This window comes from Lepidochelys kempii, chromosome 10 (assembly GCF_965140285.1).
Source record: "Lepidochelys kempii isolate rLepKem1 chromosome 10, rLepKem1.hap1, whole genome shotgun sequence".
NCBI classification, from domain to species: Eukaryota; Metazoa; Chordata; order Testudines; family Cheloniidae; genus Lepidochelys; species Lepidochelys kempii.
The window spans coordinates 5,275,758-5,852,473 of record NC_136389.1 but is presented as its reverse complement, the minus strand read 5'-3'; the positions used below and the strand labels follow the sequence as shown (position 1 = coordinate 5,852,473).

Sequence of the window (576,716 nt, the reverse complement as noted above, 5' to 3'; positions counted from 1 at the left end):
ACTGGCATCCCCTGCAGACCCTGTCCCATCGAGCTGGGGTCTAGCCATGATGTCCCTCTCGTTTAGCAACATAGGAAGGACAGCATGGTTATGACCCCCTTTATTATTTATTTATTGCATTATTATAGTGCTTAGGAGCCCCGGTCATGGACCGGGACCTGAAGGGTTAATGTCTAGCTATTCCACCTGGAAGCAGGCGGGGCACACCCTGACTGTTTCCTAGGAGCAATGCACACATTGCTCTATCCAAGGACAAGGGCTAGATATGAACCCTGAGAACTTGATTGTTTGGACAGCAACTGTGGGAGGTTTCTTTAGCCTGGGCTCAAGGCCTGAGAACCAGGATTGTAGTAGATAGAGGATGGTAACTAAGCATATGAATCAACGTCATACATTCCTTTGTGTAGCAGTGTGTAATGCTTAGGGGGAGAAATATAATAAAAGGAGAAGGTGGAAGGCAGGGGGGGCAGAACAGCCCATCTCCGCTGACCAGCCTGCTTGCTTGCAAAAAGCTGTGTTCTGTCTCATCACTGAACCGCAACAGGGACCCAATGTGTTAGGTGCTGTACAAACACAGAACAAAGAATTCCTGGCCCAAAGAGCTTCCAATCAAAGTGTAAGAGAAAAGACAACAGATGGATACAGACAGGTGGATTACAAGGAAACAGTGAATAACATTGATCAACATGATAGGCTGTGGTCTCAACACTCCAGCAGTGCATTCAGTTCAGTTCAGCTCCAGCCCTCCTGCCATCTGTGTGCAATTTCCCATGGGCTAACACAGCAGTATGTTCCCTAAGGGCAGAGACCATTCAAGTGATTGGAAGGATTTCCATTTGTGATGGGTTGGACTCCCCTGTCAGGAATGCCACCTGATGTACAGGGATTTCACTGAGCCTTCTCCACTAGCCTGGGCTCCCTCTCCCTGTTTTGCTGAATCAGGCTCTACGGCCTCTGGCAGAACACACACATAGGTAGGGATGCACCAGCTGTAGAATCACACAGAGTCTGCAAGCAGCTCTCTATGGGAAGATTCAGCTAGGAAATTGCCCAGCACTCAAGTGCACACCCCTTTGGGGAGTAAATCCAAAATAATATTGTCTTGCACTGTATAGAAAGATCTGCACAATGCAAGCTCATAAAAATTTGCCCTCTCCCTCACTGTGGAGAGAAATATGCACAACTTTTTGCCACCTCTTCCCCCCTCCCCGATATGAATTGCACAAACTGGGTTTTGAAATAAACTAAAAAAAGTTTATTAAGTATAAAAGGTAAATTGTAAGTGATTGTAAGGGATAAAAAACAGAGCAAAGCAGATGACTACGCAAATAAAACAAAACACACATACTAAGCTTAAGATCTTAAAGAAGCTGGCTATAAGTAGTCATTTCTCACCCTAAATGTTGATTTTGGGCAGGTTGTAGAAATGTTTGCAGTGTTGTTGTAGCCATGTTCATCCCAGGATACGAAAGAGACAAAGTGGGTGAGGTAATATTTTTTTTTTATTGGACCAACTCTTGTTGGTGGAGGAGACAAGCTTTCAAGCTTCACAGAGTTCTTCTTCAGGTCTGGAAAAGGTAACTCATAATTAGTGGGAGTTGATCAGAGCAATACGATGAAATTCATCTCCGTCCAGAAGGACTATAGAATCATAGAATCATAGAAGATTAGGGTTGGAAGAGACCTCAGGAGGTCATCTAGTCCAACCCCCAGCTCAAAGCCTATGCACTTCTTCAGTCTTATTTATGCTGTCAAAATAGGGTCTAAATGGGACTTAAGTGGTGCATAGGTCTTGTGCTGACTCTTTGCACAGGGGTGAACTTCATCCAGAGTGAAAAGTGTGTGTGTGTGCGTGTGTGTAAGTAAAAGTTGGGGAAATATAACACCTGGCAAGTGTAGTAATGCCCCCTGTTGCCTCACATCATCTTGCCATGTTCTATGCATCATTCCTTGAAATGATGCGTTGGTGCAAAGATTATTTAAATGAATTAGGTTACAACATCAATATTAATATGAGGATTTTGATATTATTACTAAAATAAACTTTCTCCATCAGTGCTACCATGAAGAGTAGAACAAGGTTGGTGGTATGGTCGATTTGGATAGAATGTATTTAAGATCAAGCCATTCTAAATTTTCATACACTATATGAAACTAACTTGGAGACTGATTTTTACAAGGAATTGTAATACTTTGTGTTTGAGTTGTCAGAAAGTAGCCTATTTAAAAATGAATCAGTTGCTTTCCACCACTCTTCCCACGTCTTCAATTACAGTTAATTATGGGGCATATTCTGACAATCTTATTCATGTTGACTAGTACTTTACCATTTAAGTAATTCCATTGAAATCAGTGGTGCTAAATGCATAGCAAATTACTAGTCAATGAGAATAAGATGGGCAGAAATTGGTCCCACATAACATACCAGGCTGGAGTAGATTTAGTGGCATCAGTCTAATCAAAGATTTAGATAGACCTACGTGGAGGGGTAAGACTCAATAATCAACAAATCCATCTTATAATGGGAATTCAATGTAATTGATTCCAGCTTTTGAAAAAGTGCCAAGACCCCTTCCTGGAATAAAATTAAATCCAGCAGGATTGTCGACAATTTAACAACTCTGTAATTATTCTCATATTTAGTAGGTAGAGGCAAAGAAGTTCAGGTTACCTAATGTTCACTCTTGAACCAAATCCAAGCTAAATTTGAAATTAAAAAAGCTTGATTAACTACAACTGTGGTATAGCTTGAAAGTTCTATTCACCCTCCTGGAAGGGGGTTTCCAACTCCACAAAGGGAGTTCCATGGAAAGACAATGAGTTCCTGTAAAAACAAATTCCTTTGCTGGTAGAAAGGGAATTTTGAGGCTTTGAGAGTGTAAGAAAGTAAGTTTTGGCAGTGCCAATCAGACCTCCATTAGTTTATGTCCATACCATGCCTCTGGACTAACTGATGTTTCCAAGGAAGACAAAAAATTTGTAATGCACCTGAACAGCTGAACAATGTGTATGGGTGTAGATAGATTTCTTGCTTGACCCTGACAGAAAGCAGCAGACATCATGAAGCATGTGTGCTATTTTAGGATTAAATCCTGATCTCCAGGTTATCACCTTAGTCCAGCTTGTCCTCGTCCGTCCCTCCACGAATGCAAGTCGATACCACACCATTCCATTTTGCTGTGAGCACATTCTTTCCATTTCTGGCCAAAGAGTTTTGTCATGGGATCGGCCCTATGCATTTTCAGTCTGCCCAGCAGTCGCTTTTGGTCTCTGGGGATCCGGTTACTGATGCGGGTTGTCCACCTATTTTCTTGCCTACAAACTACATGACCCGCCCATCTTCGCTTTGCGTAGTACATTGCCTGCACTTCATCGGTCATCTCTGTACGCCTTCTGATCTCCTCATTCAGTATATGATCACGGAGCAATATCTTAGACATTCGCCTTTCCATTGTTCTCTGGGTGACAGTGAATTTTTTCCCTCCACTTTCATCGTTGACCAGCTTTCTGCTCTGTATATCATTTCTGGCAGAACAGTGGAGTTAAACAGTTCTTTCCTTTTCTTCATGGGCAGTTCATCATCTGTTAGAGTAGTCTTTATTTTGTTGAAACTTGCCCACCCCACCTTTCTCCTCCCACTGCATTCCTCTTTGAATGAGTTGTCTCTGTTCAGCTGCTGACCCAGGTAAATATATTTATTGACCTTCTCGATTACTTTTCCGTTTACAGTGATGATTCCTTCTGCGTAAAGCTCATTCCACATTCACTTCGTCTTCGACATGTTCACGTCTAACATGATATTTTGCTAAAGTGTTTGCAGTTGCTGCAATTTGTTCTCCAGTTCTGCTCTGTCCTTTGCAAATATTACACGGTTGTCAGTGCAGGTTATACTCAGGCAGAACTCCCATTGAAGTCAAGGAGACCTCATATGTGCTTAAAGTTAAGCACTAGCTTAAGTCCTCTGGGTGCCTTTAGGCTCCAATCCAACACAGCACATGACTGCACAAAACCAGTAATAAACTTTAATTCCAGTAGGTGTGGCAGGTTTCTGAGTTCTGCTGAACTGGCAAGGCAAATGGGGATACACCCTGGGGATACACCAAATTCTATCTTTGCCTAGGGCATCAGCACAACTAAGGCTCACCCTAAGCACTCTAAATGAGTCAGACAAGAGAATTTGAAGGTAAGTGGATTCAGATGTCTCAGCCAAGAGAAAACAGTATTTTTGTGCTTTTAGCTATCTCAAGATGTGTTACAATGTCTTTACTTCCGGGATTTCCCTCCCCCTACCCTCCACACACACTTAAGCAGTTGAGTGTGTGTTCACAAAAAGATCTCAGACGATTGAAATTTTAACTTGCCACTGCAGTTTTCCTTTGACAGCAGCACAATGGCTAAGTTAAACACCAGAAGTACTTTGCAGCAGACTCATTCTCAGAAGCAGACTGGAGCCCAAAACTTGAAAGCAATTTCACCCTTGAGAGTAGAGTATTATACTGCCAGTTTTCTAGAGTTACTGCTATTTTTGCTATCTCTAATAATTGATCCTTCAATAAACCAATATATTCTAATATATACATAAATATAATACAAACTACTCTGGTTTAAAACTATGCTAAAGATCTGGATTTTTCCATGCAAACTAAAGGGTATTATAGATTGATTAGGTTACTGCTGGTCTTCAGATAAAAGGAATGCTAGCACCCTCTTCTAAACATCTTCATGCAATGACTGTGTCCAGCTATCCCAATGTTCATAGAGAGCCTGATCCAATGATCGTTCAAGTTAATGTTCATTGACTTCGATGGGTATTGGATTAGGCCAATGGGGAGCACTATATATAAAGTTATAGCTCATTAGCTATAGCATACCCTTTCAGTCACCTAATTTCTAAACTGATACAATAGAAATAGAAAACGCTTAGACACTAGACAAGGATGGTGTATGAAGAAGGCCTTTCATATGAAACTATGGTAGATGGATGATTTGGATGTCATTCTGCATAACATGGCCATCAAATTTCACCCAACAATTCTTACATCAAGCCCATATCTTATGGTTGAGCTAGAGCATGTATTTTAGAAAGACGCCCAGTTCTGATTTAAAGAGTTCAGGTGATGGATAACCCACCACTTTCCTTAATAAACCTGTTCCAGTAGCAAACTCCCCTCTTTGTTAAAAATGTGAACCTCGATTCTAGCATGAATGTATTCAGATCCGAATCTGATCTTCCTCAATGTGTGTTTGGATTTGATCTTCAAGTTCGGTGCATTATAGAGATACAGGCCATCGGTGAAGTATGGAGTGGAATGAATTTATCTAGCTTCACCTTCCAGCCACTGGATCTTGTCATGCCTTTTCTAGATTAAAGAGCCCTCTGCTATCAGAAAACTTCTCCTCATATAGGTATTTATACCTATACCTAATCAAGAAAAAAACGTTCTTCTAGAAGAGGAAACGACAAATACTTGGGAAAATTAAATTTAAAACACACCAAGAGATTTCATCATGATCATTATTGTTACTGTTATTTATTATTATTGTGTTCTGATTACTAATGGATTGTGAGTCGTGGACAAGAGAGGTAGGTGAAGATAGGGAGTTTGAACCTTTTAAATCCTGGGGCACTGGTTGGTTTTGGTGTCACAAAGGTATTGAGCCACATGTAAGTGAAAGTGTTGCTGCATAGGTTGTAATCCCAGGAACAGTGTTTGATGCCAGTTTGTGGGCAACTGTGCTCAATGAACTGATTGGGCCCACTGGAAGATTAAAATATATAGCTTACTAGCACAGATAGCGAAAGAGAATTGGCCTATGAAAGGTGGGTGAATACAAAACTTTTGAGGGTCCCGTAAAGCAGTCACTTCTGAACCTTTGGCTTTAGGGAACCATTCCCCTGGTTGCAGCATACAGAACATACATCACAGGTCACTTGCTGGGATCACCTGGATATTATCTCACTTAACCAATTCCCTATCATGACAAGGGACTCAGGCACTGGTGCACCTCAGTCGCGGCTGTTCCCTGCCTGTGGCACACAATGGATTTGTATCCTGAGGGCTGTAATACTTTGATCTCATTCTGATTGTGGGGCTTGGTGTGGGGGTGCCTGGGCGGTATTTAGTGGCCTGTGATACACAGGAGGTCAGACAGGAGATGGGGGTGTCCACTCCTTTTGGTGGTATGTACTGTATACATGCTAGAGGCCCCCAACACAGGCATAAACAGCAGTGTAGATGGTGAAGCATTTCTTAGGTGAGTGAAGCCACTCCCAAATTCACTTAATTTTTCTAACAGTTCACTAGTTTCTCTGTATTCTGCTTAGCCTCCGTAAGTTGAAACTTGCATCAAATTGTTTCAGCGATTGACAATAGAACCTCAGAGTTACAAACACCAGAGTTACAAACTGACCAGTCAACAACACACCTCATTTGGAACTGGAAGTACGCAATCAGATAGCAGCAGAGACCCCCCCCCCCAAAAAAAAGTACAGCACTGTGTTAAACTCAAACTTCTAAAAAACAAAGGGAAAGCAGCATTCTTCTTCTGCATAGTAAAGTTTCAAAGCTGTAGTAAGTCAATGTTCAGCTGTAAACTTTTGAAAGAACAAACATAACATTTTGTTTAGTTACGGACATTTCAAAGTTACGAACAACCTCCATTCCTGAGGTGTTCGTAACTCTGAGGTTTTATTGTAAATGTGTCTCGCATCAGAGGTAATCAGGATATGTTCTCCAGTTCATTCCACCGTGCGCAAGAGTTCTATTCCACCAGCCTTACCCAGAGATTGCTATTGAAGAACCCGTAAATGTCACCATTGACATGGCAAATTCCCACTGATTGGAGTTAGTGTCAAGTCTGTTGTGAAAGTTCCTATAACTTGACCCTTACTATAAATACATATGACCTTTAAATATCAACAATCCAAATATTTAAAAATGCCAAAGCAGCTGAAATATATACAGAGGGCTTCTGGTTTTTAGGATTTGTTAACTTTACTTTTTCAGGGTTTATTTTTTAGTAATTTCAATTCTATGTAGATATCCAAAATTCAGAGGTTTTCAGCAATTTCTTTGTGTATCAATGGCTGATACAGCACTACAGTAAAGAGCACAAGGGAACTTTTCATGTTTTCTGCATGGACCAATTATTGAGGCACATGTGCTTTGGAAATCACAACCCCTAAGGTCTGCATTACTGTTCTGTGTAGACAAGCCCTTAGATACCAACCGGGGAGAAGAGACATCACCTACATAAATAAACTGGACTGGGAAACTGGTGAAGTCAAAATGGACTGAGTAACTGTTTCCAGAGTTTATTGGATGAACACCCATTTCATTTATTTTTTTTATTGATTGATTGATTGATTTATATTGGGGTGTTTTGTTTGTATTTATCAGTTAAAGCCTCAAATCAGAAGCCCTAAATAGATACACTCAAAATGACGATGCATGCACGATGTCTCAATATTTGTGGGCCACATTCTCAGTTGCTATAAATTAATTTACCTCTGTTGACTTGAGTAGGACTATGTCAGTTCACACCAGCTGAGAATCTGACCCATTATCGCGATCACTTTTGTGACTTATTTGATTTGCTGAGCACCAGCCAGGTGGCACAACACAGTGGCTCATATGGTATTTGCCCCAAGATTCTTAGAATTTAAGAGGACAGAAACTTCAGAGCAGGTGCATAATAACCCAGATGACCAAATTCAGCCAGATCTAATGACTAAGTAATGCAGCTGATTTTCTATTTTTTTAAATTTCACTGTACTTTTCCTTGGTGGATTATTCTGTGAAATGCTGACCCAGAGGTACAAATAATGGCACCCATCAGATATGCAGACACTGGGCCGCGTTAGTCTGGCATGGCTTTAGACACTAATCAAATCTTAAAAGCTAGAAATGAAAGAGTCGTTAAGAATAAAGCATTGAGCTTTCAGTGATTCCTAAGTCCTGTTGGCGTCTTCAAGCTCTATTTTATTGCTTATTTTTCCCCAGAGGAACTGTCAAGAACGTTAGGTAAAGTGTTGAGTTAATGCTACTTTATGTATGGGGCTGTGGGAAGTAAACCCTGTGGTTGGACATGACAATGATTTAACATCTGAGGACTTTGCAAACGACCTTTGCAAAGGCCTAGCAGCCACTGTGGGATGTTGGTACAAATTCCAGCAGTTGAATGAGGACCTTTGGGAGGGAGAATTGACGCTGGGTGGCTGCAGATAGCTTGTTCCAGGACCCAGCTGAAGGTGGCAGAACTTCACTCTAAATTAGTTCATTCACGGGCTGGCTTGTGATTAATAAGGTAAGAGTTTATTAATGAAGTCTGCAGTGGAGCGGTGGGTGGCTGGGTTTTCCTGCAGTAGCCTTTGAAGATCACCTACCATGTTTATCTGAGAGCACCCCGCTCCTGAAGACGGGGTCTTGACTCGTTGGGATAAGGGAGTAGAGCAAGGGGTGACAGGAGTCATGACAGGAACAAAGCATCCCCAGATCAAGTTTCCCTCAGCCCCTTGGTGATCCTTTCTGGGTTGGAGCCCCTCAGGCTGGGTTGGGAATTGTCAGGAATCGGAGCCTGCAGAAGAGCCATTCACCGAGCAACCTAACAAATGCAGCTGGCCTGTAGTAGCTGTCTAATTTGTGACACTGCCTGATTGATTGGAGGGATCAGCACACCGGCCCCTATGCCCAGCAGCAGTAGTTCAGTGGCTACTCAAAGAATTCGACAATGGCTGTGATAACCCCTACCTTTCTTGGGTCCGTGGCCTCAACCTTGCTTCACTCCAGGTAACCTGGTTCTGATCCTTGGCTCAGATTCCTGACCCCTGACTCAGGTTCCAACTTTGGACTCTGATTTCTGGCTACCAACTCCTGTTCTATCCAGTAGGCCTGACTCGAGCTCTAACCACTGGGCATGAAAGCTAGAAAGATTCATAGCAAAGGATACTACGGAAGGAGAGAGAGAGGTAGTCTTAGCTAGGGAAGCAGTCTGAAAACAGATTGTGATTTTTAAGGGAATATCAGATCCAGGCAGGATTATTATGCTAGTAATGTCTGAGAGCGAATTCATTAAACTATGTGTCAGTCCTAAGGGTTGAACAATCAAAACAAAATAATTAGCCTTTGTGTCCCTGCAAAATACACTGTGGTCAAAAGAGAAAGCAATGAGCATTTTCAATAATTGGATTGTAAGGAATGTGAATGACAGGACTACATCTGTCAAAGGGGAAAGGCTATATTAATACAGGAATTTAGCAACATACTTAAGCACGTGCATAGATCCACTGACTTCAGTGCTTGCTTAAAATCAAGGACATGTTTAAATACCTTGCTGAGCCAGGGCCTTAGCAGATAAATCTTTAGTAACAATTATATTATTTAACCCTTTTGGAATGCTTTTCACCTAAGAAACACTTTACAGCCTAATTACATTTCAACAAAAATGCAATGAAGAATCCCTTATAAAATGGTACTGTGTATTCTGTTCACCATTCCAGATGAGCTGGGACACAGATGCTCTGAACCAGAGTCAAAAGAGCAGACAGGTCTTCGCCACTCTTGTGTGAACTGAAATGGAATGTATGGGACAAAGGTGGTAATATAACCCAGTCCCTGTCCAACTTTCAGGTGTGGAGTTTGGTACACAGAGACCTCAGCCTGCTTAGTACCATGGCAAACACACCATTAACCACCCTTTAAACCTTTTATTAAAGATGAAGAAGGAAAAACAGATAAAACATTTAAACTGTAAAGTGTTAGGTCAGACTTTCATTTGAACAACATCCATTGTTCCCTTTTCCTTTAGCTGGAGAGAGGCTTGAGAAGGAAAAATCCCTTGTCTGGGTAGTTGAGATGGGCAGGAGCTATTGTTGTTATAGCCTGATCCTGTTTCATCCCAGGTGGTGTTTGGGATTCAGCTGGAGCCAGTGGTGATGTCATCTGGCTCCCTCTCACTCCAGATGCTCAGGACATCTCTCAGGCTTAGGATGAACGGGGACGCAAGGCCTTCGAGAAGGTGGGGATGGCAGCCATGGTGGAGAAGCTCACTTCAGTAGCCTCCATCTGTTCTTCCATATTCCCCACCCCCAATGTCTCTTTCTTCAAGAACCCAAAAAGAGTGATGGATGGAATAGCCCATGCCCAAATTATTTTGTCCACCAATTAGGCCTAATATCTGACACAGCAATTTTGGTTCATGAATTTCTGGACCCACAGTTTCTTGTTCACCAAGCATGATCTTAACAGTCCTTGAGGTATATCAGTAGGTCTTTTCATTTGGACTAATTCAGTTTTTCTGTCTCCCTTTCGTACCTTTTCCCATCAACATTTGTTGTTATAGGTTATTGTGACCATTGAATGAACTTTCACATACCCATTACAGTTGAGCTCACAATTAGGGTCAATTTGTAGGCCAAATTATCAGGCCACCACTCTGCTGAGTCGTTTTGCTACTTGCTTCCTTTTGTAGTAAAGTAATTTAATTTATTTTGTGCTTTATACTGATTTGTTGTTTCTCTCAATGGGAGTGTTTAATCTACACCTCTGCTGGCCTTTCCTGGCCTTTCCATAAGGCCTGCAGCCTGCTTCAACACAATATATTAATGGCCCATTCATTAGAGTTTTATCATCAGGTTTACATCACTTTAGTTTACACAAGTATGTAAATAGACACTATTGTACATAGAAACAACCTATCTAAATACATATGAAACAAGCTGAACTTAAAATATACATCAGCACAGGTGACTTTAACATCTTATTAAAATATGTGGAATCTGTTTGGCCTACACGAGGTTGTGCTTTGCTTTACATGGCCCTCCTGTGTAACAAGGTTGGGGGACCACTGATTTAGAGGCTCTTTGGCCAGTTCCTAATGGATGGCAATGCACACCACACCCTTAGAGCACCATTCCGTGGACCAGATTCACCAGCTGGTGTAAGTTGGCATCTCACTGAAGAGAATTTACATTAACTGGGGATGTGACCCCCCAGTCTCCATATCGGAAGGGCCCAGGGCTGGAATAGTTGAAGGTGTTACAGGTTAGAACTGGAATGCTCAGATTTAGGAACTCAATGTGCAGCATGCAGTATAAAACCCAGGAGGTAGATTTGCAAGAGCACCTAAGGGGTTTAGGAGCACAAATCCAACTGTAAGTCAATGGGACTTGTCCTCTGAAACCCCGTGGGTGCTTTTGAGAAGACACTGCAGTTCAGATATATCCATCAGCAGAGCAACACGGGGAAACTTGCATGGCATGCTAGCCACACTAGCAGGGATTTTCAAATGAGCCTAATAGAGTTAGGTGCCCAGCTCCCATTGAATTTCAGTGGATCTGAATGCCTCTCACTTCACATCCGATGAAGTGAGCTGTAGCTCACGAAAGCTTATGCTCAAATAAATTGGTTAGTCTCTAGGTGCCACAAGTACTCCTTTTCTTTTTGCAAATACAGACTAACACGGTTGTTACTCTGAAACCTGACACATCCTTAGTCTTACATGAGAATCCCAGCCACAGTGCCTGGAACTATCCAGTGCTGTAAATTCTCCCTTTTGGTAAAAGGGACCATGCCTTTAGAACAAAACAGACGTAAAGGGGAAGGAGATAGTCACAGCGTTTTGCCACTAAATCTTTATTAATCCTGTTTTAAAGCACTGTTACCCACATCTCCGTAGAGTGCATTTAATCTATTCCAAAACAGTTGTGTTTGTTTAATCCTCTCTCTTTTCCACATGTGGAATATGCCAGAGCTACTAGGCATAATAGGGCAGCAGGTGTTCAGTGAAACCTGGTAATACAATCAAAGGCAAGGTTAGACACTGCATCAGAATTCACAGTTCGAAGCGCAAGGAGGCTTGGTTTCAATTGGATCAGATTGCAATTTATTTAACTTGACTTTGTTGCCTTAGATGAGACAGATCGTGTGAGCACTTTGCTGAAGCCTAAAGGCAACCTACTCATTTTGCTCAGTTCAAGAATCTGAACATCTGAAAAGTAGAAGTCTTTTAAACTAGGACTATACCGTGGAATGTATTTAGAACAGTGGAAGTTTTGTACTCAAATAGACCAACAGCCCATCTAGTCCTTACTTACCTTGGAAGCTCATTGTGGCAGGAAGCTCTTCTTGTTCGGTGTTTATACAGCACCTGGCATGTTGGGGTCCTGGTCCAGCTGCTTTCAACTACCTGAAAGGGGGTTCCAAAGAGGATGGCTCTAGACTGTTCTCAGTGGTAGCAGATGACAGAACAAGGAGTAATGGTCTCAAGTTGCAGTGGGGGAGATTTAGGTTGGATATTAGGAAAAACTTTTTCACTAGGTGGGTGGTGAAACACTGGAATGCGTTACCTAGGGAGGTGGTGGAATCTCCTTCCTTAGATATTTTTAAGGTCAGGCTTGACAAAGCCCTGGCTGGGATGATTTAATTGGGGATCAGTCCTGCTTTGAGCAGGGGGTTGGACTAGATGACCTCCTGAGGTCCCTTCCACCCCTGATATTCTATGATTGGAGCGCTGAGGTGTTGTGGTAATACAAATAATAATAGTCTGAAATCCTGTCTCGAACACAGGCCAATTACTAATGCTTCAGAAGAAAGAGTAAACCCCTTTATAATACACTTAATTGTGGGGAAATGTATTCCTAATCTCAGCTGGTAGTCAGGGGGCCAGGCAGACCTGTGGATTGACCCCACATCTCTTGAGTACCAACTGAATGCCTTAATCGCAAGCCTGTCCTTCCTTTCTAAAGCAATCACTATAACTTAGAAGTACATTTGTGTGTATCAATGGAATGTGCACCCCATTTTACCTTGCTACCCTTCTTTCTTTCAACCCTTCTTCAGACCCCCTTTGTCTTCCATGCCCACAAAAAGTGTCTATAGTTAAATGTATTAAAACACTGGAACCATGTATTAATTATCTGCATTTTGCAGCACCAGAAGTGTGCTCAGCACCTGATAGGACAGATAAGACGACATGGTTCCCTGAGCCCAAGAGGATACGTTTACACTGCAATCAGGAAGTGTGACTGCAGCAGGTGTAGACGTCAGGGTGAAGCCAGGGCAGCAGGGGCAGCTGCATGAGCTAGCCCGCAGGATCCTGGGTACATTCCAACAGCCACCGCCTGTACTGCCAGCAGCCTCACTGCAGTTCTCCCTTGAGCTAACGGTCTAGCTAGATCAAAGCCAGCTCCAGTATGTCTGCACATGCCATGACCCCATCTCCCGACTGCAGTGTGGACATACCCTTATGGCCCAACCATGCTCCAGTTGAAGCCAATAGGAGTTTTGCTGCTGATCTCTACAGGCACTGGGTCAGGCCCTAAATTCAGCTCGTGATGCAACAAAGGAGGTAACAAAATACTAGGACAGTGATGGGGAAGGCCCGGTTCTTTCCACAGGAATTGCATTACCATACTGAATGAATGGCCTGGAGCGAGGTTTAGGGTTACAACTGGCACATTTCACAGGTTCCCTCACATGTCATGACCCCATCCTCTGCTCCATCCTTCTTTTTGTCCTGTTTCTTCCCTCGCCATCCTCTCTCTCTTTTCCATTTCCTCTCCCTTTCTCTCCCACTGATCTACTCCTTCTTTCCCCCACATTATTTAACGGTGTATGGCAGAGCACCTCCAATGTGTTGTATTAGCACTTCAGTACAAGCATTTCATCTCTGAGTGCAGCAGTTGATCTGGCTTTTCTGAGATGCCTCTTTAGATTAGCAGGAGAGAGGTGGTTTGATAGCGGAAGGGAGCATATAATTGAGTTTGTCACAATCATCCATAAAAAAATACACAAGAGAAAGAACAGATGGATCCTGAATTTATGGTGCATTATTTTTCCTGCTTTCTTTACTCCTGTTCCTCTCCTTTGCTCTTTCATTTCCCCTCTTGGCTTCAATGTGCACTAAAGCCTCACAAGGATTTCCTTATCTCTTCTCACTTAAACTGGTTCTATACCTGTGTGATTCACCCATGGAATTGCTCACGGGTTAAGAGGACCATGCTGGATGATTATTTAGAGTAAAAATAATGGTTTGGAACATAATCGAACCAGATCCTCAGCTGGTGTAAACTGGTTTTGCTGCATTAGAATCATTCACTCCAGCTGGGATCTTGGGATAGTCATCATGCTTAAAGGATAACTGTTTGGGCTATTTAGTGGATATAGTGCCCTGAGAATGTAGTTAGATTGGAAGAGTGAGTTAAACATTGCGGTACCTGTTCTATTTTAGGAATAATGGCATGAGTGTAATGTCTTGGGATGCTGTGTTTTAGGAATATTGGTTTAGGGTGCTGTTCTTTGTTTGTACAGCATAATTGGGTCCTCGTCCACACCTTTTAGGCACTACGACTGAAATATTCACCCAGACTCTTCTGCGCATGTTATATCTGCAAGGCCACAAGCTGCCAAGGTGGTTCAGCTGAATATATTAGCAAAATAGAACTGATTTATGGGCAGAGAACATCTGGCCCATATCAGAACTGATGAGGGCTTTCTGAAATGAGATTCAAATGGAAGGAAATCAGAATAGCACTGCACTGCACTCCAGAGGTCCCTTCCAACTCTGAGATTCTATGATTCTATGGGCTTTATCCTTCTTATTAGCAAAGCTGATAATTAGTATGTTAAAAGAATAGCAAGTACTGTGTCTCTTAGCTTTCCTGTACAGTAGATCCTGCTGAATCTATTCCACAGGACGTCCATCATAGCATTCATTCCCTAAGCCTCCGTTTCAGACCATGTTAACACATTGGCTTCAGACTTCATCTCAATGGAAGTACTGCCCTGAAATTTACAATGTCACTGATACATTAATTAGATTTTTGTCTGCCGGGCAGCTTTTGGCAGCTTCAGTTTTGCGATGAACAAGTCTGAGTAGCAAAACAAACAACCCCCCCACCCCAATTTAAATGCTTCAAAGCAACCATCAGAAGCATTTCCGTCAAAAGATGCAAACGGTCAAGTGTATCTCCTGTAATTCTTCTATAAATCCTCTATTTTATCCTTTTCTGCCCCAGCTGGTTTGCGGAGAGGCTTGCAACAATCCAAATTGAGTCAGAATAAGCATAGGAATTTTTTTTTGAAAAGTTATGCCCACCTTGCAAGGAATTTGGCAAAATGTGTGTCTGCCTTGATTGGGTCACAAGCCAAGAAGGAAAGTGATTCTTAAACACCTGCTGCCCTTGTTTGGTACTTAATGATTAGAATGGGAGAGGAGGTTGGTGATATTCTACAACCACCACCCACTGCCCCAATCTCTGCCATAATCCCAGAGTAGCTAGAACTATCTAGGTATTTCTATGACTCTTATCACTACCCTTAATGGATTTTATCTCCTCAGTTTTCCTTGAGCCAGGGAAATATTACCCCCATTACATGGAGAACTGAGGCACAGGGTAGGAGGAGCGGCTATTCCAAAATCAACACAGGAAGTTTGTGTCAGGCCTGGGAATTGAATCATAGAATCATAAAATAACAGAGTTGGAAGGGACCTCTAGAGGCCATCTAGTCCAACCCCCTGCCCAGAGCAGGACCAATCCCAACTAAATCATCCCAGCCAGGGCTTTGTCAAGCCTGACCTTAAAAACTTCTAAGGAAGGGTCTTCTGGATTGAATCCAGAGTTTCAGTGATTTAACCACAAGAGAAGTTCTGCTAAAATGAGCAGCAGCTAAACTGCCAATAATCTTGATTCTCAACATTTAAATTGTAATCGTTAGATTTCAGCATTAACTGGGATGAGTGAGGCACTTCACACCAGTGACGACCAACACCTGCCAATAGTGGGAGGGCAGAGTGAGGGCAGTGGCTTCAGTAGATATTACTGAGCATGCTCAGTCCATCTCTGCATGCTCAGTACAAACCAAGCAACAGATCTGGGGAGGGCACATGACCCTCTGTGGCCCTCCCATGCTTTGCGTCTGCTTCACATCTCTCTTTCACTCACTGAAGGACACAGGCAGATGTGATTGCATTGGTTCATATCTCTCGGTAACCATAAGAACCTAATTACCCACCCACTCCCAAGCAAAACACATGAAATCTTTTGTTATACAGAAAGTGACGAGGCTACCAGAACAATCTGGACTAGTCCCTGGCCAAGGTGGGAAGCAACAAGCAGCAACTTTATACAGCAGGGTTCCTGCAGGCACCATCAGAAGTACAGTCAGCAAAACCAGCAGGAGCTAATGTTGCTAAGAACAGGGTTAACCTCCATGCTGAAGCATTCCCTCCCCACAGGGAAACAGCACCGATGTCACAGGACTGCAGCTTCTATTCCTTCGCTGAGGCAGATCTTCAGCTGGTATGAATTGTTCAGCCGATGTACGTTGTCATCTATCCATTGGCTTCGATGGCACTATGACAGTCTACACCAGCTCAGGAGCTGTCCCCACGGAGCTTGGGACAGTTGAGAGCCATAGGCTCCTCTTCTGTGCGGTGCCCCCAAACCACCCTCCCGAAGAAAGCCCAGAGCAGGCACCCCAAGAGTTTCTCCTTGTGGTTCTGTGAAGTTCTGCAGGGACCAGAGCTCAGGTCTGCGGGGAGCAGAATGGCAGATACTTCCATGTCATTACCCATCAGCCATGATAGGGCAGGATGCATTATCACAGAAACCCGGTGGAGCTAAACACCACAGGAAGTACCACCTCAGAAGGGCAGACTGACAGTTTCCCTCATGGCCCTTGATGAGTCATGAGCAGTCATGAGTCATGAGTCATGATTGGTCCAGGTGCCCTATTTAAGCCCAGGAAATGTTTCCACAACAAGGTGGACTCCCACCCTGACTCCTGGTTCCTGACCCCAGATCTGATCCTGGGCCCTGATGCCTGGTTCCTGACTCCCAGCTCTGATTTTTAGTCCTGTTCCTGGCCTCTGACCGCCACTGCTCTGATCCGTTGGCTAAACTGCCCAACCCTTGGTTGTGACAAGTTCATGGATTTTGCCATTAGGTGGGTATGTTTGAGGCCCAATTTTTTAAGAGCTTTTAGGATATTAATTTAGCATCTCTGTTGTCCAGAGGTTATAGATAAATTCTCACTTTGAACAAGGAGTCAGCTTTTGTCCTCCTCGGCAAATGAACGCATTAATTAATTTGCTTCCATTTTTCATGCATTCTAATTTATCCATCCTGCTGGCTTTAAATCTTTGACTGGAGGCCCCAGTCATGGAAAGACAGAACCTGCGTGTTCTGCAAGCAAAGTAGCCTTACACATAACACAGTGTTCAGCACTGAAATGTGAGCCCCCCCAATAAATCCATAGAATTGTAAAACAAATTAGACAGGACAAGCTGCTGCACTTTCTGTCTTGTCTAGAAAATAGTTCAACTTTACTGGTTTGCCTCTCTCTTGTTTGGGATCCTGTGGATATTTTGGTCAAGGAGAATGGAATTTCATATCTCCAAGGTAAAAGGTAATTTAGCTTAACTTGGGAGAACGTCAGAAACATGTGGCAGCCCTTCTTGGGCTGCATTGCACAGCCCTTCTGCTTGGTCACCACAAGCCTGGGCCAAAGCCCATTCAAGCGATGGGAAAGACTCAATCAGGCCTTCAGCAATGGCAACCTGTATTTGCCTTTGTCTTAGAAGGACGTAGTTCTTGCACGGTTTTGTCTATTGTTTCTCACTGGCAAAGCAGAGTGGGAATCTGCTAGGTAGTTCCTAAGTCACGTCTGATTGCTACCTGTAAATCGGTGGTGCGTCGGTGCTATTGTCTTAGGGTATGTCTGCACTACAATGTAAGCCCAGGGTTAGTAGAACTCGAGTTCGCAGACCCTGGGTTCATTAACCGAGGACTTGAGCATCTGGAACTATTTGTAACCCCGGGCTAGGAATTGTTGAAACCTCGGTCGTAACCTGGAGCTTCAGCATTATGTGGGCCTGAGTCCAACCACCCATATCCCAGACTTCCTTGCACCCTCCCAAAATGTGGCCGCTCTAGCCCTTTGTCAGTGGTGCAGTGTGGGAAAACATGACTGTTCGCCAAACTTGACTGTCCAGAGGACAAAGAAGGTTGGCCCATGGGATTGCAGAATACTTTTGGCAGATTTCCAGAGCATGAATTCGGGGGTGGAGGGGGGGGCTGCATCTACATTGCAAAGCAATAGGGCTTGAACCCTGGGTCCTGGCTTAACTCAGGCTCAGACCTTCCACCCCTGGGGGATCCTGGGTCAGAACACTGGTTTCGTGCTATTCATGTATTGATGGACAGGGGGATTAGGTTTGAGCCTGATTTCGAACTTTGCATTACATTGCAATGTAGGCATACGCATAAGGACCAAATCCTCTCCTCTGTACCAAGCTGAAGTTATAGGGCTGGGTGGGTATGTTCTTGCAGTGAAGTGAACCCTCTGTCCAGCCTCTAAAGTCATCCCATGGTCTCTACTGCACACTCGGGTCTGCAGTGGCCTTTGTGCCTGTTCCAATATCTTCACCTTCCCTCGTACGTACAGGGTGTTGGTCAGTGGATCTGGATGGCTCCACCAGCCATTTTCCCCATACTGGACATCTTGCTTATAGGTGAACTAGTGCCAGTGTAGCTCCTTGAGCTGGAATTTACACCTGCAGTTCAAAGTGTAGACATAACCTTAGGCCCTCAGGGCTCAGTTTCAATGAGACACCCGTGTGGGTACATGCAAACAGTAACATCTGAGACATGTAGACAATTACATGTGCAAATGGCTACGCACACAATACTTTAGCAGATGCATTTCTGGACACTTGTAGAAAATTCTCATAGGGCTTCAGTAAAAGAACTAGATAAGTTCATGGAGGATCGGTCCATCAGTGGTGACTAGCCAGGACGGGCAGGGATGGTATCCCTAGAATTTTTACCAGAATGGGCGAAAGGGGATGGATCACTTGATAATTCCCTGTTCTGTTCATTCCCGTTGGGGCACCTGGCATTGGCCACTGTCGGAAGACAGGATATTGGGCTAGGTGGACCTTTGCTCTGACCCAGTGTGGCCATTCTGATGTTCTTATGCGTAAAAGAAGGAATTCACCCAGATTTTAGTAGTACTTCATTCTAGCCTAGAAGCAAGCAGGGTGACCCAGGAAGACATATGAAAAATAGCCTTTTAACTGGTTATTCAGCCCAGATTATGACACCCTTGTTCATGTTGAGTAGCAGCTGAACTCCTTTTAATTTCGATGGAACTTCTCATGGCATAAAGTTTTGTTCCCCAGGAGTAAAGGGGGCAGAATCTGGCCTGCTGCGCTTGCTGAGTTGCAGTCGGAAACAAATATAAAAGGTTTCAGAGTAGCAGCCATGTTAGTCTGTATCCACAAAAAGAACAGGAGTACTTGTGGCACCTTAGCGACTAACAGCTTTGTTTGAGCATAAGCTTTCGTGAGCTACATCAGATGAAGTGAGCTGCAGTCCACAAAAGCTTATGCTCAAATAAATGTGTTAGTCTCTAAGGTGCCACAAGTCCTCCTGTTCTTTTTGCGGATATAAAAGGGGTACCAAGTGGTTTTGAGCCTAACCCAGAGATCTTTACTGAATAGACCCCACCCACCCAGTAATCAACACACTTTCTGCGCTGCTGGTCCTCCTCGGCATGTCCTGACATCCTACTTATTGTAGTGAGAGCAGGGAGGAGATGCTGTAATGAAGGGTTAATAGGAATCTGCCTTGCCTCTTGCTCTCGGCCTCAGTCTTTAAGTCTGAACCATTTGCGATGCAGCCTGCGTAGCAGGCTCCCCTCCCTGAACAGACGGTACTATCCAAGAAGAGAAGCAGATTAGGATTCAGAGCCATCGTCAAGGCAAACAAGTGGAAATGGCATCGTGTTTTCTGGGCTTATGCACTTCCTCGGCCTTCAGAGTAAATTTGGATTTATTTATTTTTACTGTGGTCCCATTGATTTTCAGCTGTCCACCTTTTCTTCATGCAGAGCTTGATCTTGCATTAAAAATCAATGGGAATTTAACCTTATTAGCGGCTACCCAGGAAAGTTCATTTCATAACAAGGCATATCAATAAGTCCAAAGATGCACTAAATGTTACATAAATTATATTGAAAATAGAATTTAAACTATTTAAACTGGAGATTGTTATAATAACTAAAGGTAGCAGCTGGGGCCTAGTGGAATTTAAATCCATAAAGACATTTAATCCCAGGTATAATGCCATTGACTTTAAGGAGTTACCCTGGGGGTGAACCTGGACCAAAATATTGTACCAAATTCAGTTTTAAGGTCAGAAGGGACCACTGGATCATCTAATCTGACTTCCTGCATATTACAGACCCTTATATTTCATCCTGTTACCCCAATATTAAGCACATGTATTTTGAATGTATTGGCCTTGATCCTCAGCTGGGTCTGATGAGCACTGAGACCCAGATACTCAAAGGTATTTAGGCACCTACCTCCCATTGAAAGCAATGAGAGAGAGGCACCTAAATATCTTTAAGGAGCCAGGCCTCAGTGCACCTCAAGTGGTGGAAAGGCACCTCTGTGCTCCCTCGATCCTGGGGTGACCTGAATTGGGCCAGTCCCTCAAGAGCAGACTTCGGGCTGCTCTTCGTTGTGCCAATGGGCTGTTCCAGCAGCATCTGGGGACCCCCACACACACACTTTTCCCCAGCCTTGTGACCTGTGTCAGCCACAGAGATGGGGGGGGGCGGTGAGGGAGGAAGGGGCTTAGGAGCCACTATTCTGGTTCTACAACAACCAACAATCCTCCTACTGAGACGAGACCTGTCTGTGGTCGGTTACGCTGGCCAGGGCCTCTGCACTGGAAGAGCATTGGAAAGCTGTCCTAAGGCTGAGGAACTGACCCAATAATGGGTGGTGTGAGGGTTAATTCATTAATGGGCCTATTCCAAAGTTCATGGGAGTCCCTGGGAGCCTCCGCTGACTCCAGTGAGTGTGGACTGGCCTGAAGTGCTTGATAAGCCTGGGCTGGAAGAAAGATGCTATAGAATCCCACATCGTTACTCTCATTAATGCTATTTATTCACATAGGCAAGTGCAGTGGAAAGGATTTAGCCAGACACCTAGCACAGAAGAAAGCATTGGGGCCAGATTTAACCCTGGTGTAAGCAGGCTGCCTTCACTAGAGTTGAATTCAACATTGCCTCTTCCTCCCCATCCATCTTGGAAGAATTAGATCTCCTAAAAACAGCTTAATCAGCCTGCCAGACGTCTGCTAGGAATCGTCTTTCGCTGCCGCGGCTGCTCCATTCCACTGAAATCCATTGCTTACCAGAGGAAGTCTGTGGCACTTGGTGTGCACGAGATGGGATCTGCTGGACAGACCTTAGCAGCTAAGCAATAATAACTGGTTGTGACCTGTGTCGTTGTGACTTGTGCATTAATGCATTTCTCTTTATCTTGTTATCCTGCCCAATCAGTGTCCCAACAGGTTAATAAGTGAATCATTAGCGCTTCTATCATTAATGCAGGGTCTTTGGAACTAAATGGGTTATTTAAGGCAGGGGGGAAGCAATGAAGAGGAAGGATGGTACAGTGGTCAGGGGCTCTAGCCTAGACTTCAGGAGACCCAGGTGCTCTCCCTTGCTCCACTACAGGCCTCCTGTGTGACCTTGGGTGAGCTTTGGTGCCTCAGTTTCCCCTCAGTACAATGATGATTATAGCACTGCCCTACCTCATAGGGATGTTGCAAGGAAAAATACATTAAGGTTTGTGAGGTGCTCACATACTAGGGTGGAATGGGGGCGCTATAAATACCTAAAATAGATAGGAAGAAAACTGCACCAGTAACTTGAAAGCAGATTGTAGCATATGAACTGTTGCATCCATATGTTTAGAGGACACTCTAGCCTGCAGTATGTAGCGTGGGTGCCATTCAGATGCTTTCCTTTGCTGTCTGAAAGATGTGAGTGTGTGCAGCAATATTGGATACCAAATATAGGGAATTCCTGCCAGGCAGGATACTGAATACAAGGAATCCCTGGGCCGGGTAGTGAATATAGAGAATTGTCACAAAACCATAGTAATGCATATTGCTCTCAGATGGCGAGCACCAACGTTCGGTGACCCCTGTCATTAGAAATTAACCTCAAAGGCAACATTTTATTTCACCAAAGTTCTGATAGACCGTCACACACTGTAATTTATTTCCCATTATTCTTGATTGCTGACTACAGCAGACCCAGATTCAAAACTCAGCGGCTGCTCTTCGCATCTCTGTTACTAATGCTTTGTGTTTGCCTTGCATCCGAGACCCTCAGAATGTTTTCCAAAGGCAGGTCTGTACTACTGTTATTATGGCCACTTCACAGGTCAGCAATCAAAGGCACAGGGGTGTTAAGGCCCAGGCAGGCTTAGAACCTGTTTCCCATTCCTCTGATTGCTGTCTGGTTGCCCTGGCTTGTTATAGCCCTGGTGTATACAGATATTGGCATTCTGAGAATCGCTTACACCTTGCACTTAATTAGCAAAGAAAAGGCCAATACACTGATGGCAGCAAATCCATCTTACTGTTGTAGGATTGATGCCTTGGTCCAGCTTGAATATAGAATTCTCTAATTCACTGTTTTCTCTAATTCAGCAGCTGCTCTTGGTGAAACCTCACCTCCCACTTGGTGATGAAAGGGTTAAAAATCCTCCCCTTTCTGCTGTATCAAGTTCTTCCAGGTGAGGATGATTGAGATAACTCAGCAATAAGGGAATCTGCTAGGAGCAATTACCACGGTGAGGCTATAAGAGGACAGAGGGCTCTTCCCTGTTTGTTTGGGAGTGGCATGGCAATTGCTGATACTTGGTCCATAATCAACTTGGGCAGGGAGCTTGAGTAGTTCAAGTTTATTTGTCTGCAAGAGTTATTTGCTTTCCTGGACTCATAATAAAAGCTCAACTGGGCCTTTAAAATCAGGGCTTCTTTTCTGTTGTAACGGGCTGCTGATAATGACTGTGCATTGCAATCAATGCCAATGATTAAAAATTAAAAATCAAATAGCAGCAAAGTCCCTACTGGCAGCAGAAGTGACTGCTAGGTGAGGTGAAAGCAGCCCTTGGTTCTGCTCTAAGCTCTATTGGTGCTCAGAGAATTCTATATTCTGGCTGGACCAGGATTTATATTGACCCAACAGTACTAAATTGAATTTGCTGCCATTCATGATTTGGCTTGTGAGTTTCTCTCTCCTCGGGCTCCTTATGCTTATCCATATGCCCCTTGGAATATGGAGATGTGAGATTTGATATCAGAAGTCCATGAACTGGCATCTCTAATGTGATTTGCACAGTCCTTACTAAACAGACCTGATGCTGCTTGAATGCTGTCAGGTGTGGGGGTCTATCATAAAGTTGGCCCTGGAAGCTAAATGAGAATAAATCTGAGCTGAACTGCACTCCTGCTCCAGTGCATCCCGAGTAAGACCTTGTTCCACATCATGAGGGCCAGTGATTTAAATGACTGCCAGAAGGTTATGCTAGTGGTTTGACTCATGGTTTTAACAGGGAAATGTTTAATGTTCATTTTTGATGCTGCATCTCAATACCAAAGAATTCTGATCATTGGGATTCCCTTGGCCAATGACATCTGAAAGGATTCCCCTGATCCTTTTACACCTTATTGCCCCACACTCCAGAACAGAGCTATGATCAGCTCATTCTGAAATCTGCTCTCCCACCATAGCAATGAAAGTGCAACAGCATCTAAATATGCCATACTATGCAATGGGAGAATTATCTTCCTGACCCTTACTGATGATCAGCTGTTACCCTGAAGATTGAGGGTTGGTGGGGGTTTATTATTATTTTATTTAGTATTAGTCTGGCTAGTACCACTGCTCTTTCAATTATATCATCCTGTCCATAAATCAGGACATTTTCTTTAATTAGAAAAAAAAAAGGGCAAGAGGAACATATGAAAAAGGACAATAATATACAGTTTATAGCAGCTCTGATCTAGTGGATTAGGCACAGAGCTGGCATTCCCCTGATCTTTTTACATTCTGCATTCAGGAGCCTTAGATTCTACCCCCAACTGTATGACAGGCTTGTTTTGTGTTCAAGCTTGAGTCCCTTAATGTCACTCTGACTCACCTACCCCGCCTGTAAAATGGTGATAAAACTGCTAGATAGTGTAAGTCATTCCTAAGAGCAGTTCCTGCTAATTAAACCAAGTGACTCCAAACCAGGCTGAAGGGACTGTGCTCAGATTTTTCTCAGGGCAAGTCTAGGCTTAAAACACTGATTGGCGCAGCTGCAGCATTTCACTGAAGATGCTTTAACCCAACTGGAGAGAGTTCTCCCATCAGTGTAGTTAATCCACTTCCCCCAGAGGCAGTAGTTATGTCAATGGGAAAAGACCTCCCGGTGACACAGTGCAGTCTACATAGGGGGTTAGCTTTATATAACGAGGTCAGTCAGGGGTGTGGATTTTTCACACCCCTGAGTGATGTTTTTATACCAGTATAGGTCTGTAGTGTAGACCAGACCTCAGGATTTGCATTATAGTCTTTGTATTATAGATCTACCTAAGCATTGCTATTAGCCCTGCCACTGCAGCATCTGTGCACCTCACCAACATTAATGAATATATCTGCACAGCACCCCTGTGAATTGGAGAAATAGTGTTACCCTTCCTGTACAGAGGCACAGAGAGATTAAACTACTTGCCAAAGGTCACACGGGGAATTGGACCCAGATCATCTGTGTTCCAGCCCCGTGCTGTAGCTACAAGATCATCCTTCCTTTCTTTTATTATTAAAACTATTATTTATTTCCATTATGGTAGCACCTAGAGGCCTCATTGTGCAAGGTATTGTGCGTATAACCTATAAATACCTAGTTCTTATGTAGCACTTTCCATCATTATATATAATAAAAAGACAGTCACCTGCCCACAAAGTATCTAAGCACGTGGTGACAGAAAACAGCTGAACACAACAAAGAGAAGGGGGTAGCACATGATTGCATTGTTTTGTCTAATCCACATAAGTTATTGCTTGACCCAAACCTTATCCTGAATCTTGGCCATCAGAGAGTTGTTCTTCATATTGATTTTTGTCTGCAGTCAAAACTCGTAATTTCTTGGAAGCCCCATAAAATGACTGGGATTTGAGGGGAACGTTGGCGCAGAGCAGAGTTGCAAGAGCAAACCCTTTACTATATTTACTGGGAATACATGCACTGCATTCTGAAAAGACTATCGAAACAGCCTGAAGGAGCTCCAAAGAGATCGAAGGTCTGGGCTGTAACCACGATTTTATTCTAGCCATGTGCCCCACTCTTCTGTCCTTGAATCCAGCAAATAAATCCAAGTGCCAGAATAAATCCCGATGCTCAATCTCTGAAGTACTACCAAGCTTTGGTGCATAAAAACACACAGTCCTGCTGCCCGGCCCTGAAATTTACATATGCTATTTCAACTATCTTTGTGAGGGCCGTGGAATAGCAAAATGGGAAGATAACGTAAAACAAAGCTTTTATCTCCACTTCCATCTGCAGCAAAATCCCATGTGGCAATGAAGGCTGACACTAAAATTATCTTTGCAGCAGCCTTAAATCAGAATTAATTCCCTGCGAGCTGAATTTATTAAGAGAACAATATTTAAAACAGGGGGAACAATGTTTGCAATTATTTAATTAGAAATCTAGTGCTAGACATCAGAACAGGATGTGCACAGGGATAATAATTGCAGGTTTCACATCTTTACAATTTAAATGCTCCTTCCCTTTCAGTGGCTGTTTAGACAGAAGCTTTGGGATTCAGAAGCCAAACTACACCAAAATATGAATGCATCATAATGTATTTTATTCCCAAGGGAACTTACATTCGGTTCAAGCTTTTTACATCTTTTGCCTCTTATTGTGGTTGCACTTTACATAACACTATTATCTTGAAGGGAGGAGGAAGGACATGACATGGAAACAGCTCCCAAAGCGTGCACCCTACATAAGTAACTTTAATTAAAGAACTAACAATAGCACTGACAAAATGCTCTGGCTTTTCCTTTCAATATTCTTCACTGAGCTGAGCGCTGATGAAAGACCCTGGGCTGACAACCTTTGAGATGGAAGCTCTTTGTATTAGAGAACAGCTTTCGAAAGGTAAGCTTCCTAGTCCCTCATCCACACTCCATTTCCAGTCTGTCTTCTGCAAAACCACTGCAATGGTGTTTATGGATGCCTAATTATTCTGAAGTGGGAGTCCTGAGCCCAGTTGGTGCTCAGACTAATAGCTTATAACCCCAAAGCAGGAGGACTGACGGCCCTTATCATTTTTAACTGAGCAAGTGTAACTGCTGAGGCTATTTTTATTCACATAAGTAACATTGGTCCAGAACTGGATAGTTTAAAAAGGGAGGTTCCCTTCGCTACAGGACAGGGTTATAGAAATGCATCTGTGGAGTTGTTCTCATGCAAAAGCTCATGCACCCCGTGAACACTTTGTGCTGGGAAGATGAGTGGAGCTAAAAGATTGGCTGCAGTTATCTCTCAATAGGAAAGGCCCAGTTTCTGGTCCACAGGAGCATGGATTCATAGGCTTAGTTCCCAAGCTCTGCTACTGACTCACTCTGTGGCCACATCATTTGCATTTTCTCTGCCTTACTGTCACCATCTTTGAAATGGGAGTTAACGGCGTTTCCCTACCACACCGGGATGTTGTGCCATTGATGCTCAAAATGAGTTGCAAAATGCTTATGTGCTTCTAGCACCAGAGTCAACAAGGGAAAGCAGCTCCTGGTTAGTGTTCATGGAAGAATGAAAAGTGAAAGTCACGATCATAACCCCACGGAGAATCAAGTTGAATGTCTCCTCTTTGGGCAATCTTGTAAAGGGGTCAGTGGGCGTTTTAATGTTAAAAAAAAAATCTGTCTAGAATTCTAGGCCTGATTCTCCATTGCCCTGAACACTCTGGTATTTACACCAATGCAAAGTGGATATAAAAAGCTACGAAGTCCGAAATGGCCTGATTCACCAAAGCAACCTTTGTAAATCCACAGCCAGCTTGAATCACACACCCCAGTTCCCCCTCTTGATGATTGTTCTGCAGAGAGAATATTTACTTCTCACTAAATCATTAGTTCATTAAGAATGGGATGGCATGGCTGGCAGACGCTCCCGGGCCTGTTGTTTTGGAGGGGGTAATACAGCCAGACAAAATTAAACTCACGTCAGTCAATTGTTCGAAATCAAAAGACCTGCCTCAACCCCCTGGGAAAGAATTGCTGCATGATTCAGTGTCTGGAATGAGTTGAAATCTAGGATGGCCTGGGGAGGAGGAAATTGCCTAGAGAGAATGAGAAAGAGGGGACAATGTCTAAGGCAGGAAACAGGGCACAGGGGGTGGGAAATGAGGCAGGGCAATAGAGGATGGTACCCTGGGAGCAGAGATAAAAGATGAGATGATTACTAGAAGCAGGACATTGTGTCTCACTGCAATGATTAATACAAAGAATAGTCTGCTGAGGCTAGACTGTGCCCTTGTTTGTCCGAACCAAGCGAAGTATTAAAGGAGCATGTGTGTGGATCAGGAGGCTAAATAAGTTCCTGGATCTATCTGGATCTTGGGCTGGGGTCTGCACCTGCTCTTTGGATCACCCCAGCATGAGTGAGTGGGTAGGAATTAGGCGGAGCCTATGCTGTGCGCCCCATCCTCCCCGTCCCTATCGCCGGCAAGTGGAGTTCAGGGCTTGTCTTCACGTACGGCACTCCAGCTGCACCACTGGCTTTAGTGAAGACATTCGTACACCGAAGGAAGAACTTCTGCCATTAGAGTAGTTAATCCACCACCCTGAGAGAAGAAACGATCATATTTTGAGCCTCCCAGGCTCCATCTTTCTTTCTTTCCCACTTGGCGGGTGTATTTCTGTCTACACCACACCCACAGAAGCTCTGCGAGGATCCTGCAGGGACAGGCCATGTGCTAAATGTGATAATTATTCCCATTTTCCCTAAAGATTCTCTATATTCAGACGATGATGTTATGATCCAAAGTCCACTGTCGTCAGTGGGTTTCTTTCCATTGACCTGAACCGGCTGGGAATCGGGCCCTTGGTCCTCCTCCCGCCTGCAGAGTCTGCCGTGCCGGAAGGATTTTCACACGTGGCCTCGCACTGCCCAGAAGGAAGCACTTGCTCCACATGGGCTGGTGCCTGAGACTCTGGGAGCAGCAGAAACTTTTGCAAGGTTTGCCCCCTTCCTTGACAGCTAATAACAAGGCGAGGGAAGCATCAGTGGACAACTCGCGGAGTCCACCTGCTGGAGCAACAGACTTCGCCTGCCCAGGCGTTTCCAGAGAAACCGCTTCAGGTTGACTTGTGTTTGCAAGAAGCCCCAAGGAGCCCAGTTTTCAGACTCTGCGTGATGTCTGAACGCAGGGGCCCTCTCGTTACCCCTGAATGGTGGTAGGGAGAGGAAGTGGGAACAGGGGGCTGAAAAATGACAGGGGGGAAAACGGTGCCTTTACTAGACAGATTGGTAAATATCCCTCCATTATTGATCAAAAAATAAAAATCCTAAAAAGTTAAGTGTAAAGCTCATGACAAGTCCCAGTGTGACAGCTCTGGAGGCTGGAGCCCTCTGTTCAGCCACAATCCAGGTGCAGCGATGCAAGCTGCCTAAACTAAAAGTATTCCTGTCACTGGCCTGACCTTACTCCTCTAGGAGTGAGAACCAATTCACTTCTTACCCTTTCTGCCCAGACTGCCCAAGAGAGGTCAAATCTGGGCCATTCACCATCTCTGTGGTAATACATCCATTAATTAGCAGCAGTTTTAATTTGTAGTGTGCTGGTAGCAGCTGAGGGGGCCACAATCATCCAAGTCCCATTACTGTACAATTACATACCCAAAGGACAGTCCCTGAAAGAGCTTAGCATGTGAGTAAAAGACAAGAGACAACAGATGGCTACTACAGACGGGCAAAGGGACACAATGAGGCAAGGTTGGTCAGCATGATAACCAGCAGCCGCATTGCTCCGCTAAGGTTGAGGTTTCTGGGCATCATAAGAGAAGGGAGTTTTAAGGAAGGACTGTCTAGGTGTGCAAACTGTCTGCTTAGGGTTGGCCTACCCCCACCAACTCATTTCACCCGGACAACTTTTGCGTGATGCTCTTTTTCAGTTCCGGCTCAGCTGTACTGGATGCGAAGCAGCCCTCTAGTGGGGAAAGGTTCTGCATCCCAAAGAGTTAATGAGTAGGGAAATCGTTTCTGGCTTCTAAAGCAAGATCTCCCTTCCCCATAAACCTTGTGGTCCTGATCCTTCTAAACTGCTCGCCTGCGGAAAAAAGCGACAGTGTTTGACAATGATTTTTCAAATGCATCTGGCTGCTCCGGAACTGGTAGAAAGACAGGATTTCTGAAGTTCTCCTTTTTTGCCCAGTGCTCTTGGCTGCAATCCTCTGTTTGCACTAATATTTTAGAGAACAGTGCTGAAGCTGCAGGCAAAGCAGGGCAGTTGTCTCCCACAACAACTGATCTTCAGACCAGATAGTTTGCTAGTGTGTTATATCCTTTGCCTCTCCCTAAGAAATTCATCTTTTTCATGTTTAGCCTCGCACTCCTGCTGATAGCGATTTCAGCTGAAAACTAGTCCACTCCCCCACCCCCTTAACATGTTAAATGTAGGGCAGAGGAAATAGTCTCTAATAAACTCAGCTCCAGAAAATAAAGAAAACTGCATGGTTGGATATTTTTTATTATTATTGTTGTTGTTTTTTACCCACATGCTGTGATCTAATCTTAGCAGAATCAGGGTCTGTTTACCCTTTGCCAGGCTGATGTGTGTTTGATTTGACAGTAACAGTGGCAGACAGACTCTGGAGGGACAGTGGTGTCCATTTGCAAAGGGCATTTCAGGAGTTGGGTGCTCCAGCCCATTAGGCAAAGAGAACATGCTGAACATCTCCTGTTTAGTTATGGAGCAATATCAGCCCAGCAGGCCTCTGGGAAAGTTAGCTGTGTCAGTAGTGATACTATCCTATAAATCCTCTCCATGAGGTGACCTGCTCTAGGTGCGATCTACAAACTGAAGAAACGTCTCTCTGTGTACAGTGCAGCATGCTGTGAATGAACGTTGGGCTCCAAAAGCCAGGGTAATTATTTTGTTGCAGATATTGATGGTATCTGGTGCCAGGGATACCTGGTTGTAGGGGACAATCTTGGTTCAAGTGATCATGAGCTAATTCATCGCTCAATTGAATATAAGAACAGCCACACAGGATCAAACCAATGGTCTATCTAGCCCAGTATCCTGGCTTCCAGCAGTGGCCAATGCCAGGTGTTTCCAAAGGAATGACCAGAACAGGGCAATCTTTGGTTGATCCATCCCCTGTCTTCCAGACCGAGAATCTAGCAGTCAGAAGCTTAGGGACACCCAGAGCAATTGACTATACCAATTTACACCAGCTAAGTATCTGATTCAGTTTGTGAAACCCCTACTCACAGTAGTGAGCATTTACTCACATAAAAAGTTGTCAGGGCTGAATCCCCACTCTGGCACTTCGAGTGCAGAAGGTGGGGGCCCGCAAGGATTTTAAAAATTAAAACTGGCCACTCCAGGCTTGTATTAAACTCCCAAGGTTACAGCTTTTCTCTGATCTTGGCTTGATAAACACTGCCACCACCCAAATGCAAAAAAACCCCTTGGACCCAAGAAGGAGCACTTGGGAATTCCTCCCTGTGGGGTACCCTCAAGCCCTTTCACCCTCCCACTCTGGGGAAGAGCTGAGAAAGAAAACAAGGGAAATTAGCTGTTGCTACCAGCGAATCAACAATGTGCACAAACCTCTTAGGACACCAAAAATTCAATCCTGTTCTTAAAAAAGGTAAATTTTATTAAAAACAAAAAAGAAAGAAAATACATCTGGACCTTAGGGTTTTTCTAGATTTTAAAAGAGCAATTCCAAAAATTAAGCACCCAAAATAGTTTTCTTGGGGGTCCAGCTTAAAGATTACAAGCAAACAAAAGCATCTTGGGTTAGCACAGGGAAGTCCATTAGCCATAAGAAAAAACAAAAATAACCCTAATCGCATCTTTCTAAACATTCCTGATCGACTTACGCATTTGGGAGTTCCAGATGAGTAGTTCTAGGTATGATCTGATGATTTATGATAATACCTGGCTTAAAGCTGCTTACAGCATTGCTGCTCTGTGTCTCCGCTCTCCGGAGAACAACCACAGACACAAAGGGAAAGCTTCTTTCCCAATTTTAAAAAGTTCTAACCTTCTCATAACCTCTTTTGGGCAGGGGCCCTTTTATTTTACCTGGGGGACTTTGTTAACCCTTTACAGGTAAAGCAAGCAGAGAACAGCTACCAAGAGGGACTTTATAGCTAACTGCCTGGCCATAAAAGGGAGCTACCTCTTCCTTCATTTGTCACAGAAGTGGTAATGATTTTAAATGGCCATCATACATGGACTAAATGCTGCCTAGCATGAATATGGTTTGTGCGATTCTAGCCCATATATAATATAAATGATCTCACTTGAAGAATGTCATCGTATCATGTTAATGCAATAAACTCACATATTTATAGTCTGTAACCACAGATCTATATGCTAAGAAGTTATACCATCAGCGGCATCCATATAATTGTATTTTATTCTTTATATCTTTCATATTTCTGTAACTTTATGCCTACTTCCAGACCGCAGCGGGAGGGTGACAGCTTTACATGTGTCAACCTACTCTTTTTCACGCAGACTATCTTAACGCCAGTAGTGAGCAGGGCATATGGTTTGTATATAACACTGACTGTGAAACCCGCCATTAGATCCCCTGAGAATAATGAAATCAGCACCTGCAAGAGCAATCATAACAAATTTCACTGTCCTAGTTCAGGAACATGTTAACACTGCCAACCGGGTCTGTTTTTATAGCTATATTGGAGGCCTTAGCACAAGTAGGCATTTAACAGACCAGAGCTACTGAAAGAGAGGAACGTCTGATTGAATAAGACTTAAGAACTGAGGATAGGGGAATGTCATGGACAGTCAATTTCCATCATCAAACTGGGGTGATATTTTATTTAGTGCTGGACGGATTTTACAGAAGAACATAGGGAATGCAACAGCATATCAGAGTGGGGTCCTTCTAGTTGAGTATCCAGCAGCCAGTCCCACGTGCTTCAGAGGAAGGTATAAGATATCCTCCAGTAGGCAGTCATAGTGGGATCACCTGCCCCTAAGGAACTGCAAACTTAAAAGGTTTTGAGGTTCTATTCAGATAGGCATCCTTAACTTTAACTTATCGGGCCTGGTTTGTTTCAGAAGCTTCATGAGAAGGTTTCTGACAAGGAGGAGAGCTGTTTTTTTATTAGAAAGATTAACTTTGAGGGCAAATGTTCCCCTTTCAAACACAGACGGGCCCTTGCAATCCTCAATTCTCATTTCTAAGGCTTGTCTCTGTTGGCACCTTCACTGACCATTGCTCCTAGCACAGCAATAATTGTCCTGTAGCTAGGGCCCTAGTCTGGAAGCTGGACGACCTGGGGTCAGTTCCCTGTTCTTCCACAGACTCCTTGTGTGACCTTGGAAAAGTCTCTGAACCTCAGTTCCCCATCTGGACAGTGGGGAGAATAGCCCTGCCCAGCCTCACAAGGGTGCTCTGAGGAGAAATACAGAACAGTTGTGAGGCACTCAGATACTGTGGTAAAGGGGGCCATAAAAGTACCTAAGACAGATTTTAGAAATAAGAGCAAACGCTGATTCTTCTTCCCCAAATCACGTCAATAATAAAATGGATTCAGAAAAACCAAGAGATCAGGTAGAAATTATTTAAATGAGAGTTTAGCAAGGCCAGCCACTTTCTGTGCACCCCCTCACAGCCTAGGGTCATGCTCTAGGCAGCCTGCTTCAGTTTCCCACTTTGGACTGTTCAACAAACTCCAAAAAAACCAACAACCCACTTTTGTCCACTCTTCTCCCTTCTCAGGTTTTGCTTCATTAATTTAACAAAAAGAAAAGGAGGACTTGTGGCACCTTAGAGACTAACAAATTTATTTCACGAAAGCTTATGCTCAAATAAATTTGTTAGTCTCTAAGGTGCCACAAGTACTCCTGTTCTTTTTGCGGATACAGACTAACATGGCTGCTACTCTGAAATCTGTCATTAATTTAACACACATTCAAAATAACATTTTCGAGTCCATCTAAAAGTCCACACAGAACAAAGGTTTCTTTTCCTCCACCCAGGCCGCCCTGCCATGGGTCTTTCCTGCTTTGGCAGGCCACTCCCAAGCCCTGCCTGGCTGCAATCTCAGTCTTAACTCCCAGAAGTCTGCTGGAGGATGCTCTTTCCTAGCAGCCTCTGACCCCTAAGCCTTTCCCCCCACAATTCCTTTTCTTTTCTGTCTTTTCCTGTTGTTTTGTGGCACAGCCTGTGACAGCCACCTACCGCAATTTTAATAGAATCAAAATATGGATCCTCTCATGCTGTCCTGTATCCTTAACAAGACACAGTAATGCTCTGTTCCTGCTACGCCACTTTCCGGGTCCTCACGCCAGTCCTTTCAGACTATATTTTTTCACCTTGCGGCATCTCAGGTCTTCATAAAGAATCTTTCTTTCTGTGTTATTCTCCCTGTGTTGCCCTAGCAGATGCTCAACGGTTTCTTTAACTTTGCATGTTTTGCACAACCCATCTTGGTGCACATTTAGTAGATATAAATTACCATTGGAGGACCCCCTGCCCACCTTCATTACAGCCTCCTGCTGCTCTTAATGGGGCAGCCACCCTGATCTCTTCCAGGTGTAGCTCATTCTGTAATCAGGGATGGCTAGCCCCAGCCCTGAAGGGATGAGCTACCCTGTTACAGAGAGAAATGAGGTGCCAATAAAAATCTGGACACGTTTCTATCTAGTTGCGACCGAGCCGATCTCTGGAAGTACAGGATTAGGTGAAAATGAAAAATATATATATAATTTATCAAACTTTTCCAAAATGCATTTACTTTGAGTTTTTCCTTGATGACTCAGATCGGTTATTGGTTATACAAACTAGTTTCTCCAGACCGAGGGTCAACCGGTTATAATTAACGTTGGTCAAAAAACAGGAATAAACATTGAAAAATTCTTCCATATTTTTAAAAAAACATTGAAATGCTTTTAACCAGCTGGATGGATAGCTGAAAAACTGGATGCATGTTACCTGGGACATTCTGATGAAAATTTCATTCCATTTTCAATTGAAAAGCTAATATTTAGAAAAAAATGACCACTATAATTTGTAATGGCAGCAGATTTGGGTCCACTCACATTCAGAACCAAAGATCCCCATTAGTGAGATGCCTACTAAATATTTGATAACAGTTATCTATTTGGTAAGATAAAGTTGATGCTGAATCCTCATATCCTGGGGATACTGGGGAAATAGGGACCATGATGTATTAAATGGAAAACTGATATACTCTTTAAAGAGTCTTGAAGGTATTAAATTACATTCAATGCCAAAATGTGCTAGACATTTTCTCGGTGTATTATGTTCACTCACCTCAGCCCTTAAGTCTGTGAAAAATTAACTTAACAGGTTGTACCACTAGAGGTCACAGTTGCAATTTAGATCAGCAAAAAAGGGGAAATTGTGAAGGAAAAGATCACTGTTAAGTTTATCAGTTATGATTTTTACATAGAACATGGGGTCATGATAATGGATTTCATTTGTTTGTGTTTCCTAAAAATGGAGTGTCGTAATTATCTTGGAGATTTTGCATGGGGTGCAAACAAACTGGTCTTTTATTAAAAATTGTTCTAAGGATCTGGTGTCAGGTTGCTTTAATTAACTCTTGATGACCAAAGGCACCTAAAACCATTAGTTGAGCATGGCTTTAGGGAGGAGCTGTTCTTGACACACTGAATCATATACAACACTCATGATCAGGTGGTCACTTAGCTTAGGGTGATGGTGTTTTTAGGCCCATCCAACATATTGAATCAGGCGGGGGATGTGATGCAATACATGTCTCTAGCTTTCCCTCTAGAAGAAGTGGCACTCCCCTGACATCTTGAACAAAGCAGAGGAAGAAAATCAATGTACCTCTGCTGCCCCTGCGCAGTTTAGGTATGACCCCAAGGTAGCAATTTTACCCACCTGCATATTCAGGATAACTCAATCCTGTAGATTTTGATTATCATCCTGCACATAGTCTCTAATGAGCAATGCTAAGTATTGTTCTAACACGCGGAGTATGTGTCTAACCAGTGCTACCAATTGAGTACTTATTATGACATTGCCATTGCTGGCTAGAAGGTTTCTTCCCAAAACTCTGGACTTTTATCTGCCTTTGAGATCTGGATGATTCTCATTCTGGAGCCACAGAGATTAACATAACTGGCACATGGCATTCTTGCTGCAAAAAGATCAGTAGTTATCACATATATATATACGCACACGTACATGATGGTTTGATTGTATATGTTGAAGTGTCCAAGATGGGCGAAGAAGAGGATGGAGGATAACTGAAAATTGTTCCAGGAAGAGTGATCCACCGTGATCCATCCTCCATCATGAGTTTGCTGTTCGTTGCATCCTTTAATCAGGCTCACAGCATTCAGCTTAGTCAGAGACGCTGCCAAAACAGCAACACTCGCAAGGCTGGAAAATCAAATATTTTAAAAGTGTCCTTTCACATAGCCGTTGTGAAGTAGCTTATGCACAATAGCTGTTCTGGTCAACTTCCTGTATTGAAAGTCCTCATCGAGCTATATTCTGCGATTCCAACATTCTCCCAAGCTCATGGCTCTGGTATTGTTTACTAAACCCTAGGGGCTGTTGTTCATTTACACTAATTTCTCCTTATTGATTTTAAATGATTCTCCAAAGTGACTTTGCTCCATTGACTCCTGATTTACACCAGGTTAAGTGACAGGAGACGCAGCTCCATGACTGATAGTATAACAGCTTTTTGAACAATTGTAGCTGATTGGCTAATTCTGGATGAACAGTCAGATGCAAATGCCTCCTCTGCTATAAGGGACTGGAAGACATACAGTATTTTAACAATCCGTCTTGGAATTACAAGAGCATTTGAACCAGAACCAACAAAACTAAAACCATGAGCCTTTATCCCTTGAGCTAAAGGTTTAAGGTAGAAGTGTTGTAGACTCATAGAAGTCTTATGTGGATCAGCCACTAGAGGGGAACAAAGACCCATAATATTTCCTAGATTTGCAATGAAACCTGAAATTTGACCTATAATCTGCAGGTCACAAGATATTGATTATCACCCTAATAGTATTACACTGGCAACACATGTATGATTTCTTTGTTGTTGTTGGATTGGATTGGATTGAATTGTTGACAAGGATAAACTCAATAGAATTTATTAATCACATATTTCACTAGCAAAAGGGAGGAAAGCAAATATTGTTCCTTCCCTGGATTGTTTTCAGGGATACAGGGATACTATTAAATACACTGCCCCCGAATCTGGGTGAGAAATGAAGGGGCAATCCAGCCATTCGCAAAAGTATTTTTCCCTAATGAAACAGTTTCTGATTTGGATACTCGATATATATACTGTGTATGTGTGTGTGTGTGTGTGTGTGTTTTAAAACACCAATCAGCCTAAAAATGGAATGGTTCTGGAATGAGTGTTCAGAAAAAACATGCACAAAATCCTCTATAAACAGTCACTGTAAAATTGCTATTTTTTATAATCTGATCATTCTGTTACTAATTACAAAAGCATCATTCTTTTGCACTGTTTTGGAGGTCTTTGGCTCAATAGATTTTTTCCATCTCTGACTGTTATGGTCCTAAAAGAAACATATCTTTCAAGGATTTTAACAGGGATAGTTTCTAACTCACCCAATAGGTCCCTGATGAAAATGGGCTCAGCAAATTAGTTAGTACCTAACTTTGTTTGTGTAAGGCCTGGTTTATGCTTAAAATTTCTACCAGTAAAGCTGTGTCAATCCGGGGTGTGAAAAAAACCACACACCCTCATGACATAGCTAGTCCAACAAGATCCAGTTCCGCCAACAGAAGAAGCTTCTGTCCCCATAGCTAACAGTTCAGGGTGGTGGTGTGTGATGATTGTTCTGAGCCTGGTGAGTCATCCCTGAGCCTGGTGAGTCATCTAAGTCCTAAGGGTCTTTCCAATCCACAATTAAAGGTCTAGCCAGGTGACCCCAAGAGAGGTTTATAGGCTCCTAATGACAGCAGCCACTCCCAGTTGCCTGGTAGTCTGCTCCAGCTCCAGCCATGGCCAGACACCTGGCTGTCCTCACATGGTGTTCCTACATCAACAGAAAAAGTCCTTCTGGTGGAGCACACTGGAGGTTATGTCAGCATAGCTATGTCAACATAGCTCGATTGTAGACCTAGCCTAATGATTGGAAGACAGGATACTGGGCTAGATGGACCTTTGCCCTGGCCCAGGATGGCCCTTCTTATGTTCTAAGTTACCCAAGGTATAGAAATATGAACATTTTTGATGGGTGGAGGGAGCCTGTTAACCTTAAAACCAATATACAACCACTATTTGGCAAGTGATTTGTTGAGAACATGATGTAAAAACTCTTGACACTTTGGAGGGAAATTACTGACAATTCAATTTGTCCAAAATTCGACTCAGGGTTGGTTTAAACTTTGATGGCATGAGCAGGGGAACTCCTTATTTCAACCAAACCAGTTCAGCTATTTCTGAAAGGCAATTGTGTCCTCTTCTGCCCTTAGGTTATGTGGAGACGAAGCCTGGCAAGAAGTATTTTCACACCATCCCAGCAGCAGGAGTGGATAGGTAACGTTTCTCCAGATGCTTTCCTAAAATTGAGTCCAGTCACTACCCATGAATTTTAAAGTGATGCCTTGACAATTTCAACCTGCACAATGGGAGCTAAAAGTGACAGACGTGTGTAAAAAGTCGTTGTTCATCTATGACACCAGCCCTAAAATAAATGTGTATTATTTGTTCATATTTTTAAAATATATTTTTGAATTGAAAATCATCACAATTCCATTGTTAGTATTTAAATGGCAGGAGGTGACCAGTCTGTTTTTGTCAGGTTTTGTGCAAACAGTTGTGTATAGGTTTGTTTCAACATAAAAGCATGCAACGTGTGGGAAGGGGATCATAGAATCACAGAACCATAGGGCTAAAAGGGACTGCAAGAGTCATCTAGCCTTAACCTCCTGCCAAGATGAAGGATTTGTTCTGTTTAAAACCATCGGAGACAGGTGGCTTTAGAGATCATTGATAAGTGCCCATCAAATTCATCTAATTTTGTACTAGCGTTCCCCCCGTCTCTCCAAAAAGCTCTCCTCCTAACCCAGTGGAATTAAAGATCAGATCCAAGCTAATTGAAGTCAATGGAAAGACTGCCACAGGGCTATGCATCAGGACCTAAAAGCAGGAATGGGTAAAAGTTGCAAAGTTTGCATCCAGCCTTCCCTCAAGTTTGGAGGCCATTTGAATCTGGGCCCATCACTAGTCAAAAAGTGTGATCGACTATCTGCTATTGCGTGAGCAGATCTGCAGACCTCTCCTGGACATTGAGTAAAACTTAGGGAAGTGGTTTCCATGAATACGAGCTGTGCCCCCCCTGCTCCCTGTATGTGTTTGAATCACCTGAGGCTAGGGAGGAGAAGTTGGGTGGGGAAGGATAGCTGGGAGCCAGATGGGGAGGATTAAATGGGTAGTAGGAGACAGGAAGTGGGTGGAGGAGGCTTCCTGGACAGCAAGAATAGGAGGTGGGGGATATGGAGATGGGTGATGACAGAGGAAAAGTGATTGGTTGGGGGCAAGGAGGAGCAGGGAGTTGGAAAGGTGGGTGTAGGGAGCCAGTGTACCCCAGGAAGAAGTAGTTTGGGAACTGGAGAAGTGGGGAGGAGGAGATGACAATATTGGTGGAGCATGTGTGTATGAAAGGTTTGTGCAGATAAGTCACAGTGCAACAGTGCAATGGCCTGCCTTTGGTTAGAAGCCGTTGAGCTTGTCACTTTGGGGGTTAATCTGAGGTTAAGGATTCATCCTTGCTTGTATCCTTTCATCCTCCGACTGCCTGTCCCCCCACCTCAACTAAACACTTTTGGTTTTGGGGCTCTGCTTTTACAAATCAAGCACGACCAAGCACTCCTGAATCCGTGGCCTGCTTGTAGGCAATATGTATTTGCACATGTGCTTCACCAGTGCCTAGCTGCATGTCTGGCTATATCACCATGCCTTGCATCATATTAACATATTTATAAACGTAATAACCTCCCATTGAAAAAAAAAATCCTTGCTGCATCTTGCCGTAAATCTAGGTCATCAACTTTCTGGGGGAGATATCCCAGCTTGTACAGCTCCTTGCACAATGGGGCTTCCGGGTGCTACCACGATCTGAACAATAAAAAATAAGAAGAATACAAAGGCGTCTCCCTGTTTGTGTCTCCAAATATCTCTACATGCCACTTAGTGACTTGGGCTACGTCTACACTGCCCTGCAGTTCGGACTATAGGAGCGTGAATAGCATTACGCACCAAAGTGCTACACTGTAGCTCCTCCATGTGGATGCTGCAGGTGGCGGACTAAAAGGTTCCTAGTTTGCATTAACTTAAATGCCCATGGACTTTAGGTTCTGATCCAAATTTCATAGTCATCTGTCACTCTAGCAGGTCTTTAGATGGCTCCGTCACTGTGGTATTTAAGTACCACAGCTCTACACACCAAAATATCAGAACTTCGATAAAGATTTTGGATCTTGATCCAAATCTGAACTTGATAGGGCACACCTCCATTTGAAGTTTCAGCAGAAAATCATAATTGGACCAGGTAAACACGGAAGCGGATCTAGGTTTGCTGAAAACATTTGCAAACTTTTCAGTTCCCCCTGGTCTGAGTTGTGAGTTTGTAATAAAAACCAAAAGAACACAGGAATTGCCAGGCTGGCTCAGACCTGGGATCAATCTAGTCCAGTATCCTGTCTCAGACAGTGGTCAGTACCAGATGCTTTAGAGGGAGATACAGTAGGGAGTTATAGAATAACCTGCCCCCAAGAAAATTTCTTCCTGACCCCATCGTTCAGAGGTTGGCTTATACCTAGAAGCATGCGAATTCATATCCCTTCCTATATTCTTGGGTGGTTGAAGTCTTCCTATTTTAGATCTGGATGTTTTCTCAGGCAAATATTATAAGTTTCCCGCTGTGCTGCAAACATGTCCTTAAGCTCTAATTAAAAGAAAAGCCAGGGCAATCATGGGTTACTTTTGGGGGACAAAGGCCTAGGTAGAATTTCTGGCCTGGCTATTTCATCTGAAAAAAAACCCTGGAAATAAAACACCACCCGCCACAAAGAATTCAATTGATTCTGTGCACCAGCAGCCTTGCTGTGGAAGGCTCTTGCTGTTCTGCCGGATGAGGGTTAACTTTCTATGATGTCAGTCCGGGCAGTGGAGGAAACAGCATGTCTCCTGTCCAACCGTGCTGTACGCATTTGTTTGTGACTCTAGTGGAGGTGATTCACAACAGAGTTATGTCTCCCTAAAGGCTTTGCAAATAGTCAGACATTAAATCTCGACTTAAATCTGCCAAGAGTTAATGTTTATCTTTTATCAGAGTAATGGGGAAAGTTAAAGCAAGCTGGCTGGCTTCAGGCTGAAGTCTAACTCCCTAACTTTCTGTTAAATTAGGCCCAGTGGGGGCGTAACTGCCTCTCCTGGGAGCTCAGCGCTCTGCTGCAAGTGATGCCAGATCCACCAACTCATGCTCATTACGAATGTCGCTTGCTCAGCTCACCTCCAGAATTATTTTAGGACCTGTCACCAGAACGGTCTCCCACGAACAAATGTTTCCAGCACACTTTAATAGGGAGGCTGAGGTTCCTGGCAAAAGTTACCTCTGCACCTACTCTGTCACTGCCTTTTCACCCCCTCGCAAAAGAAAAAGCCGCAAAAGGCGCTCGCCCGTCAGGCAGCTAAAAGGAATCAACTGAGTTATATTCAGGGCTGAGATGGACGGGGAGGAACTGGTCCCTGTTGTAAAAACAAATAAATGGTGGTTGATTGAGATAGGGCTGATGGACAGAACCAAGCTTTGGGAAGTTCTGAACCAGCCCCAAATCCAAGTAGAGCAGCCAGATGTCCCAATTTTATATGGACAGTCCCAATATTTGGGGCTTTGTATTACATAGGTGCTTATAAACCCCCACCAATTCCAATTTTTCACACTTGTTATCTGGTCACCCTAAAACCCAGTAATGGGCCTATTTCTATAATACTGAAACCCAAAAGCTTTGATTCCCTAGAATTTAGTTGAAAATATATATGGAGGGAGACAACAGAAGGAAGGGGGACAGATTTGCCTTGCTATAGGGTTACCACTTGAATCCTGGTTGCAGTCTCACTTCCAGACGTATATAGGAAGATTTTCATAAGACCACAGGAATTAAGAGTTAGAAACAACCGATAGTGTCAGGTAATCCATCCCTCTGCCAATGCAGGAACTGTCCCTAAAGTGTGGTAAATGGACTCTCACTCTGCTTAGACTGCTTCCATTTGTAAATAGCGAAAGTTTTGTGAGCCATTGGCACATGCTAACGTGGCAACACAAATGTGCTGGCTGAGCCATCGTCCCAATTCTGAGAGGCTCTCAGGGCTCATAGTATGCAGACGATGGTGGCTTTTATTGAATGGATTGCTTTAAAAATATGCACGGAACAAAACATTGAAACTTTGAAGCAAACCATGGCAAAGGAAAACCATGGTGGTTAAGTATTGTAACTAATCACTGTTTGCAGAGTGCTTTGGAAATGTAAAGCATTGGTGACGGGTTTTTATTAACGTTTTCTGGATCATATAGACACCTGTCACCATATTAATATCTTCATCATTACAAAGAGCACTGACTTCTTTAGTGGAAGCTGTCAGTTTGATGACACTTCATCCGCTGGACCTCCTTCATGGATGTGGGCTGAGAAACATGAGAGGTAGCTCCCTACTGGAGAGATTTCAGTGTTCTAAGTAGAAGCACAGAGATAGTGGGGAGAGAAATGTGTGAAACGGGAGATGACACTCAACGAGGGGGGCGTTAATGGCAGGATGATGAGACACAGTAATTACAGGATTGTACCTGACACTCTGGCATGTCTTTTCCAACTTTATGATCCTCTGATTGACTCACACAGTAGCTTCTTCCCAGTGGATGTCTGCTCTGTTTTAAGAAGTGCTATATACCCAGATCTTGCTCACAAAAGCCTCTGTTATCAAGTTTCCTATAGGCTAAGTTGAATAGAAACCAACTGTTGCATTATTTCATTATTAAACTAATAAATAGCTGTCTGATCATCAGAATGCTAAACTTTTCTTTTTCTTTTTGTTATTTTAAGAGTCCATCTTACTAGCCCGATGATAGAAATACACTTGCATCTGCCAGGGACTGCACTCTGAGACAACAGGTGAGAATCAAGTCCATGGGGAATTTTTCCCTCCAGTTTGTCTCTTTTTCTCTCTCCTGCTCGCCTTTTATAGTGCAACACATGTCAGGATTCGTGTAACAAAAAGAATGTCCAGTGTCGGGCGAATAATTTTTCCATCTGTGGGTGGTTGGGGTTTTTTTCCATATAATATTTTCTGAACGGAAGTGGCATCTGTGAGGTGCTGGTTGTAACAGATACATCCCGAAGTTGCGTAGCTCATAATCAGCAGCCCTCTGTTGGTATTCCATTTTTGGCTGCTCCAGCTGTTGCTATGGATGGAATATGCGTCAGTTAGGTTGACAGCTGCGGGCTCGCAAGCAAAGTGAAAGTTGTTTTTTCCTGTTCCGCAGTTGTCTTATTTCCCCCCCTTTCAGCCACCCTCCACCCCCAGACATAGGGGCAGTGTTTTCCCGTGATAGGCTAAAGCTAGAGAGCAGGAATGAATTACTACAATTAAGATATTTTCTAGATATTCACTGAACCTTGCAGACTCTCTTTTCCTGTCCTTTCACAGAAAAGGTAGTTGTGTGTGAGTCTAATTCATCCGTGTGTGTAGACTCACAGATTCAGAGCTTCTGAGGCCTGAATCATCAGACTAGACTTCGGGCATGTGACCGGCCACAGGACTTCCCCAAATAATTCCTGTTTGCATTATCATAAAATCATAGAATATCAGGGTTGGAAAGGACCTCAGGAGGTCATCTAGTCCCACCCCCTGCTCAAAGCAGGACCAACACCAACTAAATCATCCCAGCCAGGGCTTTGTCAAGCCTGACCTTAAAAACCTCTAAGGAAGGAGATTCCACCACCTTCCTAGGTCACCCATTCCAGTGCTTCACCACCCTCCTAGTGAATTTTTCCTAATATCCAACCGAATTTTTCCTAATATCCAACCTAGACCTCCCCCACTAGAGTACAGCGAGGTGCTCAGACTGAAGGTGCTATGGATCTGGGGTAATAATGAGAGCTGGACGAATAACAAAAATTGCCAGAGAAAATGGTAATGGAACATTTTTGGAGCCTTTCCCTGCAGCAGGGAAAGGCTCTGGCAGTGGGGGAGGCAGCAGGAGGCTGCTAAAACTAGCAGTATAGACAGGGCAGGCATGGCTTGGGCATACAGAGAGCCTTATAGGGTGTTCTGGCGTGTCTTTACTCGCCTAAGCAGTACCTCATCGTCTACACTACTGTTTATACCCGTGCAGGGGGCATGCAGTATATGTACTCCACATGCCACTGTAAGACGTGCCGTGTAGAAGTACCTTAAGTGTATTTGAATATGAAAATACTACGTACAATGTGTAACAATAACCTCTGTGGGCATCAGGTATTGATTTTACAGGTCAAGGGACTAGGGCCAAGGAATAAAACCTCTGTCACTTAACAGCACTTCTCTGTATTATACCCTTATTCTACAGTAGGGACACCTGAGTTTAGGGACTTTCTGAAGCCAGTTTGGGGGACGAGAATTGTTTCTCGCTAAATGTTTTGTGAAGGTGGAACTGTGCTTTCCTTTCATTTCCTGCCTATATGCTTACAGTAACGCCCACACATATAGCAGCTAAAACCAGGAGAGACCATACTTACTTTTCTAGCATTTCCACCATGTTCTCACTCACCCTAAACATGTTCCCTGGAGGGTGGGAGGGATAACAGGCGACTGATGCAAATTGCCTGCTAGGAGATTTGCAGCTATCATTGTTCTAATCCTGATCAACAGCATGAATCAATGCCACATTCAGCAGGATAGCAAAGTAAGAGTAATGTAAATAGCACATTGTCTGGCTCTCACTTTCGGGATGCATTGGAAATGGTTGAGAGCCATTTACCTGTAACAGCAAAGGAGCAAGTTTACAATATGCCGCTTTGAAATTTAAATCAAAAAGATTTCTCCAATAAGAGAGCGACTTAGGGTAAAAGTAGAGGATGTTTATATAGCTTTCCAACACAGGCATCATGGGAAAGTTAATTTCCTACTCCCAATCATGCTGTGTAAAATTATTGCACCAAGAAAATTGAAGAAATATTGGTCGTCATCCACATTTAACTGCCAAGGCATTTTCAAGCATCCTTCTTTTATCAAAGACCACTTTCAACCTTATTTTAATCCTACTTGAAAGAAAGGGGCTTTATTGAGTAACTATAACTGTAATGAAATAACCATGTGCTGTGTTTCTTGTATCATGCTGAATGTTTCTACTTTCTGACAGTATTGATTCCAGACCAAATCTCCCCAGGTATCTCAGCCCCGGTTCTTCTCCCCAACAAGTCAATAAATACTGACAAAGATCTGCACAAGGCTCCCTTTACAGCAGACTCTCTCTGCTTTTGTGAGTGCAAGAAAAGCTGGGGCAATAGTTGGGGGGGGAGGGGAAGGAGGAGAGAGAAATCCCCAAGGATATTGTTCAGATTCAAAAATAAATGTCAATCTGATGGTGTTTTTTGGACCCTTTCTTGCTGCTGTCTGAACATTCCAGTGGTTGAACTATGTCAGCAGTAATACCAGTGAAAAGGGAATTTTAAGCATGAATATTTGTGGAAAGCAAATTTCAAATGGTCTGATTGTAACGATATGCAAAATTTGCACTGTGCTGGTTACTTTCGTAAGCCACCCAGTCAGGAAGCAGACGCAATACCCTGTGACTTAAGCCATACCATGTCAATAAGCAGAAGCGCAGGAAGCTGGAAGTTTGAAAATCTAACATTTACAATGAAATGTTCCAGAACTATTCTCATAGCAGGAATTAATCCAGGGCCGTCCCCTGCCCTGTGTTTTACAGGAGGTCAGACTAGAATGATCACAATGGTCCTCTCTGTCTTAAAATTTGTGAATCTGGGTCCAAATTCTAAACCATCCACCCACACTGAGTAGCTGGGACTGGACAAATACATTTGAGTGACTGAAGAACGAGGTTGCTCTAACACAGGGGTTCCCAAATTTGGTTTGCAGCTTGTTCAGGGTAAGCCCCAGGTAAGCCCCAGGTGGGCTGTGAGATGCTTTGTTTACCTCGCTGCTCCCAGTGGCTGCAGTTCACCATTCCCAGCCAATAGGAGCTGTGGGAAGCAGTAGCCTGGCCCACGCCGCTTCCCGCAGCTCCCATTGGCTGGGAACGGTGAACCCTGAACAAGCCACCAACCAAGACTGGGAACCCCTGCCCTAATACGGTGGCTGGGAATATCATACCCATGTTATTTTTGCTGAAAGCAGTTACACTTGGCCTGTTTTCTATAACAGCAGCCGTAAGGCTTTCTCATCGAGGCCACGTAGAAAGAATTATTGATAGAAATGAAGCTAAACATTAAATCTTTTCTATTGACAAGTGAACCTTGGGCAGCTTCTTTTGCTTTGGTGAGCATCCCAAACCCCAGATCCTTATCCAGACTGACACAAACCTATCTGATTTGGAAATGAGGAAAGAAATCTCATGGTGATGGAATCACATGCTTTGTCCTGGGAATTCCACTGATTCCTGACGATCTCTGAGTAGGAAATGCCACCGAAAGGTTTCCTCCATTACCATGGGAGCAGTATTTTTGAAGGTCTGATTTTCAGAAACACTGAGCATTTGCAACTCCAACTAAAGTCAGTGGGGGGGGAGGGCATAGGAGTCATAGAATCATAGAATATCAGGGTTGGAAGGGACCCCAGAAGGTCATCTAGTCCAACCCCCTGCTCGAAGCTGGACCAATTCCCAGTTAAATCATCCCAGCCAGGGCTTTGTCAAGCCTGACCTTAAAAACCTCTAAGGAAGGAGATTCTACCACCTCCCTAGGTAACGCATTCCAGTGTTTCACCACCCTCTTAGTGAAAAAGTTTTTCCTAATATCCAACCTAAACCTCCCACACTGCAACTTGAGACCATTACTCCTCGTTCTGTCATCTGCTACCATTGAGAACAGTCTAGAGCCATCCTCTTTGGAACCCCCTTTCAGGTAGTTGAAAGCAGCTATCAAATCCCCCCTCATTCTTCTCTTCTGCAGGCTAAACAATCCCAGCTCCCTCAGCCTCTCCTCATAAGTCATGTGTTCCAGACCCCTAATCATTTTTGTTGCCCTTCGCTGGACTCTCTCCAATTTATCCACATCCTTCTTGTAGTGTGGGGCCCAAAACTGGACACAGTACTCCAGATGAGGCCTCACCAGTGTCAAATAGAGGGGAACGATCATGTCCCTCGATCTGCTCGCTATGCCCCTACTTATACATCCCAAAATGCCATTGGCCTTCTTGGCAACAAGGGCACACTGCTGACTCATATCCAGCTTCTCATCCACTGTCACCCCTAGGTCCTTTTCCGCAGAACTGCTGCCTAGCCATTCGGCCCCTAGTCTGTAGCGGTGCATTGGATTCTTCCGTCCTAAGTGCAGGACCCTGCACTTATCCTTATTGAACCGCATCAGATTTCTTTTGGCCCAATCCTCCAATTTGTCTAGGTCCTTCTGTATCCTATCCCTCCCCTCCAGCGTATCTACCACTCCTCCCAGTTTAGTATCATCCGCAAATTTGCTGAGAGTGCAATCCACACCATCCTCCAGATCATTTATGAAGATATTGAACAAAACCGGCCCCAGGACCGACCCCTGGGGCACTCCACTTGACACCGGCTGCCAACTAGACATGGAGCCATTGATCACTACCCTAGTCGCCTCAGTACCTTTGAAAATCAGGCCCTGTATTCTGAGGACAGCCCAGCCAAGCTCAGGCAGATCATCTCTCAGTGGCTGCCCATGAATAGCCGCAACTCTACATAAGGAGAAGTAACAGACAGGACATATTGCCTGCCCTGGAAGCCATTGAGCTGCTAGTCCCTGCCTGGGGTACAGCAGGATGTCTTGCGGCGCGAGCACAAGTGGTGGTTATATACATAAATTGGCAGTTCGCATTAAGCACTGCGATAGGCACAGCCCTGCACTGGGCAGAAGTTGCTCTCAAACCCCTTCTGTGCCCTCTCCCTTGACCACAAGTGACCAGGATCTAACAAGGGACAGGGCATGGATGGAGAAGGGGTACGGCTGCTCAGCCATGTTAACGAGGGACTTAGCTACACGCTCTCCCCGAGTTCTGCTCCTAGACACAAACAACGTGGCAACTCTGCACAAATAAAGGGATTAGGTTCCGTGTCCGAATGGTTCCTTGATAATTATATGCACAATACCACACGAGCACTTGGCAGGTTGTCTTCTTGATTGGAGGTTAATGCTCACATGTGCCACCAAACACATTCTAACCCATACATTGTGCCGCATGACATAATCTGATATCAGTTCCTGCTTATTGCCTCCTGATTGTCCCTTCCACTAGACTCCTTCGGCCACATTCAAATTCTTCACCTCCTACATCAAATGCATTGTGATCCATTTCCTCCAGCCATAGACACCAACCGGGTGGAAATTTGGCACTAAAAGCCAGTGCCGTGATTTTTTTTTCTTCCTTTAAAAAAACAACAGAATAAAGCTGTTGATTTATTTAGAACCCACATCTTCCCAGGCTCCCGAAACATCTGATGATATTATTTCAATTGCCTGGTTATTCATGGGCAATCTGCTTTTCCACTCACCCAAGCATCTTTTGTTTATGAAAAGATTGGAATGGTGGATGTTTATTTTATCTCTTTTCCCCAGTGCAGGAGTTTAATAATTTAGCAGCAGATTTGAAACTGCTCCGTGCGGAGTAATTTGGTTTTAGAAAGAAGGAAAAAAAAAGATTTTTTTTCCCTCTCCCAGATCCCCATATATAAGGGCATGGTTTGCTTGGGATCATATTCACTCTCTGAAGAATTGGTTTTGCTATTAAAATCTTTATTTCACTACAGATTATTCTACCATTCCTTTGTCTTTCTGCTATTAGTCTGCTTTTGGAATGCAGCTGTCACCATGGCTCTTAATATTCTGTTTTCTATTGGCTCCCAGAAATGCTTTCTATTCCCCCAGAACAATCCAATAAAGGATTTCAGGTGCTTTTTGCTCTGCCAAATGCAGCTCATCAAGAAATGTGCAGAAGAGAGAGATGGGAAGCAGAAGGCTTTTGGCACAAGTGTTATTTACCAACGTTGTGTTTTGATTCCATTTTCATTTGTGCCTCCTCGATTGCCCATCAAACTTCCTTTCTAATGGAGAGTCAACCATAGACTGATCTTCAGCTCAGAACAGGGCTGGGAAAGTAAATGCACACCAAGGGGTATATAGTCCCTGTGTACTTGCAGAAAGGGAGCGTAATGTATGCACCAGGGGAGCAATTGCAAGTGAGACTAAGTGTAACTGAGAGACACATCCATCCTTTGTGACTTAAGTGGAGTAACCCTTGTGATGAATTTGTCCTAGGAACTCTAGGGAGCTGATGTGACGTGTGCTATGAGGGGATGTCTGCACTGCAGCTAGACACCTGTGGCTGGCCCGTGCCAGCCAACTAGGGCTGCGGGGCTGTTTAATTGTGGTGTGGACATTCCAACTACGACTGCAATAAGAGCTGTGGGACCTTCCCAGTTTGCAGGGTCCTACAGCGCAAGCCTGGAACTTGACACTGCAAATAAACAGCCCGAGCCCTGTGAGCCTGAAACACCTGATACAAGCCAGCCACAGAGTTTTAATTGCCGCACAGACAAACCCTGAAGTACCAGGCAAAAGAATAAGCTACTCTACCATGGGCTCCCATTTAAGGCAACTGCAAAGCTCCCAGCAGGATCAGAATCAGGCCCACTTAGACACATCTTGCCACCTTCTGCATCACTTCTGAATGACACCCTGACTGTCCCTCGCACCTGACTTCTCCCTGTCTTTTTATTAAACCAGTTACTTGGTTTCAGCAATGGGAGATGGCAAAGGTGAATTCCAGCTCGGGCCAGCTCCGCCCCACTTCTAGTCGCTTGGCCCACTGGGGGAAACACACTCATTTGTCTTGCCGTTTGAAGCTGCTGCCTAGGGACAATAACACCTACATGAGTTTTGGCCGTGGTAAATGTGCAGGACACACACACAGCCAGCCTGGCCCCTAGATGGAAAGCTCCATGAAGAGGTCCCATCCGCTCTAGTGCCTGGCCACCAGATGGCAAGAGGCATAGGGCGTTGCTCGCCCACTCCCTCCCATCCTATACCTACGTAGAACCCCTGCTTCACTTCACTCTCAGACCTCAGTCTAAAAACTCTTTTGTACTGAAACCAAACCAGGCCACTGATTCTCATTCCCCTCTGTTTAAATATGTAACCCAATGGGATCCCAGAGATGTGCTCTTCCCAGTGAAATAGTGAGTGAACTTGTTTTATTTATATCTCTTGGCCCCATTAGCCCCATCTTGGATCTGACAGAAGGTTCAAGGTTCTCTAGAAATCTATGTCAGTGAAATGTGCAACATGCAGGGAAAATACAGTGTATAAAAAAACCACTCTTGGTTAACATGGAAAGAAAAGAAAAAGGATGGTTACAGCACCTAGGTGCTTTGGAAAGTCCCACAATATGCCTCTCTGCACCTTTACGTGCCTAAATACCTTTAAAAAGATGGCCCTTAGTTATTCCTCTGCCACAAAGAGGTGCAGTGAGGATAAATGCAATGAAAATTGTGAGGAGGCCTGACACTATGGTGATGGGATCCAGAGACATATACAACAGATTGGAAAGAGGGATATTACAGTGTGACAGGATCTGTCAGGCCTTCTCTGCCCCCTGCTAGAGGTGGTCAGCACCCTGACACACCCCTGCTCGAGGAAAGCCCGCTTAGTCCAGGCTATCAACAAGATTTAGTCCTCCAGAGGCCTAGAAGGGCCAGGAAGAGACATTGACCAATCAGGATCCAGCAGGCTAGTTAAGAAGGCTTGCCTGCTTCTCCTCAGGAGGAGTGTGGGGTGAGACTGGGATGGAGGATGAGCTCCTCAGTGCTACTCCAGAATCTCAAGGCTTTGGCCTCAAGTGCTGCAGCTGAGTGCTTCCCTTTAATGTTTGTAGTTCATTGACAGGTGCAGACAACCAAATTCTGAGTATATCATTATTTAACTGTTTAAAGACTGATATCAAACTTACAGCACCGGCTATCGTGCTCAGAACAGGCCTCAGCAGCTTGTGGGTTAAGGCAGGGAGTGCCTGCAGCACCACACTTGGCCCAGAAGGGGGTGGTACTGAGCAGTCCCCTACCTGTGACAACTGGAGATCTTGTTTGAGAAAGGAAAGCAGTTCTGGAGTTGCCAACTCTTGTTATATTATCAGGAGTCTCACTGTATTTGATGTTTTTTCTTAAAGCCTCTGATCCTGGAGTCATGGGATTAGGCAAGAATTTCATTTTTCAATTTTAAAAAAGAGAAGTTTCTAGCCTTTCTTGTGGCAGATAAATTTGAAAATGTGACACTAGAAGGCAAAGAAAGGAACTCAGAAATGCATTTTTTTAATTCTTATTTTTAAGACAGTCTTATGTTTTTGGTGACCTGATGTGATTTTTGAACATTTGGAGTTGGCAATGTGAGACACGGTAACTAAGTGACAGTATGAATAATGGGCCAGATTTTGATCTGGGTTATACACATGTCGATTTGGGGTATTTCCATAGCTGTCAATGGAATTTCTCAGAATTAAGAGATCAGAATCTGGTCCCATATACAATATGGAGTCCTCACTGGTTCCCTTTGTTAAAGCTGTTTATCTTAATTGAAAACCTTCAAGGGACAACATTTTAGGCTTTTTCACTCACTGATCCAGACCCTACAGAGATTATTATTTATTATTTGTGCTTGGTGATGTACAACCAGAGAACAAAAAGACACAGGCCCTCAATGAAAACACTCCCATGGACCTCAACACATTTTGGATCAGGTCCTAAATAATTCAAAAGAAAATCTAAAAATGGCCCCAAAGCAAAACAAACCAAAGCTCTAGAACAATTCAGATCCAGATTCAAATGTTGCAATCCCCAGACATTCTTACAAAAAAAAAATACCCCTGAAGGCCAAAACATGGTGCTCTTTGCCCCAGTTCTGCTGAGTTCACTGGTTCTTCCCCATGAGACTTGTCTCTGCCCTACCCATCTACATATCTTCACAATGTGCTTGGCTGCTATTCTGTCTGATGTTCACGTCTTTCTGGAACTGCAAAGCACTTTGCTTTTCTCAGCATGAACCGGACTCCGCCTCCCCAGCCTGACCATGCTTCCATGCGTCGCTCAAATTGTCCTAATGGGAAAAGCAGGATTAAATAAATAGCAAGTTCTGTAACGACTGACTCCCGAGCAGTATCATTTTTAGCAAAGCTGTTTCACATTCTGACCAAATGGAAATTCTTCCTTATAGGAGAGTGGCTTTTTTGTGTTTTGTGTTTTTTTTTTCCAATTAGCTCTTTTTTAAATAGTTCTTCTGGGCTCCCCACCCCCCAATCACTTTTAATGTGGTAGTCACGTAATAATATGAAGCAAAGGATACTGTTCTGGTAATTCCTCGAACAGCCTTGTCAAAACACTCTCCAGATGTGTTCCTGCTTTTGCTGCGGGAGAAATATATTGCACAGGGTGGGTTGGATTTTTTTTTAAGTCATTTTCTCATTCCCCTAGCCCTCGATTTTAAATGAAGTGAGGTGGAGTGCCATTTGGGGGCAAAGGGATGAAAAACAGGACACGCCAATCCATCCAGCCACCTAACGCAGGAGGATTCAGAAGAGTTCTTTCCAGGAAAAAAAAAATAAAAACCAGGGTTAGGAATCGGGAGCAGAAATGTGAGCCTCTTTCCATGAAAGCTTGGCTAATCTAAGTAAAAAACCACATGAATCAATTCAAGCTGGATCCAGACTGCTGTTCTACACACACACACACACACAAGCATTTGCTGTTTTATAACATTTTGGCTGCCGCTGCTCTGTTCGCTCCTTGCCGTCCTTCAGAGACTGCAGGGGGAACTCATCTGCTCTGCTCTCATGCTGTGGACTTTTTCAGATGTTTTGATTTTATAATACACCTACTTTAGCACCCTCTGTGTTTTCAAAGCGCTGCACACGCATTAGCTAATAATCCTCGTGGTACCCCAACGAGGTAGGTAAGTCAGTATCGTTATGCTCATCTTCCAGGCCAGGAGGAAGCTGGGACACAGCCGTTATACGCTTTGCCCAAGCCACACAGCAAGTCGATGGCAGAGATGGGATTAATGCTAAGGAGCTCCTGGCCCAGGGATCAGTCCACTAGGCCAAGCTGCCTCTTGCAAAGGAACAGTGGGGGGACAATGTATGGAAAGCGTACACGGTAATGAGTTGCCCAATGTGGTAGATTTCGTGCTAACTGGATGGAATTGGACCAGCTCCATTGTATGTCAGTGGTGCTGTACTGCAAACAGGCATAGGAGATTCTCATTGGCTCAGCTGGTTATGGGAGTGTGCTTTTGAGGGAGAAAATTTTATCCTGGTTGCCCATGTGCAGTTTTAAGTGGCCACAGTGTAGAGCCTGGAGACAGCAGTGGAGACATAAGTAATGATGACCCAGGTTGGATCACCTGCAGGGAGTGAACCTGGGACGTCAGGGTTTTATAAAACCATGAGATGCTACTGCTTGAGTTAAAGGAGCAGATCTGTTAGCTCAGAGGCGGGAGCAGTTTTATATGCCAGCCTGTATGTGGTCTAGCCCATAGCCGGGGAGAACAAGCCACATAATAGGTTGTATACTCACCCAGGCTGGGGAAACTTGTCCCCAATGTCCCAGGTCCGGAGCAGTTCAAATATACGTATGGGCCACCACTTTACAAAACGCTTTGCTACAACGGATGCAGTCCCAGCCAGTACACAATCTATTTTCATAGCATCTTTTGGGATCATTAGCAACCCCAGGGACTGCAATTGTGTCTGGCGTTTATATGTGAATTACGTGGGGGAGAAGCAGTTCCTTGTCTTCAGATGCTCCTGCTAGGACCAGAGACAGTCTGGCCCTACGCATACGTGCGTGTGTGCTTGACAACAGCTGGGGATGGAGTTCACTTATTAGCTTGATTTTTCTAATGAGGAGAAGGATCAGTGGAATTTCCTTCTCCTGGTTAGCAGGAACATTGTTCCCAGGCCTGTTTACAACCCAGCATGATCCTTCCATATTTTTTTTCTGCAAGGCACTAGTGTGACTTGCTATGAGAAACTGACCTTGTTCTGACACGCACCCTCTGCTGAGCACTCTTGCTCCATTTGGAAATGCTTCCCTGGGCCTGAAGACGATGGTGCATAGACGGTGCACCTCTTTGCAGGCCAACCTTCAAATCCAGGAGACATTTTCCTGTCGCTCGAGCAGGCCAAAGGGCTTCATTTTCTTTTCCAGTCTGTCGGTATTGCTAGGACATCTGCAATCACAGCCCATCTTAAACATGACACACTCATGAAAGAAAACAGCTACAAACTACAAAGCAAACAAACAGGCTTCCACCCAGCCCGAATCCCCATTTTGTCCCTTTTACCAGGTACCAAACCCTCTATCTGGAGTTCTACACAACACAGAGACATCTAGTGGCTAGAACAATAGATTGCCTAACTTTACAATGATCATCTCAGGAGCTACTGTCCTTCTGGCCTGTCTTCTGCAGAAAGTTCATCTCAGCTGGTAACTAGGGTTGTCAAACGATTAAAAAAATTAATCGTGATTAATCGCGCTTTTAAACAATAGTCCAATATCATTTATTTAAATATTTTTGGATGTTTTCTACATTTTCAAATATATTGATTTCAGTCACAACACAGAATACAAAGTGTACAGTGCTCACTTTATATTTACTTTTTATGACAAATATGTGTACTGTAAAAAAACAAAAGAAATAGTATTTTTCAATTTACCTCATGCAAGTACTGTAGTGCAATCTCTTTATTGTGAAAGTTGAACTTACAAATGTAGAATTATGTAAAAAAAACTGCATTCAAAAATAAAACAATGCAAAACTTTAGAGCCTTCAAGTCCACTCAGTCCTACTTCTCATTCAGCCAATCTCTCAGACAAACAAGTTTGGTTACAATTTTCAGGAGATAAAGCTGCCTGCTTGCTGTTTACAGTGTCACCTGAAAATCAGAACAGGCGTTCACATGGCACTGTTGTAGCTGGCGTTGCAGGATATTTACATGCCCTATGCCCTAAAGATTCATATGTCCCTTCATGCTTCAACAACCATTCCAGGGGACATGCTTCTATGCTGATAATGGGTTCTGCTCGATAACAATCCAAAGCAGTATGGACTGATGCATGTTCATTTTCATCATCTGAGTCAGATGCCACCAGCAGAAGGTTGATTTTTGTTTTTGGTGGTTCGGGTTCTGAAGTTTCCGCATCTGATTATTGCTCTTGTAAGACGTCTGGAAACATGCTGCACACCTCGTCCCTCTCAGATTTTGGAAGGCACTTCAGATTCTTAAACCTTGGGTTGAGTACTGTAGCTATTTTTAGAAATCTCACATTGGTACCTTCTTTGCGTTTGGTCAAACCTGCTGTGAAAGTGTTCTTAAAACAAATAACATGCTGGGTCATCATCCGAGACTGCTAGAACCTGAAATATATGACAGAATGCAGGTAAAACAGAGCAGGGGACATACAATTCTCCCCCAAGGAGTTCAGTCACAAATTTAATTAACATATTGTTTTTTTAATGAGCGTCATCAGTATGGAAGCATGTCCTCTGGAATGGTGGCTGAAGCATGACGGTGAATATGAATGTTTAGCATATCTGGCACTTAAATACCTTGCAACGCTTGCTACAAAAGTGCCATGTGAAAGCCTGTTCTCACTTTCAGATGACATTGTAAACAAGAAGCAGGCAGCTTTATCTCCTGCAAATTGTAACCAAACTTGTTTGTCTGAGAGATTGGCTGAACAAGAAGTAGGACTGAGTGGACTCTTAGGCTCTAAAATTTTACATTGTTTTATTTTTGAATGCAGTTATGTAACAAAAAAATTCTACATTTGGAAGTTCAACTTTCACAATAAAGAGACTGCACTTCAGTACTTGTATGAGGTGAACTGAAAAATTACTGTTTCTTTTGATTTTTACAGTGCAAATATTTGTCATAAAAATAAATATAAAGTGAGCACTGTGTTGTAATACAAACCAATATATTTGAAAATGTAGAAAAAACATCCAAAATATTTAATAAATTTCAATTGGTATTCTACTGTTTAACAGTGCGATTAATCGCGTTTACTTTTTGTAATTGCGTTTAGTTTTTTTCAGTTAATCGCGTGGATTAACTGCTATTAATTGACAGCTCTACTTGTAACATTTTTACAAGTTACAACATTTCTTAATTTCATTGAAAGCCTGAGGCCTAGAGGCAGAGACTCTGCATGAAGGGGCAGGAGACCTGGACTGGATTCCTTGTCTCTTGCTCCTCGAACTAGTTTGGAAGGAATGAGGATGGGGTTTTCCAGCCACATATGCTAGATATTTGCATTTCAGCACTGCAGCATTGAGGGAAACTTGCTTTTCAAGCCTCATTACCTTTTGTCTCCAGCTCCAGGAAAGGGGAAGACACTGAAGCTGGACTATGGAATGCAACATTTACCCCTTTAAAAAAAATCCTTGCAGAATTTAAATTTCAATGCAGGCATTTCTACAACACTAAATACCAATTCCCCATAGATCTTTAAACCAATGGGTGTTCGTAGCATCCCAGGAAAAGGAAATATCTAGCATTCAGCTAATTGGCATATTAAACCTTCAGTATGTGCATGGTATGACCTACCAGAGCTCATTCACAATTCCAGTTCACACTGAAGTCTCCCTTATAGACCCTCTCTTATATGCTGCATGCACCAAATCTACTTGCTTACACTAAAAAAATTGCTATTTAATGTTTCCCTGGCCCATACTTCTGTCTACTAGTTTGTCTCTCAAACCAGGAGCTCTTTGGGAAAGAGACCTTCACTTTGGGATGTCTGGAAAGTGCCTAGCACATACAGTGCTATAATAAGCAAACAACAAGTATGAATAATCACATCTAACTCTCATATAGTGTTTTTCATCAGGTAATCTCAAAGTGCTTTACAAAGGGAGGTCAGTATTATTATCCCCATTTTGCAGATGGAAACTGAGGCACAGAAAGGTGAAATGACCTGCCCAAGGTCACCCAGCAGCCCAGTAGAAGAGGTGGAAATAGATCCCAGTTCTCCTGAGTCCCACTCCAGTTCTCTGTCCTCTAGAACACACTGCCTCCCCTACACTAGCACAGGAAGGATAGTCCAGTAGTTAGGTTGATTGCATAGGACTTGGAAGACCCAGATTCCATTCCCTGATCTGCCAGACTTCCTATGTGACCTTGAGCATTGTCAGTTAGTCCCTCTGTGCCTCAGTTTCCCCATTTGTACAATGAGGATAATAGCACTCATAGGGATGTTGTGAGAATAAATATGTTACAGACTGGGAGATGGTCAGATACTATGGTATGAGGGCCAGCTAAATATCTCAGACACCTAGATACATGTAGAACATAAGTGACAATCGGCGAGAGAACTTTGGTGGAAGAGCAGTAGTTTTCCATTGTTCCCCAGACCCTATTCCACACGAGCTCTGTGTCAAAGGGATACAACCATGAGAGCTGGCTGAGTCACAAAAAGTGATTTGCAAATAGTTTCACAAATAAAAGTTGATTGTACTTGTATACGAATCATTCTTCCGAGCCACTTGAATGGCCAGACCATTTTATGAGTCTACAGTTTACAAATGTCTAGCATTTCTACTTTGTTCCCTGTGCATTAACACTTGTTTAAAAAGTTTGTTCTCCAACCAGGATGCAGAAGATACACCACATGGCTGAGGTGCCCAATCACAAAGGCCCTGTGTATTCTGTAACTCTGCAGCCACAAAATTGGCCCCTTGCTCCAGAATGCAAACTGCCCGGACCAGATCCTCAGCTGGTGTAAGTTGGCACAGCAACACTCACATGGTCAAAGTGACATGCCTGGGAAAGAGAGTGTTCCTTTTTTTCCTAGCCATTTTTCAGAGCACCCCCGCCCCCCTCGCTGGAATAACAAGCAACACTCACTATGTTTAGAGTGGTCAGGCTTCCATCTGGGCAGGGAAATAACTGGCCAGATTATCCAAAGAGTGCAGCACAGTGGGCCAAAGTATTGCAATGGTAGCTGAGGATGAGTGCTGGCCCTAATTTAGGTGCCCCGCGGGGAGCCCCAAACTCTTTTGAAAGTCTGGTCCCACGTGGTTCGTTCTTGTTGAGTCAGATCCCCCGGGGTGAAAGCCTCGGCTAGTGTAAATCGACCTAGCTAAACTCAGAGAAGTGCTGGGGATTTAGATCAGTTCGGATCCCGTATCTAGCAATATGAATGAGTGAGCCCAGGGGTTTGGTGGTGGTAATGCAGGGAGGGCTATGTGGAACAGAGAAAGAGGCATTTTTCCCCCCCTGATTTATCTCAGATCATGACATTTTGAAAAATTGCAGCCCCCGTGCCTGTGGAAAATATTTGACAAAGGGTTTATCAGGGGTGACGTGATTAGAAATATAGAGCGTACCAACTGCCAGCTCATTGACACTAGTATTGACATCCCTCTGGCTTCCTCTTGGCATTCGCTGACTCCTCAACTCATTAAGATAAAGAGAGAATGGAATGTTTCTCCTTGCACCTACGACAGAGAAAATTTTCTCTGTTTTGTGTGGGCCGGCAGCAGCCTAGCTGGCCTCTGGTTTTTTGGGAGATCCCAAGGAGGGGAGAAAAAAATTCATTGGCAGCTAATTGGGTAGCGACTGGATGAGCTGGCAGTTCTATAGCATTAGCTGGAATGGCAATACAAGAGGGCACGTCAGCCTTTAATAAATTCAAAATGATGTATAAAGAGGAAATTGCTGAGAAAATGAGAGCTGATTTAGCTTGGGAAAACCAGCAGTGCCGTCTTTCTAATCAGGTTCATAACGTGGGTCAAGCGTAATTCAAATCAGTGAGGAATTTTAAAGCCAGGGGAGAGGATGGGGGGACAAATGAGGCCTGCGAAGAGAAAGCAGCAAATCTGTTGTTTCTTAATTATGTTGTGGCTTTCTCGCTAATGGATCTTCTTTCTTCTTCAGCATCAGCGCCAGGCGCTCTGCGGATTTAACCTAGCGCTTGCGAGATCATCTGCAGTTGATGCAAAGAGAGGCAGAGAGGGAGGGGGTGTTGTCCTGGCTGAATTGGCACGAATTATAGTAATAATAATTAGGGCTGGGAGAAGTGGTGCAGTTAGAATGGGAACTGAACTGAATTCAAACCAAAGCCTTGGCTAAGGCTGGAACAGACTTCATTGATTTTGTCCTCCCTTTTGCATGTGCTCTGTGCACCTTGGTTCTAGCAGGGCAGGAGGGATGAGTTCCCATGCCACAGGTTGCTCTATTTGTATTTCCATCCCCATGAGACAGCTTTGTTAGGTTCCTGGAACCAAAACTGGAAGCCGATGAAAATCACCTGGTTTGAGGATTTCACTGCAGACTCAGCTCTCGGGCTATGATGGTGGAATGTTTTGCTGTGTTAGGGCCGGGGGCGTGGAATTCCCTTCTCTGCAGAGTTCCAGTTCCTGTTATCACCTTGCAACTTGTGTCGCCATTTAAACCAGTGCTAAGAGGGCGATTTGGTCGTGTCTTACCTCCACTGTGCACTGGTGTAAATGACTACACACACTGCAAAGTGATGGCGAATGTAGCCCTATGAACCTAGTGGTACATTGGCCTTTTGTGGCTCTCTGCCCTAGACGGGGTAAATTTCATCCACCGGTCATGTGGCAAATTTCTCTCCCCCGATTGGATAAGCCTCACACTCAGAATCAGGTTCCCGGTGCAGAGACTTGGAAATGTGGAATGGCCACACGCTTTCTGTATCCTACATTGTTCATTTAAAATTTGCTGGTGCTGTGGACGTTCCCGCCGGCCAGCTCCTTTGCTAGAGTACGTGCCAGAATCCAAGCACACGGAGGGTGACAAACCAGTCCAAACAAATATGTTAAGACGTTTAAACCAGTGTCGCAGTAAGCCCGCTGCCATTTGCACCCAGCTGCAGCTGTGACCTCACTTAACCGCTTTGGGACCTGTCTGAGCCGACACTTTGTGGCACTGTTCCCATAAACATTTGTATTTAACGTAACCGACTGAGTGATAATGCATATCTACTGCAGCCAGACAAGCAAGCCACAAGAAAAGTGTCCAGCGTGTTTGTCCAGTTTTCTCTCATAACAGTATTTTAGGGAAAGCCAGTTAGCTCTTCTGGGGACTTCAGACTAACTGAGACACGTTTCTGGGGTTCCAGATGACCCTATATAAGACAGGACAGCCAGTCTTAGAGTCTTTGGTTGATCTTCTTGCCCTAATCCGCTCTGGATCAGCTGATTTCATTTCTAATTTCCTCACACATGTGCTCAAGCACAGCTGTGGAACATGAGCCGAGTCTGCAGAGGAAATCCTGAGATTTACATAGGCCCCAGTGGATTATAAAAACCTGGAAACCGGACAGATAACACTCATGTAACAGACTAGAAACATGCTGGGGGCGGGTGGGGAAACACAATAGATTGAAACCTGCTGTTCTCTGCAAAATGTAAAAGTGCCTTTTCCAACACTTTGAACTACTGTGTTAGAACTTTGTAGGTAGCTATCGCTTCAAAGGTGTAATCTTTTGGAGTGTTTTTTTTATTATTATTAATGGATTTTGTAAAGTTGTAATAAAAGAGTTCTTAAAGGGGCTCGACCCGGACGGCTGTAATTTTTTTTTTTGTCCTTCTGAGGATCATTGTTGGATTGTGTGCAGCTCTAGGAGCTTCTGAGAACCTCCAAAATATGAATCAGCTAATGTAAACACATAATCCAGTGGGAGCACGATGCAATACTTCATTTGCTGTTAGGAGTTGTTCACTTACATTCATAGCTCAGCCATTTGGAAAATGTCCCAGTTGATTGCATGGGCAGATATTACTTTTTCCAGCTTCTAGCTTCCTAGGTACAGCACCATCCTGCTCTTTGAGGACTTTGGATAGCTGTATCACGGGGGAAGGCAGAGCAGGAAAGATAGTGCCCCTGGGCTAGATCCTCAACTGGTGTTCATGGCATTGGCTTCAATGGAGCTATGCTGATTTACACCAGCTCAGGATCCACTCCCATATCCTTTGCTTTTGTGGTCCCATGACTATGGAACGCCCTGTCTTTTGACAGCAGAATGATTGCAAACTCAGTCTTGTGTGTAATTACTGAAGGCCTTGGGCCTGGCACATGGGTTCTATTCATTTTGGGCCTGATCGCACTGATTGATTTCAACAGGAGTTAGATCAGGCCCTTAACTTGTTCTAAACGTGTACATTTGTAGCCATTTAAACAAACCACTGTACTGTAACGAACTGAGGTAATACATAAAATGCAAATGATTTGATTGTTCTCCATGTGCTATATCTCCTGGGAGTCCATTGTTCCCGACTGGCATTTTCATGTTCTCCATGTCAGGATTGTATGAAAGACTTTCCTCCAATGGTTGTTATTTGTGCAGGCTACAGTGATCCCAGCCCATGTTCAGAGAAGGACCATTGAAGTCCAAGGGACTTTTAACACTGACTTCAGTGGAATCCAGAACACACCCAAGGTTGGAGCAGTTTTCCCTGTGCTGCTAACTGTGAATTATTGCTTTCATCAGCATCAATAACTTAAGTAGTCTGATTACCAAGCAGTCTTTGGTCACTTCCATCCCATTAATAAAGCTGGAACTTTTTATCAGAGCCCTCCTTCCTCTCCTTTACTTTGGTAGTTCCGATAAAATAGAACTCGGATCCATATAAAGCTGGTTTGGTTTTGCAAACCCCAAACTAGCTTGGTTTGATCTTCATAGAGATGAGACAAAACTAAAACCATTTCTCTGAATACCTCTGACTTTTGATGGGACTCCAATTTTTGATCACTACGATAAAATGCAATCCAGAGGCACACAACTTTGAATGTTAATAAATGCAAAGTAATGCACATTGGAAAACATAATCCCAACTATACATATAAAACGATGGGGTCTAAATTAGCTGGGACTTTTCAGCTTGGAAAAGAGATGGCTAAGGGGGGATATGATTGAGAGCTATAAAATCATGACTGGTGTGGAGAAAGTAAATGAGGAAATGTTATTTACTCCTTCTCAGAACACAAGAACTAGGGGCCACCAAATGAAATTAATAGGCAGCTGGTTTAAAACAAACAAAAGGAAGTATTTCTTCACACAACGCACAGTCTGCCTGTGGAACTCTTTGCCAGAGGACGTTGTGAAGGCCAAGACTATAACAGGGTTCAAAAAAGAACTAGATAAATTCATGGAGGATAGGTCCATCAATGGCTATTAGCCAGGATGGGCAGGGATGGTGTCCCTAGCCTCTGTTTGCCAATGGGCAACAGGGGATGGATCACTTGATGATTACCTGTTCTGTTCATTCCCTCTGGGGCACCTGCATTGGCCATTGTGGGAAGACAGGATACTGGGCTACATGGGCCTTTGGTCTGACCCAGTATGGCCGTTCTTCTGTTCTTAACTCTTGGTTTGGATATGAGGTTTGAAAACCAAAACCCAATGAGGTTTTGCAAAACCAAACCTAAAATTCAGCCTCTTCCACCCATCCCTAGTGCGTACAGAGAAGAGTTATCATTCAATTTAATTGGGCTGGGACAATGAGAAACCCTAGATGGCAGTTAATTCAGAGAGAGGGAATAACTTTGAGAAAAACTCCAGTCTCCAAGGAAGATGTGAGGGGAAAAAAGAGAAGGGAACAGAAGGCAACTAGGTGTTTGCTCTATGAATGTCTTTCACCCCTGTGCTATTAAAATGCAAAGTGAGGAAGCTGGTGGTCCAGACATTTCCTGACATTTAGCACAGCTTGGCTCACCGTGAAATTATATTGCAAGTGTAATTGAAAAAGGAAGGGGTGGGGACTACCGTAGCTTGGCTGCAATGTAGTACCCAACAGGACATGGGAGAATTACATGTCTGAGCAAGGGTGGCTTGGAGAATTAAAAAAAGGGTAAGGAAAGGTGCAAAACCCTTAAACCTCTCCTACTGATCGTCTGTTGCTTGCTATATTGCAGTGTCCAAAGAGGTCGTCCAGACTGTCAAACACTGGGCTAGGGCTTTGGTAGGTGGTCCAGGAAGGAGACGGGATACAGTGAAATGAAACAGGGGATGTGTGAAAAGTCTGTGACCCTATTGCAGCTACTTTAATTTCCCTTGTCATTTTAGAGGAGGGACCCAAGATCAAGAAGATGGGAAGAATGTGATTTTGGACAGAAACTGACATCTTGGATAAAGCAGGTTGGAAAACGGGAGACGAGGGGTTTCCACACGTACAAAAAAATGATGAAAACATTTTCTTCAAAACACTGAAACCAATCCCGCGGCCCCCCCTCCAAAAAAAATCAAAAGAAATTTTCACTTTTTTGCATTTCTAACAAAGAATTGAGTATTTTTGAGGCAAGCAGATGCTTTTGTGAAAATTTTTGGTGGGCCATAAACCCAATTTGCCAATTAAAAAAAATTAGCTTCAACAGAATATTGTCCATCAGTCCTAATGTCAGTTAACAGAGGTTAACAAAAATAAAGCAAAACCCTTGGCCCACACATCCTAGTCCTGTAGAGCGGGGCACAGATGGATCCTGATTCTCCCATTCATTTAACTAGGGTGACATGTTGGAGATCAGGCCAAACACAACATTAAAATGCGGGTCTACTCTGGAAAATGACTGTTAAAATGGTATTTCAGGGTTCTATGTTTATTGATTCTCATTGGTTCCAGATCGAACTCGTTTGGTCTGCAGGTGAAGGGATATTTTTCCTATCTACCAGCCCTATAAATTCCATCTTCACTGTCTTCATACGAAGCCTGTAGCTTAAGACACAATCTTAAGGCAATGGGGAAGCACACATTGGCCTGAAGGGAAAAATTTGGTGCAAAATATTTATTACTGGCTATATTGTGTGAAAAATGGGGACAGTCTGGCTTTCGGATGCCAGGTTAAGTCTTTGGGGCATTGATAATCCAACCCCAAACCTGGATCCAAACTCGTGAGGATTTGGATGTGGAATTATTATTGCAGCACATCTCTCTCTACTTAAGAATCAGGGTTTTGCAAATGATCAGTGATAGATAAATGGTGGTTAGAGAGACAGCATGATCTACACAGGACACTGCGCACCCCAGTAATGTCAGAGACGTGGTCCCCAAAACAGCTACCCTTTGGCACGACAGCATGTGGAAGCCACTTTACACCATTTCCAACAATGGTCAATGATCCATATACAAGATAAAAATTGTTAAGAGAATGGCTTCCCATGTTACAAATGACTTCAAATCCCTACTTTTTTTCATGCAAGACCCCTCCACAATGATTTCCAAGCTATCTGCTCTGCTCTGAGTCTGAACTGTCATTCAGCGTAGCATAGGTGTGTGAATTGCACTTTTGTGTCTGATTTCGATTTAAAGCATTGTAAAATTAGGTATGCACATTTTCTTCTATCTTTTAAGAATCATAGAATAACAGGGTTGGAAGGGACCTCAGGAGGTCATCTAGTCCAACCCCCTGCTCAAAGCAGGACCAAGCCCCAATTTTTGCCCCAGATCCCTAAATGGCCCCCTCAAGGATTGAACTCACAACCCTGGGTTTAGCAGGCCAATGCTCAAACCACTGAGCTATCCCTCCCCCCGGCCAAGCACATTCATGTCGTCCATATATCAGAAGAATCCATTATTTGGTATTGTATGTACTGGACATTTTATAAACGTGCATATGGAAACTATAGTATTGCTTGAAATGAGTTGTCACTTGTTTCTTAGTATACGTGAGAAGCCACGTCGGACAGAAAAGTAGAACGAGTCATAATCCACACTGGTGTCTTTATTATTTAGTTCAGCACTTCCAAATGCTACTGTACATAATCCACCTAACAGAGCACTTGCCTTGGCAAGGAGAAGGTCAGCTAAGTCAGCGCATTTGACATCTCATGTGTCTCTTAAATCCACAGTTTAAGGGGTACGAGCTCTCTCATTTAGTTGCTTCTCATTAGCTCTCACAGCTACGTTCTCACTCAGGCACCCACATGCCCTAACACACGCACATGCTGGCTCACGCTTATACACAACCACATATTCACACTCACCCCCTCAGCTGCTTGTTCTCATACACATGTATGCGCTCAAATTCACTTGCCCTGGCACAATCTCCTACAAACAAGTCGATGTACACGTCGCCTTTTATTTGATTTAGAGTGAATGTAATAATGTGGTATTACACTACCGTGGGTTCGGCCTGGGGGCCAGTTCTGGCCGACAAGGGCCTTCTGTTTGGCCTGGGGGGTGTCAGCTGTTCTGTCCTGCTCCCCTCTGGGAACTTCACTGTATAGGGCAGCCCCGCTACCCAGTTCCAGCTCCACCCTGGGCTCCTGGCAGCTCTGGCCGCAGCCTCCCCATGCTGACCCGCCTTTGAGCGTCCCCCTTGCCCAGGCCGGCACCTGTCGGCTCAGAAGGCACTCTGCAGCTGGGGAGGAAAAGCAGCGGAGCACAGGGGCTGGAGCTGCTGGGACCCCACAGTGAGCTACAGCTGGATAGTGATGCCTCCAGCAAGGAGCAGGATGGAAAGCTGAAGCCTGGCATGTCAAAGAGAAGGCCCTTGCAGGTGGCTCCAGTCCCTGCACTCCCCTGCCAGGAAGCCTCTTTTTCTCCCTGGCTTTGAGCATCCTCTGAGCCATCCCAGGCAGGTGAGGGCTGGACAGAGCACTCAGAGGCGGCTCTGGATGGGGAGGCTGCAGCCAGGACTGGCAGGGCTGGAGCTGCCAGGAGCCTAGGGCACAGCCAGAGTTGAGTAGTGGGACCATTCTTAGGCCAGATAGCAGGGCCATCCTCAAGTCACAACAGAGTCCCCAGCTGGGAGCAGGAGCTGGGCATAGGCAGGGGGAGGCATGGACAGGACAGGCCTGGGGGAGTCATTTCCCAGCTCCTCTACTCCCTATCTCTTCCTCACAGCTTCCCCCAAGTGGTACTATGGAGGCTCCTGTCTCCTGCAGCTACTCCCTCTCCCTTGGACCGAAAAATCCTGATGACAAGACTGACGGGGAGCATGCTTGTCATTTGGATAATCAGGGTCTGTGGTTAATTGAAATTTGAATAAACAGACTTTACCTGTCAGTGGCATGACAGTAAACAGAGGGAAAATAATATGAAGTGCATCCTAAGACGTGCCTCTGATCGGACTAGCCGTCTGCAGGTAGATATTCAGGCTTGGGCTGGAGCCTGGACTCTGAGACCCAATGCAGTGGGGGAAAGGTCTCAGAGCCCTGGCTGCAGACTGAACCAGACTGTCTACACTGCTATTTTCAGCCCTGCAGCCCAAGCTTCGCGTTCCCTGGTCAATTGACTCAATGCCACAGGTATTTTATTGCGGTGTAGACATACCCAGTGTTCACAGGATCAAAACACAGGCAGGTGGTTGCAACAATGCCTTGTTAAAGAACACCAACCCCCTAGCATGTGGGCGTGCATGATCGCTTTGTGTAAAACTCCACACACTTCCGTTGCTCCAGTTCACGTTTTAAGCAGCTTCTGCTGCACCAATGCGGGGGAAGGGAGGAAAGCCAGGAACAAAATGTGAGAAACCTCATAAATCTATGGAAATGGGAACTTGGGAGGATTTTTACCCAGCTGAATACAAAACAATGCTGAGTGCCTGGTAACTGAAACTTTGCATGGCAATTACATGGGGTATTTTGCCTACCTGAAGTGAATTACATGGAGGATTTTGCCTATTTTGCCTACCTGAAGTGATCTATGGAATTTTTCTTTTTCCTTTGTTGTTATACCAGAGATCAGAGCTCCGTTGTGCAAGGCCCTGTACAAACACATGACAAGAGACAGTCCCTGCCCCAATGAGCTTACAGCTGAAAAGGATGGGGGCGGGGGGAAATCGACACATAAAGGGGAAGTGAGCTTTCCTGGGTCAGTGACAGCCAGGAATCTGCTGAGTGGGTGCAAAATCCTACCCAGGCTGTCTCATTGTTACTGTCAGTAGCAGAGCTGCTGGGCTGTTGGATGTCAGATTCTTGCTATGCAAGAAACGACTAGCTCTAAAAATGATTCAGAGACTATGCGTTTGACTAATTAGCTGGTTGCATACAATGAAAAAATATATTTAACTATGAATATTCTAAGTTTCCTTAGTAGTATACCATAGATTCTAGCTCCCATACAGAATGTTTTTTTTGTCTGTACATAAGATACAGTGGTTGCCATCATCCATGATACACAATCAGATAATTCAGGCAGGAGGAGGTTCATTTCGGGACAAAATGAAGAAAGAAAGATCTTCTTCATAAATACACATGCCCCCAAATGAAGGCTTTCTCACTCGAGACCAGTTCTTTCAGATCTCAGGCCTGAAATTATTTGAGCAATTGACTCAACAATGCCAGCTCCCAGAATCAAATGTTTGTAAATACCACACCACACTAGCCTGGGTAGGTGTGCAGCTACCAATATCTGCCTTTGGAGATGACCTGGAAAGCATCAGACAAAGAGTAAGATCTTAAGAATCAATGCTAAAACTTTAAGCCAACTTCAACAATGCAAAAATTGCTTGGAGTATAAAAAGAGTGGACGCTGAATTTCAGGGTCCAATGGGGATGGATATCTGGACAAACATCCTCCAAAATGTCCACATGAACACCTCTTTACCTACAATGTGAAAATTCTTGCTTTTGTCTTTCAAAGTATTTCTCAGTGTGTTCCATTTCACTCTCGTTTTATTCTGTACGAAACAAACTAAAATAGACAAGATCCCATTTTCCAGGGAAACCAAAACCCATTTCCAAGCAAAAATGAACTCAAATTGAGTTTGAGGACTTTTGAAAATTCAAAGCTAATTTTTTTTAAAAAAACGTGTTTCTAATGAAGAAACTAAACGTTTCACTGGCATAAAATCACCCAAGACAAAAACATTGGAGGAAAATATCTTATAATGTTCATGAAGGTTTACTGCTCAATGACATCACAAGTCCGCAGCATGAGACTGTGTTTGCACCTCATTACATCATGCAACTAATTTGTCCTGTGGGCCAAAAGTATCAAACACTACCTCTTGCTCCTTCTGCCTGATCTTTAGTTTGACCAGTAGGGGGTTGCTCAAGAATAAATGGCCAGCGCTCACTTCCATTTGCCCTGTCTTCTAAGGTTTGAATCAGGAACCTCCGCAGCGCATTCAGATCGTACTCACCAAAGCTGGTCCCGGTTGTGAAAGCTAAAATGGGGATGGATGACTTTTGACCAACTGTCTCGTAAATTGCAACCAAGGCTGAATATGAAATCTAAACAAATTAGGTACTTCTCTGGGTCCCTTGGGAGGTGAATAGAGTTGGAGAATAGCTTGAGGGGGAGGGATTGTCCAATCATTTTCTTCTAGTGTTCTTTTGCTGGTACTGCATTTCCCAGGGGACAGAGAAATACACTGCTTAACAAGCTGAGGCAGTCTCCCTCCCGAACGAGTGGGAATTTGTGTAAAGAAGAAAAATATCTAGAAATATTGGGTTTGGGCTTATTTGCAATGTTCAGTGTTAGGAAAGGGGGGGAAAATAGCAACAGGTTGTCTTGTTGCTGCTGGCAAATGCTGTCGACCGCCTGTTGCTGTCTGGGAACAGATGTGGGCAGTTTCTCAGATGATGAAGTATTGAATATGTTTCTCCTTCAGGGATTACTACTAAATAAATCTGCAGGTTTATACATTTAGCAGCTGAGGGGGATTCTTTTCCTCTCCCTGTCTACATTGCATTATTCCTTGCAACAAGAGCCAAAACAAGGTTTTTAAACCACAGAGAAAAGAGAGAGAGAGAGAAAAAGAGCAGGATATGATATGGGAAATTTTAGAAACTGGGCTAGACCAAATGGGGGCATAATTACCCCAGACATAGCTCATTTGTACTTTAAGCCTGTTCCATGGTATATCTTGGACTCCAAGTGCCCTAGTTTAACCACCAGCTCATAAATTCATCTGGTTTCTTTAGGATTTGCAGCCTGGGAAAGGATCTTTCATTCTCTCCGGGTGGGATGGTATTATTCTTTTTCTTTCTGAGTTGAGTTTTAGAGGCATGGGGCTTTGGATTCCCAGTGTTTTAAGTTCCATTGAAAATACTTCTCCCTGATCAGCCCTGAGGAGAAAGATGAAGAGTATATGATTAAAAAACCTAATCTGCTTTTGCAAACCACTTTGACTCTCGCTCTGTAATCTCATGCTTGATCCTGGGCCTAGACTGAGTGGATGGCAATCAGGCAGACGCCAATTTTCATTGGGGGGTTTTTTATTTAAATTTGCTTGAACACACCTTTAAAAACCATCATTCTGGTACAAGAACCACCAGTGATCTTAGAGGCAATGATAGTAGACAAGTGGACTCTAGTGATAAGTAGATTCTCTGCAGTGCCTTTCACCTGAGGATTCATAAATATTAAGGCCAGACTAGGGACATTATGATCATCTAGTCCAGTGTTTCTCAACCTATTTGGTGCCAGGGACTGGCTTGCTGCCTTCCTAAACTGTGTCAGGCAGATCTCAGGGATCGGCACCGGTCCCTGGACCGGTCATTGAGAAACGCTGATCTAGTCCAACCTCCGACATAACACAGGCCAGAGAAACTCACTTAGCAATTCCTGCATAAACACATAATCAATTAACATGTTATAAAGAGCCAGATCATAAGAGCCCTTTGTGTGTGGAGGGGGAGGGGTGCCCAAGAAGCGATTTGTCTTTGAGTCAACGGCCTCTGGTGATAGCAGTCCCTGTGTCCGGGAAATGCTCCGAGGGCTTCCTCCCCGTTAAAGGACCTGGATGTTGTTCTTAGCCTCAAGAAAGGTTGTACCTGTTGCCTCACAATCTCCCCAGTGCTTCTCCTGGTTCAGTGCAGCTCCATCCCTGTACAAATCTCGGCCCTTCCCACAGGGTGTATTGAGCCCATTTTTCAGAGGAGTAAACTGAGGCGCAAGAATTGTGAGTTTGTCAGGGTTACAAAGCAAGTTAGCAGGAGAGCCCTCGTGTCTGAGATGGCCACAATTTTTCCCTTGTTCTCAGGAGGAGAGAGATCTGTGTTGATGGATGCAAGTCAAGATGGAAATACTAGAGATAACTGGGGGAAGAGGGAAAGTGCTGGTCACTTTGACTGATCCAGGAGGATCAGAAGGCTGAGGAAGTATATCCTGTTAACTCTGCAGGTGGTACTAAAGACTTCGTCTGGTGTCCGTCAGAGGAGTAAATTCCCAAGAAGCGATGGTGCTAATGCAGTGTAAGGAAAGCCGGAAGGGAACATGCTACAGATTTACTATGGAGGAGAAATTATGGAACCGGAACAGGATTTGTAAAGACTAATAAAAAAGGGAAAGATTGGGCTGGAATTTCCCATGTTCGACTCTGTCCATTAAAGTTTCTGAAATGTGGGGAGGGGGAAATCTCCCACCTGACTCAGAAAACCTCACACAAGGGCCATTGTAGAAGTAGCCAGAATGAAAGAGCCAGTAGCAGGTGGCATGCCCTGTGCCCATTTGCTGCCTGCCGCGGGAGAGGACAAGGGAATGGAATCCAACAGTAACTCAGTGGGGAGGGCTCGGGGAGCAAACACAGTATGAGACTCTCGCTCCAGCACCCTGGACTGCTATGAAATAGGATTATCATCATTCTGAGAATTAGTGCCATGGACACAAGTTCTCCCTCTGTCTCTCCCCATGTAACAACTGTTGAGGGATCTGCTCAAAACATCTGGCGACTGTACTAGCTCTCTGGCAAATGCAGGGCATAGAATCAGCAGGGCGTTAGACAACAGGACTTGTGCAGGAGGCCGCTACTCAGTTAGCTGCGGAACACGCTGCAGTCCTTATTAAACCAAATCGCAGTGATCACTGGAGCTGCTCAAAATCTTCTCATCAAAATACTATTTTTTTTAACAAAAAATGGCTTTTTGACCCAATTGATGAATTTTTGGCAGAAAATGTATCATTTTGGTTAACATTTTCCAGGTTTGTTTTTTTTAACAAAGACTTGGAAATTGAAAACATTTTGGTAAAAGGTTTCGGGAGCTTATAAAACAAATGGGAGTTTGGGGTTTTCGACAACTGAACATTTGGACTAAAAACTGTTTTAAGAAGTGATTTTCCCCCCCCACCCCCCACCCCCGGCTTTGATTTTGGCTTTTCACTGAAAAAAGATTTTAAAAAAAAAGTTGGGATTTTTTTTTTTATTTTAAAAATTTCCCACCAAAAAATTATTTTTTTTTCCATTCACCCAAAACACTGTGGTGTGAGGATTGCAATGAATATAGGTCCGGATTCGCCACTGCCTTGGGCAGCCATGAGCAGAGATCTGAAATATGTGTGTAATCCCCTACCCAGATCAAATTTGAAGCCCTTCACACAAATTTTACACTGGGGTAAATGACTGTGCAAAGTGCAGGGCCATGGTGAATTGGGTCAATTGTTTTGGATCATTATGGTACAATACCATGCCAGCTGCACCTTTTGTCACAGGGTAGATGGCCCTATCGGGGGAGTTGGGCCCAAACTCACCTGTGATGGATCAGCTACATCCCAGCTGACACAGGTCAACTGGGGGTCAGGTGATTATAAAAGCCGGCAAGTGACCCAGTTAGGGGGACAGCTGCAGGGATTTTCTGGAGCAGAGTATGACTTGCAGGTAAGTGCCTTTAGAATGAAACTGTGGCGAATAAATAGGCCCCTGCCTAAGACCCCCTGGCTGGGGAAAGGACAGCTGATGTGCTGTACCTGTTTTATGTGGAAGAAATAAAGCTGAAGTCCTGAGAAAAAGGCTCTGAACCAGACCCTGGGGATGGTGTTATTCCTACCTGGGCTGGGGAATCAGTCCAGCAGCCTGCAACCTTCTTTTTAAAAAGGGGAGCGAGTTTCTTCATAGGCCACTCTTCTTAGGTCCCATGTTACCAGTTTTCAACAGGGACTTTGATATTTCTGACCAGCGCAGGCCAAATCCATCAAAAAATTCCAAGCCTTGATTGGGACATATCTTTTTTAATCTTCTTTTTCCCACCTCACTTCAGGAGCACGATCTACAGCCGAGCCAAGACGTTCTGAAAAAAGCACTATTATGCCTTTGTAAGACCAATTGGTGCAGCATTGAACACATAGGTTAAGAAAAAGGTGTTTAAATTGTGTCTCGCGGGTAGCGTCCTGACTTCATCATGCAGTTTTTCAGGAGGCACTCTATAGACCTTTCCATCTTCCAAGCATGAGCTCATTAAACCCAGCACGCTGGGTGTTAGATGTAAATAACATAATCCGCATTATAGAGATGGGGGAAATTGAGGCAGGGAGATTAAGGGAATTGCCAAAGGCCACAGTGTTAGAATCAGGCTTATATTTCTAGTTGCTGGCTCCAATTTTGTGGTCAGAGAGCTAGCGCATGTCTCTGAAGGTGTCTCCTTCATGGTTTTTATAGTGTGGCGAGCATATGTATGTAGCTAGATAGGATAGATTTTCATCTATACCCTGCGTTCTCCAAGCAGTTAGGTAAGGACGAATCTGAAAAGGAGTCTCGTGTTACCAATGGGAAGCCAACACAAGTAGTACGGGACAACGTACATCACAAATCCAAGGTTAATCTATTTCACAACAGCTACAAAAATCTTTTAACAGATTGTTCTGTTTTATTTTACAGCAAAAGGGAGGGAAAGAACCTTGACACTCCAATATTCAGGGGAAGAAACTGGCTCATGGGCTGACCCCTAATCTCTTTCTAAAAATTCAGGGGGAGAAAAATGTTACTTACCATATGTATTTGACCAAAAGAGGTTTTTGGGTCCCTGTTTGGGTGAATGAACATGATATTACACTGTTTTTAAGAGAAGTTTGGCAGCTTTTTTACTGCTGCTTTACAGCACAGTTGTTCTTAGAAACAAAAGGTTTGAATTAATGGTGTTTTAATGTACAGGATATGACAGAAATGAAATGCAGAAACAGTTGGCTTGCATGCTCGGATCCAAGTCAAAATAAAATGTGGCCACAAGCCTGCAGGGCTGGTTTGGGATACCCAAAAGGAGCATGAACATTAACTCGTACAGCAAGAAGCCCAGAGATCATAAGAGTGCTTCAGACTCGTACTAATGCAATAATTGCCTTAGCAAAACCATCTTCAATTGTCGTATTAAAATAGAACCTTGTTCACTGGATAAAGACACAACAGTGGAACAAATAGAACATCCTGATTCAATGATGGTTCCAGTTCACTTGCAAATTTCCTACCGGGTGATGAATCAACCAAAACCCGAACTTTGCTATGGATCCATTTTTGTCCCTTTATTTTTTGGCTTAAAAACTGGCATATTTTACTTTTATTTTTAAAAAGAAAATAAAGATCCACCGAGTGCACAAACCACTTTAATCTCATAAGAGAGGGGTTGTTGTCATTAAAATATGTTTGACCTTCACCTCGGGATGCTGAAACACCTGAGACTCTTTCTATTTATTTTATACTGCCGTCCATATCTGAGCACCGTACCTCCTCCCTCTCTGCAGTCTCAGATGTCCCATGCAGCTGGATTGCACTGTGCTGTGTAAAGATTGCTTCATTTTACTGCCAATTTGTTCCATAGACCCTTTTCTTTCATTGGGACCAGGTGGAAGTTTGGGTGTTAAAACAGAGGATCGTTCCACGTAATTTAGAAGAGTTAGCTAAGCATGAAACTAAATAAAATATACCACCCAGCACTGATCTGAACATCAATATTGATTTTATATACAAATAATATATGGTCATACTCGTAATATGTTTGTATTATTATTTACTCATACAAGTAATATCTATTATGTGTTGGAACAAGAACCCTGTTTTCAGGCCAAGTTTATTATTTTTTGCTGCCCAGCCCCTCACATTAAGTTTAATTGTGAAGGCTATTTCCAACCAGTGATTTCTATTACAACTGTCTTTATTAGAGAGCCCATTGTAACCTGGTTGTGCTGGCCACTGTGTCACCTCAGTAGAGTATCTCCAGACACCACAATGTGCCATGCTTCAGAGTAGCAGTTCCTAGCACATTTGCTGGAGATCTGCGGAGAAGATCTGGCAGATCACATGTTGCTCTAAGCTTGTCCTTGTTTCCAGCTCCTTCTAAAGGAGGCAATGCAAAGAGGAGCTGCTACAAGGAGGAGGAGCCCATCTCACTCCTTACAAAAGGGGCTGTTTCTGAATAAAAGGAGGACAGAAGGGTATGGAGCGTCTTTCAGACATCAGAGCCAGAAGCAGGGCTAGAGCTACAAGCCGCCATCCGGAGCTACCAGGGGTCACTAGCTGCCACTGGGAATTAAACCACCAGAGGGAAAGTTGTGTTCAAGGGAGAAGAGAACAAGGCAGCCAGGTAGAAAGTGCAGGGAAGCAACACAGGGGACGACCATGGCTTGGCATCATTGATGCAAAGAAGAGGACCCTGGAGCTGGGCAGTGCATGCAGGGAAAGTGAGGGGAAGAAGGATTAGGTGAGCATGTGCAAGGAATAAGGGGGTCGGGCAGCATGTGCAGAGTAGGGAACTATGAGTAGCGAATCGTGGCTAGGCCTGATATCTGGGTGACCCTAGTTGGGTAGAAGGGGCGATTGATGATTACATCATCCAGTGAAGAATATCCCTGGAGAACAGGTCCCAGTGTCCCTCTTCCCTACGAGTGCCAAGTTCACAGCACCCTCAGCCTCTGCTGGCATTTTGTTCCTAAGCGCTAGTAATAAGGGGCGTGATGTTGGCTGTGTAGACCCTCTCCATCCCCTGAGTTTGTGGACGTGCAGCCAATAGGATTATAACACTAAAGTGTAGCACGATTCGGTAAAGTTATTCCTGAAGGAATTCTGTGTTGACGCTAGCAGCTGGCTCACTTCCGTCAGTGGGAGGGTTTGCTCAGCAGAATGTGGTAAAAATTGATTCCCTCTACATTTCTTCTTGCTCCCATCCTGAGCCCCCTCTTTAACGGAGTTGATTTCCTGACTCTGTTTAGGGATGGTTCACATACATTTCCTATAGTTGTTTTCCTTTTATTACTATCATGTAAATAGAATTCTCTGTGGCGTGGCTTTTCCAAGACATCTGTACTTAGAAGTTTCCTTGCCAGCTTTGGTATGTTGAAGTCAATGCAGCAACTTCTGACTTGTACCAGTTGGGTATTTGGCCCATAGTTCCTTATCTGACGTCTCCATTCCTCCGCCATGGCCCGTGCTCCCAAATCTCAAGCCACAAGAGGTTGTGCACGAATTAAAATGTATTTATTCAATCACTGCAGTGGAAAACATAATATCAGAGCATTAAATAAAAAATCCGGTCACTCTGTGGGTAATAACTAGGTACCAGATTATTATTGATCTTCTAGCAATGAATAAGGAGTGGCATATAGATATGCTGCCTCCCCCTTCTTCCAAGAAGGAAACAATCGTCTACTAGACCATATCAGTAGCAGATTTCTTGCCCTTCCAGACCAGCTCTGGCCATTCTTTTGAGATGGAGTCAAAGCTTTTCCATTACCCAGCTCCCCCCGCCACCCCTCGTTCATGTAGACGGGGGAGAAGACACTCTAGTCCAGACACTATTAATGCAAGAAGACCACCCAGTGGCACAAGGAGGTGCCTTATGCCTCTTACTTCCGTGTCTGTGCAGTGGAATAAAGTGAAAATCTTGCCATAAATGCCGAACCTCGAAACATATTTTTCAGTATAATGAGATTTTTCTCCTTGTCTGTCTATCTGTGTCTACTGTGTATTTGAGAACATGCCTTCATCTCATTAAATATTCCCCATAAGGCTTTGGAGATAGAAGGGATTAGAACTCATCGAAGATTCCTTCCATTACCCTACTAGCCCATCTAGGTAGGGGTGTGAAGACCCCAGAGCCAAGGGCTGGCAGGCCACAAAAGCCTGACATTGGACTGGACCTCTGGCATGATGCCACCAGCCCAGTGGCATGTTGGACTTGGGTTTCCCAAGAAGGGGCAGGACTAAAAGTGACGTGGCCAAGTCACAGGAAGAGGCAGACCACCACAGGGCCACATGAGCTATCGGCAGGGGGTGACAAAGGAGGAGGAGAGATGCTACACCACGCCCAGCTATGAGGGGGCGTAGTTAGCGGTGTCTGCACTGAAGCCGTGCCAATCTAAATAGACAAGATGCCAGGTGGGGAAGGGGCTGTAACACACAAGCAGAATGTCTAGGTGATAGCAACAAACAGCACGTTAGTGCCACAACATATTTGGGGTGTGGGGGAGTTAGGATGGGATCAGGGGGTGAGGGGAATGGGAGGGGAGAAGAGGACAGGCCTGGAGGGAAGCCAAGGTGAAGAGGCTGGGAGCAGGAGTAGATGGGATGGAGCAAACAGCCAATCAGCACAGGGAAGAGACAGTCCAGGCAAAACTGTAGCGAGTTCTCCAAATGGTCGAAGGACCAAAAGTCCCTGCTCTGGGTGCTTCAGCCCCAACTGACCGGCATCTCCGGCTGGCTCCTTTCTGCAGTTTTCTCCCAAGGCCACATGCTGTGGGGAGAGGGAGGCAGGCACCATCTGGCCCTAGTGCCCCCAGAGAGGGTGTGTCTCTCCCCAGCGCAGTTCTGGCTCTCGGGTGGTGCTGGGCAGGAGGGTGGACCCAGCTGGGCCCTGTCTTACCCCCTCTTCCACGCCAGTGCAGCCATCCTTGAGTTGGCTGCTTCTGCCCCAGAAACTGGAGTCTCTGCATAGGCCTTCCAGCCCATTACACTGGATTCCTGCTGGAGCCCAGGGATAATGTATGCCAAAGGACAGGATAGGACATCTGAGCAGTCAATATTTAATAGCATGAAAAGTGAATTATAAGCTAGAATGCTTGACTGTATTCCAAATGTGAGCTGTGTGGATTAGTTACAGAGATCTTCCAATCAGATAACAGAAACAATACCATATGGCTTATATAACTATAACCAACCCAGCATGAATTTGTAAGCTCAGTCACAGAACTTTCACAACCAGGAACTCAGATGCCATAGTGATGAACATGGTGTGAACCCTAAAGAGAGGAGAATTCAATTCATATTGGGTGGGGAGAAATTTGCGAAAGGAATTGGCAAATAATTCCAAATAAAACCATACCCGGGTGAATGTTGTGATTGGACTGAGACTGTTCCACCACCGCCACCAACAAAAGGTGAAATTTTGTGACGGAATTGTTTGTGGCAAATTGTTTGCTCCGCTCTGCTTGTTACTCCTTTCATTATAACGTTGAGCAACAGCAGCTAAAAGTCAAGGTTCCTCCTACCGTGGCAGGGAGGTTAACCCATCAAACATCTGGCTGAGATGCAGAAACCCACCTCATATTGATTCCCTCCTAAAATGTGCTTCTCCTTGCGCTTGTACATTCTGTTCAGTTGTAAACTTTCCTTGGTCTTTTTTCCTTTGGCAGCATCACCTGTTTTATAATGACCTGGGGGCTGGCAGCAAATGTTAATGTGGCTGATGCTTCCTGGTGACATGACAGTGATTTTTTTCCACCTGAAAAACATTTCTCCAATTTCATCCCATTCCCTGTACAAACACCATGTCCCCTGGGGCACAAAATGCAAAGCAGCTGAGATCTGCTGCACCATGTTTAGGGGCCAGCGTGCTAGAGTTAGGAGATGCGGAGCAGTTTACAGTAAGGTTGTCTTTATTTTGTTGTACTGTCACCTGGAAGCCTTCTGGCTTTCTCACTCTGCTTCCTTGTTTCATGTTCTTTTCCTTCTCTCCTTTTATTTCCTGCTACCTTTGTAGTTTCCATTTGACAAATACCTGCCATTATGAAACACAGCTATTGCCATACCAGATCAGACCAGGGCTCCATCTTGTCCCTGACAAGTAGCTAGTGCCAGATACTACGGAAGAAGGTGCAAGAAACTCCTTAGTGGATAATTAGGGAAAAAACGTGCCCAGCGTTTTAGTGGTTGGCGTACATCCAGAAGCATGGTGGTTTATAACCCATCTCTTCATTTACTATGTGTAACGTAATTCGGAATGTTCTCGTTATCCATATAAATAGCTGGTCCTTTTTTGAGTGCTGCTAAGCTTTTGCCATCAGTGGCTTCTTGTGGTGATCAGTTTTACAAGTTAGTTATGGCTGACATGCAATGAATAAAAATAATTATCAGTCTGGTTCCTGTTTATGGAATTGAGACTCTTTCATACATACACATCAAGAGCGAAAGAGGGAGATGGGAGAAGAAGGGATTGCAAGGGACTAAAATGAGCAGCAGTATTTTGGTTGTCTGGAGAAATTAGAACCCACCGCCAGTGTGGGTTTTGCAGGGTCAAAAGCCACCTCACTGTTGCCTATTTCTGTAAGAAAATCCCTTCATTTACAGTGAGCACAGAAGCAGAGGGATCAGTAAATGCACAGAAATTATGCAACAGTGGTATATATTATTTGCATTACTAATGTGCAGAACACATCTGGCCAGACACACTCTCTCTCTCTCTCTCTGGATTGTATGCAAAGATCCTTACGGAAACTTTATATAGAATGGAGTAAATATTAAGGCCTGATTCAAGGCCCTTTCAGGTCAATGGAAAACCTCCCATTGATTTCCCTGGGCTATATCAATATGCCCCTATTCAAATGTAACAGTTATTTCTGTTCTGTAGAAGTTTAAAAACCTGCAGGGCCTAGTCTTTCAAATTCTGTGACCCTGATTCCCCCACTCCATTTCATCCGGGTAAGGCCAGTTGGTGGAAAAGGATCAGAGGAAATCAGATCTTTTCTGTAGGGTTTTGAACTATCCTATAAAATTCTATAGCAGGGATACAGTTCTCCTTAAATTCTATGCACTAGTTCTAAAAAGTGATTTTGTTAATTACATTCTACTGGACTCTTCCACAGAGGAGATAATTTCTTAGAATGAAAGAGAGTTTCAACCAGAATGTGGTGTTGTAGCAAAGCAACAGTAGCTCATGGGTAAGATCCTTCCAAGGCTGTTTTTTATTACTTGAGGTCCCTTTGAATTAGTGTTTAACAAGCATTACTGACTCAGCCCGTAAACATGGTGACTGTTGCTAACAGCATGCAACAATTAAGCAAATTAATCTCAACATAGCCACACGCCGTCCTGCTCACAGGCCTGTTAGTCTGACTTCCACTGTGAAATCAGAAGGGCTTTCTTTCTTTCTTTCTTTCTTTCTTTCTTTCTTTCTTTCTTTCTTTCTTTCTTTCTTTCTTTCTTTCTTTCTTTCTTTTCTTCCCGGAATAAGGCTGATTTTTTCCCAATCAGACTGACTTCAGCAAATTACTTCCAGTAATTCTGAACTGCTCTGCAGTTTTATGTTCCTTACAAAAATTGCCCCTCCAGAGGGTAGGCTGAGAAGTACTAGAAAGGGTCTGACTCAAAGATGTGATTCTGTGTTTCATGGGAGATGCCATCAAGTGGCTGGCTAGAGTTGCAGCCAGAATGAACTTGCTGTTGGTGGAATTCTCTGCTGTCTGTTTTGCCCCTAGGAAACATCCATCCACCTTGATAAGCCTTAAATACAAGCCAAGGAAGATTTGGAGTCTTGGATTAGAAGGCAGTGGGGCCAGTGGCTAGGAGCTTTAATTTAACCTTACATTATTAATGTCTCCTGTTCAGTATAGTAAGAGCTCCTTCTATTTCCAGACCTGTCTTTTCATAATCATTTGGAGGGCAAGAACTCTTTTTTCAGTATGTGGCCTTTATGTGTGCAAGAGGCACATAAGATTCCAATGTAATAAATATACTTGGTGTTTTACAAATGTAAGGGGAGATGGTAGATGTTCATAATAATAATAATAAATTATCTTCTTCAGTAATAACAAATTATCCTAAGTAATTATCATTCCCAATCATCACCCAGATAGAGAATATCAGATTATTTGATTTATCGGATGCAGTGAGCTGTAGCTCACGAAAGCTTATGCTCAGATAAATTTGTTAGTCTCTAAGGTGCCACAAGTACTCCTGTTCTTTTTATAAGTGGTAGTGTAGACATAGCCCAACTTTATATGGACGGTGCCAGCCAATCAGGGAGGGCAGTTACTCATGCCCCTTGGGCGGGACTTCCTGCAGCTGTCCATGCAAGGCCTTGTCTCAGACCCTGTCATCCCCAGTGCTAGGCCCATGCGTCTTTTCTGCAGATATGCACATTCTGATGCCTGGCACATAGTAAATGACTTGAGAAGCATTTGGGAATGGCAGCTCCATTCATTTAAGAAGCTGATGGCATTCTATGATGATGCGGATGAGAATGGCTATTCAGAGCAATGCTGTAGTCCAGACTTTCTTTGACTCCTCTCCTTAATGTGGCTAAGAAGAGCTGATCACATTTTTTTAAAAAAGAGAGAGAAATACACATTTTTAAAAACTCCACATTTTTAAAAAAAATCTGAAACTAAAAATTAGTTTTTAAAAATTGTAAACCTTTTCTATCACTGCTCAAAAATTGGGAAAATTTTCATGCAAAAATAGAGACACCCTGATTTTTTTTTCTTCAAAATTTCAAATTTCCATTTTTTTTCAAATCTTGGCCAGCTCTATTGAGAAGCTCTTGGGTTGGCAGGGGTGTCTGTGCACTCATATGTGTTATTAATGCTAATCTTTATAGGGCAGCTATAATCTTGGGGTGCAGAACTAAATTATTTTAGAGTCCAACAATATCCGCAGAAGAGAAACAAACAAACAAAAAAAATAAGCACTAGCCCAAGCAGAGGGGTTTAAGAATGTAAAGGACAAGAGAGAAAACCCTCAGGTGGCTGCTTGGGTGGAGTCCCATGTCCAGCTGTGACATACTCTAAAGGGCAGCCTTGCAATTTAACCAACTTCTAGTTAAACAATGTCCCCCAAGATTGTACAGATATCCTAGGAAGTCAGCCAGCAACCCCTCAACTGTAACCTCATCCATCGCAAAGTTTCTGATCTTCCTCAAGACATCTGGATGCATGAGGTATTTTTACTGTAAGCATGTACAGTGTCTTTTCCTAATAAATAAATTCATCCATTCTGGCCTTCAGTTTGAAATTAGGACGAGCTGTTCCAAGCCTTCGAAGGAAATGAAAGGTTGGCATTCCGAACAGCTCACTAGTCCCAGTAAAAGGCTTTAAATGATGCTTTATTTTAGCTGCTAACACTAAAAGCCAGGAAATTTGCTGGGATATTATTGGCACTTCTTGTTGGAGTGTTTCACGATCATTCTGGAGCACAGGTTTTCATGAAAACAGAGTGGAAATAGTATCTCTAAGGTACATTGCAGTACTCCAGCGCCTTCCAGCCACGATCTCAAAGTGCTTTACAAGCATTCATTTGTTTTACCTCACAAACACTTTTGCATTCTAGGGAAGCAGCCATCCACATTTTAGAGTTGGGGAAACTGAGGCACAGAGCAATTGACTTGCATGAGAGCAGTAGCAGAAGTAAGAGAGAGAATCCAGGTGTCCTAGCAGCCCCCTGCTCCAACCACTGGACCGTATTCAGTATCATTTTTCAGTAACATTACATCAGTGATATAAAATATGGGTTTCAGAGTAGCAGCCCTGTTAGTCTGTATCCGCAAAAAGAAAAGGAGGACTTGTGGCACCTTAGACACTAACCAATTTATTTGAGCATTGTTAGTCTCTAAGGTGCCACAAGTCCTCCTTTTGATATAAAATATGTTTTACCAACACCGTATTTTTCAATACTCAGTTAACCAAATTCAACATCCGTGGAAATCACTAAATTTAGAGGTGAGTATGGCACATTCTTTTCATTGCCATTATGCTCTTACCTTTTGCTGCCTGTCTTGCCCCTAAGCTAATTAATATGCTCAGCCCAGTAGTGATGCATCAGGCTTTTGTGAGTGCTTCATTAGGCTTCTCGCCCACTGCACCGTAGTGGGGCCATCTTAGTAGCTAGCATCTGTGCTGGGTTCTGGTGCTGCCCAGCCGTCTGCCTCCCATTCTGTTGTGGACATTTTTGTTTTCCTCTCCGGGGGCCCTGGGTGTTCCAAATGCCTATCTCACAGTTCTCCAGGGTGCGTAGAACGGTGCTGCCTGTCCTTTCAGGTGACCGTGCCAGTTTAACAGACTGAGACCTCAGCCGTATCAGCCAGGCCCCAAGCCCAGACTTAGTGCAGACTCTGTTTTTAATGATTTGTCATAGGAATACAGCAAAAATGACCAACGGGCCCTGTGGTGCTGGAACCAGAGGTGCTGGGGTTGCTGCCACACCCCCTGGCTTGAAGTAGTAATAACAAACACCCCGTATATGGTTTTCCCTGGTTTCCACCCCCCACTATAAAAATCGTTCCAGCACCCCTAAATGAGCCAGACCGTGAGGTCTATAAGTCTTCATGCAAGCAGAACACGTGTGGAAGCCAGTGGGTCATACCCTGAAGTCCTCTGTGCTCAGTGGGAGTGAAAAATGAGTCAGGGCACGAGGATTTGACCCAGTGGAACACTGCGTGACTAAGGACTGAGCAGAGACTTCAGAATTTGGCCCAAGGCAAATGTAAAAACATCAGGAGGAAAGTTTGCGGTGAAACCCTGTCTAATTTGGAGGTCTGCAGCAAAGCAAGTCGGCTTCTCAGCAGCGCAACACAACCCCCAAGCAGAGCGGGGAGCAGATCATTCCTGCGGCAGTAGCTAAAAATACTCTGAGGCAGAAAGCATTTCAAATGACGCCAGCTGAAGGAAGACGCTCCCCATCGCCTCTGGACTCTTCAAATCAGTTTTCAACTCTTTACTGAGTTGGACGGGACAAGACTTCCTATTGTGACCAAAATCACTTCTGTAGAATTGTGGGAGAAAAACCAGAAAATAAATTTGTTAATTTTCCCTCTGAGGCCAGAGAGGAATAGGAAAAGAGAGGCTGGATATGCAGACGGATAAATGATTAACCAGGCACTGTACTTTATCCGTCTAAAAGTCCTCTGGAAAATAAAGGTTAAGAAAAGAATACAGAAGCAACTGGCTACAGACATCATCAGTCTGTCTCTTTCAGTTGGCACCAGCCAGGTAGTCGAAGCCCTAGAGGCCATCAATATTAACTTTTGACACCTTTGTTTGATCACTGATGCAGTTTTTCGTGTCCAGCAGTGACTAAATGATGGATTTGGGGCTGTTACCTTGCCTTACCTCAGATCAAGGGACAGCACAGTTACCAACTTGGCAAAGGGGGTCGACTGGGCATCTCTTTTAATCTGATTTCCATTTTCAAACTGAAAAGCTATTAAAAAGAGAAAGCCCTAGACCTGGTGTGAGGGTGGCTGGGCTACTCTAGAGTTAAATTGCTAGGGAGGGAGTGGGGATGAGGGGGAGGAAAGGCAATTTGAAGGCAAGAGCCTCCTTAATGAGGGAGATCTGACCAGCATAGCTGTACTTCTTCCAAGTATTTTCATTGTTTTTCTCCATTAAAAAAAAAAAAAGAGTCTATGTTCCCAATATGCTGCTCATGCAAAGACGAGAAAAACATTACTCGAGGTCCTTGAGGCTGCTGACCTCTCTCTCTCTCTCTCTCTCTCCAGTTAACTGAGCATTTTGCAATTCGTAGGAATTGTACTTTGCATTTCTCTGCAATCCTTCATGCCTCGTTCTTAAAGAGTTTCATAAAGATGAATAAACTAAGCCTCTCAGCACCCCTGGGAGGCAGGCAATTATTATCCCCACTTTGCAGGAGAGTAAACTGAGGCATGGCAAGGTTAGATCACTGGCCAAAGATAGGACCCAAGGGTCTTGGCTCTGGTCTCCTGCTCTAACCATTAACCCAAGCTCCTTCACATTACTGCAAAGTATTCAGTTGCAATACAGAGCCTGGAGACCTCAAAGTTTTAATCATCTACTTGCTTAGGGTCTGACTAACCTCTATATTTGGGGTCAGGAAGGAATTTCCCTCCCAGGTCAGATTGGCAGAGACCCTGGGGGAGGGAGAGGGGGTTCACCTTCTTCTGTAGCATGGGGCATGGTCACTTGTTGGTTTGAACTAGAATAAAGGGTGGATTCTCTGTAACTTTGTCTGTAAGTCAAGATTTGAGGACTTCAGTAACTCAGCCAGAGGTTATGAAGGGTGTGGGTGAGGTTCTGTGGCCTGCAATGTGCTGGAGGTCAGACAAGATGATCCATGATGATCTCTTCTGGCCTTAATGTCTGAGTCTGAGTCTATATCATTGTTTCTTCAAACAGTTCCCCACACCTATCTTTCTGGGTGCTCTGTGTTCCAAACCAGAAGAGATGCATGGTAGAGATGGAGCCCTTATACACCCATAGCCTGGATTGAAGTCGCTGGTAGCATGACATGTCTCAGGATGAATGTATCACTATTAATTGATTATTATCCTCATTAATAAATCTTGCGTTCGTCTTTTTATCCCAGTGGCTCATTGAACCAAACAGGTTGTTCAGCGAGTCTAGACAATCATTTTTTTTTTTAAAAATCCACATTTCTCTCCCTTTCGTCAGAACATTGTTCACATTCCTCAGACAGCATTGGGAAGGAAAGGGTTAAAGTGATCCATCAAGCCAGAGATCAGAAGAAACACCCCTTCTGACAATCTGGAGTGCTTTCCACATATCAGGTTGAATAATTAAAAAGCTGCTTAACCCTGGGACAGTGTGTCTCCCTTCTCTCTCCTCTTGCTCCTGACAGTCTGTGCTTATGTCTCCATGGCAACTATCTGGGCGCCAGCCTGTAGACTGAAGAATATGGAAATCACAAGGGTTTAATTTTGCTGTGGCACAAAAACTTGTTTGATCTGAGGCCTGTGGCTTTTCTACAGCTTTCAGCAAAGAATCATTTCTATATTCATATCTCCCATTCAGAGGTCAGATACCTGCTTAAAAAAAAGAGAGAGACCTGCTTCAATAAAACCACTTCCTATTCTGCACCAATTCCACACTTCAGATGCCAGTCGAATGGAGGATTGGCTGTGATTTGTGTAGACATCAAAAGCTCCTGAGATGGGTTTGCCTACAAGACAAGGAGACCAGCTTTTCCCCAAAGAGGCTTGTAGGGCCTTATGGGGGGATGAGTGGAAGGTGGCAGAAAAGGGAAAATCATAAGTGCAACTGTAAGGGCAGATAGGAGTGCATCCAAACAGAAACATAAGACCATTGGACTGGAAGGGACCTATTGGGTCATCAAACTCAGACCCCTGCTCTTGCAGGCAACCACAAATTGAGACCTGAGCAGCTATGGGAACTAGAAGGGACTCAAGAGCTATCCAAGAAACCTGGGAGAGAAGAAAGTCAGGGAAGCTATTTTTAAAGATAAGCTCTAGTTTAAAAGGAATTATTTTGGGGAAGTTCTATGGCCAGTGTCTTACGGAAGGTCAGAGTAGATGATCACCATGGTCCCTTCTGGCCTTGGAACCTATGAAGTGGCCATGAGTAGTGGAGAAGCAACAGATGGCTAGGAAGGCTGGTGAGGTGAATAAATAGGAGACAGGAAGTATCAGGGGAATGAGGTTAGGAGGAATATCAAAGGGCTGAGGGAATAGCTAAAAATGCTTGGGAGGCATTTTCAAAGGTGATTCCAAACTGGAACCAAAGCTGAAGTCAAATCCCAAAGGTGAACACCTCTAACTCCCCAGTAGATGCTCTAGAAAATCTAGGACCAATGGAATTGCCAGCCTGGGTCAGACCCATGGTCCATCTAATTCACTATCCCATCTCCAACATTGCCCGGTACCTGCTGCTGCTTCAGAGGAAGGTGCAAGAAATCCCACAGAAGGCAGCTGTGCAATAACCTGCCCACAAGGAAAGCGGATTCATAACCCTGTTAGCTACAGGTTAGCTTGTCTTACTTTAAGATGGAGAAAACGTGGAATTAAGTGAGTGTACCTGGGCTAAATGGTGGTATAATAGCTTCCACATCTTCATTTTATCCAATTAGTAATCATCTTCTATTATCCAGGCATACTGCTTTAGACCTTGCAGGATGCTGTGAGATGAGGGCCCCATATACTTTCAAAGAGAGCACACACGTAACCCCAGAGTTGAGAACAGAACCCAGGAGTTCTGACATCCTGACTCCTGGCCTAATCACTCTTCCTCCATTGTCCTACATTTTCTACTCTTTCATAATCAGAGGGGGGAGGGTTGTGTTTTGCTTTTGCTTTTGCTTTTTTTCCCAAAGAAAAAACAATAAAACACTGACTTTTTAAAAAGGGGTAAGATAGAAATATGCAGGTGCCAACTGCGTGTTAAAAAGCGGTGATTGGAAGTATTGTGGTACAGTTTAAAATGAAAATTTGCCAGTTAGGAATGGTTGGTTAGAGACGGTTTTATTGTATCATTGCTGTTATCATTTTGTCTTTATTGTATGTCGGGCTGGGGGGAATTGAGGCAGAAGGAAGGGGTGGGCGAGGGAGAGATTAAGGCAAAATACATGCTGTTTTGAAAAAAGAAGGCCCAAGGTCCATGTGCAAAATATGTCTCTACATCTCCTATTAAAGTCAATGAAAGTTTTGCCCTTGACTCCATTGGCAGTCAGATTGGGCCCAGTATTCACACCACAATGAGAATCAATGTGTGTGTAAACAGGTCTTTTCTTATTATTTTTATTATTTTATTTATTTGTATGGGGGATCGCACCTTCAGCACCAGGACCCCTTTGTGCAAGGTGCTGTACGAAAACTCTTTTTGCGTGCTCAGTTGCTCTATTTGAACATACAGTTGTGATTATTCTAAGGTAGAGTGGAAGGATGGTCCAGTGGTTAGGGCCCTAGGCTGGGATGGGGGAGACCAGTGTTAAGTTCCTGTGTGACCTTGGGTAAGTCACTTAGTCTTTGTGTCACAGATCCCTCTCTGCTCACAGAGGTGTTGATCCTCATAAATACATGAAAGTTGTGAGGTGCTCGGATACCATTGGGATGAGTGGTGGCTATATGAGTATGTAAAATAGACTGTGGACCCTGGATCAAGTGTTTCCAAAATTTGACCTACCCAGGTGAGCAATCATGGTTTAACTAAAATACATTGAGAGCTACTGATCCATAGCAATATGCAGGCATCTCTGCATTGCCTAGCAGGGTCATTTCATGGGAAGGCAAGCTGCAAAGCAGGAGTCTTGTTCCCTCATGCCAAGTCACCAAAATGCAAAGCAATGCTCTGAAATACAGTCATTGCCTGTGACAATTCCCATTAGAGCCGGCACAAGGAAGGAGGGAAGGCAGAAGGAGAATTGTGGAAAGAAAAATATAGTGGAGGGAAAAAACCAGAATGAAATAGCCTCTGTTCCTCATTACCACGTCCCTGAACTGAGGCCCCAGCACATGGCATCCAGGAGTAACTTGTCACTTGTCTGCTTTTTCTTTTCAACTGAGTGTCAGCTTTCCAAAAACACCCTGCAGGCTTAGAGCAGGGCCTTGCATTCAAGCGCTCTCACTCGAGGACCTGAGCAGGGTCTCTGCCAGCACTGTTTGGAGCTAGGAATCCCTGCTTCCCCTTTCCTTGCCATGAGGCCTGTTGTCAGCTGGCTGGTAACTCACTGACTGACTGAAGCAAATGCATAATTGTGCCTTAGACCCAGGAGGCAGCTGGATGATCTCATGGGACTTTCCCATTTCTAAGCGCTCTGGTTCTGTGTATCAAAAGGGCACCGATCACCCCATAGAGAGACTTGGGAGGGCAGTTATGGTGCCAGAGAGAAAGAGGGGTTCCTATCACACCATAGAGAGAGATCAGAGGCAGAGGGTGTCTATCACACCTGGTGGTGTGGGTGGAGGGGAGATTTGGCACCACAGAGCAACTTTCACACCATAGACAAGGCCAGGGTGCTATCTGTTGTACCAAATAGATGGGGGAGCACCTATCACACCAATAAGGTGTGGGAGGGGACCTGTCACAGTAGAGGGATAGAGGGCACCTATCACACCACTTGGAGACAACCTCCAATCACAACTTCCTGACCCAGACTTGGGTCTTTATTTCCAAATGGTGGGCTGCTCAGCCCTGAGCTTTGGGTTCTCTCCCATCTTGGCTTTGTCCTTGTTCCGGACCTTTTCAAAGGAAGGGGGGTGCGAGGTGATCCCCTCTCTTGGGCTTCAAAATTTCTGCCCCCAGAATTTCACCCATTGGAGACTGTGAAAACCAAAGGTGGAGGATGCCAAATCTTAGCTAGTTCAGTCATTTCTGCTTTTATTGCTTCTGCCACTCTGCTCGTTGGAGAGAACTGTTCACAGTATGTGAGTATGAGCAGTATGAGCCTTGTACACCCCAGCTACCTCAAGGGTTACTGTGACATTCCTCAGGGTACAATCTGGACTGTTGAACAATTGTGTCCCCTTACGTCTCTAGCCTGGGGTGCCTTTGACACTGCTTTGCTGTGAGAGCATCAGTATGGGCCTGCTCACACAGACTTTAGCATGCAAATTCATTCCCAGCTAAATGCATGATCACTCTGACCTGCCACTCATGAATTACATACAGGGCAACACCCACAAACTCTTAGTCCCAGCCTTGTCTCCCCAGAAATGTGTGTCTTGTGCAGTTCAGCACATTGCTGAACAATGCAAGTTCAGAGAAAATCCGTCATTTCATCAAAGGAAAATGATATATGCACTAGCCTGGCTAATCCCAAATGGAGCTTCAATCCAAACACACTGGTTAAGATAAAACAATCAGATACTTTTATTAGCTACAGAAAGATAGAATTTAAGTGACTACAAGTGTTAATACAGAAGAGTCAGGATTGCTTACAAAAGAAAATAAAAGAGTAATATACAAGCTAATATCTAACTTAACAAGCTAAATGAACTTAAAAGCAAAGGTTTTGCCTCACCATATGCTTTTGTAAATTTCACATGCTGAGTCTCCTTTCAGGCTGGGACCACTCCCGCTTAGTTCAGTCCTTTGAGAGTTGTTGATGTCATGAACAGAGAGATTGGAGGAACAGAGGTGAAATGGAGCCCACTGTCTCCCTCTCTTATACCAGCCTCCCCTCTTTGAGGATTATGCCCAACTGGGGTGCAGGTGACAAGTAGTCTCTTACAGACGTGAGGATTGAACTGTCTCTGTGATTAAATATAAAATTTCTTGTTTACACCTTCCCGTTGCTGAAGAATGGCTGCTTAAGTCAGTGATAGCCCTCTTGACTTTGTTGGTACCAGTATGGGGGTACCAATGTGTCTTTGTCTCTGCAAAACTGGCTTGTGAATGTTACCCAGAATTACAGCATATTTCAGTAACATTCATATAGTAGAAAGAACGAGGAGGACTTGTGGCATCTTAGAGACTAACAAATTTATCTGAGCATAAGCTTTCATGGGCTAAAGCCCACTTCATCAGATGCATGCAGTGGAAAATACATGTGCTAGCAATGTCCCTCTGCCATGTGCATTGGCCAAACTGGACAGTCTCTATGCAAAAGAATAAATGGACACAAATCAGATGTCAAGAATTATAACATTCAAAAACCAGTCAGAGAACACTTCAACCTCCCTCGACACTCAATTACAGACCTAAAAGTTGCAATTATTCAACAAAAAAAACTTCAAAAACAGACTCCAACAAGAAACAGCAGAACTGGAATTAATCTGCAAACTGGACACCATTAAATTAGGCTTGAATAAAGACTGGGAGTAGATGAGTCATTACACTAACTAAAAACTATTTCCCCATGCTAATTTTCCCCCTACTCACACCTTCTTGTCAACTGTTTGGAATGGGCCATCCTGATTATCACTACAAAAGTTTTTTTTCTTCTGCTGTTGCAGACTAACACGGCTACCACTCTGAAACCTGTCACCATTCATATAGTTGAATCTCATCGCTTTGCAAATAGTACTGCTACACATATTTCAACAGGATAATGATATTCAGCAGATTATGACTTTTCAAATGATACCACACAAGGCATACTTTGTACAAAATTTATCATAATCTTATAAAAGTGGTGACCATAATGGTGTAGACTGTCACAGTTAGAACTAACCAAATTTGTGTTCATTGTCTCATATGGCCCTTCCTACCTTAAAGAAATCCACCCTGATGTAACTACATCAGTGGAGCTACACCATGTGAAAACCATTAACACAGACACCCTGCTCCAGTGCAAAGGGGGGCTCATGCCAGGGTATCTAAACCCAGCCATTTACATTGAATGAGTGTAAGCCCCTAATACAGACATGTGTGGCATTGTATTGAATGATCTTACAGTGGTATAAACTCCATTTTACACTCATGCAAGGGTTTACATTAGGGTAACGATATCAGTGTAGCTACACAGGTTCCAGTTTTCATGCATGTTCCTAACATGGTCAGATCCTTGTGTTTCCTTCTTACTGGCTTCCGCTCTCTTTTGGAAGAACAAAGTTAATCAATGAGACTTGAAATACCGGGATGTTTTACATGATCAAGACAATAATTCGGTGCAGTCTCATTTGTTGTTGAAATGCTGAAGGACTCTCTTGAGACTAGCTCGTCTTGGGCAGACCAATTGCCAACCTTGTACATTACGAACAGACCCAGCAACGCATCATGAACTGCATTACCTCATGTGAGCGTATAGAGTGTGGCCCACAATGGCAAGCGAAGCCAACACACTTCGGGCAGTAGTGTTAATTATGCCAACATAAGATGCTGGAGGTATGCTCATAAGGGACACGAAATAATCATTGCAAGTCCCTTGCAACTCTCAAACCTTGGGACCGAACCAAGCTCAGAGAATTCTATTTGCTATATATTTTTCTCCATTCATGCAAATGGCACTATTGAACGGAACCCCGCCTACATAATGCTCATTAGACTATCATAACCCTTTGCTGCAGGTTCACTTAAATGAGCATGGTAATTGAATTCATTCCCAGAAGCCCCCGCTAGCATAGCTGTCGCTAAGGGATGGTCAGACTTTCATTATAAATGTTGTGGGGGTTTTAGGGGCAGGGTTATTAATTATAACATGATCGTAAATAATTTATTCTAGACTGAAATGTCGCACAGAAAGGTCACAGGTTAGGAGTAGGGTGCCCTGCAAGTTAAGAAGCTATTTATATAATAGGCACAGAGATGTTCTAAATGTTGTTGGAACCTATGAAAAGAAGAGTGACACATTGGATGCTTTTAGACACTTGGTGACTCCCTTTGCTTTAATAAGGCATTCAGGCTAAATCCTGTCTTTTTCTCCCAAACCCTGGGCTGAAAGGCATAGCTACACTGCATGAGGAGACAGCAGGCTGCAAAGAGCTCCACCTATAAGAACTCAGAGTAAAGAATGGGATCAGCAATGGGTGACAATCTGATTCATTGGCCAAATGCTTGGTGTGGGGGTGTCTCTATGGCTGGTGGGGCTCTGTCGGATGGGAACTTTGCACAGGTAAAAGAGATTTAGCCTTCAGTGCATGAAGTAGTTGTTGTTATGTATGTGACAGTGGTTCCAAGAGACCCAGCTAAGACTGGAGCCCAGCACAATGGGATTCTGGTCCATAACTAGATCTCCTGGGTGCTACAGTAATACAAAGTAATACAAATAATCATGGTAGGCCCTGTGCATACACCGAGTGAGAGGCCATCCCTGCCTTGAAGCACACCTAATCTAAAGACAAAGCTCATGGGGCAACAGAGTCCCAGAGAGCTGGTGACTTGCCCATGGTCACACAGTAGGCCCGTGGAAGAGCCCAGGACTCCAGATCCCCAGCCCACCATGCTGGCTCCCTGTGTGGGCTGAGCTCTCCGTTACACACTTGTGTTGAGTTTTAGTTTAAAATGATGGGGGGTAATGGTTCTCTCTGAATAGGGTTCCAGATAGGCACTGCTACCATACAGACAAAAACGAATAAACTGTGTACATTCTGAAAATAGACCAAAGAGATGATGACCTTCAGAAGGTTTGCGGTTTCGTTTGATTTGTACAAGCACCTACATGTTTCCTGCTTATCTGGGTCCTCTGAATTATCCAACTCTCTGCAAAGTCGAGCTGGAACTCTCACAAGGGTAGATGTTCTTGGGAGAATTCCGGTACATCCTGGTTTTGGAGACAGGCAAGAAACACATCAAGAACAGCTCTGGTGGCACTAGTACACCACTTTCTTCAGCTGAGCTGAGCTCAAGATGTGCAGAACTTTCTGAAAATGGCGGGAAGGAAAATGTTGATTTTTTGTTTGTTTTACCAAAAGTTTCAGATTTAGTTTGAATTTGGGACAAAGGTACAGGGAAGGAAGGTTGTTTTTACTGTCTTTGCATCAGTTAGTTCACCGTGAGTCTGAGGGCAGATCCAAAAGGCTCCCAGAGCTAGTTATGGTCCATTGAACAAACAAATTAACCCACATTTAAAAGTTGTCTAAGTAAAGTACATACCAGTGGCCAGCTGTCCAAAGGACTCTTAATCCGTTGTTGTAAAAGGCTTTCCCTTATCAGCCATCTGCCTCTGTTGCTATTCACAACTATCCATCAACTGTGAGTGGGATGAGCCATGCGCGGTAATCAGCCATTTTAGAGGGGAGTGCTGTTCCTGTCAGCTGGGAACAACTAGCTTTGCTGTGAATGCTTGCTTCTTTTACAGGAGAGGGACAGAGCAAACCCCCTGTAAAATGCCCACCTCGTATCTCTTTGTAGCATTCTAGCCTTTGGCAAAGGCCTTTCTCTGGCATATGGTGCTAGTGACCTGATATGTGTCAACTGTAAAGAAGAGAGAAGTTCAGCAATTAGGTTCTAAAACCCAGGCAATTGTCTGACCTTGAAAGATCCACTGCATTGGAGATGAAAAACCTCAGAACAAAGCCACTCAGTCATTTAATCATTGACCAGGTGATCTGCTGATGACCTCTTATTTGCTTGAACAACTCCCAAATGGTTGTACCAAAAGACCACCCTATGATTTCTATGGTCAATCTTTCACCCATTACTGAAATAAATGGGATTAAGTGAATTGCTTCTCAGAAGAAATTAATTCCTGGGAGACCAGCCTCAGATCAGTTCTCTGACAGTTCTGAGGGGGCAGGCATGGGGTGAAAAATTAAGATTATAAAAAGAAATCACACTGAATGAAAAGTTCCCCAAAACTGACAACCTGGATATGTCGCACTGAAAAATTTTGATATTTTCCATCCAAATGAGATGTTTCATTTAGAAATGTCAACAGTTTTCACTTTTTCATTTTGAAACGTTGATCCAATACAAAACATTTCATTTAGGATTTTCCCATCCAAAAAATCAGAAAATTTTACCATCAACATTTTCCCTTGAAAAATTTCCATTTCTGTCAAACCGCATATTTCATCAGGACAATGTTTCAATCAAAAAATGTCAAGCCCCTAGATGTGGGATCCAGTCAAAGAAGCAGGATCAGAAAACAATCCATCCTATCGTGATCTTTTGGTAGCTCACGCCGTCCATCTTTCCCTAGTAAAAGCTGCACAATTGAATTACAGCTTGCCCCAAAATAATATTTCCTCAAAAATATTATTAACAACCAGAAATAAACCACATATCTCATTTGGCACTGAAAGCACGCAATCAGGCGTCAGCAGAGACAAATAAAAAAAAGCCAATACAGTACAGTGCTGTGTTAAATGTCAACTACTAAAAAATAAAGGGAAAGCAGCATTTTTCTTCTGCATAGTAAAGTTTCAAAGCTGAATTAAGTCAATGTTCAGTTGTAAACGTTTGATAGAACCGCCATAACGTTTTGTTCAGAATTACGAACATTTCACAGTTAAGAACAACCTCCATTCCCCATGTGTTTGTAACTCTGTGGTTCTACTGTATTTTCTCTAAACATTAGAGATATGGCGGGTGGTGATGTTGCAGGGGTGCTGGAACAATCTGTAGAGTGGTGGTGCTGAGAGTTATTGAACCAAACTGTAAATCCTATGTATGATGGCACCCCCAGCACCTCTAGTTCCAGCACCTATATGATGTTGCCCCTAATCTTCCCAGTTCTTTTTCTTGTGCAAGCCAATGTTCAGTCTTGGGAAGATACCTTGTTTCTGGTTACGCAGCAAGGTTCTGTGTAGGGACAGTGATCTTGAGAGCTGCAGGAGAGTTTGCTCTGTCCCTTAGTCTCTGATTAAAGTTAATTCTTGAGGCAGAGTTGTCCTTTGGGAACCAGGCATTGGTGCTGGGCTGAAAGAAGGGATTGCCTCCGTTCAAGGACTCATGGATAGGTATAAAGAAGTTGGGTTCAATTGTGCAGCTTTTACTAGGGAAAGATGGACGGCATGAGCTACCAAAAGATCACAATAGGATGGATTGTTTTCAGATCCTGCTTCTTTGACTGGATCCCAAATCTAGGGGCTTGACACTAAGAAAATACCTAGACTTCATATTGCTGATTTCTCTTCCACTGGAGAACTGGCCTGCAAGGCTTTGGACATCAGCTACTGCTCGGGAGAGGGACGACAGAGGCATCAGAACAGGATTGTGGTGCTGGAAGAAAGGGCAACAATATATGAAAGCTCAGATTTTAGAAGCAGTATATGGGATTTGGATTCCCAATTGCCATTAATTTTAATTCATTAAATTAATTTTAATGGGAGTTGGGCATTGAAATCCCTTCAGTAACTTTGAAAACCAGAGCCTATATTCCCTATACAGTCTAACATTTTGTTTGCCTTTTTTAATTCTATTTATTTATTTATTTATTTATGGCTGCTGACACTTTCCATTGAGCAGAGGTTTGCATTCAGCTGTCTGTGGCGATACCCAGGTCTCATTCCTGTGCGCTTACAGTTAATATAGAATGCAACAATGTGCGGTGTTCTTTCCAATGTGTATTACCTTGCATTTGTCCGCACATTTCATTTTATAGCACATCAGATGGTTATTCTTGACTATTAAGAGTTTCATGTAAGCCTTTATCTAGTCAGCAAGGCCTCAGTGGAACAGCCACAAAGCAGACAACAATGCCATCCCCCCCACCCAAAAAAGATACACAAATAAAAGTGGAGTTGTGTTGAGCTCCTCGCTGTGAAAATCATTCCAGAAAAGGAATCCTTGAAAACTTTGTTGTACAATGAATGGGACTGTCGAAACCTCTTTCATGTTGAGCTGTACGATCCTTTTCCAAAAGATTTTCCTCACAGATTATGAGATGCAGATTAAGCCAAAATAACACTGGGTTTTCATGCAACTCTACCCTGAATTGCCCTTCTTACTAATATTTTATTTAATTAATTTATTTATTAAGCAGGGGCAAAATACAAAAGCTTGGAGCTCTTTGAAAGGCTGGAGGCCAAACCCTAATTAGCTGGTAATCTCCTTTTTCACAGATTTTGACAGCAAGGTCTTTTACATCAGCCAGATCTTTATTCCCCCCCCTCCCCCGTGTTTTCACAAAATCTCATCAACAAAAATTCTGATAATTGCAGTATCGGTGGATACTGCTTCTCACCTGTTTAGTTCAAACAGACAAACACTGTGCAGGCTAGACAGACCAGGAAGATACACTGGCGTGATGAGACCCCTTTGATTTTGGTTCATGTCACGTCTTTTAAAGTATGTCTGCAGTGCAAAAAGAAGGCGTGTTCTTAACTCTGGTTCAAATTGCAGTGAAGACATGGCAGCTCTGCTTTTAGCTGGAGTTAGCAGCTTAAATTAAAGCCTGAGGAGGAGCCTAGGGCTGAATTTGAGCTGCTAACATGAGTTAAAACCTGAGCTGCCATGTCTTCACAGCTCTCTGAGCCTGAGTAAGCCAACCCATGTGCAAATAAATAAAAATAACCAGCAAAATGTTCTGATCTTAAGATAATTTGTTTCCAGCTCATCTTTATACAAAATACTTGGGCTTTTGGCTCACGTAGGCCTGAATAGGTCACACTCGATACAGCACCGCTGTCCTCCTTCCCCCATGCATAAACCAAGGTTATCATCTGCACCTCTCTTCTACCCTACCCCCATATACTTGAAGTATTTCCTGTCCCATCTTCCTGCCCTATTCATAAACCTACCGATTACCTGAACCTCTCCATGCTTGCTCAACCACAGGGGTAGCCAATAGGCAGACCACAGGACAAATCTGGACCACCAGATGCTTTGGAACAGACCCTGAAATCTTTTTATTTACTTATTATTATTATTTTCATCATTGTTGTTGGTTGGTTGTTTTTTTCTCCGGAGTTTGGACCTTGACTCTATCTTGACTAAGAAATTTCGGACCGTGACAAAAAATAATTGACGACCCCTGCCCCACCATTTACAAATCATTGGATTCACCTGCCCCACTTCCTGCTTCACCAGGGGAGCTAAATTTTTTAACAATGAGGGCAATTAACCATTTGAACAATTTTCCAAGAGTCGTGGTGGATTCTCTGTCACTGACGCCTGTTACGCTTTGCTCCTCCGACTCAGCGCCCAGACACAATGGCAAGTGGCTCCTCTAAACACAACCAATCAATGGGCAGCTAAACATCGCTACATTCTCGGTGGATTTGAACCCAGAGCTCGGGAGGAGTATGGCCGTCTCACTGTCACCCCACGCTCTGTGTGGCTGGAGTTGAGGTGGGAAATGCTATCAAGGTGGGGTGAATTCACGTGTCTTCTTATCTCTCTAGCCACTTATGGGCTGGAACCAGCAATTATATCAGGAAAAGCGCAAGTTCACATATGTAATCACGTCAAATCCCTGAAGCAATAAAGGGGGAAACTGCCTCAGCTTGAGGGTTTGCAGCTTGAAATCAAGTGGTTAACTGTGCAGAAGAGAGCCTTTCACGGCAGATATAGTTCCCATGGCACCCGCCCTCTCCCAGCCACTGACTCCCTCATTCACTCCCCCAAGAGACAGATGCCATTGGGCATAGCCCAGCGGAGCCCTACCCTCGACCCCTCTCCACCACGTTTTCTTGGCTCCTTTCTAATTTCAGAGAGGCTCCAGGAGGCTGTGACCAAAACATTTCCCTCAGACTCTCTGCATAATCTCCCCCCCAGGGCAGGAGGCAGGGTGGAGGGAAGCGACAAGAGCTACTTTCGGAAGCTGTAAGCCTGGAGCCTGAGGTTAAGGGGAGAGAGAAGAAAAAAACACGCCTAATTATAAGTGTGCAAAAAAAAGTTGGACTGTGGAAATGGGAAGATTACATGCTCGAGGAATTGGCAAATAGCTGCAAGACATGCAATCTGAAATGAACTGTGTCTAGGCCCGGTGACTCCCAACTTGTAACTATTTTCATTTAAGGTTATTATTGTCTTCCTTCCTTGCAACTGTTCAGGGTCTCTAAATCACAGCCTGCCGAAAGGACGGCTTGGACGTTCCCGGCTGTATGGCAAAATGATGACTGCAAGGAAAAAGACAGCATTGTCTGGTCAAATATCTGCTGTCCTTCCTCTGGGCCCACGAGGTTAGGCAGAAGCAAGATACCAAAGCTAATGGGTTTCAGGGGTTTGCAGATTTCAAGGCCAAAAGAAACCATTAGATCATCTAGTCTGACCTCTTGTATATCACAGGCCAGAGGATTTCATTCATTTATCCCTTGTCTTGAGCCCAAAGACATGTTGGTTTGTAAGGAGAAGCTGAATGCTTGGATAGTAACATCTCAGGGGTGGGGAATAAAAGAATAGAGAGAGACTGCTGGTGTGCAAATCAGAAGCCCTGAGCCCTTTGGGATCTGCCACAGCCCTGCTGTGTCACTTTCCCTTTGTGTGGCTTTGTTATCCCCTTCCAGCCTTTGTCTGTCTAGTGTATTTACATTGTTAACTCTTTGGGGCAAGGACCATCTCTTATTATGTATACATATAGCACCTGGCACACCCGGATCTCAGCTGGGGCCTCTCAACGCTAGTGTAATACAAATAACCGTCACTGCTCCATCAGCAGTGAAATAAGTACAATTTGGAACACCCCCCCCCCCCCGGGATATGTTATTAGTAGATTAGAAAAACCCCGTACCATATTGAAGTCTATGTTGCATCAAAAACAAAACCAGGCTGAATTGATGCTTCACACACATCTCAGACAAGGCTTGGGCATTGGACCGACCCATCTCAGAAACTCACCTCCCCCAGTACTCCCCAACCAACCATGAACAGGTCACTGGTGACACATCCAGGCTTAGAACGATCTGAGTCAGACCACAGCCTGAGTTCGACTGAGCTGATATGGGGCATCAAATTCTACTTTTAAAAGTTTGTGAATCTCTCTTAAGTTGAGTGTAGATGAAAAGTGCCGGACTGAGAACCGGGAGCCCAGCATCCCCCTATATGCCTGCAGTTACAGCAAGGACAAGCTTTTCTACACTGACCCTCCAAAGTGCCTTGTCCTGTGCCCCTTGGGAATCTGTTCCAAGGCACAGTTCCTCTTCCAAGGCACGGTTCCTCTTCCAACTAACATTTAATTTACCGTATAACTATTTTAACTCTAGCTTCCCTCAGGCCATTGCTCCTACTTTAAATGAAATAGAAAGAAATCACAACCAGACACTATGGCAGTGGATATTCTAGAAAATGAGTAAATACAAGGATCTGTGTAGAGTATTTTTATAACCTTAGACTTACAGATATTTGTGTCTCCATAACTACTTGATATTAGATCATAATGCTTTCCCCTACATATGGAGCAGCAGTTACAAGCTGTGCTGAAAACAAACCACAAGCATTCCATGCCTGCAGTGGCATACAAGGAACCAAGCTGTTTCAGAAATGACTTAGCTCTATTCAAATGTGAAACTCATTTAATTATTCTGGCCTACATAAACATGAGTGCATCTTCAAATACGAAGATAAGCCAAAACAATAGGCTTGATAGCAACTGTATTTGAATAAGAACGCCGCAGGAAGCCAAGCTCACAACAGAACCAAACATGTTCCTGGGGCTAGGCGATCTGAAATCGAGACTCATTTCCTTCCACCATCCAATCACTTTCTGATCTTCTTGAGTCCCTGGCCAGTGAAAGCACTGACCAATGCATCAGGAACAGCTATAGGACAGGCTCATTTTCCCCATATAGACTTATTACCTGTCACTAAAGCAAAGAAAGCACTCATTACTCAGGTACTGTTGTAATACCCGCCTTGAATGTAGGCTAATGCACTATAATGCACTTTAACAGTTGCACTACAGGTCCTAGACATAGGTTATGTCTACACTAGTATGGAGACTATAGTGGCAAAGCTATGTTGGCATATCCCCCTAGTGTAGACGCTTATATTGGTGTAGGAACACCACCGCCCCAAAGGACATTAGAAGAGTGCTTCCATTGATGTAGCTATCAGTGTAGCTGGACCTACACTGTGGCTATGTTGGCATAATTACATCGGACATGGGTGTCATTTTTCATGTCCCTGACCAGTTTAGCTATGCCGATATAACTTTCAAGGGTAGACCAAGCCTTCGACGGTAGGCCTTAAGAATTGCGTGACAAACCGTGTACTAAGACTTAGGCTGTGGCTTGGTCTACACTTAGAAGTTAAGTCAAGATAGCTACGACAGTCAGTTGTGAAAAAAACACATCCATGATTGATGTAACCAATATAGACAAAGCTATGTTGATGGAAGAATGCTTCCATCACACAGCGACCATTGTTCAGGGAGATGGTGTTCCTACAACAATGGAAAAACCCCTTCCATCAGTGTAGGCAGCAGCTACGCTACGGGCTTATGCCCACATAGGTAGACTGACATAGCTATTCTGGTGTAGCCTCCATTGGGTACACATACCACAGGTCTTGAGGATAATCCACAGTGTGGTGGTTGTATTGTTCTATTGCTTAATGCTTCCGTTCTTTGCCATCTTGTGATTTAAATAAAGAGCGATGTAGGAATTACCATCTCAAAAACATCCAGTAGCCTCTGGTGTTTGGAATCCCTCCTCAGACAATTCCATGCCAGGCACATCTGTTTGATGAGGAGCCCTTGCAACCAGCATAATTCACCTAATTGTATGATATTATATCATGGAGGAGAAAACTTTTCTTGGCTCCTGCCGCTGATCAACTTAAGGATTTACATTATCATGTAGCCTGGAGTTAATTTCTTTTGTTAGTGCTTGTCCCCATCAAACATTCCCCAGGACCCTCTATTAAAATTATCAAGAATAGACCATGAGTCCTAGAATAAAAACTAAAAACACTTCCCCTCCTACTCAGCAATCCAGTCCTGGCACTGATGCCTGGTCCTTTATGGTATTTGGCCTGCTCCACATACTAATTGTGATCCTTGATTGATGGGTGGGTATTATAATGCAATATCTCTAGTCAAGTGACCCACGATGCATTCCATGGTACATATGCTGGTTGTCCAGTCAGCTATATTGTCCGTTCTGGGTAGGCTGTGTTTTAGGACTGCTGAGTGCACATTGCACAGGAGGAAGGATGGTCAAGTGACTAGGGCATTAGCTTTGTATTTGGGAGACTTCAGTTCAGATCCCTGTTCTGCCACATACTTTGGGTGTGACTTGGAGCAAGTCACTTAGCCTCTGTGTTCCTCAGTTCCCCAATGGAGAATAGCCCAGGTGTGTTGTGAGGCTCCATAGACTTTTTAAAAAATTGTGAGGTACTCAGATAATACAGTAAAAGGGGCCATGTAAGTAGATTGGTTGTACACAAGCTGGAAGGCTGATGCTTTCCCCATCTCCCAATAAAGAAATCATCTCATGGTAGACCATCTCCACTGATGGTTACTCACAGTTACAAAGGGACACTGCAGAGGGCTTTCCTCAGAAACCCGCTTCCACACAACTGAGGTTTCATCTTTGCATCCCACTCAGGTTCTCCCCCACACCAGACACATCGGATTTGCGTGCCACTCAAGTGCCATTCAGGACAATGAGAAATTGTTCGAGGGCCACTTATTTATGCAGACTGGTAGCATATTTGTGGGCAGCTCTGTTTCCCTGCCCACTCCTCGGAGCAGGAATGTCAAGCATTCCATTCTCCAGCGAGTGCAGAATGAGAGATATAAAGATATTTGGTTATAGCTTGATTCTTTCCAAGCCAAAGTGCCTTGATAATGTCAGATTCGATTTCTTATTGGAGATGCACACAGACCCTAGAGTTTGTATCTCTTTAATTCATGCCCCTGCTTTGGTCCGCTGTGGTGGGTGTACTGGTTGGTTTGTTCCCCTTACTTAGCATAAAAAGGAATAAGTCTAGAGGTTCCACAGGACCCTGTAAGGAATAAGGATTCCCACTGTCTAGAGGAGGTAATATCTGCACTCTATGAACCAGCCTGAACAGATTGGTATAACCATGAGGTTAGGCAGGATATAGCCCCTCCCCTTTTTTGCCTAAAAGTATCACTACTATCTACTTTTTCCCTGTGGCCTACGTGCTTTCTGGGCGCTGGTTGGGGTATTGTACAGAGCTTCACCTTTGTGATGCTATAACCACGCTGGAGCTCCATAGGCATATTGGTCCAAATCCGGAGGGCTATGTATGCCCCTCGCTCCCACAGATAGGAGCTCAGTGCCGGTTTGATGGTCAGGTCTGTGTGGAAGGAGCTGTTCAGTCACTCCCTGTTTGGGTCCTGCAGAACAAAGTGGGGCGCTTATGCAAATGAATGAGCTCCCTGTTCCCTCCAGGGATCCTGGCCCATCTCTGTCCCACACATGGACGTTGGAGGCTACTGATGCTCAGGGGTTGCAGTGGTACCTGCATCTTGTGGAGGAGAAAGATACAGTTGGGAGGAAACACAGATAATGACTTACCCATCTCTGTCTACAAGGGGCCAGCTACTCATCTGGCATGAATCAGTTGAATCAATGGAGCTAGGCTAATTTACACCTCCTAAGGATATGCCTAAAGAGAGCGGAATCACTGCCAATTTTTTAAAATCTCAAGTGGTTCATTATTTAGTTCTGCTTTCCCTTAGTTCTGATTCCTTTCCTTTACTCTCTGTACTTGTCTCAAATCTTAACTACTGCCCAGGGCTAATTGTGAAGCCTGGTGAATTAACCACTGTAAAGCACTCCAAGATCCTGTGATGGGAAGCACTAAGTGGAAAGTATTATTATTTTATTATTCTTATTGTGGCTCTTGCCATATGCTTACAGGGTGGCTGAATTAAGGGCACTTTATCAATGAGAAAAGGCTCAGCTGGGACAGTGACTCAATAGGAAGATTTCACAAGAGAACTCCCCAAAGCTCTGTTGAGTTTTATTCTCTTATTCTCATAGGCCATCATCTCAAACAGGCTCAGATCGTGCTTCATCTTCCTGAAGCGTAATGCATGCTTGCCTGGCCTGCTGGCTTCTGTTCACCCACTAACATGGAAGGGGAAGATGTGCCAAGCTAGCAGGTGCTATTGCTATTTTATGCAGGGGGTTGGACTAGATGATCTCCTGAGGTCCCTTCCAACCCTGATAGTCTATGATTCTATGATTCCCCTGCAGCAGCAGAATCTCTGGTGCACTCTCTTCTTCTGGAGCTTGAGACATTCCCCCATAAAATAGAAAACAACTTCTCTCCCCAATGCAAGGAGCCACTGTCTGAGCTCCCACCTAGAAGCCCTGGTGATTGTTATATGCTGCATGTGGTACAAGAAAAATGATGAGTTCAGCTTCCTGGCAGGATGAACTGATCAGTTACAGTGTGTCAAAGGCACTGAAGTTGTAACTGAGATTAGTAGGTGTCACTGTCTTCCCTATCAAACGGTGATGGATGAGGTACTTCTCAGCAGAGTGACCTCAAGTATTCCGGTCAAGCCAATTAAAGATTAAGAGGAAGCATGATCCTAGGTGCAGAAGAGTAGTTAGCGGTTAAAAGCTGGGGTGGAGGGCCTTTTAGGGGGCTCAGGGTATCTGGGCCATATTCCCAACTTCGTCACTGTCTGAGTTTAGGTGAGCCACATGTAGTCATATTTTCAAAAGTGGCTACTGAATTTAGGTGTTTCATTTTTTCAGGTGGCCAACTTGAAAGAGCTGGAAGCCTGATTTTCAGAGGTGCTGAGCAGCTGCAGTGCCCAGTGATTTCACTTTGAGGTGTGGGTGCTCAGCCCGCCCCACAGAAATCACTCCAAGTTGCCTCACATCAGACACCCGAAAAGCACGGGGGCACCCAAAATCAGTGGCCACTTTTGGAAGCTTGGGGCTGACTTCTGGAAGTGTGTCAAGGCCAACTGGAGCTGCTGGGGCTGAGTACTAGTGAAAATCAAGCCCTGAAAGGTTTTTGTGAGCTGGTTCCCTGTGTAAATGGGGATAATACTTCCCTGTTTCTCATGGAACCAATACAAAATTTTTGTGGACAACTAGACAGCAGGGCAAAAACAGTCAGGCCCAGCTTTGATTAAAATTCCCTGTTGGAGGGGGAAAATATCATAGGCAAGACTGTGCCCTGTAGGCTGTGTTTCCAGCCTGAGTTTCATTTTGCATCAAATATTTCACGCAGCACCAAAAGTCCTGTCATTTCTCAAATTTGAGGTGGTTGGGGTTGGGAAGCGGGGCTGGTCCACTGTCGCAGAGTAGCCATGATGAAAATGGAATGCCGGGTGCTCCTGGGCAGCTGAGTCTATTACCCCATTGTAGTAACTGGAGTGTATTAATAATAATAGGAATGGAAGGGTTAGCAGAGAGTGTGGACACAACCTTTCCAGCACAGCCTTCCTCAGCGCCCAGCTCACTGCCCCATAGTGAACAGCAATTGCTTTCTGTGCTGTTGTTAGGGTAGTGCCTAGGGGTCCTAGTCATGGACTGGGATCCCATCGAGCTAGGCGCTGTACAAACACAGAACAAAAGGTCTGTCCCTGGCCCAAACAGCTTTGTGCCTGCTGGTCACTCCATCTCAGAAAGCTTACAGTGGAAGTGGGAAAGGTTCAGAGAAGGGCAACAAAAGTGATGAAGGGCGTGGAACGGCTTGCTTAGGAGGAGAGCCTGAAAAAATTAGGGTTGTTCAGCTTAGGAAAAAGACCACGAAGGAGGGATATGACAGCTGTTGGCATAATCATGAATGGGGTGGGAAAAGTGAATGGAGAAGTGCTATTTACCCTTTCCCACAATACAAAAACAGGGGTCACCCAATGAAATTATTAAGCAGCAGGTTCACTACAAGCAAGAGGAAGTACTATTTCACACAACGCACGATTAACCTGTGGAACTCATTGCCATGGGAGGTTGGAAGGGCCAAAAGTGTAACTGGGTTAAAAAAAGAATTAGATAAGTTCATGGAGGATCGGTCCATCAATAGCTATTACCCAAGATGGCCAGAGACAAAACCTCATGCTCGGGGAGAGCCTAAACCTCTGACTGTGGGAAGCCAAGGCTAGATTACCTTGTTCTGTGCACTCCCCATGGGGCTCTGATATTGGCCTCTGTTGGAGACAGGTTACTGGACTCGATGGACTATTGGTGTGACCAGTATTCTTATTCATTTTTGTGTGCTCCTTTTGATTAAAATAAGAAAAAGATGCCAATACCAGGCTCTAGGCTCCCTTCCATCCTCGGTGACGAATGCACTTTGTTGATGTGCCCTCTGAGCTGACATTAGCGATTGAAGCTCATTCCATCCCCAGCCTCGGGGTTATATTCTAGGTTTGCACAGGGCTATGGCACCAGGCCTCAGAATGAGGAATCCCCATTGCATTGCAAGCAGGCAGGCTGTGCCCACATAGGCCATCATCTCAAACAGGCTCAGATCGTGCTTCATCTTCCTGAAGCGTAATGCATGCTTGCCCGGCCTGCTGGCTTCTGTTCACCCACTAACATGGAAGGGGAAGATGTGCCAAGCCAGCAGGTGCTATTGCTTCCCTGGAAAACTAGAAGAGAGATCATGGATCACAGAGGCCTCTCACCCATACCCTCTTTCATGCCCAAGCAGGGTCCGTCACAATCTGCTCCCCGGATTTTATTAAAAGCCAAGTCCTAGAGCTAGGTATGGTGGGGGAGGTGGAAACCCCCAAGCCAGCAGTCTGTGACAGTGTTCTTCCCTAATGGACTCAGCTCTTTCCCCTCTCAGTTTCCACCAATGCTGTGCTACTGGGAACATATTAGAAATATTTCTGCCTCGTTAAGTCGGTCCCTCTAAATATTCCAAAGGAAGGATTTGCTTTTCCCCTGATCACGGAGCAAGGCTGAAAATGAGTCCAGCTCCTCAGTAAGCGATGAGAAAAAAAAATTGCATGATTGTCTGCACTCGAAGCATCCCATCGCTTCTTCGTATGAGTGTCTGCGAGTGGGGCAGGGGTGTGGTTTTAGCCCCACTGTGCTGTGGTTATGCATGTTATACATCTCTTTGTCAATGCGAGTTTTTGGCACGCAAGCCTCTCTTTTGAAAGACAGTTTTGGCAAAAGGGAGGGGATGGAAGTGGTGTTGGTTTTTTTCAGTGCTTTCCTTGATGTCTGTGGGTTTCTACAAAAAGAAACCACCCCAACTTAACGGCTTTATCAATCTGAGAGCAGAGTTTGCCAGGAGGACGTCGGAGAACATTTGCCAAATTATTTGTTGTCATTAAAATAAATTAGGCATCAAGTTATAAAACAATAGCGTGGTGACAGAAAGCTGGAAAGCAAGACCAGTCCTAATCTGCGGCAAGCAGACTGCGTGTTCTGGAGCCTCAGCACGACACCGTGAAGGGATCCTTAGCTGCAGGGAGGGAGCGGGGAAGATGAGAATCTGCAATCCATCTGCTGGCCCGGATGGCTGGGAAATTAACTGCTAGGGATTAGTTATTAACATTTTTAAAGGCCAAGATGTGGAACCGTTTTCTCTGAGGATCTCAAAGCACTTCACAAGTATTAATTATTATTTGTATTTCGGTAGGGTCTAAAGGCCCCATTGTGCTAGGCGCTGTATGTACGCACAGTAAGGGCACATCTACACAGCAGCTGGGAGCATGCTTCCCAGCATGGATATGAGTGTGCTAAAACCAGCCATGTGGCCACAGTAGCTTGGGCTAGCTGACTCTGTACCCGGGGGAAACATGGGCAGTTAGCCTGAGCCATGGCACATCCAGCCTCAACCACACAGCTATTTGTAATGGGGTAATACCAGCAGAGCTCGCGCTTGTCTGTCTACCCACGGTGGGAAGCTCCCACCAGCTGCCATGGTGACATCTCCGAAGAGTCAGTCCTGCTCTGAAGAGATCCTCCCCGAGGCAGACAAAGGGTAGGGAAAAGGAAGTATTATTATCTCCCTTTTACAAATGGGAAATGAAGGCCCCGGGGGGGATTCAGTGATTTACAGTGTTAGATTGCAAGCTCCCTGAGGCGATGACTTTGTTCTGGGTTTGTACAGCACCTATCACAATGGGGCCCTAGACCAAGACTGCAATGTATATAGGGTATGTCTACACTGCACACTAAGCCTGTGGATTCAATGTGACCAAGGCCATATTTGTAAATCCAGGTTTGCAATGCCATATGGACACTTGCTGGACCCGGGCCTCACAGCTGTGCTAGCATGTCCATACTGCCTTGCAGACCTTGTGACCCGGGTCCGTGGCTTGACCTGCGTCCGCACTGCAAAATGACAGGGCTTGGGCCAGAGTCACAGGGGGCCAGATCACCATTTAGTCCACCCCTTCCAGGGTTACAAACTCCAGCAGGACCCCTTTCCAAAGACCATCGCCAACCAATGCATAGTCCCAGCTCAGGGCTCTTTGCCACTCTCCCAGTGGTCGGCAGGGGAACCCAGGCCAGCCCACTACACAAGGTTCCAGCCCAGGGACCCTACCACCGGCAATCCAGATTCACTCCGTCCTAGTCCCTGTTTCCATCTCCCTGGGCTCCTTCCTACCTGCCTCTCCATCTTCCTTGCCTGTTTCTGTGTTTCTCACTGGAGCTTACTCTACTTGCCATGGCTACTTCAGTCCTCCTAGCCCCTTGCCAGACACCTTCCTGCAGAGCAGGATCTCCAGGCTTATTACCCTTTCCCCTAGACGTCCTCCTTCTCCTGGGTGACCTCCCTCATCTCAGGGAGAGACATTGGATTCTTTCCCAAGGAGCCCACTCCTCCTGTCAGCCCCCTGGCCTTATGGTGTCATCCCAGTCCTTTCCAGCTGGGTTTCACTCTTAATTCAGCTTAGCCCTCCCTCTTGCAAGTGACACCAGGTAACCTAATTGGCCTTGCAGGCCCTCATTAACCCTATCAGGCCTGGTGTGGCATGCACACCCCATCGCAGGGGGCTTGGGCTCAGACCTGGCCTCTGCGTGAGGTGTAGTCCTGCCCCTAGCTCCACCCCCAGCCACATACGGAATAATAATAACTTGCCCACAGTCCGACAGGGAGTCTGTGTAAGTGAATCTGGCTCTCCTGAGTCATGATCCATTGCCCCAACCCCAGGACTCTCCTCTCACAAGTCGTGCTAGCCCACCCTATGCTGGTGATGCTATGACCCCTGAGTTGCAGATAAAGAAACTGAGGCACAGAGGTAATGAATGTTGCCGAGCAAACACAAAAAACCTGCGAATTATTTCTCTCTGGACTAAGTATCTCCCTCTAGCTATTTCATGCCAAACAGTGGGAGGCCCAGTAATGTGGCAGCCTTTTGGCCCTGGAAACCGAGTTCAAATCCAGACATAGGTCAAAACTGAAACTAAATTGCAGAAAATCACAAAACAAGCGCGCTGCCTGGGACAGGTGCCATTTGGTACAGAAGAGACCCTCCGAGCTGGAACAGCAGGGGACGCTGCAGGGTGGCTGGTTTGCCCTGGGGAGGAGCAGGTCTGGGATAGCAGGGTAGCGGTGTTAGGTCATGGAATGTGGCCCTGGGTCAGAGCTTTGAGGGTGGACAGGGAAGCTCAGGAGTGGGTAGCAAAGGGTGCTGTGGACAAGACGGAGGTGCACAAGCAGAGAGCTGTGGGACAGGCCAGCACTGAAGCACCAGGGGGGTTGTTTCATGTCAGGAGGACAGGAGAGATGAGGAGGGGGAGGTCATAACTTTTATTGGACCAACTTGTGTTGGCGACCGTGAGGAGCTTTCAAGCTACACAGAGCTCTTCCTCAGGGGCTCTCTAACATCCTGGGACCAACACGGCTACAACAACACTGCAAACAACAAAGGAGGACATAAGTAAAGGCATGCCTGGGCATCTCCCACAGAGTCTGTCTGTACACTGGCTAGTCTGATCTCTCCTTCACTCTGACAAGCCCCCTCATTCCCTCCCAAATCTAAAAGAGATGGTTGGCTCCTTAAGCACTGGGCCCTGTGAGGTGCTGAGCTCCCTTGACCCCCACTAAGGGCACTCAGCACCTTGCAGGATCAAGCCCTCAGCTTCCCCTTAAGAGATCTCTTCCCGACCCACTTTAAGCAAGGCAGCTGGCATATGGCATGTGGTGCAGACGGATTAGCCATGGTGCGCATACAGCTGTGCATATCCGACACACCGGGGTTGGATTTGAGACTTGCTGGATTGGCAGGTTCCCCGGGAAGGGGGGCGGAGGGGAGAGGACACCCGCAGTTGTTGCACCGAGAGTTTGCTATGTCCACCGGCACTAATTACACTAATAATCCTCCTTCACAACAGGCTCAGTGTTGGAATCTGAGGCACCCCCTTCCCCGCCATGGGCCCCCTCCCACTGTTTCTGAGTCACGGTGGGATTCTCTGCCCGGCTGCACAACTGGATACAGCCTCGGGGGAGGAGATTATTTAGGGTGGATGGAGGGGAGGACGCAGGTGGTCCCCCAGCTGTGAGGTTTTTATTTCCTGTTGACTCGACCACCACTCGTGGTTATTGCAGGAAAGCAGGAGCGGCCGGAGCAGGCGCGAATGGATGCTGTTTTCCTCAGCACTGACTGACCCCTGTGCTCCACTTCAGGAGCTGCACATTCCGCAGCGAGAGCGGATATAGGAGTAAGAGCCATAGCGCTTGGTTTGGGTTTTCCGAACACAAGACATACTGGGATGATAGGATGTTCCTTTCACCATTATCCTGGGATCTCTCTCTTCTTTGAACTAGACTCCAAGGGCCAGATCCTCAGCTGATCTCTCTCAACCTCCTTGGTGCTGTGGTTCTGGCCCCAAAAGTTTTGCGGCTATCCTACCCTACAGCTACCACCATATTTTTGCTTTGCTTCCAATTGGTACTTTGGGGATGACATTGCAACTCTGTAAGGAGAGTGATCACTTTAGATAAGCTATTACCAGCAGGAGAGTGGGGTGGGGGGAGAGAAAACCTTTTGTAGTGGTAAACACCCATTTTTTCATGCTTTGTGTGTATAAAAAGATCTTCTACACTTTCCACAGTATGCATCCGATGAAGTGAGCTGTAGCTCACGAAAGCTTATGCTCAAATAAATAGGTTCGTCTCTAAGGTGCCACAAGTACTCCTTTTCTTTTTTCATAGAATCATAGAATATCAGGGTTGGAAGGGACCTCAGGAGATCATCTAGTCCAACCCCCTGCTCAAAGCAGGCACAATTCCCAATTTAATTTTTTTGCCCCAGATCCCCTAAATGGCCCCCTCAAGGATTGAACTCACAACCCTGGGTTTAGCAGGCTAATGCTCAAACCACTGAGCTATCCCTCCCCCTATGTTGATTGGTTAGCCATGTGTGATGTCACCACTAGAAGCGTCACCACTTGGCTGACTAAGGGGAGGCCTTTGTATATAATGCGTCAGGATGGAGATGAGTAACAACTCTCATTTATTCTTTGCCAGCAACATCACATAGTTTGGGGAATAGGACTGTAATTCCTCCAGTTAAAAGCTAAGTAGCTGGAGGACAGACCCCCAAGGACTGCACAGATAACAGTGACAATTTCTTTAAGTGCCCAAACTCACTGAACAATTGTTATCATTTGAATTGTCATCACTCCTAGCAGTTCTCATTATTGGCCAGGACCGTGTTTTGCTAGGTGCGGTACAATCAAGGAATAAAAAGACAGTCCCTGCTTCAGAGAATTTACAATCTAAGTCACACTGTATTTCATTTAATTTTACTAATCCAGTCTTGCACACTAAATAAATAACAGTTCATTGTTGAAATTATATTTGAGCTTCAGAAACTAGAAGAGAGATCATGGATCACAGAGGCCTCTCACCCATACCCTCTTTCATGCCCAAGCAGGGTCAGTCACAATCTGTTCCTTGGATTTTATTGTGCCCTCCTACTGCTGCTGTAGGCTATTTGGCATGTTTATATCTAGGAGACTCCTTTTAAAATGCATCCAAAAAATAACCCACAGTCCAGACATAACTAGCATTAGAAGTAGAGGCTGGGGTGGCTTCAAAACTCCATTCAGCAGCAAAAGCTCAATTTCCAACTTCCACCAAATAGTCATTGCTCATTTTCACCAAGATGGTCAAGTGGCTAGTGCCCAACATAAGACATCTTAGGGGGCTTGATTTTCAGAAGGCAGGTGCTCAGCTCTTTCTGAAAATCTGAGATGTCTCCACTTGGATGCATGAAAATAGAGGCACCCAAAATCATGAGACACTTTTGAAAATCTTGGCCTGATGGCCCAATCCAACTGTCGCTGAAGTCTACAGAAAGAACACTGACTTCAGTAGGAGTTGGAACCCTTAAAGAGTTAAAGAAGATAAGGTTTAATTTGTGTGCAATAGCTAAAATATCTCCAGCTCTGCTGAGCTCTGTTCAGCAGAAGATCGCAAGGCACTGTAAGAGGTTCTCCTCTCAGGCAGCTTTGACTTTCCTTTCCACACATGCATAAGTGGTTACACTGTGCATTGTCTAGAACCAGGAGCAATCACCCTGTTGATTTGTCTCTGAATTAAAGATGTAGACTCTGTGCTCTGGATATATATATATATAGTAAACTACAGCCTTTAAAATGGACTATTTCTCTTGGAAGGGACCAGATATAGTTGTAACATATACCCTCGGGGGGACTGGATCATATAACTGCTGGAGCATGGCACCATGTCCAAACAGTTGTCTGGCAAGAGAATTTCTGGCAGAAAGTCTCACCACCCGGCATGTGGGAATGTTGGCTTCCTACATATATGTATATATTATTCCTAACACATGCAATTTGAAATGGAAGCCAACATTAGAAGACAGCTAGCACTTTTGGTTTATTAGCTGGAGCCCCTCCAGTATGAATCCCAAAGACTTGTGAAAATTCTCTTTAAGGCAGAGCATCTGTGGAGAGGCTTGAAATTGGAGCTGATCTTGAACAGTGAAAAATGTCAGAAACAAACTCCCACCCTTAGCCTGAGTTTCAGATTTGGGCGAGTTCAATCAAAATGCTCCCTAAAGCTCGTGCATTAGAATCATGGTACTGTTTTATTTTTCCACAGAATCTATTGAATCGTATTCCATCACCATGGTATCTGTAGTCTAGTCAGCTGTCACTTCTATGATTTCTCAGCCCAGGCAAAGCCTTAGGGACATCCTGGATGGTGACAATATGCAGAAAAAGACTGTGTGCAAGAAAATTAGGGCGCCAGACAGAATTTCAGGGACAAATCTGCAGATATCCCCGGCTTGCGGCTTGGACGTGGATACATATTATGTATCCGCGCCGGATTCTGTTTGCGTATAGCAGCCTCAGTAAACAACTTTCGGGGCAAGAGAAGGCTGGACAATTTTGTCCCATTCCACGCCATTCCCCTCTCCAGACACAGAGGAAAGCATGCCAAAGCAGCACAGAAAAAGCGTTGAGTTAGGCATCAAGCGGAATATCTTGTCAAAAGAGGAGGTTGAGATTTACAGCTTAGTTTCTGCAGATATTACAATCCTCTCCAATTGCCAAAGACTCTGCTGTAGCAACCCCCTGTGGAGCAGGACACCAACATGCTGCCATAGCTTAAAAAGCTTACCGCAGTATTGGCAGTTGCCTTGGACCCATTGCGCATATCGTACTGGAGGGTTTGGGCATCCAGATTTTGTGACTGCCAGGACTATGAGGATAGGGATTTGGGGGTTATCCACAGCAATTTGATCAGCTTCCTTGGGAAACAATACTTCACAGGCCTGAAACTAGAGAGAAGCAGCCACTGAAATGTTTGGAAGCTCAGTTCAGATAATCAACCACAAACTCAGATGCTTATCTGAACTTTCCCAAACATCTTTGGAGTGCAAAGAGTGGACACAATATACCCAGAAAAAGTCATTTAAAATTCTTTCCCATTTGCTAACCTAAACTGTTATTAGTAATATAGGTGGATAGACAGATATAGGATCCACCTCTTTATCTCTCTTTTAAAACAGAGACAAATTACCTTTCAAAGATTTTGCAAATTCAAAGGACATCTGAACCAGTTAGAAAGAGGGTTTTATTTAACTCATCCTTTAAGCCTACTTAGGATCTTTACAGGTCAAAGCACATGATTTATGCCCTACTTATTTAACATATGTATTGTTGGTTCAAACTTAGAATATGCCTGAATCTTGCACGCTCAAAACCCCTAGTTCATTCGGAGCATTGGATTTAAAACTGATATTCCTCTATTTGCAACACCATAATATAACGGCACTGAGGTTTTCTCTTTAACTGAGTTTTTCATACCAGTGTTCAATGGGATGTGTACCACACACAAGAAATAGAAGGGTTAATGTGGGCCTGAGAGGCCAGTTAGGCTACCTGGCTGCATCTGGCGGGTGAATCAGGCTTAACCAAAGATAAAGCCCAGCTGGGAAAGGAGCTGGGTGATGACTGCAAAGAAAATATCAGATTAAAAGGGGGCTGAGATTCATAAGCGGATCTGAAAGACCCACATCTCTATTAGGTATCAGGCCACTTCTGTGCTGTATGGAGGCATTTGTAAAGGCAGTGCTTGTTGAGTACAATTAGGCCGCTAAGCGCTCCACAGTAGCAAGATGGGGCAACGGTAGGGTGACCAGATGTCCCGGTTTCATAGGGACAGTCCCAATATTTGGGGTTTTTTTTATATGGGCTCCTATTACCCCCCACCCCCGTCCCGATTTTTCTGCTATCTGGTCACCCTCGGCAAGGGTGAAGGGGAGAAGGCAACTGAATACTTCTCTGCAGAGCATTTGGAAACTGTTTGAAGTGTTTGGGGTTTTTTTCCCTCAGTGAATGTCTGTGGAATGCTCACAGGAGACAGGAATGTTGGTTTCACTGCGGCCCTTCCCCAGCGTGCAATGGCATTTGGATAAATTACCCACACCGCACTTTTTTATTTTTTACCCGTAGCTCTTCATTCTTTTTCTTGCTGGGATTGGCTCGGAGTTGGCCAGCAGTTTGGGTTAGAAAGAAGAAGCAGAGCCTTTCCTGCAGTCCCACTGTGCCCAGCAATTCTACTCCTGCATTTATATCATGTCTACCAAGTCCTCGTGGTTCCATGATTATCCGTGTGCCCCTGGCAGACCCTGGAACAGAAGGTGCTCTGGGTTGCTGGCTCAGTTGTGGCTGGGATGTGCAGCTACTCTTGGCTAGCGGGCAAGAGAATGAAGCTGTTCTTATGATCTGGGGGGCTAACAAGCCTCTAGCTAGCCCAAGATTGTGAGATGAGCAAAGGCGGCTTAAATCCCAGGCCCGTGAATGGAGAACTGCCACCTGTGTTTCGTGGCTCTCATACCTGATCCAGGCCGTCGGGTTTGGATGTGAGGTTTATCTTTCATGTCATCAGGTGAAGATTCGCTGGTGTACTAGCTCCTGGGTTTAATCAAAATATTCTGAGTGGCAGAAACACAACAGGGGACTAGTGCCGCATCTGGTGTAGCTAGGTGTGTCTTCATTGAAGTCAACAGCTCTATGTCAGTTGATACTAACAGAGGATCCTCTGGCCCTCCAGAAACCCCATGGAAAATATTAGTGATGGAAACACCCGTTTGGGTTGGTTAAACAACAAAATGTTTGGATTTTTATCCAAAGTGCAGCCCAAATCTCCAAAGCTCTTGACTCTGCAGATCAGAGTGGAAAAGCTTCCAGCACAGGGGGCTGGGATCATCCCTGATACCTCTTGTTCAAAGTGGGGTGTTTTTTTTAAGGCCTGATCCAACGTAAACCCCAAGAACTCCAATGGCCTTTGTCCTGGAGAAGCTATGCTGTTTTTATGGACTCCGGGAGTAGCCAAATTCCTCCTCATTTTTCATTTGAATTTCATTTTCAGTAGTCCCAAGAACCCAAGTAAAGGAGCAAAGGGCTATTAAATGCTTCTCTCATTAGAAAAACAAATTCTTTCGGATCAGAGAAGTGAGGAGGATGGTGCCTGTAACGATGGATGTTGACTTTGCAAGTCTCTACATTTTCTACCCCACAGAGTACATGTGAAAGGCTGGAGATTAACACTCTCCGCGCACTCAAAGCACACACATGGCTTCCCTCTAGCAGTGGCAATAAAAGCTCAGCCTCAAATCAAACCCTAAGCTTGCTGAGACTTCAAAACAGCTCATAGCTCGGGAGCTTAGCCCAAACTCAACTCAGCAATGTTCAGTGTGGTGCACAGGTGTGAAAGGCCATGCCTGCTGCCAGCATAAACCTCAGCCAGCGGCTGCCGAGAGCTGCTTGCCAGTGGCTTGAAGCCATCAGACATGTGAGTCTACCCCTGCATAAGGCTCAGGAACATGAGTTCAGAAACCCAGCACCACAGCCCCAGCTCCCATTTGCATCCCACATGTAGGCACTCAATAATACTGCTAGTCTCCAGTGATACAATAGGGCCTTCCAGTCTGGCCTCTCCGAGTGCTTTGCAAGCATTGAGGAGTTTCAGAGTAACAGCCGTGTTAGTCTGTATTCACAAAAAGAAAAGGAGGACTTGTGGCACCTTAGAGACTAACCAATTTATTTGAGCATAAGCTTTCGTGAGCTACAGCTCACTTCATCGGATGCATACTGTGGAAAGCGTAGAAGATCTTTTTATACACACAAAGCATGAAAAAATACCTCCTCCCACCCCACTCGCCTGCTGGTAATAGCTTATCTAAAGCGATCACTCTCCTTACAATGTGTATGATAATCAAGTTGGGCCATTTCCAGCACAAATCCAGGTTTTCTCACCCCCCAACCCCACCCCACTCTCCTGTTGGTAATAGCTTATCTAAAGTGACCACTCTCCTTACAATGTGTATGATAATCAAGGTGGGCCATTTCCAGTACAATGAGGAGTTATCCCTGCTTTACAGATTGGGAAAATGAAGCACAGGGAGGCAAAGTAACTGCCCTGAGTTAGCAGGGGAGGTAGGAAAAGAGCAGGGCTCCTATGTCCCGTCTGTGAGCAGATCCGAAGCCCATTGAAGTTCAGGGGAGTTTTCATTAGTTTCTTTAGGTGTTAGATCAGGCCCTTTGTGCATTAATTACAAGATCATCCTGCCTCATTTAAAGACTACAAATTACATTGTGGCCCGGTCAACCAAACAGATCAGGGAGAGAGCATGCAGTGAACAAAAGGCCCCAGGGTGAGCTCCATTCAGCCCCAATTTGCCCTTTCCGCCGTTGGCCTGCTGGGAGTTCCATGACCACTCAATTCATGACTCTTTCCAGCAAGGTATCATCCCCTCTGATGGAGCCGGGTAATACCTCTTCCTGACTCGCACGGCTGCCAAAATATATCCAGATCTCCAGGGAGGGAGTCAATGATTCTCTCTTTCCTGATAGTCACCAGACCAGACGACTTTATAGTGAGTGCATTCTTCCCCGGTGGATGTCAGTTAGCCAGCGAAGCCTCTTAACGGGACAGTGCCTAAGAAATAGTTCTTCTCTGACAAATTATACTGGTTTTTAGGGCCAAAATGCTTGGAGGCAGCCCAGGGCAGTGGATAGGGCAAGGGAGTGGGAATAAAAAGCCCAGGATTCTGTGCCCAGCTCTGCAGTTTGACCTTAGGGAAGTCGAAACTGAGAATAATAAATCTTTCCTCGCTTTGAGATCTGGGGATGATACAGGCAATGCAAGTGCTAAGCTGGTATATATTATTATATCTGTATTAATCCCCTCTTTGTGCAATAATACTTATCTAGTAGAAGAAGAAATAGGCTAATAATATACATCATTTATTACATGAAAACCTTACATTGCCCCTTGGACTATTCTACGCCGTGCTGATATGATTTATTGTACAACATGCCCTCATCTCATGATTTGTCTGGCTCCTGAATACATTTGGATGCACTGCTTATTAACATTGCAGATGCTGGAAAGCAGATAGGGATATCAGCCCAATTCTGCACACTGAGCGCTGTGGGTAATTTTTATTAGGAGAGCAGCCCTGTTCACTTCAGTGGAGCACCTCACATGAGTAAAGGTTGTCAGGATTGGGCCCGTATGCAGTAGAAAATAGTCCTCAGTCACATAGGCCTCTGAAATACATTAACTGTTTCTTCTTCATCCAGATGTAATATAGCCCCTTGGCCCATGTGTTCAAGCCGTGGAGACCTACGGAAATATCAAAGTCCTACTGAAGAATGTAGCTCACATTTAATTGTTGCATTTAAAGCTGCAAAGACATTTTATAAGCTTTCCGGATGATTTTACCTTATTGGAGAGGGCGCAGGGCAAAGAGAGATCTGTTACTGTGTTATTTTTTAAATTTTTTTCACCTGACTGCAAAACCAGCCGCACCAAATGAGACCATGGGGTTGTAATTAAGGTAATTACAATAAATTAGGCCCCTTGCTCCTCTCCCCCTCCCCGCCCTTCTCCTCACATAATGGCAGGTCATTAAAGTTAATGGCAAGGATCACATTTGTAACATGTCAGCAAAAAGTCATGGCTGCATCTTTCATCTGGGCTTCTGTACGTAACAGGCATGTTTTCCTTTTTGTCTCTGAGGCAACATATGTTATGTTTACTTTTTCTTTTTTTCCCCCACTTTTAAATATTACACCTGTTGGTCTGACGCAAAACCAAAAGCTTTAAGGCATTAAAATTGGCCAGTTGGGAGAGGAAGGCCTTAAAATTCTTCTGATATTTTTAAGTCATGGAGGATTTTTTGTTAGATCTAATCCCAGGGGCAATTCAGTACGGAGTTTGATGTCAGATAGTCAGCGCAGCAAAGTGAAAACCAGATCAAATTGCATTGGTTCAATATGGCCAGCACACATGGGTGTCTTCGCCCTACATCACCTCAGCCCACACATTATCCCGTGACCTATTTACTGAGTCCCTGTGATCGTTAACTGGAAATAAAGCTGTGTTTCAGGTCCCATCGTTTTAGAACTTCTCTGTACCACAACATCCCGTTGGAGTGACTCACCCTCACTTAAAAATAACTTGCCAGGTGTGGCAGATAGTTCACAGTTTACAGGGACGCTGTCAACTGCTTTTTAAGACCAACATTTAGGGGGTTGGTTGTGTTGTGTTTTTCTTTTTCATTAAAGAAGAAGGGTTTGTAGAACCTAACATGGGTCCTAGTCCAGCCATTACTTATCCACATGCTTAATATTAGACCCATTGACTACAGTGGGATTCATATAAGCTAAATTACACAGGAACAAGGATTGTTTAGTCTGCGGAAGAGAAGAATGAGGGGGGATTTGATAGCTGCTTTCAACTACCTGAAAGGGGGTTCCAAAGAGGATGGATCTAGACTGTTCTCAGTGGTAGCAGATGACAGAACAAGGAGTAATGATCTCAAGTTGCAGTGGGGGAGGTTTAGGTTGGATATTAGGAAAAAACTTTTTCACTAGGAGGGTGGTAAAGCACTGGAATGGGTTACCTAGGGAGGTGGTGGAATCTCCTTCCTTAGAGATTTTTAAGGTCAGGCTTGACAAAGCCCTGGCTGGGATGATTTAATTGGGGATCGGTCCTGCTTTGAGCAGGGGGTGGGACTAGATGACCTCCTGAGGTCCCTTCCATCCCTGATATTCTATGATTCTATGAACATGTCTACAGGCTCGGGGCCATGATTAGAAATATTTTAATAGAGTTGAAGAACAAAATAAAACCATTTTATTGCTATGCTCCCCCTTGCTGTACTATGAACCCAAACACAATAGGATGGGGCTTCTGCAGGAGAGCCAGAGAAACTTTCCATTCTGCTAGTCCATGCATGGAGAGGAGAAGTGTTGTGAGTAGAGACACTGAGTAGGAAAAGTTACTGGGGGAGATTGAAGTAGGCACCCAACCTCACTGGATTAGCATATAAGGAGGCCTGTTTGGGGTTCTTATGTGGCTCCCATCACCCTGGTATCTGAGCATGTCACAATCTTTAGTGTATACTCACATCATTCCTGTGAGGCAAAGAAGCACTATTCTCCTCAATTTGCAGGTAGTCTCTGTGCCTTGCTTCCCCACGGGCCGATTTGTTCTAAAGGCATTTAGGTGCCTAGGGGGACTTTCAAAAGCACCTAGGCATCTAACTTCTCTGGGGCACCTAAATACACTTAAAAATCCAGCCCTAAGTGACTTGCCCTCAGCCATCCAGGAAGTCTGGGGCAGAGCAAGGATTTGAACCTGGGTCACCCAAGTTTTAGATTAGTGCCCAAAGCACTGGATTGTTCTTCCTGTCTGTGGCAACTCAGTTAAAGGAGGAGGCAGGCAAAGAATCAAAGGAGATGCCCATTCCCTTCTATGAGGCTCTGTGAGCCACTGCAGAGCTCTCTGGACATTTCAGAAGCTCTAGTTACCCTGAGCATCTGGCTCAGCCCTGAAGCGATACAGGGGGGCTCTGGTGAGGCAAATTTTCATTGCCAGAGTCACCAGTCAGTCATCAGCCTCTGTGTCTGGGCAGACTCCTTCAGCGCCATGCAGTGCAGGGCAGCACAGATTGTCACCCTCCCTAGGCAGGGCTGCCAATTTTCTACTTTTGGAAAACTGTCCCCCTTGCCCCACCTCTTCCCCCAAGGCTCCACCCCCTGCTCTGCCTCTTCTCTCGGGGCCCCACCCTTTGCACACTCCTCTCCCCCCCCTTCCCCATCGCTGTCTGCTCTCCCCCTTCTTCCTTCCTTGTCATTCAATCCTCTCCACCTCTCTCCCCCTCCCCAGCTGGGCTCCCTCTGCTCCGGGGCAGAAATGGGAGCGGCAGCCCCTAACCCTGAGCCTCCTTGCCCACAAGATGCAGGTAGGAGGAGGCCTCGGCTGAGCAGGGGCTGGCGCAGGTTGATGACCCGGCATCTCGCCCGCCCCACCTGTGGTAACCAGAATTTTGGTGTCCAGTCAATACATCTGACCGGACACTGTACAGGTCCCCTTAATAACAGACTTTCTGGTTGAAAGCCAGGCACCTGGCAACCTTATCCCTAGGCACAGGCAGATTCCAGGGGTTTTTTTGTGACACCGCCAGTGCCCATGGCTTTGTGCCACGTTGGAGATGCCAGGCTATTTTTAGGGTTTGTGGCACTTCTGCGGCTTGCTCTAGGCTGATGCAGTGAGTGAGCAGAGAGCGACGTGGAGGTTTCCCGTTGGCCAGAGATCCCATTTCAGTTCAGTCTGTCAGAAACTAATTGGAAGGAACGGTTCAGCACAGCTCTCGCGTTATTGAAATCTCTTCTTCCGCCCCCTGTCTGCCTACGAGAAGGGAAGGGAACGGTAGGGGAGTGCATGCGTGCACACACATACAGGGAAATGAATCTCTGAGGCCTTTCTGTGACTCTGTGCAGTCTTATTAGTACATACCCCTTGGGCCAAGAATGCCTCTTTCGCTCTCTTATTCTTAAACCTCATAAGAGGATTACTCCTTTCAGCAACTGGATTTAACCCCTTTTTTTCAAATGGCAGAGGCCTGTGCTTGGAGCCCCGGGATCCCAGCTTCACTCTTTGTTGATGGCTCAACCAGATTTGTTACAATTGTCCTTCTCCCCTCTTGCCAGATAACAAACCTCATTTGTTACATCTTAACTGCAGTCTTCGGGGCAGGGCGTGCTCCTTTGCTTCGTGAGATGCCTTGCCCTCTTCTGGATCCTTGAGAAGAATTCATGCCAGTGACACCACCAGCTAAATAACAAGAAATGAATATTATTTTTGCCAACTGTCCTTGCTTCACAAGAGAAGCAGCAGTCCCGAAGGAAGTCCCAGATTACAAACAATTTACCAGCTGCTAAATCCTATCTCATATCAGAATACCAACCAAGGGGGAAAAAAAGAGAGCGAGATTCTTATGTTGCATTTGATACTGGAGGATGGGTCGCATCTGTTTTTGCTGAACTCATCAAGCGCCCTCTCTTGACTGCTAAATCTGCCAGAGGCTGTTGAATGATACACACTTGATGTTATCCTATGAGAAAATGTTTATTTCCCCATTTTGTGCTGAAGCGTCTCTGAACTTTTCCAGCTGTTTGGAAATTAAAGACCTTTAGGAATTATGCACCTCAGTCATACTCCTTTTTACCCCATTGAAGGATTAAAACCTGTAATCACAGTCTGATATAAGAGCATGAGCCTAGGTAAAAAGTAAGGCCAATATTGCTGTCTTTTAGGGAGGGGGTGTGGCCAGTGGTTAGAGAACTGCACAGGGAGGTAATCAGAATTCCTGGATTTTCTGATCTAATTTCTTCAGCTGACATTCTGTTTTGGACTGATCATTTAATCTCTCTGTACTTCACTTTAGTCATCTGAGCAATGCTTACCTGGCTCACAGTTTTCCAGGGATGCTCTCAACTTAATTTAGTGCCCCCCAACTTCAGGTTTTTGTTAAAAATGCACAATCATATGATGTCCCATCTAATCTTACCAACCCTAAAATGCACGCACTGCGATCTTTTTAAAAGAAGTCTTTAACTTTCCCTCATGATGCTAAGAAACCAAACACAATGCTGTTCTAACACGAGGAGCTGATAGTACCCCTTACTACAAAAAGAAAATGAAAAAACCGGAGTAGTTGACCTCTGAAATGCAAAAGGTACATGTGGTGTATTTAGCTAGGTAAATGTTAAGCCTTTGCTTGTGTGTTCTTGAATAAATGCTTTACTTTTGTTCTTTCTTGCTTTGCTTTCCCTCTCTATAAAATCAGAATAACAATGCCTCTTTTGCAGGGACATTCTAAGGGTCAACTGTCTGATCTAACACCTATTGAGATTGATGGGAGCCTTTCCATTGGCCCCAGTGCATGCTGGATCAGACTTTAGAGCATTGTGGTTTACAAGATGCTTTGAGATGGAAAGCACAAACGGCAAGTGTTATCATCACTGGTGGGTTTTAACAACTCTGAAGACATTGTGAACGCTGTCAATCAGCACAGGAAGCTGGGAGTACAGCACCACTCTGCTCTGCCTTTCACATTCATCTGTGCCCTGGGGCAATTCGTTATTTAATACGATCGTTACTTATTACACTGGGCATCATCATCACATTGTTATCCTGTGCTCCCCTGGCTGAGTGCACTGTCCACCTGTTTCTTGTTATCTTATACTTAGATTATAAATTCTTTGCAGGTAGGAACTGTCTTTTTGTTCTGAGTGTGTACAGCACCTTGCACAACCAGGCCTTGACTGGGCCACCAGTCGCGCTTGTGATAGGTACAAATCACATGTGTTGGTGGTGACCTAGCATTGCTTTTGTGAGTCCCTTGGCAAGCATCAATGCATCATATATCACAAGCCCAATCTCAGCAAAATCATTCTGTGTGTTTGATTCTTTTATCTTTTCATACTTTTGTTTGTTTGTTTGTTTCATTTACATTATTCTTTCTCTGAATAACTGCACTCTTAGGAAGATTTTAATTACCTTCCCTTGAAGCCAAATGACAATGTAAGTAGAGCATGTCATTTGTAGCTAGAGTATCACTCGAAAATGCAAAAGCCCCTGGCTTTATCAGGCTTAAAAGCTTTCCTGGAATATGTTCAAAAACTGCTGACTGTGCAAGATTAAACGTTGCAATGTTAAGTAAAAGATCTCTGCATGTGGTATTCTTTTATTCCCCTAGGAGATCAAGTTAAACAGTGATGTGGTCATGAAGGGGACGGTATTTATTCTTTTTTTTTTTTCTTCCTCTTGCAACAAGGAAAGAGTTTGGGTCTCTGGCACTGGGGATGGTAAGAAGTATTCATAAGTGTGAAGAAGTCAGAGCCACAAAGTGAAAAATTTCTAATGCTGATAAAGGAGTGACAGAGGAGGGAGCACAGGTAATAGAGGCCATCAAAACACATTGCTAGAGCTTCTAGTTGTTATATTCATAGCATATGCACACAAAAATTAGATAAACACATAAATACTTTTGCTTGAAGGTTGCCACACAATACTTCTTTATGTCTTAGAACTCAGAATAAAACACAAGAACTCAAAACCAGAGAGAGAAAAAGCAGGCTGCTCCCTAAAACAGTGAGACACAACTCACCTCACCTTGCATTAGTATGGCTGTCTGCAGACTGATTCTGATCACCTGCCAGCAGGACCAGGAAAACTCCTGAGCATCTTAGACAAACGTTAGCAGCTAAAATCTTGTGTTTAGTCTCTTATAAGCATGTTATACTTTTGTTGATTTGTAACCATACCTGTTTCCACTGTCCTTACTCAGTAGCATTTAAATCTCGATCTTTGTTAATCTTTGTCTCGATCTTTGTTCATTGATTCATCAGAAGTACATCTCAGAGCTGCAATATGAAGCCAAATGTGAATTCCTTGTTGAACCAAACAAGCTGGTGGGTGCACTGTCTCTTTTGAGATAGCGAACTTGGTGATTTCTGGGAGCGTCCAGTGACAGGGGCTGGATATTCCTGGGGAATGGTCTTCCGGGGGGCTCGGGAACCAAATGTTACCTGTCAGGCAAAGTAAGGGCTGGCAGATTGTTGGAGGAGGTTGCTTCAGAGTGTCAGGGAAGTGACACACAGTTTAACCCCAGCAAGTCCCTTTTGCTGAGGCAGGGGAGTTATATGGTGACCTATGGGTTTGGGGTATCACAGCTCTCTTCCCCCTTCCAATCTTCACAGCTGGCTCCATGAACCCCAAAGGCAAACAGTGTAAAGTAAGGAACACCGGAGCTCGGAAACCAAAGTATCATTCAAAGATCCAGGGAGGCAAATCGCTGGACCCAGGAGGCAGTGGGTTGCGGGCGATAGCCCCAATGTATGTACACGCTCACACCTGCAGACAGCAGTTGTGTGGAGGTGGTCTCACGGTACTATTAGTAGTGGTAGTGATTTGTTACACTCTGTACAAGCTTCGCAATAAAGGCAGTCTCTGCCCCTAAGAGTTCACACTCTGAACAAGACAGCATGCAATGAGAAGGCCATGATTTTTTTTTAAATGGGCGTTATCATTGACTTCTTCCTTTGGGCAGAGCAGAACAAGTGGCCTGACTGGAAGCCTATTCTTGTGAGATCGGCAGGTGAACTCCAAAGACCCCAGAAGTTTGGGTAGTTTGGATAACACCGGGACAAGCTCTCCTCCTGAGCGCCACAGACAGAATTGGGGGTGCACAACCAGAAGAGAAAATAAGGAGGTTGGGAATATGCTTTCAATCTGCCCACACAAAAAAGGGTTGTGCCAATTCCCCTGGAGGCTGGGAGGAGGGAATTTAATGTTTTATGGTAACTGGTTTTCTTCTCCCTTAGTGCAGCAAGATGATTCTGATCTGCCAGACAAGAGCCCCTTAAAATGTTTAGAAAGGAGAATTCCGGGATGTTGAGGGGAAACAGTTGTGGGTTTAAAAGGCACATTGGACTTCCAGGTCTATCCAGATTGTCTCTGAAAACCTCCTCAGAGAGCTTGGATTACTCATTTTTAATAAGAACAGGAACCACCTGTCTACGGTCACAGACAAACTGTTGGTTACATCTCAATGGCAGAGCAGCTTGAATGCTTTTCACTGTAATATTTAACCCACTGTGGTATTTTATTTTTTATTTTTTCTGTTTAATTGAAAACATGCTTTTCTACAGGTGAAGTGTTGTGTCCATCTGTCAAACTGCTAAATAACTAGGGACAAATCTGTAACATAACAAAGTGCACCCCTACAGTTCGAAGTTTGGGGATTTTGCGGTTCCAAGCAAGTATAGGTCTAGATAGACAAACGCCACATGTGCTGGGATAATAAATTGCAGCGGCCGGGGATAAGTCGCTGAGTCATGTGAAAAAATGCACCTTTGGCTGCCTTAGCTGCACTCTGCCCACTGGCCTGCATTTAGCGGTACCTTTGGCTGTCCCAATGCCCATTAATCTATCTCCACTGGTATGCTTTTCACGGTGCAAACCACTGAGCAGCTGCCTCACCTACAAAAAGTTGGTCACAGAAATATGTCCTCCTTTTCCCCCACATGTGGAATTCTCCAACCACCAAATGATCCCAGCTGAAGGCCCCTGACCGGCAATGGTCGGTGGGGTTATCTACACCAGTGGCTCTCAAATTGTGGGTCTGCACCCCAAATTGGGTTAGGACCCCATTTTAGACTTGCTGGGACCCAGAGCTGAAGCCTGACTTCTTTCCCTCCCTCCTCTGCCTGGGGTGGCAGGGCTCGGATCACCTCTCCCACCGCCCAGGGCGGTGGGGCTCGAGCTCCAGCCCCCCACCTTGGGGGTCATGTCGTAATTTTGTTGTCAGAAGGGGGTCGCAGCTCAGTGAAGTTTGAGAACCCCTGAAACATGATGCAGAAATGCACACTAGAGAGGTCTGATTTCTAAAGCGTAGCACCATGTTGCTCACTAACTGGCCCATGTAGACCCTGCTGGCATGAACTAAAAATTCCCTAGTATGCATTAACATAGTGCTGTAGGGGACTTTTAGTTCATGCCAGCAGGATCTACACGGGCCAGTTAGTGAACAACATAATGCTGTCCTTTAGAAATCAGACCTCTCTAGTATGCTTTGCTGCATTCTGTAAACAAGCCCTTGTACACTATGTTAAACAGCTTGTGACGCAGCAGGGCCTCACACAGGAGTTTGATACTATTAGAAAGGGGGGATTCCCAGTTTACCAGTTCATACAGCTCTTGCTTCTAGCTCTCAGAGGTCCAGAGATCGGCATGTTGAAGTTGCAACAATATTGTATGGCGAAAAGCTGTTTTCCATGATTTTTTATTATAGCTGCTTCTTCCTCTGAGGCCCATAGAGTTGGTTGCCTGGGTGGAATCCTGGCCTTGCAGAAGTCAGTGGGGAAGGGGCCGGAGGAAATTTACAGAGGGGCATGAAATACAATAGCAATAAGGCTATTTGAAGTTTATCTCCAATATTTCTGACATAGGTTTTTAGTAAAAATTAGGCATGAACAAATGCCCTGATGGTGTAGGGTAGTAAGAAGGTTCTCCACGCCCTATCTCAAACTCTCACTGATCAAACCTTCGTGCTGAACGACACAGCATCAGGGAAGGGTAGGAAGAGGTAGGTTAACAGGGATGTTTGCAAAGGGGCTGAAACGCCTTTCTCTGATTTGCTTCCAAAATCCGGTAATGAGAGAGAAATGCAAGTGTTCAGATTTGCCTCTGCTGCTCACCTACCATTGGTGAAAAGGGGTAGGTCGCCCTTTTTAAAAAGGCCTAAACAATCCCTAGCCACAGTAGTAGTGACAAAAAGGTGTTAAGCCCTGTTGGCTCTTAGTCTCTGTCCACTCTATTTCCTAAAGAATCATTGACCTATTCAGAGACTAGCACCCTCAGCAAGCATGGAGACTGAGAAGATTCATCCAGACATGAGTAACATTGGTGGGGCAGCATGGATAGGAGAAGGCTGCATTGTCATGATTGATGCTCTACCTATCATGTAGACTCCAGGGCCACCAATAGGTCTCTTTTTTACCAGTGCTAAACTTATTGTTTAAAATCCTTCCAAGTAGATATCAGCAAAGAGGATGCTTGCCAGAGCTTCCATCTGTAACCACTAGGAACGAAATGGGGTAACGGTCGAGAAAGGGATTGGAGTCGTAGGAAAAGATTTCTGAAGGTTGCTTTTTGTTTTTCCATGCTAGACAACTTACTAGAGCAGGACAAGATAGAAAAATAAGTGTTTGATCATTTGTTCTTGAGAAATAGGCCAAGAAATACTGGCCACCGGCATCCCAACTTTTCACCGGCTGGGAGAATTCATGTCAACTTTTCAGCCAAGCTCCTACTGGTTTTGAATTTCTAAACAGGCAAACACAACCGCTTTGCATCTTCAACATCTCTGTGCGTGTGTGTGTTGCTTTCCTTCTTCTGCTTCTGCTGCTGCTGTGGCAAAGTAAGTCTTTTGTGCTGCTGGGTTTCCATAGGGATGGATGGTTCCCTTCAATACAAGACTCCAAATGAATGTAGTCTTCTCAGGGATATCATACAACCAGGCCTGCAAAAGCCTTTTATTAGAACGCTCACCTCTGACGGGGTAATTTTACCTATCGGATCACATAATCCCTTCCCCTGATGCTCAGCCAGGAAATGAAAAAAGACGAAGGGAGGGATTTTGGCTCAAGAGCCAGATTCTGCTGTGATGACAGCCTTGATAATTTGGTCACAGTCCTCTTAAAAGGCAATGGTAGAATTACTAACTACATCTAGCAAATCTTAAAATTACCATGCATAGCTAAATGATCAGTGGGGGAAGAAAGAGATCACTGACCAGACACTTTTAGATCAAATTATCAACAGGTCATGCTGTTCAGTCTACACATAAATATTTTAGTGGGCTTAGTTGGCTAATGGGTCTTATTGGGTTGTAAGTAATGTGTCTCCTTTTTCTCAACTCTTGTCCAGGTTGGTAATGTTTGATGCAAACACAGGTGATGAAAAATACCAAGGTTAACAGGATTTATGAGAAGGGACCCAGATTAGAATGCGAGCAAGCTGAAACGTTAGCCTTCCACAGCCTGCTTCGTCAAACTTCTTACATTCCTCCTATTACGTCATTCCTGCTAAATCCACTGAAAAAAAGGATGCAAAGTGAAAGGAGCGTGCAGTCCAATGAAACTCAGATAACAAATACCTGGTTATAAAAATCAGCTGTACAAAGAATCCATCTGGGCTGTATCCACCCGGGAGGAATGGATTCTGTATTTCTGCCAAACCCTAGTTAAGCAAATAATTGACCTTTATGAAAACAAAGCTATTAAGGACCTGATCCAAGACCCACTGGCGTTAATGGGTTTGGGATCAGGCCCTAAATGAATTGAAGTGCAGTAAACTAACTACGTGGTTGTGTGTAAAAAGGGGATGGATATTTTTAAGATCATGAATAATCCTGGTAGATATTGTAAGAAGGGGAATCAAAGTGCATGCTCCCGGCCACATACTGAGCCCCTGCTAGACTTCCAGAAGGCTCCCCCCAAACCATCTGCAGCATCGTACATTATGTTAGGAATATCATGGGTAGGATCATTTTTTCTGTCTTTTGAAGCATTAGGCATTGGCTACTGCTGGACACTGGACATCATGACCCAGAAGTCTGATCTGGTTTTGAAAAACCCATGAGTAGAACGAGTCTTGCAAGTTATTGAGCCCCATGTCAGCAATTCACCTGGTGTTTTTACAGCAGTCGCTGTGTGGATACAATTAGGCCTTTGAAAGAGAGAGGTTTTCCCATCCAGAGCACCATATTTTTTCGGAAAAGTAATGGATCATAAAAAAATGGCATCTTTTTACTCCAGAAAGAACAGTCACTGGGGGTCTTTGGAATCTTTTCCTCTCAAAACCCCCATTTTATTCCTGGTAGCACTTGCAGGTCTGAAGCAGCCAGATGCTTCTCTTCCATCTTGCACCATAAATAAAATGATCAACTATAATTTGGTTACAGAATGGCAGTGTAAAAGGCATGAAGATTGCAGCTGGAGTTTTGGTTCTTGGGTTAATTCTGTAGCAGTGATAGAAAACCACCTTTGGATTTGTAACTTGAGCAAATCTGCTACGAACAATCGCGATGTGAATCCACTGTCTCCTTCACAAAAGTTGGAATCCAGATTAACTCCATTGAAATCAGTGGAGTTACACCAAAGTCACACCAGCATCACTTGATCAACAAACTTTACATACAGTTTGTTCTAAGGAGTGGGGGGAGAAACCCTTTCTGTCACACTGAGAAGTTCTTCCTGTTCCTGGAAAATTGGGAGGTGAAAGATGAAGACTTTCTTTGTGCTCTTCATGCATCAATAATTTCAGGGAGTTCCAATTTTTGCTTGCCACAGAATGTTTATTGTTGCATCTCAGTGTTTTCCATTCACTTATTAAAGGGAAGCAAGGTAAATCAAAGACATGCAGCCCATTGCCAAGTGAATTCCAAGGGTATTTTCCAGTCAGATCAGGAAGTTGGAGCTAGGCATATAACAAAAACATTTGCCCTCTGATTCCTCCACTCCCTTTCTTCCCTATGGTCTTAGCTGGTTCCTTCTGAGAATGAGTCTGTGAAGCACTGTTGTTCTGTCTTGTCACTTCACCTTGAGCCTTTCTGGAGACTATTGCTACATGAGGGAGAAATGATTGTGATAATATCCACACAGAACTTTATTCTTTCATAGATTCATAGCTTTGAAGGCCAGAAGGGACCAACATGGCCATCTAATCTGATCTCCTGCCTAACACAGGCCAAAGAACCTCACCCACTGGTTTCTGCATCAAGCCCATAACTTCTGTTTGAGCTACAGCATCTCTTTTAGTTTTGATTTAAAGACTTCAAGCAATGGAGATTCTACTACATCTATAAATAATTCTCCAGTCACTTCCACTAATGTGTATGGATTGTAAGGTCTTTGGGGCCAGGACTATATTTTTTTGTGTGTCTATAGTACCTACTAAAATGGGGCCCTGATTCCCACTTAGGGCCACTAAGAGCTACTGTACTAGAAATAACTAGTCCAAATCAGGAGTAACTCCACAGAAGCCAAGGGCTCTACACCTGTGCAAAACTAGGGACAGTGAAAGGAGACAGACCCACTATATCTCTGTGTCTCTTCTATCGGGGATAGTAAAAAGCCTTTAACTCTTGCAAATGAGAAAAATGAGATGGCTGTCAACTTCCGGGTTTGACTGAGCCCATAAGTGGAATGCTTAACACACATTCAACCTGTGTCTCAGTTAGTGAGGGGGAGAGGCGGAATTCTGCTTTATTTCAGCCTCCTTGTTTCTATGGGCTCAGGGGCCTAGTGGGAAAACATACGACACTGTCAGGCAGGGGCTCTGAGTCTTAAGGTCATAACTCTGGCCAGGCTGGAGCTGAGATCACTACCGAGACACAGCCCCGCAGGGAGGAGGGGAGAGCCTTGAGGTAAAATTGTTAATGAGCCAATCCTCAGCCAGAAAGGTGAGCTGGGAAATGGGGAGTGTTTGAGGAAACCCATTTCAAAAGCAGTCAGGTTTCTGACCACTTTGCTGCTGTGTGACACAGCAGGTCCATCAGGCCAAACCCACCTCCAGAACCGCCCCACTGACTAGCTATGTAACTGAGAAAGAGGAATCGCAAAGGAATGCTGCCAGATTCCTCCACAGAGCAGGGACCAAAAGGGAGGCACCAAGGCCTAGTAATTTCCATAAAGGGAACTTTAGATAGGTAGGTTTAATTGACAAGGCAATAATCCATTTTGGGCACCTAAAACTATTAATATTTCTTGTTAGTTTATATCTTTTGAAACCCAAACAAACCTCAGTACCTGGTGTGACAATTTCTGCCTGGGGTACCACCTGGAGCTGGGGTGCCATGAGCCCTCTGAGTCACCAGCCTGGGCTCCCTCTCACACTGTGCTGCTGTGACAAGCTGAAGACACACTCCCAGCCTTCACTTCCACCAGCATTCACACAGGTAGGGACACACCCAGCTGCAGTTACATGCAGGCTTTCTGACCAGCCACTGCATGAACCTACAGATGCCACAGCCAAAATAACCACTAGCTTCCCAGCCTAGGACCCCAGAGATGTACCATCCTGCCCTGGTCCAAACCCCAACCAGCATGAATTTATTATCCAGTTCACCTCCCCCTCAATGTGGAGAGGAAATGCAACAAACCTGTGTTAAACCAAGCTGAGATTTTTCCCCAGACACTTCACTTAAAGGCTCATGGGGTTTAAATTAAAACATAAAGCAAGTTTATTCATTACAAAAAGATAGATTTCAAGTGATTATAAGGAATAGCCAAAAGATCAAAGCAGATTACCTAGTAAATAAACAAAAACGCAAACTAAACTTAACATACTAGATAGATTGGATACGAATTCGCAGTTTCTCACCCTGAGAGAGATGGTACAAGCAGGCTTGCAGATTCTTAAGGCATAAGATGCATTTGCTTTGCAGCTTGGGATCCTCAGGTTTTCATAGAAATCCCTTTAGCCGGGGTCCAGCACTTCCCCCAGTTCAGTCTTTGTTCCTCAGGTGTTTCCAGGAGTCTTCTTGTATGGGGAGTGAAAAACCACAGATGATGTCACTCCCTGCCTTATAGAGCTTTAGCATATGGCAGGAACCCTTTGTCCCAAACTCAGTGTGTGGAAAAACACTGACATCCCAAGATGGAGTCCAGAGTCATATGGCCTGGTCACATGCCCTGGCATACCTTGCTGAGTCATAGCAGCCATTCCTTACAGGCTGTCTGGAGCATTTACAGGAAGGTTAAGCTCTTCCAGGGTCCTTTGTCTTTGCTAATGGACCATCAGCACTGTCTGGCTTCTTCATTGTTGTACCAGTAAGGCTAGTTGTGGGTGTCACCCAGAATAAGCACATTTGAAATACAGATAAGTAGTCAATATTCCTAACTTTAGATACAAAAAAGATACATGCATACAAATAGGATAATCAACACTTTTCCAATGACCCCTCACGTGACCTATCTTGTACAAAATGCATCATAATTATGCCATAATCATATCATAATAATATCACTGTGAAGAATATGGGTGCAGTGTCACACCTGGAATTTGCGAACACAACCAGCCTATATAATCCTGAGCTCCTGTGATTAGTACAGTGAACCTAGCTAGTCTGTATGGCCCTGGAGTTCCCATCACTGTTATCCTCACCCTCCTGCTCCTGCCCCATTTGTTATGCCCATTTGTTGCATTAAATTTTAATTCATCTGTGAGCTTCTCAGAGCAGGGACTGTCTCTTACTTGGTGTTTGTACAGCACCTACCACAAAGGCGGGAGCCAATCTGAGTTCTGAACGCTACAATGCCAGTGTAGTGCTCGAGGCAAACGGTCCGCTGTCACTTCTCCTTATTAATCATCAAGATTGTTTTACTGTTAACCTTGGGCTCCCCATCCTCATTTATTTGTTTTATCATGTGTGGTTGTCTTGACATATGGACAGATTGTGAGCTCTTTGGGGCAGGGACTGTGTACAGATCCTAGAACAGTGGGAATTGATTCCCAAATAGGCATGCTACAGAACTTACCCTTTCCCAAAAGCTGTGGGGGTTGTGTTTGACTGGGAATTGTCAGGGATGAGCAGCTGGCAAGGGCACCAGAACCTTTGAGGAAGTGGGGGGCCAAGGCCAAAATGCCCCCTCCCTCTCTGCAGCTGGCTGCTCCAGCAGTGAGCCAGATGTCCTCTCTTCTTCTGGTGCTACAGCAACCCCTGGTGGGTGAAAGGTGTAATTACAGCGCCTCCCCAGCAGAATCTATATTATTCTGCAGCGGGTGGGAAACTGCGGGGAACATGAATCCTGCTCTTATGTTTCTTTTGTTAAAAAATGGGGGGAATGGCCCTCCCGTTTTTAAAAGTGGGGGAGCCATGGCCCCATTGACCTCCCTCACACGCCACACACACCCCGGTTCTGGCACCCATGGCTGCTGGGATAACGACTGAGTTGAGTCATAAGCTTCTGTTAACATGTCAGAAGCACCAGCAGCTTTCAGATAGGTGCTTCCTTTTGTGTATTTATAAACAAAGAGTCTCTCTTAAATCAAAATCTGTTTTACAGCAAGAAACTTAAGGAATTCAGTTTTTACGCTTATTTGTAAAAGGGATCAAAAGATGACTTGACTACAGTGTCTAAGTATCTTAATGGGGAGAACATATCAAGCAGTAAAAGGCTTTTTGATCTAGCCGAGAAAGGCATAACAAGAACCAAAGGCTGGAGTTAGAGCCAGACAAAGACTAATTAGAAATAAGAGAGACAAGGTGGGTGAGGTAATATCTGTTATTGGACCAACTTCTGTTGAGGAAAGAGATACGCTTTCAAGATAACACAGAGCTCTTCTTCAGGTCTGAAAGCTAACTCAGAGTGTCACAGCTAAATACAAGGTGGAACAGATTGCTTAGCATAAGGGGTTAACGGATATTTCAAGGCACCATTCAAGATGAAATAGTACAGCATAGCATGCGTACATACTTAGAAATAAGACACATATTTAACAGTGATGGTGATTATCCATTGGCACAAACAACCAAGAGACATAGTGGATTCTTCCTCCCTTGAGATTTTCAGATCAAGCCTGGATTTCTTTCTGCAATTGATGCTTGAGTCAAGCACAAGCTTTGGGCTCATTTCAGTACATAGGTGAAATTCTATGGTCTCTGTGACACAGGAGGTCCAACTAGATAATTTAATGTTCCCTTCTTAAACTTTATGACTCTTTTTGTTAATCCCATTTTATATGAAGCAATCAGCTTGGCTGATTTGCTAGGAAGTGACATTATTACTATGTTAATTGGGGGTGTATATTAATGTACCAAGCCATGCAGCCATGTGCACCCCATAGCTAATATGATCAAAACATCACCCATCAAAGAACTCATAGGGGACACATGAAAAGATGTCAACGCTCATGCCCAGCACTGAAAGGGTTAATCTGGCATAATCTGCATTCATCTTCCAGTTCCTGGTGTAGGTTGGAACATGCATGCAAGTGACCAATTAATCGGGCTGGCTGGTTTCCCCTCTTTCCCAGCTGGGCCATGTTATGATACTGAGTGAGTGCACATAAATAAATAAATAAAAATAAAATAAAAGCTTTCAGTCTGACAGATAAGTCGGCCTCTCTTCCCAGGCAGATTCCCCCAGTATCGGGCTGGAGATATGTAAATTATTCCCGGAGGGGTCAGAGTTCAAGCTCATTAGCACATGCTGAATAAGAGATAATCAGACAGGAAGTGCTGATGTCAAAACCCCACTCACACTGCCCACTTGTCATTTAAAAATAAAAAGCCTTGAGCTCCCACACAGTGGCATTGCCATTAATTACATCATTCATGCTCCCTGTCAATTTCTGACCTTGCTTTGTCTCTCCTCCCTCGCTGACCTTCAGTAGCTATGCAGGTGCGGAGAATGGAAGGCCCTTATCTTTCGCCATGAACCCAGTCCACCAGACAAGGACCAAATTTAAAAGAAGCAAAGCCAAGGCAGTGGCTTTGGTTGTGTTTTTATTTTAAAGCAGAGACAAGACTCCCTTTAACAGTAAGCACTGTCTCCATCAGCTTGTCCGTAGGAGTTAAGGAAAGGGGGAGAAATCTTGGCCCCATTGAACTCAGGGGCAATACTCCCATTGATTTCAGTACTGGTGTTGCATACGGGTTGGAGCTTAGGCACTGGTGTTAAAAACGTCTTCTGCAGCACATAACATAGGCTCCATTGCCATTGGTAGCTGGATTAGAGATACCCTATATCATATGGACACAGCTATGTTATCCACAAATGGGGATAACGCAACCCTGTCCAGACTGCTTCTGGCATGTCTATGCTACGGCCGCTACAGAGGCACTGCTGCAGTAGTGTAGATGCTTCCCACATTAAGGAAAGGGGTTTTTCCATCCCTGTCGGTAATTCACCTGCCCCAGCAAAGGCAGCTATGTCAACAGAAGAAGTCTTCCACCAGCCTAGCTGTGTCTACACCGGGCTTTAGGTTGGTTTAACTACAGTACTCAGGGGTATGAATTTTTCACACCCCTAAGCAACATAACTAGATCAGTCTAAGTGTTGACCAGGGCTCTGTTCTAAAAATGGGGGTCGGGGGGAGAATATAGGGACGTCCTAGTTTCAATTCTATTCAATTTCAGTTCTTACCCTGCCCCTATCACCAGAATAATGGAAGTGGGGACATTCGGCAGCTGAAGTTAATCCAGGAGGCGAGAGAGAGCTTGGGAGAACTACAGGGTGCTGTCTGTGTCCAGTAGCCTCTGCAAAGAAACCTTTTATGTTCAGTGCTGCCAAGGCCTGGCTCTTCTCCGCCACAAGGGACATTGCAACAGTGAAGTGGGAGCTGACAGTGCGAACAGCTCACTTCCAATGGAAAGCAACAGACTGAAAATAGACGTGATCTCCTGATTTCAATGAACAACTTCAGCAATCCATTAAGGGCCAGAACCTGCTACCGTTACTTACCATGTCGTCCCATTGAAATCAACAGGACTATTCGCACACTGGTATACTGCTCAGCATGAGTCAAGTTTCAGAGTAGCAGCCATGTTAGTCTGTATCCGCAAAAAGAACAGGAGAACATCCGATGAAGTGAGCTGTAGCTCACAAAAGTTTATGCTCAAATAAATTTGTTAGTCTCTAAGGTGCCACAAGTACTCCTTTTCTTTTAGCATGAGTCAAGGTGCCATGATCTAGCCTTTAATAACAGTGTAGAGGAGGGCTGCATAAGGAATGCATGGTTAAGTGGGGGATATTGTTACACTGGGACCTTTAATGGGGAGCAAATATTGTGCAGATGAAGAAAAAGAGGGCTGAGAGATCTCAATTTACTAAAAGTAATGAGAGGCTCTGGAGACAAAAATCACATTAAAATCCCTCACTAGCATTACTAAACAGAAAGGGCTAAATCCTGCCATCTTTACTCAAGCAAAAGTCTCATTGAATTGAGTGAGGACTTCAGAATTTGGCTCCAAGAATTTTCAAACTCCAGGGCTACCTTCTGTCCTGCATTCCTCCAACTGCTTGGCACAGATCTACCGAATGAAATTCCCCCAGAGGGGGCAAGCTGTCAGCTGACCCCAGTGCCCCCCCAGACCAGGCCCATGTGTAGGGGTGTGGCTAGAACAAGATGTGCTCTGGCTATTCCCAGCTGGTGTGTGGACTCTTGGGGAACCACTGCAAACTGCCACAGCAACCTTGTGGCTGCTCTAACCTACACCAGCACCAGTGCAGATTGGTCAAGAGCATCAGCTTTCTGATTGGCCCCACATCCTGTGCTGAGCAAATCTCAGTGAAAGAGAGAATCTGGGCTCTCGCTTCCATTTCACCATTTGGGCTCTGTTCTAGTTTCATGTCATTTGCACAGGGCTGGCTAAATGGCTCTGTGCAGCTTTTTTCTTAAGAAACCCTAAAAGTTAGGTTTTTAACCTAAGTGTTCCTTGACCCTCTGCCCCCATTTCTCCCAATAACATACCTGGAATCCTTAGGCTAGATTCTCATCTCGTGTAAATTATTGTAGCGTCATTGACTCCAGGCCATAATCTCACAGTGTAATTGCAAAGGGTGGGTAGAGCAATGTACTGGTTATGATACATCAGCATGCACATTGATTGAGTCTAGGCTGTTCAGCGTTTTAATGCAAGAGTCCCAAATCAAATCATTATTAATCAGCTTCACCATACTATCTAAGCACCTGGCAGTCATTCCTGTAGATACTCTCACGGCAGCACTATGAAATAGAACAGTGCTATTATCCCCATTTTACAGCGAGAAACTGAGGCACAGGGTAAGTGATTTGCCCAAAATCACCCAAAACATCTGGTAGGGAACTGAACCCTATATCCCAAGGTAGTATCCGAATCATTGGACTTTCTCACTCAAATCCCATACCTGAAGGCAGAATTTGGTTCTTGTGTTTGTCTATCAGAAAGTCCGAATGCCAGACATACATCTATTGTAATCAATGGGATTATAGTTGTACAAGTGAGATCAGACTCAGGCCCATAGTATCCTCCTGCATTATGCTCTAGACTAGAGTTTACATACACTGTTCCAGCCAAAAAAAAAAGGCTATTTTAAAGAACCCTAGGATCTCTCTGCTTTTACTGCAAGGGCTCTATTGTAATTACCCTCATTTCTGCAGAACCCCTGTGAAGTTTCCGCTGGCTGCTCGTTCAGCATTCAGCATGCATGACTGGTCAGGTGGGTTAAAATATAAAGGAATCTGTGCTCAGTTAAGATTGCCAGAATTTTAGCTTTGATCTTCCCAGCCCAAGATGTGAGGTAACACCTGTAGATTTATACAGTAACAAATGAAAATAATCCCGTTAGCAATTAAAGTTCCCCAAGAGAGGGATTTGGAACTAATTCGCTGACCCCAGCTCAACACATCTTTCTGTTCAGCTGTCTCGTTTGTTTCTTTTTTTGTTTTGTTTTCCCCCCCACGGCCTGTTTATGCAGGTTCCCACTTGTAAGGAGCGGCTGTGCTTTTGTATTTGTCCTGGTGTCGAAGCCTTCAAGAGGGTTTTTTGTATCAGAAGTCAGTTTCCATTTCACCTGACTTTGCCTGTGAGTTTGTTTTTTGCCCACACCTCAAAAAATGGGAAAAGAAGGAAAACCTTCAGCAAGGCTTTGCTTTATGAGAAAGCGTTGTCTAGTGATTTGAATAAGAGCTAGGGAGCCTGGACTCCTGGGTCCTATTCCCAATTCAATACATGACCTTTTGCAAGTCACATAGCCTCTCTGTACCTCAGTTAATCCATTTGTAAACAGGCACTGGACCCTGCTTTAACTTTCTCCACCCTGTTGCAGCCACAAGGAGTTGGAAACACAAGCCCAAGATTGTCCTGGAGCATGTTCCCTTTCATATAACCATGGCCCTTTATGCCATGGGCGTCTGGGTGAGTGTGTGATATGCATACCCCCTTCATCAGCCCCAGGTCACCGTTGCACTGGGCGGGGGGCATTCCCACTAGGACTGTTAGAGTTCATGGCCACAGTTTGTCAGCAGCGCTCCATAAAGTAGCTTGCACTGCATCACAGGACCTGGTGCGTATGCTAGATTTTACTCTACTGTTGTTGTTTTGGGTAACTTTTGAGGTTTCCTAGCAATTCGATGCGCTCCCTCAACCGAAGAAAATACAGCGGAGAGCATCTGCTTTAGAACGAAGATGAAAGCCAGTGCCAGGCAGAAACCATGGAAACCCTGCAAAAAACTAAGATGCATATGCACAGCTCCCAGTAGTTGCAGAAATTAGATTCAGACATGAAACAGAGCCTTCGGTGACCTCGGCACATATTCGCAAGCTATCAGAATGTGGCCTTGAATTGATTTGCTATTTATTAAAGTTGGGGCAAGGAGGAGAAATGTAAAGCTCCAGGCTGATTAGTTAATGTTTGTAAAGCACTTTGCAGATTAAATTGACCAGCCACTGTGTTGTTATCACACTAGTCAGCTCAGTTACACTGCTATAAACTGGGAGTAACTTCAGTGGATTTATACAGTTGTAAATAAGAAAAGGATGAGGCCCAATGTGGCGACACAGGATTTATACTGGTGTATCCTAGGGCCAAATTCTGGTCTCATTTTACTTATCAGACTTTTTCCAAGTGTGCCCGAGAAGTAGGAAGAACTCTGAAATTTAACACAACTGGCCAAATTGACACCTGATGAAACTTCAATGGATTCTCATCCCCCTTGCACCAAGACAGACAGTTTTGTTTCGGTTTTTTTATGGGCCCTAACCCGCTGCTGGGTAAATCAGTCTGCCTCCATGAAAGTCAACGGAGCCCCACGGATTTACATTAACTGAATATCTGGCCCGTAATGTATGTTATCAAATGCTCTACGCTGTTTTTTTAGGGCAGGGAGCAGGATTGGTTTTCATTTGAAGAATCATTCCATTCCTGATGAATTCTGGCATACCTAATCCTGTACTAATTAGATTCTGGTTCATGTGTTGAAAGCACCAGGCAGATTTTGACTGGTTGGGGTTTATCAAGACTTTTGCTTGTTCTGCACAATTGTTTCAAAATTAATCCTCAGAAATGAGTGGGCTCAGCACAGATAAGAAAATGATCCCAAAAAATCACTTTTTAAAATTCTCCTCATCTGGTCTGGTACCAGGAACGTTGCGATTTCTGGCATTAAACCATCACTCAAAAATGTCTAAAGCTGTCGACTTTCATTGCATCAATGATATCAGCTGTATTGACCTGCTCTTAGGGAGTTTTAATTCTGTTTGCTCTTGGCTAAACTCCATTCCTAATCCTATTTTCACCAGTTTCTATCCAATTTAATAGTGCTTCTGTAAGTCAAAATTAATTACTCCATGTGCTCTCCCAGCCCTGTGGTCTAAGGAAGAAATAGAGAACTCCTACCTCATCGTTAACAGCAGCTCAAGGCTGATCTCATCCCGGCAGGGTTTTAAGAGAAAAAAGGGATTTGGGTATGAAAATCATAACACTTTGCTTCTTTTTGCAATTAGTATTCCATCAGTGAGTCCTTCCACCCCAGTAAATGTCTCCTTATGCCCATTTGGTAGCTACTGGATGATGATGCTACTGCTGAGATATTAATCTGAAGGAGGAAAGGCAAGTCAACATTTCAAGGTCACCTTTTCCCCCTTCCCTTTCCTAATTTTGAAATCTATTACTTGCATTTTGCTTCTACTATTAATTAGTGCTTGGGTCCAACCCCTGTTGTTGATCCTGTCCCTGGAACTCAAATTAACAAAAAAGAGGGAAGAATGATCTTCTGGCCACAGACTTCTTGTGTGTCCTTGGTCAAGCTACTTAGCCATGCCTCAGTTGCCCCACCTATAAATGGGATTATTTTTTCTCAGAGATGTTGTGAGATTAAATTAATTAATATTTGTAAAATGCTTTGAAGATGTAAAACAGAGTATCTGCTAAAATTTATTACCATTTCATCCCTGGTGTATAGCTACTTGGAAGTTCTACCCCTTAAACTATTATTGCCTCTTGGTTTTTGCTCTGATTATTATTTTCCCTTGTACATATGGATTGGACTTCTCTCTCTCTCGCTCTTGCTTTCTTTGTGTGTGTGTGTGTGTTTACATTCAAGTGTGTGTATACATGTGTGCATGTTTACATTCTGTGGTCCAAATTCTGCTTTGAATTCCATGGGTGTAAATCAGAAGTAACTCCACTAAAGTCAATAAAGTCACACCCATAAAAACCTAGTGTAAGAAAAAGGAGAATTTGGCCAAGTGTTTGTCTAGTTAAAACCATATATTTAATACAAGAGGGAAACTGCAGAAGCTCACTGCTGTATAGGTAACTGCACCTGTATGTAATAACAAACACCGACGTAATCAATTGAATATAACAAGACCATGCACTTATATATCTCCTTTCCTCCAGAGAGATCACAAGGTGCTTTCCTGTTTACATCCCTTGGACCAGATCCTCAGATGGTGTAAATCTGTGTAGCTATATTGACTGCAATTATTCTGTGAATCATTTCCGATGACGAACACAATAGAGAAAAACATAAGCTGTTAGCAGAGTTAGGGTAGCTGGGCCTTTAAGCAGTTCTTAGTATGTAATGAAAGCGGTGCTGGGGTTCAAGCAATTAGGTGTCAGGGCTCAAGCAATTTTTTTACATTCGTAATTGACGCAGCAAGCCCAGAGTACCGGGACTATGAACTGCCAAGCCTAGAGGTAACGGAGCTAAGCCTGGCAAGCCCTGGCACAAATTAAGCAGAGCCTTTAAGGTAAATCTACATTGCAACTGGTAGTGAGACCAGACCATGTAGACAGACTCACACTAGCAGGGCTCAAGTCAGCACACTAAAAATAGCAGTGTGGACGTTCTGGGTCGGGCCGGAGCTCAGGTTTTCAAGCTTAGAGATATACGGTGGGCTTGAGAGCCCAAACTACAACATCCACACTGCTATTTTCCGCCCGCTAGCTCAAGCCCTACTAGTGCGAGACTGTCTGCTCAGGTGGGAGGTTCGCTCCCACTTGCAGTGTAGACAGAGATGAGAGGCTCAGATCCAGCTCTTGCCAGTGGGGGCTTTCCTCCCCAATCATGTGACTATAGGCCACGACAAGGCCTGCTGGGAAAGGGTCAGAAGGATATAAAGGCAGCCGGTGGTTGCCAGTGTGTAGAGTGAACTAGAGAGATTCAGACTACCTGGAGCTTAGGGGAAGGACTTGGGAATCTCTGATTCAAGGGGAGAGACCTTGTGGCTATGTCTACACGACCGTGGTAAGTTGTCCTACATTACTCAACTCCAGCTACGTGAATAATGTAGCAGGAGTCGACATAGCTTAGATTGACTTACTGCGGTGTCTACACCATGCTGAGTCGATGGGAGACACTCTCCTGTCGACTTACCTTACTCCTCTCATTCCCAGTGGAGTACTGGGGTCACCCAGAGAGCGCTCAGCCATCGATTTAGTGGGTCTTCACTAGAAGAGTAGTTGCAGAACTTATGTTTTGAAAGGACATATGGGGTCTGTAGTGATCAACCTGCAGAAGCCAGACCCCAGGAAGGGAGAAGTACTTTGTTTTGGAAAATTAGATGTAAGTGTGAATACACCACATCTAAGAGAGAAACTGAGGTATGGTGCATTCAGCTGCCCATACACAGACAATATGTGGAGAGAAGAGGTTTAGAAATCTGCTGAATAATTTATGTCCTATTAACTGTCGTGGATATGCAGCATCTGTTCTGTGCCAGCAATTCTACAGTGCACTTCCAGGAAAGGGAAATGAAGCATAAAATCTCCTCTGACAAATCAGCTGAAAAAATCATGAATTGGAATTTTACTAGGTTAAAATATATCCAGCAAATCAGTTTGAATTTTTGATTCATATACCTCCAGAAAAGAAGAGAAAATCCCAAAGTTTAATAAAGCAGTTTTCTTTCACACAAGATTAGGTCATTCAAATATGCTGACATGTCCTAAACTATAACAAAAGGAGACCGTTAAAGAAGAAACCGATGGTGCAAAAAATCTGCTCCGTTAAAAATAAACAGTATATTTTGGTGTGTATCTACCTGCTAAGACATTAAAAATATCTTGGGGACTTCTTGGAATTCATCTGGTATTTGAGTGAAACTATTTTATTTTTTTCTTTGTTATTTTCCTTTACTCAGCTGCTAAACCGATGTCAAATGATTCTGGGCTTCAAAATGTATTTGTCTTCTAGTTTTGCAAGCATAGGGATAGTACTGGAGTTACTAGGCAAGGCACAAAAAATTCCCCCAGAATACCTTTAGAACAGAAACACAATATGTGCGTGCTCTTTAGGGACAAAGCACATCTTTAGTTTGCTGTCTCAGTGAAATGGCTATTATGGGCCTGATTCTGATTTTACACACATGGGTTTTACACTCCATTGTTGGCTTCAGTGGAATTACTCCTGGTTATGCTGCTGTGAATGAGATCAGAATTGGGCACAGTGACTTAAAAAGAGATCCCGGTATGCGCTGCAAAATCTGTCTTCCTTTCCTATCCAACATCAGAACTCCACAGCTAATTCCAGTCATTGTTGATTTGGAACATGATAACCTGCACTATTACAGATATCAGGAAAAAGATGCTTTCAGGATAAAAATCATCTTTTTCCCAACAAAGTAATTTCCTTATCTGTGTGATGGGCCTTTTGAAAACCTAATTTATTTCCCTTATTTATGCTATGTTTGCATTTCTCTCAGTGTAGGCAATGAAATTAGAGGAGTCAGTTTCATTTCAGGCTCTAGTCAATTTCTCTTTCAGGTTCTTATGAACTAGCACAAAGGTACAGCTGGGGCCAAGGACTTGCTATGGTGTTCAGGTACCACAGTGATGAACACAATATAAGTGGAGGGATGTGTTACGTGCTTGTCAAGTGTGGTGTGTCCCTCTCAAGTGGCTAGTTCAAACATAGTAACAGTCTACTACTGCTACCAGATAATGGAGCTATCCCTTTATCTTAAGCAGTAGAATTCTGTGCTGCATTGCTGAAAGTCCTGGGTTCAAATCCTGTGATAAACATTTGAAGGTCATCAATAGAAAGATTTTTAAAAAATAATTGCTTGTTACAGTTCATCTGCTTACAGGGCTGTATTCACTTTTGGTACTATATAAGTTATAATAATGTTTCAAATGTAAAAGTACTCTTTGATTTATGGAAGCCATCATCTTGAACTAATTAATGTGGGATTAGTAAGAAACTTTGCCCAAACAAACACATATAGGAGGCTAAGAAATATATTCCCTGCTCTGTGTATGAACAGAGCTTCCATTAGCAGTATATGGACTCTTGCCAATGTAGATTGCAATGAGACTACAAATACTAAATCTGATGTATGCCAAAGAAATTTTAAGATGAAGATTGCTTTTGGGGAAAAAAAAAACAAGCAACCCTATCTCTGGGGTGGATAGTACCTAAGTTGTGGTTTCATGGCTGTCATCCTCTGCTGCTCTGTTTCCTGAGAGTGCTGTCCTCTCTGTGTCTCTGCGCTATTGGAAACCTCTCTGAAAGAAAGCTAATGCAGATTGTATGGGACTTGCTGCAGTTTCTACAGCTATAAATCAAAGCCTATGTCAACAGCATGTCAGTGGCATGAAAGACTACCAGTTCCCCTCATACTAAGTTTTCTTCTAACAAACTCCCCCTTCATTTGCCTTTTCGTGATTGATGTATAATTCAGGAAGCAGGCACAGAAGACAGTGGTTTCTTAGCTGTAAAGCTTCATAGTCTAAAATAGTTAGTGGGCATTTATCACTGTAAAGCAATCAAACATCAATCCCATGAAGACTCAGTGGGTCAGATCAACCTTTCCCATTGAAAGGAACATAAGAATTGCCATAATGGTTCAGAGCAGGGGTCTATCTAGGTCGGTGGCCAGCACCTGATGCTTTAGTAGGCAGTAATGGGTTAACCTGCCCACGGGGACAGTTTCCTCCTGACCCTCGTCAGTTAGAGGTTGGTTTATGCCCTGAAGCGGGAAGGTTTAAGTGCCTTCAAGAACCATTGTTTATTTTTGTAATGGCTACTATTATACCTTGGAAAAAGAAAAGGAGTACTTGTGGCAACTTAGAGACTAACCAATTTATTTGAGCATGAGCTTTCGTGAGCTACAGCTCACTTCATCGGATGCATACCGTGGAAACTGCAGCAGACTTTATATATACACAGAGAATATGAAACAATACCTCCTCCCACCCCACTGTCCTGCTGGTAATAGCTTATCTAAAGTGATCATCAGGTGGGCCATTTCCAGCACAAATCCAGGTTTTCTCACCCTCCACCCCCCCACACAAATTCACTCTCCTGCTGGAAACCTATTATACCTTGGGATATTCTTATCCCTATAAGTATCGAAGCTAAGGAAATAGTATGGTGATATAAGTATCCAGCTGGATGGATAGAGGCATGAAGGAGGGGCCCTATGGATGGAAACTCCACCTGGTTCTTTTCAATGAGTCTTCCCCATCCTGTTCCATTTTGAGCAGCCTCAGAAACGACTGGACCTGGCTAAGGGCTGAGCAAGAGCTGGGTAAGGACCTCAGGCCCAGATCCGCAAAGATACTGAGGCTCCCACATCACACTGAAATCAAGAGGAGTTTGGGCAATCCGGGCCTCTAAGTTTGGCCCAGAAGATGTAACACTGGCAGAGAAGTTGATTCCCTAGTAAAAGGGAAAGTATTTATTTGCTGGGGAAAGAATGTCAGCGTTTACATTGCCTGCTTGGGCTGGGCCAGCCAGTGAGAAGGATACTCTCCTCCAGTGTTGCATGGGATTTATATTACGTCAGATTTCCAACTTCCATCCTTCCACTGCCTTCCTGCTGAGGGCAGCTGCCTCCAGCCCGTCATTCTGCTGAAGTGGCCACCCACAGCCCTGATCATCTGAATAAAACCTATGTAGAAACGCAAGGGGGGATGAGAGAGACAGAAACTGACAAAACTGAGCTGCTGCCAAAGAGAGAGAGCCTGGAAAAAGGGACTTGTTCAGAAACATTTAAGGAAACAAGCAAGCACATATGGGATGAGGCAGGTCCGCTCCAGGCAGCACCGGCTGAGAGACCGACTCTCTCTTTCAACCTGCAGTGCCACTTCTCTCCCGTGGTTAACACTGAAGATGGACTTTGGCCTTCCGTCTATTGAGATTGGCTGATAGATGGGGTCGAACCCATGTATATGTGTGTCAAGCTGGTTGGTAATATAAATAATACCTAGCTCTTCCATAGGGCTTCCCCTCCGTGCTCTCCAAAGGAGAGTAGTATCATTAGCCATATGCTGCAGATGGGGAAACTGAGGCACACGAAGGCAAAGAAATTTGTCTAAGGTCTCAGAGCCGGTCGCTGGTAGAACCAGGAAGAGAATGCAAGTCTTCAGAGTCCCAGGGCTCAGAGCCTCCCACTTTGATTCTTCAGAGACTTTGTGGAAAAGGGAGCTAAATCGGTTTCGCTTGCATCTGTGTGCGAAGCCTTTGTGATTCTCTGTTAAGCTTCCCCCCATCAAGATGAAGGTGGAAAGAGCACAGGGCAGAGAGCCAGACCCTGCCTCATTGTGTGGACTCAAGCAAGTCATGCACCTGCTCTGTGCCTCAGTTTCCCCATTTGAAAATGGGTAGGATGATCATAAAACCAACTTCATTACTCTTCGTCAAAGACTCTGAAATGCTCTGAGGAAGGGTGCTCCATTAAGAGCAAAGTACTGTTATTTGCAATTAACCTGACTCTGATCTGTTACACTGGTGTAAATCTGCCATTGACGTTCAGTGAGACGAGAACCTGGCCCATGATCTGGATGTTATTGCGTTAGCCAGTCTAGAAGGCAGAGTTGGACGAAATGCTAGCTGCCATCTCTATAGCTCTGACAGGCTTCTCCTGCAATTTGCTGACGCTAGGAGTCCACTGGGAACTAGAACCCCAGACTGTACAAACTAATGATCTGACCTGAGAGTTCCAATCCCATGGCCTTTGACACTGCACGGCTCTCCCATTAACACTAAATAGGAGCCACATGCCCATTGAAATGAGAGTATACCCCCACAGGACGGGACAGCATCACCCAAGAAAAACGCTTTCTGCCTTTTTTAAAACAGCCCAAAAACAAATGAGACTCCCCTCCCCGCCAAGAACTCATCCCAGTTGCCTGAGTCGTCAACAGCAGCGGCTGCCAACTCTCTAGATGTTGGTTGTCTGTCCAGCTCCCACTGTCAGCCAGGCGTCTCTCCTATTAGAAGTTCTGTTGGCTGCCCTGATCACGGACTGTATCCCAGCTAGTTCACTTTGTTTTGAGGGGGAACGAACTGTGCTACTGAGTCACACCACAACTGATCATCCTGAGGCTCCAGAGGCATGTTTAAATCCTCTGGCCTCTGCCATATGGCTGCCCACCAGCCACTGGAAATCTCACAACGGAGCAAAGCGAAGACAAGAGTCAAGTTCCCCTAGTGCGATGGTTTGTAGAATCAAGGCAAACCGTGTTCATTGCACTGGGAACAATACTTTATTATTGTGAATGTGTGGAGGGTGGAGAGGAAGGTGGCAGGTTGTATAACCTGAGAGCAATTGGGAGGAGCCTTTTATTGATAAATACATGCTAACTATGCCTTTCAGCTACTTCATTACTTTAAAATGATACCTGCCTTGACCTGTGGCAATAACATTAGCCAACCTAGAAGTGTGTTGATTGGAGAACTTAATTAACTAACTTAATTACATGGATCTAGTCCAAGGTTGGCAGGCTCAGAACTGATCTACTATAAGTTTTATTTTTTTCTGATAGGTTTTCTTAAATCCACCTAATTTAACGTGGAAGAACTTTCTCCCCTAGCTCTTCATGCCGAATGCCCATTGACATTAATGGGAGTTCCACACAGATGGGGAAAGTGAAAATTCCCCTATGTATATTTGTACACAGATGTGATAATGCTTCCCCCTGCTTCAACCTCTCCTCCCTACCTAATGCTAGTCTATACTCATAGAATCATAGAATATCAGGGTTGGAAGGGACCTCACGAGACTGGTTGAAATGGGAGCATTTTCCAGAAGGATTCTGCACAAGTGGCCGCTCATTTTTTGGTTGGGAACCAACCATATGTACGGTGCTGTATGACACAATGGAATCCCGGACATCTTCTGTCCCAGGGAATTTAGGCTCAGATCCACAAAGGGATTCCCAATGCCTGGCTTAGATACCTAACCTGCCTATACAATGCATGAGGAGAAAGAAGCACCTAAGAATGGGATCCACAAAAGCCGTAAGCAACCTAAGCCAGCCAGTGGGAGATGCCAGTGAAAGGGGTGTGTCCAAGCCTGGGCCCTGTGTTTGGGCATCTAAATACATCTGTGGATCTGAGCCTTGCAGCCTAAAAACTCTATAGGTTGTAGGTTCTGTTCCAGACTCTGCAATAGCCCTTCCTGTGTATCCTGGGGTAATCATTTAACAGCCCTGCGCCTCAATTCCTTTAGCTGTAAACTGGAGATGATACTAGCTTCACAAGTTGTTAAGCTAAGGCAAAGGAGCCTGTAAAGTCCTACTGAGACCCTCAGATGGGAAGTGCCAGAGAACCATAAAGTATTATTAACAGTGTCCATTTATACAGTATTAGCAAACAGCTCTGCAATGAGCAGGGATCCCAGAGGAATGGAATCCTGGCTTCTTAAGAATGCGACATGCTGCATAGTGGTGGTTTTGGATTGCTCAATCGCAGTTTCAGTTTTTAAAAGCTCAGCCTTTATCTCGGCTTCCTGTTGAAACACTGTTGCAATGTCACTTAACCTGGCACAGGCAATGACTGAGTTTTAATTATGACCCTAATGTCTGAATGAGATGCAGAATTAATTAGCCTGCCTTATTACATTTCAGTACTACACAAGTAACATAAAGAGCCGGGGGGAGCCAAAATGCATAGTAAAGAAATCGGGATTATACCCTTCTTTTTTATTTTTAAGCCAACAAAGAAAGCTTTTCGGAGATATTAATTGGTGAGATCAATGATCTCTTCCATTGATGGTCTGCAGCCTTGTCAGAAGTAACCTGAGATCAGCTGGGGAGTGTGCTGGACCTAATCTTGTTCAGATGGGATCCTCTGGCTGATTTCTTTGCAGCGCTGTGCTCTTTACTCTTGCGTCTAGGGTTGAAATCTAATATTTCAGCACTGAGCTAAGGTATGGATGGGTGGGTGAGGCTCTATGGACTGCGATATGCAGGTCAGTCTACTAGCTGATCATGATGGTCCTTTCTGACCTTAAAAATTTATGTAGTATAGAGTCATTAATGCAAACCATTTGGGGAGAAAGGGGACAAGATACAGTAGATAATTCAGATTCATTATGAAGTATCCCCTTTTTACAGCAGTAGCAGTCAATATGCACAAGCGCACACACACAGACACACACAAACTATATATATATGATTATTTATATTATATCCACTGTAAGAGAAAAGAGTGAAATAATGGACCTGATGCTACACATCACAGAGGGTGAATACTCTGATGGTTAGCAGTCATTGGGAGTCAGGACTTCTGGATTCTGCCACTGACTCACTTGGGCAAGTCACTTCCCCTCCCTGTGTCTCAGGGAATGTCTACACTGCAATCAGAGTATGATTGCTACTTATGTAGACCAGTCATATAGTTCAACATAAATGTGGGTAAATGTCTCATTTGGGGAATACAGAGTTTAGTGTAAGTTTTTGTTTTTACCACTGCACCACTGATGTAGACATACCTAAACTAGCTTTAGCTAGCTCTGGTACCAGAGCAGTGAAGCTTGGGCTGTACAAGTCTGCCCAGAACCCTGGGTAATTACTCAGGTGACTAGCCTGCTCTGAAGCCAGTGCTGTCATGACATCACTGCACAGGGCCCTGAGCTAGATGGATTATAGCTAGCTCAGGTATGTCTACACAAGCTGCAGTCACACCCTGTGACTGCAATACAGACATAGCCTCAGTTTCTTCATCTGCAACATGGGTACAATGACAGCACCTAGCTATTGCACAGGGGTGCGGGGAGAATTGACAAACATTTGCAAAACACTCTAATGTCCCTGCATGAAAGATGCTCCAGAAGTGTCAACGATGGTTGAGCTCTTTACCATTGCACATTTATTCCTGTTCTAAATGGGACCGACACGAAACTCCCTGGCCAACTTCAGCTGTGTCTCTCTTGTGTAATCCAATTCAAGGTGCACCAGGAGGGCTGCACACTAACTAAATCACTGCCATGATTAAATTGCATGAAAGACCCCTGGTGTTTTCCCATTCACTTTGCAGGACAAGCAGGGAGGTACTTCTGTTGTCATTCCTTCAACTTTGTGTGCACTTTTCCTCCGAGGAAAATGAAATTCTTGCCTTAAAAATGGCGCCAGCTTGCCAGAACTCCACTGACCTCTATAACCACACAAGATTTAGTGGTTGCTTTATTTCAGCTGTAATGAGGCTTTGTAAACCACTAAAAGCCAAATGTTTTATTCTCCTTTAACTCTTAGTAGATCATGGGAAATAAATAACAGAACAAATGTTAAGGCTGCGCGTGCAGATGAATTGAAAATTCTCTTTAAATAACTCAACATCTGAAGTGGGTTAAATAATGGCACTGAAATCAGGTGGACGCTGAGTGACACAAAGGGAAATTGCCCTGCTCTCACTCTGAAAAGCAAGGACCACGCTGGGCAGAGATTTTGGGAAATGTGCTAATTTCCATGGAATGAAATTCATCCCTCTGCAGAGGGCTCACTTTCCTGCCGTCCTTCCTCAGGCATAATTGCTATTGGCATCAGAGAGTGAAGACTCCAGGACTAGACCAATGGAGAGTCTATAAGGAGAAACTTGGTTTCCTCCATTTAAAGGAGCCCAAACTTTTCAGGCTAGGATTCATTGTCAGTGACAAGCTTTTGCTTGTGAAATCTTGTCGGCTTTATGGTCTGCTCCCTCAGCCTAGTGAAATTTACACAAGAGCAGCACTAGACTTAGGCATTATTTGGGCATTATTCACTAGTAAACGCTATTCAGTTATGACATTCCCTGAGAAATAAACCAGAGAGAGGCTTGTGTTCCCTCCTCTTTGATTCATGTTTGCTAAATCAAAGTATATTTGACGACTAGAGTCATAGTCTGTTTAAGATCATGCTACTATCATTGCAATTAACAGCCAGATCCTGCTCCCACTGAAATTCATGGGGGTTTTCTCATTGTCTTCAGTGGGAACCTAGAACAAGTGCTGAGGAATCTCATGTGCCAGACTGATTTATAGGTCAACATATACAAGGTTCTGATGCCACCCCAAAACCTTAATTCAGATTAAAAAATAGAAATATCAGGGACCTCACGGATTTTAATGGCTGTAAAGAACAGATATCAACACTGGAAATTTAGGAGGAACAATAATAAAGTTGGAAGAGTTTGTTTTTAAACAGAGCACTTTCTTTAAGAGAAGATTTTTAAAAGACGATTTTCTTTTAAACTATATCCTGCATTCTAGATCTGGCTTCCACCATAGCCGGAAACAACTGAGAACATATTGGCAAGAAATATAGAGAGACAATCATGTTTTAAGAAACTTCTCTTCAACTGTGTTACAAATACTGTAACACCGATTCCCTACATTTGTACTTCATACAGTAGTTTGAGGACCTGTGAATATAGACAGAACAGGCTTCCTAGACTCAGAGTTTGTCTACGCTATGGAGACTATACTGGTGCAGTTATGCCAGGATAGCCTGACAGAAGTGATTTTTCTGTCGGTGTTTGAACACCACCTCCCCAAACGAAGTTGGCTACATCAATAGAAGTTCTCTTCCATCCACACAGTTGTGTCTACACTTGGGGGTTATGTTCACATAGTTACATCTGTCAAGACTATGGGGGTTTTTTAACATCCCTGACCAATTTAGCACATATGCCAGATTCCCTTTCATCTGAATGATAAGAGATTAACAAACATTCAAGTTTGGTCTACACTTTAAAGTTATATTAGGCATGGCTATTTAAGGGTTCCATAATTCAGTTGGGCAGCTTGTAAATAGAGAAATTCTTCCAAGCTCACAAGAATTAATGCAGCCACCATTCTGCCCGCATTATGTAATGACTGAGCTATGGAGAGGTCAGTCCTTAGAGCTACGGTGAGCCAATTAACTTTGAACAACTGGAAACATCTTGCCACAGGCTTCATTTACTGCATGGTTCAGTACGGTATGTGTGGTGATCAAACAGGGGGAAATGGGAGAGGGATGGCACAGAGTCAAAGAAATGGGGATGATTTTATTAAATACCTTCCATTGACCATCATGATCAGGAACCTAATATGGTGCACTGTGATTGTATGTGGCACTATGCACCCACACAGAGACCAAGACCCTGCCCTGAGGAGCTTACAGGCAAAGAACTGAGCCCCATCCCATCCTCAGCAGAGCCCACAGATTCTGAGTCAGCGTCCACATGTACCCTGTTTCTTGGGGTTCGGCTTTATTGATAATTCAATATAATATTACAGAAATCACAGCCTCAGTTTCCTCCCAAAGCTTGGCTGTGCCTAGAGCTCCCCTAGGCTCTTCTCTGTCCCTCAAGGACTACATCTAGAGTCATGATAAACAGCTGCACCTGCCACAACAAGCCAGCATGAATCAATCAGCACTGCCCTGCAGGGCTCAACAGCTGCTAACAGGGTAGGTCAATCGCAGAGTTACAGGCCTGGGTTACAGGCCTGTTTCTGCATGCCTCGCATGGATGGCTTGGAGACATCTCTCTGTGGATCTTAAAACAGCTGGGCAGTGTTTCTGTGATGCTATGAGTCTACGAGGCAGGACTTGTTCATTTATAAAAGCAGTGTGTTTTTATCACTGGGTATTTTGTTCTGAGGAATATTAACCAGGAAAGGTTCAACTTTCACAGCTTCCTGGGAGTCTTTATAGACATGAAGGTCACTAATTACACTCCCAATGGGTTTGTTCCCTCTACCCCATCTCATCATGGGTGACCCTTCCGCACAGCAGAGGACTTTGTGTTCAGTCCCCTGTGATTCATATGCCCTCGTGAGCTCACTGATTACCTGCAACACTGACCTCCTCTCTCTCCTCTCTCTAGTATTGTTGGGGATATCCCTCTTTTACACCTACTGTTTCCCCATCAGTTTAGAGCTCCCCTCCTTCCTACAGACCCTGCTGATCCTGAATTACTTCCTGCTATTTAAGCCTTGCCTTTTTCTCTATAGCCTTGGACTGATACCATATTGAGGTGCATTGGCTAGAACTACATATCTCAGAGTGTACTACCTACTCCTGCTTTCTGATGCATAGACAGAGTTCTGGCACATGGCTTAGGTCAAGTGTTCTTCTCGGAGCAGAGGGGAATAAAAAGCCATGGATCTCAGATAGAGGTGTCACAGAGGAGAGAGCATGTGTTTCTCTACTCCCACCAGTCCCCCCCCAGGGTCAATCTGTAAGTCATCTACCAGGATTGGGATGCTCTCCCTGATATTGTCACCGCCTCTATCACCAAAAAGCCAGCAGGGGCTCAGCAAGAAAGTGAATACTGAGTCCGCCCTGGGTCAGCCCTGGTTTTACTGGCACTCTCTCCCTCCAGGCCAGGTGGGCAGGAAAAAGCATAGCAGCTGGAGATCCATGCTTATCCCAGGTGATCCTTGGGTTCAATGGGCCAAACCCATGGTCAGTTTTATGGTGGGAGGAATGGGAATGTCAGGCCCTTGACCCCTCCCATCAATGAAATGAGTATCACAAGCAGGAATTGCAGGCTCTCCCATCAGCTGGGTAGGAATCATCTCATCTCTGGCAACCTACATTTGTTTTTTCTTCTTGAACACAGGAGATGGAGCTTTAGACAGTCAAGAATCTGAAGCCCTTTAGTGCTTTCGTCCACAGCTACAGTAACTGGCAAGCAGGCTTTCCCACACTTCATTTCTGACTGAGTGGAACCCCCGTTCGCCTGGGAACTGGAAAAAGAGTGCTAATGTCTCTATTTATGCTATAATGTGGTGACGAGCCTTGGTTGTTAGTCTCTTCATTGCCAGGCTGCAATATGCGGAAATGGTTTTGAAATTCCACAGTGGTTTTCTCTCAAATTGCCCGCAAATGACCGAATTTGGACCACCAACCTAATCTGGCTAACATTCTGGTTGCTCTGAAAACCTGTTGCAGAAGGGAGGGGCAATTGAAAATGGGTAGTCTGATTTTTATTGGCAGGAAGGGAGGATCTTTATCTTTCTGAAGAATTATGATTGTCTTTCAGACTCTGTCTGCTAAGTGTGCTAGGGTTCCCATCTTTAGGGGCTTCTTTAATGGACTCATCTAGACCATCAGTCAAACCCTAAATTCTCATTGAAAAGGACTGCAGCATTGCTTCCTATAGAATGGTCCACTCTATGCCCAATAGAGTGGAACAGGAAAGTCACAACAACAGTGGAGAGAAACAGAAGTGGGTAATTTCTACCCTCAGTGATACGTTGCACTCCATCTCAAAGAAGTCAGTGAGCTTGCACTGGTGTATCTGAAGGCAGCCTTTTGCTCTGTGAATATGGTAAACTACATCCACTAACACTCATTACCTCATGGACTCAGCTGTACGTTGTATCCCTGGCTATACAAAGAAATGCTTGGAGAGGCAGTGTTATCTTATGGTTAGAACAGGGTGGACTGGGAGATAGGATTCCTTGGTTCTTTACATGGCTCTGGTTTATTTTTGAAAGCAAAAGAGATTCGACACCTTTTGTCCACCAATCTAGCTGGCTATTCTTGTTTTCATTGCAGCCAAAACCTTTGCTATTCTAATTCATATAAATGTCTAACCCTGTTTAAATCTGACTAAGCTATTTGCATCATTAGTATCTTGCAGCAGTGGGTTTCACAGGTTAACTCTGTACAGTAAAAGCTGTGTTATCCGGCACTTGATCAACTGGAGAGCTCTATTAACCGGCATTTCTGATCTCTCCCAATACAAATCTTCAATCTAGTAACCGGGACTAGTACACGGCCCAGGAGCTTATGCAATTGCACATTCTGCCCTCTACTTTTATGCAAAAGAGGCAGAAGACAAATCAGCTGATATCAGAGATTTATTCAAAAAAGCAGCTTCCAGGGTGTGTCATAGGGTCATTACAGATTCAGCCCAATCTTCTACATCTACAATAATTGATATTGATAACAATGACCCTGAGGCACTGCAAGATCCTGAAGTGCCTTCTGGATCATCAAAGAACAATTAAATTCTGTTCAGTACAGTTTTAGTGTTCAGTGTATTTTTAGTGATCTGGATGTATGCCGTGTGCTCCCCACAGTGATATGTGGCGTCATAAGATAACCTCCTGTACGGAACACTTTACCCGCATACACCGAAGTGCTTCAAGAAACCAACCACTCTGCAGTGCAGGACTATACTGGATCGGTGAATACCTCCATACTATTTTATACTTTATTCATTTTATTGTATTCTAATTTTTTGAAAAGTGATATTCCACTGGTAAGTATAACTCTTAATTAACCAGAATTTTTGATTAACCAGCACCCCCCAACCTGCCAGATAACAAAGCTTTTGCTGTATTGTGTTTAAACAAATGTGTTTCCTGTTGTCTCGTTTAAATAGATGGGGCCAGACCCCAGCTGGTGTGAACTGGAGCTAGGCCATGCACCTCTTTGGTCCTGTATTACCAGAAACGGTAAATAAAAGCATTCTAGGAGAGGCTGTTTAGGTCATTCGTTATTTTATATACCTCTGTCGTGTCACCTTTTCATCTTCTTGGTTCTCTTCCTTTTAGCCACTCCTCATAAGACAGTCCCTCTACACTGCTATCGTTTTCATTTACCTCCAGAAAGCTCCAGAAAGGGTTCTTTTCTGGATCCCCATGCTGCCTTCACTCTGCAGGACAAATTCCAGCTGGGTTAGCCATCTAGGAGAAAGGAAGACATGTGAACCCTGAAACACATGTCACAGCAGGAAGGACTGCCTAGTACCACTTCTGCCCACTGCTGCATGTCTTGCACCTTCCTCTGAAGATCCTCGTACTGGACATGGTCAGAGACAGGATACAGGGTTTTATAGGCCCGTGGTCTGATCCACCTGGCAATTTGTGTTTCTAAATAAGAGGGGCTGAGAGATCCATGATGTACGGGTTCTGGGGATAGGGCTACAAAATAGAGTAAATATGACTTCCCATAATAACTCTCAAGAACCTTTTCCTTCCAATATAATCCCATGTATTAAAAGTAGCTGGACTCTTAAGAAATATCTCTCCATACTCTATTAATTCTTTATGGTGGGGACCTTGTCATGTGATTGATTGATGGACCTTTGGTCTGGCCATTCTTATGTTCTTATCTCACCTGCCCTTTTCCTGATTGACTCCATCAGCGCTCAAAGGCAGCTCTGCCTCACCGGGTCTCTCTGTCTCCTCTCACATCCTGCTGGTGCCCTCTTCTAAGCCAATTGTGGTCAGCTGACAAGTCGCAGGTGCATTTGCCTCTTCCCTCTTAAAAAGCCACTGCCGGCCGATGACACATGTACTCTGCCTCTGTATGCCTCCGTGCTGTATAGATACTAATAAACAAAAGTCCTATTATGTAATATCTGGCCCCTTTCTTCTTCTGACCTATTTCTCTTATCACCCACAACATTCCTTCACTCGGCTTCCCCCTCATAGTCTTAGGTCTGTCAACACTCCAGAGCGTGGGTCTTTTAGTTTTAGATCCGCAGAACAGGCTCACGACTGCCAAATTAATTTCCTTTTCTCACGTGGAATCTCTTTGCTCCATGATGTGAAACTGACACAAGAACAGCATGAAACTTGAAAATTGGGTGAGTTCTCCAGGGGTGTAGAATAACACCTCCCCGCTTGCACTGTTAGTTATGCCAATGGGCGTGGCACAGAGGGAGGCTGGTTTTTTTAGTCACAGTTTATCTTGGGGGCCGGGGCAGGGTGTTTGTTTACATTTTTTATGTTGTTTTTTGCTATGAATTTTAGACTGGGATTTTCAAAAGGACCTCACAGAGTTAGGTGCCCAGCTCCTATTGAATTTCAAAATCCTATTGAAAAATCCTAATAGTCTATTAAACCTAATAGATCTAAAGTCTTCCTGATAGTCAATCTGCATTTCCTGTTTCTTACTTGGAATGGATGTCGCCGGGGGGGCAACTGGGCCACCTTTACGCACTTTGCATCCACATAGTGCCACTGATTGCAATGGGGCTACTCGCTTAAGTAATCTTTACTCACTGTGATCGTTACCCGATCAGGGCCTGAGAGGGAATAAACATGGGGTCCCAGAATCTTATTTTTGTAGACTCATTTTCCATACTATATCCACACAGGTTTGTCCAGACTAGGAAAATCACCAAGTTTAGGCCAAGTTTAGCTAACACAAATCAGTTAAGCCTGACTTCAATTTGCCCACTTTTTCCGAGCATAGATGCAAGATGCTCAAATGTTAGCATCACAAGTTATAACTAGGTTCTTTCTGACTAAAATCAAACGAACGGTGTTATGCTGGGCAATGTGGTCAAGTTTAGGTCAGGCTGAACTAGTACATATTAACTCAGCCTGACCTTTTCCCTACTCCAGACAAAGCCAAAGAGACCAGATCCTCTTTTCTCTTTTAGATCCCCCCAGCGCATTCTAGGAATACACAACCTTTGCCAGTTCTTTAGGTGGAGCACTGCAGGGCGTTACGATAGCAGGCTAAGAAACTAGCAACAGTTGTTATACGAACCTCATGAGGACCTGCAGGGAGAACCCACCGGGTGAGGAGCTTGTCATGTAGATGAGAAATACCCATCATGATGGTAAATGAAGTGAATCTACAGGCTGAAGGAAGGGGTCTGTGTTATCATATGCAGTGTTGCTGTAGCCGTGTCAGTCTTGGGATATTAGTGAGATGAGGTGGGTGAGGTAATATATTTTATTGGACCAACTTCTGTTGGTCAGAAAGACAAACTTTGGAGGACCTGAGGAAGAGCTCTGTGTAAGCTTAGCCTGTAACATAGCTTGCAGAACCTCCATGACTGGTGAGTCCAGGCCAGGACATACATGCCCTGTGTGGCATGGCAATACAGGATAACTCAAGCTGATTAGTTAGTCTGGGATCAGGACAGCCAGGGAGAACTACAGTGTCTTGTCTATGGCCAGATGCTGTAGAATCCCCTCTAGACTCAGTTCAAATGCGTCCTGTCCCTTCTCTACCCTACAGGAGACGAGATGGTCTGTTGCAGGAAAAGTAGCACTGGCAACAACAGTCAGTTGAGGCTATGACTTTACCAGAAATTTGGGGATGTCTGAATCTGGTGTTTTGAACCAGGCCCTTCCCTAAAATGAAGATAATTGAAATGGCCCTTTACTGCGGTGTTTAAATGAGCAACTTTGGACACCGCGCTGTCCTGCTCCTGTCATAAATATAAAGGGAAGGGTAAACACCTTTAAATCCCTCCTGGCCAGAGGAAAAACCCTTTCACCTGTAAAGGGTTAGGAAGCTAGGATAACCTCGCTGGCACCTGACCACAATGACCAATGAGGAGACAAGATACTTTCAAAGCTGGAGGGGGAGAAACAAAGGGTTCTCTTGGTCTGTGTGTTGCTTTTGCCGGGAGCAGAGCAGGAATGCAGGTCAGAACTCCTGTAAAGGGCTAATAAGTAATCTAGTTAGATATGCGTTAGATTCTGTTTTGTTTAAATGGCTGATAAAAATAAGTTGTGCTGAATGGAATGGATATTCCTGTTTTTGTGTCTTTTTGTAACTTAAGGTTTTGCCTAGAGGGATTCTCTATGTTTTAATCTAATTACCCTGTAAGGTATTTACCATCCTGATTTTACAGAGGTGATTCTTTTACTTTTTCTTCAATTAAAATTCCTCTTTTAAGAACCTGATTGCTTTTTCATTGTTCTTAAGATCCAAGGGTTTGGGTCTGTGTTCACCTATGCAAATTGGTGAGGATTTTTATCAAGCCTTCCCCAGGAAAGGGGGTGTAAGGTTTGGGAGGATTTTGGGGAGAAAGACGTTTCCAAGCGGGCTCTTTCCCGGTTATATATTTGTTAGACGCTTGGTGGTGGCAGCAATAAAGTCCAAGGGCAAAAGGTAAAATAGTTTGTACCTTGGGGAAGTTCTAACCTAAGCTGGTAAAAATAAGCTAAGGGGGTTTTTCATGCAGATCCCCACATCTGTACCCTAGAGTTCAGAGTGGGGAAGGAACCTTGAAAGCTCCAAACAAGCTTTTCCATACCCCAGCGTTGAGAAGAGCTGCCCTGACAAACACAAATCGTTCCAGACCTGCCGATGATCGCATGTAATAGGCCAGACTCACTCACTTTTAATATCTGTATGTTCTGTGTTAGCGGTAGCAAGAAGTTTCTGTTCTTAAGCGTCTGGCCTCCAGGGTCAGTGTTAAGGTTATTTTGATAGAAAAGCACCTGTTTCGCTCCAGTATCGTATTCCGAATGCAGACATGCCATGTACCGAATGGCAGCCCATCTCTGCTGATGACATGTACAGCAACAGGGAAATTGTGAAGATCAATTTTACACCTAATTTAACATGAGCTAATATGTTTCTGTGAGTTTCCTACTGTAATAGAGTTCCACTCGGTGTCTCTGACAACCATTTCTTTTTTTGTCTCAGACGCTCTTTACAATGTCTTCAAAGCCTTTTTGGGTTTCTTATTTTAACTCCTTACTTGCCAGACTAGTATTGTTTACACGTGACAGTATTTTGCAAAGAACAGCTGAGCTCTCATGAGGAGATTTCAGAAAAAGCCTAGTTAGAACCCAATCTGTCTGTGAATCCTCTCTTATTGGCATCTTTGTTTGCTTGTTATTTTTACTCAGGGGAATTTTGTCAATGTAAAATTTCGCCCTGATCCTGTAAATACTTCACACGTGTGCCTAATTTTAAACAAGTGAACAGTCCCATTGATGCCAAGAAACAGCACTCCTTAGACTGTAAGCTCTTTGAGGCAGGGCCATTTTCTGGTGCTATGAAAGCAGGGATGAATATTAAAGATCCTGTTTTATTGCGACTCTCCCAAGTAATAAAATTAAGGTGAGAAAAAAACAGAGAAAATGTGAGAAATACATATAGTTTGCTTTGACTAGGTTGATTTTAAGGAAGCTAACTATGCAGCTCCAGTGAATCTGTGACCAGGCCTTCCCAACCTACCCTTCAGATACAGTCCACACAATATCAAAGTCCTCTTCTTGGAAGTCAACTTTATAAGCAAACAAAACAATAATACGATGGCATAAAGATCAGCCGAAGCCTTCTTCCCAGGCTTACCTACACCTAGTAATCCTACCCCTGGACTCTCAGCCCACACCCTAGATCTTCTCCCTGCAAAAGTCAATCCAACCTCCATAAACCGCTTAACCCTTTCCCAGCAGGATCGACACCTTCTAACAGAGTGGAGCTGTTTCAAGAATACACCACTAACCTGTAATTAACTCTAAACACAGGTTGTGTCCTGTGGGTCAAATCCTTCTCACTTTACCCATACCCATCCCAGTGAGTAGTATCCATCTCAGGAAGGCAAACAGGATTCAGTTGTGTCTACCTCCCCGTGCATGGCATTGAAATGCAAACCTCGGCTCAGGGAGTTAATATACTTCTCGTGAATGGCTGAATTTGCACATTGTAAAACAACACTTTCTAAAATGTAACTGCAATGCCATCTGTCCTGCAAACTTGCACATCACTAGCATCCATTGCAGAATTGGGGCTCATTATTTTTAAATATGGACTAAGATTAAATTTCTGGTGCATCAAAGTGCAACCCCTTCCATACAATTCAACACCCAATCCTTATTCGAAGGGAAACATTTCAGTCCCTCATGTTCTAATCACATACACCAATAATTGGAGACCCTCCTGGCTCTGCCACACCACAAGGATGATTCCATCACAAGCATACAACCAAATATGCCGCGGTCTTCATATCTCCAAGAGCAGAGAGGAGATACAAGTAAGCAGAAGGCAATGCAAATTCGTCCTTGTCCCATAGCTGGGTGTGAGGAGAGTTTCCCTTTTCCTGGGAGGGCCTTTTCATAAAGCCTGAGCCGCTGGGAAAAATTTGATCTGCCTCTTGGATTCCCAAGTCCATCGTGTGCTTCTGGGATTATGCTGCAGATGTTGCCTACAGCAAATGTGTCAGGATACTGCAGCACGGTATCACAGCTGGCCATCCCATTAATAGCAACAATATTTGGTTTGAGCTGTTTTAATTGAAACCATGGCTGCAGGAGCTTTTGTTATGATTATTATTTGATTATATTTTTAATCTTACGCAAATGTGTTCCACTCCACCTTCCCCTCCTTCTTGTGCAATGGTTATTACTTTAGGGCATCTGGTTTCACAGCTCTACGCAGGCAAATTTCCACCATATAGTTCCTCGCTTGTTGACAGGGCAGAATTTTTTAATATGGGGTTACTATCATCCAGACTTCCTTCACCTCCTCATTTACGTGGCGGATACCTCTAAATGGTCCCTCAGTGCCTCTGGCTTCAATCCACGGGCCCAGTTTTATTAGCTTCCATACAAGACACCTAGATGTCTGATTTTCCGCTCCCCATCCCTCTTACATGAAATCCAAGCTGTAAACAGGAACAGGACCAAAATGTCTTTTTTAAAATGGTCTGTTCCATAAAGACAAGCCTGGTGGTTTCAAGAGTCTCTGAGGGCTGCGTGCCATGTGACCCTAATGCCAGGAAGACATCCCTCCTGATTCCCAACTGGAGCTTTGGGACAACCAAAGCAGAGACAGCTCCCAGACTATAAGGATTTACATGGAGTAGAGGGCCTGCTGGGAGAGGACTCTGGGAGGTTAGTTGGTGCATCCTGGAGCCCCAAGCTGTGCAGATGTGATCAGTAAAGCGGAGAGTTACGTACCTCACTGTTCCCTCTCAGCACTTTGATCGGGGAAGCTCCCAGTAAACAAGGCCGCTGGAGGGAAATCCCGTCAGATCTCGCAAGCTAAGTATGTCCAGGCTTGGTATTCTGAGCGGGTTTAAACCTTGGATTCATTATTCAAGCAAAATAGAAGCGCTCCCATCATCTCATCTTTCCGGTGTCTTTCCCCGACTCCTCCCTTAAGCTCTCTCTAGTGTCTCCATCTGTGTATTACATTTGTTTTCTCTGGCTCGGTTAAGTTAACCTTAAAGGCCACACTTGACTAGTACTGGCATGGGGGGCCTCCAAGGAAAACCAGAGTGCTATAAGAAGAGGCTTTGGTGGGACTCAGTCACTGACACGCTGGAGCCAGTAGTGACCCACCACTCCAGCATGCTGCTATGGGCCCTGTGCTCCTGGCAGAGATGAGACGTGTGAAACCCTGAGAGTCAGGAAAGACCCCCATTTGCAAGACCAAGGCTGTTAGCTCCAGTTTCCTGACCAAATTCCAAAAGCACATTGCTGGTCTAAATTGCCTTGGCAGTTTCAGCTGGAAACATATTTCTTCTCCAATTTCTCTTATTGACTCTTGCATGGTGCTCCGCACAGCTAAGCTGCTATTACATTCCACTGCAGAGAGAACTGTGTTTAAGTAGCATCTAGATACCATGGTTGTGAACATGGCATCGATAGCTATGGGGGGAGAGCGAGAGAAAGAGAAATGTGGGACATAATCACTGTCTATATTATTTTAAAAGCATTTTGAGGTCCTGTGGGTTGAATGTATCATCGTTATACATTCAAGAGATGTATAGATGTATACATTAAGAGATGTGAGTTTGTTGCTAAGCCAGACATAAGGCTCCCAAAGGAATTCACAAATGGGCCAGATCCTCCCATCCTTGGGAGTTTTATGTAAAAAATCTGTGGCAGGATCTGGACATAAACATATAGAAAATAGGGTTGCCAGCTTGGTTATATTTAAAAACTGGACACTCCATTAGGAGTGCCGGAACTTCCCCTGCCCTGCCTCTTCTCCCCTGCCCAACCCCTGCCCTTGCCCCCCCTTTTCCCTTGAGGTCCCACCCCCATCCACTCCTCTTTCCCCCCCATCACTCACTGCTTTTTCCCTTCCCACCTTCCCTCCACCCCCACCCCCAGTGCAGAGCAGGGGCTGGGAGCTGCAGCCACCCCATGAAGGTAGGAGGCGGCCCCAGCTGAGTAGGGGCTGGAGTGGATGATGACCTGGCACCTCCCCCGCTCACAGTAACCAGACTTTGGGTGTCAGGTCAGTAGATCTGACTGGACACTGTCAGGTCCCCTTTTCAACCGGACTTTCTGGTCAAAAACTGGGCACCTGCCTACCCTAATAGAAAAATTAATAGTGTAACCACTCCCAAAATGCAGCCACCTCATCATGAACCAGGACAGTGTTTAAGATGGCCCCGCATCACCGCAATCTCCTTATCACAGCGCTGCCAAGGCTGACAACTCACAGAGGAACAAACCGGGTTCTGACCCATGGAAGTGTTGGGGGAAGAGGAGCAGGTAGCTTTGCTGTAGTGGCTGAATCAGGAGCGTCTTGCTCTTACGAAGCAGCCATCACATCCATTGGACGTTTTAAAGGTAGCGTGGCAAATTTCACATACATTTTTACAAATGATCCCAGTTTCTGTAAACAAAAAAACAAGCTGTGTTTGCAGCAGAATATGGGCCTGGGGACCCAAACGGTGCCGCCAGCAGATGTCTGACTTGGAGGGGGAAGTTTAAAGCCCAGTTCAGGACAGACCAGAAAGAAAAGCAGAGCTCTGCTCCTTCTGGCATGAGGAAAGCCTGGCTGCAGCCCAGAGACTGAAGTAGTTTGCTGGTTGGATAAGTTTCGTGGTAGAAGGAATAACTGGACCCTGGGAGGCTGACTGAAGTACTGCTTCTCTGAAGACAAGCCCTGCATAGAAGGGTGAGGTCCTGCTGAAGGCTCCCTGGGTGACCTCGTTTTGATTTGTGGTTTCTCCTCAGTCTGTTTGGACCTTAACACCCAGGAAGAGGCAGGACTTAGGGGGCCGTGGCCAAAGGGCTGGAGCATGGTCGCAGTGGGCCTCCCTCAAGACAGCAACCTATCTTTGGAGACCTGTGGCTGGGTGAGTTGTACAGTGACAGGCCCCAAGGCCCCCGACCAGGTCTTTAATGTTCAAAAAAATGTAAAAGCCCCAATTTCCCCACCTCAAAGGTCAGATCCCATGCTGCCAGACCTGCTGGCACCTATATACTAATTATGTGACTGAAGATGCTATCTCAGATCTCTTTCCCTGGCCAGTACTTATGAAGCCAAGGAACCTATCCCACCCAGAACGTCCATGCGTTCATTAAATACCCAATTCCAGTGTCTTCCCTTCCTTCCCCATCCTCTTCTGTGCTATTTCCAGGGATTTGCAGTGCACCGGTCAGTCTGGCCAGACCGAGAAGGGGAATGCCACTGCTTGATGCTGTCTGCCAGTGGCCCTCGAGCTCCAGTGGAATCGTTCTCCCAGTGCTAACGGGGAATCATCCCTGTTGCTCAGAGTCGAAACAAATCTCTCTTTGGGGAGGGGAGCAGCCACCGTGTTTCGCCGGTTCTGTGAGCTCAGTCGGAATTTGACAGATGCTTTACATTAACCTAGATGGAGCTTTTCATCACCCAGCATTAGAGTGTTTTGCAAATATTAATTAATGCTTCCAATGCTCCTTGGAGGTAAATGTTACCTCCATTCTACAGGTGGGAGGGCTGGGGCACAGGAAGGTTAAGAAGGGACTTACCCAAGGCTCTACAGTGAGGTCAAACTGAGAGGTGATATGTAAAGGAGGCAGGTAAATGGGTGTGATTTATAGTCAAACTAAGAGAGCGTAGAGGGACAAGGTGGGGGAGATCATATATTTTATTGGACCAACTTCAATGGGTGAGACAGATTAGCTTTTGAACTATACAGAGCTCTTCTTCAGGTCTGGGAATCGTGGTCTACACTACAGACCTATATCAGTGTAACTACGTTGCTCTGGGCTGTGAAAAATGCAGTGGAGTATAGAGTGTTGTAATAAGGGAGAGTAGGTTAGTTGATTTTGCACACTGACTGGGTCAGAAGAAGGTGTGAGTTATGTCAGCTTGGATTCCGGTTCTGTTCAATATCTTCATCAATGATTTAGATCATGGCATAGAGAGTATACTTATAAAGTATGCGGACATTACCAAGCTGGGAGGGGTTGCAAGAGCTTTGGAGGACAGGATTAAAATTCAAAATGATCTGGACAAACTGGAGAAATGGTCTGAAGTCAATAGGATGAAATTCAATAAGGACAAATGCAAAGCACTCCACTTAGGAAGGAACAATCAGTTGCACACATACAAACTGGGAAATGACTGCCTAGGAAGGAGTACTGTGGAAAGGGATCTGGGGGTCAGAGTGGATCACAAGCTAAATATGAGTCAACAGTATAATATTGCTGAAAAAAAGCGAACATCATTCTTGGATATATTAGCAGGAGTGTTGTAAGCAAGGCATGAGAAGTAATTCTTCCCCTCTACTCCACGCTGATTAGGCCTCAACTGAAGTATGGTGTCCAGTACTGGGTGCCACATTTCAGGAAGGATGTGGACAAACTGGAGAGAGTCCAGAAAAGAGCAACAAAAAAGATTAAAGGCCTAGAAAGATTGAAAAAATTGAGTTTGTTCAGTCTGGAGAAGAGAAGACTGAGAGGGGACATGATAACCATTTCCAAGTACATAAAAGGTTGTTACAAAGAGGAGGGAGAAAAAATGTTCTTCTTAACCTCTGAGGACAGGACAAAAAGAAATGGGCTTAAATTGCACCAAGGGCGGTTTAGGTTGGACATTAGGAAAAACTTGCTGTCACTGTCAGGGTGGTTAAGCACTGGAATACATTGCCTAGGGAGGTTGTGGAATCTCCATCATTGGAGATTTTTAAGATCAGGTTAGCCAAACACCTGTCAGGGTTGGCCTAGATAGCCTTGCCATGAGTGCAGGGGACTGGACTAGATGACCTCTTGAGGTCCCTTCCAATCCTACGATTCTATGATTCCAATGTCTGAATCTGGCCCAGGGAGTCAGTGACAATGCTAGGAATAGACTCCAGGAGTTTTGACTCTCATGACTCCCTCTGACTACACACTTTGATAGATTCTATAGCTCTCAGCTAAGTGGCCTCAATTTCCACCTATAGGTTGGAACTCGGGCACACCAGGGGCCAGATTCAACTCCATTGAAATCGATGGAATGGCACCTGCTTACACCAGGTCTGAATTTGGCCCATGTTTTGCTTTGAACTACCAAACAACACAGAGGGCAGAAAATAAAATTATTGGTCTGTTTACAAGCAGAATTTCCTTTACACCCCTGGTTTTACTGGTTACTGGGAAATAAGTTTTACAAACCATTTTCTACAAAGGACTTGTTTTCAGCTAGTTTTATATAGTAGTTTTTGTTCATATAAAACATTTAGAAGGCTACTTTCCCCCTACACACCCCTTAATACTTATGGGAGGTATTACAGTGTGAAATATATCTACCACTAGCCGGGCTGTGTTGTGAAGCTAAAATGAGCCCAGTAAATTCTGAGAAGGAATTTGTTTAACCTATAACCTTAAAGTAATAAGTGGAGTGCTAAATGTTTTGGCACACACTGATATATTTTTATAACACTTGGCAAGGCTGCTAGAAGACTGAAAGAAAAACTGAATACTGGAGAAACTGCTCTCTGCGTCGCTGTCTCTTCAAATCACTGCTTCTCCGCCTGGCTCACACAGCCCTTCAGTCCAGCTCTATGCAAGTCTGAGCGTTAGCACCATACCTTGGGCAGTAAGAGAAATCCAGCCCCCTGATCGCTCTATGTTTCATGCTTCAGCTTGGATTGGGGCTGCAGATGGCGTTGCATTCACTCGAGTGGCCAAGTATGGGAACTTCTTTTGGTGCAGAAATTTGGTTGGGAGATGCAGGGGCTGGTTTGCAGAGTGGCGACGATTTGCTTTGTTCCCATGTTGGAGGGTCAGATTGTCCCAGCACACTTTGTCCTGATTGTTTGGTTCAGTTCATTTTTTTTTATTCTCCACCCCGCCCTTTTCACCCCTCACAGTTAATTAAAACTCTTTGGAAGGTTTACAGGGAGCTGGAGAAGAGGGAAGCCAAAGCTCCCCTTGCTTCTTTTCCATCGATAATCTGGGCATTGTGGGTTTCACACCCTTGCTTTGGAAAGTGATGACAGTGGCACCTTGAACCTTACCCTGTCTCAGGTGGGAATGGAAGCTCCTTACCAGCGGTTCTATTTCCTGCTCTCCCGCCGACTCACTGTGTGACCTTGGGGACTCTCCACCTCCACAGACCACAGCGACATTGAGTCTGATCTCCTTTTGAGAACGTCCCCAAAATAACCCCTAGAGCAGCTCTTTTAGAAAAACAGTCAATCTTGATTTTAAAATGGTCACTGATGGAGAATCCCCCACGGCCCTTGGTAAGCTGTTCCAATGGTTAATGACTCTCTCCGTTAAAAATATATGCCTGATTTCCAGTCTGAATGTGTCTAGCTTCAACTTTCAGTCACTGGATGTGTTAGATCTTGCTCTGCTAGACTGAACAGCCCATTATTAAATATTTGTTCCCCAGGTAGATACTGACATAAACAAATCATCCATTAACCATCTCTTTGTTACGCTAAATAGATTGAGCTCTTTGGGTACGTCTACAAGGGGATAAAATACCCGCAGATAGCCCAGGCCAGCTGACTCGGGCTCACGTGGCTCAGGCTGCAGGGCTAAAAATTGCCATGCAGACATTCAGACTTGCGCTGGAGCTTGGGATCTGAAACCCCAGCAGGGGAAGGGTCCCAGGGCCCGGGCTCAAACATCTACACAGTAATTGTTAGCCCCACAGCCCCAGAGGCACGGGCCGGACTTAGCTGACCCAGGCCAGCCATTGCCGTACCCCTGGTCTTTCATCCCTGTGTAGAGATGCTCTTCGAGTCTAGCCCTATCAGCTACGTTTTCTAATCCTTTAATCATTGCCGCTGGTCTTCTCTGAACCCTCTGCAATTTATCAACATCTTTCTTGAAGGGTGGGCACCCGAACTGTTCCAGCCGCAGTTGCACCAATGACAAATACAGAGGTAAAATACCTTGGGAAAGTTCTCCAGGTAAAGCAGTCTACGGGCCTGATTTTGCTTTCATTGATGCCATTGTAACTACACTGATTTCAACAGCACTACACCCAATTTATAGCAGTGTGAGAAGAGACTCAAGCCTTATACGTGCTAAGTATTTTTGCTGTGTTATTAGAAAGTCCCTTCTGCTATGTGATAGGATAAATATCAGCGGCAGGGGACAATCAGACCAATTCTGTTCTCAGTCCCGTTTGTATAAGTCTGGCCTAATGGCATTGAGGCCACCTGCATTACTCCAAGTTTACACAGTTGAGACTTAGATCAGAATTCAGCCCATTGTCTGGTGGAATCTCAGGTACAGTCCACTCTAAAATGGGCCTGTGTACTTGGGCTGAGCGTCCATTCACCACGGGTTAAAGTAAATCCTTCTTTCTTTCTGGACAGGGTTACTCCTGTCCCAGCTCAGCGCAAGCTGATATTTTTCCTGGGGGAAGACCGATGGCTTGTGTGGAGCCTCGGTGAAATGCTGGCTGCTCAGGGACACTGTTCCATGAGGAGACTAAGCCTGTCTATAAATTCTGGTGGGAGATCGGGTCTGCTGAATTAGTTTTTGTTCTTTGATTGGCTGGTCTGGGAGGAAAAAAGAGCATCTAAAAACACCCCTCAGCCACCTCTAGGGCCAGATCCTCAGCTGGTGCAAATCACCCCAGCTCCACGGACTTCAAGTGAGCTACACCGATTGACACCAGCTGAGAATCTAGACCAGAAGGCAAACCAACTTTCAGAAGTCTACTCAGAAACAGCCTTGAATGTTCCATCATTCCCTTCTACATGAGCTGTGCCAGTGTGACCCCACTGGAATCAAGGGGAATAACCCAATTTACACCAGCTGAGGATGTGGCCCACTGGCTCCATGGCGTCTGACCGCTGGGCTGCCATTTTAAAGAGTGGGGCGTGTGCCAAGGGCTGGAGGGGTGGGCATCAATGGCCCTGCCAACCCCCACGTTTCGGTGCTAGCCATCCGCCATCTGCTTCGACTGAACTGGAAAAGGGAAAAACGTGGCATGTAACAGATTTTAAATGTTTCCTGTTTAAATCTGTCTCATGGCCACAGTATCTGAGCGCCTCGCAAGGTTTAATGTATCACAGCATCCCTCTTCTGTAGTGACACGCCACCAGCCCCCTTGTACAGATGGGGAGCTGAAGCAAAGTGACACACCCAAGGGCACGCAGGAAGGTTGTGCCAGAGTGGGGAATTGAGCCGGCATCTCTGGCAAATGCCCTAACCACTAGATCATCCTTCCACTCTCTTTTAGTCATCTAAACCTGGCTACTGGAGACACAAGAAAGGGCCTTCGTTTAAGGCATGATTTCTACCTCCTGATCAGGGTCTCGTCAGCAAGCTGGAATCCTCCTTTGAGAGGAATGCCCCATAAAATTAGTTTGTTTCCCATCCCAAGGGAGAACACCATGCAATGAGCTGGAATTTTACCCCCCTTCCCATTATATTTTGTATTATTAATCCTGATGGGGCTCTAAATCACCCCCTGGATGATTTACTGTGGATTAATATTTGCTCGCTCGTTTGCACGGCTGCCACGGGTTTTCAGTCTCCTCTTTGGAACGATGTTGACTCTCAGAGAAATTACAGAGTCCTTGGCCTGGTACAAAGCAAACAGCATGCACTATAATCAGACTCAACCCCTCGACAAGTAATGAAAAGAGATATTGTGCAGCTATAATTTCCAAGGGGATTAGGTGTTTGTCTTGTAACGGGTTCAGGTGGTGCTCGGTGTATGAATGAGTGTGTCATTATGGGCAGAGGGTTAAATACGGGGATAAGGAACCCTAGCGTGGTCTTTTGCTGAGTTTGATTGTAGACGATACTTTGTAGCTATGAATGGCTCATACAGATCTCAACTATGAGAGTGACTTTACTTCTATTTAAGGACCCTGCAGCCAGGGCCCAATCCCACGCCCACTGAAATCAATGGCAGTCTTTCCATTGACTTTGGATCAAGCTCTCCTCCCCCACTCCCCCCGAACATTTTTTGTTCATCTTATTTACAGTTGAATCCAGGGCATGGCAAGCATGCTAAAAAGAACCACCTCCCACACAAACCAGCATGAGATTTCTTCCCACACACAAAGGAAGATGGCTATTTTCCATCTAAATTACTTTTGTTTTTAAGGTGACAGACAAAGAAGAAAGAACAAAAATAAAGTCTCCACGAGAGAGCACTGTATGTTTCTTTCCCCCATATCAAGCAGTCACAAGGCTGCCTTTCATAATGGCCACTTGTCCCCTAAGAATGTGCTTAAGTTTTGCACATTTAAGGAGGGGCAAACAGAAGCTGGTACGAAGTCTATGGGACTTAAGCACATGCTTAAATGCTTTCTTCCATTGGTGTCTTGTCTTCTAAAGCCTGGACAGAGACCCACCAGTTCATTTCAGATAGGCCAGCAAACTGGTAACGACTCAATCTTTCAATTTATGAAAAAGAAGATGGAAAGGTGTCCTGCTTACAGTGTATAAGTACCTTCCCGGGGAGCAAGCACAAACTACTGATGAGTTCTTGAATTTCCCAGTGAGAGGCACTAAGAACCAAGCACTGGAAGCTGAAGCCGGACAAATTCAAATTAGAAACTAATTTTTAGCAGTCAGGCTGATTCACCCTTGGAACAAACCGCCAAGGGAAGTGGTGGATTCTCCATCTCTTTTTGTCTTCAGATTGAGACCGGATGCCTTTCTTGAAAATATGCATTAGCCAAACACGAGGTATTGGGCTCAGTGTAGGGGGAGCTGGATGACATGTAATGTCCTGTGCTACCCAGCAGGTCAGATCTAATGGGACAAAGTCAATGGGACTTAAGCACATGCTCAAATGCTTTCCTGCGTTGGTGCCTTAAACTCTATGAATTTTCACCAGCACACGACAAACCAGTGGCCAAGAATGTCAGACCAGATGCCAACTAGTCAGCCAGTGTCCCGTTACCAATCCCCTTGCACCGTTTGCTCTCGCTACCATCATAGCGGGCTCTCCTCCAGGAAGACCAGCAAGAATGGGAGCTGTGGAGAGGAGGTTTCTTTGCCTTCTGCACTGGGGAGGTTTCTGCTGGAGCAGGATACACGGCAGAGCAAGCAAATCTAATGCAGAAGAAGGTCTGCCTCTCCCACGGCAGAATGGTTCATTTGTTGCCTCACTGCAGCTTTCATTTGTCTTCCAACAAAATTCCCCTCCCCCTGATGGGGAGAACAGGTGGAGATTTGCTTGGAAGGGAAGATGGTGTATGAGTGGCCACAGGTTGTTGGAACTAAGGGTCCTGGGAGTGCATCAGCACCGCCTGGCTTGAATTAGTTTCCAATATATTCAGGGTTTGCAGTTTTGTTCAATGGCTTTCAGCACCCCCACTGGAAAAATTGGTCCAGCACTCCTCTGAGTGGCTGGTCTCCGGCTCTGTCCGTGCTTGCTCCCATCTGGAGGCCCTCAGGGTCATGGAAGAGAAGGGAGCCTAGCCTTCCTCGCCCCCTGCCGGGCTTTCTGCCAGCTGGGCCAAAATATCTGCCATGCTTTCCCATCTTCCCCAAACAAAGTCGCTGCTTACAGCAACCGTGATGGCCGAAAGGGAGAGTCCCTAGGAGCAGCCAATGTTCTGCCTGTAATGTACAGGGAGTGCAGCCAGGTGAAAATCCTTCCACAGGATAATTGGGGTGGCAGGCCTTGGCGACGAGCTGCTAGCTCAGTCTGGGCCGTTATTTTTTGCTTTGCAGGAGATTCACCTCAGGTTGCTAACACACGAGCATATTGAACCCAAAATGTTCCAGAGGAACTCATTAAAGTGGGGTGGAGTGACACAGAGCCGACTTAATATCACCTAGGAGAAAAAAGACTTCCAGAAAGGAAGAATTTGGGAGCGTTCTAATGGAACCACGTGCTCTCCGGGTGAGAAGGGGACCGGAGCCGATGCTCTCCTGGGCAAAGTTTGCAGGGAACTAACATGTGGGGGGGGGGATCACCATGAATAAAATAAAAGTCTTTTCACAGTAAAACACTTTGGAGATTCCTTCTTTGTTGTTGACATTGATGAGGGTTTACAGGCAAAGTCACACTCAGATCAGATTAATTCATGGCATAGCTCTATTGACTTGACTAGAATTACACTGGGGGTGAGTTTATATTGCCACACGAGCATATAGAGACCCAAAGCTGCGTGCAGGGCCCCATGGTGCTAAGCATTGTCCGGACACATAGAAACAGTCCCCTGCTCAAAGCGTTTGTAATCTTAATAGACAAGACAAAGGGTAAGGGGAGGAAACACTAGCGTTCCTGTTCTGCAGCTGGGGACCTGAGGCATAAAGGCAAGATCGGTCAGCCAGGGTGACACATGAAATAACAGCAGCTGAGCCCACAGGCCCAGGCTGGTGTCTTAGCCCCAAGCCCAGTCAGCAATCTTTATCTTTCTCTATCAGGCTGCTTAAAGGCTCCTTGTATGTTATGAGGATAGTTTGCAAAGCCCTCCCTCCTCTTCTCCTTTCCACCTCTCCCAAACCTCGCTCCTTCTATGATGCTTTCCCAGGCTGGCTGGCCACTACACTGCAGCTGGGAGCCAGGCTGACAGACTCACGCTAGCTCTGCTCCAGCCAGTGAACTGAAAACAGCCGTGTGAGCGTGGTGGCCCTGGCTAGCAAGCCTCCCCGGGGCATCGCGCCAGCGGCTATAGCCCCAAAGTCACAATGTCTGCACTACTATTTTTAGCACACAAGCTTAAGCCCCACAAGCCTGAGTCAGTCTACACAGCCGGAGGCTTGCTCCTAGCCGCAGTGTAGACATTCTCTCAGGGTTCATGCACCCTGTGACAGTTCAGCTACCCCTCTACAGTTGATCCTGGCTGGCTGCAGATCAGGTGGCTCAGGTTGGTTAGCAGACCCAGCTGGGCATTTTCACAAAGGGCTGGGTAAACCCACAGAGAGGGAAGACCTGGGGGGACACATATGGTCTCTCTGAAGGAAGCCTGAGAAGCAGAAAGGGGAGAGGAGCTGATAGGCTTCTCCAGGGGGCAGCTGGAAGCCTGACTGGAGACAGGGTCCCTGAGGAGCTGTAGCCTCCCTGAACGGCTGAATGAGGGGAGGAGTAGGCCAGCCCCTGGAGGACAGTGGGTTAATTGCCTGTGGTTAGAGAGGAGGAGGATCTAAAATAGGAGAGGCACACCTATGCCAAGGCAGCTGCTTGCTGAGCCCAGCTGGGCTGAAGGTTTGGTTTGTATACATCTTGCTGGGATTTGGTGCAGGACTCTGAGGCCCTGGGCTATGTCACATGGTCTGGCCTGAGGGCCAGGTCACTCCTATGGCTGGAGTAGGCCAAAGGAAGGTGTGGGGAAACTGAGGCAAAAGGTGCTGCAACACCCCAGGCAGCCAGGAGGAGCCATGCTGGGGCAGTAACTTTGCTACAGCTGCCTACAAGCAACTAACTGACTAATTAATCCACGCATTTATCCCCATTTGACCATCTTAGGGGTATGCTGCTCTTGTAGCCAGAGGGAGGGGATCCACCTACAAGGACACCGTTGAGGGGAGCTGTGGGGAAAGTCAAGGAGATCAGATGGGGGAGGGGACTGAAGTGTGTTTAGCTTAAAACAATGCCCCGCACCTCTCAGCGCCCTGGCCCCTCGGCTTGTAATCATCATCTCTTCCCTGTGTTTATACAAGGCCCAGCACAATGCGGCCCGGATCCTAAATAAGGCCATTGGGCATTACCAAAATATAAATATTTCCTGCTAATAATCCCCTTTTCCCACCTTATGTTTGTCTCTGGGGCAGGGACAGTGTCTTTCCACTGTACTTGGAAAGTACTTGGAACATAGATAAAGAATAAAAGTAACGATTTAGTACCCTGCATTTTCTCCCTCTGAAGATACTTATAAAATTAGTTGAAACCAGTGCCCGAGTACTAAACCATACACACTGTATCACTGGCCAAAGTCTGGATTCCTCACTGGACTTGGATCTTGGTTTAACATCTCAGGCCCATTGCAGATGCAGTGCTGTACTGAGCTCCAAAGGCAGCATTTCTGGTGGTTCTGTCGCATTCAGGTTCTTCTGGGCTTGGAGATGTCCCAAGAAGAGTTGGGTTTAGCGTCACCTGTTAAGATGTTGCCGGATAATAGCTTTGTTTGACAGGAGAATCGATATATCTGGGATCCTTTGATATTCAACAGAATTTTTTTTATGCCTCTGAATAATTTACCATTTAAGTCCACTTCAGTTAGGGAAATGTTTAGCTAGCCATAAAAACCATCTCCTTACATTTTAGGGCAATGAGAGAGTATAGGGAGAAATGCTAAATATACTGTGTAGGTTTGTGTTTCTTGTGATGCTCTAAAATAACTTAACCATTCATTCCACTGTAGGCGGGGAGATGGGTAATACATTGTCTCCAAGTGTTGACTTTGGATCTTACAATCAAAGCCTATGAAAAGGGCTTGGATAAGATTTATCCACTTTGGTATGCCTACACTTTAGGTTACATTAGTTCTTGGGGCTGCTCTAGCTTGAGAAAAGAAACTTCCCCAGCTGTTTTGGAACCTGTGGAGGAGGAGGAATGAACCATTTTCAAGGCACCTGAACAAACAAATATTAAATAGCTCCAGTTTCCAGCCACAGAAATGGAGATGGGGTCCAGGTGTCAAGCTTCTGGATTCCCTAGGGCGGTGTTTGGCTGGCTCACCCTGGCAGACAGAGGAGACGAATGTCATTTGCTCCCTTTCAGAAGTTATTGAAGTCTAAGGCCAAACTTCTCAAAAGTGGTCACTGGTTTTCTGGGATCCCTTTAAAGTGAAGTGCTCTCTATGTGTAAACTTGGCTCAGGAATTTAGTTGGAGCATGAAAGGCTGGAGGGTGTCATTTTAGGGTCTGATCCTGCATAAACTTACGACCCAAGCAAAGTGCTTTAACATCATTGGGACTACCCAGGAAAGTAGGTAACGCTCATGTGAGTATTTGTGGGGTTATACCCTTAGTGGAATAGATTTCATTAGGAGTGTCAGGAATCAGGGCCTGCAGCAGAGCCAGTCTCTGGAGGCTCTAACGAGCTCAGCTGTCCTGTAATAGGCTGCCTAATTGGCTACACTGCCTGATTGGTTGGAAGAGTCATCAGGCTGGCTCTGAAGCCAACAGCAGCTGCAACCATTCAATGGCTGCTCAAAGCCTTTGCCTGTCCCTATGATAGCTTCTGCAATTGCTCATTTCCACCTCTGCTCCTGCCCGGCCTCACTCCAGGTAAGCCGGTTCTGAGCCTTGGCTCTGATGCCTGCGTTAACTGGCTAGGCATGACTGCCCACGTCCCAGGTACTGACAAGAGTTGCTAAATTTTAGTCATTATTATTATTAATTTTATTTATTATAATAAAAACTCATCTCTGGCTAATGCATTAGCAACACCCTTCAGACAATAATGCTTGAATTATGGGCCTGAGCCAAAACCTGGAACGTCTCCCATTGATTTCAAAAGACTTTGGATCAAGCCCGGTGACAAGAAGAAAATGCCTCCAAGGAAAATGACTGTATATTAAAAATAAGTTAATAGGTCGACTTCCAGCTCTGTGCGGATGGGAATTGGCAACTCCTTAAGGGTCTGACAGCAAACAATAAGACCCAGAAAATTCACAGCTCAATGGTCCTGAGGCCCCAGGTCTAGTGAGACTCTAAACTATTTTCTCCAGGATAGAAAAAAAGCGAAATATGCTTTTAGCCAAATGAGAACCAGAGCAGTAGGAGGCTGCAGCCGGGAGCTCTTTACAGCCAATGGGGCTGGCGGGCATATTTATTATTACTAGCTCATCGTTAGTATTTCGCATGAGGATAAAATGGCACCAGCTTGGTTTCTTGGTTGCAAATCTCAAATGATAACAAGATTAAATAGAAGCATCATTTCCTGCAGACCGGAGTTGAGCTCTCGCCCTCAAATGCCAGGTTTCTGGGTCTCTTTGCCTCTCAAAGCAAAAGGGGTGGACGTCCCTCCGGGTAAGCAGAGTCTAAATCTTGGCTTGCCTCTGTTCCTTCCATTGTCCCCCTTGCATTCTCTTCGAGCCAGTGCCTCCTTTGAGCTAAGGTTCTCAGTTGTGCCAACTCATGCTGAATTGGGAGGTAGCTTTTGTCATGCAGATTGTGGCCTGCTAGGCGCTGAGATAACACTATTAAATGTGTGTCACTGGGGTTTCTACAGCACACTGTAGGTAAAAAGGCAAAAAAAACCCAGGAGGCTGGACTCGGTGTTCCCTTGGCTTTCTACTTTCACTCTTGGTCCAAGATTATTGCAATGTCTTTCAGTGAAGATAAATAATTCCGGCTCTCCCATGCAGCTACGTAGTTTTGCATCCTTCAGGAGGAGCTAGAGAGACATGAGTAACAGGAATATAACTGGTCATTTACAAGCTGTCTTTTCAGTGAACATTCTCCGTGCTTGATGTATTTTGCAAACCATGGTTGCTGCCCTGAACTCCGTGCTCAGGCGAAAAATGCACAAGTCAGCCTCCAGGTTCACGATACCTACCGCTGGTTCAAAGATTCGATGGTCAGAAGGGACTATTCTGGTCATCTAGGCTGCCCTCCTGCATTACACATGCAAGAGACCTTCACTTGCAGTGGACAGAATTATTCTGCCCTATTATGTAAATCAACATCATCAAGCCTGATAGAGATGTGGCCACCTCTGGGGTGGAAGGGTTGAGTCTTCAACAGCTATACAGGTCAGAGGCCTGCGTCCCACTCACTTGCACTGGGTTAAATCCATTTCCGCGCCACCGAAGGCAATGAAGTGTAAAACTGGTCTGAGTGAGAGGAGAATCAGTCCCCAGCAAAGGAAATGAAGAATACATAATAAAGTTTCCAGAGTTTTCACTGGACAGAGTAGGATGTAGAATTTAGCCAGCAAACCAGGACAAAACCCCTATTCTGGGAAAAAATAGAAATGGAATTTTTAATGTGTCTATAAACAGCCAGGGCTTTGCCTGCATTTTCAGGTCCTTGCACCTACTACAGTCACTTACACCTACATAAAGTGGGTATAAAATGCTCCCATTTGGATGGAGGTTTTACACTAACTTTGCACCAGGGTGGGTGACTATCCAAGGGGCAAGAGAGTGCCTCTCATAGACCACAATGCCTACAGTCACCCTGGAGCATCCTCTCAGTGCTACCTGAGGGCAGGTCTACACTTAAAACGCTGCATCGGCTCAGCTGCGCTGCTGCAGTGCTTAAGTGAAGACACTCCTAGGCCTCCCGGAGAGAACTTTCCCATCAGCGTAGTTAAGCCACCTCCCCAAGCGGCGGTCGCTAAGTCAATGGGAGAGGCCCTCCCATTGCTCTGTTTCTTGGGGGGGGGGGATTTTCACACCCCTGAGAGGCAGTTATACCCATAGAGGCTGTCGTGTAGACCAGACCTTAGAAAGAAGAGCCCAACTGAGGCCTGCTCTATGCTAGAAAATGAGGTTGGTTTAATGATGGTGTGCCCAGGGTGTGAAAAATCCACACCCGTGAGCAATGTACTTAAACCCACCTCCGGCCCTGTTTCGACAGCGCTAGGTCGACTGAAAAATTCCTCCACTGACCGAGCTACCGCCTCCTGGGGAGATGGATTACCTACGCCAGTGGGAGCATCCCTCGCATCAGCGTTGGTAGGGTCTACACTGAAACACGACAGCACCGTAGCTATGCCGTTAAAGTGTTTTAAGTGTGGGCAAGCCCGCTCCGAAGCAGTAACACCAACCTGTGTTTTTACTTGTCTCCTGTCCAGGTCCTGATGTGGTCCAACCCTGCTCACCCTTAAGATGTGACTTAATGTTGTCTGAACTAAGATCTCATGAGATCACCCAGCCTGGTGCTGATATAGGGTGACCAGACAGCAAGTGTGAAAAATCGGGACAGGGGGTGGGGGGTAAGAGGCACCTATATAAGACAAAGCCCCAAGTATCGGGACTGTCCCTATGAAATTGGGACATCTGGTCACCCTATGCTGATATGACTATAAGCCACAAGAGTAGTAAAAGCCAGGTTGGAACCAGGAGTGGGTTGCTTAGAACTGAGATGCAACCACATAACGGAAGTTAGGGGCAGTGGGCAGAAGTAAAAATGCATCAATCCTGCAGTCGTGTCAAGAGGGACAACAATAGTATAACACAAACCAATGGCTGGAATTTGAAGCTAGAATTCAGCGTAGAAACAAGGTGTACATTCTTAAGTGAGGGTAATTAACCATTGAACCTATTTACCAAGAGTCATGGTGGATTCTCCATCAGTGACAATTTTTAAATCAAGATGGGATGTTTTTCTACAAGTTCTGCTCTAGGAATTCTTTTGAGGAAATTCTCTGACCTGTTACACTAGGTCAGACTGGAGGATCACAATTGTCCCTTCCGGCCTTGGAATCTCTGAATTGAGGTTATTAAACAGCTGTGGGGGGGAATGTCCCCACACCCCCTTGCTACCGTTGCACTATGGCTGTGAATTTCCCACTCGAAAAAGGTGAGACGCTCAGGGCTAGCCTGCACTCGAAGCGTTACCGCTGTACCAATGCAGGTGTGCTTGTGTAGCATGTCTGGTGAAGACGCTCTACGCCGATGGGAGAGAGCTCTTCCGTTGGCATAATCAAACCACCTCGGTGAGAGGCAGTCGCTATGTCGGTGGGAGAAGCTCTCCTGCCGACAGAGCGTTGTCCACACTGACACTTAGGTTGGTGTATTTTATTTTGCTCAGGGGGGTGGCTTATTCACACCCCTGAGCGACGTACGTGGTAGTGTGTACAAGTCCTCAGTGAGACGATCCTCTGCTTGCTGAGGTGTCGGCTGACTAAGAATCACTATGAGGGAGGTCTAATAAAGAACCCCTCCCCTTTCTATAATCCTGGTCAGGGGCCCGGGAAGCTTTCTCATGGCAGCTAACGGAGCGCTTGGCAAACAAAGCTGAGAACCAAGATCTGAGGCAGCAGACCAAGGGAGAGGGGGGAAAAACCCTCCACAAGCACTGAAAAATAGCATCTTTTGACTACTGGCATTCAGTAGACACTAATACACTCATTTAACTTTAAATAAGGAGATCTTCTTTGTTACCCAAGAAAAATACACAGGCTAATAACTTTTTTAAAAACCTGCTCGAAATATAACAGCAGAGCTGTAATGTAGAAGAGAGAAAATTATGGAAATGAGGGTTATCGGCTGATCAGAATAACAAGTGAACTTGATCTGGAATGGGGCAGCCATCCTTGGTAGTGAGGATTATTTACACATGATTTCCCTTGCAAATCAGTTGCATGTTCCCAGAGTCACCAGCCCATAGTGAGACACTCAGTGCAGGGAGACATGCCTGTGTCTACAGCAGCAGGCTTGGGCTAAACATTTGCATTAATGCAAAGTCCATATAGCGCACTGGAGGCCTTGCCAAGTGTTAGACTTTAACAATAAGACAATGGCTGTAGGGTTGGGGGGGGTCCCCTTTGTCCTTTTAAGAGACATAATTTAACTCTTAATAGCCACATTGTGCATGCAAAACAGCACCGTTCTAAGAGGTGCAATGTGATCTATAGGTGAGCTGAGATTAAAAAATTTTGGACATTAATGTGCATGGCTATTTCTTCTCATTATGGGGCTGTGTGTACGTTCTGTATCCTAGGATATCACTTGCCAATGGGCTTGAAATCCACCACAGCAAGACCTGAATCTTAACCGGCTAGTGCAGCAGTTCTCAACCAGGAGTCTGCATATCCCTGGGGATACGTAGAGGTCTTCCAGGTGTGTGGGAGGGGCGTGGGGGGTTGCAGTCTGTCACAGGTTTGCATTATGGTTTTGCTTCAGTACAGCCTGTGTTGGAGTGACATGTCCTGTTGACTTTGTAGCCCAAAGTTTCCTGAGTCCGAGAAACATGTCCCCAGAGGATATGCAGAAGGGGAAGATTAGATTTGGGCTTGCCAGACCTTGAGGCCATCTGCAAAGCGTGACTTTAGAATGATCCACGTTTGCTCACCCCAAAACTCTATTCACTGTATTCTAGCAAAGAAATTATTTTCCGTCAATTTTATTAATTTAGAAGCTCATTCATCTATGAACAATTCTTCTTAAATTTGGGGGCTGTTTTGATCCAGGGTTTTGGATCGGCTGTAATAAAGATAGCTGCTATCCATAGAGCCCATGGTCATAGCAGAGGGACTTGATGTCAGGACTCCTTAGGTCAACATTCTGCTCTCATTTACTCTGGTGTAAATCTGAAGTAATTTCACTGTCAGTAGAGCCAGATCTATGCTGCTATGAATGAGGACAAGATTTGGTCTAAGATGTCTTCTTACAACCTTCCTTATATAAACGGCACTTATTTTGCCCGCTGACTAAATGCCAGATTAACGCAAGCCACGTTGTTGTGTTACTTTCACATGTTTTCTGGTCTGCATATAGCCAATATGTAGCTAACACCACTCTTTATGTCAATACTTACTTTGGCCCAGAGACATCCATGCAGCTGAAGTCAGTGAGCTCAGTTCTGCTGTCAGTTGCACTGGTGCAAAAGCCAGAGTCATTATGTTGTTACACCGGGTGTGAATTTGGCTTTTTATGTAGAATCTGCAAGTTCTCGTCAGATGGGAATGTTTAGCCATGGAGATCATGAACAACAGCAGCTTAAAGGGAGAAGTGCCAGATACTCCTTGATTTTAGGATGGAAGGTGCTCAGATACTACACTGGTGGACAGCAGGATAAAACCTTATGATTAGCTCGAAGCCCTGCCAGAAAAAAATGGCAAATTTCAGCTCTGTCAGCCACACCAACTGGACCGGTCCCCCATGACCCAGCCGGCGACATCAGGTGCTGAAAAGGACCAGAGCAGTCTGAATTCAAGTTTGTCTGGGTCAAAGTGGTGCTGATCCCTGTGCAGCTGGGAGGGGATTTCCCATCAGTTCCAACACAGCTGCTTAACAAACGCTTCCACGAAGCGAGCTAATATTTCATGAATCAGTTGAAGTGGTCAAGTCCCATTTTGTACAGAAAGCGCGGTTGCCTTCTGCGTAGCCTCCTCGATACTTTCCAGGATCTAAACAACACCATGGGCTCTCGCGCTCTCTCTGCACAACAATAGGATTTGGTTACTTGATTTTTTTTTAAATTTATGCAAATGATCCTCTGTTCTGTGTTATTATGTAAAAGAGCCAACTGAAATGTTAATGAGGGAGCCCAGAAGTATGCATATATTAACCGTGGCAATGTAGCTTTACACCTATAGAAGCTGCACAAAATTAAACTTCTAAGATGAGGGACAGGTGCCATGTCAGTAAAAATCTTACGCCAGACTCTCAATTAACTCTGAAACTTAGTAGATTAGGGAGAGGAAGGCTAGTTAATACATAGGATTAAAATACAGAGCTCAGGGACGTTGTTATGTACTCAGCCAGAGAACAAACTGATACTTTTAATCAGAATGGCCTTTATTTGAGATTGAACAGAACTGGTTCCCCCTGGCACAATGGGAAATCATATGGCTATTGTCTTGTCTTCACTGCAGAATTAATTTGAGTTATAACTTGAGTGTTTAGAAGTGTAGTGGACCTGGAGGGCACCAGAATGGCATTCCAATACTTTTGACGCATGGAGGACGGATAGGGTTGCTAATTGTCTAATCGCACAAACCCAAACACAGGCTCTGCCCTTGCCCCGCCCCTTCTCTGAGGCCCTGCCCCACTCACTCCTTCCCCCCTCCCTCCATTGCTTGCTCTCCCTCACCCTCACTCACTCTCACCGGGCAAGGGGTTGGGGTGCGGGAGGGGGTGCAGGATCTGGGCTGGGGCCCAGGGCTTGAGTGTGGGAGGGGGCTCAGGATTGAGCCTGGGGCAAGGAGTTGGGGTGCAAGAGGGGGTGCAGGTGCAAGCTCTGAGAGGGAGCTTGGGTGCTGGAGGGGGCTCAAGGCTGGGGCAGGGCGTTGGGGTGATATGTAAGCTGCACTAGCCCAGAATTGGCCCCCGGAAGCGCTGTGCCTCAGAGACACTCCACTGAATCACAAGTTCTCTCCTGCCTCTTTTTTTGGTCCAGTGGGTAGTAATCTATTGCTGGAGCCCATACCTTACCTCTGCCCATTCTCCTTCACCAGGAGGGAAAAAGCAGAGGATTAGCCCTACTTACTCCTCCCTGCCTGGACCCAAGATGCAGATAGCCTGCCTGGGACACAAGATGAGGGAGAGGAGAGTAGGGTCTGACTCCCAATCTTGCTCCCCTGTGTGAGTGAATTGTCAAAGTGGGATTAAGTCATAGGCACTGTAGTCCATGCCGAGGGCCCCAACTCCTGGAGTCATGTGAATACATAAGAATCCCAGCTTTCATTTGAAATGAGAAGTATGTTTCTAGCCCTCACAGTGCAACGAAAATCTTGAAAATGTGGTCTCAATGTGACCAACACAGTGTGTCTGCCCGAGTCCGCAGACCGCCTAGAATAACAGCTGTGAGATGGGAGAATCTCAATGGGGTGTTAACTCCAAGACCCACTGCTCTGTGCATCCTGCCAATACTAACCCAGCAGAGGTCTCTGTGTGTGGTGTAGGGAAAGTGTACAGTAGACCCAGCCAAGCAGATATGCACCATCTGCTTAGATAAGTACTGGGGACCCGCTGCTCCCAATGGCGTGGGGGGACCCCTTCTGCTGCTGCTCCTGGGGAGAGCAGGGGAACCCATGCCTCAGCCTCTCTGGGGTGGGAGAGGTCATTCCTTCCACCACCATTTGTTGGGGTATGGAGCCAAAGTGTGAGGGCAAGGTCCCGGGGTTGGAGCTACAGGGAGCCCCAGGACATGGTGTGCTTAGGGCCCCAGTTTTGTCTCTGGCCTGATGCATTGTCTGAGTCACAATCTAGCCCTTAGTTACAGTTGCTAACAATAAAGGTTACTACTGTGGCCGGGTCCCCATCTGCTGTGGGTCACAATACCTGATCTCAGGCACTAGCAGGGAAAGAGGATTTCTGAAAAGGGTTTAGAATGTCATAGGCCTTGTCTCCCACAAAGGCCTGGTCTACACTAAATGGTTAGGTTGACCCAGGTACATCAAGCAGGGGTGTGGAAAAAATCCACACCCCTGAGCAACATAGTTAAGCTGACCTAACCCCCAGTGTAGACAGCCCTAGATCAATAGAAGAATTCTTCCTCTAGGCTAGCTACCACCTCTCAGGGAGTTGGATTATCTACAATGAATGGAGAACCCCTCCTGTCTGTCTATGCTAAAGCGCTACAGTGTCAGAGCTGCAGCTGTGCCTCTGGAGCCGTTCAAGTGTAGACAGGCCCAGCTTGCACCGGTTTAGTGAAACTGGCACAGACTCCTGTGTGGACACTCATTTCAGTCTGAGTGGCCTATTTGTGGTTTGCCTTAAACCTCTGTCAAAATGAGTTAAACTAAGCCGGGTTTGAACCAAAATCAGAGGGTCGGCCTTCTGGCATAGGGGATATGTTGGGGGAAAGATAGGTGTTAAGAAGGGTTATTCCCAGGAGTCCCTGGATTGCTTAGGGACTGCTAGTGGGCTACAAAACCGTTCACCTGTGGGTTGCTTTATTAACTCCACCCCAGTCTAGTTGTGATGGAAAACCCTTATCAAGAACAGCCTGCTCAGTGGCCTGTAAGAAATGGACAGGTTGGTCTCAGTTCAATACCTAACAGATGAGTTGTCATGTCACAGTAACTAAAGACATACTAGTCTCCCTTCTTGGCAGACACAATACAGTGGCCAACGGTGTATAGAAACCAAACTCCCCTCTCTGTTCCTAAAGGTGGCCAGATCAGGACGACGAAACACTGGTCTAATTCTGGTTCTTGGGTTTTGTGTGCTGGTATTGGTGGACGGTGATGTACAGGAGGTCAGACCATATGATCTGGTGGTCCCTTCCAGCCCTAAACTCTATGACCAAGAAGGTGTGAGGAAGCAACCAATATTAATGCTTGGGGGTGTACCTGTTCCCTAGACAGGGAACTTTGGCTTCCCAGGGCTGTCATTCCAGCAGCCATCATGAGCACTGACTTAGAAATGCAAGAGCAACCGAAATGGGCGGTCTGTAAATTACGTAACACATTAGGGGGTGGGGCAGGTCCTTAATTGTGCATGTTTGTTTCAGTGTTGCAAGGGATGGATGGGTTTCAAAAATCGCAAAGAAATGTTCTGTAATTTATGGACAGCCTCAAATGGGGTTCTGCTGCTCGCTTGTGAGAGCTGCTCACCCCCACACACCCTCTGCCCAACCCAGAAGTGTGCGCTGTTGGCTTTTGAAATGGAATTCCGCTGCAAGGAATTTTAGGTTAATAACGGCTTTTCCATATGTCTCCTTATCTGCTTCAGCATGAACTGAGGAGCCCAAATGGCTGAATTTTCTCATCTTTCAGACTGTTAAGAAGCTGACGTCTCCAGGGGATCATTGCAATTGCCAGTGGAACCAGCTACCTTTCCCCACACTTTTTGTTTTTTGACATGCCGGGACTTTCCAGAACAAAGAGTGCTACTAACTACTTCTTAAACGATTATCACAGAAAATATGAGGGGCTTTATTCTATTAAGACTGGCATTTTTTTAAAGAGTCCCATTTTTCTTTTCACTTTTAGCTAAAAAGTTTCAGATTGCAGCTCATTCATCTAACTGACATCCAAATCTCCGCTCCCCCACCCCAACTACAGAACAAATATTAGACACCCACAGCCATGTTATTGGTAAAAGGAAAGGATAAGTTTAACAATGGGCCAGATCCTCCACTGGTATAAATCAGCAGAACTCTACTGAAATCAGTGAAGGGACGCAGTAGAATGGCCTCAGATTTCTGTTGCTCTCTTGGGCATTGCTTCTTGCTTCTCTCTCTGGATCTCTCTCTCTCTCTCCAGCCTTGTCACTGACGGTGTGTTGGCCAGGCATGGCATAGCTTCCTTTGCAGCGCCACCGCCATGGAACTCTGAAGCCAAGATTATACTTGTAGGTCAGAAGGAAGAGACTGTTGCTACAGATCCAGACCTAGTTGATCAGGAAGAGCTTAAGGACCAAAAACTCGGGGCAGAAGAGGGGTCTCTTAAATAGCCATATCATTATATACTGTTTCCTATCATTATTCATGAAAGATACACTTTCTGGAAGAAATGTATGAGTTTCACTTAGTGAGTCAACCAGCCTGACAAGAAGTCCCCATAAAAGTACTTTTTGGATGTAGTCTCTAGTAGATGCTGCCATGTGTAGGGAGGATGATCTACAGTTAAGGCTCTGGATTAAAAGTCAGGAGATCTGGATTGTATTCCCAGCTCTACTTCAGACTTCCTCTGTGACCTTGGACACAGCACTTAAAGTCAGATCCAACTGAAGTCAGCGGAAGTTTTTACTAGGGATTTCAATGACAATCAGGTTCTTAACAGCTCAGTGCCTCATGTTCCCATGTAATAGATGAAGAATAACAATATTTACCTACCTCCCCAGGAAGTTCTGAGGCTTAAATCAGTACTTTGAGATCCTCAGATGGCAAGCACCATGTAAGTGTAAAGAACTCTTGTGTTATTACATATTTTGGAAGTTCAGAGTAGTTAATGTTACTCAAGGAAAACCACCTCAAGGCTAACAAAATCCAACAAAAACAACATAAGAAAGAAAGGTCTTAAATGTGTACATTGGCAATCAAAACCAAGGTTAGCCTGTATTGTAAGGATAGGAAGAAAGCTGTCAGAAATTATCTTCAAGTGAGCTTTTGAGGCGAAATCTGAAAATATAATCTCTATCTTGTGTAGATCTTTGGGTTATTACAAAGGTGACAGCATTCCATTTTCAACATGCGCCAATGACTTACGAGTAGAGCTGAATGATACATCTTAATTAACATTGCTTCCCCCCCCCCCAGCAACGTTCACACAGTCAACACCCCAATGTTGCCATGAAACTCACATCAAATTTCATAATCAAATTGGTTGTCCTTTGAATTCATTCCTTATCTACATCTAATATACCTGGCATTTTTGGAAATTTTTATATTTTTCTCCCCTCTTGTGTGTGTGGGTTTTATTGTAATTCATAGGCAATTCCTTGACAGCAACAACAACAAAATCTTGGCAGAAACGGACTTGAAGGAGCTATGTATGTGGTGTTCAGTGAACTTCCTAGCTACCAATAATTCCAGTTGGCTGGATTTTCTTAAACAGCATCCTCTCCTCTGCAGGGTGTGTAAGTGGTCAGCTCCCCACAGCTTACAGAGATCCAACTGGCTGCATACGGCTGCCTTAGAATGCCTGGGAGGAGGGGGGAGAGAAAGAAGTTTATTCGTTCTTTTTTAAAGAAGTTGCTTCTCCCGAGTCTAAATATTTACTGCCGTTTCTAGACAAAAAAATTAATAAAACTATTTGTTAAGCAAGGTTCTGATTCCCAATTATTTTGCCTTTGCAACGTTTAAAAAAAAATCCAACTTTGTTTGTGCATTCTTATTGCAAACACAATGCCAACAATGGCTAAATAGACAGCATAATAAATAGCATCACAATGCTAACATAAAGGCCTTTCTGGTACTGCATACAACATATAAACTGTGCCATTCCATTATTATTCTGCAGGCCTCACTGAAACAGTGCAGTTGAAATTCCACCCCCAATGTGCATCTAATCAGCCATTCAGAACCTCTTAATGACTTGTCAGTTCTTTGCCCTGCCATTTTCTGTCCAATTAATTCTTTTATTGTGCACCGGATAAAGGAAGACAAAGGCCTTCCATGCAATAATGAATCATTAAAATTCAGCAGCTCCTCTCTTGTGCTCTTGGCTTCTCTCCAGCAACTCAGCCTGTTTTGCATTCATTATGTGTGTGGTGGTTAAAATTCACTCTACCTCAAACAAGACCTTTCAAAAGACTTAACCCTTTCCTGGATGGAGAATTCAACTACTGTATGGCAAATTTAAAAAAAAAAAATTTAAAGGGAGAGGGTAGACTCTGTGTGTGTGTGTGTAAGTTGGATGTATTATGTATCAAAGTCACATATCTACCTGTCAATCACAGTATCGCATACACGAGCACACACAAACATGTATATTTGAGAGTGAATGTAGGAAGTGACTCTGTGTGTGTGTGTGACTATATCACTATAGGCTAAAACTGTACAACCTGCATGCCAGCAGGCTTCTAAGGAGCGGTCAACACATACATTTGCATTGGTTCAACTAAGCCACTGCAAACTCCTGTGTGGATGCTCACTTTGGATTACGAGTGGCCTATTTCTGGTTCATAATCCACTGATGCGAAACTGCAATGAGCCTGGTTTAAACCGGAATCTGAGTGTCCACACAGCCTTTTGCACCGGTTTAACTAAATGAGGACAAAATCTCCCGTTCACTTAAAGCAGTGCAACGTTGCATGTAGACAAGCCCTCAATCTATTTTGAGGCACCATGGTCACAACCCGATGAAGTCAAGAGGGGTCAACAGAAGTGCTAGATCTGAGCTGTAAAGAGAGTCGACTAAATGTGAACTTGGGAACCTAACTTTAAGCAGCCGGGGCAAGATTTTCAATGGTGTGTAGGTGCCTAAAGATGCAGACAGGGACTTAATGGGATTTTTAAATGCACCTATACAGGGTTTCGTTACAGATACTGTGGGGCAGAGCCTTAGCTGGTGTTAATTGTCATAATGCCATTGACTTCAATGCAGCTGTTCACAGCAGGTGAGGATCTGCCCAGGTATCTCAACTTGCTATAAACCTATGACCCCAGGAGCCCTGGATCTACTGATCTAAGAGATGTGATGTGTATATATATGAGAAAGAGAATAATTGGTTTTCTGATTTCAGTTTGATAGCAAGTATTAAGCATTGGCTATATAATTTTATTGGAAGATATTGCTTCTCGCTTTACTTCTCATTTAGCAAGGTTCTAAAGGACAATACACTTTGTTTCCACCTAAACCACAAACCCAGCTTCTGGAGAAGCCACAGCCCCTGTGATGAAATCAGCACTTAACCTTTACTGCAAATGCACCGTGAAGCCCATTGCCTGAATGCTAGAAACCCTTTGGCCCAGCTCCTTCCCACATACTGCACCTGGGCCAATCATTTCACTTGGCCTGAGTGGAGCAAAGAGTCAGAACAGTCATGCCTGAAAAACCAAAGATTTGGGTCACTGTTTTTCTTACCCCCAGCTTCCAACAGATGTGAAACAAAAATTCCTGGGCCTGATCACACTCTGTTGCTTGGTGGCTGGGAGGAACTAGTTGGAAATCCATGTTGGTCTGGCAGGTAAGGGACTGTTCTGCCAGCAGGACTACAAAGGAAAGAAGCGATTTCTCATAGGCACCAGTTTTCAGGAGGGATTGTGGTATGCCTCTTGGGTCCTATTTTCCACTCTATCGCTGAATCCCAGGGGGAAGCACGTTGCCTGTCCAGGCTGGGCTCTGCCGAACTTCATGTGATCATGTACCCCTATGCAGAATGGACTTAACACACCACCATACTGCTTGTGTTCCTTTTACCCCAGTTCACACTCACTTTTCCCAGGTGTAAATAATGATGACAGGCAGTGGAGAATCAGGATTGATGGACCTCAGTTTCCCCATCGGTAAAATGGGAACAATATTTTTCTGACATCTCGGGCGTGTAGTGAGGCTTAGTTCACTAATGGGGCTATAGGGATGAGCTCCACTGGGCTGAATAAAGCATTGTGAGAATCTAGGCTGACGTCAGCATAGCATGTGAGTGCAAAGTGGTGTTTAATGTTGAGTTTGATGCTCTTCTCTGTGCTCTGTGAAGAGCATCGATGAAGGTGCTGTTTGCTTCCAAAGACAAGCCTTCTATACCAGCACCAAGGATCACAATGATTCCTGGGGTTTTTAGTTCCTTGAAGATTAAGTTGCAGGCCATGGGCCTCAGTTTATTCAACACAGTTCCAGGAACAAGATGCCAAGAACAAAATCTTAGTTGCAGAAGGCATCTGTCGGCCCAGTTTGATGCTGTTATTGGACCATAGGTTCAACTTACGATGTTTCTCTGGCTCGCTCCCAAGCTGTGTGAGACTTCATAGGCCAGAGTCTCCTCTCACGTATACTGGTTAATTTCACTGGCTGGAGCACCACTGACTTCCATGGAATTACTCTTGATTTACATCAGTGTAAGCGGCAGGAGAACCAGACCCAGTTATTTTGGTCTGCAGAGATCTGGACACACCTTTCTTCTGGTTTTGTGTCAGTGGGGCACACACCCCCCGTGCCCACCTTTCAAATAACCCCCAAAAGAATGGTAGCATTCTGCACTCCCTTTGCACAGGTGTAAACAGCCCCACCAGCTGTGAGGGGCTGGAGATTAAGCTTTTTTATTTTGCCACAAAAGGAAGGTCTAATTCCTCCACGTCTGGTTAGGGTCTTGCATTTATTGCATCATGCCTTTGCATATACAAACCGGTGGCTGATGCGTCCCCTCCACTTTGCATTGCCAACGTGTTTTCCAGGGATTGAGTTTCATTGTCACGCTTGTTTCCAAAACATCCTCCGACTGAAGAACAGAGGACATGCCATACTGCATGGCAGGGACCAGGAAGTCCAATATCCTATCACTGATCGTGTTGAGGACCTGCTGCTTCAGAGGAAGGTGCAGTCAGATTGTGCAGATCCACTCCGATGATATCATATGCCATCCCCTGCCACAAAGGACTTTCCAATCTGCTTTGCATTAAAACCCACTTTGCCAGTGCTCAATGTCCAGGGTATAAGATGAATAGATTTTGGAGGCCAGCCGGGATCATTAGGTCTAGTCAGATCTCATGTGTAACACAGGCCATAGTATTTCATCCAGTTACTCCTGTATTGGGCCCAGTAACTTCTGTGTGACTAAACCATCTCTCCCAGAAGGGCATTCAGTCTTTATCGGAAGACATCGAGAAATGGAGAATCTACCACTTCCTCGGGCAGTTTGTTCCAAAGACTCATCGTCTTCGCCGTCAAATGGCAGTGCAGTGTATTTCAGGAGGGAGCAGGGGGAATAATAGAGAAAGCAGGTAAATGGATGTGGGGTCAGTCGAAATGAGGCAACTCCAACAGCCACGCTCCCCGCCAACAGGCCCTACGGAGCAGCATTGTGGGGCTGCAGCAGGAGTGCCGAGGGCTAGCGACTTTGGTCCGCCCGTCGGGCTGGGGAACTGAATGGGAGATGTCAGGCTGTTTTCTGTGCACTGCTCCTTTAAATGGAGCAGAGTCTCTCTGCCGGCCACAGGGGCAGCTGTAAAGCATCAGGCACGTTGTGCTTCGGTTCAGGCACAGCCTGTTACCCGGTGAGTCACAATGCACGCTGTCTTTCTCTCTCCGAGATCGAGAGCTTGCCTCTTCCTTCAGCACACCCGGTCTATGCCACTGATGTCAGCTCAGCACTATGGTCATTCAAAGCATTGCAACACTTGGAAGATGGGTAATATTATCTCCCTTTGTGGAAAATGAGGCACAAGGAGGCAAAGTGACTTGCCTAGGGTCATCCAGTGAGTTAGTGTCAGAGGCAGAATTAGCTCTATGGCACATGATCTTCAGGCTAAGGTTGTGCTTTCCTAGCTGTCAATCACCTATCCCTACCTAGTCCCGGACTGCCAGAGAGCTGGCTGGCATTGCCAAGTCTGCCAATTTGAATGCCAGTGGCCTTTGAATAATATGCATGCTGCAGGCCACTCACTTATTTCAGGTTTTTTTGCAATTTGAGGGGTACATGCAGACAGAGGGCTCTCCCCATCTGGTAACTACAACACAAAGAGACACTCCTCCACATCTACCTTTCAGTCTTTTGCAAAACCTACATGAAAACCGACGACTTTGTTCCTCAAGGGAGACCAAGAAGCTATGCAATTTGAGGGCAATGTAGGACGTCTTATTTTTAACGGCCACATCACTGCGGACTTTGTTAACCCAAATCCAAGCTCATCAGCCCTTCAGCAATCTGGACAGATATATGCATGCATCCTCCCGAAGTATTCATTTGGCGGGCTGTTTGGAACAGGCCAGTGTTCAAAGGGTTAAAGAGGGACTGAGCGAAGCCTTCTTTGGGAATGTTGTTGCTCTGCAGAGTGCTTCCTATTCAGTCTGACCATGATCTCTGTAGCATTTAGACTGTGCAACAGTCCAGTATGGGGACCACTCCCCATATGTGCACATAAGGGAAAAGGATAAAGGATCATCACTGGGGACATTTAATACAAGCCTGGACAAAGCAGTACGAAATATACTGTAGGGAGCACTCCTATACAGGAAGGGGGTGTGGTGGTAAGGTAGGTGTACAGATGTGTCCCTCTTTAGAGAGGGGCAGGGATCTCTTACCAGCTTCACGCCTCAAAATGCCCAGGGGAAAAAAAAATCTCCTCTGGATTAAAGAAGTGTCTTTTTAACAAGTGCCCATTGCCCATTACAGTTGCCCACCGCATGGTGCAATCGCAAATCAAAAGGGAAGGAACCATAAAAATTCTCTGTGACTTGCAGGAGCTCATCCACTCCCCTTACTTTTAGGGAAATTTTCTATATCAGATTCCAACGTCCAAGAAATGCTCTCGTGCAGGGCACGCCCTTCCCCTTTTGTCTTGGGCGCTCGTGTCACGCCAGAGTGACAATCCCAGAGCAGGGCTGAGGAAGAGCTTGAAATGTGGCCTTCACTCTTCTTTGGGGCTTGCAGGTTTGTTTCCCTGTGACTTCTATGAAAAAACCCACAAATCTCACATTGACATCTCTTTTTTATTATTATTAAAACTGAATGCTGTCAAAGAAATCTTTGACGGAGGCTTTCCATTTCTTAGCCATAAACTTAATACCTAACTGTAAAAAATGTGCAATGAAAGCTGATATCATTCCAGGAAAAATGATAATATAGAGGACTGGAAGGGACTTTTTTTCCCATCTAGAGAAATGTGGGTGTGGTCTATAAAACTAATTTCCTCTTTCTTACTTAATGGTACATTCTGTCCAGCTAAGATAAAAGAGCAAACATTCATTATTGTCAGTACAAAGAAAAGAGGAACATGTATCTTGTTTTTTCCTGTGATTAACTCAAGAACTCTTTATTGATAATAGCCTGAGGTCAAAAATCTGATCTCTGTTACACCTGAGCTCATTGACTTCAGTGGAGTGGCTCCAGAATTACAACTGTGTAACAGGTTTCAGAGTAGCAGCCGTGTTAGTCTGTATTCACCAAAAGAAAAGGAGTACTTGTGGCACCTTAGAGACTAACAAATTTATTTGAGCATAAGCTTTCGGATTCTCTATGTTTTGAATCTGATTACCCTGTAAGGTATTTACCATCCTGATGTTACAGAGGTGATTCTTTTACTTTTTCTTCAATTAAAATTCTTCTTTTAAGAACCTGATTGCTTTTTCATTGTTCTTAAGCTCCAAGGGTTTGGGTCTGTGTTCACCTATGCAAATTGGTGAGGATTTTTATCAAGCCTTCCCCAGGAAAGGGGGTGTAGGGTTTGGGAGGATTTTGCGGGGAAAGACGTTTCCAAGCAGGCTCTTTCCCTGTTATATATTTGTTAGATGCTTGGTGGTGGCAGCAATAAAGTCCAAGGGCAAAAGGTAAAATAGTTTGTACCTTGGGGAAGTTCTAAACTAAGCTGGTAAAAATAAGCTTAGGGGGTTTTTCATGCAGGTCCCCACATCTGTACCCTAGAGCTGTAGCTCACAAAAGCTTATGCTCAAATAAATTTGTTAGTCTCTAAGGTGCCACAAGTCCTCCTTTTCTTTTAACTGTGTAACAGACTTCAAAATTTAGCTCTAGGTAGACCATAGCCTTCATAGATCTGAGCTGAACTATTGACTCAGTCCAAGTAACTTCTGCTGGTTGCATTTATATGTAAGATTAGATAAAAGAAAGAGCTGTATAAAATATATATAAACCACAAATCTGTAGAGCTTTCCGAGGAACATAAAATGTGCATATTATATCTCTGAGTGTGAATCTAGGTACGGAGGATGTACTTCTGGTGCTCTGAAAAGTATCCATTTGAATATATTATTTTGTGTAATTCACTAGGAATAAGTAAGTAATCCCATGAATTTAGACTGTTAAGAAGCTTGACCAACAACCGTCTTACAACTTCCTTGAATTTTATGTGGTGTGAATATTTGTGACTCTCTGGGCTGACCAGGAAGAGTTTGATATAAATATTCAGTATTAGATATTCAAAATTAGAGCTGCATTGGTAAATTATGACTGGTTATGTAAGTCACATGGTATTGTTTCACTCCTTAAATAGATAAGTGGCTCAGATACTCAAAGGTATTTAGGTGCCTAATGCCCATTAATTTCAATAGGACTTAAGTGCCTAAATCCCTTTGAGGAGCTCAGCCACCATAACTTATAATGAGCACTTTGGGTGTGAATATTCATGAATGCAAATTTAAAATTTGTAAATATTAGTGAGGCTAAACTCGACCCGTGAAATGTTTTTGGAAACCAAATACCAAAGGGGCCCGGAGCACATCCCAACACAAATTCATTTAAATGGATATCTGTGGGGAAAATGTGGCATTTTCCTGGCTCTGCTGGTTAGAAATAGACTAAAAGAGGGGGAATCCAAGATGTCTGGAAACCCCCCATCTGTGTCTTTCTCGAGAAGATGGTACTTCCCAGAATGTTGTCAAAGCATCAGCCAATCAATATTTGCAGTGATATCATTCTCTTTTGGGGTGTGCTATAATTTCACACCTGATGACCTGCTCCTGCTGCCCTCATACAGGCAAAAATCCCATTGATCTGAGCCAACGTTACCCATTTGTTGAGAGACATGGGTAATATGTTCAGCTCAAACATAGGCTTGAGCTAAAGGCGAGCTACCTTCTCAGGGAGAAATCTGTGTGGCTTACTGATCCTTTTAATGCAACAAACTTTAACAAAACAAAACTTTTGGGACTACATTAAATATATGCACTTCTGTAAACAGGTCTGTCTAGCTAAAAGCGATGTGCCAAACTCATCTCTGATATTGAATCCAAAAAGATGAATTTGGCCCTGTGTTTTTTATCTTGTAAGGGGCCAAATTCTCATAACCTGGCTCATTTTAAGTAGAACTGTATTCCACAGTCAGCCCCACTGATTTCAGTAGGACTGCTCTTGGGGTGAACTGGAGTAAAGGCATCAGAACTTGGCCCTAAACATCTTGTTGCATTAATGGGTGTATTCCTTGTTTTAGTGTTTCACTGGTGTTCTTTCTTGTTTACATGAGAATAAACATTGCCTTTGGAGCATAGTGTAACCCGTAGCAGCACAGAAAGTAACTTCTGATGAGTCCTCAGTCGCTATTTCCACCAGCCATGGTGCGAAACAATGACTTTTTGTCATAACATATTGTCCATTGTCTTTTACTACGTGCCTGGGTGCCCTACAAGGCATACCCCTGCCCCTCTTGACTTGAGGCAGAAGCTCCTATCCCAGGATTAGGCAAGAAACATGATTTCTGCCAGAGTCAAGGGGATTTTACTCAAGCTGTAGAGATGTATTTCAATGCCAGAAAGTCACCGCTGTGCTTTCAGACATTAAGATATACTCATAGGAAGGGAGCAAGTGGAGGCAGAGAAATTTAAATAGAGCATCTAGATAGCTCGGTGGTTTGAGCATTGGCCTGCTAAACCCAGGGTTGTGAGTTCAATCCTTGAGGGGGCCATTTATGGATCTGGGGCAAAAATTGAGGATTGGTCCTGCTTTGAGCAGGGGGTTGGACAAGATGATCTCCTGAGGTCCCTTCCAACTCTATGATTCTACATGAGGCAGCTTTGCCTGTGGGATAGTGCACTGGACTGGAACTCAGGAGACCTGGGTTCGTTTCCCAGCTCTGCCAATGGCTAGCTGGATGACCTTGGGCAAGTCACTTACCCTCTCTGTGCCAGTGTCCGCATCTGTAACATGCTTTAATGATACTGACCTTCTTTGTGAAGTGCTGTGCGATCTACTGATGAGAAGCACAACAGAAGACACACAGGAGTTAAGCTGTGTAGGGCAGGTGTGCATTTGTTCAGATTACCAAAGTCGCTTTCACCTACACCACAAAAAGATACCATTCGAGTTTGCTTGGGTCTATACGTTGGGCCCAGTCCTGTACAGAGCAGAGGCCCCTTAGCTGTCCTTAAAGTCAGGGAGACTTTAGGATGCCCAGCACTTCGCAGGATTGGGTCCTTGTGACCAAATGTTCCTAGTGCGCCCATTCCTGTTCTTGGGCGCTTACAAATGGTTGAGTCATACCAAGACTGCAGGTTTGGGGGTGGGGAGGAGAGGATGGCATTGGCGTTCCAAGCTCCCGGCATAGTCAATTGTATGTTGTGGGACAGATCTTCCACTGGAGCAAACCTAGTGGCGCTATGTTGATTCACAGCTACAAGGATCTGGGCATACACAGGCATTTTTTAAAGTTCTCTATTTAAAGTGGAGAACTCTATTTAATCCTGGTGGCTTTTGCCATTGACTGCACCGAGAGATGTTTGGGGACTGCAGTTTGTAATACGAATGGCACAAACGATGCCATCCGATTACATGATTTTTTTTTTTAAAAGGTAACTACAGAGGAAAGTGCTGTTCATTCCCTTAAAGAGACACTATTGCCTGCTCTTCTGTAGAGTTGAATGATCTCAGTCTTGCTCAGTGCTAACAATAGCTAGTATATGCAAAAAGAAAAGGAGTATTTGTGGCACCTTAGAGACTAACCAATTTATTTGAGCATGAGCTTTCGTGAGCTACAGCTCAGTTCATCGGATGCATACTGTGGAAACATAGCTAGTATATGGCTTGAAGCTCATGTTGTAAACAGGAGGGGGGGAAATGTCTCTTCCTAAAGCTGCAGAAGAGCTTTGGCTTACAGCGTAATAAAGTAATTTTGCCAGCAGTTTTGTAAACGAGCACAGAGAAAATGGTGTCCTGTTACAGATGCTTTGGCAAGACAGCTCTTGGCAGCCACTGCAACCAGCAAATTCACTTTGGGGCTCTGTTCACAAACTTTATTAATATTCTCTACGTTCATTAATTGTCATCACATTTGTTTTCCTAATTTAAAAGATTTTCCAGGGTTGCCTTGAAACCAAGTCTATAGCATGTTTCTGTGATTCCCAGGCAGAAGCTTTTGTGAATTCCACACACCGTTTCCAAAAACCCTTCTTCCCAGTTATGCTCCAGCCTGAAAAATCTTGCCCCAGTTTGCCTAAACTAGTATGACCAAATTGAAATGTGTTTTTTTTTAAAAAAAAGTCACAAAATGTAACTGTTTTAATGACTGTATTTAAAAAAACCACTAAATGCAACATATAATTTTGTTGCTGTCCTAATTAAGAGGTATTTACAAGAGCTCACCAGCCAGACAACAGAATCTGTTACTCTTTAAAATTCCTATATACTATGTAGAACAAAATGACCTTGGTTTACAACCAGGATATTCAATCCTGAAAAATCTTTACTCATGTGAGTATTTCCACTGAAACCCTTGATGATTCTGTACAAAAAAGGTTTACTCAATTGAGTAAAGATGTCCAGACTCAGCCCCAGCTTCTCTAAATGCTGGTAAAGTGGTGGTAGGAGGGGGGGAGGGATGTTTATGAAAGCAACAAGAAATTCCCTGGTCAATGTTGTTTCACTTTAACTGCAGTTAAATCAGTTCTGAGTTTCTTTTAAGCGCACAGAATTTTTTTAATATAATGAAAACACAACATGTGGTTGATAAAAAGCAATTTTTTTAATTTTATCAAACTGATCTGTACAAAAGTTAGCATTGCTTAGTCAGAAGCTAGTGAACAGAACAAGTAACAGCTGAAGTCTTCAAACTTTATACAGAAAAATAGATTGCATAAAAATGAGTTTTCTGTAACTTCCCCCACCCCCACATCCCCAAAAGGAAATATGCAAAAAATACTTTTAGAAAAAAGAGTAGGAAACATAGAAAAGGTAAAAAGAAGATAACCTCTGAAATGTGTTTAAGATTTACAAAGTTTTTAAAGGCACAAGTTACCATAAAATAGATGGTTATTATATGCTCAGCATACAATGGAAGAAGTAGAAATATATCAATGAAATATTAGTCTAAACCTAAGTACCTAAAAAAATTTAGTGGAGGTTTTAGTTTCACAGCTTGATGGATGACATCTGGTCCCTAGAAGCCAAAATTAAAGTGGAACTCAGTCCATAATTTCTCATTAAATTACACCTTTCTATAAACTAGCCTTGGTTCTGAAAGTGTACAAAGATTCAGTGACGCCTTCAAATCCAATTTAATATCTTGAAAGCAGCTGGCAAGGAAAATCCCTGCTGTCCTGGTCCTTTTTCCAATCATTCAGCTGTTGAATTTAATTAGTAACTTTTGCACCAAGCCCATAACTGCTTCCCCACCCCCTTCCTTTTATTGTTTTAGATTTGTGTGTCAATTTCACATTCATGACTGGTTGCTTGTGACATACTGATTATTTCAGCCTCTCTCTCAAACACAATTCTGCAGTGGTTAAAAAATATACTCAGGCCACCATTTTATTGGATCGTCTCCACTATTTTTTTATGCTTCCCTCTGCCCCATCTTTAAATTTTTTTTTAAAATTCTACTTTTTGCACAAAAATTACTTCATTAATTAAAAAGACAAAATAAAACAGAACATAAATACATATTAAACAGATTTCCAAAAAAACAAAACAAAACAAAAATCCCCAACACCCAAACACTTTTAAGCTTCCAAAAAACAAAAATGAATGTTAACTACAGCCAAACCTTGCTTAGAAGAACTCTTGACTAAAACACACACCTCAGACATTTAATTGGTTGGTCCTAGCCGACTCTGATATGTTCCCACAAGATCGTTATATGTAATAGCTGAATTTTTTTGTATATATTAATTGGTCCTAGTGAGTTCTTGCCTCCAAGGTTGGTCCGTATCTCACATTGCAATAGACCCTTAAAGTCTTGTACATCTTTTTTCCATTTTTGCACTCAGACGTTCAAAAACTAGTAAGTTCGCTTCAGTCCTCACAGAGGAGTCAAATCGTTTTGTCCTTCATTTATTCAAAAGGAATTTTCTGTCCGTTAGGTTTTGTTTTCATTAAAGAAAAATAGAACTCTGTCTTTTAAAAGTTTGGAGATTTCGAAGCAAGCGGACATCCAGTCACAATGAATAGAGTTCCCAGTGGCTCAGCAGGCACTTAGGGAATTGCCACAGCACTCCACTTTGTTTTTCCTTCATTCCTTCATTAGTGCATATAGTTTTGGGAAGACCCCTCAGACTCCTTCCGTCCTCTAAGGCCTCGTCAGGGTTGTGTAGACAGGCTGGTCCCAGTTAGCAGTGGGGCTGTGAGCGGGAGGGATGGACAAGCCGTTCAGAATGGGTGTGGCGTAGGGGCGCCGTGAGGAATGGAAATACGGATACTGGTAAATGCTGGAGGGATACCCGGAGTAAGGGTTGTAGTAATTAGAACTCTGGAGGTCTGTGTAGTCGCACTGCGAGCTGGAGAAAGAGGCAGCCGCTGTGGCGGTGGAAGCCGTGGTGGCACAAGCCTGTGCACTATAGGAACCGTAGTCGGAGTGAGTTGGAGACCCATGGGATTGGTCGCTGTAATGACTTGGGCTGAGTTGCTCCGTTTTGATGTGTGGTCTCTGCTGGCTGGTTTCATTTAAAGTAGGGGACACGGAGGATGGGCTTTTGTGAGTCCAGACTTGGGCTGCTCCACTGGCACCGTTGGCTGAATGGGAATAGGAAGGGCCGTAAGACCCTGCTGAGGAGTTCTGCCCGTGGTCAGCCGGCATGGCGGAATGGCCATTCAGAGGCAAGTACTGGTCAAGCTCACGCACGTCAAAGGTCTCCATGTTAATGACCTCGCTGCTTAGTTCCGAGATGTCCACATTGCTGAAGTCTATGTTCTGGCGGCCGCTCTCCACTAGGCGGCGCCCCTCGTGTTTCAGCTCTTGCTTGCTCCCATGATGAAGATCCGTTTTAGGGGTGGTAGGAGGGGTGGGTGGTCCATGAGTTTGCCCTAAAGACAAAAGCACATTTTTAAAATTAAAGGATTTGATGGATATTTGGGGGCGGGAGAGGGGAGGGGACAGGCAGTTTAGCATCTTTTAGCTATTTAGAAACTCAAACACTGGATCTTTAAATAAAACATTGTACCAAGAAAACACGTTAAAAGATGGGCAGATGTCACCACAGCGAGTGAGCCAGATCCTCAGTGGATATAAACTGGCTTCAGTGGCACTATGTTGATTAACACTAGCTGCAGATTACTTCTGCACTGGACTCCGCAGCCACTGAGCCCAAGTTTAATACTTCGGTGGGGTTACTGCAGAAGTACTCCATGAACTCTTTGGAGAGGCAATGACGTCTAAAACTAAATTCCTCGACCAGAAAGTGCAACTGAGTTTCATGTCAATGGAAATGGTTCAGACTTTCTTTACAAGGCAGTAAATGAAACTCTTATTCTGTATGTAAAAACCCATATGAGTGCAAACTTCAAGAGAAGGGAGCGGGGGAGGAAAATCTTGCAGACAAGGTTCATAAGAGAGAGAACAAACACGTCTGAAATTACAGGACATTAGCAATACTTTTGGAATCTATCAACACTAAAAGTTTGCCAATTCAAAGCTCCACTTCAGAATCCAGAAGGGATGGGATGAGATTAGTTGTCTTGATCTCTAGGGCTTTTTCTTGAGGCATCTTCAAAGCTACCAGCTAATAATTAACTCTGATTATATCTGTTAAATCTCCCCTCCCCCCGCTGATATGTTAGTGACAGTTTGAAAATAGAGATTTATTTATTTTCTAATAAATAGGATTCAGCCCTGTCTATGGATGTTCTTACATCACACACATCACCAAGGTATCTGGGACCTTCCACTGTCTTCAAGGGAACTGCTCAGAGTATCACGCTGTAAGGTCCCAATCCTGCACACATAAGCAGGCTTCCAAGGGCTACTTGCAGTAAAGCGTGTGTGGAAGTGTTATCAGGGCTAGCCCTGAAGGCAGGAGTTTTCCCTTTTGTTTATTATAGAACCTGACTGTTCTCCTGGGATAATAAATCTTTGCAAGTTTCAAGAAGACTCGGTAAGAATCCAGACTCCTTACCTGTGTGATCATTGTGATGGTGAGAATCTCCTACACCTCCTAGCCCGGTGTCTGCTTTGTAGATCTGGCTCCCTCCATGATGGCTGAGCTCCGCTCCTGAATCAGAATCGCTCTGGCCAGCTTTTACACTTTTCCTCCTCCGGGGCTGGTATTTATAATCCGGATGATCCTTCTTGTGCTGAACCCGGAGCCTCTCGGCTTCTTCCACAAAGGGACGTTTTTCATTTTCACTTAACAAACTGTTTTATATTTTAAGAGGAAAAAAAACAGTAAGTTACATGTTGCTTAAAAAGCAAAACTACAAATGTCTATCATGTTTTCAAACATTTCTATCTCTAGCTTACATGCATTGATTCAGCAAACCAAAAAATTAAGTCACAAAATAAAGTTTTCACTTGTAATAAATTACAATTTGTTTTACTTGTTGCATGTATTGCAAATAGCTAAAAAGCTGTTAAAGCACCTACTCTGGATATTGCTAACAGGGGAAAATGCTGTTTTTTATTTTAAATTTAATTCCACATCCTGCTCCTAAATATTATTGCTATATTTCACATGTAAATCATGCTGCACTAATATAACTTAATCATTTCTGATCATCTCCAGTTCTGTTTGAGTGGTTGTTGCTTACAAAGAACCAATCAATATAAATGAGACTATTTCATTTAAAGTTTTTATTTCCTCTGGAGCTCCTATTTGAAAACTTCCTGCCGATTACCCAAACCATAGTTGTTTAATGTAGGAATACTGCTCATCAGAACAAATGCAGGATGTTTCACTTTGTGTGCAATCGTAAAGAACTAATTTTTTTTTTAAATCTATGCTGGACATAAAGAAAAAGCTTATATATAGTCTGACTTGCCAAAGGCACCATTTGAAAGCATTAAAAAAATTTCTCACCTAGATGTTTTCCAGTAAACTATTAGTACTAGACAAATAAAGTTAAACATAAAATGAATGTTGAGTATAAATACATTTGTGTTGGAAGAACGAAAAGAAGCTGAAGAAAACAGCCGTCTATTAAAAATGATATAAAAAGCTATAATTGCATTACATAATTCATTGTAAAGTTGGTTAAATACACAAACGAGCAAGACAAATATTACAAAAACGCCACTGTGAAGTTACGGCTAAAAACCCCCAAACATTTCCTTGTAGTAGAAATACAATCAGAGAATCCACCCATGGAGAAAGTTGGAGAAGGAAAAGGAGCAAGTATTTAATTATGATGCTGGGCGCCAAGAAGAATCCTGCACCCACTTTCTTTTAACAGTCCTTTCATTGCTCTGGACTGCAGTGAATTCGACCATAAGGCAGCCACATGAAGCACCCAGTTCATTCATTAGCAATCAGCTCTGCTGAAGAGAGACTCGGAGTCTAACGGCTGGAAGTTTGAGAGCGTACTACAACGCAACCATCCCAGCCATGCCCTTCAATGGGGAACAATCCACCCCAGCTTTGGCCATTCCTGTCGAATAAGATTGAATTTGGTTTGTCTGTTCATGTCACTAGTCTCATCCACAGATAGGAATACTCAGAAAGTCCAGTCCTACTCCCACAGGAGGATGTGGCAAAACTCTCATTGACTTTGATAGGAGCAGGACGGCAAAACTCTCACTTATTTAAACAGGAGCAGGACTGGGCCCATGCTTCATTCAAGCAGAAATCTCAGTGGCACCTTAAAGAGTTAGGCATTTTATTAGTATTTTGTAAGAGGGCCCAGAACCTGAATGATGGATTTATCATTTGCTCTGTGCTACACGTTGAGCCTAATCGCGATGGGTTCATTTTCAATTGTCTGAAGTTTCACAAGAATGTTTTGGTCAGGGGAAGAAACTCACAAAAGACAATTCCCTACAGCAACCCTCTTTTTCGGGGGTCCACAGCTTGAGAGATCTGTGTCTCTCCCCCCCCCCCAGGTCCAGCCTGAAAAATTCCACCAGAATCTAACCTTCCGGACTCGCCTACAACGAGCAGACCTACTGGTGCTCTTTGCCAGGATATGTCCCCCCCCCCCACTATTACTGAAGAAAGCTATAGGTCCAATTGTTCAGGAACAAGGTAGCTGCAGGTAACTTTGGCCCCTTGAGTTCTTGGGTTCTCTATCTTGTCTTTGTACTAATACAGACAATTCCCCCCTGCTGCACAAAACAGGGACTAAACCCTTCCTCTGAAGTGCAAACATGGTAACTCAGCCCCGCTGAGCACTCCGGGGAGCAGCGAGCTCCTCCTCTATTAACATCCCACAGGTCCTTAGTTAGGGACCCTCCATTCACGTCCCATTCTCTGGCTTTCTTCAAGGATTACAGCTGGCCAAGCGTCTCCAAAAAAAAGGACGAGGTAGAAGCCCCCTCTTCTGAGACTTTCCTAACTAGTTTGACCTCAGCCCCTTATTAATCCTAGGGGGACAACTGTGCCCTGCAGTAGAGATGAACTCCTGGGGCCTCTGCATCTTAAGCTTCTAGAATTCCAGAGTAAAGGGGTCTAAGGGTCGCCCACTAGCCTCTGGTGTCTGATCTCCACACCCCACGCGGCGCGGCGCGGCGCTGTGGAAAAACTACTCCAGGCCAGACGTGTTGAGGAGGGTGCGCGCATGGTGCATGTGCGTGGGCACAGTCTGCGTGTGTCCGGACAGGGTGTGGGTGCGACAGGCATCATGCATGTGGCGGGCAGGGTGGCAGGCGCGCGCGTCGCATGCGGTGCACGAGTCCTTGTTGGAGGCCGGTGTGCTGTTTGTGATGCCCAGGTGCCGGGGGGCCCGCGCGTGCAAGCCGCGCCCGGGCCATACGTGGCGCCCGCTGGTTGGCACGAGGCAGGCTGTATGCCGCGCGTGGGGCCGAGGCGCCCGGCGCGTGTGCCAGCCGTGGGTGTGATGCAGGCTCCCTCCCGGAGCGCAGCTGGCGGAGCCGGACCCTGCAGGGGTCCCTTCGCCCCGGCTCGCCCCAGCCCCAGCCCCAGCCCGGCCCCCCACTCACCGCCAGAGCTTGCCCAGGGTCTTGCTGAGCTCGGCGTTGTGCAGATGCGGGTACTGGTCGGCCAGCTTCCTGCGGGCGGCCTGCGCCCACACCATGAAGGCGTTCATGGGCCGCTTGACGTGGGGCTTGGCCTTGAGCGATCCGTTGCCCCGCACGGGCATGGGCACCAGGCTCCAGTCGTAGCCCTTCAGCACCTGCGACACGGCGTCCCGGATGCAGGCGGGGAAGCGCTCGTCCACCTCGGCCGGCTCCCCCTTGGGGCCGGCGGGCGGGCGCGGGGCGGGGGCCGGCGGGGCGCAGCCCAGCCCCTCCGAGCCGGCGGGGGACAGGGGCGAGTCGGAGTCCGAGTCCACGTGGGACATGGAGCTGGCGGTGCCCGCCGGGCTGCAGGGCGGCTCCAGGGCTTTGTCGTGCTCCTCGGTCATGGTGAGCATGGGTGGGGGGCGGGCGGCGGGGCTGCGCCGGGCGGCTGGGGCGGGGGGGACCCGGGGCAGGGGCGGCGCTGCAGGCTGGGACCCCGCCCGCGGGCACCGAAAGGGGCCACAGGACAGCCGCGGGGTCCCCGTCCCGGCGCGGGGCGCCTCCCCGGGATGCGGCAGCGCCGGCCAGATGCGCCCCAGATGTGCCCGCCGCTGCCGCCCTCTCTCTGGCTCTGTCCGCGCCGCGGCTGCACCCGGCGCGCTCCGCTCCTCTGCGAGCCTCCGGCCCCCGGCCACAAGTTTCTTTAAGCCGAGGGCGAGCGGCCCCGCCTACCGCCCCCGGCCCGATTGGTGGGACTGGGCCCTTGGCATCTGCATCCCTCGCCCCGCCCCCTCCGCTCTTAAAGCGAGCGCGTCCCCCTGTCGCCTTTATTATGGTTTGCCCTTTCAGAGCCCCACGTGAGAGCTCGGGGCTGTGGGCTCCCCTGCGCGCGTCCGGCTGGCTTTTTAGGAAGGGAATGAGCACCCCCCCTCCCCCCCCAGTGTCAAGCGAGTGGCGGGTTGGCTGGTGTGCGGCTCCTTTTTGCTGCAGGAGGACCACGCTCACCTGCGGAGGTTTTGAAGAATGTCTTGATTTTGGGGAGAGGAGGGTAGAGATAGGAAGTGGCTGGTTCGATTCGTTTTAGTTCTTTGCATCCACACTGAGCGGTAGTTTCAGGGGCAAAGGCTCGAAATGCTGCAGGCTGGTTTAGCACCCTGCGCCTCCAGAAAGCAGGGTCCCCCTCTGCTCCTCAGTGGCTGAAATTGGCATTAACTCTATTCCTGGGGGTCTTTTCAGTGGGATTCCTACTGGTGCCCTTGACACAGGCTAAGCTCCTGGCATGCCCAGGCTAAGAAGGACATCCCTTTTATTCGACACAAATGAAAAGAGAGCAAAAGAGGGGGGTTTCCCCCCTCCTGTTGTATGAGTCCCTGGTTTTAACTACGGATTTGTGCTCGTTGCGGGTTTGTCTATGTGTGTGTGCAGGGGGCGGGTTACCTGTCGATTTCAGAGTGAGAGCATGTTTTACTGTCAATTTAGACCCTTTCTAAACCAAACTGATCACATCTGTTCCCCCCCCCCCCCGCCCCAGGGCTGGATATAAGGTATGTAGGAAGAGGTGCAGTAAATATTCTGCAGTGCTGGGATTGGAAGCTAAAGTATCCATAAGAAAAGATGTCGGAGTAAGCTGAAAGTAACAGGCTTCTTTGTTTTGAAGACTATTACCCTTGGGTTATCAATGATCACATCCGCAGAAACTACGTTTGCATCAGAAAGCTGCAGCCCTGGGAGAGAACGCAGCGTGTAGACGGCAGGGAAATGTGTTGAGGGGCTTGTGGAAGGTTGAATGTGTGTCAGAAGGGCCATTTGCAACGTTGGGATCCTAGCCGAGTTGGCAGGAGGATGAAGGGTTAAGTTATACCTGGCTCGCGGCTTAAGTTCAGTGTGTTACACTCACAGGACTCCAGGAGAAACTCCGCGAAGAGTCAAAACTAGACCGGCACGGAGTGCAAAACGGATCCTCAGAGAGCGTGGTTCTGGCGTGTCTTTAGGTGCAATATGGACAGGGTCATTTCTCGGGAAATGGGACCTTGGCAGCTGCCGGCCCTTTTCTTAAAAAAGATCGCCCGGCTGCAAAAACTTCCCTAGTGAAAATGTATCGATCCGTCCAGCTGTTTGTTTCAGTGGAGAAATCAAGCCAAACGAAAATGAATTGATCTTTTTAAAGGTTGAAAGGTGCGACCGTCTGATGTGTGTTTACACAGGGGGCGACTCCTGTTTACAAAGAGAGAGGTGTGTGTGTGTGTGTGTGTGTGTGTGTTGGGGAGGGTGGCTAATTACCTTTTTTTGTTGTTGTTTGTTTTGCCAAGTTTGACTGTAAAGTGCATGCCAGCGCTCCAGGAACAGCGGGGCTCATTCCTATGTACCACAAAACCCCCCTTCTAATTGTTATTTTTGTAAGTAAAGATGACTACGGTTATACCTCAAGCGGCTGATCCTGGAACCCGTGCATTTCGCATCTGTGCAACAGAACAACTAGGCGGATCGTTTATTTAAATCCGACAGCAAATATTAACACAAGTCCCAGCGCTGCATTTAGAAACAAAAAGCCACAGCTAATTGCAACCTGGCTCTGTGTATAGACAAACTCCTGGAGCGGCTAATTAATTTCCTCAAATAAGTGCTCCGTTTGGAGGGCTCCTCTCCAGAAACTAACATATTTTTGTTGCTAGATCTGCATATTTTGGCGCTTCTCGGTCCCATTATAGTCTTTAAAATTTACTCCTTCCTAGCTGCAGTGAGCCCTCAGTATTATACCTGCACTGGGAAAGGGAGATTCAGTCATCTCCAACAAACAGAAAGGAAATAGGACAGTGCACAAATCTTTGAACTAATAGATTTGCCCGTTTGTTAACCTACGGTCAGAGAGGGAGGGGGGCGGGGGCGATTAGCTCTTGAAACACTGTCCTCCTGCACGATTGCTTCAAATAAAAGGCAGGTCTTGATTTCCAGGCGTTGGGTATTTCAGGGCATTCACAAGCTGGTGCGCTGTCGACAAACTTTCCTGGGTCCTTTGCGAACTTTCCGAAGAAAGGAGGCTGGATTCGTGCGACCTCCAGGAATATGAACACTCCAGGCAAAGGCCCGGCGGCTCGCCCCAGCGTGGTTCATTCCAGCTAGAAATAATATTTCTCTTTAGGACAAACTCATTCTGCTGATATAGACTCCAACTGCCATGCTTGGTTAGATATAAGGGAGGGTTTTCCCCCAAAGGGTTAGATCTGCTCGGATTGCGCCTGGTATTCTGTTGTGTTTGCTTCCTTGCTTTTTCAAGTAAAAAAAGCAAAATAATCCATGGGTTTGAAAACAGCCATTTCCCTTTGAAGGAATATGTTTATTTCAAACGTTTCCTGAATTTGAAATTATTTTTGAAACGTTGAGGTTCTTCTCTCTGTTCTCATTCCAGTTTTGGTCTTTGATTTGCACACAAATGTTAACGGTTCCTTAAATCGTTATATTCTTTATTGCGTTTGGTGTGAGAAACGAACCTTGAGAGCAGGGAAGAGGAAGAAAGAAAGAAAGAAAGAAAGAAAGAAAGAAAGAAAGAAAGAAAGAAAGAAAGAAAGAAAGAAACTCCGATAAATTCTAAGTGTTCAGATAATATTAAGGTAAAAATTATTTACAGGGTGTGAAACTGCTAGTACCATTAAAAGAATAGCACCCTGAGATTGTATCTGGTAAAATATTAGTCTCTGGTCCCTTTTTAAGTAACAGGGGAAAGGTCATGGTGCCAAATTACATTGTGTGGTTATGTTTAAGGATTTTTGAACACGTTTCTCTCTGTGTGTATACACAACGTACAGTGTATATGTGTGAGATCTCTAGTGTTTATGTGTACACCCACAAATATAAAACATGCATACACACGATATGCGGACATCGTACATTATCTGGATAACATACACAAACCCCTGCAAAATCTAGTTCATGCCATGACCCATAGGTCATGCATTATACATGTCTGGGACGTGTTTAAAGTTAACTTCGAGTTATCACAAGAAGGCTCCTACGCCTACTTCTGTTTCCTGTGTTATATCTTGTGGGGCTAAACTCATGCTTCACAGTCAAACACGTTCTGTCCCTGTCCAAAATTCTGCTCTGTGATCCCTGCTTCTGGTTCTGAAATGACTTGATTGCTAGGGTCCAACATCAGCCTACCAGATTGTCACGTTTTACTATTAATTCTTGTATTGACACTAACTATTCCACACGGCAGGCAAGAACACGGATAGCCTTTCGCCTAATCCTGGTCTGTTGTCAGAGATACAGCAAATCGTTTCAGAGGAGCAGCCGTGTTAGTCTGTATCCGCAAAACGAAAAGGGGGACGTGTGGCACCTTAGAGACTCACCCATTTATTTGAGCATGAGCTTTCCTGAGCTACAGCTCACTTCATCGGAAAGCTGATGCTCAAATAAATTGGTGAGTTTCTAAGGTGCCCCAAGTCCCCCTGTTCTTTTAGCAAATAGTTTGACACTGACCTAGTTTAATCACGCTGGAAACTATGGGACAACACCTCCCTCCCCCCTCCGCCTCCGACAACCACACACGCACACCTTGGTGTCACTTCCCAGTGGGGCTGCACTGACAAGGAAGGGGATTAAATGAATTACCTGTGGTGGGCCAGCGAGGGAGACACCTATAAACGCGAGGGAGCCAGGAACCTGTCGCTTCCCCGGTGCTGGTTTCTCATCAGATCAGTTTCACTTGGTGGTCGGCGTGCTGGAGTTTTGGATTCGTTCAGTCGTTTCAAAAGAATTCTTTGTAGCAATCAGAAGGACAAATTGTACAAATTGCGGTAGTTTTCTTTTAAGGGGCGGGGGGAGGAGGCAGTGTTCGTTGCTATTTCTTGTTTTTCTTTTATCGTGTTAGATCAACGGGTCCATCAAGAGTTCCAGTTACAAACAAACAAACAAACAAACAAACAAACCTCTGATGTTGTCCACATGGTTTCTCATTTTATTTGTTTAAAATGATTTTGGGGTTTTGGGGAAAGGGGGGGTTGGGGAGAAGTTGTTTGTTTGGCCGTTTCCCCCTGTCTTTCCAAGAAAGTCCTTTTTTCGCAGAATAAAGTTGAAGCATTTGATTCTAATTATGGTTGGGCACATCCACCCTTATAATTATAAATCACAAAGAGATCAAATGAAAAATTACATTTATAGCTGCTGCTTTCTTCCAGAAAGTGGAACACAGAACGATTGAGATTTACAAGGGAAATTACAAAATGTGTGAATGTTTCCAATATGACAAGGTTAAAAAACCCCAAACAAAGACATGTTTTGCTAGTACTCTTGTTTATTAACTGTGATGTACAGACATTTTGAAATTAAAAATATAAACTGCAGTAAATTTAATTGGAACCATGTATGTGTCTGTACACACACACACTCTGCAGGGAATTGCATAGACATTGATCAAAATCCAAATCTAACCATGATTATCACTCCAAACGTTGGTATACTCTGATCCAGTTGACTTTTATTTCTTTCTAAAATTGACCCATTTGCTTATTTGTGTCATTTCCCAAGAAGGCTGCAGTTCTTAGCTTGCACTAAATTACCCTGTGGGCTGTAAAAAAAATATGAACCGTCAAATGTTTAAAAAAAAATCAACTCAAAGAGGTTGAATCCTGCTTTTAGTAGAACAAAATCCCTGTCTCACAGAAACAATCCGGGCTACAGACGTTAGAACAGCAGTCTGGGAATTCACAGAAATCCTTTTTTAGGGCCTGATCCAAAGGCCATTGAAGTGAGTGGAAATATTCCCTTTGATTTCCACAGGCTTTGGATCTGTCCTTTCGCAGTGCTGTCTTGTACTCAGCCTGAAAAGCAAACTCTCCCTTTTGGCGATTTACTAACAATAACAGGCATTCTCTAATGCCTGTTTATGTAAGGCCCTCAAGGCACTGTGTTAACATTAATTAATTCAGCCTCACAGCATCCCCCTGAGTTGGGTAAAGAATATTACATCCATTGTACAGGTGGCTTAACTGAGGTTATGACATTCAGTCTGCAGAGCACCTTGTGCAAGATAGAGCCTCTCATGGACCAGCTGCGGCCTCACAATCTCCCAGCTTCCTGTTTGGCTTGGTTTGCACCAGGAAAGCGTAGTATAGCTCAGACTTCACTCTTGTGATTGTCTGCGGTCACAGTATCAGCAGTGGGGAGGGGGCCGCCATTTTCGATTTATTATTGATACCGGGGCATCAATTAGCATAATTAATGATGAAAATCCAGAACCATCTCCTTTGACGTCAGGACAACCCAAGGTATTGGCAACATCTGGTTTTTGTACTGGCCAAATTGGTGAATTCGATAGTGAGGTACGTTTACCAATGATGCCTTGCTGCCACAAAGATTTGATAGTGCTAGCAATACGAGGTGTGGCCTTACCTGGGAAAGGATATGGCTTCTGTGGGGGGAAATCTCCTCCTGTGATTACAGTAGTCACGGCCATCCTTCCACACCCATGCTTAGCAAAAGCAGCTCTATGTTTAGTCACCTGACTCTGCAGTACCTAACAAAAGGATGGGGTTACTGCGTCAGGCGTCACCATCCTCTTCCAACCGTGTTGCAAACGATCTGAGGCTGAGCAAGACGAGTAGGGGAGCAGAGACTGATCCCCAAAACAAGAGGTGAAGACTCATAGAAGTGTGGGGGTGAGTTAAGGCTCACACAGTCCTTCCCACATGCCCTTGGGGAAAATGGAGGACTTTCCATCTTAACCCCCTCAGTTGAGCAGACAGGGTACGTGTGATCCTCCTCATCCAGGAACTCAGGGCAGCTGGGGAGGAACCTGGTGTTGGTGCAATTTCCTAATGACTCTTATCCCCTACAGCAGCACATCTGCTTGTGTTCTCTACCCCAACTCAGATCCTGCAAGAGCAGAGTCATCTTCCATGGGGAAATCCCTGCAGGTTTGGAGGGAGGCTGGTGCTGCTAACCCAGCCCTTTCCTCACCAGCCACACCACCGCACAAATCTGGAAGAGGCTTCCATGGAGATTAACAGGGGAAGGTGCCACTCAGGATCAATACAATTTGGCCTATTTTAGCAAAGTTTCTGCTATTGCTGGCCTGCTTCAGGGCATATTCTCATGGGCAAGCATGGATTAGGAAGCCAAGCAATGAGGTTTGCATTTGCTCTTGGGACTCAAAGGCCTGCCATATTATACTCAAGTAAGCTGGTCAGAGCAACAAAATATCTCCAAAGTTCACTACCTGTAGCTGTTACGCAAGCGAAATGCAAAGGAAGAAAAGATGGACAATCCATTCGTAGATATTAAGGCTAGAAAGGACCACTGTGATCATCTAGTCTGATCTCCTGCATAACCCAGGCCACATGATTTCACTCAATTATTCCTTCAATTAGAGCTAAACAAATGAAAGATTTTACTTTTCACTGGAGTAAAAAAAAAGAAACAAAATCCCACCATAAAACAACCCCCCTCCCCAAACATTTGCATGCAAAAGAAGTCCACCCTTTCTAGAATCTCATCCCTGCCTTTATACAAGAGGTTTCCAAGCTAAAATTTGATTTACAAATCCTTGCGCGTAAATGGGAAGTACATGGACATCTAAGCTAACCAGGTGTTTTATAGAGGATGCGAGAGGAAATTCCTCTTGTAATATTTCCTTGCAGCTGCTCTCCTAACTGACTCTGGATAGCTGGAGCACCCCAATGTTTTCAGACTGAATTTTGTGTCAGCTGCAAAGTTAGCAAGTTGTGCATTTGTCAGATGGAGCTATGCTTCTTGGCAAGGAGTTGGCTGGCTGAGTAATTTTTTAGAGTAGCTGAGGTGCGTGTCTGGGCATGTCTCTCTTCTTTGGTTCTTGCCCTGAAGTCACAGCTCTGCCTTCAGGAGAGGAGTGAGTCTGTATGTGGGAAGGGTCCTCCTTGGATGTTGCCCTGAAGTCACATCTGACATCAACAGAGCATTTTGAGTGAGTGAGCATGATAAACTAGCCCACTGCTTCCTAATGAGGGTAAGCACAGCAATGGTGGTATATCAGTCTTTTATGACCAGAACTCTAGTTGTCACATCCTTACTTTAAAAGGGTTGATCCTGCACCCCTTGAAATCAATGGCAAAGCTCTTATTGACATCAATGGTGTCGAATCAGACCCGCTTAATGGTGAGTCTCCATATGTTTCTACCATTCCTTTGTGCTCACTCAGACCTACCATGCAGCGGAAGCTACTCCAAACTCCAGTCTCTAACCCATTCTAATGGTTTTGCTTTGTGCACGTATGTATGTGCATGAGTGTGTATTTCCCTCTAGTGGTTGGTCTACTGAGAGGCCAGAAACTTTCTACAAGTGCTAGGTAGGGGGAAGCCCCCTTAGCTCAAGTGGGAGAGGTGAGTTTGGAAGGGACAGGGTTTTAATCCTAGCCCTCCAGGAGTATGTCTCCTGTAGTGTCTGTTTTCCAAGCTGCAGGGCGGGTTAAAATGTGTATAAATTAACACAAGGTGGCTGGTACTCACCATTAGGAGCCCATTTTAATGGTCATTAAAAAAAAAAATCACATAGTCTCTCATACTAGGAGATTCACAGCAAAACCACATTTGCCAGAGAAGAGTGATCCATGGGTTGTCCTAAAAGGAGAGGAGAAGTCTTGATATCAGCAGGATTAAAACATCACCCTGGTGCCAACAGCTCAGTAGCTGCTCAGGGATTTTTGTGAAGCAAGTAAAGCACGATCCTTTTGGGAAAGTCGGTTGTTAACAACCACAGCAACAAAAAGGACAGTGACAACATTCATTGCAATTAAACTAGCTGTGAAAGACTGAAAGTTTAGACTTCCTTTAAAATAAACAACAAACTCTAGTGTTTTGGGCCTGGATCCTACACAGAGCTCTGTGAAGACGGAGCCCTGCGCTTGTGAAGCGTTCAATATGGGATCAGAGCCTTAGGCCATGTCTACACTAGCACTTACATAAGCCAAACTTCTGTTGCTCAGCATTGTGAAAAAAAACACACCCCTGAGTGACATAACTTTTGCTGGCATAAGCGCTCGTGTGCACAGCCCTATGTCGGCGGGAGATGCTTTCCTGACAACATAGCTGCTGCTGCTCATGGAGCGGGTTTTATTAGGTCAATGGGAGACCTCTCTCCCGTCGGCATAATGCAACTCACGAGCACTTACAGCTGTGCCCCTGTATGCTTGTAAGAGTACACACGGCCTTATAACAAGGAAAACCATCTATTCAGGTAAATTATCCACCCTTATCCACGAGTCGTACGTTACTCCTCCAGTAATCTCACTGAAATCAATGAGCCTGTTCAAGACATAAGGTACTGCTCACTGTGTATAGGGGTGGCAGCCGGTGGCCCTTAATTTGAATGAATGCACTCACGCTTTCACTTTAATTCTAGGAATCTCTATGGCTTCCAGCCTTGATCCCAAAATTCCTTGGGATCACACCTGAAGAACGGGAGTGAAAGGTTATTGTGCGCTCCCACCCGTGTGAGGACAAGTATGTTTAAGCAGCACAGGTGTGATTCAAAACCCACTGATGAGATTCCTAGGAGCGGAGCCTCAAAAGTATTTAGGTGCCTAACTCCTACTGAAATCAGTGCGGAATGGCGCTTAAATACCTTTGAGGATCTGGGCCCCACTGACGATAACCAGGTTCCAATCAGACCCTAGGAGTATTCCTTCCCAGTGAGTAGAAGTAAATCTGAAACATCTCTCACAGCTGCTCTCTTATGCTAAAGAGAGCAGGGCAAAAGCAGAGCAGGGCATGGGTGGCTTAATTATAACTATCACTGTGTTAATGAGGTGCTTAGCTACATGCTCCCCTCCTTAGGCCTTTCTCTTGCTTCTAGGCAGGAATAACTTGGCAGCTGTAGGGCAAACTTAATGCAGGAACAAGTCCCCTGCACTCCTTGTCTAGCCAATGCTTTTTGACCTTGCAGGGATACATGTAAAACTCTACACCTGTGCTAGGCAGGCTCATGTATCCGATGAAGTGAGCTGTAGCTCACGAAAGCTTATGCTCAAATAAATCTGTTAGTCTCTAAGGTGCCACAAGTCCTCCTTTTCTTTTTTCAGTATCTGAACTGACTCCCATCTACTAATCTCTCCATTGCTTAACAGAAAGACAGACAGACAGTGAGATTCTTCAAATCCCCTTCAGCTTCAGTCACCTCAGGAGTTATTAGTAACATGGGAAAGGATATTTGTTTTTATAATTGTATGATTTCAATTGGGCGAGCAGGAAGGTTGGCTTGGACACTAAGGAGACACATGCATGTTAAATTTGGCCCAAAATGCTGGGTCTGTAAAATTAAGGTTTGTACCAACAGAAATGTTTGTGTGATTTAAAAAAAATAAGCTCAACAGAACAAGTTTTTGAAAAAACAAATGAACATTCTCTGGCAGGGTTGGCAGCCCTGTGAGAGTGCCTGAGATTAGACTAAAGAGCCGAAATTGATCATAAAAGTGAAACTGACAATTTTCTTTGTTAAGGCTGGGAGGAAATAAAAACACAAACAAAGAGCAGACATAATGAACAGGAAATGAGATTTTAAAAATAAATATATTTTCCTTTTTAATAATCTCAGATATTATTAGTAACATAGGTAAGAAAAATGTCTGTTTGACAATATGTATGTACTTAGAGCTTAAGGCCAGATGGGACCATTACGACCATCTAGTCTGACCTTCTACTTAACACAGGCTGGAGGATTTCACCCAGTAATTCCTGCATCAAGCCTGATAACTTGTGTTTGAACTAGAGCACGTCTTTGCTAAGCAATGTTCAACCTGACAATATTATTAATTATGTATTATTTGTATCACTGCAGCATGTAGGAGCTCTAGTCATGGACCAGAATCCCATTGTGCTGGGGGCTGTACAAAGAGAGAGTCCCGGCCAATGATCCTTTTAGGAACGAATCCTGCTCCCACTGAAGTCAGTGACAAAACTCTAATTGGCTACAATGAAGCAGGATCAAACCCTTAATGGAAGAGGGGTCGTGCCATAAAACCTCTGTCAAACCAGCAGCACCCATGTTTGCTGAGGGATCCCCATCTCCTGTTTACCGAAACACAGTCACTTGACTATTTGGCAGTGATTTAAAAATATATAATTGACTGTATGTTTAAATAATTTCCCCAGATGTTTAAACTTATTTTACTAAGAAGTTATTTCTGCTCAAATTCACACTTTTTTTATTTTAACTCAATCTCAGGTAAGAGGAAGGGTGAAAGATTAGACCTGAATGAACACAGGGTAATCTAGGGTGCCAGGGACAGCAGGATTGAGGTGCTGCTGGGGACAGCTGCTGGGCGCTGTGACAGTAAATGCTTGTTTCTCTGTTGCCTTTTGCAGCTGTTTAGAACATATCAAAATGGGGTGGGGGCCGGGTGGGGGGAACTTGTATTTCCTTGAATAAGGACCAACATAAATGATCTCAGGGCCTGCCTACATGTCGTACATTTATTAATTACTTTTCCTTTGAGACTTCAGGACTCAATGCTACCAGCCACATGTTGTCTGTTTTCTTCTTCTTCTCTTTTTGTACAGAATCTTAATTTGAAAAGAATTAAGAGGCAAACAACAAAATGCAACATTTAAAAGACGATTCCACAAGGCAATAAATAAATAATGGTGCAGAAGATCATCAAGCGTAGAGGATGATCCAAATTTACATCGTCACAAAACCGTACTGTGCCCGTGTACTATCATAAACTTAGACAATGAAGGGAGAATTGAATCTGACATTTCACTCTATCCATTCTTAAATTTAATTTAATCTATTAGGTGCTGGGAGTCTTTCTATTGACTCTAATGGGACTTGGATCATGCCGTTAGAGTAATGACACTTTTATGCTGCTGAATGCACTTGAAACTTTGCAGCTCATACTGTTGAAAGGTGATATTGACACAAGAGACCCTCTGAGGCTGGTTTTGTTTTTTTGATCACCTCTGCTTTCTGTCCAGATCCACTTACCTACCAGATTTTGGAGTGATCTTACGCAAAGAAAATTGATGGATTCAACACTCTGCTATACACATACCTTCCCAGTCCCCGGCTGCTCTTTTCTTGTGGAGTTCTGCAACTAGATCCCCTGCTTTTCCTCAGTAATTTCCTCAATTAGCCACTTTGTTTTACAGACATTTACATTTAATGTGGAATTTGCTGTAAAAGTTTCATAAAGACCTCACAAAGGAAATCATTAGCTTACATCTACTTAAATTTATCTAGCAAAACCTTGCGGCTAATCCAAAGGGAGAGAGAGCAACCATAATATACCAGAAGCCTTTAACAAATAGGTTATTTTTCCTTGCCTATACAATGCACCATTATGTACTTTTTTTTTCTAATGAGAACAATGCAAGCAACAGTGATGGGAAACAGCAAAAACAAAAGAGGCATTTATAAGGAACTGATCTGCAGGCTGAAAAGCACTGAATAACGTTACACCTGATAACAGATACTTTCTCGGAGGACTTCAGCTAATTTATCACCACAATATTTACTTAAATAGGATACAGAATGGGATTCTAAACATACAAATTATGAGTGCTTTGGCTCAGATTGTTTTATTGAAAGCGTTTTCCTAAATACTAAGAAACATAGGCTTGAACTGGAGTCAAGTGTTTTACTGTTACACAAAATACTAAATTGAAATCATGTGAATTTCGTATAATGCGAGCTACAGAAGTTTCAGTGAATTCAAGATTATCCGCAGGGTGATCAACTCAAACCCACTTTGAGGTGAGTAAAGGATGCAGTGGTCAGCCTTGACTTTGAAAATTATACCTTTGGTGTGTGTTACAAACTCCCATATCCTGCAAACAATTACCCATGTGCTTAATTTTAAGCACATGAGTAGTCCCACTGATTTCACTGAGACTTCTCACGTGAGTAATCAGATGCATAAACTTGTCACGATCAGAGCTTTTCCTAAAAAAGCAGAGGTGTTCTTTTAATGCTGTTACAGATATTATCTTCTGTGTTTCACTGGAGTTGCCATCCTGGTGAAGGGCAAATAAATGTTAAATTTAGGGTAAATTAAGGGGTAAACTAATAAATGTTTTTAATATGCATACATTTTCTCCAACAGCTCCTAGTGGATCCTTTGCTATTAACACAGTCAGTCCTACACATTTTATAATTAGGTAGTGCAATAAATAAATAAATAAATAAATTCAGTATGACATTTCTTCAAAAAATATAGGGCCCAATCTTGCGGTCCTTAATCATTGACTTCAATGGAAGTTTTGCTTGGGTAAGGACTGCAGGATCAGGCCCTGTACTGTCTCTGCTTTAATGAATTATAAGTAACTTTCATATTTTCCTTTTAAAATAACCTTTTACATATAAAGCCTCAGCATGTAGATCAGCTGATTGCAAAGTTATTTTTCTTTTTGCCCTTATGAAACAAATAACCAATACAAGCAATTCTGCTCCAAGTTTGAGAACTTGAATAAAGAGGAGAGAATTTTATGAACCTCAGCAAACAAAAAAAACGATTATAATGATGCTAAGAGCAGCATTATTTAAGTAAACACCTTAATCAGATCTGTTTCCTTATATGTGGAAGACACCCCCACCCCCTGCCCTTATCTCCTAAAAAGGATGCATCACATGGACTTTTAATAACAACAACAGTATTAAACCCCTTCCCTAACAGAGAAAGGCCCTGATGCAAACACTTATGCATATTCTTGATTTTACTGCTATGAAGAGTTCCATTGATTTAAAAGCGACTACTCACAGTGGTAAGGATAAGCATTGAGCATACATATTTGCACGTGTGTATCTTTATTCAGGAGGCCTGTCTTTGACATCAGGGGAACTCCTCACATCAGTAAAATTAAGCCTGCCTGCCTTTGCAGGATTAGGACCATCATTCAGGCTCTGAAATGCAGTTGTCTGTAGAGACATAGAAGGGGGAGGAGATATTCTGCTGGGGTTCATAATCCAGTAATAGGAAGCAAATGTTTCAAACTAGGAAGTTAGGTAGTGGGGGGTTAGCAAGGGCTATGAGGGACAGTCCCAGGTGAACTACAGGTCATTATCAATCTGTTTCCCCCACCCAAGATTTTAAGAAGACCAGACTAGGAGAATCCTGCCTCGCTTCTCCACACTGCAGTGGGCCCTCTGGAATGCTAAGTGGGCAGAGCTGGATTCTTCACAGCTTAAGCCCCGGTGCTGCAGACATTTCAGCATGAACAGGGCTGACTATTCACAGCAGTAAAGTCATGTATTTCTGGGGGGGGGGCTTTTCAGCTAAATTTGGCCCAGCTGGGCTAACTTTGGATCTCGGTGCCAGCTGCCTCCTCCTTTCTGTGGATCCAGACTAATACAGCTCTGATATTTGGATCTTTATTAGTTAAAAAACAAAACAAAACAAAACAAAAAACCCAAACAAACAACCCTCCTCGCTGATTTTAAGGAGGATTCCTGCTCAAAGGCTGAGGGCCCCCTCAGAGCCTTTACTATTTACCTGGCGTTACTACCATGACAGAAAGCAGCCGAGGGAAAGGCTCCCCCAGCTTCCAGGCTGGCTGGCCGCTTGCAGGGCCGGGGCTCTTGCAATCCTGCCCGGGCACAGCGAGGGCCCCCCCCCTCTCTTTATCTGGGTCCCGCATTCCCCAGCTCTCCCCCCCGGGGTCTTTGCAGAGGGGCCCGCGTTGCAGCAGCCACGTGGCGCCGGCGGACCGTGCAGCCTGGGGCCGAGCAGGGCCGGGGCCCCTGCCCCGGAGAGGAGGGGAGCGGCCCCGGGCGCGGGACCCAATGAGCCGGGGAGGGGAGGCGGCACCCGGCCACCGGCGCATGCTCCAGGCATGGCTGCGCCCGGGGAGACGCTGAGGAAGCGGAGGAGGGGGGGGGAGGACGTCCCCCGGGCCCCCCCCGAGGAGGGGGAGCGGCCCCCCCTTGCCCGGCCCCCGCTGCGCCCGGGCACCTTCTGGCTGAGCAGGATCGTGCTCCTGCGCTGCATAGCGCTGCTCTACTGTGAGTCTCCGCACCCCCCCCCCCCGCCCCGGCCAGGCGGGCTGCCCGCCGGCCGAAGCGGGAGCCCCGCTGGCAATGCGGGGTGTGAGCCGCCCCGGAGCCCTGGCCGCGTGTGTCTCGCCTGCCCCCTGCTGCTGGGGGCGCCCTGCTGCTGGGGGCGCCCTGGCCCAGCTGCAGGCCAGCCCGCCCTTCATCCCGGGCACTGCCCCTTCCCCTGGGCTCCCCTCTGCAGCGCCCTGCCAAGGTGGGGTGGGGATTTCCACCCGCTGAGCCCTGGGAAAGTGGCGGTTTACAAAGCCAGAGCACCAAGCCAGCGGGGGTGTGGGAGGGGACCCTTCTGTGTCTGTACAGCGCCCGGCGCAGCCAGGCAGGGAGGCGGCTGAAGAAGGTAAGCTCAGCTGGACTGGGTCCCAGCAATAGTCCGTCTACCCCCGTGCCAGCACCAGAGGCTTCACGAACCGGGCAATTGATCCAGCGGGTCCGGCCCCTGTCATGCAGTCCCGGCTTCTGGCAGTCAACGCTTAGGGACACCCAGAGCATGGGGTTGTATCTCTGAGGGTCTTGACTAATGGTCATTGTTGGAGCTGTTCTCTGGGAACTTGTCTAATTCTTTTTTGAACCCAGTTATGCTTTTTGCCTTCACAACATCCCGTGGCAAGGAGTTCCACAAGTTGACGATGTGTAATGTGAAGTTTTAAACTGGACAGCCCTCGTTTTGGGTGGTTTGTCCCCCGTCCTGAGACAAAACTTGACATGTCATTTTGAAGAGTATGTTGCTCTATCCTGGCTGGCGTGACCTGGCACGCACCAGACCAGCAAGAGTGGGGTGCTCTTCACAGTGGTGTCCCCTGTATGGTGTGACCTCGCATGCAACATGGGGTGGGGTCAGACCGGCGGTGACGAGCCTATGCAGTTCCCGGAGGTACTGAGATGTCTGGTATTCTGGAAGTGTGTGAGTGGCCACCCTTCTCCTAGGTCAAGGGTTCTCAAACTGGGGGTTGGGACCCCTCTGGGGGTCACAAGGTTATTGCTTGGGGGGTTCGCAAGCTATCAGTCTCAACCCCAAACCCCGCTTTGCCTCCAGCATTTATAATGGTGTTAAATATATAAACAAGTGTTTTTAATTTATAAGGGGGGGTCTTACTCAGAGGCTTGCTATGTGAAAGGGGTCACCAGTACAAAACTTTGAGAACCACTGTCCTAGGTGCTATGCGAATACAAATAATACAATAATAATAATAAAAATAATGGGGTATCCACACTGCAATTTCTTCTTGCCTGCTACTCCGGCCCCGGAGTTGGGAATGGACTGTAATCTCACTCCACTTCCTACATCGGGGTTTGCAAGTTGCTGGATCAGTGTAGGGCAGAGGTGGGAGAACTACAGCCAGTGGGCCACATCTGGCCCATGGGACCGTCCTGCCTGGCCCTTGAGCTCCTGGCTGGGGAGGCTCGTCCCCGGCCCCACCCCTGCTGTCCCCCCGCCCCCGCAGCCTCAGTCCGCCATGCCCCTAGGGCTCAGAGAGGTGGGGCTGTGAGCTGCTGCCGGGCGGTGTGGCTGGCTCTGGTGGCCGGAGCTAGCCACAGCCCTGAGCAGCCTGGTAAGGGGGCGGGGAGCAGGGGGCTTGGATAATGGGCAGGAAGTCCCGGTGGGGCAGTCAGGGGACGGGGAACAGCAGGGGTTGGATAGGCGTGGGAGTCCCCGGGGGCCTATGAGGGGGTGGGGGTGTGGATAGGGGTTGGGGCAGTCGGGACAGGGAGTAGGGGGTGGGGAGGTTGGATGGGGGTGGGGTCTTGGGGGGCGGTTAGAGGACAAGGAGCAGCGGGGGTTGGATGGGTCAGAGGTTCTGAGGGGGGCAGTCGGGGTGGGAGGGGGCAGGGGCCAGGATGTTTGGGGAGGCACAGCCTTCCCTACCCAGCTCTCCATACAGTTTCGGAACCCCGATGTGGCTCTCGGGCCAAAAAGTTTGCCCACCCCTGGTGTAGGGGAATTAGACACCTTTTTATTTTTTGGGGGGTGAGGATACACTAGAGTTAAAAAGAATAGCTTTTGAATATGACTTTAATAAGTAGTTTTGTACAATGACTAAATTTATCCACTTTGAATAAAGTGAGATAAACCAGCTCCTGTTCCACACTTAGAGTTTCCTCTATTTATTACACAATACAAGGCCCCTGTCGTCTATACCGCTGCAGTTTCCTCACTGCATATCCTGTGGCCTGCCCCATTCTACCTCCAGGCTTCGTCTTCATTGGTCTGCGTGGAGCTGGCGCAAAGCCCAGCTCAGCGAGGTTATGTCTACACGACAAGCGCGACTGTGACCCAGCCGCAGCACGGCAGCTACACAGCTCTAGCGGAGACGCTTGCTGCAGTGACGTCCGGGCTTTTCCCGTCACCGTAGTAAATCCACCCCCCGAAGAGGCAGGAAGTAGGTCAATGGAAGAACTTTGGAGCGGTGTCTATACTGGGGCTTAGGCTGGTTTAGCTACATCTCTCAGGAGTGTGAGGTTTTCACGCCGCTGGGCTATGTAGCTAGGTTGCCCTGTTTCAAAGGTAGATCAGGTCTGTCAGTGCGGGAGAGAGTCCTTCCTATGCCTGCTCTGTGGTCTCCCATCCTCAGGGTAAGTCTACGCTTAAAACCTTGCATCGGCACAGCTGCCCCAGTGCAGCTGTGCCGCTATAGAACTTTAACGAAGTTGCTCTAAGCTGACGGGAGAGAGCTCTCTCATCAGCGTGGTTAATCTATCTCCTTGAGAGGCGATAGCTGTGTCACCAGGAGAATGTGTCTACGTGGGGGCTTAGGTTGGTATAACTGTGTCACTCCGGGGTGTGGATTTTTCACACCTCTGAATGAGGTAGTTACAGCAGAACCTCAGAGTTACAAACTGACCAGTCAACCACACACCTCGTTTGGGACCGGAAGTGCGCAATCAGGCAGCAGCAGAGACCAAAAAACCCCCCAAATATGGAACTGTGTTAAACGTAAACTACTACTAAAAAAAAAAAAAAAAAAAGGGAAAGCAGCATTTTTCTTCTGCAAAGTAAAGTTTCAAAGCTGTATTAAGTCAACGTTCAGTTGTAAACTTTTGAAAGAACCACCGTAATGTTTAGTTCAGAGTTACAAACAGCCTCCCTTCCCGAGGCGTTCGTAACTCTGAGGTTCTGCTGTATTCCGATGTAGGTCTGTAGTGTAGACCAGTCCTCACTGTGTCATGGAAACTATGGCAGTTCGGCTGTGTTCCAAGGCTTCGAATTCCAGCCTGCCCTCACGTAAATGTTACCATGTATATCGAGTAAATACCCCACCAGGGCATGTCTTTCACCCTGCTCATGCTTTGTATATTTTTGCCAGGGTGTGCAGTATTCTTTGCTATACATGTCTTGTTCTGGGATTCTGAGGCATATCTGTGGCTTTTCCCCTTTTAGGAATACTCCAGATAAATTAACAAGAGGTGGAGATCTCTCTTTTGTGAGTCAGGGTGGTGTGAATGTTTACCTTTGTGAATGTCATTATTTTTTCTTGACTTACATTGATGGTTGCAGATACCAGTAAATGTTGGGTGTTTTTTCCCTTTGTTTTGTTTTTTTGTGGTGAAAATTCTGTCCTTTGGACAAATGGGTCAGTCCACGTCAGATTTGCTTCTGGTGGAAGTGGGACTTTGCATTGCAAAATGACATCCTTCCACCTGCTAAAACTTGCACAAGTTCTTATGGACATAGGTTAATCACAAAGAGCAGTGTTAGTCTGGTAAAAAATATAGATGAGGGCAGGAGAAAGAAAAACAAGACCCCAGTTCTGCAAACAGGCACATGCATAACTTTACTTGGGGGGAGCAGTCCTGTTACCTTTAACTTGTTTACTTATGTGAGTAAAGTGAAGCACATGTTTAAGTGCTGCGGGATTGGGGCCTGAGAGGAGAAGTGTATTGCAGCCTTAACTACGCAGTCGTGACTGTTGCCTTTATAAGAGAGGCTGTGGTTCTTATATCAAAAGATTGATTTTATGGCAAAATCTCAGTGTCTCAGTGTAAGGCTGACTTCCATTTCTGTTTGGTTGTGTGGGTGGCATATAGAAATCTTTATCTGGATTTTAGCAAAGCTTTTTATTGTTTGGGGGAAATCTCCCTCTCTCTCTTAAAATACATTTGAGATGTTTTACATAAGGTTAGTGTGTAACTTCTTTGTCCTATTGTTCTTGTGTGGTAGCATTCCACACAGTCTGGTTGATTTCAGGTTCCACTCCTGTGCTCCTCTCTTATTCAATTCTTTTAATAACAGCCTTCTGTCCTAATGTCTGCTGCATACCCCTTCTCCCTCCCCATCCCCTGCAGAACTCCTTCAAAAGCAGCATGTTTTGTTGCTCACCCAGGATTATAAAATAGTGAGAGCATCCCACTCACCCCAAGGACTGTATCCCCTGCTACTCAATAGACATAATGAATCTCACCATTCTCATCTAGGGTGGAGATAGAAACGCAGGGAAAGAGCAGCTTTGAACATTTCTTCATTGGGAGAGGGAAGTTGTCTCTTCGTCTCAGGGACCTGTCTGGCATTCAGATTTGATCAGGAGATTGGAGGTCCTCGAGAACCAACAGCTGTAGAGAGTCCTCCTGACGATAAGCCTGCGGTGTCAGCAAAATTCCAAGGAGAGCGGGTTCACATCATGAGGCCTGTACACATCTGTTGTGGTTGGACGCATCTGGTAATCTTTACCCTGCCCCAGAGATGATGTGAACTAGGGAAATTCTTCTTATCACCGAGACATGTAGAATTTGCTTCCGCACCTGGACAATAAGAGCCAGCGGTCCCCAAGGACATCAGTGTCACTAAGAACAGCAGTGCTAGAAGTTACCTTTTCTTTATAATGAAAATGGTGAATGGAATAACCAGTTAGAGCATGACGTGGACTCTTTCTGTTCTGGTCTCAGCAAATAGCATTGACAGCAATGTTCAGTGACCGTAAGTGCTGTGCAAAATATTTGCAGTGAAACCCACATGCATAACACACTTTGTTGCAAATTCTAAATTTGACCCTGATCTCTCCACAAGATCAGTAAAGTTTGCAGACCAGCAGCCTGCTTAGTGTGGTTCTTTTGTGTTTTTTTGCATCAAAACCATGCAGAAGTTGCAGTTTGGTGTGATTTTTTTTGACACCTGCTTTATTTCTGGTTTCTCTTGAATTGGCACTGAAAGCCAGGGGTCTGAATCTCCACCCGTTGAAATGTTGATCTCTAACTTGTGGAAATACAGACTGCTGAGTTTCTCACAGCTCAATTTGCTGTTCCATATGCAAAGCTGATTAGTGTTCTTCTCTTGTTATGAAGGCTGTTGCTTTCTAGACATTAATATGGAGCTACAAACACACAGTAAATGTTGTGTGATTGTTTATATTAAGGTTGGCCTGGAGACTTCAACCGAAATATGGGCTTCATTATGCTAGGCCGCGGACAGACCTAGTGAAATCAGCCCTTGCACCAGGCAAAGGCCCAGATGCATGGTGCAGTACATGGGCAGGCTGCTTTCGTTGCTCAAAGCCCCATTCAGTTTGCATGAGCGTAGCAAGCTGCACATGTGCTATGCCAGTGGTTCTCAACACAATGCAGGATCAGAACCTTAATAGACAAGACAGACAAAGGATGAGAGGGGAAACAGACGGAGAAGGGACGTTTCGTTCTCAGGTTTTAGTGTTGTGCTTTTAAGCGGACTCTCTCAGTTTAAAAACCATGCTTCTAAAACCCAAATACCCCCACACCTTACATTACTAATAATACCAAGTTTTTGTAACGGAAAGAGGTTTTTTTTTAAAAAATCTTTTACTTCTTGGTTTTGGCGTAGCCTGGCTCCCGGTTTATTCTTAGTCTCTCTTGTTTTGGTTCTTACACACTACCTCAGTGCTGAAGTTGAAGTTCATCTGGTTAAAAGGAAACTTCTGTTTGATTAGAATTAAAGAGGGTAATAGTGGAAAGTTTCACCCCCCCCCCCTTGGTCTTACATTTTGTAAAAACTTAATGTTGCCAAAACCTGAATTTTTGGTCTAAGTTTGGCATGGGTTAATTTTGAGTCCAAGTGTCATTGGAAGTGTGTTTGTTGACTAATACCGCTGCACTGTATGCTGTGAGGACGCACTGCTGCTTATCAAATTTTGCAATGCAGGGCTGAAATTAATCAGCATGACTTCAAAATAAAGAGATTGTGAGCCACAAAATCCCTAGGCCATGTTAGAACTCCGCTAGCTTTTCTGTCAAGGGAGGAGAGAGTGAAGTATCTGTGTAAGGGTGGGACACTTTCAAGTGAGACAGGGCTGCCTTTTGATCTCAGTTGGGATTCTGGGTTAACAACAGCGGGAAACAATTTTAAGCCTCTGGGTCAAGCAGATATTTAGACCTCGTTTCTGAAGATGGAACAACTTACTTTGACAGATTCTCCCCCCCCCCCCCCCCCGGCTCCCCTTCTGCGTACACTCAGTAAACTGTGACGGTTGCTTCAGACTTATTGAGGAAATGGCTGATGCCATTATGACAGACTGACATTCCTCAGTGGTGGGATGTTTTCCCCTTCTTCCATTTCACCCCTCCGATAACGGTTAACCATGCCGTTTTCATTTACGCCGGGTTTGAAGAATGCCTCTCATGGGGGCTTGTATTAAAATGTGGTGGAAAATTGGTCATTCTCTGACAGTTATCAGCTCCTGCATTCCAGCGTGGCTGTAGCAAGCTAGAGGGGAGGCCTGGGGGTTTTGCTGGTGTGTGTGTGCGTGTTTGTGTGTGTGAAGGATCTTCCCCTGTTATGAAAGAGAACCATGGAACAAACACAGTTCTCAATGGCAGTGAAGTGAGGGGAAGGATCATGAACAGGGTTTCTCCTTGGAAGGGATCTCCCCTTTTTTATGTGGAAAGGGGGTTTTAGTCTCATCCCTTGCCGCAGGGTCTAGGATCTGTGCTTGTGGAGTGAAGGCAGGGGATGTGAGATGGGTTCAATAACCTGTTCATTGTCTTCTCTGCTTCTCTTTTCTGCTCCCTTTCCCAGGTAACTGACAAGGGTGCTGTGGATAACCTTCCCATTCTTTCAAAGGGGGTTTCCAGGCGTGGTCACAAGCTGGGAAGTCCCTGGCCATGAGACTGCTTTGGCACAGTGCTGTTAGGGAGGCAGGTTGGTGAAAGGAAGGAGCAAAGGACCAGATGGCTCGAGAAGGAGGCACTGAGTCCCTGCAGCATGGGTGGCTTGTTGCCTTCCATCAATCAAATGAGATCTGCGTAAGGTTGGGCATTTGACTGGTCCAGAAATAAATGGTCAATTGACTGATCAGATATTTTGAAATAATGTCAAAAATGGTCACATATGTGAAGCACTAATTGATCAGAACAATGACTCCCCTCCCAAAAAAGTAAGACTTTATGGTCTCCAGTAGGTTTAGCTTTAGATAGAAACTTATGCCAAATTACAACCCCCCTCCCCACCCCAAGTTATGTAACTGAGTGATTCATTTAGCTCAGAAGAATGTGACAAGCAATTAAACAAAGTTCTGAAAGATGGAGGAATGGTGCCACAATGCAATTAACAAGGTCGGCCATCGCCTATGTCAGGGCTTGCTTACGGGAATCTTTGACCGTAGTCAAACAATAAGCGGTCAAATAATGCAGTTGACCGACTGGCTCATCCTAAATCTGTGGGATTTGGTGGCCAAAACTCCTGCTGCTGCCATGACTGGAGCAGAATTCAGAAGGGAATGGGAAAGATGTAGAGAAACCACCCTGTGGTTTCCTCCCTGTACTGAGTACATACCAGTGGGATTTTCCTAATTGAATGCTAAGGATATTGGAAGATACAGGCATGTAGGGCTGGTTCAGTGCATCCCATGAATTCATGAGGGTAGCCACCACTCTATATTTGCAAAGTAGACAGTACTTAGTACTTTTAATTAGCTGGGTAATTCTTGCAACATCTCTCTGTAGGTTAGGTATTGAGGGCCTGGTTCTCCGCTCCATCGTTTTACCTTTGCCAAGTGAGAGTAAAACACTGCCCATTCGGAATGAATTGTGTGGGGCAGAAGGGAATCTTATTTGGGGATCTGAGAGGAGGAATTTAAGTGCCTTGTCCAAGCAAATCGAAACAGCAAATCTGTGGCAGACTCAAGATTACGACTCCAGAGTTGAGTGGCTTCTAGCTGCATGCTCAATCTATTAGAGACCACACTGTGTCTCCGTTAATTGTCTTTTTATACAGTCCTATAGCATCTGGATGCTATAATAGTAATTAAAACAAGTAGAAGAGTTGTCTAAGACATATGCTCATTTAAATGATACTTAAACAAAAGCTTGTATAGCATCTTTCATGAAAACCAGATTCCAAAATGATTTATTGAGATGCAGTACAGGTACAAAGTTAAATATAAGAAATAATAGCAGGACGCAAAGGCAATGCGGAATAAGTTTGATAGCTAATTAGAGTCGGTTTTCCATTCTGATCTTTGTTCTTGGGTGTTCCTGTATCCTTGAAAACTATTACATTGATTCCCGTTTTAAAAAAATAAGGAAACCCTCTTGAGATTTTGTTGGAAGTTGCAGCAGCTATTACTAATTAAGGAAATAGATCAACAACATCCAGGGATTGAATGTTTGTTTTTTGATCACTGGTTTTGAGCAAAGTCTATAGGTCCTAACATCATGTGTACAGCAGTGGTTCCCGTCCTCTCTCTTTCCCCCCCGATCATTTCTGATGTGTGAATGCCCATATGCATGTAAAAACCCATTTTGGGCACTTGGGGATTTCAAGGTTCTATTTAGAAACCCCCTTCTGCAATGTGACCCATACTCTGTAAAGTACTTTGAGATGAAAGGCATCATATAAATCTAATTCTCCTTCTCTGTAAATATTAAATAGTACTAATTTTTCCCCCAATAAGTGGGGACCTACTCAAAAATGGTTGAAGCTTATAACTTTATTCTTCCTAACCCTTAAATCTCAAAACCTAAAATCTTCTCAAGGGAGTGAGTGTTCGTGACAAAAGGACTCGGCTGCCTGAAAATTCCCCCCCTCCACCCCATGATCCTGTTACTTTGAAAGGCTTGCAGTTGTTTTCAGACCATCTCGTCTGGATTACAATATATCCTTTGCATTTTTTTTCCAGTGTAAAATTTTAATTGACACACTTGGACTTTAGTCAACTACTCTATAAAACGAAGACCGTACATTAGCACTGTATAAAACAAAGACCGTACATTAGCACTGTATCCCTTCAGCAAGTTGGATGCCACCAGTTAAATTGTGGAAGGAGGAGCTCTGTAAGGAAGACAGAAGCATATTTGGCACTAAACACTACACTTTCACTTCAGTAAAATAGCTTCATGAATAACAGGCATTGATAGCTCCAGGGGAATGATAACAAGATTGGAGTGAGAGAGAATTTGTCTCTCTAAGGTCAGCAGTTCAGCTAGATTTGGTTTGAACTAGAAAGGTATTTCAGAGATGTCCTTAAGCTGGACGTTAATCTGTTATTTGATTTGCTTTAAAACAAATAACTGTACTTTGTTCAGAGACTTGTGGGCTATGAAGAGTGGCATATTTTCTTATTTGCCTTCATGTTATTTTGAACAAAGTAGTGAGAGAATCTTTTTTTTCTTTTAAATAATCATTAGCTGTGCTGTTAATGGCACATCTAATAAAATGAAGAATTTCAATACCAGATGTACTTTTCGCCATGTTTATCCTCTGAATCTCAGCTTTGATGATGCTGTGTTGGTTAGTTTCACTTTCCGGCTCTCCTCACTGCTAGCACAGGGCTGTGGTATTTGGGTTTCCAATCCTGCAGTGGAGTGTGTCAATTGAAAATAAGATGTTTTGCTCGATTCGTTAATAATATGTAAAAACTGCAGCCACTTTTTTTTTTTTCTGTAACAAAATCTAGATTTCAGGCCTAAACTAAGTTGCCAGCATCCACTCAACATGGTATCTTTTTTACAATGCTTTTGTCAGGTCAAAGGTGAAGTTGATTTATGGCCCTAGGTATGTAAAATATAGTTTGCTTTTCGTGCAAAGATCTATGCTCTCGGTTCATTTCTTCTTGTGGTTTGGGCTTTAAGTAGAAGATAAGACTTTTTTTTTTTTTTTTAATGGAGGGCGGGGGCGGAGTAGGAGTGGAAGGGGGGAAACGTGACCGGAAAGTTTTGGATTTCACATCTTTAAATCTTTACAGAGCATGAAGAATGGGATTCTCTCTTTCTTTTACCATGACAGGCTGCGGCTGGATTGGGAAATGGAGCCGAGGTGACAGGGCAAAATGCATAAGACCAAATAATTCCAGCTTGGTGTTTCTCTGTACTGCCTGTCCCAGTTGTTTGTTGGTAGCATGTGATGGGATCAAAGAGGGAACGTATCCTGTCTTGGAGTTTTTATGTGAATGGAAATGTACAGGAATGCACCTTCTGAGGTGAAAATAAGTAGTGAGCGTCGATTAACAGTTGATGACAATTTACATGCCTTACTTCCATAAAGACCAGCTTGCGTCGGGTAGGGGAGGCTGATCCCACCTGAGCTGTCAAGGGCTCTGACTACCTCTTGTGTGGGCGGAAGCACGGGTCTCTCTTCAATTAATTGTCAAGCTGTAACGGAGCCTCAGTAACAGCAACATGCTTCGAAGAGGAAATGTCACAAACTGGCCAGGTAAATTGATGCAGTTTAAGATACTCAAGTACAGGGAGCAGCAGGAGATGATAAAAGCGTCAGGGAGAAAGTGGCCTGAACAGTTAGAAGGAAACTGACTCTTCCTGGCAGACTAAGTAGCTGGAGTTGGAGTCTTTCAGAGATGACTTGGGTTTTTTGGGAGTTGATTTAAAGCAATCTTGAGTGTGCTGAGAAGCCACAGATGATAACACAGGTTCCGAGATGCGTGAAAGCTAAATTCCGGTTACCGTCAGCTGGATGTGGGAAGGAGAACTGCGGGAAAACTTGTCTGAATGTGAGAAAGAAGGTTAAGTGTATTGTAGATTCTTAGAAAATTGCTCCGTTCTTTGAGGTTTGTGTGTGGGTCTCTAGTCTGTAAGCTGATACCAGAAACTATGGAGCAACATGGTCCAGGGGATTTGAACACTGGACTGGGTGTAGTGACATTGGGGGTCTGTTCCTGGCTCCGTCACCGGCCTGCTGTGTGGCCTTGAGCATGTCCTTTCTGAGGGCTTGTCTACATGGGGCAGTAATGTGGACTACGGGGGTGTGATTTCTACAGCGTACTAGAGTGTTGCATGTTAATTGGTCCGTGTAGACCAGGCTGGTGTGCATTTAAGTTCCTTAGTGCTTTGTAACATGGTGATGTGAACTACTACAGCGCTACATTAAAAGGGAGCTTTTAGTGTGCATTAGCCACGTCTACCTGGGCCAATTAATAGTGCAACACTTTAGTGTGCTGTGGAAGTTACACCCCTGTAGACCACATTACTGCCCCGTATAGACAACCTGAGCCTCTGTTTCTCCTCTCCCCTTTGTCTTGTCTATTCAGATTGTAAGCGTTTCAGAGCGTGGGTGTATTTGTTTGTACAGCGCCTAGCACAATGAGCAATCTAGGAGCTCCTGTAATATAAGTAAGTAGTAATGTCTGCAATGGAGTTTTTCGTTTGGGTATGACAAAAACAAAACCAACCTGCCCCCCCTGCAATCAGAGAAATGAACAGAGTTGGGATTCATGAGATTCTGGGTTCAAATCCCAGCTCTGCTACTGACTTGCTGAGCAGTCTTGGACAAGTCACTTAATCTCTCTCTTCGATGCGCTCCTCACCCCGCAAACCTCACACGTCCCCTGCCTCCAGTGATTACAAATTATTAAAATGGGGATTGTACATAACTACCTCACAGGGCTGTTCTGAAGTTTAGTTAATATTCTTACAGCACTTTGAATGTGGTATTATTGTTTATAATAAATGCAATCAACTTTCTAAGTGACGGTAACCTGAGTAAGGCGTTTAGTGATATTTTCTATATTTGAGCTACAAACTTTTTTTGAGAATGCTAAAGATTTTTTTAAAAGCATGGGTGTTTAAATGTACACACTGATAATAAACACTTGTGTTAATGGATTTGTACAAGAGTTTGGAATGAAATGATAGATTTATCTCATGTGTTTAACACAGGGAGCAATACACAACGTACATGGAGAATTTTCCTTTGTGTTTTTGCACAGATTTGCCGTGCTGTTTGGTGGCATAACAATTTACAGATTACAAAGCTAAGGGTTTGATTGTTGGAATGAATAATACATCCATCCACATCTACAAGTAAACAAGTGCAAACTCCAAAATAGAGTGAAGTGTCCTGGGGCCTAATTTCTGTTAAAGTCACTGGAAGTCAAAGTGGACTTTGAATCAATCCCTATGCCAACATGTTCCAACATGGACATTAGGCTGCTCATCATCCGCTCTGTCATTCGAATTCTGTATCATGTTACACACTGGGGCAAAAGTTTATCCATGTGGTATGGATGTGAAACTGCCAAGGGCATATTAATTCCATTCTTCTGTCACGTGTTTAAACTGCTCTTGAAGTCAAAATAAATGCTTGGAATTGAGATGAGCTGTCAGCTACTGCATTGCATGAAGTTTGCAAATGCAGTTGTCGAGTTTGACACTCTGTTCTCCCCAGCACATAAGGACTTGTCCGCGTGGGCTCCTCGTAAAGGGTGAAATGCTCTTTCCTGCAGAAAGCCTGGCTTAATGGGCTTTGTCAAAGCATGCTCAGGGCAGGGTGGGCTTCTCCTGGTTAGGATGCATGGTCACCCTGCAGCTGCCTCTGTGACAGCTGTACTGCCAGCTAGTCTGAGGGACAGAAATCTTGTGCATAGAGCACTGGACTGGCAGGTAGGAGAAGATGGGAAGTCTGTCTCCTGTTCTAGCACTGTGAGACTTTGGGCAAGTTTCTGTCTCTGGAGAATGGAGATGATGATGCTTGACATGAGCGTTGTGAGGCTTTACTCCTGAATGTTTGTAATGTGCTTTGAGATGCTCAGATAGAAGACACTAGAGAGGGGCAACGTGTCCTTGCTATGCATGGGCAGTTCGGTTACTGGCCTGACCAAACTTTTGTGCCTTTGTTTGGCTCTAGGTTCCAGCCTTTTGCACTCATGGCTGATAGAGCTGGAGAGCACTGCAAAGCAGTGCAGTCAGTCCTGTGGATGTGACGGGGGGAACATGTTGCAGTTGAGGAAGGTGGAAGGTCGAACAGTCACGCTTCCGGCTGGCTGAAGATCAAAGATCAATGTTCTTGTGAACTTCGGTGTCTTATATCTATATTCACACACACATATGTATATATATACACATACACACATAATCGGATTATATAGCTGAAGTGTAGTAATATGTACCTGAGTATATTGACTGCCCTCTAGTGGTAGTTCTAATTATAATACTACTTAGTGCAGGAAATGAGTGTTGGAAGAACCCAGAAATGTTAACAGGAAGGTGAGCATAATTGAGTCTTGTGGGAAGAATAAAGTCTGGTGGATTGTAAGCAGCAAACTGCAAGGTCTGTGGCTTTCCATATACATCTCTACATAAATGTGTGCATGTATAGTATTGTACGCATGTGAATAATATGGTATAATAGTGGTGACATAGGTCTTCATAGTTTGGAGGTATAATGGAGTGACATTTGGGAGGAAACATAAGGACTTACCTGGGTAAGATGAGTTTTTAACCACATTAGAAAATTTCCTAATGTGAATTGATTACAAAATTGTTACGTTAAAAGTTCCAGAAATATAAACAGCAGGCTGGCTAACCTAGTGAGGAGGGCTTTAAACTAGGTTCACCGGGGGAAGGAGACCAAAGCCCTGAGGTAAGTGGGAAAGCGGGATACCGGGAGGAAGCACAGGCAGGAATGTCTGTGAGGGGAGGGCTCCTGCCTCATACTGGGAATGAGGGGCGATCAACAGGTTATCTCAAGTGCTTATATACAAATGCACAAAGCCTTGGAAACAAGCAGGGAGAACTGGAGGTCCTGGTGATGTCAAGGAACTATGACATGATCGGAATAACAGAGACTTGGTGGGATAACTCACATGACTGGAGTACTGTCATGGATGGTTATAAACTGTTCAGGAAGGACAGGCAGGGCAGAAAAGGTGGGGGAGTAGCACTGTATGTAAGGGAACAGTATGACTGCTCAGAGCTCCGGTACGAAACTGCAGAAAAACCTGAGTGTCTCTGGATTAAGTTTAGAAGTGTGTGCAACAAGAGTGATGTAGTGGTGGGAGTCTGCTATAGACCACCGGACCAGGGGGATGAGGTAGATGAGGCTTTCTTCCGGCAGCTCACGGAAGCTACTAGATCGCATGCCCTGATTCTCATGGGTGACTTTAATTTTCCTGATATCTGCTGGGAGAGCAATACAGCGGTGCATAGACAATCCAGGAAGTTTTTGGAAAGCGTAGGGGACAATTTCCTGGCGCAAGTGCTAGAGGAGCCAACTAGGGGGGGGCGCTTTTCTTGACCTGCTGCTCACAAACCGGGTAGAATTAGTGGGGGAAGCAAAAGTGGATGGGAATCTGGGAGGCAGTGACCATGAGTTGGTTGAGTTCAGGATCCTGACGCAGGGAAGAAAAGTAAGCAGCAGGATACGGACCCTGGACTTCAGGAATGCAGACTTCGACTCCCTCAGGGAACGGATGGCCAGGATCCCCTGGGGGACTAACTTGAAGGGGAAAGGAGTCCAGGAGAGCTGGCTGTATTTCAAGGAATCCCTGTTGAGGTTACAGGGACAAACCATCCCGATGAGTCGAAAGAATAGTAAATATGGCAGGCGACCAGCTTGGCTTAATGGTGAAATCCTAGCGGATCTTAAACATAAAAAAGAAGCTTACAAGAAGTGGAAGGTTGGACATATGACCAGGGAAGAGTATAAAAATATTGCTCGGGCATGTAGGAATGATATCAGGAGGGCCAAATCGCACCTGGAGCTGCAGCTAGCCAGAGATGTCAAGAGTAACAAGAAGGGTTTCTTCAGGTATGTTGGCAACAAGAAGAAAGCCAAGGAAAGTGTGGGCTCCTTACTCAATGAGGGAGGCAACCTAGTGACAGAGGATGTGGAAAAAGCTAATGTACTCAATGCTTTTTTTGCCTCTGTTTTCACTAACAAGGTCAGCTCCCAGACTGCTGCGCTGGGCATCACAAAATGGGGAAGAGATGGCCAGCCCTCTGTGGAGATAGAGGTGGTTAGGGACTATTTAGAAAAGCTGGACGTGCACAAGTCCATGGGGCCGGACGAGTTGCATCCGAGAGTGCTGAAGGAATTGGCGGCTGTGATTGCAGAGCCATTGGCCATTATCTTTGAAAACTCGTGGCGAACGGGGGAAGTCCCGGATGACTGGAAAAAGGCTAATGTAGTGCCAATCTTTAAAAAAGGGAAGGAGGAGGATCCAGGGAACTACAGGCCAGTCAGCCTCACCTCAGTCCCTGGAAAAATCATGGAGCAGGTCCTCAAGGAATCAATCCTGAAGCACTTGCATGAGAGGAAAGTGATCAGGAACAGCCAGCATGGATTCACCAAGGGAAGGTCATGCCTGACTAATCTAATTGCCTTTTATGATGAGATTACTGGTTCTGTGGATGAAGGGAAAGCAGTGGATGTATTGTTTCTTGACTTTAGCAAAGCTTTTGACACGGTCTCCCACAGTATTCTTGTCAGCAAGTTAAGGAAGTATGGGCTGGATGAATGCACTATAAGGTGGGTAGAAAGCTGGCTAGATTGTCGGGCTCAACGGGTAGTGATCAATGGCTCCATGTCTAGTTGGCAGCCGGTATCAAGTGGAGTGCCCCAAGGGTCGGTCCTGGGGCCGGTTTTGTTCAATATCTTCATAAATGATCTGGAGGATGGTGTGGATTGCACTCTCAGCAAATTTGCGGATGATACTAAACTGGGAGGAGTGGTAGATACGCTGGAGGGGAGGGATAGGATACAGAAGGACCTAGACAAATTGGAGGATTGGGCCAAAAGAAATCTGATGAGGTTCAATAAGGATAAGTGCAGGGTCCTGCACTTAGGACGGAAGAACCCAATGCACAGCTACAGACTAGGGACCGAATGGCTAGGCAGCAGTTCTGCGGAAAAGGACCTAGGGGTGACAGTGGACGAGAAGCTGGATATGAGTCGGCAGTGTGCCCTTGTTGCCAAGAAGGCCAATGGCATTTTGGGATGTATAAGTAGGGGCATAGCGAGCAGATCGAGGGACGTGATTGTTCCCCTCTATTCGACATTAGTGAGGCCTCATCTGGAGTACTGTGTCCAGTTTTGGGCCCCACACTACAAGAAGGATGTGGATAAATTGGAGAGAGTCCAGCGAAGGGCAACAAAAATGATTAGGGGTCTGGAACACATGACTTATGAGGAGAGGCTGAGGGAGCTGGGATTGTTTAGCCTGCAGAAGAGAAGAATGAGGGGGGATTTGATAGCTGCTTTCAACTACCTGAAAGGGGGTTCCAAAGAGGATGGCTCTAGACTGTTCTCAATGGTAGCAGATGACAGAACGAGGAGTAATGGTCTCAAGTTGCAGTGGGGGAGGTTTAGATTGGATATTAGGAAAAACTTTTTCACTAAGAGGGTGGTGAAACACTGGAATGTGTTACCTAGGGAGGTGGTAGAATCTCCTTCCTTAGAGGTTTTTAAGGTCAGGCTTGACAAAGCCCTGGCTGGGATGATTTAACTGGGAATTGGTCCTGCTTCGAGCAGGGGGTTGGACTAGATGACCTTCTGGGGTCCCTTCCAACCCTGATATTCTATGATTCTATGATTCTATGAAACGCTTGTAAAAAAAAAAAAAAAAAATCTTCATTTTGTGAGAAGTCTTCCCCCCCACCCCCGCAAAAAAACTGTACAATTCTTAGATGTGCCGTTCATGCCAACTTATAATAGATATTTGCTGCTTTTAAACTTAAATACCCGGTACAATATTCTGCATATATAGTGTATACTTTTCTTCAATTGCCGTAGTGTATATTTTTCCTAATTTGCCCTTTCCTTGTTTATCTTGCTTACAGTGCAGGAGTCTAATTTAGATTTTTTTTCGAAACTGATTAGCAGTTATGGGTTGGGTCAACAATTTGTGCAGCATTTAGAGGTAAATTTGATTAGCACTTTTTGAAAACTCGGCAGCAAATTGCAATGCTAATCAAGGTAAATCAAGCCATGTAGGGTTTTTTAAGGGCAGAGAATTTTTTTTTAACCAAAGCAGAGATATTAAGTTGTCTGATGTTGGGGAGCCTTATAATTCTGCTGGTTTCGTGTACTGAATCTTTTAGTTTTACAGTTCTGAGAAGAGCTTTGGTTTAAAAAAACACAAAACCCACCAGCATAAGGAATACTTTATATATATATATATATATTTACATTTTACTTAGCTTATTGTCTTCAGAAGACAACTCTTAAGCTTTATGGTCAGTGTGTCCTTTTCTATCTCTAATCTAATGAAATGCCCTGCTTGGCTTTGTCGGTTTTTGTGTAAAATAGGTCAGTGAGGTTTCTTTAAAAGAAAAAATCTGCTGGTTTCCTGATTGAAAACCCATTGAAGTCAATGGGAATCCTTCTGTTAATTTCCGGTAGGCCCTTAGTGCTCATTCAGGAGAGAGCAAGAAGATAAATTTGGGTGTAATGCCAGAGTAATGGTTTTAAAGGGATTATTAAACAAATGCCACTGGAGATCCTTGTGTGTGTGTGTTCGGGGGGAGATGGTGGTGCAGTATTTTGATCATTATTAATCTGAAGCATGTTTCTTTCCTTCTCAAATGAGTTGGGGAGTTAGTTCAGGTTTAAAATATAATCTGAGGACCAGATTTAGACCCTGAGTGTTTGAGTGCGGACAATGGTGCGTGTCAAGAGCCTGATCCTGCCAGTCATTCAGCACCTCTCAGGAGACTCTAAGAACCTTGCAGGACTGGGCCCTTTGACGCTATATATAGACTGGCTGCAGCACCCCACAACGGGATTATTCCTGCCATGGGATCTGTACGAGGTGGGAGATGGGTCACATGCTGACCCCAACCTTCCTCCTGGTATACCCCTTTCATTCTCGATGTAGCAGTTGGGCCCTGATTTGTATAGTTAATCAAACCTCCAGGTCACAATGCTTCCAAGTTGCAGCAAAGCTTGGCTTCGCATACAGAATTTGCAGAGGGAGCCCATATCCACGGGAAAATAACAGTGAGCACAGTTCCATATACCTGCACCAGGATTTATGCATGCACTATGTTTAGATATGTTGCTGTCTGTGGACATCAAAATTGTTGTCCGCACCACAGCATCCCTCAGTTTAGGATGGATTTGAGCATGAGTGAGGAGGGGGGAAATAATCAGTGGTGTAGCATTTTCAATTTTGTAAGACTTGTTGCTGTAAGTGACGTGGCCAGTAATCGGATAATGCTTGAAACAGGGAGTGAAATGTATGGAGCCTAATCAGGAAATATTGTCCCTCATCATTTCTCTGACAGAGGAGATGACTGCAGTTACAAACTGCAAGCTGGTAACTGGCGGAGATTCCTAAAATATGAGATAATTCCTAGAAACTGACCGACTTTCTCTGCAGTACATCAAATTCTAGGTCTATGATCTGTAATTAAATTGCTTATATACTGTTAAAAAAAGCATTTGGCTGTTCTTAGATTGTCCAGTTGAAGGATGTAGGTATTATAAGTAGGAGAGCTGTAGTGACATGTAAAAGTAGCAATTTATAGGACAAGAAAATATTAAGTCTTCACATTTTGAACATGCCAGTATGTGAGAGGATACAGGGATCCAACCCATAGCATAACTACACTCTTACGACTAAAATAGTTGCATTCTTGTGAGCATTAACTATCAAATGGCCAAATTAACTTGAAGCATCCTAGATACTGAATGTTATCTCATGAGCCATCACATTAACGTATCAGGGTATTTTTAAACATGGTTCTGTGAAAGAAAAATTCTAATATGTGGGAGTTTTATACAGATTTTTTTCCAAAGCTAGGCTATACCACTGCAAATAGAACCTCTTCTCTGTGTGCTGTGGGTTAATTATTGCCCAAAGCATTAGAAAACCGTTATTACAAATTAAAATCGGCACTCTCCATGCATGCTGTTGAATATTTACATTGTACAGTATTTTGAATGTTGCCTTCAGATAATGAAAATATCTTGGGGGAAAAGTAGGAGAGGAAGATGGTGCAGCTATCCCCATCCTGCTAAAATCAGAGGGGTGTTGTCCCTCCTCTACCTAGCTTGAGTAAGGGGGTTTCCCTACAGCTCCTCATATGCCTGGGCTATTGCAATGAGAGCTCCCTCCCCCTCCCCCCCCCCCGCCCCAACGTTACGTTCTCCTTTAACCACTGTTTATATGGAGTGGTTTCCAATCCAGCCAAGGCCTCCAAGTGCCTTGCAAACATGAAAGCGTTAGCTTGACAACCGCATCATTAGGCAGGCTAATACCGAACGCAGACGAGGAAAGTCACCCACTGAGTGTGTGGCGGAGCTGGGCCAAGAACCTAGGAGTCGTCTGCTAAGGGACCTGGTGACTTTTGCTAAGTCCTCTGCCTTGACCGCAATATGGCCCTTTCCTTTTTGTTGAAAATACTTTGTCCTGACATAGAAGTAAATGCCTCCAGAGGGCCATGAAATGCCATTCCTATGCTTGCGTTTCCTAGAGGACAGCAAAGACTATCACGGCTTCAGGATTCCCTGAATCCTCTTTCTCTCCAAGATACTGTAAGGAGGTATGGCCTATATGGTGTTCTTTTCACAATGTACCTTAAATCCCCATTTGAGACTCTCTTTCCCCATAGAAGAGTGTTCACTGGAATTGATACACAAGAGAGGTTTAATATGAAGTGGTCATATTGAAATGATGCATCAGAAATGATAGTGGGCCAAATTCTTATTAGGATCTGGCCGCTTTGCACCACCCAGACAGCACAAAAAGGATGAGTACTGGCTGTAGCTGGCCAGCTGAAAATTCCCCTGGCCTGGGAGAACTCTTGGAGGGTATCAAACTGGTGGAGCTGGCTCCTGCATCTGTCCATGCCCTGGGTAGATTGGTGCATGATCCTTTGAGGACCACATGTTGACAGTTAAAGCAGCCTCTAAGCTATACCTCTCAGACTGGTGTCAGCATAGACAGTCCCTCATCATCAGGCAGCTGTAACGAGCATCTTGCCACCCCTCCACTCTCTGGCACTGAGTGGAACTTGGCTACAGGAGAGAATCTGCCTTGTTGTGACTATGATGTGTCCTCTTTGCTGACTTTTTGTTAGCAGCACTTGCCATCTCCCTCCTGAAAGCTGTGAACCACATTCTCTTTCCTGAGGGCATGGGAGTGGATGGGTAACTGACTTAGCAGCCTTTGATCTGGGTGGCAAGTGCTAATGCTACTGTTGGTATTAGAGAGGGATCCAAAGATACTCAGAAGTTGGCAGGTCTGATCTCAGTTATCTCTGTTTACCATTTGAGGCACTGATGTCTAATGAACAGAACAATTGCCTGAGTTCTGCTCCTAACTCTGTGTGTGTGACCTTGGGCAAGTTGCTTAATCTTGCTGTTTCCATGTACTCACTGGTAACATCGGGATGCTGCATATCGCGCGTGTGTGTGGGTGGGTCTGGGTGGGATTGTGAGGTTTAGCTGATGTTGTGTAAAACATTTCATTTGAGACCGTTGGAAGAAAGACTCTATGCAAGTGCAAAACAATATCATTTGGTTCCTGGGTCTGAGTGTGTTGTTTCTATATTAGATTTAGCTCGGGGGGTGGCTGATGATTTCTTTAGTAATTTGTTGCTATTGCTACTGACATTGCCAGCAACCAATGAAATATCCATCTTGGAGAAACTCCTATTTTCCCCAAAACAGACTCTGCATAAATTCCCTGTACTAAGGGATACAGTGTTTATGGGATTCCCATGCCTTATTTATCAAATTGAATAGAAGTGGCTGTTTTGTATACTATTGGAGAGAAGGAGGTGTTAATGCATTCATACCCAATGCACAGATACACCTCCACCATGCTGGGCTTGAAAGATGTCCCTCTGTGATGGTTTTTAATGACATTTTCATTTTTGTTTTTTTTCTCCTAGTTGTCGCTTTTTTGGTGGCGTACCATCAAAACAAGCAGCTGATAGGGGAGAAGGGACTGCTGCCATGCAAACTGTACTTGCAGAACGTCAAACGGTATTTCAAAGGGAAGATTAACCTGGATTCCTTGAACTATGCCCCAACCATCATCTGGTTCCTGGACTGGTCTGATATGGACAGAAACCTGGACTACCTTGCTGGCCTTGGCTTGGGAGTTTCGGCTTACGTGTTGGTCACTGGATGTGCAAACATGATCCTTATGGCCATTCTGTGGATTCTCTACCTCTCGTTGGTTAACGTTGGACAGATCTGGTAGGTTGACAAACTTTCTCCTCTGATTTTCTCTTTGTAATTTCTCACCATGCATTGTACAGATAAGCTTTTGTGCTCCTGAAAGATGGAGACATGGTAAGTCATTACATAGGCACATTGAAGAAACAATGTACTCTTCAGAAAGAAAAATACAGATTGGCTAACTCGTTATGGGCCTAATTCTGTTCTTGCCTGAATCTTACACTGGTGTAACACCATTAATTTTGACAGAGTGCCTCCTGATTTACATCATTGTGAGTAAGAACAGAATCAGGCCGATAACATAACTGTAGTACATGGTATCCCTGCAGTGGGGCATATTCTTTCCTTACGCTAGCTAGGTAACTCATTAGCTTTTGGTTTGAGCAAGATTATTCTTTCATTTAAAGCTGGATCAGCACCAGCCCCGTCTCATGAATAGATTACAGCATGTTATCTTTGTGCCTGGTTAAAATAAAATTTAAAACGCTCAACATTTTAAATATAAGGGGCAGGAGGAAAGGATGGTTGTCCATTGCCTGTGCTCTTTAACAGTTTCTGGAGGTGTAACTACCAAATTCAGTGACTTCTCTGGCCTGCATTGTACCCTTAATCTGCAGTGTAACTTTATGGGATGTAACAGGTTTCAGAGTAGCAGCCGTGTTAGTTTGTATCTGCAAAAAGAACAGGAGAACTCATGGCACCTTAGAGACTAACAAATTTATTTGAGCATAAGCTTTCGTGGGCTGCAGCCCACTTCATCAGATGCATGGAATGGAACATATAGTAAGAAGATATATATACATACAGAGAACATAAAAAGGTGGAAGTTGCCATACCAACTCTAAGAGGCTAATTAATTAAGATGAGCTATTGTCAGCAGGAGAAAAAAAAACTTTTGTAGCCATAAAAATGTTGGCATAGTGTGGGGCCATGCGGGTACCCATAGCAGTGCCGCTGACTTGAAAGTATACATTGTCCCCAAATATGAAATAGTTGTGGGTGAGGACAAAGTTGAGCCTCCAAGTTTGCCGTGACATTATTGGGGATACTGTTCCTGATAGCTTGTAGTCCATCTCTATGTGGAACGTAGGTGTAGAGGGCTTCTACATCCATAGTGGCCAGGATAAATGGACAGAAATCTGACATCAGGAATCATAACATTCAAAAACCAGTAGGAGAATACTTCAACCTCTCTGATCACTCAGTAACAGACTTAAAGGTGGCAATTTTGCAACAGAAAAGCTTCAAAAACAGACTCCAAAGAGAAACTGCTGAGCTGGAATTAATTTGCGAACTAGATACCATTAACTTGGGCTTGATTAGAGACTGGGAGTGGCTGGGTCATTACACAAATTGAATCTATTTCCCCATGTTAAGTATCCTCACAGCTTCTTGTCAGCTGTCTGAAATGGGCCATCTTGATTATCACTACAAAAGTTTTTTTTCTCCTGCTGATAATAGCTCATCTTAATTAATTAGCCTCTTAGAGTTGGTATGGCAACTTCCACCTTTTCATGTTCTCTGTATGTGTATATATATCGTCTTACTTTATGTTCCATTCTATGCATCTGATGAAGTGGGCTGTAGCCCACGAAAGCTTATGCTCAAATAAATTTGTTAGTCTCTAAGGTGCCACAAGTACTCCTGTTTTTTATGGGATGTACTCATTAAAATAGTGCTGGATAAAATTACAGTGTTAGTAAAAGTTGAGAAAGCACAACAGATCTTGCCAGTCACCCTGAGGAATGATAGTCACCCTGATAAAGCTAAAAACTGTAACCGGTAGTGACCATGGTATAGCCACAGGGTATGACACATCTACCCTAACACTGAGCAGTATTTTGTGTACATGCCTTTTTCTTTCTTCCTGTAGCTTGCTCCCAAAATGCGTGTGCCTAATTCCTTACCTGAGCCAATTTGTCCAGACCTGTCTGTGATTGCACAGCTCTTCTATTTAAAGAAAGTGAAAAAAATGGCAGATGTTAAATATCATCCCACTCAGCTTTAGCCCACTTGAGAACCCCTCCACCACTCTGTGTGCAGTAGGGAAATTTTAGTAATTAGGGGATCCCCCTAATGAGTTAAGTGTACTTCATTCAGCTCTGCAATTATGAGAAATCCAGAATAAGGCCACAGTGGCATGACAAGGGGTTTCAAGGGGTATCCTTCCATTGCTTCAACTCCAGAGCTAGTTTGAAAACCGCTCTGCTCATCTCTAGGCACCTGTACGTCCCTGCTGGCTGTTAGCTTTTTCAGAAGGACTTGAAATGCCACCTGGTCCCCATTCGTGGCAGCCGTGGGAATGTATGTAATTGTATCCGCTAAAGCCAGATAGTGTATTTAACTCCCTTGTGACTCCTTTTGCTCATCTGTAAAAAGTGCATCATAATTACAGCGGCAGAGTTTGGGGGTTGGAAGCTGAGGCTGAGATTCCTCAAAGTCCTGGGGTGCTTGGTTTTGATTTGGCCTGTTAGGAGAGGAAGGGTCTAGAGAGAAGCTTGAGATCCAAATCCCAGTTTCCTGCGGATTGGATGGGTTTTCAGGTGTGGTGCTGGTCCCTCACTAAAGTTACTCCATCCCCACGAGGAGCGTCATGAGGCATACTTCATTAACGTCTGTGAGGCGGGCAGGAGCACTGGGCTAAGGCGCCATGTGAACGGCAGCCTCTTAACCTTGTATTGATTTATAAGAATGAACCTGTTTGGCTTGTTCCATCTCGTGCAGCTACCCAGTCATGCTTGCTCCTCAAGCCCCTTGCTCCGAGCCACTTCCACCACTAATAAGCGTGCTCAGAGGAGAGGTGTGACCTCTTCTTGGCAGGCGTTAGACGTGTAGCAGTCTCGCTGAGCAGCTAACTTTCTGCCAGAAATAAATCCTGCCACAATCTGTGTCAGTGTAACTGCTGCTGAGGGGCTACCGTTGGGGTTTTCTAAGTCTTTAAAGGCAAGGGAGGGTGATGATGTGTGTGGGCGGGGGAGGCGGGGACTTTTCCCCCCAGTAATGGATGGAGCCGCAACTGCTACCCAGCAGACCTTATCCAAATGTCCCTTCCTGAGTGGGTGTATGGCTCGGGAGTTCATGGCCAAGCTTTAGGTCCCTTTGTAACTCGGAAGACCGTGAATCATCTCACGGGAATGTGAGCCAAGCCCAAAGTTTGCATTCTGTGGATGCTGTGGTTTGAAGGAATTGCCTCCTGATTTTTGAGATAGGATTGTACTTCGCTTTGTTTTGCTAGTTCATTTGGAGCTTGTAAGTTACCCTGTCGTACACAGGTAATTTATGGCCTCTGGTAGCAGGTTCTGAGTTGAATGGGGGGTGGGAAGGAAAATAGGTGTTGCTCAGTTTCCTCTCAGCTTAGTTGTGGCATGAAATATATTAACCAGGAAATTGGGCTCAGGTTGTAGAGGGGTGTAGAAATCAAAGTGACCCAGTGCTACAGTTCATTCAACCATGGTTACATTTTTCATTAGGTCCTCTGCAATGGGTCACTGCGTGGCCAAGACCATATTATCATTGTGCATACACTGTGACTTTCAGTTCCACTGGGAAGTAGATGCCGGGTGCCTGGGTGCTTACAATGCAAAAGATGCCTGGGGAGGGGGGAATGAATTGATTTTCCCTCACACACACACACACCCCCCCCCCCCCGACGTGAAGAATTCTTGGGATGCACTCGATAGACCTGTGCCTTCTGAAATTAAATGGATTTTGCCTTTGACCTCAGGGGGAGCAGGAGAAAGCCTTAAAATGGCAGGTAGCCGATTGTATTAGCTCTATTTACAAATAAATAACGTGTTCACTTTTTGTAGACGGTTGCAAAGTCACCATTGCTTCTTGTGGCCCTTTGTGACTTGGGTGGGCCCTGCAGGGGCCCTGCCTTAGTTTTCCCGCTTGGGCTTGGCCCTTCAGCTAAGCCATTAACAAAGCCCACTCCTTCAGGGGGGGACAACTCCAAACCCAACTCTAAACACAGAGTCTGTGCCCCAGTCTCTCGTTGCTGAGGGGCCTCTTCCCTCCTCTGATTCAAGTCTTTTCTGCCCACCCTTTGGGCTCAGCTTTGCCCTTCGCCGGCTTCTTTTTGTCTCTCCCCTCAGCCTCTCCTGGGCTCCTTCAGATTGCTCTCTCCTGAGCCACCCCACCCAGGCCTTCCTGCCTGGAGTCTTCCACGGACCTTTGTCTGCCGTATGCTCTCACTCTGCTGCTGGGCTTCCTTCCTCTGATGCCAACCCTGCACAGTTGGGGTGGCGTGGGGCTAGTGGATCTGGGTTGGCTGTCCCTTAGTGGGGCAGGATTCTCTGTTTCACAGACAAATAGTTAAATTCAGGGATTAGTTTAGGGTGACTAGGTGTGTGAGAGGCACTGGCATCTTTTCATGTCTGAGGTGGCCTCCTGTCATGTATTGGGCAGAGTGCAGTGCAGTCCCAGGCAAGTCATGTTTGGTTATACGCATACAGTGTTCCTTGTTTCTGTGCCAGCATTACTTGTGTGCCGCAGAAATATGGTTTCTTAACCAGGTTTTTTTTAAACTAAATAATTCAGAAATAAACAACCATGAAACTGCGGTTATAGACAGTTATTTGAAATAGAGAGAGGAACCTCACAGCAAGTCCCTGCATGGATAATTTTTGTGTCCCCCCCCCCCCCTTGTTTTAGGTAATGCGTCCCACCCTTGGGGCTTGGGAGGTTGATGAGATGCTTTGGGGGTGAATCCAGAGATTCTGAGTAGGACCCTTCCATGATTCTTCTCCCAAGATTTATGTTACCAGGCCCCCAGTCGGAATTACGTGATAATTTCTCAAAGAAGCTTTTCTGGGTACCAAGAAACAGATTATTCCATAATTGCCCATTATGGTATTTCTAAAGCATCTGGTACTGACTGTTATCAGAGACAGGATACTGGGCTAAGACAGGCCAGAAGTCTGATCCGGTCTATCAACTCCTTTGAGATTGCTGATTGGGAAGCCATTTCAAGGGAGATATGGGATTTTAAAGAGAGATACAATTTGCTGCTTCTTTATGCCAGCAAGGGACAATTTATTCTTTTTATGTCCTTTTTAAAAAAAAATTTTAATTTTAAATGTGTGTATTTGTTTTGGGCTGTAGTCTTCAGATATCTGACGCTGTTGACTGAGGGTGACTCTTTCAACTGCCGTCCAGCTGGCTTGAGCTCTGTAGAGAGAGGAAGCTTCGGTAGAGTAACTGTCTCTTTGAAAAGCAGGAAGGCATCAGCTGCATGCACTAGGTATATTAGACTTCCACTTCTTTGAAATACAGTGGCTGGAGAATAGTGTTCTGTTCCAGGGGAACCCTGAACTTTGCTATGACAACACCATGGAGAAAGAGTTAAAGGCCTTTGCCTACTGTATAAAAAATTATCATAGTTTGGTAGAAATGGCTGATACCAAATGAGGAGGAGAGGGCCAGACTGGTGGTTCAGGAAGTTGGTAATAGCAATAGGAAATAGAGTCCATCCTTGTGGGGTGCACAGCTGTCCAATGCCGGTGATGGCCTTTGAAAATGGTGGGTGGCTTGTGTGATATGAATTGATGGGTCTCAATCCGGTTCCTAGAGGATGGCCTATGTTGTCAGACAACGGGTGAACCTGTTGGCGGTCTAGGCAGAGACCAAGGAATGACTATGCTGTTGAGACTTGGCTTCCCTCTGGGCTCTACAGGTGGTCTATCTGGGATAGAGTTCAGGCCCATGGTGTGTGGGAGAAGCTTGTACTGTCAGTAGCTGGGCTGGGCTGTCCTGTGGATGCCCAGTGGGAACAGAGTGCCAGGGCTCTGAATCTGGCATGTTACCGGCACTGCTTGAAATTAATCTCTGTCCAGGTTCACATGCAACATGTAAAACGTATATGAATTAAATGAGACTGTAGATGTCGGGTTTAAGACTTAATCTAATTTTTGGCTTCTATTACTTCCTGGAACTCTGCCACTATTCTAGTCTCAGCCTGAAGCTACTGGCACTGCTGCTTACGTTTGATGCCTCTGCTCACTGTTGGGTAAGCTGGCTGTGATTGGATTCCCAGGTCAGGATAAGGATTACTTTAATGAAATTTGTGGATTTTAAAAGCACACATTGACCTGAAACTAAATACTTAACTTTGTCAGCATGCTGCTGACGATACTTGTGGACCTTCTCTGATACAACACACTTTGGGTGTTTAGTTCCCAAATCTAGTATTCACAGAAACCAATGTGTTAATTTCAGTGGTCATCAAATGTAGGATCAAGAATGCATCCTGGCTATATTTAAAAATGGATCCTGATATGGTACCTTTATAATTATAGTCACTTTGGTAACTTTGCACCTAGGTGATGTGTAGATGCTACTGTTACCCTGGAGTAATTCACTAGTATAACTGGGTGTGTTGGGACTGTGCATGGTAGGAGCGTGGGTTGCTCTCGTATCCAACGCTCAAAGAGCCTGTGCTCTTAAAAGCACTTTTTTTGGTCTCTCTGTTTGTTTTTTCCTCCCGGCATGCTTTGCATTCATCCTTTGAAATGGAATGAGGCTGATCAGAATCTAAAAAACCACCAATGAAATGCAGGATGAAGTAGTTGACTTATGAGTTGGTTGGAGAGCCCCATGTTGAGTGTTAGTAGTATCCCTCATTGTCTTTAATAGTACAGCGTATCCCTGGTTTCAGGGGTATGCTGCACAGTTAGTTCTTGTTTGGAAAAAAATAAAAAGCTAAAGAATCCGAAAAAGTAAGTGCGTGCGTGTGTGCGTGCATGGAAACCCCTCAATGTTTTCGTTCTTTTCTTTGTGGCCTCCATGGGTCCCAGCTGTCTACATTCCATCAAATGAAGAATACTGCTGCCCATATTCATTATGTTGGTAAATAATGAGAAGGACTGGTCACTAATACAGAGCGATCTGGATCACTTGCTAAGCTGGGTGCAGGACTCTAAAAAAGACGTGTGTGTGTGTCACAGTGGGTATTCAACTGAACATTATTAATTCTCAGTACTATACTGTGTCTGCAAGAGCTAACGTGCTCTTTGCCGTATAAACACAGGAATATCGAGTAGGGGTAGGGAGGTTGTATCACCTCTGTATTTGGGCACTGGTGTTTACCAGCAGCGCTGGAATATTTATGTGTAGTTCTGGTGTCCATACTTCAAGAAGGATGTTGAAATATTGGAGAGAGGGTTCAGAGAATGATTAAAGGTTTGGAAACCATGCCGTGTAGTGAGAGACTCAAAGAGATCAATCTGTCTGTCAAAGAGAAGGTTGGGGTGTGACTTGATCACAGTCATAGAAATTTGATTAGATGGCTCCTCAGTTTATTAGACAAAGGTATAACAAGATCCAATGGCTAGAAGTTGAAGCTAGACAAATTCAGACTAGAAATAAGGGGCAAATTTCTAACAGTGAAGTATTTAACCATGGGAACATCTTACCAAGAATTGTAGTAGATTCTCCGTTACTGGACATTTTAAAATCAACACTGGACATTTTTGTAAAAGATCTGCTCTAGCTGGGCCATAGCTATTCGGCTTAAAGAAGGAACTAATTTAGGGAAGACCTATGGACTGTGCTGTGCAGGAGGTTGGACTAAGTGATCACAGTGGTGCCTTCTGGCCTTAAAATCTATGAATCTTGCACACTCTAGACCTATAGAGTCACAGATCTGATGCAGAGTCTGTGTATATTTGGAGTCTGGAGTTGGGGGAGTTGTTTAAATCCAGTTCGCTCTTTGGCTGATTTCTGAGCCATGTGGAGAGGCTCACAGGACATTCATTTTCATCCTGCGTCAGGTGGGAGGATCCTGGATGTCCACTGAAGGATCAAGGTGATAAAAAGAAAGGAAAAACAAATGGGAGAACACAAAGGGCTTCATGTATAGAATTCTGATGAGTCTCCCCGAGTGAAAAGTGAGCCCTGATCATTTTGTGAGCCTCCCAGCCCTTAATGGGATACAGTCTAGAATTGTCAGTCCATCTGCCAGAAGATACAAGACTGATTAAAGTCCTGCATAGGTCAAGTGTTTTTTAATGAGACTTAAAAACCACAAAACGCTCATGACAAAAAAGCCTTTCTTCTTTTTCTGTTATGAAGGCCCTTCAAAGAATGGCAATTTTAACTGCAGTTAAATTACATGCCCCTGAGACATGCTTTTATGACCTGCATTATTACTGTCCTTGTAACTAGGCCCTAATGCTAAATCAAAAGCTGTTAATATTACGCCTAATCAGCTAATGATGACAATACATTGGGTATCTGGGCCGAGGACTAAAGGAGTCACGTCCTCTTCACCTAAACCCTGGCTAAATATTACAGCATCTGCATCTACTTGGAAACCATCTGGCATAGTGGCTCCAAAGGGCATGTGAGTATGAATCAAATTGTATTTAGTCTACTAACAACCTCAGGGGTTTGTACGGTAGTACAGTGCAGCTCAGTTTCACGCTCTCTTGTGGAAAAAGGTGTGCCTGGTCTTATGCTATCCCAAGTCTTTGTTAGCGGTCGCTCCATCAATATTTCCACAGGGGAGGAAGACACTGAAAAGAACGTTGTAGTTACGCAGTGTGGTAACATTTTGTTGATTGGCTTGGAGAACATACTCCCCGGAGTTCATATAACTCCACTAAAATCTCAGTTTCTCAAGACCAAAAAAAAAAAAAAGGAATAGAATTTGGAATGCCCTATAGCTGTTATGGCAAGTATCTTACTAACTGTATCCCAGTATTAGACAAAACACTTATCTTCTCTCTCTCTTAGCTATCATTTTAATTTTGTAAGCGACACAGGTAGAGGAGAGAGAGAGAGAGAGAGAGAAAGTGGTTTTGAGAAAAGATCTAAAAATATACGGCGAATAAATGAGGAAGCACAGAGCGATGGATAGGAGGCCAGTGCTAGATTAGTTTAAGGGCCTGTTTACATGGGTAAAAAGTATTCCAGAATAGCTCCCCATGTGGATGCTGTTTGGAATAAAAGTGATTTTATTCTAGAATGTTTGGAAACAAACTAATTATTGTGGAATAAAAGTGACTTTTATTCCAGACTAGCATGTGTACGCGGGGGGAGCTATTCTGGAACAGCAACTGAAAAGTCACTTATTCCACAATACCTATTCTGGTCAATATATCCACATAGATGAGCTTTAATGGAGGTAGCCGGGAAAGGGGCCATGAGAGAGAAGATTTCATAAGGTGTGCTGCAGCAAGTTCAGGGAGGTTCTTAAAACAGCAAGGGCAAGTTTGAACTAGACCTTGGGGGGGAAAAATGGGGAACTAGTACTGATTATTATAGATTAATACTGGGGATGGAGGCGGCAGGGAGGAAGGTGCCATCTGTGTCATCTGGAAATCAGTGATGATTTTGTTTTCTTCCAGATCATTGATAAAAGTTTTAAATAGTGTAGAGCAGATATCTGTGGGACCCCTTTAGAAACACACCCGCTCAATGAGGATTCCCTGCTTACGGCTACATTTTGAGACTTATCATTTAGCCAGCTTTTAATCCATTTAATGTGTGCCATGTTGATTTCTGTGTCGTTTTAGTTTCTTAATCAAAATGTTGTGTGGTACCAAGCCAAATGCCTTATTACATCTATGTCTATTACATCATCACTATTGCCTGTATCAAGCAAACTTGTCACCTCATAAAACAAAATATCAAGTTAGACCAAGATCAAGTTAGACTTAATGGTGAAATCCTAGCGGATCTTAAACATAAAAAAGAAGCTTACAAGAAGTGGAAGGTTGGACATATGACCAGGGAAGAGTATAAAAATATTGCTCGGGCATGTAGGAATGTTATCAGGAGGGCCAAATCGCACCTGGAGCTGCAGCTAGCCAGAGATGTCAAGAGTAACAAGAAGGGTTTCTTCAGGTATGTTGGCAACAAGAAGAAAGCCAAGGAATGTGTGGGCCCCTTACTGAATGAGGGAGGCAACCTAGTGACAGAGGATGTGGAAAAAGCTAATGTACTCAATGCTTTTTTTGCCTCTGTTTTCACTAACAAGGTCAGCTCCCAGACTGCTGCGCTGGGCATCACAAAATGCGGAAGAGATGGCCAGCCCTCTGTGGAGATAGAGGCGGTTAGGGACTATTTAGAAAAGCTGGACGTGCACAAGTCCATGGGGCCGGACGAGTTGCATCCGAGAGTGCTGAAGGAATTGGCGGCTGTGATTGCAGAGCCACTGGCCATTATCTTTGAAAACTCGTGGCGAACCGGGGAAGTCCCGGATGACTGGAAAAAGGCTAATGTAGTGCCAATCTTTAAAAAAGGGAAGAAAGAAGATCCTGGGAACTACAGGCCAGTCAGCCTCACCTCAGTCCCTGGAAAAATCATGGAGCAGGTCCTCAAAGAATCAATCCTGAAGCACTTGCATGAGAGGAAAGTGATCAGGAACAGCCAGCATGGATTCACCAAGGGAAGGTCATGCCTGACTAATCTAATCGCCTTTTATGATGAGATTACTGGTTCTGTGGATGAAGGGAAAGCAGTGGATGTATTGTTTCTTGACTTTAGCAAAGCTTTTGACACGGTCTCCCATAGTATTCTTGTCAGCAAGTTAAGGAAGTATGGGCTGGATGAATGCACCATAAGGTGGGTAGAAAGCTGGCTAAATTGTCGGGCTCAACGGGTAGTGATCAATGGCTCCATGTCTAGTTGGCAGCCGGTATCAAGTGGAGTGCCCCAGGGGTCGGTCCTGGGGCCGGTTTTATTCAATATCTTCATAAATGATCTGGAGGATGGTGTGGATTGCACTCTCAGCAAATTTGCGGATGATACTAAACTGGGAGGAGTGGTAGATACGCTGGAGGGGAGGGATAGGATACAGAAGGACCTAGACCAATTGGAAGATTGGGCCAAAAGGAATCTGATGAGGTTCAATAAGGATAAGTGCAGGGTCCTGCACTTAGGACGGAAGAACCCAATGCACAGCTACAGACTAGGGACCGAATGGCTAGGCAGCAGTTCTGCAGAAAAGGACCTAGGGGTGACAGTGGACGAGAAGCTGGATATGAGTCAGCAGTGTGCCCTTGTTGCCAAGAAGGCCAATGGCATTTTGGGATGTATAAGTAGGGGCATAGCGAGCAGATCGAGGGACGTGATCGTTCCCCTCTATTCGACATTGGTGAGGCCTCATCTGGAGTACTGTGTCCAGTTTTGGGCCCCACACTTCAAGAAGGATGTGGATAAATTGGAGAGAGTCCAGCGAAGGGCAACAAAAATGATTAGGGGACTGGAACACATGAGTTATGAGGAGAGGCTGAGGGAGCTGGGATTGTTTAGCCTGCAGAAGAGAAGAATGAGGGGGGATTTGATAGCTGCTTTCAACTACCTGAAAGGGGGTTCCAAAGAGGATGGCTCTAGACTGTTCTCAATGGTAGCAGATGACAGAACGAGGAGTAATGGTCTCAAGTTGCAGTGGGGGAGGTTTAGATTGGATATTAGGAAAAACTTTTTCACTAAGAGGGTGGTGAAACACTGGAATGCGTTACCTAGGGAGGTGGTAGAATCTCCTTCCTTAGAGGTTTTTAAGGTCAGGCTTGACAAAGCCCTGGCTGGGATGATTTAACTGGGAATTGGTCCTGCTTTGAGCAGGGGGTTGGACTAGATGACCTTCTGGGGTCCCTTCCAACCCTGATATTCTATGATTCTATGATTCTATGACCAGGTCTGTTTTCCATAAAGCAATTTTGCCTGGGATCTGACATACCTATAGTACCCGGGTTATTCCATGTACCTGTTCGTGCTGAGAAATGCCTCTACGTCTCTGCTTGGCATTGCAGAGCAATAACCAGCAATGGGCCGCTTGATGAACCTTTGTTACACCTGTGGGATCTCCATAAATGAGGCTTTATAGTAATTGGGACACCACCCTTTTAACAGAAACTCTGACCAATCCAAACTGTTTCTGTGTAAATGACAGTGTTCCTGTTTGTACATACAGTATTCCATTTGTGAAGATTAATTACACTTTTTCCCTTTTACTATCTGGAGGGGATGAATTGCAGACACAGATTTTGTGCTAACGTTACCTTTTCATGTTTGTCTGCTATGGGATACAACATCTGAAGATTTTATTAAACAGGTGTGATACTCTGTCAAGTGTGCTCTTAATTAATACAACAGCTCCATTTATTTGCCTCAGAGCTTATTCTGAATAAAATAAAAATGTAAATGTAATAAGCAAGCCAATGTGCTATAGAGTTGAGAGTGAGATAAATCAAGATGAGACTTCAGCACTGTTTAGGATTATAAAACTGAATGATTAGATTATTTTATCTTGTCTCTTTGATCAGGTAGTGGGAACGAGACCTCCTTTGTATTGGAGATCAAAACCAAACATGAGCAAAATTAAAAGGATGTGCAGAAAAATGTAGCTTCTCTTCTCAGTCGTTGACTCCTGGGGAAAATGAAGTTTCCAGTTACAACTGTGGTCATACAGTCTTCGAACGTGAGGTCTGCAGCTGCATCATTAAACACAGTAGCACCATCTCTAAATTAATCCGGGTTTCTGCTGTACGCTCTGAGACAGGGATGGAGAGAATTAAAGGAAGGCTGAGGGAGGGGTTGAAAACTGTTCTTTTAAATGTGACTTCTTGACAGAGTCTGTTAGGAGAAGGAGACTGTGTGTTTGGTTGAAAACTGAAACAAAAAAAGGAATGCATTTTAGGTGAAAGCAGAGAAATGGCGTTGTACAAAGTGTGAAACAATACTGTGGATTTTTATATTTCCTTTCATTTGAGGATCTCAGAGTTCTGCAAGGCATAAAACATAGCCTCTTAACATTCCCTAAATATTATGCCCCTGTTTATTCGATCAATGGGAAGCCTGAGGCACTGAGGGCAAATCTTCATGGTGCCGCTCAGAAAGTTGGTAAATTAATTAAAGATGTGAAGTCAAAGTGCATTAATCCCCTGTGTGGATGCTCATTCAGAAGTGAAGTGGCCTTCGTTCACTGTTGCTTAACCCTTTCCTGCGTGTTCCCCATGTAGACAAGTCCTGAGAGTTCGTGAGCCATGCAGGAAATCAATGGTAGAAGTGGGAAAAGAATCCTCACACCTTGACTCTTATGCACTGACCATCTTTTACATTCGGGAAGACACTTTCACTGCAGAGGTGGGAGGTGTGTGTTTGTCCAATGACTTGTTTTGAACTTGGACAAAACATTTCATCCACCTGTGCCTCAATTTACCCTTTTGCCAAGTGGAGGTAAGAATGCTTACCTGTCTCACAGGAGCACTGGGCACCTTCATATTAGTAAAGCACTTTTGGGCCCTCATAAAAAAATACTCAAGAAATGCAGATGATTAATACGGTGTGTAACTTTTGTATGTGCTTTTACAAAGTGTTCTTGCCGAGGGATTTTGCTGAATTTAAAGTTTAATTAAAAGCAACATGTTATTTTGACAACTGTATTTGAAATTATTTGAATCTTGTTAGGGGCCTTAAATTTTTTTAAGTAAGCTTTATTACAGCTTGGCTCTGTCTGTTTTTCTAGCTCTCAAAAGTATCCCAACAACAACAACAACAAAAGTTGAATCTTATTCTTTTATCTGCTCTTTGCTTTGGCAATACACCTCAGGAATTTCTTTGTTATTAAGGATTGCTGCTTGACATCCCCCTTTCTCCTCTCCCCTAAAAAAAAAAAAAAAGGATTATCTCTAGAAACTTAAACCGAAAGTTAAAGGATCTCAGGGGGTCATCCTTCCTGTAGAGGAAGCTGGTTTTGGCACTTCCTACTCATACAGAAAAGAGCGAGCATATCAGTTTCAAAGAATGTTGTGAGCACTTGGTATGACATACTAATGAAACAAAGATTATTACCATGTGACGCTATTGCTTCGCAATACAATTGGGAGCTAATGATACTAATGAAAAACATGTTTGCATTTGAAAGATAAAAATGTAACGACGGCTGATGTCAGTCCTGAATCATTTAATATTTTCCCCAAAATGTCAAGTTTTCCCCTCCCCACTCCTGTCATTTTGGTATAATCAACCGTCCTTTAAAAAGGGAGGGTTGCTTATTTATATGTTTGCACAGCACAGTGGGACTTCAATCCTGATAGGTGCTGGTGCCCTACGACAAAAAGATAATCCCATGGATGCCTTTGAATTTTAGATCTTTAAGTGTTGGGAATTTCTAAGTAAAGAGAATGATTCCCCCCTCCCTTTGTTTTGTTTTGAGGCAGTAAGTAACATTTAATAGAATAAGAAGACTAGGCAATTAGCTGTTTGTAAATAATGTAAGTTGCGATTTTCAAAAGTTCCTAAAGGGTTAGGAACCCAACTTCTATTAAAAGTCAATGGGATTTAGGCACCCAGCACCCTTCAGATCCTTCGAAAATCCCTGTTTATTCGATGATGGTGAAATGGTTTGAAAAAAACAGGTAGAAGTGACATTTATGAATGGGGCAAATTCGTCCATAGTGTGAGCTAGTCTGTGAAGTTGGACCAGATTTGCTCAGGACTGAAAGAGCTTTTGTTGGTAGGAGAAGAGTTCTCAAATGTCATGCTGTATGGTGAAAACTGTTGGTCGCAGGGATCAAAGAGAATTTCATTCCCCCCACCTCCTTTTTTTTTATTTTTTGCAGTTATCAAGGAGCCTTGTTGCTTTTTCTTGGCCTTCTGTTAGATTTAAGTTTGCATTAGGTCTAGTTATTGGCTACTACCAGGCACAAGGTGCTAGAGTCAATACACCTATTATCAGGTCCATAACAAATTCAATTTGTCTATTTAAATACAAATATTTAAAAAAACATATGTGCCTGTGCCTCTCATGTTATTGTATGATACTCCAGGAAATTATAATAATTCTGCTAGGGCCATTGGTTTTAGAGGGATTAGTGTCCGTTTCAGAGGGCTGAAGCGTTAATACTGTATAAAAACATCAATGTTTGTGTGAACCTGCAATTTTTTAATCTAAAAATGTCTTAAATGAAATTCTTCTCTTCCTTTGATTTGTGGTATTTGTTGGTAAAATAGATAGTTTAGGCTTCACTTAAATTAAAATTACCTTTCGGGTCACCAAATGAAATTAATAGGCAGCAGGTTTAAAACAAAGGGAAGTATTTCTTCACACAACGCACAGTCAACCTGTGGAACTCTTTGCCAGAGGAGGTTGTGAAGGCCAAGACTATAACATGGTTCAAAAAAGAGCTAGATAAATTCACGGAGGATAGGTCCATCAATGGCTATTAGCCGGAATGGACAGGGCTGGTGTCCTTAGCCTCTGTTTGCCAGAAGCTGGGAATGGGCGACAGGGGATGGATCACTTGGTGATGACCTGTTCTGTTCATTCCCTCTGGGGCACATGGCATTGTCTGCTGTCAGAAGACAGGATACTGGGCTAAATGGACCTTTGGTCTGACCCAGTAGGGATGTTCTTATATCTTAAAGGTTGTGTTGGTGTAAGAGTAAGCAAAAATCTGTTTAAAAAAATCACTGACTCATCAGTTAGTAAGTATTCTGGATATCTTCTGTTGCATAGCACTTATCTTTATACAGGGTACTATGTCAATATCTATGCTAGGAAACTCTGGCATTTCCAAGGACTGTTTAGATACCTGGAATGCCTGTAAAAATACTTTGTGTCCATACATAAAAGCGCTCCAGACGTTCCAATTACTGGTGTGACTGCATCAGATACTGAGAACTGCAGCTGCATTGGTGCAGTTGGTCCTCCCAGTGTGACACCGTGATGCTCCTGACAGCAACGAGTACTGTATATGTTTACATATAAGCTTCCCCAGTCACCTGTTTGAAAATTTGAGCTTATGGCCATTTTATCATGCTGTCTTAATCCTTAGCACTTCATACCTAAATGTCAAATCTCTTGGCTGCCTAATATTAAGAAGTGCTGTTGTCCCAGAATATTAGAGACAAGGTGGGTGAGGTAATATCTTTTATTGGACCAATGCAAGTTGTCTCTGTAATATTAAGAAAACACAGAGGAAGTTGGTGATGTGTATCAGTTGCTTAGCTTCGTAAAAAGCACAAGAAAATAACTTCCTGTAACTTGATGCACTGATCTCAAAGGCAGTGTTAGTGAAAAACACGATTTTTTTGCACCCCTTTTATTTTAAATTTAATCTGATGAAAAGAATGAATAGATCATTAACAAAAGGGAGTGGTGTTGGTAGGGGGTCACACATCAGGGAAGGAGTGGCTTTTATCATATAGATTTTTGTGGCATTTACAATGTTCTAAAATCTATCCACACATGGAAATACACACTGTCTCTCTCAGAGTGTGTTTACAGTCAAAGAAACTTATCAGAAGATTGCATGGTTAATGCGAAGGTTGTGTGGTCTTTAGTGTCTCTGGCAGAGCCCTGTGGTACTACCAGATGAATATTTTTAATTTTGTATTATGTGCCACATCTAATTTTCAGCTGTTGGTTTGGATATTGATTCCACAGCTGAACGACTTAAGAAAAGAATGAATAATGTTTTTAATGAATGCTTTTAAAAAGTTGTAACTTGCCAAATACCTTCATGCAGACAGTGCAGCCCAGCATATGTTCATCTTGCTTAACTAATCTAACTTTTTGGAGCTGCCTGATGGCTTGTGGTTGGAAAGAAGGTTAATGCTCTGATTGGTACAGATTAAAAGCAATCAGGGGATAGGGAAGTGTCCAAGCCCTCTACAGAATCTTTGTATTCGCTAATTTCTTTAAGGGCCTGATTCTGGAAACTCTTACTACTGAAAGTAAGCTCATTAGCTAACCTGGCACTACTCATAAGAGTAAATATTTGCAGGGTCAAGACATGTTGTTTGATGAGCGCTTCAGAAATATTTGAATAAATGGAAGTTCTCTCTCTGAGAATGAGTAGATTCAGGCCCCATGGGACGTGCCCCTGTAATCAATAGCAGAAGGCATATGGAAACATATAGTACTTTCAGAATAAGGAATTGGAGTCTTATAGAACTTTAATGTGGAAGAAACCAAAAGGGTCATATAGAAACTACCGTAAAACCTACAGAACGTGGTAGAAAATGATAGCCTTTCTGTAGGCTTGTATTTAGCAGGGAATTATATTCTGTCTGTAGGATTGTTAAAAACAAAACCATAAGAAGGTTGTTCTGTGAAATTCTATATGACTTTACATAAATTCTGGAGGTTCAAGGAAGACTTTATTTGAGAATAAAACAAGGAACTGACAGCCAGGCAGGCAGAATACATCTGCCAAGCAGGGTGTCAACAGGTGGTATATGAAACTTTCCGACTACTATTTTCTATATGAAAGCTGAACTCCAATGTTTCTGTCATCTCTGTCTTCCCTGACCATGTGTCTGTGCATGTGCACAGATACGCCCAAAAATACTCTAATAGAACCGACCTTTTGTTCCAGGGCTTCAGCTTATTTAAACCGGCAACCTTTTTGTTTTTTTTCCACCAAATATCCGTTTTCACTTGCTGTGCACAATTTTTTACTTTGAGTTCTCTCTCTCTCAATCAGCACAGTGATTTCCATAAAAGTAGGGCAGCCCGATCCAGCTCCCATTGAAGTCAGTGGCAAGGCTCCTATTGATTTCAGCAGGAGTCAGATCCAACCCAGAGTGGGGAAAAGTTTGCAGTACTTCCTTTCGTTCTCCCTCTTTGCTTCCTGCGCCGGTGTCACGTTTTCTGCTTTTGATTCATAGTCCAATTTAAGGAGCAGCTTCAAGCAGGATTCCACGGGCTGCCATTTCAGTGACTGGTTTTGGCACCGGAACAGTCTAACCAAAGCTGACTTCATTTGAATTTGGCTACTCCTGTAGCTGCCTAAGCCAGGTCCCATAACAACTTTTAGTTTTGGAAATGAGCATAGACAGAAGCCTTGGCTCGGACCAGCTTTCAGTTAGGTAATTCAATTTTTGGTTGACTTTTAACCAAGCCTTGTAGCCTGCTTTGCAAGGGGACAATCAAATGGTACATTGCCCCTTTCAGTGACTATGGGAACTGATAGTTGTTACACCGTGCAGAGAACTTTGTGAAAATGCCCTATCATTTAGCAATTTCATATAATTGATTAAATAGCCAGCACTGCTCCATTAGGTGGCATTTCTGAGTTTGCCAGAAGGCTTTGTGGAGTCCCTCTTCTTTCCAATCCCTTTTAACTCTCCCTTGTCAGTACCTTTTCCGCCACCATGAGAAAGAGAGGAACAAACTTTAATTTTCGAGCTCATTTTCTAAAATACAGGTCTTCATTTAAATGTGGATGTTGTGATTACAGAGCTCAGTATCCCAGCTTTTAGAGCTCTGTGACCACAATAAAATGAATCCAGAAACCAAGACAAGTGGTTTCACTTTATTACCATTCTAGCTTATTTCCTTCCCCCCCACGACCGCTGTGGAATACTAAGGCTTGGCAACAACTGAAACCAGCTCTCAAAGATGTTACTTACCCCATGCTTTTGACTTAATGATGTATCCTAAATTAATGGAGAACCAGAGTGTTTCCGTTGTATCGCGTTGATGGATTGTCGGCTGTTGTGGCTTCCAAATGTGTAACTTGAGGTTACTTTAATTATTATTTTTTTTTCCCCAATAATGTGTAAAGACCCCACTATGGGAGTGGGGCCCCATTGCGCTTGGTATTATACATGCACACGCAGTGAAAACAGAGTCCCTGCCTCAAAGAGCTGACAGTCTAAGTTTGAGAAGAGACAAACGGATTGATACAGTGCGGGGAGCTCAAGCTAATAGTGAGCTTATGATATACAGTATTCATCATACTACAGTTCACTGATCCATTGGAATGGGTACTTCACCTTGCTTGTGGCCAGAACTGTCTGTCTGTTTGTCACTGCTAGTGGGGAACACTCTGTCCCCTGATGTAGCCTGCAGTTTTAGCTGCCTCCCTGGCGGCAGGTAGACCAGCCAGCCTTCCCTGCTGCCACGCTTTTCAGAAGGAAACTCCAGCTTTTATTTCAAAGCTCTGACAGAGGTTTCTGCTCAGTCAAATATCTGTCTAATTCCCAGATGGCTGCATTTGCCTTTTGGGGAGACTGTGCCCTCAGCTCTGCTTCCCCTGTGGAGGCATTTGCAGCCAGCTGCTGCTCCTGCTGTGGTCAGGGTGTGCTAGGCCAGCTTCCAGCAGAGGCAAAAAGAGAGGTCTGACAGAGTGGTTCACTGGGGAGCTTGGCAGTCTCCGTGGGCAGAGTTTAGTGCCCCTCCTCTTCTCCAGCCCAGTTTGCGTGCGGTTTCCTCAGTCCCGCCCACTGGGCAGGAAAGCAGCCGGACGGGATGGAGAAACCGGCTCCACGGGCAAGCAGCTTGGGCTACGGATGGAGGGCCTTGGACACAGCATGGACGCCGTAAGCCCCAGGCCAGCTCCTTCTTTGAGATCCCCAGACGAGGCCCACGTGGGGGAAGGGAGACAAGGGCTCGCCACTGGAAATGTCTCTGGAGCAATCTCTGTACCTGCTATCATTTCACCTCTGAAACAGGATTATGGGGACAAACTGAACCTGTGCAGGAGGATTTGTTGTACGTCTGATCCGTTAAAATAGACCTCCCAATTGCTGCCCTCTCCAATCAGGCCCTTTTTTGACATTGGGAGATTTCTCTCCTGGAACCCTGTCCGGCCATTTTTTTAAATTCAGACCCAACTGCACCCATTCTCAAAATTAAATTCAGGAAATATTCTTCCTTCTGTTAAGCATCAAAGTCGAGTCCTAAGGAGCAGAGAAGTCATGTTTCCTTTTATTGAGAAAGGTGGCCACAGGGCCATCAATACATAAATTCGCCGGATTCTTCATATTGGTGTTCCAGAAGTCTTCTGCGTGGCTTTGTGCCCAGGAGAAGGTGGAGGACATATAATATACCTTGTTTTGGATGACAATATTTCAGATTGCCTCACTTTCTAATTAGATGGTAAGGGGTCTGATGCTAATAGCAGTGAGTGGTAACTACTGAGTGGTACCACGTAGAAGCAGAGTACCTTTACAGAATGGGGACAGGCGATGTTTGCTGCATAATCATTCATTTCCAATAAAATGCTTTGGGAACCTCAAACCCATTCCTGAAACTACACTTCCTTCCTTCAGTGCTTCCATTACTGAAGGTCACCATCACTGGGAAGGTCTTAGGTTAGTCAGGTTTATATATTTAAACCAAATAAATAAATAAATAAATAAAAATTGAAAGTCTGAGCAATTTCCAATTAGCTATCCAAATAATTTGTTTTGTATGGAAAATGTTACATTTCCAAGTTCATTGAATTCTAGCAACAACATATGTATAAATAGTGGAATGTTTTTTTTTATGAATGTTTTCATCTGAAGCAAATTTAATTAAAAACATGTTCACGACCCTTTCATTTTTGCGTTCCGTGCATATTGCAGCACTGAAACTTAATCAGCACAATTTTAGCTCAAATATTTGCTTAAAAGTGAATTTTGATTGTATATTGAATTGTAAAAGTCACAATTTACCATTTTGCATTTAAATATGTAATTCATATTGTGTTGGCTAATGACATAATTCATCCAGTTAGGGAACAGAAATATAATGTGATTTATGTAATTCATACACCATGGACTGAAAATAGTATGTTGAGTTTGTGAAATTCCCAGTTCTGACAATCTGCAGACCCAAAATGATTCACTGTTGCAATTTGCAAAACCAAACCCACACTTTTACTTAACTCTCTCTCTCTGTAATCTGTTTTTATTAAACGTTTCTGCCAAATTCTAAGGGAGGCTATGGGGAGAGAAAGAACTATTTAAAAATTAGTCCTATTTACTGTGTGTTGGTAAGGAGGAGAAGTTTTCAAAAGCAAAAATGGCAGCTAAGCCCCTAACTCCTCTTCAGAGTCAATGGGCATTAGGCACCTTCCTGTCATCTGTGCCTTGAAAATCTCCATAAGAGACCCTGCTGTGTTTATGTACTCATAGTGAGCCGTTCAGTTTGGTTTCCTTGGCATTTGTATCACGAGCTTCTTCAGAGAAATAAATTCACAAGTGTTTGCTTGTCATCACATGACAAGTTATGGAGCCGAGATTGATGTAATCAGCAACAGACACACGTCAGAAAACTTAATGTGGTTGAAAAGAATACAATTTTTTATTAATTCCTGATTGTGTGTTTTTTGGAATGGGCCTCAGGGGGTTCTTTACGTCTGCCAAGGAAAAAAGAATAATTCGTACAAGTTTATATTTAACTGCACCACAACTGTGGTGGAGAGCAGTGAAGTGGAGGTGCCCTTAATGACAGATATCTTTTATAAAGAGCCACTTTTATTAAGAATGTTAAAACTTATTGCGCTTTTGAAAATAATGGCTTCTATGCAACAGTAGCCCTGTGTGAAATTGTTGTTTAAATATGCAATAAAATACTTGGGTTGATTGATTTTATAACTGTTGGAAGTAAGTGTGTGTATGTCTGTGTGTGTGTGTGTGTGAGAGAGAGAGAGAGAGCGTGCAAACATTTGCACAAACATTACGGTAGGATGCTCTCCAGTAAGTAGCACACTAAGTAGTTTTTTTAAACTTTTCTAATTTTTTTGTCTTTAAAAAAATGGCATGTGGTACATTACACATAGTGTTAATTGTGCCTATATGGGATTGTAAAGCGCAGAAGAAAGCATGTTTTTGGGCCTGATCCTGAAAGCAGGACTGAGTATAGACTATGTTCCTGCAAACATTTACCCACATTTCTTGTCCAATTGGGTATGTATACACTGCAGCTGGGCACATGTCTCCCAGTGCCAGGAGACAGACTCGTGTCAGAGCCACTCAAGCTAGTTCCCTCAAAGCATTTTTTCTATCAGAAAATAGTTTCATTGAAATGTTTCATGGGAATATGTCGATTTTTGAGGAAATTTTTGATGGGGAAAAAGTTGAAATGAATGATTGAACTGTTTCAGCTTTTTTGTTTTGGTAAGGTCAAAATGATTCATTTTGACTTTAATACAGTCAAATGTTCATTTTAATGTATTACCAAATAAAAGACAATAATGAATCAAAAGAAGATGTTTTTTACGTTATCGAAACAAAATGTTTTAATGGTTCCAAATTGAAATTAGTTGGGAATTTTCATTCCACAGGAAGCTTACTTAATTTTGGCTTTTGTTCTGATTTGAGTTGAGTACAGATTTCAAAATGTTGCAATTTCCTGCAGAATGGAAACTCTGGTTTCCAATTGGCTGTAATTAGCACCATTCAAATCACGCATCCAGTAGCAGCTGGTGTATTGGATGTACTCCTGTTGTTTGTTTAAAAAAAAAAATCAAAGATGTGGGTAAATAATCCACCTGTGAAAGTGAACATTGGCTTTTCAGCACTACAGCAATATCCTTTAGGCCAGGGGTTGGCAACCTTTCAGAAGTGGTGTGCCGAGTCTTCATTTATTCACTCTAATTTAAGGTTTTGCTTGCCAGTAATACATTTTAACGTTTTTAGAAGGTCTCTTTCTATAAGTCTATAATATATAACTAATGTAAAGTAAATAAGATTTTAAAAATGTTTAAGAAGCTTCATTTAAAATTAAATTAAAATGCAGATCTTATCAGTTTAGTGTGATCCTTGCCCTTGCTGAGTTTTCCAATGTCTGGCACGTATTTAGATACTTTAAGCTGCACACAGGCTTCTGAGTGATCAATTGTTAACTGGCTCCAAGAGGGACAGAGGACAGATTTCATGTGTGAAAATACCTGTTCACACAGGGATGTGGATCCAAATGCTGAAAGCATTGCAAATGGAATTTTCTTCAAACAGTTACATTTCACTGGCAGGGACATCCAGCCGGTCAGAATAGAGGTCCCATGATCTCTCTCGGTAGCTTCAAGTGCACTCTGCAGATCTCCAAACTTTGATGCCCACAATTCTGAGCTTTTTAACTGAATGAGCTGCATTTCGAAATCTTCAGCATCCATCTACTGAAATAGAGACAAATCCAAGTTGCTTTCGCTGAACTTTTCAGGTTTAATTAGAAAAGAAAGCCTTGGGCCAAATTGCTGGAAATCTTGAAATCTGTCAGAAAATTCTGATTCCCGTTCTTGCAGGTACATTCTAATCTCAACGTCAAACGCAGCGCGCTGGTCCACGTGGCGTCATAGTGATGGAAGCAGCAAATCAAGACTTAAAAATATCCCAGTACAGTGGCTCTGGAACAATTTTTAAGGTGGGGGTGCTGAGCTGTGCCCCTTCTTGCCCCTGTCTGCACCCCTCATTGCCCCAGGCTGGGGCCAGTGGGCCACACCTGGGGGCGGGAGCAGAGCCCCGGGCCGGAGACCGGAACCCCAGGTCGACAGCAGAGCCCCCCGGGGCCGGCAGCGGGCTGAGCGGGGCTGGCGGCCGGTACGCCAGGCCAGCAGTGGAGCCCCCGGGACCGGTGGCCAGGACTCAGGCCATGTGAATGCCACTGAAAATCAACTCGTGTGCCGCCTTTGGCACGCATGCCATAGGTTGCCTACCCCTGCTTTCGGCTCTAACAATGGTTGCATAGTAAAGTTTTTAATACTGTCAATGGAGCTTGGCTGCATCTTTGTGTGAAAAGTGCTTAGGATGTTTTGGAAACAATATCAAAGAGTAACCACACAGTACAACCTCACTAATCTGCACTTCTGACTAGGCCGCTGCTCGCTGTGGATTGCGGAATTTTGCAAGTTAGGCACAAAGTGAGGAGAGGCCCTTAAAAAAAGCTAATGCAGCCTTGCAGGTGTATTTTATCAATTGTACTTTGGTTTTCTATTTTACCATGCTTTGTAAAGTGCTAGTAAATATAACCTAGCACATTCTGTAATAATAATAATACAGAAATGTCAGTAATATATAATATTTCCTTTTCCAGATAAACTTATCAAGTAAGGTAAATGTGTGACAGTGACTTGCGTGAAGCAATGGTCTCAAGTTGCAGTGAGGGAGGTCTAGGTTGGATATTTGGAAACACTATTTCACTAGGAGGGTGGGGATGCACTGGAATGGGTTACCTAGGGAGGTGGTGGAATCTCCATCCTTAGAGGTTTTTAAGGCCCGGCTTGACAAAGCCCTGGCTGGGATGATTTAGTTGGGGTTGGCCCTGCTTTGAGCAGGGGATTGGACTAGCTGACTAGGTCTCTTCCAACTGAGGTCTCTTCCAACCCTGATATTCTATGATGTCGCATGGGAAGTAGATGGCAGAGTTCAGTGCCCTATCCACTGGCCCACGCTGCCTCCCTTTGGGCATACTATATAAGACCTCCCTGTAGCATGTTTTCTGAAAGGCAGGAAGACCAGTAGTTTTTTGTGTGCGTTCGTAAGGTTCTACTGTAGAAGGTAGAGCCTGCTTCTTGAGGTTGAAAGCCATTGCACTAGACCTATATGGCCTTTTCCTCTTAAAAAACAGACTTCACTCCTTCAGCACCTAAAACTCCCACTTGACATCAACAGGAGTTTGGGGTGTTCAGTGGTATTGGACCCTTATTTTGTGGTGTTATCAAATGGCAGGGACTTGGGTTATAACTAGTGAGATGAGAACATGCAAATTCCCTAGGCAGCTTGGAAAGTTGGCATAAAAATGTGTATTGGTAGCTGATTCTGAAGAATGAGCACCTTCAACTCCTGGTTACGTCGGTAGGATTTGCAGGAGAATTCATTTATTCTTATGTATTTTTAGAGGCAATCTGGTCTAGTGACTAGGACACTGGACAAGGAGTCAGGAGACCTTGGTTGTATTCCTGGCGTGACTGTGACCTTGGGTGAGTCCCTTGATCTGTCCGTGCTTCTGTCTCTCTCATCTATTGGGTGTGTAAACTCTTTGGGCAGGGACCGTCTCTAACTATGGGTTTGTACACCTTGCACAATGGGATCTGATAGGCGCTACAATAAGACAAGTATCTTCTTTCATCCCGGAGCATCTTTGAAGACACGGGGAGCAGTACAGTATCACCATTCATTCCTGTCCGTGGCTCGTTCCTCCGTTAAACCCAGACAGAATAATAATAAATATCATCTTGGTTCATTCTGGAGAACTGACAACCTTGATAAGTTAGATTTGACAGGATGTAAATGTTCCCCCACTCTTGAGCAAGACGCTATATTTTTCCAGTGAATAAAAATATTTATCTGACCAGCACTTTAAATGTGTGTCTGTCTTGTCTGTTGGGTTAACTAATAAATTTTTCTTGCTATTTTACATACGGTGAAATTGAGGCATGGAGTGAAGGTCATAGAGGGAATTGGCCCGGGAGGTTGGGACTAGAATTCGGACGTCCCTCGCTTTCTGTGCTGTGGTTATTCCACCAGTTCATGTACCTTCTCTTTTAAAATACACAATCACGAGCCCTAAGTGGCCTGGAACTGCCTCTCCTCCTGCACTCTTGTGTCACGGTCAGTATGGACGCTCAAGCTTCGTTCCCCTTGTTATAAAACAGAGCTGGCAGTGCGTCCTCTGGGAGGGCTCTGAGACTCTAGAACTTGTCCTCCTCCCCCTGCCCGATCTGAAATAGACCAAATTTGGGGACTTTCCAGGCATGCTGCAAAAGGACACCTGTTTGAGAGGGTCTCCGGAGAAGGCTGAGGGTGTATTTCCTAGATGATGGAGGGGAGGTGGTTGGCTAGCCAAATTTTAATAGACCTGATTTCAGAGCTGCTGAGGTTTAATTTAATTGTATATATTTGTATGATCATTTTAGGGTGCGTAGAGCCTTGGACAGGCATCTTAGTTATTTTAAATCTAAATAAATAATAAAATAGCTGATTGGGCTAGCATTCAATATTTATACCTTGCATATCTCTAGCCACTGTGAGTAGAAATTCACCGTTCGTGCATTTGTTACATTATGTATTTAATGTTTACATTAGTACAGACACGTTGCCATAGACATTTTGAAATCCGAATCCATGTGAAATAAAAGTAACTTGAGACAAAGGTCAATAAGAATGATTAGCCCAGATTTTAATTTTTTTTTCCATTTTATTTTGCAGGTATTCCTTTGGTAAGTGAATGTAAATCAGAAAAAAATATCTGCAGTAATTCTTTATGAGTGCATTTTGTGGGTAGGTAGCTTTTAAATTATTCTCTTTCTCTTTCTCTGTCTCTCACACACAAAGGAATATTATAGTTATAATAATTTCTGCACTGTTCAGTCCCCTATCAGACTTAAAGAAATCTTCCGTATATTCTATACATACCTTAAGCAAGGGGAAACTGCTCTAATGTCTATGTTGAAATTGACTTAATGAGAGATCCTGTATTAGGTAAAGAAAGCATGTGGGTTGGTCTAACTGCAATTTCTCCTGGACATGTCACATGACCACAGTTGGTGTGAGCTCATTTTTTGACTGCGACAATGCCAAAGATTAAACCAGGTTTGAGACCGAGAGTAAGAGCGTGGGCTGGAGTAATGAATGTGGGGTTGGGAATCTGGAGACCCAGCTTTGCCAGTGGCTTGTATGAATTAGGGAAGCAATTTCACCTCTGTCTCAGTTTTCCTGCTGGGGTGAAATGCAGATAATACTTCACGGGGGGTCAGGGGAATGAATGTCCATACAGCACTTAGAACAGACACGTTTCTGTATAAGTACTAAGTATCCTGAACTGCCCTGTCACTGTACTGTACCGGTTCTGTAGATAAATAGAGGAGTCTTGTTCCAGGGCTGGCACTGATCAATAAAATCCTCTTTAATACAGAAACCATACAGCTAGAATTTATGAAATCTATATAATTTAGTGTAAAGGCCATTCTTCTTATATATGTATTATCGACTACCCCTCAAAATTGACAGGAAGAGAACTTTTGTTTACCTTTGAATGGATTGAGTCCTCCTTTACTTGTTAATTATTTGATTTGATTTGAAGAGGGAATGCAGAGTGGAACTAGATAGAACTAGAAACAGCCTACAGGGTATATGCAGGGATCATCAGGCATGATGCTTTGTGTTATGAAGAGCTGGAGAACTGGGAAGAAATATTATTTTCCACCTCTATTATCTACTTGCTGGAGAGGTTTACATGCTTGCTTTTAGGTAAGCTTTCCAGGTCTGGGTTGGATTTTTATGACCAAATCTAGTTTTATTATTTAGGATTTTTTAAACACCTGATTACTTCCATAAAGTTATTAAGGACAGCCAGCATAGTTTTAGCTTGTATTGTCCATCTTAAATAATATTTTTCCCAGTTTCCTTATTGGTCGTAGAGGAAACTCAGCTCTTCCAAAAAAGTTGACTGTGTCTGCATTATCTCCTGAAAGGACAAACACCCTGCTCTGATTAATCAGGTCCTTTGTACGCAGTGGGATCTCTCTTTTCATTTTTGAATAAAATGCTATTTCTGAATAAGATGAATGAGATGTAAATCTTAAACTACTTTTGTGAGAGTACAGGAAAACCACAATATTTTTGTTATAATATAGCTGAAACAACAACATTGTGATCCATTTCTTTTGCTGTAGAAATACATTAAATATTGCTGAGCTTTGAAAGCTGTTCCACACTTTGGTAGCATCTACTTCAAAGAATTATCTGAAAAATTTCCGGAGTGATCTTTGGAAATGCTGACGGTTGCTGTTCCCCTGCAGGAAGTGTGCTTTTTTTGAGACATCTTAGGATGGATTTTGGTAGCCTCCTTGAAAACTGCAGGCTGTCCCTATGAATTTTAAAGAACTCCAGAGTCTGGCAATAGTTGGAAATAACAACAAGCTGTTAGGCCAAATGGGATCAACTGGTATTGCCACAGGTTTTGCTCTTTGCTCTCTTTACGGCTGTCAGGTAACAGTTATTAAAAACACTCCTCACTTCAGGCAATGAACTGTGAAACAGACATGCTGCAGCTTTCACAGGGCACAGGCTTGCATTTTGCTATTTCTCTTTAAAAGGTGAAAGGAGTACGTTGCAATGCACATCCCATCGCTGCTGCAGCCTGGGAAATTAGACCTGTTTTGACATTAGTGGGGTTGTAGTAATCCTTCTGCCTTTTTTTATTATTCTTATTCAGAAATGATGACTTCAATTTTAAAATGTCATGTTTTATCGAGTTGGTGGTGGTGAAAGGGGTCAGACTGATCGTGACAAAGAAGGAAGTCCTTTGTTTATCCACCAGGCAGGTACAGCACTGACCGTGCAAGGTTCTCCAGCACCATCTGGCTAATGTGCCTCAACTGTAACCTGATGGAACCGCTTTCTGGATAGTTTTAATCCTCTGTTGATTCTCAGCTGAGACTAATAAGAAGGCTCTTGGGAACGGATGGAGTCACTATCCTGTTCTCAGTGGCGCGCACACGCTCAGTTAGCGTCCAGATGCTCAAGTCCTTGAGGGCTGGGCTTTTGTGGCAGCTCTGCAAGTGAAATCCCACTTTGAGCTTCCTCCTGGAGCTTCGCTGTCCTTGGGGTTCCCCTTCATGACATCTCTGGTTCCAGTGCCTCAGAGAGCCACTTGTGCCTCTGTAATATCCTAGGGGGACCTGCATCTGCCACAGTCAGCGGAACAGACTCACCAGCTTTATGCAGGGTTTCGTTACCCCCTACCAGCTCAAGGGAAGATTCTCACCAGCCAGTTACAGGTCTAAATGGTGGTGGCAGGAGTGGTGTTTTCATAAGGGCACTTCTCCTGATGGTTTGGAATGAGCCAGAAACCACCAAGTTAATTTCATAGACCACTGACCAGCTCTGGGGCAGGTATAATTTTCTGTCATTGTGGATCCATTCTGAATAAAAACAGTTTATCTGAAGGGGTCCCTGTTCAAGCGGAAGGGTTTTTGGGCAAACTGGAGAAAGTCCAGAGGAGAGCAGCAAAAAGGATGAAAAGTCTAGAAAACATGACCTATGAGGAAAGATTGAAAAAATTGGGTTTGTTTAGTCTGGAGAAAAGAAGACTGAGTGGAGACATAACATTCTTCAAGTACGTAAAAAATTGCCCTAATGTGAAGGGTGGTAAATTGTTCTCCTTAACGATTGAGGACAGAACAAGAAGGAATAGTCGTAAATTGCAACAAGGGAGATTTAGGTTAGACATTAGGAATAACTTGCTCTCACTGTCAGGGTAGTTAAGCACTGGAACAAATTACTTAGAGAGGTAGTGGAATCTCCATTATTGGCGGTTTTTAGGAACAGCTTAGGCAAACACCTGTCAGGGATGGTGTTGATAACACTTGGTCCTGCCTCAGTGCGGGGGACTGGACTAGATGACCTATCAAGGTCCCTTCCAGTCCTACATTTCTTTGATTCTAATGGCTTCAAATCCCATTACGAGTCTCCTAAAATAATCCCATACATTTTTTTTCCCATTTGGAGCCTGATTTCAGTGGGTTAACACAGTGATTCCCTCCCCCCCCCCGCCATGGTGTTTTCACCTTATCTCTGCTCTATAATGAACTATAGAAAGAGATGCTGCACTGAAACATAGGCTCTGTGTAGGCTTTCTTTCATTTGTCTTGCCATTCTGGCATATTAATTAGTACCCCAGAAATTCAAACAATAATTTGATAGCCTTTGATGGCATAACGTCACGTATTGCTGAGGAAAAGCTGGTAGAATGAGATGTCAGTGGAGTGGGGAAAGACCAGCACTGTTGCAGAAAGGTTGGACGAATCCTATGGATTTGTATTGGGCATCTGTGGCTCTCCTTATAGAGTACAGATCCAGATGTGTTGCAGGAAGATGCCATTGTAATAAGACACCTTTTGGAGTAGTGTTTTTGCTTTTCTACAAGGAACACTTGGAGCTGTCGAAGGCAAAAAAGCATCTATTTGTCTTCCAGAGAACTGTGCGCAGTTATCAACATGACCCTTAAATCGAGGGAGCGGGGAAACAATTTATCTAATTTGATTCTTGATGCAGAAAGGGTTCATATTTAAAGCCAAAATAAATGGTTCCTTGGGGAGAGTTCAGAGTCTACTTTCCACGGTCCCTGCAAGTGACTTCTATAGGTGAAGTTGAATGTGTATTATTAGAGTACGAATTTCCAGTCTTGCAGAGAACATCTGTAGATTCTGGTGGGGAAAGAAGACAATTAGAACTTCATTGTATTTACTCTTTAGTTTATATTTCTTCTCACTTTACTTGTAAACACAGAATTTCAAATTAATAACTCTATACCTGTGCCTCCTCCAAATGTTATGTTGTTTCTCATTAGACTTCTTATTTCATAGTTTCAGATGAAGTGTTTGATTAAAGGAGGAGGAGGAATAAAAAGTTTAGAGCCATAATTCTCCATTACTTGTAAAATCCTCACTTGTACTTAACTTCAATGCAAATTGTTCTGAGAGGAGGATTTTCTTTTAAAAGGTCTTTAGGGATCTTGAATTTTAGATTTGCATTGACATAAAATGAAACGTTAAAGTGCATGGTTAGAGTTTTGGATTTTACTGTACTGGATTGAGGCACATTTCCTTTGGGAGTGTTTCTGTAGAAGGGGTAGGAGCATTCTGTGCCAAAGAGACCTATCCGCATAAAAGAGCGGAGTTTTCTTATTTGTCCTCCAATATCAGATAGTATTGTTGTGGGCAGGGAAGAAAAATGTGATTAAGTTTCAGGGGTTAAGGAGAAGCCAGATCAGCATTATTCCAAAGCCTAAACTGAAATGCAGTACAGATGTAAGCCATTTTCATTAAAAGTGGAGGTGGGCCTGGGCTGGGATATTTGCATCTGGATCCCAGCTTGCCCAAAGCTAGGCGATTGTTCTGGTTTGGGTGCAACTCTGATTAAAAGAATATATTTTGGATGCTGTGTTCAAACCAAAAGTGGCAGAGTGAGATGGTGCACCAAAGCGTTCAGTCTACGGGGTAAGAGAACATAAGAATTATAGTAGCGTACAGTAGCACTTATTACATCAGTAGCCTACGGTGACCCAGAGCTAATCTGAGGCATGCTGTGGTAATGCATTATGGTGGGGAGGAGATAGAAGTAGTAGAATGAACAGGACAAGATAATTTTTTAAAATTATTTCTGTGGAATTTGCTTTGTTTTTACAGATATGCAGAGTCTAGTTTCATTCCGTTAAGAATTTTAGCAAACCTCTGGGAATACCCATTTGGACACCCATATGGTGATAGAATTCCAGTTTTGGGGGTGGGGGGGGTGTTGGATGCTGATAATTCCTTTTCCTGGCTAACATTGTGATCTGGGGTTCCTATTTCTCGTGTAAGAGTGGGAAACTTTTCCCTCTGCCTTATTAAATCTATTTTTCAAACTGTCACTTAACCAGGTCTAGTGACAGAGTCGGATGTTTATGTGGCCCTGGACACTTGAACTCTGGTGTTTTCAATCACAACAGCACCTCTTGCCAGCCGTTGTGAATTAAATACTCCTCATGACCTCTTACCCTCGCCGCTCTTAAATTCATGCTTTAAAAACAGCTTAATGAGGGGTTTACTGGCCCAATTGGAAGTTTTTATTAAAACCTATTAGTGCACTAGAGTAGCCTGCCTGAAGGAAACGATTAGCCCAAAGCAACTAAATTCAAGCTGGCCCCTAGCCACACCAGGTTTTCTCTAAACTGTTTCCAGACCCACGTTAACCCTCACACTGCAGCTTGCATGGTATTCATATCCTCTGGTTTAATTTATGGCTTGTCTGATTCACCCCCCAACCTACCTCCTTCCCCCCATGTTCACGAAAGCATTTTGTTTTAATTTAATTATGCTCTCAATAAGGGGCAACTTCCCTTTATCCAGGTCTGACTTATCTGGGAGCCTCAAATGTGTTGAACTAGCTCCCAGAATTCTCCACTGATCCCAGCCAGAGATGAGCTTTTGTGCAAGTTGGTCATTTGGAGGCCAGATGGATGAGGGCAGTAATGTTCAAGCTGTGGGTTCTGAGCTGCATTTGTTTCTGCATAGGGCCCTCTCCTCAGAGATTTCAACAAGGAGCATGGTGCTGATGTAGCAATGGCTTTGACAAGATGGGGGCAATTTTACAACAGGGCTCTGTGTGTGTGTGTTTGCGTACGGTCTGGTGAAAAGGCCTGCCACTGACTTGCTGTTTGATCTATCACAAGGCTCTTAGTCTCTGTGCCTCATCTGCAAAATTGTCAAGTGCTTAAATGCCCCAAAGATGAAAGATGCTATAGAAGTCCCCACTATCAATGTTACAGAGTCAGGTAGCTAAAGAAAGCAGGAGAGAACTTCTGTCTTGCTTTAGGGTTTAAGAAAGTTGCTCTGTTAGGCCCTGAGCCTGGAAGAGGCTGATCTCCCTCCACTGTCTGTCCCACATTGAGGGTAATTAACTGTCACTTTTGTGAGTATTCTGTTTCCCCATCTCTCCCACTCCACCCCAGCCTGTGTGTCTCATCCACCTGTTACATTTTGTCTTTTAGGCTCTTTGAGGGAGGACTGTCCTTTCTTATGTGTTTGTGCAGCCCCTTGCCTGGCTGAGGCCTCTAGGTATGACTGCAATATAAATGTTTAATCATAAATTTGTCACCTTGACGTATTCTGAATCTGTTTTAATTTTTTGGCGTCTCTTTACAACTCCATATGCTGATGAAGTAACTCTTCAGTCGCTAATGAGAACATTCCAGTGCCCTGTGGATCGTTGCCATGTATGTCGGATGTTCTCGTGCACCTTTTTAACCTTCGTTGTTGGCCAGTAAATGGAGAAGAAAACTTGAAGATGCACGAGTACTCTGGTTTATAAGGCCGTGTACCTGTATTAAACTGGAGAGACTCCAGCTCCCTCGCTGAAAGCCAGCATGTAGAAAACACCAGCAATCATTTTGAAAACTAGGTGGTTGACAATCTGTCATTAGATTGTCACTTAAATGGGTAGGATTTATGGCCTGGAATGTTGTATTCAGCATTGACTGTGTAGTCCTCCATAGAGTTAAACTAACAAAAGCAAAAAAAGCCACTGTCCCTTTTGACACCAGAAATTTCCTATGAGATGTAGCGTAGGCTTCTTTGTTCTTGCTAACAAATGGGTGTGCCAGACTTGCTGGGTATCTCTTCAGAAGAATACTCTGGAAAAATCTGCCATTAAAGTTATTACTGTAAAGTAGTGTCTTTGATTGCAGCAATTATGCAAATGAATATAAGGGATAAAATACATCTTATCAAGGGCTGATACAAATGGTGATGCTGGAATGAGTGCATAACTTTTTGAAACAGATCTGTTTCTTGCAAGTAATTTTCTTCAGCAGTTTGCCAAGTCAACTGGATGTCAATCTATGTAACCAGTATTGGCCTGAAGATGCTATTTTATTGTCTCTTGATATAGGAACGTGGAGCCAGTCAGCTGATCTACCAGAATTTTTTTTTTTTTTACTAAGCTATGAATTTCTCTAAGACTTTGTGCCTTACTATGTCCGGGCTTTATAGAATAACCAAATGATTTTCACACACAGACTTCTATAGATTACATCACAACGCTGTAGTTACTGGGTGTGGAGCTCTGCTTCTTCCACTGTTTAGGTAGCTGTTCCTTACCTGGGTTTCATTTTGAGTGTATGAATGATCCTTCAGTCCTCAGACCCAGTTCCTTACGTCTCCCTGGAAATCTCTTTGAGCTGAGCAGATGGTTAACTGGAAATTAGGTAGCATTTGTGTTATGGTAGCACCCACAATGTGCTGAGGGTTGCCTACACCTGTAGAAAAACATATTTCCTGTCCCAAGGAGCTTATGGTCTGAGGAAGTTTGGATATCATAAGACGTCTCCTTCCTGTTACAAGCACTAAGAAAAGTCAGTCTTATAATAGTGCAGGAAAGGATTCTAGACTAGAGTCCTTAACTGTGGTGATAATAAAGGTTATGTGGTAGCATGGTAATCTTCAAAATGCTGTACAATTATCAAGTTGATTGAGCCTTGCAACTCCCCGGTGAAGTATTTTTACTCCCATGTTAGAGTGATTAAAGTGAGGCAGAGAAGTTAAATGACTTTCCCAAATTTCATACAAATTATCACCAGTGTTTAGAATGAAGGAGTCTGTTGTGCTCTGTTAAACGACTACCTCCTACTCCAAAGATGGCTGGATTCTGGTTGTGCTTGATCAGATCTTCCTCTATATCTCACCTGCTTCAGGGGGGGCTCTGAGCTTGAGTTAATCCACCATTTTGAGACCCTGTAATATAAAGGTGCCATAGAAATGCAAAATATATCTTGGTGATATCTTCGCTATGGTAACTGCTTTGTATGGTTGAAAAGTACATGCAAAAAACCCCAAACCAAACTAACTACCCCTCCCCTTTGCGAGTTCTGCAGTGGCAGCACCAAAGAAAAGACTTCCCAAGAGGCCTTGAAGCTTCTGGAATTTAGCTTGGCATGCATATCTGGTGAAGGAGCAATGGACTATTTTGATCACCAGTTCGTTCAGTGATGGATCACAATAATGCACCAGGGATGTGTGTGTAGCAAACCGTAACCTTTCCCAACAGCAGGAAAAGGAAGAGATCATTGTTAGATCAGTATTGGAATTACAGGCATGTGCCACTTTAATATTCTCAAACAGTTCCAGCTAGAAAGCCCTATTCTGCGGCATCAAGTATGATAGTTGGCCATTGCAGTCATGGTGTCTGTTTTGTGAGTAGATGCACAAGTAGCATGTTTACCCTGTTCAAAGCATCAAACTTGTATCTCCCTGTACAGTACATTTTCTCCTAAAATTGTTTTCTCCCCTTTCTCAGGAGTTTGATGCCTTCCTTTCTCTTTAAGGAGGATTTATTCATTGCAATGACATTCACTTCTGCTTAGATCTGTATCCTTTTAATGGGGCTAGAGGACATTGGCATCTTTCTAATTGGTATGGATTCTTTTCTGAATCTGTCTATCCCTTTTAGCCAGAGTTTGACTATGCAGACCAAACTCAGTTAACCTAAGTTGAAATAAACATAAGAGACTTCAGCTCTTATCACACATACATTAACAGTTCGGTGCTGGCAGTTGGTTCTCTTGTGTGCATTGTAAAGTGAGCACTTGCATTTCTTATTTGGTAATCCATTACTCAGGATTGTGAGCTTAACTGGGGTCCATATTTTTAATCTTCTGATCATTCTGTGGCTTAGTGCAGCTGCACAGTTCTGGCTTCCTGTTAAAGGAGCAAAGGATTGAGATGTGATGCCACCACAGTCCCTTTTCAATTTAAAAATGTTAATAATGTAATAATACTGATACTTTAACGTGGAGATATGCCTGGACCAAAGCTCTTGATCTGAATGCACACAAACTTTGAGGAAGTTCCATTTACATGCAAACATCCCAGTTGGACGCATTTCAACTTATCTGTGTAGAGAACCTTTTATGCCAAATTTCAGAGTAGCAGCCATGTTAGTCTGTATCCACAAAAAGAAAAGGAGGACTTGTGGCACCTTAGAGACTAACAAATTTATTTGAACTTAAGCTTTCGTGAGCTACAGCTCACTTCATCGGATGCATTCAGTGGAAAATACAGTGGGGGGATTTATATACACAGAGAACATGAAACAATGCGTGTTACCATACACACTGTAATGACAGTGGGGGGGGGGGGTGAGGTATTTCCAGCAGTTGACAAGAACGTTCCTACATAGCCAGGCATTGGCACCCTGACAGCAGGATTGTCTGGCTATGTAGACTCCCTCCTCAGGCCCTATGCTACCAGCACTCTCAGCTACCTTCGAGACACCACAGACTTCCTGAGGAAACTACAATCCACTGGTGATCTTCCAGAAAACACCATCCTGGCCACTATGGATGTAGAAGCCCTCGACACCAACATTCCATACAAAGATGGACTACAAGCCATCAGGAACAGTATCCCCGATAATGTCACGGCAAACCTGGTGGCTGAACTTTGTGACTTTGTCCTCACCCACAACTATTTCATATTTGGGGACAAATTATACCTTCAAGTCAGCGGCACTGCTATGGGTACCCACATGGCCCCACAGTATGCCAACATTTTTATGGCTGACTTAGAACAACGCTTCCTCAGCTCTCGTCCCCTAACAAAGAAAATAACAGAACGCCACTAGCCATCACCTTCAGCCCCCAACTAAAACCGCTCCAACGCATCATCAAGGATCTACAACCTATCCTGAACGACGACCCATCACTCTCACAGATCTTGGGAGACAGGCCAGTCCTCCTGTTCTTTCTATGCCAAAGGATCCCCAAGCTTTTTGAAAAATCAAACTGTAGGCAAGGATCACTCTTGCTTATCTGTGAAATACAGCCACCTTTGGGGTGAGGTTTGACAGCTATTTAACAGTCACCTGGAGAACACAGAGTTGTTATAGGACAGGGAATGATGAACAGCATAGTCACTTGTGAGGGAATTAGGGAGGTAGTCTGTAATTACCTGAATGGAGTGAGGCTAGGGCAATGTGATTAAATCCCCTGCTCTTTCAAAAAGTGATGTGGGAAGTTTTTCTGATGTCAAGCGGTCAGGACCTCTGTTTGGTGTGTCTTTCAGAAAGCGTCACCTCCAACAGCGCAGCGCCTCCCTAATGCCGTATTTGACTGGTTCGCTGCTGAATTATCAGCACAATTTTCTATGGCATGTAGGCGTTTCTTAGAGGTATGCCATGCGAACGGCGCAGTTCTGACCCTAGGCTGTATGCCTGCGGACCTATCGATCCATGTCCCTTCAAACTGCTCTCCCTTTGTCAGCTGCCTGTATGTAGTGACTCTGTAAAGTCACAGATCTCTACTTTTCAGCATACCCAGGAAACAGCTCCACTGATTATCAAAGGGGAACTGAATTAAAGCTGTAGGGAAGCAATAAATACCTCTGGTTTTCCAGAGTAAATGGGTGCTGTCTAACAAAGTGGCCATGCATACATGTAGAACAGCCATGCCTCCATAATCTCCCACAGTTGTTCCTCTTAAATAGGGATGATTGGCATGCATGTGTTATGGGATTTTTAAAATTTGGAAATATGATGCTTTGATGCAGCGGGAATATTCAAAGTGTGAATTTTAAGAAGTGTTTTGAAGCTTTGTGGATCTGCCTCCAAAGCTGGGGTTGCAATGTATTTTGGGGGAGAATCTTCCATCTGTTTGGACATACAATACACAGGTGAATGCTCCAAAGATTCTCGACCATGCAGATGTAAACCAGCCTGCTCTGTGCCGCTGGGACCCCCTGCATGTTTTGTTTTGTAGCATTTGCTGATGCATACCTGCCAAAGAATAGGCATACCCTAGCTTGCAAACGTAAAAACCAGGCATATTCCACGTACCCAGATACCCTCTAACAAAAGAATCTATTCTACTAAAGGCATAAGAGTGACAATCCAAAAAGCAAACATCAGACTATTATGCACCTGAGGAGTGGAAGATGATAGATGTTTTTCTAAGTTGAGTGAGAAAGCTGAACTGGAGAGGATCCAGGGAAAACAATGGAGTAGATCAGTGACCATGCCAGCTTCGGTAGACTGACGCTTCTCAGCACAGGGACTGTTTAAATTCATTGTGATATTGCCAGGCTTTTGATGGAAGATGAGAGATGGGTGGGGCTGTCTTCCGGCCACACTTGGATGGAAAGTTCAGCTCTGTCGTGGCAGAGTGACTTTTTTATTTTTAAAGTTAAATTAACCTTGACACGCAGAATAACCTTCGAAGACTAAAAAATCTGAAAGACATCCAAGGGACTACCGGCATTTTTATTCTTCCATTAATTTCACTGTCAGTTCCAATGGGCCTTGGATTTAACCCCGCCTGGTTAACCATTCACATACCCTTCTTTTGACCTGATAGAACCCCACATAAAAGCTTTATTGCCATCATTTCTGGAGGATGATGGAGCCCAAGCGTCACTCCTGTTGGTATTCTAAATATAAACATTCAAAAGACCAGCTGTCCTGGGGTGGGTTAGAATTTGTTTGTGATTGACAGTCCCCCTGATACTATTCTAGAATAGCGAGTAATGGCGTTAATGTTTTAGGCTTGAATTTTCAGAGAGGCCAAAGGGGGTTAGGTGCCAACGCCTACTGAAACTCAATTAGTTTTTTTACGCTTTCCTTGGATTGAATTTAATATGGAGGTTTTGAGATGTTAAGGATCCAAGTTGCTCTTGCACAGTTCTGATGCTTTCATGCTAGAAGTGTTGAATGCACGAAAAATGCACCACAGTTGTACCAAGTTAAGGCAGCGAGTGGAAAGAAGTTAATAAAACTGCAGCAAATGGAATGCAAAATACTACAAATCTGGCAGAAGCACTTTACATTAATATTCAAATAGAGATTGCATTTCAAAAGGAAGATTCTGCGTTGAGTATTCCTGGCCATTTCAGCTGGTGTAAGCTTCCGCAGCGTGATCATCTGGCTAAGCACTGCAAATCATGAATAACACAGTGACTGAACAGCAGAATTTTAAGGTCCTGTTCTCGGGGACACACTCTAGGTACAAAGTGATTGAATTGTTCTCTTTAGCCGCCTTCCCTCGTTGTGCAAAAAATAAGCCTGCAATCTCGTGTAAAAAGTGCAAATGGCAAAAGGGGAGTTGGTTTAAAAGTCTTTTGGTTTCAGTGGTCTAAGCTGTTGAGAAGTAAAGGGATGTTGATATTAAAGTGTGGATGTTTCTTTAAAAATCTGTTCAATTTCCCTAAGGCATTCTGCATGCGGAAACTGTAATACTTACCTTATTTGTCATTGATGGCGTCTTTATACAGTGATTGACGTCAGTGTATCTGCTTTCTCCTGAACCCGACAAGTTTAAGCCTCATTCTAAGCAAGGATTTTACAAAGGGGCCTAATTCTCTAAGACCCCTTTTTAAAATCCCAGCACTAATTACTACTTTATCTATGATGACGATTTTGCATTAAAGAGCTTGCTGTGTTCTCAAATATTGCTTCCAAAAAATTCCTAGCAGAAGCCGCCATGTTCTCTTTATTTCACCAGACTAACACACACATTTCTAAAAAATGATTGTCTCATAGGGTTCTTTTCCTTTTTTAAACTGGGTGAAACCACAGCTATGAAACCAAGCTCTTCCCAGTACTATATAGGAAATAGGTAGAAGCCAAGGTACATATTTCATGTTAGTCAAAAGAGATGTCAGAATTTCAAAGTAAATACTATTATGCAATTTCCAGTGCTGAAATCTTTTCTTTTGTAGCTTGGCTCCCATGCCTTGATTCAGAACAGTTGGTGCTTTATTTTAAGTTCTTTTTTGATGCCAAGATCATCCGTTCCTGTCATAATCCCCAAATGAAAACTGCAAATGTCAGGGGAAATGCCGGTAGCTACTATCCAGTCAGTGCAGGTCTGCAGACAGGTGTGACGGTGCAGGATAACACATGAGATTGTGAAAGGAAATTAACAGGAAAGAATGCAATGCCACTTTTTTATCTTTTAAAGAGAATGAAGATGGTGTATGTCTTCTCTCAGTGGGGGACCGTAACCCAAAGGATGTGAGCAATAACCAGCCAGACAAGCACCTGAGAGAATGCTCGGTGCCACCTCCAAGCCCTGGCCCCTTACTCCTCAATGTCCCATTTCCAGCCGTGGCCAGCACTGTACAGACAGAGCAAAAAGATGGTAACTTAACACATGATGAGGCTATTCCGGGGAGGAGAGGAGGCTGTGTAGTTGTTAGGAGCCAGGTGAGCTTGGGGACTAATGGGAATCTTGCTCTGTCATAACTTCCCACAGCAAGGAACAAACCCTACTGCCTAACTTGCCTGATGTGTGATAGAGGTCTAACTCATCTAACCTCCTGTGCTCAGTTTTCCCTTATGTAAAATGGGTATAATACCTGCCTCATAAAGTGCTTCAAGACCCTCACTTAATAAGTACAGTTTATTACTATGTAGACAAGGCAGCATGCGTAAAATAACAGCATTGTAGCAATGGGGTTTTAGCTCTTTCGAGACACATTAAGGAATAGACCACCTTTAAAACAGCACTTTGCTTATTTTAATGGGGCTGGTAGCAGAGATGTGGGTTTATTTTAAATGAGGAATTGAAGTAAGCCTGCAAGCTTTCTTCGAAGAAGGGGTTTGGAATAGTCTTTTGCATTGCTTTCCTCCAGCATATCAATACTATGTGTCTGTAGAGCCTACTGCCTGACTGGCTCTTGGAAATAACAGTGAGAACAATTGTAAGGTCGAACCTTTTATTTACAAAGGTATAATGGCCAGAGGGTCTGGCATGAAAGGCAGCAGTGCAAGACATTTAGGGACAGAATTTTTAAAGGCATTTAGGCACCTAACTCCTGATTTCAATGGAAATTGGGTGTCTAAATACCTTTAAAAATCTGGACTTTAAATCCTTGGCCAGGTCTTTGCTTAGTGGGCATGATCCCTACTGCAGCCTGGAAAGGGGATTATTTTAATTTAGTAGATGCATCTGTTGTTTTATAGAGCACCCCAAATGCTCTCAAGGTGTTGTACAACAAAATAAAAACAAATTCAACAGAATAAAGACATGATAGAACACCAGGTATATTTATTAATTTCAGTAAAACATATGGTGGTAACATAATCTCTGTAAGGCATGCCGGTGTCAAGGTGAGAATCACAGTTTATAAGTCTTTAAGCAAATACATTTGCCTCTGTACAGTGGGAGGCCATTAAATCATTCACTTGCTTACGTACCTGTAGAAACTGTTATCTCCTCCTATACAGGACTGTGGATAGAGCGTTTGATGACATCTGTGATTACAGTGAGGCTGTAGGCTAGGAATATTCCCGAGTAAAAAGGAAGTATGTCATGCTAATGTTCAGTGAAACGGCACTGGGTGGCCTTTCTTTACTGTATAGAGTCCAGTTTTCCCAGGCATTGATGGGCAGTTTTTCTTGCATTGCCCTCTGTTGCCGCAGGACAGAAGAAGAACTTGCTACTCTGGAAGATGGTTCTGATGTGTGTGGTTTTCTGCATTGATTTTTCTTCGCAGTGAAATTCTCCAGTCAATATTAGTGAACCTCTTGATTTATGAAATAGACAGTCCTAGGGCCTCTAGCAATCTTAGCATGGGTACGGGGCCCTATAAGTACTATCTGAGTACTTCACAAATGTTGTGTTTGTATTTTACGCCCCCTAGGAAATAGGGAAGTGCTATCAGTTCCTTATCTGTAAGATGGGGATCAGGCACAGAGACTGTGATTTGCCCAAGGTAATGGCAAAGCAAGGATTTGAACCCAGGTTTTCATGTTCCCAGGTTAGTGTCCGAACCACTGAGCCATATTTCTTTCACTTATATTGGCTTTTGACACTTCTTCCTAAAGAATCCCGGAGGCGTGTGGGGGTATGTGTGTGTGTGTGGAGGTGAGATGCTCATTTCAGGAGCTGGCACAGAACATCAAGGTTTATACATGAATTAGGGAGGGGATGGACAGGGTATCTAAAATGGGATAGATGTTACGCTTTATGTGGGATGGATGAAAGGAAATCCAAAGCATTGTGTTTCCACCTCTTTAACAGGAAGTTGAAGGAGCAGAGCCAATTGCAGTTCAAAGTTAAATGAAATATATAATGTGTGACAGGGTGAGAGGAAGGGAAGTGCTGGGGATAAGGGGTTGGAGAGTAGGAAGGCTTTTTATTTTTCTGGGGAGGGAAGCAACAATAAAGGTGAAAGATAAAGGGCCAGAAACTGATGGGAAAACAGTTCTTGGGCTATTATGTCCGTCTGATTGCTGAGGTAATCCTGTTATGTTAGAATATAAAGCTTAAGCACATGGCAGAGATCAGTTCCCCAGTGTGATGTCTCTGTTTCGCTTCACAGCTGCAGAAGAAACACGGTCAGAGGTGGGAGTGTTTTATTATAATGCAGTACAGCCATATGTTGTCACCCATTGTCACATGGGCTGAGAAGCGATAACGCTGTAGGATTTTGGTTTTTTTTTTTTTTTTTTAAAATATACCATTTGGTAAACATGAGGGCCAAATTCTGCTCTCTTACACCAGCTTCAGACTGGAATATCTCCACTGCAGGAGAAGATTTAGCTTGTTGTATTTGAGAGCATTGTCCGGCCCTGAGGAATGCTGCGCGAGCCAGGTGTTTTTATGAGAAGCCTGTATGTGAGGCCATTTAACTCTTTCCCCCAAATGGGGTAATAATGCATATGCCGAAGGGATTGGAAGGACACATGGCAATAGGAAAAGCAGCCACCAGGAAGGTGTAAGAAGGCGTAAAACAAAGTTGACACCCTTCCCTTCCATTGCTCCTCCTGCCAGCCTTTAAAGCAGCAGTCTGCACTTGCTAGCTGAATGATGTGTAAGTTACACTCTTGTTCAGAGGGCTCACCTCTCAACTTGGACCCCTGTATTCTCCTCTTTAAAACAGACTCACTTATCAGTGGTGGAGATACAGCAGTATGTTCTGTCCGCTGTAATTGGCATTTGCATAGCAATGGTTGCATATTTATGCTGGGATTCCAGTTGGAGTTGGGTGCAACTCCCTGAGGCCCCTTTGGAAATCTCAAAGCTCTGCCGATGCTGACTAATCCTCATACCACTCCTGGGAAAGAAGCTCATTTGGCAGATGAGGAAACTAAGAAAAGTTGCGTTAGGCTGCACAGCAAGGCAGTGGTAAAGCAGGGACTGCATCGGCTTCCTCGCTCAGTTGGTGCTCTAATCACAAAATCGATGATTATTGCATATCACAAAATAACAAAATAGATTGCTCCTTGCTCTCCTCAGAGCATGTCTAGAACAGTGGTTCTCAAACATATTTCATCATGCCCCCCTGCTTTGTGTCTGTAGTGGTTTACGTCCCGCCCTACCCCCCCGCTACACACATACCAATATATTGGGCAGCGCTTCACTTGAATCAGTTTCAGCTTCTTTGTTTTTAACTTAAGAACAGGTTTCAGAGTAACAGCCGTGTTAGTCTGTATTCGCAAAAAGAAAAGGAGGACTTGTGGCACCTTAGAGACTAACCAATTTATTTGAGCATGAGCTTTCGTGAGCTACAGCTCACTTCATCGGATGCATACCGTGGAAACTGCAGCAGACTTTATATACACACAGAGAATATGAAACAATACCTCCTCCCACCCCACTGTCCTGCTGGTAATAGCTTATCTAAAGTGATCATCAGGTTGGGCCATTTCCAGCACAAATCCAGGTTTTCTCACCCTCCACCCTCCCCACACAAATTCACTCTCCTGCTGGTGATAGCCCATCCAAAGTGACAACTCTTTACACAATGTGCATGATAATCAAGTTGGGCCATTTCCTGCACAAATCCAGGTTCTCTCACCCCCCTCCCAAAAACCACACACACACACTCACTCTCCTGCTGGTAATAGCTCATCCAAAGTGACCATTCTCCCTACAATGTGCATGATAATCAAGGTGGGCCATTTCCAGCACAAATCCGGGTTTTCTCACACACCCCCACCCCCATACACACACAAACTCACTCTCCTGCTGGTAATAGCTCATCCAAACTGACCACTCTCCAAGTTTAAATCCAAGTTAAACCAGAACATCTGGGTGGGGGGGGGGGGGGTAGGAAAAAACAAGAGGAAATAGGCTACCTTGCATAATGACTTAGCCACTCCCAGTCTCTATTTAAGCCTAAATTAATAGTATCCAATTTGCAAATGAATTCCAATTCAGCAGTTTCTCGCTGGAGTCTGGATTTGAAGTTTTTTTGTTTTAAGATAGCGACCTTCATGTCTGTGATTGCGTGACCAGAGAGATTGAAGTGTTAGGCCCTGTGATGGTGATGGCCTAACAACATCAGCCACACTATCAGAGGCTCGTTCACCTGCACATCCACCAATGTGATATATGCCATCATGTGCCAGCAATGCCCCTCTGCCATGTACATTGGTCAAACTGGACAGTCTCTACGTAAAAGAATAAATGGACACAAATCAGATGTCAAGAATTATAACATTCATAAACCAGTCGGAGAACACTTCAATCTCTCTGGTCACGCAATCACAGACATGAAGGTCGCTATCTTAAAACAAAAAAACTTCAAATCCAGACTCCAGCGAGAAACTGCTGAATTGGAATTCATTTGCAAATTGGATACAATTAATTTAGGCTTAAATAGAGACTGGGAGAGGCTAAGTCATTATGCAAGGTAGCCTATTTCCTCTTGTTTTTTCCTACCCCCCCCCCCCCCCCCGCCCAGATGTTCTGGTTTAACTTGGATTTAAACTTGAAGAGTGGTCAGTTTGGATGAGCTATTACCAGCAGGAGAGTGAGTTTGTGTGTGTTTGGTGGTGGGGGTGTGTGAGAAAACCTGGATTTGTGCTGGAAATGGCCCACCTTGATTATCATGCACATTGTAGGGAGAATGGTCACTTTGGATGAGCTATTACCAGCAGGAGAGTGAGTTTGTGTGTGTGGTTTTTGGGAGGGGGGTGAGGGGGTGAGAGAACCTGGATTTGTGCAGGAAATGGCCCAACTTGATTATCATGCACATTGTGTAAAGAGTTGTCACTTTGGATGGGCTATCACCAGCAGGAGAGTGAATTTGTGTGGGGAGGGTGGAGGGTGAGAAAACCTGGATTTGTGCTGGAAATGGCCCAACCTGATGATCACTTTAGATAAGCTATTACCAGCAGGACAGTGGGGTGGGAGGAGGTATTGTTTCATATTCTCTGTGTGTGTATAAAGTCTGCTGCAGTTTCCACGGTATGCATCCGATGAAGTGAGCTGTAGCTCACGAAAGCTCATGCTCAAATAAATTGGTTAGTCTCTAAGGTGCCACAAGTACTCCTTTTCTTTTAACTTAAGAACATAACATAAGAACAGCCATACTGGGTCAGACCAAAGGTCCATCTAGCCCAGTATCCTGTCTACCGTCAGTGGCCAATGCCAGGTGCCCCAGAGGGGATGAACAGAACAGGGAATCATCAAGTGATCTATCCCCTGTCGTCCATTCCCAGCTTCTGGCAAACAGAGGCTAGGGACACCATTCCTGTCCATCCTGGCTAACAGCGATTGATGGACTTATCCTTCATGAATTTCTCTGGTTCTTTTTTGAACCCTGTTATAGTCTTGGCCTTCACAACATCCTCTAGCAAGGAGTTCCACAGGTTGACTGTGCGTTGTACAAAGAAATACTTCCTTTTGTTTGTTTTAAATCTGCTGCCTATTAATTTCATTCGGTGGCCCCCTAGTTCTTGTGTTTATGAGAAGGAGTAAGTAACACACTCTTATTTACTTTCTCCACACCAGTCATGATTTTATAGACCTCTATCATATCCCCCCTTAGTCATCTCTTTTCCAAGCTGAAAAGTCCCAGTCTTATTAATCTCTCCTCATACAGAAGCTGTTCCATGCCCTTAATCACTTTTCTTGCTCTTTTCTGAACCTTTTCCAGTTCCAATACATCTTGTTTGAGATGAGGCAACCACATCTGCACGCAATATTCAAGATGCGGAAGTACCATGGATTTATACAGAGGCAACATGATATTTTCTGTCTTATTAGTTATCCCTTTCTTAATGATTCAGAACATTCTGTTCGCTTTTTTAACAGCCCCTGCACATTGAGTGGATGTTTTCAGAGAAGTCTCCACAATGACTCCAAGATCTTTCTTGAGCGGTGACAGCTAATTTAGACCCCATCATTTTATATGTATAGTTGGGATTATGTTTTCTAATGCGCATTACTTTGCAATTATCAACACTGAATTTTATCTGCCATTTAGTTGCCTGGTCACCCAGTTTTATGAGATACTTTTGTAGCTCTTCGCAGTCTGCCTGGGGTGTAACTATCTTGAGTAGTCTTGTATCATCTGTAAATTTTGCCAACTTACTGTTTACCCTTTTTTCCATATCATTTATGAATATGTTAAATAGTACTGGGCCCAGTACAGACTCTTGGGGGACACCACTATTGACCTCTCTCCATTCTGAAAACTGACCCTTTGTTTCCTGTCTTTTAACCAGCTACGAATCCATGAGAGGACCTTCCCTCTTATCCCATGATAGCTTACTTTGCTTAAGAGCCTTTGGTGAGGGACCTTGTCAAAGGCTTTCTGAAGATCCAAGTACACTATATCCACTGGATCCCCCTTGTCCACAAGCTTGTTGACCCCCTCAAAGAACTCTAGTAGAGTGATGACGCATAATTTTCCTTTACAAAAAACATGTTGACTTCCCCCCCCCAAAATTATGTTCATCTGTGTGTCTGAGAATTTTGTTCTTTACTGTAGTTTCAACCAATTTGCCCAGTACTGAAGTCAGGTTTACCGGCCTGTAATTGCTGGGATTATTTCTGGATCCCTTTTAACTAATGTGGTGCCAATTTTTAATCTTCCAGTCAGGTGGTACAGAGGCTGATTTAAATGATAGGTTACAAACTACAGTTAGTAGTTCTGCAATTTCAATTTTGAGTTCCTTCAGAACACTTGGGTGAATACCGTATGGTTCTGGTGACTTATTACTGTTTAGTTTATCAATTTGTTCCAAAATCTCCTCTAGCGACACCTCAATCTGGGACAGTTCCTCAGATTTGTCACTTAAAAGAATGCTCCGGTTTGGGAATCTCCCTCACATCCTCAGCCGTGAAGACCAATGCAAATAATTCATTTAGTTTCTCCGCAATGGCCTTATCGTCCTTGAGTGCTCCTTTAGCATCTCCATCGTCTAGTGGCCCCACTGGTTGTTTAGCAGGCTTCCTGCTTCTGCTGTAGTTAAAATTTTTTTTTGCTATTACTTTCTGAGTCTTTCCCTAGCTGTTCTTCAAATTCTTTTTTGGCCTTCCTAATTACTTTTTACACTTCTTTTGCCAGAGTTTATGCTCCTTTCTATTTTCCTCACTAGGATTTAACTTCCACTTTTTAAAGGATGCCTTTTTGCGTCTCACTGCTTCTTTTACTTTGTTGTTGAGCCACAGTGGCACTTTTTTTGGTTCTCTTACAATGTTTTTTAATTTGGGGTATACATTTAAGTTGAGCCTCTATTATGGTGTCTTTAAAAAGTTTCCATGCAGCTTGCAGGGATTTCGCTTTTGGTGCTGTACCTTTTAATTTCTGTTTAACTGATCCCTCATTTTTGTGTGGTCCCCCTTTCTGAAATTAAATGCTACAGTGTTGGGCTGTTGTGGTGTTTTCCCCACCACAGGGATCTTAAACTCAATTATATTAGGGTCACTATTACAAAGTGGTCCAGCTATAATCACTTCTTGGACCAGATCATGTGCTCCACTTAGGACTAAATCGAGAATTGTCTCCCCTCTTGTGGGTTCCAGGACTAGCTGCTCCAAGAAGCCGTCATTTAAGGTGTCAAGAAACTTTATCTCTGCATTCTGTCCAGAGTACCGAGTCAATAAGGGGATAATTGAAATCCCCCATTATTACTGAGTTTTTTATTTTAACAGCCTTCCCTGAGCATTTCACAGTCACTATCACCATCCTGGTGTGGTGGTTGGTAATATATCCCTTCTGCTATATTCTTCTTATTAGAGCATGGAATTACTATCCAGAGAGATTCTATGGTACAGTTTTGTTCATTTAAGGTTTTTACTTCATTTGATTCAATGCTTTCTTTCACGTATAGTGCCACTCCCCCAACAGCAAGACCTGTTCTGTCCTTCCGATATATTTTGTACCCTAGTATTACTGTGTCCCATTGACTATCCTCATTCCACCAAGTTTCTGTGACGCCTATTGCATCAATACTCTCATTTAATACGAGGCACTCTCATTCGCCCATCTTATTATTTAGACTTTGAGCATTGGTATATAAGCACTTTAAAAACTTGTCACTTTTTAGCTGTGCCATTACGTGATGTAATTGAATTGGCCTCTTTTTCATTTGACTGTTTCTCCTCAGATCCTACCCCTATTTTATCATCTTCCATCTTCTCCTCCTTACTGGGACATAGAGAATCTCCATTAATAGATCCTCTCGGAAGAGATGTCTCTGACCGAACCACATGCTCCTCTGCACCTGGTGGCTTTCCCCCTGCCCTTAGTTTAAAAACTGCTCTGCGACCTTTTTAATTTTCAGCGCCAACAACTTGAGTTGTTTTTTTTTCTGTTGCACGAATGAGCCAACAATCCATTGTAATAAGACCAAAAGCGATTTTGGTCCATGCTTACAATTAAATGTGCACACTGCGTTGTAGCAGACGGATTTACGTACAGATGGCCACGACTTTGTATAATGCTATGCAAGCTTAACAGAAATCCATCAAAATGCACAGCGCCATCTGAGGACCTGATATATGGAGGAATCAGCTTTGCTAGTTACTCATTGCTGTGGGTAAAATGTGCGCAGACTTTTTTTGTTTGGTTTTTACATTTTCCCCTAAAGCTTCTCATGCCCCCCTTCTTCCCCCCCCCCCAGAATATATTCCATGCTACCCCCCAGTTTGAGAAACTCTGGTCTAGAAGACCCTTCAGAACTATGTTTTTTGGGAACAAACTAGCTTGATATTTGTTTTTCATCCCTCCAGGGATGTTGAATCCTTGAAAATATCCATAATGAAAATGGTACTTAGGTTGTTAAATAGGGGAATTTGGCTAAAGCTTCCTGGAACACAGCTTGGACAGTTATAATTTATTATATTATTTTCCCATCTGTTTATTATTAAATACGAAGTACTTAAGTTTCACAATCTTACCTCTTTGATTTATGTCCAAAAGAAAATGGTGTACTTTTTTACTGAATACTCTTTAACTCCAACCTATGATTATGAGCAACATTTTGAACTTTTCCTTGATCAATTTAAAAACAAAATAAAATTAAGACAAGAAAAACCCTGACACACATCACTCCAGGGGTCAGTGATTTTTCCTCCGTTTTGAAAACTACCCTGTATATAGATACTTTGTGAGTGTTTTATTTCACTTTTAAGTTATGGGTTGCAATCAAGCTTCTCTTCATGCTTGGATAAGATATAAAAGTTTGTAGACCTTTCCGTTTGCAAAGCAGTGTGCATATATGAGGTTGCTAAAATAGTTCACGGGTTACTAGAATTCCTAAGCAGCCCCATGTATAAAAAAGCTGTAAACTAGAACGTTCACTTTATTGCCAGGCGAGTAAATTGACCAGACTTCTCACTCTGCTCCTGGAATTCCTGTAACAACCCTCTTTAAACTGATCTGTTCTATGTAGGTTTTTATCCCGCGCTCATCACCATAGTATCTGAGCACCTTCCAGTAGTGCATTAAGCAACTGTGACTTCATCCAGGCCAACTGTGCAATTGTAGACACTAGTCTGTTTAATGTGTGTGTGATCCTTCGACTGGTCATCCTTTGCAGAGCACGCTATAGAGGGGAGTTTTGTGTGCTTGTAAGCACATCCAGAGTGGTTAGGTAGTTGCTAAAAGGGCTGAATGGCTGGAAAAGCATCCTGGGTATCCTTTTGAAAAGGCATTGCATTGGGCATCTTTTGTGGCCTACAGAATTCCCATATCCTCTGCCTGTAACTGTTGGAGCTGGAACAGTGGTGGAATGATGCTGGTTTTTCCCCCCTCCTTTGAATGTCTTAAAGCTATGTCCTAGCAGCTCTCAAAAACAGAGGAAGGTCTAGAGTTATGCTTTTAGGCTCGCCATGTTCCGTCCCCACCTTGCACTTTGAAACAGGAGTGGTGGCATGCATCCCCGTGGTCACTGTACGTATCAGTTCTTGCAAAAGCATTGCCCCTTGGATGGGCGGAGGAAGGGAAGTATATGGTATGCTCCATTGTAACATGAAATCTGTTGGGTTTTCACTGACACTTTTCCTTTCTGATATGTGTCACTGCATTGTTTCCCATCTAAAATATTGTCCCAGTTGCATTTCCCTTAGTGGACAAAATTTAGTCTAGATGTGAAAATATAGCATGCGTGCGCGCTCTCTCTCTCTCTCTCTCTCTCTCTCTCTCTCTCCCCCCCTCCGTGTGTGTGTGTTCACACACATCCCTTAATTAACTTCTGTTTGTCACCTCTTCCAGCTGAAATGAGTTGAAATTTAAGATTCTCTCCTTGCATCCATGAACTTGGTAACGTTTTGAAATAACTTCTAGGGGAAAGTGTAATTTTCCAGTGAAGGAGATGAAATGAAATGAGATGAGGGAGACAAGAGGCAAGGTATTTAAGGATATTTAGAGTTTCCTTCTTCTGCAGCAGCACGGGTCATCTTGGGTCAAGTGGGCTGTCAGAGAAGGCCCCAATCCGTCATTGAGAGTTGTGTGGGTAGATCTCAATGGGTAGTTGGGGATTGGTCCGGTTTTGAGCAGGGGGTTGGACTAGATGACCTCCTGAGGTCCCTTCCAACCCTGATCTTCTATGATTCTATGATCTCCACTGAATTCAATGGCGCTATGCGCAAGTTCCACATACAGAAAGTATAACTGTTGGGAGAATCCATTATTAGATATAAGTATATGTTACATCCCTTCTATGGCTGTTTTCAACTTGCATTATGGGGAAAATATGAGCAATTCATTTTGGTTACCGATCGCCCATAGATTAAGCTGTGACATGGTAGCTCTTGCAAGCTATTTTATTTCTCACTTAAGAAATAGCTACTTATTCTAGCTATAGAATGTGTTTCAGCTTTACCAGATTTAGATGTTTTTTTTGAAAGAGCTCATTTACTTCTTAGTGTTTTCTTTTTATTTCCACAATTCTGGATCTTTTCCTACTTCAATATTTTATCTTTAATCTCTCTACCAATTCAGTTATTATATACTCAGTCAGCGAAGCGTTAAAACATGTTGCATTAAGAAGATCTTGATCTCTCTTTTAAGTGGGTTTTCAGACAAACTAAGTAGCAGAAGGTTTTTCTTAGTGGAAAGAGGAGTAATTTCTTAGATCAAATTTACTATATATGGAATAGGGTTTAAAATATTAGCTATTTTATGGAGCAGTTATTTTGGCAAATACAGATGCTTCAGAATTGCTTTTGGTTCCATGGCTGCATTTCAGAATTTTAAATAAAACATCTTTTTCTTTAGGGATTATTGGTGTAAGTGTACTGAAATCTCAGATGTATGATAAATCACTAGAGTAAGCTTTGCTCATGTTCAGCCTACCTTCACAGATGTTTTCAGTTACACACGTTTCAGCCCTGAACTTTACTGACAACATTTCTGTTAATTACTGAAAGTTCAAATCAAAGTCTGGACAATTATTTTTATTAATAAAAAGGAAACTTTCTCTGAGTGACACTTTTAGGGGTATTTCCATTCCTTTATTATTTCAGCATTAACACGTACATCACAGGATAGATATATTTTTTGCTACTTTGCCAGAATAATAATGTCCCATTTAGTGCTAAGCGCTACACAGATAACAGCTACTACTTTGCATTTCCACAATGCCTTTCCTTGCCAAACACTTCAAGAACTATGTGCTGTATTTGGTGGTATAGTAATAGCTAGAGAACAAACATATTTTCAGCCCGAATTACTTACTTTTTAGATTGAGGGAGAGAAATAGAAGCAACCGAAATAAAATCTCTGAGACCACGCAACGTTTCTTCCTGTTGTAACGGGGCTTGATTACACATGGGGTTTAATCTGCAGCTTTTTGCCGCGCGTCAGGTAACGTGCATCACACAAGCTGCACTAATAGCTTGCACACGGGCCAGTGTTCCCTCTGTCAATGCGCATGATTATGCACACTCGGTCGTGGTTTGCTCTGAACTGAGGGCGTGGCGTTCCTGGAGGGTATCCCATGCTCCTTTGCATTGCAGATGAGCAGTGTGCATTCTGGGATTTTTTCTTTGCTGTGCATTGTGAGATGTAACTGAAGCCAGGCAGGACCACTTTTTAAAAAAATCACATGATTCACATGTCTCCATCCTATTCTTCTTTTCTGGGCAGGCTAGCGCCATTTTTGAATTGCTGTCGACCAGCATGGGGCCAATGATGCTCCATGCTGCTCTGCTGGCAACCTTGAACACGCAGAGGCTGCTTGGGCTGTATTTCAGCCTTCAAAGCCCCGACGAAGTCGGCTTTGGATTTCCGCAGCCACACCACCGAGCAGATGATGTGGCAGCCGGCTCTCCTGCTGTTGGAGGAGCTCCGGTGGTGCGGGGGGACCAGGACGAGGAGAAAGAGGAACACACCGGAGCTACTGAGAGTAGAGTACTGGCTCCTGGAGCAGTTTCAAAGTGTGCCGCTCCATGGCTGGGCTCTGGAGACCAGCACGGCCTGGTGGGAAAGGATTGTTCTGCAGACATGGAATGATTGCACCCTATTTATGGGCGTGAGGGGGAAACCCTTTGCGATGGGTGGGAGGGCGAGGTGCAGAGACGTGCTCAGTGGTTCGAGCAGACAGTATGCCTGCAAACAGCTGGGGCAACATTGCCAGAGATGCCTGTTGCTCTTCGTTTGGAGTTTTGGGCCTGAAATTCTACAGCTGTACATCCAGCTGTTAGCACGTACCCGTGTGTGTGTGAGAGAGAGAGAGGTGGAATTATTTTTCTGTTTCAGTGTTGTTTATGGGTGGTGGACATACCGTGTTGTGGCAATCCCTCTTGCCCTGTGTGTCTTTTCCTACTTGCGATTGTAAAACCTTATAGATTAGTACAAATGTAATTATTTTCAGTGCAAAATGAACAGTGGACTCCTCATTTCCTTACTTGAAAAATTATTCATCTCATCTTACCATGCTACATATAATTTTGCTTTTTTAGTGATCAGACTACTTGAGGCAGTCTTTTGTTTTTAATCTGATTTGTGATTTGATTTTTGTCTGATTTGTCTGTCATTTATTCTTTTTCATAGTCCTAGGGTGAGCTGGCCCTTTAAAGAGAGTGGGACACAGCTGCACCTATGCCAGGCTCAGCCCACTTCCCCAGGTGAAGGGAATGAGACGGGGTCACGAGATGAGAGCAGTGCCTAGAGTCGGGGCCTGCTGGGGAATATAAGAGCAGCCTATACAGTTGCCACTTGTCTCCCCGGTTTTTGCACCTCAGAGGTTTCAACCCTAGCAGCATGAGGTCAAGGAGAGGGACTTTGCAAAAGAGGGGAGGTGACAGCTCTCAAGAGCTCCCAAGGCCTGGGGTAGAGATAAGTAGGAGAGTACTGAGAGAGAAACCCTAACAGGTGACAAGCCCCAGCTAGAGGGGGCTGCAAAAGCCTCTGAGCCTGGAGGAAGGAGCAAGGGAAAATCCTGATAAGACCGGGAGAGTTTTGAGTAATTATAAATAGGACTATTTGTGGCACCTTAGAGACTAACCAATTTATTTGAGCATGAGCTTTCGTGAGCTACAGCTCACTGCATCGGATGCATGCCGTGGAAACTGCAGCAGACTTTATATATACACAGAGAATATGAACCAATACCTCCTCCCACCCCACTGTCCTGCTGGTAATAGCTTATCTAAAGTGATCATCAGGTGGGCCATTTCCAGCACAAATCCAGGTTTTCTCACCCTCTGCCCCCCCCCCCCCACAAATTCACTCTCCTGCTGGTGATAGCCCATCCAAAGTGACACCTCTTTACACAATGTGCATGATAATCAAGTTGGGCTATTTCCTGCACAAATCCAGGTTTTCTCACATCCCCCCCACCCCCATACACACACAAACTCACTCTCCTGCTGGTAATAGCTCATCCAAACTGACCACTCTCCAAGTTTAAATCCAAGTTAAACCAGAACATCTGGGGGGGGGGGGGTAGGAAAAAACAAGAGGAAACAGGCTACCTTGCATAATGACTTAGCCATTCCCAGTCTCTATTTAAGCCTAAATTAATAGTATCCAATTTGCAAATGAATTCCAATTCAGCAGTTTCTCGCTGGAGTCTGGATTTGAAGTTTTTTTGTTTTAAGATAGCGACCTTCATGTCTGATTGCGTGACCAGAGAGATTGAAGTGTTCTCCGACTGGTTTATGAATGTTATAATTCTTGACATCTGATTTGTGTCCATTTATTCTTTTACGTAGAGACTGTCCAGTTTGACCAATGTACATGGCAGAGGGGCATTGCTGGCACATGATGGCATATATCACATTGGTGGATGTGCAGGTGAACGAGCCTCTGATAGTGTGGCTGATGTTATTAGGCCCTGTGATGGTGTCCCCTGAATAGATATGTGGGCACAATTGGCAACGGGCTTTGTTGCAAGGATAAGTTCCTGGGTTAGTGGTTCTGTTGTGTGGTATGTGGTTGTTGGTGAGTATTTGCTTCCGGTTGCGGGGCTGTCTGTAGGCAAGGACTGGCCTGTCTCCCAAGATTTGTGAGAGTGTTGGGTCATCCTTGAGGATAGGTTGTAGATCCTTAATAATGCGTTGGAGGGGTTTTAGTTGGGGGCTGAAGGTGACGGCTAGTGGCGTTCTGTTATTTTCTTTGTTAGGCCTGTCCTGTAGTAGGTAACTTCTGGGAACTCTTCTGGCTCTATCAATCTGTTTCTTTACTTCTGCAGGTGGGTATTGTAGTTGTAAGAAAGCTTGACCGAGATCTTGTAGGTGTTTGTCTCTGTCTGAGGGGTTGGAGCAAATGCGGTTGTATCGCAGAGCTTGGCTGTAGACGATGGATCGTGTGGTGTGGTCAGGGTGAAAGCTGGAGGCATGCAGGTAGGAATAGCGGTCAGTACAGACTAACACGGCTGTTACTCTGAAACCTATAAATAGGACTAATGTCTGGAGTCGGGACCTGCTGGGGAATATAAGAGCAGCCTATACAGTTGCCACTTGTCCAGGATTTTCCAGGATCATCCCTTTGGAAATCTGTAAGAGTGCTCAGTGCACACTGACAGCTGTCCAGTTTGGGCTCAGGATCATCCTGAGGACTGGGAAGAGGACTGGAAGGTTTTGGTTATTTTATAGTAATAATCCACACGCAGTTGTGGAGCGGCGTTGTGAAGACACCAGATGCAATGGTTTATTTGATGCGAGACAGAAGGTAGACTGAGGTGCAGTGGCAGGCCTGAAGCAGACTGGGTAAGGCCTGCTGTGTACAGCATAACATGAGGCATACATTTAGATGAATCTTACATAATCATTTGAAAAGTGCAATTATGTGGTTACTTAGCCTTAGGTAAATACAGATTTTGGCTAGCGTGATTCTGGAGAGAGTTTTGTAACTTGGGAACGTAGATTTGCTTTAATTTTCCTTCTGAATGTCTTACTAGTTTCCGTGATACTTAACTGTCACGAGAATAATTTGACAGGATGAGGGTGACAGTTTAGGACTCTCCTGTATGTTTTCGCCCGCCTCAGAGAAGTAGGGCCACGGACCTGGATGCGAGAGTCTGACGTAGAGTTGCAGTAGCAGTTGCTCTGGTGTGATCTGCGATGCTGCTTGAGACGGCAAAAGGTTGCGGGTTTTTTTTTTTGGAGGGGAAGGGGGTGAACGAGCAGTGGAGCAATACACGAGCGTATTTTATTCTACATCAAGACTTAATACATACACACGGGGGGGGGGGGGGAGGTATATAGGTCTCATTTAGGGAATGTACTCAAAGTTTTATAAAGAAGGTGAGACAAAATGGCTTCTTCCTGGAACACTGGGTATGTCAAGACAAGATGAGACAAAATGTCACCACTCGGGCGGTGGATGCCACCCAGACTTCAACATAACTCCTCAGTCAGGTGGCACGTTTACAACAGTGTTAACTGATCATCACTCTAGTGCCGACAGCCAGGGCACTGTTGTCTCATGTCCCTAAAATGTCAGGGAACTGAACAAACAAATAAGGGAAAAGATTAAATCATCTGAACAAACTGCAGCACTCCATAGTCTTGCTCAAGAAAATTCATTTAGTACCAGGAGATCATGAAAATCCTCAAATGTGTTTGGTTAGACGAGGTTTTCTTCTCCTCTGCCCTGGACCCTTCCTTGCTCTCAGCATTCCCCTGCTGCATCACTACGGATAAGTGGTTTAGGTTTGATGCTTTGGGTAAAATTTTAAAAAGTGACTTAGCTAATAAGGAGCCTGAGTTCTATTGATGTTCAGTGGGACTCTGTTCTTGTCTACATGGGGACACTCAGGAAGGCTAAGGCAAATTAATTGAAGGTGTGACGCTGAAGCACATTTAAACCCCTGTCTGGAAGCTCTCATTCAGAAGTAAAGTGGACTTAGTTGAAGATACAGTGACTTTACTTCTGGATAAGCGCGTCCAGACAAGGGCTTAATTTATCTTAACTGTCCCGCGTGCCACGGTGAAGACAAGTCCGCTGGCTCCCAAATCACTTAAGCACTTGTGTAGATGTTACTCAATGTTTTCCATGTCTGTATCAGTGGCAGTCTGCCTTTCTTGTCTAGTTGTTAGTGGAAAGGACAGCTAAAATGGTATTAAAAAGGTGAATTTAAAAAAAAGTTACAAGTAATACAATAATATGAAAAGAAGAAACAAAAAGTGTGCTTTGAGCAGGGGGCTGGACTAGATGACCTCCTGAGGTCCCTTCCAACCCTGATATTCTATGGTTCATAATCTATGATAATGTTGCATTGGCAATGCTTCAGGAAGACTCAATTAGCAAGAATGTAACACAGTTTACTTACTGTGGCCTTAAAGAGGCTTGTGGACTTTGAGCACACGGGAGTAACCACAGGCTGAAAGCTTGTATCTTTGTTTGGTAGCTTGTCCCAAATTAGCAACCTTTGTGGTCAAAGTTACGACTGCTGACCTACTTTCTGTTGGCTGAAGATGTTACAAAACCCTTAAGGAATCCCCAAAGAGCAAAAAGTCCCCAAGGTACGGAATTTACCTAGATCAGACCTGATTCCTCACTGCCGTGTACCTGGAATCATCCCATCGCCTCCTGCAAAGTGGGTGTAAAATCTATCACCAGTGCAAGTGAGTGGAGAATTTTGATTTGGTAGCGTGTCACACTCACTCTGTACAGGTGTGAACGACAACACAATGTTCAAGGCAGAGGAGAATATACTCTTTTAATTTTTTTTAAAGAACAGTTGTTTGCCATATGGAAGTAAGGTTCCAGCATTCGTTTCCAAGATTAATGACCATTAGTATTGGAAAGCCAATTACAGCAGTTCATTTTCCTGTTGATGGTAGTGGGAGAAAGCACTTCAATCCGATGAAATAAGTCTGTTTGTCCTACCAGGGAAATACTCTTGGGAGAAATTTATTTTTACCTTTTTATAAGCATGCCATGGAATTGGCTTTTGAACTTCACTCAGCAACTCTGCAATATAGTCAGAAAACAAAGAAAACACCGATTCTTTCACATGTAAGGGGAGTTTAGACATGTAGAATGTACTTTATCTACACTGGAATTTACAGTGGTGGCTCGAATATCTTACTCTGGTGAAAAGTGACTCAAGCACTAACCCACAAGTAGCTAAGAACGTGGTTTCACATCTCATCTGGCAACCTAAACGTTGCACTAATGGAAGAATATTGTAGCCGCAATGTGTCTTGTGTATAATCACGGTTAATAACATACACTCATGATATGACTTAAATTCTCAGTTTTATTAAATAGAGTCAACAGGGCAGCTGCAGACACACAAATACCAGATCAAAGATACAGGACATCTTCATGGAAAAAAAACAACAAACTACACCCCCCCCCATGTATGGTGTGACCTTTTCTGCTTTTCCCATGGATTCAGTGATTGAAAACGTTGTTGAATGTTTTCTGTGTGAGCGGAAATTCCTGACTTAGTCTCTAGCTCAGGGGTGAGCAAACGTTTTGGCCTAACGGCCACATCGGGGTTCCAAAACTGTACGGAGGGCCGGGTAGGGAAGGTTGTGCCTCCCCAAACCCTAACCCTATCCGCCTCCTCCCACTTTCCGCCCCCCTGACTGCCCCCCTCAGAACCCCCAACCCATCCAACCCCCCTGCTCCTAATCACCCCCCCCAGGACCCCACCCCCTATCCACCCCGCCGCCCCCTAACAGGCCCTCCCAGGAACCCACCCCCTATCCAACCCCCCCTCTAAAGCCCCTTTCAGAATGCGGCCCTGTGAACATGGGCAGAGGAGCAGGGGCAGCCAGAGAGACCTCTGCTCTAGCTGCAGATGATAGCATTAAATACATGGGGACAGTTCCTGACAGGAAGGATGTTGGAAAATCCCCACAAGACTGGGAGTCGTGAGACAAGGGGTCTAGTCTCTGCTCTGCCAAAGACTTCCTGTGTGACCCTGGGCAAGTTGCTTAATCAGTTTGTGCCTCAGTTTCCCTGTCTGTAAAACAGGCAGAGCCACCCTGTAAGTTATGCGGAGTAAATGGCCATGCTCCATACACCTATTAGAAGTATATAGCATCATGAAGTCCTGCCTAAGCATGGAAAAAAGCAAGGACATCTGTTGTTGCCCACAATATGAATGATTGTCAAAATTGCTTCTCATTGTCCAAACTCTGTTCCCATTGAAGTCAAATATAAAACTGGCTCTGGCTTCAGTGCAAGCAGGTTTAGGCAGACACCGAGAGCTGCTGGAAATCCCACCCATATCATAGCTATATCAAATAACACAAACAGGGTTTTTTTTATCGATATGTAAAAGTCTTGAATGCTCTGAAACCTTTTGCAGACTGTTTTTTTTCCAATACAAACAACAGGTATGGAATCAATTTTAGCTATTTGGAATTTGGGAATGCAGGGTTTATTTGTGCCATTTGTTTTTTCACTTCATTCGAAATTTTATCTTTACCCATGTTCCTACAGCCTTTGTATTTCTTATTCTGCCCATGTTTCATGTTTCGTTGTATCCTTTTATTGGCACCTATCACTCCTCAACCCCGTTTTGGGTTTCCCCTATGCAGGACGAGAATCTAATAAGTGGGAGTTGAACTTTCAAACCTGTGATGCTGGTGTGGAAGTGGCTAAAACAAGTCTGTCCATCCTTAGTTGCAAATGTCATTAGGTGTACGGGGCTTTTGGCAAGTAATTTGGAGGGGCATCAAGGTATAACCCATTTTCAGGCACAGGAAATAAAAGGCCTGAAAAGTAATTTATTGTGCCCTTCAGCTGTATGTAGGTTAAATATTTGGAATATATTAATGCTAAATAGTCTGTGTTGCTAGGTCTAATTTCCGCTGAAGGGAAGCATGTTCATATTTATTTTAAACCAATAAAGCTAACCAAGGTCATTACTATGGATACTTTTCTCGGGCCGGGCCAGTGACACCTGTATGGATTTAAGCAATAGAAGCCATCTGTGAGTAGGAAGTCTGGTTGCCATGGAAACCAAGCACTAACAAGTACCATGACAAAACTTATATGGACTAAGGGGCCATTGGAGTGGGTGTTCGGGTCACACAGGTCACTTCCTAATTCTGTCCAATGCTCAGTGAGATTTTAGGGAGCAAAATCCCACTAAACGTTTCATAATGGGGGGCATGCAGTTTTGGAAAAGTCATTTGAGTAATGTATGTAGGCCCAAATTCTAATCTCTGTTATGCTGGTTTAAACCTATAGGAACTCCTAAGATGTCATGGAGGGTTTGGAAATGTATGTAGTTGCTCTGGCTGAATTTGGCCGAGGTCTGCTTTGTTGTTTTATTTAGTCACGTATATTTGCAGCATACACGTTTTTATTACCTCAGATATTGATCAGTTTGAATGTAACTTTCAAACACTTTATAGCAGAACCTCACTCATTATTGTTTGTTTTGGGTAGCAACCAGAGGCTACCCATCGGAGGTCAGGACCCCTTTGTGCCAGGCACTGTGCCCATATAACAAAAAGATGGTCCTTGCCCCAAAGAAGGCACAAGTTAAGTAACTGCTGGTACGCTTTTCAAGTCATAAACTCTACTCATTTCTCAGCAAAGCTTTGATAGCAGAATGCCGAAGCCCAGATTTGTTTTACTTAAGACTTTGTTATTTTTACAAAATAGGCTTCAGTGCTTTTATTTGTGCTGCCATAAATAGTTAAAACTAAACCACAGCTGTCAAAATAAAGTACACGTTGTGTTGCAATGTGGTTTTTTGTTGTTGTGATTCTGAAACTTGCTTATTCTTAAAATTAGGGTTCGGCAGTGGGTGGTTCCCTCAGCTGCTGGTGCAAATCAATGGGAGTCTAATGTATATTCTGTCAGCAGTCTAGGATTTTAAAGTTGTTAAGAATCAGGGGTACTGCAAAGAAACCTAGTGAATGGAAGATGAATAATAAAGAGTAATGCTTAATGAATGCCGTGACTTTTGGCTATTTTTAAACATAAATGGTAAATACAAGCCAGTTCGCTCAATTTTCATCAAATTTCAGTATATTCTAACTCTGTATTTAACCCAAATTATTTTGGCAGTAATTGTCCAAGATTGTTATACATCTGTGTATGGCATTAATGAAACCCTTACTGGAATTCTGTAATCAGTTCTGGTGTCCACACTTAAAAAAGGATGTTGAAAAATTGGAAAAGGTTCAGAAAAGAGCTACAACAATAAGTCAAAGTCTGGAAAACTTGCCTTATAATAAGGGACTTAAGAACCTCAATCTGTTTAGTTTATCCAAGAGAATACTAACAGTAACTTGATCATGAACCACAAGTATCTACATAGGAGAGAGATATCGGATGGTAGACAGCTCTTTAATCTAGCAGAAAAAGGCATAATGAGATCCAGTGGTTGGAAGCTGAAGCTAGACAAATCAGACTAGAAATAACCTGAAAATATTTAACAGTGAGGGTAATTAACCATTGGAACAACTTTATGTAGGTTACCTGGTGGATTCTCTTGAAGTTTTAAATCAAAACTGTGGACATTTATTTACAAGAGACAGTACAGTTTAAACAGACACTACATTAAGAACAACACAAACGTCTTCCATGGTTTAAGGTAGTCCACAGTTCTCTTGGGTAAGTGGTCTGTTCCAGAGAGCTGATCTGTGTAGCACCTGACTAGTTGGAATCGTTCTGTCATGTTCAAGGTTTGCTGTTTCATGTCGGTTGACTGACAATCAAAATGGACAGTTACAGGTTTGGAGGCGAAGGCTTTATTATTATAGAAAACAGTTATGAGGAGGGTTTTGGGGGAGGGTTGTTTTTGTTGCCTAGGTTTAATTGTTTCAGCCCTGGAGTACATAGGTGTTTACATTCAGTTAATTTTACTTTGTATCAGCAGTGAAATCATAGGACTGATTGCAATAATTGGCACGCAGTCCGGGTTTCTTCACGTCAGTATTTCTGCTTGTTTATGTTTGTTCATATCTTTGTGTCGTATAGGGAGAGAACAACTTCCTGATGCAGTTGACTTTCTTGCAATTTTCCTATAATTGCCAAGAAGCTGCTGCTCCCTCCTACGGATCCATCAGATCTGTTAAAATCAGATGGGTTTTGAAAGCTGCTTTTCGATTTCCTGAAATCTGTATTTGGTCTTCCTTCCTCATGTTCCCTTTCATTTCCTTTGTTCTTTGAGGTTAAAGCTGTGGGTGTTGAGGTCCTATTAGTCATTTTGGCTAATCTTAAATCTTTTCATGTTGAGAACCAGAGTGGGCCGAATTATTCTCACAGTTATGCTGGATTTACATACTGTAGTTTCATTAACTTCATTCGAGTTACTCCAAATTTACACTGATGTAGCTGCACCAAGAATTTAGCCCACTAATTGGGTCAGAGAATTGTGCATCCTAAAGAACACAGAAAAATCCATTTCCTCATCATACTTAAATCTCCAAAAAACAGACTTAATTTTGGACAGAGCGAACCCCTTATTAGAATCAGCAAGCACTTACATGGTACAGGACAGTATGTGACTAAATTAGTCAGATGCTGTAATTACTTTAGCATGCTGTCTTGTTTAAAGAGATCACCCAAAAGACTTTTGTTTTGGTATTTTTATATTCTGTGTGTGAAAGGTAGGTGTGTGGGAGGAGGGGAAAGGAGGGGGGTCGGGAAGCCGAACACCCAAAATGTGGGCTAAAATAGGTTACTAGAGTTTAAACACCGCTAAAGGAAACTGGCTTCATTATACTCCATCTCCTGATGGGTTGTTGGCTCAGCTATTGTTGCTGTTTTATTATTTGTTGAGTGGGATCAGGGCTGTGTAAACATGTAATCTCTCTGGGCGTCAGTTCCCCACCTGTTAAATAGGGATAATAATACTTCCTTTCTCCCAGCCTGTGTCTGTTTAGATTGTAACCTCCTTGGGGCAGGGATGAACGGTTACTCCCTGTGTGCAGAGCGGACAGAACAATGAGGTCCTGATCATGGCTCCCGGGCCAGGCCTGTGGAGAGAAATTTGGAGCCCCAGTACATTGTGTTCGCTGGGGTCCCATCCCTCTCATTTCACTTTATTTGCACAGAGGTTACAGATGTTTTGTGGACCTCCCAGAGTTTGGGGAGCTGGTATAATTGTCCCCCCTCTGAACCTCCTGTCAGCCTTGGTTAGATCCCCTAATCAATACTATAATAATAATAATAATTACAGCAGAGGAAACCACGGACTGTGCCAATGATTGTCACAGTTTCAGGGTAACTGCACTTGTATTCCCTCCCCACGGTCCACTCTGGGAGTTTCAAGTCAGGTCTCCAGCTGTCTCTGAGCAGGGACCCTTGTCACTAACAAGGTCAGCTCCCAGACTGCTGCGCTGGGCATCACAAAATGGGGAAGAGATGGCCAGCCCTCTGTGGAGATAGAGGTGGTTAGGGACTATTTAGAAAAGCTGGACGTGCACAAGTCCATGGGGCCGGACAAGTTTCATCCGAGAGTGCTGAAGGAATTGGCGGCTGTGATTGCAGAGCCATTGGCCATTATCTTTGAAAACTCGTGGCGAACCGGGGAAGTCCCGGATGACTGGAAAAAGGCTAATGTAGAGCCAATCTTTAAAAAAGGGAAGAAGGAGGATCCTGGGAACTACAGGCCAGTCAGCCTCACCTCAGTCCCTGGAAAAATCATGGAGCAGGTCCTCAAGGAATCAATCCTGAAGCACTTGCATGAGAGGAAAGTGATCAGGAACAGCCAGCATGGATTCACCAAGGGAAGGTCATGCCTGACTAATCTAATTGCCTTTTATGATGAGATTACTGGTTCTGTGGATGAAGGGAAAGCAGTGGATGTATTGTTTCTTGACTTTAGCAAAGCTTTTGACACGGTCTCCCACAGTATTCTTGTCAGCAAGTTAAGGAAGTATGGGCTGGATGAATGCACTATAAGGTGGGTAGAAAGCTGGCTAGATTGTTGGGCTCAACGGGTAGTGATCAATGGCTCCATGTCTAGTTGGCAGCCAGTGTCAAGTGGAGTGCCCCAGGGGTCGGTCCTGGGGCCGGTTTTGTTCAATATCTTCATAAATGATCTGGAGGATGGTGTGGATTGCACTCTCAGCAAATTTGCGGATGATACTAAACTGGGAGGAGTGGTAGATACGCTGGAGGGGAGGGATAGGATACAGAAGGACCTAGACAAATTGGAGGATTGGGCCAAAAGAAATCTGATGAGGTTCAATAAGGATAAGTGCAGGGTCCTGCACTTAGGACGGAAAAACCCAATGCACAGCTACAGACTAGGGACCGAATGGCTAGGCAGCAGTTCTGCGGAAAAGGACCTAGGGGTGACAGTGGACGAGAAGCTGGATATGAGTCGGCAGTGTGCCCTTGTTGCCAAGAAGGCCAGTGGCATTTTGGGATGTATAAGTAGGGGCATAGCGAGCAGATCGAGGGACGTGATCGTTCCCCTCTATTCGACATTGGTGAGGCCTCATCTGGAGTACTGTGTCCAGTTTTGGGCCCCACACTTCAAGAAGGATGTGGATAAATTGGAGAGAGTCCAGCGAAGGGCAACAAAAATGATTAGGGGACTGGAACACATGAGTTATGAGGAGAGGCTGAGGGAGCTGGGATTGTTTAGCCTGCAGAAGAGAAGAATGAGGGGGGATTTGATAGCTGCTTTCAACTACCTGAAAGGGGGTTCCAAAGAGGATGGCTCTAGACTGTTCTCAATGGTAGCAGATGACAGAACGAGGAGTAATGGTCTCAAGTTGCAGTGGGGGAGGTTTAGATTGGATATTAGGAAAAACTTTTTCACTAAGAGGGTGGTGAAACACTGGAATGCGTTACCTAGGGAGGTGGTAGAATCTCCTTCCTTAGAGGTTTTTAAGGTCAGGCTTGACAAAGCCCTGGCTGGGATGATTTAACTGGGAATTGGTCCTGCTTCGAGCAGGGGGTTGGACTAGATGACCTTCTGGGGTCCCTTCCAACCCTGATATTCTATGATTCTATGATTCACTCCCTCCTGACCCAGGGCGTTTTAAGGCTGCACAGCTTCCTGCCTTAAACTGTGATATCCCCAGCAAGGCAGCCTGCCTAAAGGCCAGTGCTGTGCTTTGCTTTCTCTTTGAGGCCTGCGAATAATGTATTGCCAGCAGTTACCAGTTACCCCACTGCTCCTTCTAAGCAAGCTCATGTATTGTTAAGGGAAGATCATTCTAGGGAAACTCACAAAAACCAATAAACACAGACTGGATTTACCAGGAGTCACCCCCTCGGTCTTCTGAGGCCCTAGCAGGCCAGTCTTTCTAACCCTTCCGCAAAGGTTCTGGCCCCTTTGACAGAAGGTCCTATCTGTTTATTGGATCAGAGAGAAGGCCCTGAGCTCCATTCAAGCACATGCTTCTCTACCAAAAATCCTTTCTTTGGCTCCTAGTCCCATTCCAGTGTATGCAAACCATGTCAGGAGGTGCACCCGCTTGGGAGTTCTTTAGTCTCTGTGATTAAGATTAATCATGTCCTCTCTGTTTTTAGTTCATGTAGGAGCTATGCTAACCTTCCCTCACAGAGTAGAACACAATCATGCATAAACCATTCATAGATTTAATACAATACAGTCCCCACAGATATTGCATGAGATTGCAATAACTGTTACAATGATGGTTAGCTCATGCTCATATGGAGCTAGACCTCATTTTTTATTTTCCCGTGGCAAACACTTCGCAACTGTTATGGCCTGACAAGCCCCTTTATCCCCTTGCTGCTAATCTCACTTTTTTCCAGAATTATCCTCAGTGTAAACATCTGTCCAGGTTACACAATGACTACACAGTTCCATGCAGTGTTGTCGCCATGTCTGTCCCAGGATATTAGAGAGACAAGGGGGGGTGAGGTAATTAATCTTTTATTGGACCAACTTCGAAAGCTTAACTCTCTCACTGACAGAAGTTGGTCCAAGAAGAGATCCTATCTCACCCACCTTGTTTCTCTCATGCACAGTTCCATACAGTTAGCCCCAGGCTAGAATAACAGGGTATATCCTAACACCATATTTATATTTATAGGACTGATGTGTTTGTCTTCTGGGTGTTTTGTACACAATTACATAGACGAGTATCTTAATCAGGATTCGGGTGAATGGCCAGAACTGTGAGGGAAAGCTGGACAGCAGATGCTGTGCCCTATGCCTCTATGTCTACACTTTCCCTAGGTCTCTCAGATGAGTGACTCCCTTAAACATAGTCCAAAAAAATTATCAGTGGCGTCGCTGATTGCTGGCCTGGCCACCGTCAGGTATGAACTGCAAGGCCTGGTTTCACAAGATTAGCTCATTTTCAGAAAGCAAGCTGAGGAGGAAATGATCATCACTTCTGTAATATCATGCTGTCAGGCAGGTGGGGGGAATGGGGTTGTGGTGGTGGGGAGGGGGGCAAAACCTATAGAATAAAAATCTATTTTTTTAACTGTTTAAACTTTCTAGAAATTACTGATCTACCTTTTCTCTACCTGAAAGTAGGTCTGCTCCCTCATCTGGATAGGATTTTGTCGCCTGTAGTCTTCTAGCTATGCTATGAGGACAGAGAGTTATTAGAATATGACAATGCTGTTACACTGCTTTAAACATAGTAGAATTATACTAACTGGTCAGAGACTCTGATGTGGCTTTTATTTTGATATGCTAGCCATGTTGTCACAATGACCACCTTAAAGATTCTTTCCCTTAATTTTTGCAACGTTTGTTTTCATATTGTACTTCTCAGGGCTAAAGAATAAGACAGTTTATTTTGAGCTGTGAATCTTGAGAGTTTCCAGTGTATATTTTACATTTGATGGAACTCCCTCCCCTCTTTCTGCAACTCAGGTTTTATAACTCACATTTCTGGTATTTTAAATTCTTAATTAATCTGGTCTCGTGTAAGATGATATTAAGTTGCACAGTTGGAAACCAGTCCACTGGAGTTACGTTGACTTTTGCATTAGCTGATTAAAGACCCAAACATAAATGAGGAGGAAACATTTGAAATGGACAAAACCCAGTCGATTTGTTCCTAAGGTGCCCTTACCCACAGTATCTTGGTTAAATTTAGAAACACATCATTTTCCTCAAGGAAGAACAAAATTTCAGGTCACAGACTGAATCTGCTCTCTTGAGAGGTATCAAGTCTACAGTGGGTGGGTTTTTCCTAGAAAACACACAGTCATTTTCACACCCCCAGTTAAAAATGGGTCTGCTTGCTTTGTGCCCTAAAGGTTCTGACTCATCCAGAGTTCCCTGCAGTGGAGAATTCCCTAGTCGCTGCCCTTGAGAGAGAATGCCCTGTCCTTGGGGCCCCTGCGGTCCGAGCCTGAGCTCTTATTTGAAGGTGGTCACTGCAGTGGGCTGGGAAGCAAGAGGTTTTGGAAATTCGCACCTAGCCCATTTAGTGGTTTTGGAAATTAATATTAGCCAGCCATCACCTCCATGGTGGAGCATGTTAACCTGTGCTCCCATCAGCGTACGCTCTGTAGTTGGTGAACAATTGCATGTTGAACTGGCTATAATATCTAGGTGGTTTTTGTAGTCAACCCAACTCAAATGTGGTGCTATATAGTCCAGTCTTAAGGGCTAACAAATCTGTGCTAACTTTTTTTTTAACTAATTATTTGTTTTACTGTTTATTGCATCTCTTTGATAATAGATCAGTTGTTTTTCTAAGCATTTATAATGGTTTGAGTTGGGAAGTGCAGACATTGGGATCAGAGATCTCGGAAGTGGTCTGGTTTCACCGTGGTGCCTTCCAATATTCTTTGCTGAAATGCCGTTTTGTAACTTCTAATGGTAACACTTCTCTCTGAGTCGCAACACATGCTCCTTTGGGTGACTCATGTCCTGTTTTTCCATAATCCCCGTCCAGAGCACTGGGGCAACCAAAAAACTTTTAGAAAATTTCTTTGTATGTCAGAGAAAACTATACATTAAGGATAGGCTCCAACTCCATTTCAGATCAATGTGTCTCTCCACTGACTTCAGGGAGCTGGCTCAGGAGCTAAATGCACTTCTTTTGCAAATGTGTATTGTGAAGTGTGTGCTTGCACAAAACTAAAATATGATGTTTTAATAGGGATGCTGGGAATCTCTCACACCTGGGGAAGAACTTTGTGTGTACCAGGCTTCTTATTTTTCAGTCTTGCTTTAGGTCTGCTTCTAGCAAAGTGTGTCTTGCAGGTGCCTTCGTGGTGTTGGTTTTAATTTGTTCCTTGTTTAAAATCTGCAAGCTGGAAATGAGAGTTTTTGAAGTGGTGAAGAGAACAGGCCCGTTGAGCTGTTGGGCCATGTTGCCAAGTTAGCCATGTTAACAGCTGCTAATGGTTTCTTAAGCTGCCAAAGCAGTTTGAATATACATTTAACATCCAACAGACACCTGTTTTTAGAAATTTAGCTCTGGGGGCGCATGGCACTGTTCTGCAGGGGTCATGTCCATAAAGGACAGTTAACGTCTGTACAACAGGTTGCTCGGGAGAGTGGAAAATAGTTGGCATTCTAATTTTATGTTATGGCCTCCTTATTTGGGGGTTGGGGCAATGCACACAGTAAGAGAGAACATAATACAGAGGAGCTAAGTATTAAATTTGCTATTTCAATATTTAAAACACAAAACTCTTTCTCCATACGGCGTAGGCCTCTTTACCTCTGTTGTATCAACCTCCATCTGACATTCTCAAAGGGCATTATAGACACAAATGAGATTTTCTTCTGCAAAGTGGTGAGAAGCCCCACAGAGAGGAGCAGTGAAGTAACAGCCCCAGGAAGCCTAGGCATGGCCAGGGCAGAACCCAAGTTTCCTTATTCCCAGTCCTGTGCGTTAGCCACAAGACCATCCTTCGCTTCTCCATATATTGGGTCATTGTATCTTCTTGCCCCTTAATGAGTATTGCTTATTAGTTGGCATTCACCTTGATGAAGTATCTCTGTTGCCCCCAAGCAGCACTTGCTGCCAGCCCTGTCCCGTCTGCTCCCTGCCTTTCCTCTCTGTAGTGGCATTGGCAGGCAGACCCCATCCTGACAGTAGGTGACCTCCCGCTGAAGCCAAGGTTAAGTGCGGGAGATCTGCATCCATGATTGCTGCCAGCGTCTTCGGGAGCGTGCACTGGTTCGCAGGCTGAGGGGGCTGGGTGGGTTGTTTATGCAGTGTGTTTGTTCAGCTCTGACCCAAGGGCTGGGAGGGAGCCTGCCCCATAAACCTAGTCATGGAGCTGGAAGCAGGTAGTAGTCGGATTGCCCTGTCATCGTGAAGATGGCTTGGGGCCCTATCCTGCTTCCAGGGAAGTCAGTGAGAGCATTGCCATGGGCTTCAGTGAAAGCAGGATCAGACCCTTAGTGGGACAAATAAACTGAAATGAGGAGAAAAGGAAGCACTTTGTTTTAAAATGGTGGCGTTTTGGTACATCCAGGGCACATTCAGTGCAAAAATACACTGGGCTCCTTTCTAAGCTGAGGAGCCACAGATAAATGTTCAAGAGGAAGTGCCGAGTATTGGGCACAACGGGGGGCTAGGAGTCACGAGTTCTGGGGTCAGAGGAGCCACTGTGACAAGTCACATGAACAAATCTCTCCAGAGTCCCGAGGCTGCGCTTAACCCTCTATTAGTGGGTACCACATATGGGCACTGGGAGGCCACAATCATTAAATTGCTGGGAGACCCTTGGAGAGCAGGCATTATAGAAGTGCAAAGAATCATTCTGATGCTGGTGCCCATGCTGTATCATCCCCTGTAGTGGCTGTGAATTCCTTGCGTAATTCAACTCAGAATCGAGTGGCTGAGACTCTGGTTTCATGCGATAGCAAGTTTCACTTTTTCTCCTTGACACAGCAATAGTGGAAATAACACTCAGTAATCCACTCCTCCGCAGGTCCCTTTTGTCCTGCATTGGTACGTAGCACGTCTACTGTTATCCACCGTCCTTGTCTTTTGGCTAAGGTCTGCTTGTACTTAATTTTTCTTGGAACGCTAACACAAATCATTACGTGCACTTTGCCTGCCTGTCTTCATTATGCCATTAACATGTTCATTTTGTGTAATCAGTGTGCACTTCCAGATACAAAATTTACCAGAAAACTTTATCTGGCTCTTGGTTATATAATTATCAGTTCAAAGAGATCAGTGCGGAAAGGATAATTGGGGCAAATAATTACACCCTGGAAGGGATTTACTTTCCAAGAGCCTGAGTGCCTTAGGATTTTTCATAATGACGAATGCTCATTGCCTCTGTTTTATTTTCCTGAGCTATGGGGAATCCAGTTGTTGATTTTTGTCCGCCTGTGTGTACATGTGTACTATATAGACATGTGATATATATGAACCTCACCATAGAAGAGCATAGCAACTGCCAAACTGGACCAGACCAATGCTCTATCTAGACTTTTCTGACAGTGGCCAGTACCTGCTGCTTCAGGAGGAAGGTGCAGGGAGCCCTGTCTTAGGCAGGGTATTGATTCCATAGGCATGTTTGCTCCTGACCCCCATCAGTTAGAGATAGGTTTATGCCCTGAAGCAGGAGGGTTTATAGCCCTTCCAATATCTTTGTTTTTAAACCCTTACTGTAACTATCTTTTTTTCTTAAAAAGGAAGTGGTGGAGTTATAGGGACTCAGGGGCTCCTATCCCCTGCCACGACTGCTAGCCCTAATAGAGGACATAGTATTGTCTGATTCATTGGTTTACTCTCCTCTCTTGGTCCCTCCAGTGGTCTCTTGTGTATCAAGTTCAATCTTCTGTCCCTCACCTTCCTTTCTGTCCCAACCCACTTCTCTGTTCCCATGCCTCCAACTCACTATTCCCTCTCTAGACTTCTGTATTCATGCTTTCTTTTGTGTGTGCTGCTTTATCTATGGAACTCTGCAACATGCCCCATGCTCTTCTCATTCAAACCTATCGTTTTTCTGCCAAGCCAGCCAGCATTTGTCTAATCTGTGCCTGGCAAAGGTTTAAATGTAGCTACAGCTTCATTCATTCCACTGGGGGGTGGGAAATGGCTCAAAACTCTTCTTCCTTTGTCACTTTATTTCCCATCCCCTGTGACCTCCTTCTCAGTTGGCTGGTTTCAAGATGTTATACTGTACCTGTGTTATGGAGGAAAGTCCTGTGCAAACACCTGGGTTTTGCGTCGTGAAAGTGGCAAGATTCTGGCTCCTTCTCCATTAGGGTGTTCTACAGTCAACAGCCTTCATCTCTGCTAGGGACTGTCAGATATGACCCCAATGACACTGCCTCCTTGAGGGGAGAGTCGTTCGTTCGCAGGGACAGCTTGTTTATACAGCCAATCCAGAGCTCTGAAGCTGGGAGTAGCCCCTTGGTCTGAATTGAGAACTGGATCAGGAGTTAGGGTTTAAATGTGCTGTCTTCATGAGTAACTATGGTTTGTTTGTACCTATAAAACACCAGCAAGTTGTGCATGCAGCTAGTGTATGTAGCTAGCAAATGTTTGTTCCTATCACTGTTATCCTCATTTCCCCCCTCAGTCCTAGCATCAGGTTGTTACACCAAATTGTCGTCTTGTCTTAATCTCTTTGGAGCAGAAACCACATTTTCTCTGCTGCACAGCTGTGGGAGAGAACTTATGGGCTGTGTAAGGGAAACATCATCCCTATTTTAGATGGGGAACCGAGGCACACGGTAGATTAAATGACTCACTTAAGGTCAAAGTCTGTGGCTGAGTTGGGGATTGAATCAAGGTCTCCTGAGGCCCAGACTAGTGCCCTATCCACTAGACTATCCTTTCCTTCTAATTAGGAAGCAGTATTAAGAGCTGCTATGGATCACAAGAAAGCATCCATGCAAATGGAACATACTCCATTGGAAAGTAGTAACATTTTAATATTCTAGTTACAGTGGTGGCCACACTAGACAGGCACTGAATACCAGTGAGATCACACTAACATAGATGAAATTATTTTAGTTTCTTTAAGATGTAGTAATTAAATACAGTATATACTGATCCCTCACAATGACAGCCGCCCACAGAGCTAAAAACAGGAAATCCATTAACTTCACTATTTAAAAAATAAAATAAAAAATCTTCCCAACTAATTCCTCTGTCACTTAAAGTTCTACCTAAGAGGGCTAATTTAATGCTGCATTAACTCGGTAATATCGCCCTCTTGTACCTAAGTAGTTTCTAATGACTACCCTGGAGAGCACTTGGAAGCTTTTAAAAGTTTTTATGCAAAAATTTTTTTTATGTGGTTTATACTTTAAGAACAAAAGTTATTGATAACATTCTAAAATCTTTCAACAACATCAAGAACTATTCTCTCAGCTACAGAAATGTTAAATATCGCCAGGTTGTTATCTCTTAGTGCAAACAAGAGAAATCAGGAACATGTTAAATAAGAAAATTGGTGCAACACAAAGTTAAGACTGGGAGTGGACACTTGTGTTAAATAGAGTTAAAACCAGAATCTATAAGTATGTGCATAAGCATTGCAGGATTGGGCCCCTAGAATTATGTTGTAGTGATGAATATAAATGAGAAAAGAATAGATCATATGTTAGGTCTCGCAACCTGTGTTCTTATTGCTTAGAGCAGAGGAATGGGAGTGAGAACTCCTGGGTTGTATAACTGACTCTTCCCCTGAATTAATGTCTGATCTTAGGCAAGTCTGTTCTTAACCATTCAGTGGGTCAGTTTTCATACCTGAAGAAATGAAAATAAGAACTTATCTCCCTCTGGGAGAGACTTACCTCATTAATATTAGTAAATGGCTTTGTGATGAAAGGCACTATGGAATTACAAAGTATTAACCACCCCCCCAATGTTGCCCTTTTCCAAAGTTTTAGTTGATATTACTCTGTCTTCCTTATTTCTCTTGCTATCAGATTAAAGGTTTGCCTCTGGGTTTATGCACACCAGCACCTTTCTATGTGATGCTTACATGTTAGAAAATAAAAGCAATTCTCTTTTGTGGTTTTATAGTAAAGTATTCTTGCTGCTCTTTAATGTTTTTAAAACTCTTAAAGTTGAGACCTTCTCCCTTTCATCAGGTGAAGAGGAAGAATTATTGCTGAGGCCTAGCACTTTTGAACATGTACAAAAGTTAATCAGAGTTGAAAGAATATCTTGTCTCTCTTGTGTGGCAGAAACGCAATACAGTGGATGCATAGAGATGCAAGGTTAAACATCTCTGAAATGGATCCATACTGTAAACTGTTTGGCCATCTGTTGTTTCTAGATGTTATATGCAATTTACATGTGCAAGGGGCTCCAATAAAATTCAAAGAAAAAATATACAAGAATGTCTTCCATTAAAAGTGAGCCGATTTTCTCAGAGCTCAGTGTTGCAAGCAATGGTTTGGAAAAATGCATTTGAATGAAATTTTGTGAAATATTGCTGCACTGGACTTATTTTTTTAAATCAGAAACTCGTGGCTCCATGACCACGAGTGTGAAGTAACCTCTTGTAAATCAAACTTCAAATTCATAATAGTGCGTTGCTGTGGCTATTGGAGAACGGGAGTTTGGGGCTGAATCTGTGGCATTTTTATCAGGCTTTCTCATGTTTATAACTCATCTAATTGTATGGGGATCGGGAATTTCCACTAGGAATTGACAGGAATACTGTCCATTGGGAACCCTGGAAGCCTTTTAAACTGACACACTAACTTGAAAGTGTTGATTTTTCTTTGCCTTTTTCTGTGTGTTGTGTGTATATTTTTTTGGCGGTGATTGGAAGGTTTAACAATGTGCTGAGTGAGTCTTTATCCCTTTTATGGCTCTGTTGATATTTTGGAAGAGAAGAAGAAGAAAGCAGCTCTGGGTGGTGAGATGCTGAGGGAATGGTGAGCGTCTTGCAGCTGTAACTTGGGAGAGCACACTGTTTCTGAGGGGTTAGAATCTGTAAATATTGTATAAGAAAAGTTCTGCTGGACACGGGTAAAAAGCAATTCACCAAACCCTTCTCAGCTATTTATGCCTCATGTGGTATTGGCTTTTGCCATTTTGATCTAAATTTTGCTCTCTTTTTATTATTGAAATTGCATGATACCTGAGTGATCCTGCACTATTTGATGTTCATGATGCACTTCTCTGCACCCCTGTTTTACTTTTTGTTCTCTGTTGTGCTGCTGGGAAATCTTTCCTACTGTTGAGAATAATATCCACATTGGTCTTGTCTTCACAGGTTTTTTTGTTTTTGTTTTTTTAAGCAAATGGTAGCTAAAACACATGTTAAATAACATGTTAAAAACCCGACCCTATAGAAGTCAGTGGTAGTTTTAACATTGACTTCAGCAGTGCCAGGATTTCACCCATAGTGTAGGCCCAAGGCCATTTTTAGTTTCAACAACTGTTTAACTGTTTGAGGTAACCCTAGGTTCCCCCTTAAGACTTGCCTCGACTAGCTAACACATATAAAAATGGCAATTGCAATTTTAAACACAGTGACATTATCATTTTGTGTTAATAGCTAACATTTAAAAAAACATTTTTTTCTACTATAGATGTAGTCTTCACTATCATAGGACAATGTTTTTGCTCCGAATGACCAAAGTGATGATGGATTTATGCAAATATTAAAATTAGGTAGTGAGCACTTCTTAAGCAATTTCAGGCTGTCTTTTTTTTTTTTTTATTATTTTAATGGAAGCATTTCTGTTGGTTTTTTTTTTAAAGACTTATCTTTATATAATCTAAAGTTAGGATCAGTTTATTAGTTAAGTATTTAACTGTATTTAAAGTTTTCTGCGTCTTATAACTTTTTCCATATTTGCACGTTTACAATCTCAATAGCCAAGACAGACAAAAGGTGAGAGGAGAAATGGAAGCCAGAGAGGTGAAATGACTTGCTGGAAATACAACACAAGTCTCCTGACAGTCCACTGGGACACGCTGCCTGCCAATAATGCAAACGCTACCTGTCTGGCTTTTTGCTTACTGCCAGGGTTGAATCCATTGATTGGTCTAGATAGTACTTAGTCCTGCCATGAGTAAGGGGGCTGGACTAGATGACCTATTGAGGTCCCTTCCAGTCCTATGATTTCATGGTAGTAGGCAATAAGTGTTCGCAGCCTGGGGCCTTTATTCATAATACATCGTAATCATTAGCACAATACTTTTTATTTTTGACAGGTGTCAAAAATAAAAAATGTAAAGTATGTCATAATAAATGTTCAGGGAGAGAGAGGAGAGGCTCAGAATTGGTTAATTTAATTCCATTCTGAGTAAGTCCATGCTGAGTATCTTTACTTTGACAGCCAATAGCTGTGATGCATAGAGGCTGGTTTACACTATGAAGTTAGGTTGACGTTCAGTCTACCAAACACAGATTCATTGGTCGTTCTGCACTGCTGAGCTGGTGGCTGAATCTTTCCTTGGTACTGCTGAAGTGGTGGTGTACGGCTTCAGGAGCCAAAGGGTAGTCTGGGGCCCTACAGTCACTAGCGGCATTTCAATATTGTCAATGGTAATCTGCCACTCGGGAAAGAATGTCTATTTGCAGCCTTCTGAATGGTCCTGTGCTCATAAAGAGGTGAACACCGGGCACCCTCCCTGACCAGCCAAGCTTGCACAGAGCGATCACCACTCACTTCTGAACTGTCAGTGCTGCTCTCATTTTGGTGTCCCTGATCTGGAGGGCTGGGGTGAGCTCAGCACACAAATCCAGGGGTGTGGCGGTGGCCTTTTGCAACCGCAAGTTCTGCAGCCACTGCTCATTGTCCCAGACCCGCATGACGATCCATTCCACCCAGTCAGTGCTCGTTTTTCATGCTCACAAGTGGTGCTCTACCTTCTGCAGCTGCTCTGTGAATGCCACCAACAGGCTTGAGTCGGTTTTTTTGCTATGTCCCACAACAATCTGTCCTCCACAAAATCATCATGTCCCACATTGTTGCAGTTCTTCCTATGGCTCTGCAAATACCGGAGGATCTTTGTTTCTGTGTTTGCAATATTCGTGACAATAGTGTAGAGCTCTGTGGGCACCTTGCTGTTCACCATCTGACAGAAGCATGAAGTGCCACATGGTTTTGTGGGAATTTAAAGAAAAGGCACAAAAATTATGGAATAAGGATGGCCTTACGGGATGGAGAAAGTTGCATGATGGGAACTTGACCCCTTGGTCCCATGCATTTCCAAAGTTTCCCAAAAGAGAGTGCACCAGACAATGGTGAACTGCACTGTGGGACATCTTCCCATAGTGCACCGCACTGTGCATCAACACAAGCACTCCTGGTAAGAATGCATAGTGCTGACGCAAGGAGCCAAGTATGCACAAGCGTTACACGGCTTTATGCTGACGTAACTTGTGTTAACCAAAGTCTGTAGTATAGACAACCTAATATTCATAGGAAGATAGCGGCACTGTTTCACAACTCTTGTTTGTGCAGTTTGACAAGGAGAAATCTATGAAGTATGTGTGTGTGTGTGTTGTGTGTGTATTCACTATACACACACACATTGTAGTGTGTGTGTGTGTGTGTGTGTGTATATATATGTACAAAACCAGACAGTAGTACACCAGTATACCTTGTCTCATGAATTAGGAAGAAAAGTGAGAAAATGCAAATAAACTCTTCTGACTTTTGCTGCTATTATAGCTGGTCGAAATTTTTTTGACTGACAGATTTTCCCAGGGGGAAAAAAAGGAGTTTCTTTGAATATGGGAAATTTCCTTTCATTTTGACTTGGATTTTTCATTTCTATTTTCAAAAACAGAAATTAAAATTTTAATTAGAATTGAAATTTTTTGTTTTGTTTTTAAATTTTCCATCGGGGGGAAAATTTTTTTAAACAAAATCTTTGTGTTCAAAATTGTTTGGAGAAAAAACATGTGTTTGACCAGTTCTAGTTTTTATGGTAGCATCCAAAAGACCCAGCAAGGATGTGGGAGGTGAGGGGCCCATTGTGTTAGGGTCTGTACAAACACAAATGAAGAGACAATTCCTGCCCTTGACAGCTGAATTGTTTTATGTAGTTTCCAGGGTCATATTAGGGATGAGTCACTTTAAAAATAACGACAGGTTTCAGAGTAACAGCCGTGTTAGTCTGTATTCGCAAAAAGAAAAGGAGTACTTGTGGCACCTTAGAGACTAACCAATTTATTTGAGCATGAGCTTTCGTGAGCTACAGCATGCATCCGATGAAGTGAGCTGTAGCTCACGAAAGCTCATGCTCAAATAAATTGGTTAGTCTCTAAGGTGCCACAAGTACTCCTTTTCTTTTTAAAAATAACTTGATTATATATAATATAATTAGATCTTTGTCATTATATATAAAAAAAATCCCACATTTAAAAAAATCATATAGGAGGTAAATAAGGGCTTAAGTAGTGGAAATCTTTCTGTAGTCATAAGTGGGCTTTGGATCAGGCTGTAATTTTCTCAGCTGTTGTTTGTGCAACTTCAGTGTCTTCTCCCAGGCCTGTTCTTCCCACCTGCCCCCAATGGCTATTCCATGCTGTTGGACCTATGTTGCACCTCATAAAATGGAGTAGGTCCAAAGAGAAGTAGAATGTATGAATTCCAAGGGTTGCATGGCAAATTTTCAGAATTGCCTTGTTCTGTATCCACTAATATGTTTTAGGCTCATCGTTGTTGATAACTCTGCTGTTTTTCTCATCAGGCCTTTATTAGTAAATAACAATATAAAGCCGAAAATTGGAAGCCTTAATGATATAACACCATATAATCTATATTCCATTAGAAATAATACCCTCTATAGGGAGCCTTAATGACATTGCTTCAGAGCATTTTGGAGACTATTCATCCCAAATTGACATTTTATACAGTAAGTACCCATAATGTTTTCTACGATATGTCAGATGTTCCTGCCAAATTGCGTGGTCTTTCATGAAAAATTGCACATGTACAGGAATTAAGTGGTTCTCATTTCAAGCAACAAATGTTTTTAGCACTGGAGATCTGTTAAAGTAAGCTAGGTTTCCTAGCAGAAAGTTTATGCTTATGGACAAACAGTTGTACGTAATTTTGGAAAAGAAAAATCTCTGCAGAAAGCAGAGAAATCAAAAGTGGGAAGGGGGGGAGGGAGAGGGATGCTTTTAATGCTCTTTTTCCCAGGTAGATCTTTCAGCAAATGCAAAACGACTTATTTTGCTGCATCGAGTTAGGAGTATTTAACAGACATTTTCAACGCGTGTGAGGCAAGTGCAGCCACTGAAATCCATGCCATTGGCAGCTCACTTGATTTTATTTTTTTAAATTTGGATCCATCCCCTGCCATGCCGAGGAGATAACAATGGCGTTCATTGTGCTAGCTATGCAGCTGCTGAAATTTGACTAGATCCAACCGAAGCAAACAGGAGCAGGTGGGTCAACAATGCGACCCTTTCGTTCCCAGAAGTATCAGTATGCAGTGGGGGCCTGAGGGATCGCTGTACTGAGGTGAGACTGAAGTTTTAGCCCTAACTTGGGACACAAGACAACGAGGATGGGTCGGCACACAATATGGGGACTTGGGTTTCCTGTGTAAGAGACCCCGAATGTTTCTAAATATTGTGGGATTAGTGGCATTTGTTGTCACTTGTTAAAACTGAACTGACTCGAGGCCTGGATTTCTTGCCTAAAATGCCACGATTGCAGAGTATAAATTTACATGATAAATTAGCATTACTAATGGATGACAACGTCATTTTCTTCATCCCCATTTGCTGCTGGTATTTAGATCAGTGTCTTGTTTCTAGTTTCTTATTCTTTAGTTTGCCATATAAATATTACTTTTTAAAAAAAATATTTATCGTGTACGCCATTTAATCTGTAAATTTAACGAAGGCGAGAGAATTTTTTTTTCCAGAAATGGTAAGGTTATTAATGTCCAGTGATTTATTTGTGTTAAACTAGTGCCTTCGGTGTGCTCTCATTCTCCAAGCAAATGTTCAGGCTTGGGTTTGTAAAGGTGCGGTAATAGTTAGATACCTAACTTCCATTGTAATTTAATGAGAGCTGAGCACCTAGGACTGGTCTACACTGAAAAGTTACATTGGTCTAGCTATGTCTCTTGCGGTGTGAAAAATCCACACCCCTGAGATATATAGTTAGATTGACCTAATCCCCGGCATAGACAGCGCTACGTTGATGGAAGAATTCTTCCATTGACCTAGCTACCACCTCATGGGGAGGTGGATTAACTACAGCAATGGGAGAACCTTTCTTGTTGCTGTAATGAGTGTCTACACTGAAGTGCTACAGCGGTGGCTCTATAGTGTTTTAAGTATAGACATAGCCTTAGACGCTTTTGTGGATCCCAACTCAAAATATTTCCCCTGCTCTTGCCTCAGATTGCCCACAATCTGACAAGAAACAAATAAGAACGGGGGGAGAAGGATATAATTTAAAAATCATTTTAAAGATCAACTGTCCCCTACTTAGACTTTATTAATTGGCTGATTTCTTGTAGACATCACATGTGGACCATGTAGGTCAGGGAAGCAACTCTGAAGAGGCTGGGTACTCTCTGAATACAACAGCATCACACTCCGGGCAACATGGCTCAATGGCCATTTGGTAACAGCCTCATACCCTTTTTAAGATGGCAAGGGATCTGAATTCTGAGCATGTCTGATGGAGGCTTTTAAGATGCAGATGCGAACAACTGCTCATAAAGTCAGCAGTTTGGAGAAATGGAAGCCATTTTGAGGGTTCTGTTGATGGATCGCATAATCTTGTTTTGCGCTATCAGTTTACAGTAAGTGAGTCTGAGATAGAACAGAACTTCCCCCTTTTACACTCCGCTGTATTTATAGCTTCAGTTGTGAGCTTTAAAAGAGCATGTTCATTGTTTTCAGTGTCTGCACGGCTTAGCTGCTGATTTCTAAAAGTGAAGAATGAAGTGCGTAAGGCTTGGCTAATCCTACCCTACTGCACTGTTTTTGATGCCACTCTATACATACATAAATGTGTTACGGGCAGAGCCAATTATACACTAAAGAGGAAGGGCAGGTTATAAGTAGGGATGAGCCCAAGCCATATAGGTCACATATGGATGTGTTCTTTCCCTAAGCATAAGGGTGGTTCAGGTCTGGGTTTTTAGGGTCAGAATTATCTCTGGTTTTAAGCTGAAGTTTAAACAGGGTAAGTGACTTACTGGCTTGGAGAGAGAAGGTAAATGGGGGCAGTACAAGCAGGAATACAGGAAGATCATAGAAGAGGGAAATGAAGCAGGTGAAGCGGAAGGGATTAGACCAGGGGTGGCCAACCTGAGCCTGAGAAGGAGCCAGAATTTACCAATGGACATTGCCAAAGAGCCACAGTAATATGTCAGCAGCCCCACATCAGCTCCCCCACCCCGCTCCCAGCGCCTCCCGATCAGCTGTTTTGTGGCGTGCAGGAGGCTTTGGGGGGGAGGAGTGAGGGTACGGCAGGCTCAGGGGAGGGCGTGGGAAGGAGTGGAGTGGGCACAGGGCCTGTGGCAGAGCCAGGGGTTGAGCAGTGAGCCCCCCCCCCGCAGCACATTGGACAGTTGGCTCCTGTCGCTCCAGCCCCGGAGTCGGTGCTTGTACAAGGAGCCGCATCTTAACTTCTGAAGAGCCACATGTGGCTCCGGAGCCCCAGGTTGGCCACCCCTGCACTAGACCATGAACGAGAGCTTCAGGGGAGGCAAGATCAGGGCAACTTCCAGCAGCATTCAGGAGGTGGCTATGAGCGTATGAAGTGCAAAATAAAATGTAAAAGAAAAATTAATATTCAGAGTCCAAAGATGATTTCTGGTTTTCACAGCAAAGTTGAGGCAAGAGCCAGTGAAGTCAAAGACTTGGGATAAAATTTCTATTTTAACCAAGAGGACTTCAGCCTTTGGGGCATTTTGGTGGTATGGAGTCATGTAGTGGCCAAGAAAGAACAAATCCAATATGGAGAGAGGGTAGAAAAGGGAGCAAACTTGGGTGCCATCCTTAAAGATCAGAGGTGCAAGGCTGGAGCTAACAGGGAAACATCTTGGTAGGGAAAGCTAATTGGAGGTGAGAAGAGGACCACGTGGTGAACCTTGCTTCACGCTAAAGTGGAAGTGTCACGAGGAAGAAGTAGAAGCTTCCACCAGAGATGAGTGAGATGGTAAGATCCAAACCAGGGGGGAGAGTGCTGGTAATGTTAAGGAATGGAGGAGACAACACAGTGAGAACCAGAGACATAACCTTACTGCACGCATCTTACAACACCCACTTACCTATAGTAAGCAGTTTAAGGCTGGTGAAGGGGATTGGATAGACATTAGGGGAGGACTGGAGCTTGGAAAGGTGATGGTAATGGATTAAGGACCTGAAGATCTATGGGGTTGTGTGTGATGGTCAAGAAAACCGATATCTGTGCCCAGGTGACCAAGCTGTAGACATTCAGGGTATCAGGAAGGGGTTAGTTAATAAATCAGTGAGTGTGGGTATCTTGTTTATAGAAATCACTCCCTCCTGAGCCAGTGCTTCTGACCTTAATATCAGATCTCGGCAAGTACCGCATGACACTAAAGCTCTGTCTGCACTAGCAAAATTATCCATCGCTATCAGTGGGTGCAGGTCAACCGGAGCTGAACACAATTTCACTGCAAGCTGAACAGGTTTTAACGAACGCTGCTGAAATGGTGCTGACCGCTGTTTGTCCTTGGCTGCACTTGTTCTTAAACTGTGTTCATCGCCGGCTCAGCTGCGCCCGTTGTCAGCAATGGGTAATTTAAGAGTTTTCTAACAACAGCTGGGGGCGGAGGGTGGGGGAGTTGTTTACTCCGCTCTTGTTCATCAATAAGATGTCTCTGCCTCCGGTTGCATTACTGAGCCATCCCCCTTTCTGGCATGTTTCAGACCAGATTATACTGTTGGAATGGTACCCAGATGGTGGTGCCAGGATTCAAACTTGTAGCTTTGGAACAAGAAACACAGGTGCAGAGTGTATTGACCCACTTCTGGGGCTAGCCACACACCAAGATGGCTTCCACTTCCTTTGTGCCTTTGTATATATCACCAAATATATGATACACAAGAAATACATAACATTGATTTATTTGTTGGCTCAGTGCATCTTCCTCTAGCATTTTAGTGGCCACTACACTAAGTAACCTTCCTTTCCACGCTGTCTGGTAAAATGTTATATTACTGCATGGAGGAAAATGCCAACAGAAGGATCTAAAGGCCATTTAGAAATGTAAAGTCTTATGCCCTCTTACCCGTAGATCCAACATGTATAGTGTATGTCTGCAAGGGAGCGTGGTGATTAACATATGAAAACGCTGATTACAGTGGGATTCTTGTGCAAGCTGAAGCTAACGAGATATACTACCATTTTGGTGCCAGTTAGACCCATAACTGCTATTTGTTGCTGGGTTTAGTAACAATTAACCTTTCACATTCTGCATTAGCCATTGCTTTTCTGTGCAGCTGCTTTTATAACAATATACTTCACTTCTCAACAGAAGCGCTTATTTTGGCAGTTCAGTATCTATCCCAAAAACCACAGGATATATGGAAATAGAAGGGGATTTTTTTTTATAGTCATTCATCGCTCAATCATTTAAAAAAAATCACTACAGGTTAGGAACAAAAAGTGGTTTAAAAAAAGTGAATTAAATGTAAGTTTTTGCTCTTTTGCCAAATCCTGAATTTTAATCACCTAGACCAGATGTGCTATCAGATGCCTCACCAGAGCTAGAAATAATTAGCTTATTTTCAACAACAGGTGCCTTATTTGCCTATCTAACCAAAGGTGAAGGAAAGAAGCCTTGCTAAAGATTATGTATCAATTTCTGCTCACAATGGTATAAGTCCAGTACATTACTGTCTTTAAGGGAATTACTCCATATTCACACCAATGTAACTCCGAGCAGATCTTGGTGCTATATCTTCTTTCTTGACATATTTATCAGTATTGTAAAACTTTAATGAAGCCTCTAGTCGTGTATGTGTGGATATATGTGTGTATATCTGGACCTCTTCCCAAATGGCACTGCCTGGAGGTATTATACCTTTGAGAGACATATTAGCCACTAGAAGTTTGTTGAGAGCAATCCTAGTTGTGCCACAGGATTAATCACCACCTTTCCTAGCATACCTGTCGCAGTCTGCACGATGGGCACTTCCATTGCATTGTTCTTCCTGTGCCCTGTAATAAACCCTCATGGGGTTGCTGGCATTGCCAGCAGTCTCACCTAGCTCTCCCCTTGCACGTCCCTGGGCAGCTAGTCAGATTATGCCTGGTCCTCCCCGAGGGGTCCAATGTGTCACCTGGGGTGCAACCATGCAGGCAAACTTTAATTCTAAATGTGTTTTCCTCATTAATCTTGCAAAGCAGCTGCTCACATTGACTTGCCTGGTTAGCTTGTCCATATTCTGTTATGTCAGAGGTGGAATTACAAAGCTTTTTAAATGAAACTCTTTACGCATGTGGATGGTCAGGGCTTGGGGATTTTAGATTTAAAACTTGCAAGCCCATCTACTATTCAAAACGAACAACAAGAATATCCACAGTTATAATAGCTCACATGTCTGTACATCACCTACAACCGTGGGCTCTCAATTCTGATGAGCGTTACTGCTCTATAAATGCGTAATAATAATAATTCTGAGGTTTATGTTACCGATACACTGGAGGGTCTTCAGCAGACAGCAGCCTCCACTCTTGTTCACCCATTGATGTTTCATAGATGAGTAAGTATTGTTCTTTCATTTTAAAGATGGGGAAATTAAGGCACATAGGCCTTGTCTAGACAGGATTTAAAACCCCTCTGAATACTCATTAACATGCAGGCTAACATCCGGAACGCAGAGAGGTTTTTTGGGGCCCAGGGCAAAATCTGAAAGTGAGCCCCTCTCCCTCTTCCAAAAAACTGTCACTGAGGGGTAGTGGATGGAAACGGGAGGGGGGTTAGAGGGTGAGCAAGCAGTGAACTCCTGTCCTGCGATGCTGGGCCTGGCTCCGAGCCTGGTGGCATGACATGCAGGGTCACAACCCCACTCAGGTTTGGCTCAGCCGCCCTTCTCTCATGACAGAGGGGCTGCCGGGCCAAATTTACTGAATGGTGCTGTGATCCCGGGTGCCAGGTCGCAGCACCAGTCAGTTTGTAGGCCTTTTTGAAAGACGGGGCACCTGGGGTTAAAACTGCCCTATTTGCCACCCCCCCCCCCCTCAGGTGGCCCTGGGTAACATGTTTGAAGCCATGTCAGATGGCTATGTTGTCACCTGGAGTGGGAGAGCGAGCTTTTCAATTGTGACAAGCTAACTTGATTGAGTTAACATTATTGAAAAACACACCTGTTTTGCCTAACAAGACATACCCACAGGGATTAAGTGATTTCCTCAAAGTCAGACAGCAAGTCAGTAGCAGATCTAGGAATAATACCCAGGGCTCCTCAGTCTTTGCCCTTTACACAGCTCCAAACTGACATCAGTAAATTAGCTCAGATCAGCTGTGCAGCTGGCATCCACAGAAGTCCATTGCTGTACAGATCCGTACATCTTTGTGATCTCAAGAGATGACCGTTGTTTTATTGTACATAACAAGGCATGCGTTCGAGGCAGGCATTCAATGGATGTAGACCTTTATTTCCATAACGCCATAGTTATGTTTACCAGTTATAGGTACACAAGTACAAGAAAAAGTTGCTTTGACTCAGTCATTTAGCATACTTCTGTGCAGCTTCTGGGTAGAACAATATGCCATGGAAAAACTTGCAAACTACAATATATTTGTGGTTCAGGGTAAAACTACTGGAGCAGACCTTACTTTGGTTCTTGCACAGATACACTGTTGCTTCATAGCGTCCTTTGCTTCATGGCAAAAGATCCAATAGAGTTTGACTTCATCTGTCAACACGTAACGGCTCTGTTGTTGTTGCTCCTTCTGAATAATCATTTCAATAGTTATACTGGGTACATGGCAAAAACAGAATGCAAAATCCAGATTTGCATAAAGGAGGCCTTACCTGAATGTCTCCAATGTATAAAATAACTTGGGTAACAGCTTCACGGTGTGGTTACAAGGATGGATTTTGAGCTCCGTTCTACTAGTATAAATCTGGAATAATTCCACTGAGGCCAGTAAAGTATAAAACAGGCACACGGGAAGAATTGGTCCCTTTAGCCTTTATTCATAGAGCTTTGGTTAAGGAAGGATTTGCCTTATGGTTCAGAAACCTTGATAGTTTTATGCTAAAGTTGATAATGCCTAAGCCTTAATGGAATTTTTGATCATACTCTCTTCCAGATATAGGGCTGGGTACTTTGTGGGTGTCCACTGGCATAGCTCCACTAAAGTCAATGGGACCTCTGCCATGTATGCCTGTTGGGGAGAATGTGGCTCATGATGTCAGGGGCGTAGCATTCAGAAAGAAAAGTCTTCTACGTGCGTTTAGCAAACTTTGTGGCTTTTAAGCAATAGCAGAGTGTGAGCAAGAAGCAGTTTTCAGGCCAGCCGTTCCGATGAGTTTTAAAATAGTGTCTGTAAAACCAAAGTCCTGAAGTGGACGCCTAATTAAGGAATTTGCTCATGCACAGCCTTCTACTCATCCCCTGTTTTCAGATGAAGCCTTTGGGGCCCTATCAGTAGAGCTAAGTGATCTCTGCTCCATCCAGTAGAGGGCGATCTGAATAAAAGTGCTGAGCCTTCGCTGGGTACAGTGTATCTCCATAACAGAGTGCCTTCTTTGCATATGTATTAGAGGGGAAAGGTGCGATCGTTTGTTCTATTCTAATCAGCTAGATGTTGCAAACGTTTGAGACGAGCAGTTGACAGGACAATGCTGAGAAACCTTTGGATATTTGAATCAGAATTTGTCCGTAGAAGAATTTAGCAACCTAAACTATTATGAATAAATAAAATGAAAATCAAATTTTGATCTCCAGAGAGGCCCCAGGAACTAGACTTTGAAACATGGAGTCCTGGACATATATTTTACAGAAATTCGCTAAACTGTAAAAGGTTCTCTGTTGTGAAGCTGAGATTGCTCTAGACTGTAGTACTCTGGTAATATGACTTTTCATTTTCAGCAGTCAGCTACTGCAGTACCCTCAGCATGCCATTTACCCTCTTGTGCCCCCCCCCCCCCCCAAAAAAAAATTAGAGACTACAGCATTTCTTGGTGAATTAATATTTTAAAGGGACACAGCCAATTTGAAATCTAAAGAGAGAAATTATGGCCAGGATTACTGCTGTTCTTGGGTTTTACTGCCAGTTCCTATGGTTTTGTAATCATATTTTCCTATGTTTTTTTAAAATATTTCTCTTTCACTTGTGAAAACCCACATAAAAGGTGAAATTTTGACAGGCTTAGCAACAGAGGGAAAACAGCAAAACTTAAATACCCACAAAATGTGCATGGGGCTGTAGTAGGAACAAACAAAAATCTCCATTCTCTAGTTTTTTCTCTCTAATCCCTTTCAGTTACAGTTGTAGATGGCATACACAATGTTAGTTGGTACCACTTTCAGTCGGAAGTGTGATTTGATTGTTTTTAAGGTGTAGCAGTTTTAATTGTATGTAACTTCAATTCCATCTGCATGTGAGGTGTGTTCAGAGAGAGTTGAGTAACTAAGGATCATCAAGTTAAATCAATAATTTCAGAGGATTTTTATATTCTGCTTCTCACATGCTTAAAATTTCTGGAAGGGTAATTAAAAGCAAACCATTTCTCTTATTTCCACTTTAGGATGGGAATCTCAGCTTCTGGAAACGGGATTCTTAGGAATATTCCTGTGCCCGCTCTGGACTCTCTCCCGGTTACCTAACTACACTCCGCCTTCTCAAATTGTCATCTGGGGATTTCGATGGCTCATTTTCAGAATCATGCTTGGAGCGGTAAGTGGAACTATAAGCACTTATGCTTCTGCAGACTTCTGAGATCATATTAGCAAAAGAAGATTATCTCTTTAAATTTTACTAGAGAAGCTAATTCTAAATGTTTAATCCTAGCAGAAAACCCACTTGCTTCCTATAACTGGTATTATATTTTTTTATGTTCTGTAATTTAGGATGGTCTCTGGTTATAACCAAGGAGAATGCAGGAGGAAATATTTGGTGTTCTGTTTCATTGAATCTTTCAGCTTGTTATTGGTGTCTGCCTTTAACGAGATCAACAGATACAGGACCAGGAATGTATATTAACATTTTAGCACTGCTATTACAATTTTAATGGGGTGGGCGGGGAAGGAGGGAAGTCATTAGCTTTGAAAGCTTGTCCCTTAAAAATGTTTTGTGAAGTGATTTTGAAGGTTCTGAAACATGATTTTCAGCATGTTGGGTGAGAACCCCAGTGTGAAATCCTCAAGCAGGAGCTGTACCCAGTTCTTTGCATACCTTATTGAAATATCACTCTCCAGGCCTTACGCTGTCAAATGTAGCAATTGCTGCACCGCTGTCGGTTCCGAATGGAGATGCCCAAGAGTCTTGAAAGCAAAAGAACCCATCAGCAACTGATGTTTCTTTTATTAAAATTAAAGATGGGGCCTGGGCACAACATTTAGAGCTAAAACAGAATTTTGGACACCCCACGGTTCTTGGATCTTAGCCCGAGGCACGTTGGAGTTTTTGGGTCCCAATTGTGTTCAGCTTTGGAAAACCTCTCTCCCACACTAAAGTTCAAGGGAGCCTGGAACTGATACCAAATGTAGACAATATGGAGTTGTTAAGGTCTTCACCTCCAGCCTTAAAAACCTGACACCAGCTATGTTTGCTTTAGGCCTAATGTCTTGAAAGAAGTATAACCGGAGTAGTAATAGCAGTGAGGTTTGCAGATGTGTTTTTGTGTTGGGAAATACACACTGTGTGTTTGGGAAATACACATGGTATGTTTGTTGCATCTAAATGAGACTTCCCAGCTCAAAGCAAGTCAGCCTGATTCTGAGAACCCTTATTCACATGAGATGCCTTTACTCATGCAAGTAATCCTATTGACTTTAATGCAACTGTGTGTTGAGAATGCTCAACTGAGGAAGGGTTTATAGGCTTGAGTTATGTTTGTAGAGCCTCTCGAGTGCCTTGAGAACCTTCTCGTTGAAATATGCTATACAAACCATGCCATTATTCATTATTAGGCTTTGAGCATACAAGATAATCTTCATTTTGAGAAATCAATCTCTCTTTATGTATAGTAATGTATAAATAAATTAAAAGAGGGATAAGCATGGACATTGGCACCAAGAACAACCTCAACACGGCTTTAAAGACCACCTTATCTCAAAGTTAAGGCTGTTTGATGCATGTGTAATCTCAGCTATACTTTAAAGGATGGAAATTTGGGCTCTTAAGAAAGCTGGCTTTTGTAGACTGAAAAGCTTTGAAGTCTTATTTGGCAGCGCCCGAGATCAGATGGGAAAGACGAAGCAAACGTAAAGATCTCTGTGCTGGGCTGAACAAAGATTCGGTACGTTTATGACAAAGAAGATATTCTGGCTTGGGTGTACCTAGGTAGATAGATGAAAACATGACAGCAGTCTCGCAGTCTGTGCCATGGAGTCTTCCTGCTGGTGACAGATGGGAGAAATGCTATTAGAAAAATGACTGGAATGACTATCAGCAAGATCGCGGATATATAAGGGAGAGGAAGGGAATTAACTAAAACAGGATGTCCCTGGTGGTTTTCATACTTACTGTGGAAAAGTGGCATTAACAATGAAGTCTGAAATCCAAGTGGAAGTTAGTGCACCATCTCCGAGACTGTGGAAGGGAAAAGGGGGAAGTAGCATCTATAAAATACGTACTGTAAACTAGCAATTAATTTGTAACTAATTGTGCATACGCTCTGCTGGAATGTCAGCATCCTGGAGCAAAGTACTGCAGCAGCCCCCCAGGGCATAGAGGCCCTATCTGGTCAGGTCCAGGCTGAAATGCTGCTCTCCTGTTTACTGTCCAGCTTTTGTGCGGTGTAGTGTGACGTGTGAGCTACCTTGTGCTCTACTCAGAGCTCTGTGGTGGCGATAACTTAAGCCTTCTGGGGACTCATGAAGTCTCCCCCCCTTTACTGTGGCTCATCTGTGTAGTTTCACAGATTTCCCTCCCTTACTTTCTATTTGAGAGACTCGCTCTGTCCTCCTCCAGGAAACTCACCCGTCTGCTCTCCTCCTCCAAGCTCCCATAGCATACGAAACTGGGGCAGGTTGTGGGAAAGGTGGAGGTTGGACACTTGACTCATAACCCTTGGAACTAAGGGACCCAGTCACACGGCTCTGCAGGGGGGCCTCAGATTTGCTTGAACTGACCCTGATGACTCTTGACTGTCAGAGGTGGTGACCTTTGTTGCAAATATCAATGATGTGCGCACTAGAGCTTTCCCCCATCCCTTGTGATTTAGGAACTCGTAACAAGATGCAAAAATGAAACTGCAGTGTAACTAGTTATTTACATTTGTTTCACTCCAAAACCTACTCCAGTTCTGACCTGTACAAACCATGATTTTTTTTTTCAAGTTGCGGAGGAAAGGCCGTAGCGAAGTGGGACATGGGATTGGAAGTTTCTTAAGTGGATGGTATTTTTATTTTAATCAGGTTTAATAGCAGATTGCCTGTGTTTTTGCTTTCTTGCCTCTCTTTTCAAAAGCTTGTAACAAAACTTCTCTCTGCTCTAAGTGTGTTCTGTGACTTCCTGCTGAGAAAATTCCTGTGTAAAGAAACCTTTGAAATGAATCAAGAGAGAGGTGGTTCACAGGTCAGTCAGTTGGTGCAAATAGATTTGAATTTGGAAGCAGAGACTGAAGTTATTTGTTAAATTTCCATCAACCCACACATGGACCTTGAGAAATTTCTTTTTCTCATAAAACTAAAGTGATCCAGAGTGGTTATTTTCTGTCGCCAGCATCCAAGACTGCCAGGAACACACGAATGGCTGTCAAATCAGTTAAAGATGTGAAGAAAACTTGGAATCATTTGTCTGCATAATGAGATGCTAGACATTTGAGAGAGTGGGGGTAACCAGAGAGCAAACCAAAGAAACACACACATGTATGTATGTACTTGCCAATTGGGAATTTTGAATCAAGTTTGGTGTTTTCTTTCCAAGCTCTGGACATGATTTTTTTTTTTTGGGGGGGGGGCTGGGCCTGGCATTCGCTAGCCAACCCCATACAGGAAGCAAGTGTAAAAACAATTACTGCCCTTTAAATTCTGCAATATGCAACAGTTTTCCTGTGCCAGGTTAGACTGGGCAAACCTGTTCAGATAAAACGGTAGCCATGTTATATCTTTACCCACTGCTCAAACCAAAATCAAAAGGAGACTCTTTGGAATTAAAAAAAAAAAAATCCATTAACTATTCTGTCCTTGACTATTTTTCCCCTAACTTGCATGTACCCACTGCACGTTATTGTGCTGGCAGAGTATGAAGAACAGTAAATTACTGCATGCAAGTTTTGTTCAGGTCAGAGTCATTGAGAGAGAGACAGATCTTTGAGAGCTTTTTCTCGTAAGATTTCTAGCCACCCAAACCCCTCACTCTTCTGCGATTCTGCCATCATTTATTTAACTGCAACTTTGCCTTTCCCCAGTTATCTTTTCAGAGACTTTTGTATCACTGGTTTTGTTTGAAGGGACAGTGTGGTAAAGGCAGCTAGCACCCTCCACAGTCTTCCATTTAGCACCCTTGAAAAATCTTGCATCTACACAGCCGTCCTTTTGGCCAACGAGGAAATTGGGGCCCATACAAAGCAAAATCTGAACACCTTTTAATTTCCAATTAAAATGATTATTAAAAAAAACCTGTTTAAAATGGTAGCTTAGAATATGGCTATGGGGACCAGTCTTGCATGCTTCTCCTAGCCAAAGCTGCTCAGTCGCTGGGAGTTTAGCCAGAGGAAGGGTTGTAGAACCAAGACCCGTGCTGAACAAATGCTATCCACAGTTAATAAAGCTCAGTTTGAAAAAAAGGTGAGTTTGAAACCCTCTGCTGTTAAAAATAGCTGTGGATATAGAAAATATCATGCTGTTCATTGCATTGCTTTAGCACTCTTTTATTGTAAGTTGGCAGAGGTTAAGTTTTTCAAAAACTGACTAGAGCAAGGGTGGCCAAACCGCGACTCATGACCCACATGTGGCTCTTTTACAGTTAAAGTGCTTCTGTCCTGCAGCGGGGTGGTGGGACTCGGGGCTTCTGCCCACCAGGGTGGGGGCGGTCTTATGGATTGAGCCCCATCGGAGGCACCTGCAGGGTCTCAGGGCTTCAGGAGGAGTGGGGCTGGAGTCCCAAGCCCCAACAGGTGCCTCCCGCAGGGCAGAAGTCCCATGCCCCGACAGGTGTGCCCCGGCTCTTGAACTTCTGAAGACTGTCGTATGCCGCTTGGAGGGTCAGTAAGTTTGGCCATCCCTGGACTGGAGTGTCTCATGAGGCACACAGTCCGTCCCCGCCCCACAAAGGAGCCCAAGGGAGAGCCAAACCCCCATTTATTTTGAAAGTCTCTGCCGCAACTCTCCCTTAATTTGAGTGGGAGTTGTCTCTCAGAATCTCTTAGATGGCTTTGACTCAGGTGTAACAGGTGTCCTGGCGACGGAGGATTTGCACAGGTTCAGTGCAGAAATAAAGATGAAATATAGTCGACAGCACTGGAGTGTGAATTTTAGAATAGGTTCAGGTACGTGTAGCAAGCATTTGGGAAATAGGGATGAAGGTTCCCAACCTGCTATAAATATCCATCCAAGTTTTATTACAAATTAAATTTCCTGTACTCTCCTTTATAAACCTAGAATGATAACGACTTTAATAGCTGACCAGCATGGTTTACCCATTACTCTGGTGCAGGCAGCCACGGTCTAAGTTATTAAAGTTTACTAAGTGCAATAACATGGTGCTGACTGACCTTTAATGAAATTCTTCGGCGTTGCATAACTGTCCCATGACATCAACGGTTCCAGCCTCTTGAGGTGCTGAGTGTCTCCTGTCAGGTGAGTTGATGGGAGCTGAGAGCATTCAGCATCTAGCAGGACTGGGTCTTGTTGCCTAATCCGCTAGTCCTTTAACTGATCAAATGCAGTCTGTGTGTTTCATGACTCTGTGGCTGTGTGGTGAGAGTTTTTTCTTGCTGCAGAGAACTTCAGTGTGACTAGTATGTTCTGTAGGCCCCTCTGTAGTGGTCAATAATAGATTCCTTATGTTGGAGGGATGCAATTGGAAAACCAAAATATTTCTAAGGGAAAATAGTATTTCCATTGCAGCCTGGGGAGGGATTTAGGGTAGGCTGTAAGAAGCCAGACCCATTCCTGGATTTGACAAGGCCGTACTCGGTAGAGCCAGCCTGGCAAGTCCTACCCGGTATGGTCCCTGGGGGGGCGATTCAACAGCCAGAGTCCTGGAATGTAAGGGTGCCTTGTCCAGGCTCCCATTCTCTAGTCAGACCCCTTGCAAAGTCGAGGAGTGGTGTGGGAGCAGTTTCAGCGGCGCCATGACATCGGAGGGTTCCCTTGTGCAGAAGGTCTTCTCTAGTGGTTGGGTTAAGGTGGTTTTTGGGGGCTCTACCGTACCTCGTTCAATATATCCCATGCCGCTGTGTCGTTACGGGGTATGGGAGGCAAGAACAGTGGGAAACCCGTGAAAAGTAAATGCCAAGGAGTGTTTTAGCAGAGTCTTTACTTTCTCTCTGTGACTTCCTGGAAAGGGTTCATCCGCTAGAATTGCAATCAGCATTTGGCTACAATAAAGCCCTGCAAAGTATATGTTTGGGTGTGTGTATATCGACTGCCTGCATCATCCTGCTGCAAAAGGTAAAGAGACTGTAAATCAGGGGTTTCTGAAGACTTATTAAACCTGTTAGAGGTAAGCCCCCAGGAAGCTCGATAGCAGAGATGCACAAGTTGGCACAAAGGTTCCAATAAAAATTCCTCCATAAAGGCCTCTGAGAGCTTGTCATTGTTAGGCTACACACAACTTGAACAGTTCATAGCTCCTTTCCTGCTTTGAACCACTCTTATTGTATTTCACCGGGGAGATGCTACTGCTTGCACCTGGAATAGGCCCGAAGAAATAATGCTTTATCTCTAGACTTGGAAGGATTCGATTATTTATCGGTAAATGTTGATACACACATGAACCAATGATAAAATGTTTTCATGGATTAATAATAAAAATGTATAGATAGGCAAAGTAAGGAAAATGTTGCTTGAGAATTTATTAGATTAAAAATCCAGTGATTTAGGCCTCTGAATGAGGCTTGTTACAAAGGGGCTAGTGAATGAATAGTAAAAACAGGTGTGGTTTATTGATTTAAAGATATTCACTTGGTATATTTTGACATGATGTTGACAATTTGTGTTTTAATTAGAACTGGCAAGCAATTAAAAAATTAATCATGATTAATCGTGCAATTAAAAAAATTAATTGCGCTGTTAAACAATAATAGAATGCTATTTATGTAAATATTTTGGATGTTTTCCACATTTTCAAATATATTGATTTAAATTCCAACCCAGAATACAAAGTGATAGTTGTTCACTTTATATTTATTTTTTATTATAAATATTTTGCACTGTAAAAATAAAAGTAGTATTTTTCAATTCACTTAATACAAGTACTACTGTAGTGCAATCTCTTTATCATGAAAGATGAACTTACAAATGTAGAATTATGTACAAAAAATAACTGCATTAAAAATAAAACAATGTAAAACTTTAGAGCCTACAAGTCCACTCAGTCCTACTTCTTGTTCAGCCAATCGCTCAGATGAACAAGCTTGTTTACATTTGCAGGAGATAAAGCTGCCCGCTTCTTGTTTACAATGTCACCTGAAAGTGAGACCAGGCATTCACATGGCACTGTTGCTGCCGGTGTTGCAAGACGTGGTAAAGATTCATCTGTCCCTTCCTGCTTCAACCACTATTCCAGAGGACAGGCGTCCATGCTGATGACGGGTTCTGCTCGATAACAATCCAAAGCAGTGCAGACCAACGCGTGTTCATTTTCATCATTTCAGTGAGATGCCACCGGCAGAAGGTTGATTTTCTTTTTTGGCGGTTTGGGTTTTGTAGTTTCCGTATCAGAGTGTTGCTCTTTTAAGGCTTCTGAAAGCATGCTTTGCACCCCATCCCAATCAGATTTTGGAAGGCACTTTAGATTCTTAAATCTTGGGTTGAGTGCTGTAGCTATCTTTAGAAATCTGACATTGGTACCTTCTTTGCGTTTTGTCAAATCTGCAGTGAAAGTGTTCTTAAAATGAACATGTACTGGGTCATCATCCGAGACTGCTAGAACATTAAATATATGGCAAAATGCAGGTAAAACACAGAGTAGGAGGCTTTTTTGACCCTGCAGAGGCCAAGCACAAGATCTTGGAATAGTTCTTAGAACTTCTGAGAACAATGACCTTTGAACAAAAGGATGGGGGCATTATTATTTGCCTAGTGCCAACAGTTTGCTTGGCACTCTGCAGTGCATGAATATAAATACTGTGCCAAGCCCCAATACATTGCAGTCCAAAGGAAAGACACTCTTTCCTATGATATCTTGAGGATCTGGCCTCTCTTTTCTGTACAGAATCGCAAATCTCTTTCCTGGGTTCTTATTGTAACTCCTTTTCTCAGGCCTTAAAGCTTCCAACTTCTCAAATTCCTGTTACCTGGCCTTTAAAAAGCTTGACAGAGTCCATGGCATGGGAATTACAGGCAAATTGTATCTTATCAGCAAGTTTGTTTCCCATGTTTCATTTAAAATGCAAGTCTAGTTCTGTGAATGCTCTGCTCCTTTCTTGTTAATTGTATAATGTATTTTGCCTTATGTGACACATTTGATATAATGCGCCATGAAAAAGTTACATGCACTCTGATACCGCTGAGTTATCTCAGTTCTGTTTCTCACTGTTATCTAGAGAGTAATAACTCTCCAGTTAGTTTTAAAGAGAGCCCTGAGCAAAATAGATGTTGCCCCTGGAGTGACTTCTTACGTCTTGCTTGTTGATATATAAGTAGCAGGCATCTTAGAGCAAAAGATGGAAAGGTCATTAAAAGAAGGATCTAATCCAAGCAAGTGGAAATCAGTGATTGATGATACCTTTAATGTCTCAGTGCCCAAACATATGTACGTTTCCTTCTGGGCTGGGATAATGCGGCTGACAGGCCCTGGAAAGCAAGTTTAACGCGTGAAACCAAAGTTTCCTCCCAGACCATATGTGCACCTGTTCCAGCACAATCTTTGATTTCTGCTCTAATCCAGGCAGGAGCAGAAACATATGCACAAACGTGGACTGAATGAAGGCTTCCCGTGGGTGGGATTGGAGGATTTTATACGTAACAAAAAATTCACGTAAGAATTTCCTCTCTGGTTATTCACCTATTTTGTTCATCATTCATTGATAACAGCTGACCAAGATAAAACATCCTTGTACAAATCTCATCTTCCAAGCAAGTGGAGTTCCCTTGCACAGTCTCGGATTTCTCATCTTGTGATTGACTTTAGGTAACTCACACAAAGTGCAATATTAAAAAATGACTGTACAGTGATCAAGTCTATTCTGCGTAAGAAGTTTGCTGGATTTCAGCCAAGAGCATTTCCTCGTCTGTGGCTCTGTGCTGTGGGTTTGTGACTGTGGCTTCACGTTATGAAGAGTAATGAGGGAAACCCATGAAGAGTTGGATGGTCAGGATCAGACCCTGAATATTCCTGATATGTACAGGAGGATTAATAAGAGCTAGGGTGTGTGCATGAGTGACCACACCTTCCTACGCAGAATGGGGAGATAATGCTGAAGGTGGCTAATTTCCCTTGGGCCACACCTGCAGTGAGTCCTCCAGGAAGTGGGGGCCTGTGCCATCTGTGTGAGGGGGGAGAACTGAGGGGCCTGCAACCCCCAATGTATCCGTATGAGGACTCATCTAAGACTGAATCTGTTCCCTGTTCCACTGACCCCCTCTAGGCTGTGGAACCAGCTTTTAAAAGAGGCAATGGACAGCCCGCCCACTGGAGCTGTGCCGACAGGGAGCACTTCAGGGGGCCAAAGCGGGAATTGTGGGGGACATTAGGGTGCTGCACAGATATCCCTGGTCTCCAGCAGATCCTTGCTGAGATCTGCATTATCTGGGGTCCAAACCCCTGCCTGTTCCTTTTTCTTCCCCAATGGAAACTCACAGAGTTTTCCTCCCCATCCTGCAGTGTTTTCTGTGGAAGTTTTGGCTTGGGGAGGAGAGCAGAAGGGCTCCTCAGCTGCCAGAGCCTTCACCTGTGGAGCTCCCCACCCCAGAGATAAATCCACTTCCCCCACCCCATTCAATTCCCAGACTAGGGGACTTTGCAAAGGATCGCTGGTCGAATACCAGTGACACACAGATGATACCCAGCTCCACATCAGATGCCACCGTCTCTGAAAGCCTGGCTCAGTTCAGCAATCTGATGCAGCACGTCTGGTTGAATCAGATGCAATACATCTGAGAACAGAGAAGCACGTGCCACTTTCATAGCATCACTCTCCGTCAAGGAGACAGCCTGGGTTGTTAGGATAGTCTGCAGCTTTGGTGTCTGCCTGGGCACCTCCTTGCTTCCTGATAACCCAGAGAGCTGCACTAAAAAACACTGGTGGCTGGCCAGGAGACTCTGTTTAACCTTGCTTTGGCCTAGGTGACTCTCACATCCATGCTCTCCAGGCTTGATCGCTGTTATGCACCGTACATAGTTGGATGCTTATGTAGAAGAGCTCTGTGACTCTGAAAATCAGGCCACTTCCATTTAGGCACCTAAATATGGGTTTAGGAGACTAACTGTCGACAACCAAGCTGGAAATTTTAGCCTCAAACGCTCCAGTGACGAGCTCAGTACAAACGTTTCGATATAACATCTCTCTGAGGTTGAAACCAGATGGTCCGCTTTAGTAGGGAGTCTTCTTCTGACTTGCAGTATGGTTTACTTCTTTTGGAGTTTTGTTGGTTTGCTCTTGCTAGCCCTAGCACCATTCCCCTCCTCCCCCAAAGGACAATCTGCCTTCATAATTTCAGGAACATTTGCTTGTTGAAGATCCTCTTGATGCTTTTTGTCAGTAGTATGTTTTCCACTCAGTAGTTTTTCTTTTTCTGAAATAAGGAGTGTGGGACTGATTCCTATATTGTTCAAGAAGCGAGGGTGTGAATTGTGTTTCCAAAGTTTTTTCCTCCAGTGTATTCTGTTTGCCTACTTTTTCCATACTCTGTTTCAGAACAGGGCTCCAGTAACCACACATAATTAATCCACTGCACTTCAAGTGCTCGCACACATGTAAACACTTAAAAACTTTGCGCCAAAACAAAGATCGATGCCCTTAAATCCATGGCAACCTTTCTGTATCAGTCCCTTCAAAGAGCAGATAGGCAACTTGTTCTGTGGTCACTGGGTACCACAGAATTCTGAACTGAAAGAATGAAGGGGTAGGGCGAAAGTTTTGTTATTTGCTCACCCTTGCATGTTCGTTGTTGTTGATCTTGCCAGAACGTATTAACCACACGCTCGAGCGCTTCCCGTAACCACTCACCCCCTCTAATGACTTCCTGAAGGAGAGCGGCCAAGGCTGCAGCATGATTGACTAATGGTAAAGAAAAACAAAGGAGACAATTTTCTGCTTTAAACCGAAACTCAGCGATGTGTGTTGTAAAGCCCAGTGAGGTTAGTTTGCGCTACATCATATTTTGATTTCTTAAAACTGAAGTGTCCTATTCGAAAATTATATTTTTTTAAAAACTCCTGAAAGCTCAATACGTTGAAAGCTTCAAAACCTCACAAAAAGTAGCGTATGGAAGAGGGCACCACTCAAGTGCTGTCCCACTTCAGTGGTTGATAGGCCACAAATGCAAAGCCCCTATAAACATCAAAATGAGCCTATACCTCACTATAATACACCATGGTTTAGCTGAGCACACATTTATTGGTTGTATTACAGTTGCACTTAGAGGACCCAACTGAGAGCAGAGACTGGTTGTGATAGGTGCTGTACAAACACACAATAAGAGACCGTCCCTGCCTTGAAGAGCTTACAAGAGAGATGACACACTAATGATAGGAGGGGAAAACATTGACACAAAGAAGAGTGTGTGTGACTAGCTCAAAGTCACAGTGCAGGTGAGCATCTGAGCTGGAAGCAGAACTCGGGTCTCCAAAGTCTCAGTCCGATGGGTCTGCAGGGGTCCAGTGAAACATGCTGCTTCTCCAAGTAAAGAAAGGTTGTTATTTTACGGTTTGTTTTGGGGTTTTTTTTAAACAGCGAATGTAGATTTTAGAGCGTTGTATGTTTTAAAAGTGAATTCAGAACTTGGGGATAGTTGCATCTTGTTATTCAGCTTCCAAAATTTGATTCTCAGTTTGTACAACAGAAGCTTTTTGGAGAACTAGAAGCTTGGATATTTAAAAGTGACGTATTATTTTGTTCTCTATTGAATTGTCAATAGATATTTAACACAGTTGTTAGAGGGTCTTCTTCCATTCCATCTTCCACATCTTTGGCGATTTAGTTAAAAAGAGGATAAGTCTAAGTCTTGAAGGACTAGACCAGTGGTTTTCAGCCTTTTCCATGCTGCAACCTCCATTTCCACCCCGGTACTCTGATCCCATCTTGGTGGTCCCCCATTTAGCAATAAGAGAGGGATAGGGTGGTCGCAAGCCTGTTTGTAACCTCCAGGTTGAGAACCCCTGGAGCAGTCTGATCTATTTAATCTTTCTAACTATATGGCTCATACACACATAAACCTAGAAGGTAGGAGAAAGACTTCTGAGTGCTTTGTGTTAGTGAGCTTGCTGGGCTCAGAAATATAGTGCAGGAACATTTTGCTTTGCAAAACAGGCCGTTCCCTCTCCTTTTGTGCCTTCCTGTGAATAACAGCACATTTAGTACTTGCAGGGACTTTGTTAACTTTAGACCCAATTCTCCTTTCTCTTACATTGATCTCAAACAGGTGTTTAACTCCAGAGATTTTGGTGGCATTTCTCCAGATTTACACCAGTATAAGTGAAAGGGGGATCAGGCCCGTTCCCTAAGAAATCCTCCCAACAGCCCTGTGAAATATGCAGTGTTATGCCATCTAAAACGTTGGCAGCACCGGCCCTTTGTCTTGGGTAACAGTGCAAAGCAAGCAAGCAGTCACCTCTGGGACGGGGGGTGAAGGTGTCCCTTTACTTCTGGAGGATGAATCTGCATTGAGGCTGGGCTCTGTAGCAAGTAGTGTCCAGGCTTTCCTGGCCTGATCATTGCATCAGGGCCCGAGATGAGTGGGGAGCTGTAAGGGGCAGGAGGTCTTGCCATATACTGTGCTGTCCACCTTCTCGTACTCTTGAATTGCTGTCTGGCTCCAGAGGGTGGATCTTTGTGGTGCAGTCATCCTACAACTTTATTTTAAATCCTTGCCTCTGGTGGCTGCTAATAAAGTTATGCATGAACTCTTTGCGAAGGTCCTAAGAAGGGCGTTTTTGGAGCAAACCTTACTTTGTATGGCATGCCTTGGTTGGGAGGGGAGGCGCAGTTTTGGGTTGGTTCCCCCTACCCCCAAAGATAGAACACGCAAGAAACTTAAAGTAAAATTAAAAAAACAACTTTAAAAAAACCCGCCTCCTACGTGATTCCAAAAGGCATTAGCACTTTCTCACTTCACTTATTGGAGTTTGATTGGCAGCAAGCGCTAGCATGATCTCAAATATTGCTGGCTTTTTAAAAGCATAATTACTTGATTCACTCTACATGTTTTATGTTCCTAATATCCCATTAGCGCGGGGCGTAAAGATGGATGCTTCTTAGGAACATGCAGTGGCAACAGAATTTCAGTCCCTTTGTGTGAGCGAGGAGGTTATTAGGAAACAAGTAATAAAAACAGACATTTATGCAATTGATTTGCTTAAGAAGTGTGCCGTGACTTGAAATTTGCATCGTTTTAACTAAAGCTCTCTCTCGCTTTGGCTGCTAAAGCTGAGGAAGATGCAAAATGTTACACTTGTTTTCACTAGAACTAAAACGGCTGGTCTGTAGAGATGTTTGCCTCTCTTTTGTTCAGCCCTTCAGAAGTTAACCAAAGACGCTAGTGACGTGCCAGAGGGAGAAGGCTTTACTTTCTGCACTGCAGTCTGTTGCTGTGTCGCAGCCGGGTGGTACGCACGGTGATACTCTGTAACAGCAGGCGTGATTTTTAAGGCTTGATAAACATACTGGGCCCTGTGCTCTGAGGGATGCAGCCCATCGCAAATCATTATTGTTCCTACCTTGTGTACACGTCTCCCGCAGCGCAGTCCACTGACATGGGTTTCTAGCTCTTCCACTCCCCGGAGAGCTCTTCGGATCTGTATCCGTGATCAGTTAGGAGCACAGTTAGCTTTATCCCATCCCTGATTGCCCTAGCTACTCTAAATATGACATAACTTTAAGCCTTCTTCTGCTTGGAGTTCATACTCTCATCGTGCTGCTGGTCGGAGAGCTGTTTCTAGCTTAAACAAGTCCATGATAATCCGATGAAGTGAGCTGTAGCTCACGAAAGCTTATGCTCAAATAAATTGGTTAGTCTCTAAGGTGCCATAAGTCCTCCTGTTCTTTTTATGATAACACTGAGCTCTCAATAAGGCCAAATACTCAGCTGTATCCCTTCAATCTGCAGTTTTTGTTTTGTTTTGTTTTTTGAGACAGCAACAATATGCCTTGCAAGCTTCTTTTTATCAGAGCTGAGACAATAATATACAGCTAACAATTCATTCAGCAAACTTTAGCCCCTTTCTCTACACATGGAGGATCTGAAAGCAGATAGCGATGTTCTCTAATTTATTTGTTTTGTGAAACCAGCTGATGTTTTTTGGGAGCGGAGTGGGGTATGGTGAATTGTTGTAATGCAGACAATTATCTCTCACCTCTTAATTTGTTGTTCAAGCCCTGTTGCTCTGTTATGATTGAATAGATAAGTCACATGGTATTATTTCTGCTCCTCCATTAGATGAAAGTATAAGAACTTTCAGCGTGCATATTCATAGTTTCCAAGATTTTAGGAGCACAAGGAGTTGTCTAGTCCAATCTCCTGTATATCACATGCCTTTAATTGCACCCATTTTTCCCTATATGAAATCCAATGACTTAACACATGTAAATTTGCAGATATAAAATTTGGTTTTCACAAATACTTGTGCATACAACTTTGAAAATGTTTTCCTGACTTCGGTCACGATGCTAAAACTCGGTATCCATAAAAAGTGACTACAAAAGAGGCGCAAGCATGGTTACGGCAAATGAATATAACAATTTAAAAGATGCTTGGGGAAAACCTTAAGCAGGGTTCACCCTGTTCAGCTCTTTACAATGGCCTTGGTTGATCAATCATAACAGCTTTGAAATGTAGGAGGCACCTTTGATTTTTCCGCTATGTGGTTTTCCTGCGTTGCATTACCCATAACACTTTCCCGTTTGGTTTCCAATGTGGTGCCACACCTGGGAGGTTGGTTTGGATCAAGCTAAATCTTGGCTCATGAAGGCTGATTCTTTTGACCGTAGACAGAACTTTGATGATTTCCTCAGTGATTAATCAGGTGGGTCACTTCTACTCGTTATGCATTCAACACTGTTCTTCAAGCAAGAGGCAAAATGCCGCTTTACCATTGGCCAGTCAGGTGGAAGATCTAGAAATTTCTCGGGACCTCTTTGGACAGAGTAATGGTGTGGGTGCATCTTGTCTCCAACACGTCGTCTCCTTGATAAAACAGCTTCCAGGGTTGTTTGAACAATCTGAATGGGTAATGAGTTCAGAAATAGCCTGAAAAATTGTCTCTCCTACCAGACCTTGCTGCTTCATTTGTGATCAGTCCAAGGTGCATGTACTGGAGCTCCTTTCGTGTACATGAGAGAGCTCTCTATACAGCCCCCTAGACTCTGGACAACTCTTCCTCCTTGGTCCAGATTTGTTAACCTCCTCTACACACTAAAGCCCATCTTCTCTTTTTCAAGGCGTTGTTGGGATGTTAGTGATAGGTAGATGGAAGGGCTGGAGATGGCAGGAAGATTTAGGTGGGACCTCGTGTTTCTATTTTGGTCAGTGATTGACTAGGTAAGTGATAGTAGGCAAGCAACGAGGATCAAGTTCTTGTGCGCAGAATGTATTAATCAGAAAACATGCAACTGGAACAATGAGTGAACTAAACGTCAGGCTTAAAAACATCAGGCTTCTAACGACACGTTTTAATTTTCGGCATCCCCTAGGGCTCGCCTTGGGCACCAGAGGCAGTAATTAGTACCTTACAGAATGTCTCCACGGGACAGCTTCCGTTGTTACTTATTTCTGCACAAGCCTGCAATAGAAGTGCTGTTATGAAACTGTAAGCCCGTTCGGGGCAGGGATTGGACTGGGCCTAGCATAGGATGAGTGCTACCAGAGGAGTATTAATCATTCAGGTGCCTAGAAAATCAAATGCATGTGATTCTTTAAGTGTTTATGCAGTACCCGCCACTGTAATGTCAGAGTGCCTTTTGCTGCACAAGTGTCCTGTGTCTGTCAGGGACCTTCATAGAATTGGGATGTTACTCTGTCCGTGGAGAATTAACTTAGTTCTAGTGTATCTCTCTCCCTCTTTCCCCAGGTTGTGGAGATATTCTAAGTATGTGTGTAATGTTTTTTATGACTTTATCCACATTGTGTGAGCTGGATCCCTGCTGCAGAAGAAATTAGTGGGGTGTAGTACCTAAGGAGTCATGCCTGGAAGCATAAGCTGGTACAGTTTTATTGCATCACTGTTAAGTTGTAACTGTACAACTGGCATTCTGAGGATTGGTGCTAAAAGCAGCATGGAAATTTCATTACTCATTTATAGCTTACGTTCATCCTGTAAAAACACAGGGCAGGCTCGAAGGCCTGATTGCACAAAAGGAGTTAGGTCCCTAGAAAATCCCTGCGATTGACAAAGCCTGAGCTAGGTGCCTAAGCTCCTATCCAACCAACAGGGAGAGAGATTCACAAAAACCAGCATGTTATGCAGGGAGCCAATGGGAGATTCCAATGACAGGGTATGTGCTAAGCCCTGCCACCATCTTGGTGATAGGTACCTGAGTCTGGGCTGCAGGAAGGCAACTATCTGTGCTTGGGATCCTCAGCTGCACATCCTGTCCTGGCCTTAGGTGCCTGTGCTGGTAGCAAGAAGCCACTCTCTTGCTGGTGCGTGCTCTCTTTCTCGCTGTCTCTGTGTCTCTCTTAGTCATGTGGGCCAGAGAGAGCGAACGCCTGAGCAGGAGGTTGGCTCTCTAGCCTGGTGGTTGGAGCATGCACCTGGGAGGTGGGAGACCCAGGATCCAGTCTCCATGCTGCAATGACTCCCTTTAATTATTTAGCCAGAGCAGCAGCTTCAGTAGGAGAGACTGTGGGAGCCCCACATCAGAATATCCCATAGCCCAGTGGTCAGAGCTCCCTATTCAAATCCCTTCTTCGCCTCCGGTGGAAAGGGAACTTGAACTGCAGTCTCCCACAGCCCAGGTGAGAACTGGGACAAAAGTTACGGGGGAAGTCGTCCCGTCCCATCCCTCCCCCCCGGCTGTTTTGTGTGAACTCACCCGTAGGTGCCCTCTGAGCACACTTGCTGGATTGGATCCCGCACGGGACTTCGGCAGCTGAACACTCATCTTCCCTGGTTTGTAAATTGCTCTGGGACTGAAGCAGGAGATAGGCCTAGAGGGAGGCTGCCGTGCATATACCCAGAGGTGGAAACATAGGTGCTTAGGGAACTTTTACTGCAAAACGTAGGTGCTGAGTGAGGTTAGGCACCTACAAAATTCAGCAGCAGTCTAGTGCATGGCAGTGGGTCTGAAAGCGGGACCTAAGCCCCTAAAACAGGGACTTAAGTGCTCACCCCTTTTGTGCCTAAATGCCTTCAGATTGCCTGGAATATAGAGAAACCGCCCTCACACCTTTTAGGTCTGCCAGCTCAAAGTGGGTTTGTGTGATCCAGGACGAATGCAAGAATTGGCTGCTTGCATATGTCCATGTCACTGCTGGATAGTAGCAAACAGATGGTTCCTTTGGAATTGCACAGCAGTGATTGTCCTGCTAAATGTTTTGCTTTAATCTGTATTGATTTCTGTCATGTCCAGCTAAAGATGTTTCCCCCACCCCCCTGCTGACTATTTTTTTTTTTTTTGAGGGGTGGGGGAACATGTGTACAGCCTGGCATGACCGGTTCACCATGTGAAATGCAATAGGATTCTTTTAAATGCTGTACTTTAAACTCCCCTCCTGTCTGAACGCAGGGCTCTGTGGAGCAAGAAGGGTGTCAGTGTGAATATCTGTCAGAAACTGTGATCAAGGAGAAGGTTAAATGCCTATGGATTCCTGCCTCCTTTGTTTGTGCAAGCCTGCTGGGTTCCTGTTTAAGGGTGACAGGGCAAAGTTCCGCTCGCAACTCTCTTGGGCCGGCTCACTCGTTTTGAACTAGAATGGGCTAATGCACGGTGTTGTGGATTTTGGTCCAAATCTCTTGACTGCTACATTTCTGGGACCTGAGCCAGCAGCACTGTTTCTATGTGTTCTGAGACCTGGCCAATTCCAGAGGAGAAGACCATTTTTAGAGTGCGTCCCAAAGGGAAACGGAGAACCGACGCGCTGTCTGCTTTATGCCCCTGCTTCTGGACTGTGCAACCCTTCTGGTTGGTTATCAGCCTTGGCAGGCAGCAGACGTGTGAATGTTGCTTGCTGCTCCCGTCATCTTCCGCCAGTAGAAGTTGCTGTGGAGGTGGGTTATCTCAAAACGGTATCGTGGGCACATGAAAGGCTGCAGGAAACACAACCACGTTAACCTGCAAAGTATCAAGTGTGTGTGTTGTGGGGGAAGCAGAGTCCAAATGTGACGACGAGGGTAAAAGTCAGGCCGAGCAGGCGCTCTGGTATCCTTTAACAATGATTTGGTGCTTATGCCTTCAAGATGTCCTGAGATTTATTTTATACATCTCTATTACTGTGGGGATAATTACTTCATTGCTCTTGTGTTTGTTCCCCAGCATGATCTGATATGCCGCCATTCTTCATGTCTCCTCGGCCAAGAGGCTTCTGTAAATGTCACTTCTCCCTCTGCGTAATAAACAGAGAAAATAACAGTGGCACCGAATGGAGACCCACTTCACTGCTCTCACGCCAGCTTCCGCTGCGTCCCTTTAAAGCACACCATAAGCTTTGGGGGGCTTGATTGGTTTTATAGCACCGACAGTATTTTAGATACTGTGTGGTACGTCATAAACCTGTGTGTGCTAATAAATCACAACAGCAGCTGTGCTGTTAATGGATGCGTTGCCATTCTTCAAAGGTTTATCTAACTTGGCCATTTTATTTCATATTGGGATCAGCTTGCAACACCGCATTAGCCAGGGTACATTTTAAAAGTGACTCTGTGACCGTGCTTACAGTACATGGAGAGGGCTAGGTGGATTTAATTACATAATGTTTGCAAAGCTTATTGAAGATGTAGAGTGCTATAAAAGTGCTAAGTATTGTCATTACTGGAAATACAATTTGTCACATTGGCAGAAGGGCTAAAGAGCCAGGAGATGTAAGTTATACATCAGGAAACTAGTAAATAGGGAATTAAGGCAGAACTGTCTTCTGAAGGATCAGAGACATATGCAATCAGTTACCAGGGAAGATGACTGGAACAGAAAGTACAAGTGAGTCTGAGGCACCTTGATTAGTTTCTGGAGGAAGGGATTGAGGAGTACAGTGAAAAAGCAGGAAAATCGGATTTAAAGCACATTACCACATTAAAGTAAAGAGCCCAAAGCAAGGAGATTCAGGTTTAAGGCTGGCAATCTATTACTCACTCACGCAGGTGTGCACGTTTCAAGATCTGTCCTGCGGTACCTGTGTATGAATCAGTTGATGCCTAGTGCATTGTAGAATCTGGTTCTCAATCAATTACCTGAGTGTAAAAACCAAGTGGAGAGCTCTAACCTTTGTATTACTGATGCCCCGGGCACTTCAGTGCCACTGAAAGTCTGGGGTATATTTGCAGTACCACCGGAAGCTGCATCTCTGAAAAATAGCGGGCAGGACACAGATCACAGGCATAGGCCATGGTTGGACCAGTACAACGATTACAGGTTTGTGGGAGCTTTTAGGATCATTCTGAAATTTTTTTTTCTATTGTGTATTTTTTTTTTTTTGCAAGTGTGGCAAGGGAGGGTGGCGGAAGGGACGAACAGAGGGCATAAGAGATGTAATTGGAACAAAGATGAAGAGGAGAGACACAAAAATTAGAGGCAGATAAGGGACGGCAAGGTGGGCAACCAATCAGATTGGTCTCCCAAGGAGTGTGGTGCCATATGCTTTAATATGAAACCTTTAAAACTAGGCTGTGCAAAGCATTGGGAAATGTAAAATATGGAACAGTCCCACATTGGCTGAGGAATTGAGTAGGTAACCTATCATTCACTTTCATTCTTTCACCTTATAAACGAAACATTGGAGTAAATGAAACAATCCACCTAGGGTGCCTGGATGTAATTTAATACAACCCAAGTGCCTCTCTTTAATCGTCAAGCTGTGGGCTGTGATCTGCAGCTCCTTGTTAAAACTGAAGGTGCCATCTCACCTGCATGTCAAGCAATGCTGTTAGGTGGCTCTGCGAACGTGCTCAGGGAAGCACGGCTAGTCGTCCCATCGTCTATGAAATGACCTACTATGCTAACCCCACTTCGTTTTATATCCAAGGACAAAAATTACTCCCCTAGCCACCCGGGGAGCTTTTTGCTATTGAGGCCTGAGAATCTCTTTCCCTGCCGCCCCCAATACACTCTGCCTGACTCTTCATTCCCCAGGCCCTGCATGTTTGAGCAGATGGATGGTGTTGTGGTAAAAGGGCTAGCTTGGGAAGCTGAGCGAGTCACTAAATTTCTCTGGTTCTCAGTTTCCTTCCTGTAAAATGGGGATGCTATTTCCTTTTTCCTTTCCATTTAGATTGCAAACTCCTTGAGGCAGGGATTGTATCCTACTGTGTGTGTATGGTCCCGAGCACAATGGGCCCCCGATCTTGGCTGGAGCCTCTCGGTACTGCTATTGTACAAATCAGAAAAATACATTTTCATAATGTCTTGTCCTGGCTTAGCAGGCTGGAGCCCATCATCACAATTCTTCACCCTCAGGGAGGATCACTATTAGGTGATATTGTGTGTGTCTCAGGGGCTGACAGCTCTGCATCTGCAGGGCTAGTAGGACCTGCTGGCTCTGGGAGTGCAAGGCCAGGAATCGGATTCCTGTGAGCTTTGCATCAGCCATGCCTTGTCTCTAGTTGCCTTCTATTGTGCACTCTGCAACCTGACAATTCGTTCTGACTTTCGCTTGATGCTCCCTTTGGCTGCGTCTTCACTAGCCTTTCCTCTGGAAGGATTTGGAACATGGGTGCCAGCTCTATTGGTGGAAGAAATGGTGTGAGCACTAATATAGACAGGGCTCCGGGCAGCCTTAGCTTTAAGCACTATGTTGTCCAGCTCAGAGCAGGTCAACATAAATGCATCAGTCGGTGGTATGAAAAAACCCCGCATCCCTGACCAACATAGCGGTGCTGAGCTATACTCCAGTCTAGATGCGGCTCTGTGGTCGGAAGAATGCCTCCGTCAGTGTCGTTTTGCATTGTTCAGGGAGGTTGTTTTCCTTTCCCTTCTGTCAGGGTAGGTTGCCTTTATGCTACGGATTTACGCAGGCATAGCAGTGTAGATGTATTGAGTGTCTGTGTGAGACCGTTATAAAAACTCTGGCAAGCTGGAAACCGTTCTGCACTAGCGCGTTCCCCATTTGATACCATTGGTTGAGCTATGCCGCTGTTCGCGCTGGTGGGAAACCTTTCCCCAGAGAAGCTTAAACAGATGAGATCTCTTTCTCCTTCTGTACAGATAATTCTTTGCCTTTTTCTCCTGTCTTCCCCACTCTTCCTTTGCACGCCTTGTGCAACCTTGAGCCTCATTCCCCTTCACGTCCCTCCCGAAAGCTGCTGGCTTCCCCCCTGGCCTCCACCCCTTATCTTATTAATAAATGAAATTGAGATCAAAAGACCGAAAGAAATGCCTGTGCCCCCCAGAATAACCTGACCTGCGTGTGCACGCACACATGAATGCACTCATTTACATGCGCTTCGCTTTCAAAACCTGGCTCTCTACCCATCAGCGTTTCATTTTAGGACCCTGATTGGCCTATTATGCAGAAAAGTGCACTCGAATCGGGGAGGCCCTTGCCAAGCATAATCCATATTATTCGAGCACACAGCCTTGATAGTAAACAAAGCTCCTTTTTTTTTCCTTTCTGAATTTTGCATGCAGTGCGTACATACAGGCTGAAAATCCAAGGCCGTTAACTCTGCTCCTCGGAGCTGTGTAAGCAAAACTCTTCAAAGAGAGGTCCGCTACAATGGATTATAGAACAGTGGAGTCCCTTAGAAATTTTTGGCAGATGAAGGCTTACAAAATAATGAAAGTCCTCTGGTATTTGAGGTGTACAAGAAAGACATGTTTTGAGTTTTTTATTGTGATTGTCTCAGAAAACAGAGCCCATTTAATGCGGTGATCTGTAAAACAGAGATTGCAAAAGGACTTGGAATAATTAGCAATACATTCTTTCACTGAATTCTCACCATTTCTTCTAGTACTGCCCTCCCTCATAGAATGAGACATGTTCTTATTGAAAAGATTAATCTTTCCCAGATTTTGCCTCCTCCATTGTGTATTTTCATCATTACCTTTTCTGGATAGATTAAACCTGCTTTAACTAAATTATACTGAATTAGTTTAAAAACAGGATCATGCTAAATCCTTCAGATCTTTCCACAGAATCCAAGAAAATGTGTCATAACGTGGGTGGCACTTGAAAGGTTACTGGAAAGGGCGGGGTTGTGATTAGCTAATAAGGGAGATGAGCTATCTGGCAAAAATAATGAAGACTTTGAAGCGAACGGAATCTGGATGCCTGTAGTAAAATCATATTAGACATAATGAAATAAACGTTGGAATGTAACAGATCCTTGTAAATAAATAATAATTAAAAAAAATCAGACGGATGTAGTTGTCAGTTCATTGACAAGCATGCCCTGATCCTGGGCATTATAGCTCTGAAATTGAGAGTAATTATTCTAATTTGTTTTATTACATTAGCGTGGGTAGAAGGGAAGAAAAGGGGCTTTCTTGTATGGCTTTATCATTATTCATAGAAGAACTCAGAAGGGACAGACATCTGACTCTGGCACTGGGGCTTCATGGGAATTTTTGGAAAATGATGTCTACAATGTTCTGACCTTTGACCTTCCAGCTGCAGCCCTCCTCCTCTCTGTAGGGATCCCACACTTGACTCCTTAGCAACCTCCTTTGTGCCTCTGATCTCTCTCCATTTGTCTAGTAATAGCCCTTGGCAGGAAGACTTGTTGTTCCATCAGTAGCTTAAAAAGGCATGGAGCCATTAATGCCAAGTACTTTCCAAAATCCCTTTCACCCACTCCTTACAACTAGCCTTCAAAGTCAATCAAATGCTGATGCAGTCATGGTAGTTTTTCAAAGGATCTTTCTGGTAGCAGGGGAAAAAAGAACAACAAATAAAACAAAACAAAAAGCAACATGAGTGACTTATCTTTCACAAATGCGCTTTTCAGCCCATCTGGAATTGTACGTAGACAGTGGTGATGCCTTTTCTTTAGTATTTCATGGTGTCTTTGTTTTCAATCTGCATGCTTACATTGAAACTAAAGCAAAATAAAGAGCAAATTTCATAAAGTGGGGATTATCTACTTACGTATCTATCTGGGCATTTATTTGCTCATCATTGTGGTGTCTGACCAGCGTATCTCGCTACAACAGTGCACAGACATTGGTCACTTCTTCCCTTCCCAACCTCTCCCCCCCCCCACCTCCATTGTAATCACTGGTCTAGAACCTATCCTTGGAAAAGTCTAAGTCCTGAATGATTTGTACATTGGCTGTAGACCTGGAAGTGTGTGAGAGGCGAGACTTCAAAATCATTTGTCTGATTACTCTCTTGCTCACATACAGTTCTGACACCCTACAATTTTGACACAGCTTTACAGCTACTCTTTGGAGAATAGTTAGGTGAAAATGTCTGGAAAGCTAGCATTCAAATGGCATAATGAAACGTAAGTCTCTAGCTCTAGTAGTCTCTCAGAGAGGTGCTAAAACTATGGTCTACAACCTGCTAAGGTTATAGGTGAATGGTTGGAAAATGGAGAATTCCAACTTCCTTGGCACTGTTCTGAGACTGAAATAAGGTCCACGATTTGCCATGAGCCAGTGTCATTTTAATTTCTTGATGGTTCAGTTCCTGTTACAAAGAGAAGTTATTTAATTGGTGGGACCAGCAGGTGACCGTTATTTTAAACAAGTCCCTATGGCTACAAAATTGTATTCAAAGTCTGTTTTCCTGACAGATATCTACAAGACAGCAAAATACTAGTTATGTATTATCAGCTGTTAATGTAGCAGTGGGTTTGTAAAATAGCAAAGCTGTATCTGCTGCTTATAAAGCAAGGCACTGCTAGATCTAGAGTAAAAAGCTTGACAAAGTTGAATATCTGTTCAATGTTTTCCAGATTTCTTGTTTTATGAACCTCAGTCAAAGCATTGTTTCAAAACAGCCCTCTGCACCAGTTTGTAACAGTGCTCATTGTGCTGTACCTTCGAACCAGAAAACGAACTGGCTGGAATCAGAAGTGAAACTGATTTAGTCTGCCTTCAGTATCTAAATTGGAATGAACAGCAAAAGATAGACAGCATAAATGGTAAAAGTAAATGTAGGTGTTTAAAATATTTTGTTTTAAACTGCTAGTATTTTAATCTCTCAGGATGGCTACAGTAATTCATGTAGGGCTTGATCCTGCCAGCTGCTGAGCATTCTGTCCTCCATCCAGAAAATGAAGTCATTGGGACTTCTGGTGTTCTTACGAGCTTTCCTGGATCAGTCTCAGAGTGCTCAGCACCTTTCAGAATTGAGCCCATCAATGTTACAAAAACAAGGGCTTCCAGGAGCCATAATGCAGCCTTGAAACCAGTAAAATTATGTAAACTAATAATGAAAACTATTCAATGGAATTTAGAACAAGAGATTCACAGACTTCCGGCAGAGTGGTATACAGCACTGAGTTATATCATAACATTGTTATTTCTTTCTAAAGCAGCCTTTGCCTGATGAGTGTTGTATAAAATAAGCATCGAACGGCTATGCACAGTATTGAATCAGCAATAAAATCCAGAAATGTTTCCTGGTTTACCCTAAAAATGTAAAATGAATCCCTAGAACAGAGAACCAATGGAAGGGCTTGGGAACCTGGTGTGAAATTGCACCTGGCAGTATAGCCTATAAATTATCCAACCCAGAGCATAAGGACTGTATATGAACATAAACATGAACTGACCTGCACAAATACTGCTATAACCAAAGGGTGAAGAATTTTGTGCTGTACACCATGCTTCATTAGTTATTAGCCAGACATAAATAATAGAACTTTTAAAAGTAATTAAAGGACATTTGCACAGCTGCTCGGGTGTGTAGTAAATCTTATTATTTGTATTATCAGCATTGTGAGTTAACCCCAACCTTTCAATAATTGTCAGGCCTTTAAAGGTCATGAAATTGGTTTAAAAATAATGAAATGTTAAGGAAAAAATAATTTTTGGTTCTTTTAATTAGTCCTCTAGTTTTTGAGCCTTTAGAGTTCAAATTTTCAAGTTTTTCTGTGCAACTTTAGAGGCTCGTAACTTTTTACTGTAAATGGTAGCTGAGATTTTCACTTGTTCACATGACTCCAGGAGCTGGGGCTAAAAGAACACCAAATATCATAAAGCAGGATAAAATTGCAAGAGTTGGCAACACTGTGTTACGGTAGTGCTTTGGGGCCCCCGCTGAGATTGAGGATCTTATGTGCTAGGCACTCTGCAAAGATGTAGAGAACAAACCGTTCCTCTCTCAAAGGGCTTATGTTCTAAATGAACAAGATAGATCAAGGGTAGCGGGGAAATAAAGGCACAGAAAGATGTGACTTTTCTGTGTCAGTGGCTCAGCCAGGAATAGAATCCAGTCCCCTATCCACTTGACCACACTGCCTCACTCCAGTATCTTCTGTGCTTTCCCATGCTTGTCTCTTTCATGCTTGATGTGTGTTGTCGCTTTCTGCATTTCACAGTGTGATTCACACTCTGCACATAAAATGGCAAACTGCTGCCTTAAAACGTCTATAATCTCTTTCCCAGATACATCCGTATTCTGTTGTTTTAGACTGAGACCATACAGGGCTGCTGCACTCATGGTATTGTAGCATCCCTGAATTGGCAAGCAGACTACATGGGTGCATTTACTGCCCGGACATATGGACTGAGTAAAGCGAGATTAACTAGAGCTGTTCCGTTTTTCGTGGATGTTTGTGGAGGGCAATGAAATAGTTTTACCATATTCACTCTGCAGCCATAATTTTCTTCACTCTCTGAGTCCACTTGGGAGAACGTAGGCCATGATTTGGAAAATGTGGAACAAGGTTCCCCAGTGACAGTCGTAATAGGTACACCCATGAAGTGAAGTTGTAGCTTAACTCACCAGTGGTTTGGATGTCCATCCCTCTGGAACCATCTAGTCTTTGGATGCCTGAGGTACCACCTCTTCTTTTCGTGCATTAGACTGAGAGTGGAGGTTCCTTGATACAGACTTCCTAGTGGTCCCTAAGTCTGGATGTCTGCTCACAGAGGGTATGTTCCAAAGTCCAGTGAAGTCAATGGAAAGATTCCCATTGACATCAGTGGGTTTTGGACCAGACCTAAGGTGTTCTCACTGAAGGACATTGAAGTTTCCTAGCACCTCTTAAGTCAGGTTTCAGAGTAACAGCCGTGTTAGTCTGTATTCGCGAAAAGAAAAGGAGTATTTGTGACACCTTAGAGACTAACCAATTTATTTGAGCATAAGCTTTCGTGAGCTACAGCTCACTTCATCAGATGCATACTGTGGAAAATACAGAAGATGTTCTTATACATACAAACCATGAAAAAATGGGTGTTTACCACTACAAAAGGTTTTCCACCATGATTTCAACAATTTCCATCCCACCATCAACCTCAGCCTGGTCCAGTCCACACAAGAGATCCACTTCCTGGACGCTACAGTGCTAATAAACGATGGTCACATAAACACCACCCTATACCGGAAACCTATTGACCGCTACTCCTACCTACATGCCTCTAGCTTTCACCCTGACCACATCACATGATCCATCGTCTACAGCCAAGCTCTGCGATACAACCGCATTTGCTCCAACCCCTCAGACAGAGACAAACACCTACAAGATCTCTATCAAGCATTCTTACAACTACAGTACCCACCTGCGGAAGCGAAGAAACAGATTGAGAGAGCCAGAAGAGTTCCCAGAAGTCACCTACTACAGGACAGGCCTAACAAAGAAAATAACAGAACGCCACTAGCTGTCACCTTCAGCCCCCAACGAAAACCCCTCCAACACATTATTAGGGATCTACAACCTATCCTGAAGGATGACCCAACACTCTCACAAATCTTGGGAGACAGGCCAGTCCTTGCCTACAGACAGCCCCCCAACCTGAAGCGAATACTCACCAGCAACCACATACCACACAACAGAACCACTAACCCAGGAACCTATCCTTGCAACAAAGCCCGTTGCCAACTGTGCCCACATATCTATTCAGGGGACACCATCACAGGGCCTAATCACATCAGCCACACTATCAGAGGCTCATTCACCTGCACATCAAGTTGCAGTGGGGGAGGTTTAGATTGGATATTAGGAAAAACTTTTTCACTAAGAGGGTGGTGAAACACTGGAATGCGTTACCTAGGGAGGTGGTAGAATCTCCTTCCTTAGAGGTTTTTAAGGTCAGGCTTGACAAAGCCCTGGCTGGGATGATTTAACTGGGAATTGCTCCTGCTTCGAGCAGGGGGTTGGACTAGATGACCTTCTGGGGTCCCTTCCAACCCTGATATTCTATGATTCTATGACATCCATCAATGTGGTATATGCCATCATGTGCCAGCAATGCCCCTCTGCTATGTACATTGGTCAAACTGGACAGTCTCTATGTAGAAGAATAAATGGACACAAATCAGATGTCAAGAATTATAACATTCATAAACCAGTCGGAGAACACTTCAATCTCTCTGGTCACATGATTACAGACATGAAAGTTGCGATATTACAACAGAAAACCTTCAAATCCAGACTCCAGCGAGAGACTGTTGAATTGGAATTCATTTGCAAATTGGATAAAATTAACTTAGGCTTGAATAGAGACTGGTAGTGGCTAAGTCATTATGCAAGGTAACCTATTTCCCCTTGTTTTTTCCTACCCCACCCACCCCGTTCCTCATACGTTCTTGTTAAACCCTGGATTTGTGCTGGAAATGGCCCAACTTGATTATCATACACATTGTAAGGAGAGTTTCAGAGTAACAGCCATGTTAGTCTGTATTTGCAAAAAGAAAAGGAGTACTTGTGGCACCTTAGAGACTAACCAATTTATTTGAGCATACGCTTTCGATGAAGTGAGCTGTAGCTCACGAAAGCTTATGCTCAAATAAATCGGTTAGTCTCTAAGGTGCCACAAGTACTCCTTTTCTTTTTGTAAGGCGAGTGATCACTTTAGATAAGCTATTACCAGCAGGAGAGTGGGGTGGGGGGAGAGAAAACCTTTTGTAGTGTTAAACACCCATTTTTTCATGGTTTGTATGTATAAGAACATCGTCTGTATTTTCCACAGTATGCATCTGATGAAGTGGGCTGTAGCTCACGAAAGCTTATGCTCAAATAAATTGGTTAGTCTCTAAGGTGCCACAAGTACTCCTCTTAAGTCTGGTTTTTACACACCACTAAGGCATTTCAACAGCGGGAGCAAGGGGTCTTGCATCTTTTATTCTGAAGACCTGTTCTATTTGGAGTGTAGTTCTTAGTTGCCAAGGCAATGGGCATTATCATCGATCTCTGAATAAATAACCATATTTAACTCTAAAAATGTGCCTGTCTGTGCTGCTAATAGCTTATTAAATGGCAAGAATATTGAAATCTAATTTACTTGTCACCATTCATGCTATTCCTTAAAGAGTTTGGACTTCATTTGGCTTGACCAATGAAAATAAACTGGTCTCTTTCGCTTTTGTTTTTAGGCAGTTTCATTGTCTAGTGCTGCTAGCCTCGCAGGAAGCAGCTGTGTTTGGGCTGCCAACACACTAAGGGCCAGTCTACACTAGAAGCGCTACATTGTAGCCTGTCTGGCGAAGGCGCTCTGTGCCCACGAGCGAGTGCTCTCCCATTGGCATAATAAATCCATCTCGGCGAAAGGTGGTAGCTGTGTTGGTGGGAGAAGCTCTCTTGCAGCGATAGTGATGTCCCTTCTGACACTTAGGTTGGTGTAATTTACGTCGCTCATGGGGGTGGCTTATTCATACCCAGGAGTGACATAAGTTGTACTGACATAAATTGTAGTGCAGACAAGCCCTAAGATGCAGGAAGGTTTAAGTCCAAACTGTAAAGTGGTTTTCATCGCGTTTGGGGGGGAAAATACCTAAACCTCTCCAGCATTCCTGTTCAAGTTAGATCTGTAAAGCCATCCTGTCTCCACAAGCATAAATTTTTGGCATGACGCTAGTTGCTCTTTAAAATGTATTTGTATAGGCTTTTATAAGATGTAGAAACCATTTTTATCTCAGGTGTAACATTGTGGGGGAGATAGTGTACGTTAGCAGCTAATCTGTTCATTGTGCTTCCACAGGTTGGTGAATGGTTGAATTTCAGAAGTGTGAGACTTGATTGCATGTGGTGAGCGTGTTAACATCCCTGGAACAATTTTAGATCCGGAACTGTTGCCCTTCTTTGAAGTTTCTCCCTTTTCCTTCTCCCTCCCCCTTCACTCCTCATATTGTTTAGACGCATTAAAAAAAAAAAGTGTCTTTGGATTGACTCTAAATTTATAACCATCGTGCCATGCCCCCCAACCCCTTCCAAAGCAGATATCAATAGAATTTCACAGACATAGCTTTGAGTCACCAGGCTTTCTTTCAGCTTGCCATGCGATTGGCCTGTCTGTACCATTTTTTCAGAATTAATTTTGGGCTGAAAAAGTCTCAAAGACGGCTTTGTTCCTCTTTGACACTCACCCTGGAAGAAAAAAATCCATGGAAAATCTGACATCTGCATTGTAGAGAAAAATCAATAGATGGGGAGGAATATAATTATCCCCCACTCCTGAAAGAATTTTTTAGATTTTTTTTTTTAGCGTGATTCATATCAGCTTAGAATTTGAATGACATTTTAATTATTTAGGCTTTTTCATTTTGAATCCCCAAAATGCATCCGTCTGAAAGGGGTGCAGTCGGACGGAGTAATCTGTGCAAGTTAAGAGAAGGATTTCGTGTGCCAAAGTTCAGCCGCTTTTTTTTTTTAGTTAAATCAAAGTAGTACATTTATATGAATCAAACACGTACAAAACAAGGGGCTACATACACATTCTCATTGCAATCACTCAGATGGCTTCATAGTAACAGATGATTAATCATCTAATGGATTATGAATCATTTTGCCTGGCATCGAGTAAATAAATGAACAATTAACTTCTTTTGAGACATATTCCGCCTTACACAAAGCTTAAAAATGTAAAGGATTTGTATAAATCAGTGACTCTTTAGCAGCTCTTGCGCTAATAATTGTCTTTGGACACGCTCCTTTATGGAGATAGGTTCAGGTACAAATGCAAGGGTGTTCTGCACAGGTGTTTGCTTAGTTTGTGCTGTGAATATTAGAACAGTGTTAGTTTGGTGGGAGAAAATAAATGTATGTAGAATGCTTAGCACAGTAGGGCCCTGATCTCAACTGTGGGTCTGTAAGTGTTGCTGCAATACAAATAATTAGTTGTTGTAGTTGTGTGGTTGTATATTTTAGCCAGTGAATACGACTGAATACGACTGTGTGTGTGTTGCATTGGGATCTTATGTGAAGTTCCGTTTCCCACAGAAACGATTCACCCTAAGTCGAGGTTGCAGTCTGCACCTGGAACAGTTGGTATCTTCCATGGTATTTCTCTGATAATAGTTCCATTATATTGGAGCACATCACCTCAAGGAAACCTCAGAAGGGGATGTGAATAGCAGGAACCTCGTAGAGAGACGAGGTGATATGGACCAACTTCTCTTGGCGAAAGAGACAAGCTTTTGAGCTTCAGAAGGAATGTTCTGTGGAGCTCAAAAGCTTGCCTTTTTTACCAGCATGAGTTGGTCTGATAAAAGAGATGATCTCACCCACCTGGTCACTCTCATATCCTGGGTCCATCACAGCTACAACACTGCAAGATGCTTTGTAGATGCTGAAGGGTAGCATTTAGGATTCTGCCAGTGGAAGACGTTTAAAAGCAAACTGGATGAGCTGTAGCTTTGATGCAGATACTATTGCTCTGGTAGAAGAAGTTCAGAACTGCCTGGAGGCAAAAGAAGTTGGTATTGATTTATGTAGGTCTAACTTCATCCCAGCTGCCACGGTTTCCGGGTGTAACGCATTTTATCTACTGATGAAAAGCACAGTATAAGAGCTAGGTGGATGATGCTAATACAAACCTTTTGGCTCTGCTAGTCAAGAACCAGTTAGATAAACTCAAAGGTCCAGTCAGTCTCCCCAGAGTCTCTCATTTTCTTGTAATGACCCTCCCGTGTTTTCTGAGAGGGGTCTTATCTTGAGTTACTGTTTCACCTTCCTGCTGGTTTCCCAGCAGCAGTGTTGATTTAACCCAATACAGACATGCAGTAAACATCCCAATAACTGGTAAAGCACACCATATTAATAAATTACTTCAGAGCTGATCCACGCTGTTCTCTGCATTGTATTGTATCATGCTGGGACACGTTCTATCCTGATACCCCATTATACCGAAATAAACCTTAAGGCCATATATTAATGTTAGTTGTGATAGAAGAAGTTATCACTGGAAAGTTCCAGTTAACTACTTTAAGACCGTGGATAAAATAGGTTTGCTAAAAGTTACGGTGTCCAGACAGCTAATCTTTCATACCTGACCCATTGCATGTATTGTTGCATAGCCAGGAGAAAACACAGCGTGTCCAGCCTTCACACTCCCCACACAATGCCATCCTGCATGCAAAACCAAACTGGATTGTATTCTCACTTGTGTAAGGATAGATGTGTAAATTCTAGCAAGCAAGGATCGTCTTGGGATTAAAGCATACGACTGGGAGGCAGAGCTGGGGTCAAAGACTGCGTCACTCGGGTCTTGTCTCTGTGCTTTCACATCTGTAAAATGGGGATATTACTGTTTCTTTCATTAATAAAACACTGGGTCTAGTCAGTAGAAGAATGGAAATTATTATTATTTATATGCAGTGATAACCACACTCACTATGCACGTGCTAGCTGTTATGCTGCTGGTTGTGAAGTAATTTGTCCATGTCAGCAGGACTAACGTGATCTAGTTTCTGCCTCACGCAGCCACAGGATTTATTGTAAGGAGAGGTTTACTAAGCAGCAGCCCTGAAGTGCTGGGGCTGTGTGTGTGTCTTGATCACAGTGTATGTGTGTTGGAGGACAGCAGCCCTGTAGTTGGGGGAGAGAGAGAGAGAGTGAGTGCGTGTGTGTTTGTTTTGGGGGGTGGATTGATGGGTTGCTGGTTCAATTCCTACCTTAAGAAGATTAAAAAAAAAAATCTTTGTTGACGTGATCCCAGAACTGGAAAAAAATATTTAATGATTCTATTGGAAAACCACCACCCCTCCTTCAATAAAGGAGGACATTTGATTGAGAGTGCATGAAAAAGAGGTGAGATGGGCAAAGCATTACTTGAAGGGGGAATCCCTCCCTCCCCAAAAGGGGAAGAGTAGGTTTTATAAGAGGAACAGAGAACTAGAGGAAGAGTTGCCATAAGAGGGCATGTGAGAGAATCCCAGTTCAATATGTGATATGGCTCAGGCAGAATGGCTAGAAGAGAACATAAGAACGGCCAGACTGGGTCAGACCAAAGGTCCATCTAGCCCAGTATCCTGTCTTCTGACAGTGGCCAGTGCCAGGTGCCCCAGAGGGATGGACAGAACAGGTAATCATCAAGTGTAATCATCCCCTGTCACCCATTCCCAGCTTCTGGCAAACAGAGACGAGGAACACCATCCCTACCCATCCTGATGGACCTACATGGACCTATATGGACCAAATAGCCATTGATGGACCTATCCGCCATGAATGTACCTAGTTCTTTCTTGAACCCTGTTATAGTCTTGGCCTTCACAACATCCTCCGGTGAGGAGTTCCACAGGTTGACTGTGTGTTGTGTGAAGAAATACTTCCTTTTGTTCGTTTTAAGAGGCAGTGGAGAAGAAAATCCATTAAAATATATAGGACTAGATTCTAACATGACACACATGGCTTCTCAATGGCAGTTTCACCTGCATAAATCAGGGCAGAGTTGGGCCCTCTAGGGTGAAGACGTGATCCTGCTTATCAGAAGATGAGGCAACAGAGTAACAGTATGACTGGATAGCAACTTTTTCATTGGGGATATTGAGCACAGTGAGAGGTGTGGAGTGCTATTGCTTGAAAGACCAAAACAGAGTCACCAATGCGTTACCACCATGCAGTGGGAGTTTTGGAGCTACATTAATGCCAGACAGAGGCCTCATCTTTAAGATCAACTGACTTTGCTTGAAGTTCCACCACTCACACCAGCGTTAACGTTCCGTGTGGCACTGTACACTGTAGCCTTCGATTTGGGATTTGTGCCACGATTTAATCAAACTCATGAAATGCAGACATTGAAAGCTGTTGGTAAATTTCCTCTTTATGGCTTCATTTCCACTGAAATCTCCTTTGTTGGATCCTCTTACAGTGAGGGGGAAGAGAGGTTATTTAATCAAGCAAAACTGGAATTGATTCATTTGGAGATAGCTGCAGTTTTTTCCCTTGGCAAACTTTTGCAAACAGATTTGACAATCTGTTTGCATTTGAGGTGGTTTATTATTTATAAATAGCAAGTCTTCAGTTGAGTTGGTTGCCATTACACAACTGTTAGTTGTGGGGAGACAAATTAGTCATGCTTAACGACTGGTCAGTGACCCACGCACTAACCACAATGTGTGTACTGTGGCAGGCGAGTGAGTAGATGAGTTAAACTCTGGAGGGTTTTTTTTCCTCCACGTTACTTAAATTTCCAGTATAATACAAGTGGCTAAAATAATGCTTCCTGCTGTCTGTCCTTAAAAGTAGTGATAGGCCTGAACCAAAGACCCAAAATGCAAGCCGCCCCAAAAATTGGAGGTGCACTGGAGTCCGGATCTGAGATGCACAGACCTTGACTCGGATCTGTCAAATTAGTTTCAGTGGAGTTACCCCTGTTTAACGTTGGGGTACATGAGATCAGAATCAGGTTGTATCTGTTATACTATCCCTATGCTAATATACTAGGTGCCCTCTCTCTTCTTGTTTGTATTGCACCTAAAACTCACCTGTTCACTGAACCCGTTTTTTCCCGAGCTGTTGGCCTGAACCATGTTTGCCTTGTCTTACTCATTTCATTGTCTTCACTAGGGTTGCATGGATGTAACCAAGTGCAAAACTTGGCCCTGCACCAGGAATTTAGCTGGCCATTTGTTGATGATGCTTGAGCTGGAATGGAATCCAGCTCCCTGTCCCACCACTATGTAGGCTCTGCAGCAAAAACTAGCAAGAACTTATTTTTTGTCACTAAACTTTGTATCTGGGTCCCAGAATGCACCCAAAAAGCAGAAGTGTTGAGTTGTAAAATACCATTTTTACATGATCGTGCATGACGGTATTTTTAAAAACTAGGCTTACAGAACCGTGTATGGGGAGGATAGCGAATCCACTTATTAAAAACATGCATTTTACCAAATACTGTAAAAAGGCAACCCTAGATGTCATTTTTCTTCCCTTGTGAAAAATGTTGGTAAATTTAGTGCTGCTTAATTTTAAGGGGCTGAGAGCCCCGAAGGTTGCAGGTTTCAAAGTGTAAACAGGTGCCACTATTCCATCCTCCCTTGTGCTCCTCAGTGTGCCCTAAAGGGACCAGACTTAGTAGAGGAGAAGGTATTGAGAACATATTTCATTCTCAATACTAATTCAATCCAGGGTTAACATTTTATAGTCCTCATGCAGACGGCAGCGTTGTGAGATTTCTGAGTGCATAGAATGGCCTACAGCCGAAGTCAGCTGTAAATTAATATGACAGAGAGCTTGCCTTTTCCAGGGCAGGCTTTCTTATTATTCCAAAGGGCTTATTTTACATTCTGGCTGCCATGAACTCAGCTGAAATGATCAACCCCTGTTTCTTTGTAGCCACCATCTGATCAGTATGAATTTAATAATTCTGGCTGGAGCTGGATTCAAAGCAAGGCCATAGAGGTGAAAGGCCAATTACTAGTTCACTTAGCCACCTGTTTCCTTCCCTTTAGCTTGTATTTAATTTGTGTTGCTGAATACCTTTCCCTTCTGATAGTCAATGCTTTGAAAGTCTCTCCCCCCTTGCAAATAGAGCCAATTGCTTTATTTGCCTTGTTCACTTTGCGAGGGCTTGGGAGGAGGAATTGTCACTGGAGAAGGAATGTGGGCTCCAAAGGCGAAATTGGTCCCTTTTCCACTTAGTTTTGTGTAATGATTAAAGCTGGTTGGAAAAAAAAAAGCGGGGGAAATGCTTTCCTCCCAAAATCTACCCTCCCCCCTCTTTTTTTCTCTAGATTTGGAAATTCATCATTTTAACCATCTCTATTGGTGGTCTGTTTTCGCTTGGTGAACAACTGGGGAGATGTTTACTAAATTTGCCAATTAAAAAAAAATTTGAAACAACTTTAAATATATTTTGGAATGTCATTGAAATTAAAAACAAAATGCTACTCTAAGGTTTCTGTGCTGCACTGCTTTCTGTGGTTATCCTGATCATTTTTTCCCCCCAAAGAGGTGTTTCAGAACTGTACGTTGTGTGCTTATTCATCGGGGTGCTAGTAGACATTTTCTTATAGACTTCTAAGTTTGAATCATGTTTAAATTTCTCAATGAGAGCACAGGACACCACTCTTGGGATCCTCAGAACAATAATGGTTTGGACTGAAGTGGAAAGAGTTGGGTAAAATTGATTCTATGAAGGACCCATCTTTGGGCAGGGACCATCTTTTTGTTCTGTTTTGTATCTGTTTGTATTGCTATTTGTACAGCACCTAGCACAATGGGGGTCTTGTTCCATGACTGAGGCCGAGGTGCGACCGCCATAGAAATAACGCGACATTATTTTATTATTATTATTTATTTGTCAGGTGCTATTTCAAAGAGGCTTGACAATTTGGGCTTTCTTCCTTATTTCTTCCTTATCCTGGTATGGATTTGGTGATTTAACAACATATAATAAACAGCATTACTGGCTGGCATCTCATCCCCAGTGTGCACACATCCCAAACTCTCAAATTTTAATAAAAAATCCATGGAGACTGTTGGATAGAGAGTTGAAGACTGGCTGACAGAGCCTTTCAAAATACCTCGGGAGCTTGTGGAATCTCTGTCCCCGGAGATTTTTAAGAACAGGTTAGACAAACAGAAGTGTCAGAGATGGTTGAAATAATACTTTGTCCTGCCTCAGGGTAGGGCACAGGACTAGAGGGCCTATCAAGGTCCCTTCCAGTCCTACCTCTTTGTGATTCTACAATTCTGCATGATGGTGTCGTATTATTGTATTTAGAACATCAACGTATTTCGAAAGGGTCATAAAAACTGGGGTGGTTTAATATTGTTAGACGTGCTGCAGTCTGCAGAGTGGTATTTGCTTGTCATTTTATCCCCTAGCAACTGGAACCAGTTCTTCAATAAACGAAAGCTGACAAGGAACTGTAACATGTTAGTCTGTTCATTTGTCAGATGTAAACAGTAGATGCACTTGGAAATGCTTCTCTGCTTGTGAAAAGTAAGAGTGGTTGAGTGGTGAGGATATTGTCCCCTTGAAGAATGTTTACGAGCTCTGGGATAACTGATCAATTGATCTATCCTGTTTCTAAAAGCATATGTCACCTTGAACTGTGTAAGCACCATTTGGAAAAGAGAGCCGGGGGAGAGGAGAGGGCAGGAGAGGGGGCGGAATATCGCCAAACACAAGTGTTCAAAAATCATGAGATTGGTTTAAAAAGCATGTGATTTTTTTATTTTAGTGTATTTTTTTTTTAATTTGCCTGCTGGTTTCTGTGCCTTTAGGGTTCACGTATGCCACCGTTTTTCTGCAGGCATTAAGCACTCGTGTGTTTTGCTGAATAGGGATGAACTGCTGAATCTGGGCCTAAGATGGGTGATTTTCTTTTTTTCCCTTTGTTTAATTAAAACAAACAAAGCTACCAGGGAAAACCCTAGCCAACAGAGAGCCTTTAAAGCGTTAACATTGTAGATCTGACTGGCATGCACATGAATAAAGAAACTACGTCATGGTTAAAAACGCAAGCTACATTCTGACTTTAATTCTGAATTTAAGCCTTAACTCTGTATTCTGTAACTTTTCATGCTTTTGAGCCACATTTTCGTAGGTGCTATTAAAAATGTGCCAGCAAAATGTTGACATATTTTAATGTTGTTTCCCTCCAAAATTCTGTTCCTAGATCATTGTTTCTCTTTTTATTTTAACTTTCTATTGTAGCCAGTGTTTGTCTCCTTTGACTGCTGCCTAATTTTCACTCCACATATACATTCCTCATAAGGAGATATCTTTGGCCCCTGGCTAAATGAGAGAAGAGTAATTTCCATTCGTGGGGGGAAAGGGGGGCTAACGATGCTCTCCCGCGGATTCCTTTTCATTCCGGTTGTTTGCCTCTTCTCCCCACCTCCTAGAAGAGCATGATCAGGTTATGTCAGTGGCACCCCCAGTCTTTGCATGTTTGGGATCTGGGGACGGGAATTTGTTCCCATGCTTTGATCTGCATTATGGCGGCATAATGCACTGCAGCTGTGGCATATAGGCCCATTCAGTATAAATAGAGAAGGCTTGAAAATGGATTGGGAATTGGTAGCAGATTGAAAGAAATCCAGCAGACACGAAACTCCAGCAGATGTAAAGATTGACATTTCTTCCCTCCCCCAGCTAAAATGGTCAATTAGAATCTCATCCTCTTCTTAAACTAGGGTTTTTTTTCTGATGCCCCCTCACCCCCATTTAAATCACTAGTCAGTGTTGCAGAAATTAATTTGGGTGCTAATGTAAAGGGTATAAACACATCCATAAGCCGACATGTCAGCCGCTGATGTTCCCATTAGTCAAGTGCTACTAATTAAGGACATGCTTTGTCAAACTTTCCTATCTGGCCATTTCTGCCTACCCTCTTGGTTTGATAAGTTAAGATGTTTTTGCTGCGGCGAGCGTTGAATGCTAGGTGCATGTGACTACAGAGGAATGGCCTAGACCAGGAAACCAAACCAGCCTGCCAGCAAAAGGCTATAAACCTAGGCTAAGATTTTGTACTATGCCTCATGGTAGGATGGCACAAAAAAGGCGTAGCCCAGGAGGAGGGGGAACAAAGATCACCTTTTTCACCTATCTGACTCTGGGTTGTTGTCCCTCTCTGGCTGCTTGTGGGCTGCTTTGCAGTGTGCAGCAGCTGAGAATTCCCAGAGCAAGGGGACTCACTTCCTGCCCTTGGTGTGCCCACTTCACCAGATCTTGCAAGCGGGCTTGCATAGGGCAGCCCATGGCTGGCAAGGAGATTTTATAGCCTTTGTATGGAACCACAGCTGCATGCAGAGGTTGTCGTGGGAGTGAAAATCTGCCCTATGATTTTTAAACACAGTGCAAATTGTCGACCTCTTGTCATGGTGCAAATAAAACATGCTTTGAATCTGAATTGTCTTGGTTGAATATTTTTAGCCGATAAATGACAAATAGAGGATCAAAAAGGAAGGTGATAAGAGCCTCATACAATCAGTCCCTGAACGTCCCTGTATTTCCATGCTTGCAGTTCGAAGGGAAGGCTATGGAAGTTCATGTGTACTAATACGATGCCGTCTTTCCATTCAGCACGGTGAGAGTTGGTGCAACGTTGACGACGTGTCGTACAGTGGCATTCCCATGCACCATCACAGTGTGACAGGGCCAGGTGTGCCCTGCCCTTTGTTTCACACAGCACGGATTTGAATATTGGTGGGCGAGCTCCATCAGTCTGATTGTTTGATGAAACAGCTCTTGCGTTTCAGTGCAAGTGAGATATTAACCTGTGTAGGGAATGTTGGGGCTTACTACACCGGTTAATTAAATGGAATAACTATTATGAAACACCAGCCGAGCTCACTGTAGCAGTAAAGAGTAACTATTATTAATGAGAATTTATGGCATTCCATGGCAATTTACACTGTTAGAAAGAAACACGTTCCTTTCCCCCAGAGATATTACATCTGAAGACTCAGATTTCTGTTGCATGGAGACCTGCATGGCCCAGAGATTGACACTGGAGTATCAGGGGCTGGGTTATGGCTCCTTTGGTTCTTAGGGTCAAGCTGTACTGGACTGGGTGCAGGATAGGGTGGTCCCTGCCCCAACACCCTTCCTACCTAAAAAGAAAGTTAAGGTTAACTTGAGTTGGTGTCACCTGGGTGTGTCAACTAACGTTAGCTGGTTCATGGGCAATCTGATTTGCACATTTAGTTCATCTAGCTGAGCTATTTGAATTTGAAGGCATAAAACCACCCCACACCCATAGTAAAGAGTTCCTTTTTTTTTTGCTTTTTTGCATACAGATACTGACCCAAGGTAGCAACATGAGAAACAGGACAGTCATGTCCTGTGGATAGTCACCTGAAATGGATTCAAAGCCGTGCATGCAAATGCACTAAGAGCATTTCACATTTCCGTCATGTGGCCTCCTACACATGGTGACAAGTGATCAGCCATAAAACCTCTTTTCTTTTTATGGGCTTTCCTTTTGTTTTTGTAGAAGGCCTGACAGCTCTTATTGCCTCTATACAAAGGCATTATTACATTAGCCATGCAAAACTTCCATTAGAGAAGCTGCACGAAACTCACCTGGTCCCTGCTTTGGTTTCAGACTTGCAACTCACTCTAAATTTGTTGCAAGGGTCATGGGAACAGAGGAATTGCCATAGTGGATCAGACCAAAGGTCCATCTGTTCCAGTGTCCTCTCTCCAACAGTGGCCAGTGCAAAATGTTTCAATGGAAGGTGCCCACAGGTGCAGATTTGGGATAATCTCCCCCTATTTGAAGTCATTGTAACCTCTAATGGTTAGAGATCAGCTTAAGTTCTGAAGCATGTACTGGATACTTATATGGACAACAAGAAGATTCAATCTATTTTGGAATCTTTCAAATACTTTGGCATCAGTGTCTTACTGTGGCAATGAGTTCCACAGTCTAATTACATATTATATGTAAAAGTATTTCCTTTTATTGGCTTTGAATTTTGCCATCTTTTCATTTCTGTGAATGTACCCTGGTTCTTTTGTTAGAAAGGTTTACAGACCTTCCAGGTGTAGATGGGCCTGAGTTAGAACTTCAGATCCAAATGCTCCTCTGCTCCAGCCCAGACCAGAAATCAGATCAGAATACTTCAACTCTCTAGGTTGCACCAAACCTAAATCCCAGATTCAAAGATCCCTGTATGGGATCAGAGGCTTGCAACATGGACCTGTTTCTATTTTTCAGACAGTCTGGGGCCTGGAGAGAACACGGCCCAGTTTTAGCAAAAGTGAGGGACACTTGGAAGTTACGTACCAAAAAAGTATTTATTTCGTTCTCTTATATGATCCCTTTATCCCAAGGGTTCCCATGAGTTCACAATGATACAAAGAAACAAAAAAGCAGAAAAGTTCAAGCTAGAAAAACATTCCATTCCATAACCTCATGTTAGATAAAGCAACTAGATTCCACACACAATGTGACTGACTGAGGCAGCGTGGTGCATTGGACAGGGTCAGGAGACCTGGGTTCTGTTCCCAGTTCTGCCACTGACCTGCTGTATGAGCTTGGGCACATCACTTGCCCTCTCTTTGACTTTTCTTCCACCCTCCCTTTGTCAGGCCTTGTCTACACCTGCGGCAGCCTGTAGGGCTCACAGTGGAGAGCTGCCAGGCCCTTTCCCTGCCGCCGCGCCCCTGACAGAGCCTTTCACTGCATTGAGAAAAGGCTCTGAAGCCTTTCTCTGCCACCTCCCCACTGTTGGAGCCTTTCCCTGGGGCAGGGAAAAGCTCCATCAGCAGGACATGCTGCTACTGACAATCGCAGCATAGACACGGGAGGAACGGCTTAGATGCATGGAGAGCCATGTAGGTTCTGGTGTGTCTTTACTCATCTAACCAGTGCCTTATTGTCCATGCTGCTATTTATACCTGTGCTAGGCAGGCAGGCAGAGGATGTACTCTACACCGGTGGCTCTCAACCTTTCCAGACTACTGTACCCCTTTCAGGAGTCTGATTTGTCTTGCTTACCCCCAAGTTTCGTCTCACTTTAACAATTACTTGCTTCCAAAATCAGACATAAAAATACAAAAGTGTCCCAGCACACTATTACTGAAGAACTGCTGACTTTCCCATTTTTACCATATAATTATAAAATAAATCAAATGGAATATAAATATTGTCCTTACATTTCAGTGTATAGGGCAGTATAAACAAGTCATTGTCTATATGAAATTTTAGTTCGCACTGACTTTGCTAGTTCTTTTTATGTAGCCTGTTGTAAAACTAGGCAGATATCTAGAGGAGTTGATGTACCCCCAGAAGACCTCTGCGTACCCCCAGGGGTACATGTACCCTGGTTGAGAACCACTGCTCTGCACGCTGTCGTAAGTGTAGCTGTAGATTATAAGCTCTTTGGGGCAGGCAGGGATGTGTCTCACCAGGTGTCTGTATACCATTCATTCCCTATTTGGTGATATTTCTTGAATGGAGAAATTAATTTGGGGAATGATTGGGATGCTTTACATAGAGATAAGTTTTTTGCTTTTAGTGCCTGATCCAGCTCCCATTAAAGTCAGTGGAAAACTCAGAATGACTGATGTGGATATGATGTGGACCTTAAAAACTATCCATCTACTGAAAACAAGTAACTTCCCCTAAAAAGATCATTGGGCTTTTTACATATCTGAAAAAGAGATTTAACGTTGGCTGCTTTAAATGATCTTTTTTTTCCCTCTCCATCTTTGTGCTTTATATTAATGTTTTATTCAACTATATTTTGTTCAATGATTTATTGCAGGAGAGATTTTAACGTGTTTGTGTTCTCATAAGATACATGTTCTTATAGTCTCAGCTGGACAGTACAGCTTGATAACAGCCTGGACAAGGTAGGAGAGAAGGTCATCAAGATAGACTTTTTTTTTTAATATTATAGCATTCTTGGGCAGAGTCCTTTTAACTTCCTCTCTTCTCCACTGACAGGGCTGTCAGCCTATGAGACATCCTGTGAGATGGTATCAACATATCCTGTAATTTTAGTCACGATTCCAGAGAAGAGCTGCGTACAATAGTTAAGGAGATGAAGCCCTGTTTGTTGACAGGGAATCTGTCGGGTTTTTTTTATACAGTGCCCACTAAGAAAATAATGGAGAGGAAAGTGACAAACTGTCCTAATTTATAACCTACTTTAGTGTAAAATCACAAAGCGACAAACCTAGCAATGACCTTCACCAAACCAGCACTCGCTGTTCTTTCCCATCCTGTCTTAGTGATGTGACTTTGTGGTTTTTATGGTTTATCTTCCTCTTTTTGTCTGATTCGTGTGTGTGTGTGTGAGAGAGAGATGATGATCTTGAGCTGTATCAGCTTTGGCTAGAGTGTTTCTGGGATTCCCATCTCTCAGGCTGAGGGCACGAATGCATCTCCCTTTCTTCTTGCTCCCTCTCTTCCTAGTGGAGAATAAAATGAAAAGCTGCATTTGTTAATATTTATTATCATTATTATTCTGAACTTTGGGCAGCTCACAAAAGGGAGTCTTTAACTCCCTGCGCTTTGCAGTCTATTGGAATGTAATATTCGTCCTGCACCTGCTAAGCTTTGTTAATGCAGTCTTTTTGGCTACCAGTGAAAATAAAAATCTGTAAAAATACTAATGCAATAGGCCACATTGTCAACTGGAGTAAGCCTGTGTCACTTCATCAGCTTCGGACACCGATTTATGCTGGTTGAGAAGCTGGCCATTAGAACTGGAGCCTTAATTCCCTAAAATATTTAAATACATAGAACTTAATTTCCTTCCAGATACCCAGTCTTTTTCTTAAAACATGAAAAAAACCCTACTTCAGTGGTTTTCTCCTTCCCTTCCGATCTCATCACAGCGTGCCTAATTTTGCATGTGTGTTTAATGTTTTACTCCACTCTTAGTGAAGCGAATGGCCTGTATAGGCAGATGAGCCTCGAATTAAATTTTAATCTTTAAAGAGAAGAGTTTTAAAGTAACTGTGCTCCATTAAGACTTACATTTCAGAAGTCAAGCCCAAGAACCATAACTGAGCGCCAAAATAGAAAGATCATTGTATAATTGCCTTGTTTGTAGAAGAATAAGAGGGGAGAAGGGTGGTAGTGAAATATGTCAAAAATCTGAATCTATCATTATTTTGCTGATGGATGAATGTTTGAGCAACTGTTTTTAACTAAGGTTCTTTTCATTTTCTATTTATTGTGCGGTTTTTGTAGCTGATGACCTAATGGCTTTTTCCCGACCTGAAGAATACCATGCCAGCTTCCTTAAAAGGGATTTTATTTGTGCAGATCTTTGATATTTTCGGGGGAGTTACGGGACAAACAATCTCCATGACTGTAAAACATCTAATATTTTTTAAAATGCTGTCCTAGCCACGACAGCGGGGCTATTCCACAGTTGACACTCACAAAATTTATAAGTATTTATAAGGTTGGTGAAGGGAAGGATCCAGGAAGGCTCTGCCTGTTTTGCTATCCCTTAAATTAAGATTGAATGATCCAGGGGTTCTCAAACTTTTTGTATTGGCAACCCCTTTCACACAGCAAGCCTATGACTGAGACCCCCTCCCCTTTATAAATTACAAATGGGGAGGTTAATTTTAATGTAACGGGGACTCGCGGCTGACAGCCCCCAGGCATAGCTAGGCTCGTGTTCCCCAAGTAACCCACTTGTGACCCCCTGTTTGAGAATCCCTAACTGTAGCATGAATGTACTCATATATGTCATACTCTCAAACTGTGTCTTTATAAATGGCCATCCAGGAATTGCAAACAATTCGGGTAGGCGGTGATGCACTTTAGTTAGTACCGGATGAAGATACTTAGGCAAAGGTTTCTGAAAAGCACTAGTGATTTTGGGTGCCTCAGGTTTTTGGGTGCCCAACTTGAGATGCCTTCAAGGAGCCTGACTTCTAGAAAGTGCTGAGCACCCACCCCTGGGGTAATCAGGTCCCTTCTGAGTGTATGAAATTGGACACCAAAAATCACTAGACATTTGTGGAAAACTTTGGCCTCAATGTTTTGTATTGCAAAGGCAAAAACTTCAGCATGCCCTCATCTCTGCCATCCCTGAGCACGGGTTGGTAGAGGAAATTAATGAATTTTTTCTACTAAAGAAAGAGGGAAATTTTTAATTTAGGTAACCTAGGAAGGTAGGCAAATCTCCCCTAATTGTATACAGACCATAGAGCTTGTCTCAACCTTTTGACTAGTGAAGCTTTCCTCAATTTGGGATATTGTGATCCTAATCAGAGACCTTTAACCATACATCAAAGCAGACTCTCCTAATCTGCATACCTTCAGGCTGGCATGGCTTGATTGCATGGTTTCCTGCTAACAGACTCATCTCTGGCCAGGTGTCTTTCCCGCTGTGGACGACTGATTCCTTTTTAGTCTTCATCGCTGAGGCAAAGAAATTTAATCCTAATATTACTGCCAGCCATGGAATGGACCCGCTGATTTGGAAATGTCACTCTGCTGTGGCCGTGAAATATCAGTGCACAGCAACCTCTGATACCTGCTTATTTCACTGCCAACCTCTAACCTAAGGTAGAGTAGACCTGTCATTAGTGTATCCATCTGCATTTAAGCCTGTCAGCTTCCTTCCCCTTCTCTTCTTTTGTTTCCCTAATTACTTTGATTACATCAGCATATCCAGCCTGGGTCCTCTGTTTGGTTCCTAAGGCAGCATGAATTGTCTGCTCGGTCTGCTTTAATATGGATCTTATGGTAGGAGGCAAAGGTGGGCCTCAGTCGCGGGAGGTAGAGAGAGAGAGTTGGCTCTGGGTCTCGAACTCCAGAGTCGGAGTGCGTTCAGCTTTGGAGGTAGCTCTTCAGCTCCTTACAGAGAGAGGCCCTAATTTTTTCATGGTTGCTCTGATCTTTCTCCTGTCCTTTCCACCCCCTGCAGCAGGGCTTGTTGGGGGCAGAGGGCCGTGGTAACCAGTCTTTGGAGCCATTCAGCAGCTTGTGAGTGGGAAGCCCTCCCAGCTTATCCCAGCCCTTACAGGGTTTGTCTGTGGCCCATGCCAGCTGACTTGGGTTTGTGGGGCTTGGGCAAAGAGGCTGTTCAGCTGTGGTGTAGACATTCTTTCTGGGGCTGCAGCCCGAGCTCTGGGACCCTCCCGCCTTGCAGGGCCAGCTGTGGGTTTTTAAACATACCCACAGAGGTGCCCAGGCTGCTCCCTGGGCTAAGCACTGGGTCCCTTGGCTCCTGTGTTTTAGACAGTTGCTGTCATTACTCTTGTTAGTATTTGTATTGCGGTAGGGTTGGGGCCTCTAATCAGGGGTCTGAGGCCCATTGTGCTAGGCACACAATGAAACGGGGGGGACCCTGCCTTAAGGGGCTTACCGTCTGTCTAAGCAAGTCACCAGATAGATAATAAATAACAGCATTTTGCAGCCTGGCTTTTCCTGTCTTGTGTTCCATCCTCCTCAGCATAAGGGCTGGCATGACAGATGTGGGGGGTGCTGCTGCACCCCATGGCTTGAAGTGGATTCCATTATATACGGGGTTTACAGGTCGATGCAATGACTCTCAGCACCCCCACTCTAAAACCTGTCCACCTCGGAGACAAGTGCACATATCCCCCTGTGTTGCTGTTGATAAGAGAGTATTCTCAGAGATCCGAAACGCTTGGCAATGTACCCCCGCCTTTTCTGCGGTACAGGTGCTGCAATGTGAGACCTGCATTGGCTGGCTTACCCTTAGTGTGTGTGTGTGTGTGTGTGTGTGTGTGTGTGTGTGTGTTACCTTATCACCTCAGATCCCTTCATGAACCTGTAAGGTGCTGAACATCCTCAGCCCCACAGGAGGATCAAATGCCGGGAGAGTCTCTCAGTTTGATCTCAGATAAGAAGTGTTTCGGTTCCCTTGACAAATGGCATGCTTTTATCTATCCATTCAGGCATGTATCCCCGTGATATCTTCTGCCACATTTTAAATGATGTGTCACTTTCCAGTGAGATTTATACGTCAAATTATTTTAAATAAACAGAAAATGGAAAGTGTCTGTTGCCTAGAAACTATTTTTCTCAGTACTCTGGCATTTGCCATGTTCTCTAAAGTATAATAAATGAAAGCTTGGGCGCAGAAGTAGGGTGGCTTTTAAAAGAAGTTATTCATTGAAATCTGTTGTTTTCCTCTGTTAATGTGTGGTTCTCTCCCTGTGGCTTAACTGTAGCATGACATATTGAGGTATTATCTTGAAGAGTAAAAGAAAAGAAACCTTTGTTTTGGGCTTTTTTCTTACAGGGGTTGATTAAAATCCGAGGTGATCGCTGCTGGAGAGAGTTGACCTGTATGGATTATCATTATGAGGTGAGCGCTCTGAACACCACTAGTTGCCTGTCCGCTTTACCTTGTTAGTAATTCTCTTTTTCCGGACATCTTTTCTCTCTTTCACCAGCTGGGTTGCAGTTGCTCTCTTACCCCACCCCACCGTTGTAATCTGAGGAGCTTCTGATAACTTCATCAATATCAATGAGCCATGCAACTTTTTCCCATCCAATAAACCCATGAGCCCTCTTCCTCCTAGCCCTCTCTCACTGGTATGAGTTAGGACTAACATCACGGGACTCAGCCAGATTACTCCCTGTGTGAAAATGGTGCAAGAAGAGACGTTGGCCCTTAATATCCAATTAAGTCCTGACTTTCATTTTCTGACTTTTACAAGTTTTTTTTTTTGTTTGCTTTAATCAGAACTTGCTTTAAAGATATAAACACAATTTTGTCATCTTGTGACACAGTGAAGGTTTTGACAAGCCTTTATAATGAGTGAGCAAAGGTTTATTATACCTGAAAGGACCAATCAGTGAGCTTAGGATTTGGGGAGAGCCAGCTGCAATCCTATTATATAGTTGACACCGATGCACCAAAGCAGTGCTAGATGAATGGGATCTGAAACTTGGTAGTCCACATCAGGTAGATAGGAAGCCTGCTAGTTTGCTCGTCCTTTTTTAGCATTTCAAGGTAGGGCCTTTATCACGTTCATCCAGGGCTAAGACTTTCAAAAATGACGAGTGATAGTTAATGTCTCAGTGTTTGGGTGTTCAGGCTGAGACACCTTAAATGGTTTGATATTCAGAAGGTGAGTGCTTTCTGTTTACTCTTCCAAAATACAGATGTATTTGAGCAGAAATTGGGCGTAGAAACAAAGTGTGATCAAAGACGTTGAGCAGGAATCATTAAGTTCTCACTCCATGTACTTTTCTCTTGCCTTTTGAAATCCATTTCAGTTATTTGTTTTCACGTTGGTAATAAATAGCTGTTTGTATTCTGGCTCCGGGCATTATTACCCTTTAGATTGCAGAGAGATGTAGCAACACCATCCTGCATTCTTGTGGTCATGATTTGGTCTTTGCATTTGTATGTGCCTGGGATTACAAAAAGAGATACCCGTGAAGGTAAGCTGGTCAAATAACCTTGGTCCGTTGGCTGCATAATCAAGGAAACTGCTGGGGTAGCATTCTTTTCTTCTTGGTATCTAATAAAACTGATAATATATTGTTAAATATGTGTTAAATCTATTGTTTATAATACATTTTTCTACCTGCTTAGCCGTGGAGCACATTGCACCTGTTTGCTCAAGTTTGCAATGCTCCCATTTGATTTCCTGGTGCAGGTTCTGATGTTGGCTTTGCCCCATGTCGTCTCGAGGATTTCAGAGATCTGCATCTTTGCACTTTAATCCAACAATTGAGCTGAGGTGGGATACTGAGTCTGACAATCCCTACATCTGGGGAGACAGTTTCAGTGGACCATCATCTCTGGAAATCATGACCTCTTCCACTGAAGGTCTGGTAGAACCTGAGTCTTCAGAATGCGTTGCAAGATGTATGCATGCCTTATTTTTATTTTTATTTTCCCCTCTGGAGGGGTAAGCTCAACAGGGAGAGTAATAATAAGTTGGAAAGTTCTTTCAGTACCTCCCTCCCCCACCATTTAAGACAAGGGACTCCACACAGTAAAAGGGGTCCATCCACTCACTCCAATCCTATTGAGGGATCAGGGGCCTTAAATTCCACAGTATGAAAAATAAAACAAAAGGTCACCAGTATCTGAAGCCTTTTACTTTCTGCTCTTGTAAGTTAGTTAAAAGTGGCTTAATTTCTTTTTTGGGGTTTATGAGTGTTAGTCCAAAATGTAGAATTTTCATTTTTGCTGTTTAAAATAAATAAATACCAAAAAGAAGCAAAGTTGGGGAGTTGCTTTGAAAGGCACTTTTGCGCATGTGTAGCTCATGACTACGTTATACAATTACTGCTATTCAGCTGTAGGCATCAAAGGAATTCAGAAGTGTGTGCTCTCTGAATGTATATTGCGGACATCTAGAGTACAGATTTCAGACACAAAGACCCTTGAATACTAGAGTTTTTAATCATAATATAGTTGCAGCCATGGTAAAATGTCCCTAGCTGCCTACTTCATTTTGAATGAATAGCAAGCATGCCCCTCTGTCCTGTATGCTTTTCTACACCTGGGAATAGTCAAAGGAAAGCCAATCCATAGCGGAGATAATTGGAATTCCATCAGCAGCTCCCTCAGGTGACCCTAACCTATAACAATCATCCTGCAGAATGCTATGATTTTTTAAATCAAAACCAGAATCAGCTTTGTAGCCCAGAAAGTTAATTAAAATCACTCCTGTCATATCCATAATGCGGGATTCCAAACCTGCAGAAGTCATCAGGAACAGGAGCACAAAGAAGATAACATTATCAATATCAATTATTTAAATCCACAGCAGCAACTGCAATGAAAGGAGAAGAAAGAGATCAAACCTTGGCAATAGTAGATAAAACTCCACAATACACCTGTAGATTAAATTTGACACACACAGGCTCTCCTCGTTACGTATGTGGTAGAAATGGTTTGACAAAACTCTCCTCAGGCAGGCAGCACTAATTGGAAAGGAACACACACTATTTCATTGTTTCCTATGTATTCCGTATTTTGGATGAGACATAAAAGCACAGCCCTGATGGTTTGGGGGTCATTGAAGCTTTAAGGCTTGGTGGTACTCAGATTATTGGGGGTGGGGTAGTCAGTTCCAGTACAGGCAAAATTTCTGTTTGATTAGTTGATCATGGGCAGTTTTGTAGAGGGGACGTAGCCATGTAAAGCCTTCATGTACTATATGTAATGTTGGGTATAAGCCCATTTAAGAGGACAGATGAACAAATTGCCACTGGACGCAAGACTCTTCTTCTCTGAGGTGGTTCCATAGCCAAGCTCTTCTGCATCCACCTTTATCCCTAGCTTCCACCATTGATATCTCCCAGCAGGTGAGATCAGTAGAAAAACCATATCCTTCCCACTCCCTTGACCAAATTATTTCATGCATACCTGCCAGCTGCTACCCTTTATAGCACCATAGTTACCAATAACCTGACTCTGCAATGAAGTGAGAGTAAGAGAGGGAGAACGCTGCTTACAGAATCGTAATACAGAATCCATCTAAACAGTGGGAGGAAAAAAGAAGGAGAAACAGGCTGTAGCTGAAGATGTCTCTGGAAGGGAGGAAATTATTCAGGAGGCTGCTTGTGATTAGAATGATAAAACTGGGTAATGGACCAACTTTCAAATGGACATGGGCCAAATTTTAGTCTGCAGTGATGTATTGTTTGCTCTCATATTCCAATCCGATACTCCAATCCAACATCTACATGTGCTCACTTGCCAAGAGAATTAATGAAAACACATGGCCCCCATCTCTTACATATTGAGCATACACTGTACTATTTATTTGCAGTAGAACCAGCAGCTACGCTCATGGAAAATAACATATTTCCACTTTTGTCGGAAATCATGTATAAAATAACAGGTTGTTATGGCTTCGGTAATTAAACAGAGAGCATATTTTTTGCCCCACTTTGCCCCTCTTGGGCCTTAACCCAAGACTTGATGGAGATCTGTTCCTCTAGTTAAGGCTCTTTGTTTGGAAGGCTTATGACCCTTACATTTGTGTAATTTAGAGAGGGAAATGTCAGAATGCATAGTTTATACGGACATGATATTTTCCAGTCTTCACTTGTTGCTACATCATCTCGTAAGGAGGTACGGAGGAATAGATTTATTCAAGTAGGTGTAGAAGATGATGTAAAAAGATACTAGCAAAGATGAGCAATTTAGATTTACATTTGATTTCCCTTGCTGCTGTAATATAGGAGCCAGGAATCCTAAATTCTAATCCCAGCTCCTCCAGTGAGTTACTGTGTCACCTGGAGCAAGTTGTTTAACCACTCTTTGCCTTGGTTTCTCCATTTGTAGAAGGACAGGTAATTTGTGTTCCGAAGGTGGTGCTGTGATTGGATATGACAAAGGGGAATTATGGTGGTTAATTAGTTAAAGGCTTATACAGAACTTTGAAAAGGCCAGAGAACCAAAGCTAGGCACATACTTTTGCACAATCGGGCATGCACAAAGTCCGTGTGTACAAGCTGCCAGTCAGGTGAACCTGCACATCAGGTATTAGCACACACAAGTTAACCTGTGAAACGATATGCACATAATTGCATTAGCAGACCTAGCTTTGAAAGTTTGCTTCTGCTTTATTATTATTCATGCTTGCAGCAGTTCTAGCACTGACTGCTGTGGTTAGATTAATTTTGCATTGAGGGTTGCTTTCTTTCTTTTTCTTTCTCTGTTTCTGTTTTTTTTTTTTTTAAAGAAATCCTTTTGCTGCTTTTGAATTGCATTCAGTTAAACATATTTACTGTGCTCTTAACATGGATGGAGATGGCTTCTGAGTGTATTACTGTTTGTTCTTATTTTTTATTAACCACTTATCTACTGTGTACACAAGGGTAGACAAAAGAGAGCTGGATTCTGCTCCCACCGAAGTCCATGGCATCACTCCCCATCAATCCAGCTGATGCAGAAGCAAACCCAAGGAGCTAGGCCATGGGGCAGATTCTCCACCCTGCTGTGATCCCTTTGTATTGCTTAGGAGCAGTGACTGGCCACATCCTCCCAGCTGGAGCGGGGGAGTCCCTAGTGAGTATGGAGCTAACAAACCTGCCTCCTGCGCCACCCTCCCTCTGGGGAAGGGGGGGGGGGAGGGGCAGGAGCATTGCCGGTTTGTGCTCAGCTTGGGTCTATTCCTGGAGTGCACCCAGCCTAGGGACTGTTGCCAGCTGGCACAGGTCAGAGCATCCTTCTAGATTGCTCTCACGTGCACTGGGATAGAGGGTCAGGCAGAGAATCAGGGAGCCGTAACCAGCTCTCCCAGTGGTCCCTTCCCATCCCCTGCTTTGCCAGACTTATACTCAACAAAGCAAAGGATCTGGCCCATTGTCTGCTGGTTCTGTGTATGCAGCATAAGCACAGTGCCTTTACGTGCACTGTACGGGTAAATCCATGCACAGCACCCATATTTAAAATCTCCATGCAAAGACGCAGATATCCAAACCTGCGCTCTCGTTTTGTGGAACACCTTGTAGCCATATGTCCTGGCACGTGAAAGGTTTGAGTGGCATGGGGGGATTTGCATATGTAAACTCAAATCTACTCCAAACAGAGCCTGTGTTTTTGGTTTCCAGCATTAGTCTCAGTGGAATAAGATAATGAGGTAATCTTAGAAGGGAGAAAGTCCGATTTGATTACACTTATCCTGTCTCTTGTGGGCCAGTGCAAGACGGTTCCCTTTGGTCTGTGTTCCGGTGATGTGTTTTGTGGTGATTGTCAGTGCATTGTAGTTTTTTGATTACACTGTCACTTATTACAATTGACATGGAAAGATGCCTTGCAAAATTGCCTGCTTTAAAAATTATCATCTTTATTAAGTGTAACCATCCTCTCCCTGACTGACTCGTAACTGTCATTTCAAGTCTGCAAAGTCACACGAATGATACTTGGCATTTGACTACAGAAATGAGCGGATCGTTTCAGCAGCTACGATGCACTGCTCCATCTAAGCTTCGTTTTCGTGACTGGTTAACCCACCTTGTGTCTCACAAATACCACAGATGCAGCAATTCCTCAGTTGGAGAGAGACTAGGAAATGAAGGAGAAATCGCTATCACTGTCAGAACAAGAAAGAAAGATGATCCATAACTTTCCACAGCCCTAAAAGTACAATGTGTGTAAGCACAGAGGGTGAAATTTACAGAGCATAAGCCCAAGATTTGTGCAGCACATTAAGTACCATTTATGCCCTATTTGAGGATCTTACAGTGGGATTTAAGTCTGTGTGCTGACCCGCAAGACAAGGGTGAATGTCAGCCATAGTACAGAAGAAATATACAGGACACAAGTCATCTGTCTGAAGACATCTCTTTTGTTTAAAACTGTGCATCAAGATTTAAGGACAAAATACCTAGGACTCTAATAGCAGAAGGTGCAGGTTGAGGTGTCCTGCTGTGTAATAGGATGGGAATAACAAGGGATACTGCAGGTCAGGATTGAGGTTCCTTTGCAGAATTACGGGGGTATGGATAGTATATCTCTTTCCTTACATAAAAGTTTCACCATAAACACACATAATAATAATCTAAGAATATAATACTTTGCCCTTCTATGGTACCTTCAATCCAAGAATCTCAGAGTCCTTTACATCCATTGCTGAATTAAGCTTCGTGATCCCTTGTGAAGTAGGCAAGTTTACAGCTGGGGAAACTGAGGCACAGAACTGTTAAGAGACTTGCCCAAGGACACAGAAAGCCTGTGGCCAAAACTCCTGAGATCCTTTTCCCTTTCCAGAAGACCATCTTTCTAGCATGGCATTTTGCTATTGTCTGGCCACTCATAAATGCTCAGCATGCCTTAATTATTTTTTAAACTGGAAACACAAGAAGCATTTAGTTTTAAGACGTGTAGAGAGTCACATTAACTTTGCCAAACAGGTATTGGAAGAGAAATAAGTGAGTCATGCTCTAGGCCTTCTTAGTTTGACAGTGCTCTTGGGAAAAGCTTTGTCGTTCCTTACACTAGATACTGCACAGAACATAAGAGGTCACTTCTTCCAGGTTCTACAAATTGTTGCTAATTATTCTATAACCATTTTTTTAAACAGATCCCATCAATCAGCACTTTAACCTTTTGCATACAGCAGATCTCCACTTCATACAAAAGCCCTGTCCAGAGTACAGTATCTTTTGTTCCTAATTATGTGCTTGCTGACCGATCGCCATGCTGATAAAGATGAGACGGAAGCTTGCTGGTTAGTTCCAGTTTGTTTCTTTAACTGCCTCTTGCTTTCCTTTTTCTCCTGGAGAAGTCATCATTAGACTTTTAGTCTACCTCTGTCAAACGTTTTATGCACTAGTAAGTAATTAAAAACTCTTTACCTAGCAATTAATTTTGGTGGGATGGCAAATTATCTGTCTGTCACCACTAGTGTCTTGGGATAGATTATAGTCTAAGCAGCTCTATCCTGATGGGGACTCAGATGTTTCTGAGGCTTAGATAAACTAGGAGTCAGACCACCAATCCAAAGCATCTTTTTTAGTTACAGGTTAATGGGAATTAAGAGGAGCTGGAACAGAGTGGAAATAAGAAAGAGGAGAATTTAAAATACATTTCTGGGCATGGTGCTGTACAAGGGGTCAATGGGATGCCTTCAGTTTCCTCAACTGTGGGATACTTTTCCAGGAAGGAGGCTTGTTGGGAAGAGATGGGGTCCGCCTGACCAAGAACTAGCCAGCCTAGTGAGTAGGGTTTTAAACTAGGTTCAAAGGGGGTGGGCATGGGCGGCGCATGAGCTGCTGGCTGTGGGAGGCTAGCCCCCAGTCCTGCCCCTTCTGCCTGAGGCCATGCCCCTGCCGGAGCCCAGAGCCCCCCCCCCCCCCCAGCAGCCACCAGACCCTGCCCCGGAGTGCCGAGATGGGGGCTGTGTGGCCCCAGTTCTAGAGCGCCAGGAGGGCGGGCAGCATGGCCCCAGCCCAAACCAGGGCCACCACAAAGGGGGCCTGGAGGCAGAGCATGGGTGAGGCTATGCCTGGCTGTTTGGGGAGGCACAGCCTTCCCCAGCCTATGATTCCCGCTGCCCATGGGGGTGGGTGACAAAAGCCCACAGGTAAGCATTAAAAAGGAGACTTGAGAGAGCTAGAAGTTGGGGGAGAACATGGAAAATTACAATAGGGTCATAGGAGCCACAAGAGGAAAATCAGTGGGGGAATCTGCTCAGCATCTCAGATGTCCATACACAAACACAAGGCATATTGGGATTAAACAGAAAGAACTAGAAGTTTTAGTACATAAACTAAATTATGACTTAATTGATGTCTCAGAGATTTAGTGAGATAAATCTCATGACTGGAATGTTGATGTAGAGGGGTATAGCTTGTTTAAGCAGGAAAATAAGGGAGGAAGTGTCACTTTACACATCAAGACTATATATACATGTTCCAATGTTCAGAAGGAGGTGGGAGGCAGACCAGTTGAAAGTCTCTGGGTAAAGATAAAAGGGGAAAAAGTAGGAGTGATGTCATGGGAGGGTTCTACTGTAGACCACCAAATCAGGAAGAAGAGGTCGGTGAGGCATTTCTAAGACAAATAACAGAAATATCCAAAACACAGGACCTGGTAATAATGAGGGATCTTAACTACCCAGACATCTGTTGGAAAAGTAATACAGCAAAACACAAAATCTCCCATAAGTTCTCAAAATGTATTGGAGTCAACTTTTTGTTTCAGAAAGTGGAGGAAATGACTAGGGGCCAGCTATTTTAGACTTGATTATAACCAGCGGGGAGGAATTGGTTGTGAATCTGAAGGTGGAAGGCAGTTCAGGTGAAAGTGATCACGAAATGATGGACTTCATGATTCTAAGGAAAGGAAGGAGTGAAAGCAGCAGAATAAGGACAACGGATTTCAAAAAAGCAGATTTCAACAAACTCAGGAGAACTGGTAGGTAAGGACCCATAGGAAGAAAATCTAAGGGATAAAGGACTTCGGGAGAGCTGGCAGTTTCTTAAAGAGACAATAGTAAGGACACAACTGCCAACTATCCGATACAAAGGAAAGATAGGAAGAAAAGTAAGAGCCCAATATGGCACATCAGGAGCTCTTTAATGACCTGACAATCAAAAAGGAATCCTACAAAAAGTGGAAACATGGATGAAATGCTAAGGAGGAGTACAAAAGAACTGCATGAGCATATAGGGACAAAATCAGAAAGGCTAAGGCACAAAATGAGTTACTCAGGGACATAAAAGGCAATAAGAAGAGGTTCTTTCAATACATTAGGAGCAAGAGAAAGATGAAGGAAAGTGTGGTTATTAGGGGGAAGGAGAGCTTAATGACTGATGATATGAAGAAGACTCAGGTGTTCAATGCCCTATTTTGATTCAGTCTTCACTAACGAGGTTAATAGTGACCAGATACTCAACACAGTTAATATTAACAACAAGGGGGGAAGGAATGCAGGCCAGAATAGGAAAAAATCAGGTTAAAGAGTATGTTTTTTATATAAGTTAGATATATTCAAGTTGGCAGCGCCTGATGAAATTCATCAGAATGTACTTAAAGAACTAGCTGAAACAATCTCGTAACCGTTAGCAATTATCTTCAAGAACTCATGGCAGATAGGTGAGGTGCCAGAGGATTAGAGAAGGGCAAATCTACTACCTGTGTTTAAAATGGGAGCTAAGAGGACCCAGAGGATTATGGAGGAGTCATCCTAACTTCAACACCTGAAAATACACCAGAACAAATAATTAAACAATCAGTTTGTAAGCACCAAGAGGATAATAGGGTTAAAGGGAATAGCCAGCATGGATTTGTCAAGAATACATCAACCTAATGTCCTTCTTTGACAGTATTAGTGGTGTAGTGAATAGAGGGGAAGCAGTAGATGTGATATATATTGATTTTTAGTAAGGCTTTTGACACAGTCCTACATGCCATTCTCATAAGCAAACTAGGGAAATGTGGCCTAGATGAAATTACTATGAGGTGGGTGCACAACTGGTTGAAAGACCATAGTCAAAGAGTAGTTAGCAATGGTTTGCTGTCAACTGGCAGGATGTATCAAATGGGGTCCCACAGGAGCCAGTCCTGGTCTGATAGTGTTCAATATTTTCATTAATGTCTAGGATAATGGAGTAGAAAGTGTGTGTTTACATTTTCAGATGACACCAAGTTGGGAGAGGTTGCAGGCTTTTAGGAGGACAAGACTAGAATTCAAAATGACCTTGACAAATTGGAGACTTGATCTGTAATCAATAAGATGAAATTCAATAAAGACAAGTGCAAAGTACTACACTTAAGAGGGAAAAATCAAATGCACATCTACAAAATGGGGAATAACTGGCCAAGTAGTTGTACTGCTGAAAAAGATCCCGGGGCTATAGGGGATCACTAATTGAATAAGTCAGCAATGTGGTACAATGGCGAAAAAGACTAATATTCTGGAGTGTATTAACAAGAGTGTTGTTTGTAAGAGTGGGAAGTGGTTGTCCTGCTTGACTCAACACTGGTGAGGCCACAGCTGGAGTCCTGTGTCCAGTTCTGGGCACCACGTTTTAGGAAAGAGGTGGACAAATTGGAGAGAGTCCAGAAGAGAGCAACAAAAATAATCAACGGTTTAGAAAACCCGACGTACAAGGAAAGTTTAAAAGAAGTGGGCATGTTCAGTCTTGAGAAAAAGACGACTGCGGTGGGGAGAGCCAATAAGTCTTCCAGTATGTTAAGGGCTGTTATGAAGAGGACGGGGATCAATTGTTCTCCATGTTCAGTGGAGGTAGGACAAGAAGCAATGGACTTAATCTGAAGCAAGGGAGATTTAGGTTAGATATTCAGAAAATCTGTCTAACTATAATGGTGGTTAAGCTCTGGAATGGGCTTTCAAGGGAAGTTGTGGAATCCCCATCAGAGGTTTTTTATGAACAGGTTGGACAAACACCTGTTGGGGATGGTCTAGGTTTGCTGGACTTGATGACCTCTCAGGGTCCGTTCAAGACTCCTTAGAATCATAGAAATGTTGGGCTGGAAGAGTTTTTAAAAATATTATAAAACATTTATGCAGTTCTGTATATTTACAAACATGGCACTCTACAGACTTCATCTCTACTCTGAAGACAAAATTCAGTCCAAATAGGATTGATGATCAAGTTAGTAAATTATTAAAGCTAATAAACACCATTCTCAAGCTCTTACTTCAGTTTGAAGGATCATGTCTTGGGAAGAAAATGACTATGTGGATGCCAAAGTAATGTAAGCAAAGCTTTCTGAGAATAACTCATTCCAGCTAAAGAGCCAGGCCTTCAACTTGAGCTAGACATAGTACTGAAAACGAACAAGAACCTCTAAAACCTTGCTAGAAAAGTGCAGCTCAATATCTGTTTGTTGCTATCTTCCTTGGTTATGGTTAGGAAAAAATGCTTTTCTTAATGGATAGATTTCCCAGCCCTTTGCATACAGAGTCTGTGATCACATGCACCTCTCCTGGCACAGGTTGTATCAAAGCGAAATGGAAAAAGATAGTTAGAGCCCCATGATAAAATATCGACAGCCCATTAGTAACCAATTACGCTCATGTCCCCAGCACTTTGCAAGACAATGACATTAAAATTGATTGGCTGAGAATAATATATATGTGATCTTTGTATTTCTTTAGGGCCAGAGTTCAGTGAAACAACACCCCACCCATGACAGAGAAGAGGATGACGGACATTGTACCTAATTGTAAAGGAAAGAAGTAGTTTAGGGGTTAGGCATCAGATCAAATGAAAAACATAAAAGTCCACTAGATGCTTAGACTTGTGGCTGAAGAAGTAGGCACCATAAATGAAGAGGTGTAGAAAATTCCGCGTAGAGTATGCTTGAAGTACTGTATTTGTGACATGGTCACATGAAGGAGAGCAAATCAAAACATGTCTCTCTTGCTTTCAGTTCTGATTGTGCCACATGGAATCAAATTGCAGTAACTGGATGTTGTAAAGGTCAGGGCTGCTTCAGAAGTAAAATGCAGAAATAGACAAATTCTTAGTTAATGTTGAAATTGGGAAACCAGGAAAATGTGATGGTCTGATGATAACACAAGATCCAGATCCAAACCAAGGCTACTGTTGTGAGGCTTTTTGGTCGCAATTTTTTGCTATCTAACTCAAGTGATGCCAAACCAAAAGGTATTTGTAATTCTTTGAAATCATCACCATCACGCATGTCTTGTTGCAATTGAAACGTAAGTTGTGTGTGCAGATTTTCCCAGGGAAACAATAGCGTGACAATTTTTGCTAAAATTGGAGGTGATTTTTACAGTGGTGGGCAAATTTTTGTGTTGTCTGAGGGTGGTTGTGGAAGACGATGGTTATATAAAGCAAATGCAGAAATGCATTCTTAAAGGGACAGTATGCAGAGTGAAAGAAAAATAGCTTGGATGGGAGTGCATGCCATTAAGCAGGGCTGGTAATCAGTAACAATCGAAATGGAATGATAAAAAACGGAGTGAGATTTCAGATGCATCATCCCAACACACAGCAGAGTCCCTCACAAGACAAACTGCCTAAAAACTTAATATAAAATTAAGAAATTGCATGTGGCAGGCCAAAATCATCTCTCTCTTAAAATTGTTATTAATTCATCTTTGGGGTGGTCAACTAGCTGTTGTCTCCTTCCCGATCCTGCATCCAGGCCTCAATTTAGGAAAGCACTTAAGTCTGTGCTTACTTAAGTCAGTGTCTGATCAAGTTCGGTTGATTTCGATAGGACTTCAGCACATGCTTAAGCATTTCCCTTGGTAGGGATGTTTTCCTAAGGGCTTCAATAGGGTTACTCAGAGGAGCAAAGCTATGCACTGGTGTTGTTATTCTGTGTTACCTTTGCTGGGTTACTTAATCTCTCTGTGCCACACAGTGTACTTGATTATCTGGGGAGAATGATGCTAAATTTCCCTTTTGTTTTTTTCATCCCATTATTCCTTGGTACATATTTATTCCTAGTATATTTACTCACAAAAAATAAAATGGAAGTACAAGATTTGTCTGCCAGGTTTTTTCCAGTTTGAAGAAATTGTTTATAAATCTAAATTATAAAGTAGAAGAGGGTTTTTAGGAATAGAAATTCATGCCAGTAGAAATAGACTGGGATCTTTATGATGCATATCTTCGGCCTGGATTTAGGAAATCATTGAAGGTCTATTGAAGTAAATAGGGCTTAAGCATATGCTAAAAGCAAAGCGTGTGCTTCAGTTCTTTTCTGATTCAGGACCTTGAAAGGGAAAAGAAAGGAAACTAACAGAAAGAAGTGGAGAGGGGGTAAAGAGGTTATTGGATTTCAAGGTGTAGCAAATATTCCTCAAATGCCTTCTAATTTACCATCAGTTTTTTAACTCTGAATTATTTTTTCCTAAGATTTTCAGTTCAGCTTTGAGAAAGCTACCTTTGTATGCTCTTGTTCCTCCACTGAATTTATATACTAACTTAAACCTCGGTTGTTTTAATCTAACCTTTATCTTAGATTTGTATATTGCCCTTGATGAAGGCACCTGTAGTTAGGGTTTCCTAACACTTTTCATTAGAAACCCCTGTTTTCAGTTGATTCAGTTTCTTTCCAGCAAAACTAAACTAAAATGGGGAAACTAGTAAAACTTTGGTGTGAAGGTTCCACGGGGAATTTCCTTTACAAGTCTTTTGAGGTTTGCAGCGTAGGAAGGAATTATTCGCCTTCTGCTGCGGGGATCAGAAGTTTACCTGTCAGTCATGCAGTATAAATGCATTGGTAATATGCCAATACCGTTTTCAGCAGTAATACAACTCCTCTTCCTGGATTCTTTTCTGTTTTCTTAAGGATTTGTTTTAAGCCTTATGAAAGCTTCCTGTACCACGATTGGATTTCATCTTTTCATTACACTCTCCCTCTGTCTCGGACTGGCTTACAGACCACCCAGGACCCTCATCACTTGCCTTGAATATTTTTTCTCTTCTCCTCCCCCCCCCCCTTCAGTCTTTTTTGCTACTAATCAGGTTAATCCTTACAACCCACTTCACAGCCACTTAATCAGCTCTCCATGCTGACCCTTTAAGTGGATTTTATCCTGTTGGCCAGCTTGTTAAACAGGCGCAAAAAGAGAGAGCCCATCTCATCCTTGTTCCTATCAGAGGCTGTGGAAATAAGATACAGCTCATGAAATGTTCAAGGTTTGTCATTTTTGCAGATAGAAGGGGGAGCGTTCAGAAAATGATATAAATTGTGGTTTTTTGAGCATGTTAATGGTGTGTATTGAGGAACATGCAGGGAAGGGAGTAAAGATGACAAATTCCGGTGCCCTCAATAAGACAGAAATGGGAGGAGAGAGAAATTGATGAACAAGAATTTAAGGACTGGCCAGTCTTCTCCCGCAGGTGCCCTGACAGCCACGTTAATGAAAAAGTTAGTCATCTGAATTTCTATTGATTCTACTTGCCAAGCAGTTTTTTCCCTTGTGGAATGAAGTATCCTTCCATCCTATGGATATAAAATCTAGTTTTGGATAAGTCCTCTGCATTGACTATAGAATGAAATAAATTCAGACCAACAATGTAATGGTTTTCTTCACCTTTCTCTCTTCTTTTGTGCAGATGATAGCACTGCATAAATCTGTGAAAAGACATAAAACATGGTCCATATGTCTCATTCCTTTTGGAGGCACACGTAATTAAACAATTGCGTATTATAAAAATAATTCCAAGTGGCTTCTCATTGGCTGATTGTAATAATTTATAAAACAAAAGCAGAGGCTGCCTGACCATACTCTGAGTTGATAACACTTCGTAATGAAAGCACAAAATTGGACTTTGGCTTGGGAAATACCAGTCTCTAGTAGTGAATACAATAATAAATATTAACAATGACCGCACCTGCTGTCTCACAGGCAAAGTCCTTGATGGTACCTTGTTAAAAATGAACAAGCATAAAATTGGAAACAGCATGGAGTGAAATATTAATATTCAAACTCTTTGGGCATGCCCTTCTGCTTAAGAGACCTTCACAAGAATAAGGGAATAGATAGTTTGAGCTATACCATGGGTTCTCGATCCCCTTCTGACAACAAAAATTACTACATGACCCCCAGGAGGGGGGACCAAAGCCTGAGCCCGCCTGAGCCCTGCTACCCTAGGTGGGAGGCCAAAAGCCCAAGCCCTTCTGCCTGGGCAGGTGGGCCAGGGCCAAAGCCCGAGCCTCACCACCCAGGGCTGAAGCCCTTGGGCTTTGGCTTTGGCCCTGAGCCTCAGCAAGTCTAACACCAGCCCTGGTGACCCCATTAAAGTCCCTTTGGGGTCCCTACCCACAGTTTGAGAACCACTGAGCTATAAAAAGAAAGGAAGAAAACGGATGTTGAAAATAGCATATAGATGCAGAAACCATTTATTATAGTGATTGAACTGTTATTACTAAAGTTAATGTAGTAGTTATCCTTTTGGACAAACCACCTTGCTCTTCTTTCAGGTCACTCTTGAAACTCATCTTTTCTGCAATGCCCACAATATTAAAATTTATATTAATTCATGCTTTGTCTATACTCACACTCTGACACCAATTTAATTAAAATACTTTAGTTAAAACAGTGCAAATCCCTGGGCAAACTCTTATTTCAGTTTGTATGGCTTCTTTCAGTTAACTTAAACTGATTTCTAATAAATTTACATCAAAATCAGCTTGATTTAAATGGATATGGAGACAGCCTTTTTCACTGATGTAACTAAATTGGTTTAAAACCACACGTGAATTTAAATGGCCTGACATCTGCTTAGACAAGCCATAGGATTGTAAATTCATTAGCGCATGGACTGTCCCTTTGTTATATATTTGTAGAGTGCCTAGTAAAATGGGACCCTGACCTCTGGATGCTACTGCAATACAAATAATAGTAAATGAAACAATCAGATTCTATATCTTCTATTTCATATATTAAAACACAAATTCTTAAGTGTCTGTCTAGTTAATATGCTTGAGTAGATTCTGTAACCTGCCAAATGGGGCACACATCTATATTAACCCCAGCCCTCACCTGACTTTGTAATGTCATGTCTGAAACTCAGGCCCTGACTCACCAACCTGCTCCATGCAGACTCAGAGGTTTATCCACACATGACAGCTGAGAGTATTGAGGCATAGATTGTGAGCGCTTCCAGGCAGGGCCTCTATCTCTGTAGAAGGCCCCCATCTAGCACTGTGTGGGGGACTTGGCAAACCAAAAATCTACTAGAGGAAGCCCAGACAGTGAGCGCTTCATCGGCAATGTGCCCAGTGCCTGACGGCCACGCTTGTTTTACATACACAGTTTTAAGATCACAGTAACATCCAGGTTAAAAGGGGTACTTCGATCTCACAAAATTTATGTTGTACACCAGCTCAAGCCATGGAAATCCCAGTTGAACTCATCCCTTGAAGGGAGGGAGGAACGTAGGATCAATGGAAACTTCTTAGAAGTGGAACAAGAGAGACCATGTGACCAGGAGGGGTTTCAAACAAGAAATACCCAGAAAAAGGGGCCAGATAGGAAGAGGACGTGAGGGGCAGGAAAGAGCAAGGTGACAGAAGATGGTTAAGGGGCTCCATGAGGTAGAGAGACCAGCCGGCATTTGACATCCCTCAGGAGATGGGACAGCCTGCCTTCCTGGACTCAGAGGATTCACCAAAGACTTGCAAGGGAAGGGTGAGATGGAAAGTACACGTGTTCGTTGTTTTGTATGATCTGTACTCTTCTGTGCTTTACTTGATTAAGTATAGAAGAGCTTAAAGGTGGTAAACTGTGTAAAGTGGGTGTTGATTTTGACAGCTGCTGCGTGCTCCTGAGAGAGTTACACTGCAAACTGGAAGTTTCATATCTTTTGGGATAGGGTGGGTTTAAGTAACTGGGTATCTTGTGGGTCAGTGCTGGTCCTGGGGACCTATGACAGGTCGGCCGAGGAGCCCCATTTCCGAGATGTAGCAGGTGGAAAGTTAGTGCCCCGGAAATGTGCCAGAGAGGCCAAGGGAGGATCCAGTGTTACACCCTGCTGAGGCGCAGAAGTTTAGCAGACCCCAGTGTTCCAGAACATAGAGAGTTGGCTTCCCCTCACAGCAGTCTAAGTGGGTGGCCGGGAGGAGGTGCTCGCTAGGATCTGAGACACCTTAAACCTTTACAGTGGAGTGGAATCCATTTTAACTGGCTGGTAAATAAATAAAACAGTAGTGAGCAAATCTTTGCTCTGCTGTAACAACTTTGCTATGTTTGATATACCTGTTATAAACAAGGTAATATTGACTTTTCGTGTTTGCTTTATGTCAAGATAATTTATCAGGCACTTCAAAGGTGCCTCAGAATGCTAGGTTACCAAACTCGGAGCTAGATTAACTCCCTGGCTTTTTTTTTAAACATTGCAACAGTTTGCATTCCCTTCTCAGGTCGTTTAATTAAAAAGTAGATGTCTAATAGAGGAGACCAAAATGATTAAGGTGGATGGGTAGGCATTTTTTTGTGGAGCGAGGAGCAAGGTGCAGCTTTCAGTGTGATTCTGGTAGAAAAGGTTTCTCGAACAGGAATATCTTCCAGTGGGAGCTAACATTTCCCGATTTTTAAATCTAAAAACACTTCAATTGACATTTTCCATCGGGCCCCAACATGTATCTATTTGCAGCAGCATGGGAGAAGTCATAAAAACCACGTGCATTATTGCACCTGCATCCCTCGATGCAGTTTTCCAGCCTTGCCTCATTTATTTTGATACGGAATGAATTGCCGCATTGGAAGTTATGACCATTTTACAGTAAAGAGACACAACTGTTTTAAGTGCTTATGTTGCTTGTGCTTTGTGTCTTGACTTTGCAGAGATGTAAAGGGGGGGTGGACTTGGATTTTACACATGGATGACTCAGCAGATAGAAAAGGCCCCTTTCACAGAGCAAGATCCTGCTTTCATTGGTCCAGACTGTAATGTCCGTACTGACGCGGAATACTACTTTATTATACTACAAATAATCCCACTGAAACCATCGTGGCCACTTTTGGATTAAGGGTATCGTGATCTGACCCATTACATTTAATTTGAGTTGGATTGACTTCAGTGGGAACGTGAGCAGGTCCATAGTGACTTTCACCGTATGTTACTTATACCCAGAATTTCATTGTATTCCAATGCTTCTAATACGTGGATTCTGTATGCAGTATAATGTCTAACAAATTGGGCTCATATTCGCTAAGGAAAGTGTGTGTCTGAGAGATACACACTCTCTCTGTATATGCACATGTACCCTTCCAGGATAGGGTGATTTTTTGATCATGCAAAATTGTCAGTGCCCTTTACCATAAGCATTTCTTAAACCTTTGTGAAATGATCTTTTTGCAGTCTACTTTCCATCACCTTTTATTGAAGCTATAGGGTATCATCTAAAATACCTTTAAAATTCTGATAAGCTTTTTTAAAGACATTCTGTTTCCCAGGAAAAGCCTAGTAAGTACTCCACAATGCAGTAATACCTACAGCAGTGGTTCCCAAACTTGTTCCACCGCTTGTGCAGGGAAAGCCCCTGCCGGGCCACGCCGATTTATTTACCGGCCGCGGCCGCAGGTTCGGCCAATCGCGGCTCCCAGTGGCCGCGGTTCGCTGCTCCAGGCCAATGGGAGCTGCTGGAAGTGGCGCTGGCCAAGGCATGTACCGGGAGCCGCGATCGGCCGAACCTGCGGACGCGGCAGGTGAACAAACTGGCGCGGCCTGCCAGGGGCTTTCCCTGCACAAGCAGTGGAACGAGTTTGGGAACCACTGACCTACAGGCTTACAAGGGTAACTATACCAATTGTTTATCACCTTTCACAGGATTTAATTTCTGTACATTCCCCCTTTATCCTCTTCCCCCTCCTGCCCCCTCAGCATTTGTCTCAGAGTATAGGAAAATAAGGGAATGATTGATCTTTCCCTTCCCTACCAAAGGAACTGTCACTTTGTGGCATAATTGTCAGAGCCAGGAACCACCCTTCTGTGTGCTCCTCTGCTCTGCCAAATTCCTTGGCCACACAAATAAAGCTTTTTGCCCTTCGACCTACCAGTTATGTTGGAGAAACTCCTCCATTCCTGCACTGCTGACCAGAAGAAACGCGAGCTATAGAATCTCGTAGTTTTGCTGTATCAAATTAGTCTGCACCGAGAGAGCCTGAACGTGTACATCAGCTGTGATCTAAAGAGAATATATTTTTTTGAATTGATAATCATTCCTATCCCTTTGCTTGGAAAACTCCTGGGATGCAAAACTGCTGTCTGCCAGATATTACAGTGATCTTCAGCTACTTAACATTTTCCTTGCTCATGTCCAGAAAGATGTGTAAAACTACCACTGAAATTGATACCAAAATACCTGCAACTTAATGCAATCAGCTGCAGACAGTGTATATAGAGCTCTAGTGAACACATGCAATTTAATTGTGCTTAAAATATTCGACCTCTAAGACATCTGTTTTGTTATGGAAAAGGAATTATGCACTTGACTTCTTATTGCAACTACAGTATAGTGTAAGCAGTTAAGGAAATTATTTGTAGACTAGTATATTCTCCTGCTTTGAATATCAGATGACGTTTTGGCCAGAGCGTATGAAAAACGTGTGAACATTATATCTTTGTCTTTGAATATTAATGAATTCATTTGTTTAGTGAATTTTCATGCAACAGCGATATGGTAAACTTGTTCATACTTGGTAAATCAAATGTCAAAATCGTTACCTAGAAAATAATATACACAAAACAATTTTATTTACCAACTAGATTCCACTAATGGTATTTGATTTTTTTAGACTTTTTTATTCTTTTCACTAAGCTATTCGTACAGGAATAGCCATAACCAATGTCTGCAGTTTTCACTAATGTTATATGTGTATGCACACAGACTTTCAATATCTCCTTTAGTAGTTTTACATTTGGCTTAATTCACTCCAAAATATGCTAGATTTTTTTTCAGCATGGAACAGCTATCTCAATAGCACTTCACAACAGCGATAAACTCCTCATTTTTCCTATTATACAGTCAAGATTTAACCTTTTGCAATGGATCATGTGATTACAGTCCAGGGTTTTTTTGTGTTTTTCTTTGTAACTAGCATGCTGTGTTTACAAAGATCTAATAATGAGATCATTTAAACCTTCACTCTTTATTAGATTTGAATTGTAATGTACAGATACATTTCCCCCTCAATAAGATGGAAATGTTTTCTGTAATATAATATAGAGTATATATATTTTTCTCCCCACAGTGTTAACTGGTAGTATTCCACTTATTTTTTCAGTGTCGTTTTTGGCCTTACAAGTAACATGCTACTTGTAACAAACGCTCATAACTTCCGGATGCCTATAAAGAACAAAGAATGTGGCATAAAGATTTTGCATGAATGAGTTAATAAAAGTCTGGGCTGTGTTGTTTTGCTCCAAAGTCGTGTGCACAAAACTGACCTTTAATCAGGGAATATAAATCACGTTCTAGTACTATTATTTGTAAAATCCTATAGGCTTGCAAATGCACAAAAGAAGCCTTTGTCTCTTATTAATTTAATTTATAGGTTAGAGTTTCAAATAAGTAGCAAGCAAAAGCTGATTTACAGTTCACCTCCAGAATTGTCATTATGAAAAGCATTGCATTTGCTAGACAGCCTAAAAAATTGTGATATGTAATTAGAAGCTTTTGTTATTATATACAATATAATAGAATTTGCTTATTTTTTCTGTATATACAAATAATTATAAAAAATATCTGGGAGAGCCGCTTAAGGCGATTTCGTCCTTTCAACCCCCAAAACTTCACAGATAGGAAAAAAAATGTTATTTTTGGCCTCATCTCATTCACACTAAGACATGAGCAATATGAAGGTTTGAAGATGCTGCCTCTGTCTTTGTGTGTGTGGAATTACACTGTCATCTTTTGCGCAGCTCCATGCTGTAAAGAAAAAATTACTCACCTTAATGTTAAAGTTACAGCTGCTAGAATTAATACAGCTTTTTTTCCCTCTTAAAAGTTAATTTTATATTTTTAATTTATAGGCCCAAGGCACAAAATTCCTGTATGGAATTGGATCCACCTCCATGGTTTTTCTTCCCAAAGTTTAGAAGTGTTCTGATCCAGCGTTCTGGTTCAGGCCCACTTCCTACATTAAACGGGCCCAGATCTCTAATTAAGGTACCTACAGGTAACGGCCCAATAAAGTCAGTGGGAGTTTTCCCATTGCCAGGATCTGTCTTGAAATGCCTTGAAAAGCAAAGAGAGCTAAAGCATTTTAAGAGCCACGTGGTCTTTTCACATTTATTATTTTAAAGGACTCTTAACTGCACAAGTAGGTTTTAACATACTCTAGCGCATCTCCTGATCGAATGGTGTGGGCAAAATATGTATTGATAATCATGGACTCCTTAATATGTGAATGTTATGGGAACCGGTGTGCTCAAATGGCATTTCTCTTGATCATATCCGTGTACCCCTTTATTGGTAGTTTTCCAAGGATCATGTTGTTCCTTTTGTCTCTCAGCCAGGCTACCACGGTTTTTTATTACTGCCTTTAGCATTAATTAAGACGTTTGGCAAAACTGAACTGGATTCATTGCATTAGACAGAGAAACTACTGAATTCCAATCTGTCATGTTAGATCCATTTGAATGTAACACAAGATTTGCAATTTCTGCGATCAGTGCGTGGACTAGATAATCTAGGCCAGGGGTGGGCAAACTTTTTGGCCTGAGGGCCACATCTGGGTATGGAAATTGTATGGAGGGCCATGAATGTCGGGTGGGGGAGGGGGACTCTATGGGGTGTAGCATGGGGGCTCTCTATAAGGGATGTTACCGAGGTAGGGGGTAGGGGAGACTCATGGGGCCGGTTTTGTTCAATATCTTCATAAATGATCTGGAGGATGGTGTGGATTGCACTCTCAGCAAATTTGCGGATGATACTAAACTGGGAGGAGTGGTAGATACGCTGGAGGGGAGGGATAGGATACAGAAGGACCTAGACAAATTGGAGGATTGGGCCAAAAGAAATCTGATGAGGTTCAATAAGGATAAGTGCAGGGTCCTGCACTTAGGACGGAAGAACCCAATGCACAGCTACAGACTGGGGACCGAATGGCTAGGCAGCAGTTCTGCGGAAAAGGACCTAGGGATGACAGTGGACGAGAAGCTGGATATGAGTCAGCAGTGTGCCCTTGTTGCCAAGAAGGCCAATGGCATTTTGGGATGTATAAGTAGGGGCATAGCAAGCAGATCGAGGGACATGATCGTTCCCCTCTATTCGACATTGGTGAGGCCTCATCTGGAGTACTGTGTCCAGTTTTGGGCCCCACACTTCAAGAAGGATGTGGATAAATTGGAGAGAGTCCAGCGAAGGGCAACAAAAATGATTAGGGGTCTGAAACACATGAGTTATGAGGAGAGGCTGAGGGAGCTGGGATTGTTTAGCCTGCAGAAGAGAAGAATGAGGGGGGATTTGATAGCTGCTTTCAACTACCTGAAAGGGGGTTCCAAAGAGGATGGCTCTAGACTGTTCTCAATGGTAGCAGATGACAGAATGAGGAGTAATGGTCTCAAGTTGCAGTGGGGGAGGTTTAGGTTGGATATTAGGAAAAACTTTTTCACTAAGAGGGTGGTGAAACACTGGAATGCGTTACCTAGGGAGGTGGTGGAATCTCCTTCCTTAGAGGTTTTTAAGGTCAGGCTTGACAAAGCCCTGGCTGGGATGATTTAACTGGGAATTGGTCCTGCTTCGAGCAGGGGGTTGGACTAGATGACCTTCTGGGGTCCCTTCCAACCCTGATATTCTATGATTCTATGATTCTATGGGATGTGGCACGGGGGGAGGAGGCCTCTACGGGGCGGTACTGGGGAGTCCTAGGGGCCCTGCCGTCAGTGACACCAAGACAGCCATAACGGACACCACCACGGGCAGAGGCACCCTAGCTGGGACAGGTGCAGCCCCTGGGTGGTTTTGAGGCTCTTGAGGGTGGGGCCATAGGAGACCGAGGGGGGATTGGGCACGCTGCTGCTTGCGGGGTGGGCGGAGCTGCCACTTAGGGGCAGGGTTCTGATCCCGGAACAGCGCGGGGAGGTCACGCCTGTGCGGCGTGGCTCTGTGAGCCAGGAAATGGTGCTCATCAAGGGAATTGTGAGTCAGGAGCACCAGCCGGGTGGAGCGGGGCAAACCGCTGATCCCGCTCCCTGGTGGGAGTGCGAGGCAAGCAGAGCGGGGGAAGCCCTCGACCCTGCTCCCCGGCAGGAGCTCGAGGGCCAGATAAAAACGTCTGATGGGCTGGAAGTGGCCCACGGGCCGTAGTTTGCCCACCCCGATCTAGGCCCAAGGTGTACAAATGGCCATCTTTGTATCCGTACAGGATAACGGAGATTAACCAAGTAGCGCTTTCCCTGCATACCTGGTTTCAATTTGAATCAGTGAGGAGCATTGTTTACAAAACAAAACAGACGAAACCAAAAAACACTTTGATGATAAATAGGGAGTAGGGGGCTTTTCTTTTTATGTGATGGTATGTATTGATCTCTCCTTCCTGGAGAAGGATACCTGCTTACATCTGGGGTTTTTTTGTTGCTTTTTTCCAGGCTTGGTACTGGAAACATTTGTCCTTTCTCTTGAGCTTCTCCTTTTTTTTTCCCCTTCAAACCTGCTTTCCCTTTTAGCGTTATTTGTTTCGCTCAGTATTGTTTGTGATCATTTTTGTTTCATTTTTGTCCCTCGTCTCACTCTAGCATTAGCTGGTCCATATCAAGTAGCATATCAGAAGAGTTCAGCTGTTACTTGCGGGAGCTGGGGGAATGTGTTTGGGAAAGGAGGAGGGGAAAGAAAGCATTCACAAGCATGGCTTGTGCACTGGCTGTGATGTTGCTCTTAATGCCTTTTTTTTTTTTTTTTTTTTTTGCACTTTGCACAAACATTCACACAGGCATGCTTTTATTGTTGGTACCAGCGGTTTTACAAAAGCTCCCGGTGTGGGATTTAAGAGTAGAAATAGGATCGTGTAACTGACCCACCATGCTGTGCCTGAACGGTGAATTACGGTCAGTGAGTCCTTGATGCAATGGTTGCAATGAATAGATTGCAAGCAACCCATGATGGAAATTTGTTGGCAGGTGGTTCTCGAGGAGCGAATCAATAGGTGAAATACTTCAATTTTCAGAGCTACGTGCCATTTCGTCTCGATATCTAATGTGGCAGATGCTATAGAGCATGGCCCGCACTGCTTTAGGCCAGAAGGAGTGGGAACTGCAGCCTGGATTTTGTAGCTAAATGTGAACAAGTGTAGGCTGGGGATGTCGTGTGTGTAGTTCATCAGAGATTTTTCTAGTGTTGCCGCGGCACTTTTTGAGAGGGTTAAAGTCTCCATAAAGAAACATTCCAGTGCGTGTAGATTGTAGGGGCAATCCAGCTATTCCAGGCAGGCTCTAAGATCTCTGCCTATTTGTTACCAGTCCAAAGTCCTTTTGATCATTCTTCCTCCCTCATTAAATGGTTCTGTTGGTAAATAAAACTGATGGAAATTTTGCAGTCTTTTCCTCCTTTTGAACACTGAACCTTACCTATCTCAGGGCAAGAGAGATTGATAGGGGAGAACAGGAGCCAAAGAAAACGGCAAGAGCTTCTTTTTCTTGCCAAAAAAAAAAGGGGGGGGGTGAAAGAATAATGTAGTGTGTTGTTATCAAAGGGCAGTTAATTGTCAGAGCCAGTTAAACCTGGATGTTCCAAACTGAAGTTCAGTTTTGTTCCATGCAAGACATGGAACAAAACATTTTTTGCTACTTACCGAGATGGAAGTTCACATTCGGGTACCTTCTAGATTCTTCCCACCCCTTTATCTTGACGTTGGCCCCTGTTACTTTTGGGTGTTCTTGGCTCATACGAGACATGCCAAACCTGTGAAAAAACACAGAAATAGGGCTTGTTTTTTGGCTTAATTGGCTTGTGAGTTGCTTGTTGGCTAGTTTTTGGCTTGTTGGTTGTTTGGCTTGTAGCTTGTTGTTTGTTTCTTTTTTTTGATCGGTTCCCAACAATCAGGGGCAAGGAGGGGAGAGACTCAGGGGTGCACAGCGGGCCCACCACAGTCCCAGACTGCACACCAGAGGGATCTAGTCATATAGAGTGTTGGGGTTCTTAGGGATTGGCTTGTTTTGGTCTTGTTTTGAAATGGGATTAGTTTAATTTCTGGCTTATTGTGGAAGTCGGGGTGCTTATTTACTGCGTGAAAGTTGGCAACTGTGGCTCATACAACTGCTTCTTCTGAGCTGAGCTTCCTAATTCCTTTGGTTTTGTAATCCCTCCAGCATGTATCATGCCAACATGTAATTTACTATTGCTTATTTACAAGATTTTTCCATCTGTTCTTAAAGTAAGGCTCAAGAAGTCTCTGGAAACGCCTTCCTCAAGTGAAGATCCCACCCCTTAAGGTAGTCTTTTTTTCCATGTCTCAGTTCAAGAGGAAAGGGTATTAAATGAACCATTAAATAATTGCAGATATGGAAATCATGTTCCTTTTTGGTGCTACCTTTGGGGCAAGTTTCCGTGTGGTTTCTGAGCAGCTCCTGAGACCTGCTGAGCCCCTGTAATGCGTTGAGCCCTTTGTTTCACAGAAATCTGCACACACAAAGTTGGAACAGAGTAATCTTTTAATTCTCTAAATGCTGATCCGAATTTTACCAGTGGTTTGTGAGTGGCGTAATTAAGAATTTACTTTGGGAGAATTGGAAGTAATAATTCAAGCTGGTTACCATGGTAAATATTGCTTTCAAAGGTAATTTCCTCCCTTAATGTGGCCCTTCATCTCAGGGCGTTTGCTCGTTATGATATATATTTTTTTCTTTGTAATGTTAATCATGTTGTACATGTTGCTAACCACCAGCAAAGTCTAATGATACTTTTTATAACTCCCTTTTGCAATTATCTGTGTCAAATATGCAGTAGTAAACACCACATGACAGGACTGTGCTAACAGAAGACAAACATTAGCTGAGTACCTTAGGGGAATGTAAAGTTCGACAGGGGTTAGCAAACATGGTATTTTAGTTTTTTTAAATATTGGAGACTTACTTTATATTATTTTATTGCTTCTGTTGTGTTCTGCAGTATAATTCATGTAGAAAACCTAATTTTCTTCATAATTGCTGCAAAGATTTATTAAATATGCTGGGAGGGGGATCGGAGACAATGCATGAGATACTGCACATAACTGAAAGCTATGTATGTTGTATTAGGTAATTAAATGCAAACTTTTTGCAAATGCCAAGTGTGTGTGTGGCGGCTCGTATGTTTTCTTGTTTGTGAGATGTTGAAACTGGATGTGAGACACAGATAAAGGCAAGGCAACTATAGGAGAGAGGCTATAAAGGACATGAATATGCGTTCAGAAATAAAATATACCATGTCCAATGTTCCCTCTGAACTCAAATTAGCTTTTGAAACAGTTCTTCAGCAGAACAAAGTGTAGTTATTTGCAGAAAGTAAAAATCGTGAACCTAGAGATAAAATTTTCAAAAGTGCTCAAGTGCCTAAGGCCTGGTCTACACCTAAAAGTTAGGATGACCTAACTGCTTTGCTAAGGGCTGTGAAAAAATTCACACACTGTTCGATGCAGTGAGTTTGTCCTAAGCCCCACTGTAGGCACAGCTAGGTTGATAGAAGAATTCTTCCTTCAACCTACTACTGCCTCTCAAAGGGATGGATTTACGACAGCGATGTTGAAAATTTTACCCATGTCCTTTTACTGTTGTTTAATGTCTTTATAGTTGCAGTTTAAGTAAAGTATATGGACCTGGTTCTTCTCTCATACGAGTGTAAATGAGAAGTAACTTCAGTGAAAGCAGTAGGGTTGCACTAGTGTCAAACTGGTGTAAGTGAGAGGAGAATCAGACCCCGTAACGTGTAAAAATTTGCAGAGGTAAAAGCTGGAGGTAGCTGAAGTCACTGTGAATGTTATTAAGCTTTATAGGTTTGGCTTATTGCACTTCTTGCTAAATAATATCTCCTCAGCTTTCTGCGTCTCTCAGGGATGAGTTGTAGATTCATATGATTTACCTCAAGCGAATCTTAGAAAAGCTTATGCTAGGCTTTTGAGACCAGGTCCCTCTGTGAGTACTTTCCTGGGGCATTGCAATAATATGGGCTTTTAGCAGGTTTGCCTCTCCTGATGTTGAGTGTGGTATGGGTTTAATTTACTAGTTAAGATGTTACTGACTTCTCTTCAATCTCTAATGTTTCCCTTCTTCAGAAATCTTATATGTCGCCTCTAACAGAGCCGTTACGGCTGGGGGGGTTTAAGAGAATACTCTGGAATTTCTTATTATTCCTCTGGCACTTTTAGTTCAATTTACACTGTACACTGAAGAAATAGTTCCCTTTAGGTTAGGCTAGGTTACACTCTCTCCTGTAAGGAAGAACAAAGGACTGTCTGTTACAGTGTATGAATTTATAAGTTAGTTAGGTGATGTTGCAGACAGTGGGGATGTAATATAGATTTCCCCCTATACTTTTAACATTAAAGAGGGTTTGACAGGCAATAAGAATCTTTTATGGTAATTCAAAGGAGTCTGGATTTTAGATTTTGGTTTTGCGCATTTCTAACAGTACCACCTTAATATTAATACTTTTAAAAAATAAAATACACTACTTCCCCCCGCTAAGACAATTGGGATGCTGCACCAGCAGCTGTAATTCAGTTGCAAGAAAAACATCCTAACATCACACACAACCTAACTAGGTACTGAAAAATGACAAAAAATGATCTTTAAAACTTGAAAGAAGAGACTCCTGTTGGTTTTAATGGGCATTTCACCTGAATACGGATTGCAATATTGGGTCTCTTAAATGCTGATTCCTATTGAATGGGCTAGGTTGAAAGGGAGTGAACTTAAAAGTTTACCATGAAGGTCATATGTTGCCATGTTGATCAACTAGTCTCAAAAACAAACAAACAAAAAAAAAAAACCCACCACACAGAATGTGCTCTGGGCTTTAGGACAAAAGTGCAATTAAGATTTTCTACATTTCATAGGTTTCAGAGTAGCAGCCGTGTTAGTCTGTATCCGCAAAAAGAAAAGGAGGACTTGTGGCACCTTAGAGACTAACAAATTTATTTGAGCATAAGCTTTCGTGAGCTATGAAGTGAGCTGTAGCTGTAGCTTATGCTCAAATACATTTGTTAGTCTCTAAGGTGCCACAAGTCCTCCTTTTCTTTTTACATTTCATAGCCTCTCTGGACTGTGGCAGCAATATGTGCAGAATTGTAGGCCCTAGTCATGCCAAGTGCTAACTGCTCTCTGTTCCTGTTAAAAGTCAGGCCCCTCTGATTGCCTCTCAGAAGGCGCTCAACCGATTGCAGAAAAGTGGCTTGAGCGAAAACTGATCAGCATGCTTAAGGGGACCGTCCAGTCATTCGCCGCTGATGAAATAGAAAAGTTGATAAAAATACTGAAAACAAGTAAAGCCTGTGGGCTTGATATCATCTCCCATGAATTCCTGAAGAAAGTGGGGGGAAAACTAGCCATCTATCTGGAGTGATCCATTATAATAAAATACCTAAGGTCTGGTACAGAGCAAAAGTAATAGCCTGGCCAAAGTCTAAGAGAGACTTGCAAACATATTATGGGGTTCTCTTTGCTAAGCCATGTGTACAAATTACTTGAAAAACGTAGCCTCCCAAGAGCTGCCTCCGCTGCTGGGGATATCCTAAGTGTAGATCAAGCAAGCTTCAGACCAAACCACTGGACCTGTGATTGCGTGCTTGCACTCAACACCTGAATTGAGAATGGCTTCCAGAACGGGAGACATGCAGTATTCCTAGATTTCACTGCTGCATATGACACAATCTGGCATACAGGCTTACTCTCCAAACTGTCATCAGTGCTGATGAAATGGGCTGTCATGGTTGTGGATCTGTTACTGAGACGCCGCCAGGTCCAAATTTCACTTGGACAAAGCACCAGCTCCTGGAGGTCCTAAAACAACAGTTTACTTCAGGGATCAGTTCAAGCACCGACCCTTTTCAACCTTTTCACAAATGACTGTCTCTGTACCGCTACCAGGCATTTTGTCTGCACAGATGACATCGGTCTGGTAGTATGGGATTAGGATTTCAGTCACCTAGAAGTCCTGAGTGCTGACATGAAAGAAATGGCCCACTGTCGCAAAAGATGGAGACGTAAACCTATTGCCAAAAACACAGTTTCCAGCTCTTTCTGTCTAAACCACACAAGGGTCAGCAAACATCTGAATATTTTCCTAAGTGGACACAGGCTGGACCACAACCCAAAGCCTGGGTATCTAGGTATTACGCTGGACCGTACTTTGACTTCCAAGGAACACCTTACCAAAACCTTGCTGAAAATAAATACAAGAAACAACCTGATCAGCAAACTAGCTGTTTCTACCTGTGGACCCAATGCAGAAACATGGAGAAACTCTGGGTTTGCCGTGTGCTGTTCTGGAGCAGAGTATTGCTCAACATATGACTCAACTCTTCTCACACAGGACTAGCGCACACAGAGCAGAATGGAAGTATGTGTATAATGACAGGTACCATGAGAGAGACCAATTAGCCCTCGCTGTCGGTCCTGTCCAGCATCAGCCCCCCCGATGCCAGATCGCCAATCACCTTGCAGAATCTGCTCCTTAAGCTGCAAGGTATGCCACATCTAGCCCTGTTTAAAAAGTGTTTAATTTGTCTCAGCTCGGGGCACCTTGTTTGGACAGTTTCCTTAAAGAATCTTGTCACCTCCCAGTTGTTGTCCTTGGTGGCAAGAAAGAAGTTTCAAACACATCCAGTGCCCATCTTGTGAGGGTTCCAACAATCCAGCCCTCTGGTTTTAATCTTTCAGGCCATCTTTGGGTAATTCTCAGTTACTCCAGATGTGGAGTGATCCGATGTAAGACTGTAAGTGGGACCTTTGTGACTTCCCCTTTGCCACGGTGGCCAGTTGGAAGAGGTAGGCTACGTACCTGCAGGTTGCACCTATCAGCAAGGGCTACCCGGTTCCCTTATGGATGTGCACAGTGCTCAGCTAAGGTAAAGGTAAAGCCCTTAGACTGACATGTTCCAGATATGGAGATGCAATCATTGTATCTGCTTATCTAATGTATCTGTTTGATCTGTCTATCTAATTTGCCTATCTCTTACATCTTTAGAAGACCTAAAAACAGCCACTTTACAGTTCTCATGTGCTTCAAAGCTGGAGGCAGTGCATTTAACTGTGGGAAAGTGAAGCCCACAAGTATTTTGGGCCAGAAGCTTCCAGGGTGTTGACCTCCCCCTATGAAACTGGTGTTAGACTGGAATGGCTGTGACATCTGTAATTCCCTACCATAATCTCATTACTTGAGATTACATAATCTCATCCATAATCACATTACTTGAAGATGCTCTGATTTTGAGCGGCATCTGTCCATTGGTATATGGGTAGAGTGCCAGATTTTCTGTGGGTAGAGTGCCAAGTTAACTTTGTTTCTTACAAGAGAGCTGCTCTGTTTTTAAAGGGACTATGTGGAGAGTTGACAAATCCTCCAGGTTTCCCACCATTAAAAAAAGTTGTCTTTTTTCGTTTAAAATGTACACCTTGATAGTGAACATAGAGCCACCAGGCATCCCAAAACGAGGGATTGCTGCCCTGTTAAAATTCTACTTCCTGTAATCCACCACTGTCGAATTCTGAGTGCTACATCTGACTTTGTTGAAAAGAGGAGCTCAAGGGTGCTCGTTGGCTCTTACACCTGATCTGATTTTCAGGAGGGGGCAGGAATTTGAAACTGACTGATGTCTTTTAACCTCTCTGAAGAAAAGGGATCGTGTTGATTTAGCCTGCCTGCCTACTCCACTGAATCAGTCAATGGTGAAAATGGGGGAGGAGCTGCTTGACTTGTGCCTTTCCATTAACACAGCTGTGGTATATGTCACTTCCTGGCAGGAGTTCTTCTTACGCTAAGGCATTTCCTGACCTATGTTCTATAATTAACATATTATTGTCGGAGCACATCATACTAAAACATGCATGAAAACACCTGGCATCCCTTTGTCATTGGAGGGTCACTCATTTGTAGGAGCTGCACTGTTCTCAATCTAGCAGTCCTGGTGTTGGAAGAGTCTGATAGCTTTATTTTTTGCCCGAAAGGCAATATTTTAAAATAGAAATCCTGGTTTTTACGAGGAATGGCCTAGCTTTAATGCATTAGTTTTTATAAGTTGCTTCTGCCTAAGAAACATACAGAACTAGAAAGTGTTCACTTACAATGTTCTTGTGCAGCTGTGTAACATCTGGGTTGTGTGTGGCTGTCAAATGGTGTCATTTTTGTAAGTTTAATTTCTACATGTAATTGGTTTGTATCTAATAATAACGTCTCTTCTTCGGCGTCACACACGTGCTTGCTTAGATGTGTCCTACTTCAGAACAGAAACTGTTTTAAAAAGAAATCAGAGCCACGTGTCAGGGAAGTTGCCAGTGTATTTTAACAATCCGAATATCCTCCCACTTTTACGTCCTTCCCTTATTCATCAGTTGGTGACCTGGCACGTGAGCCGCTCAGCAGCCAGATGAATGATTCCAGATAGGTATTTTGTTATCCTGTTCATATCCATGGAGGCCCAAATTCTTCTCCTCACCTATGCAGCCATGAGGGCCTCTGATACAATGGAACTGCAGTCTCCTCTCTATATGGGAACAGGAACTTCCTAGGGAGTCCCCGTATGCAGGGACCCCTGCAGCAGCTGTGTGTAGCAGCTCTTTGTGGTTTGGGCAGATAGGGAATGGAGCTGGAGGATTCTGTGGCCTTCTCCTGCTGAGAGGGGTCGCTAGGGTCACAGAGGTTAATCCCGTCCTGAGGCCGGTGAAAGAGAGGATTCTTCCACCTTTGGCCCTGTGGAGTCCCTCAGCACTGAGCTCCACAGTCTGAGCTGGGTGCCAGGGTTAGGCTGTGTCACGGAGTCCCCGGGCGATGCTCTGGAACTGCTCCCTACGAAGCCAGTCAAGACTCTGGGGGAGCCTCCTCTCTGGGAGCAGCCTGTCTTCAGGGCAAAAAGCTCACACAGCTTCCACCTTCCTGGGTCTGACCTCGGAGCATTCAGCATCCTCTGCCCCTCCGTGCACTTCCCACAGCGAGTCTGCCCAGGCCGGGTCCTGGGGAAGCCAGAGGATCCTGCACCCCAACTTTGCAGTCAGACGTGACTCTCAGCCAGCCAGTAAAACAGAGGTTTATTAGACGACAGGAACATGGTCTAACACAGGCCTGTAGGTACAGAGAACAGTACCCCTCAGCCGGGTCCATTTTGGAGGGCAGTGAGCCAGACAACCATGTCTGCACTTCACTTCACGTCCCCAGCCAGCCCCAACTCCCTCACCTTCCAGCCCCTCCTCCTCTGGGCTTTGTCCCTTACCCGGGCCAGGAGGTCACCTGATTCCTTTGTTTTCCAACCTTTTAGTTATCACCTTTCAAGGGGGAAGGGCCCAAGCCATCAGTTGCCAGGAAACAGAGTGTTGGCCATTTATGTATACTGGCCCTTTGCTCTGCAACAATTACACCCCCTTATCCCACCACCTAGAAACTTAAGAAGTGCATAGGGGAAACTGAGGCACCCCTACGGTATTCAGAGGAAACATTAAGAACAGTCCCATGTCATCACAAGCTGTCATTGTTATCATGTGGTGGAGGATCCGTCACTTGATGTATTATTCTACCGAGTCTCTTCCGCTTCCGTTAGGTTTCGATGCCACTGCCGAATGTTCTTCCTAAAGGTGGACCGTGGAAGTTGCTTCATCTTTCTGTGCGTTCCCCTCAGTATCTCGGCCAGATCCCCATGTGGGTAATAAAATTCTGCCTTCTCTACACTCCTCCTGGCGCTTCAGCTGGTGCCCCGTTCCTCACTTCTTGTCCTAAACCGTGCAGTGTCACCATGCACTCTGAAAGAGCTGCGGGGTAACGCAAGGCTGGTCTGTGTTTCAGTGATGGAGGAGCCCTGTGCAGGGTCTGCGAAGTGCTGTGAGATCCTCTGGGATGCAAGGCACTACATAAATGAAATATATTTATCTTCATGATTCCATTTCAGTGAATTTCTTATTCCCTCCTCTTTTAGAGCCCCTCTGAGATGTGCTCCTTGGCCTGGGTTCATGTTGCTCTTGCAGTTGCAGACATATACACAGTAGCATACCCTGGCCTCTTTTCCAGGGGTTTTCACACTGGCAAAAATGAACCCCCGTGGACCCTTAATAGGTGTTTTCATGTTTGGTTTAAGTAGGCTGCAGAATATGATGTTTTTATGACTACTGGACCTGCATGCACCAGAACTGGATTTAGAGTCCCACTGGGACAAATGGCCCAATTGCTCCTTCCCCTCCCTTCTTTCCTTCAGAAGTTGTATTTTGAGGGAAAGCAGCTGTAAAATTGTATAATCTCCATTTTGCTACTGGATACTGAAGCTGCAGTCATATTACTAAAGGCCAAAAGAATAAACGGCGGCACGCAAGGGATTTTTTCTGCTGTGGAATGGTGGTTGAAATGAAGGTTGGAAGTTCTGGTGCAGTGTCCCTCACCAACCCAGCGTTCACACACTACAGAAGGGGGAGAGCTGTTTTTCCTGCAGTTTATATTAACAGTGTCTCCAATTCCAAAGAATGCACTGCAGAGATTTAGGCTGGCATTTTCAAAGATGCCTAGGAGATTGGCATGCCCAATTCCCATTTACTTCCAGTAGGAGTTGGGCATGTGAATCAACTCTGCTTCTTTGAAAATCACAGGCCCTGATCCAGCAACTGGCTGTGTGTGGACAGACGTCTGCGCCCTCCTGAATCTGTGTTTCGTAATAGCAGTAATACTGAGCACTTCTCTGTAGCTCTCCAAGCCTTTTTAGGGAGGTGGGTAAACAACATTATCTCCTGTCACAGGGCGCCTGTCACTACCCATTGTGCTGCACTGCCTGGCCTGTTTTTTGTTCTCTTAACCACAAACACACACACCAGGTTGTAACCCTTTCACTATGTGTGTATTTATGCTTTGCTTATAAGTATAACGGATTTCAGAATAACAGCCGTGTTAGTCTATATTCGCAAAAAGAAAAGGAGGACTTGTGGCACCTTAGAGACTAACCAATTTATTTGAGCATGAGCTTTCGTGAGCTACAGCCCACTTCATCGGATGCATGAAGTATAACGGAGCGTATTGCAGGCTACAGCTGGAGGGCACTTCCATGTAGCCTTCTCTCTTCAGCCCAGGCTCACCCGCTGAGCTCCCTGCTTCCTGATCCTCCCACTAATATCCTCTCAATTACTGAGCCAATTGCCCCATTCACTCAGCAGTTGCCACCCATGTGTCAGTAACCCCCCACAGAAACTGGTTAATTGGCTTCAATGAAGCCTGCACTCCTCCCAGTGCTGCAGCCATCGCGGTGACCAGGGTGCTAACTAATAGTGCCCTGTCACTTCTCCATTTTACACATGGGGGAAACTGAGGCACAGAATGAGTCGGCCAAGATCACACGTCAGGTCAATGGCAGAGCCAGGAATAGAAGCCAAGTCTCGAGTCTGATGCCCTATCCACTGGGTTCCAGAGTAGCAGCCGTGTTAGTCTGTATGAGCAAAAAGAAAACGAGGACTTGTGGCACTTTAGAGACTAACAAATTTATTTGAACATAAGCCTTCGTGAGCTACAGCTCATTTCATTGGATGCATTCAGTGTAATGCATCCGATGAAGTGAACTGTAGTTCACGAAAGTTATACTCAAGTAAATTTGTTAGTCTCTAAGGTGCCACAAGTCCTCCTTTTTGCTATCCACTGGGCTATCTGATGAGGTCACGGCATGGCTTTTTCCCATATAACAAGCTGTTTCATCTTGTCCCACCACATGGTATATTGTATGCCGTTTCATATAATGAAAACTGTTCTGGCACTAGAGACTCCAGCCAGTTTCAACCACGCTGGGCTGTGGCTGGAAAACTGCACTATAAAAAGAGTGCTGAAAGGATATATGACAGTGTCTAAATGCCTCTGCGGCTTTATTAAAGTATCATTATGTAAAAACGGGGCTGGGGGGGGGCAGGTTAAATTTTGGAACCAAAAGTGGTGGTAGGGCTGGGTACGTGTGGGACAAAAGCAGGCTGAGATGTGAATGTTCTGTTCAACCCAAGCATGCTCTAATTCTCTGCAGTAAATGGATTGTCTTGGGAAGCTTGGCTTTGGCTTTGGGTATACGTATCATCTCGAACATGGCACCATCAACCGTCTAGCAGCCAGTACAACTGAACCATTGCCAGCTTGAAGTTACCAATTTACGAGGCCCTCCAGAAGTTTCTGAAGCCTCGTTCAAAATCTCGCAAATCTTTTTGGGGCCAGCCTAATGCTCTTAAAGTGCCCTCATTCTATCCTGAGGCATGGGCTTATGCTAATGACCGAAAGAAACACCTGCTTGCCAACCCACAAAAGAACTTCCAGGGTTTAACCTACTCCTGAAACAGTGGGCCAAACCGAACTGTTTCAGAACATCACATGGCAGATACAAGCGCCTCTTACACCTCTGGAAGATGAGACAATGCACAATGTGACTGTGTATGCCAGTTGCAAACTATGGACCACATTGTAAGTCCGTGCCCTCTTTCATCATTTACCATTAACCTCTTGGAATTAGGGCTGTCAATTAAATGCAGTTAACGCCAGTGGTTAGCTGAAAGCAAAATTAACATGTTAATTTTTGTAGCGCGTTAATTGCATAACTCTGGGAGGGGTGAGAGGCATCAGCAGAAGGGAGGCGGAAGCAGCCCACAGCTTCCTGGGCTGGGGGGTGGGGCTGGAGCCCTGTGCCTCAAACCCCGAAGGGGGCTGAACCCCCAAGCAGGCTGAAGCCCAGAGCCCTCAGCCTTGACTCTATGTCAGAAAATATAGAAACCCGCCAAAATATTTTAATAAATGGTATTCTAATTAAAACTGTGATTAATCATGATTAATTTCTTTAATCTTGCAATTAATTGTGATACATTTTTGTAATTGCTTGACAGCCCTACTTGGAATTACACCATGCCACTTCCAACGCTACCCACTGGCTCACTAAACTGGACTTGGTTATTTGAACGTTGCTAATAACCTCTCTTGCCAGACAAAAGAAGATGATCTTGTGCATACCTCTGTACCTAAAATTAATATGTTCAATCTAATTGGACTCGGTCATATTTTACAGTGGAATAATTACAGCTCATGCTAAGTGACTCACTTACCACTTGGATTCTTGTTCGAAATACCAACAGCATTTAATACCTCGATATGTTTTTTACTTATTTATTATGTCTTGTGGGTGGGAGTGACACTTATTTTAGTGTTTGTTCATTGTTGTCCCTTTGGAAAAAAAAAATCCCTCCAGGATTCAGTATTACCTGTTGGAAAAAATGTATTGTAAAAGATGTTGAGAGCTTTGTCTTGTTTCATTTACAGATTTAACGGAGTAAATTGTATCCATGTTATGGGGCTCTGTGTGTGTGTGTGTGTGTGCACAACAGCAGCTGTTTTTGATACAAGATTAAAACGCCCTTCTCAAGTAAATCAAACACAAGTTTTACAAAACAATTATGCATCGGCCTTTCTTCCCCCCCCCCCCAACGTTTGAATTGAAGTGTATTGCTAGGGATTTGGAGGAAATTTAATACTTTATCTTCTGAGTCTAAAGAATGAAATAACTCTTACAATCCCAGCATTCTTCTGGATATATGGAGTAGATTTTCAGTTCCAAGCACAGAACAGCTCACAACTGGCGAAGTGTTGGTTACTTCTGTACCCAAGCTTCCGAAGCTCAGTGGCTGATTAAAACTTTTGAAGTTCAGTCAAGAATGTGCTTTACGTTTTGTTGTATGGCGGAAAAGGTCTCTCCTTTTTAATTTTTCATTTAAAGCGGTCTTTGGTCAAAAAGCCACCAGTGACCGACATGTCATGAGTCACTAATCTTTAAAGATGTCTGGTTTAGGACTGCAGAGGTATCTATTTTTTCAATAAGGAGCCAGGGCTTATCTTTGTTGAATAAAAATAATTGAGAGCTACCATACAGCACTTAGCCATGTGGTTGCTAGATTAGCACCTAATATACAATACAGTTTAGGGCTGCGATTTTGCAACCCTTACTCATGAAAGTAGTCTCATTAAAGGCAGTGGGACTAGTGGTGTAATAACTACTTGAATATGAAAAGTTTTGCAAGTTCAAGACCCAAGTTTTCGGTGGGATTTTTATATAGATATAAAAAGTGTATCTGTATATATGCAAAAGCATCCAACAATTGACAGCTAGTTAGGTAAATTTTATAAATGTGATTGATATTTTGGGAACAAGGAAAATAATGTATATAGGATAGCATGTCAATAGAACAAGGTAGATAGTTACTCCCTTCTTTGGGTTTTCCAGTGTGCCCTGCCTTCTCTGTCTTCTAGGCTATAACCTCTTTAGTTTCAGGAACCGTCTTCACTTTCATGTCTTGTCCGGTGCCAAGCTCATTGGCAGCAATTAACATGTAATAGCTAATAATGAGGTTGCAAAATTTCTGTCACCATACAGTTATTTTCTTTGTGTGGGTTTGTGCTCCCTGCAGCAGCATTGCACCTATTGTAGTCAGAGAGGCTGTGCAGGCAACAGATATTACTTGAGTATTCAAGAGTTTCCATGAAGAACTTCACCACAGCTAACAGCACAGCATTTCTTCCAAGATCTGATCGCATTTAACATTCAGTTAAAAAGAACTTGTACTACTGTCTGTCTGTCACAGTGCCATCTGGGAAGTAGGCTGCAAATGCCTAGTTTCAGGGAGAATGAGTGAAGTGAATATTTGGGGGACGTGTGAGACAAGGATTTGAGGCCTAACCCTGCTCTCTCACTAACAACATTGGGAGTTTTGCCATACATTTCAATGGAACAGGACCAAGTCTTTTCTTGTTTTACTGGAGGAAAAGCTAATTAGGATGGATCATATTGAGAGATGGGATTTGAAGAGGATGGTGTGTGTTAAACTAATGAAAATTTTATTATTTGAGAACAGCTGAAGGGAGACCTTCAAATCTGATGACCAAAATTAACAGAAATTGCATGCCAGGAGAGTGAATTTTTACAGATGAGTTTCAGAACCCGCATTAGACAGCATTAAAATGGAGGTGGTGCTGACAGGCCTTCCTTTATGCCTGAGCCCAGTATATTATTGCTAGCTAAACAGTGAATCTGTGGGGGGGAAAATCCTATATTTTCACTAACAGTAATAATAATTAATACATTCTCTGAAATCACAACCCAAACCCAAGTAATACTTTTACAAAGACAATGCTCAACATTGATCATTTCATTAGTGCTTTGATTTGACTTCCAGTGACAGACATGGAAATTGGTCACTTCCTAACTTCCTCAGAGCTCACCAGTTTGTTTTCTTTAGATCTTTACATTGATGGAGACAAGTGTGGGCTATCAGGTGAGACTGCCCCCATCAAACTGGTTATACACATGCTGCGAAGCAGCATTTATGGTGGTTCTTATGTCTGGGAGCAAATCCACTTTCACCTCACGGTATGCTAGTATATTTCTGCTCCTAGCAGAAGTTCTTTCTCCACAACAATCCCTGGAAGGTCAGGACAAAAGCATACACTAATGCAGACCGTATCCTGTCCCCAATGAGCCCTGGAGCAGCCAGAGCGCCGTCTCATTGAAGATTTTGCAGGAGGAACCAGAATTGTGGCATCCAGGTTTTCCCCCCAATCTTTTTGCAAATATTTGGCCCCCGGTATATATCAAAGACAGTTCTTGCTCCCAGGCATGCTTTTCACTCTTCATTAATTATCTAAATTATATCAGAGCATCATCAGTTTCCAAAGGGGTTCATATTTATTGCTTAGCTATAGATCATATTACCAATACCATTGTAAACACATTAGTGAGCAATCTCAATTCTATTGGCAACATATGCTCTTCTTATTAGAGAATATGGTTCATCTAGTTCTTGTGATGTCTCACTTAGTGTTGGCAGGATTGTTCCATGGTGTTATCGCTGCTGGGTAAAATGTGTGGCTCTCAATTCCTATTTGCACTCTTCTCACTCAAAAATGTCCTTTGTTCTTTTAAAGTAAAATTGTGCAGTTGATGGGGAGAACTAATGTCCTGGGTTATTTTGTGAGTGGAAGAAGGATCTTATTATTTCATGTAGACATGTGGTTAACGTCCCATGAATGCTTTTTTCTTTTCTTTCTCTTTTTCCTCGCTGGGATGGGGGGGCGGCGGGTTTTGTGTTGCTTTTTTGTGCACCCTAAATTTTTATAAGCATGTTTCAGATTTGAATTTGTTGTGCTCTGTTCACATTTAAAGGTCCCTGATTCCCTATTGACACGTTCAGAGTAAATTCTGTATTTCGTTGCTTTTTGGAAGTTTGTGCCAGACCGATATTATCTTAGTGCAGTTGTTAGTGTGTAAATTTGTCCGTATTGTGGCATATAAACAACTGAGTTTTCCCTTTGCAGAGCTACTGAAATAAAGCTTTGTTTCTCCTTCTCTTCCCAGCCAGCCATGCTGGTTATCTAGTGCATGATGGTGAAAAGTTCAGTTTTAAAATCAAACACTAGTAGCGTATCTTTCATATTTAAAGTAACTCTTAGGTAGAGTTAGTTCCTAGAGGGCATTCTTAGAGAGCAAAGTGGTGTGTTCATTTGATTAGAGCTGGATGGTAGTTACGAGGGTTCTCAAGGGCAAAAGCAAGCTTTTTCCAAGCATACGTCCTTTTGGAACCTCCCAGGTTTGCCGCACTTTAGGAAAAGCCGTTGTAAAGTCATTAAAGGTGTCACGCTTGTTATCTGCTTTTTCGTTTTAAAAAAAAAAAAAGAAGAAGAAGCTACAAATAAGCCAGGGTCACAAGATCCTTCTTGTAATTGAGGGTCATAAATGAATTAGCTATGGTGAATGTTCTGCGTTGCTTTCTCTGCTGTGAAGAAGGTTCCTTTTGTCCATCACAGCCTGAGGCAGTTCGAGCAGGATCTGCACATGGAATACCTGAGGGCAACATACAGAGCCTTTTATGCCATTTCCAGTTTTCAGACTGTCCTCTCCCCATTCCCTCAACTTCTTTGGGTGGAAGGAATTCCCAGTACCTCTCTTCGGTGATGTTTCATTTCATTCAGTGCTTGTAAAGTCAACAGTTGCTTTTTTTTCCCCTTTTTTCAGTTGTCTGGCTTAACGTTGTGTATCCGTTCAAGGAAAGACGGGGCGGCTAATAGAAAAGTACATGGCTGGATGGAGCTTACGGGTGAAGAACTGGAAACGGAGGGCTCACGTTTCCATGGCACCTCAATCCTCCCACGGTTGTGCTGACATAGTAGTTTTGTGTCAGGGGGTGAGATTCTGCATGCTGGCATGCAGTAACGACTTCTGTTGAAGTGAAGGTGGGAGATGCCTGCACATTGCTGAGGACAGAATTTTCACCTTATTGCCACATTGCTGTAACCAAGTATGGACAAATAAAAATCCAGTGGTTGATCTTCCACCCACGTCTCGGTAATGCTGCTCTGTAAGCCCTATGGAATGCTGAAAAAACATTAATCTGTTCAATGTGTATTTGGGAATCAGAGCCGGGGCCTCAGGGTCCCACTGTGCTAAACGCTGTGAGAGGCATTCTTTTCTCCAAAGAGCTGATGGTCTGGAAAGACTAGACAGAGAAAAGGTGGAAGGTGACGTGGTGATATTTGGGGAGTTAAGTCCCCCTCACTGAATGGTGCTGTGCAGTCACACAGATGTTAAGTGGCTGCTTAGAAGGAGCTTCTACCTCTTCAGGCATGTTATGAAACATGAAGATGATACATTTCTGCTGAGGGTATTTCACTGTAAACAGAAGCTGGTGTAGGTGTTGGCCATATAAGTAGGTTACAGGATGATAATTTTCTTCGTTATGTTCTCATCTTAAGGGAATTCTAGATACCCATTTCATCATTAACTTGTGAAGGAGCAGGAGACACATGTGTGTGTTTTAGTTCATCTTTGTATTACCACTTCTTAATAATTCGCCATGAATGACCACCGTTATGCAATCTCTTCCCTGAGGGGGGAAAATACTTGTTTTGGTATTAATACGAATGCTGGTATGTGAGTTTAAAGTGCTTCACAGAATTTAAGGGAAAGTACGTGAGATTAGTCTAAGTCTTTTAGAAGCTATAGAGAATTCTGTCGTCAAGACGTGCGCAAGTGACTGGAGACTTTATAAGTATTTCTAATAATAATTGCAAGACATATTCATATTTCAGTCACACGCACATATCAAATTAATGGGGAGGAAACCAAATTTCAGCCTTGGACTTGACTTTTTTTTTCACATCCACTATGTGTGCCTTAGCATTTAGAAAACTTGTGTGTGGAACTCTGGTTGGCAGTCACCCATCTCCATCTGAAAAACTAATTCACTGGCAGATAAAGAATGAGGTCCATCTGAATCCAACACCTAGTTCAAAATGGGACGTTTCTGTCAGTGTGTTAACCTACCAGCTGTTCCAACAAGCTGTCATAGCTCACTCAAGCCAAAGATGGGGAATGAGAAATTGAATGATACTGTACCAGAGACCAGAATGTGTCTCTTCTGTACACAACACATAAATTGACACTCAGTTATTGATGTTCCCCACTAAAAGTGGTTCAGATATTTAAAATAGGGTTTTGTGTATCCCATTGTAGCTGGGTTCACCTTCCTCCTGGGTTTTAAAAATGTGCTAAAATTAACTCCTCAAATGTGGGTGAAGAACAGCCAGCGCAAAACTCTCATCAGTTGTTAGTTCAGGACTGTAGAAGAACATTGGGCTGAATCCTGAGAACTTCTGATCACCTGCCGCCCCCATTGTCTTCTGCTCAGACTGGTCCATTCTTACTGATGGGTAAAGGCTGTCAGAAATTGACTTTACTACTCAGAGACTCTCCCAGTTTTTAAAATCTTGGTTAATTTAAAGAGAACTAACTCCAATAAATAGCAGGTCCCCCTCAGTCAACACAACCCCTACAATCTGGGAACCTGCTAATAATGCGTTCCAGTTGTAAACTCCACCACCCTTTTAATACTTTTGGGGCCTTTTTCAGCTAAATCTGCTCAGCATGAGTATAATCTTATTTTACTGTTCAGTGCAATGTTGTTGCAAGCAGACTAGGCTAATTAAACTCCACAGTCGTTCGTGTCCTGACACTTTTGATTGAGTAACTGTAGTAATTCATGTTGAAATAGAACAGTCAACCCAGCGAGAGCTGACATTGGAGACATATTTCATACAGTCGTAATGAGGGTAAATTTCAGGTATGCATACTCTTTCCCAGCCCTCACCAATATGGCTGCAGCTCAGTGTTTACTCAAGGAAATTAAAGCCAGCAATGTGCACGCTGGGTTTTTTTATTTGTTTTTTTGCATCTTTAAAGAAACAACACACAACACTCTCCCTTGCTGTTAAAGTTTGTGCATGGTTGATTTTAGTGAATGGATTAAAAGAGCAAGTCTTTTCTCCCACATTCCAAATCATACATCAGAAATCATAGGGGAAACATTTCTATCCTGTGAGTTAACCCAATTTTAATTGTGATGTCTGGAGGTGAGGTCTGTTTCTTAAGGTAATTGGCTGAGGGTCAGTGGCTGCCCTTAAATATATGGGCACACTAATCTGAGAATCATTTCGACCAAGGTTGAAGTGCCAATAAAGGTTGTGAAAGTTAATTTTATAGGAGTTTGTGCAAAAGAGCAGCAAACCATTTTGTAGTTATGGGTTTTTTTTTTTTTTTTTTTTTGCTTTCTCTAGTGACAGTTTTATTATTATTTTTTATTATTATTATTTGTGTTTTAAATTAATTTAGTGTAGGTTGACCTGATTAGTAGTCAAAGCTGTGTTCAGATATAGGGGGCCTAAGGGGAGGGAATTCATAAACTCATGTGGAGACTCCCCTATTCAAAAGCAAGTCAGGAAAAGAGCCAGAATTCAATCAGATTCGCTGATTGCTTCTCTTCTGTTACCTTTCTTTAGTTTGACTTCCAAGATACAGCAGAGCTCGCCTAAAATTAATTTAAAATCAGAAAAAGAAAGTTTAAAATATACCCTGGAACATTTCTTCGTACAGGCAATAAACTCTCAGGATGCTCTCTTCGTCTAGGTACCCAGATCATGTACCCAGATACATGCTACCACATGTATGCATAAGTGCTTGTAGCACTAGGGCCATAGATAGATAGGATCCAGAAATGTATGGAGAACAGACCGTCAGATTTGAGCTTCATCAAAGAGATCTCAGTGCATAACTTTTCGCGATGCAATTTTGTGAGTCCTTCTCTAATCAGTACATCATAATGACTGATAAAGTTTGGGGTGTAACCATTTCCATTGTGGCCCTTTAAACTTACACTTCAAATCTTTTCAGTTACCATGTGGGCTGAAATGTTCCATACTTTAAAAACAAATAGTTGCGGCAAAATCTATTCAGACATTGTTGAACTGTGCAAACGTTGAGGAAAAGTGTGATCTCACGGTTTTACAAAATGGTTGCTGTGCCATTTTCACTCGGATAATTCAGTAAGGATCGAACTATATATCTGGGCATGTCAATAGTCCTCATTGAGGAGCTGTAACCACCACAAAGCTTGAAAACATTCATCAGCAGCTGAAGTTACATTTGAGCTTGCTCAGCAAGAAATTGGCAAAGATGCCAGCAGACCCTAATTGGAGTCCTTTTGTACCATCCCTTCCTGCCTAACCTGACCAGGCATGCTGCCAGGAACCGGTGCTGCTTGGTCCCATGCCAAAACACAGTGTATGAAATGGTGTTGTCCTTATAAGTGAATAATTGCTTAGAAAGAGTTCGGTTAAAAGAGAGAGCAAGATCAGTGTAGCAAAGCTATCAATTAAACTGGAGAAAACACCTAGCGAGTCCAGCTTAAATCATTGGCCAGCACTGAGAAAGCTTCCCTGGATTATAGTTAAACCCGTTGTCTGCTCTCTGTTTGAAGTCCGTATTCTGGCTTGAAATACGGCTGCTTGCTTTTTCAGCAGCGTGACTTCAGTGTGCTTTCTCAAAATAATTTTCTGTGGTCCTGGAGAATCCCCTGAGCTTTGCAGTTTAAATAAAAGCCAGACCTCAAATGAAAGCTTTGTAACGCTCAAGCAACCCACGTTGACGGTTTCTTCGGCACAGCACAACCCTTTTTCCAAAAGCAAACAAGATAGTCATCCTTCTCAGTGAAAGATTCTGGGCTAGTAAAACTCCCGGCCTTGAAATGCAACTTTAATTGCTTCTCCGGTTACCTTTACATTTCCTCCGCCCACAAAGAAAAGTTTGGTGGATCGAGGTATCTGCTAGCATTCTGAGATCGTGAACATTCTGCTCCTAAGAGGGACTTTAAGAATTGTTAATGAGATGCCGCGTAACTTCCTGTAGGACTCTTCCTGGCTAGGCGGGCAAGGGGTTGAGGCATGTGTTAGGGAAGCGTCATTTACAAATAGTGTTTCAATGGTATCAGTATCCAGAGAAGAGCATCCTTGTTTTAAGGTGCTGGTTTTGACTTAAAGAGCCCTAACTTTATCGTATCTCTGCTGTTTGAGGGATCACCTCTTGCTCTGTGATAGCCAGGGTTGTAGTCATCCAGGGTACTTGCATTAGCTCTCCCTTGGCTGGAAAGGGAGAATACTGGTGGCAGGACCTTCTCGGCAAGGAGTCTGGAATTCACTTCTGTGCTGCAAAAGTCATCTCGTCTCTTCTCGGCTTTTCTGGTGCAGCTGTGATGAAGGGAGGAAAGTTGAATCAGCACTGTACGGTGCTATGCTTTGGGTCTGGGAAGGTCTCTCCCTCAGAGTTGACTTGGTACCTTTTAAATGTTGCTTGTCACACAGAGAGAGAGAGAGAGTGTGGCCCAGTAGATAGGGTGCTGGACTGGGAGACAGGCTGCTGCTGGATGATCCCGGGCAAGTCATTTCACCCCTCCATGCCTCTGTCTCCACTTTCAGCCTTCTCTGTTTAGAATGGAAGCAGTTTAGGGCAGGGACTGCCTCTTACTGTGTGTTTACCGCACAACGGGGAACTGATCTTGGGTGAGCACTATTTAATACAAATAACCAATAATTGTATAAAGCACTGGAATGGGGGAAATGGGATGAATCAATAGATGTAGCTGGTATAACAGAGAGCTTGGTAATGAGGGTATTGATGTACTTGGATGTGATGACTACTGGACTTTCCCAGTAATATCGAATGCTAGTGAGTGTGTAGCGCAGTTGTACTCCATTACTCTTCCTCCCAAGGTGTTGTCATGGTCTTCTCTGCTTCGGCCTGCATGCCCTGTGGTCAGCAACTATATTGTTCATGCTCTTAAGTATTTTCCGCAATGGTTGCAAGTTCGGTGAAAGACTGTCTTTGCAAATGAAGGACTTGTGTAACTGGAAATGGCTTTCAGTCATTGTAGTCAAGAAGCGAGCACCATTCTAGTTCACCTTCCTGTTGTTCAGCTTACCAAGTAACCTGATCTTCAAACTCTCTACTGTATCCTGCTGGACTGAATCCGGTAGCAGAAAAATGACTTAATGTAGGCCTCAGGGGATTTCATCACTAATAATAAACCACGAGAGGAATCAGTGAGGATTTTACATTGGTGTTCACGAAACCGGCGTTTTACCATTTGTCTTCAGAGGGTAGCAGCTTTTCTTTTTCTTTTTTTGGGGCTTGCCACACTTACAAGGCAACAGCTGCACTGAAGCTATACTGCAAAGCCAGCTCAACTGAGACCCTGCAACAAAGCGCCCGCAGATTTTGTTTTCCATAGTTTAGCTAGTGCTGATAAAATCAAATGTAAACAGCAGTTTAAAAGGGTTTGGCTTGTGAAATACTAGTTTACTCCTATGTGGAGTGTAGAATTACATGATTGATTTGTACACATAATTGGTAGCACGATGGTTGTTTATTTTTAAAAATGCTGAAATGTGTGTTTCGGAGATTGCTCTGCATCCACTGGACAGATAATATTTGATTGCTGTAATAATTTACACGTTTTGTTCTTATTTCCTCCCTGGTGCAAACTTGGAGCAGTAATTTTGCTTGCATAGTTAAAGGGAGAAAGTTGCGTGCAGTTTTGAGAAAGAGTAATCCAGTCCCTTTTCAGCATTAATAAACTCTCCAGCTGCCTGCTCCACTCTCCACCACCACGTTAGAAAGGGAGATCTTCACAATTTAAAAATTAAACTAAGCTGTCTCTTTGTGGATATTCATTTCTTCCTTGGGAAGTGTCTCCTTTTTTAACCTCCTGTTTATCCATGTGTTGCATTCTTGATAACTCTCCCCAGCAACACTACAAGGTAGGGTTGGCCTTTTGAGCATTATTCAAAGTGACTCTTGCTTGTCTCCCCTTCCCCTTCTTTTTGCCCGAAGCTGTCCCGCAGGTTTCAGTCCATCCCACCAACTCTCACTGCAGTAGTAAAAATCTAGGGCTTGCACCTGGTTTAATGCTCAAGACAAGTTGCCAAGGAAAATTGACAACATGCAAAACCCTGGGCTCTTGGTGGAAGAGAGGTAAATTGGAGAGCGAATGGGGTAGGGTTACTCTGGAGGTTTTGCAATTTCATATGTGGCTAGTTCCTTCCTGGGTCCAGAGATGGTTCATGGCTTCTGATCATGCTCAGGATGTTTTCTGGGTAGATTTCAGAGTAACAGCCGTGTTACTCTGTATTCGCAAAAAGAAAAGGAGTACTTGTGGCACCTTAGAGACTAACCAATTTATTTGAGCATGAGCTTTCGTGAGCTACAGCTCACTTCATCGGATGCATACCGTGGAAACAGTAGCAGACTTTATATACACACAGAGAATATGAAACAGTACCTCCTCCCACCCCACTGTCCTGCTGGTAATAGCTTATCTAAAGTGATCATCAGGTTGGGCCATTTCCAGCACAAATCCAGGTTTTCTCACCCTCCACCCCCCACACACAAATTCACTCTCCTGTGGGGGGGTGGAGGGTGAGAAAACCTGGATTTGTGCTGGAAATGGCCCAACCTGATGATCACTTTAGATAAGCTATTACCAGCAGGACAGTGGGGTGGGAGGAGGTATTGTTTCATATTCTCTGTGTGTATATAAAGTCTGCTGCAGTTTCCACGGTATGCATCCGATGAAGTGAGCTGTAGCTCACGAAAGCTCATGCTCAAATAAATTGGTTAGTCTCTAAGGTGCCACAAGTACTCCTTTTCTTTCTGGGTAGAGTTAGTCAGGTCTGTGAATTCACACAAGCAAAGGATCAGGTCTTAAGATTCAGTATGAGATAAATCACTATTTAGCATTACTCAGTATGCCTATCCTGACTGGAGGCTTCCAGAGAATAGAGTAAATGCTCTGATCCTGAATTTAAAAAAAAGGAAAAAATCTTGACAATGGGCAAGGCACTTCCCCTTTCTGTGCCTCATTTCCCTGCCTGTGAAATGTGGAGAATGCAAAGCACCTGGAGATCTAAGAATGAGAAGTATTCTAGCATTAGATTCTGTGCATGCTAAGTATTGTGTTGAATAATCTGTCTCTTGCTGTTCTGTATGACTGTGGCAGCTCCTAGGAGCCCCAGTCCTGGACCACGACCCTGTTGTGCTAGGCGCTGTACAAACATGGAACAAAAAGAGAGACACTGTCCCAAAGTGGTCCCAATTTTATATAAAATTCTGTAAATGTATTTTAATGCATAAATTTCTGTGGTATCTAGACTCCCTCCTATCCAGCATGTTCCACTCCCAAAACCTCATGTCCCAGAATGCACTGAGTCTTCTGCAACATCTAGGGTAGATTATGTGGGGTCTCTGTGTACTTCAGTTGTTCTATAATTCTGATCTGGACACAGAGGTGTTATGACAATTACATTTTCCTTGTCCATTGAACCACCTTGGAGCCTCATGTTCATATAGCAGGGGGTTCCTACGGTTTCCTAATACTGTAAGAGAAGTATGAGGCAGCAAAAAGAAAGATGTCTGCAATTTTAATCTCTCCATCCCATCAGTCGTTGTTCATATTCATTTCTGGTATGGTACGGGCATAAATTGTGTTGGATTGTAGCAAGTCTAATAGCAATGAGGCAGAACTATGTGCTTTGGAGATAATGGAATTCTGCCTCTGGTTTGTTACCAAATAGTTATGCGTCCTTGTTTCTCTCCCCGAGTCACAAAGGTGATCTCCAAAGACTGATGATAGACTTGTGCAATCTATCTTTTACCAGCCATTAGTGCAGATTATGAGCTTGCTGAGAAAAATTTGACAGAAGTTTTCTGTGTAAAGTAATTCCAAATTGTAGCAACTTCTGGTAGCATCTTTTATAGATGAATGCAGACAGATGTGAAAAGTGGGAGGGGGGAAAACCCCACTTGATTCTGTTTATCATTAATACTGACATTGTTTAATATGTGGCTTTTGGTTAGTAGAGTGGCCCTTTTTAATTTGCTTCTGTAGAGCAGGAGTCATTAATACACTGATTAGGGAATTCTTGAACTCTTTCCCAGTAGTTTTCTTCGTTACTGCAGATGTTCAATTCCAAGGCCAAGGCTATAAACAATATTAGCATGGGGATGACAGACGGGCGGTTTAATTTTGGTGCCTGGTCTAAGACCGGTTTTGACGCTGACGTTTCAGCTCGTTGGGCTAAAAATGAATAATTGGGACATGAGTGGTTTCATTGTAAAGATACATGTTTATCTGAGGCTGGGATGAGACAGCAAGACAAAGGAGTTGGTTGTGTTTTAAAGAATTAAGTTCAAATTGATCAAAAAATACTTCAGTATATTTCCCCGCACCCTGCAGGACTCAAGTGGACCTTTAGGGAATAACCAGGGACTGGTGGTTTGGTTAATCAGTTTTTATTTGCCAGATTTTAACTAATCAATGTCCGGTATTTCCCAAATGGTCTGAGATGCAACGAATCGCAGGACTCGTTAAAGCCAGAGGTTAATGACATGGATTAGACTCGGGCATGCTATGAGGCCATTACTGCGCAAACTATGTCCCATGCATCTTTGCTGGTATGCTTCAGTCTTGACCTACAGCACCCACTTGCTGTTCCCGTCCTCAGCTCACTCTAAACGGGCTGCCCATCCTAGAGAATTGTTACAAACTGGAGTGGTTTTGTGATGTGAACAAAGGCCCTCCATTTTCCTGATTAGATTTTGATGTCACAAGTTTGGGATTTGAATCTCAGGCTCCAGAGAAGCTAGTGAATACCAGCCTAATCTAAAATCTATTGAAGTCAGCGGAGAGACTCCCATTGAGTTTGCTGGGCTTTGGATCAGACCCTAAATACCAGTGTCGTGCCGGCTTTCATATCAAGAATAAAGTTAAGAGCTATAAAGACTCCGCTTTAATTAAATTCAAAAGTACCCATAAATTCCATTCATTTTTCCTTAGAATTTAGTATGAGGAAATCTGGCACTCAGATTTTTAATAACATCAGTGTAGTATGGTCGAATAACGGTTAATTCAATTAATGGGTGCGAATTTACTTAATTTACCTCTTCTGTTTTATCTGATGTTGAACAGTTTCATAGTTCTTGTTCCCAGGTTTAAAATGATACATTTAACTCTCGTCTTGCAGCTATGGAGAATATCTAACGCATAATATGTACAGTTCCCTCCCTCAGACTGAGTCTATCATCGTGTCTTGCTAAAAGTAAGAGGATGAAATGATAAAGCGTATGTCATGCTTTTTATTTATTTATTTTGCTTTTAAGATGTTATAATGTAAAGCTATTCTTAAGAGCTCAGTTTTAGCCTTGGGCAGTTCACATGGAGGAAACAGTTTAGAAAGAATACATTACTTTTATTTTACATAAGAGCTGGTTTTGGTTTTTGACATATGTTTCAGGTTAACAAGCAGAATTCCAAATCGCAGAGAACAAAACTAAAATATATAAATTCCCCATCCCTTGTCATTTAAAGGGTTTAGGGACACATTATGTGACATGGCTTCTGCAGTGTGTGGTCTCATTGTCTCTGATTTATTTATTTTACCAAACTGAGACATCAGAAAATTACTTTTAAGCGAACTCCTGTCCACAGATAAGGAATGGTTTTGAGGGCGGATGCAGCATTCATAGCTGTCTAGAATAAAATTTTCAAGAATCGCAAAAAGATCTTGATCTGCAGTAGGAATGTTAAATATTGTCCGCTTTTCTATTTGATAGTTGCAGGCATTCTCCTGAAACTTTTCATTCAAGTGTGTATTTCAGTTGGACTTGTAAGGTTTGAGTTTCCATATGGATCCAATTGCAGGATCAGGACCAGTTATGTAGCCACTCCCCATGTGGAGCTAAGACTGAAGTCAATGGAAAGAGAATGGGATCTGGCATTTAACTGAAGCATTAAAGAAATAAAACTTTACTTCAATGAGATGCCAACAATTAGGTCCAAAAATTAGGCTGAACATTTTTAAAATAAAATGTAATCTTATTAGAAATGTTTCCATGAAAATAAAAATTAAAAAAAATGAAGGGGTGGTTTCTTTTTAAATGTCATTTAAACACATCCTTGCACTGTTTGCAAATCACTCACTGCACTGTTGTGCTCGTGTCTGAGAACCAGGAAGTGAAATGGATTTATCCGGTCAGCAGACCAATGTGAATTTCCCTGTCTCAGCTGATGAAGGGGCGGGGAGAGAAATCATGTAGGTTGTGAGCTCTCTGGGGCAGAGACATCATCTTTGTCATGTGTACGCAACGCCTAGCGCACACTGAGGTCTTGATCTTTGGTTGGTGTTCCTCGGCACTGTTACACTATAAACAGTAATGACATAAAATGTGAAGTTTTAAAACTTGTTTCTGTTTAATAATCTGCTGCTTCCTTAGTAACACAGCTCAGTAAAACAAAGCTGACTTTGTCTCTTTAAGGCAGAGTTCCATCTTGGTTTGCAGGGAATATGGAAAGAAACCTTAGTGGACTCTTTCCCCTGCCTGTCCCGTGCAACACAAGGGTAGATTCTCTCTCTAGAATTCCAGAGGACGCTAGCAGAGAGATGGCATCTGTGGGTCCATGCACCATGGACCCAGGGGGGTACAATCTGCTAGCTAGGAGATGTATCCAGCCCCGTAGCTGGCTAATACCTGTGAGATACTGTCGTCCTTCTTCCTTCATATGGCTTGGGTAGGTAGCAATGACTACACATTTATATCTAAGTTTGATAGCCCGCACATAGCTACAGCAGTGAGCTGGTGAATGTCTGATACTGTCATTAGCTACAGTGCTGTTCCTGTGTGCAAAAGGCATTGCCGAACACAGCAACAGCCTACTAGGAGGAATTCAGTCCTGGCCTGCAGCATGCCTATAGCAGAAGATACATCAAGCAGTGACGTTCTGCTCCCACATCCTGCACCAACTTGGCATTGCTGTGTGGCCCACAATATGTTCCTGTTTACAAATCACAGCAAAGAAACATGGTTTTTGTGTTTGCATTACATCATGTGGGTCACCAGCAGGACTTTCTGTCTTCTTATGGCAACTGCATAGTTAAAAATACTATAAAAGCTAGAGAATGAGAAAAGAATGGACTCTTCCATTGCTTGCTCGCCGCTTGTCGTCTTTAACACGGCCATGCTTACCCCAAGACTGGAAAGGGAAAATTCTGAAGAGAATTTGCTCTGTTACAGTATAGCATGAACTTCCCTGGTGTCTGTCTTCAATCGCATGACACTTCACGTTGGAAAAGAGACCGCTTTTTGTAGCAAGAGGTAGGCCCAAACTGAAACAGCTGATCCCAACCCTTTGTATTCCATGCTGTGTATGAACTTCATGGTTCAGGCCTATCTCTAGTTGTAATGGTGTCTTGCTATAATAAATTCCTTACAGGGTGGTCAAGGGGTGTTGTGTAGGATAGACCCAAAGTAGATGAACTCAATCATGACTTCTGTTATGTTTTAAATTCATAACTCTGTTGACATGGGCAGAGGGATCAAGCAACTTCCCTGGCAAGGGAAAGTCTTGATCGCAAAGGCAGCCTTGTTTAAAAATAATAATAATAATAATTAATAATTAATTATAATAATTAATAATAATAAAAACCCTATCCCTGCTATACCTGCAAGCTACGGCACCTATTAAATTGTTCAGGATGGTGTCTGTAATTATTGCCAAATTCACCCAAGCATAGAAAATAGCTGTGGGCTAGTATGGAGGGAAAAGTTCTTGAATAAATACATACTGGATTTCTTTTAAAAAAAATAAAATAAAAAAGAGAGAGAGAGAGAGAGAGAAAGTGGTTTTAATTATTATAAATAGAAAAAATATTTGCATTATTAAAAACATCTGCAGCCAACTGGGATTGTTCTTATCAAGTAGAATGTTAATAGCTTTTGACTAAAGCAGAGGCATGTTTATTCAAACATGCCTTTCATTTTGGTGGTACTAGTAATTAAGTCCTTTATTTTATTTAGACAATCGTGTCTAAACAGTTGTGGAGCTACAGTAGCTTTAATTTAGCAGTAATTTCCTTACCTGCTTAGAGATAGTTCGTGGTTTTAAGGAGAGAGTGGTTGAAAAGGATTTATTCACCAGAGGATTTTGTACCCTGGAATCTGACATAGGTCGGTCAATTTCCACTTCCTGTTGCTGTTTATATTTCTAACCATTGAGGAAACCGGGGGTTCTTTGATCAGAACAAGTTTTAACAATCATACTATAATACGGAACTATCTCTTGGTGTTTTGCGTGGGGGGATGTTGAAGTTTTCCAGGCATTAAATAAGTTTCACGTCACCTCTGTGAATCAAGGATGTACTATTGTTATCCCTATTTAGAGAGAGAAAAAGTGAGACACAGTGAATTTAACTGACTTGCCCGTGGTCAGATAGTAAGTCTGTGACAGAGATGGGTGCATCTCCTAGGCCTCAGTTTTATCCACAGATCATACTGCCACACTATAGTCTGCAGCCGTGTGTAATTTTGTTAGCCTTTTGCTGTTTCCACCCCGGCACTGAATGTGTTGGGTGAAACTCAGCCCTGCTGTAGGTGAACACAAACTCCATTGAATTCGGTCAGAGATGTGCCTGAATAACTCAGGGCCATGTTTTCTTGATAATCTCTCTTTGGTAACTCTGATCATGATCGATACTGGAAGGAACATAACTGCTTCTTCTTAAACACCTTGCTTACTGCAGTGTGCCTGATTGCTAAGTGCAAAAATTTAGTTTCAAGGAAAAATAAAGGCAATTTAGATAAGGATTCAAAAAAAGGGATCTTTCTGATAATTTTTTCAGTCCCTTGCATTTCTCACAGTCCCTTCTTCTCTGAGTTACACCAATGTTAGCTAGCAGTAACACCACTAAAAACAGTGGAGTTACACCCGTATAAAACTAGGGTGATTTGTCTGTCATTCTCTGTCTGCAGTTTTAAATTCTGTTTTTAGTCATTGGCATGAAAACAGGATCCTTTCTCCACCAGCCACCTATTACACTGTTCTCTTGCGATGCTGCCATGTCCGTGCCTGGCACCCCAGAGATCTGTTAGCTCTCCCTGTTGCTTTAACTCTTGTGTCATTGTCTTTGTGCTTCAGCTTTCTCCTCTCTTTCTCATCAGAATCCCTTCTGCCATGCTTTCCTACTACTTGTATTATACCCCTTTAAAGCTCTCCCCTCCCCCCATTTTGCCCCAGGCTGTCAAATTCCTTCTTCCCCTGTTATCCCTTTATTATAATAACCCCCTTTATTTTCCACTTAATAATTTACAGCCCCATGCTTCAATTTTTTCCCCTTAATTTTATTTGCAGTTCTTAATTTTGAGGCTGGCTGGCTGTCTCTCGCTCTCACACACACGACTACCAAACTGACTGGGAATGGCCCAGGGAATTGAAAGCCCAGGGCAGGGTCTGTTCCTGTGGCAAGCACAGCCAAGGAATGGATGGGGGTGTGCTAAGGAGCCTATAATTCCATGATGCTACTGATCTTACTTCTTTGCTACTTCAACCGGAAGCTGGTGGGAGAGGAATGCATGCAGCAACAGAGGGGCAGGAGTTTCAAACTACTGTATCAGTGTAGTAACGGGGATCAAGAGTTGTTTTAACTACATTTCCTCAACATATTCCAGGTGTGAAATCATAAACTTTCCTTTCCTCCTTTCTTTCTCTCTTCCCTTCCCCACCCCAGGCACCAAGTTGTGGGTTTCTTTCTGGCTGCAGCTGAAAACCGCACAAAAGATCGCACCAGCCCCCTTTCATCATTTTCCTCAATAAACCATCTCTCCTTGTTCCTAGGGTTAGGAGGGAGGCAGCACGTCCACTGAATTCAGTGGGATTCATGGGTGGTCAGCAGCACCTCTGCACAGGTTGACGCATACAAATTTAGATCTTAACCTCCTTGTTCTTTTGTTTTCCATCTATAAAATGGGGATATTATTAGTATAGTTTGTTTATATTACCGTAGCATCTTGGGGTACTCCAGTCCTGGACCCAGACCCCCCGTGCGCTAGGTGCTGTACAAACACTGACCAAAAAGTCTCTGCCCCCAAAGTGCTTACAATCTGTGTATGAGATAAGAGACAACAGGTGGAGAGAGACAGGCAAGCATGAGACAGGTTTGGTTAGCATGATGGGCTGCGGTCTCAGCACAGCATGATGATATTGCTTGCTCGTTTTACGTCAAAGGGTAGTAGTTTTACTAGGCACTGGACTGGGGATCGGGAGATGTAAGTTCAGTTTCATTCTCTGTCACAGACTCCCTGTGTTATTTTGGGTAAATCACTTAATCTCTGCGCCTTAGTTTCCCCATCTGTAAATGGGGATGATTAGTATTACGCACTTTGGTGGTTACACTATATGGATGGGCGTCATGAAGATAACCCTGTACATTTGAAGGAAAAGTGTCAAGTGTTGCTGTTAGCCACAAAAACAAAATCTAAAATAATTTGATCACCTGGAATCGTGAATGGCTAATAGATGAAAACTGAGCTTCAAGATTTGGTAATCATAGAATATCGGGGTTGGAAGGGACCTCAGGAGGTCATCTAGTCCAGCCCCCTGCTCAAAGCAGGACCAATCCCCAGTTTTTGCCCCAGATCCCAAATGGCCCCCTCAAGGACTGAACTCATAACCCTGGGTTTAGCAGGCCAATGCTCAAACCACTGAGCTATCTCTCCCCCCCCCACGGCTCTGTCCACTTAAACCACGGTTTTCAATGTGCAGCAAATTCAGGTGCGCCCAAATGTCCTGTTAAATTCATCTTTCTTAGGGATTTATCATGCAGTATCTGAGCAACTTCCTCACGAAATCAGTAGCAATAGCGATGTCCCCCAGGATGTCATGGCGTCTCTGGCACCTTTTTGTTTAGGGGAGGGGATTTGCTTTTGTTTTTATCTTTTAATTTAATTCCTCTTTTTGTTTGTTTACTTGTTTGCAGCTTAGGGCTCGAAGGGGATGTCGGGCATTGTGAATGTCATTCCTGTGGTGGAATTCATGCCTGATTCTCCTAGACTAGCTGGCTATCAGTTGTTTGCGCAAACATTGCTCCCTATCCCAGCAGAGTGCAGTTTGAAAGCAGTTTGCAGTTCACTTATCCTGCTTTATAGGGTGTGATTCGCCAGTCCCTGCTTTCACATTTTACAGCCTAATTTGAAGCAGGGTTTTCCTTCCCACTGAGGGAGTTTTAGTGCACAAACGAAAAAGATTTTGTCTGTGGGACTGAGGGGGGAGAAATGCTTTCAGTTAGCACAAACCTGCCCAGAGTAAGGACAAACAAATGAGGAGAGTTCCCTTGTCTTGTGAACATTATTTATATGGGCAAGGCCAGTTATAAAATTTAAAATACATAGACCCTGTCAACTAATGTCTGTTTTAAGCATCAAGGTTCATATTTTAAAGTTTTTATGGGTCTCTGTCCTAAAAAATACATGGCACCTCAGCCAGTTCTCTCAGTTGCTTCCTGCCTGTGATTCCCCCAGGCCAGATCATTGGAGAGTTCAAAATGACTAAAAAGTGTGTGCCCATATGTGGGTGGGTGGATGCTGTTGGTGGGTCTGGAGGCTAATGAAGGTTGCAAAAGACCAAGGGGCAGGTAAGTCATCTTGTTGTGAGTCCCTCTGAATTGCAGACATTTGGTCTTGTTCTTTTCCGCCCGGACTTTTTACCCAAACAAATACATTTTTACTAGGCATGCGTTAACCAGTTCAGTTTAATTGCTATCAATGTCCCCTCTAATTTTTTTTACATCCATGTGCGGAATGAATTTTGTTATGTGCACCAATATGGAGGTGATGTGTGGTGGAGGTGGGGCTGAGGAGTTCGGCGTGTGGGAGGGGGCTCGGGCCTGGGGCAGAGGGTTGAGGTGCTGGGGGGTGCAGGCTCTGGGGTGGGGCCGGGGATGAGGAGTTCGGGGTGCGGGAAGGGGCTCAGGGCTAGGGTAGAGGCTTGGGGTGGGGCTGGAGATGAAGGGTTTGGGGTGCAGGCTGCCCCGGGGGTGCAGTGGGGAGAGAGGACTCCCCCCAGCCCTCTCTCGCCGCAGCTCAGAGCCAGGTGAGAGGTGCCTCTACCCAGCCACAGCAGCGCCAGCTGGCCTGGGCTGAGGGAGGGGTGCCTCTCCCCGCCTGCACGGCCCTTTAGAACCTGCTGTGTGGCCACACAACTTACAGGGAACTTTGGTTCCTGTCCCAAAATTTCCCAGTATAGTTTTCTCGGTCTGTGTGTGGTGGTTGGGGCAAAAGGGGGTGGTCACTTGTTTCCACATTTCCTGTAGCTCTGGGCTTCCTTGTCAACAGCACGGGAGAGGTAGCCTGGAAAAGAAGTAGCATTTTCTGGCTCTGCTGATGCCAGGGTATCCCAGGAATTCTCACAAGAGTTCCAGGCCCGAGAGGTCTGGGTGAGTCGTCCAGATTTCAGGAAGACTATTTGAGATGGCGCACTCCACCTTTGGATGGTCACCCATGCTCACTAGTTGTTACCGTTGTGGTTTTAGTGAACGTTTGATGGCTGGCATCATTCTCCACTTAAAGCGAGGGACTGGTGCCTTCTATAACATGTTTAGCCTGCAGAAGAGAAGAATGAGGGGGGATTTGATAGCTGCTTTCAACTACCTGAAAGGGGGTTCCAAAGAGGATGGCTCTAGACTGTTCTCAATGGTAGCAGATGACAGAACGAGGAGTAATGGTCTCAAGTTGCAGTGGGGGAGGTTTAGATTGGATATTAGGAAAAACTTTTTCACTAAGAGGGTGGTGAAACACTGGAATGCGTTACCTAGGGAGGTGGTAGAATCTCCTTCCTTAGAGGTTTTTAAGGTCAGGCTTGACAAAGCCCTGGCTGGGATGATTTAACTGGGAATTGGTCCTGCTTTGAGCAGGGGGTTGGACTAGATGACCTTCTGGGGTCCCTTCCAACCCTGATATTCTATGATTCTATGAGTGGCCGCCACTTAAAACTCACCCTGGTATTTGAGCTGCCTCTTGTCGGCCCTGATCCTGCAATTTACAACTTACTGGCTGAAGTCACTTGGGCGCTAGGCAAGTGCAGGTGTCTGTCCATGCATTGTAATTTGCATGGCCAGGGGTGTGTGTTTGCTGTTCTTAGTATGGGGGGAATACCGTGATATCTTAGATATCTGTTTGGTAACTGTTGACGGAGATGGCTTTCGTTGGTCACCACTGTGTCTTCCTTTCACGGCCTTCTTGACTCCCACTTTCCCCATCCATTTAATATGTGTTCCTAGCAGAGGGCATTACAAATAGAAAGACTGGGTTTAAGGTAAGAACCCAGGACTGTAACTGGTTTCCCCAAACGTAGCTTGGGTTTATTATTACATTCTCTGAATGAGTATCAGCAGGAAGTAGCAAAACTGGGTTTTCTTATTTGGTAGGCACGTCATGGCAGGGATGATAAATTTGATTGGAAAGGTAAACTAACCTCGGAGACTCTGAAGTGTAGACCAAGCAATCATGAGACTGTGCAGTTGCTATCTCTACAGACCTTTCATTTGTTACATTTTATGTGACAGATTTTGGTGATTGCTCGATATTTTCACTCCACTTTGGACCCAAACTGTTTATTTCTGTTGGAAAACACTTAAAGATCCTAAATTTTTTCCTTTTAAACAATTGTTTCCATTTCATTCTCCCCCCCCCCCCCCCTTCCACTGAACAAGATTTAGGACAGTAAATGCCTTAAACTGTTCTTTGCTTGTAGTATTATTAAATAAATAACTTGGCTTCTTTCTCTCAGTTCCAAGTTAGTGTGGTTTATTTTCTTTTGTGTGTGTGCGTGTGTGTGTATTATTATTCAAGTAGCTGGAGCTACACAGCATGGAGATGCATTTGGTTAATTTCATCACTGATTTGTTTGGAAGTCATATGATATAATGTCCCAGAGTATGGAGACAGCTGAATGCTGTTGATTGATATGGTTAGTGCTGTTTCAAAGCATGGTAAATTAAATTACTGTAGTACCAGGAGGACACACAAGCATTGCTGCAGCTTCTAAAGAAATGAAACTTTTATCCAACTTTGGTTAAAAGAGTCTCATATGGTGGAAAGATGATAACATTTCTGAAAATGACCAAACGTGACTAATTTGTTTATTTTCATCTTCAAAGAAGTGCTAGGTATCACTTCGTAACCATCTAGCTACTCCAGAAAGAATCATTTTTGCCACAATAAGAGGCTGTATATTGGGCATAGCGTAAGATGAGTAGAATCAGTTTCCCACGTCATCCCGCAGGGTGGCATATGAGTAATTTCCATTGGCAAAGCTGCAAGTTCCTTGTATCCTTTGGTGGAAGAATAGGTCTCTCCCCTCCCAGTATATGAAAACCTATGCCACCCCCATCTCATTTGATTTTTCCAAAAGCAACTAACCCATAAACTTTTTAAAAAGAAAATTACTCTTATGGTTCAAAAGGCAGTGAAAACGGTTTTAACTTTTCTTTTGTGCATTTTTTATAATTGTAGTGCTTAGATACAAAAGTGAGGAAGGAGCCTTGCACCAGGTCTGGGCTAGAAACTTTTGCAGGTATAATATAGTTGGGGCCTGGCCAAAGTCCTAGGCTATGTCTGCGCTACGCACCTTTTAGTGACACAGCTGTGCCGCTAAAAGGCACCCAGTGTAGCTGCTGTTTGTCGGCAGGAGAGAGCTCTCCCTCTAGCAAAAACCTTCCACCTCCAAGGGTAGCTTTGTTGGCAGCAGAGCTCTCCCGCCGACAAAGCACTGTTCACACCAGTGTTTTTCGTTGATAAAACATTTGTCATTCGGGTGTGTGTTTTTTCACTCCCCTGAACGACGCAGGTTTTAGCGATGAAAGTCCAGTGTGGACAAAGCCCTAGTGTAGCTGCAGTTACACCAGCATAGCAACGTTTGGCCAGGAATCGCTATAGTCTATGCCAACAAAAGCACTTTTTGCCATCGTAAGCTGTCTACACGAGGATGTCTGTCAGTATAGCTAGACCAGCAAACCTTTCCGAATGTAGACCTGGCCTAAGAAAGACCAGAGACAGAGAACAAGGTATATTTGCAGCTGTGAAGTCGTGTCACAAGCCTCCCCTACCCTCAATTGCTGCCCGGAGTATCCTTTGTATAGCGATTAAAGTGACAGTATGTTTATAAAGAAAAGCCTCGAAAGCCCATTGAGATCCATTGTCTCCATTGACTTCAATGCTTTTTTGGATCAGACCCCTAAAAGAGAAAAGTACAGTACTGCAATTGAGGTAAATGGCCATGGAGCAAGATGTAACTGTTAATTGAATTAATGCTGTTGAGAGTGTAAACTGTTCAGGGCAGGGGCTGTCTCTCGCGATGTGAGTGTGCTTAGCACAATAGGGCCCCAATCTTGGTTGTAGTCAGTACAGTAGTACAAACAATACTAATGACTAAAGCAGTAGTCATGTATTCAAAACCTGCTATAATTTAACTGTAGTATAGTGGAGGGAAAGCCTATTTAGGCTAGTACTTCGAAATACCTACAGCTGCTATCACATAAAATGCTTCAAAAGATTATTCTGGGAAACTTTTTTGGCAAGACCATAAGTTGATTATTTACCCTCATCTGAAGCTTTGCTATTTCAGCATGAAATGTACTAAATTCGTATAATATTAAGTACTTGCCTCATCCTGCCAAACACAATTCTTTTGGGGTCTGATACTACAAGGTAAAGAGCATCTCCTGTTAAATCAATGGGTGTTCAAGGTGGAGAGCACCCCTCTGAGGCCCTTGATCAATCAGGGCTCTTTGTGGTTAGGTGTAGCTGTAGGAGTTGCTGATTATAACAAACAGCAACATGGAAGGTTAAGGAACGAAACGATTCAGAATTCCAGTTTATAAGCACAATCAGTTGATAATAAAATGAATGCTGCGTACCAGTTCCAAAGTAGAAAGGATGCCAAATCTAATGCCAAATCCCCAGTTTACTTGGTTTAACCCACAGTGCAAATACACTCTGGTGCAACAAAGGTTGTGCAGTGCCTGATCGCACTAAATGTTGCCTAAAGGCATAGGCAGAAATATTGTGTTCTACTGTGGGTAAAAACCACTTAGCCACTGCTAAGTCACCCGTTACAATTACACGTTTCTTAAAGCACTAATGAGATGCAGTGAAATGGAGCTCCCAATTTTTATTTTTTTTTTCTATTTCAATACTCGCAACAAACAAACTAATATCTACTAAGTGCCTGGAGTCATTTGGAATTAGATGAAAAGTTTTCATCGGCTCTTCTTAATACAGCCAGATAAACCAGGCTAATAGTCATGTGTTGAGTTATTGAAGGGAAGTTCAGGTAATATGCAACCACCTTTAACCCTCCGTTTCCTAAGACCTCCTGCTTAGTGATTGTTTGTCTGTGGTGTAAACCATAGTCCAGTTCATAAATTATTATGTAGTTCCACTAACTTTAATGCAGTACAGGTTTCATGGTGTTTCATTTTGTAGTGTAAGCTAATTCTAGCTGTGCACATGATAAAGCTCAAACATTGCTAATGTTAACCCTTTTCCTGCCAACTAGCAGTTTGCAGGGCAGTGTATTACTGCAACTAGGATCTTTCTGAGAATGTGCGTGCGCATTTTACACTGGAGAATTACAGTTTATATAACTCCATTTTATTGCCAGGTTCTAAGGTGTAGCAGAGACATGGCCTGTTTTTTGTTTTGTTTTGTTAAACCTTAAATATGGCAATTCTAGATGGCGTAGTTAATACCACTTAGATGATACCGAGCCTAGAATTTAGAGGAATTTTTATCACAAAGGTGGTAGCAAATCCATTTAAATGCTCATCACAACATAATATACACTGCACAGTAATAGTCAAATAAAAAATAAGGGACCATGGCAAAGCAATACGTCATTTTACATATAATATCAAAAAATCTTGCACCGCACGCTGACTTCCAGTGGCAGTATACGCTGTACTGTACCACCCTGAAACAAGTTCCAGAGGATGTTAGGGTATTAAATATCAATCCTTTGTCTATCCTGATGTTCAAAATGTTAGAAGATGAAGCCGATTTCCCCCCCTCCCCAGCCCCCAAACTGACTGAAACCGTAGCAATCTTTCAATCTGTGTATCGAATGCCACAGTCATTGCCTTGATATCAGTGATTTCATGTCAGTTTTCAAAACGTGGAAGAAATGTCATCCAAACATGGCTGTACCTCTTCATGAATTAAAACATGTCCTGTAATTGATCATCTGTGTTGTATTTCCACCCTTCTGTGGATTGGCACAATTAGGTTTAGGGACATCCAACTGGCTCAACATGAGCAATTGCATTCTAGATCTCCATTTTCTAAGTCTGGCTGTTTTCAAATCTGGGGTTTCGTTTGGCCCCATCTCTGAGGTTTATTTGTTCCGGGCTGTGGTGTGAAGGTGTCAGAGCTTTGTCCCTTGAAGTATTGTTTCTGAATTGCTAAAATACTGAGAATTTTTTCTTGACCATTTCAAGGCTGAAGAATGCAAAGCAAAGTTTTCAGATCAAATTTCTGTAAAAGTGGTTTGGTGTATTGAATTGGTGGGTCTTACACTAGGGATCTGAAGCAAGCAATGCTGCCCTCTGTAGGAATTCAGCTTGCTCAGCTTGAATTCTGCATATGGTAGAGAGAGAGGGGGTGTGTGTGTGTGTGTGTGTGTGTAAGTAAAATCCCTTAAACCTCCCCCCCGCATCTTTCTGATTCAATCCCTGTTTTTCTTTCTCTCCCTGCATTTGAGTGTAATAATTTATAAATTGTATAAACCTTCGCTATATTTTTCAGGACAGATTTTCAAATGATCTCATTATTGCAAAACCTGTAAACTATGGTGACCACAGGTTTTCCGCAAGGGGAAAAAACTGAAATAGACGCATTACCCCCATATTCATATGTGATTTGTGTGTCATGTTCTATATGACACAGCACCTTGCCCCTGTTGTTAAATACCGATTAGACAAACCCCACAACTTCTGGGAATGATTTTCAAGAGCTCAAGAACATTTATTTTGTGGTGTGTTGTAATATAGAGTTTCTCAATCAGGGGGTTTTAAACAGGTGTCGGGGGGCCACGAGCACCTTGCTTTTACCATAGTGCTAAATGGAAGGGGGTCTTATCCGTGGATAAAAAAAAGAAAGGTTTTGGGGCATGTATGTGTCTGGGGGTGTGGGGAAGCAGATGGGAGTCATCCCCATCCAGAAGACACAATTCCAATCCATCAACAATGAACCTTATAGTACCTTACATTTCTGTTCCTCCTCATAAATATAGCTGAGAAATAGTGCAAAAACTAATGCAACATGTAAATTTCATTTGGTAGTATCCAGAACATGGTTAATTCGTTGTCCTTAAATTTAGGATTTGTGCAAGTCTTTGCTTGTATCATGCAGCAATTTGGGTGTGTTTGTTTTGGTGGTTTCTCCTCCTTTTCCTAAAAATCTGTCATCCAATCCAGGAGCAGATGTAATGTCCTATGGCTTAGGTGACTACTTGCAACGTGCATGACAAAGTCGGCGTGAATGGCAAAATAACATTTCCTGCGAGATACTTAGATGGAAAGCCACATATAAATGCAAAGACTGGTGGTTGTTTAGCATGCGAGCCAGTTTAGGTTTTGGACCTTTTAGTTTTCACTATGAACAGTGCCAAAGAGCTGGGTCTGAAAAGCAAATCTATTGCAGTGAGAGCAGAGATGATCTGCTGGAGCACGGTCTATTCGCAGCCTCCCTCCATCCCATGCTGGTAATGGCAGAAGGGAAATCAGCGAGTTTCACTGTTCTCTCCTCCAAGCCATTGCCTTTCACGGCAGCGTCCGGCAGACTTGCATGTCGGTGTTCTCTGCCTTCCTTGTTTTTGGAAAAAGTAATTGCTTCATTAGCTCTTCAAGAACTGGATGGTATCCATGAGGAGGGAGATCTCCCCTGCAGAACTGGACTGCCCTCTAGGCCTGGGTTTTTGTCTGATCTCAGTCCAGCTGGTTTAGGAAAACCTCTGCTTTTTAGTCTTCCATTCCCTTTCCGGGCACTGGATGTAGTCCCCCTGTCGTCCCCTGCCAGACCTGCTCAGATAAGGATTCTTTTTGACCCCTTCCAGCCAAACATGGAGTGCCGAACTACCTCCTGTTCCACTTCAGCTAGCTTCCGGAACCAGACCGCCTCTCCGACCTCCCATTACTATTTGACCATGCCTGCTCCAACCAGAGTGCCCCTCTGGTCCTCTTATATTACTTTAGTCCACCATATTTCACAGACCCGCCTTTTCAGACTAAGTGACTCCCTCAGGCCATGTCATCCTGACTCTATCCCTTCCCTGCTTATTGTTAAAGTTCCACTTTCTTTACCTGCCATTGCTACTAGTCCAGCATCTTGGAAACACTATTTGGAAGTCTCCCATTCTGCAATATCTGGCCTCTGGAGCCTCCCATTCATCTTTCAGCTGGATCACTAGGTCACGTCTCCGCTTCCTGTCCCATCCAGTAAGACTGGGCATCAGTCACTCTCCCATCTCTACCATGAAGTGCCAGGAATGACCTGTAGCAAGCCCTGTTATTCAGTGTATCTTTGCCTGGAAGATGCATGCTGTACACCATATGGTGTTTCTGAATCTTCCTGAGCCAGTGCTGTAGGTCTTGTTCAGCGGCCACTAAAGCAACCAGAACAGATTATTGTTGTCCGCTTGGTGGATCTGAATTGTGACAATGCCGTCTTCTTTAAGTGAGCCACCCTCCTGCTGATGCTTGGCAAAACCAAGGAAAAGTCTGCCCCACTTCCCGCCGGGACAGAAGCCACACGAGGTTTCCATACATTTTAGATCAAGGACTGGTTACTGCATCACAAGCTGCCACTTATTGTAGCACTTCCCTTGGTGAATTCTTTTTACTTCCTTCAGACGGTGAATTATAACAAACCATCCATTTAAAAGCATGAGTCAACCCCCGCTGAGTAGCTTACTACTATTGGATTCGTGCTCCCCAAGTCACTGTTTATATAAATTCATCAGAATGTCGAATGAGATTTCATTATTTCCCTTCTACCGGGGGATACAGTCCCTCAAAGTGAGTTCCCTTTTACCGCTATCACGCAGCTTTTGTCATTATTTGTAATGCTGCTTTGAGTTTCTTCAGCTCCTTCCATCAACAGGTTTTGCAAACGTTAGCTTCACAAGCATTATCCCCTTCTTACACTAGGACATGGATTAAAATGGACACTTGGACTTGAAATCCAATTTCAATCCAGTCCAATCAATTTCAGAAACTGAGTTTGATGCTTCACCTGTCCAAGTCCCCATGCCACTTTTTGTGTGTGAATTTGCAGGCCTATTTCCTTTTTAAATTTCTCTTCCATTGCTAGGCATAAGATCTTCACGGGGGCAAGGACTGATGCTGACTATGCAAGGAGAGAAGTGAAATTGCTTATACGTAGAGTGCTGTGAAACAAAGTAAACAGGCTTAGAAACAGAGCAATCCCCCCTCCACCCCTCCCCAGAAAAAAACAACTATCTTGGTCTTTTCAGTTATAGTTCCTATGGGTTTACTTGGAATAGTAGCTAAAAGCATTTCAGACAGACGTGCTGTAATCGAGTCAATGGTGTTCCTTTAAGTGACTTAATCAAGAGCATGAAGTGAGTCTGTGGCAGAGCTGAGAGCAGAATCCTGGTCTTCTGACTTCCAGCCCTGTGCTCTAATCTCAAGACTGTCCTTCTTCCAGTAGTAATAACCCAATTAATGCCATGCAGCAAAGGGAACCACAGAATATACCGACATACGTGTACTACCTGTCTTTTAAACAATACTGACATGGACATATGGTATAGTAGCACACACTGCTTCATAGGCTGAACGTTTTTATCGGTGACTGGGTACAAAGTCACTGCAAAATGCCTCCTAACAGGAGACCGGTTTGTGTGTGTCCATTTTTCCTGCAGCAGCAGCTTGTGTTAGTTTTTCCATAGCCACCAGGAACCATGCTCGTTAAAGCCATTCCAAGGTGGGAGGAGGTGAAGGGATCCAGTTCCTTACAATAACATTCCGTGCAGCTAACATTAGGTACAAGATTAGAGTGAATGGAAAACACTGACCTATTCAGCAAGGCAGCTGCCCACTTAAACACATACCTGGGAAAGGCACCCATTCTCTGGAAAGGCACCCATTCTCTGTGCTGAAAACTGCCACATATTGGCATTATGCTGCAGTCTTCCTAATAATGGAACAACCCAGCACATGCATGTTAAAAATTCACACTTCTGGCCTCATCTGCTGCTTTAAAATGTATATAGGACGCCTGAAAAATGGCGGGTGATTGTTTTCCCCCTCCCCACCAGTTTTGCTTTTTGTCCCTGTTTTTCTTGTAGAATCGGTGGGGGTCTCAATGGATGCGTATTGTTCACTCTTCCCCCTTAGCTGAAGGAGCGAGTTGTTGAATCTTGAACAAGCGCTGCTTCTCTCCAGAATATTGATGGATCATTGAAGCCTCAGAGGTATTAACAAAAAACAATGAAAACCTGAGTTCTGAACAGTCCCACTAGACGTCTGTTTCCTTCTCAGTTATTGCACTTTCAATCTCTGGGCTTTGTCAGCGTCATCAGGTCACTAGTTCTCCAGACATCCTAAAGTCTTCCAGATTAGCTGGGACTGAATTCCTAACGTAAAAAACCCATGATGATGGTTGTCTGACATTTCAGTGGTGAGTCTGCCATTGAGCCACTGAAGGCGCTGTTTCATTCAGAGGAATAAGGAGATTTATTTGGGTTCAGAGCTCTTGGTCATCTGCTTAATGGGGTGATATTTTCCTTTCTGCTCTCTATGGAACTCAGTCATATAAAATGGTGCTCCTTGGGCAGACTTTCTTTTTGTCCCCGGCTTAATCTCTTGGGGACTATCCATAAAGTTCAAACATCCCACTTAGGATTTCACCCTTTAAAGAGTATTCCTTTTTAAAGTCAAGGCATACATATCAATGGCATTATCACATGTCTAGGATGGTTAATATCACTCAGCCTTTGACCTTGTGCTTCATATAACACCACGCAAAGCATGTTGCTATTATCTCTTACAAGGTTATGTGTAACGGCATATTGATTGCAGACCTGACTTTCTAAAGGGTATAAGCCTAAGGTCAGCACACAGAAATGTGTGTATAAATGCATGCCTACTTTGTGTACACACTTGTGCATGCTAGCTGGATGTTGTATGTGCACTTGCTTATTTAGGTATTTAAATGATAACTTGCATGCAAAAATATCGAATTTGCACATGAAGTTGCAAGGACTGCATGTTGTAATTACAGTAGGCATAAACACATTTTTGTCCAGGTGCCGAGGGGTTTGATCGTTTTGGAAATCAGAACCCACATAAATTTGTTTCATTATGGATAGGATGATGAATGCCTAGAAACCACTCTGATTGGTCTCTAGGTATATTAGTTTAACCAGCCAAAAGTAGATCTGTTACAGGAATCTGTTCTGTGTGTACAGAACGAAATTCAGTAGTTTTAATTTTCTGTCTGTCATCTGAAGATCAGAAGGATGCATGCCTACTTATACAACATCTTTTCGTTCTGTCTAGGCTGAGAACATTAGAAATCATTTTCATGTGTGCTGCATATAAAATCTTGAGATGCTTTGCTCTTGGCTGAAAATGTAGGTGCTTTTTTTAACTGTAAAATTCTGGTTTATTTCTTCACTTGTGTGGGATTGGCTCCAAATAAATGAGTTTTATAAGGTTAACCACGATAACATTTATATTGAGAAAATGTATTCGTATAATAATGGTACATATGTTGGCAACAAGGAGGAGGAAATGGAAAAAGATTGTTCACCATGGATGCATTGTTGGGAGACCAACAAATGCATCTGAAATGGTGATGATATAAACCCAGAAGTGTTTATATCCCAGACACATCTGCAAAAAGATGATGACAGATTGCAAGACATCATTATTATTAGACTAGCCCACGATCCTCATTTAAAATGTGATATTACAGAGATTCCTTTCCAGAGTTTTTAAAATCACAACTTTCCTTAATATTGCCCTGATCTTGCAAGACGCCGAGTGCCTCCTGTGAGGTGTTGAGGGCTCTCAACTCTGGTTGAATCCCGTGGGTACCAAGATTACAATTCAGGATGGATCTTTCGTTCGTTCTTTCGTTCTTCCGTTCTTCTGAATCTCAAAATCTGACTGTTTCCTGGGGGCATGTCCACGCTTAAAGCGCTGCAGCAACACCACCACTGTAGCGCTTAGTGAAGACACTACCTGTGCCTAAGAGAGAGCTTCTCCCATCCAGGTAAGTACTCCACCTTTTCAAGAGGCAGGAGTTGGAGTTAAGTTGACAGGAGAAGTCCTGCCATTGACTTAACACTGTCCACATTGGGAGGGAAGGTTGGTCTAACTATGTTACTCATAAGTTGGTAGTGTTGACCAAGCTCATCTTTTGGTCTCTTGTTACCTGCCGTCTTGAGAACATTGGTCAAAACATTGGACTGGATCCTAGCCCTCCACTCCCCTTGCGCTGCTCATGCACTGCAAAGGGTCTAAAGCAAGACCCAACTCCCAGCTGAGGTTTTCCCCAGCATGGCAGGCTCACCAGCAGATCTACAGCCAACATCACTGGTTCCAGCCCCAGTATCTTCACCTGCAATAGCTAACGGGGAGTGGGGGCATAGAACTGGGGCAAGGAGAAGATGTAGTTAGTTTGTTGCCCATAGCGCTCTCTGGGTGGGTTCTAATGGGCAGAACTAGGAGCAGCCTAGATTTTGTTGGAACCAGCCCCAATTTGGGGGAGCTATAAGGGGATCCCTTTTGGCCTCCCCCTCAGTAGAAGCTGGATGCAGTTGAGGATCTGACTCACTGAGGGTTGATGGCCCTGATTCTGCAAGATACTTAAACGTGTGCCTGTCTTTATAAAGTCAGCGAGACTATTCCCAGACATAAAGTTAAGCATGGGCTTAAACACCTGGCTGGATTAGGGCCTAAGAGTCAACTGCTTCATCTAAATCCATGCACGTTTAACGATTTTGAATGAATAGTTTGTTATCTACAGTGGGCACCAATTTAAAATAAATCCACACTGAGCTACTCATAGCTAGCCACCACATTTATTTGCTCTTCTAAATATAGGAGGAAACTGTGGTATCTCAGACAACCCTTGTGTGGTAGCTGTTGGCAAATTCTGTTGGTGTAAGGGTGACCACTGTAGGTTAGAAAGATGGTTTTCCCATCTTATTTACTTACTTGTGATTTTATTTTAATTAGCTCGTTGATTGAAAATGCTTTCAGTCCCTGACACGTTGTGCAAATATTTTCTCTTTGCGCTGATGCGTGCTTTTAAAGCACTTTGGTGGGTGAAAAGCTTGCCTTTAAAATGTTTTATGTAAGGAACTAAGTCTCTAATGTATATTACGTGGCAGGCTACAGATGTAATTTAATAACAACAAAGAGTTGGGGGTGTTATTTTGGGGCAGCCCATTAAGGTGAAGAAGTGCTACAGAATTTAATGGAAATTCCAAAATATCTCTGCATGGCAGATTGGCTTTTATTATCCCCTTCCACCCCCCGCGCAAAAAGAAACCCCTGAGCATGTAGCTAGACAGAATTGAACAGCAACAGTATTGAACAGTATTTCAATGTGCTCTTTAGGGGACTGTGTGACTCTAAAAGCTCTGATGTGTTTAAGTGGGACGTTGGGTGGTGGGCTCTATGATATCTTCCATTGTTACATGTTTCAGGTGAGATTTTCAGAAGTGCCGAAGGGAGAGATTTTCAAAAGTAAAAAAGAGAAGTTAGGTGCCCAACTCCCGTTGACTTTCAGAATTTTGGAATCCTACCCTCTCACTTACCCAAATCCCATTAAAAGTCACTAGAAATTGTGTGCCTACTCTCTGAAGTGCTTTTGAAACTCTCACCCTCATTGTTTTGTGTTTTGTAGAGAGCTTTAACAAGGGAGACCTGGGAGAGCAAAATACAAACCAGTAAAAATCTGACCTTGTGGCAGGTGTGAGGGAAAACGTTAACCAATGCCGCTTCAGATCCCTACCCTGCTTTTTGGGAGCCCACTCCCAGAGTGTGAAACTCCACAAATGCTGGGCTTATAATAATGATTTCATTTCACCAACAGTCCTCCTTCATAGCACTGGCTCTGCAACTTGCCGAATGCTCTCATCTCTCAAAGACTTCAGTCCTCAACCTCTCATGAAACCAGACCTTAGCCTTCATGAGAAATTGCAGCCAGCGAATGAAGGGAGAGATGAAGATGATCTTTATTATTATTATTATTGTTTGTATCTATGTATTGTGGTAGCACCTAGTGGCCACAGTCGCAGACCAGGACCCCATCGTGCTGCGATTTATACAAAAACAGAAGCAAGACAGTCCCTGCCCCAAAGAGCTTACAATCTAAGACATGATACAACAGGTGGATACAGAGAGATGGGAGCACAAGGAAACAATGAGACGGTTCTGGTCACATGATAGGTAGTAGTTTCAGCACACCAGCTGCCTACTGGTTCACCATGTTATCAGGACCAAAAGCTTCTTTTAATTTTTCTTTATTTTAATATGGAAAGCAGAAAATCCTATTGTCTTACATCGATAATACTGTTGGCTTTTAATAATGAGTAGCACTCATGTTTTCTGGCACTAAGTGTCATACGAAGACCTGGATGAAAATAGAGCGTAGAGAGAGAAATGTTTAAAAATTTGACACAAAGATGCTTGCAACAATATTTCATAGAAAACATTTGCTGGTTTTCGGCCAGCTTCTCAAGTGAGTGATGTTTCTTGAACATTCAAAATTTCAACCAAAAAAGTCATTCAAATTTTTGAATTGTTTTCACTAAAACTTTTCTTTATTTCCTTTCACCCAGCTGTCCATTAGTAATTAGCCCCATGGAGCTAAAGCAAGGACATATAGACTAAAGGCTACTAAATTTAGCCCTTGTGTCTCCCTATTTTCTCTTTTATTTCAGGGATCTCTCACAATAATAACAACAAGAAATAAATAGACCTAGCTGTTGTGTAGCATTTTTTTCATCAGTAGATCCCAAAGTGAGAGAAGTCTGTGCTATGAATTAAAATACATGCACCTACTGGCAGATGGATGACCTGTCTGTGTGTGTGTGTGAGAGAGAGAGAGACAGAAAATTCTCATTACTGGGTAGAGATTTTCTGAAAACTCCACGAATTGTAGGAAAGTTGTTTAGATCTTTGATAATTCTTCACAAAAAGTTGAATGTCTAATAGCTGCCTCTATTTACTACATAGTGACAATAGGTTTTTGGATAATAATTGAAAGCCAAGAGTGTTTGATATCCATTACAAATCAGAAGTAGCTGATCAGAGAGATAAAGATATATGTTGGGGAGGCTTTGTTTTAAGATTGCTCTTTTGCTTACTGAATGTTTTATGTACAGTCCTGTTAGCTTTATTTGCCTTTGATACAAGTACAGCTGGAAAGGTAGCTTAGACTGTATTTAATAACTAGTCCTTCAACACAGAGAGGTGTAGAAAGTAATTTGTCCCACTGCCAAACACCAGAAAGAATGAGCATTTTGTTCTTTGCTTCACGGTGATTTTACCTGGGTGTATTCTGGAAAGAAGGAGAGACTTATGCTGCTGTTACTCTGCACACTACGTTGATTTATTGAAATTGGACCCTGAAAATGTAACTTGCTAGGTACATTATGACATGGAATTTCTAGGAGAAATATACAATTGGTCTGGTTATTATTTCCCCCCCTCTCATTTGGGCACATTTCCAGCTTTTGCGTTAAGGAACGGAACTTTAAATTAGTCCTGAATTTGAACACAATGCAGGTTTACACTCTGATGTCCAGTCTTTTATTAAGAAGCATCAGAACTTGCATCTCTGTGTCATCCGTACAAGTTTGCATTGTGTCCTGCTCCCTGATATGCCTCAGTGAGAACCTACTTTGCAGCACTAGACAGAGAGAGCCTGCTCACCTGTTTGGAAATTGTTCTGGGCTTTCAATTTTTTTTTTTTTTATTAGAGCAATGCATTGAAAAAACAAAAAAGGCTGCAGGAAGCAACAACATGCTGCATGCTAGGTTCCCTTCCTCATGGCATGAGACTGTTGCTTTAAGTTGTTTCTGTCCCTGCCCCTGCACCACTATGCATCGGAATAACAGTTGCAGTTGTATATTCTAAAGCACTTCCTATCTGTAGAATGTCTTTCATCCAGGGCTCTCAAAGCGCTTACAAACTTCCACTCAACAGTGCCCCAATTCAGCAAATCATTTACGCATGTCTAAGTGCTTTGCTGAATAAGGCCTAAATCTCCCACCACTGCTGTGAAACAGGTAAATACTGCTCCCATTTTACAGACAGAGAAACTGAGATATGGAAGGGTTGATCAATTTGCCCCAAGTCACATAGCAAGTCAATGGAGCAAGAAATAGAAACCAGAAGTTCTGACTCCTAGATCTTTATCTAATCATGAGATACACTTCATCTCATTGAGCCCAATCTTTTAGTTCTGATTTGGTCAAAACTCCCACTGACGTTAATAAGAATTTTAGCTGAATAATGTCATTAGGGTTTAGCTCTATGTGGCTAACAAGTCAGTAGAGCTGAGACAGTTTGTATAGCAAGGTAAAAACTGAACCCATACCACACCAGAGTAAGGAGCATGGTAAAAGTGTAGGAAGATAAAATGGAATTTGAGGAGGCCACGGCACTCATTACCCAAGCTAAGCTGGATCTGAAAGGGGTGGGGTGGAAGGAAGAGAGAGCGAGCGAGCAGGTACATACTGATTCAAATCAATTTTCAAGTAATTGGTGGAAGAAGAAGAAAAAGAAAAAAAGACTTGGATACATCTTAGGATGGATTAACAACTGCAGAGGTTGGGTTGGGAGAAGAAAGCCGGGCTCTCGGTTGATATACGTCTGAAAACTCCATTGAAGTCGAGAGCTATCCTAGTTTAGACCAGCTGAGGATCTGGCCCATGAGCTCCGTGGCAGATGCAGATGTGAGAATACAACTAATAAAAAAAAAAAAAAAAAGGTGAATCTGGAATATGTTGATGATCTCTGGAACAATGGAAGGATTTGAGATTATTGCATGAACCAGAGAGAAGTATAAATCTTTTCTCTCATTTGGAAAGTTCTTATGTCTTGGTTCTGGTAGCTTGGTATGTTGACATGGCAGAAATTGCTTTATATGAACATCTCGGTTGTAAGACGAATGACAAAATAGAAGAAAGCCACATCATATGAATTTATCTCTTATCTAAATGAAAACACGTGCAAGTGAGAAGTGGGTGAGGAGAGGTAGCGAGGTGAGACAGCATAGCTGCTGTTTCTTTTTACTTGAGATTTTATTTTTTGTTCATATTTATATATAATTTTGTATCTGTTTCCAAAAACAGCAAAGAAATTAGCTACAAATCACAAAATTAGGAATGGTTTGTTTGTTATAGGAAATCAGGCATGTGGTAACTAGACCAATTTAAACCAGAGAAGTAGAAGAATCCTATTTCTGCATTGTGGGAATCATCTAGTGTAGTACAAGACAATGAGTTGTCTTTTTTTTTTTTTTTTTTAAGACTGTTATATTGCTTTAAGAGTGAAGGGTTTCACTGAATGTGTGGATTACAGAGCTAAGTGCAATACATGTTGGAGATTTTCAGTTGTAAGGGGTTGAATTACATTCTCACCTCTTGGTCTTTCTGTTAGGATCATCACTTATAGAGATATATGTGTAAAACGGAGGAATAGACGCAGGGTGGAGGATTACTCACTCACTTGTGGTGGCCAGATGTGAGTTGGTACTGACAATGTGTTGGAAGAAAACTGAACCTCTCTAATATCTCAATATGGCCTGATAAAGTGTGTAGTGTAATAGTTATGGAAAAATTGATGCAGATGAGAAAAACACAGGGAGGGAATTGTTTGGGGGCCAGGTGGTGGAGCCATTTCTAAAATGTGCGAAAAGGATGGATTCCCTAATAGCTAATCTGGTTGATTTAGTTTGTCCTTTTTGGTATATTAAGTAATTATTATTATTACTGATAAGATATAAAAGTTGAGATTTTCTTTCCCCAGTAAATTTTGCTGGCATTTATATTTTTTCTATTTTCATTATTTTGAAAGAGAATACAGAATAATAATTATTTTCAAATAGGTGATTTATTTCATATCATCATTAGATGTGTACAGCTGAAGTCTCTTATACAATAGTTGTTAATTTATTTACTGACCAATTTAACACTGTGAGCCAGGTTCTGATCTCCGTTGCAGTCCTGCAAACTCATTGAAGTCATATTGAGAGGGGCTACTCCAGATTTAAACTCCTGAAAATGGGTTCAGAATCTGCCCCATCAATAGATTGCCAACAAATGAAATTGGGATTTGAACCCGGGAATGCACAGAAACATTCTGAGCTTTCATTATACTTCACTATAATGGTGAGTGGTTGCACAGCATTATGGGAGTTTGTACTGGACAGTTAAAACACTCTTGAGAAAAAGTTGCTGACCTCTAGACATTTAGGCCCTAATCCAGCAAAACACTTAAACACATGCTTAATTTTAAGCATGAGTCATCCTGTTGAAGTCAGTGGGATTTAGTCACCTGCTTAAATGGTTTCTTGGATCAGGACCTAAAATATTTGCTTTATCCTGGTTAAACGGCAGCATTTGTGTGACTGAGATGACCTGTAAATTCAATAATAGCCTATTTTAATCACTTTACCCAGAATGAAAGCTTGTGACAAAAAAGGGGATAAAGGTTCCCAGTTATCAGTTCATCCAAGAATTGCCCCAATCCTGTACGTATTCCTTTCTACACTTCCCGAATTGCTTTTGTAGAGCTTGGGTCAGTGACAAAATTCCAACTGACGTCAGCAACGAAAGATCCAGACCTAAGTAACGACAGCCAGCTGGATCGACACCGCAGGGCTGCTCACATACGACAGTCCTATCTCTTAGGGTTTGGCAGTGTCATGAGAACATAGGCCCCGATCATGCAAGATGCCGAGTGCCTTCATCACCACTGTGGCCGTCTGACGCTGTGAAACCATCTGTATAGACCACTTAAGCCAGGAGGCCTCTGTACAGAAACAGAAAGATTATTGGCTCTTGTTTGGAAAGTGGCTGGGCAAAAGGGGCTTAATCTGTGGCTGATTAGCATCTTGGAGACAGCCCAGGCAGCCAAAAATGACACACAATTTTGCTCCAGGCCATAGTTTAACATTTTAGCATCCTTTTGGCCTGTATGTTATACACACAATAGAGAATGTGCTGGACGTTGTTGTTCTGCCCATGATTGCTTTAAAATTTGGCATAGGAAATGAACTAGGAGTACAGAATGAGTGGAAATACTTCATTGAAAGAAGAAGTTTGTGTAGCATTTTATGCACAATCCTTAAGAAGGAATGGATGGTTATTTCCTTTAGGGCACATACATTCAGCAACAAAGAAAGTGTTATTTACTCCTCATAGCACAAGAACTAGGGGTCACCAGATGAAATTAAAAGGCAGCAGGTTTAAAACAAACAAAAGGAAGTATTTCTTCACACAACGCACAGTCAACCTGTGGAACTCCTCGCCAGAGGATGTTGTGAAGGCCAAGACTATAACAGGGTTAAAAAAAGAACTAGATAAGTTCATGGAGGTTAGGTCCATCACTGGCTATTAGCCAGGATGGGCAGGGATGGTGCCCCTAGCCTCTGTTTGCCAGAAGCTGGGAATGGGCGACAGGGGATGGATCACTTGATGATTACCTGTTCTGTTCATGCCCTCCGGGGCACCTGGCATTGGGCACTGAACACGCCACCTAATGCTGCTGTTTGAGTGAGTTTACCCTTCCATTTGCCTCTACGTTTCTAAGCAGGGATTTCCCGACCTCTGGAATTGCAGCTTTCAGTGCTATGCATACACTCAGAAAGTTACACGTTATAAATTGTCGGCAAAAAAGAGAGGGCGGGGGGAGTGCATTTTGAACCTAAATTGGAATCTCCATTTCTCTCCTTAGCGCTCTGTTTGTTACGCCGACCCTCTCAATTAGGCTAAGTTGCATGTGAAGTGAAGTCTGTAAGAGGGCACTGTTCTGTGTGGAGGGAGCACAGCCCTGTCCTCTGAAGGGGTTAAGCCGTGAGCAGGGATTTCTAGAACAGTTCAGTTGTTTTACATTAGAACAGGACGGCCCTGGCTGCCTTATGTGCTCTGGGACCCAGGGGCCGAGTCCCCAGTGTTAACTCTGCGTAACCAATGCCGTACAACTGGCACCAGCCTCGACCACAAGTGGCCATTAAAATAAACATCCCAAGGCTTAACTGACAGGCAGACTCAAGGAGAAACAGGCCTGCATGACGGGGAATATTAAATACTCTGCAAGAACCTAACTTCATAAGACAAACAATCCCACCCCCTCCTTACTGTATCACCCCAGTCCGTTGGCCTCAATGAGTGCACTGTTTTGGGTAGGCGTGTGCCTCTCTCTGGGGGTTAGGGTCTGGTGCCAGTGGTGGGAGAATATGCTGGAAATTCAGCCCGTAAACCAGCTCAGTGTAAACATGGCATGAGCCATGCAACACAGGAACCACTGGGCAGTTTGGCTACTGTCTTCAGCAGCAGAACTGAGAGGAAAGTACTCAAACGAGGCTTCTATGAGAGATGTTCACAGAAATGGAGAGAGATTGTAATTAAAAGGCAAAGAACTAAAGAGGGGAGGGGGGAGTGCCTTGAAAAGCCAGTTTGCCAAAGTTGTAATGATCCCCAGACTGAGTTAGTCCCTTATCTGTTTGTGTTGTGCATGTTCCTTATCCTGAAAACAGCCCCATTGTTGGCAGCGCGGGCATTCTTCAATTAGTCAGTCTCTGAGCTCATGCCTCAGGACGTTATTCGTCCGCAGCAATGGAGGGTAACCGGCTTTATTAAAAAAAGAAAAGCTTGGCATACGACTACATTCTTATTTATAATGAGGAGTTGTAAGCGCTCCAATTTGAGACAAGTGTGAGGGCATTATTGTGTCCATGGGGATAATGGAGCAAAACATTTATTGCACGGAATTTCGTTGTCTACCAGACTTTTTTTTTTAAAGAGAAGCATGAAATCAAGCTACGTACACAATATAACGAGCCAGGCAGTTACATGAGGCAGCAATCCTTGATACCAACACCAGGGCACAATAATACAAATAGGTAGGTGCCCACTGTGTTAAACTTTTCAGCAAAGTACTCTAACATGTACTCAAGTCCTCCCTGTTTAGTGAAGCACTCGAGTACTTGCTTAACTTTAAGCATGGGCTTAAGTCTCATTAACTTTATATACTTAAAATTAAGTAGTGGGAGTTTATAATGTGCTTCAGTGCTTCGCTGAATATGGATGAATTGCTGAACTCTAGCCTTAGCTTTAATGATTGTTCTCATCGAGCCCAGGGAAGGCCCAGAACAGGGCCAAGACACTTATTGCAAATGTTCAGTTTGATTTCCAAAGATGTTGATGCCCCGCAGTTCCCATTGACTTCCAGTTGGGATTTGTGAGATCTGCAAATCAGGCCTCTTACCTTTGAAATTATAGGGGCTTTTTTTAATGGTCTCCTGTTCTATCACAGCTGCGTGTACAACATGTCTGCAAGACACTGAACTTTAGCGAAGTCCCCACCATCTTATTGCCCAAATTAAAGTTATTTTCTCTGTTAAACGCCACTTGACAATTCTTTTAACCACTCCGAATGCACGAGGGGGATGGTAGCAGAGCGGGTTGGAAAATAGAGGATGGGGACCTGAGGCAGGTTACTCAGTAAAAAATCAGCTTTTCTTCAGAAAAATGGGTTGGGGATTTTTGATGAAAAGTCAACACTTTCCTTGAAAGGTTTTGTTTAGCTGAAAACCCAATTTCACATTTTCTAGTAGCCAGAGTGTATAGACCTCCCTTCTCAACGTATTTGTTTTGCTATTAACAAAGCTGTCCAGACCCATTTGTTGGCATTAACGACAAGATTTAACCCATCTAGCGATTCCACCACACGTACAGTTTGTAAATGGGTATATCTTTGCAGAAACTCACTGGTTTTAACCCTCTCCCTTTTTTTATTTAGATTTTGTTTCTCAGTATGAGAGAGTTTTAAGTAGCTCTAAAAGGTGCAATTCACTAGAAGTGGGGAGAGAAACCAAATGCCCTGGAAGAGTTTGTGTATCAGCCCTCAAAGTTTCAAGTGAATGAATTTTGTCTGTCCTGACCTTTTTCTGTCTGCATCCTTTGCTGGCAGGAAGAAATTTTAAACAACACTATTGTAGAAATGCCGGTTAGGACAGCTTTGTGGCTGTGGATGTGGATCAGTTACCTGTTTTTCTTGTTTTATGGCTAACGCAAAGAAGGATTTAAAATGGTAAAAGTGACGTTTTCTCTGGTCCAGGTTGTTACACTTTGGCAGGTTTTTTTTCTAGGAGGCAGAAGGTTATTTTTATTCATGCCCTGCTCCACAAAGGCCAAAATGAGTGAAAGATGCAAATAGAGAGAAAATTAGCCCGAGCACCTCACTCTCTTTTACACACTGAGGCTTCTGTGCATCACTGTGGGAGCGTAACCTTACAGTGAATGTCAATATGAGCCGACTTGAATGCGTAATTGTTGTCCACGGTAAGGCCCCTTTACGTTGCCAGAGTTCAGCAAAGTTGTCTTGGGTCCTCTGTACGCACAAAAGTTAGACCACTTTAATTATATATAGGTCAGTGGTTCTCAAACTTATTTGATGGGGCCCCACTTCTTTGTGTTTACATCCTCCCCCCCTCCCCCCCCGATCCTCCCCGAGTACATATCCCGCCACCCAGTTCTGACGGCAGAAGGGAGAGCAGCACAGAAGTAAGGGTGGCAACGTGAAGAGCGATATTCATCAATAATCGCTTTTCACAGCAGACTTAGCGCCCCATTGCCATCCTAACTTCTGCACTGCTGCTGCCGCCCGGGGGCGGACAGTCAGAGCCCCGCCGCCTCCAGGTGAGAATTGGGGAGGGGAGAGCCTGAGAATCAATGAGGATCAAAACAGAGCCTTGTTCTGTATTTATACAGCACCTAGCATAGTGGGGTCCTGCTCTATGACTACGGCTGCTAGGCGCTATGGTAATACAAATAACTAATAATAATTGGGTGTATTGCGCAGACTTTTTTTTTTCTGGGGGAAGGGGGTTAAAAAAAAGTCTTGATTATTTTTCAGTGAGTTTGATTGAAAAGTCCAAGACCAATACATAGAGTAGGGAGGTGTTATCGGAGCTACTCTCTGTCCCTCTTAGTTCTGTAACAATCACCTTAATGCTGCAAAAGCCATCCTTACTCCCCTTCCAAACAGAGAATGACACTGGCTGCAATGCAGTGCTGCATCATGTGGTCCATTTGAATGTGTTTTAGACAGCTCGTTTTACCTCTTATTTAGTTCACTGTGGTTGCTGATACTTCGATTGAGGGAAAATGTGAGAGGGTATTAAAATAGTTCATAAAACAATTTTAAGTGCATTTAAAAATCTGCTTTGATCTCACAAAGCCTTCATCCAAAGAGCATCACTGCTAGCATACTGATGTCTTTTGCTTTTCTTTTGTGAAGAGATGCACTTCTATAGCCTTTATGACTGAGATTAAGCAAAGCACTTAAGCGTGTGCTTAAACTCATTCCCGCTCAGTGAAGTTTAAGTATTTTGCAGAACCAAAGCCTGTCCCTTATGCCAAAGAGCTGTCCATACACATGAAGGTCATTGACTTCAATGGATCTATGGGAATTACTCACTTGAGTAAACATTTGCAAGATCAATTTCTTGAATTTTGGTTATAGAATTTTTGGTGGTGACAAATTAGATTCAGATCTGGACAGAAAACCCAGAGCCAGCCCCCCGAGCTTCCAGAAACTCCAAATTATGCAGCTGGTGCCCATAACCATAATAGACTGACCTGAAGTTCCACAAGCAAAATCCTCCATACTATCAGCAAATTTGGATTAAGACCCAACATTCATAGACTAGGCCCATCTCTGCCATGAGCAGAAAACTCAAGTGCCATTCTGAAAGCTCTTTATTTATCTGGATAAGAAGTGAGGGTTTTAAACAGTGCCGTGTAAACCTTGGGTTTGCTTAGGTTTGGATGGGTATCCAAAGGTTTAGATGCATCTGAATTATTCAGAATCTCCTGAATCTGTAAAATCAAGCTGGAGCTAACATGAAAACACACCTTCTCACAAAGTTTGTCAGGATAATGTTGATAATAATAATCAACTATTTTAAACATTATGGAACCAAAGCTAAATAACCATGAGATTTTTTTTTATAGTTGCAAAACATGTCCCTGCCTTCCTGTTGCTTTTCATTCTCTCTCATTACACCTTCTCTGAAATAAGGCTTGATCCTGCAATTATATCTGCATAGAAGGACCACTGCTCCCTTCCACATATATGTATCTGATTGCAGAATCAGGACTGTAGATTGTAAAAGTGCTCAGAGCCGGGGCTGTGCCTTCTGTTTGTTCTGATAGGGTCTTAGCCCACTTTTTGGTACTAGCTGATAAAAAATAAAGATTTCTTGTACTTCCTACGTCCAGTCATTCCCCCAGATTCTTCCTTTCTCAAATCTCAAAGACCTGGCTTTTGACTCTTTCCTCTGTCTGGGAGTTTTACCCAAGTACGGCCTGAGTAAAAAATGAATAAGAACTTACAAATATGGCTTATTGCTTTGGCATTTAAAGAACAAGGTTGTGCAGAGAGATAGAGGACCGGGGAGTAGTGTTAGGCCAACGCAAAGCATTACTGTCTACACTAGAAAGGGCTTGCTATACAGGTATAAGAGTTCTTTTGTCGGCATACTGCACTGCAGTTCCCTGAACAAAGTGAACTATGCCGAAAGTGGCACTCTTGCTATAACTGAGCCTACGCTGGGGCTTTTGCTGGCATAGCTATGTCAGCTAGGGGTGTGATTTTTTTCACTCTCCTAACTGACAAATTTTTGCTAGCATAGCTATTACGTGTCTACCGGCCCTGAGTGACTTGCCCACGATCTCATAAGGTATCTGTGAGTCACAGAAGAGAATCCAGATTTCCTTAGTCCCCATCCAGAGCCTTATCTATAACCCATCCATCTTTGCACCCCTGAAATGGGGTGCAGCATTATTTCAGATGCCATTCCTATCTGGCGGGGGTCTGTTCTAAGTTAGAGACCTAACGCTTTTCCGGGAACACATGGTGGTTCTTCGTACAAACATCCAGGATGACGGGAGCTGATGCTCGTCAACTCATTTCACCCTTCCAAGCCTTGTAAAAACATCTAATCAGTGCAGTTGCCAGTCGCTGTACACAAGGGCTGGATTTTGAACCGGGGTCCCTGAGGTGAAATTCAGTCTGCTTTTTATCTGAAGCCCCTTGGGAGCTTGTGATTTTTATTATGAAAGTTACAGTTTACTCACATTGGTTTTCTTTACTGTTCTCCAAGATCTGCTCATGCGGTTTCCAGAACGAACCATCACCAAAATGCTTTCGACGTGTTACCAGCATCTTCTTCCATTCTTCGGAAATGCAGTTTACAGTAAAAAGAAAAGGAGGACTTGTGGCACCTTAGAAACTAACAAATTTATTTTGAGCTTATTTACATAAGCTTTTGTGAGCTACAGCTCAATGCATCTGATGAAGTGAGCTGTAGCTCACAAAAGCTTATGCTCAAATAAATTGGTTAGTCTCTAAGGTGTCACAAGTACTCCTTTTTGCGGATACAGACTAACGTGGCTGCTACTCTGAAACCAACAGTTTACAGTGTTGACTGCTCGAACCAGGAGATTTGTTTAAACAGCCTGGTTGAGGTCGATGTTCAGTTTTAACGTGTTGTTCATTTATTTGGAAAGTTAAACCAGACAGCCTGCGACTCTTAGTTCCCCCCACCTCTTTTAGTTTGATTTGGCTTAAAGCTAAGTGGTGTTCCAGTTTGGAGAATTCAAATGTTCAACAAGGTAGTGAGTTCCTAATGACACAATTTACCCTTTATGAACACATTTTATGAAAGAACCCACTGTTCGTCGTGAGTTTTAACTCTTGTGTGTGTTTAACAAAAAAAAAAAAAAAAAAAATATCCAGGTCCCAAAACAGCCTGATCTAAACACAGGCACGAGCCATGAGCTTTCCTTAGATAAACTGCCCTCTGATTGCTGCATGGTGTTCCTTGGCCTGGCGCTGGGCATCATATTCATGGGCATGCAAAAAAAAAAAAATCCTGAAGGAGATATGGTTCCAGTTTTAACACAGAACTTTTTTTTTTTTAAGTGAAGCAATATGGGTCTTTTTGGGGAGGAGGTGATGGCCATAAATTTTTAGTGTGGTGAATGGTAGATTAAATGCCAGATTCCATTGCTGTTAACAGGCAGGTCTGGCAGGTCAAAATAATTCCTACCACCCCTTCCCCAAAGTGGCAGACTAAGGGCTTGTCTGCACCATGAGTTAGTGCATGGCAAGCCAAGGTGTGAATCAACCAAAAGCTCCATAGCGCGCTTTGACGCACGCTCATGTCAAAAAGCAATACGCCAAAGTGCGCGACAGAACTTCTAGTGCAATGTAGCAGGATCCTCACGGCAAACTAGTGTGCTCTAGGTTCGCACCTTGGCTTGCAGTGCACTAACTCGCCATGTGGACAAGCTCATACCCTTAACAAAGGGATCCATACTATGGAATAGTCTTGGACCCTGAAACAAGTGTTGCAGTAATCTGAAAATTAGGACCAAGTAATTTTGTGTTCGTAAATAACTGATTTAAAAAAAAAAAAAACAGGTGATTTTGGGTGCCCAGCTTCAGACCTGAATTTCAGAAAGTGCTGAGCACCTACCCTCTGAAAATTGGGTCCCTTCGAGATGCCTCAGGTTGACAATCCACAATTGCTAGTCGCTTTTGAAAATCTTGGCCCGGGGGCCTAAAGTTAGGTTCCTAAGTCCCTATTGAGGCACCTAAATAAAGGACTGTTTTGAATGCCAGCAGTTCCAAGTGAAGTCAGTGGTTCTAAAAGGAAAGGTCTTTTCCATTTTCATTTCTTCAGTGTCTGTATAATTCTATGGGGATTCTTCAAGAGATGCACATCTTTCATTGAACTTAGACAATGCAGAAGCCATCAGGGAGCTATTGATAAAAGAGCTGACCTCTCTCTGGACATCTTCTCTTCTTCCTGATATGGAAAAAGATGGATCTGAACTAAGTCCAGTTCCAGTCTTTTCCAAAGTCTGAGTGTATGTAGATCTGGGGTTTTAGTTTGGGCCTCTCTCACTCTACAGCCAAATATCAGATACTAAGGTGCGTCTCCAGACTAGCTTTGATCACATGGAATCTGTATGAATGAGAATGAAGTGACTTCCACTGAGAGGCTCAGCTAACAAATTTGCAAAGTTTAAACAATAACAAATGAATTGCAAAATTAATGGATTAATCTGGGCCAGTTCTTATCTCACAGGCCTCTGCTGATGTGCATCTGTTAAAATCATTTCTTGCATAACCTTACACAAATGCAGCACAGTGCTTGGCCAATTTTATTAGATGCTGCAGTACAGTCAGCATTGTGTCCTCTGCGTCTTTGTGTGTGTCTTTCAGAATTAGCCTCTGATCGAGCGGGGGTTCTGGGCACCCTTTGCTCTTGTTGAAGTCAAAGGGAGTCAATGGAACTCAGCACCTCACTGTATGTGGCCCTTAACTTTCCCTTCCCTCTCCTTTCCAACTTTGTTTACATTGTGAGTTTTCATAGTGTAAGGAACTTTACAACCTTCCACTACTGGGAAAAAGAGAGAACTGGAAACCTTATGATGAGGGTATAAAGGTTAAAAATAAATCAGGAACTCCGTTTAACAAACTGAGAACAAAGTGAGGCAGGCAGCTGCCAAGTTTCCCCTACATGTGTCCCATTCCCCTCTCAGGGGCAGCGGGTAGCTGAAGAATATGTTTCTTAGTACTGTATTGCCTTTTACTACACTTGTTTTGGTTTGATCAGGCCTCTGGCTATATCAAAGTTGTACACAGAGACTTGCAACATGGTTTGCGTTGAAATCACTGGCCTTGTGTACTGGCTGTTCTGTCCTGGGTTATGTGTTTTCTGCTAATTGAATGTGAGGTCGTTTTGTCATTCTTTAACATCTGACAAACATTTTTCCCACCCTCTTCCTCCCCTGCCCATCTCTTTCCTTGAAGGGGTGAACTTGTCTATAGAAGTCTGATACCCTTTTTTTTTGTCTTTTTGGTGTTTATATTTAAACAGATTTTTAAATGGCACCTCTAGCTGCAGCGACCCTCCGATAGCGAAACCCCTGTATCCTTTGGGAACAGAATATTGTTACGGGGAAACGTTGTTTTGCTGCTACATGGCTTTTGAGAGGAAGCAGAAACATTTATTCTCAAAGCAGGAGACAGCAATGCTGTGGCAGCGTTTAGTCGCGGTGGCTGTGTTTCTGTTGTGCCGAAGGATCGTTGGAAATGTCTTCCATGGCACAGGGCAAACACAGACCCCGTGGTGTGTCAGAGGCTCTCTACGGATTTGGTACGTCCTGACACTGAGTGCTGCAGCCAAACCGGGGAACAGTCAGATTTATAAAAAGTTGTTTGTACTTTTAAAAATGAAACCGGCTTCTGACTGGATGATTTTTTTCTTTTCTTTTTCATTTTATAAATGATTTGCCCCCAATTTACCAAAGCATTTAAACTAGCAATTAAATGCCATTGACTCCAAGTGCTTTGCTGAATGGTAACGGTTATCAGTTAAGTATCGCTTTTTACCTGCCAAGCATTTTTACAAATGTGTTAATCCTCACCTCACCCCCCTATGAGGTAGGTTCTGTAATATCGATCCCATTTGACAGCTCCTCGGCTGATGTCAATAAAAGCAGAGCATTTAAGTGGCTTGCCCAAGTGCACAGTGGCAATGTATGTAAGAACTGGCATTAGGACTTCAGAATTACTGGCTCTAGTAATTGTCTGCCCAGACCACACTGCCTCTGGATGGAATGCTGGCTTACTTACAGGGCATCGCTTCTTTGTGCCCTGTAGGGACAATTGAAACTAGCTTGTGATCCTTTAGTGGTGTACAGGTTAGGCAGTCTGTTTCACTTGATCGGACTCTGAGGCTTTCGATGATGCCTTGATGTCCGTCCATCACCTATTATTATTTACCTGTGGGAAGCATTGAGGGGATGGTCCATTTGAAAGATGCTGAAACAAAATAGCTGCTTATATCAACCCTTTGTTGCTAGATAAGGGGGCGCCGGCTGGGAGCCAGCAAATCCATGTGCTCGCTCTTGTACCAAAGTGATCCCCCTGTCTTGTAGCAGAAAAGAATAAGCGAGCCCAAGTGTAACATATATTAAAGCGAAATGTAAAATAGCAAAGGCCATATGAACGGAGCAGAGGTATTTTCTAGCTGTCTAGTCTAACGTTTGGTATCATTTTTCTCTAGGATTACGGGGGCTTTCACCTCATAAATTTGTGCCTGCTTTAGGTCGTTAATCTTTCTTTACATGTTGCCTTGCAATTTTAGAGCTTCGCCACCATCTGGGATCACATTTTAAATGGAGTTTCCACTCAGTACGTTCCTTTTCATGAAATTATATATATATAAATACAATAAATATATCACGGCTGGTTGGTTTTAAACGTTTTCAGTGCTTTTGCAAGGGCTTACTCTGTGTGGAAAAGCTTGTCTTCTTTAATAGAGAATCATAACAGCAACCAGGTAAAGGATCATATTTGCGATATGCTCATAATTGGCCATTTAAAATATTGGTGTATAATTCCACCTTGTATTTTGCTGAGGAATGTGAGCTTTGTTGTTAAGACATCACAGTCCATTCAGTATGTTATTCTCACTGCTGCAGAGAGAGAAGGGGCAACATAGATAGGAAATCCCAATGCAAGAGATGTTCCAGGGAAGCACCAACATGCATTAACTCGATATTGGAAATGAACGACCAATTCTGTCTGGTGGCACAACAGACGTGCCTGGATTTGAGGCCAGGTTTGAGAGAGGAACCAGGCTGAAAGGCTGTGAGTTGCCATCAGCACAGCCTATCTGGTGGTGTCACATGAAAACCCTTGGAAGGGGAGATGAGGAGAGGATGGGGAAGTGCAGGAGAAAAGGAAAGAGACTTAACTCATACATGGCCCTCTGTCGGCCAATTCGCAGAAACGACAGAAAAGGGCAAGTGAAAGGGGGCTGCAGAATGATATTACCTGCCAAAGGGTGGATCGGGACTGAGTACTTTGTCTTCCTGGGTTTCAGTCTGTGGATTTTGTTGGCCACTCGGCTGTCAACAAGGGATGGGTATTTGGGGACCCTGGAGTTGTGGGACAGTGTCCATGGATTATGGAAATCCAGGGGGAAGGCATTCCCCAGAAGTGTGGCAGCAAAGTCTGCCTTCCTGCCCCAGCCCCCAACCAGAAGCCAGGTTCAATGTCGGGGCTGTGTGTTAATATTGGCTGACTCTTCCCTGGCTGGACCGTTGCTGCCAGAGAAAGAGCACTGTGTGAGTTAAAGTTACCTTTAGGCACATTCATTCTCCCATGGATGTCTGCACAGATGTCCTGGGGGCCACCCAGGGGTAATGCCATGGTGCTTGGCTATTTCTGAGCTCCACATCCATCCACCAGGATTCCTGAGTGTCAGTCATCTGTGAAGCTCCTTTAAGGGAGCTTCCATGAGAAGGGGGGATGGCGGAAGGTAGGTACCATGGAAGTGGCACTTCTTCTCTCAGCATCACCCAGATCAGGAAGCCCTGGATTCAGTACACCTGGGTCAGGAAGGTTCTTATTCCCACTCTAGTGGAGGGGTCAGTCATTAGAAATAAAATACAGATAGAAAAGGCATCCTCCCTAAAGCGAACCATAGAACCTGCAAAGTGCTATGCCACCACTGAGGTCTCCGGACTTCACAGGATCAAGCCCTAAACATCATTCATCATCTTGAGTCCCCATATCCTGTGTCGGGCACACACCTTGTTACTCTGATGTGCAATGGCAGTGCATTCAACGTAAAAAGCTTCCGTCTATTTGATTAATGCTCCCCCCGTATCCAGAGAGAGAGCCATGGTTCCCAGTTCTGCTTTCAGTCACCCTGGTGTGAGTCCATTGGTCAAATTTCCACTGGTGTAACTGAAATCACAGTCTGAACCTTTCTCTCTGACCAAGTGTGACATTTTGCTGATGCCATTAATAACAGGCATTTCCCCTGCAAATAGAAAGAAAAAAAAATTAAGGTGCAACAAGATCCTGTAACGTCTCTAGGTCCTTAGTCTATCAAAGTCAAGATGTCTGTTGCAAGCACTGCTGATTACTGTAAAGCAATTCTGAACAAATAAATAGCCCAAATGGCTCAGCAGTTTCTGGTGTAATTTTAGCTCTGTGCTCCTCCAAGAATGTACACGATGAATAGGTGAATCTGTAATACATCTACAATTAATTCTATGTACGGCAAGCAGCCCTAGGGCTTGCCATGTAGGAATAATGTCAATAAACAGGTATGCTGTGGACCATGGAAATGTGGTCTTTATTAGTTGGGCAGGAAAGTTTTGACCATGAGCTAGGGTGCTGTCTGGAAAAGCAAACAGTTCAGTTACAGATCTTCTTTCTCCCCCCATCCAATTTGCTGGAATCCAAAATCTACCACTTAAATGTACCCCTGGTAAAATATAAACCAATGGACATACCTCTCTTCTCATTTACCACTGTGTAAATCAGGGCTGACTCGTCATGAGCAGAGCTTGGCTGGGTTAGTAAATGTCACATACGGGAAGGTTTCACCTCTGTCAGTGACTTTGCAAGTGCAGCTCTGTGAACTTGAATGCGAATCCCCAGGGATATTTTATAACCTAGATGCATAAAATTTCATGGGAGAATTTCTCCCAAGGCCCTTTCCCCTCCAGCGTCCGTAGCCATCATTCCACAAGAAACCCAATGCCCAGACACCAAGCATTTCTCTGATTTTTCATGCTTTTTTAACTTTTTGTTTCCAAGGCTTCGCTCGGCATGGCAGAGGGACCTGTTTCCGCTTTGAAAACCCTCCACATGCAGAGTGCTGGAGAAAGGGGTTAAAAATGAACAAGCAGATTTTTTTATATATATATATTTATAAAGTAAAAACATATACTCTACATCTGAAGTTTATTTAGCTCCTTTGGGACAGTGGCGCGGCACTACGTCTGTAGTAAATCACCAACATTTTATGACTGTGCTGCCACCGAGTCAAACACACATCTCCTCGGCTTGTGTTGCTGTGTTAAAGCAGGCAGATTCCAGTATGTTTTTCTGTTCGCTGAATATTACTATTGACTGGGCAAGGGAAGCCCTGCCCAGCCAGAACTTGTAGCTAACTTTTATTATTGTTTTTATTAATAGCTCTATCAGGACTTAATTATTTTGATGTTTCATTACTAAAGAATCGTCCGTCCGTCCCGTCCCCCCCACCAAGCCATCCTGACATTAGATCTCTGCAATTTGACAGATACAACATTTTTATTTTATTTTGGTGATGATTTTATTTTTATTGGGCTGATGTTAATAATTGGAAGTTTTCAGAGGAACTATTTATTTATCTATCTAAGTTTGCTGTTACATACAGAAATATATATATAGAGAGAGAGAGAGAGTGTGTGTGTGTGAGAGAGAGAGAGATGGCTGGAATTTTCAAAAGACCCTAAAAGACAGGCACCCAATTCCCACTGAATTTCTTTGGAAAATCCCAGTCCACATGTTTATCTTCACACAAAACCACCAAGCTGTGCATCAGCTAAGGTTGCTGCACATGTAACACACCTGACACAAAACCTTGAAAACACGCAAATGAAAAGGTAAGCTACCTAACCTCTGCTCCTCCATGCAGAGACATACGCCGCCTCTTGAGCACACCTACTCTACATCACAAAGAGCATACCATGACCTGAACTCTGCCCCAGTCAGGATACCAGCCTTCTAACACTCCCACCCACCCCTCCATGAAGAGACCAGACTTCTCCCTCCCAACCCATTGTCCGTTCTGTGCAGATCTGAGAACCCTCGTCTCCTCATCTGTGGGGACTTGGAGCTCTGAGTTGCAACTGCACAAGGGGAAGGCTCTATGCTGCTATGGAATTGGGTGATCGGCGGAGAAGACCTGTTGGATCACCTAATCCAGTCCCAAACTCAAATCAGGACCATGCCCTAAAGTAGAGTCCCCATTGTTTTGTCCAATGTGATGGAAAACTCTAGTGCTTCCATTTGGAGGTAAATTCAAGTTACAAAGTTCAAGTCACAAAGTTCAGGGAAGTTTAGATCCTGGGCTTTGTCTGGGGCTCATTTCTGCTTTCCTGAGGGTATTCCGTGGTCTAGTTAGGTCTTTCTCCTAAGGACATTTTCCTCTGATTCTCAGGCTGAGTTTCACCATTCCCTAGTTTCATACCATTGCTCCTCTTCATGCCCCTCTACTACTTTAAACAATTCCTCTATCTTCATGATGTTTATACCATTCAGGTGTGTGTACACAGTTATTGTTGTATCCATTAGTCCAACAATCCATTAGTCCAACAATCCAGGCTAATCCTATTTCTTTTCATTTTCACATGTCAATAGGTCCCTCCAGATCTTTATTCACTTTTGTTGCTCTTCTTTGATTTCCTTTCAGTCAGTCAAAATTTTCTGCGGGTATTAACTCACCAAGGTCTGAAAAATGTGTGTGTGTTATTTCAACATAAAAAACAAGTTGTTATATCTAAAATTCATAATAAATGCTTAGCACATACATTGCCTTTTACATTTTCAAAGTCCTGCCAAAGACATTATAGAACGAATCTTCACATCTGTTAGCTCCGAGAAGATAAAACAGAACCCTTTCTCCCACCGTTTCCCTACTATGCGCCTTCTAGTTCTTATTCTATGTTAAGGTAATTTGAATTCTGCCTGATAACATGAGTGATCTTGGCCTTTGCTGGTTTCTTCTTTCATACAGCAACTGGTGGATTTATGTAAAGTGTTCTGGCTCTGGAACTGATAAGGAGCAACAATAGCAGCTGGGGGTTGGTTTTGGAAGGAAACCTGCGATAATATAAACTGATTCACTGCTGTAGTTCTGAGTGTGCAAAGTCTGAAAAAATAGCACCGTAGGCCTGATCCAAAGCCCACTGAACTCAGTGGGGGCATGTTCCATTGACTTCAGCAGGCTTTGGCCCCAAGAGATGTGTAGAATCTTCAAAAGTGTCTGGCCCATTTTTAAAAGTGACATGGACACATGGGACCCTAAGTCTTATTAAACTTAGCTCCTGCATCCAAGTCACTTTTTTGAAAATGGCTTTTAAGTCACTTAGTCACTTTACAAATTTTACTTTGTCTGCTCTTGGGCTATTAGCTTTAAACCCAAATTAGGGTCATTTAAATGCCATCCTCTTTAACCTTCTCAGTGATGATCATCATAGCAGAAACATCCCCACAAATATGCATATCTGATGCACCTGAGACATACCTGCAATGTGATCCTTGGTAACGATGTTGTTTAGACCACAGGTTTAAGCAATGCATCTAGTGAAATATTCTTTTGATTATTTGGAAAGCGAGATGTCTGTTACTGTCTTTTAAAAATTATAGTAAAACACTGGGTTTTCTAGCCGTCTTATTGCCATCAGTTTATAACAAGCTCATGAATGTTTTTGAATGACCCTCAGTGGGTTTTATAGCAGCATCAACTATTAAAATATAAGGTGTCCAGCCAAGAAGGCAACACAGAGATAAAGATTCTGCAGAAATGTTGCAGATTTATTTGGGGTGGGTGGAGAATATTCCCTGCTGAATATGGAAAAATTCCCTTGACATGTTTCTGGTTTCCACCTCATTACTAATCCTTGAGGCCGTCCTCTCCCTTATGCTCTTTGACTTTGCGCATCATTGCACCACCGTTGCTAACATGGGAGACCTCACGGTGAAAGAATAATATGCATAGCCCAGTTTTAGCAGTGGACTATTGGAGGACAGTGTGGGACTTGTTTTCATACACACAATACTGTAGTATATGCAGAAGAGCTTTGAGATTTCCCTAGTCTGAGAAGGAATATCGAACAGTGGGATTAAATACGTGATCGGAGTTTATATAATACTGTACCAATAAGGCAAGAGGGGGGGAAAAAAGGCTGTGTGTGTTTACAGTCCCAGAGAAGAGCGTTTACTCTGGTGTATCAATAGCCTTGTGTTGGGTTTTAGTGGCATAGAGTTTAGTAAATTAGGAGTCTTTAGGTACTTAGCACTTTAATGGTTCTCACTAAGAACATAATTAAACGCTATACCCCTTAGGGAGAAAAACCAGTTTATTGTGCATATTTTTAGAATCTGTTACCAACCCACATAAAAATCTGGTAGATACAAGCCAGAAAGCGTGCATTAGTTGGAACTTTGAATTTATTTATCACAGCGAGCAGCCCCCCACCAGATATTGCTTGAGAATCATGTGTTACAAATCTGTCCCATGAATTATGGAATTAATTTTCCCCAATCTTATTTCAAAACACATGTGTGGTGTTTTTTCTTACTGGTGGAGGTGCAAGGCAGGGCTGTAGGTTTATTATAGTGGGTGGTGAGTTGACACATGCAACCATGTTGTTGCAAACAGTTTTATATTTAAAAAGGAAAAACATTTTGTGGGATCCTCCAACATTGCAGTTTATTCTAAGACTGCTTAACCAAGGTTTCCTCTCCATTTCAGTTATGAGTTTGTCTTGCAGCTGGTTAATTCAGTTCATACAGGGATGCTGCAGATACTGAAGTGGATCACAATCACTATCTCTTGCTCAATTCTCTCAGGAGAGCAACTTCTTGGAAGCTTTCTAGGATGCATGAGGTTATGAATCAGCAAAGAAGTGGAGTTGAAGGTTTAATAACACCCCCAAACTAAACCCTCTTAAAAAGATGATGGAATGTTTCCCTCTTCCCATGGTTTTGACACTGATGCTTATTCATGACACAGCAGAGATGTTTTCACAGGAAACAATTGTGCTAGGAAAGCGCTCAGCATGCCAGAGTTATGCAGTTTTGCAGGTTTTCCTCTTAAATGCCAGCATGTGCTCCATGTACCTTCACCCAACCTCGACTATACCAGTGGGCATTCCACAGGTGGAGTGCTTGGGGGGATGTGAAGGAGGCGGAGGGAGAAGCCACCCCAAGCTCCAGTTGGCAGCTGTTGACTTGAACACATAAGGAAAACAGAGAGAAATTTCCCAGCGATGCAGGTGCCTGCGTGTCAGAGTTGCTCTGTCTCCGACTTGCTCTGGAACGCGACTTTTGCCTCAACACCCTTTCCTGAGTAAACACTCGGTTCTCACTGGGAAAGCTGCATAGCGCTACACCCTTGTTCCACAACCATATGGAATGCATTTCGAAGGAACACACACACACAATGCGCTCCCTTGGGCTTTTCTCTTCTTTTGCTCCCTCTCTTCTCCTCACCTATCTTTTAACGAATTTCTCTCTCACTCTCACACTCTCACACACACACACACACACACATACACACACTTTCCTTTTACTTACCATATTTTAGTTACACAAGATTTATGGTTTTGAGCGATGGCTACAGTGTTGGAGAGGAAGGTTACATTATTGATAATGTCTTGATAGGCTCCATATGCCTAAAACCGTTTCCCATCAAAAACACTTCTTTCCCTCCATCGACAAATCCTCCAAGGAGCCAAGTATGGTTTGTGATGCTGCTGCTGATGCATTAGAACGTAGGTCCCTTGGGTCGGGGACTTATTTGACTCATCTCGCCTGTTGCACCGTCTCTCATCTACCAACATCTGTGTATAGATATTGAAAACAGGAAGGAAAAAGTACTGGGCTAACATGACCCTGCGTTACTGACCCCATGACAAATTGCTAAGCTGCATCTGTTCTCTTTTTCTCTTGTTTCTATTCCGGGATGAGGATTATTGATAATGAATATAGCTGCTCACCACTTAGTGTCATCAGGAGTTGGGATAAATATCAGCAAATCCATCCATGGAGTCTGGGCTGTCCCCAAACACAGGTACAAATGTCTCTCTAAGCCAGGGGCTCTCAACCTTTCTGGACTACTGTACCCCTTTCAGGAGTCTGGTTTTTCTTGCATACCCCCAAGTTATACCTCACTTAAAAACAACTTGCTTACAAAATCAGACATAAAAACGCAGACGTGTCCCAGCGCACTATTACTGAACAATTGCTGACTTTCTCATTTTTATCATATCATTGGAAAATAAATCAATTGGAATATAAATATTGTACTTGCATTTCAGTGTATAGTCTATAGAGCCGTATAAACAAGTCATTGTCTATATGAAATTTTAGTTTGTACTGAGTTCACTCGTGCTTTTTATGCTACCCCTTGTAAAACTCGGCAAATATCTAGATGAGTTGATGTACCCCCAGGGGTACCCCTAGTCGAGAACCACTGCTGTAAGCCGTGACTCAGGCTGGGTCTACATTACAAAGTTTTGCAAGCTTAGCTGTATCAGCTCAATGTGAAAAACTCAGAGTAGGCACAACTGTACCAATAGAAGAGTGCTTTCGTTGGCACGGCTAATGTCGTTCAGAGAGCTAACGTGGCTGGGCTGGCAGAAGTCCTTTTGCCAGTATTCACGATGTTTCCACTGTGCCAGTAGAACTATACCAGCAAAGGCTCCGTAGTGTAGACAATCTCTCAGATGGTCGCAGTTTTGCATGGGACTCTTCTCCTATTTGCTTTTCCTTCCCCTACAGAAGGGGGAGCTTCAGAGACTCGGCTACTTCTCTGCACAGAAGAGGATGAACAGAACCTCTGTGGTCTGGCAATCCCTTGAGAATAAATTTCTCAACGCCTGAGTTTGATGCGCCCCACACTGGCTGCCTTTCTCAAGGATCCAGGTAGTTTCACTTCTGGTCCTTGCAGAAAGTGAGGCAGTACAGAGAGTGAAGAGATCGATGCACGTCTTCACAGCACGCCAACCGCAAGATACAATGGCAAGACTCCTTTATCAGGGAGGAAGAGGGGTGAGGGTGTTTGCCACCTTTACCTACCTTTGTCTCTTTTAATTTCAGATGATTATTTGCAGGCCTTCGACCCACTTTTCCATTCCCCAGTTTTGCTGGGTAAAATTACACCCTGTAAAACTGGTTTCAGAGTAGCAGCCGTGTTAGTCTGTATCCGCAAAAAGAAAAGGAGTACTTGTGGCACCTTAGAGACTAACAAATTTATTTGAGCATAAGCTTTCGTGAGCTACAGCTCACTTCGTCAGATGCAACTGTAAAACTGACACTTTATCCACTTTGGTTTTGGTTTAACGTGTCCTCTCTCTCCCTCCCCGTCCTTCCCCCCCAAGCTGTCCTTTCTAAAGGGAAATGTATTGCCTTGCAGTTTTGGAGGCAAGGTGGAAAAAACCCTTGATGAATCTCTCTGAAGTACTGGGGATTGCTTGTGAAGAATCAAACATCCAGATTAATTTAAAACAGTTCCCAAGTGGGGGGGAGGGGGTCGAAGGGCCCCCAGTGGCATTTCAAACCGATCATCTTGCTGAACCAGGATGTATGAACACCATGACCCTCTGCCCCCTTGTTGTACAGGACTTGGCAGCGTTCCTTGACCCCTCCGATTGCTCCATCCTGTCCCGGTGTCAAAGGAAGGAAGGATGCGGTCTCTTGTCCTGGGGGGGTTACAACAGCCTCAAACCCAGATAAAGCAACAGCTTTATTAATTCCAGCTTTGCTAATAGGGAATTACAATGGTTGTGGGATTTGGCAGTGGCATTGCCATGCATAGTACAATACTTTCCCTGGATTGTTTGTATTTTTGATTTTGCTACAAATAATTTAAAGATGTGTTGTGTCTCCTTCAATTAAAATTGTGATTTTCAGCTATTGTTTTTGCTGTCAGGATTTTAAAACAATGCTAATAAATTTGAGCTTTTGTTAGACATGGTAAGATGAATTGTTTAAAAAAAAAAGAGTTAAGTGTAGCATTTTTATCAGAGGCGGTTATTAACGGACATGAGTTCGTTTTAGCCTAGGTGGTAGGATAAGCAGGTTTATTGCACTGCGTAGAAAACTTCCCCATGTCAAAGAAAAAATTCAGGTTGACATATAAATAATTTGGTGCAAACACGAGCATCTTAAAGTGACACCCCGCATTTGGAAGCACTTAGTTAGATTGTAAACATATTGAAATCGAGCCCGCCTCTGAATCAGAAGACCTGAGTTCCTTTCTCTTCCTGGTTCTCTGACCGACTGAGTGGCGTGACCGTGAGGAACTCATCACCCCCCTTTTTCCCTTTGTTTCTCTAGCGGTATCACCTCTTTTATGATACTTAACCACTTGTTTTGATTTTTTTTTTCTTCCCCAGTTTTGGGTTTTACAGCAAGAAAATGCAAAATTTGGACTGAAAAGGAAATGGTCTTCAAAAATTTTCATTTTGGGGGAGGGAGGGAGGTCGTTTCCTATAGAAAGTTTCAACAAAGTATGTTTAACCAACTCTGTTAGTAATGGTAGTGGATGTGGAGGGGACTCATTGCTACATGACACCTTTTCTTTACTCTTTCAGACTCAGCCAGTACCCAGCCCACTAGCCTATTACATGCACCGGTCACCATGGTGGTTTCACCAGTCTGAGGCGTTAAGCAATCACTTCATCAAGCTGGTGGTGCCATTTTTTATCTTCATGGGACGTCGCATGTGCATCATTCACGGCATTTCACAGATTCTCTTCCAGGTGAGACTTGCCTGCTTTTGCCTTATTAGCGTCCTGGCTTAGTGAGTGGTCTCTGGGGGCCTTTGAAAGACTCTGGAAGCCTCCCCCTATTTTCATGTGTGTTGTAGCATGACTGTACGAGGTCTAGGGAAATACACGAACAAAAACGGCAGGGGAATTGGATGACTTGGGTTAGGTTCCTAGTCTGAACCCAGCCCAGATTAATGGTTATTCAAAATCACTGGCTCTTTGGTGAGCTACTGGCCGTGAGTACCTGATGTCAGTGCATTCCCTACAGATTTATCTACATCACACTTGGACCAATTAGAAATCTTTTGGGCAGAGAGGACACGATTAGCATAGGGATTCAAATGAAACGCTGACGAGGCCAGGACCCCAATTGATGGAGGTGGATGAAATTTTGCTAGTTATCAAAATAGATTTTTTTTTTTATGAAAAACATTTAATTTGTTTTCAAAATTTTCTGTTCTTTGAAGAATATCGACAAATGTTCATGGAAAAATGTAACCTGTTTGTCATGGTTCGAAAAGTTTGTTTCATTTTTCTGTGATATCAACTCTGATCACTTTATTTTGAAAATACAAATGTTTAATGTAATAAGGCAATCCATGAAAAATTCAAAAAACTGAAAATCACAGACTGTTTCTTTGCTAATTCACATCTGAATCTTTTCCCTCAAGTGCTTTTTCATTAAACTCCAGCCATTCTGATTCTCAGGCCCAACTTCCAGGTTTTGTTAAATACTCTCTGTTCAGTGTCTCTTCAGCGTTGGGAAGCTCATATACTGTAGCTGAGAGCGCTTTTGCAAATACGTGTGATATATAAACTGGAGAACAACTTATAAACTGACTGGGCAAACCACAATAATGCTGACCGGCATGAAAGCAAGGGAATTTTGAGTTTGTGATGAAATATCCCGCCTTCCCAATCACATTCTGTCACAACTAGGTACCACAGCACATGTAGCCTGTTTGCTCTCTTTACACACCTTGTGGTGCTAGAGTTATTACATTTTTGATGCCATTTGATGCCTTATGAAGTCTCTCTTCTATGCTACAATCACCGGCAAATGGGAGCCAAGACCAGGACGTGGTATAGTGCGTTAGAAATTGATTTGTTTACCATTTGATTGGCTCTGTACTGGAACAATCCAAGATCCCACTTTAAAAAATAAATCTGATCCACACCGGAGTCTTTGATCCATAAGAACTTAGTGCCCAGATACATCTCACTCCACACTGTATGCCCAGCAGTAGCCCCATACAGAACTAGTCAATATTCCTGTTGAAGCGTGATTGTTATAAAGATGACGACGCTGATAACTCTAGGAGGATGAAGAGATTGTTAGCTGCCTCTCATGCCTTTTGTCCAGGTGTTGATTATTATTTAAGAGTGATATCCTGTCACATGGTGTTGTGCAAATATATAGCAACTCTAGGCAACTCTTCGGAATTCCTTCTCTTGTTTTTAACCTTAGTGTGTTACGGTAGCGTCAGTCAGATTTATGTGATTAAGTCAGATATTCTGTGGCTGCTGCAGTGTATTCTTCAGTGTGCTAGAAAGAATAATTTCAGAATCCATCTACATAGCTATGGTATTTCTAAGGTGCCTATTACTTCAGTACCCGAGCACTATAATGCTTGCTGAGAAATCAACACCACCTGCTTTGGTGCATAGTGTCATTCTCCTCAACTCTTCCTAAATTACAGTTTAAGGGCCCAGTCCTGGAAAAAATGTAAGAGATCTATGGGCCTTATTGCTTGAAAAGAGGAAATTTTCAGTTAAGTACGGTTCATTTTACTAATGTGGTAAACACTAAAGGTTTACTAAGTAGCTCTTAATACAGAGTATTGATAGAAAACCAGCTCTTCTTAAGTAATGGATTGTGCTAGAAATCTCTCATGTGTCAGTTCTCCTAAGTATTGATATTCAATCATTAGCGCTAGATTGGCTGTTAAAATTCAACCACTGGGCAGTTGATAGGAGCTGGAGTAGCAGCTTTGCGTTGCAAGGGTGTGTGATGGTTTTGTTCAGTTGGGATGCATGCATTTGTTCAGTTGTGACAGATGGGCTGCCCCCAGCTTTGGACTGGAACCATATGCAGAGTGGTGAGCCGTGTACTTGGATTTCCTGCAAAACCACAAGTTCATTCAATTATGGGCCCATATTCGAACCTGAACTGAGTTTTGCATTTATAACAAAACCCTAAACCAAGTAAATTGTGTTTGGTTTTGAAGTTTTGCTGCCAAGATTTCAATGTTTTGCATTGCTTTGAGGAAAAAAACATTTTGTCATTCAAATCCCTCCTCCCAGCCATCCCCCACGAACCAAAAAGATGCACAAATATCTCTGCATTATCCCTTTGCTGGCTCTGGCTTACTGTATATTTGGAGTCCTCTTACATGTAAAACTAATGCTGAGCATCGTAGCAAAGAAAACGAATGCTGCCCACTCGACAGCCAGAACCAAACCTGAAGACAACCATTCTAAATTCAGCCTTCCTGACAGAGCCAGAAAACGGGCTAGCAACTTCTCAGATGACCCCCTAATGGGCAATGCAACCATTTGTATGCTACAAAATTTAAAAAGGGGAGCCACTGGGATCTGAAAAAGAAAGGTACGTACAATAAAGACTGGTAATGACATAATGTAAGTGCGGCCATCTACCCGCCGTTTAGTTGGCACTTTATTGATAGCTTGCCATTACTGACCTATTTCTATCACAAGGGGCGTCTGCGAGGGAAAAAGGGTCTCAGTGTAATAAGCAACCCTGGAGCCTTTATAGCATTTCAACAAAAACCTGTTTATTTAATATTTACTGCCCCTTTCCTTCATTCAGAATGACTTTTATTGACAATACTTCTGCTCTGCAAAGGAAGCCATAAAGTTTCATGTTGATATACCACTTAATTCTGTTTTTCAAGATTTGAATTGACATTACATGCAAGTTTTATTGGACATTTTATAATTGTTATTGGAGTCATGGTGGCTAGGCTGCGTAAGTGTATTTTTCCAGATTCCAACCGGCCTGGAGAATATTGCTTTGTCGGGAGTCCCCCCAAAACCTGTGCGAATTATTCCTCTGACTATTTCACACTGTAATGAAAAGGTTTAGGGAAGAGGCTTCCATCATTGCCAATCCTGATAGGGAGACGGTAAGGAGCGTGTGATCCCAACAGAGTGGAGGACTACGCTCACAGGGTATGACTCGATGACAGAATTACAGTCCAGTTATGCTGTATTGTGTACTTATCATTTGCAAGACATAGGATACCTGTGGGTGACCTATTGTGGGGAAGCTATGCAGCAGATCTGTCTAAACATGAATGAAACATACGCAGTGACTCTTGTAAATATAGATATATAATATGCTCATTTTTCCTCTTCTGTTGTGCAGATATTTGTTGTGATATATATGCACTGCATTTAAAGAGAAACTGACCGTGTTGGCTGGCCCCAGATTTCACCCTCCTCTCATCCCTCCCGCTAAAAAATGTTTTTTTCTTTCAAAATATCCACCCCACCATAATTGAGAGGTTTCTTCCCTTCTGAAACCAGGGGCTGTATCAGGCTTAAAACCCAGAGGCTGGGCTGGGGGACAAGACAGCAAACCTAGGTCCTGTCCCTGATTGTTTCTTGGAAATGCATTACATGCATAGATACAGCACCAACCCTTCCTTGTCATGGCATTGTTCATGTGAGCAAGTCAGGGAGTTGAAATTGATGGGAATTGTGTGTGCTAGACACCAGCCTGCCCAGCAGGCTCAGAGAACTTGAACCAGGTAGGAAGAGTGAAGACCTGTGCTTCACACCTACCATCTTCACGAAACCCCATGGGTCTGAGCCAACCAACCAGAGAGCTAAGATTTTAAGAATGCTTCAGCCTTGTAACTGCAGATGATGATGATGTTGGGTGTGTATTTTTACTGCCTTGGGTGTGTTTTCTGGAGTAAATTTTTGGCCCATCCACCTTGACAAATGTCCCTTTAACTAAAGCTGTCTCTTATTTCACTCTCTGGCTGGTTTCCAGAGGGCACGGGGCTCACTGGTATCAGGTAGTGAGTTTCAGCTTGCCTGACCAGTTCAGTGTGCCCCAATTCACTTATGACATAATCTGTGTCTAGTCGGTGTTGTGTGAGTTATCATTGGAAAGCCAATAACACACTGATCATTACAGTTCCTGTGTGGTGTATATGTGGTAAACGCCCAAAGGACTGCAAATGTGAAGGCAATATGGGTCTAAAATGTGTTTGAACCAGACAAGTCTATGGACTGGGTAAACAGGCATTTTCCAGACAGAGGAAAGGCCAGCACCTCGATCCAAGTGCAATGGCAATCACAGACAGGTGGCTGTTCACTGGCATATCAGCGGCTACAGGGACAGATCAGTTTGCATTGTAGAAAGCCCCAGAGGGGAAGAAACCAGCATGGAACCTTCTCCATCAGACTCCATAGCATCTTTCCCAACAGCAGGGACACTGGTCTTTGAAAAAGATACGTTTCAAAAGTTCAGTGGACCATGAAAGAGACAGGCAAAGAACCCCAAGTGATCTCTTGCCTAAGACAACAAAGGAACCAAGCCCTTTGGATTTGTGGGAGATTTTGACAAAGGGAGTGGTCAGCCATCTTTGTAGAAGGAAGTGTGGTAAGAATCTGACCTTAAACCAGGACTGTAGTTTTGTTAAGTCTTGGTCACTAGAAAGTGTTTTTCAATTTTAATTGCTTGTAACCATTTCTATCTTTTACCTCTTATACCTGAGCTCCCATAAAACCTCTCTTTTTGATTAAACAAACTTGTTTTATTTTTATTCTAAATCAACCCCATACTTTGTTTGCCTTGACGTGATGATATCTCCAGTTAAAACAACAAGCCTTCTTCTCTTTAAAGGAGCAATGGACATTATTACTTCTCTGATGGTTCCAGCATGTTTCAGGGCAGATGGTTTGGGGAAAACTTGGGACTTTGGGGGTGTGTTGGGGTCACTTGGCTAGGAGTAACCAAAGCGGGTGGAGACCAGTGTGTGGCTGAGGTGAACAAGCAGGCAGCTGAAGTTAGAGTTGCTCAAAACACAGGCACCTAGTGTATGTTTGGATGCTGGCTGGGAGCGTCCAGGCAGGAAGCTATAGCAGCTGAGTGTTTTACGGGACCAGGGTTACAGGATAAGCAGTGACGCAGCCTCTCACTGGCCTGAATCGCACCTCAGAACACGACACTCCCCAACACGTCAGACAATTGTCAGAAACTTCTTAGTGTAAACAGACCACGGTTTAAAAAGCAAGCGATGAGTGAGATGAATGCTGGCTGGTTCCCATTAGAAAAATCATTACTCATCATTATTAAACACCAAATTGCCAAGAAAAAGGCTTTGAGGTTTACATTTGTGGGTGTAGTTCTTGTAAGCATCTGCACACAGAGATACTCGCAGTCAGATAATAGTGCCCAGAGCCCAAAGGTGAGTCAAGAGAAAATGTCACCCAAGATTTCGGAGCAGCCCAGCCAGCCCCCACCAGCCTTTTATCCCCAGGGCAGGCTCAGAAGCAGCTCTTGAGCCACTAACACAGCTGTGCACAGTGTCTGCCAAGGGGCCAGGTGCCTCTGCTGGCAGACTCTCTTTCACAGCTTGGCATGCATGTCCCGCTACAGCTGGCTACGTCTCGTGTGTGTCCATGTCCATAAGTGCCAATGATTCCCTGATGCTGGGAAAGAGATTGAAAAAGGCCATTCTGATCCCTTGATTGATTGCAGTTTAAACCCTAAAACTCCAAGATAATACACTTTAACCCTCAAAGAGATTGTTGTGGAATCAAAGCTTTGGGGCCGTGTGATTCCGACTCTGGGAGAGCTTGTATCAGACTTTCCATAGCTTAGTAACTACAGCTGAGCGGCATGGATGGAGTGTTCATATATTGCCGTATGATTTTGTATGCAGCATTTGTGACCATCATTGCTTGACAGCGCTGTCGCAACAGGCGTTCACTCTGCAGTGCGATGTAGAGCAGCGTCCCAAGAGCCCTCGCCTCTGGCCATGTTCCCATGATCCACATGTCATGTGTTCATTTCCACAGATTTAATAACACAGCCAAGTTCTCATATAATTAATATTTTATATATTGGAGATTCAAGTGGGAATTCAGTATGAATGTGACCCGGGCACACGATGGGCAGATACCGTGCAAGCTTCTCACTTCTTTCCCCAGCACGGCCTTGCCGGTGTAGCTCAGCTCTGACCTGCAGCGCCCCCTGCCTCTGCAGTCCTGGTCCCCACACACCTGAGTCGGTTCCTCAGTCTGCAGCTGCAGCATCCTCCGTTCTTCCAGTGCTGGGCCTGCATTCTTCCTGCCAATGAACCTCCAGCCTTATCCAGACTGCTCCAGTTCTGGGGGCTGGCTTAAGCAGACTATCAAACTTGCACCCCTATTCTCTGCTGGGCAGAAAGGGAGATTCTTTTCAGCTTCTGTCAGGATTTGACGTCAGATTGAGCCACGGAGCACTCAGAAGAAGCCTGAGTGAGTTTAATCTGTGCTCACAAATGAGCATTGAGTCTTTAGAACTCTTCAGGGGCCTGCTAAAGATGCTCTTTGTGGATCCACATGAACATTCTGAGACTGCTGTTTGGATTCTGTACCGTATTCACTGGGATACTTCACAGGGGACAAGAGAACGGCCACTGGAGATAGCGTGGTCCAGTGGATAGGGCACTAGACTGGCCATCAGGAGACCTCAGTGCTATTCCCATCTCTGCTACTGACCTGTTGTGTGAACTTCGGCAAGTCGCTGTGCCTCTGTTTCCTCTCCCAGCCTTTATCTTCTCTGTTTAGACTGCACAAAGTTTGCAGATGACACAAAAATCGGGAGTGTTAAATAATGAACAGGACAGGTCACTGATACGGAGCGATCTGGATCGCTTGGTAAACTGGGCACAAGCAAATGATCTGAATGTAAATGTGTACATCTAGGAACAAAGGGGGGACTGTATACTGGAAAACAGGGACTCTGAGAAAGATTTGCGGGGGAGGGTTGTTGAATAATCAGCTGAACATGAGCACCCAGTGCAACGCCGTTGCCGTAATAGCTAATGCAATCCTCGGACGCATAAACAGGAGACTCTCAAGGGGGAGTAGACCAGTTAGTTTATCTCTAGGTTTGGCACGGGTGCAATTGCTGCTGCAATACTGTGCCCGGTTCTGGTGTACACAGTTCAAGAAGGATGTTGATATAGTGGGGCGTGTTCAGAGAAGAGCCAAGAGAATGATTAGACAATGAGAAAACATGCCTTATAGAGAGAGGGTCAAGAAGCTCCATCTATATATTATAGACCAGTCAGCTAACTTCAGTACCCAGAAAGATAATGGTGCAAATAATCAATCAATCAATTTGTAAGCATCTAGAAGTTAATAAGGTGATAAGTAGCAGTCAGCATGGTTTTGTCAAGAACAAATCACATCACACCAACCTAATAACTTCTTTTGATAGGGTAACAAGCCTTCTGAGTGGGAGGGAAGCTGTGATATTCCTTGACTTTAGTAAGGCTTTTGATGCTGTCTCACGTGACCATCTCATAAACAAATTAGGGAAATATAGCCTTAATCAGTGGTACATGTACCCCTGAGGGTATGCAGAGTCTTCCAGAGGGTACACCAACTCATCTAGATGCTTGTCTAGTTTTACAACAGGCTACATAAGACGCACTAGCGAAGTTAGTAAAATTTCATACAGACTATGTATATATGTTTCTACTGCTCTATATACTAGACACTGAAATGGAAGTACAATATTTGTATTTCAGTTGATTTATTTTATAATGATACGGTAAAAATGAAAAAGCAAGCAATTTTTCAGTAATAGTGACACTTCTATTTTTATGTCTGATTTTGTAAGCAAGTCGTTTTTAAGTGAGGTAAAACTTGGGGGTACACAAGACAAATCAGACTCCTGAAAGGGGTACAGTGATCTGGAAAGGTTGAGAGCCTCTGGCCTAGATGAACCAACTATAAGGTGGGTGCACAACTGGTTGGAAAACTTAACAAAGAGATGGTTCGGGGGTGACTTGATTACAATCTATAAATACCTACATGGGGAACAAATATTTAATAATGGGCTCTTCAATCTAGCAAAGAAAGGTATAACATGATCCAATGGCTGGAAGTTGAAGCTAGACAATTCAGACTGGAAATAAGGTGTACATTTTTAAAAGTGAGAGTAATTAACCATTGTAACAACTTACCAAGGGTGATGGTGGATTCTCTCTTAGTGATAATCAAGATAGGATGTTTTTCTAAAAGATCTGATCTAGGAATTCTTTTGGGGATGTTCTATAGCAGGGGTAGGCAACCTATGGCACGCGAGCTGATTTTCCATGGCACTCACACTGTCCGGGTCCTGGCCACTGGTCCCGGGGGCTCTGCATTTTAATTTAATTTTAAATGAAGCTTCTTAAACATTTTAAAAACCTTATTTACTTTATATACAACAATAGTTTAGTTATATATTATAGACTTATAGAAAGAGACCTTCTAAAAACGTTCAAATGTCTTACTGGCACACGAAACCTTAAATTAGAGTGAATAAATGAAGACTCGGCACACCACTTCTGAAAGGTTGCCGACCCCTGTTCTATATAGTCTGTGTTAAGACAAGATGATCACAGTGATCCCTTCAGGCCTTGGAATCTATGACTCTATGAAAAAAAACTCTTTGGAGCCAGGACCGTGTCTCTCATTTTGTTTTTACAGCTCTCGTTATATGGGGCATCCAGGTTGGGATTTTTAGACAATTACTGTCCTATAAATAATGATACTAGTCCCTGCTTCTGGTGAACATGCCCAAATGGGCATGCCCTTTTTAAACCTGATACTTATTCAAAATAGATAAACTTGAGGAAATCCTGTACCCCAAACTTTTTGAACTTCTGGCAAACCCATGTTTGGTACCTAGAAACCACAGTGATCAGTGAATCAGACAGACACATGTTCACACTGTTGTGGGTAAAATCTGCAGCCTCCAATTAAAGGTGGTTGGCTAACGTGTTTTGATGATGGTTTTAATAAGTGGTTCTCGCCCATTGTGTCTGAGGAGAGCAGTCTGCTGGTTCTTAAACAGAGATGGGGCCTGAGCCTCAGAGCATAGATCTGGAACCAAAATACACCCAAGTTCAGGGGAAGTCAGACCCAAAGTCATGGTGGTGGTTGTTGTTCATCCTAGCAGCAGTATTTCAGCAGCTTCTGGAGCCACAGCTGAGATCAGGGCCCAGTTGTACTTAGCTGCATACAAGCACATCACAGTGAGAGAGTCCTTGCTCTGAAGATTTTACAGTCTAAGCAAACAAAACAGACAAGGATGGTGGATGGGGAGGAGAAACACAGAGTGGGGAAGTGACTTGAGCATGGTTGCACAACAGATCAGTGGCAGAACCAGAACCTGTTTCTACTGATTCTGTTCAGTTCTTCTATCTAGGAGGCCATGCTGCCTCCTGTCTCTCTTTGGAAGTATTGCATTTTTCCTCTCCATTCTCTTTCCCTTGAGTTTCTCTTTCCTCCGTGTGCGTTCGCTTACAACCACCCACAGCAGCATGTGGAGGTCTAGAACAGGCGTCCATGGGTGAAATCTGAGAGGGGGGAAAAAACACATACTAGCTACTTTGTGGGTGTCTCGCTGTTCTTTGCAGCTGGCTCCAAAAACCCTGAGGTTGCATGTTTCTGACAATGTCCAAAGCACAACCTACACCAGCAAATTTATTTCTTGGCTCCTTGAGCCAGGCTGTAAAATTACACCATTTGGCAAGTGAGTTCATGAGGGGAAGCGAGAGGAAAGCCAAGAAGTAAAGGAAAAGCCACCTTGCCCTCTGCACTGGCAGGTAGCGTCGGATTAGCAGTGCCAGCAGGTTTCAGCTGCCAGAGTGGGAAGGGTGGGGATGGTTACAGCAGGGTGGCGTGTGTCAGAGTTGGCAGTGGGAAGTCTCCCAAGAGAACAAAAATAATAATAATAAAGGGAAAGTGGGGCAAAGAGACATGTTGGAAAATCAGGGCGGATAATTAACTTCCGTGGCACAGTTCTCAGTAACGCAGCAATAGAGAGACAGGCCGGGATTTTCAAAGCAGCCTAAGGGATATAGGGAATAGGATTTGGGCAATGATCTTCCTGTCGTCTTTTGAAAATCCCAACCTCTGAACCCTAGGTCCGATCTCACTCTGTCTAGATACATTGATGTCAAAGGAGTTACTCTAGGTTATGCTGGTTTGAGATCAGACTTGGGCCCACAGTTTAAAGAGACAAAATTAAAGGGCCTTAAACAACATAAAATGATAAATTCATTGAGTCGCTGACAATTCCTTGTAAGCACCGTGCGTCGGTCCTGCTTCCTGTGGAAGTTTGGCCATTGATCACAGTGGGAATCGGATGGGCCTTGGGAGGGTAGGGACCATGTATATAAAGGAGAAGCTACCGTGCAAACAAAGCAGGCTTCCAAGCCTTGTGAGGGTCAACTATTAAATCCTCAGAAGCCAATATTCGTTCTGATATGGAGTATCTAGAAAAACCATTCCTCAGTCCTCAAGGCACCGTCACCATCCCCAACCCTTTGTGCAAGCAGCTGTAAAGGAGAAAGTAAGTCTTGTGACTCATTGTGGGACTCTCACGGGAGGACGGGACACTAAGAATCAAAATACACTCTGGAGATTGGTGTGTGACTTTACCAAAGAACATACCCACTGTGGGGTAGTAAAATTCAGGGACGTGTTTGTGGGCAAGAAGGAGGCCCAGCCTCAGAAATGAGGCCTACACATTTGGATGCACTGCACATCTCAGTTTAGCAGCTGAGCACGACAGACGAGTCATCCAACCAACCTAGATGTTATATGCTCTTGGAAGTATAAATAAAAGGAAATATTTCTTCACACAATGCGCCATCAACCTGTGGAACTCCTTGCCAGGGGATGTTGTGAAGGCCAAGACCATAACAGGATTCAAAAAAGAACTAGATAAATTCATGGAGGATAGGTCCATCAATGGCTATTAGCCAGGAGGGGCAGGAATGTTTGCCAGAAGCTGGGAGTGAGCAACAGGGGATGGAACACTTGATGATTTTATATGTGTGCAATGGGAGCAGCAACAGGGCTCTGGAGCACCCAGCACTGGCCACTGTCAGAAGACAGAATACTGGGCTGGATGGACTTTTGGTCTGACCCGGTATAGCTGTTCTCATGTTCTTATGTGTATCTAGGTTAGAGCTGGTCAGGTTTTTGTAGATGATGATTTTGACGGGGGTTTTTTTTCAAATTTTTGCCAAAAAAAAAAAATCACCTTTTATTTGGCCCAAACCAAAGAAATTTTGATGAAAACAGATTTTTTTTTTATGATTTTTCACTTTCATTTTCTTCAAAATTGTTTGCAGAAAATAAAATACATATTTTGACCATCTTTTGTCCAAATGCTGAAAATGGACAGGTGCCCACCTCAGCAAACCCCTCCCCAGGCCCGCTGACAGTGGGGGGTAAAAGGGGCAATTGCCCTGGGGTGTGGACGATTTAAAAGGGCCCAGGGGCTGGGCACCCTGGGCCCTTCTAAATCGCCCGGGCAAACCGCAGGTCGCACAGGCCTGCCCCTCACCTAGCTCGTCACTTATTTCTGTGTTTGCGTATGAGAATACAGGGACAAACTGGCTGTCTAGCCACATACACACAAATTAAGTCATGCTGCAGTGTCACAACTGCAACATATTGTGTTGCTAACTTAGGAGCCAGCAGAGGTCACAGCAGCCGCCAGGAGAAAAGGAAAAGAATAATTAAACAGCGTTCAACAGCCCCTCTTCTATAGAAAGTACCTGGATCCAGTATTTGTTTTTACTTGTCATAAATTCGATATGTTGAGCTTATGCTGGTGTAAATTAGGAGTATCTGGGGTTACACCAGTGTCAGACTGCTGTGAGTGAGGCCATAAAAGAAAGTTCAGACATTAATTCTGGATCCAGTGCCCTAGGGTTAGATTCTGATCTCACTTACACTGGAGTATAGGGTTACTCCAGATTTACATCTAGGATCAAAGGACTGGTAAAGGAGCCTTTTACTCACACCGGGGAACACTTACTCACGGGAGTAGTTCCATTTAGCCTATTGGGGCCGTTTGAATAAGTGCTCAGCAGTCAAGCTGGCTGCGAATGATCATTGTCCTGTGAAGATTTTTGAGGAAAATGGGTGGATGGGGGGAGAGAATCATTTTTGTAAAATAATAATAATAATTGGTGGGGGGCTTTCATCATGAGTTTTTCATGAGTTTCCACGTTGGGAGGTGGAGGGGAGCTGTAATGGGTGGGGAAACATTTCTGCGGAAAACTGCCATGCAGCCGAATTCACCAGCACAAATAATGGCTTTCAATGTGGCCCAGAATTTGGGGCCCGGGTGAGGGATGTTGGGGGGGGGGGCAATGAAGGCTGGGATTGCTCTACTAAGATTAATAACAGTGCTCACAACTGCAAGATCCCTGTGGCTGTTGCTGAGTCCGCAGTAATACTGGCTTACCCAGCGTTGGAACACGGCTGCCAGAACTCAAGGAGGACACCCACTTCAGTTTAGTCTGACCCTGCACTGTGACTGTTCCACGTGTCCTTGAATTCACAGGGCTCACCAGTGCCTGCATTGCCTTGGTCAACCAAAACAAGCAAAAGAAACTTGAAGTCAAAGGAGTTAGTGTGGAATTTCTGTTGCAGTTTAGCCATTTTACATTAAATACCAACCTAATCAAAAGCAATCCCGTTTAAGTTAAAGAATCCAAACAATTTCAACATTTCTATAGCTGATTTCACATACAGCCTGATAACTATTACAGGGAGAGGCTTCCATACCAGACACAAGAATACCAGCTCATACCACCCCAAATTGGGTAAATAGCATTACTCCTGTACTGGTGTCTGGTATTAGTTAGCAACAAGTTAAGTTCTTTCATTTTGCAGTAGTCAGAGTGACTTAGAAACACTTACTGTTAGCCATAGGAGTGCGTTTAATTAGCTTCTGATTCAGAGTTCTTTTTTTTTTAAAAAATCATTAAATAAAGTGTCACCCCTACCCAGTGCTATAAACTCTATTTTGATTGTGGCTGCAATAACCCCTTTGGGCATCATTCAAATTGTACTAAACAGTTTCTAGAGAGTGCTGGTTTCTCTCAAAATAAACCGAAGCCCGGCTTTGACAAGCTCTAATGAAAAACAAATTGTTATATTACTTAGAAAAATAATTTGAAGGAAGTTTGAATTAGTTGTAAAGGTGGAAAAGGTTCAGCTACTTGAAAATAGAATTTTGGAAGGTATTTATTTTAACCAGTAAGCCAGTTGCCTTGAAATACAGCCTTATTTGTTTCAGAATGCACCTAACAAGAGACATGAATCATGCAGTTAATCAGTATGTGAATTTGATTAATTGGAAGGGGGACCGTCAGTGATTCCAAAAGGCGGGGCTGCCTGGCAGTATTCTGAAATGCAGCTTTCGAGCTGGTGGGATATCCCATCAATCATGCTGCTCGCACTTGGAGAAAAACACAGGAGAAAAACCACAACCCCGGGTTTTGGAATTTTTGATTTAAAATAAAATCTGGTTATTCGGGACATTGTCAAAATTCACAGCCAAGGTTTTCAAAAGTGGCTCATGGTTTTGGGTGCTTCTGTTTTTGGTGGTTCAACTGGAAACACCCTAATGCGGCTCATTTTCAAAAGGGTTGAGTGCTCAGCACTTTCTGAAAATCAAGCCCCTTTAAGGTGTCTCCAGTTGCTCATCCAGAACTCTCTTGTCCTTATCTGTGCTGCTGCTAACACTTTATGTTGTTAAACTTGGGAGAAAAAATTAAAATCTTAGGCCCTGATCCTGCAATAGGATCCATGCGGGTGAAGTTATTGGTGGGTGGGGTGGGGGAAGAATCCCCATTGTGCTGCATGTGTGCAGGAATCTGCCCATGAAAATACGACTGCAGCATTAAGGTCTAAGTTAATTTTTATCATTTGCGGTAGCTGTTGACTTCTTTGCATTTCATTGAGTTTAGCCAATGAAAACAGACTGCCTGGTTTGCATTAGCACATATTGCCAGCCGCATGTGTTCAAAAGTGACAAGTCAGGCCCCTAAAATCACAAGATTTCAATAAATAAATAAATAAATGAGTTCTTTGTGTTTGTTTTCTGGTTTTCAGTTCTTTAGGGTTCACCCAAGTCACATTTTCTATTCTGTTCCATGCTGTGTGGATTTTAATACCACCCTCGTCGAGCACTGTCCAGTCACGCATTAAACAACATGACTAACGGTCATGTGTGGTTTGTTTTTCCCCCGGGGGGAATTGTATGTACAGTGTAGTGTTTAGGTTTCTAAGTTTGGGGGGTGGTTGTTTGTTTTGGGGTGTTGGGGGGGGCGGAATTGGCTTCATTTTTAACATCTGATTTTCAAGCTTTTTCTCTGTAACAACAAGGGCTAGAAACTTCGCTTTTTAAATAAAAGCTGGGATTTGCATGTAATCACAAGATTCCAGGAGCTGGGGCTTGAAGAGAAATACCAAAACATCACAAGATTTGAAATTAGAATGTGAGAGTTAGCAGCACTGAACTAGTTTCTGTTCAGCTTCTCTTTCCGGGAATGATGTGCTAGCAGAGTGCTGTTGTTTGGGTTCAAAACACTGCAGAGAAATGTTAAAACCCTGTCCAATCAGAGCCAGATTCTACTTTCTCATTGGTTTTAATCCAGATAATGCTGCTTAAATCAATGGAGTGATTCCAAATTTACACTAGTGTAAATGAGATATTTACCTTGATAATTATTCGTTTACAGTAATTGGTACATTTTAAGGCTAAAAGGAACCATTTATAGCCATCTAGTTTGACATCCTGCATAACACAGGCCAAAGAATCTTACCAAATAATTTTTGCATAAAGTCCGTAACTTCTGTGTGAGCTATACTGTAGCTTTTAAAAATATATCCAGTCTTGTTTTCAAGACTTAAAACGATGAAGAATTCACCAACATGTCTCTTGGTAAGTTGTTCCTGTGGTTAATTACCCTCATTGTTACAATTTTTCATCTTATTTCAAGTCTAAATTTGTCTAGTTTCAGCTTCTAACCACTGGAGTTCATTATGCTCTTTTCTGATCTTTACACTAATTTTTTTAACGATATGTCACTAATAGTAGCCATAGTCTTTTTTTTTTTTTTTTAAACAGTCTAAATTTGGGGACCTAAATTTCCTTGGTGTGGTGCCCTTTTACATAATTCTGTGTATGTGTTAAAGTTAAAACATGCATGCTCACACACACGCTCTCGCACGCGTGCGCACACACCCCCCACCAAACTGGTAGCAGATGGCATATTATAAACATGGTGTTTTACGTTTATAATACATGGGGTTTTTTTAAAGTGAATTATTTATTAGTGTCTGGTTTAGATGTGTGAAAACAAAATGTGTCTGTTCAAATGGAAAATAGCAGAGGGCAAGTTTGGGTTTGGTTTGGTTTTTTAAAAAAAAAAACAAAAACAAAAAGGATTTCACTGTTTGTTCAGTGACTCCCAAAAACTTTCCGAGCTTAGCTGGGAAGTAATTCCACAGTTGCTGCCATTAACCCTTTTCCTAAATGAATTGATGCCCAGAGCTCTGTTGAAGCCCACAATGCCTTTGCATGACAACCATAATGCTTGTCCCTTCCGTCAGTTCATGGCTGTGCTTTCTGCTGCAGAATACCAAATAATTGAGCCTTGAATAACAAATGAGGGAGTGGATCCTTAGCTGATGTAACTCAGGGTATCTATGTTGAAGTCCATGAAGCTACAGTAATTGGCAGCTGCTGCTGATCTGGCCCTAGGCATTCAGCTAGATCCTTCCTAAAGTCTAGTCTAGCACAAAATTATACTGATATAAATTAACGTGCAATTTAATTTTATTTATTTGTGTGTGTGTGTATTATTACACACAGTTAATATGATTATTTACTGATTTTAGTTAAACTGTGCTGCTTTGTGAGTAGCCATGCATCCGTTCGTTGGTTAAGCCTAGCTTATATCAGTTGAGCTTGCATCTGTAAAAGCATCTGTAAATTTGCAGGCACAAGCTGAACTAATATAATCAGTTTTAAACTGAGAGTCCGGACCCAAAAGTTGCACTAGTTTAACTGAACTGATTTAAGTTAAACTGGTCTAAGTTCTCTGGGTAGACAAGCTCTAAGTCGTGCTGTCCAGAGTGCTCAAAGAGCAGTGATAAAGGTTAATTTTATAGTGTCTTACTTCAATGAAAATAATTCCATTATTCTCTGCGGGCCAAGTTGTTTGGTTTAATGTTTCTCAACAACAAGGCTGCCTCCCAAGATAACTTATTTTGATTTGGAAGCACTGAGATGATCACACTGCTTTAGGTGCTTCAGCCCACACTGAGTTTACACAGCTGTATTAGCTGATTCCCCTGGCACCACTAGATACATTATCTCGCTGGTGATGCAACAGTTAGAAATTGCAGGAAACCTGTATCAATTCATTACTTTCATCTTCCTATTTAAAACTGGGCTTCAACGTGTCGGAGGTGGTGATTCAGAGAATTTGGCGATTCGTCAAGAGACCTTAGAGCAGCTATGGTTTGTTTCCCCTGCTAGCTGAAGTGAGTGATTTTTGCACTGGAATACATGCACAGATCAGTTTATGTAGGTGCCACATGCATACATCCGGCGCAATGATGTGATTCAGTCAGACCTCCTACTTGTTAATGAGGCTTAATAGTAATGCATAATACTTGTGCAGTGATTTTCAACTACAGGCTCTTTGCAAATATTAATTCCCACAACCCTCCATTTTATAGATGGAGAAATTGAGGTAGAGGTTAAGGGATTTGTCCTTCCTGGACATACCGTGAGTCACTGACAGAGCTGACTTTGGATTTGAACCCAGGAGTACCTTGTTCACAGGCCTGTGCTCATGTTACTAGACTGCACCTCTTTCGCTTAGTCCTAAAGGGCTCACTTGCTTTAGTTTAGTCACTCCCAAGTGTAAACTGAAGGCTTGTCTACACATGGAGTTATTCCTGATTCCAGAATAAGTGTGTCCACACATGGCATTATTCAGAAAGAGCTATTGTGCTTTAAATTCGCACCAGGCCTTAATCAGAAGCAACTTTCAAGTGTAGACAAACCCTGAGATCAGGACCAGTTGTTCAAAGACCCAGAAGATGAGCAGCCTAAAACAACAGTCCCTGCCCATCACCATCAGTACTTCTCTTGAGTGCCACTGGCAGGAGGGGAGATTAAAAGGACAAGTCCAGAAGCCTAGCTGTGCCTCTATAGTTGATTTATTTAGATAATAAAGAAGCAAAGATTTGAATCCTCTAAAAACCCTACCCTTCCTGTTGAACACGCAGCTGTTAAATGCATACCAGTGCTGGATGAAACGTGTGTGCAAAGAATTCTACTCCTGTGGCATAGATCTTGAACAAAAGGTTGTGCAACAAGGCATTGAGGAAAGTTGAGCAGGAATTCTCAGAATATGAACAGTACATCCTTAAAAGCAGCTTGGAAGTGTTTAGTACCAGGTTATGGCAAGTCCAGCCTAGAGTCCAGTTTGGGAGGCTGGGTTCACTCTGGCAGGGACAGAGAGATAAAATGTTCTTTTTGCTGTACAAGTGGAAGGCAGGAGGTTGGATATTTTAGAGAAATCTTTCTCCGTGTAAACAAATGTTTCTCGCTCTCTCTTGTTTGTGGAATGTTCCCTGGCCATTATTCCTGGATTCGATGGTATTGACTTTCTGTATTGTGCCAAACTGCAGCAATCTGAGATGCTGAGCTCCCCTATTTGGAAGAGATGGGCTGTCCCTTCTGCTAACTAGAGAATAGGTTAAGGTTCAGTTCATAATTTCTTGTGGTTGATTGGACCTTTCATCGCTGATAGACAGAACCCTATTTTTTAAAAAAATATGCATTAAAACCCCTGATTCTGCTCTGAGATTTAGGTGGGTGCTGAGATCTGCTGTGTTCTTCTCCATCCAGGATTGAGTGAACCATAAACATCAGAATATTAAACCAAGGAAGCTAAAAGGTAATGTGTTGTCCTTCCAAAGCAAACACACCTCCACTGCTTTTGGCATCAGCATTCCTGTTTGGTTGTTCTGACATAGAAAAAGAAGAGCCAGCATACTGGACCAGATCAATGGTCCCATCTAGTCCCATATTTGTCTCGAACGCTGGCTAGCACCAGAAAACACAGTTGTGCTCATCTGATTGGGTTAAATGCTATGTGGGGCTGGGAATTCAAGATAATCCCTCTTGCAGGACTGTAACACAGGCAGCCAGAAGTCTAGTTTAAAAAAAAAAAAACACACACACACAACAACCCACAGCTCACCATATTGTATACATTATTAGGAACATTTCTCCTTGTCTCCAGCTTGGACTCATTTTATTCTGAGGCACATGAAGAATGATGATTATCTTTGTCATATTTATCCTAACTAGTGGATCTGCTGATGCTATTTTGTGTCTTTTGTTTTAACTTACCTGACTTTTAACTGTACTATCCTGTGTCTAGAGTTCCACAGGTTAACTATATTTTGTGTTAAAAGATACTTCCTTTAATCTACTTCAAATGTGCTGTCTTTCCTTCAAGCAGCCTCTTTTTGGAAGAGATTAAAATAAACAAGTTCAGGTCTTTCTTCCCGAATCTCTCATGAACAAAACAGTATGTAAGGGAAAGTGGTGTGATAGCAACTGGGTGGAACCAACGTCCCAAGGACTGTAATGCAAAAAAGATCAGGGCAACTCTGTTGAGAGAAAAGGGGAAAGAATTATTTCTCATATTTCATAATTATTTCTCATATCCAGTCAAATGTCAGTAGGCATTATTACAAAAGTGCCAGGCAACTCCTGCCGCCAATAGTGTCTTGTAGAAAGAACTAGAAGGTAGGGGGAATACAAAGCAAGATCAAACAAAATGTAAATGTTTTTTAAAAAAACAAATCATATTGCGTTATTGGTTTGATAGAGTATCTGTGGCACATATGACGGAGGATGTTGATTGCTTTTATTGCATCAGTTACGTTGTTCATTCCATAACCAGCCTTTGAGGGCCAACCCAGATCCCTGTATCTACAGCAATATGTAACAGCAGGAGCAAATCTGCCAATTCCCTATATCAAGCTTTGATCGTTACTGGGGGCCAGATCCTCAGAAAGGAAGCAAAACTAATGTAAAAGGATCAGGACCAGGGGAGGTCATCAGTCTGCATGCATCAAAATCAGCTTAGTTTCCCTGATTCAGTGGGAAGATCTGATGCTGCCAATGGCCAGTGGAATTTTTCCCAAGTAAGGAATGGCCAGGCCTAACAGCCCAAATGAAGGGCAGTGCTCACTTTCCTGTGGTTGTTTTAGGTGAAAGGATGGAACTAGAAATAGAAACTACAGCTTTAGGTGTTGTCTTCCATGCTGTTTCCTCCCTCAGCCCTAAAAACAGATCAGCCTGATAATCTATATCTGAAGTCACAGTAGGCAATTCCCAATGCCAGTTGCGGTAAGCAAGAAGGTTTATTGGTACCCTGCAGTGTCTATGCCACTCTTAATGGAGGATTTTGTTGTAGACCCAGCTAACAAGATATAGAGCATGAGAGGGGATGAATGCACCAACTTCCCAGGAATCATCCAACTCCTCAGTCAAATAAATGACTCTTGTTCTGTGCCCCAACTCCATGTTTATGGTCAGTCTAAAACTCCACCTGTGATCACCACATGCGTCCTCCGCAAAACTGCAGTAAATTAAAACACAACAGGGAATTTTAAGAATCACATCCTCTTCCTTCTTGGAGTCATGTTACATCGACCTCAAAACATCTGGACTCAACATCTCCTGGGCTCCCAAAGGGTCTGTCATATTAAAGGTTCATCTTCCTTTGTTAACTCCCCATCCCTCCCCCCACCCCCGGTACCTCCTCTTAATTCACTGTTGCTTTCAGTGTGGTTGGCCTTGTATATAATTAGTATTTTATGTGCTGTAAATAAAATGCACTGTGGAATAATTTTAGATACCTCTTGCCGTTGGTAAACACAGCTCTATAACCCAATGTGATGTACTGTGCTCATGAGAGAGGTCTAAAATACATGCCCTGCTTTTTTTTAAGCAGAGATTCCTTCAGCCTACAGGGAGGCAACATACGCACGTTAAAATATAACGTTGGATCGTTCAAAAAGAAAGACACTCCATGGGTACAGTAGCATAGTCGCTTTTATTCATTTCCCCTTTGCGTCGGAATGACTTTAAAGTGCACTGAGCTTTGGGTCAGCCTGATCAATAGGCAGCATTCGATCATCTTCCTAGTGCTAACTAAAATCAAGAGTTCTGCACTCTACTTACCCTGCTGATGGACCTGGGTCTCAGACAGGAAGGAAAGAGACAGCTGCTAAGCAGACTCTGTTCATAATTCATCAGGTCAGTGAGGAGAGGCCCTTGCTACTTTTAACCTCAAACAAGAAAGGTTTTGGACTTGAAACGGAGCTCAAAGAGAGAGCGAGAGATGTCGAAAATCATCAGGTGGCCATGCAGGAACTGCAGCGATCTATCAGCTGTGAAGCCCTAGTGGTTCCTGTTCAAAAAGGGCTTTCACTTGAAAGACGGAACCAAGCTATGCAGTAAAGCTTCGTTATAACATCCTAGGCTTACGGTAGGCTCGCGGACAGGTAGTTACAATTCATAGTGGGTTTGTTCACTTATAATGATGGATGAGCCAGTACTGGGACCTTGAATGTGAAATTCTTCACAATTTGGGAGGAAGGGGGACAGAGAGCTTGGTTTTGGTTCTGCATCAGATCCAAATCTGAAAGGGAGGGTATTGTCTTGTTCTGTTCAGACACAGCATAAATCTCCTGGACAGTTTGCAAAGGCACCATCTCCATCCGGCCTAAACCCCTAGCCTTTATTTGACCTTAAACCCAGTCTATCCCTGATCCTGAGCAGACTATTGCTTGCTCATCCCATCTCTACTTACAACATCCCTGTGGCTAACATCCCTGTGTTTCCCTCTTGGAAAACGCAGCACTGAGTTCCTTTCCCTTCTTGCTCTCTGACCTCACTTTACCATTAAGTATGTAGTGTGGCATTCATTGTTCAAGAACTGACAGGAGAGTGTCACCTTCAACAGTCCTGTCAAAACACGGTTGAGTAACACAATCAAACCCATTTCCTATTTTAAATACTCGAATACAGCATTTCATGGATAGTCTTTTTTCCAGACAACCCACTAAGTGATGTTACTTCTGAGTATAATCACTATAGCATCAGAATCATTAAGTTATTGTCTAATGTGTAATGACCAGATAGATACCCTACTACAGTGATCTTCAACCTTTTTTTCATTTTGTGGGCCCCTAAAAATTTCAAATGGAGGTGCGGATCCCTTTGGAAATTTTAGTCATAGTCTGCAGATCCCAGGTTGAAAACCATTGCCCTGCTAGAAACAAAATCTGCTGCAAGCTTTACCTCTTAAAGATTTAGGCCCCAATCCTGGAAAGACTTACATATGTGCTTCCCATTATCCGCTATAAAAAATCTCTTTGAAGTCTACTCACAGTGCTTTAAGATAAGCAAGTGGATGAGTGCGGAATCAGGGCCAAATTCTGTGCTCCCTGACAGACTGTAAAACCTGGTTGAAGACGGTGGGATTGTTGGGGAGGGGAAGAGGGGGAATCAGCACAGAATTTGGCCCTTAAATTTTATGATTTTATTTATTCAGAGAAATGTTTCTAATCCAAGCCTGGAAGGAGAATGAAACCAAAAACCAGCCTGTGGTATAACCGGTATAGTCAGAAGATGTTGTCATGACTACTAAACAAGAAACTTCATTTATAAAATGCGGGGAAACACATGAAAGGGTTTTTTTTTTTAAAAAAAAAAGGGGGGGGGAGAGATAACACAATCCTAAAATATCCCTGTGATGCAGAGAAAAATATAAACAGACACGGTTAGGAAATTCCATAAGGAGGATGACTTGTGTAATATTAATCATAAAGGAAAAGATTATTAAAGCTCCAGTGAGTGCCAGATGAAATACTCCACACATGTTCAATACGCTGATAAGACACCTTTTGGTGTCTTTCTCTTTATCTTCTTGAGCAGTTAGTGATGGAAATGTGCTGGTAGGTGAATGGTTCACTTACATATGGCAACTCTACAAATGTCTCCCTGGCAAGACTTGCATAAAGCACTAAAAAATGTAAGGCTCAGTCCTGCGCTGGTGCCGTCTGTGGGACTGACAGGGCTACATCCCTCCCTGATTCTTCTTGTGCGTTGGCGATGAAGGGTCAATTGTGCCCTACAACTGCCCTCTCCTTTTCAGTCGGCTTGTCTTCCCCTTTCTCTCCCTTTTCCAGGGGCAGAAGGCATCTTTTTTTAGGTTTTTTAAATATGCCAAAATTTCCATTTCAGAAAAGGGACGATTTTCAGAGAACAATGGTTTTTAATGAAAAACCTAGGGCAGCTCTGATGGTTAACATCATTGTTTATTTGCAGTAGCACCCCCTATGGGCTAGCAGCTTTACAAACACACAAGAAGGCCGGTCCCTGCTCCAAGGAGCTCACAATCTAGTGACAGGCCAGTAGACAGACAAAATCTAGCCCAGTGACTGGATGGCTCCAGGACATGCTGCTGTTTCTTTCTCTAATAGATGTGGAAACAAGAAATTTTTTCAGAGTAAGCAGCACAGAGCCCCCTACAGAGCCTGTTCTGCACAGAACTAAACACCCATTGTTATGTTTGAATATAATTTCTTGTCTGTATCCCCAGTCACAATGTCATGGTGTGACTGAACTCTGGATAGTCCCTGTTCTGGAGTTGGGGACCCAGGACCACCAGCACCATGGCAACAGTGATGCCACCACAAGACGCCAGAAAGGAACTGCTCCAACCACAAATGCCTGCGGGCAACGGCTGGGAAATACCTATGTGGCATCTTGGGTGGAAAATCCTGGGCAGGACTGTAATTTGCCGCTTCATTAAACTTCCCTCAATCCTGTCTGAGCAGCTCATGCATCTGTCACAAGCAGGGATTTCAACAGGCAAATTGCACGTTGGAGATGAATGTCTTGTGGCACTTCCTGTGCTCCATCATGTAATTTTGTTGTGAAGGGGGCTGATTGCTTATAAGCCATTTTGGACCTGCCCCTCTGCATCTGGCCTTCACTTATAAACATTTTGGTTTTCACAAACCTTACGGCTCCTTCGTGCTGTCAAACAAAATTTGCTCCAAACTCATATTAAGCCACCCAAAACAATGCATGTCCCAAGTATATAATGTCAAGGTTCTGTAAAAACCCACCAAAGCCCAGGCCTTCTAGAATAAAGGTTTAAATAACCCATTGCATGTAGACCGTATAGCATGTGTATAAGCAACCTCACTGGGCCTCCATCAAGATTTAATATTTCAATTGTGGCAACACCCAACTGTCCCAACCAAAATCAGGTTGCTCTTGGGCTAGCTGCTATGCAAACACCCCTCTTGTCTCATTCCCCCTGAGTTCCATGGTGACTGTCACCCAGTGCCTCTAAACTCTCACTACTCAATTTTGTCAGGTGAGAAAAGATGAAATCTAGGCCCAGGCAATGTTGGGCTTTTACTCCAGCTGCCTGTTGGCACCTTTGATATGCAGGTTAATCATGGGTAAATTTAAGCCCCATAGCCAGCATTAACGTAATTGCTTTTTTGTAGTATGGGTGACATTCTTATCTCAGTGCACAGGGATTTACCCACCTATGGGTGAATATATTCTCCCTTTTCTGTAAACTGTTTTGAGCTGAAAAACCCCAAGCCCAGCTCCAGTCTTTCCAACAGTGCATCCTTTCTCCATAACCTTGCAGCTGCCAATGTGATTTTGTTAATCCAAAGGCTACTTTCAGTCTGTGCTGCTCATACCGGCAGTTACGCAGCTCTTTATGGAACATTTTAATATTTTTTTTATTAGTCTTCCACGGTGCATCTCATATGATCAGTGCAGTGGCACGAACTGGAATCCCATGACAGCTGTGCCCTTACAAGGGGGTGGCATTTTCCATTTCTGGCATCCCATGAGATCTAAATTTCATGTTGTCCCATCTGACACAAGCAAATCTACACTGGGAAAAGAAGTGAAACTACGAGGAATATCCACCGTACTAGCCTCTCTGTGACTGGGATATTCAAAAGGGCCTCTGTGTGTATCCCTTTGGAAATCCCAGCTGATACATGTTTTGGGAAAACCATCAGTTAGTTAAACTGCAGTTTGAGTTGCTGTGTGTGTCTGTCTGTCCTTTAGACAAAACTGATCTCAATCTTGCCATGTTAAGCGAGAGACCTGGGTTTAAAAAAAAAACTTTAATCACCAGTGGTAATCACATAAAAGAAAGTGACCAGATCAGCTTCTAGTGGAACTGTATTTTAGGTTTATTGTGCACGTGTGTTCACATATATACACATACACACCAAATTTACCTATATATGTGGGTACAAGAAGTGCTATATGGTATGGTCCACCCAGTGAATCTCTTCTTACCACTTAAGTCCTGCAAATCCCTCCCCATCCCACCAGCAGTCCTTGGAAGTCATTTGGCCCTGTCTATAAGATCCATTCTGGGGAGAAAGTGTTCCATTTTTGATCATTTAATAATTTATACCTCATTCCCATTATAACCTAAATTACAAGCAGGGGCTATGAAAAGAAACTGCTGCAGACGGCAGCATAAAAACGTGTTATTTAACACTTTCCATGTTTTCTTAAGCATCTCTGGTTTTGTCCAACGTACATTTCATTTGCTGTTTACTTAAGTCCCAGCCACTGACAGCATGTGGATTGCTAAATTACCATCTGGGACGTGAGTAAAACTAGGGTTTTTTTCCCCCCTTCCGCTCTTGGCCTCAGAAAAGGTAACAAAGGCTTAATGTCCACCAGTTGGACATTTCAAATCGTATTTTAACCATGCAGTGCAGTGTGTCAGCAAGTTGGCTGGTTACATCGTATATTTGTCATAATATTCAACTCATTTTCTAATATAGTAGAAGGAGCTACTTGTGCAAGAGGGCTTTTTGCTGAACCAGCTCAGGATTCATGCTAAGTGAGATGGGTGAGCTTCTGCTATCTTTACTCACGTTAAGTGTAACCTTACACAACTGAAATCCATGTGGTTACTTACAGAGTAAGGAGCTATTGAATGTAAGTCACAGATTTGGAGGGTGCTTATTTTCCAGTGTTCCCGCATCTTGTAAGCTACTCGCTGAAGTTCTAGGGTCTGATCCGGCAGCACAATCACTCAGCATCCTCCATCCATTAAGTCTGCAGCGTCGCCCCTGGTAAGGTCAGAAGAGAATGACTAATACATAATACTACTACTTTACTCTTGCATGGCACTTTTCATCCATAGATCTCAATGCACTTTACACAGGCAGTCACTATCATTACCCCATTTTACAGATGGGGAAACTGAGGCACAGAGAGGGGACGTGAAATGCCCAAGGTCACCTAGCAGGTCAGTAGCGGAGCAGGAGCACAGAAACTAGTTTCTTGAATCCCGGTTTAATGCTTTGTCGACTTGGCCATATTGCCTGTGGATCCATCTAATCATACCCGCACCCCTGATCTGCCCTTAGAGGGCCTGGACACAGGGAGCACCTCTGGAGCTGAACTTCGCAGCACGCAGGTAACACATCCCCTATGTGGGGTACACTAATCCTGCATCTCCTCCCACCCTTCTCTTTGCCCTCAACAGCATGATTTCACCCTTAGCAATGTAGCCTTACATGAAGGTTCAGTGTCAGGTTATAGTGACTAGCTACATTGATTTACTTTCCAGAGACACCTTTATGGGCATCTGTCTGCGCAATCTGGACAGTAAATGCGCTTCACCTTTCTTGGAGCTTTTTGAATATTTAATTTCTGTTAAAAATTTGCATTCAATATTGTTTGCCTCTGTAGCTTTTTTCAGATTTTCTTTCATAAAATCAAATTGGAACCAACTCTAATAAGGCATCTGTTGTTTTTTTTTTTTCCTTGTTACATTTTCGCACCACAACCGATTTCTATTTCAGCAAAGCTTGCAAAAAGCCCACTGACTAATCATACCAAATCTGAACTGGTATATGTATTAGCTTCAGAAGGTGCTGCAAGGGATCAGTCTGGTGGAAAAATCCAGGTCATCCCAGATTTTGAAATCAACCCAGCCTTGGCTTCCAGTGACACTGAGTAGGCAACCCAAGTTAAATATTTTACTGCAGATGTTGCTTAGCGTTCTTAAAATTATGTGCTTTAATGAGGCAAAGAAAGTAGCTGCAGAAAGATATAAATCAGAGAAGCTGCCAGTATTTTCCACCAGTGCATCAAGCTGATCAGATGAGACATTTACTTTTCCCTATATTTTCCCCATGTCTGTGGATGTGGTTGTGCCCTGTATTGTTAACTTAAAAGAAAAGATGGGTTTGAAACAACACCAATGATCCAAATACTCCTCAATTCAAGGGGTCCAAATCCAGCTTTTGCAGCCAACTGCTGTTTCTACAATTGGTCAAACCAAAACCTTGGATCTGAATCACTTTGGAAGGGAAGGAGGACTTGTGGCACCTTAGAGACAAACCAAATTTATTTGAGCATAAGCTTATGCTCAAATAAATGGGTTAGTCTCTAAGGTGCCACACGTCCTCCTGTTCTTTTTGCGAATACAGACTAACACGGCTGCTACTCTGAAACTTTGGAAGGGCTTCATCACCCAGATCCCAATTTTGCAAGTCAAGCAGACTCAGGCCCCTTTTCTGATTAAAAGTATTCAAATATCCTCCCTAGCATCAGCGACACGTAGGGGGGAGCATGTGGGGTCAAGTGCCCTCCACACCCCCCACCCCCAGATTTCTGCTTGGAGGGCGGGGGGGGGGGGGGGAGAGGCTCTGTCCTCCTCTCGCTGCCCCCCGTGGCACGCTGGCCCCCCGGGCCTGGGCAGGGGCAGGACCAGCCGGTTCCCACGCCGGCCGCTCCGAGTTGCAGCCCGCCCTGCTCCCTGTTGCTCCGAGCCCGACGGCCGGGGACTTGGGGCCCGGGCCGGGAGCAGAGGGAGCGGGGCAGGCGGCCGCCGCGCTGCACGGGGGCAGGCGGCCGGCTTCAGCGCCGTGCACAGCGGCCCCCTCCGCTCCCCGCCCGGGCCCGGCTGCCCGGGCGAGCGGCCGCGTGTGCCGGGTCAGAGGCGCCGCGGGAGAGGACAGAGCCTCTCCCCAGGCGCCCATGTGGAGACCATCACCGCTGGCTTCAGCTTTCTAGCAGGAACTGGGCAAGTGTTGCCAGCAACCCCCCCCCGTAGTGGATTTGTTTCCGATGCATTTTCCCCCGTGGACTTTCATTTGCTGCAACTCTTGAGATTCAACAAGTTTTCCGAGCAGAATGGTTTGGACACAGTGAATTTCAGGCTTGCAAACGTATGGCGGCTTGCGGAAAGCCCACCTCACATTTGCAAGCGTGCGGGGTTTTTGCCCAAAATATTTAAGCATTTATCTAATCAGGGAACAGAAACAATTCCATGTGACCTCTGACCGAGCGCAGCTGTACGCTGCAGCTCACATTTCAAATATTCATGATGAAGCCATTGAGCGAACAATGTCTAAAGGTATTTATGAGTAACAAATAAATTAGAGGAAATAGAGATCTTCTCATGGTTATTCCCCAAAAGAAGCTAAATTCATTGAGAGCATGTATTTCCATGGGGCGTCCCTCCTCTCCCAACCCATGGACTGAAGCCAGCAGGAAACAGTTCAGGCCGGGTCCGATGGGTCTGACATCATCAGACTGCTGTCTGCAGATTTTGCTCCGACCATTCTCCTCCTCTCCCTTGTGCTGATTTGCTGTTTTGTTTCAACCTTCCCTCGGGGTTTCCAGCCCACTCCTTTGTCTTTCCATCTAGCTAATGACCTCCTACCATAACGCCACCAAAAGGATTGCAATAACAAAACACTTCCGCCCCAAATTGCAGAACCGAGGGGACATTGGCAGCTCCCAGGTGTTCACTCTGGTGTCTGTTCTGCCCCTTTCCCCTGTCTGTGTCTGCCTTGTCTACTTAGAGTGTAAGCTTTGGAGGCAGGGGCTGTTTCCTGTCATATGTGTCTGCAGTTCCTACCACAATGGTACCCCATTCTTAGTTGGCTTTAAGTACTACCTTAATAAGCAAATCAGCTCAGCTGTCCTTACAGCACACATTAGAGGGTCACTTGGTGGGACAGAACTCAAACAAGTTGTTTCTGTTTGGAGCTGGACAAAATGTTTGGCTGAAAAATGCAGATTCAGACTGAAATATTTTGTGAATTTGTGTTGATTTTGAACAAAAAATCATGATGTTGTCCAATATCAGTCTGGGGAATTCTGAAAAAATTGGAAATTTCATTTTGACAGTTTCTTAATGAAATATTTTGATTTTTCTGTTCAAAACGATTTTTTGTTTCAAAATGTACTTCAATTTTATTTATTTATTTTAAATTGAAATGTTTTTAAAAATGGAAATAACATGAAGGTTTTTTGACTTTTCAAATCACCAAAAATATTTTTTGAATGTTTTTGGATTGACCCAAAATGTCGGAGTTTTTTTCCAATTTTTCAGAACTGCCAGCAAACTGAAAAATCAATTATTCACACAGCTCCACATCTAGTGGACAGAGAAATCCTTTTCCAGAGGGCAAATTTACCAAAAGCAAATGTAAGGAGACAAAAAGTTAAAGCTTGAAATAAAATGGACACAGTAAATGAATCTGACGAAGTGGGTATTCACCCACGAAAGCTTATGCTTCAATACGTCTGTTAGTCTGTAAGGTGCCACAGGACTCTTTGCCGCTTTTACAGATTCAGACTAACCCGGCTACCCCTCTAGTAAATGAAGTGACAATTTCAGTTTGACCGGCACATGGGTAAAACCAAACAAGATTTGTGAAAGTTTGGTAATCTCTTGCTCCACAGTTAGCCTAGAGATTTGGGATGACCTCCTGGCCTTCTGAAGTCAATGGGAAACTCCTTTTATGCTTTTATTAGTCTTAACCTTTGGTCCGTGGGCATTGCTTTACCAGGCATGCTTGTACTTTGGGGCAAGACTAGTGTGTCAGTAACATGGCCGATGACGGGGTCTCGATCCCCAAGCGCTGAGTTTGGCCCAAGAGCCACGACTTTGCCATTGCTATAAAGCTCCTTTGACTGTATTTTCGAGCCAGGTAGATTTAAAAAAGGAATCAACTACCACCTCCTGGTAAATTACTTGAACTGTCTTAGCAATATGGAAATAGGCTCCACTCAGAATGGGAATATATGGAACATGGGCGTTTAAAGGTACATGTGGCGTCCCGCTACCCATTGCTTACCACAGCCTGACACCATCTGAAATTATCTTTTCAAATTCCTTCCCTATTTAATATGTGCCAAAAGCCTGCTTCATAGCCCATCCAAGATATCTTCCCATTGACTTCACTGAGCTTTGGATCAGGCTCCGGATACCTTTTTCTCCACATTGAGCCCTGGCTTACAAATAAAAATCTACTCCAAGGCATTTTGCTGTGATAACCCACTCTCAGCATGCGGATTGCATTAATACTGTAGACCAAGCTATAGCCGATCGCTGTTCAAAACTGTTTTTTCCTGCACAAAAGAGCTTCTAATATCCCTTTTTCCTTCACACAGTCTCTGCACTGTGTATTTGGTTTGCAATCTATGCCCCTGCTGCTCCAAAGGTTCCACAGGCCAACTCGGCCACAAGCATTTGTCTCTGTGCCTCCAGAATCTCATCTAGTCAGCGGTGCAAGCAGCCCATGTAACGTTTTATGTTTTGACAGTTTTATAACTCTAAATTTGCACCTTATGGAAAACTCTGACAGTCAGTGATTAATTGCAGCTCTGGAATTTTTCTTATGATGTCTTAATATCTGAATATGCAGCAGACCATAGCAGAGAGGAGAAATAAAAATCTGTAACAGAATACTCACGGACAGTTTGACTAGACATGTACTTGCTCATGCCTCCCACCCTAAATAAGGGCTTGCAAAAGAGATTATTACATTTGCCTTTATTATTTTTTTTCTAAGATGCAATGCTATTTTCTACATGTCTGGTTCAAATTAGGTACTAGTTTGAATGGAAGAACATAAGCGTGGCCATACTGGGTAAGACCAATGGTCCATCTAGCCTAGTATCCTGTCTTCCAACAGTGGCCAGTGCCAGATGTTTCAAAAGGAATGAACAGAACAGGGCATTTGTCAAGTGATCCATCCCGTTATCCATCCCCAGCATCTGACAGAGGCTTAGGGACACCCAGAGCTTGGGGCTGCATCTCTGACCATCTTGGCTAATAGCCATTAATGGACCTGTCCTCCATGAATTTTTCTAAGTCTTTTTTTAACCCAGTTACAGTTTTGGCCTTCACAATATCCCCTGGCAGTGAGTTCCACAGGTTGATTGTGTGTTGTGTGATGAAGTACTTCCTTTTCTTTGTTTTAAACCTGCTGCCTATTAATTTAATTGGGTGACCCCTAGTTCGTGTGTCTGATAATTCTCTTCTTTATCATGGTTTCAACCAGTTCATCTAGTACTGAAGTTAGGCGTACCAGCCTCTAATTGCCAGGATAGCCTCTGGAGCCTTCTTTTAAAAATGGGCATCATGTTAGCTGTCCTCCAGTCATCTGGTACAGATGCTCATTTAAGTGATAGGTTACATACCAGAGTTAGTAGTTCTACAGTTTCATATTTGAGTTCGTGCAGAACTCTTGGGTAAATACTATCTGGTCCCGGTGACTTACTACTGTTTAATTAATCTATTTGTTCCAAAACCTCCTCTACTGGCACCTGAATCTCGACAGTCCCTCAGATTTGCCACCTACAAAGAATGGCTCATGTGTGGGAATCTCCCTCACATCCTCTGCATTGAGACCAATGTGAAGAATTAATTCAGCTTCTCCGCGATGGCCTTGTCTTCCTTGAACGTTCCCTTAGCACCTCGACCATCCAGTGGCCCCACTGATTGTTTAGCAGGCTTCCTCTTCTGATGTACTTAAACATTTTTTTGCTATTAGTTTTTGAGTCTTTTGCTAGCTGCTCTTCGAATTCTTTTTTGGCCTGCCTAATTATACATTTACAAGCCATTAAACCATTCAACAAAGGTATGTTGCGGTAACTAACCAATCTCTTTCTTTTTCAGTTTTCAAATCAGGAGCCTGTAGAGTACGTGTCTTACAAGCACTTGATTAGTTAAAAGGTCTAATTAAGAGCTAGCAGTGCAAAGCACAGATTTGTTACTTGTAATCGTCTCTTTCTTTCTTTGAAAACAAAGCCGTAAAATAATTTTTTTAAAAAATCCTGCTTTGACATTGCTTTTGTGCCCATGTCACTGGTACTAACATAAGCTGCTCCAGCAGCTCTCCATGCTGGTGCAACAGCAGGTCTGCAAACCCCAAGTATGCAAAAATCGTGAGTTGCCCCTCCTCCCCATCAGAAGAAATAGTAAATAACAGAAATTTTGGGTTCCTTTTATCTGCCTTTTGGATTTTTGAGCTTTTAGGTCACACTTGGGTCATATTTTTCAGTTTTTTCTCCACAATCATGAGGGCTAGAAAATCTCTTGGTTTCTTTTTAAATGAAAAGGTGAGCTTCTCACAATCACAAGACTCCAGGAGCTGGGATTTCAAGAAAAACACCAAATATTATGAGACTTGCAGTAAAATCATGAGCAGTGGCAGCGCGGCTAGCCGTCTGTCTGTTTGCCAGAAGTTGCAGAATCAAAGATTTTGATTATAAACTGGAAAGTCAAAATTTCCTTTCCCCCACGGATGGTGTTTTTACTTGACTGAGTTTGGACTGTGGATTGGCATTGGCACTTACCGGAACAATGCATTTGGGATTCCAACACAACAGGAGAATCTTCAGACAAACAAAAAAGAACTATGTTTATTCATTCCCCCTTCCCACTTCCTTGGTTTTTTGGGTCTAAGCTACATGCCCCTTTTAAAGCCTACATCCCAGAGTGGCTTTTCCTGAAAACAGCAGCTAAGACTTGAAATTTATGTGAAACGTGGTATCCTTCTGGATTAGAAAGTGGCCTGTGTTCTGATCACGGTCATTGGTCTTGTCTACTTTTCCCTCCTCTCTATCACATGTTTGTGGGTGTGTACAAGTGATGGACAGTCCTCATGCCATTATTATTATTATTTATTATTTTATTATTATTCATTTGTATTGCAGAGGTCTCTAGGAACCCGAGTCATAGACTAGTTCCCTGTTATGCTAGACCTGTACAAAGACATAACAGCATCAGTGAGTATCCATGAGGAAATATTTTTGGTTAACATTTGAGCAGCACTCAGATGGCTTCCTCTGGACTCAAGTAGCGTGTCTTCATATTCCAGGCAAGACAACTGACCTTGTCCCTAGTGGTTAGGTTGAAGGGTACTTCTCTGTGCAAATAAGGTTTGTGAGAGGGTTAACTGGAAGTGCCTCCCGTTGTCTCATGGAATCACAGACCACTGTGGTTCCAGTTACGAATGACGTTCCTACATCTGATTTATTTTATTTATTTTATTGAAAGTGATCATTAGAATTTTTCCAAACTAGAGTTGGAAATTATACTGTAATGCAACATCTTCCCTTTCAGGTTTCATTAAGGTTTTGTGTTTGGGGTGAAGGAAGAGGGCGGGGCAATGCTGGATATAAAGGAATTCATCCATAAAAGGAAAATGTTATTGTATGTTTTGATTAATACATATGGCGAGCATATATACGTATAAAGTGTGCATTAAACACCAATAAAATGAAGCACAAATATTATAACAGTGATATTGCCTAAATTGGCCTATACCATAATCCTGTTCACTTATGCTAAATATTCCATAACACCTTGCAGAAGTGAGCGTTTGGCATAAGCAGATAGGAAACTTGTCAAAATCAAGATTCATTTGTTTTATGTCTTGGTACAAGCTAGGGAAGTACCTTCATGGACCAGAAACTAGAATACTAGTATCCAGAACAAAGATGAGGAAGGAACAGAACAAGAAGTGAGAGAATTGGGACAAACTGATGGGTTGGCTTTTAGTGACACGTAAAGAGAAGTGTAACTTGTAAAATTATCCTATAAATAATACCAGCTGAAATGTGTGACTTTGGGAGCACACCTTCTGTGTAAAATCAACGTAACAAGCTGCTCCAGACGCCTTCCCGGAGAATGGTATAATATAGAACCTTTCCCCTGTACCATGTTATTGTTGGCTTAGAGCAATAAACCGAACTGACACTGGTTATTTGGTCTCTTGAATATATTTCATAATGAACCAAAGTGTGGTCACACAATTGACTATACAGTTTATCAACCTATGCAGTGTCACCAGCTATAAATATTGCTGATGTGTTGGAGCCAGATCCTGCTCTCATTTACACCACTGCAAATCTGGAGTAGCTCTCTTGACTCCAGTGGAGTCACTCCAGATTTACACCAGTGTAACTGGGAGCAGAATGTGGCCTGCAATCTAGTTGAAGGGGCTGCGGGGACAGCAGTTACCTCTTTCTCTCCCTAAATAATAAGTAAGTCTACTTGTGGCTAGAAATGAGGTTGGTATCCGTTACGGGGCACAGTGGCCCCGCATTGGTATCGCGGGGGTTAACCCTTCCTGCCTGGCAGAGGAAGCCCCGCCCTGGAAGCCTTGCTGGGCATGCTCCAACTGGGGAATAAGTATAAAAGCCTGCAAAGGTGCTCAGTCTGGGCTGACCACCGGAGGAGAAGGAGGCGCACCGCCAGCTCTGGAGGAGGGACAGCCAAAGCACCCAGATCCAGAGGCCAGCCAAGCTGGGATGCACCCGACGCCCAAGACGGAGGTTCCGGCCGTAGGGGATGGACCGGAGGACCCCCCGCCAGGAGTGGAGAAGGCGACATTGAGGGTAGGAAGTGACCCAGGGGCATCTTAGAGACAGGCAGCGTCAAAGCTGCACTGAGGCGTGGCGTGTTGCGGGCAGATCCCCGCCGAGCTGGGCGCGAGGGGAAAGCCCGCCAATAGGAGAGCCCTGGGTTGGGACCCGATGGAGAGGGCGGGCCCGGGTCCCCCACCTCCCTCCGCCCCCACCATTGGGATACACTCCCCCACCTGCGAGGCGGATTGTATGGACTCCGGCTGCTAGGCCACACTACCCCGCTTGCGAGGGGGATTGTATGGACTCCGGCCTCCAGGCCGCACTGCTCCAACATGGGGAGCGATTTATGTGGACCCAGTCGTCAGACCACACCGCCCGATACTCGGGGCGACACATGGACTCAAGCCGGTAGGTCCCACTACTCCGACTAAGGGGCGAGCACAGGGAGACTGGCCATTGGGCTACATTGGAATGCCCTTACAGGACGGGCGTGGGAACGTAGGCGTGGCGAGGCCCCGACACCCCATCCACCCCCGCCACAAGGGAGCGCGGCAGTGCCGGATCCGTCACAGTATCACAGATGGGGTTAGTCCTCTTCACATGCTTTATTCGTACCATGAGGGCGGGAGTGGGTGAACATTTAAATAAGCCACAGTAAGAAGCTGCTGCTGCTATGTTTGTTATTGTAATACGTGCTTCATTTAAAAAAAAAAATAGCACCAAGAACTTCAGTGACTGGTGTTGTGCTCTGCAGTGAATGCTCTTTTCCAGAAAGAGACCTTGTGGTAGTGTTTTGTTTTGTTTCCTAATCATGAAAACACCCAAAGGGCAATGAAATCTACACTGGCATATACGGGGGACATGATACAAGCTGTCCTGTTTGGGCTTGTCTTGTGAATTAGTATTTAACAAAAATAAATACAATAAAAAATTGGGCACATTTTTAGTGGTGTTAATAATTATTTATTCTTTGAATTCTGGTCGCAAATAAGATCCCTGATCATGGACCACCCCTGTTGTGCTAGGCGCTGTACAAACACAGAACAAAAAGATGGCACTTGCCCCCAAGAGCTTCCAATCTAAATATAAGAAGGGAGACAACAGGTGGAGAGAGACAGACAGGTCAGGGAGGACAAAAAAATAATGAGGCAATGATGCCTTGTTCAAAAATTGACAAATTCAATACTAGGAATGGACAAATCAGTTTGGCTGAAGTAAAAAAACAACCCAATAGTCCAGTGAACATGGTCTAAAGAAGGTGGGACTCCATCCTTTTTCAGCATTCTTTTCTTCCTTCCACTCCTTGACAAAATGTTTCGAAGTCTGAGATGGTGGCAAAGCTAGTGTGGTGAGGAAAGGACAAATAGGTCAGCAAAACCTTTAGATACTCATTTTTTTACAGGGTGGTTTCAGTTACATTTCCATAGTTCCTAACGCCAACATAATGCATTATAGGGAAAGACAGTAAAACAAGAGCTGGTTGCATTAAGATTAAGAAGCCAGTGGCAAGGGAAATTTAATTGTGCTCCTTATCAGTTAGTGGGCAGAGCTAGCGTGGTAGTAGCATGAGCATGAGTCACTTTGCCCTGTCCCCATCTCCAACCTAAATGGATTTCTCTTTGCCAGATAAGAGGGAGAGGAAATTGAGCTTTTGGTTTAATGCCCATTGCAAGCCGAGACTTTCAATTACACCCAATTGTGTAATTCCAGCTAATAGAAACGAGATGGAAATGTCAATTCACTTTGTTTCTCACTTGCTTCTGGTTGGACCTGGGCCATCCTCCCAGATGACAGAAGCTACAGTTCTGTTTTATCTGCAGATCCCTCTTGGCTTGCAGGCGGGTTTTAAGTCTGCTCGAGCTTACATGTTCCCAGCTACTTCAGGAGACCGTGAGTGAAAATGTAGCATTGAGCCTTAACCGGAGGACTTTACTCGGGGTGGGGCCTGTTGCTGAAGCAATCCGTGGCATGATCTGATTGCAGCTGCTATGACAGAAGGAAAGACTTCTAGGTGGAGCTGGGCAGAAAGCAGTCACTCCATTTTGCAGAGGGTTTTGAGATTGTTTCGTTCCAATTTGGATGGAAAACCAGAAATGCTGAAATTCTACACAAAATGAAATTACAGTTCTTTGCCCAGCTCTACTGGGCGCCCCAGGTAAGGGGCATTTAACTCATCCTACATCAAAGCATGAGTGAGGAGGTAACTTTACGTTATGGTCTCTTGGTTGGAAAATTGTTCTTCAGCATTTACTCTTGGAAATTACTTTGCACTGGTTCTTGTCATGGTAAGCTGCCAGGGCCCCTGGAAAGCCCAGGAGCCTGGACTGCTGGGGAACTGGGAGCCTGGGAGCAAAGACTTACAAGTTCTTAGCTCCCCATCGGCACTCCAGGCAGGCTGCTGAGGACCGGGCAGATGAGCTGGCAGGAGACCACACAGGTTTTGAAACCTGCCTGGCAGGCAGGGTTCCAGGAGAATTTTGTCAAAATTGACACGGTCCCAAAAAACATTTTGATTTCAACAGATCAGAAAATTCTGGTGAAAAAATGTTTCATCTAAAATCTTCTGACCAGCTCTATGATAGGGAATTCCCCCTATGTTGTACTCCCCCAGACTGCAAGATGGGTCTCTTCCCCGCCTAACCCATCTGGAAATGCCAGTGAAACAGAGCACTTGTCCTGGATTTTAACTCAAAAAGACAATTCTCCAGATCTTTACTTTTTCAGAACTAAATGTTACCTCTCCATTGGCTTTAAAAGCTTTGTTTTAATTATCAGGACTGTGCTGGTTTGTGAAAAGCTTGGATTGTTGTTAGATGTGGAAAAAGTGAAATATGCTCTTTGACTTCATTCCGATTAGCTCATTTAATCAATAAACACTCTCTCCTGCTTGTGAACCCAGCCTCTGGGTATCTCTTAGTACGAGGTCTTAAACTTTGCATCGTGCTTGATGAAGAAATCCTGGAGTGTTTTATAACAATAATCATCTGATTTTTATAGTGCACTTTTTATTTAGATGGATCCCAAAGCACTTTGCAAACTAGATATACAAAATTCATTTCATCCTCCACTGAAATGCACTGATCTATAGGGTGGAATGTAGCAGCTGTCCAACAGCATTCCTCAATGCTATCTGGTGTTTTGGGGGAGAGAATGGGAAGGGTATCATAACCATTTGAAACTGCATGGAGAATTTGGGTGCACCAAATGCAATTACCTGAACTGAAGTTTGGCCAGGTGGATGCGGCTAACTCCCACCCTGTCTAATGTTGCAAAAAATTCCATGATATCTTTTATGACCGTGAGTAATCAGGGTCTTGATTTTACATCTCATGTCAAAGACCACACAGGGCCCCCTAATTACATACTCAAGCATTCTTTCAGTACTGACTCAGGGCCAGATTCTGATCTCATGCTGGCACAAACCAAGAGTAACTTGCTTTGGGTCTGAATGCTGCCACCTCCTTCTGCCCTGCTCCTGGCTGACTTCAGGAGATGTCTTCAAGTTGCTGGCTTTGACACATTTATTCTCCTTTGCCAGCTTGGTTATGCAGAATGCCTCTTGCCGATCCATTAACTCATCTGCTAACAACTACGGCCTTCTGAGTTAAAATCTCTCAGCTAAAACAACCACCAAAGGCATACTTTTCTGAGATCTGGAGTTGTTCCTGATGTGCACCGGTAACGTGAGATCAGAATGTGGCTCTCCAAGGGAAGAATGTCCCTGACTAAATTGCTATTGTCACTTTCTGCAGCCCTCCAGGTATATCCCCGGAGGAACCTCCCATCCAAACACCGAACAGACCCAATCCCAGGAATGCGTTACTGTTCCACATGAGTGACGGAGTCAGAAACAGGGCTGTACTGTGAGATCACAGTTTAAGATGTTGCTGAAATGCCCAGTGGGACTTGCTGGTCCAGAGAAGCAGCCTGTGGTCATTGGCTAAATAAATAAATAACAAGGTCTCAGAAGTTACACCAAATCTCTGCAAAGGATTTGCCATTAAATATCTTTGTGACGGCTTCCTCTGTTGGAAGTAACTTTACCATCAAGGCTGGAACATTGATAATCTGGAGCAGAGTAGAGATAAATTCCATCTTTCTGTAAAATCATTCATTCATTTTTGATTGTTCCAACACTTCCAAAAACAGTCCGTCTCCAGCTATTTTGCCTGAAACATATTAACTTGGAAAACTAGCTTTTAGCAAAAGAGTCAATGGATCAGGCAACACCAAGAGGTAGTTGCATAACAAAGCAGAATAAACGTGTCAAAGCCAGTAATTTGAAGACGTCTTCCTTCTGCAAGGCGAAGGGCAGTGGTGGGAGGTGGCTTGTATTTCAGACCCAGAGCGAGCAACCGATCCCAAATTCACATACAATACTTTGGTAATTGAGTTAAGTGTATAAAATTTCCTGAAATAAAAATACGCCTTGTAAATTCTTGCTGCGTGTTATGAATGAAGGCAGAGAGACCAGCTTTAACTCCTTTAGCATTGAACTCATCCTACACTAAAGGATGAGTGAGAAGATAAGTTCTCTTTGTTAGAAAACTGTTCTTCAGCGTTTACTCTTGGAAACTACTTTTCGCTAGTTCTTGGCTGTACAGGCCTCTAGGTAAAGGAGTCTACTATGCAGCTTATACTGCAGCACTTTTATTATTACCGATTATTTATGGTATCACCATATCACGATACCCCATGTGAGCTAGGTGAGTGCTATTGTGTCCGGTTTGGAAATCTGGCTGAGACAGGTGAGCCGGAACATCTACACCACAATTAAACAGCCCCTTTGCCCGAGTCCCGCGAGCCCAAGTCAGCCAGCACAGGCCAGCTGTCTAATTGCAGTGTAGACATACCCTGAGAGCTGGGAAAAGAACCCACGTGCCCTACTTCAAATCCTTTCATAACTGGAGGAGGGGGAATGGGGAAAAGAGGAGTTTGCTAAGGTCTTCAGAGAGAGCAAATAAACAAATGCTATTCTAATCGTACATTGGAGAATAGAATTTTAAAATTGTTTCTTGGGTTCTTGTTTCTGTGCATTCCTAGGATGAGAAGGCCATTGAGATGCATTTCTCTTGCCCTGTGAATGTCTGAGAGACATTTACCACCACTGAATACTTCTGAGTACACCCATAAATCTGCAGCATGGTGTAGACCCTAACTCAGAGGGGAGTCTCTGGACTCAGCCTTTCTCTGGCTGAGTGGGGGCTTTTCTGAGCAGTGGCAGCAAAAGCAGATTGTGTAAAAATGATGTGAGCTGCTTTTGTGACGGAGATTATGCTGAGATCACCAAACTCATTGCATGCAAGAATGTAAACTGGGGTTGAGCCAGCTTCCCTCTTTCAAACCTTATCTGGGTGACCTATTTAGCCCTTTTTTCCTCCTGGCAGTTCTGATAGCTTTCTGAATTTCTTTGGGATGCACAAAACACGCTTATCTGTGGCATAAAAAAGAACAAGCAGAGAGAGGTAATTATTTTCCTATGTGTTACTGTGCACTAAATAGTTTTGCAAAACAGATTAAATCCTCATGAAGATAGAGAGTCAAAAAGTGAACAAGAGATTAAATGAATAATAGGGGAAAATTAAATGTTCTTGCTGTTGTCATTTAATGGGAATTTCTTGACTGTGCCTACAATAACTTTTGGGAAAAAACTACATATATAAGTATTTTTCAAACTGAAACCAGATGGGGGAATCATAGCCTGTTTTTCTTTGTGGGAGGCTATGTTTTCATGGTACGCAAGTAACTGGAGGCACATTAAAATCAAATTTGGCTTTCAAGGCTTGCCCTTCCTATCTTTTTGCAGGAAGGGCCGACTCACGATGTTATGAATTTCAGATTGTTGCAGTGGGAGGGGATTCTTTGGAGGAGGGGCTGGAGATTTCAGAGGAGGAAAGTTAACTATTTAACCACACCAAAAAAAAAGCGAAAGATGAAAGTTGGGGAAGCCCGAAGTCTGCCTCGAACTGTCCCGTCCCAATTTTTCAAGGGCAAAGGCCTCTACACTTACTGCTGTTGTTGTTTTAACTACAAACCAGAGACTGCTAGGCAATTCTCAGTGCCGATAAAATGTATGATCCCTGCCCCGAGGAGCTGACAGACAATCTCAGGCCGATGCAATGAGAAGGTGACAAGGCACTGGGGATGGGAAGAAAAGAGGAATAACCTCGGTAAGCCAGTAAGACAAGGCAATGCTTCAGCAATGGCTAGGGCAACCCAGGGTGGATCACAGGAGGTTTTTCTCCCGCCTGAGATAAAAGAGACTGAAAATGTAGAACGTTTGATTCAGACAGTTCTTTGTGGGTGTCACAGATGTAGTGGGTCTCCAGGAGGGCTTGAAAAGAGGAAAGAGTAGCAGCTTTACAGGCCAGCCCAAGAAGGGTGCTCCAGGCGTAGCGGTAGGCATAGAAGAGAAGCAGAATAGTGGTTGTTAGTGAAACAACTTTACTCCCTGATTTTCCCTGGGTCGTTTGCACTCTGGGTTTGTCATGGGGACGGCACTGGTTACGCTGGTGGTTAATTTGCTAGTGCTGGAGAAAGACCAGTTGTCCTGACTGGGCAGCTGCTCATCCATCCCAAAAGCTCTCCCGTTGGGGCTCTACAAAGTTCTCTTATTCCCCACCTGCGAGCCCCTCTCCCCTCAGCCCCCCTCACACTCCATGTGAATTGGAGGCCAGAGGGAGCTAGGGGGACAATCCTGGTTGCAATGCCACAAAGACACAGGTGACACACAGCTCTCCGCATGACATCTTGCCCCTAATGAAGCCAGTGGAAGCTTTACTGTGGCTGGAGTCAGGATTTCACCCACCATCTTCTTCATCAAACCCAGCTGGTGCATTGTGTCTGATTTCCCCCAACCAGCGGAGACTTGGACTACAAAGAGAGTGAGGTGGCCGAAGCTCAATGCGGACAAGCTAGAGCTGATGGTGGTAGGATGGGGAAGCATCTTGAGCTCGGTGAGATTGAGGGCTGTTCTCTTTTTCTCAGTACGAGAATTCACCTGCCTCTTCTCCAAGAGATGTCCTGTTTGGTGACATCTTTGAACTCCCGCTTGCTCCCGGATCACCAAGTGAAACCTGGTGGCCAGCAACTGCCTTTTCTCATCTGTGTGTAATACAACCCTTGTGACCATGGGAACCTGGCAGTGAGTTATCGATGCAGTGAAAAGCCAAGGGGTTGGGCTACTAAGAGATACCATTCAGAAGTTTCAGCTGAAACAGGATGCAGATGTTCGCCTGGGATAGCTGCAGTGAGTGCAGTGTGCCAGTTCTCAAATGATTACACTGGTTACCTCCTGGCTTCTATGTGCAATGGCTTGGCATTGATCTATAAAGCCTTGTAAGGCTAGGGCCCTGTCTAAGAAATCCTCTTCCTTCCCCACTGTGCCATTTGAAGTCAGCTGAGGAACCATCCCCAAGATCTGAATAGCTAGAGGCAGGATCTTCCAAGGGGAGGAACTGTACTCTCCTGGTTAGGTCAACAGCTTGATCGCATTGATCTGTGACATATAGAGGACTATGGATGAAAAGCGCTATATAAGAGCGAGATTATAGTGTTCTGCCAGTCTCTTTATTTGCAGGCCTTTTGCTGGGGCAAAGCGAGTGGGAGTTTGTCATTTATGTTGTGCGAGAGAGGAATTTTGTTTGGATTTTTTTCCCAGTGATCAATGTAATTTGTGCCCTGTCTCTTAAAAATTGATACCTGCCCCTAGTGGCCTGGCTACTGGACATGTGTAAGTTACTATATATATATATATATATATATATATATATAATGCAAATAAATATATGCATATGCCCCAGTACTAACTAGTGACCACATCCACGTGATTTGGTGTAGCCTGCAAATTCACAGACATCCCTAGACTGAGTTTAACTGTTTACAAGCTATTGTTGCTGTTCCTGCTGGACAAATATACAGTCTGTTACAAGGACTATGAGCTGCTCGTACCTACTGTATGTTTACAACAATCTCGGATTTAAAAAATAAATAAAAAAATAAAAAACCAGCCAAACAAAGAAGTGTAACCCTGTAAAAGAGTTATAGGGGAAGGTGTCCATTTTCTGACAGAGGGGTTTGGTAACAGTGCAGGGGACAGAAATATAAGGAATAATTGTTTTTGGGCCTAGAACCAGGAAAACTACTTTTCCAAATTAATCCAGCGAGAGCCATGAATCCACAGTATTTCATATCACACTTCATAAAACTCCAGTCATAATCCATAAAACTGACATTATTAGATTAAAAACCTCAGTTCCTCCTATAAGGAGCTTGCTCATTAGACATGCTGTAGTTTTATAACCTTAAAGTTCCTACCCAATTACCATGATTAATACTGTGCTTTAATAAAAAAAAAATCACCATGGGGGTTGGTACCATCTGTTTGTTATAATTGTGCATTTCAATATTGTCCAGCAAAAGAGAGGTGGACACTTAGTAAATACAAGTTAAGCACCAAGCTAAAGATGGTACAGTACAGAAGTAGGTAAGGAGAGGAAGCAACATACTGATCTTGATTGTCATGCATTGTAGGTATAAGCCTTTAAAATAGTGTAAAAGGAGTATTGGTTGTTATGCAGGATGTATATTGAACTATCATTCTTTACACGTCTGATGACAAAGGGACAATTGTTCCATCTGCACATAGGTAGAATAACATCTCTATAGTGCTTTCCATCCATAGACCCCAAACAACTTTTCACAGGAGGCGAGTGTCATTATACCCATTTTACAGATGAGGAAACTCAGGCTCAGATAAGGAAAGTAACTTGCTCAAGGTCAACCAGCAGCCTAGTGGCAGAGCCAAGACTAGACGCCAGATCGCCTGCAGTCCAGCTCAATGCTCTATCCCCTTAGGTTATTGGAGATATTTGCTCTTCCAGCTGTGAGATGAATTAGGTTGGTTGATACGCTGGTGCTCTCTGGAGGACAGATGGAAGCTTCCCTCCAGAGCTTTTTCTTTCTCTGGGAGGAGAAAGTAAAACATGAAGAATTAAGAAGTTGTGTGGAGAAAGGGAGGATTAGATCAATGTGCTCTGGCAGCCAAAGCAAATACTGGTCTGAATCATGAGGATCCACTAACCCCAGGGTATCCTGGGCTTAAAGGATCAGAACTGCCGAAGACAGTTGCTACTCAGCTGACAAAGCTTCAGTCTTAGTGTTGGCCAGACACATCTGTCACATAACACAACCTCTTTCCAGAAGTGGCCAAGAAGCCAGTCGTTAGGACAGCCATCAATCGTAGAGGTTGAAGAAATGACAGTTTCACTGATCACTTAATTGACTTCCAAGTAGAAGTTGTTGTTTTTGGCCAACCTCAGGATTAAATGGTATTTGTGCCCCCCGGGAAGGGTATAATATTAACCATTTATTGAATTTGTTCACTGATGCCTTTATGTTAATCAAATACCCAATTGTGATCCACAAGATTCAATTTGAGTAACTCAAGTGAAAAATTTGTCAGGTTCATAATTCCACCCACAGACCAAAAAATGCCAAACTTATATTATTTTTGAATCCCTTGATTTTTGAGGGCTGGTGGAAATAAGATATTTTTGCTTCTGACTTCCAAGCAATAAAGAGAGGTGAATCACTACCGAAAAAAATACATGTAACAGACCACCCAGTTGCTACTTATAAAGCTGTAAAGTGATCCTGTGTCAAACTGGCAAACCGGAGAATTATTTTCTTAATATTACCGCAATAGTGCAAGGAAAATCAAATAAAAAACAAGAACATGGTTTCCTAACAAAGTAGCTAGGTGAGAAATACATTAATGAATACTGGCTGATTAATATCCATTGAACTTAAAGCTAAACCACTCATGGATCTAGAGTGAGAACTGCATACATATTTGCTGCTTTGACGACTACATGTTACATCCCAGGAACTTACATGTGTATGTCATTCAGAACCAAGTGTGTTGTTTTTTACTAATTCTGAGTAATTATCCAACAAGGGCTGAGAGTAATTTTGTTTACCAAAAAGCAGTTAAGACTTTTGATATGTGCTATAATTGGGCATGGCTCACCCCTTTAGGATTCTGTCGCACTGCTCCTTGAATGTGCTGTCAGCATTTTCAAGCATTGCAACTTGCAAATATGGACATAAAACTATGCCAATGTCAGAGACAAATAAATGATATGATTTTTTGTTTTAATGAGTAAAGTTAAATTATTTTTGATAGAACATCAGCTGAAAGGCCTCACACCAATAATATGTGTTTTATTAATGTTTCAATGGTGGAACAGGATTTTGGAGACCACCAGTGACTCTAGAATGTAGGGTCCCAATGGGAGTCTGAGTATGCAAAACAGGAGAACTTGTCTAGGAAAGAAAAAAGCCAAACTGGATGAGCACACTTGAGGATACTGCATAGGGAAAATCAGGGGACTAGTAATAAGATATTCAGATAATTCTGAGAAGGTCTTATGGTGAAGATGCTGGATTGGTATTCAGAAGATCTGCTTTCTGTTCCTGATACAAACTGTCGGTGTGGCCTGGAGAAACCCTTAGTTGTCTTGTGCTTAAGTTTCCCGTCCGTAAAATGGAGATAATTCTCAATTTCTCCCATCCTTCGTCTTGTGTATTTTCTTTGTAAGCCCCTCAGGGCAGGGATAGTGTCTGTATAGGGTCTAGTACAATGGGCTCCCATCTCAGTTGGAACCTCTAGATGCTGTGGAGTAAAGTTTAATAATAACAGTGACCTCTAGGTCATCAGTTCAAATCTAGCCCATGTCAATAGTGTCATTTTTCTCATCTGACAATGCTCAAGTATACATCTAACATGGTTGCACTCCTCACCACTGAATACACCTGCACAACTGGCCCTAACTGGAACCCTTGCTGACACTCTCGAGAGGAGGCTAAGGATTGAATGGGCCTTGAAAACCGAACCTCTCACCCCCATTATAATCCATCTCCATGAGGGTCATGTTGGCAGGGCAGTGTGCAGGAATCTTTAAAGGCAATACATACAAAATCACTAGATATTCCAATGTCTAGAGACAGGGTGGTAATATGATGCAACCTTGGACTTCCAGTCTCTAGAAAGCATGCTTTGACCCCCATGCAAATCATGCTCTAAAACAGCGAGTAAACAATTCACAGGAAGGTAAAGCATGGCTGCATGAATAGAGAAACGTGCTTAAAAATAACACTCCCAATCAAAGTTATAACTTTCAGCCCAGCTGGGGGGATGGGGGAAATTCTCATTAGCTGATTTCAAGTCTGGAAAATCAGTGACTTTATTACGTCGGGGGCATAATTTTTCAATCCATTAAGTCAACTTTATAACCTTTATTTTTTTTATGGGTAAGATGGTGGGGCTGCGGGTTTGTGTGTGTGTGTGTGTGGTAACCAAGGAACAGCTAGTTAATTAGCATAACTAGGGCTAAAACATGACTAACGGGACAAGAATCCAAATCAGTCTCAAAACTCAAACAGTTCTAAACAGGCATCATCTGCACTTCTTGTGGAGTCTGAGAAATTGTTTTATGCCAACACGCTCAGTCATTTATAATGTTTTCAGTTTTGAAGGACTGGCTGGGCATTTCAGCCAGGCAATTGGTCCCATGAAAACCCAGATGTGTCTCAATGGCAACTGTGTTATGATTGGCTCCGTTTATCATGTTGTTATGCTGGCATTTGAGCAAAATTTTAATGTCAACTCTGTGTCTGGTGCGAGTTCGTGTCAGCAAGGCTGGATAGGTGGTGATTGATTCTTGTCCAGGAACATGGAACAATTAAAGATTTTCACTGCTGTAGGCTAAAAACCACGTTGTTCTGTGCTGGAGAGTGAAGCAGTGCACTTAATGGCATCTTCCAGTAGAGTTAGAGTCTGGATTGCGTTGCAATATCCTTTAAAGGTTAATGGGCCAAATCGGCAGCTCGTGTAAATGTGCGTGGCATCATTGACATCAGTGCAATGCCACACACAAGCTGAATGTCTGGCCCTCTTAACTCTTTCACTTTTATGGTGAGGGTATGATTATTGTCTCTAGTGATTGTTAGCGAGAGCACCAATTTGGATGCCTCTTGAGGCATATACATAGGAATTGCCAGAGTGGATCAGAGCCAAGGTCCATCTAGACCAGCATCTGGTACAAGAACACTGCAGTAACCGATGTAGGATTATCCGTCCCATATTTGCTCTCGTCCTGGTCCCTATCAGTCAAAAATTGGCATAAACCTGGAGCGTTTTCAAGAAAGGGGAGTTCTCCAGTGGGTTCTACAGATTGAAGTGTGATCTCGGCTATATCTATTGTGCAGATCCAGGTTGTGTCCTTTGTGTCTGATGGGTGGCTGCTGCTGTGATCATTTCCATTGTCCTCCTGTCTTCAACAGAACGGTGCTCACAGTCAGGCACTGCTGCTGTATGCCACTGTTCACCAACTCATGCCGTCAGCCGCGTCGCGCAGGGGTTTGTTACTGTAGGGTTCTGCACGCGTGCAACGTTGTTATGGTACCAAAATGAATGCCGTAAGTCTTCTGAGGTGGCTTGACGTGCCAGCTCCCTAGATGGCTCTTCGCGCCTTAAAAACCTGCTGTAGTGACCCTGTGGCATCAGGCTCCGGCTGCTTTATTATCTCAGGGAAGCAAAGGCTTTAACACATGCAGAGAGAGAACAGCAGCAGACATAATGGCCTGCTCCAGTACTTCCATCTGAGGACCTAACCGTGCTTCTCAAACACCATTCGAAAGCCTCACGGCCCCCGAAGCCCTGCATACAAGAGCTGTGCATGCAAGAGGGAGGATTTTACTGCTTCTGATCACATACCACATTTCCTAATAGGGCGCCCAGTCCCTCCTCCTCAACCGTGGATCCAGAGCCCCGGAGAGCCGTGGTGCCCAAACTTTTCCTGTTGCTCCCGACTTCACCAGGAATGGATTCTGCACACACACAGCCACTCCGTTACTGCACGGTCAGTTCAGCAGAGGAGCTTGGGCTGACGGCAGAGCTGGGGTCAGAACTGAGGCGCTGGAGCTAGAGGCAGAGTTGGCCAGGAGATGGAGAGGGAATGAGGGCAGAGCTGGGCTGGGGACAGAGCAGGAGGCAGGGTGGAACTGCGACTGGGGGCAGAGCTGGGCAGGGGGCGGAGCTGCAACTGGGAGCGGAGTAGAGTTGTGGCTGGGGGCAGAGCGAGGTTGGGTGGCGCTCCCTTCCCACCCCACATGAGGGCTGGCCCAGGCTCCACCGTGTGCCCCCCTTCCTGCCCCCCGAACGTTTCTTATCCCCACAGTTCGGGGACCGCTGCCAGAGAGGGTTGTCTGGGAAGTCGGGCTGTTAGTGATGGGGAGTGGCACACATGCATGTCTACCCTTGGCACTCCGTCAATGAACAAAGGTGAGCTCCATGTGCGAAGCGGGTTCCTCAGTCTATACCTGGTCTCACTCCGGCAAACTCCTATTCACTGCAAAGGGAATTAAGGGCTCATTTGCACATGCTGTTGCACCAGTTTAGAATATGGTGTAATTCTGAACAGATGTAGTTAAACTAATAAAAAGTCTGTGTGGACACTCTTATTTTGGTTTAATCCAGGCCTGCTTCCGTTTAGCTTAAATTAATTAGGAACAGATTGAAGACAAACCACGGTAAGCCTCTAAAATAAGTGTGCACATAGGGGTTTGCACCAGTTTCATGGAACCCATGCAAGTTTCTGTGTAGACAAGGTCTTAAGGATCTCAGGATTTGACCTGAGGGTTACATGTGTTTGTATTTTCACTTGTGATAAAACAGGGAAATTATTTCATTTTATTTCATTTCAAATTATTTAATCTTATTTCATGCTGCCCATCAACCCTTTTCAATAGTTACCACTAAGCACAGGAAATAAGTGCAGTACCACAGAGATGCCACTGTTTGGTACTTGTTCACCTGGTGATTCATTCCAAATTGTAATCATCTAGTCTGACCTCCTGTATAACACTGACGAGAGAACTTCCCCGAAATAATTCCTAGAGCAGATCGTTTTTGGAAAAAAATCTTGATTTAAAAATTGTCAGTAATGAAGAGTCCACCAGTTCCAGTTAAAAATGTATATCCTGTTTCCCTTCTGAATTTGTCTAGCTTCAACTTCCAGCTGTTTGATCATGTTATACCTTTCCCTGCTAGATTGAAGATCCCATTTTTAAATATTTGTTCCCCATGTAGATACTTAGAGTATAACCAAGTCACACCTACCCTTCTCTTTTTTAAGCTTAATGGATGGAGCTAGAATGATGCTTACTGCTCAGTAGTGCGTAACAGAGCAAAATTCGGCCTTCACTGGCAGCTGTGCAACCCCAGTGACGTCAGGGGGGTTTCAGAGTGGGTAGCAATAATAATGATGAAGAAATTGTCCTGTGTGTTCAGTGGTATGTGGAGTTCTAATGAAAGGCTCCAAATTTGGGTTTGTAATTCAGCCTGAGCAGAGATGTAGCTCCATTTTTTCTGTGGCTGACCCATGAAAATGGCAAAAAAGTGACATCATGTAACTTTAAGGCTGTAAAATAAAGCCATATGCTCTGAAGGCATGTGATTCATGACCACGGCTAAATGGACTGTGCCCAAGAAATAACTGCTTTATGCTCATTAAGGTTGGCTGGGGAACTGGGTGCAAGAAGGTGCCTTGGATTTGCAAATCATTGTAATGAGAAGAAAAAATATCCTGTGTCTCAAAAACCTGTCCCAATATATACAAATATTTATGCTCTTCCAAGAGCTTTGAAATGTTCCCACCTTTTCTGTTCTGCATTACACATGCAAAACATCCTCATAAATGGGTAATAAAAGCTCAAATAAAAAATACCTCTTAGAAAACACACATAGATATTTAAGGGCTGTTCTTTAATTAGAAGTGCCAAAGTTTTCCTCTAGGGTTTCTGAAACCTTGGTTTCACTGACAGGTGGGTGTAATCAGGAAGTAACCACACAGACAATCAAACATGGAACCAAACAACAGCATAGTCACAGAGGTGAGTAGGGAAATCAAGTCACCATGCACGGGAGATCCTTTTTCCCACTGAAAGTAATGGCAGAACTCACTTTGAGTGTCCGCGGGAGCATGTTCAGGCCTCTAGAGTGGTGGGTTTTTTTGCCATGTCTTTGGTAATCTCAGACAAGAGGAAGTTCAGCAGAAAAACGTGTGCAGGGCTGTGATAACACAGTATCCAGGGTTTTCGTGTCTCTGCCCCTGTGCTGCTATTGGGTGCAAGTAGATAGCTTCTGAGACAGGGCTGTGCTCACTGTTGTTTCAAGTACTTTACTGTGGTACACGCTCTGTATGGTATTACAGTATACCCTTTAGGGGTGTTTCTCCGGTGAGTGGTCACCCCAAGAAGAAAAAGTGGTTACTTACCAGTGATTGTAGTTCTTTGAGGCGGTTGCCTCTAGAGCTGTGGGGAAAGCCGGGGCTGTTGCAGGGGAAGTGGGTGCCTGAATGCCCCCTCATGTCACCAGACATTGAGTGTACGAGGTTATGTGAAGAAGTGCCATCCACGGCCACTCAGTTCCTCCTTCTCCGTGACTGTAGGTGGAGGAAGCCCAGCCATTTCCTCGCTGTCTGACGTGCCAGACTCCTAGCTAACCCTTTCCAATAACATTCCTCAACACACAGGGACACTTTTTTATTGTGGTGTTTTTAGTGGTTTAGAGTAGCAGTAGGGTTGCAACTATCACTCAATGCCAAAGTGCACGTGGGTCTCCAGTTAAAATCAGCTCAGTGTACGGTCCCTCCACAGCCAGGAAATAGTGCCAGGGGAGCCTCCTTTGCAGTGCAGAAGCTACCGGGCACAAATGTTTATACATATTTTTAAAGTAATTTTTTTTTTTAAATGGGATCCACTCAACATTTCCATGAGCTTGAGCAGGTGAAAGACCCTTTGGCACAGGGCTGTCTGGCCCTGCCTTCAAGATCCACCGGTGACAGCAAGTGAAATGACGGTTGAGATTTGAGCTCTTCCCCAAAGGATGACCACAATGACTGCAGAGATTTCTCTACAGGTTGGCAGGGCGTGTTTGGACTCCCAGATACTTGGTTACAGTCGTACCATTCCAAACCAGTCACTGCAGCTGTAATTATCATTGTACCTAACCTTGTTTCAACAGAACAAGCCATTGTGCACATGGACGTTTCCTTTCCTCCTAAAGACAAATGCTGTTGTACTAAGGCTGGGACACAATCGCTTGGAAACCTGGCCAGGTGACACTTCTTCAGGGCATTCCCCTGCCTAAACTCACAACTACCCAGTGCTTTCATTGTTTCCTACTTAGGTGGTCTTAATTATCAGTGGGAACCTGAGCTTCCTCAACTGGTTAACCATCGTGCCCAGCATTGCCTGTTTTGATGACACCTGCTTGGGATTCCTGTTCACTTCTAAAGAGGGATGTGTGAAGGACCAAGTGTTGAAGATACAAGCCAAACAGGCAGCAGGACAGAGGCTTCCTTTGAGATACGGTAGGTCATTCCCGTGAGGAATAAAACCGTATCTATCTACCTTATCTCTTTTATTCCCAGCTCAGCCACTGGCCTGTTGGGTGAACTTGGGCAAGTCCCTTCACCGTTCTGTGCCTCAGTTTCTCCACCTGTAAAATAGGGATAATGATACTGACCTCCCTTTGGAAAGGGCTTTACATGAGCTAGGTCTTACTATTATGTGTGCAGGGGAAAGGAAGTATCTTTGTGTGACAATTCCCTCTTGGGATCATCCACAGTGAAGGGCCTCTGGATCTTAAAACTTAAGCCTCTGCTACTTACCCTAAAGAACCGTTCGCTCAGAGGCAGGAGCTGACTGATAGACTTCCATCCTCCAGCTACATAGGGGGAATGCTTATATGGTGTTAGTGCAGGTTATATTTGCTTATAGGAAAATAAGCCTCTAAAGCTAAAATTCTGATATCTTTGCTCCTGGTGGGTGGCACCTTGTTCCACTGACTTTAGTGAGAGTATTTTAAGGTACTACTCAGCATGAGGAAAAGCATCAGATGTATCAAAGTAAGCAATACATAGGTTGAAAACTTGCCTCCATTGAAGTCAGTAACCACACTCCCATTGATGTCCATGGGACCAGAATTTCAGTGGTATTTTTTTAATGTTTAAACGTGGAAAACGTTTTTCACATGTATCACACTTGCAATTTTGCAGCATTTGCCACTGACACAATGGACATAATAACTCTGTCCAGTTGTCTTTAGACTATTCGGGAGTCGTCATTGTTCTAACATAAGCAGAATGTTTTGATTGTGGAATTAAATCAGTAATTTAATGTGGTGCCAAACAAAAAAAAAAAAAAGGAGTGGGAGGGCATAAAATCCTCTCTCGCAAATTTTAAGGAGCGGGGCTATCGGACTTTGTCAAGAATGCTGGGCTTGTTCGAGCATCAAGAACTTGGCTGTCAAATTGCCCTGGGCATATAGTTTGGCCTACGGGTATAGCATGAAAAAGTAAACAGAAGTTTTGTTAATATGAATAAAAAAGGAGCAATGAAGCATGTTGCTAATGTACACTGCTAAGATTTAAAAAAATAAAATCCTATCCCCAAAGAGAACTGACAGCACAGAGAGAAGGGGGATTTACTTACATGGGGCTGGGTAACAGATGTAGAGCTGTTTCTAGTATTTGTATAAACAATATGTAAGCAACAAATTGAACATAATATCAACATCAGTTACAGATGCTAGTTTTTAAATATACCAAACATCCATCGGAAAGACAAAAACATGTTTACAAAATAAAATGCCTGACTATAGTTCTTTCGGAGGAAGCCGGATCCACCTCAGATTATGCCATTTATTAAACAGAAGTGTTTAGTTTCAGTAATGCTAATTAAATTTCATTACACTTTCTATGTATTTATTAAAAGCGGCAAAGAGTCCTGTGGCACCTTATAGACTAACAGACATATTGGCGCATAAGCTTTCATGAGGGTGAACACCCACTTCGTCGGATGCATGTGTTTGTTTAGTCTGGGAATATTTTTGCATGCATCCGACGAAGTGGGCATTCACCCACGAAAGCTCATGCTCCAATACGTCTGTTAGTCTGTAAGGTGCCACAGGACTCTTTGCCGCTTTTACAGATCCAGACTAACACGGCTACCCCTCTGATACTATGTATTTATTTTAAATACTTTACTAGAAGAAATCTCTTTAGTTGCAGCATTTCAATGCCAAGTAGTTTTCTGGCAGGGCTGGTAAATCCAGTGATCGGAGTGATGCTAGAGATCTCCTGTTGAGCTGTGTTTTTCAGTCACTCTGAGTAAACCTATGCCTGACTTGTTGGAGAAGAAACAGAATAATTGTTCTTCAATTTACCAATCTGTGAATCATTTTGAGAATGAGAGAGATCCTCTTGTGACTCAGCTTCCCAAATTTACTCCAAGAAATTCTCTGACAGGTCCCCACAGACGGCCAGTTAAGGGTTACTTAGAAGAACCTCCCATACTTGCTATAAACTTGGGTTCAGTCCCAGCTTAAATCCATCCCTGTTCCAGAAAGCACTCATGCACGTGCTGAATAACAATGGATTGCTGAGTCGGTGCCTTGGACAGGAGGGCCATGTAGCAAAAGTCCTAGAGGACCATTAATCCCAAGAGTCAGAAGAATGGAGGGTGTGGCATTTTATGCCCCTTTTGTTCGTGTGAAAGTTTTTGTAAAAGAGCCTGTCACATGGGACCAGATACTCAAGGCACCAACTCCTGTTGATTTCAGTGAGACGTAGGTGCCTAAGTACCTCTAAGGATCTGCGCCTTGGTGTCTGAGGGCCTGATCCAAGTCTCACTGAAGTCAATGGCAAGATTCCCATTGATGGGCTGCAAAGCAGACTCTGCACCTCTTCCGCCAGTTTCACTCCTTTCTGTTGCCATTCTCCACATGTATTTAACTGTAACTGCAGTTAAAGGTCAGATTGGTGCAACTCGGAGGGCATGGTTATGATGTACACAGTGCTGTAGGTGTCCATGATGCTTTATAGCCATGCAAGAAGTGATGACCTGTGGCCCCAACGAGCGGACTGTCAAAGGGCCAGATCCTGCAAACCCTCACTCACCCAGTTAGTGGCAGACGAATCCAAGAAGCAGGGATATGCAGAATCAGGCCCATGTTTAGACATCATCCAGACAAATGGTGACCTGGGGAGCACCGACATTCACAATAAACTTTGCAGTCATTGGTGTTCGTATCTGATTATTTTTTTTCCTTACAGGCTAGAAGTCCCAGGCCATCTGATCACAGAGGCAGCCCGGCTGCGATGCAGGGGGCTGGGGTAGATAACCCACCCGAATCAAGTGATTCTCCAAAAATATTCCCAGACTAAGCAATTATTCATACTATATGAGAGGTTTAAATAACCATCCCGCTCCTGCAGAGATAGGAGGAAAGCTACATGCATTTGCTTTGAGTCTTCTCCTTTGACTGTCCACATTAAATTAAAAACAATCATAAGCACAAAAAACCCTTTAGAGGCTGCCTTAGCTTATTTGTCTGATTGTGATAACGTTAGATTCTCAGTAGACTGAAAAACCGCATTTTATCCAGTACAACACCAGTCTCATTTGCAAGGTCCTTCCTGCAAGCCATTTCCCAAAGCACTTCCCAATGTAAAATAATGGAACTTGAAATAATAAGTGGTAGCCAAAGGAAAGAGAAGTGTACAGAGGCACTAGCCAGGAAAGAGATGAGAATCAAAGAGAGGAGTTGTGGCAGTGGCAGGAAGATGCAGAAAAGCAAATTCCAGTGGTAAGAGCTTCAGAGGAGTGGTCTCTCTTCCACCAGCAGTGAGGAAGGACAAAGAAACGGCTGGTGTTAGGATCCATGATGAGGAATAGAGAGAGTTTAAAATCAGCTGGAGAGAGTCAATGGAAAGTCTTAATAACAAGGAGGGCAATTCTGAACAATGTCTAAATGCCTGCTGTGGTTTTTTTTGCTACACTAAAACTGTTATTACTCTAACATTTTAGACATTTTTCTTTTCAGCCCCTTCTCAGACTATTTAGAGAAAGGCAGATCTTTGGAGAGAGATTACATGGCCTACCAGTGAGGATTTGTTTGATTACGTATAAGAATTCATCCACTTTAGCTTGAAAGGGAGCTGACACCAACTGTTAGCAGCCCTCTGAAATTGCCTGTCAGGTGACATGAAAGGATTGTAGGGGAAAAAAAGTCTTCTCAGAAGCAGGGTCTGAACTGATCATGAGGAACTTCAGACGGTGAAGTCACTTCCTTTCTGGTTCTGTTTGTGTTCTAACCAGGCTGCTACGTCCGCAAAGCGGTGAACGTCTCATTTGGACTCCTGATCACCTATCTCAGTATACCTGTCGTTCTCAACCTGCTTAATTCCGGACAAGTCATGAACACCTCATTCAACCCGCTCAGGATAGTAAACACATACGGCGCTTTTGGAAGGTACTAATCATTTGAATAGACCCACAGCACACCTATTCTGTTCTATTCTCCTATCAACATCATGAAATATAGTCAATTAGCCAGTCTTTGTGTCTTATAATCATTATTTTTTAATCCTTCTGGTAGTTGATAGGTTCAGAGTAGCTGTTCATTGGGGATGGGGGGGAAAGGGAGTGCTTGAAAAGGATCACAAAATCCTCTCCTACTGTATTATAATTTATTTGACTATAGTTTTGCTTTAAATTTATAACTGTTCTTATGGGGCACAATATATTAGATATAAAAACATTCTGATAATATGAATAGAAAGTAGAGAGTCATATGGGTCATATTTAGAGTGATTTTTTTTCTCTGTATCGTGTGTGTGTTCGTGTTCCTTCCTTCTTCCCTCCCTCTAGCTGGGAAAATCTCCTCCGTGAACCTGCCTTGCCTTTCTGCTCTGGCAGAAGAAAAGTCATAAGGATGCCCTGAAAAAGAGCCTTCTGCGTGATAGCATGCAGGGTTCTGCATTAGGCCGTTGGGCCACGTTATTGTGGCCAGACTAGCTATCTCTGCAAGTATCCACACAGGCTAAATACTTACCACTGCTTTCAACCGCATAGAACTTGTTCCTCTAGCTATCAGTTGGAAACTGGCTGGTTTTGCAGTAACACCAGTGGGGTAGGGAAGGAGAAGACCCTCAATATAGCATGTGCAATCCTTTGCTGTTGCTTTGGTATTCCGACAACACGGAGGGGCCGATTGATAACGAGGGCCCATTGTGCTAGGCTAGAGTAATAGACATTCCCTGCTTTGAAGACCTTGTAATCTGAACAGACAAGATAGAGAAAGGGGAGAGGAAAGGGGTATAAAATAGAAGCAGAGTTATTGTTTTACAAACAACATGTTAGTTCCACAGTTTTTGTGCTTGTAGCCAGCTCGGGCTGACGTGGGAGAGAGTCTGTTTAGGTTCCCGCAGCACACCCATTGTGGAATCTGAGTGCTTGCTAGTTCCTCTTGATCGGTTATTGAGCTGTTTAGAATTTAATCTGTATCTCTTGAGGACGTTGCAGGGAGGAAGTAGAACTGGAGGACCGGGAGTTCGATCATCCTACCAGTTGTGTGCGCAATTCCTACTGAAGTCAATATGAGCTGTAGACAGGCAGCTGATGGAAGGACTGGTCCCAAGCCTTTTAATCCAGTTGGAGAGTCTGAGGTAATCCTGATGAAGCTGGCCAGTCTTTCATAGTTAGACCTCTGCTTCTGCCAGTCACAGGCCCACACTGTGCTGACCATATGTTCTCTAGAGCAGGGTTTCTCAACCCGTGGGTCGGGACCCAAAACTGGGCGGCCAGAATGTTTCAAAGAGTCGCATGACAGCTCCTGTCCCACGGGATTAGCTGGGCTCATCTCCCTGCTCCAGGTACTTCAACCTCTGGGGTCCCAGCACCACTCAGATTGGGCCCAGCCATCATGATAATGGGAGTCCGGGTAGGCCAGATTTGAGTGAGTGGCACTGCAACCCCATGAGCCAGGTCACAGCTCCACTCACACAGATTTGGTCCAGTCAGGGAGGCGAGAGGTTGCAACGCCCGGGGCGGAGAGCCACGCCCAGCTAGCCCCACAGCACAGGAGTTGCAGGAGCCACTACTGTGTAGGGTGACCAGACAGCAAGTGTGAAAAATCGGGCCAGGTTTGGGGGGTAATAGGAGCCCATATAAAAAAAAGCCCCAAATATCGGGACTGCCCCATAAAATTGGGACATCTGGTCACCCTCCCACTGTGGGGTGAGTGCCGGGCAGGATCCAACTGAAACCACCCCAGGGCCTCCACCCCCAGATTATGTTCTGGGTCGTGACAGGTCATAAACATTTACAAATAGGTCTTGAGCCCAAAAAGGTTGAGAACCGCTGCTCTAGAGGCCTGAGGCAAAGGCTGGAAACGGCTCCTATTGATTTCAGTGGGTTGTGGATCGTACCTCAGAAAATAGCCAGCTGTTATCAAAGGGGCATTATAAAAAGAGGGATCTGATTGGCTGCAGAAGATTCTGGCTGAGCAGGTACCCAGTGTAACTACCCAGGTGTGTTAGGTCCTTGTTACAAAAATGTAACCTTTGTAAAAGCCATGTCACTCTGTGAGCAGTAGCGTTACGCAGCATGCCCATAGTCACACTGGGCTTTGAAATGATCTTTTACCCACCTTTCAAACAAGCCGACATTTCTGTTCAACCTCTGCAGAAAGGGAAGCTTTGAACAAACACGATAAAAAACAAACCTCCGCACTTTAAAACATAGCAGTGTTTTGTGTGACACGTGAAAGCCCTGTTTTGGAGGAGAGTTGGAGGGGGCAGGGTAGGAGTGGTGAGAACAAAATTGTATTAATCCCTGCATCTCTTAGAGTGGTGGAGCCTTGGAGTTATGGGAGTTTGTTGTATTTGGGTTCTTGTTTCTCTTTTTCCTCTTCGGTCTAAGGTTTTTGTTTCAACAGTTACCAGAACCGAAAGAGCGTGTGATGAAATGCTGCTGTAATATGTTTGTAATTCCAGCCTATGTAAACCAATAAAAAGAGGATTGCAGCTCATAATGAATATACGATTATGTGAAACTTGACATATTTTGAAGCACACAGTAGGAACCAACTCTTATTAGTAATTTGGTGTCCCTGATTTACAGTGTGTTTCTAACCATTGGGCAGCTAGCCACGGCTCATAACTCAGCCGAAGATATAGTATGGAACTTGGCTGAAGAGTCCAGAAATCTATTAAATGCAGGTAACAATTATACGTTGAGATGAATGGCAGTCCCTTAGTTGCAAGCGTCTATCACTGGAAATAAGCAAAGGGGGAGGGAATTGCTGGTCTGCGCTTTCAGTTTCTTGGGTTGGTGGCGGAAGGACCAAGAGAGGACGGAATTAGGGAACGGGGATTGGACCAGTTGGATAGATAGAATGATGCTGTTATGCAGACACCATGGCAAACAGAGTGCTCCATTGTAGAGAAGCATCACTGACAGATCTTTGAAAAAAAGCCCTTACGGAATGGATTTCAACATGGGCGTCTCGCTGTAGGCCTTCTTTTGTGGCATGGTGCTTGCGCTCTGCATTGTCCAATTGCCTTGCTGTTTGGAGGCTGGCAAATCATGAGACTTAGGTCTGTGTGTGACCTGCCATAAGGCTGGGGTGGTTTTTTATATGTCTAATTAGGTACAGCCAGCTTGTTTTCCTTTTCTGTTTCTCTTGGCTTCAATTGTGACGGCTCACACGCCGCCCTCCCCTGCTCGGCTGCTGAGCAATGGCTCCATGAGACTTCTCCTCCAGCTGAGATGGCGAAACGTTTGGGCACTTTCAGATAGTTGTTAATGGTGCCCCAGGAGTAATCTGCTAGGGGGTGCTCCAGAGGGGGTGGATTGTGTATGCCAGTTGGCTGCCACATTCTAGAGCAGACATAACCAAGTAACCTGGACGCGCTGGGCGTGTATCCTGCCCGTTGCCACAGCCGAGGCGCAGACTGGAACCCTAATGCTCCATGACCAGCAGCTCTGCTAAGTGAACCTGTAGGAAGCCAGCCCGGTAAGGGCTGTGCTGAGCTCGTCCCAGCCGGAAGCCCCTCTGCTGATCCTGCAGATGGAGTCACATGAAATTGCACTTGCAAATACCAGAGTCGGGAGGTGCCATCAGGGCATCCACACATGCAGATTACACGCATGCATTTTTGCACCTGGGTCATTATGCAAATCTGAGTTAGGATGGATCACTTTTGTGAGTGACCGAATCTCTACTGTCCCACACGAGTCGTGCGGTCACACAGCTAAGCCTTGCACACCACGGGGTGTGCTATCATTAGACTGTCAGAATGGCTGAGATAAAGGGATGTGCTGGAAACCAAGTAGGGGGAGAGGCTGATCTCGTGGTTAGGACACTGAGAGACCTGGATTGAATTCCCTGCTCTGCCTTGTGTGACCTTGGGCAAGTCTCTTAGTCTCTGTGTGCCTCAACTCCCCAGCCGTGGAATGGGGATAGTAGCACTGCCCTACATCACCAGGGCCTGGTGAGGATAAACACATTGAAGATGGTGTGGTGCTCAGGTGCTGTGGTAAAGGGGGGTCCATAGAAGTACCTTACATAGATTGGTGCTCAGCAGCTTGTCAGAATCAAAATGTTAAGCTGCTACCACACTTCACCTTAGCCGAAAAGCCAAAGGCAGGTTAAAAGAAAGTTTAGCCTAATGGGGCAGTTCCTTGCTGACTGTCAGTATTTAGCATTTGACACAGCCTGAGAAAATAACAATGCAATGATTATTTCCCCTAGCATTACTAAGGAACGAACTGAGATCATCTTCCAAGGTACATCCAGCCTGGACCCCAATGATCCCATGGCGGTTTGGGAGGAGTACGAGTTTAAATGTAAGCCTGGGGATTTGAAGAGGAGGCCGTGCCTGATAACACCATACCACTATCGTCTGGACTGGCTCATGTGGTTTGCTGCATTCCAGGTATGTACCTTATATGCACTGAGGTTTGTGTATTCTCTGGCCCAGAAAGAACAACGGAAGGCCATGAAACAAGCAACATAAAACTGCTGTACCCCTTGAGTAGACCACTACATCAACAAATGTTTGTTCTCCTGTTTGTTTCAGCTGTTGTTGTAGTTGGTGGTGGTTAAACTATAGAAATAGGCTAACACCTTGCTCTTATAATGAGACCCTTTCAGCTGAGGATCTCAAAGTAGCAATATTCCTGTGCATATAGAGTAGTTATCTCCACTTTATAGATGGGGAAACTGAGGTACATAGTGGTTGCGTGATTCTGCCAAGCTCACAGAGGGAATTAGTGGCAGAGCCAAGGATGGGACCTAGCACTTCTGTCTCTCTGTCCACTGTGCTAAACAACAGAACACGTTTAAATAACAAGACTGGATCGAGGTACCTGTTTGTGTTTTCTAATGGCTTGCAAACAGAGGGAGACTGTCCAGTTCTAATAAATAATTTGCTTGTCAACAGAGATAACATGGGCCAATTCAGTAACACAGTGGACTTGGAGTCAGAGGTACTAGGTTCTAACCACATCTCTGCCACTGACTCAGAGTGTGGGCTTGGAGAAGTCGCTTAACCTCTGTGCACCGCATTTCCCCCATCCGTACAGTGGTGATAATCATACCTGTCCACACTTGTAAAGTGCTCTGAGGAAGAGCAAAAAGCCCAATTTTACTGGTAAATTATTTTTTATTTCCATTAGATTTCATTTTGAAAATACTCTCCCTCCATTTTTGGTATTTGTGAGGGTAACATTACATCATATTTTGCCTTTTCATCCCAAAGAACCTCTAAATATTTTTACAGATAGTATGCTTACAGAGATCACTTCTCCCATCACTGAAATGCACCCACCTCTGGGGTGGAACACCCACAGCTCACAAGAACGCTTCACAGCACTTTAGGACAGTGAAGAAGGATGCTTTATTAGTTGGAACTGCAGGGGGAATTTAGGTAGGTAGAACGAGATTGCCCAGTTTGAAGCTTTGTCAGAACAAATGGTCTCTGCTCCTAGGAAAAACATGATAGGGTCTTAATTACCTGAATAGGTGAGCACTTCAGTGTTTACAAAGAATATACAGTATCTACTGTGGATTTATTGCACATTCACAGGGGAGAAAAAATATGTGAAGCCCTAGTTTGAATTTCTATTTAAAAATAGCTTTCCAGCTTGTTTCTCGCAAATTAGAATAAATTAGCAACACATGCTGCTAAAGTCACTCAATAGTTGTTTTTGTGACCAGGAGGAGAGGTACCTCCAACCAAAATATTGTGCGTCCATCCCTCAAGGAATGTATGTACATGTCAATAAAGGATCACTTTTTAAAATTAAATCGCAAAAATGAATGCGGTTGAATAGGGGTTTAAGCTCAGTGGTGAATATGGCTCAGTTTTAGATAAAAAAATGTTATTTCTCAGAAATAATAGTTGTAAAAACACTTTGAATTTATATAGATAGTGATTTCCCCCCAAAGATTTCCCAGTATGTTACAAAGGTTGGCAAGTGTCATTACGCTTTCGATAAAAATGGGGAAACTGAGGCACAAAAAGGTTACATGATTTGCCCAAGTTCACACAATGAGTCAGTGGAAGTAAGGTCTAGAACCAGGTTTTACCATCCTGAGTTACCTGCTGAAACTGGTAAATTCTAGTGCCTCCTTTCTGTCAAGCCTTTTGGACTAAATCTTGGGTTCTTCCCTCAGTTGCAACCCGGGCAATTGGTTTCCTTGGGAGTTTTGCTGATTAAGGACTTCAGAATTTGTCCAAATATTCCCCCTCCCCGCCATGTCACCTGCAAACAGATGGTTTGGTTTTTTTAGTGGGGAAACTTTCAGAATTGTTTCTCAAGCCTTTTTATTCTTTTCTTCAGTCTTATTTACATTCCCATTAAAATTTACAACAGAAGTTACAAAATCAAGGCTTGTGAGCAATTACATAACATGAACCCACTCCAGAATATTTTATTATAGACCTTTTCCTTCATCTTCTTGACACTCCTCTGTCTCCTTCTTCCCCCACCCTGCCATTTTCTGTCTTTGCGGTATTTTCATATAGGCACCTTTTAGATTCTTCAGCACTGACAATAAGCATCTCTCTCTGGCTATGGTTTTATATTTACCCCTCAAGGATTTTTGTGCTGGGATTTCATTTAATCTGCATTAGGTATGCTTCTCTCTCAGCAAGAAGACAGCACAGGTTAAAACTCAAGCCAGTGCACAGCATTAAGGAAAGATGCAGTGGGTTGAATGGAAGCTGTTGGTTGAAATCTCCTTGTATTGTGGAAGGTTTTGAAGAGAGAGAAACAGCACTGAGATGAGAGAATGGCTATTTCTTTCCAAGACAGGACTATCGCTATGGTTTTAAAATACAAAGTGTTCTCAGGTTTGAAAACAAGCAAGGATGGGGTATAGATACTAGTCCATTGTTCGCAAGCGTTGGCGGTGATGGTGTTGAATGACACTGTTACACACTAGCTAGATCTTTCAGCAGACATAGACCTGGCATGTTGAGTGACAGTGATATATATGAACAGCTTGGGGAGGAGCAGGAGAAAGAATTAAAGCAGGCCCATTTACATCTTTTCCTTTTAATTCAATAAAAGGTCCCCAAGGTGTGTCTATTATGTTGCCACACATGGGGCTACAGTTGTATTTGTGCATTCAAAGCTTATAGTCACACATGTCAATTAATTACACTTCCACTAATTAAACCTGATGATGCCCCATTGGCAGTGGGTAAATGCACCAGTGGGTAAATGCCTACTGGTCAGTGTGTGTTTGTGTCTCTCCCTTCTACACCTGATCCATGAAAGGTGTAAGTTTATTCCAACCCCCAGCTACCAAGCCTGGCTTGTTCGCTCAAACTGTGGAGACTTCTGCTTTTAGCTCTGGGGGCCCCTGATTGAGCCTCTGGTGTCAGCTAAAATGGCAGCTGTCACACATCCATCGATTTTCCCAGTATCACGTAGCTGGGAGCAGAACCCTGGAGTCTCCGCTGTCGCCATGAGGCCATATTTGCTCCTCACCGATTTTGCAATATCACTTCCACTCTCTGGTCTGATCTCTGAGTGCATTAAAGTGCCCCGTGGAAGATGCTGGTAACTGCCCAGAGTTTTCCATTTCAGTTGCTACTGCAACTCCTTAGACCTGACTAGAATTTTCCAGCTGAGTTGCAGTGTTCTGAGGCGGAGTTGCAGTGTTCCAACTGGGCTGACACTCTGTAGAAGCTGAGTCATGGTCCACCTTCCCCAGCAATCCCATTCTGCATTTCTGCTACCCCTGTTGGTTGCTTCCACGATACCCCTTCTGCCACTCTGTATTATGGGAAGAAAGTGGGCTGTCAGTGGAAAAAATGGTCTGAATGAAGTGGGTTCAGAGTCTGCTTAGAAAAGACATTGACAAAACGGGTAGAAAGAAAGAGAAAAAAAAACATATCCAGCAAAGAAACAGGGTGAAAAATGGAGAAGGAGCAGGGTGAAAAATATCATAATAAATAATGTAAATGCAGCGGCAAACATTTTCAGATATGGCTGCCCAGAATTAGGCACCTGAATACATAGAGTTAGGTCATTAAATCAGTCGTCTGATTTTTCAAAGGCACTGAACACCCACAGCAAAGTTGGCTATAAGAAACTCCAGGCTCAGAACTGGGGACTGTAGACTCTGAGGTAAACACTGCTTCCTTATGGCCACTAGGGGCCTCGGCAGGGCTGCCACCAAAAACTACCAAGAGGCTAAGACCTGGAGAAGAAGATTTCCTGGACAGACGTCAGGATATGCTTCTACGGGCACAAGGTTCTGAAGATTCAGAGCAGGCTGCACAGCGGGGACAGGAGGCCAGCGAAGAAATTTGGCATCATGTGACCTCCAGAAGAAGAAAGGGGAACATCCATGTACCAGCAACGCAGATACAGGTAAGTAACTGTTTTCATGTTCTCTCCACAGGTACCAGTGCGGAGAGTGGACCAGATGATACGTCGAGGGAAGGGAGCAGAAGGAGACTCCGCCAGTTGGAAGGCATGAGATGCACTGTCCTAGGGTTGGGGGTTCCACGACCACCACTCCCAAGAGAAGGAGGCGGGTGGTGGTGGTCGGGGACTCTCTCCTCAGGGGGACTGAGTCATCTATCTGCTGCCCCGACTGGGAAAACTGAGAAGTCTGCTGCTTGCCAGGAGCTAAGATTCGCGATGTGACGGAGAGACTGTTGAGACTCATCAAGCCCTCGGATCGCTACCCCTTCCTGCTTCTCCACGTGGGCACCAATGATACTGCCAAGAATCACCTTGAGCGGATCACTGCGGACTATGTGGCTCTGGGCAGAAGGATAAAGGAGTTTGAGGCGCAAGTGGTGTTCTCATCCATCCTCCCCATGGAAGGAAAAGGCCTGGGTAGAGACCGTCGAATCGTGGAAGTCAACAAATGGCTACGCAGGTGGTGTCAGAGAGAAGGCTTTGGATTCTTTGACCATGGGATGGTGTTCCAAGAAGGAGGAGTGCTGGGCAGAGACGGGCTCCACCTTACGAAGAGAGGGAAGAGCATCTTTGCGAGCAGGCTGGCTAACCTAGTGAGGAGGGCTTTAAACTAGGTTGACCGGGGGAAGGAGACCAAAGCCCTGAGGTAAGTGGGGAAGTGGGATACGGGGAGGAAGCACAAGCAGGAGCGCGTGAGAGGGGAGGGCTCCTGGCTCATACTGAGAAAGAGGGGTGATCAGCGGGTTATCTCAAGTGCCTATACACAAATGCAAAGCCTGGGAAACAAGCAGGGAGAACTGGAAGTCCTGGCAAAGTCAAGGAATTATGATGTGATTGGAATAACAGAGACTTGGTGGGATAACTCCCATGACTGGAGTACTGTCATGGACGGATATAAGCTGTTCAGGAAGGACAGGCAGGGCAGAAAAGGTGGGGGAGTTGCACTGTATGTAAGAGAGCAGTATGACTGCTCAGAGCTCCGGTATGAAACTGCAGAAAAACCTGAGAGTCTCTGGATTAAGTTTAGAAGTGTGAGCACCAAGGGTGATGTCGTGGTGGGAGTCTGCTGTCGACCACTGGACCAGGGGGATGAGGTGGACGAGGCTTTCTTCCGGCAACTCGCAGAAGCTACTAGATCACACGCCCTGGTTCTCATGGGAGACTTCAATCACCCTGATATCTGCTGGGAGAGCAATACAGCGGTGCACAGACAATCCAGGAAATTTTTGGAAAGTGTAGGGGACAATTTCCTGGTGCAAGTGCTGGAGGAACCAACTAGGGGCAGAGCTCTTCTTGACCTGCTGCTCACAAACCGGGAAGAATTAGTAGGGGAAGCAAAAGTGGATGGGAACCTGGGAGGCAGTGACCATGAGATGGTCGAGTTCAGGATCCTGACACAAGGAGGAAAGGAAAGCAGCAGAATATGGACCCTGGACTTCAGAAAAGCAGACCTTGACTCCCTCAGGGAACTGATGGACAAGATCCCCTTGGAAAATAACATGAGGGGGAAAGGAGTCCAGGAGAGCTGGCTGTATTTTAAAGAATCCTTATTGACGTTACTGGGGTAAACCATCCCGATGTGTAGAAAGAATAGTAAATATGGCAGGCGGCCAACTTGGCTTAACAGTGAAATCCTTGCTGATCTTAAACACAAAAAAGAAGCTTACAAGAAGTGGAAGATTGGACAAATGACCAGGGATGAGTATAAAAATATTGCTCGGGCATGCAGGAGTGAAATCAGGAAGGCCAAATCACACCTGGAGTTGCAGCTAGCAAGAGATGTTAAGAGTAACAAGAAGGGTTTCTTCAGGTATGTTGGCAACAAGAAGAAAGTCAAGGATAGTGTGGGCCCCTTACTGAATGAGGGAGGCAACCTAGTGACAGAGGATATGGAAAAAGCTAATGTACTCAATGCTTTTTTTGCCTCTGTCTTCACGAACAAGGTCAGCTCCCAGACTACTGCACTGGGCAGCACAGCATGGGGAGGAGGTGACCAGCCCTCTGTGGAGAAAGAAGTGGTTCGGGACTATTTAGAAAAGCTGGACATGCACAAGTCCATGGGGCCGGATGCGTTGCATCCGAGAGTGCTAAAGGAGTTGGCGGATGTGATTGCAGAGCCATTGTCCATTATCTTTGAAAACTCATGGCGATCCGGGAAAGTCCCGGACGACTGGAAAAAGACTAATGTAGTGCTCATCTTTAAAAAAGGGAAGAAGGAGGATCCTGGGAACTAAAGGCCAGTCAGCCTCACCTCAGTCCCTGGAAAAATCATGGAGCAGGTCCTCAAGGAATCAATTCTGAAGCACTTAGAGGAGAGGAAAGTGATCAGGAACAGTCAGCATGGATTCACCAAGGGCAAGTCATGCCTGACTAATCTAATTGCCTTCTGTGACGAGATAACTGGTTCTGTGGATGAAGGGAAAGCAGTGGACGTGTTGTTCCTTGACTTTAGCAAAGCTTTTGACACTGTCTCCCACAGTATTCTTGTCAACAAGTTAAAGAAGTATGGGCTGGATGAATGCACTATAAGGTGGGTAGAAAATTGGCTAGATTGTCGGGCTCAACGGGTAGTGATCAATGGCTCCATGTCTAGTTGGCAGCCAGTATCAAGCGGAGTGCCCCAAGGGTCGGTCCTGGGGCCGGTTTTGTTCAATATCTTCATTAATGATCTGGAGGATGGTGTGGATTGCACCCTCAGCAAGTTTGCAGACGACACTAAACTGGGAGGAGTGTTAGATATGCTGGAGGGTAGGGATAGGATACAGAGGGACCTAGACAAATTGGAGGATTGGGCCAAAAGAAATCTGATGAGGTTCAATAAGGATAAGTGCAGGGTCCTGCACTTAGGACGGAAGAACCCAATGCACCGCTACAGACTAGGGACCAAATGGCTAGGCAGCAGTTCTGCAGAAAAGGACCTAGGGGTTACAGTGGACGAGAAGCTGGATATGAGTCAACAGTGTGCCCTTGTAGCCAAGAAGGCCAATGGCATTTTGGGATATATAAGTAGGGGCATTGCCAGCAGATCGAGGGACGTGATCGTTCCCCTCTATTCGACATTGGTGAGGCCTCATCTGGAGTACTGTGTCCAGTTTTGGCCCCCATACTACAAGAAGGATGTGGAAAAATTGGAGAGAGTCCAGCGGAGGGCAACAAAAATGATTAGGGGACTGGAACACATGACTTACGAGGAGAGGCTGAGGGAACTGGGATTGTTTAGTCTACAGAAGAGAAGAATGAGGGGAGATTTGATAGCTGCTTTCAACTACCTGAAAGGTGGTTCCAAAGAGGATGGATCTAGACTATTCTCAGTGGTAGCGGATGACAGGACAAGGAGTAATGGTCTCAAGTTGCAGTGGGGGAGATTTAGGTTGGATATTAGGAAAATCTTTTTCACTAGGAGGGTGGTGAAACACTGGAATGCGTTACCTAGGGAGGTGGTGGAATTTCCTTCCTTAGAAGTTTTTAAGGTCAGGCTTAACAAAGCCCTGGCTGGGATGATTTAATTGGGGATCGGTCCTGCTTTGAGCAGGGGGTTGGACTAGATGACCTCCTGAGGTCCCTTCCAACCCATATTCTATGATTCTATGGAGGAAGTCCCACCCTAAGGGGCATGAGAGACAGACCTTTGTGATTCTTTAATTGGCTGGTACTCTCCATATAAACCCAGAAGCCATTTCTGGGACTTGCTTGGGCAATGCAGATCTCTGGTGTGCTTCTGCCGCAGACCCTTCGTTGCTGTGACTTGCCTGAATCCTGGACTCTCAGCCTTGGCTTCTGACCCTGATCTTGGTTTACTGTTGTTGGCTTAGAATCATTGGTGACTTTGGGGAAAGACCCTAGCCCAGCCCGACCCCTATTCTTGCCTCACACTCTCAATCTGGGAACAGACTCTGATTCTGTGGTTTTGACCTGGCCTGGCCCTGGGCTGATCTTTGACTCTTCCGTCCGGATGTCGAGCAGCTCACCCCTTTCCTACAGGCTTCCCATGATGTAGCCCTGACACTGACTCTAAGTTCCCTGCTCAGAACAAATGAAGTTTCTGGCAGCACCTCTGAAAATTAGACCACTTATGCCTGGACTATACTGAAATGTTATAGTGGCATAATTATGTTAGGGGTTTGAAAAAAACTGTATCCCGGACAGATGTTGCTATGCCAACATAACCTCCAGTGTAGACACAGCTATGTTGGCAGAAGAGGGCTTCTGAGGACATAGCTAACTTCGTTCAGGGAGGTGGTGTTTCTACACCACCAGAAAAAACCAGTCTGTTGCCATAGGTTGCATCTACACTTCAAGCTTTGCCAACATACCAAAGCTAGTATAGTCATCGTACTGTTGACATACCCTTATTTAAGTACCTAACTGGAATTAAGAGCCTAACCTTAAGCAACTATGTTTAAAAATAATTGGCATTATATATACCATGTACAGAGCACCCACTTGTCCCAGCCTACCTGTTGGAAGGATGAGTATTTTTCTGTCTTTAATACAGATCACTTTAGCCAGGAAAAGGCTGGTTTTTGTTGCTGTTGTTTTTTAATTGAATCACCCTGGGTAGATAGCTTGGGGAGCAGGAGGGATGAGAAACCAGGGAGGTTAAATTCCAGGAAAAAGGTTTGGGAATTCAAACTGGTTTTGCCCCAAAATAGTTAAGGGGGTTCATAAAACCAGGCTTCTCCTGTCTCTGGATTACAGTTTATTTCTTTTACTTTTTTCCAGTTTTCCCAGGCTGCCCGATGACTTTTGGAGCAGCAGGCCTCAGAGCTTTGCAGTTTATTGAAGGTGGTCAATTAAGGAACTGACATATCCAACTCCTGACAAGCTGCAGAAAAGCTAGTAGGGCTTGGGGAAAAAAATTTACCATCCCTTTGTGCTGCTTGTGACAGGTTCCTCTTTGCACCTCATCACGTTTGACATATGACGCCTTCTTTCACTTGGGGCTTCCTGAGAAACTTTCCACTGTGGAGCATAACTACAGGATTTGCACTAGGGAAACACAGGCATGTTGACAGAAGTAGGCCCAAAGCCTGTCATGGCTGACATGGGCCTTCACTTGTCACATGTTTGAATAGCTGGCATATCCGAAACTTTAGAAGCTCAGGGATTTTGTTCTGGAGCTTCTAACTCTGAAGTGCAATTTATTAGTTGACTGCCACTTAATTACTGTCCTGGTCCCGCTTTAATTGCATGTAATATAATGTGACATTACTTTCCAGGAAATTGCTTTTATGATCTTAATTTTATTATCTAAATACAATATCCCTTTTCATTTGGTTTCTAAATCTCTTCCTTGTTTTGAATGTCTCAGCATCCCATGGGTGCTGTAGCTCTGAATTAATGTCCTTCATTTAGTGTTAGGAGGGACATAACCAATCCAGTAACATGTCTGTGTCGCTTCTTCCTGTCTGCAGAAGAGAAAATCAACTACAATACGCCAGAGGCATTGACATGTAGACATCAGTGAGCTTTTCTTTTTAATTTATGTCTTAGCAGCTGCTTAGAATGGGATTCCCTTTGTACCATCTTCCCAGCTGATAACATGGTCATGAGTATGTATAATATGAGTTATGTGAGACTCAACATATGTCTCAAGAATATTTTGGGCCTGAATCCCACAAGCACTTATGCACGTAGGAGTAGTTTTACTCATATGAGCAGTGCCAATGACTTCATTGGAGCTACTCTCAGGAGGAAAGCTACTCATGTGCATAAGTGCTTGCAGCATCCTGTTCTTGATCAGCTGAGGAAAGGATATTGCAACAGTGCAATAATTTCTAGGCCACCATGTGACTTAACAAGAATCTGAGTCTGGTTCTGGCTGGAATTTCCATGGAGATGCTAGGGAGGAAGTGAAGGGGTAGGTTTACTCATCCAGAAGGAGCCAAGTACAATCCCAGTTCCTGCATTCAGAGAGGGCAAGGAGTACTCAAGCCAACCACCAGCTGTAACCCTAGCCTTCCAAAAGAGGGAAGGGTAAGGCCATGCAATGTGCCTTCATAGAACTAGTCACTCATGGTGGTGGGAGAACACGTTTCCCCCTCTTTTGTCTTGGCCAAAGGCAATATGGTGAAGGCTGATCAGTGTGGTCATATTAGTAAATGAATAGATGCTCACTAATAATGAGAGCTTTGTTTCGGAACTGGACAGGATGATATGTCTTTTTGGTCTAAGTAGCCGATGTTTGTGCTTCCATTGTGTAGAATTGTCCTGACTGGTCAGAACCTCAACTGGTATAAATTGGCCTAGCTCCACTGAAGTCAACTTAAGCCAAGATCTGGCCCAATATAATTCCATGTATATTATTTAGAGAGGTCACTTCTAAATGGAAAGAACAAATTGATACTTCAGTGTGTGTATGCACATAAAAAGGGTGTGCATTATTAAATTAAGCTGTGTTGTGACATTATGGTACAAAAGACCTCAAACTCAGTGTTTTGGCCCCTTTTATGGTGGATTCAGCATTGTTAACAAATGGCAACCAGGCAGCAAGATCCCATGTATAGTTTGTGTTTCAAAATGGGTCAGTGTTTCTAGTACTAGAGCATCCTAGACTTTACAAAATCCAGTTGTCCACCATAAGGACATTAGCTTTTTGCTGATGGGCACCAATGGAAAGTCCTAGCTGTTCTTAATAAAGAAAAATCAAAGATGACAGTTTGGTTGGTGAGTTGGGTTGGGTTTGTTGGTTTTTTACTATGACATGAAGAAAATTTATTCTATTCAGAGTGTCAGCTTTTCAGAGCAGGAGCTATTGGTTTGGATAATTCTGAGCACACTGTTGGTGCTATCAAATAATGAATAGTCGTAACAAAGCGATTGCTATATTGATACTGGTTTTCAAAGCCCAGTATCTTGTTCAAAGTATAATGTAACGTGTCCAAAAATATCTGAATACTGGGACAGTCTGTGACCTACTGCATATGGTTAAGTGTTCCAGCCACCCTCACTTGTATGGACAGCAGTGGTGGGAATTGTGCCCACTCATCTTATAGAGTGTTAGTGGGCTAAAATGGGGTCCTGTGTAGGATCTGATGTGCAGTGATGCACTTCGTACAAATCTGAAGTTTGGGGAGTTTGATTTTGGATAAGCTGCCAAAAACCGGAGGCAACACCATTGGTACGATTGGCATTTGTTTCTCATTTCTCCACGCCTCTGCCTTTATATTTCTTAGGGCTTGTCTACATGGCAAGTTATTGTGTGGTGAGCCAGGGTGCGAATCTGCAACGCACCAGCTTGCTGCACAATGATGTCCTGTCCTGGAGTGCACTTTTTGGCGTACAACTTCTTGAAAGTATGGTAGTGTCAGTGTGGGACATTACTGCACAACAAGCTGGTGCTCTGTAGGCTCACACCCTTCCTTGCTGCACAGTAACTTGCCAGTTAGACAACCCCTTAGGTACACGACCCTTGTGAATTTGATCCTTTTCTATAAGACCTCCTTACTTCAAGTAGGGTTTCCTATAGTGACACATTATCATGAATAAGCTGACAGACCTGAAAGGGCAGAGAGAAAGTAATGTTACCTTGTGGATCAGACCGGATCTGGGAACAATAGGAAGGATAGTCATGTGCCCAAGGCAAAGGACTGAGAGTCAGGAGTACTAGATTTTATTACTCTGTGGCCTTCGCCAAGTCACTTAACCTTTCTTTGCTTCAGTTTTGTAATGGTATTATGGCGATAATGCATGCTGGGGATGAGGGTTAACTGATATTTGCAAGTGTCTTTAAGATGGAAGGTGCTAAAGAAAGGCATAGTACTTTTATTAGTTAGGCTTCCTTGTCCATAATTCAACATTTAGCATTCCAGTTGATATCACAAATGCCTTTAACACTTAAGGTTCTAGGAACTCCATCACAGCAGTGATGGGAGCCATATAAATGCCTAGATAGATAAAAGCATCCAGGATCATGAAGTTATCTTTTTACCCCCCTACTTACAAAAAAGTGGATATATTCTGATCCATGATCGCAAAAAATGCCCCCTTAAGACAGAAACCTTAAAATTCCAACCACCTTTGTCCCTTTATCATCTTTTAACACACACAATCCAATGGGGGGAATGTGCGGAGCTTGCCAACTATGCAAAATAATAATGCTGAGCTCCCATGCCAAATTTCCAGCTGTTTCCACATGTGCAGCTCATACTTACTTCCTCCAGTGCATCTGTGCCAGGACAAAGATTCAATAAAATGCCACGTTAATCCACAGTGCTTTTTTATTAAATGACCAATTAAAGCTAGAGGGAAAGGGTTCTTGTTCTCATGATTGCAGTTGGGAACATGCCCCCTGTAGTTCTGTGTGGGGCTTTTTATTTTTTTTTTTTCAATGTTTATACTCATTTGTTATCTCTTCAGTGTCTCATTGCTGCTGACGACTCCACTGGGTTTCCCACAGCCTTTCTTCTATCTTAATCTATTTTTAATATTTTAAAGTACTTAGGTCCTTTTCAATGCACATTTAATATATTAGAAGCAAAAAGTGCTATTTGAATGCACTGTTAAGGTTACCTGGTTAAACATCATAAAAGTCAGGTCATAGACAGTTAAGCTTCATGCCATTATTGTGAGTTATTTGTATTACAGAAGCACCAAAATGCACCCCCTCTCCCCGTGAGATTAGGCCCTATTGTGTTAGCCGCAGTGCAGAATCACAGTGACAGGCAGTCCATGCCCCCCAAAGAGCTTAAACAGACAAGGCAGAAAAGGGAAGGAGTGAGTTGTCTGGTCTGTAGCCAGTCTGGGCACAGAACCCATGGCTTCTGACTCCTAGCCCAGGGCCCTATCTGGCTAGGCCACACTACCTCCCCGACATTATACACAGGGCCAGATTTTCAGAAGCACCAAGCTCTGAAGCTCATGTTGACTTCAGCTGGAGTTGTGGGTGCTCAGCAGCTCTGAAAATCAGGTGTATATTGTGGTATATCTGGGTCTACATTTAATAGGTTGACTTGTATGGACTGGGATCCAGGAGACGAGGTTTCTATTCCCAGCCCAGCCATTGGCCTGCCTCTCAGACCAAATCACCTTGACTATGTTTCCCCTCCTTTGCCACCATATCACTTTACAGTTTAATGAGTTCAGCAGCGCAGTCGTTAGTGACGTGAGGCTTCTGCACGTTCCAGCCAGCAGCGGCACACGGGATCTAGGCTTTTCGTGCTGCGGAGGGCGTGTTCAGTGGAAATTTCTCCCAGCCGACTTGACTGGGGCCAGGGATGTGGTGGAAATTTCAAAAGAGAAGCATGCTTCACGATCCACACGCCTTTCCTGGGGAGCACGGGGTGGTTAATTACTGTGTCAGAAACCAAATTGGCCAAGGATCCTGTTCCAGTGTTGCCACCTTTCTCATGAGCTTCCGGATATTTGATGTCTTTCGTAAAGCCCCAGCGCGTGGAGTCCAGTGCTTACGTGAGAATTTCAGCTTTCATTTAAAAAAAAAAAAATCCTAACTTTCTAGCCCTAACAGCTGTGGAGAAAAGCTTGAACGCTAAAGGTTCAAAACCCAGCAGGCAAGTAAACAGAACCCAGCACTGATTAATTTTTAAAAGCTCACGATTTTTAAGCCAATCTCAGGATTTTGGGAATCTGACTCCTGTCCGAATGCTTTGGGTTGGTACTACAGCTGTTCTCCTAGTTAAGCTGTGCCTCGTGAGAGGTCCTCGCCCCCTGTGTCTGACCCAAGAGTCTGCAGTTTCTTCCTCCGTCAGTGCTTAGAATTGTTTCCACACAAAGGAGATCTCTCAGGCTTAGGCTGCTGTGGTTTCTCGCTGAGAAGCCACCCTCTGAAAATCAGGCCCCTTTAAGGTGTCTCCAGCTGGGCACTGAGCAACTGAGCCACCCAAAATTGCTAGTCGCTGTTGAAAACCTTGGCCTAAAATCTTTACATGAGGCCTGAAGCCTTAGGCCGTTGGCAGAGAAGTTGCTAGGTTTGCCAGCTCCGGCGATGCTCTTGTGAGCCTCGCAAGATTTGGGTTAAAGTCTCATGTGATTTTGGGTTCCTGGCTTCAAGAATCACTAATTCAACTTGCCTGCCATCTCCCATAACTTTCAGTTGGGGCTGAAACCCCCATGGCCATGTCATTCCCTACAGGCTTTGCATGCAGAATGGAGACTGCACCTAACCTCTCACTGTTTTCCGTCAGACGGACACCAGAGGCTGCCCCCCAGGGAAGTGGCCCCTTCCTCTGCCCTGCAGTTAAATTGGCTGGACACTAGGAGACAGAGAAAAGTGGAAGAGCAGAAGACAGCCTGAGGAGGAGCAAGGAGCTAATGAGGGGATTGCAGTGGGACATGGTGGGGCAGGACTGGAGGTACATGAGGGGGTAATAGGGAGGCTGAGTGGGCGCAGTGGGCTATCTGAGAGTACAGCAGGGAGACTGAGTGGGCGCGGTGGGCTATCTGGGGGGTACAGGAGGGAGGCTGAGTGGGTGCAGTGAGTTATCGGCAGGGTACAAGAGGGAGGCTGAATGGGTGCAGTGGGCTATCTGGGGGTACAGGAAGGAGGCTGAGTGGGTGCAGTGGGCTATTTGGGGGCACAGGAGGGAGGCTGAGTGGGCACAGTGGGCTATCGGGGGGTACAGGAGTCTGACAGACAAAGGGCACAAGACCCAGGGGGTGCCAGGGAATGGGCGAGGCAGTGGGAAATGTCAGGTGTTAGTCTATGGGGAATGTAGGCGGTGGGGCTGGGGACGGGAGACTGGAAGCATGTGGCGGGGGAGTGTGAGTAGGGGAAGAGAGTAGGTGTGCGGGGTTGGAGACAAGGAGAAAGGTTAATAATAAGGGAGCAGGATGGATGCAGGGGGAGGGGGTAGAATCGCTGCTCCCCCATGGCAGGTGTTACAAGCAGGTAAGGAGAGTTTATACCCAAGCAGCCAACAGAGAGACCCATGTTTGTGCATTTCAGGTTTTAAAAACGACCTGATGGTATTATTTATTAAATTCTTGTGGTTTGCTCATGGCTTTTGAACACTGGGGGTTGGTAATAGTGTTTGAGCCGGCCGATCAGGTGAAATTATATGTGTGCAAGATAAAATCAGAGATGTGAGGGGGGGTGACGTTTTTCTGAAAACTTGTCTGTGTAAAATACTGTGGTTTTCCCCTCAGCAGAGATGAGCGTGGGACAAAAACCCAAAAGGATCTGCTGCTGTTTGAACAGCCTGCCATCCATATTTGGTTTGTTCCAGCCACTCAGTTCTTTCTGTGTTTCCCATAGCAATGGAAATAACAAACTTTGCAATTATAGAAGATTTGCAGAGTAACCTTGCATTTTATTGATGCTCTGTGTTAATCACAGTCTTGCAGGTACGGCTGCTGGGTTTAGCTTTCCCACAGTGTCCCCTACTGCTTGCTTAAAACATCCATTTGGATACACGTGTATAAAAGTCTTTTTTTGGAACAATAAAGCTTCTAAAACCACGGGTAGGTGAAATGCTCTTTATAGAGATGTGCTGGATATCTATATTAAAAACACAAGCTGCGTTAATTCAGAGGAGGAAATAAATAGAGAGGGTCAAATTCTGCCACTTGCAGATTGCAGTGGGTGGGTGCAACACCCTTGAAATCAGTGAGCCAAATTCAGTGATCATTTAAATAAGGATGTAAATTGTACATTGGTCAGCAAATGGGTGTAAATTAAAGAGAATAAGACGTGACATGAAAGAGGTGTGCAAAATGAGTGTTTCAGAGAAGGTACAGCAGGCAGGTGCTCCTGTTTTCCCTCTCTCCTAATACCAGAGTAAGGCAGCAGCCAAATAAATCAAAAAAGCAACACATTTAAAAATGATAAAATAAATTTGTTTTTTCACATGGCATGCCATTAACCTGTGGAACTCACTGCTACCAGATATGACTGAAACTGTGATTTTAGGAGTTGAAAAAGAATTTTATATTTATATAAATAGTAACATCTCCAGCTATATGAGACAGGATGTGACTTGTAATAGATGGAAACCTTCATGAATCCAGGCAAAAGCCAATCACTAGCTGATGGGGGTTAGGAAGAAACTTCTCCATGGGTAGGTTATTCCATAATTGCTGTTTCAAGGATTTTTCCACTTTTGTCTGAAGTATCTGGCTCGGGATTCTGTCTGAGACAGGCTGAACCACCTGGGCCAAATCAGTCTGGTGATTCCTGCAGTATGTCCCTACATGAAAACCTCTTGAGTAGTTGCTTTTCCTGCTCTGTACCCACTCCCTCCCACTTCGGTGTGTAAGTCACACTCATTTTGCATGCCCACTGAGAGGCAAATGGAGTACAACCATGGTAGCGGTAAGGGGCACGTAGCAAGGAAAGCAAATAACAGGTCGGTTAAAGACGAAGCTTCCAACACAAGCTCTCTACCGTGCTCTGTACCAGCCCCTCCACTTCCAGAGGAAATTCAGCACTCGTGGGCACAAACTGTGGGGCAGGTCACAGAATAGGCCAGATTCTATTTCTACTCCTAATCTGGTGTAATTTCATTGAATCCAGCGGAGGTACCTCTGCTATCATGGCAGTGTGCTTTAAAGCAGAATAGGATCCAGTGACTTCAGTGTGGCTCCTTACATCAGGGCTGAAATTGGTCCCCACCTGTTTTTCCACTAGGTCACCCCTTCAGATCCAGCTTAGCAGCAGCTGAAAGCCATCGACAGCTGAAGTCTGTTTGGTAGCCAGTGTGTGATGAGTTGATGGGTCTCGTGCCAGTTTCTGGTGGACCTCAGAGGAGCCTCCACAACGATTAGCACCCTCATTGTGGATATCTTGCTAATGAGACTGAACCGCCCTTACCTTGGGGATAAGTCTTGCCAGGACAGTGCTGCTGTTCCCTGTTGGGAACCCTAGAAAGGGTTTGACGGGGCGGGGGGTCCTGTATAGGTGCCAGTCTCTGTGCTTTTCCTGATCTGTGGATGCATAGAAGGCTTTGTTCTCCAGGTCTGTAAAGCTGGCGTTTTCAGTATGCAATGACATTTCCCACAGGTGCATGACTAGGCTAATGAAATCCGGACTCTTCTTACTAGAAGGACACAACGGGAAATAACAAGGGCATTCCAGGCTGAGTAAACGCTCCTGCGTTTGTCCTCTGTTTTGTGGATATCGTAATGTCTGGAGCAGGAAGTCCTGAGTGCATCTTTGTTACTGCAGAGAGCCAACAGGATCTCTACTAACAGAGGAGTACAACTAGGTCTTGCTGCCTCTCCAAAGAATGTGTTCTCCATGGGCCAGGGCACCAGGTTGGGAGTCAGGAGACCCAGGTTTTACCTTGGCTTTGTCACTGACTCCTGGATGACATTGGCAAGTCACTGCATGTCTCTGCCTCAGTTTTCCTATATGTGAAATGGGAATGATGATGCTTACCCACCCACCCCCTTTATAAAGCAATTTGAGATCTTCAGCTAAGTGATGTTCGAGTGTGAAGTATGATCATAATAAAAGCAGGGGTGGGCAAAGAGGAGGCAGGCATGTTACTGCTTGGTCTCTGAAATCCGTAAGTACTTACGGGTCTGTTGTCTGGTTGTCTGTTAGTAGCTTTGGTGCGGCTATAGAGGCAGCATTTCCAATGAGAAGGCAGGTGCTTTTGTCACCATCAAAAACTAGAATTTGTAACTGTGATATCTTTGCATTTTCCTGACACTGCTGCATGCTTTTGTGCTATGAGAAGGCAACTGTAACCCTTTTAGATATAACGCCCCAATTTAAGTGTCACTTAACTCTGAATCTAGTTCTTGCCCCTATAATCTTCTTGCCCCCATAGTTTTTAATGAGACAGGATGTTCTCTCTTTTCTTTTTGCAAAATTTTCTTAAGGTGTTTTCTGCTTCCTGCCGACATAGAGGAAGTATTCAATATACATTTCCCTTGGAGAGTTTGCGTAGACCCATCTAGATGCGCTGAATTTGTTAATACATGCTGGGTGAAGCTGTCCAATGTTTACCCCACACATATGTTTGAAATTACAGCTGGCCCTAGAGATTACATATGATGTGCCAAGCACACATCCTCTCCTTCCAGACTCACTTCTTGTGCAAAGGCACAAATTCTAAACCACCATGTTAAAGGTGGGAGAAAAGGGAGAGAGAGAAAACCACTCTTCAGAATGAACCTTCCTCTCGAGTCTCTGAGGGCAGTGGATGCTGTCTTCTTATTTATATTCTACAGTCCTCCTATACCTTGTGTCCTGCAATGCAACACGGCTGTGGAACAGCGTCAGGTGTTGGTTTTGTAGCTATATGTGACACAGAGACATGGCGCAGCACTCTCCCTTAACTTTTTCTACCAGAGATGCACCCTCCAGACAACACGTTCAAATAAGCCCCCTGTAGACAGGGCTGCCCGGGTGGCATTTAAGAATCCATGGTTTCAGAAAGGGGATGGAGATAGCCCCAGTGTTCTAGCCAACATTCCCATCTGTCACACAGGTTCTAGTGTCCAAGACGAGGTATAAGCTATAATGCATTTAACTACAAAATTCTTAGGCTGCCATTTGTGCTTTGAAGTCCCTTGAGCACAATATAAGACCACCATGATTCATGCTGTTACTTGTGGCAGCCAGTAAGGTGCTGCAGATCTTCACAAAGCAGCAGTACCATGCTGGGCCTGTATTGCAACATGCAAGGAATCACTTCTAGGCGAGGTGAGTTTAGTGCAAGGCTTACTGGTTTAGCTCAGAAAGAAAGCTCTGCTTTTGACAAACCAGGCAGATCTGCTGAGTAGAAACTCTGAGGGTTTCCAGCTTGTCACAGCAAGTCCAGCAGCTGGTAGAGACCACATGAGATTCCTTAATATCTATTCTCTGTCCAACAGTCTAACATGTTTGCTTTGTTTTTCTCTCCTCCCCACGTACTCCTCTTCTGCCAGACCTACGAACAGAATGAATGGATAATCCACTTGGCTGGAAAGCTGCTGGCCAGTGAAGAGGCAGCGTTGTCGCTGATCGCGTTCAATCCATTTGAGGGCAAGGCACCGCCAAGGTAAGCTGTTTCTATAAAGGTGACAGGTGTAGCCAGACTCCATCTACAATATTCTTCTTTATAGCTTGGAGGTGTCAACATTGTTTCTTTTTATTGTGCATTTTATGTCATGGGACACTGGTACCCCTTCAGTAGAGCTATGCCTGCTGAAAAATGTACTCTCTAAACACCTTTACCACCTTCCTACTGCTCCTTGGGCTGACTTACAGTAGGTCAGCCGTCCTTAGGTAGAGATAGTTCCCGGGCACTTGCATCAAGGGACAAGCATTTCTTCCCTTGCGCAGAAATCTTGGCTGTTGGTGCAGCCTGTGAACTTTACAACATTCCGCCAGCATCGCTTTGCGTGGTCAAAGCAAGAATACCATTTCCGGTGGCCAGTGAAATAATAGAGTGATCAGTGATTTATTTTCCTGCAGAATTATTTGGTTTTGTTGGAATTTTGGGGTTTCATTGAAAAACCGAAAACCAGCAACCAAAACCTGAAGAATTGCTACAAAAGGGACATCTTTCACAAAAAATGTCTGTTTTGTCAAAAAAACATTGGCTGAATAGTTTCTATCAGCTTTAATAATAATATCTGGCCCTTCACTCATACTCTGATGCTGTCAAAGTGCATTAAACGGGTTCAGATTCACAACACCTACGTGAACTAAACGTTCTTGGGAAGGAGATCTCATCCTTTTCAGGTCTAACACAGAGAACCCCAAATTATCTGAGAAGGGACTTAAAGCTTCCTAAGACTATCCATCGGAATACCAAACTCTGTTCTTCTATTACATATATATGTATGTAACATATATATATGTTAGGGCTGTCAAGTGATTTAAAAAAATAATCCCGATTAATCACACTGTTAAGCAATAAAAAAAACACCATTTATTTAAATATTTTGGATGTTTTCCATATTTTCAAATATATTGATTTCAATTACAACACAGAATACAAAGTGTACAGTGCTCACTTTACATTTATTTTTATTACAAATATTTGCACTGTAAAAAACAAAAGAAATAGTATTTTTCAATTCACCTAATACAAGTACTGTAGTGCAATCTCTTTATTATGAAAGTTGGACTTACAAATTAAAAAATCTCACATTGATACCTTCTTTACATTTTGTCAAATCTGCAATGAAAGCATTCTTAAAATGAACAACATGTGCTGGGTCATCATCCAAGACTGCTAGAACATGAAATATATGGCAGAATGCACGTAAAACAGAGCAGGGGACATACAATTCTCCCCCAAGGACTTCAGTCACAAATTTAATTAACGCATTATTTTTTTTAACGAACGTCATCAGCATGGAAGCATGTCCTCTGGAATGGTGGCCGAAGCATGAAAGGGCATACAAATGTTTAGCATATCTGGCACAAAAATACCTTGCAATGCCGGCTACAAAAGTGTCAAGCAAACGCCTGTTCTCACTTTCTGGTGACATTGTAAACAATAAGCGGGCAGCATTATCTCCTGTAAATGTAAACAAACTTGTCTGCCTTAGCGATTGGCTGAACAAGAAGTAGGACTGAGTGGACTAGTAGGCTCTGAAGTTTTACATTGTTTTGTTTTTGAGTGCAGTTACGTAAGAAAAAAATCTACATTTGTAAGTTGCGCTTTCATGACAAAGAGATCACATTACAGTACTTGTATGAGGTGAATTGAAAAATACTATTTCCTTTGTTTATAATTTTTACAGCGCAAATATAATAAAAATAATATACACTTCCATTTCAATTACAACACAGAATACAACATATATGAAAAAGTAGAAAAACATCCAAAATATTTAATAAATTTCAATTGGTATTCTATTGTTTAACAGTGTGATTAAAACTGCGATTAAGCGCCATTAATTTTTCTTTAGTTAATCGTGTGAGTTAACTGCGATTGACAGCCATAATATATATATCATTATATGTAATCTTCCTTCTACACCAAAAGGTAGATCACCTGGAGTTGAGGTTACCTGTGTGCAATTCCCACCAACATAAACCAGAGCTTCCTAATATCAGGGAGTCTTCTGTTTTCCTAAAATCCTTCAGACACCTTGCTCTGCTGATCTCATTCATCCAGATGATGCTTAGATACTGCATGGACAGGTGCTATAGAAGATTTTCAGGCAGATTGACCAAATTCAGATTTGATTTTACCAAACCATCTCCTCGCCTAGCAGAACCCAGAACGTAGATTCAACTTTAGTGTGCCCACGTTACCCTCCAGCCATTACAATCCAAGACTTTACATGGAAGACGGTCATGGTTTGGAAATATACATTTATTCTCTTCAGAGCCTCTGACCTTCCCTTCTCACTAGCAATGTGAAGTAAACCAAGAGACAGTGCCATACTGTTGAGAACAGGCTCCGACAATACATAGTGCATTAGTCTCTAAGGTGCCACAAGTACTCCTTTTCTTTTAGTGCATGGAGTATTACCCATAGCCAGGAGACTCACAAACCTAACAGAGTTCCCATAAATTCCAGTTTATTGTTCGAGGCGTATTATTGGGTAATATCACAGTTTGTTCAGTTACACAATCAATAGATCTGTTACACCAAAATAATTACATGTTGGATGTAATCCAAGGGGGTTCTTGGGGCACTTCTATTAATTCTTCCTGCAAAAGGCACACTGGGATATATCAGGGCGTCCCTTGCCGCTGAATGATACAACTTTAATAATGTTTACTGAGGGTTTCTCGGCTCTGATTAGCCCTGCCTTCATTAGCTTTACAAATGAGGAACAGATCACTTATGTCGCCTGCCCAACTTGTCTCCCTGGGCAGTATTAAAAGGAACGTGGAGTAGAATGTGAAGCCTGTTCTCTGGTGGAATTTGGTTACCCCATCACTCCTTGGGTTTTTTTGTGAGCTTTCACTCTGATGTACTGTGTTCCTTAAGCAAAACATGGCTGCACCACTGGACTCAGTATCTATTTGGGCAGCTTCTTATGCTAATTAATAGCACGGAGCACGTTGCCAACTCTCTGATAATGCAGGAGGGGTGAAACTCACCCTGGTGCGGAGGGCACTCTCTCAGTTCTGTATTTCCTCTCTCTGGTATAGCAAAGGCACCCATTCTAGGCTCCTGGATCCTCAGCCATCACCTCTCTAGGACAGAGATCGCTTGTCTCTCTCCTTCCTGAGTGGAGTTTTTCCAGGCTACACAGTTCCCTGCCCTACACTGTACTATTGCCGGAAAGCCAGACTGCCTAACTAGGCCAGAGCCTGCACATCGCTTACTCTTTGAAGGCTATGAACAGTGCATTGCCAGCGGTTACAAGTTACCAGACCGCTTTTTCTAACGCACATCTTTTATTAAGGTGAAAGCATTACAGAGAAAACCTATTACAAACAATAAAAGAACCTAACTGCATGCTAATAAGCTTACCAGAGATCACCCCACCCACCCCCAGCTCCAGTGGGGGCTGTGGCAGGAGTCAGTCCTTCAAACCCCACCAAGGGGGTTTTCTGTGGTTCCCAGTTGACAGCAGCCTCAGAATAAGCTTAGCAGATAAGCCTGGTTCTTTATATATCTTGGGCCTTTGTTCTCCAGCCTTCTGGACCAGGCAATCTGCAGACTGCGGTTCTCTCTTCAGGGCGTAGCTTCGAAAGGTTGGGGTTTGCATACCTGGCAGAGGGCATTTGCATTCACCTCTCTCTAGATATTTCCCTGCAATTCCACTTTGTATGTCTTGTCCCCAAACACCATTCCTGTCTGCCACCTGATTGTGTTGTCTTGTGATCATCCAGGCCCCCAATAATCCATAACCTTTGGACTCCAAAGATACTTACCCTTCATTCAGCAAGGGTTTTTCAAGGGGGTTGCTGGAAAGTGCCCTAGCCATCAAAGACACCCCACCACCACCACCATTGAGTCCCGTATCTGGGCTGCACAGGGGCACTGCAGCTAGCTGGCCTTGCAGGGATACCTCTGCAGAGGCCACGGGGAGAGGTTGCTGGGGGATGGGCCTGAATTCATGTTACTGCACAATTGTCAAGAATGAGCTGGGATAACAGCCACCAGAGAACACCACTGTGTTCTTGCCTTGTTGCGGCCGCCCAGCTCACCAGGCCTGGTTTATGCAGGTGGATTTCCATCCCTGATGTCACCAGACTCCACTTGCGGAGAGTCTGAATGCTTGGGCTTTAACTGTGTGGAGTTAACCCTTTGGGCACGTCTACACCGGGATAAAAAACCCACAGCACCAAGCCTCAGAGCTGACTGAGAGGGGTCAGCTGACTCAAGCTTGCAGGGTTATAACATTGCAGTGTCAACATTTGGAATCTTCCCTCCCCCACATGGCTTCAGAGCCAAGGCTCCAGCCGGTGCCAGAACATCTACACTGCAATGTTAGAGCCCCAAGAGCCCAAATCCACTGATCTGTGCCAGCCGCAACCATGTCCCTGGTCTTTCTTTGCAGTGTAGACATACCCTTCAAGTTCTCCAGCATGGTTCCTTTTTTAAAAAGTCCTGAAGGCTGGCTGCCTCTGTGGGTTGCTAACAGAATCTGGAGCCCTTAGACACTGGCTTGAATCAGGCACCCCTGTTGGCAGCAAGCAAAAGTTGTCACCATCTGACAGCTGTGGGCAATAAACAGCTCTTGCAGTTGATTAAATAGCCAAAGTGTTTGATAATCCCAAAAGCTGTTTATTGCCAGGATACCCCCAGTGCCATAAACATTGTTCCTATTATACACCAAAAACTCCTCTAACAACAAGCAGTAACGACTTAAAAATCAAGGAGAAATACACGTTATTTCTTGCCTTGTTGCGTGTTCATAAAAGATGAGCTGCATGTTTACATCTTTCATGCACTTTTCAGCATTATCACGTTAAAACAAAAACATGTAACCGAGTGCAGGGTGAGTTTAGAAACAAGAGAATAACTGTGAGATGTGGCTGGGTTAATATTAATTTTTTACAGGCTGTGATCAGTTACTGTGTTCTGCAGAAGGAGAGAAAATAGATGATTTATGTATTTTAAAAAAACAAACCATTATCAACGTTAGCAGCTCTCTTACTTTGTAAACTCTTCTGTGATGGTCAGTACATATTATATGTAAGGAGGCAGATGGTTTTGTATCACCAGTGGGTCCTGAAAGTGATTTTATAACTGCTTTGATGCCATCTGTTGAATAGATGGTCCTCTATATCTTGTAGAACACCATCTTGATTCATCACTTTAGTGACACCAGTTTTATACCATCATAGTTTCCGTTTTCACTTTTCCTCCGTATAAACAGTTATTTGACTGTGTGCTTTTTTACTATACTCTGAGGGTCCCAATACACTTTTGGGTGATGTAAAATAATAAATAATAATTTAAATTCTCATTTTGGTCCAAATCCAAGCCCATAATCTGGATCCAGATCCAAATTTGCAGTTTGAATCTCTCTTTTATGATCCAAAATAGAACACTGAAATTTGCCAATGTTTGGGTTTGGATCTGGATTTCCTGAAATTCAGGAGTGTTTGGATTTGTGATTTTGGTTCCTTCCATTTTGAGGATAAAAAGATTCATAGATGCTCAGGCCAGAAGGGACCATTATGGTCATCTAGTCTGACCTCCTGAATAACACAGGCCAGAGAACTGCCCCCAAATAATTCCTAGAGCAGAGCTTTTAGAAAAACATCCAATCCAATCAAAAATTGTCAGTGATGGAGAATCCACCACGAGCCTTGGTAAATTGTTCCCATGGTTAATTACTCTCACCATTAAAAAATTTACATCTTATTTCCATTCTGAATTTGTCTAGCTTCAACTTCTAGCCATTGGTTCGTGTTTATACCTTTCTCTGCTACATTGAAGAGCCCATTATTAAATATGTGTTCCCCATGTAGATATGTATAGACTGTGATCAAGTCAGCACTTAACCTTCTCTTTTTTATGCTGCATGGATTGAGCTCCTTGAGTCTATCACTGTAAGAAATGCTGAGCACCCACCCTCTGTCAGTCAGACCTCTTTAAAGTATCTCAAATTGGGCACAAAACACTCAGGCACCGTAAATTACTAGCCACTTTTGAAAAAACACTAGTTAATTTCTTGGTTTTACACCAATTTTTTCCCCACAAAACCTTAATTTGAACATTGACATCAATAGTTGAAAATGAAAGATAATTTTTTGGGTCTCATAGGCTCCAATGATCCCACAGTCAATGCATAGACTGAGGGCATCTACTAACCCAGGGATTCTCAAACTGGGAATCGGGACCCCTCAGGGCATCACAAGGTTATTACATGGGGGGTCATGAGCTGTCAGCCTCCACCCCAAACCCCGCTTCACCTCCAGCATTTATAATGGTGTTAAATATATTTAAAAGTGTTTTTAATTTATTAGGGGGGTCGCCCTCAGAGGCTTGTTATGTGAAAGGGGTCACTAGTACAAACTTTGAGAACCACTGTACTAACGCATACGCTCCAGCCTACATCTGACTGCTACAAATCTTTAACACACCTTCTCTCCCCACCTTACAGCTAATTATTCTGCCCACCAAGGTTCTGTTCCACTTCAGTAGCTGGGTGGAAAAATTCTAATTTTCCTACTATTTTCCCCCCATTCTAAAGGGAATTTTGAGACTTAATTATTTTCATTCCCTGCTAGACTAAATAATTAGGGGAAGGGACTGTTTTCCATAAGAACGTTAAGTTCCATACTCCATAGAGTTTATTCTGCTAATGGAAACTCTACACCTCGAATAGCCAAGGGACTTTCAAAATGAGTTAATGCCTTCAAAATGAAATTTCTGAGACCAAAGTTTGTAGGTTTCTTTACAGCTCTGAAAATTATAGTATTTTTTCAAGTGCGATAAATGTAAAATGAGAAACAGGTGACTGATTAAAAATGAGTGCATTGTTGAATGCACAGGCTAATTGAGTGTGAAACTTTACTTCAAGCAAAATGATGTTATTGGAATGTAGATGTACAAAATATTATTGTTCGGTGGATAGTTCATAAAACATTCACCGTCTTAAATCTAAATGGTAGGATTTCAGCTAAGAAATGAACACGTGTTTTAACATACCATCATAGAAACAGAACTACAACCAAAAATGGATTTTGCTTACAAAAAGAGCAAAAAATTGTTTTCATTTCTGACTGTAAATGTTCAGTGACTCTTGTGTGAAACTTTTCAAATGACAGCCCTTCTTTTTTCATTTCTTAGACCCACTTGCTTGGAAACCTGTGGGTATTCATTTGAGTTTTATCCCATAGTGGTAAACTTTAGTTGATGAAGCCTCAACACGCAATTTAAAAAACTAGACCCTGAAACCCAGTTTTATTCCTACAGTCAATATCTTTTAATCTGATATTATTTGACTAGAAGAGCCTTAGAGGTTAGTATGATGTAGTAAGAAAAGGAGGACTTGTTGCACCCTAGAGACAAACAAATTTATTTGAGCATAAGCTTTCGTGAGCTACAGCTCACTTCATCGGATGCATTCAGTGGAAAATACAGTGAGGAGATTTATATACACACAGAACATGAAACAATGGGTGTTACCACACTGTAACCAGAGTGATCACTTAAGGTGAGCTATTACCAGCAGGAGAGCGGGGTGGGGGGGGAATAGGGGGGACGACACACCTTTTGTAGTGATAATCAAGGTAGGCCATTTCCAGCGGTTGACAATGGCCCACCTTGATTATCACTACAAAAGGTGTCCCCCCCCCCCCCCGGCCGCTCTCCTGCTGGTAATAGCTCACCTCAAGTGATCACTCTGGTTACAGTGTGGTAACACCCATTGTTTCATGTTCTGTGTGTATATAAATCTCCCCACTGTATTTTCCATTGCATGCATCCGATGAAGGGAGCTGTAGCTCATGAAAGCTTATGCTCAAATAAATTGGTTAGTCTCTAAGGTGCCACAAGTCCTCCTTTTCTTTTTGCGGATACAGACTAACACGGCTGCTACTCTGAAACCTAGTATTTTGTAGTGTTCGTGTTCCATCTGTTTTATTTCCTGTGTCTTTAGTAGCCTCAGGACTTAATGTATATGGACCAGATCCTCAGTGGGCATAAATCAGGATAGCTCCATTTAAGACCTATCTTGTGTGTTAGCTAACATTGTATCTAACATGAGGGAAGATCTTAGGCAGTGTCTACATGGCACGCCAGTGTTTGCGGCATGTAGGCTATGCGTAGCTACACGCTGCAGTGAAAAGCAAGCTATGTCGCACGTCCATGAACGGCACTGGTGCTGCCCGAGCCTTTCACTGCAGTGGGGAAGAGCTCCAGCAACGGGGATCTGGCAAACCCTATTTAGCCGCTGCCTCCCTTCCTGCGAGAGCCTTTCCGTGTTGCCGAAGTCTTTCCTGCAGCAGGGAAATGTTCCAGTAGCCAGGAAGCAGCGAGACACGACGTGGCTAAAAACAGCAGTGTAGACGGAGAAACAGAGCTTGAGTGAGTAGAGAGCCATGTCGGGTATGTATTTGGGTACGTACCCCCAGGCATAGGCATGTCTACTCGCCTTGGTTGTGCCTCACCATCTAGATGGCTGTTTATACCCATGCTAGAGGGGCTACACATGTGCGTACTCTATGTGCCGCTGAGAGAAGCATGCAATGTAGATGTACCCTTAGTGAGGATGGAGTAGTTTGTCGTTTTCACATGAGTTCAGAGGTTGAGGTAAAGACTATGGGAGATCTTGAGATATTCCTTGACCTGCTAACTCTTACGAAAATCATAAACTGCTTTGTCTTCACTAGGAATTTACCTTGTGTTAGTTACCAAGTATTAGCTAACACAAGATAAGAATACACTTTTTTTTTTCTCCAAGTGAGGATCAGGCCTTAGAGTCAATAGCTCTTAGGTTCTGGCCATTAGTTAGGTCAAAGGCATATAGAGGGGAAATAACCAGAAACATTATATAAATACTATTTCATGGATTCGTTCACACAGTACATTTGTAGCGTATGTGAAAATGAAGTGGCTACTGGAAACCTCTGAAGCAAGTGGCTGAAAAATGTGAAAACAACGAGAAGTCCTTGTGGCACATTAGAGAGTAACAAATTTATTTGGGCATAAGCTTTTGTGGGCTAGAACCCACTTCATCAGATGCATGGAGTGGAAAATACAGTAGGCAGGTATAAATATACAGTACATGAAAAGATGGGAGTTGCCTTACTAATTGGGGGTGGAGGGGGGGGTCAGTGCTAACGAGGCCAATTCAATTAGGATGGATGTGGCCCATTCCCAACAGCTGACAAGAAGGGGTGAGTATCAACAGAGGGAAAATTACTTTTTGTCGTGTTAAGGAGTCCAGGAGGCATGGCTGCTACCTAACTAAATTAATCAAAGCCAATAATTTCAGATGACAGGAGTTTGTACCTTTTGGGAAAAGATGGAGTGGGAGGATGCAGGCCCATGATTTAATTGCTCAAAGAAATTGATTGTGTTTCTTGCTTATTTTCACAATGTCGCTCTAAGTGTTAATGTTTTTGAGGAGCCCTTCACTGGGATTGTTGGGAAGGTGACAAAGATGTCATCAGGTTCTCTCTAATAGAAATAAGAGAGAGATTACAGGTGTGTTACGGAATCATCCCATCACCCCGTGGATTGGGGGAGCACAGCAAATATAATGCCAGTTCCCTGTGATAGGAGTGGGCGGGGAAGAATGCAAGTATATAATGGAGTTCTTCTCCAGTAAAGAGGAGGAACTGTGCAGGTATTTCATGGGGCTCTCCCTGTCAGACTGAAGGAACATCTGACATACTCTGGACTAGGGAAAGACCTTGCCAACATATCACAAGGTTCACTCAGAGTTTTGCTGTCTCCCATGATAATTCTTCCATTTTACATTTACTTGATTTATACTGTGATTTGGAAAACCATGGTCATTATAAAATCTCTGGGTGCATGTGAGATACACACAACATTAGCGCTGAGTGTATGGATGGAAGTCTGTCCGAATAAACTCAAACCACAGCTTCCCCCGCCTCTAGGAGAGCTTGTCAAAAACATTTCAACGTAGTTTTTCATCAAAAAATGCCATTTGGTCAAAAGCAAAGTGTTTTGTGAGACTGTCAATTTCAACTAAATTTTCAACCAAAAAATCAAAACGAATCATTTTTGACTTTCTTGTTTCATATTGAGAAGGTTAAATGTTTCATTTCAACTTCCTTATTTCAATTCATTTTGTTTTGACTTTTCAGTTATGTTAAAATATTAATATAAAGACCCAGTTAAATCTATAAACTATGTTTAATTTATATCATGTAATGTTTCAACGTTATTAAATGAAACATTTTGACATTATCCAAACAAAATGATTCGATATTTCCAAATCGAAGAGGCTTTTTTTAAGTTTTGTATCAGCTTTCCAGGAACAAAAACAAAATTTGAAATGTCTGAATTTCCAGCAGGATGAAAAATTCTGGTTTCCAACCATCTCCAATAAATACCCAGTGCTTCAGAGGAAGTAGGAAAACTCTCAAAGGTGCATCCAGCTAGTGCAAAACTGTACTTGTCCTTTTTGGCCATTGCTGGTAATCATCTCAGTAGTGGCGTGGAGGTTTGCTTCCCTTTGTATCTATATTCTGCCTGCATAGCTGCATGTCTTATTTATGCTCAAGCTGTCATCTGCTCAAAGCCTTTCTGCCTTTGTTACCTGCTCTCATAGTAACTCTTGTGCATCCCATTTGAATTAAGCAAGAACATGAGAAAGGAGAGCAGACCCCTTGTCACCATTGGTTTCTGTGAGTTAGTTGGCAGCATACATTTGGGGTGACCAGATAGCAAGTGTGAAAAATCAGGACACTTTTATTTGGGGGAGGGTGGCATAGTTGCCTGTAAAAGACAAAGCCCCTAATATTGGGGCAGTCCCAATATCATGGCATCTGGTCACCCTACATGTATTCAACACCTACCCTCCTGAGAGTCACAAACCTTCTAGGTTGAATAATGTCTCTTCTTTCAGAACCTCAGATAAACTAGGGCCTAGGTCCTGCACTGGATCCATGTTGACAGACACCTGCACCCATCCAGAGTCCCACTGACACTGGGAATGCTCTAGTTCAATCGCAAATAGATGAAGGTGGTGGAATCACTGGCTGGAATTCTGTGTCCTGTGTTATACAGGAGGTCAGAATACACAGTCCTAAATGGGTCCCTTTGTGGCTTTATAATCTGTGAATCCCTGCCTTTGGCAGAGCTGTGCATGGTGCAGGAGACTATCCACATGCATCCAGTAGCTATGCTTAATGTTCCCAAATTTTTGAGAGCCGAGACCCATTTTGGAAAAGTGAAACCAATCATGCCCTTCTTCAATCTTGACACAAGGTCCATTGGCCAGTATTCTCCAACCCTCCAGCTAGTTAATCATCTGCCTCTCCAGCCCCAAGAGTGCGCCCTTTACCTTGGAAAACACTAGCTTAATGGCTGCATCTCATATATTTTCTTCTTGGAGGAGGAAGTATGGTCTATTGGTTAGGGTAGTAGCCTGGGACTTGAGAGAACTGGGTTCCATTCCTTGTTCCCTTCCTGTGTGACCGTGGGCAAGTCCCTTAGTCTCTCAGAGCCTCAGTTTCCCCATCTGTACGATGGGGATAATGGCACTGTCCTGCCTCCCACCAGCTTTGTGAGGATAAATACATTAAAGACTCTGAAGCGCTCAGACACTGTAGTAACAGCAGCCACAGAAGCATCTTAGATAAAAAAGGAGGCAGTGGAAGAAGGAAAATAACCTATAAAACTGCCATTATTTTCTAAATGGCGTTCGATCCAAGATTAATTTATTATCTCTCTTGCTAACAGGCCTAGAATAAGCAAGAAAACCTATGATGGAGGCTCTGCTGATTTGATGAATTTATACTTTCCAGCACGGCATACTCCCTGATTTACAGCTGAGTAGGAAACCTTGAGATAAAAAAACTAAATGAAAAGAAGACTCGTGTTTTGGTTTCTTTTCTCCACCCTCGTGTGCCCTATCAGGCCATTAATTCCATCAGAAAACACCGTTTCTGTTTTTTTCCCTCCAAAAACTCTCAGCTGTTACAGGGAGACAGCTGCACCCTCTGGAACTAATTACAGCTGTCTGGGAGATTTAGGCCTCGATCGGTAACAACTTGAATATTGCTGCTAATTTTTAACACATACAGTTGGAAGATGTCATAATAGGCTGATATATGATAGAATCTTAAAAGTGCTACGGCACAGCTGCTACTGGGCATCTGGCAGGATGAGTTGTAGAATATTGATTTAAGAAATAATGCTTATTATTTTTAGCCTTTCCCCCTCCCTCCAAGGCCACATGATTTCATGGACTGAGGGTGGGCAGGGATGATAGAGTGTGTGTGCTGGAGCACGGGTTAGGCATGTGTCATTGTACTGTCCCAGAAAGTAGTTTGGTTTCGAGTGGGTTCCTGTTTGGGTGGCTATGTTGAGCCTCTCATTTCAGTAGTCATTACTGAGATACTGAATGATCTTCTAACATGAGACTGTTTGGATTTTTACTTCTGGATGCTGTTACAGAAAGAATCTGACAGCGGTAGTCTGTTAGTCCGTGTTCTACATTTTATGAACTGTTGTTGTCACTGGGATAAAATAACATAGAGAGTTCTCCATCTCCCAAAGACCATGTCTGACTCACCTTAGCTGGCTCTAACCTGTTGCTTGTCGTTCAGCTCATTATTTTGATAAATTGCGGTTCTTTTGGGGGATCTCTTAAAGGATATTACCTTTGCACAACTGGATCAGATTGTTAGTCCGTGCACTCTGGTTTCCCACCTTTTGGCAGTAGTTAATACCTGATGCTTCAAAGAGAGGCAAAAGTAACCCAGAACCATTATTCACTTGGTAAATCATGGAAGGGTATATTTGTAAGAAGAATTTCCTTCTTGACTCCTGCAACTCTCAGCCCTGAAGCGTGAGAGGTGATCAGTCTTTCCTTAATGTGTATAATCACCAAAGTCGTTAGTCCCTTTTTAAAGTAAGAAAAAGTACTGTATTTAGTTATCGTGACCTTATTAGGGATTTTCTCCTTTCCCTGGAACAGTGAGAAAGGCTCATCCTTGCAGTCAATTTCTTGTGGTTAGAAGAGGGTTTTGGGCGTTTCTAACCATCAGAGGCGTAAAGTTCTGGAACAGCCTTCCCAGGGGGGCAAAAAACCTAACAGCTTCACGACTGAGCTTGATAAGTTTGTGGAAGGGACAGTATGATGTGACTGCGTACAATGGCATGTGGCCCATCTGCGACTGCAAGTAGCAAATATCCCTAGTGGTTGGAGATGGGACATTAGAGAGGACTTTGAGTTACTACAGAATTTTTTCCTGGGTGTCCAGCTGGGGGTCTTGCTGACATGCTCAGGGTCCAACTGGTCGCCATATTTGATGTCAGGAAGGATTTCCCCCCCCCCAGGTCAGATTGGTAAAGACTCTGGGGTTTTTTCGCCTTCCTCTGTAGCATGGGGCACAGGTCACTTGCAGGTTTAAACTAGTGTAAATGGTGAATTCTCTGTAACTTGAAGTCTTTAAATCAAGATTTGAGGACATTAGTAACTCAGGCAGAAGTTAGGGGTTTATTACAAGAGTGGGTGAGGTTCTGTGGCCTGCGATGTGCGGAGGTCAGATTAGCTGATCGGGATGGTCCCTTCTGGCCTATAAGCCTTTTGATGGATCACTGCCCCAGCTGTCATCTTTTATGTTTCTAACCTTACTAAGAAATGCATCCTTTTCCCTTGTGTTTCAAATATGGCATGTTCACAGATACTCTTTGAGGGCGAAGCAGATTAATAGACAAGGGTAGCATATTGATCTTGCACTCCCATATTTTTATGTTCCCTTTAAAAGCAGTAAGTGTGACCTGAAAAATCGTTAATCAGAAAGCGCAGCATGCCAGAAAGGCCAAGGATCTGGCAGGTGTAGAAGCCTGTGTATAGACTGAAGGGGCCATTCCTCCACCCAACCACAAAGAGTCCTGTGCCAAGCTTCTTCTGTCCAACTTCTTCCTGCTGCCAGGCCCTAGCACAGGACAACACTGAGGAGGCAGGTGGCAACCACCTCTAGGTCTAGGACATGAAGACAAATTCCCCCAGTTGATTGACAGGCAGCCGGGAGGAGCTTTAAAGGGGGTCAGGTGGCTGACAAAGGAAGTCCCAGCTGATAACTCTGAAATGAATTGCAAAGCTCTCAAGGTACCTGGCTGATATCCATGACAGATGGTTATTTATCTAGTTGAACTTAGAGCTGCCATCAGCTGCATCCTTGAAGCTAGCAAGTTCCTTGAACACAGATTATTGATTCCACAGAATCCACAAGCTCTACTGGTTTTGCAAGGAGAATTTTAAGTTCCTAGGATCCTAGGTGTGTTCTGGATTTGAGAGCAAAGCCAGTCATTTGTGTGAACCAAAATTATTGGTCTCAGAATTTGCAGTCTCTCCTGGGTGTCTCTCCAGAGCTCCTAAGTTCCAGGAACATTAGCTGTTTTTCTAATGGAACCTTAAAAGCCCACTGGTTTGTATGAGTCTGATGCGTGAGAACTCTGGCAAAAAGAGCGATGGTCCTTGATGGTTTCAGTATCTGCAGGCACCGTGCATGTGTGAAACTTGGTTGAGTTACAAGCTCTGCAGGTCTGCATTTGAAGCTTGCAAACTCTGTGAGCTCTAATATGGTGGACTTGGGGGTATTAATTCTTTTGCCATGTTACTGGAAGAACGTGTTCACTTTCTGAACCCCGCAATGAATGAGTAATTCACAACAATGATTGTTCATCCTGCCAGAAGAGCTGGCAAATTCTGTAAAATTCTGAACGAGGCAACCAGCTAGATAACAAATCCAGCACCTTTCTGGAGTAGAACATAACCACTATGAGCCCTGAAACATAGGATTCACAGTGCCTATGAAGTCCAGCAGCTTTTAGATCTGTGAGTCTGGAAGAGAAAGATTCACAGGTGTTACAATTCCTGCTGTGTTGTCTCCACAGCATCTAAATTCCATGGCACTAAAACGAATGATTCTGGAGGTCCTACAGTTTACTACTGCTTTAGCAGAAGAGCTTGTAAACTCCACAAAGGAAGAACTCAGAGATGATTATACTTTACGTTACGGGGTATTTCCTCTGAAGTTTGTTGATCCTCAGGCATAGGCAGGCTACTGCAGCTCTGACATTCTAGCTGTGTAAGGGCCATAGAGGGTCCTTAGTGATCAGAATAATGCTTCCAGCTTGCTTACCTTGTAGACTTGAGACAACGTCAACTCTGTAATGCACACAGTTTGGGTCAAGGAATTTAGTAGCTTTGCAGACACAGCCAGGAGAACTTTCAAGCTCTGTAAAGTGAATAGCTTTGGTTTAAAGAGATTACAGACTCCAAAGTCACAGCCTGCAGAGTTTGTAAACTCTGTAAAGCAGCTTGTCTGTTTTGAGAAAGGAGGGAAGCTTTGCTGAGACACCTGGCTTAATTTCTGTGATCCATAAACCAGCATCATCAATCCTCCTCAGTAAAGAATTGTTTGGTGCACCTGGACTCATTATGGAAACATGTATAAAACAAATGTGAAGTTTTAAAGAGATACGTTAGCCACCCTCACAAAAAATAATGACTTTATGAAAAGTGACAAATCACCATTTTTTTGGCTTGTCCAATTGTTCGCATCATCCCTGGAGGGAAAAAAAAATCTCCTTTGCCCTAATAGTAAGCAAAAACTTCAATCAGAAATGTTTTTTTGTTTGGTTTTGGGGGGGGTTATTACATTGGTAGGAGGTTTATCATGCTTCATGCCTACCAACCTAAACACTGCATTCACTACAATGGCTCCATGGTAAAACTACATCTTCACCCACCATGGAACTCCCATAGGGAAAATAAAACCATGGCCAGGTTTCCATTTGTTAACCAACGGCTTGAATTTATCCACCAAGATACCATATCGGAGGGATCTTTGTGGTTTTCTTCCTCCCATTTTAGTGACCATTGACAAATGATTATCAATGAGATCAAACTACTGCCTGTTGTCTATCTCTATCCCTGGAGTGTTTTGAAGGCACTCTCGACCATATCCCATACCGCTATGGTATATCTATGCTAGATGGCAACATATCCTCTAGACTGGACAGAACCAGATCTGATCATGGTCCACTCATTCATTTTTAAATTCATTCCCCATGAAGGCAGGTGGTGATCTGTACCTCAGAACTGAGCATAGGTCCGAGGAGAGGAGCAGTGCAGAAACTACGTGTTCATCATCTGGGAAGGGAGGGGCCCTGGTTATCTTTCTTGGGGCACTCAGGATGGTACTGACTGGCTTCAGAAGAACCAGCCCACTTCTGCCAGAGTGAGAATTGCCATAACCTGGTCACTTGGAAGGAGAGGGGAGGTAGAGAAGAGGGAATGAGGAGGAGCAGTGCAGATTGAGCCCATCCCAAGGAGAGAAAAAAAGGACAAGCTGGGATGTCCAAAGCTGCCTAAGGGAGTTAGGCACTCAAATCCTTAGGTGCCTTTGAGAGATCTCAGCCAGAAGGCATCTGGGGTGGAATTTTCAAAAGCCCCTCCGTGACTTAGGAGTCCAACTCCTGTTGAGAGTTAGTGAGAACTGTGCTCCTAAATCACTTAGCCGCTTTGAAAAATCCCACTCACGTTGCCTGAGCCCAGATTAAGGTAGAGCTTTGGGGGAAAGGAGTGGGCTTGGCTGGGTTTTTTTGTTGGTTTTGGAGGGGTTTTGCAGAGTTATTTAGACTCTCCATTTAAGAGCTTGAAATGTATTCAGATGCAAGCTTTCTGCCACAAAAATGCAGCTTTAATTGTGTGCGGTTGCCTGAATGCTCACACGGTTCTAGTTTTACAGGCCGATCCCTTTGATAGCAAACATTTTAATAGACAGACGACATATGGGAAAGATCACGCCACATCAGATGATAGATATTATTTAAACGGGGCAGGCAAGCCATTTGGAAGGGACGGGGAAGTTTTCATTCCAAAGGGCTCGCCCAACAGCCAGCATGACTAGGGGAAGGATGGCTTTGTGGTTAAAGCAATGAACGAGGGGACCCGGGAGCCCTCTCTGCCACAGGCTTCCTGTGTAACCTTGGCCAAATCACTCAATCTCTCTGTGACTCGGCTCTCCATGTGTAAAAGAGGGATTATCATGCTTTCCTGTTACACGGGGATTTTGCAAAGATTGGTGTTTGTGGCATACTACCTTGTATTTTTTATTTATATTACAGTGGTGCCTAGAGACCCCATTCGAGGTCGAGACCTCACTGTGCTAGATTCGGTGCAGACACAGTGTGTGGAATAGCCCCTCTCCCTAAAAGTTACCATCTGAAGTGCCAAGACAAAGGGTGGGCGGGGAAAAGAGGTTCAGAGAGGGGAGGTAACTTGCCCACGCTCACCCAGCCAGTCACTGACAGAGCCAGGACTCAACTCACACCTCTCCAGTGTCCTACCCACTAGACCACGCTGTCTCCTGCGATGCGACAGTGACACAAGCCCCTTGCTCCCTGCAGTCCATCCCAGTGCTTGTGGGGTACATTCTTCTAGGCTGATATTTTTTTCCAGTTCCATTTTGGAGATCTGATCTGCTGGTATCTGCTGCAGCTTCCCTGAGAGACAAGTGGTCAGTGACGGGGCCAGCTGGGTTGATGGTGGCTGGAAACACAGCACAGAGGCACTGCCGTGGGTGGCCAGTAGCAAACAATTAAGGCTATTCTGGAAGATGGATACATTTTGGAATCAAAAAAGCAATCAAACAGCACAGCTTCTACATCTATAAGTATCTCAGACAGGAGCCTGCAGACTACCTGGGCCCATGTAAACTTCGATGGTTAGTAATGGTCTAATTATTAACAGGAAACTTTCTGCTCCTGCGAAGTAAACACTCTGGGAGTAACACTTCAGCCCCCAGTTGACTTTTACCAGCCTTAAAAAAAAAAAAAAAAAGAAAACCAACCAAACCCTCCTGAATATAATGAAAACAGCAGCTGTGGGTTAGCATTTAGTGATGCAACCCCGGTTTCTGTGCGACAGCAGACGCGGCCCCATCTGCGGCACTGAGCATGAGGAGTGGTGAATATTTTACCTATTAAAAGCAATGACCCAGGAGCCTCCCACTGAAGTGTGCAGAGCCAGGGCCCCCGGCGGGGCCATGCACAGCTCAAACCCACTAAGGTCCCTGCAAGGCACACCATCCATGATAGCGCAGCCTGGTTCGGAGTGACTGGACTTGAGGTTCGCTGGGTCTGCGGGGTGTGGAAAGGCTTCCTCCTCTGAGCTGCTAGCCAGCAACCATGATAGGACTGTGGGCATTATCATATAAACCCAGTGGAGACAAACACCACAGGAAGTTCTGCCTCAGATAGCCAGACTGACAGCTTCCCTTGGGCCCCTGGTTGGTCCAAGCACCCTGTTTAAGCCCAGGAATTCCCGGAAGTGTCTGTGCCACCAGGTGGGCTCCCCTGCCAGTTGTCGTGATGGACCTGCTGCTTCTCAGCTCACTCTTGGACTCCTGACCTTTGGTTCTGACTGCCCCTGCTCTGATCGCTAAGCCTGACTGCCCAAACCCCCATCGTGACACTGGATGGGTGACCTCCTAAAGGGCCAGCATTGGGGGATTTGAGGAAGAGGGAGGGAGTGGTGTGGGCCACTTCAGAGGATTCCATTTTAGATAAGACCCTAGTGTCCAACTTTCTAAGCATCCAACTTCAGCAAAGGCTGTTGCTCTGCAATCCTACAGGGTCTATTTTGCATTCTTTAAAAGGAACCTCTTTGATACGTAAGGCCTTGTAAACACTTAAGTGACCGGAGCCTTGAAGAGCTGCATCCTACTCTTTGGTGTGCAGAGATGTGGGGGACTGGAGGCTCTTTCTGCAGTGAGAGGAGGCATGTTCTGGGGTGTATCTAGGCCCTGAACAGACCGGGAGACACCTCCCCAGCTTGAAGAGCTCACAGTCTAATGTCTGCACTGCAGTCGGGAGCTGTAACTGCAGCACGTGTCCAAGTACCTGAGCTAGCTTTGATCTAGCTCGCTCCAGTAACAATGGCAGTGAAGCTCACCCAGGACCCCGGGTACAAACCTGAGCGGCCGCCATCCATGCTGCTATTACTTGAGCTAGCTTGGGGATGTCTCCATGGGCTGCAGTCACGCCTCCTGATGACCGGGTAGACATATCCTACATGAAGAGGTGGCAAGTGAATGTAAAAAACCCATGAAGGGAGTGAGGAAGGGAAGAGGAGGTTCAGCACTGATAGGGATGCAGGGTTGCATGGACTCACTATGTGCAATGTGGCAGATTTGGGGCCAGACTCTCCAGGCCGCTAAGCCACTTTGCGCCATGTGAGCAGTGCAAAGCAGCCTCAAACTAGCCAGAGGTGGCCAACGAAGAATTCACCCAGTGCTTGGGAGCTCTCTGCCAATGGATCATGGCGAGTGCAGCTCTGCTGTGTCCTCTTCCAGCCACCTGCCTCCCAGTGTAAGCGGAAGGAGGAGACATGACATAGGTAGTGCGGTGAAGAAAGGTGGTGTGGTGGAGCTCCGTTCCACCTGATCTTACCCTGGCATAAGAACCTTGGGTCAGTGGCTTAAGTTAGAGCTGCCCCTGGGTTGCTCTAACATGCAATGGGCTTGGCCCTCCCTGAATCAGGGAGTTGCAACCAGCTCCTTATGCTGCCCCACACAGCCTCATACGCACACAAACATACATGCTCGCTTGCTCTCAAATGGGGCAGAGAATCAAGGTCTTTGTGTTTTGTCCTTTTTTTTTTTTTTAAGGTAGAAAAATTAACAAGAGGCACTGATATTGGCAAACCATGGTGGCCAGCTGCAGAGATAGGTATTGATACCTACAAGTTGCTGTTATTTTTTTTAATAGGAGCATTTATTTATTGCCCATTGCCTCACACCTGGGCACCAATCAAGGCTTAAGCTAAAACATTCAAGGCTTGATCACAACACACCCTTTCTTTGAAATTAAGCTAGGTTCCTTCTCAGTCTTTTGCTGCAAACTGAGTTTCATGTTTGAGCGCCTTGGCTCTAGAGTGAACACACCACAGTGAAAACTCAATGGCAAATATATAGCAGCCTTCTTGATTGTTTTAGCAGTAGAAACTGACTTTATAGCAGCCCAAGACCCAGTGATAGGAACAGGCAGCTGCCCTGCTCAGTAGCAAGGTTTGTATTTTAGTAGTGAAGCAAAGCAGTTTTAAATGAGCATTGACATGACTTTGACGTTTTTTATTGCCAGTTATTTTATGAACTTATCCAGCAAATACTGTCATGCACTCTGCAAATAGGGACCTCCACTCCCAAGGGCTGTGGGGTTGTTCTCTCTTGTCAGCATGCCCTATATCAATAGGTGGGAGAAAGGGGTTTTTATAAACCAAAACTCTAGAACCAAATGCCCTGTGCAGCCTCCAAATGTGTTTCGCTTGACTGATGAATGCTTCTTTCCGCACTTCTAAAAAAATCTACTTTTCCATCCACTGCCAGGGCGGTCAGAAAATACATGCACTCTTAGCCTCTCTAAGAAGCAGTGGAGTAAAAGGAACAGGAGTTGGTGGGGTTAGGGTGAAGGGATATATGGGGGCTGTCGTCATGAGACGTATTCATTGGGGAGAATAACTTTGAGGATCAACTGAAAGTTCCTTGGATTTCAGAGTAGCAGCCGTGTTAGTCTGTATTCGCAAAAAGAGAAGGAGGACTTGTGGCACCTTAGAGACTAACAAATTTATTTGAGCATCAGCTTTCGTGAGCTACAGCTCACTGCATCGGATGCATTCCGTGGAAAACCACGGAATGCATCCGATGCAGTGAGCTGTAGCTCACGAAAGCTGATGCTCAAATAAATTTGTTAGTCTCTAAGGTGCATCCGATGAAGTGGGCTGTAGCTCACGAAAGCTCACGCTCAAATAAATTTGTTAGTCTCTAAGGTGCCACAAGTCCTCCTGTTCTTTTTGTGAAAGTTCCTTGTTTTCATCGCAAACTGTTTTCTAGAGGAGGAAAAAGAATCCGTGTTTTGTAGCATGACTCCAAGGGTACGTGTCCGCCCAGGTCGAGCTAGGTTGCTAGAAAGAAGAGTAGCCGTGGCAGTGGGACGGGCCAGCAGCCCAACTATGTACCTAGAGTTTTAGACGGGGTTATACTCGAGGCGGCTAGCCTGTCCTGCTGCTTACACTGCCCCGCTACACGTCTGGTTTTATCACACTTGCTCGGTCAGAGCGAGCGCTGGTGTGTCCACCTGCACCGGAAATCCCAGCTCCAGCTCTAGCTCCAGTCTAGGCCTACTCTGCGGCAGCTGTTCTGCAGCTCAGGTCCACTGAGCACAGGCTGGTTTGAAAGTGGTGGCTCCTCCTCCTAACTTGCACCGAAAGGAGCTAAAAATATATTGCTACTTTCCTAACATCGCTTTACCATATAAGCAACTTCTGCAGTTGCCGCGTGGATCGTCTGTGGTTGTGCGTAGAAGTGAAGGTGCTCTGAGTGATCGTGAACAGGAAAGGAAGAGGAGATAGGGCGAGGGCAAATAGAAGGGAAGGTAGGAGCCCAGCAACATGAGTTGGACAGGAAGTGTCCTCAGGACAATCTCTGTATTTAGCTGTGGTCCACACTGTGAAGGCTTTTGAGAACCCTTGCTCTGGGGGATTATGAATGGGATCTGGGGCCTTTCTCCTCATCACTGCCTAGTTGGATCCAAAGCCATTGCTTCCTGATGGATATTGGTGGGGCTTGGGCCAGTTCCTAGAAGACAAGTGTCCGCATTGCAAACATCACTGTATCAGTGTTACCACCATGTATCTATATTTGTCTCGAACCTCCTTCTAACTGCACTGTGTGCTTTATTTTATTCAAAGGTGGATCAGAGGAGAGCACTTCAAGTACAAATTCAGCCAACCTGGAGGCAAACATGCCAGCGAAGGGAAATGGTGGATTCGAAAGAGAATTGGGCCGTACTTTCCACCTGTCAATCTCCAGGGCCTGAAGAAGTTTTACGAAGCAAGGGACTGGCTGTACCCAAAGCAGAATTGACAAGAGGAGAGTAATAAACATTGACCAAGAACAACCAGTTTCCTTAGAGTTTATAATTCTCCCTTCCAGTGTTTTTTTTAAAAATGTGTCTTTTTAATACTCATTTTATAGTAAAGTCATCAAGCCAGGGTGTCTGTCTCCTATGTCTGTCTGTCTGTCTGTGCCTATCTTTCTCTTTCTGTCTGCCTAGCCTTCCTTCTATCTCTCTTCCTATCTACACATCTACCTGTCTAATTATCTGACCTGTTTTATCTAGCTGATCTGTTGAAAGTAATCCAACCAAACTGCCTGCTCAAAAGCTAAACCAGATTTTGAACAAATATAGATTTGGAGGGATAATGGCAGTTTCAGATTGGCAGCAGACATCTGAGAAGTTCTGTATAATGGGGCGTGCAATTCTGATGAAGGTGGAATGTGGGTTTATCTAAAATCAAGGCAGGTGAAACTCACACCAAGATGACACAATTTTAAAATTTCTGAAATATTATCTGAAGACAAAATTCCAGCCCCTTTTTCACATCTCTCTACTTTGCACAGTGTCAGGGCCAAATGCTACGCTGTTATATTGGTTTAAATCCTGATCGCTACCTGGGTAACTGAGGACAGAATTAAACCGTAAGACTATGTAACACATGTATTCGAAAGATTACCTTTCGAAACCTTCCTTAGAGGTTTTTAAGGTCAGGCTTGACAAAGCCCTGGCTGGGATGATTTAACTGGGAATTGGTCCTGCTTCGAGCAGGGGGTTGGACTAGATGACCTTCTGGGGTCCCTTCCAACCCTGATATTCTATGATTCTATGATTCTATGATTTGAGTATAGAGGCAGTAAGTGATACCAAGTGAGGTGTAATTCCAGTTTCAGTTGACGGTTTTGGTACTCTCTCATATACCAATCACAATGAACTTATATGCAATATTTCCAGAGGCTTTCCTGTCACGCACTGTTGTTTTAAATAATCCAACTTCCCTGCCTGGAGTGAGCTCTCTTAGCTAACAGTCAGCTTGCCCGCAACTTAACATGGAACACACCCCACATTCTTGTTTGGCTTGGGCATAGGTTTAGAAAGATGGAAGCTTTTAAATCCTGAGAAGGCTTAATTGTTTTCCTTCAAAAGGGGCTTATGCTGACTCTTAACTTCCTAGTGGAGGACTCCAGACATTTTGCTGCAATGTTGACAAGGCGAACTGTAATATTTCCTTCAGCACTTGCTACGTCTGCACAGGATTTCTTCCTCTGAGCAAAAGTCTAATCCTCTGAAGGATAAGTTTATTAACCCCATTGGAGGTATAAACCCAACAGCCTGAGATGATAACACAGAAGATAATCTTATATTGGATTTTCTCGCTAAACAAAATCCTGTCAGGGGACTCTCTTTACACTCTCTACAAGAACTCCCATCTTAACTATTCTCAAGACTCTTTGAAGGCACAGAGGAGTTATTTTTGCCCTTCCATTGTAGGGGTCTGCAGTCCCTACCTCTTGTCCATTATACCCTTTGTGTCAAAGCCTGATGCTTTTGCTCTGTTCTCCTATATCATGGCTAGTCTGAAACTGAGCTGAAAAAAAAAATGATCCATTTTATTTCAACCAGAAGTTATGGGCTTAATGCACAAAACACGAGGCAAAGTTCTCCAGCCTGTGTTATGCAGGAGGTTGGCCTAAATGATCATAATGGTCCCTTCTGGCCTGGGAATCTTGGGTTCTTTGAAAGGGCTGGTGGATTTCCTACTCTCGAAGTGTGACATTGACATTCGTGTCCCTCCCCAACTCAAGTATTTAACACCATGACAACTTCAGGTAGCTTGGCCCGGACAGATGGGGAGGAGGGAAATGGAAAAGCTCCTCCTCTGTCAGGGAATACCAGTCAGAAAGAGTTTCTTTGCTTATGAGACATGCAGAACTCTATGGGATCTCTCCAGACGATAGCGAGGAGTCAGTGGGTACATTAGCTGAAACAGGAGTTGGAGGAGCAGTTCTTCCTGCAACAGCTACCAAGGAAGGGGAGCTACTTTCCCCTATGCTCCTCATTACTTTAACGCCTGCTAGCAATTATCAGGCCGGACCAATTTTCCCTGGGGCCAAGCAGCCTTCTTGGCTCTGAACACATGGCACGTTTCATAGGTCACAACACTGATCCAACATGCTAGTGTGCAGGGCCCGTGCATGGAGACGTGAGTTGCGTGTGGTGATGTAGCTGCCCTTGATTCCGTCGGGGTTGCTGTGTAGTGACTGCATCGTCGTTCTGCCCTGTGGTTAAATGGCCGGGGATGTCGCTATTAAGTGACGTTCTGCAGCAATGCTTTGGAAGGTCAACAGTATGATAAATAAACACAAAAAGTCTTTATAATGCTGGTTACAGTTTGGTCTTTGATGTTGCTGGGCCAGCACTGTGGGCACTGCTGAGTCTAGTATTTGTTAAACTTTAAAATGTCACATGGGAGGCTTTCGGCTCCCTCATTTGTCACGTTAGCCCTTTCCCCTCTATCCCCTGCAGCATGTCATTCTGGCTAAGTCATGTTGAGTTCATCCCCTACTGGACCTTTTCAGTGCCATTCCCAGCTCCGCAGAACGGTCACAGCTGAGAGATACCAGACTCGGAGCGTTGGGTCTTCACCCTCGGAGCAAGAACCTGAGTTAAAGTGTTGGGTTCTAAACACGTTACAGCAGCATGTTGATTGACCATTGGACACTGTCAAAGCTGCTCTATTCTATATCTACCTATCCTTATACTAACTGCTCCTACCACCCTATAGAAGACCCGGTCTCTGGCTTCCTCCCATAGATTTAATGACCAGGTCTGATTATATCTGTCTGTCTTAATTGAGGGTTGTTAATCCATCACAAGAGACATTTCCAAGTGACTAGGTTTGTTAACTGACGACAATACTGAGTGTCATCTAGATTCATTTCCTGAATCGGAGAGAAGACTAGGACTGGGAAATACTTAGGTATTATAATGATGAGGACTAAAGAAAACCATAAAATGGATTAGATTAGATTAATCCTCATCAATCCCCCTCGAAAAATGTTTCCCACCTTCTCCTCTTTGATTTAGACCTTTATCTATCACAACCCTTCAGCGTGGTTCCAGCTCAAACCAGTTTATACTACAATGTGGCTGGTTGGCTCGTGTGGACGAATCACAGAAGAGGAAGTAGAAAGTGGAACAGGGTCGTGTTGGGGATGAGCGTCTTCAGAAAAAGAAAACAACCTATTCTAAATTGGCCTTTATACTCATGAATTGATGGTTATCTAACTATGACGCACAGAATACAAGTTTAAAAAAACCCAACCTATTTAAACAAATTACCCAAATTAGCAAATAGTTTTGTATTGGGTATTCAAAATGCCAGCAGTTTGCTGAGGAACCGTAAATTGCTAACAAGGACTGCATAGTGACCAGTCCTTGGGAGCGTCAGAACAAGCAAAACATTGTGCTTTTGCTTTTTGCAATATAGACACAGCCTGCAAGCAGTTTCCTCACTTCCTGCGCTGGTGGAGATGATGTAAAAAGCCACGTTTTGACCAGATGAGCCTTGTTACAGGGGCTGCTATGGAGCGATGCTCTCCTGGGTTAGCAGGTTACGGTGGGGCTTTTTAAAAGGCCGTTGGAGTCAACAAGTCCGATGCCAGCTTCACCAAGTTTAAATCGGTTTTGTTTGTTCTGTCTGCAGTCCAGACTCGCTGTACTCCTTTATATCTCAAAATATTTCCATCTTGCGCTTTCTCTCCTCTCTTTTGACAACGTAGACCAAATGAACTCGGTAAAGAGCAGATTTCTAGTCAGGGATTAAGGGAAACAGCCCTTCAATAATCACGGGGGCTTTGCTCTGTTTGGTAACAAAGGGTTAAAAAAGCGAACGCACAACATGTCCCAGAACGAAATAAAACAGCTGTGCATTTCCTCAGGTGGGCCGCACATGCCCCGGGGAGGCGCCTCAGCTCCAGCTTCCAAGGCGACAGATAATAAATAAGGGGAACTCTGGGTTTCACACAGTCCATTTGTGTCTAAAGGAATGTTTGGTGTCGTGTCTCGGTGATGTAAAATCGTGACGGCTTCCATGAGATCCTCTGCCCCATCCGCAACATTACTCAGTTTCTTCTCCCTTTTCCTTGGCTCCCCGAGCCCTCCCTCCCTTTTCAGCTGCCTGGCGTCCCCTCTCTGGGAAAGACGCTTCACTTCTTCTGCAAAACCAATTATCCTCTCAAGTGAACTTGGGGTCCTGGAGGAAGGAGCCTCGCAGCTGTGCAGTGTTGTGTTTTGTCCCATGCTCAGTTCCCACTGGCTCAGTAGTGAGGAGGTGGGGGAGAGAGACAGACAGACAGACAGACAGACAAGAACTCAAACCACCACAGAGTCTAGCTGGGAAACGGAAGCATTCCAGACAAATAGTGATCATTCTCCAAACAGCAGTGCAAGGGCTATAAAAATACTGCTCTTCCTTCCCCTTTTGCCTATAAATTCGAGAGGGCACTTCCAGAGGGCTCTTTTTTCCTTCCAAGTCCCTTTGTTTGGAGATTGTCAAAGGAAGTAATACAGACCCTCCCGTGGCCATGTGCAGACATGACAAGTTACAGGTGGGAGGTGATCTGGGACTATTCCCAGTGGGGAGAGAGAACCAAATGCTGAATGTCTTCAGGAAGTAGTGGAAGGGTTGGAAGTCAGAGGGCCGGCTAAGGTGTGCAAGGATTTGCATGCCTGTGCAAGGCAACATGGGGGTACAGTTTACATGTGAGAGTGGGGGGTTGCTTGCACATCCAGTGCATGTGTCCAAGTGGCTGCATATGTGGGAATTTTTAATTTCTAAATTGCACGCGGGCATCACTTAATCTCTGAACACTCAGGTAGCAGGTTAAATACGTGTATTTCAACCAGGCATCAGGTTAAATACGTGTATGTTGATCGAAATTGGCTTCCTCCCCCTGATGAAATACTCTTGGAGAATTAGTGGGGCTGGTTGGAGGAGTCTTCAGAGACAATTTCTGGAATTATGAACCACCCCCCAATCAACCGAACTATGTTGGTGCCCCCTCATGAGTAGCTGTTTCTGACATTCAGATGAGAGGCTACCTGTTGGCCTGAATATCTGAAGGCTCAAAGGGGTGTTTGTTGCCCTCCCAGGCAAAGGGGACATGTATGAGAAGATGATTGTTTCCCATTGGTTATGTCATTGGTTATGCTCAGCCACTCCAGGCGCATAAACAGTATCATGTGACTTGGGTGGCCAGATTAGTGAATGGTCAAGTTGAAATGTATGAGAAAGCTAATAAGCTTTGTCCAAGCTAGCTGGGGAATTGAATGAAGAATAGGTCAAATCCTATCCCCTCTCGCCTATCACGAGAGATGCCTTGCAGTCTAATAACGTAAAAACCACGCTACATTAAAAGGACATTAACCATCTGACTTCAGAGCCCAGACACAAAAGGTAATTCCGCGTTAAAGACACAGTGGCTCTCTCTGAGGGGTCTCCAAACACAGGATGACCTCACCGCAACCAGGACGTGCTCCTGTCACGCTGGTAAAACTGGCGGTTCAGAGATACAAGCTTGGCCGCTAGTGGAAAGTTAGATGAGCTGTGAGACATGTGGGGCCCAATCTTGCTGCTACTGAAGCCTGTCAGGGTTTTGAAATTGGCTCCAGTGGAAGCAGAATCAGACTCTAAATTATAAGGTAATGCTAAACTCAATGCCAACCAACTCTTTACTTTGGACATTAGGACTCTGATTTCAGCGTGGGACTAAGCAGCAAGAGCAGATCAGTTCAGAAGGGACAAAGACGCCTGTTTACGTCCACACACTGTCGGTCAGCGGAAGCTTGTTACAAAGGGTCTGAGTAGAATATACAGATAATTTATTATTAGAATGTTGGAAGGATCCGAAAGCACTTTTCAAATGATCTACGTACAGCCCACTGAAATGCAGCCACTTCTGGGGCAAAGGCCAAATAGTGCTGAGCACATTGTGCAATAACAGAGAGGGGGGCTTAGGTTGGGCTAAGGCCTTTGGCACACACTCATCTGTTAAAATGCCAAAGGGATCTTAATGTCCTTGCAGAGCAGTGGCTCAATCACATAGAAAAAAATGAAGGTGAGTCAGGAGTTACGGTCCATTAGTGCTTCAGCCATTCTGAGGAAGACATCAACAAGCCAGTAAAATGTTGCAGGGGGGCGAGGGGGGGCATGTCCACCACAACCCCGTCCAATGGTTGCATCTGTGATGCAGGACAGGCAGGACCTCGCTTTGCAGTGCAGAACGTTTTCTCCCTTAAGGGCTATTTCTGTCTTCGGCAAGAAATTTAATCATTCGGCTGGCAGCTGGGATGTCCAATATGGTGCATGGTCATATTCCAACCAAGAACTGCCGGGCTTCAAGCAATGTATAGGGACATTCAGCCTGTAAACAAAGTTTATGGCTTCATTGTGGTCTCATAAATAGTTGCCATATTTCTAAACCAATGTTCTTCTGCTTACTCTAGGAACAATAGAAGAACATTTTGTTCCTATTCCCATGGAAAGGCGCTAGGGTGAGCACTGAGATGCTGCATGTCACTCTCATCATCTTACTTTTTAGTTGGCTGAATCACTGAGAAAACGAAGTCAAGGGCTAGATCCTCAACTGGTGTAAACTGGCATCACTCCGTTGCAGCCAATGATCCTATGCCAGTTTGCTCCAGCAGAGATTCTGGCCCAATGTCTCCCTCCCAAGAAGAGAAAACAAAAAGCTAAGGTTAAATGACAAACTCGTTCTCCCCCTTATGTGGGCTGTTGTTCATTTCTCGATTTGCCTGGGAGATACCACAGCTGCTTCTTTGCAAAGCAATACAATCCTCAAGCTTTTTTTCGGAAATGTAACTTCACACAGAGCTCCTGCCATCTATGCAGGGACAGGAGCTGCCTGTACTTATCGCATTGCCAGATGTTATTTGGAGTGTCATGTTTTTACTTGCACAAGGCAAGTTTTATGTTGCTAAGGTCAAACGTATATTGCAAGCGGGGCATCTATCTCAACCAGCTGTCACATGCCCTCCAGCAGGGCATTTGGGCAGCTTTGGGGTTGTTTGTTTTTCTTTGTAGGAGGAGGTAAATCATAAACCCCACACACCATGCAAATCCTCTTATTTAACTGACAGGCTGATGACGGTCTCCTGTGAATACCAAATCAAGGGTTCTTGCACCTTCCAAAAGATTGTGACAACTACATTCACGTTAAGTTTAGCTTACATTGAAGAACCCCAGGGAGTGTCTTTGCTAGTGTGAGGTCCACTCCTATCTGTCTGTCTCTCTCGCTCTTATCAGTCTATTACCTGTGTCTAGTGCAGACCCGGAGTGCTAGCTTCCTAGGTCAGTGAGTGAATTCAGTCCCACCTCCAAGCTGTCACTCTCACTTCACGATAAACATGTCTGCAGAGCATTTGTTTCCAGGCCTCGCTGTGAGTTTAAAAATGGACTATACCCCCAAGGCCACTCCACTTTATACCTCCCATCATCTTTGCAGGTCTAATGCAAACAAGATGTCCCCAGGAAAGCATTCTTCAGCAGAACTCTATCTGTCTCTTTGATTGACGGTAAGACATCTAAGCAAGAGTTACAGCGGCAGATGTGTTAGAGGGATCTGGGTCAGCACGCGTGATGGGAGCCTTGCCTACTGGCAGAAAGACTATATATCCTGGAATGTAATTCTTATAAAATTTTTCATATGATGGTGCCCCTTTGTTCTGAGTGACTGACGTGTCCCACGGGCATTGCGCTCCTAGACTGGTCACAAGCTGCCTCTTGGGTTGGTTACTTGGCCAACCCTTCATTTTAATTGATTTCTTTTGGTTTCCAACCTCTGGGTCAGGGATAATGGAACACAGACCATCATTTGCATTCCTGTTTGCTGTGCATTGTACTTGGTAAGCCTTTAAAAACACACACACAACATTTCTGTTGCACTTGGGTGTAATGGCTGGAAGACGATACAGATTCAAAGGCAATGCTGAAGGAGGAGTTAGATTAGATTAGTTAGTTAGATTAGAAATGCTTCCCCTGGACCAAATAATAATAATAAGAAGAAAAGAAATAATTATTTGAAGGTTTGCAGGAAATCTGAACCATGTTGTGTTATCTGTGACTAAACGTGTTCTTGAGAGGCTCTTTTTTTAGCACCATACACACTGTAAATATAAACATGTGGCGTACCCCATTGAGTGTGACATAAATGGATTTGAAAGAAAACTCAGTATGAGGTGCTCTCCGCCAAGTTTCTTCTTCTTCCGAGGTTTTGGAGACGAGGACAAGGACACCCACATAGTGCCAAGCAATCAGGATTAGGTGTTGGACATGCAACATGGCAGCTTTCAGATGGGGGCTCTGTTAGTCAAAAGGGCCATTGGTTAAAAGAGTCTCCCCTGATAGCTCTGTTATCTTTTTTGTGTTTTGCTGGTTAATCTAGGGATCTAAAGTCTGATCTAATTGATCTATCTCATGTTTCTCTTGAGGCCCAAATGGGTCTATCAAAGCTTTCTCCTAGAAGCTAGTGATGGAAGAGGAAGACTTCATAGGCCATGTTGACCATCACAGGAAGACAAATGTTGTGTGGGTCTCTAAGGAGGGATTGGTTCGCTCTAGATTCAAATGACTTAGGTAGTGAGGCTTCCATCAGGTCCTTGAGGAAAGGATTTCACAATCTAATATATCACAGCACGGATTTTCAAACAGGAGAAAAGAGGCAAATTGTCAGCAGTGAGGGCCATTCACCCTTGGAACAGATTAGCAAGGCGTGTGGTGGATTTGTCATCATTTGGAGTCTTGAAATCAAGACTGAGTGTCCTTCCACAAGATCCTCTCTAGCCCAACCTGTAGAGTCTGGATGTCAGGGTCACTGGGTGGGGTTCTCTGGCTTGTGTCATGCTGGAGCTCAGACTAGATGATCATAATGGTCCTGTCTGGTCTTAATCTCTATGAATAAATTATCTGTATTAAAGTAATATTGAAGAAGTGCATGGGTGTGAGAGCGTGCATGCAATAAAGCAAGTGTGAAAGTGAGTGACAGAGATTTGGTGACATGTACAGAGCCAATGCCTCAGATAGGGTATGTACGTTCATCTCCCAGGCTCAGCCTGGCATGCCAATCTGCATCCTGCTGTGAATTTTTGAAAGCAGATTTCTACTCCTTTGAGAACTGCTCTTGGAAATGTGTGCATATGGCAATGCGAGTGCTAGCCCCCACCCGACTTATGGCCTTGCTGATGGCAAGGCCATCCCAGCAGCCTAATCTCTAATGAGATGGATTGTCGGCCGCTGTCTGTTTTTACAAGTAATGAAGGGTAATTGTGTCACGCAGCACCTCCAAATGCATTCTGCACATGTTCCCCTTTGGAATACTGGTGCTCTCCGGGCACACTGCATTCTTTCCTGCTGAAACCTGAGCGCTCTGGCGTATTCAATACTCACTCCGAGATGGCCACCTGCAGAAAACCTTAAACCCTCTTGCTTGGAAGCTTTCCACGTGCTTCCAGCCCAGTGGCTCTTCTAGACTCTCGGCCAGCGTCTCGGCACTCTCGGTGTTTGGCTGTGAAGATAGATGTTATCTGTGTTAGCCTGGGATGGTGCTTGAATGACCTATGGAGGGTTCTGGCAGGTGATTCAAATATCCAGTGCGATTTCCCATGCTAGATTGCTTTCTCAGATTCTCCACAGTCATTTTAGACAGTAGGGAACATTTTTTATGCAAAGATGAAAACCTTGGAGGTTGTACAGAGCTCCTAGGTATTCTTACAAGACGATGGGTCAGATACCTCATAAGGTTGATGTGTAACCTTCTCCTTAACAGACACCAGCCCCAGGCGTTGTCTGGTCCAGGTGTAACAACATTCCCCTTCCCTTCCCTGCAGCTATCACAAGAACGCTTTAGCATGTGAACATAGCGGGTGGCAGCTCTCCCTTCCCCTGCCAGATCATGTCTGAAGGGGACAATCTAATTTTCCTCTTCGCTATGAAACTGCTGGCAAAATGCTGTGTGTCCACCTCGCTTCTCTGCATGTGAGCTCCTGCTTAGTATCTTAAGCCAGTGGTTCTTGACCAAGGGTACCCGTACTCCAGGGGTACTCAGAGGCCTTCCAGGGGGTACATCAACTCATCTAGAGATTTGCCTAGTTTCACAACAGGCTACATAAAAAGAACTAGCAAAGTCAGTGCGAACTAAAATTTCATATAGACAATGACTTGTTTATACTGCCCTATACTCTGAAATGTAAGGACAATATTTATATTCCATTTGATTTATTTTGAGAAAGCCAGCAATCTTCAGTAATAGTGCGCCGGGACGCTTTTGTATTTTTGCGTCTGCTTTTGCAAGCACGTCATTTTTACGTGAGGAGAAACTTGGGGCTATGCAAGACTCCTAAGAGGAGTACAGTATCTGAAAAAGTTGAGAGCCACTGTCTTAAGCCAACCTCTGTGTATCAGGAGTCAGGAGGGCGCTTTCCTTTGGGGGCAGGTTATTGCATAACAACCAACAGCAGGAGTTGGTTTTGGTCATCTTTCTCTTACGCCGCTGATAGCGGCCAAAGTCAGAGAGGAGACAGTGAGCTCGTCGGACTCCCCCAGGTCTGAGCCAGCCCGGGAGCGCCTCTGTGCCTGTGTTCTTCCTGTGGCAAATTGCAACTCAAATCACGTTGAAGTTCGGCAGAGGATCAGTTCTGAGGCGTGTATTCCAGGGCAGCTAATGATCGCTCACAATCTCTGACCTCTCTGTCATCTCGAAGGGAAGGTATTTGTGCATTTCATGCAGAGATCCCGGTGCTGTGCCTGTTGGAGCAGCAGCTCAGGGGCTGTGGAGGGTTCCACTTTAAACCCCTTTTAGCCAGGATTTGTTTCTAAGGTGTTGAAATCACAACAAGGAAAAATCCCATGGTGCAGTCTTGGAGCCATTTCCATCTCCCCCTCCCCTGCATGAGATGGTCCCTTTCTTCTCGGCTGGCAGATGTCCCTGCTGAAGAGGACTGGCAAGCTCTTTACTTCAGGTGTGCAGCGCTGCCTTCTCCCACTTCATCTCTTGCCACCAGCTGCCTTCATTTCTGCCTCACCTTCCCTTGAGAGCAGCTGTGATTTCTCAGCCCGCCTGTGGCCCAGAGGGGAATGGGGCAAGGAAGGAACAGGAGGACCAGGGGCCAGATTAAGGCATAGGCAACCAAGGCACATGCCTACGGCCCAGTTCGGGAGGGAGGGGCAGCTGCCATGAGCACCGGCCAAACCACACAACCAGCTGGAGCTTTGCTGCCGCCTGCCCGGCACTGGCTGGGGAGCTGCGGAGCACACCTGGGCGGGACAGACAGCTGGGAGAGGGGCAGTGGGGAGCCCGGGGAGGGGCAGACACCAGGGGGTTATTAAGGCAGCGTCTGTGCAGCAGGAGCCAATCACTGACTGGCCTGGATAGGAGAGGCCCATGCATGTATGTTTGCTTAGTGCCCAGTGATGGGTTAATCTGGCCCTGACGACGATGCCACTGATCTGGGACCGCCAGGATGTGCAGGGCAAGTGACTGCATCACTGTGGCCGACCAAGAGGTCAGTTCTGTCCATACTTAGCCTCTCGCGGTTCAGAGCCAGTGGCTATCCGTCCATTGTACCCTAAGGGATGGTCAACAGGTGGCAGCAAAGCCAGCCCAGGAGTGTCCTTTATCAGCACGCGGGAGTCCCAGTGCTTCAAAAGTACAATCCCCCCTAGGCAGCACCACTGAATCCCTGTTTATGGCTATGAGCTTGTCGGGTCTCTCAAGCTAAGCTGGGCTTGGTCATTGTGGAGACGGGAGATGTCCCGGGGGAAGTCATGGTGCTGCTGGCAGCCGTAGTGCTGAGCCAGCAGCTGGTGAGAAGCAAGCCAAGGAGCGGACAGGGTTCATTTCACAGCTAGAAGCTCAGAGATGCACCCCTGACGGATGCCCAGGCACTTCGGCAGGAACAGAGGTGTGAACTCGAAATCGGCTCAACTCTCTTCATTTCATTGTTACACGTTCTCCCTACGCTGACTCCCAGCACAGTCCTGGCTAATGCCTAGATTATGAGCTCTGTGGGGCAGGGACTGTCGTCTTTGTTTGTCTGTCTCATTTGTACAGCATTGTAATGGGGCCAGCTTCCCCTGCCTGATCGGGAGTCTGCTGCCTCAGTTTCCCCTTCTCCGCACCGGGAATAATGCACGTTAACTCGTAGGTTTGAGTACGCCTCCTCCTTGCAGTCTGGTTTGTGTAATCAAAGAGGGCAGTTAAACTCAATCAAAGCGTCTGCTCCTGCTCCCTGCAGGTATCTCCCACCAGGCCTTTTACCTGTGTGATGCAGAGAGTCCCCTCCCCTCATCTGCCTTACTCCCTCGTAAAGGAACTACCACATCTGGGTTGTCATCACATCATGCTTGGTCACCTGACCAGCTCCCCCCGCCCCAAAGGCAGAGCCCTGAAATAGGGTGCAGAAACCCGCTTGTGTTCGAAGACCAGCCATGATTCCTAGCACAATGGGGCTCTGAGCTCTATTTGGTGCTACCATATGCTAATGCTGGGGATCAGGTCAAATTGCAAATTAGCCTCCGTAACACTTCCCTGGCTTTTTCAGTAGGATACAAGGTGGTTCTTCATTTTCTCTTAAGCTACGACGTCGGTCACAGTGCACCGTGAAGAAGCATCCACCCTCCTTCTCCAGAGGTGGCTGCATTCCGATGGGGCGTGATGTGATTACTCCATGATGTGATTTATAATGCACGTGTGATCCTTCTGCATGAAAGGCACAATATAAACATACAATCCTGCTGTCATTTATATGGAATACAAGCAGCCTGTGTAGGGGCTAGATGAATTTCAGCTCACCCATTCTACACAGGGGAAAGTTAAGTGCATCTGTACCTGCATAACTTAGGCAAGGAAGGAAATTTGGCACTCTGAGTGAGCTGGAATGCAGGCTATCCATGTCAGAGTGAACACGTGGGGGGCTGAGGTTGGATTGTGCCATTTAGTTGCCTGCAGAGCTGCTAAATTCTTAAATTGCATGTAACTTCTCGGCTTGGACCTTATTAAAAATAAAGCACAAGGGCCTTCAAGTTTTTATACATCATCTACCTGTTGAAGTCTCTTCTAGGAAAGCGGTCCCTGGGGGGTAAAATGAAAATATGTGCTGTGTGTTAATAATATGCAACATGTTTACCTTCCCATAGGAATTCAAGACTCAGCTAGAAAACCTTTAACAAATGAAATTATATTTTAACATACTGTTTCCAAACAGAGAAAAGGTCGTTTGTTAGGACAGCTTTGAACTTTCTTCTGGGATTAGGAATAGCAGGTTAATGTTACATGCAAATGTTTTGAACTACAGCTGGATAAATTAGTTAATGATTTTGTTCCGTCGCAATTGATGTATTTGTATTACGGTAGCACCTAAAAGTGCACACCAAGATTGGGATCCTATTGCGCCAGGTGCTGGACATTCCGTGAGAGACAGTCCCTGCCCCAGGGGACTTACTATCGATAGTCCTGCATCATCAACCCCAACTGTTGAAACACATCATGAGTCAGGTCCCCTGAAAAACATGAGATTTGTCTTTAAAAAACATGAAATTTAAAGGAATAATAATAGTTTTGGTGCTTTTTATTTGCTTTTTTGGTTTTTAGGGTGCAAGCGGGTCACATTATCATACTTTTCTCTGCAGCCAAGAGGTATGGTAAGTTGTTGGGGGGGTTCTTTTTGTTTGCTTGCTTGCTTGGTTGTTTTAATGAAAGCTGAGATTCTCCTGTAATCCCAGGATTCCAGGAGCTGGGGCTTTACTAGAAAACACTTAGCATTGTGATTTCTGCCAAAGTCAAGGGAACTATTCACAGTGTGTAAAATGAAGCATATGTAAACCCCACCCAGGCTGGAAAGAGTTAATGAATGGTGCTGAGCAACATCAGCCCTACCTGCTATACCTGCAGTAGGTGTCCAGCCTGTAGGAAGGGACTGGAAAGGGGAATGCTTGCTCGCTTGTGGCTGGCTGGGGATGGAGAGATGGGCTTGTGGCTGGCTGGGGAAGGAGAGAGGGCGAGAAGCCAGTCTGGAGCCAGGGGCTGAGTGACACTACAGCTGGTCAGCGCCTCCCTGGAGGGAAGGCTGACCTGCCATTCGAACTTCTTTGGGTTTATCAGGGATCTGCTGATGGAGGTTAAGCCAGGCCTGGCTGGGAGTGCTCCAGCTGAGGGGAACGGAGGCAAGGACTGAGAGATGATCCCAGCTGGGATAAAGTCTCCTTTATTTCGTGTTTGTTCCAGGGACTGTGACTTTGGACTCTGCGACCTCATAAAATGTGTGTGTGTGTGGGGGGTGAACTTTCATAGCGACCTGGGCAGAGAAACTGGGGCAGAGAAACTGAGGCAGAGTGGCTGCAGCACTGTGCCTCCCTACGAAGAGGGGCAAAGAGGGCGGAGACCCGACAACCGCATGACTTTGGAGGACTGAGGCTTAAACAGACAAGACGGATGGAACAATAGTACCCCCTCCTCCCTAGATGGAAGAAGGGTCCTGAAGCTTTTTCTGCTATTATACGGGGCCATGGTATGGACAAAGTTGAGAGCTGCTCATCTATATTATACAGCAAAGTGTTCAGCTTTGTTACCTGAACATGGGTATAACAAAAAGCAGCCGGTGAAGATACATGCATTCACATTGGGAAAATGCCATTCTTGCCCCACCTGGAAAGTACTATACGCTAGTCTTTCCAAAGAATACTATTTCTCATTTGGATTATTCATAATATGCACTGAGTTGTTTTAAAATAATCTTGCTCTATTCCACAAGTGCCAGCAAAATATCTATCTCTATACCTTTTCACATCACCCCTCAACTCGAAGCTGCTTTTTGAAGCTTTGACACACATCCTTCCCAGCGGATGAGTTTGGCTAAACAATTCAGAGTGAATGCTGGGTATGGGGCAGAAACCTTTAGGCTAAGTTGCTCAGTTGCTCTAAGTTTTGCCTGACATGGGATAAATTTCAGGATGGTATATTATTTTTTGTTTAATCTGATTATTCCTAGCTGGAGTTCTTCAGGTTAATGTCAGTCGAAAAGCATCTTTGAAAGCTTTTCTTTGCACTAGAATTTTCCCATACAAATATTTTTTCCGTTATGGGTCAATTGAATGAAAATATGATCCCCCACCTTATTTCTTAGCGAGGCTCAGAAATGAAGCATCGGCAGCCCTTCCTCAGTTTATTGTCTGATCAGTCTGTAACCCAGACCCAAGCT

The 576,716-nt window shown here is 43.8% G+C and overlaps 2 protein-coding genes and 1 long non-coding RNA gene across 4 annotated transcripts; 1 reads left to right on the top strand and 2 right to left on the bottom strand.

Moving 5' to 3' along the window:
• Positions 1 to 194,688: 194,688 nt before the first annotated feature.
• On the bottom strand, positions 194,689 to 200,252 carry SOX8 (SRY-box transcription factor 8). The gene is made up of 3 exons (XM_073361770.1): positions 199,540 to 200,252; positions 196,565 to 196,803; positions 194,689 to 195,476 (listed from the first exon to the last, which is right to left on the bottom strand). Exons 1-3 carry the CDS (start codon positions 199,971 to 199,973, stop codon positions 194,743 to 194,745), a joined length of 1,407 nt encoding a protein of 468 aa, XP_073217871.1. The 5' UTR covers positions 199,974 to 200,252; the 3' UTR covers positions 194,689 to 194,742.
• A 1,781-nt stretch (positions 200,253 to 202,033) lies between these two features.
• On the bottom strand, positions 202,034 to 204,304 carry LOC140917851 (uncharacterized). Its single transcript, XR_012161026.1, has 2 exons — positions 204,172 to 204,304; positions 202,034 to 203,048 (listed from the first exon to the last, which is right to left on the bottom strand). It is a non-coding gene; the product is annotated as an uncharacterized LOC140917851 (long non-coding RNA).
• A 9,953-nt stretch (positions 204,305 to 214,257) lies between these two features.
• Positions 214,258 to 563,793, top strand: LMF1 (lipase maturation factor 1). 2 transcript variants are annotated; one of them, XM_073361771.2, is made up of 11 exons: positions 214,258 to 214,527; positions 235,606 to 235,915; positions 261,764 to 261,774; positions 321,259 to 321,407; positions 367,179 to 367,244; positions 461,703 to 461,870; positions 511,970 to 512,153; positions 515,944 to 516,097; positions 520,382 to 520,565; positions 539,407 to 539,519; positions 561,298 to 563,793. In XM_073361771.2, the coding sequence occupies exons 1-11, from the start codon at positions 214,359 to 214,361 to the stop codon at positions 561,470 to 561,472; spliced, it is 1,683 nt and encodes a 560-aa protein (XP_073217872.1). In that variant the 5' UTR covers positions 214,258 to 214,358; the 3' UTR covers positions 561,473 to 563,793. The 2 variants fall into 2 exon arrangements, with proteins under 2 accessions (XP_073217872.1, XP_073217873.1); XM_073361772.2 differs by lacking the exons at positions 214,258 to 214,527; positions 261,764 to 261,774 and having other exon boundaries at positions 235,840 to 235,915.
• The last annotated feature ends 12,923 nt before the right edge of the window (positions 563,794 to 576,716 follow it).

Bases quoted from the DNA above. Each gene is read 5' to 3' on its own strand.
- LMF1 (XM_073361771.2), top strand. From the start codon at position 214,359: ATGGCTGCGCCCGGGGAGACGCTGAGGAAGCGGAGGAGGGGGGGGGAG. The intron at 321,408-367,178 runs GTAAGTGGAACT...TTTTTCTTACAG, and splicing joins TCAGAATCATGCTTGGAGCG to GGGTTGATTAAAATCCGAGG. The intron at 367,245-461,702 runs GTGAGCGCTCTG...TTACTCTTTCAG, and splicing joins GTATGGATTATCATTATGAG to ACTCAGCCAGTACCCAGCCC.
- SOX8 (XM_073361770.1), bottom strand. From the start codon at position 199,973: ATGCTCACCATGACCGAGGAGCACGACAAAGCCCTGGAGCCGCCCTGC. The intron at 196,804-199,539 runs GTGAGTGGGGGG...AATATAAAACAG, and splicing joins ACCCTGGGCAAGCTCTGGCG to TTTGTTAAGTGAAAATGAAA. The intron at 195,477-196,564 runs GTAAGGAGTCTG...TTTTGTCTTTAG, and splicing joins CCATCACAATGATCACACAG to GGCAAACTCATGGACCACCC.